This window comes from Oenanthe melanoleuca, chromosome 12 (genome assembly GCF_029582105.1).
Source record: "Oenanthe melanoleuca isolate GR-GAL-2019-014 chromosome 12, OMel1.0, whole genome shotgun sequence".
NCBI lineage: Eukaryota > Metazoa > Chordata > Aves > Passeriformes > Muscicapidae > Oenanthe > Oenanthe melanoleuca.
Genome location: NC_079346.1, coordinates 18,900,180 through 19,383,455, shown reverse-complemented (window position 1 = coordinate 19,383,455; position 483,276 = coordinate 18,900,180). Strand labels below are relative to the sequence as shown.

At 45.3% G+C, this 483,276-nt stretch overlaps 5 protein-coding genes and 1 long non-coding RNA gene across 20 annotated transcripts in view; 4 read left to right on the top strand and 2 right to left on the bottom strand.

Moving 5' to 3' along the window:
- Positions 1 to 2,302: 2,302 nt before the first annotated feature.
- On the bottom strand, positions 2,303 to 13,781 carry LOC130258473 (uncharacterized). 2 transcript variants are annotated; one of them, XR_008841508.1, is made up of 4 exons: positions 13,587 to 13,781; positions 10,729 to 10,848; positions 8,548 to 8,598; positions 2,303 to 6,060 (listed from the first exon to the last, which is right to left on the bottom strand). It is a non-coding gene; the product is annotated as an uncharacterized LOC130258473 (long non-coding RNA). The 2 variants fall into 2 exon arrangements; XR_008841509.1 differs by lacking the exon at positions 13,587 to 13,781 and adding an exon at positions 11,328 to 11,542.
- Positions 13,782 to 66,615: 52,834 nt separating this feature from the next.
- HDAC11 (histone deacetylase 11) lies at positions 66,616 to 87,344 on the bottom strand. 5 transcript variants are annotated; one of them, XM_056501568.1, is made up of 10 exons: positions 87,274 to 87,344; positions 85,857 to 86,005; positions 83,748 to 83,848; positions 79,875 to 79,991; positions 77,835 to 77,877; positions 77,614 to 77,690; positions 76,302 to 76,364; positions 74,351 to 74,447; positions 71,453 to 71,631; positions 66,616 to 68,512 (listed from the first exon to the last, which is right to left on the bottom strand). In XM_056501568.1, coding segments are annotated over exons 1-10 (1,071 nt in total). In that variant the 5' UTR covers positions 87,276 to 87,344; the 3' UTR covers positions 66,616 to 68,269. The 5 variants fall into 5 exon arrangements, with proteins under 5 accessions (XP_056357543.1, XP_056357544.1, XP_056357545.1 ...); XM_056501569.1 differs by having other exon boundaries at positions 83,706 to 83,848; positions 87,274 to 87,325; XM_056501570.1 differs by lacking the exon at positions 87,274 to 87,344 and adding an exon at positions 86,923 to 87,267 and having other exon boundaries at positions 83,706 to 83,848.
- Positions 87,345 to 87,388: 44 nt separating this feature from the next.
- On the top strand, positions 87,389 to 99,619 carry LOC130258316 (nuclear pore membrane glycoprotein 210-like). Its single transcript, XM_056501574.1, has 4 exons — positions 87,389 to 87,455; positions 95,088 to 95,219; positions 95,405 to 95,563; positions 97,589 to 99,619. Exons 2-4 carry the CDS (start codon positions 95,088 to 95,090, stop codon positions 97,664 to 97,666), a joined length of 369 nt encoding a protein of 122 aa, XP_056357549.1. The 5' UTR covers positions 87,389 to 87,455; the 3' UTR covers positions 97,667 to 99,619.
- A 10,331-nt stretch (positions 99,620 to 109,950) lies between these two features.
- On the top strand, positions 109,951 to 159,189 carry NUP210 (nucleoporin 210). Its single transcript, XM_056501696.1, has 40 exons — positions 109,951 to 110,187; positions 117,901 to 118,037; positions 118,735 to 118,866; positions 119,670 to 119,766; positions 121,235 to 121,385; positions 121,660 to 121,792; positions 122,532 to 122,690; positions 123,168 to 123,236; positions 123,531 to 123,637; positions 124,610 to 124,750; positions 125,914 to 126,051; positions 128,715 to 128,870; positions 130,194 to 130,392; positions 130,950 to 131,095; positions 131,979 to 132,200; positions 133,400 to 133,573; positions 134,539 to 134,731; positions 134,986 to 135,092; positions 137,271 to 137,375; positions 137,504 to 137,605; positions 140,230 to 140,358; positions 141,024 to 141,151; positions 141,678 to 141,813; positions 142,109 to 142,171; positions 143,079 to 143,258; positions 144,598 to 144,678; positions 144,904 to 145,035; positions 145,230 to 145,388; positions 145,907 to 145,998; positions 146,632 to 146,806; positions 149,682 to 149,857; positions 150,809 to 151,026; positions 151,558 to 151,694; positions 152,415 to 152,538; positions 153,423 to 153,569; positions 155,486 to 155,736; positions 156,713 to 156,932; positions 157,068 to 157,163; positions 157,290 to 157,373; positions 157,825 to 159,189. The coding sequence occupies exons 1-40, from the start codon at positions 110,036 to 110,038 to the stop codon at positions 157,923 to 157,925; spliced, it is 5,649 nt and encodes a 1,882-aa protein (XP_056357671.1). The 5' UTR covers positions 109,951 to 110,035; the 3' UTR covers positions 157,926 to 159,189.
- A 41,769-nt stretch (positions 159,190 to 200,958) lies between these two features.
- On the top strand, positions 200,959 to 473,092 carry IQSEC1 (IQ motif and Sec7 domain ArfGEF 1). Of its 9 annotated transcripts, XM_056501272.1 has the most exons (18): positions 200,959 to 201,049; positions 201,899 to 202,226; positions 252,502 to 252,531; positions 316,590 to 316,676; positions 338,397 to 338,441; positions 432,758 to 433,037; positions 433,569 to 434,836; positions 447,372 to 447,533; positions 448,792 to 448,914; positions 449,653 to 449,819; positions 452,021 to 452,160; positions 453,674 to 453,703; positions 454,877 to 455,002; positions 456,263 to 456,362; positions 459,476 to 459,637; positions 460,744 to 460,920; positions 467,070 to 467,119; positions 468,511 to 473,092. In XM_056501272.1, the coding sequence occupies exons 2-18, from the start codon at positions 201,961 to 201,963 to the stop codon at positions 468,943 to 468,945; spliced, it is 3,648 nt and encodes a 1,215-aa protein (XP_056357247.1). In that variant the 5' UTR covers positions 200,959 to 201,049; positions 201,899 to 201,960; the 3' UTR covers positions 468,946 to 473,092. The 9 variants fall into 9 exon arrangements, with proteins under 9 accessions (XP_056357247.1, XP_056357248.1, XP_056357253.1 ...); XM_056501273.1 differs by lacking the exons at positions 200,959 to 201,049; positions 338,397 to 338,441 and having other exon boundaries at positions 201,792 to 202,226; XM_056501278.1 differs by lacking the exons at positions 200,959 to 201,049; positions 201,899 to 202,226; positions 252,502 to 252,531; positions 316,590 to 316,676; positions 338,397 to 338,441 and adding an exon at positions 307,205 to 307,641.
- Positions 473,093 to 480,237: 7,145 nt separating this feature from the next.
- Positions 480,238 to 483,276, top strand: part of ACAD9 (acyl-CoA dehydrogenase family member 9) — a 16,981-nt gene continuing 13,942 nt past the window's right edge. Inside the window, exons 1-2 of one of the 2 annotated variants that reach the window (XM_056501692.1) lie at positions 480,238 to 480,457; positions 482,457 to 482,550. In XM_056501692.1, coding sequence (XP_056357667.1) covers positions 480,284 to 480,457; positions 482,457 to 482,550 — 268 coding nt within the window. In that variant the 5' untranslated portion in view covers positions 480,238 to 480,283. Of the gene's footprint in view, positions 480,462 to 482,456; positions 482,551 to 483,276 lie in introns of both variants that reach the window. The other variant, XM_056501693.1, reaches the window with a different exon arrangement.

Sequence of the window (483,276 nt, the reverse complement as noted above, 5' to 3'; positions counted from 1 at the left end):
GTCACGAAGTTACCCTATGCACAGGCTGCTCTTTGATGCTGCCTGCTGCCCCAGCCTCAGGCTCACAGCACTCTTCCAGAGAAAACCAGTTTTCTGTTAAAATAAACCAATTGGGGTAGAAAGTAAAGTGCTGTTATTGAATATGCAGTTATTGTCATTGCTATTGCCTCACTTCTTTGAAAATGCAAATGATCCAAAGCAAAAACTAAAGCCATGTTTTGACTGCTGTGGGAGAAGGGGTGACAGTCACCAAGTGCTGGCAGACCAGCTCCCTCCTCCAGCCAGAAGGAAGGCCTCATTTTAGAGGCTTTGCAAATTGGATAATGTGTGGAACTAATAAAAACTTGAACCAGCCTGGAAACCTGATGATTAAATCCTGGAAAGCTGAAGGCCATGAGAGCTGGTTAGTTTTGACTTCTGCTGTGATGGATCTCTAATAACATGTGAAACACAAGGCAAACTTCCCTGTTTTGGGCAGCACAGACAGCCAAGTTCTGAACAAAACCAGCTCACAAGCCCTGCAGGGACAGTTTGGACATCTCATCCTGTATAAATATTCCCAGTTCACACAAAATCATCTCAGTTCAAAGTTAAAAATTACTCCTAATATTACCTGCTCTGGAAAAACCAACTGCAATGTTTAATTTTCTGTTTTTCCACCATGGCTGAAACTGCAGCATTGGGGCTGGACCCATGCAAGAGGCATCCATGTGCAGCACTTACTTCCTTTCTGAATTTATGGACAGTGCTGTGCAGAAATACAGCAGGGCTGGGATACTGTGCAGCCATGGTTAGCTCATGCCCAAAGGCCAGCCCATGATTGCCTTGGACCTGGCTCCCATTACTGCTGAAGGGAATAGCTGACCCTGTAACTCAGGCAGCAGCAACACCCCTTTCACAGCTGTCTCCAGTCTCCCTCCTGAAATTTGGCTGGGTATATACTTCGAGATTCAGAACACACATGTAAACTGTTTAGGGATATTCCTATATCCCTGTTTTTCGTTAAAAGTGCCAGAGAGGATGAAAAATGTGGCCCATTAGTGTTATAACCATCAGAAAGAAAAAATAAATAAATAGGGGAAAAAAAAACCCTGCAGTGAGGGTTTGACCTGTAATAACCCTGTCTGTTCCCCCAGCACGTTCCAGTTTCTGGGCAGTGCTGCTCTGGAGAGGTATTCAGGCAGATCCCTGCTGCCCACAGCTCCCACTCCAGTGGTCTCCAGTGTAAGCCATGAACATCTCTGGGAAAGAAAAAGGGTCCTGGAGGAAACTGTGTTTGTTTATTGTTATCCTTAAAGTGAGATCTGAACACTGGCACTGCCAAAGCACTGAGCTAGCTGCTCATCAGCACAGACCCCCCGGCCACACCACTTTCCTGCTTTCCTCTTTGGAAACACCTTCAGAGCAGCATGGCTGTTTCCATTTCTTGTGGTTTCCACACACAAAAAGGATCCCATTTCCCTGTTCCTGAGGCTGAGGGAGCAGAGAATGATTAAAATACCACAGGGCTGTGAGGAAAGAAGAGTCAGAAACAGCCCACTGACACCAAGGAGAGAGGAGGGGGAGGAAGGTGTTTTATGTTTTTCTTTCTGATAATCTCTATTCTAATCAGCAATAAATTAAACTGATCTCCCCCTGAACTGCAGTGCTTCTGTGGCAAATCAGCACCACTCACAGAGAAACTGGAAAATGGGTATTTCCCTCTTCAGTGTTATGTACATAGAGTAGCACAAAATGTAGTTAGGAATTACTGCCAGAAGCTGGTGACATTTGTGATGAGAGTGGCCACAGCTCCTTACGGTGCCAGACAAAGCCATGCCAGGGCCAGAACCCTATATCCCACACCAGGGGATGCCTCAAGGTGGGGGGAAATCCTTTTCCTACCCTACAGGGGAGCTCTGATGTTTGATGTTTTGGGGATCCTCTGGAGCCCAGGGCAGTCACACTCCCAGCCCTGCAGCCAGGAGCTGGTTTGCAGTAAGAAGTGCTCCAGCACACCTTCAGCAGTCTCCACAGGAGGCTCAGAAGGGCTGCATTTAACCTTGCTGTTAGTAAGGAGGTTTTTTAGGTTTTATTTTAATGAGACTTATCTGTGGGCAAAAAAGCTCTTTGCAGAAAAAGTATGTGGGTTTGAGGAGTGGGAGAGGGCTGTAAATAGATCCAAGTCCTTCAGCAATAACCAACAGTCTGCTCAAGATGTAAAATCATCCTTTTAGCACTGAGATCTTTAGAACGTGTGGAGACCTGGGCTGATGCTGGCTTTTTTTTTTAAATTATTATTTTATTTTGTGTAGACCTTTATCTTCAAATTATAAAACAACAGTTTGCCTTATGCAAGGCAATGAAGAGAGAGTGGAAATATCCTTTATCGCCTGCATTCTTGTTATGTGGCACCAACACAGCATTTAATAAAAAGCATCTTCATATAATAACACTTTAAAGTTTATTTTCTAAGCAGAACTGTTGTTTGCCCAGAGTAATGTAAATTTGCAGTTCTACTTTACACTTCACAGACAACGAGAGAAAAAGATTTTAGGAACTCCCCAAAGGAGAGATTTAATTGTAAAACAAAGCACCAAGTATGACATTTAGCTGGGGCTGTAAAGGCTACAGTAATTAAAAAAAGCCTAAAACATATGGTACACTTCATGAGGCTGGTTATTATGAGCTCCCAAACTAAACCTTTTGGGTGAGTGAGAAGAAAAGGGAAAATGCAACTATTCTGCTCTATCCTGAGCCATAAAAAAGCCTTTGCTGTACTCCTCGTGAAGCAGGAATGTCACTCTCATCTTAATTCACTTAATCTGGAGGAGAGGGATTTCCTTTCACCTGCCAAGGAGAACTGTTGTGATCTCTTGATGCCTTTACCATGTGAAGCGAGGGCAGGGAGTGTCATTAGCGCATTAATTAATCGCCTGGCAGCGCCGCCAGCACGGGACAGTGCCACGCCTGGCTGCAGAAGAGTCTGATAAGCAGCACTGAGGTCACACTTGGAGCACCGGCCCCAATCCCACGAGCTGGGTCATATTTCAGTGATTAGAGGAGTGCTGTGGACCACGAGGAGCCCTTTGCAGCAGGCACCGAGCTGGAGATGTTGCAATGTGGTCAAATCCCAGAACAGCAGGGATAGAAACAAAACAAACACAAACCACAACAACTACTTGTGTAATCAGATCATTCAGAGGAGCTGGGAGGCAAGTCCCTAGCTGGTGCTAACCAGCCAGTGCTTTCTACACTCAATTTCTCCATTTTGGGTTCAGTTATCATCATTTTACAGCTTTAAAGCTCTACCTTCCCACTCCAACATGCAGGAAGTCTGGAAGCTCTGGGCTACCAGCCTGAAACTGTGTTTTATGAAAATCTTTGCTTGGCTGAAACCCACAAATGTTATTTCCAGACATTTCCATCTCTTGCTATGGGTGCTGGTGTAGAGTCTGTTTGTGACAGTGTGTCCACACGTGCTGCCCTGCTCAGCCCTCCAGCACTGAGGCAGGTGAACTCAATCTGATGAGCATCCACAGCTTTTGGCCTTTCAGGAAGATAGTCGAGGAAGCCAAGGGAAAGGGTGTCTCTTTTCTTCCTGTTCCCTGAAAGGGTGGTGAGAAAAATAAGAATATCATCACAAGGCAAAAACACATATATATGAGAAGGATATCAGATAAGAAAACACATCTGACTGCCCTTAAGCCAAACATTATTTAGCAGCCTCAGCTTGCTCCCCTAGCCCAGGCATGTGATATATTGCAGAATCACAGAACCACAGAATGTCTGGTGTTGGAAGAGACCTTAAAGCCTATTCGCCCTAAATTCACAATTCAAACCTTAATCACAAGCAGCAGCAGCCATGTGCCTGTGCTGTGACAACCATGCCTGGTGCAGTGACAGCTTCTCACAGGCAGAGTAGCTCCTCCACCCCACACCAACTCAGCTGGGAGCTCTGTGCACTCAAAGCAGCACATTAAAGGCAAGGAGAGGGATTTGGGCATTTTCTCAGGAGGGGAGCCTGAAGCTCGAAGCCCTCTGCCACCACTATGTACGAGACATAATTTGCCCAATTAAATTATGTCACTGATGGAGAAAGGTGGGCTGATCTTACTGACCTTGCAACACAATAAATGTCAGTTCCAGCAGCAATAGAGAGCAAGTGCATTGCAATGTGAAAATTCTCCGAGTTACACCTTTACTGAAAAATAATAGCAAGCTCATTAATGCTGGTTGGATTCTCTTTTTTCCCTTCTGTACAAGTAACATGGAAACAGAAGAAAGAATATAATTTCTCTGGTACTGAAGTGCTTTCTGACTGCAACTATTTCTGGATTCCCCAAAACCAACATTTGCAGTTTGATCCCAGGAGAAAAATGTGTGGTTTGCATTTTTAGGAAAAAAACCCCCTCCAATTAATTTGTGCAGATTTGCATATAAATGACTTTCAGGCTCAGCATCTATCATGATGGCAAGTCTGGTTTGTGACTCCCAAGTGTCTGTGGTCTCCAGGAATCATGGCAGCCTCCAGCTACTCTCTCAAGTTGGGTTTGCGTCGTTTGCATCTGAGCTCAAAGGCAAAATATGTTCTCTTCTACCAGATGCCTTATTGAGATGTGATTTGCATACAGGAGAAAAGCGTGAGAAATATCAATATTTGCCTTTTAAACATGATTTAGGATGTCTGTCGTGGTTCATTCATCTGCTCTTTGGCTCTTGAATGCATTTAGTTCACTTTTCTTTGACTGCACAAGCATATGGATCTCATTAGCTTAATGACACCCTTATTTATCCTTCATCCCTGCTGGCACTTCTTAACTGCAGGATGGGAGGTGCTAGGTGAGCTGTGTTGATATTCAGAATCACCCACATCATGGATAGTACCTGATTGGCAGGTCACTGATCCCAAGGAGGTTTTAGGTGACAATCACTTTCTTTCCAGAGGCACCTTTGTGCCATGCAGAGGCTTTGGAGAGAGAGGGCATCTAGGACAGGAAAAGAGCTATAGATACACAAAATCATTAAATGACTAAGCCAACTCCTGAGACACATTAAAAAACTGTGTGCTTAGATCTGTTCAGCAGCCTCAGAGCCCGCAGAGAGAAGGTGGGAAAGGAAGAAGTGCTGCTTGGAAAAGCTACTGAGGACACAAAGCAGCTATCTGTGCTAAGGAAGTTCTGCCACAGCCATTTAACATTCCAGGCTAAGCCCACAAGCCCAGGAAACACGTGGGTAATTCACCACTCACCAAGTCAGAGAGTCGTAGAGCGTCCTGAGCTGGAAAGGACATACAGAGAATGTCAGTCCAGCTCCTGGCCCTGCACAGCACCCCCAAAATTCCCACCACAAGCCTGAGAGCATTCTCCAGACTCTCCTTGAACTCTGGCAGGCTTGGTGGCCTGGCTGTTGTGTGTAGTTCACAGCCCCAGAGCTGTGCAACATTTGCAGGAACACTCCCAGCATTTCTCATTTTTCACCCTAATCTAGCTGATAAAAACAATAAAGCAGCTTTGACCTTCCATATAAATAGTTTACTTTACTGCTTTCATGGCTATTTGTATTTCTCCTCTCACCTGTCCTGCAGCCTGGGTGATGACAGATGTGGAGGCAGGACCCCTCCAGCACCACCCTGCACCACCTGGCCCTCTGCTGCTGACACCTGCCTGTGCTGCTGTCACACTTTCCTTCTTTCTTCACAGCAAATCCCTGTGCTGGTAACAACGTGGAAGCATTAACACCCACCTGACATGGCAGAGATGAGAAAATTGTTCAGAACTGCAGCAACTGAATTTCCTGGCTTCTCAAGTGGTGCTGAACAGCCTTCCCCTCCACCTTCAGGTTTCCCACTGGAGTCTCTCACTTTATCTTTCTGTAGTTCCATTGCTGGTGACAAGCTTTAACTGTGCAGCAAGTTGTAGTGATGGAAAGTTGGTTCAAAAGCTCCACAAAATCCCTGCCACTGGGGCTTTCTAGCTTTTCACCTGCCCTCATTGTGCCTCCCAAATTCCATCTGGTAAGCACTGAAATTATCTTCTGATTTAAAGTCTGCTTTGTACATGATACACAAGAGCATCATTTCTGTAAAAAAAACAACATTGCAGCATAAAGAGAAATAACACACGAGAAGGATTAAATAGAAAACTGGTTGTGCTTCAAGAAATTGGTGCCGTGACAAAGAGTCATCAGCTCCCAAAAGCAGAGATACTTTCCTTTCAGATTTCTGCACATAGCCAGCAGGGATATCTATAATCAGTAATTCCACTAAAATATATTTTAAATTATTAAAAAAAAAAAATGAAAAAAGCATCCTCCAAACTAAAGTCTTCCATATGCAAGGGCAAACACAGATGATAAGGTTTTACAGCAAAATTCATTCTGCTGCAGAAGGAATGTCCCTGGGATTACCTGGTTTATCCAAGCTGTCCTACTCCCTGTTCCCTCCTGCTTGTGCATCCCCCACAGGAGAGGCTGCCCCAGCTCAGGGTGCTCGAGCTGAGCCTGCAGTCCCATGGGAACTGGGGGATGCTCAGACCCACTTCCACTTAGCTCAGCAAGAGCCAGCAGAGCTGTGAGCATTTCCTCTCAGGGATGGCTGTGTTTGCACACAGCCCTGGTTCCATCCTCTGTGGATGTAATTAAAATGGTATCTACCTACAAAGCATCTAAATACTGGAGAAAGCCATGGAATATTGTTGCAATAGTAAGCAGATGAGATTCAGGTTTTTTCACGTAGAAAAAGCCAATCTTAAATGTTATAGCCCATTTTATACAGTTTTCAAGATATTATTTATAACTCTAATTGGTTTATAACTTCTTTGCTACTCAATTTATTGGTTAGTAAATGGCATTTTATATGTTTATCAAACCTCTCTATTCTTGGATAGTTTACATATTTTGTTTACTGATTCACATGGGACAGATTTCTTGTTTTTTACAGATGCAGACTGAATAGTTTGTTGTGCTAACTGCTTTTTATTCCTCTGATTCTTTCTTATGGAAACTCACAGACTACCTGGTAATTCAGTAGAGTAAGGCCTGATTTGATAAGGCTTTTCTTTTATAAAAGATTACCTATATGCAACAAAATATGACCCAGTTCTGGCAGTGGGAATGCATGCTGAGCTCAGAGCAGCCTCTCCCTAAGGTCCCTTCTTCTGTCATTTACCAATTCCACACTCCATCTTAATAGATGACCTTAAAATGCAGGGGAAGGCTTCACCCATCCAGGAAAAAAGCTCAATAAAGCAGCTGGTTGCTGTCATGCTCCCAGCTACTCTCAGTTCTGAAGTGTTGTGCCCAGCTATCAGTTTCACAGGAGATGGGACACGAGCAGTAAAGCAGTGGGTAGCATCATTCTGGACCAACGTAGAGAAGAGAGAAAATGAGGCTCACTTGACATTCTGTTTGTGCTTCTGCCATGGCAATAACAAATGTAGTGAAAGTGCCAGGGCAGCTCTAAGCCTGGAAAGTGGAGAATCTCACCTGAGGGGCAGGAACTAAAAACCAGAGGTAGTGACTCTGCAGTGCCAATGCCATCAGTGCTGCGTTCTCTGCAAACTCAGGCAAAGCTAGCACTGGTTTTAATTACAGATGGAATGCCAAAAAAGAGCATTAAATTGGTCTGCTGTGACAGCAGAGGATCCTGCCTGGGAGTGAGGCAATGTGAGCACCAACAATGAGATGTGCAGTGGGGGCTGGTAAAAGGCACAGTGTACAGCCTGCAGTGGGAAATGGGAACCTGTGTGAGCACAGCCAGGCTCCCTGCAGCACCAGCCCCACCTGGGGCTCTCCCTCCCCTCCTGCCCTGGAGCTGCCTGGCCAAGGCCATGTCTGACCCCGTGCTTTAACCTGAGCAAGCTGCTCTGTCTCTTTAACAGACTACGGCCCAATGTTAGGAAATATTTGGAGAATATTTGGAGAATTAATGATGCATGAGTAATGCAGCAGTCTGATCCAAGAAATGCTCCAATATACTCTCATATTGTCAAGTTTTTCCAAACACCTAATTTCACGGTACCCACAGGAGACTGGAGGTGCCTGGTGCCCATCAGAGGGAGCAGTGGCTGTGACTGGAGCAGCTGAGGCTGTCCTGGTCCCTGCAGGCTCACCTGGAATGGGACACACAGGATCCTTACAGGCACCTGTGACACATACAGCTCCTCAGGGGAGGCTGCATGGCTTCTGAAACTCACTCACACAAGTTTTTTGTGTTGATTTAGAATTTGCAAGGAAACTTCTCCCACAGAGCTGTCCACAGGCACATTGACACCTCTGCAGCAGCATCTCCAGGCACTGCCTGTGCAGTACAGCCCTGCCTGGGGGCTTCCAGCCCTCCCTCCTTCTGCTCTGTCAAACCACAGGACTCCTTCTAACTCAAACCCTCCTCCTAATCAGAATTCCTCGGACTTGAGGAGGTTTTGGAACTCAGGAGATCATAGAGGGTGACCTAATGAGTTGCATGCTTTGTGTTGCTGGGGCTGGTTTTTGGTAAGATGATGCTCACCAGTCTGCCTCACTGGCAGTGTTACCATGCAGGCAGCTTCCAGGCAGCTGGAGGGTTCTTACCAGAAGGATAGCAGCAGGCACCTGAATTGTAGGATCTGCTGTGCTTTCTTGCTGAATTAACCAGAAAAAAAAGAGTCATTACTTGCCAGGAATCACAACACAGGCAGTCAGTGACTGAACACTCCCCAATCCATCTCCATTTCCCTTTCCTTTCACAACCATTAGTGTGGTGTCAGTACTTACTGACATTCTGTGCTAGGACACACACATGAATTTGTGTTGGTATTTCCAAAAGAATGGGTAAATCTGGGCCTTTTCAAAAGTATTTGTGATTTTCTATGAAGTTTTTCATGCAGCACTTCCCCTGGCACTGGCCAGTCATGGTGGTGGTGGGAGACACAAAGCTGGGGCTGCACAGCACCCGATCCCACAGTGTCCATTGTGCCTTTGGTTCAGCTCCAAGCTCCTGTCAGTGACTGCTTTTTCCCAGTGAACTTCCAGTTGGACACTTGGAAGCTGGCCTGGTGGGGTTTCATAATGCCCTGGGAATCCATAGGGAATGATAATGTAGGCTCAGTTCACAGGGGGATTTTTTTTTTTTTTTTTTTTTTTTTTTTTTTTTTTTTTTTTTTTTTTTTTTTTTAATTTATTGCTCAGACTACAGACTCAAACCTGGGATCTGAAAGCCAGGCTGGATTCCTTCCTGGTCATCCCCTAGCCGTAAAAATCAACAGAAAAACCTCCCTTAAGCCTTTCTGCCTAATGAAAACCATTCCAACCTCTGTCTCCTGAAGCTTTTGGGGTGGAATTGTTGGGTGGGAGGAGAGAACAGGGCAAGGGCAGGGCAACCACCATGGACTGGAATTGTACCTTCACCAATGGGCACCTTCAGAAACTAGGCAGGGCTTTAAATAAGCCTAAATCTTCTTAATGATTTTTTTTTTTCAGCAATGAAAACCAGAAACTATTTCACATGAAAATTCAGGTGACTATTAGAATTGCAGCATCACTGCTGGATTATCCACAGTTGTTTAGACTGACTGGATAAAAAGCAAAAGCTTTGACAGAGCAAAACCAAAGTCTCTGTTTGGTTCTCTCATTTTCCTGCTTTAGCCCCAGTCTCACTTTCCAGCCTTTGCACTACTCCCCAAGGATTTTATCTCGGAGGCTGATCTGAATTTTTGGTTTTTCTCTAATTCTACCCAAGTTCCTATAGTAAGTCTCTCAGACATTTATCACCCTAAGCCTCAGCCCTCTCCTCAACCCTTTCTAGGCTTTTAATGTATAAAATCCTCTTTCAAGCCCTTGCTGCTTAACAAAGGTAAATGCTGTGACACTGCTTCCACCCACCCTACTCCAACTGCCAGGCTGTCAGAGCAGTAAACACACAAATATTTTGCTTGGCAGTCCTGGCTGCAGTAAGAACATTATTTTGTAAACTGAATTTAATGCCCAAAGAAATGAGTTCCTGTTTATAATGCAATACACAGTACACAGGAATGTATGCTCAGATTTCTGTACCTGTTATGGAAAGAAAATTGCTAAAAAAACCCATAAAAATATCAAATCAATGTATGAGCTGGAGGCATTGCCCCTGGAAGATGAGGAACAGGCTGGTAGCTGCAGTTTGAATATATACATGTGAAAATCACGCCTCATTTTATTCATTACTAAGGAGATGAGATTATCTGAATAGATCCCTGAAGTGCAAAACAAACTTACCCTTTTTTTACTGTAATACACAGATGACAAGTTGGTTAAACAGTTGGATTTTAAAGAGCTGTGCCAAAAAATGCTGAAGCTGCTGTTGTAGCCTTGACAGGCAGACACAACCACGTCAACATTTCCCATAAATCCTTAAGTGGTGTGAAAAATAAATGTGGTTTATCCAGGTCCTCGAGAGCTACAGAGAAAATTGCTCCACCTCTATCCCAGAGCAGCTTGCCATGCTGTTGTGCAATGGAATGACATCCCAGCACTGTGTCAGCTTGGGACTGGGTTTCAAAAATGCTGGGGCCGTCCTTCATGGCTCATGCTGCTGTTATGCAAGAAAGAACACCAGTGGGGTGTTCAGAGGCAGTAGTGGCCTCCTTGCCTGTCCTTTGGTGTAACCAGTCACAGAGAGTCACAAGGCCAGTTTAGAGTGGAATGCAGTTTAGCAAACAGAGAACAGCTCACAAGAACAAACAAACAAATAAATAAACCTCAACACTTTTTCACTCATCCTTAAGTGTCTCTAACCAGTACTTGACCAGAATACTCCCAGCTTCAATGAAGTCCAGGACTGTCAGGTGTAGCTCTTCTTTCCAAGGAACCAGCTCTCTGCAGGATCTCAGGAATCAGGCTGTTGCTTGGAGCAAGCTGGAGAGGAGAGGCTGTTGTGAGGCAGGGAACAGGCTGTGGCAGTCAGTTCCATCATCTCCTTCCCAGAGCTGCTCCTGCCATCCCACCAGAGCCCTGTGCTGCTCACCCTGACGTTTCCCAGCAGAGCAGGGCTGTTCTGGGACCCCTTCCAGCCTCTCCTTTCCCCAAAACAATCCCTCTCCTCCCCCTGGACTCGTTCCCCTCCAGCAGCTCACACGTTCCCCACTCCCTCCTGGCTGCAGGCAGGGAACAATGCATCCCTTTGATCTGGTCCTGCTCCCACCTCATTGTACCATCTTCATCACCTCATTATGCAGCATCCTGGCCTGAAGAGTTTTGCACCTCTTCTTCCTCGCTGCTCAGCTCCTCAGAGAAATTCTGCGTGGCCAGCTCATCAAAGCAAACACTTTTAAATGTGCTTTGGGCACTCGGGGCATTCAGCCTCATGTCTCCCTGCAAATCCCAGGCACACTCACCTTCCCACCTTTTCCTTGCTGCAGGTTGACTGCATGCCCATTGCAAGCTGCAAGGCCAAGAGAGGTTTCCCTGCAAATTGTTTTGGGTGCTGGGGTTCTCAGAGCTGTCAGGGAGCTGCTGCAGCACCAAAGCTTGCATCCTTGCAAGGTGGGCAGTGCTGGGACAACACAGCCACCCCTGCCACTGCTGGTAGCTGAGGCAGCTCTAGAAATGATGGGAGTCTCCCTGTGCACCCAGAGGAAATGTTCTGTGGCCACACATTGCTTAATCCAGCTCATCTGAGGGTCTTTGAGCTTGGCTTTGCTTGTTTCTCCATGTGGTCTGTGGAGGAGTACAGAGAAGTGTGGCCATCCAGCTGGTTCTGGAGCCACAGAACATTCTGGAGGCAGGAGGAGGCTGGAGCTCTGTGTACAGCAGGAAATTCTCCTTTATCCCACTCCCATTCCCCACTAACAGCAGAGGCATTTCTGACACAGCAGTGGCCAACTGGCAGGCACACACAGAGATCAAAGGCTTTCCTGTGATCTGTGGCTCTCCAGCAGATCACTCTGCAGGTCAGGCCAGAGCTTTGTGCTGTGAATTGTGTGACCCCCGTGAACCTGCTGAATCAGGGCCAGAGAAATGTTTGTCCCATCCTTGCATCTGTTAAGCCTACAAAGAGCAAAGCTATTTGTCATTAATTGCTAACTATTCCTTTTGGCAAGCCAGTTAGCCTCCCACTTTTATTCACTTTGAAGAAAAACCTATCAAGAGCCCTTTTAGTCCAGCACTACAATGGGCTGATAGTATATCCCTAGTTTGTCTTCCAAATTCCCATACGAGCTATCAAATGTTGGCTTAGAACAACTCATCCACCCTTTCATCTGAAACTTCATCCTGAAACTTCTGACTGGCTTTTGTCACAGCCTGATATGTCCATCTGTGAAGATGTTTCTAATACAAAATTTACACTTCCTTTTTCCTAAATGTCACACTAATTTGCCTTTTTACATTACGTAATTCATTTCTTCTCACTCATATTTACAATTTTAAAATATTTGTTCTGCTTTAGTAATCCTTTAAGCACCTGGTTTGCCTTTAGTGAGAGTGGGAAGCAGCACAGCCATTGCCTTGTTGCTTGGGAAACTCATCCAAGAGTTATCATCATGAAGTGAGTATGTCAGCAAGGTCTTCTGGCAGGCACTACCCAAAAATAACTGGGGATTGCAGCAGATCCACAGCACATATCTGAAATTCACCCCTCCACTTCTTCTCAGGTGTGAAGAACCTCCCTTCTCCCAGCAACTTGAGTTAAAGTTTTGATTGTGATTTAATAAATTTGGGTGAAACATTCCTATTTTAACTCATAAAAACCTTAGCAGAAAAAAAAAAGCAATGAATTACTGCAAATCCTGAGCCCCCCATAAAGCACCTGGTAAACATGGCCTGCCCAAGGTGAGATGGGCAGAGCCAACTCCAGTCCTTTCTGGAGGCCAGAAAAAAAAGGGCCAGCTGCCCTTTTCCCTGGTTTGTCAGTCCCAGAAAAAGTCTTTCAAAAAGCAGTGACCCAGGATAAACTTGTAATTAGAAATGCTGTCTGTTTATGAAATGCCATTTGATATTCCTGAGACACAGACTCACAATAACCTCTTTTTTAAACACCCATTGATTTTGTCACTGACTTGGAACATTGGCCTAGCAATAGAATTTGGGTCTCATAGGTGATATTATAGCAGGGCCCATTAGCAGGAGCAAAAACCTCTCCAGATTTTTCAAGACAGCTGTAAATAGATTTTTTTTCAGTACTTTCATTAGATGATGGAAGCAATCCAAGTTTGGAAATAACATGATAACACATAGAGCATAATTACATAGAGAACACATTAAAAATTTAGTACAAAACCAGCATCACAATATAAGCCCAAACCACCACAGAAGTCTGTAAGAGCACACTGTGTACATGTGCACCAGTCTGGCCTGCAAATCTTTGGGGAGAAAAAGGCACTGGATGGTATTTCATCACTAGCCACTACCTTTGAGCAATATTCCATGCCCCTGTCAAGTTTTACATTAGATATATTGTACCTAGCGAGTGAGAGAGATGTAAGAGAAAAATCTCAATGATAAAAAAAAAAAGTTATGTACTTTTTTTTGAGTTAGTAGTTCAGGAAATGCCCTCAGGAGCTCAACTTCAATTCTGTGATACAGTGGTGGAAGTTCATGCAGCCAACACTCCATGGAGCCCCAAGTGGTGTCAGAAATCCCACGACAGCACTTACCAGGCAAGAGTGGATTTGGCCTTTCTGTTTTATTCTTTTGCCTCTTCTCCTTTCTGTTCTTCCCCTCAGAGCCATGGGATCCTCTTGGCTGACTCCCCCTGCCCCAGGGCACACAGGAGCTGCCCAGTGACCATCAATGAGCCCCTTCTGCCTGGAGCTGCAGAGCACAAGGTGTGCAGCCCTGCTGGCAGGAAGGCACAGGGGAATCTCTTTACTGATATCAGCAACCAGCTCTGCTGCAGCTTCTTCCAAAGAGCCTGGGAGGTGAGGCTGGCTGCAGCCATGTCAGCCAAGCAGCAGGAACGAGCAGGAGGGTATTTCACAAGGAGCCACTGCTGTTGCAGTGTTCACCCTGATGACTGCAAGGCCAAGAGAGGTCTCCCTGCAAGTTGGTTTGGGTGCTGGGGTTCTCAGAGCTGTCAGGGAGCTGCTGCAGCAACAAAACATCAAAGTATATGGATAAACCTTGGGATGAATCATAGAATCGTGGAGTGGTTTGTGTGGGAAAGGAAAAAAGCTCATCTCATTCCACCCCTGCCATGGGCAGGGAGCCCTCCCACTGCCCCAGGGTGCTCCCAGCCCCAATGCCCAACACTTCCAGGGGTGATGCTCAATTCTTCACTGCTGCTGCTCACTATGGGTGTAAAGCAAGGTTTGTTCTTTAATGGGACTGTTGCTTCTTTTCCATCATCTCCAGCCCAGTTAAACTAATTAAACTGAATGCAGATTATACCTGAGGTGTATGGGTTTGGGTTGTTTTGTGGATGGCATTTGACCCTTTTCTTTCTCACCTACCTCCACCATTGCATTGCAGTGCTAGGGAGTGCTGTGTCACACCAGATCAGTGCTTTCAGCCCCCCTCGCTCTCCATCCACCTTTGAAGTGGTTGTGGTGCTGCAGCTCTCCCCAGAACAAAGGCATTCTCATGCCCTGACACACTGCACTGCTAAGGAATTTCATCTCCCAGACAGACTGCAATGGGAAGAATCACCACAGACTATGTGCAATTTATGGTTTCATTAATTCCTGCCACCAACCACATTAACGGGCATTTATCAGCAAGGAATGCGTGATCAATTAGTCACAGGAATAAAAATGAGGGAGTAGACTCTTGAAATGAAAAGGGGATTATTCCTGCTTAAACATCAGAATGATGCTGGCTCCTCTTTGGATGATTAGGTGGAGAATTTATAGGAGATAATGTTAAATGCCCAAAGGTTTCTCACCTAATTGTGGGAAAAATGGTAGTGGGTGCTTTGGTGAGTACTGTGAGACTGCTGCCAGGGTGAGACCTTCTCCCAAGATTTAAGCAATGTGCATGAATTGCATTCAACTCTTACTGCCAGATAGTCATTAACTGTACAGTTATTGGGGGGATTTCAATGTGAAAGGATGCTGAAGTCCAGCTCTGGGGCAGGCAGAGACAGCAGCACCAGCCCTCCTGCATTTCCTAATGGGCCAAGTTTCCAGAGTTTTCCCTCAGAAAAGGCTGTGCTCAGGTTCTGCTGCACTGCAGGCACTTCAGCATGGCCCCACAGAGCCAAGGGCTTATTTTAGAACCCTCAGCCCATGCACACCCCACACCAGCAGCCCTCCCCTCTCACAACCCCCTCTGTGTCCCAGGCAGAGCTGGGCTCTGCACACACAGGGTTGTTTATCCCAAAGGTTCTGGTGATTTCTGCAAATCAGACTCAGGTTAAAAGATTATAGCTATAAAAATGTTGATCTGACAGAAATATTCCCAGTGGATTTTTAAAGCATTACAGAGTCTTTCCCTGAACTATGGTTTATATTGTTTTCTTAATGGAATGCAGCTGGCTTAATGAATAGAAATATTAAAGAATAATGCATTCAGTGACTGATGGGGGGGAAGCATCCCAAATAATTTATGTATATTCTATGACAATGATCTGCTAATGGAGGCATTTATTAATAAGAAATATGCTCAACAATGATGGTGTAAATCAATCAAGTACATTATTAGCAAATATTATTCCACCATTTCTAATTGAGAGGCAAAATGTCCTTTAGCTGTAGTTTCTCTAGAAAGTCAATTATTCAGGTAACAGCACCAGAAACAGTTCACGTTTCGGAGGCAAAGGATGCATAAAACAATACCAATTAAACCCATTTTGGCTAAAAATTGCAATATTTGCCTTGGGATTTCTGGTACTTTCTAGTTATTTTGCATTATTAATTTGGAGTAATGCTTACACAGAATACCAACAGGAATTTGACAGGAAATTAATGTAGAGACTCCCCCCAGAGATCTTAGATGTTGCTAAGCCCATTTTTCCTTACACAGAGTTAATGAATAATCATCTCCTTGGCAATGGTTCCTGGAGTGGAGACATGTACTTTGGTTTCTGTTAAATATAGAAAAATGAAAAGTGTCAGATAACGTTGGCATCAGGGGGTTTATCTAACTGGGTGAGTAAATACCCTCTATGCAGTGAGTCACCACTCCCAATTACTCCCACCATTGCTACAGCTAACTTCAGATTTGGGAAAGTCTTCTCTACAAAGAGTGTTTATGCCTTTTCAGTCTAAAGGTACTACGATGTTTCTTTCATATGCAAAAGCAGCATTCCCTCCTTTCTCAGTCCTACAACCAACTCCTAAGTCCAGGGATTTCCTTTATTTTTCCTTCTCAAGCTGCAGGACAACTTCTTTCATAGGTGCTTTTCTGGTATTTCATCACTTAATTTATTGCTGGCACCCAGGTGAGGGCTGGAAGTCGTTTTCCTGCTGCTTTGGTGCTCAGGAGCAGCTGACCTCTGAGGCAAGCTCATGGGGAGATTTCCTGGAATAACCTGAAACCCTGAGCTGGAGCTTAACATCCTGCAGGAAATGGATTCAGCTGCCCCAGTCACTGCTGAACAGGGGCTGTGCTGCTTTGGAGCCAGCTCAGCTCTGCCCTCCTGGACACATCCCCAGCCCTGGGACTCCCCCAGCCAGGCTGGAGCTGGTCACACTCAGCCATCGGAGCTGTGCCTGGCTCCTGGCAGCACTGGGAGACCAGGAGGGGACTGGGACTGCAGTGGGAATCACAGAAGCAGGGAATCACAGATTGGTTTGGGTTGGAAGGGACCTTACAGGCCATCCCCAGGGGAGCAGGGGACAGCAGGTGAAGGAATGGCAAAGGCCAGCAGTGGGGAGCGAATGCTGCTGCCCAAGCACATGCTGCCTTTGTGGAGGATGGGGAAAAAGCAAAGAGGTTTTCAAGTTCAGCCATCCCCCAGACACAGCTGTGTCTAAAGCCAGCACTCTCATCAGGAACAGCAAGGGCAAAAGAAATCGATCCCTCCAGCTCACTGGGACACCGTGGGCACTGCCCTGTGTTCGACAAGCTCTTATTGACATCAAGTCCATGTTTCTGTTTGGAGAGTTTGGGCTCCTCCTCCAATAAAAAACAAAACCAAACAAAAAGGTAAATGCACAAAGGGATCTGGCTTATCCTGAGCTCTCTGGTGGGCACTGAAGGCCTCAAAGCATTTCACAGGGCAGGTCTCCTTTGCCACATACACAAGGGATCATCTGCAATAACTTCAGGTAGCACTCTGAATCTGTGCAATGTTTCTACTGTTTCTCAGAATTCCTTGCAAATATCAGCAGGTTCAGAGCCCAAACGGTGCTTTTTGCAAAAACTGCAAGATGAAGCTGGCAGAGCTTGCTGAGATGCAGAGATGAAATCCAAATTAAAATGAGTCCCTTGAGGTTGCTCCCAGGTGTGATTGAGGGCACTGCTTAACGAGAGCCTATCCATCCTCCCTGCAAGGACATTTATCACTGAAAAACCCCAGGTTTCTGAAATAATTTGGGGGAAATCTTGGTCATGAAGCCACTCCACCAAAGGTGGGGCTTTCTAGGTGACATCAGCACACCTTTCAGGGTGGGCAGGTGCATTCCTGTGCAGAGAACTGTTTCCCAACCTGCTGAGAGAGGAGCACAGCTGAGCCTGGGGGGAATTCACTCCACAGCAAAGCCAAGATTTTGGCTGCAGCAGGAGGGTGAGGTGTGATGAGTAAGGACCTGAATCAGAAGCCTCAGAGTGCTCAGAAAGTCCTCACAAGTCACATGTCAGTGGGGATGTGGATCATTCCTCTTTGGTTCAGGTGCAAACAGAGCATTTTGAGTAATATTTGCAGCCTGTACTGGCTCCCTCAGGCCTTACACAGCCGAAGGCAACAAAGGAAGACTTGGAAAAAAAGCATTAATTCCATAAAAGCAGTGTTGGGAAAGCAGGAGGTAGCAAAGCACTGGTAGAAGCACACAGTGTATATGATGTAAAATTATTGTTTAATTGATCTACCACAAGATATTGTTCTAATGGTAGGAGGGAAAAGAAATAATGATCAGTTAACTCATTATTAATGTTCATTTTCTTTTCCAGTATTGCTAGCGGGTTGAGTTAATTATTAAGCATGACAGTTGGGCTCTAATATATCAGCTATAGATTCCAGTCACAGCAGTCTAGTTTAATAATTGGGTTTCTTTCTCCTTCATTTTGACTAATAGCATATTATAGCAATTATTAAAATTTATCATAGCACAAAAATAAACCATTTGAAACCTCACCAAAAATGGCAGCACAGCAGAGTTCTGCGTAGCATTTAGTGGAGAATTCAAAACAGCTTCTTGGAAAACATGGAACAGCTTCTCTGATAACTTTTCAATAGCCACAATGTGAACGTGGACACTCAGTGAAAGCCAAGAGTGCTTCAGGTGAGCCAAGACAGTGTCAAATAGGCTGCTGTCACTAAAAAAGTGCATTCAGACTTCACAGGAAATTCCCTCTGAAAATGCAAATTCATATGTGGTTCTTTAGCTACAGGTAGTTCGGCCAAGCCATGGCAGGTTACCAGCACTGGCAGAAAGTTGTTTTAACACTGCATCATCAAACTGCTCTGGAGACTTCACAGTCTGCCTTGGAATGGCTGTAGATGCCAAATGGACACAGCTTCTGTTGTGAAGAACTTAAAATCCTCCCTGCTGATCTTGCAGACTCTTTAAAGAGAAAGTTTAATTTCCAGTATGAGCACAGCTCTGCATAAGCTCATTGAGGCCACAACCGACAGGCATCAAGGCACCCAGCAGAAATTCTGCACATTCCCACCATGCCTGAGAGGAATGAGGCTTATTCCTGGACTGACAATTAGGCAAGATTTTGAGGGGTGAGAGAATTGATTTTTAAAATGTAGAATGAAAATAGAAAACTTGAAAAAAGACTGGTGTTTATAGTTCCCGGAGAAAGGACAGCAGGACTGTGAGCTGCCTGCTCACTATCTCCTCCTACAAATGCACACAGGGATGGAGCAGCCCTGTGAGTGATGTGAAACCACTGTAGACTTGGAATCTGTTCACAAGTGAAAATAAAGACAGAAAAATCACAGAATCCCAGACTGGTTTGGGTGGGAAGGGACCTTAAAGCCCACCCAGTCCCACCCCTGCCATGGGGCAGGGACACCTCCCACAGTCCCAGGTGCTGCAAGACCCAGTGTCCAGCCTGGTCTTGGGCACTGCCAGGGATCCAGGGGCAGCCACAGCTGCTCTGGGAATCTCTGCCAGGGCCTCTCCACCCTCCCAGGGAGGAATTTCTTCTTACCATCTGTAATGGTTTGAAAGCAAAACCAGTGAGAGACTCCAAGTCAGAAACAGAATTTAATAGAAAAAAAAAAAAAAGAAAAATAAAATACATGCAATAGTACAAAACAAAAAACTGCTGACAGAGTCAGAATAAAACCTGACACCCTGCTAGTCCAGGTGGTGGCAGCAGTCCAGATGAAGTGGTCTTGTTGAAGCAGTGATCCTGTGGAAAGATCTGGTAGCTCTTGTCCTTTGGAAACCAATGGATAAGGGCTGCCTTGGTATTCTAAATCTCAGATTTTATCTAGTAGGAAAGGCTTGGCTCCTCTCCCTAGGTGGGGCATCTCACAATGGGATGATGTGATTTTATCAGTCACGCACTGGGACTCAATGGCCATTAACAGAAGATATCTTCCTGGAGGAAGGGTGAGTTATGGGAATAATAAAGAACACTGCCCCACCTGGTTTTTAATAGATGGCCCATTAGCAGAGGATATCTGCCACAGAGATTAGAATCACTGCCCCACCTGGTTTTTGCAGATGGTGATAGAATACATACTCTTGGGAACATCTCTACATTGTACCCTAGGACACCATGTGACCAAGCACCTGTAACTGCCCCACTCTGCAGCAGGCTGCAGTAAACATCTGCTGTGCTGACCCAGAGTCCACCGCAGGCTCCTCCTGCACACACTGCCTGCACTCCTCTCAGGAGCCAGCCGTCAAAACCAGTCCCACACTGCTCCTGCTGCCCAGGAGGAGCTGGGAAAGGGCTGTGCCCTGCCTGCAGCCTTAGCAAGAGCTCAGCAAGAGCCATCAGTGTCACCACAGCCCAAGAGAAGGAACGGGGAGAGAATTTCTATTTTCCCTTTGAAGCTGAGAAGGGACCAGTTGTGTCTGAACAGCACTTTCTTCACACCTCCCCATATTATCTAAAAGTAGGAGACTTAGCAATTAAGCAACCCTCAGATTAATAATTGAGAAAAAACTAAAGACTGGAAAGATACCAAAGGCTTCCCTCACAGGATTGCAGCATGATGAGCTGTTTGGGAACTGCAGATAAACCAACATCATCCTCTGGCCATATTTAAGAGCCAGGAAAAAAAGACCAGTTTAATGTAAGTTTTGCTTTGAAACTCCTTTGGCACAGGAGCCCCACGCTTTCCTGCGTGGTGCTTTATCATTCCACGATGCTGTTACAGCCGTGCTCAGCTGCTGCACAGCCCACCCATCGTTCAGCTGAGCAGCCTGAGCCTGGGAACACCACAGAATATCATCAGAGAGCTGGGAATGCTGCTCTAATTGTTGGTTTGCAGAGTTATCTGGGTAAATGATCATCTGGGAAAAGAAACATGGTGTATGTATAATTAATCTACTTAGAATTTGTTGAAATTAATCATATTGAATATTAAAACTAGTCCCTATTCTTATGTTAAGCAAAATAATTCCTCAGTATTTTCATCTGATCTTACTAGAAATTATGAAGTTGGACTTGGCTATCCACCTTTCCTATTCTTACCTCTTGCACTGCCAGGAAAATGCTGAACAGATGAATTGCCAGCTCCCTGCAGCAGAGAGCTGATCTTCTGGGCCCTCTGACACACAGATGAGGGAGTCAAACCATCAGAGGTCTTTGGAGGCTAAAATCCTCTCTCTCTGGGGTGTTCACAGCAGCTGGTCCCAGGTAAGAGGTGAGCAGCTGCACAGATGACCAAGGTTCGTGGAGAGTTTTAAATCCTACATATTTTGTTCGTGTGTCAAATCTGCTCTCTGTGCTCACCCCATAAACTGCATAGGTGAACTCACTAAAAAAGGCAGCATGGAGATCCCTGCAGATCAGGTAAGTGCAGATAACAGGTCAAAGATTGGACTCTCTGACCCTGGAGATCTTCTCCAGCCTTCCAGTGATGCAATGACTCGATAAATTGAAGCTGCTGTTTTGCTCATACTGCATTTGTGTCATAATTTCTGAATGAATCCCTCCAGAACATCATCTGAACAAGTATTGTTCTCCAGGCAGCTTCTACACAGTAGAGGGATGGGCAATACAAACCATGCAATTTTTTTACAAAGGCATATTTTTTTCTTTTTTACTACAATTTTGTAGCACAAGCATTTTTTTTTCAGGTTTACAATAGCTCCTCATATTTACTGATTCTGCAAAGCAAATTGGGTGCTGAATGTCACCCACATATGAATTGGCCAAAACTTGTCTTTCTTGTCTCTGGCCCAGTTTTAGCCATGACTCTGCACACTCAGAAATCATAGGGCGATGGAAGATTATTGTGGTAAATTGTCTTAGCTGAAAAGTTGCTAAAAGAGTTAAAAAGATTGTTGCTCACCTTATCGTTTTATCCACTCGTTTGTTTGTTAGTTATTTGATCAAGTTGCTATGTTCTTTTCCCCAGTTAAATGTGTAGTCCCTATGTAATTTAAACCCCAGTTTATTGTATTTCCCTATCCCGGTTACCTCCCCCTTCCACCCTTTCCCTTACCTCATTTCTGGCCTGCTGCTGCCTGCCTGCCTGTCAGGTCAGCAACACCCCATATGTAAATATCCAGAAGTTTCCCAGTACCACCATTTCCGGAAGTTGTTGTTAAAGAGAAAATTCACGAAGTAATCAACCAACACAAACCCAAGTCTACAGATCACCTCAACTAATTGAGCTAAGTCACCTGCAATGTGCCCTTTGTAACTGTGTAGTCACCACGATCTAAGGAGCAGCTGAAAAGAGTAACTCCAACAGACCAAGAAGCTGCTTTGGAGTGCTGGACATGTTTGTGAGGTTGGAACTCCCAAGTCTGCCTTTGTACAGAATTGCATGAGAACTTTCTTCTTGCATTGGACTAGCAGCAGGTGGAAGGCCTCCCTGCAGCCCCGCCATTAATAAAAGAGGCGGTATTTAATAAAGGTCTGGGCCTGGCTTTGTTTTTAACAATTATATCCTCTGAACAGCAGTAATGCAAGATCACTGCAGATGAAATTTTACGTTCTAATTAACACCTGGTCCCCAGGGATGCTCCAGAGGTACCTGGCTGTTCAGAGGTATCTGAGCTCTCTCAAATGCTACTGCACCAGCCAGGACATCTCGTTTCACTGCCTGTAGCAGCAGAAACCCACTGCTACAAGGCTCTGATGCCATTGGCCACGCTAAGAGCAGATAATCTTTGGCAGGGGTTAGAGAAGGAGCTCTGCTTTGAACTCACCTGAAGCTGATCAATAGCTGCACCCACAAAATTTTTGTTGTTGTTGCCTGTCAGAACTAAGGAGAAGAATTTCTCAGGTGAAGGAGATCCTGCCAACCATTGCCATGAGCTCCTTGAACTCATGTCCTTGTGCCTTTCCCAGGTCTGCTGTGCGAGGAGCCATCTCCACAGTGCTACCAGACACCCTGGGGCCACCAGCCCCTCGCTGGAAGGGTCCCAGCCAGGTACTGCCAGCTCTGCCTGTGCTGGGGATGTCACCTCCTGTACACACACCTCATAAAAGCCTTATAAACCCCCAGCACTGGAGTGCTTGTGTGCATTGCTATCAAGTTATGTCACTGCTTCCGTAATAAAATTATTCCAGCGGGCTGCAAGTCAGGTATAAAACTCTCCCTGGGCTAAAACTTGGCGTGTGCACATGTGCAAACACACTCACACCGCCTGATTTCTGGGAAGGGGAGAGACTGTGCATTACTTCCGAATTTCGCGCAGGTCAGAGGGTTTTCCACGGGGTATTGTCACGGGGAGAAGCTGCAGAGCTCCTGCAAGGCCAGCGGGGGAAGGCAGAGACTGCGGGAAGCGGGACAGCCGCAAACCCGCCCTTCACTGCATCCCAGCCTCCTCCTTTCCACCTTCCAGCTCCGGGAAAGGGGGGTGGCATCTTCCCTGCTCCTAGGGATCGTTAGGGGAAGGTTACATGTTTTCCAAGCTCCCTCTGAAACTCGGAGGGTACAGGGACACTTCAGACCACCCTGCAAGGAGGAGCGCTTGGAGCTCACCGGGACTAAACCCATCCTTTAAACAAGCTTTGCTTTGCAAAAGTTTGGATGCTCCTGACTGTTGCTGCAAACTGCACAGGGAAAATGTGTTTGCAGTGCCAGGACTGTCCTGGGACATGACTGCAAAGAATGCAAATCCCACTGCTCACAACAGTGCTTGTACATTTAGTGGGAAGAGGGGAGGGACTTTTTAAGAAGCATAAAGAAAAAAAGGAGCCTCCTGCTGTCTCTTCAAACCTCCCCCAGCCTGAACAAGTTCTGTTTGTGGCTAGACACTCCCAGCAGCAGAGTGGGGCACTGCCTGGTGTAACCACAGCATATTTCAGATTGTCTGCAGCTGCAGGTGTTTGTACACTTGACCTTTTGTAATAAACAGTAAGGACATTTCCTTCATACTTGCTTCACAAGTCTATTAAGAAACACACCAAACTCAAGGCAGTCATCTGCTGTGACATTTTGTTCCCTGAATAATACAACACTCCACCTTTATGTCAGTGTTCCTTTGGTTTGCTGGGTCAAAATCCACATCTGGCCTGAGGGAGGTGAGTCATTTCCCTGGGTGCTTCCACTCCTGCTGCAGCTGCAGCCCCAAGATGATCAACATATAGAAAGAAAAAATATAAGGAAACTACTATAACAACATATTACCATATAATCACGTAATAAAAAAGGGGAGTGTGGTTGACAGTAAGGGTATTCTTATTTAATCTCGTGCAACTATATTAAGTGATATTAGTGGTTTGAGCATTGCTATCTATCCTGCCAACTAGAAATTATCTGGTTACACCATGTGGACTCAGGAAAATGTAACAGCTCCATCTTCTCAGGGAACAGGCAGCACCAGGACCTCAGTACTATTTCACACAGCAAACCTGAGCACAGTTTGCTCCAGCTCCGAGCATGGGCTGATCCCAGCCTAAGAACTCCTGAAGGATAAGTTATTAGAAATATCATTACAACAGGACTTCTGATGGCTATCATGAGACAACCATCACACATCTGGATTTTTAAGACACAGGGCATAGTCTGGTGCTTTCCAGTCCCCGGTGACATGACCTAATAGCAACACACCCCTGGAGCTGTGCTAACGGAGTGCTCTGTGCTGGGGGAAGGAGGCACTGCTGGGCTGGGAGAACACGCAATCGGCAGCTCGTGGTGTGGTTTACACAAAGCTGTTTGTATCTTGTAAACAGATTTCTTTTCCTTCAGTGACAGGGAGCCAGGAGATGCATGAAGCAGCAGCAGAACAGAGAACATCTTGGTGCAGAGCAGGAGCGGGGGAAGGACGAGCCTTCCGGCAGGGACAGAGTGCTCCCCTGGTGGCTTTGGAAATGAAGAGGTGTAGTGAATGTGGAAGGGTAAATAAGGCCAGGAAATCTTTTGCTGTGTGAATGAGCTCCCTACTATTTGTGTTACACAGGTTCCAGAGATGTTGCTCTGGAGCTGGGCTCCTGCTGGGCAAGTAATTCTTCCCAAACAGAGGTGGTGCCATGTTATCATTCCCTGGCTCTGCCTGTCCCTACTTGGCTGCTCCTCAAAAGCTCCAGCTTCAGCCGAATCCTCTGCCTTCTGAGCAGCAGCAGCAGCAGCAAAATTAGAATGGTCCTTATCATTTAAATCAAATTATTTGACTATTTTAACAACAGATTAAATCAGCTCCCTCTGCTCTAATGGTGCGGGTGTCTGGGAACAGTGCATCCAGGACCAAGGTGCTCAGTGCAGGCTGCAAAACCTGCTGGAAACACACAACACTATTTAGGTTATTTTTTACGCTCACATTCCATTTTCCTCATGCTGTTCCTGCACCTGTGCTGAGTGAGCCAGGCTGTGCATGCCCTTTGAGCAGAGATGAACTTTTGGGATCAGCTGCCTAATGGCCAGGAGGTGCCAAACTGTTCGGGTCACTGGTGTCCTCTGCCTGCCCTGTAACTCATAGCCGTAAACCATTTCTGTCACCTCTTATTTCTTCTCCCTGGTACCTCTGCCACTGCTTCAGCTTCTCAAACCTTTTTCCTGTTTCTCCTCCCTTCTGGAAGTTGTAGAATCTTCTATTCACTTCCCAAGGAAAGTGCTGTGGGCTCATTTTCCTTTTCCAGTCTTCACACCTGGTTTGTTCGTTCCACGTGCTGGAAGATGCATTGAAGGATAGATGTGGAGAAAACATCAGAGCATGATCCAAGTCATTTACACTAAGAGAAATTAGGTTATGTTATCACTGGGTTGTTTAGAATAATGGAATTACAGAATCCTTAAGTTTGGGAAAGATCTTTGCAATCATCAAATCCAACCATCAACAACCACCATCACCATGTTCACCACTGAACCACATCCCAAGTTCCACATTAACATGTCTTTTGAATACTTCCAGGGATGGAGACTCCAGCACTGCCCTGGGCAACTTGTTCCAATGCTCTACATCCTTTTCCATTAAGAAATTTTTCCTAATTTCCAATCTAAACCTCCCCTGGTGCAAGTTGAGGCCATTTCCTCTTGTCCCGTTCCCTGGGACCAGAGCCTCACCTGGCTCCACCCTCCTGTCAGGGAGTTGTGGAGAGCCAGAAGGTTCCCCCTGAGCCTCCTTTTCTCCAGGCTGAACAGCCACAGTTTGAGTTGATTCACAGGAACCAATAAATCTGTTCTAGGCACTGTTAAATGATGCCTGGCTGCTCTTAGTCAGTAAAAACCAGAAAACAAACCAGATATGCCCAGCAGCTCAGCATGGTGAGTTGTGCTAGGAAAGAGCCCACTCCAGATGCCAGTGGCAAAAGCACCAGCACCAAATTCTGCCTGGGAAAACCTCTGTGAGTTCCTCCCTCAACTTCTGCAGCTGAAATAATAACTGACCCACATGAACCAAATCTTCACAGTGGGCACATTTTTTCTCCCACTGTTTCCAAACAAAAATCAAACATAAACAGTGAGAAATGATTCCATCTCTACTAACGAGTGGCAGCATGAGAACATCAGCAATGTGTTAAGAGAAAATCTCCCTGGTACACTGAATTACGCTTTTCCTGGAGTGAAGCAAGAACCCTTGTGAGTGAAAAACTCCCCGTCCAGCCTCAGAGATTGCTTTTGTAAAGTATTTTAAAAAAAAAGTGTAATGTTTCAAAAATCAACTGGGAAGCAGTGGTAATAATTCTTCCCCAATGCCTCTGAAGTCAAGCTACGCTGTGCCTGAATTTTTTCAACTTGGAGTGTACGTATACACAATATTGCAAACATATTCCTGCAGTAGATGTGCGCGATGTGTGCTGCACTGCCTAGCCAGCTGCTGCCTTTGTCACACCAGGACCTGCTGCTCCATACCCATGGGCTGCAGGCCCCCGTGGGCAGGGCTGGGGTGTGGGGGCTGCTCCCTCCCGCATCCCTGCCAGAGCTGTGGGCAACTCGCTGCGGCCACTGGCTGCGCTCAGGAACCGACTGCTGCTGCTACAGGTCCTGGTGCTGAGTCCCTGAATCATCTCTCACTCCCCAAAAAGGAGGAACAGAGCCTCAGTGGCCTAAAAAGCTGCCCACAGAACCAGGGGGACCTGGATGACCTGCAGAAGTGCTGTGCGGAGAACATCCAGGCAGGCAGCTGAGGCTGGACGATGGAAAATCCGCAGTGCGAAGGAAACAACACAGCATCTGGTATTTTGAAACACAGCTAAAGTTTTCCTGTGCATTCTGACTATGAGTCACCAATCGCAGGCTGTGAAATTCCTGATACCCATCTGGTCCTTGGGGCTGAGCCTTGGAATGAAGCACAGGGAGGAGACCTGGGAGAGATCCTGGAGTAACCCAGGGTCCCCCATGTCAGAGCAGAGCCCTGGGGTGGGATTAAGTGGGATGCAACCCCCCAAACACAAGACCAGAAGGCTGCTCAGGACGGATGCTGCAGCAGTGCCTGCACCAGGAGCCTCCCTGGGAGGCAGTGGCCACGTGCAGTGATTCTCAATTCTTTCGGCTCCGCAAAGTGAGCAGGAGGAGTTTGGCCTAAGCACCCACATATGCTGAGCCAGCCCAGCCTCAGCAGGGCCAGGAGCAGCAGGAGAGCACAGAATGCCAGGAGGAGAGGTCCAAAGTGTGTGTCCCAGCAGCAATGCTGCTTGCTGCCAGCTGAGCACTAGCCCTGGAGGGCTCTTCCTCCGCAGCAGAGAGGAATCACCCCAGGCACTGGCCACAGAGAAGCTGCCCTGGGGGGCTGCAGACCCTCCCTCCCCTGCCCCTTCAGCCAAGCACCAGGAAAAGAAAGCAAACAGCAGTGGAGCAGAGTGTTTTCTTTCCATTAACAGGCCTGCAGGATGGCAAGATGTTGTGTATAAAGCCATCAGTATGGATACAGGAGTAACCCCATGGTCACAGCTGCTCTGGGAGCCCTTTGCAGGGGAAACTGTGGGCAGGGCCAGCAAGGCGTGGCCAGGCAAGAGCCAGGCAGGGACTGCTGTGATCAGGGGCCCCGTGGCATCATCTGGGCCTGCACCTCCCCTAGGGCCATGCCCAGGAAAAGAGGGAAGCGGTGGGATATTGGATAATTATTGTTAAAGTTGCTAAGGGTTATGTTCACCAGAAGGCCCTGTGGGGAAGGCTCAGCTGCAGGCTGGGAAGTTGGAAGTTGGCTGGAGGTGAGATGCAGTTATGAGGAGCAACGCGTGGACAGCATTTGAATGGGAAGCAGACTGGTGGAAATGATGCATAGACAGACTGCTGCTGAGCCAGCCAGTGGGTGCCCATCTTCCCTAAAGTTCTGGTTTGTCTGGTTGAGACTAAAGGTATAAAAGGAGAGTGATTTCTATAATAAAGCAATCTCTGTTGGATGCATAAGGGGGTACATGTCTCTTTGTTCCCCATTGCTACAGGAAGCCATCAAGAGCATTTCCAGGGACACAGCCTGACCAGCAATGTCAGCTGGCAAAACAAAGGTTTTGCTAAGCAATGGCCCTTTGATGAAGCAAAACATTTACAATCACTGCAGCCCATTCATACAGATGGGGGTACACTCTGCGGGTACAGCTAAGGCCATGAGGTCACAGCAGGCTCTGGGGTGACAGCAGGCTGAGGTCACAGCAGGCTCTGAGGTCACAGAGGTTCCAGAGCCCCGTGGTTGCACAGCACCACAGCCACCGACCACTCAGTCCTTGAGCACAACTGTTGCGGCAGCAGCGGCGGCGGCGGCGGCAGTGGTGCTGACATTGGGACAGCGGTGGCAGCACAGCGGTGGCAGCAAGAGCTGCGGGACTGGCAGAGGGCAAGGCACCATGGCCCTTGCTCTGCGCCTCTTCCTCCTGCTCCTCCTGGCAGTGGCCCTGCCTGCCAGGGCTGCCCAGGCAGCTCCGTGGCCAGCGCGGGGAGCAGGTGAGCCGGCGGCCTGGCTCCCCTTTCCCGGGACAGCGCTCCCTTCTCCCCACGAAGTGTTTGGAATGGTTTTCTGTGGCCCACAGGGGCCCTGGGCAGCTCCAGTTTTCTCTCTAGAGATGTTGCTCAGGGCATGGAAAGAATGTGCAGAGTGACCAGAGGCAGCCCAGAGCTCCCAAGGTCTCTCTGCAGATCTGGAATGTCCATTCACCTTGCAGTGCCCAGTTCCCTAGGGCAGAAAGGGATTCACGCACACCATGGAAATGGCTTTTATTTATGACCCCTTCTAGATTTGGAGCATGACATGGATTATTTGGAATTGCTGGTGAATGACATTTTGAAAATGTTGGAGAATGCTCGAGGCAAGTTCTGAATTTCCCTTTTTATAGACAGAATAATTAGTGTCAATGTGTCAAGCGCCCACTAATGGCACACTTTCATTAAGGTCAGAGAAGGGTTCATGGATTCTGGAATTCTTACCCTGCTCCCGCCAGGAGCCCTGGGTGATCCCACAGGATCGCTGTCAGTGGGACGAAGGGGCATTTAGCTGTTAATGCTCTTCCCATGTGCAGTGCCAGTGTCTCCTTCCGTGTGCTCTGTGCAGCCAGGAGAAGAGCAGAGAGGGAAGGGAAGGGCCCAGAGCTGTGCCCCAGGGCTGTGCCTTGTGTGGCTCCTTTGCCAGCCCCAGGCAGCCTGAGGATCTCCTGCAGTGCTGGGAGCTGTTCTGTCCTGCCTTTCTTTGCAGATGAACCTATTGGTGAAGGTGATCTGGCTTTCCATCCCACATTCAGGACTGAGCCTCTGGAAGCTGGTGAGGGTAGGTCAAGGCCTTTCCCCCTGGGGGAGCTGCCAGCTCAGAGCCCAAAGCTCGGCCAGGGGGGCATCGCTGCAGGTGCCAGGACAGAGCCGTGCTCGTGTGTGCCCTCGCCCTGTGCAATCCCCTCACTGCTCCTGTGGCTCAGTGCTGCCCGTGCAGAGCAGCAGAGATGACAGAAGCTTCTGTGGCTGTTGAGTTACAGGTGTGCCTGCAGGGAACACTTTTCCTGGTCCTTTACTGATTCCTGCACACAAGCCCAGGTCCCATCGCAGGGGTGAGTAGTGTGTCCCTGCTGAGCCCACAGGCTGAGCTCTGCTTTTGTGGGATCCTCCCCTGGGAAATGGAACTACTTTTCTCTAAGGGCCTCCAACAGGAAAGTACAGAGCTAGAGGACACAAGAAACCCCATGAGCCATCTGAACGGACGATACAAATGCTGAAGGAAATGCAGCAGGGAGGACAAGGTGGGTGCATTTCCCTCAGCCTTCTCCTGAGACTCAGCAGTCGGGGGCTTTCTCTGCACATCTGGACACGCCGTGCCCGGCACAGCAGGAAGGGATCCATGGCAGCCTGGCTGCCCCACTGCTGCTGTCACACCCTGCAGGGCTGTTTCCCAACCTGGCCTGGCTGCAGCTTCTCCCCAGCCTCTGCAGGAAGGCCTTTGGCATCAGCTGACAGGGAAACCAAAGTGCCCCATGGGCAATGCTCATCCTGAGATTCCTTGAAATTTCCTGGTCTCACGGTAGATCAGAGAGGGCAGCTATTTGGTCAAGGGATGGTCCTGTCCAATCACAGAAGTTTATATGATTTCCTGATCTTTAAGCTTGTTCTTGACAAGAATGGCCACCTAGATGTTTTACCTTCCCAATGGAGAAATGTTCCATCTGGTCCAACTGTCCCTTTCTCCAGAACTGCAAAGAGAGACAGCCCAGAAGGAAGCATTTCCCCGAGGAAACAGTGGCTCTGTGCCAGCCTCTGCTGCCGGAAGGCAGGCTGTGCCAGGCACAGTCACAGGAGGTAATTGCTGTGCCTCTGGGCCTGAGCCCTGCTGAGCCTTGAGCTGCCATCTCTGCTGCTGGGCAGAGCGGGCACAGCCCGGACAAGAGCGGCACAGCCCAGAGGAATTATCCCGAGCAGGCTCAGGGCACTCGGGTGCTGAGCAGTCCTGCTGGGCTCCCTCCGTGGGAGACACAGCCCAAAACCTGGGAGGGGCTGCAAGGGGTGCCCATGGTGGGGAAAGGGCAGAGGGGGAGAGCAGGGCTCCAGTGTGTCCTGAGAAGGCCTGACTGTGAACCCTGGGGCTGGGGGAGCTGATTCAGAGGACAGAGGGTTGGAGAGATACAGGAAGGTAGTCTGAGAAGTAGGGAGGGAGGGGGAAGGTTGGGTGGTATGGCTGTGGCACTGTCTGCTGCAGTTTTCACCACTTCTTTAGGAAGACTTTCTACTGTGGGACTGAGAGAGCCCCACGGACCCTGGGCTGCTCCAGGTACTCCTCCAGTGATGTTGCTCAGAGCATGCAAAGAGTGTAGAACACGAGCAGAGCCAGCCCAGAGCTCCCCAGGCCTTTCTGCAGCTTTGGCCATGTCCATTCACATCTGGCCCTCACAGCATTACCTGACCCCCTTGCAGTGCCCAGTGCCCTAAGGCAGAAGGGGATCCCAGCAAAGCGTGGAAATGCTTCTTATCTCTGCTCCCTTCTAGATTGGAATCGTGACTTGGATTATTTGGAATTCCTGCTGAATGACATTTTGAAGATCTTGAAGAAAGCTCGAGGCAAGTTTTGAATTTCCCTGATTACTGACAGAATAATCTGTCCAGCTGGCAAAATCTCACTCAGGAAGGTTTTTTTTAGGCCAAGTTCAGGGTGGATGGATTAAGGAAAATTTACCCTACTCCCTCCAGGAGTCCTGGGTGACCCAACAGGATCACTGTTAGTGGGAGGAAGGAGCATTTAGCTGTCAGTGCTCTTCCCATGTGCAATGCCAGTGTCTCCTTCCGTGTGCTCTGTGCAGCCAGGAGAAGAGCAGAGAGGGAAGGGAAGGGCCCAGGGCTGTGCCCCAGGGCTGTGCCTTGTGTGGCTCCTTTGCCAGCCCCAGGCAGCCTGAGGATCTCCTGCAGTGCTGGGAGCTGTTCTGTCCTGCCTTTCTTTGCAGATGAACCTATTGGGGAAGGTGATCTGGCTTTCCATCCCACATTCAGGACTGAGCCTCTGGAAGCTGGTGAGGGTAGGTCAAGGCCTTTCCCCCTGGGGGAGCTGCCAGCTCAGAGCCCAAAGCTCGGCCAGGGGGGCATCGCTGCAGGTGCCAGGACAGAGCCGTGCTCGTGTGTGCCCTCGCCCTGTGCAATCCCCTCACTGCCCCTGTGGCTCAGTGCTGTCCAGGCAGAGCAGCAGAGATGACAGAAGCTTCTGTGGTTGTTGAGTTACAGGTGTGTCTGCAGGGAGAACTTTCCCTGGTCCTTTCATGGTTGCTGCACACAAGCCCAGGTCCCATCGCAGGGGTGAGTAGTGTGTCCCTGCTGAGCCCACAGGCTGAGCTCTGCTTTTGTGGGATCCTCCCCAGGGAAATGGAAATTTTTTGTTCTAAGGTCCTCCAACGGGAAAGTACAAAGCTGCAGGACACAAAAAACCCCATGAGCCATCTGAACGGATGATACAAATGCTGAAGGAAATGCAGCAGGGAGGACAAGGTGGGTGCATTTCCCTCAGCCTTCTCCTGAGGCTCAGCAGCTGGGGGCTTTCTCTGCACATCTGGACATGCCATGCCCGGCACAGCAGGAAGGGATCCATGGCAGCCTGGCTGCCCCACTGCTGCTGTCACACCCTGCAGGGCTGTTTTCCCAGCCTGGCCTGGCTGCAGCTTCTCCCCAGCCTCTGCAGGAAGGCCTTTGGCATCCGCTGACAGGGAGCCCAAGTGCCCCACGGGCAATGCACACCCTGAGATTCCCTGAAATTTCCTGGTCTCGCGGTAGATCAGGAGATTTGGTGGTTTGGAGAAGAGAGCCCTGTCACAGCCCCGTTGAGCTTGGGCCTTTTCCTGATCCTTATCCACGTCTTTGACTAGTATTGCCTTCTGATGAGGCCACTTCCCTGCTATGTACTGGCTCCATCTGATGCAGCTGTACCTCTTCCTTTCTCAAGGGATGAACAGAAATCCTCTATAGAAGGCAGCATTTTTTGAAGTAAGGCAGGCAATGCCAGGCACGGGCACAGGCACAACAGGTAATTGCTGTGCCAGGCTGAGGCCTCTGCAGGGCTCTGTGGCAGCAGCTCTTCCACCAGCATCTGTCCTGTCTGAGAGGGCCTGACTGTTCCTTGGGCTGTCTGAGCTGTGCAAGCAGATAGATGCAAGGAGGGATGGTTGTGGCACTGCCTGCTGCAGATTTCTCCTTGGCTATAGGTTGGGGTTCCTGTGAGAGAGCCCACAGGGGCCCTGGGCAGCTCTACCTGCCCTTGCAGGAATGTTACACAGGCCATGGAAAGAGTGTGCAGAGTGACTAGAGCCAGCCCAGAGCTCCCCAGGCTCCTCTGCAGCTTTGGCCATGTCCATTCACATCTGGCCCTCACAGCCTTACCTGAAACGCTTACAGTGCCCAGTTCCCTAAGGCAGAAGGGGATCCCAGCATGCCATGAAAATGCTTCTGATCTGTGCTCCCTTCTAGATTGGGATCAGGACATGGATTATCTGGAAGTCTTGGCATATGACAGTTTGAAATCCTTCCAGAATGCTGGAGCCAAGTTTGCAATATTCCCTTCCTGACAGAAAAACCAGTGTCAGAGTGGCAAGACCTCACTCATGTGCCATATCCCTTATGCTTCTCTGAAGACTGTTGAATTCTGGAAAACTTGCCCTACTCCTTTCTGGAGCCCTGGGTGATCCCACAGGATCGCTGTCACTGGGAGGAAGGGGCATTTAGCTGTCCATGCTCTTCCCATGTGCAATGCCAGTGTCTCCTTCCGTGTGCTCTGTGCAGCCATGAGAAGAGCAGAGAGGGAAGGGAAGGGCCCAGGGCTGTGCCCAGGGCTGTGCTTTGTGTGGCTCCTTTGCCAGCCCCAGGCAGCCTGAGGATCTCCTGCAGTGCTGGGAGCTGTTCTGTCCTGCCTTTCTTTGCAGATGAACCTATTGGGGAAGGTGATCTGGCTATCCAACCCACATTCAGGACTGAGCCGCTGGAAGCTGGTGAGGGTAGGTCAAGGCCTTTCCCCCTGGGGGAGCTGCCAGCTCAGAGCCCAAAGCTCGGCCAGGGGGCATCGCTGCAGGTGCCAGGACAGAGCCGTGCTCGTGTGTGCCCTCGCCCTGTGCAATCCCCTCACTGATCCTGCGGCTCAGGCCTTGCAGCTGTTTGGGAGTGAGGGCCCTGGCTCTGCCCAAAATCCCAGAGGTTTTTTGAACATTATCCATGTGTTTGCCAAGCATTGTGTCCTGCAGATGCCACCTCTCTAATGGGGAATGTTTCCATCTGATCCTACTCTCTCTTTTCCTTTCTCAAGTGATGGACCAAAAGTCTGTGCAGAAGGAGGCATTTCCCAGAGGAAGCAGTGGCTCGGTGCCAGTCTCTCCTGCAGGAGGGACAGTGACACCAGGCACAGGCACTGGAACAGCCACAGAAGGTAATTGCTGTGCCAGGCTCAGCCCTTGCCCTTGCACAGCCTGGCAGCAGCCAAAGCTGGAGGCGCCTCAGCTTCGAGGCCTCTGGAGCTCGTTCCCAGCCCCTGGGAAAGGGGACTCGTGCACCAAGGTCCCTCCTGCTGCAGCTGCTCCCGGAGCTGCCCTGAGTGCCCAGAGGCCCAAGGCACAGGAGCAGCCCTGAGCAGGAGCCCTGCCATGAGCCCAGGGCCACAGCCAGCCCTGGCTCCCGACTGGGCAGGGGCTGCACTGGCTCCTGACAGGGCCTGACTGTGTCCCCTGGGGCTGGGGGAGCTGTCACGGGGCAGGGAGGGTCGCGGCTGGCAGTGGCTGCTCAGGGATGGGTTGGGCCCGGGTCCCTGGAAGGAGCCACTGCCCAAGCAGCTGCGCTGCCCCCGGGCTCTCCTCCCGGCCTTCTGGGCTTTGTTGGGTGGCACAGCCTGTGCCAAGGGGGCCAAGGTGCCCCAGGCCCAGCTCTGGGGGAAACAGAGATTGTCCTGGCTGTATCCAGCGAGCTGCCAGCTCAGCAGTGGAGCACAGCACGGGCTCACACTCCCCATTGCTCCCACAGATGCAGCCAGCACCTCAACATGTGCTACTGATTCCCAGAAAAACATTGGAAAGGGCTTCTGTCAGGATACACGCTGGCGGATAGAGCTCATGGGAATCCTACTTAATATAATTTTATTCTGTCTCGAAATTTGGAGCTGGTGGAAGAGAAACCAGTGAGTGTTTTGTTGCTCTCCCCCTCAAAAAGCTGCATTTGACAGCTGCTTGTAGACAGTAAACATTCCCAGTGAGGCTGCTGTGGAGTTGTGGTTGGTCAGTGGTTGTCCACATAACTCTGCTGAGGGTTCTGCTGCTGCCCAGTGCTTTCATTGGCCTCTCAATTGCTGGGCCTTGTCCTGGGAGCCGCTGGGGCTGCAGCCAGTGCTGGCTCCCACTGAGGCTGCGTGGCCAAGAGCAGCCCCAGGAGCAGCGGGCAGAGGCAGAGCAAGGTGGGGAGGAGAAAGAGCGGGGAGCAGATTGCCCTTGAAAGGCAGAGGCGCTCTGGGGCCCGCTCCTGGCCAGGGTCCCTGCCCAGAGCCATCCCCTGCTGGCTGGGGCCTTGAGGGGCAGCTGTCCAGCTGGGCCAAGCTGTGCCAGCAGCTCCAGCCGTGCTGGGCAGCCTTGCCAGCTCTGGGCCCTGCTGGGCACGAGGCTCCTTGTGTGCCAGCGGCAGCTGGGGCCTCAGACACTCCTCTCTCCACAGGAGCACTTCTCCCCCTTCTCAAGACCGGCCAAAGACTTCAGGATGGATGAACTGGATCTGACATCTTGCATCACCATGCACGTGTCTGTTTTCCTTGCTAAAACTGCATTGCTAGCTAATTGCTGTGCACATGCTGCCCCCAGCATGCAGAACAGGACCCTCTGTCTTCAGGGGGACTGGCCCTACTCCCCAGCCAGGGCAGGAGGTGGGGCCCTGTGGCCCAGGCAGAGCCTGAGTCCAGCATCGCCTTTGGGCTTCAGCTCTGGTGTCTGGGTGGCACCATCAGCACTGGAAGAGCTCCTTGCCTGGAACAGCCGGGGCTGGGCAGGCTGCAGCCTGGCACAGGGCTCCTGAGACCAACAGACATGTTATTTTTGTTTTTCTTTTTGAAACATTTAGAAATGTTTTTCATTTCCTGCATTTAAAAATATTTTTCATAGATTATATACCCCAAACGTTTCTTCTCCTTTCCCCCACCAGTTTTGATTTTTCGAAGTAGTTTTACAGTTATGGAAACGTAGAATCTTCTGACACTTCTCCAATAAAAAATAAACTTACATTAATTTTTAGTGTTTCCTCTTGCTTAGCCTGGACAACAGCGGCACAGCCCAGAGGAATTATCCCGAGCAGGCTCAGGGCACTCGGGTTCTGAGCAGTCCTGGTGGGCTCCTTCTGTGGGAGACATTGCCTAAAAACTGAGAGGGGCTGCAAGGGGTGCCCAGGGTGAGCAAAGGGCAGAGGGGAAGAGCAGAGCTCCAGTGTGTCCTGACAGGGCCTGACTGTGTCCCCTGGGGCTGGGGGAGCTGTCACGGGGCAGGGAGGGTTGGGGCTGGCAGTGGCTGCTCAGGGATGGGTTGGGCCCGGGTCCCTGGAAGGAGCCACTGCCCAAGCAGCTGCGCTGTCCCCGGGCTCTCCTCCCGGCCTTCTGGGCTTTGTTGGGTGGCACAGCCAGTGCCAAGGGGGCCAAGGTGCCCCAGGCCCAGCTCTGGGGGAAACAGAGATTGTCCTGGCTGTATCCAGCGAGCTGCCAGCTCAGCAGTGGAGCACAGCACAGGCTCACGCTCCCCATTGAGACACGCACAGTGAGATGGGAACACATGCTCTGATTCCATTTTGATGAATTCCAAGGATTCCCAGACCACAGGATGGGCACAAGCTGTGCATGATGGGTGCTGCATTGACACTGTTCACTGTGCCCCTGTGCCATGGCCTACGTGCACAGTCACATCTCTCCCCCCTCAGAAGTCCTACCAAAGACCTCAAGGCCACCTGCATCTGTGATTTCACATCTCCATGCCCATGCCTGATGTCCCTGTCACAGCTGTGTTGCCACCTTGTTTCTGTGCACATGCTGCCACCACCAAAACAAAACCCTCTCCCCCTGAAGGCACTGGCCCTGTTCTCTGGCCCGGACTGAAGGCGGGTCCCTCCTGCCAGGGCAGGCCCTGGCCCAGCCCTTTTGTTCCAGTGAAGAGATGGAGCTGTCACCCCAGTGTCCGCATGGTACCAGCAGCAAAGCCCACACAGCACCAGCACTGACTGAGCTCCATGTCCAGGAGTAGCCATGGATGCCCACGGTGCGGGCAGGCAGGAGCCAGGCAGGGGCTGCTGTGACCAGGGGCCTCAAGGGGCTGGGGGAGCCCATGCTGAGCATCCCTGGGCTTAGGGCAGGACCTGGACAACGTGGACGGCTGGACAATCAAACACCCTGTGAAGTTCAACAAGGGAAAGTGCCAGATTGTGCACCTGGGGTGGGGCAAACATGGATGTACGGGCAGGCTGGGGAATGAGATGCTGGAGAGCAGCACTGTGCAAAGGGTCCTGGGAATCATGGTGGATGCAGAGTTGGATATAGTCAGCAGTGCCCTGGCAGCCAGGGGACACATCCCTGTCCTGAGGGGCACCAGGCCCATCATGGCCAGTCAGGCCAGGGAGGGATTGTCGCACTCTGCTCTGCTCCGGGGTGGCCTCACCTCGAATATTGTCTCGAGTTTTGGTCACATCAGGAGAGGGCAGTGAAGATGGTGAAGGGGCTAAGGGGAAGCTGTGTGAAGAGCAGCAGAGGACTTTTTGTCTCTTCTGCCTGGTGGAGACTGATGGGAGACCTCATCGGCATCTGTGACTTCCTCATGATGGGAAGAGGAGAGGCAGGAACTGATCTCTTTGCCTTGTCCCCACTGGTAGGGAATGGCCTGAAGTTGTGTCAGGGGAGATTTAGGCTGGATATTAGAAAACAGTTTTTATCCAGAGGACAGCTGGGCACTGAAACAGGCATCCCAAGGCAGCACTGCATTTGAGAGAACTCCAGATGCATTTGGACAATACTCTGAAGCACTGACTCCTGAGGATGCTCTGGTGCAGGACCAGGAGCTGGACTTCACGATCACTGTGGGTCCAGTCTTACTCAGCATATTCTGTGATTCAGGGATTCTGTTTGTTACAGTGGAATATCTGGGCATAAATCTCTTCAAAAAAGATATCCTGGAAAAGAGGGGAGACAACAAGAGCATCTCCAGCCTCACCAGCAATGTCAGCAAGAAAAAAAAGGTTTTGCCAAGCAAAGGCCCTTTAATGAAGCAAAATATTTATAATAAGGGCGGTCCAATGTATAGATGGGGTACACTCTGCGGGTACAGCTAAGGCCATGAGGTCACAGCAGGCTCTGGGGTGACAGCAGGCTGAGGTCACAGCAGGCTCTGAGGTCACAGAGGTCCCAGAGCCCCGTGGTTGCACAGCACCACAGCCACCGACCACTCAGTCCTTGAGCACAACTGTTGCGGCAGCAGCGGCGGCGGCGGCGGCAGTGGTGCTGACATTGGGACAGCGGTGGCAGCACAGCGGTGGCAGCAAGAGCTGCGGGACTGGCAGAGGGCAAGGCACCATGGCCCTTGCTCTGCGCCTCTTCCTCCTGCTCCTCCTGGCAGTGGCCCTGCCGGCCAGGGCTGCCCAGGCAGCTCCGTGGCCAGCGCGGGGAGCAGGTGAGCCGGCGGCCTGGCTCCCCTTTCCCGGGACAGCGCTCCCTTCTCCCCAGGAAGCGTTGGGAATGGTTCTGCAGAGGGCTTTAGGGAGGCTTTCCTCTGTGGGAGGGAGAGAACACGCAGTGTCCCTGGGCTGCTCCTGCCACCCATCCAGGGATGTTGCACAGGGCATGGAAAGAGTAAGCAGAGTGACCAGAGCCAGCCCAGAGCATCTCAGGCCACTCTGCAGCTTTGGCCATGTCCATTCACATCTGGCTCACACAGCCTTACCCAATCCAATTGAAGTCCCCAGTTCCCTAAGGAAGAAGGGGATCACAGCACACGATAAAAAAGGTTTTTATCTGTGCTCCCCGTAGACTGGGATGGCGACTTGGATTATTTGCAAGTGCTGGTGAAAGACATTTTGAAGACCTTGGAAAATGCTCAAGGCAAGTTCTGAATTTCCCCTTTTATAGAGAGAATAATCTGTCAAGCTGGCAAAAGCTCACTTACGCAGTTTTCACTGAGGTCAAGTCAGGGTTGATGGACTTGGGAATCATTCCTCTGCTCTGTTCAGGAAACCTGAGCGATCCCACAGGATTGCTGTCAGTGGGAGGAAGGGGCATTTAGCTGTCAGTGCTCTTCCCATGTGCAATGCCAGTGTCTCCTTCCGTGTGTTCTGTGCAGCCACAAGAAGAGCAGAGAGGGAAGGGAAGGGCCCAGGGCTGTGCCCAGGGCTGTGCCTTGTGTGGCTCCTTTGCCAGCCCCAGGCAGCCTGAGGATCTCCTGCAGTGCTGGGAGCTGTTCTGTCCTGCCTTTCTTTGCAGATGAACCTATTAGGGAAGGTGATCTGGCTTCCCATCCCACATTCAGGACTGAGCCGCTGGAAGCTGGTGAGGGTAGGTCAAGGCCTTTCCCCCTGGGGGAGCTGCCAGCTCAGAGCCCAAAGCTCGGCCAGGGGGCATCGCTGCAGGTGCCAGGACAGAGCCGTGCTCGTGTGTGCCCTCGCCCTGTGCAATCCCCTAACTGCTCCTGTGGCTCAGTGCTGCCCGTGCAGAGCAGCAGAGATGACAGAAGCTTCTGTGGCTGTTGAGTTACAGGTGTGTCTGCAGGGAACACTTTTCCTGGTCCTTTACCGATTCCTGCACACAAGCCGAGCTCCCATCGCAGGGGTGAGTAGTGTGTCCCTGCTGAGCCCACAGGCTGAGCTCTGCTTTTGTGGGATCCTCCCCTGGAAAATGGAACTACTTTGCTCCAAGGTCCTCCAACAGGAAAGTACAGAGCTAGAGGACACAAGAAATTCCATGAGCCATCTGAATGGACAATGCAAATGCTGAAGAAAATGCAGCAGGGAGGACAAGGTGGGTGCATTTCCCTCAGCCTTCTCCTGAGACTCAGCAGCCAGGGGCTTTCTCTGCACATCTGGACACGCCGTGCCCTGCACAGCGGGAAGGGATCCATGGCAGCCTGGCTGCCCCACTGCTGCTGTCACACCCTGCAGGGCTGTTTCCCAGCCTGGCCTGGCTGCAGCTTCTCCCCAGCCTCTGCAGGAAGGCCTTTGGCATCAGCTGATAGGGAGCCCAATGTGCCCCACGGGCAATGCACACCCTGTGATCCCCTGAAAGGTCATGGTTTCGGGGTAAATCAGAAAGGGCAGCTATTTGGTCAAGGGATGGTCCTGTCCAATCACAGAAGTTTATATGATTTCCTGATCTTTAAGCATGTCTTTGACAAGCATTTTGTCCTGAAGATTCCCACACCCCAATGAGAAGCAGTTCCATCTCATCCATCTGTCCCTTTCTCCAGAACTGCAAGGAGACACAGTCCAGAAGGAAGCATTCCCCAGAGAAAGCAGTGACTCATTGGCAGCCTCTGCTGCAGGAAGGGAGGCCATGCCAGGCACAGTCACAGGAGGTAATTGCTGTGCCTCTGGGCCTGAGCCCTGCTGAGCCTTGAGCTGCCATCTCTGCTGCTGGGCAGAGCGGGCACAGCCCGGACAAGAGCGGCACAGCCCAGAGGAATTATCCCGAGCAGGCTCAGGGCACTCGGGTGCTGAGCAGTCCTGCTGGGCTCCCTCTGTGGGAGACACAGCCCAAAACCTGGCAGGGGCTGCAAGGGGTGCCCATGGTGGGGAAAGGGCAGAGGGGGAGAGCAGGGCTCCAGTGTGTCTTGACAGGGCCTGACTCTGTCCCCTGGGGCCTGGAGGAGCTGTTTCAGAGGACAGTGGGTTGGAGAGATTAGGGGAAGGTTGGGAGAGAGGAAGGAAGGGCAGAAGGAAGGCTGGGAACTATGTCTGTTGCACGGCTTGCTGCACTTTTTCCCAGTGCCTTAGCAAGACTTTATCTGTGGGAGATAGAGAACCCCATGTACCATGGGCTGCTCCAGCCACCCCTCCAGTGATGTTGCAGATAGCATAGAGAGAATGTAGTGCATGACCAGAGCCAGGCCAGATCTCCCCAGGCCCCTCTGCAGCTTTGGCCATGTCCATTCACATCTGGCCCTCACAGCCTTACCTGACCCCCATGCAGTGCCCAGTGCCCTAAGGCAGAAGGGGATCCCAGCAGAGCGAGGAAACGCTTCTTATCTCTGCTCCCTTCTAGATTGGAATCATGACTTGGATTATTTGGAATTCCTAGTGAATGACATTCTGAAGATCTTGGAGAATGCTCGAGGCAAGTTTAGAATTTCCCTGATTACTGACAGAATAATCTGTCCAGCTGACAAAAGCTCACTCAGGAAGATTTTTCCTTAGGCCAAGTTCAGGGTGGATGGATTCAGGAAAACTTGCCCTACACCATTCTGGAGCCCAGGGTGATCCCACAGGACAACTGTCAGTGGGAGGAAGGAGCATTTAGCTCCCAATACTCTTCCCATGTGCAATGCCAGTGTCTCCTTCCGTGTGCTCTGTGCAGCCACGAGAAGGGCAGAGAGGGAAGGGAAGGGCCCAGGGCTGTGCCCCAGGGCTGTGCCCCAGGGCTGTGCCTTGTGTGGCTCCTTTGCCAGCACCAGGCAGCCTGAGGATCTCCTGCAGTGCTCGGAGCTGTTCTGTCCTGCCTTTCTTTGCAGATGAATTTGTTGGGGAAGGTGATCTGGCTATCCAACCCACATTCAGGACTGAGCCTCTTGGAGCTGGTGAGGGTAGGTCAAGGCCTTTCCCCCTGGGGGAGCTGCCAGCTCAGAGCCCAAAGCTCGGCCAGGGGGGCATCGCTGCAGGTGCCAGGACAGAGCCGTGCTCGTGTGTGCCCTCGCCCTGTGCAATCCCCTCACTGCTCCTGTGGCTCAGTGCTGTCCGTGCAGAGCAGCAGAGATGACAGAAGCTTCTGTGGCTGTTGAGTTACAGGTGTGTCTGCAGGGAACACTTTTCCTGGTCCTTTACCGATTCCTGCACACAAGCCCAGGTCCCATCGCAGGGGTGAGTAGTGTGTCCCTGCTGAGCCCACAGGCTGAGCTCTGCTTTTGTGGGATCCTCCCCTGGAAAATGGAACTACTTTGCTCCAAGGTCCTCCAACAGGAAAGTACAGAGTCAGAGGACACAAGAAACCAAGAAATCCATCTGAACGGACAATGCAAATTGTGAAGGAAATGCAGCAGGGAGGACAAGGTGGGTGCATTTCCCTCAGCCTTCTCCTGAGACTCAGCAGCCAGGGGCTTTCTCTGCACATCTGGACACGCCGTGCCCAGCACAGAGGGAAGGGATCCATGGCAGCCTGGCTGCCCTGCTGCTGCTGTCACACCCTGCAGGGCTGTTTCCCAACCTGGCCTGGCTGCAGCTTCTCCCCAGCCTCTGCAGGAAGGCCTTTGGCATCAGCTCACAGGGAGCCCAATGTGCTCCACAGGCCATGCACACCCTGAGATCCCCTGAAATTTCCCGATCTAGGGGTAGATCAGAAAGGATAGCTGTTTAGAAAAGGAAGGGTACAGTTCACTCCCAGAAGTTTATATGATTTCCTGATCTTTAAGCATGTCTTTGACAAGCATTTTGTCCTGAAGATACCACCTTCCCCTTTGAGAACATTTCCATCTCACCCATCTGTCTCCTCCTCCAAGACTTGAAAGAGACACAGTCCAGAAGGAAGCATTTTTCAGTCAGAACCATGGCTCATTGGCAGCCTCTGCTGCAGGAAGGGAGGCAATGCCAGGCACAGTCACAGGAGGTAATTGCTGTGCCTCTGGGCCTGAGCCCTGCTGAGCCTTGAGCTGCCATCTCTGCTGCTGGGCAGAGCGGGCACAGCCCGGACAAGAGCGGCACAGCCCAGAGGAATTATCCCGAGCAGGCTCAGGGCACTCGGGTGCTGAGCAGTCCTGCTGGGCTCCCTCCGTGGGAGACACAGCCCAAAACCTGGGAGGGGCTGCAAGGGGTGCCCATGGTGGGGAAAGAGCAGAGGGGGAGAGCAGGGCTCCAGTGTGCCCTTACAGGGCCTGACTCTGTCCCCTTTGGTTGGGGGAGCTGTTCCAGCAGAAGGAGGAAGGGAAGGCTGGAGAGAGGTAGGTCAATTTGTGGCAAGGCTTGTTTCAGTTTTTCCCAGGGATTTAGGCATGCTTTCTTTCGAAAGAACTAACATGGCCTCTGGATTAGAACAACCCACCTGCAAGGGATGTTGTACAGGGCTTGGAAAGAGTGTGCAGAGTGACCAGGAGCCAGCCCAGAGCTCCCCAGGCCCCTCTGCAGCTTTGGCCATATCCATTTAAATCTGGCCCCCACAGGCTTACCCAACCCCCCTACAGTGCCCAGTTTCCTTAGGCAGAAGGGGATCACAGCACAGTGTGGAAATGCTTCTGATCTGTGCTCCCTTCTAGACTGGGATCAGGACATGGATTATCTGGAATCAGTGCTGAATGACGGCTTGAAACTCTTGGAGGATGCTGGAGGCAAGTTCTTAATGTCCCGTTCCTGAAAGCATAAGCGGTGTCAAGATGGCAAGTGCGCACCCATGTGCCATATGCCTAAAGTTCCTGTGAAGGCTGATGGATTCTGGAATCCTTGCCCAGCTCCCTTTGGGAGCCCTGGGTGATCCCACAGGATTGCTGTCAGTGGGAGGAAGGAGCATTTAGCTGTCAATGCTCTTCCCACGTGCAATGCCAGTGTCTCCTTCCGTGTGCTCTCTGCAGCCATGAGAAGGGCAGAGAGGGAAGGGAAGGGCCCAGGGCTGTGCCCCAGGGCTGTGCCTTGTGTGGCTCCTTTGCCAGCACCAGGCAGCCTGAGGATCTCCTGCAGTGCTGGGAGTTGTTCTGTCCTGCCTTTCTTTGCAGATGAACCTATTGGGGAAGGTGATCTGGCTTCCCATCCCACATTCAGGACTGAGCCGCTGGAAGCTGGTGAGGGTAGGTCAAGGCCTTTCCCCCTGGGGGAGCTGCCAGCTCAGAGCCCAAAGCTCGGCCAGGGGGGCATCGCTGCAGGTGCCAGGACAGAGCCGTGCTCATGTGTGCCCTCGCCCTGTGCAATCCCCTCACTGCTCCTGTGGCTCAGTGCTGTCCAGGCAGAGCAGCAGAGATGACAGAAGCTTCTGTGGCTGTTGAGTTACAGGTGTGTCTGCAGGGAACACTTTTCCTGGTCCTTTCCTGGTTGCTGCACACAAGCCCAGGTCCCATCGCAGGGGTGAGTAGTGTGTCCCTGCTGAGCCCACAGGCTGAGCTCTGCTTTTGTGGGATCCTCCCCTGGGAAATGGAACTACTTTGCTCTAAGGTCCTCCAAAGGGAAAGTACCAAAGCACAGAAGCCAAGAAATCCCTGGAACCATTCAAAGCCTTGTGGCAAATGCTGAAGGGAATGCTGCAGGAAAGACAAGGTGGGTGCATTTCCCTCAGCCTTCTCCTGAGACTCAGCAGCCGGGGCCTTTCTCTGCACATCTGGACACGCCGTGCCCGGCACAGTGGGAAGGGATCCATGGCAGCCTGGCTGCTCCTCTGCTGCTGTCACACCCTGCAGGGCTGTTTCCCAGCCTGGCCTGGCTGCAGCTTCTCCCCAGCCTCTGCAGGAAGGCCTTTGGCATCCGCTGACAGGGACCCAATGTCCCTCACAGGCCATGGATACCCTGAGTTCACCTGCAATTTCCTGTTTTCGGGATGGATCAGACAGGGCGGGTGTTCCAGTGAGGGAATGCTCTTGCCCAGCCTGAAGAGCCTGGGCATTTTGCTGATCCTTAACCATGTCTTTCACCTTCATTGTCTCCTGAACATACCACCTCCCCCGTGCAGAATGGTTCCCTCTGATGCAGTTGTGCCTTTTGCTTTTCCTAGTACTGGACAGAAAGACTGTGCAGAAGGAAGCACTTCCCAGAGGAAGCAATGGTTCTCTCCCAGCCTCTGCTGCAGGAATAGAGGCGATGACAGGCACAGTCACAGGAGGTAATTTTCTGGCTCTGGGCCTGAGCCCTGCTGAGCCTTGAGCTGCCATCTCTGCTGCTTGGCAGTTCAAGCACAGTGTTACAGGGATGTTGAACAGGACGTTTAAAGAGTGTGGAGAGAGACCAGGAGCAATCTCAGTGCTCCCAAGTCTTCTCAGCAGCCCTGGCCATGGCCATTCACATCCGGCTCCTACAGCCTTACCCAACCCCCTTGCAGTTCCCTAAGGCAGAAGGGGACCCCCAGCACATCATGGAAATGCTTCTGATCTCTGTTTCTTTCTAGTTTGGGATGAGGACAAGGGTTTTCTGGAAGCCTTGGCACAGAACAGTTTGAAATCCTTGGAGAATGCTCGAGGCAAGGCCTCAGTGTCCCTTTCCTGACAGAATAAGCAGTGTCACAGTGGAAAGACCTCACTCATGTGTCATTCCCTTTAATTTATTCTAAAGGCTGATGTTTTCTGGAATCCTTGCCCTGCTCCCTTCAGGAGCCCTGGGTGATCCCACAGGATCGCTGTCAGTGGGAGGAAGGAGCATTTAGCTGTTAATGCTTTTCCCATGTGCAATGCCAGTGTCTCCTTCCGTGTGCTCTGTGCAGCCACAAGAAGAGCAGAGAGGGAAGGGAAGGGCCCAGGGCTGTGCCCCAGGGCTGTGCCTTGTGTGGCTCCTTTGCCAGCCCCAGGCAGCCTGAGGATCTCCTGCAGTGCTGGGAGCTGTTCTGTCCTGCCTTTCTTTGCAGATGAACCTATTGGGGAAGGTGATCTGGCTATCCAGCCCACATTCAGGACTGAGCCCCTGGGAGCTGGTGAGGGTAGGTCAAGGCCTTTCCCCCTGGGGGAGCTGCCAGCTCAGAGCCCAAAGCTCGGCCAGGGGGGCATCGCTGCAGGTGCCAGGACAGAGCCGTGCTCATGTGTGCCCTCGCCCTGTGCAATCCCCTCACTGCTCCTGTGGCTCAGTGCTGTCCAGGCAGAGCAGCAGAGATGACAGAAGCTTCTGTGGTTGTTGAGTTACAGGTGTGCCTGCAGGGAACACTTTCCCTGGTCCTTTGCTGGTTTCTGCACAAAAGCCCAGGTCCCATCACAGGGGTGAGTAGTGGGTCCCTGCTGAGCCCACAGGCTGAGCTCTGCTTTTGTGGGATCCATTCCTGAGAGACAGAACTACTTTGCTCTAAGGTCCTCCAAAGGGAAAGTACCAAAGCACAGAAGCCAAGAAATCCCTGGAACCGTTCAAAGCCTTGTGGCAAATGCTGAAGGGAATGCTGCAGGAAAGACAAGGTGGGTGCATTTCCCTCAGCCTTCTCCTGAGACTCAGCAGCCGGGGGCTTTCTCTGCACATCTGGACACGCCGTGCCCAGCACAGCGGGAAGGGATCCATGGCAGCCTGGCTGCCCCACTGCTGCTGTCACACCCTGCAGGGCTGTTTCCCAGCCTGGCCTGGCTGCAGCTTCTCCCCAGCCTCTGCAGGAAGGCCTTTGGCATCAGCTGACAGGGAGCCCAATGTCCCTTACAGAGCAAGCACACCCTGAGATTCCCTGCAATTTCCTGTTTTCGGGATGGATCAGACAGGGCGTGTGTTTCAATGAGGGAGTGCTCTGGCCCCTCCTGAAGAGCCTGGGCATTTTCCTGATCCTTAACCATGTCTTTCACCAGCATTGTCTCGTGAAGATTCCACCTTCCCAGTGTAGAAGGGTTCCATCTGATGCAGCTGTTCATTTTCCGTTCTCCAGAAATGAAAAGAGAGTCTGTGCAGAAGGAAGCACTTCCCCGAGGAAGCAGTGGTTCTGTTCCAGTCTCTGCTGGAGGAAGGGAGGCGATGCCAGGCACAGTCACAGGAGGTAATTGCTGTGCCTCTGGGCCTGAGCCCTGCTGAGCTTTAACTTGCTTTCTCTGTTGCTTGGCCGGGTGGGAACAACTCTTCAGGGATGTTGCACAGGATGTGGAAAGAGCGTGGAGAGTGACCAGGAGCCAGCCCAGAGCTCCCAAAGCCCCTCTGCAGCTCTGGCCATATCTATTCACATCTGGCTCCCACAGCCATACCTGACCCTCTTGCAGTTCCCTAAGGCAGAAGGGGATCCCAGTACACCATGGAAATGGTTCTGATCTGTTTTTTTCTAGATTGGGATAAGGACATGGATTATCTGGAAGCCTTGGCACAGAACGGTTTGAAATTCTTGGAGAATGCTCGAGGCAAGTTCTTGATGTCCCTTTCCTGACAGAATAAGCCTTGTCACTGTGGCTAGGAGTCACTCAGCGCCATTTCCTTTAAATTCTTCTGAAGGCTGATGTTTTCTAGAATCCTTGCCCTGCTCCCTTCTAGAGCCCTGGGTGGTCCCACAGGATCGCTGTCAGTGGGAGGAAGGAGCATTTAGCTCCCAATGCTTTTCCCATGTGCAATGCCAGTGTCTCCTTCCGTGTGCTCTGTGCAGCCACAAGAAGAGCAGAGAGGGAAGGGAAGGGCCCAGGGCTGTGCCCTGTGTGGCTCCTTTGCCAGCACCAGGCAGCCTGAGGATCTCCTGCAGTGCTGGGAGCTGTTCTGTCCTGCCTTTCTTTGCAGATGAACGTACTGGGAAAGGTGATCTGGCTATCCAGCCCACATTCAGGGAACAGCCTCTGGGAGCTGGTGAGGGTAGGTGAAGGCCTTTCCCCCTGGGGGAGCTGCCAGCTCAGAGCCCAAAGCTCGGCCAGGGGGGGGCATCGCTGCAGGTGCCAGGACAGAGCCGTGCTCGTGTGTGCCCTCGCCCTGTGCAATCCCCTCACTGATCCTGCGGCTCAGGCCTTGCAGCTGTTTGGGAGTGACGGCCCTGGCTCTGCCCAAAATCCCAGAGGTTTTTTGAACATTATCCATGTGTTTGCCAAGCATTGTGTCCTGCAGATGCCACCTCTCCAATGGGGAATGTTTCCATCTGATCCTGCTTTCTCTTTTCCTTTCTCAAGTGATAGAGCAAAAGTCTGTGCAGAAGGGAGCACATCCCAATGGAAGCAGTGGCTCGGTGCCAGCCTCTCCTGCAGGAGGGAAAGCAATGCCAGGCACGGGCACAGGAACAGGCACAGGCACAGGAGGTAATTGCTGTGCCAGGCTCAGCCCTTGCCCTTGCACAGCCTGGTAGCAGCCAAAGCTGGAGGCGCCTCAGCTTCGAGGCCTCTGGAGCTCGTTCCCAGCCCCTGGGAAAGGGGACTCGTGCACCAAGGTCCCTCCTGCTGCAGCTGCTCCCGGAGCTGCCCTGAGTGCCCAGAGGCCCAAGGCACAGGAGCAGCCCCGAGCAGGAGCCCTGCCATGAGCCCAGGGCCACAGCCAGCCCTGGCTCCCGACTGGGCAGGGGCTGCACTGGCTCCTGACAGGGCCTGACTGTGTCCTCTGGGGCTGGGGGAGCTGTCACGGGGCAGGGAGGGTCGCGGCTGGCAGTGGCTGCTCAGGGATGGGTTGGGCCCGGGTCCCTGGAAGGAGCCACTGCCCAAGCAGCTGCGCTGCCCCCGGGCTCTCCTCCCGGCCTTCTGGGCTTTGTTGGGTGGCAAAGCCTGTGCCAAGGGGGCCAAGGTGCCCCAGGCCCAGCTCTGGGGGAAACAGAGATTGTCCTGGCTGTATCCAGCGAGCTGCCAGCTCAGCAGTGGAGCACAGCACAGGCTCACGCTCCCCATTGCTCCCACAGATGCAGCCAGCACCTCAACATGTGTTCCTGGCTCCCAGAAGGGCCTTGGAAAGGGTTTCTGTCAGGACACAGGCTGCTGGCTAAAGTTATTGGTAGTCCTGCTAGCTTTGGAGCTTGTCTTCATTTTATCCTGCTATGGAACCTGGGTTTGGTGGAAGAGAAAACGGTGAGTGTTTTGTTGCTCTCCCCCTCAAAAAGCTGCATTTGATGGCTTCTTGTAGACAGCAAACATTCCCAGTGAGGCTGCTGTGGAGGTGTGCATGGTCAGTGGTTGTCCACATAACTCTGCTGAGGGTTCTGCTGCTGCCCAGTGCTTTCATTGGCCTCCCAATTGCTGGGCCTTGTCCTGGGGAGCCGCTGGGGCTGCAGCCAGTGCTGGCTCCCACTGAGGCTGCGTGGCCAAGAGCAGCCCCAGGAGCAGCGGGCAGAGGCAGAGCAAGGTGGGGAGGAGAAAGAGCGGGGAGCAGATTGCCCTTGAAAGGCAGAGGCGCTCTGGGGCCCGCTCCTGGCCAGGGTCCCTGCCCAGAGCCATCCCCTGCTGGCCGGGGCCTTGAGGGGCAGCTGTCCAGCTGGGCCAAGCTGTGCCAGCAGCTCTGGGCCCTGCTGGGCACGAGGCTCCCTGTGTGCCAGCGGCAGCTGGGCCTCAGACACTCCTCTCTCCACAGGAGTGACACTGCAGATTCAGAAGACGAGAAAACGCCATCAGCTGGAGACACTTTAAGCTGTCAGCAGCCATCCTCAAGCCAGTGTTCATTGTCCCTCTCAGAGCCACCTTACCAGCTTGTTGCTCTGCCGCCACCACCTGGAACAGGACCCTCTGTCTCCAATGATGCTGGCCATGATGCAGTCCCGCCAGGACTGAAGGTGGCCCCCTCCTGCCAGGAATAGGCTTGAGTCCAGCATTGCCTTTGGGCTTCAGCTCTGGTGTCTGGGTGGTACCACCAGCACTGGCAGAGCTCCTTGTCTGGGCACAGCCAGGGCTGGGTAGGCGGCAGCCAGGCACCATGTTCCTGGGACCAGCTGCTACAATGTTTGTTTTTCATTTTGTTAGATTTAGGAATAATTTTCATAGAAAGAAATTCCAAAATATTTCTTCCCTTTTTCCCTAGTAGTTTAGGATTTTTCAAAGTAATTCTAGAATTTTGAAAAGCTTCAAACATTTTTACACTTCTAGAATAAAAAATAAAATTGCATTTAATTGCTACTCTACTCTTGGAAGAAGACACCTTCAAGACACCCAACCTACTGCAGAGTCTCTTTTCCCACTGGAGATTTTTAGCTAGTCACAACCAAATTATGCAAAATCTTTTCTGAGGTATTTTCTAGGATTTCTGACAAGCTCATCTCTTTGTCTTCAGAGGGAGACTTTGAGCACAGTGGGAATCTCTTGAAGTCACTGTCTTTGCTTCTGAAAGAACTCCTTCAGTTCTAGAGCAGGGGGTTCCCTGAGCTTCCTGCCACTTTGCTCCACCCCGAGCCTGTCCTGAACCCTTTCCTGCAGGTGATGTGGGGCATTGGAAGTGCTGTAAAACACAACAGCTCTGCCACACCCATTCAGCAACACTGGAGAAGCTTTATGGCCTTGTTTAAATTAGGCTGTTGGCTTCTCCAAACACAAGTTTCTCTTTTGAATAATATGTTTCACCCATCACCGGAACTGATGCAGCCTTTCTTGTGGAGGCTAAACTCCCATGGGATTTAAAAGCTTTCTGGCCAGCATAAGGCCTGAAAAAACATTTCATGGAGCCATTTAGTATTGAAAGTAACCCAATCTATGTGTCAAAAGAATCTTGTTTGAATGCTGGAGCCCACTAGATCATCCATCCAGGGCATATCTTTCTCCCCCCCACCTCTCCCTCCATGACTTCCAAACAGCACCTTTGACAGTTCGTTTCTCCAGAAGCCGAACCGCACATTTTATCTGGGGGAGAAAAAAAAGGCATATGTTCTATGATATCCTCAACATCATCACAATGAACTGCAAATTAGTTAAATGACATCAACAACTCAGACTATGGAGTTACTTCTCAGAGTGCAACACTGGCTTTACTATCCCTTGAAACTGCAGATGTGTTAGTCTTTAAAATCAGTTTGATGCAGACGTAACTTTGGAGTCAAGCACAGCAAAAATCAAAAATAGGTGCCTGGATAATTTTCCCTGGTGTGCAAATATTCATGGTGTTGCAGTAATTACTGGAGACTCAGGGCAGGACAGGTGCCCACTGCCCTTACAGCTCCTGCCCCTTCACAGCCTCTGGCTCCTAGAGAGCAGTCCCAGCCCTGCGCTTCTGTTCCAGAAACACAAATACAGGGAATGCTGTCTGGCATGAAAGGGGAAACAGAGTTCAGCTTTTCAGTGCTCCATCCCCTTGCCTTAAAATTCTTACATATTACTTTTGATTTAAAACCCCACAAAGTTTACATATGTTTTTTACTTGGACGTAAAGGAAGAAAACACAGTGTGATCCTTGGGATGGGAAAGGGAAAAGAAACAATGTTATCCCTACAAAGAACAAACAAGATGCTTCTGCTGATGAAGTTGGGATGTGAGGAGCTGCAAGCTTTAGATTTCCTCTGAACATTTCATGTCCCTCATTCAGACAGAGTCAAACTATTTCTTTAATAAAAACCAAACCCTGGCCCTCTGATAACAGCCTGGTTTCAGTTGTGACCAAGGTAAATGCAGACATGGAACAAAAAAAAGTATTGGAGTTAGATTCAGCTGTATGGCCAAATCACCTAAAAGCAAAACCCTCACAGTTATTGTAGGCACTTGGGAATGTTTCTTAACTTAGAAATGAATAATGAAAAATGTCTCTTTTCCTAAAAGGACAGTTATATTGTTGTGTAATAAAAAGCAGATGTAAAAAAGGGTTTCAAAGACTTGGTAAAGAAAAAAAACATTAGGAAAACTGCACTTCTCTCCCTGACTTTGCCAGAGCTGCTCCAGCCCCCCAAGCAAACATGATGTACATGTGTTGTCACTTTGCTTTAATTTGGGAGCACAGCCCTGGGCGCTCCGGCATGTCCTGAGCAGGGAATCTCTTCCCAGCAGCAGGGAATTTCCTGGAGTGCAACTGGCAGCAAAGGGCCAGCTCTTCTGAGGGGGAATGGCAGGCCAGATGTGAAGGGAAACTCATCCCAAGGAATAAAGCATGAGGCACAGCTGCGTGCAGGGGACAGCGCCGGACATGCGCAGGCTCTGGGCAGCCCCAGCTCTGCTCCTCCTCATCCTGCAGGGACACAGGGTGCTGGGGCAGGAGCCAGGACACTCCCACGGAGAACCAGGGGTGGGATCCTCAGCAGATGTGCCACAGCAGCCTTGCTCGGGCTTCAAGGAGCGTCCAGTCCAGTTTACCCTGCTGAGCAACCGGCTCATTTCTTAAAGTGTTTAAACCACAACACTGAGTTCAAGGCTCATGTGCTATTTTATTAGAGCACAGACTTGCAGCCAACTGTTTATCTGGTGTCTGGCCTAAGTGCTGATAAAGACTTGGCTGATGTTTGTATAATCTGCCATTAATAAATACAATTTATGACAGTCTCAGGCAAAGACACAACCACTGCTGGCTCCGTTAATGGTGTGTGCAGCACTGGCCAGGAATTTGGTCTGAACAGAGACAAGTCTTAGTTCATTTCTTGTCTTAATTGCCTGGGATTTAGGTCAGACCCAAGGCAAAAGATGGTGTAAATCTAAAGGCTCCATGTCAGAATTGCCAGGCTTTGCTAATATGAGCTCAGTTACTTTAATACAACCCAATACTTAATTTAGTAATCCCAGTGCCGTGTCTAAAGCAAACTCTGGCTGCAGTAACCCCACTCCAGCCCAGTGACAAACCCTGAATATGACAAGATGTAAGTCTGTAAGTCTGAGCTTCACTCTGCTCACCAGGAGTAGCTCTGAGGTGCAGCAGGACAGAGCACAGCTCATAAACACTTTCTCAGGACTGGAGGCATGGAGTTCAGACACAGACAAAACCTCTCACACTGGCCAGTCCAGGACTCGTCTGCTGCTCCCTCACCCTTGTCCTTGTGCTTCCCCTTTGCCCAAAGCCCAGCCCAGGGCCAGCCCCAGCCCCAGATGGGGGGGTCTGTGTTGAGCACCCTGCTGCAAACTCTGCAAGGACAAACATATGCCAGCTACAAAACATAAATATACAGGAATAACTTTAGCTTCCATTCATGCCTGATCTGAACAGAATTAATTCAAGGAAATCAGTTTATTTGGCAAATTCTGGCGTATTTAAAATCAGCATAATATAAAGGTGAGGCCCTGGCACAGGATGCCCAGAGCAGCTGTGGCTGCCCCGTCACTGGCAGTGTCCAAGGCCAGGCTGGTGAGGGCTTGGAGCAGCCTGGGACAGTGGAAGGAGTCCCTGCCATGGCACTGGATAGGATTTAAGGTCCCTTCCAACCCAAATCATTCTGCGATTCTGTTGTTCTAGAATGCATTGCATTTAATAGATTTTAAATTTACACTTAAAATTAATGCAGTGTGTACAAACCTGATCCTTATGGAAGCTCTGCATATTTAAAGAACCTATATTTAAATGTACATATACTTTATATTTCCAATTCATCCTTTGAAAAATTCCATGGCCCTATCTGAAAGCCAAGGGACATTTATTTTCAAGATCTGTAATGAATGAGATCCAGACTTGGGACTGTTTCGTAAAGTATCATCCATGCCAAAATTCTCATCCAAAGAAAAACATCAAGAACAATTATGAGGATTCTAACTATCAAATACCTAGTTCTGCTTTATTTAAAGCAGAAGAGAAATTTATAAATGCATAGATACATCATGCAAAAATTATATGTCAAAAGATATTAAAAGGCAGAAACCTAAAATAATTTCTAGAATATTACTAAATGAGTGATTTTTGGTTTATATTTTCAGCATCTGAACAATACCACTGTGATTTAGTGCTAAAGGATCCCAATGCATTTACTCATGTTAACTTGGAATTTAATAATCAGAGTTTAAATCGTCTAGACCCTGACCTCCCCATGCCCAGCTCCAGCCATTCCCTGGGTGCTGTCCTTGTCCCAGGGAGCAGAGATCAGAGCTGCAGCCCCCGGGGAGATCTGACCTCAGTCTTCCTTCTCCAGCTGAGCAAACCAAGTGCCCTCAGCTGTTCCTCATGTGGTTTCCCATCCAGACCTTCCACCAGCCAAAGCTCAGCTCTGAATTTTGCAGGGTCTTCCAGGAGTGCTCTGCTGCCCTCGAGGCACTGAGCAAGGAGCTCAGGTGTTCACTGCACCTGGGGCAGGGCAGCACAGCTGCCTTTGGGCACCAATTCAGCTCAAAGCAGAACCTGAGCACATGGCACCACTGTCACAGTGACAGTGCAAAATGCAAAAATCCATTTCATCCAAGATGAAGTTAAGGCAACCCCCATCATTTGCATTTTGCACTTGCAGTGATTCATTTCCCCAGCAATAACGAGGCAGTGTCCTCCAGAGGTTACAGCTCTGGGCATGGAGTGAGGAGCCCCCCAGGCACCTCCTGCACAGCCCTTGGCAACTCAGGGCAGGTGTGCTTCAGAGAGCCACCAAGGTGCTTAACATGCACTAAAATAAGCCCAGAGTGCCCAAATATTTTCAGAAATTTTGGTCCTAGCCAACACGTTCTGATGTCCCACAAGGTTAGAACTTTTACTTTCTTTAAGAAGCCATGAGGACACAGAGACCAGTGTGAGCACAGTGCTGCTGCAGGAACAGGACAGGCATGGACAAGCCTTCACCACATGGAGAAGCTGCTGGGAGGCCCAGAATGTGGAATGTTCTAACTCCGCTTCCCAAGATACTCTTGAAATTAAAGAACATCAAAACATTGTACCTGTTCAAAAGAGCATTCTCAGCAGTGGAGACTGCTGAAACCAGCTCAAATGGACACATCTAGAATAAGTGTGGTCTAGGGGATCCAGCACATCATAGAGTCATTAATACTGAGTATTCTGAGACTCCATGGAACATCAGTGCCCTTTTTTACTATAAAACTACTGTATTATCTATGTTTTTGGGTGAGTAAACAAAGGAAGAGGTTTTTGGTTCCACATGCAAATCACACTGTCCTTTCAGCTGAAAATGAGTCCTTAAACAATTTATTGGACTATCTCCGAACAACTTAATCAAAAGTGACAAAGCCAGAAAGGTCTGGGTGAGACCTCAGCCAGCTTCAGACCAGAGCACAGCAGCACTGCAGGTTTTACCTTGGGTAAAGTGAACATTTCTGTATTTTCCCCAGGAAAGTGAAAGTCCATAATAAGACCAGCTGGACACAGTTCTTCCAAAGGTTTGCTGTACTGAAGTGAGACATTATCGAGTCCCAGTCAGCATGGTCACCACAACATGACTAGCTCAGGGATTTTTAGGATCTTCTGTCCTGTCCACAATGTTTTGATTTATGCCAAGTACACTTCTGAAAGCACAGCTCATTTCTGCTTCAGCCCAGATTTAAGGGACTGGATCCTGGACATATTATCCTGGGTTAAGTTGGTTAAAAATACTGTAATTAACAGAATGAGACTAGATAAATATTGTAACTAAATTAATCTATAGTTAATTAATTGATACTCAGTGTAACTGAATTAAGGTAACATAGTAAAACGAGCATGAAATACAAATGCTGTCTGAAACCAGAGGGATGGAAATAGTTTTAATCAGGCCTCTCTACCTAGAGAATGTCATCCAGCACATATAACAAAAACTCTTAGCTCATTGCAAAGTTGGTGGCTTTCCAAGCAATAAGGATTGTGATACATGGAGACATGTTACTAGGAAACTTGATGAAATGTTAGAGTTGAGAGAAAATTTTTTGACCTAGTGGGAGTCCTGGCATTTCTAAGAGCATTGCATATTTCAAGCTGCATCTTAGCCAAAAGCAGCAGGCCAGCCTTCAGCATTAAACGGTTCTCCAGAGCACTTACAGCCTCTACAATGGAGATAGAAAACCTAATCACATTTTAATTGAGCCACATCAGACTTCCAAATTCAACACGCACTCAAGAGATATTTATTCCAATTACAATATAAACCCACTAGGCCCTTCTGCATAAGCAAGGAGCTCAGCAAGGACTGGAGGGTTTAAATGTGACCATACACACAATGCCAACACTCCATCTGACAGCATTCCCACGGAGACGCTCACTGGCATCGACTTCTCCTCGGGCACTGCATTTCCCACTCCAAGGTTATGCAACCCCACCAAAGCAGCTGGGATTCCCATCAGCTGGTAAACACTGGTCATCTTTCCCACTGCCATGTTTTTTCACTTTTCCCTGCAGGGAGAGCATGATGATGGTGAGATTGCCACAGGGCCAGAGAGGAGATTTCCTGGAAACAAGCCTGGCCACACAATTATGTTGCATAATGGGTTGGACCAGGAAAGGGCCCATTTAAGGATTTACACAGTAGCTCAGCACTGTTAAACTGAGCACTTATGGATTGCTCATTGCAGAGCACTTTATCTGTTGTAAATGCAATAAAATTTTTAAAAACCTTCATTTTAATGCCACATCTCTTACCACATTACTGTACCTGTTCAATAAGCCTGCAGTGTGTTATGAGGTGATGCTAATCCAGGACTGCACATTCCTGACAGGATCATCCTTAGAAACTTCTGCCTGCTCCTGCCATAGCCCACAGAAGGACATTTCTGACTCTCAGCACACAGATCAGCCCACGAAGCTGAGGAACACTTTGGTGGGAGCAAGTTTTAAGTGGGTCACTGGAAATTGAACATCTGCTTCAATATGATGTAAATGAGTCTCCCTAATTCAAAATCCGACTGGACTGAACCATCCCTTGTACAAATCAGGAGAAAACCTGTCTGAAACCAGTCCTGCTGACTCCTGGCAGTCACTGTCAGCAGGACTCTTCCCTGTGGGCTCCAGCTGTATGCAGCTGCAGTTGGTGATCCTAAACAGAGCCCCAGGACTGCTCCACAGGGAGCAGCTCGCTGGCCACAAATGCCCTTTGCATCCCCTTCACACTTTTAACACCTCAAGCAACACCCAAAGATCTTTTTTGCCTCAGGTTTAAGAGATGTAAAGGCAGCAGTGATAATTATTGCTTTAGCTGTATTTATTCAAAACCTTGATTGCACCCAGGAATGATTGTGCACTATTCTCCTTGTACTCTCCTATCAAAGGTTCTTCCTGGTTATTTCCATGTTTAGTGCTACACAGAGAACTCAAGATGCATTTCACAGTAACAGAAGAACCAAAATGGCCTTTTCCTGCCACATGTGTGTGCAAGGTGAGGTTGGAAAGATGTATTACATACTGAACCTCATGCACTTCAAGGTCAGGCTGGGACAGTCCCTGCCCATGACAACAGGTGGGACTGGATGAGCTTTGAGGTCCTTCCAACCCAAACCACTCTGGGATTCTGCAATTTCAAACAGTGTCACACAGCTCAAAAGCAGAAACACTGATTATATTGCCTGTCAATTCTCTGCTGAAGGAAAAGGTATAGGTTTGTCCAAGGCTGACTAATACTCACAATGGGTCTGACAGTGAAGCAACCACACATCCAATTCAAATTCTGATAATTTTTTCATGAATTTGACAAAGGCTTCTATCTCTTACTCTAAGCTTGTTTAAAAAGCCTTTAAAAAGAGGAATCCTCTTCTCAGTGACTAATGGAACCATGCCCTGTAGGTAGCAGGTGGCTTTAAGACACCCAACTTTGTCCTCAGCTGCTTTGCCAGGGGTTGAGAGGGAATTTGTTTCCCTGATCATCATAGGACTAAGTTTAAAGGGAATTTATCATTTGGTTCAAGCAGAGCATTCCTATTTCCTCTATGGAAATGGAAACACTAAATCATACATTTTTCTCACATACCGTATTTTGAAAGGTCTGCATTCTTTCATGTCTCAGGCCCAAACATTCCCACAGCTAAAGCTGAATATGAAAGTATTCAACTCCTAAAGCAGTCCCACCTCCAGCAACCCAAAAGACACCCCAGATCTGTTCATCCAATATAAATAGCTCGGGCTCCTCACTGGAGATTTATTATCTTAATGTGCTCATTTCATTGTTGGTCTTGGCAGACATGTCCAGGTTTAGAGCAAAAGATAGCAAAACTTGACAAACCTTAAATCCCAGTGTTGCAGAATTCTATTAGGTAACAGATGGAAAAGATAATTAGCTGACAACTCAACCGTGCTTCATTAGGAGCCTTATTCCTGTCAGACACGTTCTCTCCCAGATTTTATCTTCAGGACTATGAAGGCCATTGTTTGCCTTGAACTGGCAAAAAGCAAGGTAGGCTCTCGCAACCTGAAGAAGGAACAAGCCTGTATTCTTCTCTAAATTCAGTCCTGTGCTTACATATTAGGGACTTCCAGCTGTAAACTGGCCTGGGAATGCTGGGTCCAGGTTATTTGGTGGCAAAAATCTCAAGAAAGTTCCTCACCAGCCTCTCTCTGCTAGTAGAAAGAGTTAAGCCAATCCTTGGTGGCAGGAGAAACCTATTAAACCATCACCATGCAGAATAAAGAGATGTACACATACAGATATCAACAGCAATGGTAGTCTCCTCTTTAACTTCCACACAGTCAAATCCAGAATTTCACTGCCTCTGCTTGTGTTTGTAAAGAAATACTGAGAGATTGTGAATGCCTTGGGGTGACTTTATGATGCCTGTATACCCAAATCATCTGTTCTGTTGGTGTTGAATATTGAGGTCTGCAGCTTTGGTTCCAGGAGTGAAGGGGGAGAGAAGAGGTGCAGAGTTTGTTATCAGAGACTGCACTTGCACCCCAGCATCCTTCACACAGACTGTGCTGTCTGCAGTGGACAGCAGGAGAGAGCTCTCCTTTGCTTTTTGGTTAGGCTTTCTGGCTAGCTGAGGCAAAGGACTCCCCTGGACTGTGTTTTTTCCCTTTTCCTGGAATTGTTTGAACCTGCTCTGGACTGAAAACCCAGGAGGAGCGCTGGGAGCTCACACCTGTGACCCACCAGGCCTGGCCTGGGCTGTGACATTTCCCAGCGTAGGAGGGACTGAGAACAGAGTGAGTAAGCCAGGCTGCGACCCACGGAAGGGACTCTTCTGAATTTGTCATCTCTTCGGAGCAGAGAGAGGTTTTGCTGTTTAGCGTTGTTAACTTTCGTACTGGGAAGTGCTTTGTCTGTGTTGGTTTCATGTGCTGGGGCGAAGGGGTGGATTTGCCTCAGGGCAGGCTCCATGAGGCTGGGGAGTGGGAGGGACTCTCCCGCCTCTGGGAGCTTCCCCTGTGAGCTGCTGGCACCAATCAGAGAGCTGATTTGGTGATGGACAGCTCGGGAAACCAATTAAAAGTTATTTTGCTTTCATAAATCACAGTGGCTCAAGTTGACTGCCCTCTCTTTCAGCTTCCGGCCTCCTGAGGTGTGGTGGTCCCTGGCTGGGGCTCTGGGCTCAGCCTGGGGCCCGGCCCGGCACCCTGGCCCCAGCTTGGTGGGGGGCCCGGCCTGGCTGCATGGTCCCGGCCCCCCCCAAACTGCATGGCCCCGCGTGGCCCGGGCTTGACCCTCCACGTGGCGTGGCCGAGCGGGGGGATCGGGGAGCCACCAAAGGCTCTCCCTTCCCCCCTCCCCTCCTCGTTCTGAGAGAAGAGGCCTCCAACTGCCCATGAGGCTTCTTCACGATCTGGATACAATTAACTCTTTTCATGCCTGAATAAGATTCTCGATCTCCTGAGCTCCCCTGAATGAGAAGAAATGAAGCATAGAGACTACAGAGGTCAGCGGAATGAAGATAAAGTTCATGGGGAAGAGATTGAAAAGATGCAACTAATAGGTAGCTGAAAAGTTTTTTTTGTGGGGCTATGAGGTGGTTGTGACTTCACTAAAATTCCTTTAAACTGTGAAATATATTTGGGGAGGTTTGGGGTGCTTGAGAAGAAGACTTTTTGCCTCGGGGAAATTGAGCACTCTGTTTTGGGACTGGAATATGAACAGAAACATTTGATAGAGAAGGAGATTAAGAGAATTTTGCTTTTTTGCACCAGCCTGCCATTAAAAGTAGTACCCCATGTGTGCATCGTAACCCATAACATGGCTCTGGAAGGACTGTGTAAATGGGAGGAAAATCCATGGTTCTGTAGGTCCCGGGTAGATGCAGACTGTGAAGGTGAAGACACCCCCCTAAGCCTAAATCGAAAACGGGATTTTCTCTCTTGAGTGAACTGAAATGATTATTTAAGTACATGACTGACTGAAATGTTCTCTGTATGTTGTCGTTAAGGAATGTGGAATGAAGGAAAGGGGAGGAGGGAACAATCCAGGAATCTTATCCTGAATTCTTTTTGTGTTATTAATAAATTGCTTCTTGTACATTTTTAAGCTTTGAGCCTGCTTTGTCTCTACTCCTGGGTCCTGTCTCTAAAAGGAATTAAATATATTAAGGCTGGCAAACCCAAGTAACACCATGACAGTCTGTTAAATAAAGGGTTTTTTCCTGTTCTGGAAATATTCTGACGAAATATTTTTTTCCCAGACCAGTTGGGGGAGGGACTGCTTGAATCAGTTTCCTAGAGGGATCCCATTCAGAGGTCTCCTCCCAAATTTGCGCTAAACCATGACTGTGCATCTTGGTCATCTGCACCAGAGCTCTGCACTTCATGAGAAAATACTCAAAGCAAATGTGAACAGACGAAATGGATTTTAACACTAAAGTACTTTAGTGAAATCTGTATCCTTTTTATATAGGTCAAACCAATTTTCCTCTGGAAACTTCTGGCAAAAAAAAATATATTATTTTCTAGGATTTGCAGCCTCCCTATCCCTCCATGCATTATTTATTGGTAGTTCAAACCCTCTTCAGCTGCCAGACTCCAACTCCTCAGCCATTGCCATGTCTCTCTCTCCTGTATAATTTTTACAATAGTCTACATGACCAGCCATATTTACACTCAATTTATAAACAGCTTATGATTAATAATTGCATTTTTTGAAAACATTGTGCACTAATTTATTCATCTAACAGATTAGTGCAGCAGAGGAGACCAATTAAAGCACAGAACACCACATATATATCTGGTAATATAGAGCAACTTTTAAAGATAGAATTCCACACACACTGTTCTTCCTTTTCTGTATTAAGGCACCAAATTTCTGAAAATATGAAGGAGTGGTGTGTCTTCCATTCGTAACTATACATTGAATACTGAAATGCAGTCAATGTGTCTGCTACTTACCAGAATTTCACAGGTGAGTCTGAGAGCCAGCAGGCTCTGCTGCAAACATTGAAACTCTGAAAAAACACTGATTTATGCAAAGCCTCCAAGACTACTGTATCCTTATCAGAAGCTCAGTTACCAGTTTAACACCTCTAATACTGAAATACTTAGATTAGCACTTACGAGGTTGGTAATGAAATAAAATTTGGCACTTAGAAAGTGAGTGGTTTGAAGGACATGCATCTGCCAAGAAAGGCAGGAGCTGCTTTTTGAAATGGAGAATGTAAACTCCCTCCCTCCAAATTATTATAATTTTGAAATGAAGGGGCTCTCAGGCAAAGATATGTGAATTAGGAATAACAGTTCTTTACTAGAAAAATTTAAATAGAATTACAGTATTACAAAGAACAATCCCAAAACACTGACACAGTCAGAATGCAACTTGACACGCCATCAGTCAGTCAGGGTGTTGGTAGCAGTCCCATTAAATGGTGGCTACAGTCCTCCTGCAGCGGCAGATGTGGATCAGCTGGAGCAGTGCTCCTGGAGAAGGTGCAGTTTTCCTCTGAAGGTCCAGGGATGATGTGGAAAGGTCCAGTGTTCCTCTGGAATCCAGTGGAAAGACAGATAACTTGCTCTCCAAAATCTCAGGTTTTTTATCTAAGTAGGAAAGGCTTGTCTCCTCCCCCTGGCTGGAGCATCTCCCAATGGGTTAATGTAATTTTATCAGTCATACAGTGGGACTTAATGGGCCAGCAGCAGATGATATCTTCCTGGAAGGAGGATGGGTTGTGGAAAAGATAAAGATGATTGCCCCACCTGGTCTTAAAGATAGCCCATTAGCAGATAATATGTCCTACAGAGATAAGGAATCACTGCCTCACCTGGCTTCAACAGATGGTGATAGAATACACATTTCTGGCCACATCCTGTATTGCAACACAACACATTATTCACTCCTTATTCTAGTACCATTTGCATAATGAAAACCTTACACACAGTTCTCACTTAAGATTAGGTTTCCCTGCAGTACACAATGGGTGTCCCCATCTTTCTACATTACCAACCAAGTGTAACCAGCTCCTTAAGAAAAGACAATCCCACAGATGGGTTTGTCCTTGCCCAAGGTGGGACTAATCCAAACAGTCTTCCCTAAAATACCATTCCTGTGTACTACAGTGACTTTGTCTCCATCCACTGTGTGCAAGGGTTCAGATTGGGCAGGACCAGCTCGACTGATGGACCCTCGGGTGTTGACCGTCCAGGTGGCCTTTGCTAAGTTGGTTTCCCAGTTCTTGCAGGTTCCCCCACCAAGTGCCTTCAGGGTAGTCTTGTGTAGGCCGTTGCACCGTTCAACTTTCCGGGCAGTTGGTGCATGGTAAGGGGTATGATACATCCATTCAATGCCGTGTTGTCTACCCCAGGTGCTTATAAGGCTATTTTTGAAATGAGTCCCGTTGTCTGACTCAATTCTCTCAGGGGTACCATGCCTCCAAAGGACTTGTTTTTCCAGGCCCAGGATGGTGTTCTGAGCAGTGGTGTGAGGCACAGGGTAGGTCTCCAACCACCCGGTGGTGGCTTCTACCATGGTCAGCACGTAGCGCTTGCCCTGGCGGGTCTGAGGCAGTGTGATGTAGTCAATCTGCCAGGCCTCTCCGTACTTGTACTTGGACCATTCCCCCCATACCAGAGGGGCTTTACCTGCTTGGCTTGCTTGATGGCAGCGCACATGTCACAGTTGTGGATAACCTGGGAGATGCTGTCCATGGTTAGATCCACCCCTCGGTCTCGTGCCCACTTATAGGTGGCATCTCTGCCCTGATGACCTGAGGCATTGTGGGCCCATTGAGCACTGGCAGTCGGGGTGCCAGGAGAAGCTGTGCTTCTGTGCCAATCACCTCTGAGGCAGCTTGAACTCCTTCATAGGCAGCCAAGATTTCCTTCTCTGTGGGAGTGTAATTGCCTTCAGACCCTCTGTAACTTCTGCTCCAGAATCCCAGGGGTCGGCCTCGGGTCTCACCTGACACCTTCTGCCACAGGCTCCAGGACAGACCATGGTTCCTGGCTGCAGAGTAGAGCACATTCTTTACCTCTGGTCCTGTCCTGACTGGGCCAAGGGCTACTGCATGAGCAATCTCCTGTTTGATCTGGGCGAAGGCTTGCTGCTGCTCAGGGCCCCAGTGGAAATCATTCTTCTTGCAGGTGACCAGGTAGAGAGGGCTCACAATCTGGCTGTATTCAGGGATGTGCATTCTCCAAAAGCCTATGGCACCTAGGAAAGCTTGTGTTTCCTTCTTGCTTGTTGGTGGAGACATTGCAGTGATCTTATTGATGACCTCAGTGGGGACCTGGTGCCGTCCATCTTGCCACTTCACTCCCAGGAACTGGATCTCTCAGGCAGATCCTTTGACTTTGCTCCTTTTAATGGCAAAACCGTTTCCCAGCAAAATCTGGATGATCTTCTCTCCCTTCTCAAATACCTCCACTGCCGTGTTCCCCTACACAATGATGTCATCGATGTACTGCAAATGTTCTGGAGCCTCACCCTTTTCCAGTGCAGCCTGGATCAGTCCGTGGCAGATGGTGGGACTGTGTTTCCATCCCTGGGTCTGTTCCAGGTGTGCTGCACGCCCCTCCAGGTGAAAGCAAACTGAGGCCTGACTCTGCTGCCAAAGGAATGGAGAAAAAACTGCATTGGCAATGTCACTGGTGGCATGCCACCTTGCTGCCTTGGACTCCAGCTCGTACTGGAGTTCCAGCATGTCCGGCACGGCAGCGCTCAGCAGTGGAGTCACTTCATTCAAGACACGATAGTCCACAGTCAATCTCCATTCTCCATCAGATTTGCACACAGGCCAGATGGGGCTGTTGAAGGGTGAGTGGCCTTTGCTGACCACTGACCACTCCTTGGATCTCCAGCTCACGGATCATCTTGTGGATGGGGATCACAACATCTCGATTTGTCTGGTACTGCCGGCGGTGCACTGTCATGGTGGCAATTGGTACCTGTTGCTCTGTCACTTTCAGGAGCCCCACTGCAGATGGGTTTTCTGATAGTCCAGGCAAGGTGTTCAACTGCTTAATGCTCCCTGTTGCTACAGCAGCTATTCCAAAAGCCCACCTGAACCCCTTTGGGTCTTTGTAGTAGCCATTCCTGAGGAAGTCTATGCCTAGAATACGTGGTGCCCCTGGGCCAGTTACAATAGGATGTTTCTGCCACCCCTTCCCTGTCAGGCTAATCTCAGCTTCCAGCAAAGTGTATTCCTGTGATCCCCCCGTCACCCCAACAATCGAAACAGGTACCTTCCCCACATGTTCTGATGGTATCAGGGTGCATTGTGAACCAGTATCAACAGCACTCTATGTTCCTGTGGCTTTGATGTGCCAGGCCATCGCACCCACACTATCCAATAGATCCTGTCATCCCATGCCTCTCCCTGGCTAGAGGCAGGGCCTGTCTAGCCCTGGTTATTATTTCTTTCCTGGGCACACATAGTAGAGGTTCCTTCAAATGGGTCTGACAGATTATCTTCCCTTCTGTTATATCCTGCACCTTGGTTATGGGAGGTCAAGTCTACCTACACTTTAGTGTGGCTCCTTTGGTTAGCGTTTCCCTCCCTGAGCTGACACACACGTGCTGCCAGGACAGAAATGGGTTTCCCATCCTATTTTCCCATGTCTTCCCCATGGTCTCGCAGGAAAAACCACAGGTCAGCTCGTGGGGTGTACCCTCTCTCCCTAGCTGGGGGGCGTTGGGTTCTAGATTTGGGGCCTGTGACTCGCACTGGTGCTGCACTGATCTTTCTTATCTCCTCCCTTATCTCCTCCCTCATCTCCTCCATCCTGTCTTGGACCTCTTGGAGGACCCTGGCCACAGCAGAGACATTGGCCTACATTGGGCCATTCATCATACTCTCAAAATTTCTGAGTCTGTTGGCAACAGAACCCACTGTCTCTTGGTGGTTATCAGCATTGATCATTGCAATGAAGGTGGTATATTGAGATGGCCCCAGGGTTGCCAGATTCCACAGCATCTGCCCTGTGCACCTGACCTTGTCAGGGTCATTGTCATGCTGTCCATCCCTCCCAAAGAGTACCTCTAATACTGCCACTTCTCTCAGCTGCTGGATCCCTTCCTCAAGGATCTTCCAGCACATTCTAAGGTGGTGTTCCTGTATTCTCTCTTTGTGGACAAACCTCTCTCTCACTCATTAAAAGCCGGTCCCAGAGGGAAAGGAGGCCTGGCTCCCTTATAAATATCTGGTCCACACCTGAATCCTGGGCCAAGGATCCCAAATTCCTGGCCTCAGTTCCATCCAGTTGCACACCTGTTCCCATAAGGTCCCAGACGTGGAGTAACCAAGTTGTAAAAGGCTCACGGCCTCGCTGTACAATGTCTTTACGCAGGTTACGGAGACTATCATATGAGAGGGACTCGGTGACCATCTCAACCTCTGGCTCCCTTGCTGGTTGTGAGGACCCTCCTGGCTGATCCCCATTATCTAGGTGCCTTGTTTTAATCTTAGATTTTCTAGTTTCCACAGGGGAACTGCTGCTGGCTGTGGCTGCCCCTGTGATCCGGCTGGAACCTGAACAGATACAACATCTACGGGTTCCACTGCAGCACCATCTGACTCTCCCTCTTTAGGGCAGGGGGTTTCTCACCAGCTGGGGAAAAGTGCTCCTTTGGCATCTGGTGTATCTTCTCCTCCATTACCTACATCCAGTCTGGGTAGTTTATTTCTGAGGTGGGCTGTGGGGCAGGGTCGGGCTTCGGGGCAGCACCTCTGTTTCCTGGGGTAGGTATCAGAGTTGTTATCCAAGCCAATATCCCCTTATCTCTGAATGCTAAGTAGAACAGGCCTATCAGCAACACCAGCCACTGTATCATATCATTATATTCAGAGGAGATTTGAACCCTTCAAAAACTGGTGGGGTAGACCCAAAAAACTGGGTGAAGGGTTGGGAGAAAATTTTCTCTGGTGTCATTCCCTCACAGTAGGTACCATTATTAAAGTAACTCTAAAAAAATACAGTGAGTGTGTGATAGCCCTGAATCCATGTACCCACCTTCCAAAGAAGTTAAAAATCCATTAATTCCTCACCCTATTAACCCATAAAGCAAACTGGATAACAGACACAGTAGCCTTAGTTATAGGGCCCATGTTTAGCTAAGGGCCTGCAAATGGGAGAAATACAGCCACGATCACGTGCCACCCGAACCAGGGCAAGCTAGACCACATGAGGCCACCGAATGAGGTTTCTATATCCAGCACACAAAAATTAGGTTATTCAAGAATTGTTATTCCTCTTATCTCTCGATGCCCTTGAGCCCCACATTGGGCACCAAAATCTGTCCTGGTTTGAAGGACAGGTGTCTGCCAATAAGGGCAGAAGATTCTCTTTGAAATGGAGAATGTAAACCCCCTCCCTCCAAATTATTATTTTAATTTTGAAAGTAAAGGTCTCTCAGTAAAAGATATGGGAATTAGGAATAACAGTTCTTTACTAGAAAAATTTAAATAGAATTACAGTATTACAAAGAACATTCCCAAAACCCTGCCAGAGTCAGAATCCAAGCTGACACCCGTCAGTCAGTCAGGGTGTTGGTAGCAGTGCCATTAAATGGTGGCTGCATCCTCCTGCAGGGGCAGATGTGGTTCAGCTGGAGCAGTGCTCCTGGAGAAGGTGCAGTTTTCCTCTGAAGGTCCAGAGATGATGTGGAAAGGGCCGGTGTTCCTCTGGAATCCAGTGGAAAGAAGGTAACTTGCTGTCGAAAATCTGAGTTTTTTTATCTAGGTAGGAAAGGCTTGTCTCCTCCCCCTGGCTGGAGCATCTCCCAATGGGTTAATGTAATTTTATCAGTCATACAGTGGGACTTAATGGGCCAGCAGCAGATGATATCTTCCTGGAGGGAGGATGGGTTGTGGAAAAGATAAAGCTGATTGCCCCACCTGGTTTAAAGATGGCCCATTAGCAGATAGTATGTGCCACAGAGATAAGGAATCACTGCCCCACCAGGCTTCAACAGATGATGACAGAATACACATTTCTGGTCACATTCTGTATTGCAATCCAACACACAACGGCATCTTAGAATGTATTTGGACACAAAACTTGCAAGCTCTCTTCAAGAAATCACCACTGAACTCTCAAAAACTTCTGACAAACCTTGTACTACTCACCCTTGAGACTCACTGTTGTTTCAGCCACATTTTAAGTATGAAAAATACATCTTCTTGTCTGTTCAATAAACTGTTCAGTCAAACTTTTGGACAGTCAAGATCCATGTGAAGTGACAAGAACTCAGTCAGCATTGTTCAACATAATTTTAATCTCCACTGAGGGAAAACTATAGAAACATGTTAACACAAACAGCAAATGTTTGGGGGAAGACCATATGGTGCTATGACGAGGGTTAAGTTCATAGAAATGAAATCTAGATTTTTATAAAAATTATATGAAAGAATAACAACATCTTTCAGTAATGTCAGACAGTATAGAAAAAATAGAACTCAACATTATTCCTACTCTGACGGTCCTTCTAGTAAGAAATTTAAAAGTGCTCTTTAATCCCAGTGTAGCAACTCAAGCTTAGTGCAATAGGTCAGATCTTGTTTAAAACAAGTGTTTATAGCAGTTATGCGATTCCTACAATGGACAAACTCCATGATCTAAACATGAACACTAAATGAGGTAAGTATTAGAATTAAACTTTCCCTAAAATAGCTTACACACAACTCTACTTCAAGGAAAATCCTGGTGCTCCTTCACAGGACGGCTCCAACCTAAACATGACGTAAAACTTGTAGTACAAATCAGTGAAAGTTCTAAAAGCTCTTGCAAAATACACAGTTTAGTACATTTGCAACCGACTGCTACAAACAGTACCCAATGCAAAATATACCAACTTGAACAAAGCCAAACTTCCCAGGTAGTGCAACTGAATCTGCCTTGAATACACTATTTTGTTCTCAAAAAATTTTGTTCTCCTAAAAGCTCCATACAAAGTCAGGACTTTACCTTAATGTAGAAATGTCACTGCATTCCTTGAGGAACAAGAATAATGAAGGACTTGCTTACCAACTATGACTGCAACTAGAAGTACCACTGATCTCTGAGCAAGTGAAAACACAGGAGTAGATGGGGAAAAATTATTTAAATGTACTCCACACTGTTTTATACATGGCAAGCTGGCAATAATAAGACAGCCTGTATTTCTACATAGTTTTTCCTGCAGGGTTGCTGAGAACTGCTAGATCAGTTTTCACTGGACTGTACTTTCTCTGTGAGCTGCAGTGCACAGGAACTATTGCTTGTGACATGCAGAACTCACCTTGAACACCAGACTGGTATTGGTCAGCCCTTATGGCTCATTTGCATATGGATCCAATGGTGTTTCATACTCGATTTCACAAGGTGTTTATGAGCAAGACTTCAGACACTATCAAAAGGAATAAATTATGAATTTACAAACATTCCTTCTAACTGCCTATGGCTTCAAAGCCATAAACAAACAGCCCTGGCTTTTACAGTATTGCACTTCCCTTTAGTGTTAAAACTGACAGTTGAAGTCTGCCCAGAACTCATTTTATAACAGTATTTCAATTTTAAAAGTAATAAATAAAACGCAGTATTTAAAAAACCCCACAAAACAGTAGCTTTAGTCCATACTCCTCCTACCTCAGACCATGCTGCACCATCTGAAACAGGTCTGAGACAGTCTTTGGAAACCAACTGCACAGTTCTTCCAATATAACAGGACCGACCACACCCCCCCACCCCCACCCCCCCCCCCCCCCAATTAGAGAAGCAAATTAAGCTTTCTACAGCAATATTAGACACAAAGACAGTATCCTTTAGTGCATATCTCAATTAGCTTAAAAGGTTGTGTTGCCTTAGCTCAAGATAAACTCAGGCATTACTCTGTATTGCCTCTGGGTTATATGACTAACATCCAGTGACCTGTCACTGCAGTGACAAGTTGCTGAAGTCCTTGGCAGAGTCTCTGACCATCTGATCCAGGCTGGGACTCCCAAGTGCACACGCTGCCTGCCCCGTGCCCAGGAGCCCCAGGCTGTGCAGGTTGAGGATGGAGTCAGCGATGATCCGCGCTGTTCTCTTCTGGTAGCCCCCAGATGTCACCATCAGCACGGGGACCCCGCGGCTCCTGGCAGCCCTGAACACCAGCTCGTCCCTCCTCACAATGCCCTGCAGGTCACCACGGGAAAAAAATCACTGAGAGCAACATGATGAGCAACTTCTAACCTGTGGTTTATGAATTTAGAGTACTGGATGTTTGCTAAGTGTTTCGGCCTTACAGTTTACAGTAGCAATTAAAAATTCATTTTTAAGTCCTCTTAGCTGGTTTGAATGCATAATCATTAAATAAAACCCACAAAAAAAACCCACCACATCCTCCACAAACCCTCAGCAAATCAAATATTCTTGGCTTGTTTTAGAGGACACAGCAGAGAAAAGTCTTTAGTACAAAATCCTACAAGAATTCCAGCTCAATGGCCGTAAAGTCTAAACTGACTGCAAATTTTACAAATGTTCACCCTATTTCCCACGTGAGAAATTGAGACTAGGAAAGACTCTCTAGATTCAACAATGCTTTAGTTTGTGCTCAGCTTGCACAGCACCCTCTATCAAAAGTTTAGTAACTTGATCAAAATTTCACAATTCTACAGAAGAACCCAAAATTCAAATAATGTTTTACACATTTACAATCACTGGCTGAATTTTAAGTCCCAGTTTCTGCAATAAGAGCCTCTGGTTAATGCTAGAAGAATCTATGGCTGAAGGGGAAGTGGCAGAATGTAAGCAATGGTAAATTCATAAAAAGAAAATAAAATTTAAGTAATTTCTTACTTAGACAAGGGTATGGAACTGCAAAATAACAAAGACTGCTGACCAAGAGGTGCTGTACTGTCACTGAACCCAGGCAAGAGCAGAGTGTAAGTCTTCTGGGTACGAATAAGCACACGAGGGTGAAAAATACTTCAGGAATGAGTGAGAACAGAATTAAAATCTACTTTTGTAAAAGCACAGTTCCAGATACATGCGACTCATTACAACTCCTCAAAAAAAAAACAACCCAAGACCCCAAAAACTTGCAACACAACTGACAATAGCTTACAATGGACAGCTCAAAACTTAAATGACTGCAAAGCTGGAGAAGGAAAAAGGCATCACAATGCAATCAAATACAAATTAAATGTTCAGGAAGCAGCAGCAGAAGTGTTTCCAAATGAACATGCACTGCTCAGGCTGGTTACAGGAAAAGTGGAAATACATCAAGAAATAGCACCCTGCCATTAATTAGACCACAAACAGATGGTAAAGAATAAAAAACAAATGTAGCAGAAAAAAGGTCTCTTGTAAAACCATCCAAGAGTATTGTTCACTGCACAGTCTGATACAACCCTGCAAAAGAATGAGGAATAACAAATGAACAGCAAGACAAAGGAAACTGAAGAATTCTATTAGAAACAGATCCTGAAAAGAAGCAACAGAATTACAGAAGGAGCTGTAGGGCCCTGGGGAGCCAGCAGTGGCTGCATCGCTATTATCCCACACCAGAAGTGGAAGCAAGCCCTGCTCACAGCAGCCTCATTGCTCCAGCAGCCTCATTGCTCCAGCAGCTCCAGGGTGAGCCTGGAGGAACTAGAGGGGAAAACATGGGCTTAGTCTCACATTTCTAAGGAAAACAACAGCCTGGCACAGCTCCCACTCCCAAACAAAGGGAAGAGGAACCCAGCTGATGCACCACAGGCTTTTCTACAGCCTCAAGAACCAGGAAACCATCACTCAGAGCACTCTGAGGAGCCTCATTCTGAGCACAACTAACACTGCAGCAAGAGCCTGAAATACAAATGACATATTCAGGAGTAGGACTGAAGCCTGGATCTTTGAAGAGAGGGACTGTGCAGGCATGATGCCTTTGCAGCACTGGGATTTCAAGCCTGCACACCAGAGACAAGAATCCTGCCCTCAGAGCAGACACTGAAGGCCTGAGCTTCCTCCAGGTGTGCAGAGAATATCCTTGCACCTCTCCATCTGGCCAGGGAAGCTGCTTCACCTTCCTTCCCCCATCCTCACATACTCTGTCTGCACAGAACCCAACAAGCTACAGCAACTAATTTTTCTTGGCAGCTGACAATGCTCCTTCTCAAAGTGCAGAAATTTGGAATTTTTTTATTTTTTAAGGCAAATCTCAAATTATCTCCCAATGACCAAGCTGCCACTTGCTTTGGTGGCTACTGCTCCCCAGAGGGCTCTGCTTCACCAAATCCCACCTCACACCACAGGCCATCTCCTCTCCAAGGTCACAACCAAGTCCAAGCCCCTCAGCTCTTGCTTCATGCAAGAGAATTGAACAGAATTAAAACTTAACAGATCAAGTGGTGGCTCAAAGAGGGGAATCTGAGAGCTCATAGATCAAACAAGTACTTTTCTGTATTGATCTGGTGGCCATTAAAGAGACCTAAATGTGAAACAGGAGAGAGATAGCACAGAGGAACTGTCAAAGAAGGAATCACTAAAACCCATGAAGGAAATAAGAGGACTGTAAATTTTTGTTCCTTTTAAGAAAAGCAGAAAGGTGAAGACTTCTATGAAGCTTTACAAAAACCAAAATTTGAGCCTGGTACCAAACTGGGGAAAGTAAATAGTATCTAAAGGAAAGAATCAAGAAAAGTAAAATAACTTTTCATTTCCTAAGTATACACAGCCAGGCTGCACAAAATTGTTATAAGCATGAGGGTAGTTTGAAACAGCTGGGAGTGCTGCAGAAGAAATTAGTCTAAGATACACACTGGGGGCAGGTGACAAAAGAAATACATTACAAAATGGGTCATGAGAGGGGCAAAAAGAAACTAAGAAAGAACAAGCCAAGCAGGGAAAACAGAAGTCAGGTGAAGTGTGAAAATATACATATCTCTCTGGTTCCTGTTTGTTGGCAATCAGTGTGTTTTAGAGAGAAGATGAATGACACTGGAACAGGCACCAGGAGAACAAAAACATTCAGAGTTAGGGAGAGACCAGAAGGAAGAGAAGGGTGAAGAGGCAGGGAGATGGATGTGTGTCTGTGACAGGACAGTGCTGTGCTGAGGGCACAGCCCCTCCCTGCAGCCCCAGCTCACACACCTGGGGGGAGATGGCCAGGCCTCCCAGGGGATCCCCATCCAGAATGTCAGTGCCAGCATTGTAAACAACTATGTCAGGCTTGAACTCATTCAGGGCTCCTTCCACGTGGGTGTGCACCTTCTGCAGGTACTCAGTGTCCTCTGTGCCCCACTCCAGCTCCACTTTGCGTTTTATGGCACCTGAGGGACAACAAAGCTCAATAAACAAAGCACTGCTCTGAAAGAAAATGCACTATTTAGGTAAGCAAGCAAAAAAGTTTACATTTCTGGAAGCTCTCTCAATACACTGCATTTTCACACAAACATGAATTCAAGAAAATTATTTAATGCTTGTTTTCTCAGCAAATGTAAAGAACAATGACCTTGAAAAAATTCCATCGAAGAGAGGAAATTAAATGCAGGGCAAAAAAAATAATCTGAGATGCAAATGGAAAATGTTACTGAAAAACAGCTGATCTGCAAGTCCAGTTACCAATCAGCAGAGAAATAATAAAGAAAATCATTAACCTAAAAGTAACCTAAATAAAGTGTAAGGCAAAGAAAACACTGAACTGCTATTGCAGAGGAAACAGCTGGGGGAAAAACAAGATAAATATCACTGAGAAATTATGAAGATGTCTTATTTTTATCACAACACTCAAAACTTCACTGCAAGGGATCATGAATTTATGTGAACTGCTTTATGAATGTATAACAAGATTCAGCTTTGCCCCAAGCATTTTCAATTTAATGCTCTTATCCTGTAATCCTACCAGAAGAGCACATATCAATTCTTAATTTAAATAAAATTATTTCTAATGCTTCTAATAAAGCAATAGAAGTAGAAAATGAAGGCTGAGAAGGTAAAGGAAAGAAACCTAAGGTTGTGCAGCCCAATTTTGGGTGCTTTTATGGGGGAACATGTGATTCCACCTCTGAATTAATCAAAGGCATGCCAGAGCTGTTCCAAGGCACAACTTCTACCTCATACTAAATTATGAGGAGTCTCATATCTCAAGTATGGATTCAGCCCCCACCAAGTGTGCAAGAATGCACTCAACACAGAATGACACTTAATTACTCTTGTGATTGCTGCCTTTTGTTTTGCTTTCCATCTTTGTTCAGCATCAGAGAAGCTTTTCTTTTTCATCCTGTTATTTTATATTGCATCAACATTAGCTTCAAATATTTTTGTTTCTTTATGGTTTCTCAGAGCTTCAGCCTTTCCTGCTTACCCTTCAGTGAACTAGCCCTATTCCTCATCCCTCCTTTCTCCTCCTAAGCCTGTGTAGTTCCACACTGCTTCCCCCAGGGACTCAAGGTGCCTATGGCTTAGCATTGGCAAGGTGAGCTGCTCCCTTTTCTCATGAAATGCATGGGGCAAAAAACATGTCAAAGAGGCTCCTGCAACCTCTGGAAACAACAGGCAGGAAGTCCAAGGGGACAGTGATCAGCTGGAGTTTACCCTAAGGATTCAAAACCTCATGTTCAAGCCTCTGCCCCTCTTCAAAGAGATTCCCCCTGTGATCTCATCTCTCCCTGGTCATCTATTGGACAGGGTTTAAGGGATTTAGCCACAAAAGTCCTACTTAGACATTCTAATGCAAACTGCAAGGAACTACATATTCACAGGCTCTGGCCCAGCCCTGTGCACCTCACCCTTAATCTGCAGAGAGGGAATGCTGGTATTCAGTGTGATACTGCAGCTCAGTCCTTCAGACTTGCTAACAAGGACTGACTCTGTTTTGGTCTTAATCCATCTGTTCAAATGCTGCCATGTGATATTTGAATAAAGGGATGCTTTTCTTGGGGAAAAACCTCCACATTTGCTTGCAATTTGTCTGCCTCCAGACATGGTGTATTTTAAACGGTCATTTTTTAGCTTAAAACCTCAAAATACTACAATTCTTAATATCTTTACTAGCCAAAAGACAGCAGTGCAATGCACTGCACCTAACTCTTGTCAAGAATCCAAATTAAGTAGGTTTTTCGCAATGACAGCATCACTGAAAGAATCCAACAGCAGAACAACTCCCCCAGCAACCCCTGACTCATGAACAAATTAAGCCTGTAATAAATGACAGTGTAACAGAATCAAACACTAAATAAACTTGGGGCTTTTGCATTCCAGTTTAACCATTATCAAAGTCCCACTAATTAATTGTGGCAGGTCACAAGACACAACATACACATCACAGCAGGGATGAACAAACCACAACCAAACCAAACCAAGCACCAGCTCTTAATGTGGGGATGGCAGGAAGGGGAAAGTACCCATCCCTGCAGGAATTTAACAGTGTGCATGTGGCATTTAGGGACACTGGTCAGTGGTGGCAGTGCTGGAGGAATGGTTGGACTCAGCCTCAGAGGGACTTTCCAACTTGAAATTCTATGGTTCTGTTCCAGGCCTTGCTTTGCCTCCCACCTTGTGTCACATTCAGATGCAGATTGTTTCCTTCATGCTTATCAAAGAAATTATACTGGCAAGGCAACACCTGAATACCTTATAACTTCACTCTCAAAAGAACATGAAACCTTTTTACTCAGTGTCAGCTAATCCTCAGTGAATTCTCTCACAAATGTAATGTAAGGGAAAGATGAAGTTCTAGCAACTCTCTTCATCGAAGGATTACTACACTCGCTGCTCTGAGCTTTGCAATGGACTGCTAACAACATCCACTGACACCTCCCCACACCCTGCACTCCAGAAAGTCATTCCTGAAGTGAGGGAAAACACTACAACATGAACACTATTGAGATATATCACAGTGAGCAGTGAAAATGATGTGAAATTAAAAATAATTAAAAAAAAAATCTAGGCAATGGTGTTGCAAGGAAGCTTATAGTAGTAAATAAAGAACTTATGTAACAACACAGTAGGTCTGGTACATTTGGGAAGGTGAATTTCAATTATACTCACGTTTAGCAAAACCATCCCCTGGGTAAATATATCTATTGTATGCATCCATAATATAAACCCGAGGATCATCCATAAAGTCCCTCTCATGGCCATTTCCCTGAAGGAAATTTACAGTTAGCTATTCCTGGCATGCCAACACAGAATTAAATATACTGCAAATTCTAGAGTAATTAACACTACAAAAGTTCTAATATTCAGAACTCCCGTATCATTCCCTTATTTATAGCCCTGGAGATTATCCTGAAGTGTGGAATTTGGGGGGGGGCTTGACAGTATCAGTCTGAAGACTTCAGGTATTACCACAAATAAAATCCTTGTCTCTCTGAAGGTAATTTGCATGGATGTCATTACACATATAAGAAAAATAAGCAAAAATGAGAAGCTAATTGTCCTCAAGAGCATCACAAAAGCAACTGTGACCACCAAACAGATCTATCATCTTCCAACTGTGCAAGAAAAAGTCACTTTCAACTGCTGCAGGAATATTGAGTATTCTTATGTAAGAATTAATGAATAAATAAAACAGACTACAGCTCTCCTGGTAACTCAAGCCTTGGTGAGGTAAGTATTCCCTGGAAAAATTACAAACACTAACAACCCAACAGTTTAACACTAGAAATTCCCTGCAAAAATTGTACTGGGTGTAAAGAGGGATGCTTGAGAGAAGACTTGGATTTGGAATAGTTTTCCCTCCCCATTTCTGAATTTAAATACTATTCTTTTAGCTCTCACTTATTTCTACTAATATAAAAATCATTTTACCACAGCAATCACTATGATAATTTTGTCTAAATCAGTGTATCATACAGGACCACAGACCCAGAATTTCACTTGAACTACAAAAACAGACATATCTGCTGTAATTTATTTTTTATGCTGACAAATGGCAACTCTACTTATTTCTTCAGCATCTTTGGTCCACAAATAAGCAGTTCACACATACAAGCCTGGGAACATGAATGCCTCTGGGGGAACCATTTTCTTATGAGAGGTGAAACTCACCAGGACACTAAGAATTGGAACAGCCACAAGATGAGAATATCTGCATCCTTAAACAGGATCTGCTGAGCTACCTCAGACACCTCTCAGCCCCCAAAGAAAGGAAACAATAGGTGTTTTAATGTGCACACCAAGACTACCACCACATCTGAAAACCAAAATACATTCCAAGAATTTTTCAAAACCAAACCATCCCCATATAGCACAAAAGAAATGTGACAGAGAGGCTGAAGAGAACCATGAATACAAAACATCTCTTTCTCCTGCATAATCTGTGTCCTGTTATTGTGGGGATTTTAGCAAACATAAGAGAAATGAGAGAAAATTAATAACTTGCAGCCATTAGGCTTCCCCAGTGCCAAGGAAGTGTACAGAAATGGTTTCTTTACATGTAATAAATCACCTGAAATGCCTCAGTTTGGACATCACTTTGGTGCATTAACTGCTTTTCTAAAAATACCATTTCCATCCTTTCAGGATTTATTTTGCAAACCCCACCAAAGCTGAGATTTTATCTCGCTACCACAGTAAATCACCAGGTGAAGAGAGATGGATCCTTTACTTCATTAGCCTGAAGCCAGGCTTAAAATGAAACCACTGAAGGTGAAATCCCTCCCCTGCAGAGGCTGCTGCAGTGACCAGGCACTCAGAACTAGCTGGGATTGTGTCTGGAGAGATCCTTGTTTCTCACCCCTGGAGACCTGGAGTGCATCCCTGCAAGATTTTTACAGGCAGCCACACGATGGAGCTGCAACTCAGGATAATCTCATCAAACTGGCTTAAGAGCCTTGTGGACCATAAAATAATTGAAGAATCAACTCTTCACAGATTTCATCATCTCTGACTGACTTTGTATTCTGTGATTTTATGTTAGTGTTTAAAAATGGAATTTATCACACACTGGTGTTTCAAGCAAAACATCTGTAGCACTGAACAGAGGTAAACTACTCACCTGATGGGCATCCAGATCAATAATTGTGGCTCTAGACACTCCTTGTACTCTCTCAAATAAGAACTGGATATATAAGCAAGGAAAAACATGGAGAAATTCATGAAGTTAGGTGACAGATTGAACTGGAGGGAGGCTCAAAGACTGCACAGTGCATGACTGTTGGAATTTGAATGTAGGGCACATCTATTTGTTTCAGTTGCTAAATAAACTGAGACACAATTCTCATATATTCAGTAAAAGCATCTCATTATTTGAAAAATATAATTAAAAAAAAGATAATTTTTGTTAAAATAAAAACTCTATCTATTTCCACCAGAAAAAAAGAGAGAGGCCAGGCCCACCCAGGGATCACACAGCTGATGGTGTCATTGGTGCTACTAAAGGCTGGACTGCAATCAATGACAACATCCAACTGCAACAGCCTAAAATTCAGTGTTTAGAAAAAGCTGCTGTAAGGACTGTGTGCCTTAGAACCACTTTTAGTGATAGAATTAATTTCTTATTCTGTCTGGGAAGAAAAAAAATGGTTTTTACTTCTTTGAATCTTAACTTTGAAAGTTACCATCTTTAATACAGACATGGTAAAACCTAAAGATTTGGTATAAACTGTCACCCACTAATTTCTCAATCTGTGTTTTAATGGTAGGTGAAAAAATAACACTATGGATTACTTTTCTGCAAATTACTGTGTACAGAAATTAGGATGTTATGTCATATGGTGTGCTGCAATCATTACAGCTCTTTAAGGTTTGATTATTACTGATACTTTATAAATATTCTAGCATACAAATATGCCATAGCTTATATGATAAAAATAAGCCCTAATTGCACAAGGCTCTTACTTCAGCCATTCAACAGCTAAATACAAAATGTATTCATTCCCATTTGGTGACTATTTTGGAGGCACATTTTTATTCATGAATCTGAACCAGTCTGAGCCCAGCTTGATTCAGAGAGAGGATTTTTGTCTCTGCATTTGCCCTGACTGTAACCACTGAAATCAATGTGGAATGTCCATGTTCACCTGCAAGGCCACGAGAATTATCACAGAGGATATTAGAAATCCATCTGTTTGATCTGGAGTGGTTTTTGCAAGACAATATTATCAATGCAATTACAGTAGTGCCTATTTACATTGATAATTCTGACCCCTGCAACTCTTCCACTTTACAACTCTCCATACCCTTATTCCAGCCCATCTGGAAACAGCTTCGTTTTCTCCTATTAGGATGTAATTAGTTCTTAGGAATTTATGTGGATTTCTCCTCCATTTGCACAAGCACCAAAAACAGTGGTTTAAGAGCATTCTTACCTTGATGGCCAGTGTGATGTCAGCATATGCACAAAATCCTCCCCCTTTGTCACTGGAGCAGTGATGGAAACCACCTCCTGAACAAAGTGGTGAAGGGGTGAAAAGCTACATACTAAACAAACGCCAGATACTAAAAATATTGATGTGCTTTGCAAAGAGACATAAATGAAAATAAGATGCTTTTAACACACTGTTTAGTGTATCACTGAATTTGTACTCACCCACATTGATGGCCCAGCCTCTATCCACAGCAAGCTTCCCTGCCTTAAAAAAAAAATTACAGTTGGAATTCCATAAATGAATGAGGCAACACTTAATGTCTGCTTCCACCCCAAATAACTCCTGGAATTCCAACGTCTGTGGAATTTTCAGATCTTTTGCCACTGAAGCAGGTCCCCAAATACAACCCTTAACAAAACTACCCCCAGCATAAGGAGGTGAAAGAGAATTTGCTATGTCATCTGTACTTCCTTCTCTGGCAGCTGGAAAAGAGAATGTGCAGTGCTGGGAGGAGTAAAAAATGATGAAGCTCCTGATGTCCTTCCTGTTTATGCACAAATAGAGGAATGTAAGCTCAAAATCCCAGAACACAGACATAAGAAAACATCATGCCAGTTGGGGTTGGGACCAGACAAGTGCTCCAGGGTGAAGTGTTCTGGCACTTCTTTTACTTTTTATATGATAGAACATGCAGGGTATAGATTATTATTGATCTTTTCCCCTCCAGTACAGGAAAACTGTGCCTTTATCTCACTTTTGAACTCAAATGACATTCAGGGAAGGGAAAGTATTGACAGTGAGGAGATACACAAGACTTAAATGATGGAATTTTAACTAAAAATCCTGATTATTTCAGCCAGGAAGAGTCAAACAAGTGTGCAGCATTCCTTAACCAGTCTAATAAAAGTAATATTACATTAAGATATTACTAGTTACAAGTGAAAAAATAAAAAAAAAAAGTGGGGAGAAAAAAACATTTAAAAGTTATTATTTTTTGCCCATAGTCATGGAAAGAAAAAATTACACATCATATCCAAAATGAAGTTTGGACCGTTATGAAATTTTGATAACCAATATTTACATTTGAACGCTTTTAATTCAGTACAGGCATGGTAAACATGATCCTGCTATGATCATGCCAACTTACACAAATTAGATCTTGGGGAAAGATTGCAGTTTCTGAACTATAAAACCCATTAAGTCCCAGGAAGAACACATTATCTGCGATTTATCACACTTCCTAGGGATTCCTCACCAAAACCCAATCTTCCCATATTGCTAAAATATCATTAAAAAGTAGAGAAGCTCAACAGGAATTTTTGTAATAAACAGGCCCATCAGGAATAGCAGAAAATTGCACTTCTGACTTGTACCACACAAATTTTATCGTCTGATGAATCAAAATTGCTTTGAAAGTACATACTTATTTCCCCATAATGAAAAAAAAAAAAAAAAAAAAAAAAAAAAAGAGTAAAAATAACAGCACATGGTCTCAAGATGAATCCCAAAGTGCACAGGAGTGGCATCTGTGTTTCAGGGGCCATGAGAAAAGCCAGACTATTGGTGGGTGCCTCCTCCACCTGAGCACATTTCTTACTGGTGAACACACACCTGGGAGTTAAAGATAACACAAGCACAGTGAAAAACATCACCCAGCTAGAGAAAAGTGGTGCCTAGCTGGAGCCAAGCTGAAAGAGCCTTCACACACACTGAGCTCCTATCAAGAAATGTTCAAGGCAGAGCACCAGGAAGCTCTAAACTTTTCCCAAGTTCCTCTCTCAGATCATTCCCTTCATGCCTGTGCCAATCTTGCAGTGACAGCATTGCTGTAATTAAAGGAAACTCTGCAGGTCCCTGCTCAGCAGGACTTACTCTGAGTGACAATCAAATATTTTAAGCACCTTGAACCAGATGAAATTCTTTCTCCCTCCTCCTGCCCATCCCTGCTTTTGCCAGCTCATGCCTGCTAAAGGTGGCAGCACTTTTGTTACCTAGCCTATCACCATAATCCAATATATCTGAAGACTTATCCAGAACCCAGCAGGTTCCTTCACAATTAAAGTCCTTAAATAGTCCTTTAAAAAACTGGCTTAACTTTTGTATTTCCTTCGATATCTAGGAGCTGCAATAAACCCTCTTCCTGTATCTGGCATGGCAGCACAAGGCTGACAATCTGAGTTACACAAACATCACAACTCCCAGATTTACAGAGCTTGATGAACAAATTTAAATATGATAAAAGTGGATCATGAGCACCTTACCATTATTGTTCCTCCTGTCTGGGTTCGTAGAGGTTTCAGAACTTTTCTCTGAACAACAAAATTGGGAAGAAAGGCAACTGGTGGAATTTCTGTGATTGTAGCCACAACAAATGACCACTGCAATGGGGAAAAAGAAAGTTCCAATTAATGTAGTCTGGTTTAATGATGATACTTAGCTCTCTCATTAGTTGTTATTTATTCTCAGCGCTCACAGGTCCTTAGGAAGATTTTTAAATATTTTCAGATGGAAGTGACCATACCAGTCCTTATTACTGACCTCCAAATAGGTTCATGTTCAAGATTTTAGCTCTAAGAATCATCACTTTCCAGATTTTAGTATCAAACTGTATTAAATCAACATTTTTTCAGGAAGGTAATATTTCAGAAAATGTAATATCCCTCAGATTGGGAGGAAGAATTGTAAAATGTCCTTCAGCTACACTTGATGTATTGTTCAAAACTAAAATATCTATTCCTGTGTGGAATCAAAAGGATACACCAAGGAGAAAGCAAACAAAAACAAACAGACAAGTGAACTAAGAAGTTCAAACACTTAAGTGAACACACAGTACAAACTTCAGCATAGAGAACTGATTAAAATTTATTTAGCATACTAAACACTTTTAAAAAATGTTTCAAGGAAAAATTTTGTTCGAAAGTCCTCAAGGTTAGGATACAAAATATTTGCAATATGCAAATGCATTTTTTTTTGCAAACACATTGATTACTTCAAAGCACTTCCACTAACACTGCTACCAGTGATAACACTGCTAAATATATTTCAAAGCCTAAGTCACAAGCAAGAATATACCTGTCCAACCAGTACTGAAACACTGAGGGACTGAGCATTATGACTTGCCACCATGTACAAAGAGTCTGAACAGATCCTATTTTCTGCAACATTAGGAACTGCAACGAGGCTGAGGGCATTGGCTGCCCCATTCCTGTGCTGTTCACAGCTGGCAGGATGTTCAGGTGGGCAGATTGAACCAAAGGCAATCACATCACCATCTCAGGGTCCTCTGATGCTCAAAATAACTTCCCAGTTAGCAATATTTCAGTTACCAGGTACTACTGGGTGTTCAGAAGTACCTAACTAGATTTTGCCAAGAGTTAATTTCAAAATCTCTCTACATTTATATTTGCAAGACACTATTCTGTTACCATCTTATCAGCTGTCCATCACAAGGTGCTTTAATTATTTTTTAGTACAGTCAATCTTGATAAAGCCCTTTGCAAGACATTTTAGCTTTTGAACAAGCACATTATTAAAAACTATATTTAATCCTGTTGTTCTAAAATGGAAATGAAAAGGTCACATTTGGATTAAAAAAATAAATTTGACTTCAAATGTGAATGATAATCACACAGAAAGTTTTAACTAAGTTTAAAGTAAAATTTATATCAACAGGGAAAAGTGGGAGCAATCATGACTCAAACCAACAATCATGCAGCTGCAGGTTTTTAAGTGGAGGCAAGAAGTCCAGGTGTGGTGGGAGTTTTGACTCTCAGGCTCACTGGCTGAGGCTGTTCCTGTTGCCACTCACTGCCCACAACCTGGACCTGAACTGGGATTAGTAATACCCAACAGATGGAGGAAGTCACCAACTGGGAGCAAAGTCTGGGGGTCAAGAAGGCAGCTACAGGTGAAGGAAAATGTTTCTGCACTTAGTCACTGAAAATCTGTGGAATGTTTTATGCTTTTTTCTTCAGTGTGCTGATTTTGTTTTCCAGAATTTCCCACAATAAATTCCCAGACTGGCTTTACCCACAGCATTGGCATTTCAGTGTTTGCTCATGTATGTAACAATGGAACTTCTCATAAATAAAAAGAGAAAGGCACTGAAATTGGCTCTAACCTCACTGCCTACCTCCTTCCCAAAGTTCAGAATGCTGACACACAAGAAATTCATTATTTTACATAACACCAGAAAAAGACAGCAAGTGGAAAAGTACTGCAAGCAAACTACCCACAGTCCAGTCATTACCTTGGAGATCTAAATTCTTCAGAGGAATAACTGAGGGGGAATCACCTCAATTCAGAAGGCCAAACTTTGTTTTAAGGACTGAGCAGGGAAACAGGGAGGCCCTTCCTGCCAACACAGACCTGATTTCCAGTAGAAGTACCACCTTGTGCACACCTTTTGTCTCCCTTCACCCAACACTCAGCTGGCCTTCCAGCTGCTGCTAAGACACCAATCACACCTGCAAGTGTAGGCAATTTCCTATCAAATTCATGCTCAGATTTTAAATGAACACTGAAAGGATCCATTATTTTAGGAGACTTGGGCATTCTGAAAAAAATAAGCAAGTCTGCAGTCCTTCCAGCTGATCTAATATAAAACTATACCATTTATATGTATTTGTCTGGATTTAAAAGAAAAATAGCACAGTAGACTTGGGATAAGGCAATAAAGAGTTTTCACAGGGCTTTTTCACATCTAGGACATTATTTTGCTTTTGGAACTAGGCATTTTTATCTTTGCTGCTTGGCAGGAATCTGCTGGCATAACCAATACAACATCTTCCAGTTCCTACACTTGCAGAAAATATTCTCTCAAGAAAAGGGGGAGAGGAGACACCCAGTTAATCCCATCTGGATACACACACCAGTGCTGGTCTTGACCCACAAGACACAAGTTATACAGACAATTCCCTGTGAAGCCATCTCATAGGTACTAAAAATATTATTATGGCATTCCAATCTGAGCTATGCACATTAAACCCTGCTTCAAAGAAGTGATTCAGTAAAAAGAGGTGGGTGGTTCTATGGAATTAAAAGTTCAATATCAAGAATAGCTGCAATAATATCAAATCTTAATGATGCACGAAATTGCATGTAACCTCATAGCACAGAATGAAGAAGCATAAGAGAACTAAGAAAAGCAGTTAAGAGTGAAAAAGTTCACACAAATAACAGATCACTTATACAGAAAAATAAAACATTCCAGAAATAGCAATCCAAGGACTCTTCCACTGTGGAAGGGCATGGGTGACTCAAAATAACTTCTTTTGAATTATGAAATGGAAGATTTCTTTTCTCTTACAAATCCATTCTCTGCCCTCCAAGCAGAATTGCAAAGTAAAAGTAATGTCACCTGCACTCATCTACCTATCCAACTCCACCCATAGATGACTGGATAGATTCAGAACCAGAAATCTCATGTTGCTGTTTTAGAGTTACACTGAAGTCAAACAAACAGTGTTTCCTTTAGAAGTACACCAGGAATGTTCTTCACCTCCCCTGCAGTCCTGTGTGAGCTGGCTCTGGAAACCTTCACAACAGATAACATGCTTGGTTATGCCCTTACATTGATCTTTCAACTCTCTCCATATTCCACTGACAGGCAGTGTCTGAGTATGAAGCCAGTACTTCCCCCTCAACAGACTGACCACAGAACCCCTACACAGATGCTCTGTCAGGATTACATAACACCAAAACAATCCCTGCATCAGAAAACATTCAGTGAAGTACCCCATGTTAGTGGTTTCTATTGTATTTTCAATTCCAGAACTGTATTTTACCAGAGTACAACAAAAGGTACACTGCTCAACACTAAAACCCCTGCACTAACAAGGATATTACCAACATTTCAGACATTCTAATTTTCCCTATGTTTAATTTCCTTGAAATATCCTTTCAGGCCACCTATTTAATATGGTAATCCTCTTTCCCCTCCACCCTCCCTAGTGTGAACTGCCCGATATTTCTGTGGTTTTCTTTCACTATTCTCAGTATTAATGTTGTCAGTGTGATCAAAAGACACCATTCCATATCTGTAAGGCTGATTTAAAGCAACTGTACAAGACACCCACACCTCTGACACTCACTCTGGACAGTTTGCTGGACACACACATGAACAGGTACAGCACCTTTAATTTGTTAAGGTAGCGCCTGGTGTGAACAACCAAGAGATCTTCATCAGTCGCCTCCCGTGCCTGCACAATCAAGTCATCTGCAATTAATTTTTCTTCTGCAACAGGAGAGAAATAACAATTGGCATTGTACAGCAGTGCTTAGCTCCCCATGTCCCCCTCCCAACAAACACACTGCCCTGATCTTGCTGTGGTAGCTTCTTCTGCCATGTTTATTGCTGGAACAACTTTAGGTTGCTCAGAGTTTGCAAGTTTTCCAAATATATCCCCACCATCCCAGGTAAGCTGTTCAGGTAGTCTGTATTTGAGAAATACTGTGTACAGAAAGTTTTCAGAGTGTGCTAAGATCATGGGAAGCTCTTCTCTGAACTGAAAGGACAGAGAGGTAATGACAGATGATGAACACACACTGGAATCACACAACTCCTCACAGCTGAGGGTTTGGTGCACTGGGAAAATCCTGGTGCTTGAACCACCACCATTGTTTTAACATGCCTCAAGAAATCCCACAGTTTATACTAGGATTTAATCCCATAAATCACAGAAGAATGAAGTAATAAATCAAAATTCAAAACCAAGTAATGGCTTGGATGTTCATGGAAGAAAATAAGCTTAATTAGGATATTTCTATCACCCCCTACCTCAATCTAACTTCAAGAAAAAACAATGAGCAGCTATTAGCTCTTTCCCTTAGAGACCAAAAGATTATTTCAAAACTTTGTTTTACAAGAGAAAGTTATTCCAAGAATTCAGAATGAGTGCATATGATCACTACAAACAATTACAAGGAATCCCGCCAATCTTTCCAGGCAAATTTTGATATTTAATTGCTGCACAGCTGTAGCCTTCTAAGCCTGAATCTCTTCTTAAATTTTATACTTGGAGGAGAAAGAAAACAACTCGGAAATGTGAGAGATTTTGTTCGGAAGTGTTGTACAAGAACAGCACCTGCAACAACATTTGTTTTGGCAAGCTTCTGTTTCTCCTGACTGAGGCTTGAGGAACAATTCATTCATGCACTGGTATGAAACAGAGCCAAACTGCTGCCAGCTTCCTTCTCCAGGAGGAAGGTGCTCTGGAAAGATGTTCACTGCTGATCTGCTCAGTGGTAAGGCACAGAGGAGGTTAGCTGTTGCCAGGAATTGCTACAGATCCAGAGCAAACCAAGTGCTCTGGGGTATCCTGGGGCTTCTTCTTCCTTTCAAAGCAAGGACAGTAAAATAATTGGGAAAACTAATTTTCTGTGAAAGCCTGGGACACTTCAGAACAGACATGTCACACAGAAAAGAGCTGGAGGAAGACTTTACGTAGAAGAAACAGAAAGGCAAAGGTTCTGATTAATTAAGAAAACTCTAGTGGAACCCAAGACTAAATTATTTAAGGTTGTTAGAAGAGAAAGCCAAAACTCAGCTACGAAGTTGTTAGAGTGTTAAAATTATTTGACCTCAGTTAAAAGAATTACAAGTCAGCCTGCAGCGTGAAGGGCAATCCTGAGCTGCAAACGATCATCAGCTGAAGGAGTCATTAGGACCACATAAAGAGGCCTGGCTTTGGGACAACCAACAGCCTTTGTCCTGGCAAGAGAAAAAGTATCTTTTTTTTTTTTTTTTAACCCTTGATGAGCAAGTTTGTGCTTTAAATTAAGAGATGACAAGATTTCACCACCCTGATCCTGAACCTGGCTCTTACATTTGCATGTCCTTAATGCATTTCTACCTGTATCCTCCAAATGGTTTAAACAGCAATAATTAGAAGCATCCTAAAAAGCTCTGCCTGTACCAGAGGAGCCTCAAAGCTCTTTCCAAACATCATCAGAGCAATAAGATGAGGCTGCTAAAGAATGGACTCAAGTGCCATAGCTGCACTTCTCTCTCAGCCTGAGAAGCCCTGTGTGCTGTCCAGGCTGAGTAACTAAATTACACCTGCAGAAACCATCATTAACACCTGGTGTTTCACCAGCCACAGGAACACCCCAGTTCCTGCTATGCCAGCTGTAAAGTCAGGAAACAACACACTGCAATTCAGGTCTGCTAAACCCAACATAAGTCTGCATTACTTCAGGTTTTGTGCAAATGTTAATTTAAGAGGCACCTTCTGTCATCTTACCTTTCAAGAAATTGATGACTTTCCCCCATTTCCCTGCATCAAAGGGGTGCAGCTTCTCAAGTCCCATGAAGGTGATGTTGTAGTCTGGAGAATACACGATGGGCCAGCACCCCGGCGGGGGGGGGTCGTACAGCTCCGTCCTGTGAGGCCTTGGCAAGCAAACACACACCAGTCACCACTTCAAAAACCATTCACCACTTTTACACTGAAGGCCCAAATTACAAATTGGTCTGCACTAATACCGACCTGCTAATTCTTAAAGATGGTATTTTCAACAGAAAAACTGAAACATTTGGTTATCTCCCATTGTCTTTCCAGGTGCACCAATAAGCACCTTCAAGTGAACCCAGTTTGCAGACAACAATACCTGCACAACTAGACTCCTATTTTTAAATTTTGTATCAAAACACAAACCAGGATGCTTCTAACAACAGAAGCTTACAAATATTTCTACATTCCTTTCCTAGAGAGCAACAAACTACTTTATGACTATCTGAGCAAACTAACAAGCCTTAGATTTTTATTTGCAGAGGACATGCTCTAAACCGCAGATGCCACACCTGCAACCCTTAACCGGTACTTTCCTTAGCCCCACCCCCTCCAAAGCAGTGTATTTTCCCAAGACGAGGAAACAGCCCTGCCAGCTCCCAGCTGCCTCAGCAGCCTTCCCCAAGCCCGGCAGTGCTGTGCTGTGTTTACCGACACCAGCGCCAATTGTTTGTGGAGCCCACACACGGGGGTCAGCAGGCCGAGCCAAGGCTGAGAGGAGATTCTGCGTTCACACTGTGCCATCACCTGCGGGCTGCCTGCTGTGCCCCAAACCCCACCCGGAGTCATGCCGAGACCTCTCCTGCTCCCCGAAATCTGAAGTTTGGAAAAGGCTTTGCAACATACTGTGCAAGACACAAGAGTGTTTTGTCAGGCGAACAATACAGACAGAAACACCCTTATTTCCAGTCTGAACATGCTCAAAAGTACCCTTTCAAACCCTGTTAGAAGCAAACCAAGCGAAGCACGAGCACAATGGAGGTTTTTCAGCAGAAGCAGAAGCCCGGTGCCTACACACCGCCCACCCGGCGAGCCAGGGCCGCCCAGCGCCTCGCCGCGGCACCCGCGGGGTGCGGGGAAGGGGCTGCGACACCCCCGGCCCTGAGGGGCCGCAGAACGGAGCGTTTCCCTGGACCCCGGGTGGTCCCGGCGGGACACCGCCTTCCCAGCGGGGCTCCTCCCGCAGGGGCGGGCCGGGGCCGGTGTCGGGCCGGGCCCGCGGGGCTCCGGGCGCTGCCGCAGCCGCAGCCCGGCCCTGCGGCTCCGCGGCCCCTAGGCCGGGCAGTGCCGGCCGAGCCCTCCCGCCGCCCCCAGAGCCGCCGGTCTCCGCGGTGCCGCGGCCCGCTGCCGTCCCCGTGCCCGTACTCACATCCCCGCCTCCGCCGGGCCGCGCAGGGAAGGGGCGGCCCCGGCTCCGCCCGGCGCGGGGCGGGCGGCGCTGCGGGGCCGGGCCGGGCCGTGCTGGGCCCGGCGGGTGCGCGGCGGCGGCGGCTGCGCCATGGGCGGCGGAGCGCGGCCCGGCCCGCGGAAGGGATCAGAGCGATTGGGGAGGTACGGAGCGCGGCCTCAAGGGCCTCGAGGAGAAACCGCACTAACGGCGGCTGTGCTCAGGAAAATACGATCCTCCGTGTAAAATGAAATGAGCAGTTGATACCAGTGGGTCTGCGGCAAAATGAGGAAAGTAAAGGTGAAATAGAGATCCTGCCTAACAGCAGAGTGGAGCCGTTGGTGATTTTGACAGGTCAGGATTCACCCCAGGGACAACATCACTGAATTCAGGCACACAAGAAAAATAAGCTAGTTTCAAGTCAAAAGCCAATTTCTAAGCATGGTTAACTAATCCTGCTTGAATATATGCAACAAGCATTTCTTAGACAGTTGTACAACTGAATCAACAATGTCATGAAAAGCGCTCTATCAAGAGCAGCAGTATCTATAAACCCCGGGATAAATGCCCGGAAGCATTCTTTTCTCTGGAGGAGTAATGTCTCTTTATGCGAGTCACTGATAAATGTCTTTTTTCTTAAAATATGCTGGCTTTGGCTTGACATTCAGTTTTGATGGATGCCTGAGCTTCACCTTGGTATTTATTTAGCAGCAGGAGACTGTTATACCATGAAAATATTCTATCGCTTTGACATTATCTTTTAATTAACATTTCTTTTGTTCTGGTCCTTTGTGTGCTCACCTCAGTATTCCTCCAGCACATTTACCTTTTCTTCCTTGTTCCTGACTACTTAGTACTTGGGACTTAATTAGAGTTTGAGTGTTTGGTTAACGAGCTACAAACATAGCTCGTTAATGTTTTAAGCCCTCCACGGGGCTTAATTTCTACCATGTTCTAATTTCATTTTCATTTATATTAACTATTACTTAAATTAAAAATCAACTGCAGACTAGTTTCCATATTTCTTGGATGTCATAAATTGTGTTGGAACACTTCCAGGGATGGGGACTCCACCACTGCCCTGGGCTAATGCTTGACGACTCTTTCCATGAGGAAATTCTTCCTCATACCCATCCTGGACTTTCCTCTGCACAACTTGAGGCCGTTCCCTCTCCTCTGTCCCTGTTCCCTGGGAGCAGAGCCCGACCCCCTTGGCTGTGCCCTCCTGGTCAGGGAGTTGTGCAGAGCCAGAAGGTTCCCCCTGAGCCTCCTTTTCTCCAGGCTGAGCCCCTTCCCCAGCTCTGTTCCCTTTCCTGAACATGCTCCAGCCCCTCGAGGTCTTTTTTGTCCTGAGGACACACTGCAAAAAGTTCTGAAGTTCTGTGATGGTGGAATCACTTAAACACGATGAATGGTGAAACAGGATAAGGGATTTTCCTTATCAAGAAACAGTGAAATTATGGGCTAAACTCAGTGGTAGCAAATTCATGCCACAAAGAAAGACTGTGGATTACTGGCATGACCTCTAGGTTACCTCCTACAGATGAAGCTATGTGATGCCAAGTTAAGAGCTGATGCAAACTCACAGTATTGCTTCGTTGAAAATTCCTACTTAGTGCCTGGAGCTGGGATCCCGCAGGAGTTGGGATAACCCCAGTGGATCTGATCAGGCCTGACATGTGCATCTCTCCTCCTGCACTGCACAGAGGCAGCTGAACTGCTTCCAGAGTCTCTCTCCTGTCTTGTCACGACAGCCTGTCCTCAGTAGAGGAAAAAAAGCAGTTCATGAATCAGCTCCTTTTGGTTCAGCTGAGATGCTAAACACCCATCATTAAAGGGCAAGACTGACATAAAAGCCATGGCACTAAGTTTGCCTTCAAACCTCTTTTGAGTTGAGGCTTTTGAAATAGGTAACATCAAGAAATCTGTTGATAAAATCAGGAATTAAACACTTGTAAAGAAACATACAGAAAAGGAATTTTTTAAAATTTACACGGGGACTTGATTTTCCTATTAAAAAATTTGAATAGTAACTCATTACATGAGTTGCTACAGTAATATGTGTTTCTCAAACAGGAAATAATATTTTGAGAGCCTATGCTACTTTAATCTCTTTGATCCTGGGGCCTTTGATCTGCCATGGGGTGACATGACTGAGATCAGGAATTTTCTTTGGTGATGTGTTGAAAATGTGAAATTACTGATTCCTGTAATCCAGCAGAGCAGAAAAAGGTCTGTGCTTTTTATAGCTCAGAAACTGATACAGCTTTCTTCCCTTGCTCAGAGCCACTGGAAATGTAAGGCTTGAATATTCCTTAAAGATACGATTCTTTTCCTTACAGTGAAGAAAAATAATTTCCTTCACTAATTAGCCTAAGGCCATCTCCCTCTCTGAATTATACCTAACTGAAATCCTCACTTTTTAACAATTTGGCATGATCTACAAACCACTGCTCTGTGCCTTCAGTGCCATGCAATTTTCAAGATGAGAGATGTGGGCTTACTGCAACAGAATTCAGATGGTACAAACCCCAGCAAGCGTTTCTCAAAAACAGTTTCATTTCAGATTCACTGGAGGGACTCAGCTCAGTGTCTTGAGCTGATGGCAAGTGGAGGAAGCCATGAGACTTCATTTACTCTCACACACTGTAAACCTCTGGAAGTCAGTATCAAACTGGAAAAAATTTTGTTTAATAAAATGAGGTGATGTCTGAAGCAAAAAAAGTTTTCAAACGTGATTCATTTGCAGGTCCCTTCAGAGGTGCAGTCTGCTACTCTCTGGCTGAACATGAACACAGTGAAGAAACACAATTAATTAATAACACATTCTCTGCTGCATCAGATTAATCTCCTAATTAATTTGTAACCATTCCCCCAGAACATACTTATAAATGTAGGTACGGTATACAATTGTTGCAATTTCATTGCCAACTACAGACACAAACTAAAGTCTGGTATTGTTATCTGTCAAAATAAACAGGATTGTGCAGCACATGTACAGTTTTCAGTCCTAAGAACGACTGGATACACAGAAATTGTTTTCATCTACTAATCAGCATGGTCAGCTGAGAACATTTAGTTGATATTTGACCTGTTCTGATTTTGAAGTGCTTTGATAATCTAAGTGATATTTAGTCTGTTTATAATATACAAGTGGTGAAGTGTAACGCACATTTCTTCTGCCCCATCTTTTCCAAGTATATTCAGAAGAAACACATTCACTCAACTGATGGGGAAAGTGTATTAAACACTGAGAAAATGGTTTAAAATACACTATTACACTACTTAGTATACTATTATACTATTTAGACTACTAGGAAAAGATTAACTCTTAGATTTAAGGACATTTTTAGTTTCTGATGGCCTCCTGCACCTTTCTCATTTACCATTGCTACAAAGGTATTGGACTTGATCAAAGTGGGGCTGGGGTAGGAAATGCAGTTTTATGTTCTAAAGATAATATAGAATCCCAGACTGGTTTGGGTAGGAAGAGACCTTAAAGACCACCTCATTCCAACCCCCTGCCTTGGACAGGGATGTCAGTCACTAGATCAGCTTGTTCAGTGCCTCATCCAGCCTGGTATTGACCACTTATAACCAGGAGAGGGATTTCTGCTACCAGCAGCACAATCATCATTTGTAATGACTTGGAACAACCTCTGCTGCCTCAACAGAAGCCCAGGGCTCAGGAAATGAGGTGTGGCTCATGGGAAGAACCATTGTGACACAAAACATACTCAAGACATTTCCAAACCCATTACTGCTTTTCACTATGTTCTTATTTCTGTGCTAGTTTTAGATTCATCAGCTGCACTCTAACAATGCCTCCAGAGATACCCTGGAGGAATTTCAGACTTGGTGTTCACCTGAGCATAGCTGAGAAAAGCAAGGGAACCACAGTAATGTGAAGCAGTGCTAAAGAACCTGGAGTTATTCCTAGCTTTGGAGTTTCCTAAGCTCAGAACTATTCAGAAACTCCTTCAGAGTCTAAGGCCTTCAGCTAAAATTCCTCACTGGCGCCGTGAGGTGTTCGCAGGTTTAGATAGGGATGTCTTGTGATAACCAGATTGGACATTTTATTTGTTCTCAACTATCACAGCACAATTCAGGCAGAAATTATCAGATAAGTGGCTTTATTTATTGACTTTATTACTACTGATCTGGAACTGGATGAGATGGTCACAGAAATCAGGCGGAAGAGAAAGAATTCTGCCGCAGTGCTTGCTCTGCTTTGTGCTCAGGAAACTCTTCAGGAAGCCAGGGATCTATGAAGTGAAGGTAATCCCCAGCAGCAAGAAAAGGAAGTGCCAGAGAAGAGCCTGCAGCTCTGAGTATCTACAGCAGGACTCTGTGGTGTTCTGGTGCGTGGCCAGAGGAGCTGTCAGAATCCACCCACAATCTGGTTGTGACACATATTGCTGCATCACACTCCCACATGTGATTTGTGTTTGTTTTCCTGAGCACAAGATAACATTTTGTAGTTGTATTGCAATAAAAATTCCTGCTGGTGAAGAACCACAAGATAGATAGAAATATGTGTATATTTAATATATAAAAATAGTAGAGGTGGTATTAAGAAATACTGGCTTTTTAGAAAGCTTGACAGCCAGGGATCCTTCATAAATATTAGATAAAGCTGATCCCTTCTGTTTTCCTCACCATCTTCCATATGACTAATAAATGCAATCAAAACAAAAGAAAAACATGTTTTTCAAGCTTCTTAGGAAAACTCCTCTTAATGTGTAAGGAGCAGCTCACTTGTTGTTTTTATTCCACTGGTAGTTATTTTGACAAAGAGGTTCTGATCACCCAGCAGTACTAAACCTCTGTCATTTCTCAGGCTAGTAGGCTGCTCATCAGCTGAAGGATGCCAATGTCCAGCAATTAGCATCCTTCTCATTTGGGAACCCTGATTACACTGATTCTTCTGTTAGTGCTGCATTAAAGATGGTTTATACCATCTTGATTCAGGGGATGAGGTGATTTAAAGCAGCAGCAGGGAGCAGAGACTTTTCTTACTTCTCTCAGTACCAGAAAAATCACCAAAATAACAGGTAAAAGCAATTCATCTCCCTGCCTGCTCACCTGCTGAGTGTTTCTGCTTCCCCACTCAGTCTTTCATTCTAATCAGTAAAATTAAGGAGAGTATTTGTTGCTCTCTGCAGTTTAATTTTTTTTTTTTTTTTCTTATGAAGAGATTACTGTCAAAGTGAGTTGTGACAGCCTGGTCTTTTCTACTGCTCCAGTTAGAATTATTCACCTGTATAAAGTCCACACTGTAATGCCCCAGCCTGCTCCATGGGTTTAAGGGAAGGTTGTTTGATTCATTCTCTCCTGATGGGTTGGGGAAATAGAAGCAGCTCCATGTGGCTTAATTTCTACCTGGCTTTAAAGCATGACAGTGATACATTCAGGGAAAGGATAACTCTTTAACAAAAATAAAAAAAAATAAAAGTAGAGGGGATGGCTGAAATATAAAAAGTATGCACTTATAACTATGAAAGCAAATTCAGACGCTTTGCATTTCAAAAGATGGAAAGTGCCTTTTTGTATGACAGTGTCTGTCATACAGTATACCAGGTTAGTTTTTATAGTGACAGAGAGGCAAAACCAGATGGCCAATTAAATGCTATGCAGTCACTAACTGAAGGAGTTGATTGTCTGTGGATATAAGTTACTAATTTCTCTGGGACATGAGCACTGTAGCAACTCTGCATAAGCTCTCCCAGACAACACCTGTGCCTGTCAGTGTAGATGGAAATCAGAGTTTCTGCAGATCTATTCTGCAGTTCAGTGAGCAAGGGAACTGCTTTACTTGCTTTCTGAGCTGCCATTTGACCATGAGTTTCTTCACTGAGGTCACCACCAAGTTTCAGTTCCTTCAGTGTCAATGTCTTGTGTCACTGGCTAAATTTGAGGTGTATCTTGACTTAATCGTTGTTCTTGCTGAGCACATCCAGTGTTGTGATTTCTTGTGCTCTTTCTGATGTCTCTTCAAGTGATTGGACAAGTGCTTCGCTGTGATGCCATTGTTGATTTAATTAATGGCATCCAAATGGCATCCACTGATAAGGACAGCAGAACAGAACAGCACTTCACTCTGAAAAGGACAGTGGAACAGAACAGCATAGTTTTGGAGAAATAGATAAAGGTGTAACTGAGGCAAACAGAAGTCATGCACAACACAAGCAGGAAGCCAGTTCAGCTCTGCAAGGCTGACAAAGGAGAAGTATATGCAAAACAATGATATTGTGCTTATTCAAAAGTGGGAGTCCAGGAACAGCCCTCTAAAAAGGATGTTGAAGACAGACCACAAAGAACAACATGAGAACTTCCAATAAGGGGTATGACTGTGTAAAATAAAATAATACATAGATATCAAATAAGCAGGCAGAACTAATGACTATGTAATCCATGTGTGTCATAAAAACTCTTTGCCCAACACTTGGGGCACATGATTAGAGGAGGAGTCCTCTGAGTGACCAGCACTGCAATAAACAGTGCCTGCTTTCTCACACTGGAACTGTGGTGGAAAGGTTCTATCTGGTCTCTTTCAGTATCACCACAAGGAGAGACCTTGATATCTTGAGGGTTCACCACTGCAGCTCAAGATTCATGCTTTTTGTTCTGAAGATAAGAGATGTACTAGTAGAATATTAAATATGGATTGAAAGTTCTAACTGTCCAGTGTGTGCACTGGCTTTATTTGCAACACAGTTGATTGTTTGAAGCCACATGGAATCAGCCTGCCAGTTTGGAGCAGGCATGGGGTCACTCCGCCATTCTGGGCCAGGCCATGGTTCAGTCACTCTTCTCCCTCTAAATCCACGTTTCACTGAAATTGTTTTGGGGGTTTTTAAGACAGACCTTTGATTTTCGTGCAGCAGGAACAGCAGCCCTGATGACACAGCCCAACAACCCCACAGCTCCTCCACACGGCTGGAGGTTGTGAGCATGGAGCCACTTGGGCAAGATGAATGCCCCCAAGCAGGGGGTGAAAATGAGTTGAACTTTAAGGTTCTTCCAATCCAATCCTTTTCTGATTCTCTGATATTAAATCGGAATTCAAAATAAGTTTACCATTGTACCAGATTCAAGGCCTGGTGAAACAGCATCGATCAATCTGGAGAAGTGTTCTCTCATCTTCATTCTGTTTGCAGTGGAGACTTCCTTTCTGTGTATGCTGAAAATCTCCAGCATGTCTATTCTAGCCAGAACAACAGATATTGCCATTGCTAAAACGTCTTTCTCTAATCATTAAAGCCAGCCCCAGGCCTGCTGTGAGTCTCTGAGGCAGAACTATGAAGGACAATCTCTGCCTATCTCATGCTTTTTGGTCAAGTGGCTGAGATTTCTCTCCTGGTTCTGTACCTGATCACAGTGAGCAGGAGGATGGTCATCTGTAGTAGCAGACAGAGTGCTGAGGAAAATAGGATCAGTTAGAACTTCACATTTCCTCACGTTTTCCCTGTGAGCTGATGGAAGGGCCAGTGATTCCAGCTCATTGATCCCAAGTAAATGAATTGCTTTGAAGATTAAAAATGAAACCATGAACATCCTTGTGTTGGCTGTTTGTAGAGCATGTACCAAATCAGAAGGAATCAAAATTGACTTTTGACAAGTTGGGGGTTGACTCTTCCATGTGATGCATCCTCATAACATAAGCAGCAGCCAAAACAATTTCTTCATGAGAGACCCCCATCTCTTGATCAGTGAATTTTAATTCTCTTTGCTATGGGCAGGAGTGTGGTTTGCATGCTGGCATTACCTAAGCAGGGCGGTTTCTCTCTTTGCAGATGCCAGTTTATGTCATGGGCATCACCAGCACTCAGACTCCTTTCTCCTTTGGCAATGCTGTGCCAGGGTTAACGTTCCACTGGTCTGTCAGCAAGAGGGACACTCTGGATGTTAGGACAAGGCACAGTGAGGTGAGCTCTGTGTGTGTGTGTAGTGCATGTGTGTGCAGCTTGGGAAAAGGAAACAGCCACAGCAGGGCAGTGCAGGGAGCACTGCTGCCTCTACTGCCTCTAAATGCAGGATCAGTTGTCAGCACCTCTGTGCCAACGTCTGGGCTTTCCATGAGTCCAACTTTAATCCCTTTCTCCTGTCCAAGGCTGCTTTTCAGCTTCCTGCAAACTACAACTTTGCAGTGGATGTTCATGGCAGAGTAAAGGGGAGGACAGGCCTGAAAGTTGTAGTGAAGGTCCTTGATGCTGCAGCCAACCAGTTCTACAACATGGCAAGAGAACTGTGTGATGAAATCCAAATTCAGGTAGGATGATTTTGTACACAGTTCATGTTTAAGTATCTCCTTCAGAACTGGATTGAAGTCTGCATCTGAAGTCAGGAATTTGAAATGCAGGAGTAGCTCCAGCTTTGGTTTATCTTTGAGCCCTTACTCTTGTTTGTATAATGCTCCTCATTTGGGCTCATTCAGTTCATGGGCTTGTGGGGGCAGGGGTCTTGGGTATATAAATTTTTCTGAGAAGGTTGCTGCCAACGTAAAGAAAAAATTTTTTTTTTCTTCATTGATTGAGAAGAGATTTGGGGGTTTCATATTCAATGCTGAATTTTCCCTGCTCCCTTACTGCTTGATCCTCACAGTTTGCTCTTCTGAGAGGGAGAAGGGCTGCTGGGAATGTGTCTGTTCCAAGGCCCAGGCCTTATGTGAGTTGAAATGTCTGAGTTTTTCAGTAACCAAGCAGTGCCAGCCCCAGTCCCTTCCCATCCAGCAGGAGATCTGGTGTGTGCCAGCAACAGCAGCTTCACCACCTCGTGTTGCTGCAGGGACCAGAGGGTTTTGTTTTCAAAACTAAACCCAGAAAAGCCAAGCAGTGAGCAGTGCAATCCCTGAGCCAATGCCCTGGGCTGTGCCCACAGCCTGGAGGGCTCCGTGGCAGATCCCAGCTCCTGGAAGTGCCCGTGTGGGACACTGTGGGATCTGCTCTGGGCAGAGGCTTCCCCTTGGGAGCTGCAGTCCTTGGGCAGAGATCCCAGAGAAGCTTTTCCCTCAGGAGCTGGAAGCGAACCCGCCACGAGGTGCCGGCTCGGCACAGCCGCTGCTGCTGCGGAGGGCGGGGGCTCGGCGCGGCCGCCGGGCGCTTCCCTCAGATCTGCGCCGCTCCACCTCAGCTCGTGGAACAATGGCCGCTGCAGGTTCTAACCAAGTCCAGGCTTAATCTCTGGTGTGCTTCGGCACTAGTGTGTTCTGTCATAGAACAGCAGTATGCTGTAAATCGCCGGTGGTCGGGGCAGCTGAGTCGCTGAGGGGAGGCGGCCCAGGGCGGTGGCTCGGCCAAGGCCGAACAGCAAGGGCTGTACAGAGCTTTCCCCCACCTCCTTCTTACTTCTCATTTCTCATTAAAATGTTCTGGAACAGCATGGGGAAACCCAGTAATGTGTAACTGTGTACTTTTGGGTTTTTTTAATCTATCAGACTTGTAGTGTGGCAAACTGGAATAGGTAGTCATCTAAAAGGCACAGCTGTGATCAGGAATTAGCATCCATGAGGGTTAAGGATGAAGAGGAAACTTCATTTTTAAGTGAAAATGCTTGAAATTCTGGGCAAGTTGTGTTATTTATGTCGAGGGAGTGTATTGATCCCTCAGGGGGCAGGAAATGTTACCTCTCAAAAAGGCACTGCCAGGAAAAAAAAAAACAAAAAACAGAAATTGAGTACTATTTAGAATTGGAGAGTGCTGTTGCCATTGCTGAAATGTCTTTCTCTAATCATTAAAGCCAGCCCCATGCCTGCTGTGAGTCTCTGAGGCAGAACTATGGAAGGACTACTCTGCCTATCTCATGCTTTTTGGTCAAGTGGCTGAGATTTCTCTCCTGGTTTTGTAACCGATCACAGTGAGCAGGAGGACGGTCATCTGTGGCAGCAGACAGAGTACTGAGGAAAATAGGATCAGTTAGAACTTCACATTTCCTCACGTTTTCCCTGTGAGCTGATGAGGGGAATGTGGTGTCTTCCCTGAGCACCAAGAGCAGTTTTGTTGCCAGAGGCTGCAGGCAAAGCAGGAGTGCATAATCTTAGTATTTTTTCCTCTAATATTTAAAGGGGGTGGCTTGAATGGCCTTACTTTCCCTCCTCGCTGAGTCCTAAAATCAGCACAGGCTCCATTGTCCACTGGTGCATTTAGCAGTATTAGCATCATTACTCCTACAACTATGGCCACTACCAGGGTGAAACCCGCAGGCGAGAGTTTGGAAAGCTCTGCTTACACTGAACCATCTTACTGTTCCTTCCTCATGTACAATACGTGTTACTCTAATCCATTTTTTATTGTTACAGTCACCAAGTGAGGGGACCCTTGGCTCAGCTCCAGTCTGGGTTCGCAGTGTGCAAACACAAGCCTGGGAGGGCCCATGAGATCTTGTCACCTGGGGACGTAGATGCCAGAGTTTGGTGGGTGCCTGCTGGTTGTGTTCAGCATGTTGGATAACACCCCTTGGAGCAACAGACCTGGCCATGGTTCACCTGACTCCTGGAATAGCAAGAATGTTTGGGTGACCTCATTGCACGCACTAAACCAAACAAAGTGGCACCAGAAACCGAAATACTACACCTGGCCGAAATACTGCACCCAGCAGTTCGATTTCTCAAAATTACACTGCTTGGTGTCAGCGGTTAGGTAGATATCAAAGCAAGCCAGCATATGGCTTGACAAAATCCAGATCTGGTTTTGCTTTGTATAGACTGTGCATGGCCAGGAATCCCCAGTAGAACAGTAGGAGGGTCTTGCACCATTGGACAGTTATGTACGGTGACACCCGATATGCCACTCATTGTAAACCACGCTGCACACCGTAGATTGCAGAGAGCACTGAACACGTTATCTGTGGATCATTGTGATGACATGCATTTAGGGAATGTAAGAAAATGCATAGTGGCTAGCTTATTTTTGCACTGGCCACTAATGTAGATGGCATTCACCACGCTACTTTGCAAATCCTTACAGCTATTGGCTTTTGTTATTATCCCATGGGCATGGGTGTGAAGATCTCAATGGTATGTACTGTATGAATTTGAAAGATGAATCAAAATCAATCCACAAACACATTAATGAATTAATGGAAACTACATAGGAGGTGCTTATACCGTGTTTGCTGTCTTGTCTGCAAAGGGCCCTGCAGAAGATGGTAAACACAGCATTTGTACGTGAAGAGCAAAAAGGGAGACCTGTAGGAGAATAGGAATGGGGCTGCAGTCAGCCTCCACCTCGATGAGTTAGAGCTGTGTCCTGGAACAAAACAGGTAACTTTGAGGGAGAAGAAGCGTGGAATGCAGATGTGTGTTGACATTTACAACAAGAAACAGAAATTTATAACCAATTGCAAAAGAGTTGAAGGCGCATGCACATAGTTTGTTAGCTAATGATAATGGCAAAAGAAACCTGTGGTTTGTGTGTGACATAGAGAAAAAGTATAAGAAGTTGTACTGTGAGATAATGAACTGCTGATGCTTGCCCCTATTTTCAGTGTCAGCCTTTGTCCACCATCACACTACAACTTTTCTGACTTGCAGAAATGTTAAGATTTGTTCACTAGTGGGGGGTCTTGGATGGGTGGATGTGACAGAAAAAGAAGTTAATTATTCTTCAACAGACCATGGTTTGAATTACATGTAGTAGATAATGTTTCAGGGCACACTCTTGAATACGAGAAGAAAACAAGCTGTGTATTTTCTAGCAGCCTATCCTCTGACAAGCTGTTACTGGTTTATTTGAATATTTGCATGACTGAACAGTGGCATTTGGTGAAAAAGAAAAAAATTTAAATAACGTTCTGGGGTTTTTTTCTTCTGAACGGATTTATAAGGAGACAAAATCCAGCATTTCCTTCTTTACAAATTAACCCAAATTGGAAGCTACCTTCACATAACCCCTTCTGAACACTTGCAGTATGCTTGATTTGTTTAAATTGCCAAGACAACCAAGCCTTTGGGGAGGCACCTTCTTCACAGTTTCAAGTGTGTTTCAGCTGAAGGCCAGAGGCACAGCATCAGTCATCAGAAATTACTTTTATTCAATTGTAAGTGCTCTGTTTATTTTGTATTATGCTGCCATCCCCTAGAAAGTTCCACAAAATTGTTGCATTCCAGGAGTTGGTGAAGGATGCTACGGTCCAGAGGCCCTGGGAAGAAGCACCCCTCTATAGGTTACAGTGATGTTCTCCCACAGTTCTCCACATTTCCATGCTAATTACCCAGTTACATCATCCCTATTCTCCTCCCCAGTTCTAGAATGCTCCCTGCTCCTAACTTCCCTATTGGCCCACGTTCCTAGCCACTCCTCCCCTGAATCACAGCTGGTTGTTCCCCTCAGTCCTGTTGCTCCACCCTCTGCTATCCGGTTTATATGCCTGGGCCCTCCATTGTTCTTGGTTCTTTGTCCCTGGTTCCCTTCTGTGTGTGGTCAATAAAGCCCCACAGGAATACCACACAAAGAACCCCTCCTGTCATTATTAATTTTGTTGACCCTCAGAAGATACAAGAAGGTGTGTGAGCGTCTGGTGCACCCTGAGCTCTCCCTTCTCATGGCAGAGACACTTTCGGGAAGGTGGTGGTCTTGGCTGCCACAACAAACCTCCCTGCATGCTTTGGGTTTGAGATGAACTAACAGATTCCTGAATAACACATCATTTGGAGCAATGTCCCTAGCAAATACCTCGCTCCAGAAATGAGGATTGGGAGTTACCCTGGCTGGGATTGAAAGCAGCTGCAGGTAACATTTTTGGAGATTGATGCTGTCTCCTGGCAGGGCTTCACTGTCCTTGCTCTTTGCCTCTTGCTGGAGCGCTTGGGCAGAGCTGACTGCTGCCAGTGATGCAGGCAGGGATAAGGGACGTTTGGCTGTGGCAGCATTTACCCGAATTTGATCTCTCCAGAGGCAGGATTCAGGACAGTATTTCCAAAGTGTCAACACTTCACTGTTTAAAATGCAAGCTGAGGCAGGTTGATGTCAACTCCAGTCCATGCATCTACTTCAGATACACTCATCTTACAAATCTCAATGAATTTACAGCAAAAGAATGCAATTTAACTGTGAACATTTGGAGGCCATGCAGTGTCCATGGATAAGGATATGCATAAGTGTGCTGAGGAGCAGAGCACCTGCAATTGGAAAGATGAATTTTAAAGTAATTTATAAAGTTAATAAAATTTTTAGATCCTTACAGCTGCTCTTTGCACTGAGGGAGTATCTTATGCCCTTCCAAATTGTTTTTTTAACTAAAATATGTCCTTTATAAGAAGATCTATGATTAAAAAAACAGCATAGTTAAGGGACTGAGATACTGCTTCCCATTTGAATTCTGAAGCAAGTATGGTTTCTTGCAAATACTATTCTTGCATACTGTCCTGCAATATAATTCATCTGTGTTGTTCACTGCATGAAGAAAATCAGGCATAAGCTGGAAGGAAAAAACACTTTATGGAGTTTTCAGTGTAATTTTTTTACTGGCATAGAATTACAGTCCCTAAAGCCAAGCAGGTGCAACATGAGATCTGAAAGAGAACTCCAGAAAGGTCAAACAGAATGTGTTCTGAGCTCACAACAAATGATTACATCTTATTGCAAAGCTCTAGAATGGATAGTGTAGAGTGGATTTTTTTCTTGTTTGTTTGGTTTCTAATGTGGTGTTTAAATTTAAAAAACAGGGCTATTCATCATTTATACAGAAAAATCTCATTTGTCTTCTGCTTTTCACCAAGTGCTTTCCAGTTTAGAGACCGTCACTTGATTGTAATTAAACCAAATGTTAGTGAATAATTCAGTACCTTTTTTCTTTGCCCCATCCTGTTCATCAGTTAGAGCCAAAAGGCTGCAATTTTCCAATAATAACAAATCTTTAGTAAATTATTAGCAATAATTAAAGACTCAAAGCTGTTATAGCAGCTAGTTAGGAACAAAGAAGATTCTGTTTGTGAAATGAGAACAAATAAGGAAAAAATTAATTTCTCATCAACTTAAATATTTCTAAAAATGTAAGCTTTCATACAGTGGACTCCTGGGAATCTCTTTGTAATTTCATTTCATAAACGCAGAGCTTAAATTGGCATTCTTGTAATTAATTTACACTATTACGTAAAAATATGGGGAGAATAATTCACAGAGAGAAACTGCATAGTGCAGAGATTGCTTTGAAGATTTTTTCCTCTTTCTATGAATTATATCAGATATGTAGTTACATAAATCAGAATGGCACTTTGGAGTCTTTTACAGTTTGAGGTGCTTAAAAGATCTACAAATTTTAAGTACAACTCAGTGATTATAAAATTAGCCAGTATTGTGCTATATGGAGAATCTTCTATTTCTTTTCCTGTGTTTCACACAACTCTTCACAAACCTCTAACATGAGAAAAAAAATTAACATTCTAAACTAAAAGTAAACTAAAATGAGCAAAAAAATGTACGAATTGCATGAAAATCTGTTGACAAACACTGTTCTGTGGTTTTGGGTCTGGGTTACACCAGAACTGTAAAGAACTGTTTGGCACTTCCACTGAGGAAAAGTTCAAATTGAGGTTTACTGCTGGAGCAGAGTTTGTGTGACAAAGATCCATAGTCATCTGGATTCCAGTGCTTGCGGTGTGAATGAGCCTGGCTCCCAGCGCAGCATGGGAGGTGCTCATGAGCTTCTGAGGGGATCCCCCTGTCTCTTCAAGGCCCTGGTAGTGCTATGCAGAGAGCTGATCTGAGAGTGAGAACTTACTCACAAGGACCCACAACCAGTGAGAAAGGAGAGCACATACATTCCCAGGATCCCAAGAAGAAACATTGCTAAATCACATAAAACCTGGTGTGGCCCAGCTGTTGGCTGATGAGAAATAAAATGGCAGATGGATGTCAACCTGCTCAGGGAGATCACACAGGAATAGAAGCAGCTGATGACACTTTGTGGGGAGCAGCTCTTCTCTGGGTGAGAACAGTCACCCCAATATTCACTGCATGCACTGATCTCCAGAATGGAGGGCAAAGGGAGGCAAATGACCTTCACAGGTTCTACACATGCCAGCATGAGTTCTGACAATGGGCTTCCAGCTTCCTGCCTCAGCAACAAAACACATCTAACAATGAATTTAGGAATTGTTAGAGACATGGCCCTCTCCTATGATAGATCTCAGGTGAGTGGGAATGACCTCAGCTTATTGTAAAGTTCAAAGGAAAACAGGAACAAATGTTTTCCCACTGTATTTTGGGTCTTTTCTAGACCATTTCTTTTTGTATTCCATCACCTTATTTAGCTTTTGAGTGCTGCTGGGCATTGAGAAGTCTGTAATTGTGCTGGGTGTTCTTTTTCCCTTAGCAGTTAGTGAGAAGTTAGAACAGGGCCCTGGGTACAGGCAGTTCAGATTTGCCAATCTCCCGTGCTCTCCCCTGCATTTGTCAATGTCTGAGTTTCACCAGCCATTATGCTGCCAATTTGCCTAGTTCTGTTCCCATGAAGTTCATCACAGCCCTCTCTTAGGAAGATAAATAATTTTGTCATCTGCAAATCCTGCTGACCTCATTTTTCTGTTCTACACCTCATTTCTGCCTTTCTGGATAATGAATGAGTGTATTAAATGCTAACTACAGTCCAGATCCTTGGGACATACTAATATTAACCTCCTACTGAATTGAAAACTGACAGCCTAATGAATCTCTAAACTCTTTGCATAAGAACAACAGTGTTGACACAGGGAAAACCAGGATGACTTGTGATATACTCCTCAGCTGAAGAAAAAAACCAAACCAAAACCCCTCCCAAAACTCTGCAAGTGCAAGTACCAGCAATTTTCACTGAATTTAATTATGGGCCTTGGGAAAAAAACAAGCTACATGAGGAAAAAAACAAATCTAATTTAAAAAATGGGGAAAACCACCTCAGTATTCCTGTTGCCTTTGCTGTTTACAGAATCACTGAACTATAAAACAGTACCTTAAGCATTTTCCTTCCATCAAATTGCTAAAATATCCTTGGAACATCAAAGCTCGTTTAGGTATTTGATCCAGAGGGGACAAGGTAAGCATTTAGAGTTAATCAAGCCTGAAGTCAAAGATGAGCAAGATGAACCAAATTGATGACTACTGTAGTTGTAATCATGCTGGCAGAACATGCTGCCTTGTCAAAGTCATTTAGATTTTTCTGGATATCAGAAAAATTCCTGCATTTCTCTGGCCTTTTGGGATAGTATCTATAGTGGACATTTCTGGAAGCAAAAAATGCATTTGGAACAGACATCACCAAGCCACATAAAAAGGGCAGCTTCTTAGTGTTCTGCTACTGTTATAAAAACTAATATATTAAAACTTAGATGTGTTATAAACTTCAGAAGAAAGTCTAGAGTTATTCCTGTAACTACAATGCTTCAGCACCTAAAATGTGTAATTTATACAGCAGCTTTAAAAACTGTAATTAGTGTCTTCCAAGTACAAATCATCTTGTTTGAACTTTGTCCCAATGAAGAGGTAGAAGAATACAAAAGATGTTAATGAATATTCACATGCTTCTGAAGTGAATCTCCTTCATGCGTGAACATTTTGAGAGACCAAATTTTCTTAGCACAGACCTTCACAGAAAGTGTGCAGGTGTAATCATGCATTTAATTAAAAAATTATTAAACTAAACCTGTTAATAAACTAATAGGTCTCTCCAGCGGAAACCACAATGTCTTCTTTGGGAAGTCTGCCATGTTTTACTAAAGTTTTCAGTAAGTTCTATTGAAGAAGATTCCTTTACTCAGGTTAGAAGAGTTTACAAAATGCTTGACCTTTAAAATCACCATCCTGTGCCTCATTGTCTGCAATGAATTTGTCTCAGGGACGTTATATTTAACCTTTTTATTTGTTACAAATCTTCAGTTGCAAATTCACATCAAAGACAACTTTTTTGCTCCATATATTAATTTTTTCAGTGTTGAATATTCCATTCCCCACAGTAATTTGATTGGTAGGTGGCTTACCTGGAAAAGTGACACTGAAAGGATTTTAGGAGACAAAATAGCCATCAGGGAACCTGAGTGCAGTCTGTACATGATCTGTTACATTCTGTGGTGTATCGCAGCACCTCCTGCTTTTTCACTGACATTCTACTGCAGGAAGTGATGTCTCCTTTGAAGGACTCACTGTGCACGTAACAGAATTTAGGTTACTTCAAGGTTGGCAGGACAAGTTGAATTTTTAGTACTTTTGTATATATTAGAATGAAAAAATAATTATTTTAAATGAATACATGCATTTTTTCAATTGGAATGCACACTTTCTAGTGTCTCTGCACCTAGAGAAGTCTGAGATCTTTGTCATTTAGGTACAGAACCCTCTAGATCACTGCCAGTGCTGAGATAAATGAGACCAGAAGACTTCTACATTAAGAGAACAGGAAAAATAGAAAAGATGATGGGATTTTATAGGTCATCCCATATTGTTGTTTAATGCATAAAATACAACAAACCGATTCAGAAGAGTGTTAATGTTTAAAACAGACTCAAAATTATTGTACTTGACTGCCTACTTAATATTTGTGAGGTGTACATAGCATAATTTGCAACCAAGTAACCTTGAAAAGACCAAATTCATTTTTGTTAGTACTATTAACTAAGTCATTAAACATACTCGCATGCCTGCTTGTAGATTGTATTCATTATTTTCAGGATTTAGACTTCTGTGTTCTGCTAAATTTCCCTGATGTATTTAAAGCAGAAACAAAGGTTGGGATTTTTGTTTGTTACTTGTCTCATCTTGTGAATTCTCCTCACTCCTGCATTCATTGAGTTGCTGGGTGAATAGCTCATTAATGTGATTTCTATCTGTGTACAAAGGCACAGGGCAGAAGCACTGTTACGTAACAGCTTGAAAAGACACCTATAAATAACCTCCTTTAATAACCATAAATTTACATTAGAAAGGTAGATAAATTCTGAAGCAAAAACCGTTTATTTTTATCTGATGCTGCTGTTCCTTAATCTCAATGTTATCAGACTCATGCTGCATAAATTAGTGAGGTCTTGGGGTTTCATACCATCTGGGAAAGTGTTGCATATCTAATGGATTTATCCGATAGGAACAGGGATCTGAAGAGCTGCATTTCTCTGTGGGGACTCAGTTGTACCTGGTTCACATGGGAAACTCCCGGCAGCATCGCTGGCAGATGAGGCTGTGCAAAGAAAGGCAGGCTTGGCTCTTATTTTACCCATTTTCTAAGCACAAATGCTCTTGTCTCAGTAACCTGAAGGAACTCAACCTCAATCAATTTTAAATATTCTTTCCTTGACACCAGTAACTGCCTGACTTAATTTTGGACATTTTCTGAATTGATGCCTTTCGTTTGGCCTAACACCTTGAAAGGAAAATCCCAGCAGGATAACCAAAATGTTCAGTTTTATAGTTGCTGTCAGTCCATCATTACCCCTGTAGAAAGCAGTAGTAAGGCTGAGAGAGTGTTCTAATAAAACCTTCTATAGGTGTATGAAGATACAGAAGTCTGATTGTAAAAAGTAAACTGAACGTGATTACTGGTGGGGAAAGTGATAAAGAAATGAAAGTGATAAAGAAATAAGTGGAAAAGGGCTGTTCCTGTACTCTGTACGTCTCCAATAGCCATGGGGAGGTAATGCAGTGCACTGCCTCCTCCTACAGCTCAGTTTCTGTAGGCAGCAGGAGCAGCCGAGCACAAACGCGACCCGGAGGCAGAACCTCTCCCGTGCTCCTGGGGGCAGGATCCGTGCCGGGCTGGGGCTTGGGGCAGCCTGGGAGAGCGGGATGGGGGTGGGATGGGCTTGAACGTCCCTCCCAACACGAACCCGGGATTCTCCGAGTTTTCTGCCGGTGCGAAGGGACACCGGCTTAAGTGCAACAACCTCTGTTGTTGGGTTTTTAGGTACGTTTTAATATATTGGATACTTTACCTACTTCTTTGACTCAAGTTCCTTTGGTGAAGATACTTTGCAAGGCTTTGCAGCTGTGGGGGTGGAACCAGGAAGCAAATTAGGCAGAAAAAAGCCCAGCAATGAAAGCCATTGAGTGGGGAGTACAGTACAATCCATTTTTCTCAGTGCAATATATAACAATAACAATACAGAGTCATAACAGTGCAATAAAAGAAGCTGCTCAGTCAGGAAATACATGTATTACATACATCTGTATTGTATATTCATACATTATATGCATAATTTGAGCTCAGTGATAGGTAAGACAGACAAGGGAGCAGCAGCCTGACAGGGAGGAAGAAAGCTGACCATCTTTCCTAGTGATCTTTGCAGGATACTGTTCTGTTCTGAAGCATAAACACAGACAGCATCAGTCAAAAAAAGAGGCCCATTGCTGCTATTCTGTTCTAAAGTTACTATTCCCAGACCACCTTCTTTGTCAAGTCTATTGACCTGCCCTTTTCATCTCCTCCTCAGCACGGTGTAGGCAACTCCCCGTTCTCTTCCCAACCAGAGCTGCATCCCTACAGGAACAGGCATTTCATTAACTATATTACTAGTGCTTGTCAGTCATTCTTCAGCCTTTAAATCAAACGTTATCTTATTTGAGAGGTTCGGGAGTGTTATAATGGAGAATGGTTTTCATCATTCTACTGGGTGAGCCCTGATTCTTTCAGCTTAATGAAACCGTTCTTACAAGTATATTGTAGATGATGTATTCGGCTGCTGAAGCTTCACAGAGCTGGCCCTACACTGCTAACACACAAGTGCAGAGATACCTGCAGGGGTTAGGACTGGAGCTGGTTTGAGTCAGCCTCAGCCAGTACACTTTAAAAACGACCCTCCACACCTCCTTGCCGTAGCATTTTGCTGAAGTTTCATTTTCTAAGTTGCCTTTATTCAGAGTTGTCTTTGTTGTTTGGTTTTGGGTTCTCGGGGGGGGTTGTTTCAAAGATGAGTGTTTAAAATATTTTAAATTACTCAGACATTTAAAAATATGAAATGCCTGAAAATGAAGCCAGGTGTTTCTTGTCCAGATGGCCCTTCATCGCTGTGCCATTCAAATATTTCCTTTTCTTGAACAAGGATTTAAAAGTATTTCACTGCCAATAGATCACCTCATAAGATATTGATAGACTTTTTTCTAGCTTTATGAAAAATATATTTCCCTCCAAAATTGATAGATTTTAAAGATTTGATCCAAGTACGTGTCTCTTTGATTTCTTGGCAGTGTTTTCAGGTCTTCAGACCAAGTGAGTTTGTAAAATCTTTCAGTAATTTTCCCCCTTTTATTTTCATATTCCAGTAGAAACATTATCAGCACCTGGTGTTTTGTTATTTATTGCATGTATTTTGATTGCCTCGAAAATCTCTTGAAATTCTTCCACAAAAGGCTCAGCTTCTTAGGGAACAACCATTTATTGTTTGCCTGTCTCCCTCCTTAAGCAGCTCATTAAAGGACTCCCTCTATCACTCTGCAATCACATTCTTTGTGACCAAGACATTTCCATTTGTGTTCTTTATCAGACTTACTGGGGTGTACACTGATATGTCTGTAAAATTCCCTCAGATTGCTGGTGTGTGTATCCTGTTCCAATTCCCCAGCACACCAGGTGACCCTGAGAGGAGGTGTTGGTGTGTCCTGGGAGGAGGGATGTGCTGACTCCTATGGATGTCAGAGCAGCACGGACAGGGAAAGCAGAGCAGTGCAGCACGGCTGCTAAGGCAGCCCCTGATGTTTTAGTGACTCCTACCCCGATGTCAGGGACTCCTCACAGAGCACCCACTGCCTCCCAGCTCATCCTCCTCTGGCCAAAAGAAATGCTAACACAGTGCTGCAATGCATGACTTCCCATTCAAGTGAGCACAAAATTCACTCTGTAATCTTACCATATAATGCAAACTGCAGATTTGCTCATCACTGTCTCCTGCCTTACTCTGCTCTTAAAATTGCTCTGTGTGGTCTGAAAGATGTGTTGGATGTTTACTTGCAGTGCTTCACTGTCATGTTTCATCAATAAGCTAACTGCACCCTGTTGGTCCTTATGAAAATAACTCAGAAGTATTTGTTACTGGAAGATTATTGTTCTCACATTGAATACTCATCACCACCACTGCTGCTGAGAGAAAGGAACTAAGTTCTGAGATTGCACACCCTGCTTATAAAGCTAGGAAGTACTGGGTACAGACATTTCCTCACCTCATTCACAGCACAGGATGCAAGGTACTCACTATCTACCTCTTATTTACTCAGTTGTAATTGTACTAACTGTAAACACATTATACTGTTTAGTCATGGGTGATTTTATCACATTCCTCCCTAATATCTCAGTCTTTACTGAACTTATCTTCCTAACATGCCTGCAAAGAAAGGCTCCAACTTAATTGAGAAATAAAGCAAAGAAAATGAACAACCCTCAGTATTTAGGGGAGCAGATTGAAGTGCAAGGGCTTGATTTGCCAACACCTTTAACATACACATCTTTCTAGGCCCAGCTCCTACTGACTTAAAATTGCAGCTGCAAAGTTCAGCTTTTCTCTAAATCAGACACACAATTTCATGATGTGCAACCAGAAAATGAGTAATACACACACAGAAGCTGCAGGGAGAGATGAACTGTCCAGCAGCACACATTACTCTGGGATAGAAAGTGAAACAGCATTGCTGAGGTACTGATAAATAAAACACAAGCTGAATAAATAGTGCAAAAAGTGCTCCTAGATAAAGAAAACACCCTGTACACATTTATTTGTTTAGAATAAATGAGAACTGGTTAACTTCTGTAATAACACCTAAATGAGATCTGGGTAAACTCTTAGGTGGTATCCCTGGACAGCAGCTGATCCTCTGGGCAGGATTTAATGATCTTTGCTTCAAGATGTTTGTGTCCTTCCTGAAGTCCATTCTCCTTATGCATGCATGTACCATGAACAGGCAGATCATCCACACATGGAACATCTCTCATACAAGGAAAGGCTGGCACAACTGGGATTTTTCAGCCTGGAGAAGCTTTGGGGTGACCCAATTGTGGACTTCCAGTACCTTAAGAGGCTAACAAAAAAATTTGGGGAGAGGCTTTAAAAGGGCCTGAGGTGATAGGAAAAGGGAGAATGGCTTCAAACTGAAAGAGAGGGTGTTTGATATTAGATGTTAAGAAGGAATTCTCTCTGTGAGGGTGGGCAGCCCTGGCACAGGGTGCCCAGAGCAGCTGTGGCTGCCCCTGGATCCCTGGCAGTGCCCAAGGCCAGGCTGGACACTGGGGCTTGGAGCAGCCTGGGACAGTGGAAGGTGTCCCTGCCATGGCAGAGGTGGCAGTCGGCGATTTAACCCAAACCATTCTGAGATGCTGGGAAAACGAATGAAGTGTAGCTCAGCACAGCTGTTAGCACCAGTGTACCCGGGAGCCAGGAGTGGCACCGGGCTTGTTCCAGCGCTGCCGCGGCAGCAGGACGGGCAGCGACGGGCCCCGTGTGCTGGGCTCGGGGGAAGGCACGCTTCGAATCCTTGTTCAGCTTTGGTACCTCACGACATACCAGACATTGAGGTGCTGGAGCCTGTCCGGGAAGGGTCTGGAGCAGCGCTCCTACGAGGTGCTGGGGTTACGGCCCGGAGAAAAGGAGCTCTTTCAAACAGCCAGCGCCTCGCTGTTGGCGCCGCTGGAGTTCCCCGAGGGAGGGCGGTGCGGCCCCGGGGGGCGGGGGAGGCCCTTCCCCCGGGCTGTCCTGCCCCCGGGCCGCCCTGCCCTGCTCTGCCCTGCCCGGCCCCAGGCCCGGCCCCGGCCCGGCTCCCGCCGCCCTTTCGCGCCCCGGACGGGCCCGCCCGCGCGCAGCATGGCTCCCCCCGCGCCCGGGGCGCTGCCTCTCCTCCTCCTCCTGCACCTCGCCGCCTCCTCCAAGCTCAACACCCCCAAGGTGCTGCTCCCTTTCACCCGCGCCACCCGCGTCAACTTCACGCTAGAGGCCAGCGAGGGCTGCTACCGATGGTGAGTGCAGGTGCCGCCGCCCTTTGTCCGTGTGTCCCCCCGCCGGCACCTGCGGCGGCTCCCGGCCCGCGGCGGGGCCTGACGGCTGCGGGGCAGCCGGGCCCTGTCTCAGCGCGTTCACCTCGCTGCGGGCGGGTTGGGCGGCCGAGCAGTGCGGCAGCAGGCACGGAGATAATCCCTAAGGGGAAAGGTTGTTTATTCTGTGCAGTGGGGATTAGACCCGCTGCAGAGGGGCAGGGTCTGCAGGCCGGGCCCTGAGCAGAAGGTGTCTGCTTGTAAAGGAAGCTTCCCGCCATGGCTCCGTGCCCGACATGTGCCTCACACCCCGTGTGCACCCAGCCACACACCCCGCACTGTCCGCTGCTTCTCCTTGTACCCCACAGCCCCCGCTGCTTCTCTGTACGCCACACACACATCTCCCCCTGCTTTTCATGTACCGAGCCCCCTGTGCCACCCCACACACCCTGTGTGCCCGGCCTGCTGCCACCCCACACACACTGTGTGCCCGCTCTGGTGCCATCCCAACACCCTGTGTGCCCACTGTGCCACCCCACACCCCGTGTGCCCACTGTGCCACCCCACTGTGCGGGGACAGTGCCCAGAGCTCTGCTGCTGCTGGGGAAATGCCCCTGTCTTGCTGTGGTCAGTGAAGAAGGTGCTGACAGCTTCGAGCTCAGGGTATGGACATAAAGGAGCTAAGTCGGGAGCCTCTCACTGCTGCTCTAAGTGAAGGTAACAGCGCCCTTATTACTTCACTTGGGGACAGTGAAGTCAAGTTTTAAAAGTGAAAGCTTTCCCGGTTTTCTCAGCCTTGAGCACGTGGATGTACTCCAGGAACTTCTGGCCGGGGGCTCCCTTCCTGCCGCACACGGGGGAGGACTGGGCAGTGCTGGGCACTGGGGCTGAAGGCAAAATCGTGCAGCATGTGCAAATTTAGAAAGCTCAGGGTAGTCTTCATATTAAACAAATATTGCCAACTGCTTGTCCTTTCTGTCCAGAATGGTAACATAATCAGTGATGAGCAGGAGGTATCCACCTGAAAAAAAGTGGCAGTTTGGTATGTTTGGGATGATACTTCCATATGTGCCAGATGGATGCGTGGAGCAGGTTTCAGTGGTTGTTGTTTTGTCTGGCAGTTTCTGAAACACGTCTTAAAGGGCTGTATTTTCATTCTGTTTGTTTGTTTGTTCTACTTTTCTCTGGGCTAGGTACAAAGCTTTGGTCTGTGACAGTTTGCATATCTGAGGGTGCTTATTCAGAAGAGCAGTAGTTAATTTTATCCAGAAGTCAACTAAACGAAAGTTATTAGAGCTGCTTTTGGTCATGTAATTTAATTTTTAATGAACCGCTTTAGTGAAAATCTCACAGCTGTGGATTTTTTCTCTTTTCTTACTCTTAATTTTTGAAGGCTACTGAGTCTTTAAAAGGATTTGGTTTGTGAGGTAAAGTACATTGCATAAAGCTAAAACCCAAAACTCAGCAGTAGTAAAATCTGAAAGTACAGACTCTTTCCTGTTTTCCAGTGAGCTGTTAGGTGATGCTGGGCTGGCTGCAGCCATTCCTGCACGTGCCAGGTGCTATCCAGCTGTCAGAAGCACGGAGATCTTTTCTAATCTCATTGAAGTCTACAAATTAAAAGATGTAAGACTGTTCTCCAGAGAAATGCCGGATTTGATCCATGTTCATATCTCTGATGGAGGTGATTTTTGTGCACTTCAGAGCATGTTCTGTTGGTTTGCCAGTATGCAGTGACTCACATCCCTCATGCTTCAACATCCTTTTCCATCCTCTCCCTCTACCTTTCAGACATGAATTTTGGTTGAGAATTAGGGCAACCACACCTCATTCACCTTCTGTGTGCCATCATTTTCTGTGGCAGGATTGTAAATGGGCATTTATTCACTTCTGTTTTGCAAGGCCTGGCAGGATGTGGGTTGTAAAACCCAACGCGTGCTCAGCAAACCCTCCAGAGGAAGCAGGAGCTGAGTGTGTGACTGAGCAGGGGCAGCAATTGCATCTGGGCCTCTCCCTCTGCACTCCTGTCCCCACAGGCCGGGAACTGGGGGGGTCAGAAAGAAATGAATCTGGAAGAGCAGCACCACAGCCACTTGCTGACAGGTTTTGTGTGCTTCCTGTCAGAAGGAGCTGGTACTGGAGAGGGGCTGTTGAACTGAGCAAGTGAGGAAGTACCAAATGCAATGGCTGGAGAAGGAGTGACTTCTTCACATTTGAGAAATGGTGGGTGTGTTTGGATGCATGAAAGCAGGGATTTGAATGGAAATGGTCAGATTCAGGCCCTCTGTCTGGAGAGGGGACTGGGTTTGTAATATGGGAGATGGTGCAGTTGGAGGTGGCCTGTGAGAGCTGTTCTGGTTGTACAGCAGCATCTGATAGCAAATGACACCTTTTGAAGGCCTGCATTACTCATCTCAAACATTCAGAATTCAAAGACAAGTGTCCAATTTCCTGAAAGATCAGTCTGTAGCATGTTGTGACCTTATTTTTTCCCAGTTTCCCTTTCAGCCTTCAGGTTTACCTCTGAAAGTAGGATATTTTCCAAGTGATTGTGGTGGTGTCTGAGAATTCCACTGATTCAGAGAGAAAAGGTCAAGTTCTATCATCATCCCAGCAGATTGGGAGCAGTGGTAAAGTTACAAGCATGGCTCTAAAGTATTTTCTATTTTCAAGATGCTCATGTCTGCTGGAGTTTGGGTTGCCTTTATGTTGAAGTTATTTTTTGGGAAAAATCTTTGTTTTCAAAGCACACAGTGTTTCCATCTGTAAATATTGTAATGGTACTATCTTCAGGCATAAAACACAGTCTGTGCAGATATATTTAGCATTTAAATTGCACCTGTATTTGTCTTTTAATTACCTTAATCCAGAAATTACACAATAAAGAATGAAAGCATTCAGAAGCAGAATGTTCTCCTTGAAACCTGCCATACCATAATAACGTTTTCGGGGAGAGGAGGGGAATAGAAACAAAGAAAAAAAAAATTCCCCCCAAGGTACACAGCATGGCTGGGTATTTGTGGCAGAAATTATCTGCAGTGTACAACTATGTTTACATATTTCATTATTTCATAGAGTGTAGAATTGAGATACATGGTGAGAGCTGGTGGAAATGAAGAGGAGTTTATTGCCACTTTAATGAAAGGTTTGTGTGTGCTACTGAAGCCCTCCCTGAAGAGGTTGTATGGAGGTGATTGCCATGGGAGAAGAGTGGTGGCAGAGTGGTAAAAGGAGAGGTGAGTGGCTGAGGGGTGTTGGAGCTGTGGGATGCACAGGTACTTCCAGAGAGCCCAAACTTGCTGTAAGACCAGTAGTCTCATCCCTGGTAATCTGAGAGTTGTCCTGGATCACTTGTTTTACCATAGGGCTAAAAAAACTTGTCTGACTCTCGCTGAAAAATGTTTTGTGTGAGATACTGTTTCATATTATGAAGTGATACCTTAAATAATGTTTGCTTTCCCCCCTTTGTTTCTCACCTGCTCTGCATTTCCCTCTTGTAAGGCATTGCAGTGGGCAGCAGGATGTTCTCACTCTCCTGGGCTCACCTGGCTGTGCTTTCCCAGCAGGGCTTCAAGCTCTTGGAAGTGCCAGCATGAGCTCAGAATTGGTTTGAGGTGTCCTTGTTGGTAAAGTGAGAGGGGCTGTGCTGCTGTGGCTCAGGTGTGTGTGTGTTACCTGAGAGTGTTGGCTCAGAACCAGAGCAGGGGTGTGAGTCTGTAGCAGAGGTGTTCTGACAGAGCCCAGGAGGCACAAGAAATAGTGTTGTTTCTCTTAGCTGATGTGTCAATGTCAGTGCAGGTTTACTATTGAAAAAAGCTTTTTCGCAGTCTGAGCATCACCTGCCTGCTGAGTCAGACAGAAGGATTAGGGGGTTGTTGATTTTGGGCAACTTTTCATTGCTTAGCACTCACAAAATAAATGGTTAAGACTTCTGCTCATTTTTTAGTCCCAAGAGTGACTGTATAATGTTCCTGGTGTATTGGTCATCCAGTCTTCCCAAGCTCTTGGAAACTTTTACTACCCAGTTTCCCTCTGACTGCATATCTGCCCAAATGCCTGACAAAATTCTAAAAGATCAGATGAACTGCCAGGTGTGGTGCAGCTCCACAGAGGTGGATTTCTGCAGACTCAGTCAGCTGAGTTTAGTTTGAAAAGCTGGCAGGACAGTATAAAACACTGGAGCAATAAGAATCAACAGAGAACTGCCAGGGAGAGAAACAGGAATAGATGCCTGATCTTTGAACCAACTGATAAATAAGTGAAGTATAATCTAGTGAGCTATTGACATGTGGTGTTACAGGACAGTCCATAAAGAATGCAGGCCTGGGTTTGGGTAGATGTGTGGATACAATCTTGGCACTTGGCTCTGTGTCTCTTCTGTGGAGGGGATGAAAATTGTGAATGAAACAGAGATTGACAAGAGGACTGTCAGCCTCTTTGCCAGTGCCATTCATTCCTCAGCAAGTAGGATTTTACTCTGAGGGACATACGAACTGGGGACTTTTGTGAGCTTTTTTCCCTTCCCTCACTCTTCTGTCAAGTGCTTCCTCCCTGTCTTGCTGTTTCTTACAGGCACTGGCATGGGATCCAGAGCTAGTGCCAGAAATGCTTCCCATTGCTGGCTTCTCAGGATCTAATTTTGCCCTCTGACAAGCCCAGCTCTCAATGTCACACATTGACACGCTGCTGAAGAGCTGCTGTCGTTGGCAGAGGATATAAATTGCAGATTTTCTCACTTAAAGCTGAAGTTTCTTTTCTTGCCCATCTAGGACCCAGTAGTGATTGCAGAGTAGTGCTGGTGTAATCTCCAGCCTGGCTGATTAATGCCTTTGTCTCTCTCTGCTTGGCCCTACATCCAGGTAGCTGTAAACAGAATGTGCATTTGATATTGCTGATAGAGGGGCATCAAATACTCCTATGTTCTCCTGGAAAATCACTACTCATGCAGATTGTTTTTAAATATAAATCCATAGGAAACCAAGCCTCAGAAAGGCCCACTTGAGTAAAATTTGTATTAAAAAAAACATTCAGCTGATACTCTGCCTCTTAAACTATTGCTAGAAGCCAAATAGTGTCTAATCTCTTTTTCTCTACTGCAGTGACTGGCTTTTAGCTGTAAAAGCTTGAAAGTTCCTTTAAATTTGTAGAGTGTGTATAACTTTACAGTTAATTTTTTTTTTGTTGGTCTTTGTTCCTCCCTTTTTCTAGTCGGAAAAGTATCCGCTAATTAGATTCAATTTTACAACACTGCTATTAGTGCAAACCACGGTGGTTTTGTATTACAGTTCATAGCCAGATATTAAATGAACAAATACAAACCACAGTGAAACCCCTGTTGTGTTGTAAACACAATCAATTCCAGACTGCAAGAATGCAAAACCCTCAAATTAATAACAAAAAATGTAATGGCAGAGAATATTAAGCAGTGTAAAGAGCTAAATAAAAGTCAATTTCTTGCATATAATACTTATTTAAAAATACTTGCTTGCAGATTAAGTCAAATGCACATGCTTAGCTTCAAAAGCCAACCAGCCAAGTACAGGAAAAGCCTTACTTGTTGTGAATGTTAATGTTGTTTAAAGACACTTTCTAAATGTTGGAAAACTGTTTCATAGTTTCCTGAGAACAGCAGAACAACAGGAGAATAACTAATTACTCACTTTTAATCTCTAAAAAATCTTTTAATTTTTTAGAGTAAAGCTAAGTGTGCTACTAATACAGAAAATCATATTATTTTAGAAACAGTGTAAAGCCTACTATAAAAAATATATACATACGCATGTATTTGTGTACATTGTTTAGGTATATAGAATAGATAGAAGCAAACAATTTTCAGGTTTAAGCTTCTACTTGGTGTTTGAACATTGCCCACTGCATATGGCTGTGGGCTGTTTTTTCCTTGATGAGGTAAAATACTTTGAAATTCTGCGTCAGCAGTTGGTACTGTTGTTTCAAAATCCTCTCAAAATACTCCTTATGTGAGCAAAGTACTGTTGGGAGCTTAAGGTTCAAGACGGGATTTGCAGTTCTTTTGCAGTGGCTACATGCAGAGGTCCGTGCTCACCTGGGCTGTTACCCCTCAGATAATTGAGTGTGGTGTGATGTGCTGTTTTTCAACGGATACAGTTTTAGTTAAGGAGAAATTTAGTTTTTCAGTGTGTGGCTTTGTTGGTTGTGCCAGTAAGAGGAGGTGAAACCTGTCTGGGGATTCAGGCATACGTGGCATTGCTGTTTGTTTGGAGCTCCCATCCTGCTCCTTGCTGGGTTAGAGAATTTCCCCCCCACACCCAGGTAGGTATTTCTATACATCCTCCAGAAAAAAAGTCCCAACCCGTGTGCAGCTTCCCCATCTTCACCAGGAGGGATCCAGTGTGCATTAGATTGCATTTACCAGATAGTGCAGCGTTTTCATCAGAGCCGCTCTCATCACGCGGAGAAGCAATTCCCGAGCAGCTTTGTCACCCATCAGTGCTTGCTGTCATTGTTGTGCTCCTTCAAAGGGCCCTTGTGAGCGGGCCCGGGCACACAGCGGGGCTGGTCGGGGCTGGGCGCTGTCCCTGCCCGGCTCCGGGCTGCGAGCGCGGCCGGGAGGAGCGGCTGGGCCGGGCTGGGGATCCGGGCGTTGGCGAGGGCTGTGGGGCTGGAGCGTTGCACTGGCTCTGCGCTGAGCCCGCATTGTGCGCTGCTGCTGTCTCACGTTCACTTTCAGCAGGCTTGGTTTTTAGTGTGGGATGTTACATAGTGATTTGTGTCATTATGAAAATACATGATGGGATCAATATAAACAAGAATATTGAATCTAAAGTAGAGCACGGACATGAGGCATAGGAATATTTAATGATTTCATTATATTTGTTTAAATCACTTTGTTGTAAGTTGTAAATTTTTTTTTGTTTTTCTTATTTTTCACTGTAATCATGAATTGTATCCACTTTTATGTAAAAGGAAAATGTGAGCTTGTTTGGACATGGGCAGGCTTGTCCCTGCTATTACCTGCTTGCTAGGAGTGTAACCTGAGAACATGTGCAAGCCTTGTCCAGACCTGGTGGGGGCTTGTAGCCATTGCTTCTTGGGCCCTAGCCAACATGTTTGGGCTTACTCAATTAATTCATTGATAAGGAACAGGCAAGCAGCACGCTGGGGACGAGGGGAGGCTGCTCTCCACCAACACGTCCGTCCTCCCCCGGGTCACTGCCCCTTCTATAGGCAGTTTCTTGGTGGGCTGTGACGTGCCCACTGTGCTGGGGTACAAGTTCGAGCAAGCCCCAACATGCTGGTTATCACTCCAGCAGCTGTGGCTACAAACCTCCACAAGGTTTGGACAAGGCTCGAACATGTTTCAGGTTACACTCCTAGAAGGCAGGTAACAGCAGGGACAAGCCTGCCCATGTCCAAACAAGCCCTATATTCTTTATACATAAGAGTGGATACAATTTATGATTATAGTGATAAAATAATAAAAATACATAAAAACAAAAAATCAACAATTTACAACAAAGTGATTCAAACAGACATAATGAAATTATATTTTCTTGTGTCCATGCTTTACTCTGGATTTAGTATTATTGTTCATATTGACTATAGTGACACGAATCACTGTTACCATCTCCACGGAGGAGCTGTTTCCCAAGCCAGCGCAGCAGGCGCAGGGAATCGCCGTGTGGCTGTGAAGCAGAGCTGACGCCCCGCTCCCCGCAGGTCCTCCACGCGGCCCGAGGTGGCGAGCATCGAGCCGCTGGGGCAGGCCGGCTGCCGCTGCTCGCAGCGAGCGCTGGTGCAGGCGCGCTCCTCGCAGCCCACGCGCCTCACCGCCATCATCTCCGCCGAGGACACACGTGAGTCTGGGCGAGCCGCTGCGCAGTGCTGCGCGCAGGCACTTTAGACTGCCGTGCTTTTAACTTCGCTTTGCCTCGCATAACCGGGGATTAGTTAATGGTACACCAGGAAAAAGGTAACACGCAAACCCCCTGCTCCCAAATGCGCAAATAGAAGGGGAGCGCTGAAATATAAAAAAGTATTTAATAAAAATGGCTAATGCAAATTCATATACTTCACATTCAGAAAGCTGGAAGTTGCTTTTGTGTTTGTCATACAGTATACCAGGTTAGTTTTTATAGTGACAGAGAGGCAAAACCAGATGGCCAATTAAATGCTATGCAGTCACTAACTGAAGGAGTTGATGGGTGTTTATTGTCTGTGGGTAAAAGTCATTAATTTCTCTGGGACATGAGCACTGTAGCGACTCTGCATAAGCTCTCCCAGACAACACCTGTGCCTGTCAGTGTAGATGGAAATCAGAGTTTCTGCAGATCTATTCTGCAGTTCAGTGAGCAAGGGAACTGCTTTACTTGCTTTCTGAGCTGCCATTTGACCATGAGTTTCTTCATCGAGGTCACCACCAAGTTTCAGTTCCTTCAGTGTCAGTGTCTTGTGTCACTGGCTAAATTTGAGGTGTATCTTGACTTAATCGTTGTTCTTGCTGAGCACATCCAGTGTTGTGATTTCTTGTGCTCTTTCTGATGTCTCTTCAAGTGACTGGGCAAGTGCTTCGCTGTGATGCCATTGTTGATTTAATTCATGGCATTCAAGTTGTGTCCACAACGAGAGAGCTCTACCTTGAGGATTCACCACTGGAGCTCAAAATTCATGCTTTGGATTCAGAAGGTAAGAGATCTGCTTGTAGGAGATTAAATAATATATTGAAAGTTCTATCTGATACGTGCACTGGCTTTATTTGTCTCACAGTTGATGGTTTGAAGCCAAGTAGAGAATTTTAAGGAGATTCTCATTGTGAAGTTGTTTGTTCTTTTTTCTTTTCTTCTTTTGAGCTGAGATAGTCTAAAAAATTTTGCAAAAGGATGTTTTTGTGACCAGTCAGGTATCCAACAGGAAGTTCAAAGGTGATGTTTGAGACCAACCACCTATTGCCCAATCTGTTAATTACTACACAAACACTCACTTTTGGGAGTCCCTATTTAGGCTCATAAGAGTCAGTGCATTTGGACTGAACACATTATTATTTAATAGGAGTAGAAGACTGCTTTTTGTAGTCTGTAGCATCAGAAAAAGAGCCAAGATCTGGTGAGAATTCCATGCTTTTGACAATTAGGTTTTACGCACATGTAACACACAAAGCAAGGGATCTTTAGGACAACTACTGAAAGGAAATAATGTGTCAAGCAGCTAGAAAAATATTGACTTAATTGTTTTGGTTACTAACTGAGCCCATCCCACCTATGCTAGTAAACCATGAATGCCAGATGAAGTATGGTGATTTGTTAATAATGGAAAGTAAGTGTGTTTTTATTCTGTGTGTAGTGCTGGGTTTGTGCAAACTCAAGGGTGCTTCATGGTTCTTCTTGTAGGGTTACAATAGATTTCCCAGGGAAATAAGTGATGGTTTATGTTCCAGGAAAACTCTATGCTTGTTCTCTATTTTTGTTTCAATCTGGTTGTTTGGTTTGTAGGAAACACTTTCAGCACTTTGGCAGGGCTGGTGTTTGACTGGACAGTGGTGAAGGACCCAGAGGCTGATGGCTTCTCAGACTCCCACAATGCTCTACGGTAATTTCCTCTGGTCTTAAAAGTCTGTTCAGTCTGATGTGTAAAAATACTTCCCCACATCTAGGCAGTTTACTGAACTGATGCCTAAAATTATAGTGTTAAGGGTCAGTTGTTTCAGGTTGGGTTTTTTTAAGTCTGTACCTACTCGACAGCCTGGGCGCTTTGATGTCTGTTTAGTTTAACTGATAGTGTTAGTGAGCAGCTCTGGTAGCTCTGATGCAATAATTAGAAATAAACAGATGGGGTTGTTGATCTTGTGAAACATCTCATCCAGGAGGAAGATTTATCAGTAAGATTCTTATCTCAGCATTTCAGCAGAGTTTTATTTTTAGCTTTGTAAGGAAAAAGAGTCTCCACTTCCATTTCAGAAAGGAGCTCTCTGAACCTGAAGAGTTTCAGATGTCAGTGGACATTCTGGTGTTGAAATAGGATGATTCCTTGTGGGGAAACCAGTTCTCCTGCAGAGCAGAAAGGTTAACAGCCAGCTTCCATCCTCAAACTGATACTCCAAATACACTGCGAGGGGGGTGGGGGGAGCAAGCAAGACTTTGCTACTGGGCAAACACAAACTGATTTTTCAGCCTTAGAGAGGCAGCATTAGCTGGGGAAAGCCTGTTAAGCCCGTAATACACATGAAGCTGCAGGTACAAGTGAGAGCCAGAATGAATGGCTTAGTGGGACTGGATATCCCAAGTCCTGGAACATATGCAGCTTTTTCTTTTGGTATGAGTTTTTGCTGATGTTATTTTAACCAAAATAATATTGATATATGCTGTACTGTTAGCATGACTATGATAGAATAAAAATGTTCTACAGGTGGCACAAATTGTCATGAATGTGTTAATAGCCATAACTATTCTCCACATGACTGTACTGGTTTTACTGTGGAAGTGCACATGAAGCCGGGCAGATGATGTGCATACAGAAGATGACATCCTGTAAAACATGCTCCTATTTCCAAAATTCCCTGTAATTTGCCCATTCGTGTCAAATTCCTTCCTTTTCTTTTGCCACTTTTCACTGAAGTTTCTATCAGTTACTGTGAGTCTTCTGCTTGTACATGATTTTCTGAGTCATTTATCAAGTACATCCTGGCTTCTTGAGAGATGTCTGAGTTACATTCTGGCTTTGTTGAGCTTTATAAACAAGCTTTGGGTCTTGCACATCAGTTCTTCTGCAATACAGAGTTTATGCAGTCTCAGCTACTGAACAAACTGGAGGGGTTATTGTAGTCAACATGTGCAGTCTTCTGATAGCTCCCAAGCAAGCTTCAGACAAACTTATCTGCCACAGAAATTAGCTGCAGATACCACAGAAAATGAGTAAAATTTGGATATCTGGTCCCAGGCAAACATCTTAAATTGGCTTAAAAATGGAAGTGGCTGGGAACAGATGCTGGTGGTGTTTCTCTGTGGGTTTACAAAGGTTGGTTAATAATTTTCTATTCACTTTCTGATTCACCTTTCAGTATACTCAAGTTCTTAGAATCCACTTACATCCCGCCTTCCTATATATTGGAAATGGAAAAAATTGCCAAGCAAGGAGATACCATTCTAGTGTCTGGAATGAAAACAGGGAGTTCTAAATTAAAGGCAAGACTTCAGGAAAGCATCTATAAAGTAAGATTTCTGAATGTCAGGGGGGGAAGATTTCTGAATGAGCATCTGTTTCAAGTTTTTCTGTGTTCTCCAAAATGATCCTCATACAGACATGATTATTTTCTTCATTTTTGCACTGTGTACACAGAGCAGATCTCTGAACCATTCACTGTAAAGAGCCAATTGCAACAAGTAATGTTTTTCACTTCTAGATTTTAAGTTCCTGTTGCATGGTCCGTTTCAAAAAACGAGCTGCTTTTAATGTGGTTACTTTTCTTTCCCCCTCTATCAACAGGATGTACACCCTGCAGAAGTCAGATTGCTTATTTTGGAAAACATAATTTTAAATCCAGTATACGACATTTATCTTCTGGTAGGAACATCAATTCAGTACAGAGTTCAGAAACTGAGGCAAGGGAAGATCACAGGTTTGTTCTGTTCTTGTTTATTTTTATTTTTTAATGCTTCATGTGAATATTTAACTGCTGAGAAATTTTTAATTATGTTTAAACTACTTTCTTAATATTTAATGCTGTTTTCCTAAGGCACACAGTGATACAGCTGTTTAGTTCTTTCAGTCAAAAGAAATTGTGACTGTTAAGAATATACTCTTGCAGATTTGTCAAGGATGTAAAGACAAGGGTAACTTAAAATAGGAGCTAACACTGTCATTTTAGATGTTGACAGTCACTAAGGAACTGACTGACTTTCATACTTAAATCAAATTTAGATTAGTAACTTTTCTAACAGAAAATGTTTTATTGGCAAATGGATTTGCTCCACAAAGTGAAGCCTTTATAAATGTGGGTTAGCTGGCTTTATGCCCATTTCAAAATGAAGTGCCTTGAGTTTTCTTTCTTCTCTCTTTTTTCCGTTTTGTCTTTTTTTTTTTTTTCTTTTGAAGTTGGAAATCAGTTGAATGTTAGGTCTGAGTAGTGAGATGGTGTTAGTTGGGAATTGCAGTTTCACAGACATTAAATTTGCCAAGGAGCTAATTTTTTGTATGTGTGTTGATGTGATGATAGAAGTGCTGTTTTTGCAAGACACTAAAAATACTGATTTAATATGTATGCTAGGCATCAATAAAAAATAATCAGCAATAATTAGTAGCAGCCAAACACTGCCACACCTGCTTTTATTGTTTGTTATGTTCTGTTTCACCTCCAGAGATAGCAATGCCATCAGACCAGTATGAGCTGCAGCTCCAGCACAACATCCTCCATCCCAAGGGAGATTCCTCCCGACCAGTTGCCAAGCTGGACCAGGCAACATCCATTGTGACTGCATTGCAGCAGGGCCAAACCAACCTCATCCTGGTGCACAAGAGTATCCTTCCTTGGGAGTGCTGCACCAGCTGCCACTCTGTGGCAGGAGACAAGCTTTCCACTGTTTGCAGCACAGAAAGATCAAGTTATCCTCATTTGTACCAAGAGCCTGGAAATCAGGAGCAGTGGTGGAGCCATGGAAAGCAGCACTGCTGTGAATTCAGTCTCAGCAGAGCTGTCTGATGTCTTGGAATGTTTTAACAAATTAGGTTGGCAGAAGATCACTTAAATCATATCTGTTCCCCTCAGTCACTGTAGAAATGTGATGGGACTTTATTTCATCTTTGTATTTCAGTCATTACATTCTCTAGTGAGATCTCTTGAAAGTGCTCACTGTCTTGCAGTGAAGTGGGAATAATGTTTATTTGCAGTGTACAATTAGCTTTAAAGTAGCCAAAGAGGCATGAGGAGTCCCAGGAAAGTGTAGGTCTTGACTTGGCTTGTACTGAGCCTGTGTGTTCCTTGACTGAGCCCTCAGGCATCCGCATGCAGGGGGTGTCCAGGCTGCCCAACAGCACTGTCTACGTGGTACCTCCTGCATATTTGGGTTGGTATTGCAGCAGTCTTCCTCATTGCTTAATGCAATTTCTGGCCTTTTTTCTGGGATTTTCATGCTTATCTCCACTCTTCTGTTTAGTGTTAGTTTTCACAGAAAAGTAATTTTATTCATAAAAGTAGCTCAACATCAAATAGGTTTTACGTATTTTCTTTTATCTCTTTAGTCAGCAGTTTAAAATAATGAATGTTCATCTGCAGAGTGTGGGCACCAGAAGCAAAATGCTTTCTTCCATTAGATAAAGAGGCTGTTGGTTTGTGCTGTTCAATATTTCTTGTTTTGCAGGATTTACAGTTCATCCAGGTGACAGATGGGTCCTGGAAACGGGCAGACTTTATGAAATTACGATTGACGTGTATGATAAATCAAGCAATAAGGTGTATTTATCTGATGTGAGTTGAAATGTTTAGATACTTTTCAGTGACTGTCTCTTAAATCCTGACTTGTTTTGGAATTTTTTGAGTGGTTTCCTACTTACATTGAGACAGGACAGTGCAAAGCATGTTGGTTCTTGCCCTTTCATTTTCCCATTTGTTTTGTTGTTGTTACTTTTTAAAAATAAGGCACTCTGGGTGATTAATGTGAAATTATTGGATTCTTAAGTGCTGTAGAAAAAAAATGGAAGTTGGACAATGACCTTCAGGTTAAATCATCCAGTGCCACCCCTGCCATGGCAGGGACACCTTCCCCTGTCCCAGGCTGCTCCAAGCGTCAATGTCCAGCCTGGCCTTGGGCACTGTTAGGGATCCAGAGGCAGCCACACCTGCTCTGGGCACCCTGTGCCAGGGCCTCCCCACCCTCCCAGGGAAGAGCTTCTTCCTAAATTCTGTGTACTATGTACCAAATGTACATAGTTCTTAAAAAAAACTGCAAAGAAAAATAAATACAAATCGAACCATTGCAACAAGAAAACATTTATTAAATTATTGCTTTTCAGAGTGTTGGAGCTATGAGAATGTTATTTTACTTGTCCATAATTGCTTTTTGGGTACAGATCTGAGTTTGAGCTAGAGCTCAGTAGTCTGCTGTTGAGGCAGTATATTCATGTATTCTTCTGTGTTGAAGAAGAAAAATATTAGAAAAATACTGTAAAATATGAATTATTTATTAGTATAAATATGGGTACTTTCATGTTAAATTACATGTTGCTGATAAGTTGCTGTGGAGTTAATGTTAGGTCCAAAGGTAAAATCTTACTGAAAGACTGAAACTTCCATAGGGAAAGTTCTAACCAGTTTCAACAATGTGTCTTTGAACCTTGTTATTAAACAGTGGTTTGCTCACTGACTTGTACTTTCATGGCTTTCTATCCTCTATTGATGTCAGTTACCTGGGGCAATTTCTATTTCATGTCTTGGTTTTAGAACATCAGAATTACTACAGAGCTGTCCAAAGAATACTTCGAGGTGCTGCAGTCCTCTCTGAATGGATCCTATCATCATGTGATGGCAGTAAAGGCAGGTCAGACCACGATTGATGCTGCACTCACATCAGTAGTTGATCAGGTGGGTCTTTGTAAAAACTCTGCTTCACTGGTAGGCCTAAAAATAATGGAGCTGTGCAGTAGTGACTTCCTAGCCAAAGGAAACCTAAGAATTACATGGGTCTGAGCTGTCTTTGAGCAGATTAAGAACCAAATTCTAAAATCCTTTCTTCATGAAAACTGTCATTGAGTCAACAGAGGATTTGCTTAAATACAGACTGTGGGATTTTGCTCCCAAGCATGTGGCAAACTCCTGTTAAGGCAGTGGTGCACAGCACTGATTTCTTTTCTCGTGGCAGATCCTTGTGCTGGGCAAGGGGCCTCTCACAGGCTGAGGGAATTTTACACTTTATTGTGGTAGGATCATCACTCTCATACCCTGGCCTTGTTCTGCAGTCAGTTACATTGGGGAAGTTTACTGTCAATTGGTAAGTGACCTTAAACTCTGGAATGACAATCTGCCAAATGTATCAGCCTGCACATTTCTCCAAATTAATATTAATTAACTTTCTGCTGGTAGGGCAGGCTGCTGGATGTGTGGCTAACTAGGGCATGTGGCGTGGAAGTGAGTTGCTTTTGCTTGAAAATTCAACACTTCAGCCCATTTGCTGTGAAATCATTTGAGTGATTCTTTGAGCAGGATTTAGTAGCTCCTTGAATGTGATAAGCCACTCTCTGTGTCAGAGATGTTCTCTTCAATGGAAAGGCATCCCCTGAGAGCAGTTTTTCCCTTGGAACTGCAGTAGCAGTGTGTTGTTCCAGAGGGCTGTGGCACTGCAGTGACAGCAGAGCTGTGAAGGCCAGCGTTTGGGGGGCTGAGCAATGGGTCTTTCAGGATGAATTTTGTACACAGTGGAATGAGCAAATAGGTGTCTAGCCTCCAGACAGGTTCTCCAAATGAGGTCTCAAAATAGGAGCAGTTGAAAGAGTGTATTTCTTCTTGCTGTTTGCCTTTTAAATAAATGTGGGCACCCAGATCTTCATAGCAGTAGTACTCATTTAATACAGTGGCACACCTTGCTGCCTGGAGCTGTTTGCTCACAAGGAACTCTGTTCATAAGTGATCCTAAATAGTTTTCCTTCTTCTGTGAGGTGTTTTCAAGGACTTGTCTGTACATAAGGACTAATAATTAGCTCTGGGAAGCTCTGTGGTGCCATTTATAACACTGCTTTTGCACTTTGCAGGATGGAGGTGTTCATACCTTACCAGTTCCAGTGCGAAACCAGCAGGATGTGGAGATCTATGTTCCAATATTTCTTTTACCCAGCATTCTGATGTTTCCATGGCAGCCAAAAGCAGGAGTCTACCAGTACAGCATCCAGGTATGCAAAAGCAGTACCCAGCTGCAGGGAGTGTTGCTCAGGCAGGCACACTGAGGCCTGACACCACTGAGGTAGCGTTGGCTTTGGGTACTTCTGGGATGGTGGCATCCAAAATGTAATTTGGAGGAACTTCGTGGGACGTTAGTTACAGAAATTAATAGTTTAAAAAAAGCACCAAAAAACCAACAAACATTAAAACCCCACTCTCTTCTGCCTCTTGTCTTCCCTTCCTCTCTTCCTCCCACATGCACCACATACCTATGCCTGGAGTGGTTTGGAATCCAGGAAGCATCCTATATCCAAAGCTCCACAGCAATCCTTAGAGGCTGCCCTTTGAATGGGAGTGTGAAGTGACTGCAAAAAGGGCATGACAGGATTAATTAGCAGCACTCTGCCAGCCTTGGACATCAGTATTCTTCACTGGCCACACACCTCATGCTCCTAATACAAAGTTCCAGGGAGACAGAGGCCACAGCTCATTTAGAGATGATTTCAGTGTTCTTTGGGTGTGTCTTTGCTGCCAAGCTGTCAGTTACTCCTTATGCTTCATGAAGTGAATGGCTTGTGTTCCAGTATCTCCAGTCTAAGTAAAGAAAAGAAAGTTGTGCTTTCTCAGCCCAGACTCTTATTCTAGTCCAGTGATACTCAGAACTAAGTGCTGGATGCAACAGTTCCTAGTCTCCCTTTTAGCATAAAGTCGTTCTCAGTTTTGGATCTCTCTTAAGTAAACCATATCCAAATAGGCAGCAGGGCACTTGGTGCCAGGCTCTTCTCCCAGGTAACAAGGGACAGGATGAGAGAAAACAGCCTCACGTTTGGATTGGATATTAGACAAAATTTCTTCACAGAAAGAGTTGTCAAGCACTGGCACAGGCTGCCCAGGGCAGTGATGGAATTACCATCCCTGGAAGTGCTCAGAAATGGTGTGAGTCTGGCACCTGAGGATGTGGTTCAGTGGTGGACTTGCTGATCTGAGGGGTCTTTTCCAGCCTTACTGATTCAGTGACTCCATGAAGAGAATCAATGTCATAGGGGTTAAACTGCATTCTCCAGTGTAAATCTGAAGGCAACTCCATTGAGTTAAACCCTGCATCTCTAGGTTCTGTGGGATTAGTTTGGTTTACTTCATGCTATTCCTGACCACACCAGCAGAGTGTGGTAAGAATTCTTAGTACAAATCTGCATTTTCAGTATTTCATCATAATTCTGCTGGAGTTTTCCCAGTAAGGGAAATGAAATGTGGTTTTATTTCCTACCTCTCTCACAGTTCTGTTCTTACCTCACCTTATCTTGCATATATAATGAAGTATCTCACTAGAGAACATTCCTTCATGGTACTGCAATAATTGTGTAGCTGTTCTTACTTCAGTCTGATTTTTTTCTATAAAAACATAGAAGCTTTTTTCTCCCAAGATTTAACTTTTGCTGAAACTGAGACCCTTCTTCTGGTCTCTCCATCCCATGATACCAGTGGTTGTCAACAGCACACACACAGCTCAACTCTTCCTGCTTCTCAATCAGAGTTTGCCTCCCACTCCATAGCTTCAGTCAGGCTGTTTCAAATGGATGAATAAAGTTTTTCTGAAAACAAATTGAAAGAGATTTTTGGATCTAGCCAAATTCCGTGTATGGCTGAAGTAACTCCCTCCAGATGGTATCAGAGTGCTTGGCAGGTTTTCCTTTGTCAGCTGTCTGGTTTGTTGGGTTGCTTTGTTCATATTTGTGCTAATGAGATGGTTTCTGTTGCCTTCCTTCAGTCCATGCACAGGAGGTGCAGTGCCAGCTGTGAGAGGTGGGCACGTGCAGGTTCCTGGTTCCTGGGGAAGGCATCACTCACAGGCTGCAGTGTGGAGCTCCCTGCCAGGCTGGGGGTAATGACCAGGCTGCAGGAGAAGCTGCTTTACCCTTCCTCTCCTCAGTGCAGACTGGCTGCCAGAGAGAGAAAATGTAGTGAGGTGTCTAGGGTTTATGGCAAGTACAGAAGACTTCATACAGTTATTAAGAATTGGGTATTTCTGTTTTCTGCTCATCTCCCTGTTTTATCTAAAATACCCTTACAAATATAATGAATTCTTGCATTATTTTAGCCTTTCTCACCACATCCCATGCATCTCCTGTAACACACCACTATCTATTTATTCATCTGGCCTTCTGTAATCAGGCTGTGCACGTGCTCAGAGGAAGGAAGAAGGGAAATGACCCTCCTCTTAATTTTCTTTTTATTCTCTATTCCTGGTAAAAATTATTAGCCAAGCTCCTACATAATTTAGATTTGTTTGTTTTCCATACTGTCCCTCTAGACAAGATTTATCACCTTGTTCATTTTTAATTATGAGATAGGTTAAAGGAAATGCTGAGGAAGTTAAAGAAATTAAAACAGTATACAGTAAAAAAATTGCTCCAGTGTTCACCCATGTTTTACTCTGATGGAACTTTTGACATTTATTTTGGCATGTGAAAGAAATTGAAATGAAAATGAATGAAGAGTAGCTGTCTTCTCATCTCTCTCTTTCATCTTCCTTATTAAGTTCTGAGGTGTTATTTTATTTGTATGTCCTATTCTCAGTGCATTCTTGGTTTTAATGCAAGATTTCCAAAGCTGTGAAATGTGAGAACCGTGTACTTGATTAAATGTTTGAAAGATTTTTCCCTCTGTGTTCCAGGCTCAAGGTGGAAGTGGCAACTTCAGCTGGTCCTCTTCTAACCAGGCAGTAGCCACAGTGACAGTGAAAGGAGTGATGACCACTGGGAGTGATGCTGGGGTCAGCATTATCCAGGCATTTGATGTTCGGAATCCATTGCATTATGGAGAAATGAAGGTAAGAGATTTGTTCTGCAGTGATTGTTCTTGAATATGGCTTTTGGAAACAGCAAAGGAGCTGAGAGTGCCATAGGCATTCCCCTTCCACTTCCTGCTCTTTGGCAGGTTAAGTGATTAATTTCAGTTTGTGCTTTAGGGAATCAAACACTGTCCAGTGCATTAACTTTACGCCCGTTTTTGCCCCTTCATGATTTCCTTGGCAAGTCTTTTTCCTTGTTGGAAGTTTTAAGTGCAAGAAGGAAATGGTAATGGACTCCTGGCCTGGCCATCTAAGCAGACAAGCCAAACTAAAAATTCATTCTGTAGGGTGATAGGTGGGTGTTCTCCCTTGATATCAAAGAGTGACAGTTGTTATCAGGATGTGTAATGAAATTTCTGTCTGGAGAAGTAACTGAAGTGAGCACAGTGCTGCGGACTGATACCTAAACTGGCCAAGAAAAAAACAATATTTTAGGAAAATTAGGAGAGAAGTTCAATGAAAGACATAGCTCCCAAGAGGAGCTTTGTGGTGTCTCTGCAGATGATCCCCTGTTCTTTGGTCACAGTGGTCAGTGTGTGGTGTGGAGTGAGAATGCAGGATCAGTACATCTGGTAGCCCCAAAGGGAGTAGAGTGACAGGAATTAACATCTGTTCAGAATTAAGCTTGCACACTCACTCTGAAATAATTCTTTGAACAGCCCAGGATGCTGATTTTTAGCAGTGCAGCAGTTACCAGCCTGAGACACAGGAATGAAGATTTTTTTCAGTTAAAACTTCTTATCCTCAAACATAAGTCAAAGCCTGAAGACAGAAAGAAGCCTTCTGTCCGTGTGAGCTTTCAGAGCAGTGTATTGCACAATCTGAATAGGTTATTTTTGGATGCCTTTGTTCCTGTGTTAGGAGCTGCTTTCTTTGTGGAACAGCTCTTCAGAGTTCTGTTTACTGACCTCAGTGAACAAGTTTTTCGTAGTAGTAGTTTTGGAGTGGTTAATCTACACAGATTATAGCTTTAACTCTGTACCATATGGTTTGGTATCCTGAAGCCAGTTGCAGAGGATTAAGTAGTTAAGATACTGCAAATAAAAGCTTTGATCACAGTGATTGTTATGAAATCTGTTGTCAGTCTGCGGTGGATTCTTTAACAGATGCTAAACCTCTCCCAGCTGGTGATGGCATCTCCTGGAGATGGCACACAACTTAGTCCACACTTCAAAGTCTATAAACCAGAAGAGAAAAGTACAAGAGCAGCAGTAAAAGGAAGGCCCAGCAAGCTGCTGTGGGCTTAGGCTGGCATGGGAGCAGAGCACTGACACAGAGTTGTTCCTGTTCCTCCTTCCACAGGTGTATGTGAGCCAGCCCAGCACCATGGAGTTTGCTCCCTGCCAGGTGGAAGCACACGTGGGGCAGGTGCTGGAGCTGCCCCTGAGGGTCAGTGGCTGGACCAGCATGGACAGGGGCGAGCTGGTTCCCCTGAGCGACTGCTCCCACCTGGAGCTCGTGGTGGAGCTGGAGAACCCTGGCGTGTTCAGCCTGCTTGAAGGTCCCTTACCCCCCTCCCTGGTCGGGAAGTTCAATTGGTGGCAGATGTTACCAAGTCTCACCTCTCCCTTAAGTCACTGATTCATGGCTCTGTACCATATCCCCACAGAAGTGCAAACTTCAGAGGGGAGGGGATCTAAGTAGTTTCATTTTGAGGGTATGTTTGCTTTTTTATGCAGAATAGTTTGGGTTGGAGAGATCTTAAAAGCTTATCCAGTCCCCCTCCACCATGGTAGGGACACCTCCCACTGTCCCAGGCTGCTCCAAGCCCTGTCCAACCTGGCCTTGAACACTGCCAGGATCCAGGGGCAGCCAAAGCTTCTCTGTGCCAGAGTCCTACCACCCTCCCAGCCAAAAATTCTTTCCCAGTATCCCATCTAAACCTTCCCTCTTTCAGTTTGAAGCCATCCCCCCTTGTCCTGTCGCTACATGTCCTTGTAAAAAATTCTCCCCATCTTTCTGGTAGGCTCCCTTCAAACAGCCGTATTGAATTTGATGAACATGCCTGGACATTTCTTTCCAAATAAACTCTTGTATTATTTTAAATTTATCTGACAGGAAGACTTAAGCCAACTGCTGACTTTTGCAGTGGAGTGAGAGTGAAGGCTGAATTTCAGGGGTACACCAGGCTGGTGGTTGTGTACACCCACGGGCACGTGCGCCTCAGTGCCAGCATCGCCATCGCCGCCTATCTCCCACTGAGAGTGAGTCTGCTTCCTCTGCTCCTGGGGCAGTCCATCTCTGAAACACCTGCACATGGCAGGGAGCAGGTTATAGAAGGAATGGGTTTGGAAAACCCAGGTGGGTGGGTTTACATTCTGCCACTGGCTGGTTTAGTGAAGAAGATAAGAAAGAAGCTGAGTCCAGGGTCAGTAGATGGAAATAGAGAAGAGGCTGCTTTGTTACCTCATCTGCAGAGGCCTAGCACTGACTGCAGGCTGAAGTCTGAGTATTTGACCATAGCTTTCCTTCAGTATGAAAAAACGTTAGTGCAAATCTTACCAATCTGTGGTTTTAATGATGTAATATGATGTTGTGAAACACAGACTGGAAATGGTTTTTGTATACTAAATGTCAGGTTAATTGCTCTGGTGATGAACAGCACAGGCTGTCCCAGGGATGCACATCAGTGTAGAATTTGTTAGAGAGATTTGAAGTAGAACTTGTGTAGGAGAATAATTACATACACAGAACTGTTCTGGAGAGAGCACTGTCAAGTGAAAGTACAATTTGATGTTATTTCATTTATTTTAAATACTGCTTTGAAAGCGTAGCAGAATACTATCTCTGCTCAGAAGAATATACTAAGGGTCTCTCTTCTGCTGTAATTCTTCATGAGAGAGATGCAGCTAAAACTTTTCTTTGGATCCATGGCTTCCTTTGAATCTAATCCAGCTGGACTTGTGGATTTTGGTGCAGCTCTGGTTTTCACTAAGTGTGCTGACAAACCACTGCATGGGGGAAATCACAGCTTTATCCAAGTAACCAATACAGCTGTTTCATTCAGAAGGAAGTTTATTTTGCAGAGCACAACCAAACTATGTAAATAGATGATTAATTTTTAATGAGTTAATGAATTGATTACAGGCTATCGATCCACCATCTGTCACTGTAGTGACTTTGGGTTCCTCTAAGGATATGTTGTTTGAAGGAGGACCGAGGCCATGGGTCCAAGAACCTTCCAAGTTCTTCAGGAACATCGCTGCTGAGGATGCAGAAAGCATTGCCCTGTCTTTACTTGAACCTCCCACACCTCGAAACAACAACCAGCACTGGGTCAGGGTGCTGTGCAGGAGCCTGGGAGAGCAGGTAAGGACCAGAAGGGCTCGGTGTTGCCCTCCATCAGGCACTGAGAACTGGCTCCAGACAGATTTATGGTGCCATATGCCTGTGCATGTAGCAAGATGTTTTCATAATGAGCCAGTAAAGAACTTGGGTAAGTACATTGTTTATGCATTGTGATGCAGGTTTTAGTGTGAGCATTTCATAACATTATATTAAAAAGTGGTTTATGATGGGTTTATTGCAGCATAAACCCAAGTCATGGAGGCCTTATGTTGTGGGATGCATTGAACATCCTGATGAGGGCAGGTTCAGTTTGCATGAGTAGGATCAGAGCAGAAGGTTACTGAGCAGGCTGACTCCTCTGTCTGACCTGCTCCTCTTAACCATGTTACCTTCCAGTGTAATTCTGTTTTTTCTAACAAATGGCAGCCACAGGAGTTGACTGTTCAGTCTCTGTGCAGCCTTGGTGAGTGTGGCCATGCTCATTCTCCACCTGGTTTTGTTCTCTCCAACATACAGAAGTGATTTCTCCTACTTTATTCATCCTCCCCAGCCCATGAAGCTTTTAGCTTCGATGTGCTGTTCTTCTGCAATTCTGCAAGGCCTAAGCATTTTGGTTGGGCTGCCAGGTTTCACTGATATCCTCAATGGACACTTGCAAAGTGGATCTATTTCTGTAAGTGCAGATTCAAAAGGAACAGGCCTTGGTGTTGATGTGCAGGTCTGTGCAAGGCTGGCTGTCCCCAGCACATCAGAGCTGAGTGACTCTGCCCACACCACTGCTTGAGGGGATAAGGCAGGTGACCAGAGCTGCCTCAGCCTTCTGTGGTTTTACATCCAGTTCATTTTGCTGAAGGCTAAAAAATGAATGTAAAATAAAAGATGAGATGTTTTTAAACACACTGAAGTGACTATAAATGTTGCCTTTGGGCTGTTCCACTCTCACTCTGCAAGAACACCTGGTGTTTCCTTTTTCAGTTACAAGAGATTTGTTGTTTGAAACAAGTTTGATAGTAATGAACATGAACACCTAGGAAGAGTTCCCAGAACAGTACTTCCATAGTGATAAAGAACTGTTCTTGAAGCATGCTCCCCATTTTACATCTCCCTGTCTCTCAGTAGTGCTGTAAATCCCCAGGAATTTTATTTTTGCTCATTGTAACTCAGACCTGTGGAAATACAGCATGCCTGAAGTAAACTCATTCCTTGTTTGCTGTTTTCAGGTTATTACCTTAACAATTGGGAACAGCCCCACAGTCACCAACCCTTTCCCAGTGGTTGAACCTGCTGTGGTGAAGTTTGTCTGTGCTGTCCCTTCCCGGCTGGCTTTGATTCCTGTTTATGGCAGCCCTCAGCTTGATCTCTCCTGCCCTTTGCTCCAGCAGAACAAGCAAGTGGTAAGCCTGGGAAGTGACAGGAGAAGGTGTTCTTATAGCTGAAAAATCAGTGTTGGGAGCTCCATGTGTGAAATAAAGCATCTGAGCTGCTGCAAGAGGAGCAGGAACTGGGGCTGTGGCCACACTGGTGCCCTTGGGAGTTCCTGCAGTGAGTGCAGAATGGATATGTGTAGATTATCAGGCATAAAGAACTTTGCTATTCTGTTTTTATTTCTAATGAGTGTTGTCACGTTGGCTGCTGAGTAAACCACGTTTTGTCATGTTAATATTCCCAGGCAAATGTAAAAGTCATCTTCCTTCCCTAAAACTGCAGCTGATGAATCATTTTAAAGAGCTTCTATGTAATAAGTAGAGGAGAAGGAGATTTTTATGTATTATTAGCCACCTCAGAGCTCACCTGCTTTTCTGGCTCCATTATGTGTCAGCCTGTCTTGGTGCACTGCTGTTACTAATGTACTTCATCAGAAAAACACCAGAATTCTGAGCTTTAACAAACTGCAGTGTTTGTCATAATTTATTTGAATTCAAAAAACAATTTTGTCGAGCTGTGGTTCAATTTTGTTATTGTTGGTTTGGGGTTTTTTGTTTGCTTGTTTTAAGGTAATTCACTGTCTTGAAAAACCCCAAACCCATGCTCCAGGAAAACTGCCTGAAAGTTCAGAGATTCCCAGAATGCTCTGAGTTGGAAGGGGCCCACAAGGATCATTGAGTCCAACTCTGAATGGCCCATACAGGGCATGAACCCACCTGGTGTAACCAGCACCATGCTCTGACCACAAGATAATCTGAGATAATCTCAGGGCTGTTGGAGCACAGTTTAATGCCTTGCCCTGATGCCTCATTTTAATGAACATTCCTAATGTATTGGTGTTGTAACAAACCTTATGGAACTCAGCACATGTTTTCTTTAATGATTAAAAAATCCTCTTGTATGTGTTCAGTTCAAAATATTCCTTCTTTCTCAGGTTCCTGTTTCCAATTACCGCAATCCAATACTGGATTTGGCTGCCTATGACCAGCAAGGCAGGAAATTTGACAACTTCAGCTCTCTGAGTGTTGTGTGGGAATCCACAAATAAAGCCATTGCTCGTATTGAGCCAGAGCTGCCAGTGGAGCTGACTCTGAAGGAAGAGGGGAATGGTCAGAAGAAAATGCATGGTATGTTGATTTAAATGAGCATTCCATTGTTTGAAGGTCATTATTAAATCTGTTTGATAATGTCTGAGCTTGTTTAAAGAAAGTACTGTAATCTGCAGTCATACTTCATCTTAACATTAACATGCATTTTGTGGGAAGAGAAAAAAGGAGCTAAGTCTAATGTCTAGAACCTGTCTTGAGAGAGAAAATTCTTGTCTGATGGAATGATCCTAGAAGAGCTAAGCAGTGTCTTTGTCATCTGTGTTGCATTCTAGGCTTACAAACTGTGGTAGTTGACCGTGAGTTTGGAACTGCTGCCATCTCTGCCACTGCCACTGGATTCCAGCAGCCCCACCTGAAGGCAGCCAGAGCCAAAATACCGGTACCAGCACTTGGGGGGTTTGCCATTTCCTTGTGCTTAATGCCCAGTCTTCCTGGAGTGGATTCATTTCCTCCACACACAGCATTGTACCAATGAGGCAGCTCCATGGTGGAGTTGGAGATATGTTCATACAGCAGAGGTTTGGTAGTGATTCATGGCTTTTCCTGCTTTCTTCTGCACTAGGTGCTGCTATCCATATCAAATCTATCCAAGTCCTTGGGAGTTTTTTAACCATCTGGGCAAGGGCATTACAGAGAAGTGTTTCAGTTGGTTTTGTTTTTGTTCAGGGTTTTTAATGAGTTGGTGAATCTCTGCTGCTTGTCCTTCACTAAAGCAGCCATGTGCTTCGTGCAGCTGTCACTGGGGAAAGCAAATGGATTATTGCCCCTGCAAGGATGGGTGGGAAAGTTCTGCATGAGCAAAGCAAAAGCTGACTGATTCCTCATATGGACCATATGCTAGTCTGGGCTCTGACTAATGCTCTCTTTTTTCTTTTTTTTGTTCTTTTATTCCTGAGAGACTCCTCCATTGTACAATGCCAGCCATAAACCCAGGCTCTCATTTTACAAGTCATTAGCCACTCCCTGAAGTATTTAGTTTGTAGATACTCAGCTTAGGGAAGAAAAACAGCAAAAGGTAGTGATGATGAGCAAAGAGGGCAGGTGTAAACAGATGGCAATTTTCTGTTTATGTCACTTTTTAAAACCAAATATAAGGGTAGGTTTCAGCCTGTGGAATAACCTGATGTGTGCAATAACTGACTCTTAAAATATTCTGCTTCCTAACTGGAATTTCTTTTTAATCTTGTTAAGCAAGATTTAAGTGGATTTGGACTATATGCAGTACCTTGAAAACAGAGTTGAGGCAAAGACTAAAATATGCAGTGAGAGGTTACAGGATTTAACTCAAAGCAGGTGCCAGATGGGCACCAGTAATGTGAAATACCCTGTGGGCCAGGTTCCTCTCAGCAGGGCCCAGGTGTAGCATCTGCTTAGTAAATTCTTTGAGAGTTAATCTGTTTTGCCAGTTGGTTCTTGACTTTTCTGTGAGGTCTCCACTCTTCTCCTGTTGAGAAGCATGGTGTAGATGCATTTTCTCTGAAGTATTTGACTACTGTTTAGTGAGAATTTCTGCAGACACAGTTACTTTGGTACCGAAGTTGAGATATTTGGTTGTGTTTCTTTTTTCTCTTAAAAAATTGAGCTGTAATATGGACACTTGATGTTCTGCAATAATTTTGTAATTCACTGTGCTCTGCTTTGTTAGACCAATAGTCAATATTCTTTCTTTCTTTTAGAAGTAATTATAAAAGTGAATGCTCTAAACTTTGCCTTGAATTCAGAGAACACTGGTGTTCTTTTAACTTCTATTCTCTGTGTTTAAATTTGGGAGGACCCTTTGGCAGCTGTAGATGTCAGTTCTGCTGCACTTTGTAGGCTCGTGTTGTTTTTTTTAAAATGAGGTGACTTGGTTTTTTTTTTTCAAGTACATCAACAATGGGATGCTCTATTCTGCTTTCAAACCTGCCCACTCTCCTTTCTTGCAGCCAAAAACACAAACAAAAATCTAGTACATGGGATATTAAGATGTCTTGATTGTTGTTCCATGTTTAAGTGGAACACCCTATTATATCATTAGGGAAAGATGACATCCTTTCTAGATCAAGGAAATAATTCTACTAATGAGGTGAAATGGGTACAGAGTAGTGACTTCCTCTAAAAACCATTTTCCTTTTCTGAGCTAATGTTGTTATGAGTGAGTGATTAAACCTGCATCTGGTCCAGTGTTCATGTACTTACATTTAAGGAAGAATTTCTCCTGGTGGCCTGCTAAGAAGAATCACAGAAGGATGAGTTAAAGATAGAAAACTTGTGTGTTTGCCTTGTCATTCTGCATGAGCTTAGGCCATGGCTCAGAGTTCCTACCCTGTGTGTGCTTGTCAGACATCATTCACTATTCCTGCAGTGCCTGGGCCTTGTCCTCTGGCTTGGCCAGGGGTGCAGAACAGCCCAGCCCTGAGGATGCCCTTCCCTGTGCAGGAGGATTGGCATCTGGATCTTGTGGGCATCTGCTCCCCTCAGCCTGTGCTCTGGCCCTTGGTTGCCTGCTTTCCCTGCACAGCCAGACCCTGGCAGTGTTCTGCCTCCCTGCTGTAACTGCTGGCCTTGTTCCTTGCAGCATGAAGCTGTGCTCCCAGGGCCTGCCACCATTGAGCTGATGCTTGTGGAAGATGTGAAAGTGAGCCCTGCTAGGGTCTCCATCTACAGCCACCCTGATGTCCAGGTGAGGAGTTACTGTGCTGCTTTCCAACTGCAGGGAGGAAAACATCACACATTCCAGAAGATGTGTGAGGACACCAGCTTTACTAGAAAGATACAATCTTAATTCTGGATGCTTTTCTGGTTTTGCAGGCAGAGCTTCTCATCCAGCAAGGTTCTGGATATTTTTTCATTAATACCAGTGTGCCAAATATTGTAAAAGTGACACATGAGGAGACTCAAGGCATTGCTGTGGTGAGTGCAGTATTTTGTGGTTTTACACCTTTTTGGCAACCCAGCACTCCTGGCCATTTTCCAGCAGGTGTGGATAGAGGGGCAGTAGCTGTGTTTTGGATGTGTTTGCCTGTCACAGTCGTGCTTCAGGTAGGGGATCTTTGCACTGGCACTTTCAGGTATAGCCTCAGGTACAGGAAATTGTTTCATTACAGGTGTGATGCACTTGTGTTCTCTGTATAAGATAAAAGCCAGTTCTAAGTACTTCACCCATCACAACTTTGCAGTAAAATGTTCCTGATTTCACAAACACACCACAAAGAATAATGTGATAGAATTATTCAGCAGCTACACATAAGATTAATTTGTTTCCAAAGTAATATTGGAGCATTTGTCATGGGCCAGTACTTCTGAAAGCTTCAAATTCTTCTATCCTATGGTGCTGTTTCAGGTTATTTTTTAATCATAGTATTGCATCCTGATTTTGTGAATTAATGTCTTTTAAAGGGTTTATTCTGATCTCCATGTGAAGTTTCTAATGCACTTTTCCACTAGAAGATGGCACTAAAGTGCAAGTGTGCTTGACTTCATCAGGCCCAGGATATGAAATGCATCCTGCAGTTAACAACAATAAAACTGTTGGCATTGCTGCTTTCATTAGGCACAAACTGGAAATGAGACAGGTTGCTCTAAAGAGTGTTTTTTATAAATGTATAATTTACAGATTTGTGTTTTAAGAAGTAATGCTGATAAAGTTGTGAAATAATGATAACTGAGGTGGAAATTAGAATGCCAAAAGAATTTGTGAAACTTTTGGAATGTCTCTAACTGTTGTAAGTATGAGGTGGGAATATTTTTTCTAGCTAGGTACAGAGGTGAGAAAAAAGTAGAAGAGATAAGGAGTGTTCTGTACAGTGTTCAAAGTCTTAATAGTTTTTTAGTCAGGTCTCCCTGATGTCTTTAACTGAGGTACATGAGGTAAGTTCAGTGCTCTCATCTGGAATTCAGGAGTGGAGCAGTGAGAGCAAATAGGCTTTGTGAAGTGTAGGGAGAGATTTAACTGCCTGCCAGATTAAAGGAGAGAAAACTCCACTTTCAACACATTTTTAAAAAAATGCAGCCCCACACACATTTGGCAGGTTTGTTAGCCCTGTGTGCTGTTTTGGGTTAAATCCCAGTACCACCCCTGGGTTTTTCCGTGGAAGCAGCAGAATAGCCTGGGAAATCAGCAGGCTCTGTCAGGCTGCTGCCATGGCAGGTACCAGTGCAGCCAAGTTGACTGAGGAGGAGTTGGCAGTAAACTCTTCTGAGAAACTAATTTCAAGTTATCTGGAGCAGTGATTCCCAGACTTTTCAGTGGGGCTGCCAAGGGTAGTACCTCTCCCTCTAGTTTTGACACAGCAGCTTATCTGGGCATGAATGGGTGGTAGCAGGAGAGGAGTGAAGAGTAGTCACCAGTGCAGTATCTCTGGATACTGGGAGCCACTGGACACCTAATGGGAGAGGAGAGCAGCAGAGGTGGCTGAGATAGGAAGAGTTTTAAAAGTTGCAGTAGCCCTGCTTGCCCTTTTCCCTGTTTCCTTTTTCTGGTTTGCCAGCCCAGCTGAGCTCCATTCCAGCTCCCTCCCCTGACCACATCCCCTGCCCTGTTGCCCAGCCCCTGTATTAGCCACCCTCTCTGGGAACTGCTGCTGTTCTGGAAGTTGACCTTTATTAAAACTTTACATCTCTTTCTATTTTGAGGCAGAAGTAGGAGTTGTGCCCTTAAAGAACAAAATGTCAGCTCTCCCCAGTGCTCTGCTGCCGCCTCCCGTGGTGCTGCCAGGCACTGCTGCCAGTTCACTGAACTCCTTTGCACTGGGGGGCCTGACCATCACCCCTTGCTCAGAGTTCAGAGCACAGCACAGGACACCCAGCTTCACTGCTGTCCCTGGCCAAAGGGAGGAGAGCAGCTGGGATTGTCCCGAGGTCTGTGCAAGGTCAGGGAGCTGCAGGAGAGCTGCAGAGCTGATGAGAGCAGGATGTGGGTGCATGGCCTTGGGAGAGGGGACTTTGGGAGGGGTGCTTGGTTTGTGACCAGAGGTCTCTTTTTCCATTCAGAAGTGTAACATTCTCTTTCTTTAAAATTAATGGACTCATAGCTGTATTAAAGAAATACCTGATCTGTCAATTGTCCTCTTACTTGCCAGGATCTAACACAGGTTTTGGCTGCTCAGATGAAAAGCAGGGACAGTAGAGTACAAATCATACAGGAAGCAATACCAATGCTCTATAGACATAATCTTTGTCCTTGATTTTTTTTTCCTTATCATTTTGTTTTTCACTCTACTAAGAAAAGTTTTGTTGCTCTGAATGATTTCTATGTTTTTTCTCCTGATGGCAGGAGGGTAGCAGTGTGCCAGGCTGTTTCAGATGAAGAGCTGTTAATTCACTTGGTGCCTGGGGGCTGTTTGAATTAGCTCAGTAGCATGGTACTTTTTACATACATTTTACAGCTTGATTTTTATTTTGGTGGAAGAATTCTCTGTGTCTAAGCTTGGAGATTTCTGCATCCAACTGCTTCTACTCTGAAATTGATACAAATTTTATCCTGTGAACAACAGACAAAAGAAGTGCTATAATGCAGTTTTCTCTTGGCATTGCAGGTGCAGCCTCTGCTCCCAGGATCAGTGACTGTAATGATTCATGACTTGTGTCTGGCTTTCCCTGCCCCAGCTGAAGCTGAAATTCATGTATCTGATATCCAGGAAGTGTATGTGCGAGTTGTTGACAAGGTCAGTGCCTTGGAAGCAGCATTAGAGCTGATCCAGCCTGCCCTGCCTCCCTGTGCTGGTCCTGAGCACAGAGATCAGACATGGACAAGATTCTTCAACAGAGAAACAGCTACAGCCTCCCTGTGTCTCTGTTTCTCCCTCCCAAATTTATCCCTTCAGGTTATAAGTGTCTCAGAGTATCAGGTACCTGTTCATGTTCTGTGTGGCAGCAATCTCAACTTTTGCATTTACACAGCAATGTTAATCCATAATTTATATGAATGTGCTCATTTACATTTCCTCCTGTTTAAAGTGCAGGTGAGCAATTCTTTTAGGAGTAGGTTCTGCCCCAAGGTCATTTTTCCATATGTCAGGTTTTAAAACTGAACAGAAAAAGGTCCAGCTCATTCCATTTGCCAGCTTGGGTGTGCCTTAAACAAAAGAAATGTTGATATTTCTGGATGTTTTAATTATGCCCTTGCCAGCTGAAGGACCTGAGTTCATTCGTTTCATTTGACACTAACTCTAGCTGGCAGGGATTAGTCTTTAAAATCAGTGCTAATCTAACCTTGGGGCTCTGTCTCCACTACCCTACTACAAGCATAATACAAAAAAAAAAAAGGAAATGTTTATGGTAATAAATAAGAGTGATTTGAATACAGAATGATTGGATGTGTCTGTTTCAGGTGGAGATTGGAAAAACAGTTAAGGCCTATGTCAGAGTTCTGGATGACTCAAAGAAACCTTTCCTGGCAAAATACTTCCCTGTCATGGATCTCAGTCTCAGAGCAGCATCTCAGCTTGTCTCACTTGTGTAAGTTAATGGATTTTTGAACTTAATCTGCAAAAAATGAATAAAAATATTAGGTTGGAGGCACGGTAATATACAATGGCTGAGATTTTATTTATTTTTGTGAAGACTTAATTACCTGTTAAAAGTTAAAAAATTATTGTTTGTGAGGGAAATTGCCTGAACTAACAGCCTGAATATTACTGGCTGATGAATGAGACTGCATCCCTCCAGTGTCATGTCTGATGAAGCTTTGTGCATCTTGGAAGCAGTGACTTGGCAAATAGTGTCCAGCAAAGAGTGCTGTGTGAAGGCACATCTGATGTTATCAAACTCATTATGTCTGTCACTTGTTCTATTTTAATCTCAGGTATTTAATGTTGCAATAAAGCACAGGTTCCAAAGAGCCATCATGTAAAAATGTGATAATTCCCTTAACTCTGCTTCAGACATAGTCACAGCCTTGTGGTAAAACTGCTGGGCACTAAACAAGTCCTTTGCTTTATTTGTAATTTACTCAGAGAATGTCTCTTTAATGGGCTTTTTGCAGCCCCCTGAGGGAGGCTCTGGATGACCACACTGCTGCTTTCCTGGTGCGTGGGATGACCATTGGGCAGACGAGTCTGATGGCAACTGTGACTGACAGAAGAGGACAGAGAATCAACTCTGCTCCACAGCAGATTGAAGTAAATAATTTCAGATAAGATACATGCATCAATAAATTGTGCTGCAGTGGATCAGGAATATATAAATTGTGGTTACATAATAGTAATCAATTTGCTAGAAAATTCATTATATCTGGAAGTTGACCTAATGGCAGTCAGATTTCAGTGTTAACTGTGGATGATGAGTTTAATTTCTGCATGCTCAATTTACTGTGATTAAGCAACTAAACACTCAGTTTTACACTTGTACTCTTTTGTGGCATAATTTATCTGATTGACGGATTCTGAACACAGGTATCCATATTTCTGCTTTTAGGTCTTTCCCCCATTTAGACTACTGCCAAGGAAAGTGACTCTAATTATTGGGGCCTTGATTCAGGTGAGGCATCTTTTGACATATTTTCTTTATTTTGTAATTTCTGTTGTAAAATGAATCTTCATAACTGGATTTTCAGCAGTAGATACTCTACTCACACTGAATGGACTGATAGGATTGTTGGAGTGGGACTTTGGGCAAGGACCTGGAGTGACAGGACACAGGGAGTGGCTTCAAACCCAACACGGGGCAGGGTCAGATGGGATACTGGGAAGGAATTGTTCCCTGTGAGGGTGAGGAGGCCCTGGCCCAGGTTTCCTAGAGCAGCTATGGCTGCCCCTGGATCCCTGGGAGTGTCCAAGGCCAGGTTGGACAGAGCTTGGAGCAGCCTGGGACAGTGGGAGGTGTCCCTACCCATGGTGCAGGGTGAACTTTGAGGTCCCTTGCAACCCAACCCATTGTGTGTTTCTGTGATGAATACTCCTCTGGACAAGAACAGTGTCATTCTTGAGCCAGCTTCAGTTTTATTCTATTGCTGAATCAAAGGATTTGTGTTTGCTTTTGTCAATGGAGTGTCAGCTTTTCTGGTGTTAAATACCAGCACAGCATGAGTAAATCTGTCAGCTCCATGGAATTAGGCATAGTGCGCTTGTTGTACAAACTGGAACACAGAGCACATCTCTACATCAGGGTGCTGAAGAGAAAGGGAGGTAAAGTTTTCTGGACTGGAGGTAGAATCAGCCTGTGACACCCTGTGAGTCACAGGTTCCACTGCTGTGCTCAGCTCATGCATTTCCCAGGCTGACATCCTGCAAGGACCAGTGTGCAGGGGGAATAATCCTTGAGCTGCCCTGGGAAGGTGCAGGCAGCACTGAAGTCACTGTGGTGCTGAGCAGAAAGGGTGTGCCCTGTAATGGTGACCAGAGCTATCTGAAGGATTCATGAGCTGTTGTGTGTGCTGTTGTGACAGATCACTGCTGAAGGAGGCCCCCAGCCTCTCTCCAACATCATTTTCTCCATCGACAACGAGCACATTGCGGCAGTGAACAGCTCTGGGCTGGTCAGAGGAGTGGCCATTGGCAGCGGGGTGGTGACAGGAGTGCTGCAGGCTGTTGATGCAGAGACAGAGAAGCTTGTGGTGGTGTCCCAGGTAATGTTTATTGTGCTGTTGGGGGCTGACAGGGGCTCTCTGACTCATGGCTCTGGCTCTGAAAGGGGACACAGAGTCATTCTGCCTGAGCGGTGTTACCTCGGGCACTTCCCTGCTTTCCTTCCTTACTCCCTGGCCTATGAACTTACACAGGTATTGGCACAGGTGGTACTTTGAACAGGTAGCTGAATCTTGCTGTGCCTTAAACCAGAGTCTCCCAGATAACCAGGGAGGCTTTATGACCAGTCTGGTATCTTCAGGATTGGTTAGTGCATCTAGAAAGGCCCATCTAAAGAAGCCTTTAAGAACAGCAGAAGGTTGTACTTGACTGCATTCCCTCTTAGGTCAGGAGGATCCAGAGGGCAGCTGTTTCTGAAAAAATCCCACACTGTCTCATAAGCTGCAGCAGTCTCTATAGAGCCCTGTCATCCCTTGTGTTCTGAACCCATCTGAGGAGTCCAAGCAGTGAATCCCTGATACTCCCATCAGAATCTGTGTCCTTAGATTTTCCTGCAGCTGAGTGTGAAGGAGGTGAGCAGGCCTGCAAGGGAGCACAAGTCCCTGAAACTTGCATGAGACTCAGAACAACAGGACTTGGGCCAGATCTTATGACTTCTGCCTTTGAGCTCAGGTCAGCACAGCTTCTGTGAACCACAAAGCTCTGCTGCTTGAAAGGTGACAGCACAGGCCAAGAGGACACAAAATAATTTTTTAAAAAATAAAATATCAAGAAATCTCTTGCTTTTTAATGCGTGGGCAGCAGTCTGCCCTGTTAGTGTGACGGGAGGCAAAGTGAACTTGAAAGGTAAATCTTCTGCCAGTGAGGTCCAGATCTGACCTTTCCTCCCCAGTATATAGCAGGAATAAAATCTGTCAGGAATGTCTGGATATGTGAAGAGGAGATATCAGAGTCACGCATCATCCTTTTGTTCTCCGTTGTCCCATTTGGTGCTCTGCAATCCTCATTTCATTCTAACTCTTCTCCACATCTTCCTTTACCTCCTGGATTTCTTCATCCCCCTTCTGCTGGGGCCCCCTGTAATCTTGTCCACTGCTGTCTCTCACCTCTCAGCTCCATCATTCATGTCATCAGCAATTTTGAGTGGATTTGTATTTTCAATTTAGGGGGCATTTTAAAATGCCTGTCAATCAAAAGTTAATCCTTTTCAGTTTTTTACATTCCTGCTGAACTTGTCCATCTGTATTTTCTCTGACGAGTCACACAAATCATGTGGCAGCAGTGATTATATAATGGCAAAATAGGGGCTGTACAGCCTGGAAGTAAAATCTGGTTTCTCTTTGACAAGTGCTTACATTGTCTTCCCTTCCTGCTTCCCAGGACAAGGTGGAAGTTGAGGTGGTACAGCTGACAGCTGTGAGGATTCGGGCACCCATTACACGGATGAAAGTTGGTACTCAGGTGAGTTGTTTGGGACTGACGTCTGTTGCCTTCGTGTGTTGGAACGGCAGCTTGTGCCCGTTCCTGTCACATCATCTGGGGACAGCACTGCAGCTCTGGGAGGAATCATTTTCTTCATGAGAGACCCCCATCTCTTGATCAGTGAATTTTAATTCTCTTTGCTATGGGCAGGAGTGTGGTTTGCATACTGGCATTACCTAAGCAGGGCGGTTTCTCTCTTTGCAGATGCCAGTTTATGTCATGGGCATCACCAGCACTCAGACTCCTTTCTCCTTTGGCAATGCTGTGCCAGGGTTAACGTTCCACTGGTCTGTCAGCAAGAGGGACACTCTGGATGTCAGGACAAGGCACAGTGAGGTGAGCTCTGTGTGTGTGTGTAGTGCATGTGTGTGCAGCTTGGGAAAAGGAAACAGCCACAGCAGGGCAGTGCAGGGAACACTGCTGCCTCTGCTGCCTCTACTGCCTCTAAATGCAGGATCAGTTGTCAGCACCTCTGTGCCAACGTCTGGGCTTTCCATGAGTCCAACTTTAATCCCTTTCTCCTGTCCAAGGCTGCTTTTCAGCTTCCTGCAAACTACAACTTTGCAGTGGATGTTCATGGCAGAGTAAAGGGAAGGACAGGCCTGAAAGTTGTAGTGAAGGTCCTTGATGCTGCAGCCAACCAGTTCTACAACATGGCAAGAGAACTGTCTGATGAAATCCAAATTCAGGTAGGATGATTTTGTACACAGTTCATGTTTAAGTATCTCCTTCAGAACTGGATTGAAGTCTGCATCTGAAGTCAGGAATTTGAAATGCAGGAGTAGCTCCAGCTTTGGTTTATCTTTGAGCCCTTACTCTTGTTTGTATAATGCTCCTCATTTGGGCTCATTCAGTTCATGGGCACATGGGGGCAGGGGGAGTCTAAAGTAACCCTGGTGAATATGGGGTTCCCAATATCTTTTCCCTTGAGAAATCTTCTGTTTTCATGCTGCTTCTTAGTTTAGCCATTGCCCTGGAAATAAATGCTCTTCAGAAAAACTTGTAGAAGATACTGGCTCTCCATTCTCAAATATTCATGTTCAATTGTCTTGTTTTACCATATATATTACACAAGAGAAGAAAGCAAGTTACAGTTCTGTTTGGTTTTGTTTGTTTGTTTGTTTTGAAGATTAAATAAAGTTACACTTCTAACAATAATTAAACTGTCTGCACACAACAGTAGACCAAAATGCCTCTTACTTACCAGGTGTTTGAACAACTTCAACTAGTCACTCCAGAGACAGAAGCAGAGCATATCTTAATGTCACCAAATTCCTTTATTAAACTTCGGACCAACAGGTCAGTGCTCAGTTTCCATACTGTGGCTTTTGTCACCCCTTTATCTGAACTGCAGGGCAGTTGTTTTCAAGGGAGCTGCTTCAGTCTCTCAGTGTCACTGTACATCCATTTAATACACAACTTATCTGCTGGTTCATGGTATCTTACCTGTTCTCTTGGGTTTTGTCAAATCTTCTATTAGGTTGTAACTGGAAAATTCATTCAATATTGGGAACTTTCAGATCCTTTTTTTAAAGCTGCTGAGCCAGTTAAAACAGTATCCTGCTTCCTGTAGAGGTTTTGATGGGTGATTGAGGCTTTGTGGAATATAATTCTGTGTATTTCTCACACAGAGGTTATGGCTGTATTTTCAGATTAAAATGTCATTTCCAAATGAGAAACTCTTTTTACATAATCTCTTTTCAAAGACTGACATTTTAGACTCATATCCAGCTTGAAATGTCATTTTCCTAGCATAATAATGGGCAGATAGAGACAGTAGGACACAAACTGAGGGCAAAGCTTTAGAGGCATTTACATTTTAGGGGGAGGGAGCCCTTAGTTTCATAGAATCACAGAATGGTTTGTGTTGGAAGAGACCCTAAATATGGTTTTACACATTTAAGGGGTTCCCTACCTTTTGTTTCTCTTCAGGGACCGAGTGGCCTCGCTGAGTTACCGTGTCCTGGATGGGCCAGACAAAGTCCCTGTTGTGACAATCGACGAGAGAGGATTCCTTGTCTCTGGGTCTGTGATCGGCTCATCAACGATTGAAGTGATTTCCCAAGAGTTGTTTGGCATCAACCAGACCATCATAGCTGCTGTTAAGGTACTGTCAGCTCTCTTCCACTGCAGTTTCCTCAAGTGCATCTTCACTACTGCAGCAGGGATTGTTGGCTGCACTTCTTGAACTTCACTTCTGAAAAATGAGTAGTGTAGGAATTACTAGTTCTGAGCTTTGAACTGTGGGACACCAGGGAATGTATGGCCATCATCTCTGTTCAAAAAAACCTTGAGCCAAGAACTTCCTGCATCTGGCAATATGAGCCTTGAGATACCCACTGCTTCCCTTCCTGCTGTCCCTTTTTAGTGTCAGCATCTTCCTTCTGCCCAGCTACAGGAGAGAGATGTACAACTGAGTGCTTTAAGTCATTTCTAAGTTTAACTCCTGTAATCTCTGTGAAGTGGCTCAGTGGATTTTTTTTTTTTTTAGTTGGAATTTTGGTATTTCCCATGATGTTCAGCTTTGCCTGTGTGTGTGGATCTGTCCTCCTGGGTGGGGAATGAAACAGGAAATGGGGACCCAGTGTCACTAAAGCCACCCCTCCTGTGAGGTGGTGGCAGTGAATTCTCCAGCTCTGTTACACATGACCTTATTTCTTCCCTTTGGCAAGTGAAAGATGTCTGATGGGTTTGGGGGTGGCTCAAATGGCCTTTAGTCAGCGTGCAGTGGGACTGGTCAGATCCCCCTGTGTGAGTTTGTCCTGTACTCAGGATGGTGATACAAAGCTCTCTGTAGTAGGACCCATCTATCTCAGTTCAGCACCATCTACAGCTCATTTGTTTTCCTGTACTTATTACAACTGTTGTGCCTTTATGGAAATATGGAAATGATATTTTTAACCTCATGAGGTTAAACAGTTCATTTTGTGGCTGAAGAGCTGAGAGAGCTTGAGGGGTTTTGCCAAAAGTCATGTCAGAAAACTTGTGGCAGAGCTGGAGATGAGTTTGAATCTGTTGTGTCATTCTAAGGCAAAGCTCTCTCCTTCACTCTGTCCTTGTTTCATAAGATCTTGTGTTGTCTATTTACAGGTCTACACAATTAAGAACCAAACTGCTGCAGCAGCATCACTTCACACTTAGACCTTGAACTTGGCTCAAAGAAGGGCTCTTACATAAGCCAGGGAGGGTGGGGGAAGAAGGATGACAGTGAGCTTAGCATGGGACCAAGCTCAGCACTTGCCTGAACTACTGCACTCAGTATTTTATTTTATTTTATTTTATTTTATTTTATTTTATTTTATTTTATTTTATTTTATTTTATTTTATTTTATTTTATTTTATTTTATTTTATTTTATTTTATTTTATTTATTTTTTATTTTAATTTTTATTTTAATTTTTATTTTATTTTATTTTTTCTTGAATTAAAAAAAAAAGTACTTCAAAACCTGAGATGCTTTAACAGTAAAAGGCTGTTTTCATCAATATTAAATTTAGCAGTTGTCCCTTGTGGGACAGTTGCTGAGATTTTAAAGTAAAGCAAGCTTGATAATGTGTCAAGGAAATGGGGTTTCTGTTGGCTTGTAACCACAGCTTGCTGGGCAGGGATCTGTATGCATGGAGATTTTAACTGATAAAACCAGCCTGTGGAGCAGACAGTGGGATATACTGATATTATAGCCACTTTTTTTATTTTTTTTTTGATTCACCAAAGATGTATTTTGCTTGAGGCCAAATTTGTCCTTTCCTTTTGAAGTTCTGACATGTACATTTTCAGATAGCAGAGTTTTATGTTTTAGCTGAGCCTCTTAGGTCAGGAAAATAAAGGGATTTTTCTAGAAGATAAGCTTGAGGCCTTCTTTTAAAATAGTTTTCTCAATGTATTTGAGGGCTTTTGCTTCCTCTATCCATCCATTATTTATTTTCCAACAGCTGTAACAAAAAGAGCAGATATAGTTATTTTTTTGGGTGATTTTGCTTGTTAACCTAGGTAAGTTAATCAAGAGCAGTAATATGCTATTTAAAAGCCAAAAGAATAGGTTGTCAAGTCTTTGTCTTCAGAAAACCTTTCTTCAGTGGAGTGTTCCTGCAGAAGCGTGGGGGTGTGCACATATGGTTAATGGAGCAGACTCTCCTGAGGAGTTTGGAGCAGTTCCCAACTTCTGTCTTGGCTGAGGAGAGGCACTGAGGGAGCAGAGCTCAGCTTGCTGGCCCCTCAGGGTTTGTCAGCTGCCAGCTCTGCCTGAAACAGCTTGGGTTTCTCACCTGGTGCAGGGCAGCTGGGCAGCAGTGACATTCCATCCCCTTCCTCACACGTACCTCCTCAGTTACTCTTCTAATACTGGGCAATGAATTGCACCTTTTATTGCAGGAATTATTAGGAGAGAGGTCTAGGGGCCACTTGTTCTCTTGCATACCCAGGGAATCCTAACAGTTTGAATTGATAGGATAGTAATGTGTTCTCTGAAGTCTGTGTGTGATGTATGTTTCTACAGGATTATTGCTTCTGTCAGTTCCCAGTGGCACTAGAAAAAAAGGGCTAAGAAATGCCAACTGTGAAGGTACAAAGCAGACAGAGCCAGGCTTTTGTCAGCCATGACAGGGCAAGGGGAACACACAGGAAACACTGTCTGAACACAGGACAGCACTTTTCACTGGGGTGGCTGTTGAACACAGCCTGCAGGAGGCTGTGGAGTGTCCATCTGAGGAGATGCCCCAGAGCTGGCTGCACATGGTCCTGGCCAGCTGGCCCTGGGTAACCCAGCTTCACTGGGGGTTTGGACTAGACAGTGTCAGAGGCCCCTTTCAACTTGTGAAATGGAGACACTGATAATAGCTTCACATGTTAGTCCTGGCATATGGCTAAATGCAAATGGCTCATAAAGGCAGCTCTGGATATTTACATAATGAGAACTCTTTTAGATTATTTTTATAAGGGCATTGTAAAAATCAATTTATCTTCTCACTGCTGGTGTTTTTGCAGGTCTGCCCCATCTCCTACCTCAGGATCTCCATGATGCCTGTTCTGCTCACCCAGAACAAAGAGGCACTGCTGGCCCTGCCCCTGGGTGTGACACTGACATTTGCAGTCCAATTCCACGATAACTCTGGAGATACTTTCCATTCACACAACGCTGTACTCAACTTTGCCACCAACAGGTGAGTGTCTGTCACCGGTGGTAATTACAGAGAGCAAAAAAAGGCCAGGCACACACAGAACAAAGGTTGTTCCAAAGATACCAAATGAGGATCAGCTTGGGCTGGGATTAGCAAAGCAAAGGTTTTGTGTCTGCTGCCTTCAGAGGCGGTGGCAGGAAAAAGAGTTCCAGTTAGCAATTGATACTGCCCAGCCATGGAAAGCTGCCCAGATAAGTGTGATCCCAGCGGGGCCTGCAGGAGCTGTGCTCTGCTCTGGGACTCTGAATCATCCCCTGCATGCAGCAGGGGCCCAGAGAAACCATGGATCCATCAGCATCTGCCTCTCCCAGTGCTGCTGTGTTCCACTGACTCACTGAGCACTTATGTAAGGTGGGGAACGTTCTGGATCAGGGGCTCTCTCCTCCAAAGGCTTGTGCAACCTTCCCACAGCAGGGACAAACCTCAAAGGGCCTTTTGGTCTCTGCCTCACAGGATAAGTGTTGTGAAGCAGCCTCCTGTGGTCTTCAGTAAAATATCACCTATGCTGTTACTGAAACACGGCTTGTTTTCTGCAGAGCACCTTGCTGAATTTGGGTAAATACCAGAACTGGCAATCCAGTGGCATTGTTATGTCTGGAAAGTTGTATATTGGTGTTCAGATTTCTTGGCTTCCTGATTCCCTTGAGAAAAGGGAAAAGAGTCAGATCATGTCATTCTAAAGCTCTCCAATTCTCACAATTAAGAAATAGTTTTCATGCATAATTACAATCTCTGTATTTCCTCAGCATAGTGGTGAACTGAGAACTGAAAATGGCCTCAGTGGCACTTAAATAATTTTAATGATTTCCTCACTTTGCAGATTTCATCAGATGGCTATTGCTGAAAACAGGCAGACAGCCATCTGAAGAGTTTGATCCCTCTCCTGTTGGGGAAATAATGCCCTTAGCAAGGCTGCTTTCTGTTTGTGTGCAGGGATGACTTCGTGCAGATCGCCAAGGGAGCCGCCAACAACACCTTTGTGGTCAGGACTGTGAACGTGGGGCTGACCCTGCTCAGGGTGTGGGATGCAGAGCACAGTGGCACTGCAGACTACATCCCACTGCCTGTCCAGCATGCCATCTTCCCAGAGCTCCCAGATGTGGTGGTGGGGGATGTCCTGTGCCTGAGGACCTCGCTGACAGCCCAGGAAGGTGAGGGCCTCCAGCTGTGGGGGCAGCAGCTCTGAGCTGTGAGCGTGCCTCTGGCTCACTCTCAGCAAAACTAAATGTATAATTGATCATGTTTGTTCAGAATCAAATGTCACTGTTCTTGTTAATGATAAAAATAGGTTAGATCAGCTTCTCTAATTTTAATTGCACCGTGCAATATGTCTCTTGTACTGAATTCCTGAGCATCACACTTCAGATACTACTGTTCCATTAGCTGGGAAGGCCTGTTTCTGTGGGACTGTTGCAGAGTCAGGACTGCCTGTACTCACTGTGTGACTGCTGCTATTAATGTGCTGTGTCAGAATAACTGCCTGCCAGTGGCACTCACAGGCACCAGAGTGGTTCCTGGCACTGGGAGGTGTGTGCCCTGCCTGCCAGTGGCACTCACAGGCACCAGAGTGGTTCCTGGCACTGGGAGGTGTGTGCCCTGCCTGCCAGTGGCACTCACAGGCACCAGAGTGCCCAGGAAGTGCTGCAGTTGGTGTTGAGCAGTGCCCCTGTGATATTTTCCAGGCCACGCAGGCATGTGGAGCTCCTCCTCAAGTGCTCTTCTTCTTGTGGACTCCAAGACTGGTGTGTCCCTGGCAAGGGATTCTGGGGTGGTCACTGTCTACTATGAGATCCCTGGGTTACTGAAAACCTACAGAGAGGTGAGGCACTGTTCCATTCCTGCTGAGGTTGGTTTGTTTGAGGTGGACCCTCACCAAACTGTATTCTATGGGATTTTTTTTTTGTTGTTATAAATATTTAGAAATGTTATTTTAGAAATACAGATGGTTGGGAAGTATTTGGTATGTGTCCAAAAACATCATGGTTTTTTTTAAACATCTGTGCTAAGGAGGAAGATGTAGCACAACAATTTTGATTTTTCACCTCTGCTGTTCTTACACTATATATTTTGACTCCTTTTTTGGCTAAGTTGTTTCCAGGTGCTAACCAGTTTTTGAGTGTGCCTGCAGTGTGAATGAAGCTTCACTGCAGGAGGAGATGCCAGTAAGCACTTGCTCAAGTGTTGTGCCATGCATCACTGATCAGAACTACTCCATTAAATTATTTTGTTTATCTGCAATGCAATCCTACTGTTGACACAATTCACTGCATCAGCCAGCATAAGCACTAGACATTCTTTTTAAATTAAATTTAGACATAGGGCTTTATGCATATTAACTTCTGGGGGTTGGGTAGGAAGACAGAATGTTTTTGCTAGCTTAAATTGCTTGGAAAGGCAGTTTCTAATATTAGAGAAATGTGGGATTTCAAAGAAAAACATCACCTCGTGGAGTCTTTCACAACCAATCCAGTCTGGTTTTGCCTTAATTTTTATTTGTTGAAAGAGTTTTTGGTAACAATGTGTTTCATCCTTTTTTCAGATTGTGATTAATGCACCTCAGAAGACCACAGCAATGCATGCCAGTGGCATGCAGACAAGCTTGCAGGGAGTAGCAGCCTCAAAAGTCATTGTTTCAATTGGGGAAACAAACAAAAATTTGAAAGGTATGATTAAAAATATTTATGTTGATAGTTTATTGTGTGTTTGTGGATTCATGATGCTTTGGTTTGTCTTATGGGGATTTTGTTTGTTGTTTAAGAATAACAAGATCCCCCAGAACCTCAAATGCCTTTCTAGAGTTCCAGGAGCTCTAGGAGCCATGGCACAGAATTTGGAAGGTGTTCTGGGGCACTATTGATATTTCACAACTATGAAAATCAGTAGATTTCAATAGAAGTGCCATTTTTGATCATATAAACAACAGTTAATGGGCAATCATCTAATTGCTTATATATTTAATTGCAATTGTCTTCTTGGAGTTGTTACATTTTCTTACTTAGTTAACATACTTAAATCTTTTACAGAACTTATCACCAGTTACAATCAATATAAAGATTAAACATCATATTGTGTCCTCTATTTAATAAACTGTATTTTGTGTGATTACAGATCTCTTTAGCTTCTAGCTTAACAATTAGCTTTTTTCCCAAAAATATTTTATTTTACCATATGTAAATTATTAGCCTACCAAAAAATGATCTTTCCAGGATTTAACTCGAGGCTCCCAAGATCAGGTAAGTTATTCAAGAGACATCTGAGCAGAAAATTCTCTCCAGCTTATTCTTTCCTGTAAATAAATTATTCCTGTCAAGAAAACCCCACAACATATAAAATTTTCATTGCTGTCTCTCTGGGATTAGACCTGAGCAAGGACAGCTGATTGTGATTTCCAACTATTTTAAGATCTTCATAACTTTGTGGAACAATTTCAGAAGGTGGTAGAATAACCAATACTACAAGCCATGATTTTGCTTTTAATTAATTCAACTTAATTAGTTACAATTTTATTTTGTAATTAATTAGAGATTATTTTTTTCCTTTCCCCTAGGGGAGTGTTCACCTGCTCAGACTGAAGCCATTGCTGAGTTGCAGCCCCAGTCCCTTATCAGTTGCCATCTGGATTTCAACAGTGATGCCTTTGACTTCCCAGCACAGGATATTTTTGTGGCAGAACCTGGATTTGATGCAGTTTCAGGTAAGATGTGACAAGATGCCATGCTGCAGACAAACACAAACTCTTTGGTTCAGCAGATTCCACAGAATCCCAGCATCATGGGTAGGGTTGGAGGTACCTTAAAGCCCTGGACAGGGACCTTCCACTGTCCCAGGCCTCTCCAAGCCCCATCCAAGCTTGAAGAGGCCTTGGGCACTGCCAGGGATCCAGGGGCAGACACAGCTTCTCTGGGCACCCTGTGCCAGGGCTTGCCCACCCTCACAGGGAGGAATTCATTCCCAGCATCCAATTTAAACTTCCTCTCTTTCCTTCTGAAGCCTCTGGGCTGTGCTGTGTAGGACCTCAGGCCTCAGTGAGTTGTTCATATGGGCACTTCTTGTTTCAGTAGGTTTTCTGCCTGTGACAAAATCTTGTATTGGCTTTCAGAGAAAGCCAGAAGTCAATGGCAGCCCACTTCATGTTTTTCAGAGTTGTTGTATTAAGTCAGAGAAGCAAAGGAGCAATCAGGTGACAAGTATTCCAAAAGTAGAATGTGCCCCTAAAACATCATGAACTGGGTCTTAAAAAGGGATAAATTACCAGACACTATGGCAGTGGAAATAAAATTGTCAAGTCTACAAAATGTGTTAACTCTTTGAAAGTATAGCATGATTTAGAACAGAACCAAACCACCATGGACTGTATGTAAAGAACATTAATTATCTGTTAGTTTCATCCTGCACCTATTGTGTAAGTCCCTATTCTAGTCTGCATATGTCTCTGTTACTTAGCTAGAGGAAGAAAATAAGGGGACAACATGCACCTGGCAAGTTCTCCTTGTTACTGATGCTTTTTATCTTCCATTCTCTGGGAAGTTTTTACTACCTTTACTGCTACTAACAGACTAATTGGTCCCATATGAGACTAGAAACATGGTGAATATATAACTTTTAAAGGAACTTTTATAAATAAACTACATCTTCACAGACTTGATGACGGTGATCGTAGCTGGCTAAAATTTTAACACTAGTTGAAAAGAATATGAAATAGGATGTTCTGTCTTGTTTTCAGTAAAGCCTTTCAGTATTAGCATGAATGTTATGTTCAACGTGCAACTGAGTCTCAGTGGCATATTAAAATAAAATGTGACTGGAAGTTACCTGTAGCTGCCAGGGCAGGGGTTTTGCCCCAGGCTGCCACAACAAGCCCGGATAAAATGTTCTGAATGGAACAGCCTTTCCTGGTTTCTTTGGCCAGACTTCAGCCACAAAGTGCAAGCAAGGCCTAGGCTGAGGCTGTCAGCTCTTTTGTGATTTCATTTTGCTTGCAGTGCTTTCTTAGCCAGCTAAGAAAAAGAGATCTGGGAGAGCTGCACAGAGGTTCTGCAGGCAACTTTATTTCTACGAAGAGGTCCGGCAGCAATCTGCCTACATAGAGTATCAAAGGGGATTTTATAGGGTTGGGGTGCCTTGGGAGATGGACCAATAATGTTACAGATTTGAAAACTATTCAACTACTTTAAGGTTTTAGGTGAAAAAGTGACCAATTACTTAGAGGATTGAGAAGGGACCAATTAGAGCTCTAAAAGATAATGCAGGGTCTGCAGGGGGATGAACATTTCTCTAGCATGAGTCATTCTAAGGAAGGATTTCTTATCTAAGGGGTGATTTTCCAGGGAGGCCCTGAAAGGGTATCTGAATCATCCAGAGTTGCCAGCATAGTGTTTTTTTCACGATGTTCAGTTTGGGACAAGGAGTAATTCCTATGTTGTAGTGCTGGGATTATGATGTTTGACTCAACAGACACACTGTCCCAATCCATCTATGCACTCAACCTTGTGCTGTGGAGCTTTACCTCCCTTTCCAGCTTTTCTCTGGAGATGCCCCAGCAGTGTCACCATGCTTGGAGAAAAGCCCTGGAAGGTGAGCAGTTCTCAGCCCAGCTGTCTCGTTGTGCAGGACACTACACGTGCTCCATCAGGATGCACAGCCTGACCGACAAGCAGCTGAAGCAGCTGAGCAGGAGCAGAGCGGCGCTGCGGGTGACGGCGGCGCTGCGGGGCGGCGCCGTGCCCGGCCAGCAGCTGGGCACAGAGCTGCCCTTCAGCCGCTGGTTCTACGCTGACCAGGCTGAGATGCTGCTCAGCAACCAGGACGTGAGCTCTGTCCTCAAGGTCTTCGGGGACACCGAAGTCCTGGACAGCCTGGAGGTGAGTGCGTTCCCAGGAAGGATCTCAGCACAGCTGGAAGCGTTTGGAGCTGCCACATGCAGCTTTCTAATGCCAGGCACTCCCTGCCATCTTTACTGTGTCAAGGTTTGTTCCTGAGATGGTTTGGACATGCTCATCTTGGAAGGTGTTCTTCCTCAGTTTTCACTTTCCACAGAATCCCAGAATGGTTTGGGCTGGCAGGGACCCTAAAGCTCTTCGTGTTCCAGCGCACTGACATGGGATGCCACTCACTCACTCAGTTGCTCAGGGGCCCATGCAGCCCAGCCCTGGGGTTTTGGGGTAGTACAGCTGTGCCAGGCTCACCTGGGCATGCAGCCCAGCCCTGGGGTTTTGGGGTAGTACAGGTATGCCAGGCTCACCTGGGTGTGCAGCCTGGCCCTGGGGTTTTGGGGTAATACAGGTGTGCCAGGCTCACCTGGGCATGCAGCCTGGCCCTGAAGTTTTGGGGTAGTACAGGTATGCCAGGCTCACCTGGGTGTGCATCCTGACCCTGGGGTTTTGGGGTAGTACAGGTATGCCAGGCTCACCTGGGTGTGCAGCCTGGCCCTGGGGTTTTGGGGTAGTACAGGTATGCCAGGCTCACCTGGGCATGCAGCCTGACATGTGTTAAGCAGTTTGTGGGTCAGGAAGCAGAAACCTGCCTGACCCCTGTGGCTGGGGGACTCTTGCCCAAATCTGTGTGTGACTGCCCACAGCTCACACAGCCCAGTAAGGGTCTGTGGATTTTGGCTGTGTGGGGTTTGCCCAGACCTGTGGAAAGGGCAGGTGAAAGGGGCACCCTTGGCAATAGGCAGGGAGAAATGCTGCAGGTGTCACTGTAAAGGTACACCTGACTCCTCTGGAGTGGTGAATTGCTCTGTGTTTCTGTGGAATGATTGCTGCAGCTGGCCTGGAAGATGGAGCTGTGCTGGGCTGTGCCCAGCAGTCTGTGTCAGGTTGGATGTTCCCGGTGCAGGTGACGTGTGAGTCCCCAGCAGTGAAGGTGCAGGAGAAGGAGAAGTCCTACGGGCTGCCCAGCTACGTGGTGTACACTGTTAGCCTGGCTGATCCCAGAGTTCCCAGCCAGGGCTCCCTGTCCACCTCTCTGACTGTCTCCAGTCCCATGACAGACCAGTCCATCACCATCCCAGTCACAGTGATCTACCTGGCTGACAGAACCACTGCACCCATGAGATGTAAGTTCAGCTCTGCACTTCATATGCTAGAAGAAACTTTTAGCTTCTCTGGTCTTCATGAGATTAACTCTTAAACCAGATTGGAGAAGATGCTCTTTCTAACTTGATATTGCCTCCTCTTAATCAATTCTGCAGATGAAGCCAGTCTCTTCCAGCAGTTTGTTGAGTCTTACCAGGTGATGATCTTCACGCTTTTTGCACTCTTAGCAGGGACAGCTGTTATGATCATAGGTAAGAGAAGGAAAGATTACACAAGTATTTTCTTTTCTGTAGCTTCTTACAATGTATTAGCTGTAAGATATAAAGGAATGATTGGCATGGGAAATGATTTTGGTTTGTTTTTCAACTGTCTTGCAGCCTACCATGCATTTTTCTCGCCAAATGAACAGCACAATCAGCCAGTATTCCACCCAAGGACGAGTCTTCAGCACACCCCTAACAGTAAGCAGCTATCACCCAGTCAGAAGTGAATTAATTGATTAGTCTGGTCATTGCACTGGAATTGAAAGTAGGAAGACCTGTAATCAAGAGTGGCAACAAAAAATAATTCCCATTCTTACAGATGTGTTTAGGTTACAGTGAGCTGTAGGCCTGGTTGTAAACACAAGTGCCTGATGCTCCAGATAAAGCAAAGCAAATTCAAGTGAATGTCACTTGCTGAGGGGAAATGTATTGGGCCCCTCTCAGACTTGAAAAGTCCTGAGCAGGAAGACCCACAGAGTTGTGATACTTGCAAGATACATTTTCCAGAGGCACTAAGCTAAAGGGGTGATTGCACTTGGAATGGATGATCAGACTCACTGCCGGTGCTCAGCAGATGATCAGGAGCAGTTCCTGGTTTGCTCCCTCTCCCCCATTCCCTGATTGCTGCTTTCTCCTTGCCACATTCCAGGTTCCCTGGTGTCCCCTGCACATTCCTTCAGCTCCCAGGGCTCCAGCAGGCAGACGAGCCCCTCGGCCCCGCTCTGGAGCACGGGCTACGCCTCTCGCTAGGGGCAGCACGCCGGGCTCCTGCTGCTGCTGCAGAGAAATCAAGCACACAGCGCACTGCCTTAGCAAGCCCAGCACCTGCAGCAGCCAGGATGCAATTCAGGTTTGCTCTGCAATATAACTAGGTCCTTAATTTATTTATTTTTTTAATATTTAGGGCTCTTCGAGGCTATTTTTTTAACCTTAGTGCTTCAACTCTCAAAAGCTTGTTTTATCTGTTGTTTTTTGCTGCCTGCACAAAAAGCAGTGTTCATGCTAATCTGGCTTTCGTGCACTCTTCAAGCAACTAGAAGTTAGATCTAAGTTAGAGTGATAACAATTTTAATTTACTTTTTAAAAATTAGATTTCTTTCTAATGAATTTTTTTTTAAAGGGAAATTAGAAAAATAGACGAAATATGAGCCAAAAATATGAAGGATTGTATATTTTGAAGAACTAGTTTTTATTTTGTGTTCCAAAACCTCAGGAATGTATTGCACTGATAAGTGTTCTTATGTTTAGCCTTACACTGGGATTCATCAGCACAATATGCTGGTTTAGCATGAGGAATGCTGGAACAACTGTGAATAATTTGGAATTTTTCTTACAACAACAATTAAAAAAGGAAGAAAAGAAACCCACAACTTAGTGTGGCTTCCTTTGGGTACAACTGCAGTATTCCTTGGTACTGTAAGCACTTTTTTGAACTGGGAATGTGAAAGCATGTGCCTTCTAAGTGGACCTTTCTTCTGGTAGGAATGCTTTATTTTGAGAATAGAATCACATCCCAGTCACTTTTATTTGTAAGCAGGGTTTTGCAGCTATCAGATCCGGGTTTTGTTTACATATAACAAGCATCCCAATTTTAACTGTGAATAACTCTGGCTGTTTGAACTCTCCTAAGGACCATGAGGAAAGTGAAATTACAAAACACTTCATGCAAAATACTTTGTGTGCAGAACTATGCAGGCAAATAGGTGAATGGAATGCAGACCCAGTGCACGGCATAGAGTTTTGGTTTCACACAGTGTTAAAAACAAAAGGATTGTTACATGTAACTGTATTGAGTCTTATTTAACTTGCTGGCTAGTTTTGGAGAAATTGTGCCTTAAGTGCTTGTACTACTTAAAGAGGTCAGTTTGGATGTAGATAATCATTTGAATCTGTATTAAAACTTTTTAAGACTCCTTTATTTTGAATTTTCGTGTGGTTTGGCTGTTCAGAATCTAGCACTGGACTATATTATTTAAATCTGTATTATTTAATAAAGCTTTTAAAGATACCTTTTTCTTTGCTGTTGATGAGTTTTCTGTGGTTTGGCTGTTTAGAATTTACCTCTGGGCTGTTGTGTGAACTTCACTTCCTACAGCCCCTCAGTGTTTACAATCATGATTTTCCAACCTTAATTTTCCCTTTTGTTGACAATGTATTGTTTTTAGATATTTATACAATATTTCAACTAGATTTTGTTGTCAGGGATTTCTCTCAGTTTTCACTAAGCATCTTCAATCCCTGCTGAAATCAGTGATGACTGTAGAAGCAGCTCTCAATTTTCTAGGTTTGTTCAAACTTCCCATTTTGTTCACTTGGGTTTTAAAGGAAAGATGTGATCTTTTTTCCACTTCCATTCAGCAAAAAACCAAAGGGCTGTGAAGATCTCACTGCTAATGTGATAAGCTCTTCAGAAATGTTTGAAGGAGAGATTTTGCTCTCCTGTTGCTTCTGTTTCCCATTCAGCAGTCTGGCAGTGAATGTTCTGAAAAACAAACTGCTCCAAGTGGTGGGAGTACTTTGGCAAATGCTCGATGTTTATTTCATTTCTTCAGGCAAGTTGCAGTCTCCTGGCAAGAAAAAAAAAAAAAAAAGAAAAAGAAAAAAAAGAAGTAGGGAGCTGATATGATTCAGGAGCCAACCTCCTGCAAGCAACAACCAGGTTTATGCCTTGAGGAGCTCTTCTGACCTGTGGGGTCATTCCTGGGGCCAGAGGGGATTTGGGAATATAAATTTTTCTGAGCAGGTTGCTGCCAATGTAAAGAAAAAAATTTTTTTTTTTTTTCTTAATTGACTCAGAAGAGACTTGGGGATTTTGCATTTAATGCTGAATTTTCCCCCTGTCTCCTTACTGCTTGTTCCTCACTGTTTGCTCCCCTGAGAGGGAGAAGGGCTGCTGGGAATGTGTCTGTTCCAAGTGTCTGTTCCAAGGCCCAGGCCTTATGTGACTTGAAATGTCTGAGTTTTTCAGTAACCAAGCAGTGCCAGCCCCAGTCCCTTCCCATCCAGCAGGAGATCTGGTGTGTGCCAGCAACAGCAGCTTCACCACCTCGTGCTGCTGCAGCGACCAGAGGGTTTTGTTTTCAAAACTAAACCCAGCAAAGCCAAGCAGTGAGCAGTGCAATCCCTGAGCCAATGCCCTGGGCTGTGCCCACAGCCTGGAGGGCTCCGTGGCAGATCCCAGCTCCTGGAAGTGCCCGTGTGGGACACTGTGGGATCTGCTCTGGGCAGAGGCTTCCCCTGGGGAGCTGCAGTCCTTGGGCAGAGATCCCAGAGAAGCTTTTCCCTCAGGAGCTGGAAGCGAACCCGCCACGAGGTGCCGGCTTGGGGGGACTCAGGGTCCCTCCCCGGGACAGGGACATGGAGCTGCCTGCTGTGCCAGGCTGGCTCCTGCATCCAGAAAATCCCTGCCAGCAGCAGCTGTGTCCAAGGAGTTCCTTAGCTAGATTAGCAAAGCTAGGTTAATATTGGTCTTCAAGCCAATCTGCTCCCTGATACAACATCCCAAACCCAGCCTATTTCTCCATCTACCCTCTTTAAAAAGGAAGGCAGATGGTGAATGAAACATTGCACACACTTTTCAGCCAAGAGCTCTTTCTGATGAGCAGCCAGGATTATGGTGCTTCAGAGGAAGGTTTTCCTGGCAGCATGTTTGCTGCCTTTTGTACTCTGTATGAAGGATTAAAGTTTTACAGGTGACAATCCAGCCTCTGGGCTAACCCCTGCATTTGCTTGCAGATGAAGGCATTCTTGCCTTCCCTATTTGGTGGTGATTTTGGCATTCATGAGGACATACCAGTCATTGTGAGCCTGCTCTGATGATTTCTTAGTGCAGGGCTCCCCAGGAAGCTTGAGGAGTTTGCCCATCCCAGTTTCCCCAGTTAGACACAGCTGTGGAGCACTGCCTGCACCTGTTTTAGGCTGTGTCTCCTTGTGTCCCAAGGGTGGCAGCAGGAATTCTCCTTGGAGGAGCCCTGAAGACACTGTTTGGTTAAAAGGCAAGGGACATTAATTTCTCTTTTTTAAATTTTTTTTTTTTTTTCTGGTAAGGCAACTAGAGGTATTGCTGGTGTATTTAGCTTCATGATGCTGTGTTAGTCTGTGTGGTATTGGTGATTTGATTAAAACTATTCCTTTCCACCTGTTTCTTCCTTGTTTCAGTTTCAGGTTTAAGGTTTTAAACTCCAGCCTGTGTTCTCCACATCACAGCCCCTGTGCTCTCGTAGGAGATGCATCGATTTCTAAGATGCAAAAAAAAGGCATTTAGCAAGTGATGATTATGTGACATAAGGTCTTGGGGTTACAATAAATACTCAATTTTTTATTTGTTTTATTGGCAAAATTCAAAAACTCCTACTTTATTTTCAATTTGAATAAAGCTGGGTTCACTTTTCATCAGTTAAGTTCAATGAGACAACTTCTCTGTTGTTAGGTACGCAGTTTCCTTCTCTTGAAGCTTGCAAAATTGAAACAAGAATGGGAAACTATTTTTTCTCCTTGATTCATATTTATCCCCACTGCATTGAGCTGTAGATGTACCAGCAGTATGGTGCTTTCCATCTCTTCCCTCATACCACTTGTCCTTTCCATCTCCAGGGCTGGTTTTATCCCAGGTGCTGTGACCTGCTCCAGAGCTTTGTGTGCTAATAAACAATTTCCTGCAGTTTCCACCATCTTCACCCCTCAGCACAGCCTCGTGCTGCCCTGCTCTGTGTGCTGCCTCCCTCCAGTGCTTTGCCATAATCCCTGAGCAGATTGGGAGCTGCAGTTGCTGTTTTCCACGGAGCAGACGTTGTGTACATGTTTATAATTCACCCAGTCATTCATTTTTCCCTTCTCCCTTCTTTCTTGCCATGTTGTGTTTTAAAGTGCTGTTCCCATTCTGCTCAGTTCAAAGCTTTATCTCAGGTCTTTTGCATGCAGCATAAATAAATTTGTTTCAAGCTGTTGTGCTTATGGGTATGTCTGGGTGTTTTCTATGACCTTTTGCTTAAAATGAATTTTTAATTTCATTTCCATGCAAGCCAGTCCCCACCTAGGGACATCCTTTCACACTTTGGATGGGAAAACACCACAAAACCTCACTGGAGAGTCAGAACAGAAGCAATGAAGAACTTGAGGCTGCCTGTGCCAAGGGCAGCCCTGGTAAATAATTTTAGGCCAGCATGTGCTAATGGCTTACAGTGACCATTTTTAAATCAAACAAAAGCAGTATTGTCTAGATGAAATCTGGTGATGGAAACTCAGTTTACTGATCAACAAGCTTGGAAGTTCTGGAACTAGTTTAAAATAATTGTTCCATTTCACATGTTTTCATCTGTGAGAGAGACAAGAGGTGGGAGATGCTTTTGTCTTTTGTGGCATATGGTTTACTTAGAAAACAAAGTTCTGAGAATGTCTCAAGTAGTAGGAAGCTGCCCTTAGTAACAAAATAGTGAAAACTGTCGTATTTTATCCAAAAGGAAGGGAAAAAATAATTATCCAAAGTAATAGCTTGTAATTTGACAGCGTGAGTCACTTCTGTTATTATGAGTCACAAATAGAAGAGGCACCAAAAGAGTTATTTTTCAAAATGTATGAAGATAACAAAGAAACTACATCTCCCAAAATGTAGCTAAGAAGGCACTAGGCTATTGGATAGGCTAAACTTCTTTGAAATACTCACTAAAAATGCTTTTTATTGTCTTGTTTGTTTGTTTGTTTGTTTGTTTGTAAAAATAAAGGAAAAGACTGCTTTTAATTATCTTTTTCTATAACAGCCAATTAGCCTGTCTTTAGTGGAAGCTAGGGCAAACCTCTCCTTAGAAGAATATTAAGAATCCTGGAGTTTGTGTTATGATCCAGCTTTTACCAGCTCCTGAACTCCCCTGCTGCACAAAGTTTGGTCAAGTCACCAAACACAGCCAATAAAGCTGATTTGGCCTCAGTACTTTGTCATTGCTCCTATGTATGTTTATCTTTCCAGACTTTCTTTCCTCATGCCTCACTAGTCATCTTTGGATCTGGAGCTGTGGCCGTGTCCTGGTGCATATTTGGGGTTTGTTCATTTGCTAGATTAATATTTCATTTCATGCTGGGTTAAGACTGGCCAATAGAAATAAATAGCCTTTGATTCTAGCACAATTAAGGATCTCTTGTGAAGAAAAGAGAACTCTGTTGTCCTGAGCATTGACCCCAGCTGGTTCATTCTCTCTGCCAGCTGGTTCTTGCATTGGAAGAAAATTAATAAAATTGCCAAACAAAGAAGTATTTTCAGCAAGTATGCAAACATTGGAGGCTAAACATCCTCCTTGCAATGCCAGAAGTGGATTCCAAATAAGCAGCTGAACTGAAGGATTATTTTGATAGTGTTGTAGAAATATTGGTCTACTGGAGATGTTTAAAGGTCAGCTGGAGTGTTTTGTGGGGGTTTTGTTGGTGTTACTGGGTTGTTTTTTTTTTACTGACTCCTTTGTTTTGGGCATGCTGCTTTCATAAGGCATCACTTACCTGCTGGGGCTCTAAGAGCCTGTGCTACACAGATTGTCATCACCATTGCTGTAGTTTCCATATTCCTCCCCTACTACAAAAAATGTGACCTTTGTGTGTTTGGTTCTTTTTTTTTTTTTTTTTTTTTTTTTTTTGCGTCTCTGGTATGAGATTCCACCTCCTTCAGCAAGAGGAGATTGATGAATTGAGATAATTGAAGAAGTAGATAGTAGTTGCTACCTACCACTCTCAAATTATTTCATTAAGTTATTATGAACAATTTGCTCAGAGCTATCTTGGGGGTGCTGGGAGAGCAGAATGTAGTTTAGGCATAAAACACAATACAGCAATTTCATTTTAGTTCCAGCTTTACTGAATGTGCTTCTAAAAGCAGACAGGTACAGATCACACTTCTGTCTGATTTTTAGATTTAGGATTACAGTGACAGTGCAAAATGCCAGAATTGTGAGTAAGTTAAAAAGCAGTGATGAGTTGTAAGGTCACAGAACCCTCTTAGTGCTCACTCCGTGATCTGACTTGGCAAATCACAGCTTCATATTCTCAGCAGTGATGGCACAAACCACTCCCTCTGCTTCACAATATTCTCTCCTTTTATCCTGACTCTTCAGTTGCTGTTTAGGAAAGGTCTGAAGTGCTTTGTGTCCTTGACCCAGGTGCATGACCCAGCCTGCAGGGCTGGGAGAGCTGGATACAAGTGTAAACACACGGTCAATGCAGTGACTTATCAAGCAGTAGGATTGCTGTAAGAGAAACTATTGTTCCATGAAACACAGTGAAAATAGGGTGGAAATACATCAGGTGTTTTCAAAGTAGTATTTCCCAAGGGGAATCCTGTTCAGCAGTGAATGACAGAAGTAGGTGGTGTAGAAAGCTCTGGACAGTGAAGTTTCCCTCCCAAGTGGAGGAGGGTGAGGAAAGGCAGCCACAGTTTTGAGTTTAACTGTGGAACATTTGATATCAGTGAACTTTAGATAAAAATTATATTCACAGAATCCCAGAATATCCTGAGTGGGAAGGGACCTAGAGGGATGATCCAGTTCAGCTCCTGTCCTGCCCAGACACCCCAACAATCCCACCCTGAGCATCCGGGGCTGTTGTTCCTGGGGCTCTGCAGCCTCGGGCTTGTGCCCATTCTCTAGGGAAGAGCCTTTTGGGGGAAGAACCTTTCCCTGATCTCCAGCCTGACCCTCCCTGGCACAGCTCCAGGCATTCCCTGGGTCCTGTCCCTGGTCAGAGAGCAGAGATCATTGCCTGCCCCAATCTGTTATCTCAGGAAACCCTCAGAGTGAGCTATTTTCCTTCCAAACTGAGCAGGACTTTTGTGTGTGTTCTACCTGTGTCTGGCCTCCTGCCTCAACTCAGCACTTTTGTGTGCACAAATACACAAATACACATCCTCTGGGCATTGCTCATCAGGCACCTGCCAGCAGCACTCCTCCCTCTGCCTTAGCAGGTGAGCTGGTGTAATGACACAGGAGCACCTTGTTTCCAACCCTGTAAATCAGGGCTTTGTGGGAAATGGCATTTCATTTAGGCAATAACACTCTTACAGCCCAACAGTGATGGCTTCACATGCTTCAGACTTACTCAAATACCTCTGCAACCTTATTCAACAACTACACCTTGTCATTCAGACCCCAGAGAAGGAGTTTAACATTTTGCCAAAGGAAGCTTTCTCAGTGCTTTGGTTGATTTGGCCAGGAGGTGTAAGAGCAGCTATTTTGATAGAACTGGACTGTGTACTGGGATGAGCACATAGTTTCACGAAATCTGTCAAATGTCACTTGAAAAGTCATTGAACGTGCTCTACAACAAACAGGCAGAATTACAGAGCAGAATGCCTTTTGTGAATGCTATTGTAAATGTGTCACAGCTCATTCTGGCTTTTGCATGTGGGCTTATCTTCAAATAGCATCCTGCTGTTATGATTAGTGATTGCTATCGTGAATAAAATCTCTTTGGTTTCAGCAACAAAATAAACCACTTTATATATAGAACCCAGTGTTGAATAGGACCTTAAATATTTATTTTCCCATTCTTATTGCCAAATAATCTTCAAGGTGAAGCCTTTCTTCTAATGAAACAATGTCAGCAGTAAAGACAGGTCTTGAGGCAGTCATGGTTTTAGAAAGGGCAGTCAGCAGCAGAAAGCAAGCTATTCATGTTACTTGTCTAAATGAAACATCCTTGGAATCCTGTGCACTTGGAATAAGGCAATTGTGTTTTACTGGGGTGAGCTTTGTGCTGTCCCAGTGTGCAGTGCATCACCCCCTGCTCCAGGTAATTGGTGACCCTACAGGAAGTGCCTTGACTCCATGTGAAACATGCTGTGTTTCCACAGAACTTCCAGTCTTTCTGCTTTTAAAATTATTAACGTCAACTCTGAGATTTTTGACTTGGTAGAACACTCACAACAATGTGTCTTCATATAATTTGGCAAGCCATTGCATGATACAAGCCATTATATTACATTAATATATGCTATATGGTAGGGATTTGGATTAGATGAACTTTAAAGGTCCTTTCCACCCCAAACTCTTCTCTGGCTCTGTGATTCTGTAAAATATGAATAATCTAGGTGTGCAGCTCACAAACTTCCAAATTAAATTCTGCAAGAGAAAGCAGAATTTTGCCTCTTAGGCTCACTAGATGAAGACTTTTAGGCTTGTGAAGGATTGGAACAATTCCGGTTAAGACTAACAAGCCAAAATTTAGAAATTGTTGGAGCTAACCTTTGATGAGAGAGGAAAGAAAGAGTCTTCCAAAGTGAGTTCCTAAAAAATTCTCATTTAGGTAAAAGTACATAAGAAGGCAAAAATCTCTGAAAGTAAAATAGATTCACAGTTTCTGAGAAGAAGCACAGCCCTGAAGGAGTTGGGCAATGCATGAAAATGAGCTACAGAGAAGTAGAAGACAGCTTTTACCACATCAGTAGGTTTGCATAACACAGTGAGGCTGGCAAAGGAAACCATGTCTTCATTTCCCAGTTTTGTGAGAGCCTGGATGTGCAGAATAGAGCTCTGGGGAAGGCAGCAAGGAGGGAGAGGAAGGTTTCCTGTGAGTAATCTGACTTCAACATTGGAAGTTGTCTTAAATTCTGCATCATCTTTCATGTTAAATGGTGAATCTTTGTGTGAGCCAGTTTGTTTTGCTGCTGGAATCTGACCATAAAGTTCTTATATACCAGGTCTCAAGTACTGTGTGTTCAGTTGTGCTTCAGGAGTTCTCTTATCATTATAAATGTCTCTCATTCCATCTGCCTCAACAGATAGGGCTGTGCTAAGTCTGTTATTAATTTTTTAGGTTGTTTCATTCCAGATTAATGAAATATTTAAAGTGAATATTTTTCCCAGCACCTGCAGCTGCTCAAAACCCCAGCACATTATGCAGCTGAATTCAAGCAATAAAGACTACTAACTTAAAATCCTTTCAGTGCCAATGAGCACTTTAGGAATGTTGTCTCTGAGAACAGGTAATTGCTAAGTCACTTTGAATACTCCAGATCCACAGATATATTGGTGTACTTGTACCTTTTCTGAGTGACTAAATGATCAATTTAAATTAATTTGTTTATCATCTTGATTGGCCTGTTGTTCAGGCTTCTAACCAAACAGACTTTCCATTGGTTTAGTGACTGCACTCTCAGATAAGCTCTTTTTTCTGCTCATTCACTGCTGGTGTCCACAGCCAGGCTGGACAGGGCTTGGAGCAGCCTGGGCTGGGGGAAGGTGTCCCTGCCTAAGGAACAGGATGAGGTTTGAGGTGTCTTCCAACCCAAACCATTCTGGGATTCCAGGATTCCATGATTCCACTTGCTAACTGAAAACTTTAGCAGCAGGAATCCAGATGTTGCACCCCCAAGCTCACAAAGCTCATGTAGAAAGCTGTGTTTGCTTTCCAGGGATGGATTTATGGGAAGCTGCATCTCTTGAGCAGCTTTAGACTTGTGGTTCCAGGAGGAGGAGAGTGCAAATCTACAACTGTTCACATACAAATTCCCCTGAATAAAGTTTTAGTCTTTTTTTGATTTTGTTTTTTTATTGTTGTTGTCTTTTTTTTTTTTTTAATCAGCATATCTTGATTAGTGTGCCTCTGTAAATCTGTGGGTACATTTGGTGACTCTGTGTCATTATATGGATTTACATGTGCAAGAAGACAAGTTTGCTGCTGGCATCCTGGTGTCTTGATTGCCTGCAGCTGTGGAATTTGCATGTGCTTTGGATCCTGGGCACTGGTAAAAATGCAGAAGCATTTATTCAACGTTCATAAATAGCTTCTAATTTTTAATTTAATGGAAATTTAAACATGAAACCACAAGAATTCATTTCACAAGTGTCCAAAGAGAGCTAAGAGCCTTGTCTCAGGCATTACAGCACGTTTTGTTTGTTCCTGATATCCTTTCACTTGGCTTACCAAGCTTGTAACAGTTTATCTTGCACTATACTGCATTTGATCAATTTTGCAGAAATGTATCCTCAAGAAGAACAATTAGATTTAACTCATGATCCCTCCTGGAACTGGTTCTTTCTCCCTCCTTTTTCACTATGTTTTACTTTACAGACCACTGTCTCTCTGTCTCTCAGCTGTTTTGTACTATTAAAGTAAACATTAACATTTTCATATTCTGTAAGTTACATTTTATGAAATATCAAAGCCTATAAAACTTAACAGCTGAGGACCTACTTGTTTGGATTTTTGTGTGGAGCAGAAAGTAGGAGAAAGGAGGGAAGGAGAGGTTGTTTTGGAGCCCACAGCACTATTTCAGTTCTTAATATAGAACAGTAAAGTATTTTGAACTCTATTGTTGTGAATATACGTGTGATATAAATCAGAATTATTATCCTTATCTCATCACTGAGAAGGTTGCAGCACACAGAGAGGGGATTTGTCCAAGGCCCCTGTCAGGGCAGAGGCAGCAGGGCTGAAAATAGAAGCTGTGTTTGAGCAGAGCTCAGTGCTGGGTCTGTGACCGAGGAGGAGCAGGGCAGATGGAGAAGGCTGCAGGGGTGGGATCACACAGGGACACTGGGATACAGCCCTGGGCAGCTCCCTGGGTACCCTGCTGCCTTCCCAGGGAAAAGAACTCACCTGCAGTGCTGAGAGCCCAGAGCCTTGAGGAAACTCAGTCAGGGGTCAATAAACCACTTCCAAACTTTAAAATACTAGTAACAATACCACCACCACCACCACCACTAACAAGAATAAGAATAAGAATAAGAATAAGAATAAGAATAAGAATAAGAATAAGAATAAGAATAAGAATAAGAATAAGAATAAGAATAAGAATAAGAATAAGAATAGTTCTGCTTTTCTAGCCCATCTGAATATTTGACCACAGTTGCAGGAACCAGGCAGAATTCCCCTTTCCCAGTGATGGTTTGTGCAGGAGAAGAGCAAGGCAGGAGGAGGAGGAGCCTGCTGGGCTCTGCCCTGTGCCAGCACAGCCCTGCAGAGCCCCTGGCACACCAAGTCTGCTCTATTCCCTGCAGCTCAGGCAGGCACAGCCAGCAGGGCTCTGCTGCTGCTGAGGCTGAACTTGGGGAGTTCCATGTGGAAACTGGTGCTTTATCTGTTTTATTTGTGTGACACACACAGGTGTGTCACTGTTAATGCAGTACACCTCATTACCCATGGAAGTGGCAATCTGATTGTGTGTTTCAAGTGAAAATGTGTTTCTGAATCTGATGTTTGACAGCTTTTCACAATGATATTTAAGTATTGAGCCATTTAAGCATCAAAAGTTGTTACCTAGGATAAACTGGTATATGTGTTTACTTTCTGCTGGCTTCTTCCCCATTTATTTAGATTTAGAAACCAAAAATATTGTGCCTGATTCATCCAAGAACTTAAATATATATCTAAAATTATGTCTAGTTAATTAGTTCCATTTAAAGTTTTTCTGCTCAAATGCATAAGCTTTTCAGCATGCTGCTGTTATGTACTCAATCTGGGCTTTGGGAAGAGAAGGAGATCCATAAAAATATTATTTAATTGCCTAAAATTTTAGTCTGTAATTCAAAGGCCTCCTGCTATGTTTAAAGCCCAAACAACAAATTTTTTTTTCTAATAATTAGTTGATGTGTACATATTCCTGAAGGATATTGAGATGTTTAATCCAGCAGAAAATTGCTATATGCTGGACTACAGGGAAAAAGCAGGACAAAATTTTACTATTATTATTATTAAAAATGTAGGCAATTATAATTAGACAAGAATAAAGCAATATAGTTACATAATGAGAGGAGCAGAGCTACACAAAGCTTGGTGTGTAGCTGGTACTGAAGTCATCATTGAAACCAAAGTATTTCCCTGTTGCCAGTAAAATAATTGATTGAAATGGCAGTTTTTATGATTTAAGCAATGGAAAGAGGCATTGCTTGGTTATGGGCTGGAGGGCAGCTTCTTCAGGTTGGCACTGACCTGCACAGGGGTCTGCAGGGAATTCCTTGGATAGTGGGGGTGGGATGGGAGGAGATGAGCCCCAGGGCCCCTCCCAGCCCAAAGCAGAGGAGATTGCATGTCCTGAGCAGGGAGAGAGCTCAGGGAGAGGGATGGAATCCAGGAAGAGGGATGGGATCCAGGAGGGAGGGATGGAATCCAGGAGGGAGGGATGGAATCCAGCAGGGAGGGATGGGATCTAGGAGGGAGGAATGGGATCCTGGAGGAAGGGATGGAACCTAGAAGGGGAGGAATGGAATCCAGTAGGGAGGGATGGAATCTAGGAAGAGGGATGGAATCCAGGAGGGAGGGATGGGATCCAAGAGGGAGGGATGGGATCCTGGAGGAAAGGATGGGATCCAGGAGGGAGGGATGGAATCCAGCAGGGAGGGATGGAATCCAGCAGGGAGGGATGGGATCTAGGAGGGAGGGATGGAATCCAGGAAAAGGGATGGGATCCAGGAAAAGGGATGGAATCCAGGAAGAGGGATGGGATCCAGGAGGGAGGGATGGAATCCAGCAGGGAGGGATGGGATCTAGGAGGGAGGAATGGGATCCTGGAGGAAGGGATGGAACCTAGAAGGGGAGGAATGGAATCCAGTAGGGAGGGATGGAATCTAGGAAGAGGGATGGAATTCAGAAAGAGGGATGGAATCCCGACGGGACAGATAGTATTCAGGAGGGAGGGATGGGATCCTGGAGGAAAGAATGGAATCTAGAAAGGGAGGCATGGAATCCAGCATGGAGAATGGAATCCAGAGAGCAGGGGATGGAATCCAGAATGGGGGATGGAACCCAGAGAGGGGGATGGAATCCAGAGTGGGGGATGGAACCCAGAAAGGGGGATGGAATCCAGAAGGAGGGGGTGGAATCCAGGAGGAGGGGATGGAATCCAGAGTGGGGGATGGAATCCAGCAGGGGAGGCAGAACTGCAGTGCCAGTCCCTGCTGGGTGCAGCTTCTGTTCCCACTGCTGTGCTCAGGTCTGGGAGTGCCAGTGCACAGGGACAGGGCAGCAGGAGGTGCCTTCCAGATGGAGATCACTGCAGGCCATGGCACAGCCCAGAAAATCACAAGCAGCCCCACTTACATAACAGCTCTGTGCCCTAACATCATCTCACTGCTGCAGTCAGCTCTGGGGGATGGGGGGTGGAGTTGGTGTTTTGTCTGTGCACTTTTTTCCCCATTTGGATGAGAGGACAACACTAGAGCAGTAAAAAAAAAACACCAAAAAACCAACATAGATAAGTCCTGGAATGGTAACAACATACAGATTTCAGCAGCCTTATCTGCAGAATAAACCATCTGCCCAGAGGGAAAAGAAGGAATTTGAAAGGATCCCCAGTGTGTGGTGGGCTAGGGTTAATGTTAGTAATAAATTGAATGAGGCTGTAATTTGTGTGGTTTCCCCAGTTTGGTTGATTTTAAGAAGGAGATACAGGTAAACTCTTTGCTGCTGTTTGGGGTTTAGTGCCCAGGATCACTGTATTGACAGCCTGTTTGCATTATTCAGGGTTGGTTGCTGGCTGTTGTCCCTCCCAGGGAGGGCAGTGTCCCCTCTGCTGCTCTCTGGGATGGTTCTGCTCTGGCCCATGGGAATTGCTCAGCTTGGATGGCAGCTCAGGTACCTGGGTCTCTGTGGGATCCGTGGGTCTGACCCAACGTGACACAAAATCCCATCCCTGGAGCTCCTGCAATCCTTGCTGACAAATCCCCAGCAGAAATGTGGGGGCCTGACTGAGCAGACACAGTGTGACCCAGCAGACTTCTTATCATCTTTACATATAAATAAATCTGTGTCACACAGAGCAATCTGCAGGCAGCAGGGGACATGGTGCAAACACAGGAGCAAAGCTGAGCTCTACAGCCTGACTCTCCCTTGCAGACACTGCCAGCAGGTCTGGCCTGGGCTGTTATTGTTAGATTGTGAGTTGTTATCTCTGCTAACCTTGGAAATAATTCCAGCACTGGGGAGAGCTGCTGAAAAGGACCCTGACAGAAAATATTTGCTTCCCACATGGATGTTGTAAATACACATGCACAGATAAAGTAACCTTAAATGAAGGGTAAAAGTCTGGCTCATTGTAAGTCAGTGATAAAGCCTCCAGGTTGAAATCTCACATAGTAAGTTTTAGAGCACTGCATAGAAATGATAATGTAAAGAGAAAATAAATTTTCAAAAATACATGAAATTCTGGAGCAGTTGATGAAAAGTGTTTCAAACTAAATGTTGTGACCTTGAGACACAGAATAGTTGAATACCCCATTTCCAGAAATACTCTCAGAGGTCAGTGTAAGGCTGCAGGGATATCCTCTGGTCTGGAAGGCATGGCACAACTGTGTATTGAATTTGGAAAACTGGGGAGGTGCAAAGTGACATCCCAGCAACCAAAAGAGCTGAGCCCATGTGGGTGTAGGAATTGCCAGCCAGTCTCTGGCAGCTGAGGAGCCATCCTGTTCCCCTCAGGGAGAGAAGGGAGCTGGGACCCTCCTTGGAAAGAGGGAAGGGAGGGCTGTGTCACCCAGTTTATTCACAGGCAGCATCTGAATGTCTGCAGAGAGTTTTGTTCAGGAGGCACAGCCCTGTGTGATGTAGAGGAAATCTCCTTTGGTGCCCCCCATCCAGCTGGGCTTAGCAGGACAAGACACAAGTGGCTGGTTTGCAAACACACTCCCCTGCAGGGTGTTGAACTCCAGTTTAACTTTGGGGTTTGTTTGTTGGTTTGTTTGTTTGCACTGCTGGCAAATGTACAAGCCCATGGGGAGAACTTGCCCTAGCTCTCTGGCAGGTGATTTGCACTGAGGACATTTCCCTGTGTGCCACTCAAGCCCACAGTGACAGTCCCACTGTCAGGAATGTTCATTTTTCCTGTGGTTGCCCTGTGCCAGTAAAACCTGGTGCTGTGTTAATCAGCCCTGAACATTACAGAGGAAATATCCCCTGCCTGCTCCTGATCACTGCTCAGAGCTGCTCTGTAAGCATGCAAGGAACAAATAATCTTAATTGCAAGGTATTTAGAAAGCTAGTGGGATGAATTGGTATTTGTTGTTCTTTGAATTTTAGAATTACTCTGCTAATAAGTGCACAGAATCTTTTTTAAGGTTAGAGAAAGTTCAGAGTGTGCAGATTTATCTGGAGTGCCAGCACCCAGCCCACAGAGTGCCAGCAGCCTCAGTGAGACTGCACTGTGCTGAAAGCTCCCAGACCTGGGGATGAGCACTGCAGAGCAGCCAGCTGGTGTTCATTGCATCAGGGCTCTGCTCATGTGAAAGCTTTTCACCACTGGGGAGAAGGACTTGTGTCCCCTTCAGGATGATACAGCCAAAGGATGTGCCAGCACTCTGATCCCCATGGTGCTGCTACAGCACCTCCTGCTTTGAATGGCCTTTTCTCTCCTTATTTAGGATTAATGGAATATAACCTTCACTCCTTTTCCTGTTTGATGTGCATTCATCTTCCTTTTCATCAGTGATGGGTTTCTGCTAGGGGTTCCATAACCACAATTTTGGGTTATCTAGGCTGGACTATATCTGTAGCTGGAAGTGCTGGGTTAATGGTTAGAATTGATCTTGGAGAGCTCTTCCAACCTTAATGGCTCTATGATTCTACAAAGATGAGGACTGTAGAGACCATGAATGATCATTTAGTTCTGCTTGCCATGCACAGGAGGATGAGGCAAAGCTAGGCTGCTCTTGATACATGCTTCATTTAAGCTCACTCTTAAAAGCTGTGGACAAGGAGAGTCTTGGGTTACCCAGGCAGCAGCATGTGTGATGGGTGTCCCAGATTTCCTGGAGCCTTGCAATATCCCTGGCTCTGCTTAGCTCATGGTTAGACAGGTGGGGAAGGAAGGTGAGTTTTGTGCCTTTGGAGGGGATGGGGTTGGCCTAGAATCCACCTTGTATTTTCTTCTATGATAGAAAACTGTAGAACAATCAATGCTGTATTTACTGAAGTGCTTGGAAATTTTGACTTTTGCTCTTCCAGCATAACCCAAAGTCTTTCCTCTGTTTAAGATTCCAGGCAGTTCAAGTTTTCTGCCACAGCCAAACCCAAGATGTGGAACTCCAAATGACACCCTACCTCCACAAAGTAAACATGGAATAATTGCTTCCTATTTCATGTGTACAGATCTCCCCTTAATGCAGTCTGCCATCAGATGCTTTACTCTGAGCTGCCAGAAACTCCAGATCTATTTTTCCCCACAGTGCTCTGTGAACACTTATTCATAATTTGGTATTTCCCATCAGCAATATTTTTTTGTGGAAGGTTTTATTTTAGTAACATTAAAACATCTATAATGCATGAAGTAAAGCCTAGTTTTCTCATTAGTGTCTCAGTGCAAAGGGCTAGAAAGGAAAGTGATGGGGGTAGCTGACTAGAAATCAAGGTGTTTCTCAGAGCATATTTATCTTTGGAATCAGTGAGAGAATTCCTCAACAGTGTGGAACTGCCCATCCATGAGCTTTGTCCCTCTGCTCCTGTCCTCCCACTGTGCCCACACAGCTCAGGCAGAGCCTGAAAAGAGCTGGGGTTTGTTCAGGGGAGCAGCCTTACTCACAGAGCCCCAGGCTGGTGGGGGCTGGAGGGACCTCAAAGCCCATCCAGCCCATGGGGACACTCCCACTGTCCAGGGTGCTCCAAGCCTGGCCTTGGACAGAAAACTCCTCTCACAATTTCATGGTATTGTAGTTAACACAATCACTGACATTTCCATAGCAGCAATATCTGCATTTGTCCCATGAAAACCCAGTGAGAAGATCCTGGATGTCTCCTTCCTTCAGGTACAATAAACACTGCTCATGCACTGAAATATTTCCTGTACATTATTAACCTTTCATAGCTCTTACCTTTCTGCTCTTAGAGCTGAGTGTTTCTGAGCTTTGGAACCAAGAGCCTGGCATTTGTTTTTACACTTGAGATTTGGGAAATGAAAGAGTCACACTCTCCTGCCCACAGTGAAGGAGTGAACAGAACAGAATAAACAGGTTTTCTGAGACAGAAGGTTTCATGTTCTGATCTGCCCCCTGATGCTGATTATGTCATTATCTGTAATAATCTATATTTCACATGCGTATAATAATAATAATTATATATTTGTAACACGTAATTCTACATGGGTCAGCACACAACATCAACCTCTTGGCCTCAGTTAGCTGTAGTCCTGTCCAAAGCTGCTGGAATTCTAATGAATTTCTCACTGAAATCAATGGAAATGTTTTCATTGATTCTGATAGAACTGTTTCAATGAAAGCATCATCCTGTCCATGCTCATGTTTACCCAGACATTTCCTTAACGTAGTTTTCTGGGGTCTTATATTTCCTATGTTTTGATTTGGGGTGTAAATGTTGTGTGCTTTGGTTTTGATTAATTTTTTGGTATGTGTCAGAATCGTGGAAGTTTCTTCCTAACCTCACATTCCTAATGACAAACACTGGAAGGAGATCAAACCAGCCCTGTATCTTCAGAAATGTATGGCCTGCCTTGATAGCAGCCTATCAGAGGGTGTCAAGAACATAAAGAATTACAGCACAGCTCTCAAGCAGCTTACTGGGAAATGAAGAGCCAAGAGGAATTTAAATACAATCCCCCAGTGCAGCAGCTGAGGCAGAGTGTTGGGAGGAGGGAATCCATCCTGCCTGGGAGAGCCCTCCTGCACGGGAGCTGCTGATTCACGCCCTGAGCACAGGGTGTAGGGCACTGCCTGTGCCCAGCTGTTGGTCACTCCAGCTGGCACTGCCTGGGGCTGCCTGGCTGCAGACACTCACTGCTGCCACTGCCCAGCACTGCTGCTGCTCCTGCTGGGCTGCAGCCCCCACTCCAGCCTGTCTGCCACTCTGCTGGGAGAAATCAGCAGAGACCAGCAGGGCCTGGGAGCATCTGGCAGGGCTGCAGCAGCACCAGGGAAAACTCATTTCTGCATTGTGGTCTTGTACTGGGTGTTTTTAGATGCACATGGTGTCCTGGTTTGGAGGACAGCTGTCTGTCAATAAAGGCAGGAGCTTCTCTTTGAAATGGAGAATGTAAACCCCCTCCTCCAAATTATTATTATAATTTTGAAATTAAGGGGCTCTCAGGCAAAGATATGTGAATTAGGAATAACAATTCTTTACTAGGAAAATTAAAATAGAGATACAGTATTACAAAGAACAATCCCAACCCTGACAGTGTCAGACTACAACCTGACACCCTGTCAGTTACGGCGTTGGTAGCAGTCCAATTAAATGGTGGCTACAGTCTTCCTGCAGTAGCAGATGTGGTTCAGGTGTAGCAATGATCCTGTGGAAAACTACAGCTTTCCTCTGAAGGTCCAGAGATGATGTGGAAAGGTCGAGTGTTCCTCTGGAATCCAGTGGAAAGACAGATAACTTGCTGTTCAAAATCTCAGTTTTTATCTAGGTAGGAAAGGCTTGTCTCCTCCCCCTGGCTGGAGCATCTCCCAATGGGTTAATGTAATTTTATCAGTCATACAGTGGGACTTAATGGCTCAGCAGCAGATGATATCTTCCTGGAGGGAGGATGGGTTGTGGGAAAGATAAAGATGATTGTTTCACCTTGTCTTAAACATGGCCCATTTGCAGATAGTATGTGCCATGGAGGTAAGGAAATCACTACCTCACTCGGCTTCAACAGATGGTGATAGAATACACATTTCTGGCCACATCAACCCAACACTCATGGCTGCATCTAAATTGGCACATCAGGGGCTGCAGTCTAGTGGTGCTTTCCTGCCATCCCCATTTTAATGCAGCCCTACAGCATGGAAAAGCAAAAGAGACCCTTCCCAAAAGCAGGGCCCAAAGCCAAAGGTCAGTTTTTTCAAATGATGGACTCATACCAAAAATATCCAATCCCAAAGGCATCAGTGAGGGTCAGGACAGTGATATCCAGGTGACAGGCAGGATTCTTTCAGATGAAACAGGATAGCAAAGAAAAGTATTAAATTGTTCTGCCTTCAGATGGGGTTTTGGTCCAAGTTTTAACAAAACAAGTTTACCATGGGGCACTCAGGCTCTTCTTTAGGAATTGAGTCTTAAGGAGAAAATTGAAGAAAAGGTTCCTGTTACAAAAGAGAATATCCAGAGGAGGCTGAATGCCAGGGAAACAGGACATCCAGCCTTTGTGACCTGCTCTGAGCCCCGCTAACATCGGAAGGGACAGGGACACTTGGAAATGATGGTACCAGCTATAAATATTCCACCTGCTTCCCTGAGTCTTCTAAAACTGTAATTCCTGCCTTGGGCAGCTCATCTGCTTCAGAAAGTAGGAGTCCATAGTAAACACTAGCCACCTGCCAAAAAGCATCTTGACTGTGGGAGGAACAAATGAGATTTAGATTTTAGCAGCTATTGTCCCTGAGTTTTTGTGTCTGCCACTGTGCCACTTGATTTGCAGTTTGGGAACTTTGCTGTGGTGACAAAAGTCTGCTTGTAATGAGGAGGAGTTGGGAGTTTTTCATCAGTTATTCTCTGCTGAGAGCTGGCAGCTGGTCATGCTGCTCCCTTGCTGTGCAGAGCTGACACAGTGCCAGTTCCTGCCTTTGTTTCTGGTGCCTTTTTTCCCTGCAGGTACTGTGCTGAGCTCATTTTAAGCTATTTTTTGTATTATATTAAAAGTAAGCTGGAGTTGTGGAGATTCTTCCAAACATCATCTCCTGAGTGCCAGATTTCAATACAGCTGTGTTTCATGCAGAAAGGATCCAAAGCCAGCTCAGACACAAACTGGGAAATTGTTCCCAAGTCCTCAATCCCACGAGCATTGTGTGGAACCTGCTCCTCTCCCTTCCCTGGGATCCCCAGTGGGGCTGAGCTTTCTGTTTGTCCTGAAGGAGAACAAACACGTGCTCATGCAGGACGTGCCCTGTGGCACAATGAATTTTATTTGAAATGTGCCACCTCTGTGCTGCTTGGCTTGCCTCAGTGGTGGGATGAGGCAGCACCTCCCAGTTATTGTGGGCCAGGTAGAAAACTCTCCCTGCTGGAGGGCTGGTGCAGGGATTTTTGATTTTGTCTCTCTGATAACAACAATCCTCTGCTGTCAAGGAGCTGCACAGGTGACACCAGAGCAGAGGAGTGAGAGGGACCCTCAGCCCTGGGTGTCCCTGCAGGGAGAGCCCAGCCCCTGGAGGCAGAATTTGGAGTGAATGTTTCTGTCAAATAGTACAAGAATAGGTGTCTGGGTGAGACAAAGTTTGAGGATATATTATTGGAATTATGCATTTCAGTTAAGCCTCAATTCTCCTTTTTTTTTTTTTTTTTTTGGTCTAGACCAGAGATATTTTGGTCTAGGAGCAGAGTTAATTCCAGAAGCTGTGATCCCCTTGGACTTCCCTGGGGGTGGGAGAAAGAGGAAACTTGACAAGAAATCAGGGAGAGGCACCTGGATGTGCAGGAGCTATGGAATTGCAGTCAGGCATGAGGAGCCCAAGGAAGGGAAAGGTGTATAAAGAGAAAACAGGCAGAAACTCTGTTGTCCTTGGTTTTGACTCATTAGGGAAAAGAAAAATGGCAGGATGGAAATGAGAGACCACAAACATCTTTATTTTAATATGAGCATAGGAATCTGTGTTCAGGATGTATAAGGATAAATTCATTTAGTGCCAGTGATTATATAGGAAATGGAGGATCACTTAACTATTTTAAAGTTCAGGATGTTGTTAAAGAGAGGAAAAGGAAAGTTCCCTCCTCTCTCTGGAGTTTTTATTTTATGAGGTGGGAGGACAACAGTGTAAATATAGATTTGATTGGAGACAGACTCTTTAGTCAGGTGCTTTATGTTAAACCCAATTGCATTTGGTAACTTTGGGTATATGAAGGAATATAAAATTTAAATGAAACATTAATATAACAGGGTTTTGCCACCAGAGGCTTTGCACCATAAAGAGAGCAAAGGTTAATGGCATGAGAAACAAAAGGCTTCACATCCTGATTGAACCAAACCCTCTCCAGTCTGTTTCCTGTTCTCCATGGGACACCAGCTCTTGTGATCTGCCAAGGTTATGGCCTTTGTTCTTCATTACCCTTTGTGATAAAAATATTCCACTGCTCTTGTGGGTGCCAGGCTGCTGCTGAAGGCTCTGGGGCTGTCTGGCAGCCAGGGAATGGAGAATCCAGGTTTTGGCCTTTCAGCTGCCCAGGTGATGCTGGTGCTGGCACAGAGTGGAGGATGTGCTCAGGATGGGGCACACTCCTGACTGTGCCACCCCTGCCAGGGGCTTGGGAAACAGAGAAGACAGAGAAACACATCTCACATCTCAAAACAGGATTTTCTTTTGAAGACAAACTGCAACCAGTGTGAAAGAGCAGCAGGTTCTGAACCACGCTCTCCTAAATCCCTTGCTGTGCATTGATCCTTTTACTTCTTCCACTGCCCCTTATTTTCAAGTCCTAAAGTTATTGTTTTCTCTATTATATTGGAATTAAAATCCAAAATATCTGAAGCAAACTGTGGAGGAATCCTAAATCAAATGGCCAGGAACCATGAACAAAAAAATTATGCAATTACTAATGGTGAACTGAGCACTCTGGGTGATTTGTTATAAAAAATCAGGTCCCACTTGACTACAAAGGTTTAGTTGACTATATGAATTCCTTTGGCAATTCTAGATGAATAACATAAGTCACTGATGGTAAAAATATCTCCTGAGACAATTTGGTTTTTTTTTCTGCTATAATTCATTAAATAATGCCATAAATCAGTGTGAAAATTCTGAAGGCATCTGATTTGAGTATAAAGAAGGAAAAAGTTTCCAAACTCTATTCAGAAAGGGTGCTTGTGTGAAGCAATAGGTAGCTTTTGTCAACTACTTTGTCAAAAGATTTACAATTTCCCAGAAGAAATGGAGTGGGGGAAATGAAGTATGCCAGATGTCTCAGTCCTTGAGTGACAAAATCAAAGCCTCTCTTAGCATGTAATACCTGAGAGTGGGGCTGCAGATGACTATAAATATATTGATAAGTTGTCAAAATGATCTTTTAACTACTACACTTGACTATTCAAGCATATTCTATTAATTCTCTATAAACCAGTAATTAAATTGATTCTAAACCAGTAATTAAATTGATTCTTCTTTACTACTTCTTCACTATTTCTTCAAGGTATTCCAGTTCTTTCAAGCACCCTTGGCTTCCTGAAGTGCCTGTGGATCACCCTTTGATCTGGCCAGCAGAAATCTGAGTGCTGGTAGGTGTCCATGTTTTTGGAGACAGCTTTTCCAGTCCTATTGTCATTGCTCTACTATATTGAAATTTAAATCCAAAATATCTGAAGCAAACTCTGGTGGACTCCTAATACAAGTGGCCAGGAACCATGAACAAAAAATTGATCCATTTACTTCTTTCACTGCCCCTTATTTTCAAGTCCTAATGCCATTGTATGCTCTATTATATTGGAATTAAAATCCAAAATTTGAGTGCTCCCAAGAGGTGACAGTGAGGGCAAGAGGAAGAGGAGTTGCTGGTGCAAAGCATCCTTGGTGTCTGCAGCTCCTTGGCCCAAATAAGGGATTTGAGGTTACTTTCCTGCCCCCTTCCCCTCTGAGGTTGCATACTGTCAAACTGTGGGGGTTTTGATGCTTTAATCATGTTCTCTGTCAGATTTCTCTCTGGAGGGCAGCACTCTGTCTCTTCAGTTTTCTCTGAGCTTACTGCAGCTCTCCATGACAGAAACTCTTCCTTTTGTGCTGTCTGGTTCAGGGAGAGTTCCCAGGCACGTGGCTCCATGGGTAGGGAATGATAATTGCAGTAAATAGTAAAGACCCAGGCACTGCCAGGTGCTGGCAGCTTTGCTGATATCCCAGATCAGGCTGTGGGCTCTGCTCAGACACAGGGGATGCCAGGCAGGAGGCACCACTCCTCAAGGCAGCACACCTGGGAAGGAGTCTGGAAACGCTGCTCTAATCCTAACTGAGCTCTGAAATGTTCTTTCCAGCCTTCCAGAGGAGGAAGGAGACCCACTGGGGGACAGGTGGAACAGATGCTGGGTGCAGGTGAAAGCTGAGCAGCTCCTGGAAGCTCCACCAGCACAAATCAGTTCCCACCTGACCTCTGCATCCCTTCACCTTCTTTGCACTGCTCTGCTCCTTCACAAAAATTTTATTGCGGTGCAAGCAGAACAAGGCAGTGGAGAGAAGTACCTTGGCTCCAGCACAGAGAAGACAGATTTCCTCTAGAGGCTTTGTCACCTGGAAAAATTTGCAGTTTCCCTTGGAAACAAATGACACATGGAGCAGGAGGAAATCTGCCAAGCATGGCAGAGGCTGTAAGTCACCACTAACAGGGGCACTTTGTCAGTGACAATCATGAGGAGAAGGAAGCACAACCACTGTGGGCCCACTGCACGAGAGCTCAAAGCCTGAGAGACATCTAGAAGCCACAAAATTCACAAAGATGGAAAGCCAACAATGCAGTGATGAACTCCAGGCTTGTTCTGGGGCACTAGAGAAGCTGAACCAGAATGAGCAGGGACAAACCACTCAGGTTTCCCTGCCCTGTTTTAGAGTAAAACTTCCCAGTGCTGGTCAATCCATCCTTCATGCCATCAGAGCTGGGCTTGCTTTGCAGAGAATGAGGAGTATTGGGCAGCAGATTAGTGAGAAGGAAGATGATGAAATGGAGGAGCAAAAGGCACCCCAGCACTGACAAACTGGGAATTTCTTGACTCTGCCTTGCAGCCAGAAGTGTTGAGTAATTACTGAGGCTTGAAACAGCATTGGTACCAGGATGGAGTTGTTTCCTTAGAGCCATTTAGAGAAAGTCACCAGACAGTTCTATAAGCTGGAAAGAACTGGAAATTCATAATTACTTTGGCTTTATCCAGGAGTGTAATGTATTTAATTCTTTCCCAGTGCTGGAGCAGGCAGTCAGTAATTACACTAATAGTGTTATCTCCCTTATTAAAGAATGTCTTATCTGAGTAATAGTGATAATTCATATGCATCTGCTACAATTTGAGCTTTCAGTTCTCTTTATAATCATATATATGGTTTTGTCTTTCTTTTGATTCTTCCTGACTCCTTAGGCACAATGTCTTTCTTGGTTGACAAAATCCCATTTTTATCCCTAGGTTTCAACTGGTTTTTAGCAACAAGGGTAAGTTTTAATCCCAAGCAAGAGTGTGAGTCTGACCCAGGAGTTCTGGCCTCCCTTTATCTCTGCTGGCAAGGGTGAGGCTGCTCCAGCTGTGAAATATCCTCGTGCACCACGAGCTGCTCCCACTATTCCACTTCAGGCATGCAGGCAAGGTTTGCACATAAGCAGCTCCAAGCTAACTTGGAATCTTCATATTTCTTAGATTATTTTTTAAACAAAGAAACTGTTGTGACAGCTTGTATTAAGCTATCTACAAAAAGCTTTTTCTCTTTCACTTGAGTTTGCACTTGAATTTTCTTGTTTTCTGCTTTGTGACACGTTTGGGTTTAATGATGATACTTACCATGAACTTGTCACCTTTTATCCAAGGGTTTTTCCTTTGTAGCTTTTTCAGTGCATTTGCTGAACTGTGAGATTGAAATTTGAATTACTTCAATGCCTTTTATAACCCTTGTAAGTATGAATTATATTTCTTAATTATCTTTTCCAGTATTTAGGCATTTCACAGATTGGGAAATAGATTTTTCAAAGAGATAGTCTTGATTACACAATACACTTGTTGTTTCTTTCTCTGTGGGAATTTAATTTTTATTGAAGTCATTAAAACTATTAATTTTTGATTGAAAAAGCTACACTTGGACCTTTCAGAAATGCAAGATCCCTGTCTCCTGGGAATTACAGATCACATCTTTCATTTGCCTGTTTTCCCATGGGCTCTGGCCACCCTTTGGGTGCCTGGGGACACTGGCACACCCTAATCCCAACATCTTTTCCTTGAAATTATTACTGTAAACAGTGATTGTATCCATTAAAAAATCCTCTTAATGTGCCTGGTTCTCTCCAGGAGTGAAGCTGTGCAGTCAAACCTCTGTAACACATCCCCATTCCCTGCTTGCTCTGCCTTGGTCGTTATTTACATACAGCTTTTAGAGAAATGTGTTACTCCAGTGAGTATCTCCAGCTCTCAAGTGAGATCTGACTTTCACTGTGAGAATTCAGATAAACATCCACTGTGTAATGAAATACCCACAGATTTCACTACTACATTTAGTCATAATTATGCTGTGCTTTGGGCCACGTGCAAGGTCCTGATTCAGTTCAGAGTGTGAATTAAAAGTGGAATCTTTTTGCTTTAAAAAGAATTGGCCCAAATTCCAGATCATTCCTTGGGAATGCCCCCATTCCCTCCCACCCCATTCACGATGAAAAATACTAAAGTCAGAGCTTCATCCTGCTGAAGGGAAGAAAAAGGGAAATGTTTAGGATCAGAGGAAAAGTAATGGATTTGGAGCCAGAGAAGGGGGACATTTCCCATCTGCTCAACAGAAAATCCTGATAGAAACTGCTGAAGTAACAAATGTCAGAGACCCTTGGGGCAAGCCAAGAGCAGCAATCAGAGAAAGGGCAGCAAGTGCAGCACCACAGATCTGAGGGGCTCCCAGCATTCCCAATCCCTTCTTTGTGCAGATATTTTTAATGAAAACTGCCTTGTGGAGGGCTTGGGGGCAGCTCTGCAGGATCCCCATCCCAGCCTGGCCTGGGGACATCCTGGGGACATCCTGGCCCTACCTGGCACCTCTGCTGAGCCCCAGTGCCTGCTCCAGAGGGGAAACAACAGCTGATTCACTGGCTCCTGGCTCAGGAAGCCCTGGGGATTTGACCCCAGGCACCCTGAGGCTCAGGACATCCTTCCTCTGCAGATACTGAGCTCCAAACCTGCTGCAGAGACAGGGAGGAAAGCAACATTCCGTCTTCTTCTTCTTTAGAAAACAGGAAAAGTGGGCTTCCCTCTGCCCTGCCAAGGGTTGCTTGCCCTGAGGGGAGGAATTAGCTTTTCTGTGTCTGACTTTACCTCCCACACAGCTGCAAATCCTGGGATGGCTGAGTTACATCCCTGGAGAAAGGACTAACACAAATGTGGGTGGACTTTTAACAGTAGTTTCACTCTTCCTGGGATGGTGATAGCCCCTCAGTGGAAAATGTAGGCTTGGACAGTCTGGGTATGATTTATCTTCCTGGCAGGAATTTCCCAAACACTTCCAGCTCATGATAACACATCTTTTATTTCACTTCCTTCCATTGTTAGACAGAAAACATCACCTGATGAGTGGCCACAAAACACAGCATGGAAATGTCTCAAACCCAACTTTTACTGTGTACAAGTGAAAACAACAGAAGTTTTACGAGTTGGAAATACTCATTTCACATGTGTCCATGCTCAAATAAATGGCACTGAAGGCACCAACTTCATGAAATGTACTCTTCTTGGTGCTCTGAAGGATCAGCAATCACCAAGTGTTCTTTCAGCTCTGACAGCTAAAATAAGAGAATAAGAGAGTAATAAACATTGAAATATTAATTATTCTGTTGGAATTAGTTAATGGAGAACTAATGTAATAAAAAATTACAAACAGAATATCTGAATTCCCAGCATTTTAATTGCCACAGAGATGATTATAATGACCCAGAAACCCTAAATTTTTTGAGGACAGAGCAGTAGGGTGTTCTTAAAAAGCAGCTTCCATCTGCTGTGGGGTGTTAGCTGCCACAGACTGCACAAAAAGGCCTCAAACACCAACCAAAGAATATAAATTAATCTGTATAAATGAAAAGAAATTCAGTGATGCCTTATCCATCCCATGTTCTTGGGTGTAACAAAAGTTTCCCTGCATTCTCAGACTCCAAACCTTTTTTTATTTATCTTACCTTTGTTCAGCCAAGCTTAAAAGCTGGGATGACATGAGAAAATAAAATGTACAGGCAATGTGGAAGACAGGCATTCCCTGAGCTAACAGTCTGGGATTCTGGCTGCAGTGGGCTGCAGGCCCAGGGTATGTCACTATCTTAGCAAAGGAAGTTGTTTTTGGCAGCAGCTGTTTGAGTCTGAGGAGGTTGATGATGATACTCTGCTTTTGAACAGAAAAAACATAGAGAACCAGCAGGTCAAACCAGCCAATTTCTGTTAAAGGGAGGCTGTAGAAATATTCCTGTTCCAGCATTTCCAGTGGCCATCTCTGCAGGGTTTAGAGTGGAAAAAGGAGCTGAAAACCCAGAGCAGCTCCAGAGCCTGAGTGGGACCCATGGGCAGAGACATGAGCCCAGCACTGAGTCCTGCCCCAGGCAAAGCTCTGCCTGCAGCCACGGGCTTGGAACTGGGTAAAAATGGGTGATTGCAATGCCAGGTCTAACAGAGCTTGTTATATTAGCTACTACATTAAATCCCTGACAAATATTTAATGGGATTAAATCTGTCTTCTGCTCTAGATTTATACAGCGCTGCCACAGCATAAACTTCATTAAAGCTCCATGTAGCAGATATTTGAATCCTAGCTAGAAAGTCTCATTTTCCTACATCACATCACTTTTAGCTTCTCTATTTTATTCCTATTCAGTCATCACTTCCCATTAAATTATGTTTTTACTTGCTTCCCTTAGCTTTAGCTGCTTCTCAGGTACTCATTCCAGCAGCTCTGTGCTCAGGTTCCAGCCCCATGCTTTAGGCACAGGGCTCAGTCTGTGCCTAGCAAGGAGCTGGATTTCCTCAGGAACTGCTAAAATCAATGAGACTTGACAGATTCAGTGCAGAAGGGAACTGTGTTTCTCACAGGATTATATTCATAGAACACAGAACTCTGAGTTTATGGTAAGTGCAGACAGATTTTCCTGTGTAGTTCAGAAATAAGAAGGAAAACTTATCTCCACTTGCTTTCTGCTTTAGTCAGCAACACCCAGCATTAAATCATTAAAAGACACATACTTCCTTTCTCTCTATTTTGTTCTATGCAATTAATACCTGCACCTGTTAAAACTCCTGCCTAATTGCAAGCAGACAAGGTGCCTTCCCTCCCTGGGGCCGTGCTGGAACCCACCATTCTCTGCAGGTACTTTGTGACTGTGTGGCTTTTTGCAGACAGCTGTTCCCTTCTCTGCCTCCAGCCAGACAGGAACCACTGAGCTTGTGTTCAGGAGCTGGATGTAAATATTCAACAGATGTTTCAGCACTCCAGAGCCAAACTCACAGTTGTGCACGACTGGAACAACCATGCCTGGAAAATCAATGCATAATTAATTGATTTGCTCACTCCAAACTTCAGTGCTGATTGCTGCAGCCCCCAGTTATGGAGATTTTTTGCTACCAGCTGTGGCTTAAATGAAGTTAGTTTGGCCCATGTGAATATATATTATTTACAGTCAGGTCAGGTGCTGTGCTGTGGATTCATCTCCTGCAAACCCCTCATTCTTTATCTGTGCACTCTGAACTGAAGGAAAGTTTTTCCTTCTTATAGTAAATTTTTCTTTCTTTCACCCAGCCCTCTCTCAGCTCCTTTTATCTTCCATTTCTTACCTTTAGATGAATTCTTGCTGTTGCTCCTTCAGTGGCTGGAGATGTAAAAGCACAGCAGAAACTCAGTGATGACCCTGAGTGTGGCCATACAGGAATCCACTCTGTAGCCCCTAAATAACCACAATGACTACACACATCAACATGGCAATGGAAGTGGGACATTGCCATCATTTTCCATGGTTCACAAGCATCTTTTTTTTTTTTTTTTTTAATTCAAGTGCAGAGCATAAGCTTCAAACACATCAGGCTTCACAACATTTGTACTAATGCTGCCAAGCCACCCTCTAAAATATTTTATGAACCATGAGAACATTTTAATCTGTTGGCATTTCCTTAATTAAGACAGTTTTACTGCTGCCTGAAACAGAGGTGTTACATTAGCTGAGGATCTCTGCACTGTGTAAATTATGACATCTGTCTTCCAAATAGAAGTTTGCATTATGCTTTGAGGAATGAACTGGTGTGCATTTAATTTAAATGGATGATCAGAATTTTTTGAAAATTAATATCTACCTTTCTAGGAGATTTCCATGATGTTAAATTATGTTTTAAAAAGCACATTGCATGAGCAATGTTAGTGCATATCTATTCATAACATTAGCAATTCCTGCCACAGTGGAGCCCTTGGAAAAAAACATTAAAAAAAACCCAGATTGTTTAAGATTTACTGCTTTGTTGAAATTCTAAGAAATGCTGCTCGGGTGGAAATATTTTTTACCTTACTGTGTCAAACTGCACAATACAACAAATTAATTTGCTGTGGTTGCATATGTGATTGTGGGGAGTTAGGGCAAATTATTCATACATATCATACATATAAAATGTAATGACTCTCAGAATTTTGCATTTTCCCCTAATAAAACACATAAATATTAGATTTCTACCCTAAGACATTTACTGCTTTCAACATGTAGAGGAACTATTGGCAAAAAGCCAAGGTTTCAGGCTTTTAAAAAGGTGTGAGAGCTCCTATAGGGATGGTTTTTAAAACAGGAATGAAGAGGTGATTTCCAATCCCTTGGAATTGCTATGGATATATATTGTATGGATAGAGCAGTGTGCCCATACAGATATTGGGGCTGAGGAAGGCTCAGCTTTGGAATTATTTATAGCAGAACTGAGGCCTCTTGGCTGAAAGACAGCTTCTGAAGCCCAATAATTTCTTGTTTCAGCCCTGGCAGAGTGTGTGTGTGTGTCCTGAAGGACAGGATCAGTGGGGACCAAACGCTGTGTTCAAAACCAGCAGCTCCATCCCAGGAAAGGTCAGCCCTGTTCTGGCAGGGCTGGGAGAATTCCCACTGCTGAGACAAGCAGAGGCAGCAAAGTTTGCCCCACTTATTTAGTGGTTTGTCTGGAGTTTCTTCTGTCTTCACTAGGATTGAAAGACACAGAGACAAATGTTCTCGTGTTCAAGCTTGGTTGTTTATTAAATCTTATCTAAAGTAAAAAAAGTTCAGCAGCACTCCTAGCTACCAGCTAAAAGTGAGCAAAATGGAGAGAGATCCAGCTGCTACAAGGTCTCTTAAAGCTGAACAGTCTAATAGAGAATTAACACCTGTATTATTTATACTTTTAACCCAACAACCAAACTCCTGTGACCTGCAGTGCAGCACTCACTGTCCAACCCACAACTATTACCTGAAGCTGTGAAGAAGGAGAAAAAACACCAGAAAAGACACCACTCAAAATCCTCCATCTTGTCCCATACCTATTATTACATTATAAAAACCTCAAGTTCAAAACTCTTCACCATGTGAAATCACACACCTATTTAACTACACACCCATGACTAACTCCATCACTCAATTTTGGAAGCCTTCTCCAAGACCTCAGGTTCTCCAGGGGGTCAGTGCTAGAAAGCACAGGAAGCTCAAAACTCCCAGGCTTCTGGGATCCAACACTCATCTAGGGAAACCTTTCAAAACTTTCAAGTTTTCCAAAACTTAAGCCTCAGTGGCATATTCTGGAATTTCTTTGTGTTGTTCTAATCCTTACACCTTGCTCTTTTCTCTGGATTTCACCCTTCCTGCTCTACCCCTCAATATTAGTGCTGGTGCTCATGGCCCACAGGCATTCTCATCAGTGCTGTGCAAATCCTGCACTTCCTGCAGCACTATGACTTTCTCAGCTTTCTCAGCTCAGAAAATTAGCACAAGGCTGCACATAAAGGATGGCTTGACCTCATTATGGGAACAGACCAAACCCACAAACTGAGGCTGTGGCACCTCGTGGTGTGATTCAGAGGGTGTGCAGATACTCACAGGTTGGACATGGTGATCTTGGAGGTCCTTCCCAGGCTTCCATGACTGGGATTTGAGTGGGGGAAGCTGAGTCAAGGCTGGGTGCAATAGCAGGATTGGGATGGATCCCAGCACCTCCTTTCTGCTCCATCCCTGCCCCAGGAGAGTTTCCAGCAGTGGGATCTGCCCTTGGAGCAGCCTGATGGTCCCAGGGGTGGGGAGTGGAGCCAAGAGGGCTCAGGGATATTCTCTGTCCCCCACAAGGAGACCCTCCCCAGCCCCAGCCCTGCTGGGGGCTGTTGATCCCTCTCTGCACTTGGCAGTACCTGCTGCACTTAGTCTGGGAGTGATTCAGCTCCGTGGGCTCTCCTCCCTCTGCCTCACCACTGTGCTGAAATTGGACATTCTGCATGTGGAAATAACAGGTTCTGCACTCCCAGGGTGATTCACAGAACAGCACACCAGGCACTTGCTGAGGCACTGAGGGATGACTTCATCCCTGGCTGTTGTTTCTGCAGCTGAAAGAGGCTTTATCTAGGATGGGTTCTGATCCTTTTAATTGAAATGTTTTCCATCCTTTACACCACACTCATCCATGATCATCCTTTTTTGGCTGTTTTGGATCCATAAGAGCATGAGACTAAGAAATAGTTTGCACCTTCAATTTTCCACCAAGTGCTGGAGGTCACTTCTGTTCCCTTTGATGTTCTTGGGCCAGACACAAATGTTCTGAGCCACTTTTGCTTTGTACCACGGTGTGGAAAGCTGGAAGTCTATATCACCTAGGGATGGGGTCAGGCACACAGCTGACAGACTGGGAGACAGCTGCACATTTTGCTGAGCAGCTGGGAACAGAATCCTGGGATGGGCAGGGCTGGAAGGGTCCCCCCAGTGCCAGATTGGTGGGGTGGGCTGAATCTCTGGTGTGGCACAGCAGCTGCACCAGTGGAGCCAGCCCTGGGAGCTGAGGTGGCTGGAGAGAGCCAGGGCCATGGCTGTGACCCCTGTGCAGTGCAGGGACAGACACAGGGCAGGGGACACAGCTGGGTGTGACAGCAGCAGCCACTGAGGAAAAGCTGCTTGAGTAAACACTGAGTGCTGGCTCTGCAGACCCAAATGTTTCCAGCTGGAACAGGATGTTTTCATTCCAAAATAAGGTTCTCTTTAATGGGGTGTTATTTAGTGGCCCCAAGTGCTTTGCTGGGATGATTTTAGGGGTGTTTGTGTATTCACAGGGCTGGAGCAGCCCCTTTGGAGAGCTGTAACCCAACACCAAACTCTGTCCTTAGTCAGCAACTCTGCCTCAAGAACTGACATCCAGGGACAAGGGGAAAAGCCAGCCTGCCTGATGATTCAGTGCTCTCCTCCAGAAGGATCTGGTGACAGATGAAATGCTGCCAGCATCTGTCTGCCCCAGTCTGAGCACCTCCTCAAGCACTGAGCACAGAACGTGAGACTTGTGTCTGAGATCCGCCCCAAATTTCCATCCCTGCAGGAAGCTGGAGCTCCAGATATGCAGAGACACAGGCCAAAATACCCCAGGAAAGCATTCCCAGGGGGGAAAAATCTTAAATTTACCTCGAGGGGCTGAATCTCAAATAGTTCTCCCAAAGGATTTTTCATAATTGTAGTAGTAATGATGGTACAAGCAGGAAAGTTATTAAAGTCTTGGCTCCAAAACCTGAAGGTTTGGGATATCTGTAATAAGCTGTGGGTACCACATGAGCCCCTCTACTGATCAGTGCAATGCAGTCCTGGGTATTTTCCCTTCAGTAAGGAAAAGAAGGCATTGAGGAGTCCATTAGCAAAAATCCCTGAATGGGGACAGCTCAGGAACAGGGACAGGAAGGGAAACTATTTTAATTTTTAATATAAAATAGAAAATTATTACATTCCAATATCTGTCCTGACATTTATCTTGGAACAAGTTATATTTTTCCCTCCAAGTTTGTGGGAATTTTTCCAGCCTAGAGTGTGTTATAGCACACATCTCCTTAAAAGAAGTTCAGGGTTAGATCCCTTTGCATTCTGCTAGGAATTTACCCTGGGATCATTCCCTAACAGGTTTTGTGCAGATCCAATGTGCTGCTGCCACCAGATGGCCCTTGTGGTGGATTCTGTTGGGGAAATCAGCACAGGAGCTCTCCAAGGCAAAGCATTAAAATCAATTTAAAGGCAGAACACTGCTTACAAACAAGGATTTTGCATGACAAGGGCTTGCTTTCTTTGCCAGTTGGACTCTGTGAGAGCTGAGATGCAGGGTTTCACCAAGCAGCACATTCCCTGCCATCAGCTGAGGAGGAATGCTGTGGATGTCCAGACCTGGTCAAGAATTCTTCCTAATTTTGCACCAAACAGAGCAGGATGAGGAGCAGAGTGTTGGAATTACAGTTTTGCTGACCTTGAATTCACAGGATTCTGTAACTGCTCTGAAGTGCAACCTTGAGGAGTAATGCCATCAGCATCTTTCTGATGCAAAATAAAAGGGAAAATTAAAAAAAAAAAAAAAAAGAGAAAAGGGGAGAAGGGAAAGAAGAAGGAAGGGGAGAGGGGAGGACAGGAAGGAAAAAAAGAAGAAAGGAGGAAAAAAAAAATCTCTTGTCAGGTTACAGCTGTGGTTGCAGCAAGCAGAAGGAAGGCTTTGCTTCACTTCTGAGCTGGAATATGACAGAGACACATCTCTCCTTGTCAGGAGCTCTCTGGAATGGGAATGAGCACCCAGGCAAAGCCTGTGTGCTTTCCTGAGCTCTGCTTCTGCTCTGCAGCCTGTTTTGGGTAAACGCTGCAGCAAGTGTGGCAAAGGCTGTGGCAGAAACTCTGGGAGATTAAAGGGGGGGAAAACCAACAGACAACAGCAGAAGCCAAAAAGGAGTGAGCTGCAACCTGCTCACAGTCCCAGCTACACCTTTTTGAAAGCCCTTTTTGTTCCCAAGGATGCGTTTATTTCATTCTGCATCGGAAATTCCTCGAGATCTGTTTCAACTGTCAGCTTATATAGCCAGCATCAAACACAGAAGTGACTTTTTGACAGCCAGTTTTTGAGACAATGTAGCTGCAAAGGGATTTTTTTTTTTTTTGCAATGTGAAAGAGTCTTTCCAGGGCACACATTGAAGTAATGGCAGAACTGTGTTCATCCACAGATCTGAGTAATACAAACAGAATTATGAGATCTTCTCTCTACATTCCCTTTTGAAAAATATCTTTTTTTCAGGTGAAAGGCAGAGCCAAACATCAATAATGCATCTTTCTCCTGTAGGAACTCAGCAAGTAAATGCAGGGAGAGATTTTTCAATGCAGGATCACTGACAGGCAAAGCCAAGGTCCCAGTTCCCAGCCCTGCCACAGAATTCCTCAGATAGGTTTCAAGATCACTCACCCCAAAGTATTTGATTAGTGCCACTTGTGTGCTTCAGTAAAGAGCTACTCACATGAATTAATTCAAGATACAGAGGATTCTTCCTGATCACATGGGGCAAAGGAATACAGAGCTCAGTACAATAAAAGGGGATCAGGATTGGCTTTTCTATGTGGGCATGGATCAGATTTATCACATCATTTAAACTGCATCTTCTCTGCTAAGAAGGCATTTCTGAAGATAGAAATTCACTTTGTTGTCAATAAAAGAAAATAAAGTGTCCTGAGCAGGTTGAGGGACAAAACTCTTCTGAAGAAAACTGAATCAATGCCCATTGAGAAGAGTGGGGCAGAGGTTTTAGAAGCTGAGACACTTCTTCAGTCCAAGTCCTCCCTTTGGAGTTGAGCTCTGGAGTGTCACAAACATGGGGGCCCCAAAAATAAAGGGAGGGATCTCCCCCAGGTCAGATCCTGCAGATTGTGCTGGGGTTTGGTCCTGGCTGAAAACACAGATGGATAGATGGATGGAATTCCTTCTTCCCTGATATCTGGGTCCTTATTTGTAAACAGACACTCTCACAGCCTCTGCCTGGCTTGGAGGGAGGACAGTGCAAGGATGCTCAGTGACAGCCAGGCTCTGCATTTCTGTGCTCTCCTCCCAGGAATGCCATCCAAGGCTCCAGAGCAGCACAAACCTCACCAAACCCAGCAGCTGAGGAGTCTGAGCACAGCATTTATCTCATTTCTCTCCAGGGATTGCTGCTCCTTGGGAAATCTCCTGCAGCAAGATTCCTCAGAGGGCTGGGGCTCAGGAGAGCCCTCAGCAGTTTGTCACAGCTCCCAGTTAGCTCACTCTGTGTTTTTAACAAATCTGGAACCTCAGCCCTGCCCAGGGACTGGGAATAAACCACATTTGTCATCTGTACTAAGGACTTGCTTGATATGGAGTTTCTCCTTGTGTTCTCAGAGCCTGCCCAAGGGGAAACCTCTGAAGAGCTGATTAACACTTTGCTGCTCTCAGGGCTGGTTCAGATCATTATTCTCCTCTGGATAAACGACCTGGATTAATTCTGACAAAGTAACACGCACAAAGAGACTTATGAAAAATGTAGCTCTTTCTCTCTGTACTGCATTTCCAGAACTTACATCTCCATCCCTTCTTTGTAGCATTTCCCCTTTCCACTTTTCCTTTTGAGCAGAATTCCAATTCATCTTTAGAGTGAATCAAGTTGCCTTTGCCTGCAGCTACTCATTGACAGGATCAGTTCTGGAAGATCCTTTGTCTTAGAAAAGCTGTTCCCTCTGCCAGTCTGCAATCCCCCACAAAATGTTCACTGAGCACTTTGCTGCCACAGTGCTTTGTCATTCCCTGTGACAAACCTTCAGGCTGGGATGGAGCCTCCTCTTGAGAGAGCCCCAAAGCTTCCAAAAGCAAGTACTTTATTTTTTAAATTTTTTTTTTTTTTTTAACATGTCAACTGGAAAAGCTTCCAGAAGTTGCTGCATTTCTCTCAGCTCTCTAAGGAGAGTGGGATCAGTGTTTTAGGAATCCTGACCCAAGTGGAAGTTTGACTCAGCAAGAGCTCTGTTTGTAGGACCAAGCCCCTGGAGGCTGGGGCTGCACCATGTCTGTGTGAGCACTTTAATAGTGAGCTTTTAATAGAAACAGGAGACGTGCAACAAAAGCCACCTACTCCACAGGGACAGCATCCCCTGGGGCTGGGTCCCCTGCTGCTCACTGTCCTGGCTTCTGCAAGACAGAAAAAAGGGAAGATTTGGCAATCTCCAAGTGGCAAACACATTTTTTCACCTAAGCTTGGGCAGAAATCAGCGTGGTACCTTTCAGCCTCCCCAGGCTGAGCAGAGCTCTGTGGCTCTGGGGCTCCCCAAGGCAGTGCAGCACAGGGAGGGAGGCTGGAGCTGCAGCCCAGGTCAGCCCCAAGGGACCTGCTGAGGCTCCCAGGCTGAAACTGTAAATACAGAAATCAGGGGTTGTAAATACAGATCTGGAATGGTGAATGAACACTGAAATTGTACATACAAATTTGAAAATATGAATTGAAATTGTGAATGCAGGCTGACATTGTAAATACGGATTTGAAATTGTAAATGCAGAAATTGTAAACTAAAATTGCGAACACAGGCTGAAATTGTAAATAGAAATTTTTAATTGCAAATGCAGAAATTGTAAATTGAAATTGTGAATGCAGGCTGAAATTGTAAATACAAATTTGAAATTGTAAATGCAGAAATTGTAAATTGAAACTGCAAACACGGGCTGAAATTGTAAATACAAATTTGAAATTGTAAATGCAGAAATTGTAAATTGAAATTGCAAACACAGGCTGAAATTGTAAATACAGACTGTTCCTGGTGATCCAGCCCAGCAGCTCTCATCCCCTCCATGTGCTTCCCAGCAGCATGAAAGAGAAGGGATGAAAAAGGGGATGAAAAAGGGGATAAGGAAAGGTTGATCCTGCCTGACCTCAGCGTTTTCTTGTTCAGCTTTTTATTTCCTGATTTGGAATCTTTACCTAAGACACCTTGAGGCTTAGTGCTGTTTCTTTGGGCAAGAAGCAATTGGAATTGATTTGTCCATTTTGTGATGTGCTTTTCTTTTTTGGAAAAGGATAGAAGAGTTTCCAGTCTGAATTTGCAGATCTATTTTTAAGCCTTGCTGCAAATAAAATGAAAGAACTTAAATTTCCCTCAGCTGTTGTCAGTGATAAAGCTGGGGGGTGATTTTTCCTCCTTTTGTACAAATGAAATGTTATTTCTCCTTCTCTTCACACATGTGTATATCTATACATAGAGTGATATATTACTGGTTTCTCTCAAGAAAAAAAGGATGTGGTGGAAACCTGAACAACTGCAGACTGGTGAAATAGAGTGAGTCAGAGCAAACCTGGCACAAATATACCTTAATGACCACAGGATCAAAAATATACCCCTTTAATCACAGCACAGCTTTATTGGCTCATGCCTCTTAGGTAATGATTGCCTGAACTAACACTGCCTTCTTCTGCCTGCTGTGATAGACTGAAGGTTTTATTTTCGTGTGCTGATCTATCAGCAGATAGTGCAGCTGTCCTGGGGGTGCTGCACAAGTGGGAAAAGCAGGTGAAATGCTCCACATCCCCCTCAAACCACAGGAATATATCCATGAAAGGTGGTCTGGGTGCAGGAAAAGAGGGGAGCCCCAGCCTGCAGGATTTGTGGGCTGCTGCAATTGTTCTGAAATGAGTAAAACAGAATATTTTTCCTTCAGGTTTTGTTGATGATAAACACAGTATGGTGTGCCCTGCTTTCAAACTGTGATTTTATCCATTGGATTCAGATGGAATGAACAGCACACATACTGGAATTATGATTTTTCAGGATGTCTCACTTTTTTTTTTTTTCTTTTTTAATTTAAACCTCTCTTGGAGGGCAGAATTATTTTCCTAATGTAAAAAATATTACTGTGCCATCCAAGTGACTTTTTGTTCCTGCCATTCTTGGAAGCATCATGCCAGGTACAGATCTGAAAAGAGAACAAATTAATGATAAAAATCCTTGTTTTTCACCAGTGGAGGTGTCCAACTTGAAATGCCTGTGGCAAGAGAACTTGGACAAAGCTCTAAGGGATGCACAGGGTGGGAGTGCTGGCTTGGATGACCCTGGTGGATCTCTCCCAGCTCAGGATATTCTCTGAAATATCCTATGATTCTATGAAAACAAATCCATATTTCTGAGGACTTTGTACTTTATCACCGTTGCTTAGTCTGACCTTTCTCTAATTTCTGTTCCCATGGATGTTTAAAAAAGAACAGAATATGATCTGATTTTCATGTTTCCTCATAATCTTATTCTGAAAAGCAGAGTTTGCTGAAATTTGCCAAGATAATTCAGTCTAAGCATGGATATGGTAAGCATGGAAAAACTGACTCTGACCAATTAAAGCACAGAAAAAATATTAGAATGGAAATGTATGGAATCAAAATGGAATAAAACATCTTAAAATGGAAAAGAGTGGGCGAATTTGACCCTGGCAGCCTAGGTAATTAATTATTTAAATGATGTTTTAAAACCCAACAAAAAACACACAAAAGCCTCCAACAGTTTTCCATAAGCAAATTTTCTTATTAAGTTTTTATCAAAAAATGACTTGATGAAAGCTTTGGCTTGGGTTTTTATTTCCTACTGAAATGCTGCTATTTGAAATGTTGCTGCTTCATGAGCTCCCAAAAGCAGCCCACAGCAATGAAATCATGGAACCACAAGTGGTGGTGAGACATGGAATCATTTATTCTAGCACTGTTACTTCTCCTCACTCTCAGGGAGTTCCTGAAGCTCTCATCTTGGGAGGGGTTTGTTTGTTCCTTTCCTCTCTCAGTACTGACATTCCTACCCCAATGCCAAGGTTGTGGTTTTTGTCCCTGTGCTTTTCCTCTTTATCAGATGGGAAGTGTTTTCTTCTGGCATTTTTCTGCTCTTGCCCCAGGTACTTGGTACCACAGCAGGAATTCTTCTCCTTCAGTCACAGATTATCCCACAACTTCAAATATGATGTGTTAATTAAAGGTGTCCTTGATTCCAACTCTGGTTTGGCTTCGATCTCAACATGAGCACCATGAAAAAAATTTCTGCACCATTTATAAGATAACCTATTTAATTAACACCATACTCCAAATTTCATTTCATTTATTGCTAAATTAGAGTCATGAGTTCCATTTAGTCCCTTCTATAAAATTACTTCCCACTTTCACAGCAAAATTCGTGCTGTTCTGGTTTGATTTCTCCCTGCAGAGCCCCAGAGGACCAGCTGGGTCCCCAGCACCCTGAGCCCTGCCCTTGGTGTCACTGCCACTCCCCCCTCCCCAAGGACATCCAGCTCTGTGGCCAGCACACCCATTCCCATAAAACCCAGCACTGCATCTTCCTCCTTCCCCAAAGAAGCAAAGTATTCCTTGCTAATTTGTCCCTTTTTTGTTAGAGATATATTGATATCAGTATTATTTATCCCTGTTAAATTATCACTTCCATGTTGGAGTTGCCTGATACCTTGTATTAACTGTGCTTTTTATTTTCCAGGACACAAGGACACAGTCCTTTCCCAAGGACTCTGCACATGAGGACACATTTGGGTTTTGCCTGCTAGCATTCCCTGATATCACTTACCCAAACAAGACAGAGAAGCAGAAATCACAGAAACCAACAAAAGCACAAAGGAAATCTTTTATGACAGGCTCATTAGAATGAAGGCTTAAATGGCTAAAGTTGCACACTTGGATGGATTAGTGCTGGACCACACTTTGCAGGCAAACCTCCAGATTCAGCTAGGGAACCTGGAGGAGCCAATTTATCATTTCTTTCATAAATCAAAAGGCAATTCCTACAAACAGTAATGATCGCTCCGGACCGGACTCAGAAAATTAAAATTGAACTTTCTACTGCCTTGTGGAGATGCCTTAAAATATGGCCTGCAATTTCACCCTGCTTAGCTTAGGGTATTTCAGATCCTTTGGGAGCTGGTCAGGGTAAGAACAGCCTCATTCTCCAAGTGCCATCAGAGCCAGACAGGCAGTGTGGGGTGCAGCGAGCCAGGAGTGGGTCAGGTGTTCTCCCTTTTTAGAGGAGGGGTTGAGGTGCATAGATCAAGTCTAAATACACTACATTAAACAAAGAAAAAAGTGTAATATGATGGTATTTCACAAGAGATTATAATGAAAAAGATTTGTGGTAGGAAAAGGCATGAGGAAGTTTCATGCCTTTAAGCAGAAATAAAAAAAATGCTGAGAGAAATAAGATGTCAGGTCTTAAAAGTGGGTTATGATTAACCAGGAGAGGGAAAAAAAGGCAAGAACATCACAGTTCCTGAAAGATTTCAGGTCTTTATGGCTGTGCTTTCTCCTTTTTCTCATTTAATACCTCAGCCAGGTCTCATCTCACATTATTGGCTTATGGGGCCATGGTCCTGGTCAGCAATGGGATTCCTATTTCCTTCTTTCCCCCAGGAAAGAGTGCAGCAAATGTGCCCTACAGAATGTTGTTTTCCTGGTATGATCCAGCTGAATCACTGGAGAGGAGCAGGCACTGCTGGGAGGGTGGAACCCCTGGCACAGGTTCCCAGAGCAGCTGTGGCTGCCCCTGGATCTCTGGCAATGCCCAAGGCCAGGCTGGACACTGGGGCTGGAGCACCTGGGACAGGGGAAGGTGTCCCTGCCATGGCAGGGGTGGCACTGGGTGGGTTCCAACCCAACCAAACCCAACCCATTTGTGAGTTCTGTGACCTACATATAAATTCTAACAACAGGATAAACTTGAATAGCAGGATAAAATTCCTTAGTGTCTAAACACAGCAGCAGAACCAAGAAGTGAGGCAGAGATTTCAAGGGGCTGGGTGGGAACTAAGAGAGAAAGGCAACCAAGAAAGAAGTGGCTTCGAAGGGAATTTTAAGAGAGAGAGATGGAGGCAGAGTTAAGATTGAGCACAAATCACTGCGTGACTTCTGGATCCTTGTTTTTATATATTGCACTGACCTAATTAATTTTATATAGAAAAATATGTACCACAGGCTCTTTCCTAGTCTTATCTTCCTTTGAAAAAAAAATTATTTCAGCTGTTTGCTCACCCATGGCATTATTAGCCACACCAAACCATTTCTGAAACAGTGACATTTCATGCTCGGCCTCTGCACAGAAAATAAATGTAACTCTGACAAGCCCCCAGAGTCAGGCAGCCAGTGCATGAGCCAGGCTCTCAGAACAGGACAGGCAAACACAGACAGGATGATCCTCAGGGATCACCCAGGCCAAGCCCTGGCCCTGCACAGACACCCCAAATCCCCCTGTGCACCCCTGAGAGCCTTGTCCAAACTCTGGCAGGCTCAGGGAGCAGGACTGTGCCTGATCTCTGGTGGGCATCACACGAGCTGTGAGCACCAGGATGTGACTCTGAGTCTGGACCAGACTCTGAAAGCTCAAAAAGGATCCTCTCCAGGGTTTTGATTTGCCAGAAAACACCAAAACTCGAGACACTGTAAGGTATTTCCAAGGGTAATGGGGTACTTTAGCAGGGAAGTTGGACTGGATGACCTCCAGAGGTCCCTTCCAGCCCCAACCTCTCTGTGATTTATCTCTTGCCAATAATAAATGAGTAAGAGAATCCTACTTACTGAATGAGCAACATTCCCTTTCATATTTAAATCTTCCCTGGCACTTTCCCAGGCAAGAATCAACCATGTGCTGCGTAGCTTATGGAAAGGGACAGTCTGAGGTGGGATGTTAGCAAGTAATAAGAATGCTATTTTGGTGATTTTCATATTTTAAAAGGTTAGGCTTGATGTCACTTAATTTTCTAACTGAGCAAATCTGAACAAGCTGGGTCTGCTTTTACAATCTGTGTCTTCACAGACAGAGATTGAATATATTATCGATTCTATGAATATGCTTATCTTGGAGGTTTACCTCTCCTTGCTCATTCAGGGAGCCTGCTGGAGCGTGCAGGCTTTTGGAGGGGCAGGGACGATCCCCGGGACACAGAGTCCTCCTCTCTCAGTGCTGAGAGCAACACCCAGAGCACAGGTGCAGGCTCCGGGTGCCCACCCCAGGGCATGCCGGAGGTTCAAGGTGTTTTTCAGGCTGATTCACGGTTTGCTGTGGAGAGGGCTCCCCGAGGTTTGGTTTGCTCACCCATCGCGCTGGGAGGCTCAGCTCCCCCTGAGGAATGGAGGCTTTTCCCTGCAGGAGGCAAAAGGAAGGAAACTCACCCCAAAGGCGGCTCCTGCCTCCCTCGGCAGCTCGCACGGGTCCCGAAACTGGGGGATTTCTGCCTAAAAGGGGAGTTTCAAACAGACCCTCGCTGCAGGAGCTGTGCTGCTCCCCTCCCACTGTCCTTGCTGTGAAATGCTCAATAAGCTTTTACTGTCTGCACATCCTTTAATGAGGTTTGAGTGTCTTACTTGGCATTTTATTTCGCATGTAAGAAGCAAGTTCACTTGCTTTATTTATTGATTTAACCCCTGACAAATACTCTGGCTGCCTGCTACTGTGCAGGTGCCTCGGTGAGATACCGTGATAAGCCTTTCTTTCCACACAGAGCAGAGTAAACTGCACTTTAGCAAATACACTCTGAACGAAGAGTATGCGGGGAAAAAAAGTATTTTCAAGAACTCTAATGCAAAATACTAATTAAGTTCCTGGGAAGGAGGCTTGGTCACTTCAGAGAGCGGCTAAAGACGTGTCTGTGAAGTCAGGATCCCCACTAGGACTGGAAATTAGTCTTTCATGCTTCAGTCCCCTCCACAGTCACAACAGCTCCTCGCTGCACTGGTGTTCCAGCAAAAGTAAGAGTTTTGCCCGTAACTTATTTCTGCCTAAAGCCAGGATGCCCCTGGAAACTGCCAGACGGGTCTGGCTGTGGCTGCCCCCTCCCCTCACGCCCCCTTTGCCCCTGGTGACTGCGAGAGGCAGAGGGAGAAGCTGGGGCAGGCATTCAGTGCCCGGAGCTCCGTTCCCGAAGCTGCGGGCACAGACGGGCAAAACGCGGAGCCCAAAAGCAGCCGGGGCCCCGCGCCCCTCTCCTGAAGCAAAGGCGAGAAAGAGCTGACTCCACCAACAGGGTCGGGACGTCAGTGACAGCAGAACAAACCCTCTAAGAAAATTTTATTATTTGGAAACTTGAAAAGTGGCAAGGTGGAGAGAACATAGAAAAATCAGGGGGGGGGGAAGAAAAAAAGAGACGTAAAGAGGAAGGGAGGAGAACAGCATGTCTTCAGCTTCCTATCTTCTTCCTGCAGTATCTCGCCGTTTCCCTTTCCTACTCCCAGTTCTCACAAGCATTCCCAACACACACGTGGGATGATACAGGACCCAAAACCTCAGCAACTTTTCTTGGCTTGATGCAGCCTTAGCGGGAAGCAGCGATCCACTAACAGAGGTTTTAACGCCAGGGATGCTGACGGGAGAGGCGGAGGGCTCAGCCGCCTGACTTGGGGCGAGCTGCTGGGGCTCGGGGGGCCACCCCGGCTGTGGCAGGGCCAGCTCCGGTCCGCGGGCCGGGTCCCCGCCCGCCGCCGCGCACAGCGCGCTGCTCCCCGCGCCGCCCCGGGCCCCGCTCCCCAGAGCGCTCCGCACCTCTCCCGGGCGCTCCCCGCCGCGGGGAACCGGGACGGAGCCCACGGGGATGGGCCGCGGGCACGGGGCGCTGGGACGGGACGCAGGGATGGGACGCGGAGACGGGATGCGGGAATGGGATGCTGGGATGGGATGCAAGCACGGGATGCAGAGCCGGGGATGCGGTGCGCGGATGGGGCGCTGGCCGAGCCCCCGCCGCCCCCCGGAGGAGCGGCCGCCGTGACTTGAGCGCATCCCGGCGGCGGCGGGGGAGGCGGGGAGCGGCGGGCCCGGCCCGCGCCCCTGCCCGTGCCCGTGTCCGTGTCCGTGTCCGTGCCCGGCTCGGAGCGCAGCGGGGCCGGGCTGCGGCGGGCAGGGCGGGACGGGGACAGCGCCGTGCGCCAGCGGCGGGGCCCGGGCGGCTGCGGGCTCTCCGGCTCCCCGGGCTCTCTGGGCTCCCCGGGCTCTCCGGGCTCCCCGGGCTCTCTGGGCTCCCCGGGCTCCCCGGCTCTCCGGCTCCCCGCTCCCGGGCGGCGCTGCCCTCGCCGGGCGGCGGGGCCGAGCGGCAGCAATGGCGGCGCGGGGCCGCCGCCCGCCCGGGCAGCCGCGGCTCTAGCAGGGACGCGGGGCGCCGCTCGCCGCCGGGCTATTTATTGCTCCCCTCTCGCTTAAGTTGCCGGCGGAGCACGCTGGCCGGAGCCTGCCCCCCCCGCGCCGCGGAGGTGCGGGGCGGCCATGGAGAGCCCCGCCGAGAACCCCAGCAAGGCGGCCGAGTACCTGAAGGAGCTGAACAAGATTATCGAGACGCAGCAGGAGCTGCTGGAGAAGCAGAAACGGAGGATAGACGAGCTGGAGCAGCAAGTGGCCAAGTTGTACCACGAAAATGCCTGCCTGCAGGACGAGCATCACCGGCACCTGGCCACATGCCGGCTCCAGCAGGGCGTCCTCCCCGCGCCCCCGGGGGTGCTGAGCGCCATCCAGGAGAACGCCAGGCACGAGAAGTAAGCGCTGCCCGCTTTTCTTTGCCCTTTTTTCGCCAGGAGGGTTTCCCTAGCGGGGTTTCCCTTCCCTTTCCCCTCCCGAAGCCGGCAGCGGCGGGACTCCCTGCGGGCTGTGCCCGGGGGACAGCGATGGGGTGCGGAGGGGCGGCCCGGCCTCTGTCCCTCTGTCCCCAGCCCGTGCTGTGCCCGTGTCTCCCTCGCTCCCCGGCCGGGCTCCCGGGGGGTTTCCAGTGGGGCTCCCCGCCCGCCGTGTCCCTGCGGCCACCGCCGCCCCGGGGATGCCCTAACGGGGCGCTGCGAGCCCTGCCCCGCTCCCCGGAGCGTGGTCGCTGCCGGACCGGGGCCACCCGGCCTGGGGAGCCGCTCGCCCCCGGGGGATGCTCCGTTCGCTATCGAGAGTGACCCGGCCAGGGGTCAGTAAACATTGGCCGCTCGCCACCGGCGGGCTGGCCCGGGCCAGCGCCCGCTCGCCCCGTTCGGGCCGCCTTCGCTCGCGGCCGCCGCGTCTGTTCCAGCCTCTCTAAGCTGTAATTAATCGTCTGCGTTTCCCCAGCGCTGGGAAAGCCGCTTAGTTGCGCGGTTCCGAAGCAGCGGGGATTCGGGAATAGCGAGAACTGATGTCGGCGCTTTCCCGGCGTGTTTTCACTTCTGGAAAAGTATTTAAGGCTTGGCTTTCCCGGAGTGGAGTGGGAAAAGCATGCATGGGATTACGAGCCCACTTCGCTGCTTGACACAGCACAATGGGCTGTTTGTGATCCGCTGCGAATTCCTTAGGTTTACAAAAACAGACGCGGCGGCTCCCGGCCGCCACCATCCCCCGGGATGCGGGATGCTGGATACGGCATCGCCTGCGGGAGGGCGAGCCCGGGCCGTGCCGGGATGCCCGCGATGCCCGGGATGCCCGTCCCGCTGCGGGAGGCACCGCTGGCTCGGCCGCATCTCCGCGCGGAGAGCGGTGTCGGGCAGGGATATCCCGGGAGCTCCCGCCGGCGGGGTGGAAGCGCTGCTGCTGCTGCTGCTGCGCTCCGAGCCGGGCTGCTGGTGCTCCAGAGCAGCAGCGCTTTCTCAGAGTGCTGCTGCGGAGGCTTCAGGAGGGTCACTCAGTGTCCCCTTTGCCTGCTCCTGTTCCCAAGCCTTGCTCCTGGCCAGGGTAGTGTGAAGGGAAGGGAAGGGAAGGGGTTCTGCCTCCCCAGCGCCCTTCTTGCTGTCAGTGTTAACAAGGGGTTTTTTCCCTGTGGTGCTGGGGTAATCACTTTAGGCTTTTTTGGCTGTTTCATAAACAAAGTAAAAGTAAATAGCTCCTTTAATAAACTGGAGAGCATGGTGTCAGTTATCAATCAGTCAATCAGTCAATCAATCAATCAATCAATCAATCAATCAATCCCTTAAGGAGAAAGAGCTGTTTCCAGAAAACATGGAATATTTACACTAATCCTATCCTGTGTATCCATGTCCAGCACCCAAGGATTTCTGTGGCGGTGCTTGTAGTACAAGATGTCAACTCAGCTATCTTGTCCCATTTGTCTCTTGCAAATGACATTACCAAAAATTGTACAAATGGCTTGCCTTGTTTAATAAAATTTCTTCTCTGCAGCCCAGGACTCATTTGCAGAGCCCTCCTTGGGCAGGCAGCTCTGGGGACTCGGAGGCTTTTAAGTCTCTTAAGTGGATTTGATGCTGGGATCAGAATTAATCTGGGATATTTATGGCAGAGTTGTATTGCTTTGAGGCATAGCCTGGGGGCTTAATGGGGAAGCTGGGAGCCAGCCCTGTGCATCTGGCTGGGCCCTTGGCCCACGTGCCTGCCTGGGGAGCCACAGCTCCAGGGCCACCTTCATCTGAGCAGTCCTGGTGTCCCCTCTGCTCCCCAAAACTCTCTTCCCTTGGAGGGAGGGAGCCCCTTCATCTCTGCCTGGCTGGCTGGCTAGGTTCCTCCTGTGGCCCTGGCACAGGGGCTGAGCCCCCACAGTGTCCAGGAGCAGGACAGGAGCCACTCATGGCATCACTTCATTCTCTAGCTGGATACAAAAGATGGAGGATGTCTCCAGCTTGGAAAATAGAGACTAATACGCATGTTTTAAAGACTTCTCTCAGTCCCACAGGTCCCTCAGCTCCCTGCCAGCCCAACCTGCAGGTTCCAGGGGTCTGGAGCTTTGCTTTCAGAAGCTCAGCCTCAGTTTCCTCAGGGCCAGTTGTCCCATTCACCTTGAGGATGTTTGGGAGAACATGAGGATCCCTTGTTTGTTGGAGCTCAGGTGCCAGTGATGCTGAAATGGGCAGTGACCACTGCTGTTCCTGACACTTCTGTACTTCAGAGCTAAAAAGAATGGAATCCTTTTTAATGGAATCCAGGTTTCTGTCACTGAAATACACCAGGGATTTTAGAAGTTGCCTTGTACCTTGACTTGAACAGTTTTTCTGAACTGCTTAGACTCCTGCCCTGCAGCAGCTCCATGTGTGAGGTGGCTGTGGCTCCCTCACAGGGGTTCTGTATTGCCAGATGTGGTTCACTTTTACAAATGGGAGCATGGAAAAGTTACACGAGATAACATGGTTGTGGTTAGGTCTGATACTTAATAAAAGACAGTAAAGAAATCTAACAACCAAAACAACAAAATCCCCACAAGTCCAAAAAGTTTACAGTTCTTACAAAGGAAGGAATATGGAGGTGAAGACTGCTTAAACAATTTGGAAAAGCTGGGGTAGTTGTAGAAATTCTGTAGCTTGTGAGGAGGGGAACTGTTAATGAGCCCTGAGATAGACTTCTGGAAGAAAGAAACTCAGTGCAATGATAAGTATATAAAATGTATATAAAAAAAATTAAAACAATCTGGTTTATGCACTTACAGAAAGTCCCAGAGTGGGAAAAGAAGTTTATTTTGTGTCAGTTGCTGATGGAAGAAGGGAGGGAGGAGCAGAGGGCCAGGTGAGCAGGTGCAGGTGTGCTCCTTATCCTACAAGGACAGACCAGAAAAGGTCTGGGGGCAGACTCACTAATTTTACAATGAATTGCTGAGGGCAGATCACCATTAAAATGCACCGGTGAATTGAGAATAGTTGATTAGGAGGCTTTGTTGGATGTGATGAATCAGCATAAGGAAGATAACAATAGGTGTTTAACTCATTAAGGTGTTTAACTCTGAGTTGCATGACTAATTTTGAGTGAATCCATTTCATTGAATGTTTGGGAAGCAGTGGGAGCCTCTAGAGCTCAGCTCCTCGGTGTAATTCAATAATGCACTTTTTTTGGGGTGCAAACCCAGATGCACTGCATTTTCTCACATCTACACAAGGATAGTTTTGTGTGGCTGGGAATTCAACGCTGACCCCTCGCAGCTTAGGGAGGGATGTTTGTGCTTATCCTAATCAAGTTAAAAACTGTGCTGCTCTTCCACGGAGAAAGTGCGTGCTGAGAGGAGGAGCAGGAGGGAGAGCAGAGCTGTCAGCTCAGACAGAGCAGTCTGAAGGGGCTGTTGCTGCAGCTCTGACTCTGCTGGTTTATTTTTGAATGCATCTAGGGCTGGTTCTGTTCTCTGGGGCACGGGTTGGAGCTGCAGGACAGCCCAGAGTGCCGGGGAGATGCTGTGGGTCTGGGTGAGGTGTGCTGGGAGCAGGGGGAGCTGAAGTTGTTGCGCTGGTGACAGTCACATGTGAAGGCTGCGGTGTGCCCTACATAAAGCGAGCTTGTGACTTGGCCTGTCGCTGCCGGCGCTGGGCTGCCCTGCACAGCCAGCACAGCCACACACTGCACAGTGCAGACCAGCAGAGCTGCTCCCCTCCCTCCTGCTCCAGAGATGCGCTGTGCTGAGACAGACCGTGCAAATGACGTAAATCCCGCTTCCCTGCCTGCGCCGCGCTCGAGCAGCAGCTTGTTTTTGTTTGCTGTGCTGGGCTGGAGGTGCCCAGCCTCTGCTGGAGTGGGCTCTGCTGGCCCGTCTGTGCCTCCCTGGCAGCAGGGATGGAGGTGAAGCGCTGCTCTGGGGTCCTGTTTCCCCAGCGGCTGCGGGGAAGTGTGATGTGTGGCTGGGAGTCTGCAGTGCCAGTGCAGCTCTTCGCAGAGGATGCACCTCTGTGTTCATCTGCTCCTGAGGAGTGCAAAGCACACGTGGTGTCCAGGATGAGCAGGTTATTCCTGCAGGGTGCTGTGTGTCCTGTCAGCCCTGCAGCAGGTAGGGATGGTGTAATTCCAGCTTTGGGCAGAATCTTGCACCTTCAAGTAACTTAAAAGAACCCTGTTCACTTCATTTTCAGTCCATAACTGGAATGGTGGGACTGCTGAGGCCTGAGAGTGAGGGTTTCACACTGAAGGGAATGCTTTTGCTCTTGAAACCCTCATTTTGGGATCATTAGTGTGATTTGGACATTAGCATAGGGGTGAGCATCCCTTAGAACAGGCATTTGTGGTGCTGGCAGGCTGCAGGAAATCAATAGTGTGAAGATGTGTAAGAAGATGTGAACTTGCTAACTAAATTCAGATAAATTATTTTGGATCTCTGAAATGCTGGCAAATTCTTGTACTTAATATCTGCTAAACGTGAAGCTAAATGATAACACCTAGAGACAAATTCACTTGAAAACTGATGTGTGCTGTGTAATCAATGAACCAGGGCAGGGAGGGGGTGCCAGGAGCACAGTGATGACAGAGCAGAGTGCTGGTATCAATAAAGTTCCTGGGAAGTCAGAGAGGGGAGGGAGAACATGGTCCAGAAAGGGAACAGCAGGAATACAGAGTGTTTTGGGATAGAAAAACCAGTGTAGCAGAAAATCACCCATCCTGTAACACAACAGCTTTAAAGATGGTTTCAAACCTTGAAGTAAATATGTCCCACTTAGAGCAGAGCAGTCTTAAAGAATTACCAGGACAGACTGGATCTGGGATCCTGCTCTGATGAAGCTTTTTACACAGAACACAGCTTTTGAGCTTCCCAGCTTTGGAGTTGTGCTCTGAACTTTAAGAACAAAGCACATTTTCGTGCTCACTGGTGCTTTGATGGCCTTCCTTATGAATTCACTGTCGAGGAAACTGAGCAGCACTTCCAGAGATGCACTTTTGGAAAAGATCTGGCCGTGTGCATGGATCCTGGGGGCTGGTGAGCCGCCAGGAGCTGCTGTGATGACAGGAGTGTGCCTGAGCATCCCCTCCGCTCTGGGGCTGCTGCTCTGTGCACACGTGTGGCTCACAGCAGGACACTGCTGGTGTCCCCATCCAGGAGGGCAAGGGAATGCCCCTCTGGGCCTGCAGTGCCACTCTGGGCTGGTTTGTATCAGAAACCACAGCAGGGAGAGGAGCAGGATGGCCCCTGTGGGAGGAGGCTCCGGTGCAGCACCTCTGTCTGTCCTTGGCTGCTCAGAGCTTGCCAAGTTTGGGATGGTGCATCAGGCTTTGGGCTCAGCCCTAAAAGTCAGTGCTGCTTCTGAAGACCTGGGCTTCCTGCTGGGTGAGGGCTGCTGAGCTTTGTCCACTCCAAGTGACAAACCTCTGGGAGGAGGTGAAGAGCAGACATTGCTGAACCTTGCAGCCTTCTTGCCATGGTTATTGCTTGGGAAGACAAATCTCCTTCAGTCCTTGGGGAAGGTGTGTTCTGGCAAAAAAGAAAAAAAAAGTTGCAGCTTTTTTGAAAACCTGAAGCAAGATACAGCACACCCAAAGAAGTGTCTTTAGGAAGAGCTGATTTGAGGGCAGATCACAGAAGCTGTGAAAGAAAGAGAGCCAGGCATTTCAAGGTGTTTTCCTACAGCATACTGATGGGGGACTAAATTATTAACATTGAAATAGTAAATTCTTAAATCCTCCTTGCAAGTAGCATCTCAAAAAGCTTAATTTGATTTTTTTAGACCCAGCAGAAGTAGCTGGCTGTTGATGTGCTGGGGGCAGTGTGAGTGGGGCCTTCAGACACAGAGTTTGTGCAGAGCTCTGGGCTCCTCCAGGGCTCCCCAAAGGGCAGGAGGAGCAGCCCCTGTTTGACACTGCTCACTGTGGTGGCCCTGCTCCTGTGCAGGAGCATCCCAGGGCTCTCAATTTCCCTGGAGTTCATGGCTCAGCTGGGGTTCCCATCCCCAGTTTGGGGGCTCAGCTGGGGTTCCCATCCCCAGTTTGGGGGCTCAGCTGGGGTTACAGTCCCCAGTTTGGGGCTCAGCTGGGGTTCCCATCCCCAGTTTGGGGCTCAGCTGGGGTTCCCATCCCCAGTTTTGGGGCTCAGCTGGGGTTCCCATCCCCAGTTTGGGGCTCAGCTGGGGTTCCCATCCCCAGTTTTGGGGCTCAGCTGGGGTTCCCATCCCCAGTTTGGCAGAGCTGCCCCAGTCAGGCAGCCTGTGCCAGGGGAGCTCAGGGCTGGCTCTCTGAGCTCTGCTCTGCCCCAGGCTCCTGCGTGCAGGTGCAGGGAGGTCACCCCGTGCCAGGCACTAAGGAGGTGAGTGGGAAGCTGCTTAGGTAAGTGGATTTTGCAGGTCAGAAGTAATTCCTGATGTGCAACCCACACTTGTATTATTCTAATTCGATCCCATCATTCCAACTCAGACCCTCTCTATTATGTTAATTGCCCCTTTTTTTTGGTGTTTTGCAGCCTGCAGATACTTTCAGGCTGTACCTGCCAGTGCTCCTGCCTTTCATCTTAGCTCAGTGAGCCCGTGAGTGAGGTTGTCAGAATTCCTTTCTGCCTGTATCCCTGCCTAATTGCACTGTTTTTCTCAGCAGAATTGTAGAATTGGAAATGGAGACAGTGTGAGCAGGCTGTGGTGCAGCAGAGCAGCGTGGTGTGAGCAGGAGGATGTGATGGTGCATCCTGCTGGCTGCTGGTACCTGTCTTTTCCCCCTGGCTGCTTTTCCCCCATATTCCTTGCTAGGAGTTCTCTCCAGATCCTTCATAGCATTTCCTAAAATACTGGAATTGTAACTGTTGTAGCTACTGTGCCTCAGTGGGAGAGATGCTGGTTTTCCTGCTCAGAAATGTGGGTAGGAGTTGTTGCTTAGTGGCCACTGCCCTGTGGTTGGGGGCAGGAGCAGGAGGTGTTTCCTCAGTCCCTCCTGCTGACCTGTTCTCTGCCCTTGGCACAAGGAGCAAGGGGGGCTGATTTTTTTTTTTTACAGCTGGGCAAGTCAGAGTTAATGATCTTCTCTTAATGGGCTGCTCAGACACTGGGGTGAGAAATGGTTGTGTTAAACAACACGCTTGAGACAAACAAGCCTCTTAAAATCCTGGGTGCCTTCGTGGCTCTAAACCAACTTGTTTGAGTTTAATGATTTTGTTTGTGTGGTTTGTGGCAGGAAAAACTAATAGTGTTAAAATCAGGGAGTGAATCCCAGACTGGTTTGGGTTTGAAGGGACCATAAATCATCCCATTCCATGGCAGGGACACCTCCCACTGTGCCAGGTGCTCCAGCCCCAGTGTCCAGCCTGGCCTTGGGCACTGCCAGGGATCCAGGGGCAGCCACAGCTGCTCTGGGCACCCTGTGCTAGGGAACAATTCCTTCCCAATGTCCCATCCATCCCTGCCCTCTGGCAATGGGAAGCCATTCCCTGTGTCCTGTCCCTCCATCCCTTGTCCCCAGTCCCTCTCCAGCTCTCCTGGAGCCCCTTTAGGCACTGGAAGGGGCTCTGAGCTCTCCAGGTGAGCACCCCCAGCTCTCCCAGCCTGGCTCCAGAGCAGAATCTACTGCAGAGTGGCCACAATATTTGAAGAGGGTGAAACGCTGCAGAATGGAGCAGTTTCCCCAGCAGAACCTGAGCCCCTGACTCACGGGTTTTTCTCCCCTCTGTTGTGTCCTGTGGGGCTGTGATCCTGGGGGATTCTTCATCCCATGCCCATCCCATCCCATGGCTGTGCTCCCTCTGCTGGCTCTGCTCAGCTCCAAACCCACATCTGGAGCGTGGAGCCTGTTTCTAATGGCAACACCTCCCTGCTCCTGCACCTCCTCACACGTGGGAAAGGCTGAGCACAGCTGAAGGTTCCTCATGAGCTACGTTTTGTCTTGAAGTGCAGAGGGAAACTTTCTTTTCAAGTGGTGCCCTTTTAAAATATTCTCAGGGAAGAAATTATTCTGCTGCGAGGGATCTGTGTAGACTGAGGGAGTCTCACTGCTGTGCTAGATAAGGAAAATGCTGCTACTGAGTAGCTCTCTATAGCAACTGATTGAAATATAATATACATTATTTGCATGTTAATAAGATTTCTAGTCAGACTTCCCCAGCAAACACAAGTGGAGACAAAGACATGCATGTAATACATCTCTAACTGCACCACAGTCATTCAGATTTACTGAGTGGGAATTCACTTCCTTCTTAATGAGGCAAAGAAAGCAGCAGGGGAAGGTGGGGAAGCAATCTCCTGGCCTTCCTCAGGGTTTGGGATGCAGCTGGGAGTTGGTGTTTGTCAGGGTTTTCCATCTTTGCTGGATTTCTCCTGGCTCACAATGGTTGCAGGTGACTTGGGAGCTTTTAATTGCTCCTTTTGGGCATGGAAGGTGGAGCTGTGGGGGGAGCACAGGGAGACTGTCTTTAGACAGGGATTATATTGGGGAATCTGAAGCCCTGGTGGAGTTAAATCTGGCCAGGGATGTCAAGGAGAACAAGAAAAGCTTCCATAGGAATGTCAGTGATAAAGGGAAGAGTTGGGAAAATGTGACCTGTGACAAGGAGGGGGCTGAGGCCACAAAGCTCTTTTGTAACCAAAGAATCATCTCTTGGAAGTTGTGACTGCATTTCAGTTAGCAGAGCAGCTGCTGGTAGTCTGAGTTCATCCCCCCACAGCTGTGGGGTCCCTTCATGGGGGACCAGCAGCCTGGCTGCCTGCAGGTGAGAGTCCAGGAGCAGCTGGTGGCACCCATGGAATGCCCTGCCACGGCCACTGGGACCTCAGGGCCAAAGGGACACTGGGGCTCAGCAGGGCACACCCCAGTGACTCCTTGGGGCTGCTCACAGGTAAGAGATGGGACACTTTATTATGAGTAAATACTTTAATGTGAGGTGGGCACAACTTCTCTTTGCTTGGCTGGCCCAGGTTACCTCAATTTCAGAAGTTCATTGCAGCAACATTTTGTTCATTGCTTTTCCATGGTTCTCTGCTCACACGTGGGGAGTATAAAATCTTACTTGGTTGTCTTCTGTGTGCTATTAATGGTCCTGGAAATGCAGCAAAATGTCAGGGATGCATGTGAGTCATTGCAGACAAATGACTGTCTTCCAGTTCAGGTCCCATCAATCTGCACTGTTGGTCTCTTGGTGTGGTTTTCTGTATTTAGAAAGTTATGTTTCACCAGAATTAAGGTGTTACTTTGTTTTTTGACAAGCGAAAAGAAAGCAAACCCACTTGTAATGGACTGTGGCTGGCAGCACTGTTCTTTGAGCAGGGTTTCTTGGTAGGACAGGCACACACAGAGCCTCTGGTGCACCCAGGGCTGCTGTTTGCCAGCTGTGCTCTGGGGATGCTCTCCCTGGTGCCAGGCTGCACTTGTGCTCAGGGAAGGGGAAGGTGCAGGGCAGTGCAGGGGTTGTGGCTGCCCTGACAGCCCTGCCCAGGGCACATGGGGCTCCCCTCCTGCAGCAGCTGGGACCTTGTGCTGGGTTTGGGGGTCTGGGGGTTTGCAGAGCCCTGAGCCATCCCTCTTCTTCATCCTTGCTTCCACAGCTGCCTCACCTTCCTTTCAGCAGGAGTTCAGAGCAGGAGCTGGTCAGAAACCTTCTGCTTGATGTGCTCTGCTCACCTCATGCTTTCCTTGTCAGGCAGGTGTTCCTCTGGAAATCTAAGCCTTGTTATTCAAGTCCAAAGCACCCTGATCATTATTTTAAATTCTTGATTGAGTGCCAGGTTCCAGTGGCACCACGACCAGGGTGTGTGTGCTGTGTGTGTCCTGTTTTAGGCTGCTTTTCTCCAGCCTGTGCACTGGTGTCCTTTGTGAGCAGATTGGGCTGTCTATGTGGAAAGTCCTTGTAGTGACAGCAAAGAAGGAATTCACAGTAGTGGGAATATCCCCTGGGGGGTTTTATTTGCTACTGGGAGTTGTGATTAATGGCTCTGTGTTGTGGAGAATAGCTGTATTTTGACTTTTCCTTGCATTCCATCTTTGTGTGTAGCCCCGTGGCAGAAGTGTTAGATGTTGGTTTTGAGCTGGAGAAGCTGTGTGCACTCCAAAGAACATCTGCTTTAGTCTGTTCCTTCTGCCTGCCTTCCTGCTTCACCCAGGCAGGACTGTGGCTGGGGATTCTCAAACCCTCAGTGTCACTTGGTAAAATTCACTGCTAAAACCAAACACTCTGATCCTTTTAAAGGCAGAAATAGCCTCTGTTGTCTCATCCTTAATTGATGCACGTAACTTGGGTGTGTCACACCGTGGAGGTGAGCAGGCTCTAATTGCAGGAAGGTAAAGTGGGGATGTCTGACCCTTCCTTTGGCTCCTTCCTGGAGGATTTTCCTCTTCATTTAGCACAGCCTTTCCTGGTGTTGGTCTCCCTGATTGAGACCCAAAGAGTGAGGCCCTGCTGTGCAAGGGGAGGGCTGGGATCTAATGCAAATGAACCAGCTAGATTTGAATAAGGTAAAAATCTATATTCAGCTTTCAGCCTTGGTTCTATTTTAAGCTTTTAATTGAGTCCACCACCTCTTGAGTGCTTGAGGTTGTCAAGGGTTGAGGCAATGGCTTTGCCTTTCAGGAAAGGAGAGAGCTGACTTGATTTCAGGTTTGCTGAGGTTGTGCCAGCGGTGCTAGCACAGAGTTGGGCTGACAGGGAGCACTGCCCTGCCTGGTGGGCTGTGCTGGTGGCTGTGCCAGTCAGGTGTCTGGGGATGAAAGTGCCAGGCGTGGAAGGGAGGAGAATCAGCAGTGAAAGAACTTAGCTGTGACCTTTTATCCAAATGGCTTGGGAGGAAAACTTTGAAGGCAGTGATGTGAAACTGTGGCTGGAATTCAGTAGCTGCTCCTGGCTTGCATTGTTAGGGAATTCTAAAAAGGTGATAAAAACTACTTCAGGTAAGGGAGGAGAGACCTCTTGACTCAAAGGTCAAGAGTTCCCCCTGCCCATGTTTGTTTCTAGTGGATGGAGCTTGCCAGGCTCCTGGGACCATGTCCTGCTGTAGATGGAGCTCACCTCAGTGCTGGTTTAATATTTAATCAGAGCCTGATGTGCAGGTGACAGGGAACTGAAGGAGGGAGGCAGGGAAATTAATTTCTGCTCCTACTTTCTCCAGCTGCCTTTCCCAATTTGTGCCTTACAAATTTCCTGGCCTTTGGTGCTTAAAAAGGAGAATGGTTGGACTTGGGTCTGAATTCTGTGTTGAGCAGCACAGGGTTTGCATTAAATCCTGAAAAGGAGATTTGCTGAAGTCTCTTCAGAGCAGCGTGGTTAAATGGGGTTTTGGTTGTGCCCAGGCATTGCAGCAGGGCAGTTCTGTGCAGCATTAACGTGGTATGGCTGCCAGGAGCAGGGGTCACTGCAGCTGTGCTCTCTGGAGTGTCCCTGTGTCCCCTTGGCCCTGCTCACGTTCCTGGGGAGCAGAGATGGGTCAGGAGCAGCTCGGTGTGTGTGAGAACACATCCCCTGTGGGGTGTGCTGGGGCCTGGGCAGGGCTGGGGGCTGTCCCAGGGGCTCAGTGACATCCCAGGGGCTCAGTGTCACCTTGGGGATGTTTGGGTGGGACATGAGGATCCCTTGTTTGCTGGAGCTCAGGTGCCAGTGATGCTGAAATGGGCAGTGACCACTGCTGTTCCTGACACTTCTGGGCTAAAAAGAATGGAATCCTCCTCAATGGAAATCAGGTTTCTCTTACTCAAATACACCAGGGCTTTTAGAAATTGTCTTGTACCTTGACTTGAACAATTTTTTCTAAAATGCTTAGACTCCAGGGGGACTTCACACCTTAGAGGAAACCAAGAAATCCTTGGAAAAGCAGAGAAAACATCGTGGTTTGGGTGTTTTTTCCTACCCTCTCTACTCTCCTTCAATATAGTAACAACTTTAGGGTGGTAGAAATGTGCCTGTCCTGGAACTCATCACTGAGAGCCTGGTGCTGCTGTTGGAGCTTCAAAATAGATATCAGGCTCTCATCTTACAGGGTGTTTTTATGTACTGGCAGTGATTTTTAAAAATTTTTTTAATTTTTATTTTTCCCCACCTCACCTGCCTTTTTTCACCCATCCAACAACTTCTCCACCCAAATGCATCTGACCTGAGCAAATGCATCTCCTACCCAGGGCTGAGGGCTGTCTGTCCTCTCTGCTGCTTGCTCTGAAAGCAAGAAGGGACAATTTTTTTAAACACATTGCAGAGTTATGTAACTTCTTGAGGAATGTGCTTCCCTTATTATGTAATGTGATACATCAGCAGAACTTGCTGACATCAGCCATGATCTTCACCTCCACTTGCTCATGAAAAACCTGTTATTGCCTTGACCTCACTTGGCTCCCAGGGCTGTGGGCACTCTTAGGACCTCTCATTAAACATCTCAGACCAAGATGAAGAGTCCTTCTCCAGCTAACATGATTTCACTTGGAATATGCTGCCCCTCATGCTAACAGTGCAAATGCACCTTGGCATCACCAACACACTTACCTGACTTTACAAAGGTGCCTGGCAAGGGTCACCAGAGCTCTGTTTAATAATTCAGCCTGTGTGGGTCTGGCTCATGTCAGGTGTCTTTGTGCATTGCATTGATTGAGGCTCTGGTATTCTATTTAGGAATAGATGGTGTAAAGAGGCTGTTCAGCAGCCTGCTGTTGTAATGGTAAATGCCATGAAACAGGTGTGCTATGCTCTGTGATTTTGGGGTGATTCCAGTGCACAGAAGACTGACCAGTGATCACAACTGGTTCCATTTTCCCCCTGGGACAAGCTCAACACCCAAAGCCTTCTGAGCCAAACCCTTCAAGCTTTCCTCTAAAACTCCTACCAAAGGACCTAGCCCGACCATTTAGAGACAAACAGCCCATTTGTGAGCCATCATGCTGAAATGCCAACAAAACAGCTCAAATCTCTGTCACCTGCTCAACTGAGCACAGGATTCCTCTCTGCTCAGTGATTGTTAGGGCTGGTGGAGAGTGAACTGGGCAGGAGGTGCCACTCAGGCAGAAACTGCTGCTGGTGGGGATCTCCTGGCTACTGCAGATCTGCTCCTTCCCTAAGGATGGGCCTCTGCCAGAAATCTGCCTTAATAACTGCTCTGCACTGCACAAAATTACCTTCACCAGTTTGAGTATTTTTTATAAGGCAGGGAAGGTAACAGGGAAGATTCAAGTGTGCTGCTTGAGGCTTTCTGCCAGCTGATCAGGAAGTGAGCTTTACTAGGATTCTTTGTCAGAATCAACAATATCTTTCTTTAAGTTAAGCATTTCTGAAGAGCAATGTCAGTGTGGAGTGGCTTGATCTCCATGTGCTCAGTCTCTGAGAGATGGAGAAACTCAAATCTCTACTTAGCTGTTTGTTTAAAGGAGTCAGACTTCTGAGCTGCAGTAATGGCATTGTCTGGGATGGGGAAATAGCCAAAACCAACAGCAGTGCCTGGGGACTGGGGGGCTTGGGATGCTGTCAAAGCTGGTCAGTGCTCTTGGCTAATTTTGTGTTTGATGTAAAGTGTGGGGGTGCTCTGCCCATGCACTTGGGAAGGTGTGAGTGGAGAAGAGCTGAATGCGTGAACTGCTGCTCTGCAGCTCCAGCCCTCCTGGGGGATAATTGTCCTTTGAATTGAAAGTCTTCTTGTAAAGAACACAGGCTGGGAGAGCTGGGGGTGCTCACCTGGAGAGGAGAAGCTCCAGGGAGGGCTCAGAGCCCTTTCCAGTGCCTAAAGGGGCTCCAGGAGAGCTGGAGAGGGACTGGGGACAAGGGATGGAGGGACAGGACACAGGGAATGGCTTCCACTGCCAGAGGGCAGGGATGGATGGGATATTGGGAAGGAATTCCTGGCTGGGAGGGTGAGGAGGCTCTGGCACAGAGAAGCAAGTTATTCTGTTATTCCTCAGTGTTTAAAAAAATCCCATCTCAAAATAACGCACTCCCAAACAGGAGTAGGAGACTAAATTATTTATCTGCTTAATTTGTGATCTCTCCTTGCTCTGCAGCATTTGGAGAGCAAGTGACTTTGTTCCTGTTGAGAATTTCTTTCCACTGACTTCTCTGATAGAAAGGCTCTTGCTGCCAACCCAGGTGCACTTGGGGATTTCCTCACTGTGGAGCAGAGCCCCTGCTCCATGTCCAGCTGTAGTTGGAAATAAAACCCTTGGGAAGGTTCCTGCTGTCTTAGCTCCTCTGAGAGCACACTAGATACCCCTCCCAGATTTACTTAGTCTTTGCTTAGCTTTCCTAACCTGCCAGCAGTTTATATTTGGGGTCCATCTGTTAGCTTGGCCTCACAGGACAATTTTGTACTTTTGGGCTTTTCACTTCCTTCCTGGGGATGCAAGTTCTTTACATTTATTTTCAAACTTGACACCAATGCCTGATTCTTTTCATGTCTCACTGCCCACGGAGCTGCAGATATTTTTATTTACATGTGACAGTAATCCAGTGTTGAGCATCAAAGCCCATGTTGAAGGTTCCTGTTGGCAGGACAGGATTACAAACAGCAGAGGCAGCTGCACAGCCCCAGCCCATTAACTATTAATGCTGGTGTTTCTGTGTAAGTGCTTGCCATGGGGTGGCTCTGGGGGAAGGCTGTTTCTGAGGTGGCTAGGCTATGCTCTGCACCTCTGACAATGTGATTTTTCATGCTGCAGACCGAGCTGAAGGGATGCATCACTGCAGCCTTGCTTAAGGCAACTGGAAAACCCAGCCCTGCTCACTCACTCGCTTTCAGAGCAAGAAAAAACCTGTTTCCCTTCATAAAAGTAGTGTGGACAATAGCTTATACTTTGGGAAACTTCCCTTCCCTTTATGTGCTAGTTTTTCTTAAAATGCCAATAAACACAATGAAAAAAACAACCAACTAAAACCCCCCCCCAAAAAAAACAACCCTCAAACCTACCAAAAATCTCAGATTCTGGTGGCTTTTCACAACCTGTGCTTTATTTTACCTCCATCAACCAAACGTGGCAAAACAGCCACTGCCATCCTTTTGTCCTTCCTCACCCAACAAAATATTCCATGGTGGTTGCACAGTTTGAGTGAGTGCTAAATATAGCAGGGAGGAAGGAAGAAATCAGGTGTGTCTGCCTTGGACACCTCTCCCTGCTCCAGATTTTCCAGGAGCATTCCTTTTCCCATCTCCTCCCTCTGCGCTCCCTGTGCTGCCTGAGGAGGCTCATTCAGCCTGGGGGGGCCAAGGTGAGTCTGAAAAATGAGCTTTAGGTGTTCTGAGTGCCTCTCACTGAGCTGGTAGCATCCTCATTGGAATTCTGGCTGTGCAGGAGGAAAAGGAGTCATTTCTCTGCTGCCTTTTTGTGCTGGGACACGGAGAAAAATCAGAGCTTTGCAGACAAGAGTGATCTGGCACAACTTGTGAGTTGAGGCAGTGAAAAATCAGCTACAGTGAGATTTCATGTTGATATTCATGTTTTTGATTAAAAAAAATGTGTATTTTAATGTAATATCTACAGTCCATTGGACTGGTTCTTTGGTTTTTCAGAAATTATCCAAATACAGTTTTACCTTAGAAAGCCTTTAACAGTCTTCCTGCACAGCAGCCACATTCCATTCACCAGCTGGATTTTCTTCTGCTTTTGGGTATTGAAATACTTCAAGTTGAAGGTGTTTTGTTTTATTTTTCTTGGAGAACACTTTACTGCAGATATTTACAGTGATTTCAGGCAGCTCTGTGTTACTTGAATTGTGTTTTCTTTAATTTTGATGGTACTTGTTTTGAAATCTGGTAAGCTCCAGCAAGTGGACAGACTTTCCTTGAGTGGAGCTACCTGCAGTTGTGGTAGCTGCTGTTTTAATTCAGAAGTTTTTTGCTACTATACAACATTTAAATCACACAATGAATTTAAAGGAAATTCACAACTGGGTTATTCTGAGAAAAATCTTAGCACTGCAGTAGAAAAGGGCATAACACAAAGTTTGCTGTTACTTTAAAAAATAATTAAAACCCCCCCACCTCCCAACAAAGCAAAATGAATTGCTGTCTGATCTCTTGTTTATAATTAAGTAAATGGATCAACCTGAAGCACTAAGAAGTGTGGCAGGTTTAGCCAGGGCTCTCATGGCCAGTGCTGCTGACAAAGCACCAGGACATCCATGAAATGCTGAGTCTGCATTTCCTCTGTTGCTGGAGCTGCCAGTGGAACTCCTGAGCAGCCACGAGTGGCTTGTTTGACTTGCAGCTGTGCTGTGCATCCTCCCTGCTGCTGCTGGGGATGCAGGGATTCAGTCCTGGCCCATCTCTGAGGAGTTCTGCCCTTCACGTCTCCAGAGGGTGCTGAAATTCAGGTTCCATGAATAGGTGTGGAGAAGCTGCTGATAGCAGCAGTGCTGCTTGCTGGAGCCATCTGCTTTGGCTCCTTGGATTAATGGAAAGCTGCTTCTTTATGTAGGAAAGGGAAGAAAACCCTTCCAGAACAGCCACCCTGGAAAACACAGGACTTCCCCCTCTTTCCTCTCCTCCCTCCAGAAAAGGGATTCAGAGAACCCAACTGTAAATGCCATGTGAAATGCAATTAAAAGGTGTCTGTGACTAAATGTTTTGTCTTGCTTGGAAAGCATTCTCTGGTATTTTTAATCCCAGTTCAGAAACTACTAAAGTGTTCCTGCCACCAGTGCTGGAAAGTGTGTTCTGAGGAGAGGATCAGGAGCAGGCTCCAGGCTTTGTTTTAAATCTGATTTTCTGTCCAGTGGAAGATGAGGCTTTTGGAAAACCTGCTCAGTTTCTGGGGTGGGGAGCAGCTCTGCCTTCAGCTGAGGGTTGGCTCTAAATGTCAGTAATTAACCAAGGTTGTTGTGCTGCCTGAAGATTTAGCTTTCATATTTTCTGTGCTGCCTTACTGTATAACTCTGAACTTCATATGAAGTGTCAGCAAGTTCTCCTCCCAGCTCAGCCACACAAAACAATCCTTCTCCAGCCCCAGAACCAAGAACTGCAGCTTCAGCCCCAAAAAGTGCAAACAGCAGCAAACTGGGGAGAGAATCTGGGAGGGTGGGACTGCAGAACCTGGAGCTGGGATTGGACAGTGAACCCCAAGATGGAAATGGAACACAACTTAGAAAAGTGTGAGAACTCATGGTTCTTTAGTCCATCTTGGGTGTAGCCACAGCCAGGCTCTTGTACTGCCCAGGGTGCATCCCTTGAAGGGCTTTTAATAAATCCCTGCTCTATTCCTTTAACTCTGTCCAGCCTCTGTCCCAGGGCCCCTCCAGGCATCAGTTACTCCTGTTTTCTTTGCTATCCCCTCCCTCAAACACCTGGAACAGATGTTCTTGTTATTTCTGCCTGTAAGGAAGGGATCACCTTTCTGTATTGAAATTCTGGACTTTCTTTATAGACTCCTGCTGATACAAGCACTGGGCCAAATAATATCTGTTTGCCCAAACAAGTAAAGTGAGGGCACCTTGTTCTAATTCTTCATTTCTTCTGACTCTGTTAGATGTGAACTTGGTTTTCAAAGGTTACCCTCATGTTCTTTGGATCATCTTTCCCAAACTTTTTGAGATTGTCATGCATTGATGCCTCTTCTCAGGTTTGGCTGTGTCCTTACAAGTGTAACATATTATAAAAACCATGCAGAGTAGAGCAAGAGAATAAATAAGAGATAAAATAAATATAGTACCTTTTATTTGTAGGTGTTGACTTAGTTTTATTTGGAAAAGATTACAGTTCTTTTACCCCAGTAAATTTGAAAAACAGTGTTGATATTGAACTAATGATTCTTTTCTTATCTTGTGTGTGTTCTGGTAGATTATGAACTGCTTTTATGTGCCTTTTTATAGACCCTCCTCCTGTTTCCAGATCATGTGTTTCAGGGCCATGAAGTGTAACCTGACGTGCTAAATCAGCTTAGCTATGGTCTGGCTTGCACAACACAGGATGAGGGTGGATTTCAAATTTAATAATGCTGAATGACATCAAGTCCCAGCAAGTCCTGACTGTCACTCCTTGCAAATGGCTTTATTGGGCTGGTAATTGATGCTTGAGGTAATTAGTGCACGCTGCAGGGTGTTATCTGAATTCTCAGGGTCGATCAGCAGTGTGGAAGCAGATCTTGGTTCACAACTGCTACAAGGTCTCTTAAAGCTAAACACTGTATTATTTATACTTTTATAACTAAATTCCTGTGACCCTCAGTGTGACACTGACTGACCAACCAAAAGCTACAACCTGTGAAACCCATGAAGAAGGAGGATGGGCACCAAAAAATCCACCATCCCAAATCCTCCATCTTGCCCCATACCTTTTACTATACAAACCCCAAATCTAAAACCCTTCACCATGTCAAAGCACACACTTGTATTTAACTACACACCCACGATTTTAACTTCATCACCCAAATTTGGAAGCCTTCTCCAAGACCTCAGGACAAAAGCAGTGTTCTCCAGAAAGCACAGGAAGTCAAAACTCCCAGATTTCTGGGATGCAACACAGAAGCATGAAAAGGACATTTTAGGGCCTGGCAGTAATGGGCTTTTCATACAGGCATGCATAGTTCTGCTTGGAATTTTAGGAGTAGTGTCATGATTTACTTTTCTGTCACTTGCAAGAGCTGCAGATGGGAAGTGGGGATTGCTTGTTGATAACAGAGCAGGGGTTTATCCTTGATGTAGGAGAATGTGTAGCTGTGCTGGAATCTCACAGTGGACATTTGCAAATAACCCACTATTAACTCTTGCCTAGGAAATGTGTTTAGGAGCCCACTTTGCCTTTGAAATTGGGATGGTGTTTGAATAATTTAATACACTCTGAAGTAGAAAACTGAGGCTGCTCAGCTGGAGGGGCTTTTCTGGGGAGTAAAATGCTCAAAAGCTGGGGCTGACCTCAGAACTCTTCTGTATTTTTTTCAGAGCTGTGAAGATAACTGCTTAGGGCTTTAAAGGAGCTGGAGCTTATGAATTGCAGGCTGTAAGTTCAAGTGTGGCTTGTTAGGAATAAATGCTCCTGTGCAATTCCTTTAACAGTTTGATTCTAAGTGCTCAGTTTCTGTCTTGCCAAATTCATTTGAAGCTCAGCATCAGGCAGGGCTAAGCTTTGCTAATCCTTCAGAAATGTTCAAACTGCACACAGGTAGGTAATGAAGCCGGTGGGGCTACTGGGAGCACTGCATTTAAGGGTTCTGCTGAATTAGGATGTGCATTTTTTGGGGATAACCAAGAAAAGCTGGCACTGCCCCATTCATCTGCCTGAGGGCTCTGCACCATTATTTTCCTTCCCATGCAGAGCATTTAGCAGACTAGAAGCATGCTGGTGCACTCTAGAACTGAAGGAGAAAAGATAATAAACCAATTGTAAAGAGCTTCAAATCTCTGCATTCTGTTCCAAATGCATCTCTCCAGCCTCTGGCTGAATCTTCTGTGGAGGGAAGCCAGGCTGTGGCCAGGAGGGAGCCAGGGCCAGCTGTCAGGAGAAGCTGGCAGCTGGGAAGTGTTTTAAAATAATTGTGTGGGAGCCTGCAGGAAAAGCTCTCAGGAGTTCCCTCTCCAAAGCTTTCATTTCAGCACATCATGGCATTAATAAAATGAGATATATTCACCTATTGTGACAGCAAGCTGGAGAGATCAGCCACCTTCCAAAGCACAGGTTAAGGAGTGGGGAAAAAAGGGGGTAAGGATTGTTGCACAGAGGGAATGGGAATGTTTGTCCAACTCCACAATATTGAATATTTGAACTTCCATGTGCCATGGTTCAGAATCCCAACCCTGCTCAGAGGATATTTCCAGGCTGTGTTTTTAACAAATTTTGCTCTGGCCCACACTAGATTTCCATGCCTTTCTGAGGAAAAATGTTTGGCTTGCAGTGAAGTGCCAGGAGTGAGGCACTGGCCCATGTTTTTATTTGTGAAGGAGAATATTTTGCTGAAGTCTTTGCCAGAACCCTGCCACGTTCAGGGCAGGAGTGTGAGGACTGGGGCTCAGTTTAATGGATTTCTAGAGAAGCTACTGCTTTCCTCGCTGCAAAGCTCAGATTTAACAGACAGGGCTCTTAAATTTCGGCACAATTGATCTGTTCTGCAGAAGCACTGGGGTTAGTGCAGTTTTTAAAAACCAGTAAATCCTCACCAGCAGCATTTACAGCAGAAATACAAATACCTCCTTAATGGGACAGCACTGAATTCTCATTTTCTATTTGCTGAGAGAGACTTCAGTGAAGTAGCCAGCCTGACAAAGGGAGTTGGTCTGTTCTGTGTCAGATGCCAGTGCCAGCTGGAGGTGTCCTGGTGCCAGCTCTGCTCCTCAGCCCAGGTATAACCCACGCTCAGCAGGCTTTGCAGCAGCCCTGGAATGCCCTGGCTCAGGTGATCTCCTAGCAGTTTATCCCTAAGCATTATCCAGGCTGCAGCAGTGGATGTTTGCAGGGCTCCCAGGGGCAGTGCTGATGAGCTCTGGAGTTATGTCACGGTGACCCATTTCTTGGGTCCCCACAGCAAGTGATTTAAATGCCAGCATTTGCCACCCGTGCAAAGCTCTTAAGTGCATGCTCTGCATCAGGTGAGAATAATTAAGTTTCCAGAACTGTAATTCAAGTGGAGCCAGGGCCATTTAAATTGATTTGGCCGTGTTTAAGAGTGAGCTGTGGCACTTGGGGCCCTCCTGCTGTAATTACACCTTGAAGGGGATGTGTGTCCATCCCAGCTGTCACAGGGCTGTGTCCCAATGAGCTGTGACTGATCCCATTTCCCAGGCTCAGGCTTCCTTGGCTGCCCCAGGAGCTCACCTGTGGCTGTGCCTGTGTGTGCCCAACGTGAGGCTGAGCCAGGGCAGGGCTTGTGCCTGCACGAGCAGCAACAGAGCCTTGCAAGTGTGGGAGGCAGCTTGGAACAGCCCTGCCTCCTTCTCCCAAAAACTGAAGGGTTATGTTATATTTTATTTTGGTGGTAGTGGGAATTTAAGGAAACTGGAGAAAGGGAAACCTGAAAGCATCCTTGGCAAACTTTGCTGCATGAAACCAGACTCTCTTTTCTTCCACAGGAACTCTTTAGGTGTCCTCAGGAAAACAACAGCTTGGAGTGCTTTTGTGGTTGCAGCCTGTCTGAAGTTAAAGATGAGCTAAAGAGGACATGGAACTGGCTAGGCTGTTTCATGGTTGGGCTCAGAGGGCTTTTCCAGCCTTAATGATTCTGCAATTCTTTTTTTCTTTCCCCTCACTTATTAAAAAAAAAAAAAAAAAAGTAACCCTAACAGACTCTCAGCATGAAATTCTGTTTAATCTTTAAACCCATGCATAAATTGTTTTTCTTTGTAAGCAATCCCTGCTAATACCAGATCAGCAGAGCTGTTTCCCTGCTTTGTTCCTCCACCTGTTCCATAGGACACACTACTGCCATAATAAAGATTCTTAGGGTGATGGAAGGAAGAAAAAATTATTTTTGTGTTACAAATGACTGTGATTTTTCTATATCCTTGTATAATTATAGCTGAAGTTACTGTATGGAGTGGGATTTGTTTTTTTAAGCTGAAAATTGGATGCATTTGGAAACAATTTAATTTTCTTAATAGAATCCAATTTTATTTATGCAGGTATAGTTTAAATGGTACTTGGAGCAACAGGAGGTGCTGTAACTCCTTTGATTCTTTGTAGTAGGAGAATATTACCTCACTGAGGTGTTGTCTATGTACAAGTGGAAAAGATTTGAGTCCAGAATGTGCTTTTATATCCCTTTCAGTAGTGAAAGTCCCTTAGGACCTTATCTAGGTAGGATCCCATCACCATGGGAACAAAGTGCCATTGGAATATCCTTCTGGAAGGAAGAGGCACGTTATGGAATTCTGTTTCTGCCTTAGCACGTGGCAGAAACACCTTGACTTGTTTTTGAATAAATGCCTGGAGGCAGGAGCTGTGGGGAAGGGAGTGGAGAAGGAGGCTGAAGATGGGAGATCAGGTATGTTTAGAATCCACTGGTTTGGTGGCTCCCTCCTCTCCCTCTGCAGCGGTGCCTTGGCTCAGAGGATTTGGGAGGTGTCTGTGCTGGATGAGGGCTCTGGTTTGTGGTTTCCTGAGCCCTAACCCCAGGTGGAGCAGTAAAAGCCAAGCAGAAAAGGATGGAGGGAGTGATGCTGTGGCAGTCCTGAGTTCCACTTGTGTGCCTTTTGTAGCTGCAGTGTGCTTGGAGCTCTGGGCTTTGTGGCTTTCTGAACCCTAAGCCTAGGCAGAGCAGGAAAAGCTTGGCTCAGCTGCTCCAAGCAGCTCCTGGGTGGGAGCATTTCCTGCAGAACAGGCTGGGGACAACAGGTCTGCCACAGGGGATCCTTCCTTCCCCAGGATCCTTCTGCAGCTCTGCTTCAGCAGGAATTACTCTGAAAAACTGGGCTGAGACTGAGCACAGCTACACAAACCAGCCTGGGCTTGGTCACTCTCAGTAAAAGCAGGTGAAATCCTCTGCTCCAGTTTTGGTGCTGGGAGCTGAGGGAGCCCCAGTGTGCCCCCTGAATTCAGCACTCAGAAGGGCATCAGCTGCTCAGAGCCATCCCTTGAGCAGAGCTGTGGGATGGGCAGCACTCCTCAGCAGCTGGACCTGGAATCTGGTGGATTCACAAGCAAAGACCCCAATCATGGATGTGATTTTCATGCCTGAGAGTGTTCAGTTGAGATGCCTCAGATGGGTGAAGGAGTGTCTGGAATGAAGCTCTGAGTTCCATCCCTTCTCCTGCAGCAGCATTCCCACAGTTTTCTGTGGCTTTTTCTGAAGTAGGAAGTGAAGATGAACGTAGGATTATGGTTATGAAACTCGTGCAAAGCTGTCTGTGTGTACTTGTTCAGCATAAACAGGGATGTAAGCACCCTGGTTTAACTTTAGACAGTGCCTTAGGCTTCACCTTCCCTCTCCCTCATGCTGCTCCTCTCGTGCTCCTGGGCTGAACAGAATCTAACACAGAATTGCAGAATCATGGAAATGTTTGGGTTGGAGGGATAAAAGATGATCCAGGTACAACCCACCTCCCACTGTCCCAGGCTGCTCCAGTGTCCAGCCTGGCCTTGGGCACTGCCAGGGATCCAGGGGCAGCCACAGCTGCTCTGGGCACCTGTGCCAGGCTGCCCACCCTCACTGGGAACAATTCCTTCCTAATACCCCACCTAACCTGACTTTTTCAGTTCAAAGCCATTATTACCCTTGCTCTAGAACTCCTGTAACAAAGCACTGGCCTGGTCATCTCAAACAGGCTTTGGCTTTAAAAGCCCATTCTGAGAGTCCTGCCCTTTTACCTGGTACTTGGAGTTGTCTCTTGCAGTGCCTATTTTCTACCTTCATTCTCCTTAAAACCAGAGTTAAATTAACTTGCCTCATCCTCCTTTGAGGAATCTCCATTTGCCAGCTGGTGCCAGTGTTGTGCCCTGCTGGGTCAGTGAGCAATTCCTGCTGGATGAGGAACAGCCCATTCCCCTTGGCAGGCTTTGGAAGGCTTGCCTGTATCTTTAGTAGTAGATGCCTTGTGCCTTGGGCTTGTCCTGGCAGCTCTGGTTGGAATATCAGTGTCACACTCCAGATCTGAGCTCTGCATTGGGATGGGAGCTTAGGTGACAAAAATTGCCACTCTGAACTGAAAGCTCTTTCCTGGGGGCCAGCACTGCACTCCCTGTGCCCAGGCACCTGTGCCCATGAGTATCTGGGTGGCAATTAAGCAGAGTCACTCATTAAAAGCCCTGGTTTGGTTTTTTGTTCTGCCTGGAGAGTTTCCCTGCGGCAGCGTCTGGAGTTCCTGTGCGGAGGCTGAGCTGGAGCTCAGAGCTGGATTAACTTCAAACCTAAAAATAGCCCAGAAGCCATCACCAGCAAAAATGCTTTTTCCTCCAGTGAATCATGGATTCTGGAGGGAGGGAGAGCAGAGGAACATTCAGCTGTGCTGCCTCCTCTGGACTCCTGGCAGAAGCAGTGGATGTCCCTGGGCAGGGGGGTTCCTGCAGCTGCCACTGCACAGCACACAGCAAATGGGCTTTTCATCTGACTGAGACAAAATGAAACACCACACCGAATTCTTCTGCTTCTAAATAGTTTTGGGTTTTTCTCTTCAGCCTTCTAAGCTTGCATTTGAGACAGTTATTACCTAATATGTTATAATTTGGATGATTATGAATGACTTGAATTAACTTTATTCCTCAGTCCTTCTATTCCATGTCAGAATTTGTAATAAATTTGTACTAAAGCCTTTTGTGCAGGTCTCTCTGCTATTGATCAGGTGATGTTCAGGCTGTTCCAGGTTGGGTCCTACACATAGTAGGAATGAGCAATAGTAACCTGCTCAAATATTGACCTTTCTCTTTTTATTCTGAAGTGATAAAGCAAGACTAACTTGGGGTGTTTTGCCACTCTGACAGCTTTTGAGCAGCAATTCTGTTGATGATTGCCTGTGGAAATAAAAACTCGAGTTCTTTGTGAGCAGTGCTACCCTTCTTGCTCATGCCAGAAGAGCAGCAGTGGTGTGTAAGCAGTTTGCACGGGTGGTCCTTACCCTAATGATGTTTGCAGCTCCTTATTAGTTATACCATAATCCCTGAATGTGATTAACTGGCAACTTACCCCTCAGAGCCCTGGCTTTTGCTTACAAAAGCTACAGAGAAATAAACCAGAGAAGCAAACTGGGAGTTGACTGTGCAGTCACAGATCTCAGTGTGCCTCTGCAGCCTGAGTGCTGCTGCTTGGCTGGCTCAAAGGACAGAGCCTCACTTAGAGGAGAAGGGGAATTGCTGTCCAAGACAGCTTTTAGTAACATGATGAACAGCAGAGGTGCTTAAGAGCATGTAAAGCATGTTTAGTCTTTATGGGCAGCATTAGTTAGTGTTGTGGGCAGACATAAAGTGAATATTCCCACCTGTGTGTAAATTACAACATCCTGATTTGTAAAGATGCAGTTTGGGGGAGTTCAGCCAGTGCCCTTCTCAGCAGTGCTGTGAAAGGCAGCATTGGCTGCACCTTTAAAAATAAAACAAATGTTACTGGTAGTGGGTTGGAAAGTTGTGTCTGAGCTGGTTAAGAACCCAATTACTGCAGGGCAGATCCTGCTAGCAGCAAGCAAACGGGAATTGCCATCACCAAGAAGAATCTGCTCATAAACACATTTTCAGCTGGTGGGGCTTGGGGTGGGTGGTGACTTGCTTGAAGAAGTGCTGTTAGAACTCTTGGTGTCTGCTGGAAGGTTGCAAAAATTTTGAAAACAAAACTCAGTTTTAGGAATTGTTACTTGATGAGAACTCCTGTGTGTGGTACCACCTCAATTTCAGCTTAGAGCACTTCAAGTGCTGCCACATCTCATCCTTGGCACCATTTTGTTGTCAGCAGCGAGTGAAATTATTCTCTCCTCTGTGCTGTCAAAAGTGATGGGATGGAAGAGGAATTCTCTCTCAGCATAAATGGATAGATATGTTAACCCAGAAATCCTATTTTCATGGTGGATTTAATCCAATAAAAATCTTCTGTTATAGTCATGGAGGTTTTCTGGTTTGTTTTTTTCAAAGGGTTTACATTTCTGTCTCTTTTATACACTTTTCTCCCACAAAGTTTTCATTCCCCTACCTGAGACACAGTGCAATCATAAGTGATTGCTGCTACATTTTCTACCTCTCTGAAGCTGCAAGGCCTCATGACTTAAAACAAAGCAAAGCTAAAGGATACTTGGATTTTTCAGCCCAATTTGGTGGTTGAAATTCATCATATCTTTTTTTATTAAAAGAATGCACATTGTGCACTGACAGTTCTGTGAAGAGGCTTAAACTCTTCTTCCCTTTCTCTTGGAGAGGGTGTTTGACTTGTAGGAAGGATGGACCATGAGGTCTGAGTGAAACCCCACCATTTGTAGAGCCCAGTACAGAACATTTGTGTGTGTGGGTTTGAGATCTCCTCTGGAGAGGTTTTATCAGGACCCCTCAGTGTTGTCTCCTTTGGGAGGATGTTCTGCATCTTCCTCCTGGAGGCTTCCAAAGCTTCTAGATCTATAAAGACAGAGTTCTCTCGTTTGCCTTTCAAAATTTAAACTTCTTGGAACTTAAAAGGAAATTTTTAAAGTAGTGAAGAAATTGCTTCTCAGATGAGATGTTTTATGTGCTGCTCTTACACTGACAAGCAGCAATTGCTGTTCACCCTGCAAATCCAAATGTTATTTTCCAGATAGCTGTTTTTTAACAAATGCAGTTGGTTTCTGTAGGAGGAACTGACTCCCTTGGGGGTGTTCTCATCCCACTCAAACCTTGCCTTTTCCCCCACCCCTTATCTGACCTTACACATCTTTGAGGAGTGTGTCAGCAGGAGGGACATCAGTAACTGCAGCTCGGTGGCACTGCCTGTGAGAGGGAAGATAACAGCAATTAATTGTTAATGTTGAGCTACCTGTGAGCTCCTGGCCTGTTGGACTTCTCTGTGGGCACCTTGTGGCCAGGGTACAGTGATGTTTGTGCTGTTTGAGTGGTTTATTCCATCAAATCTTTATGGAAGTGTCTGAAATGCAGAGCACAGATTCACTCGCTGATGCTGAGCCCTCACATGTTGCAAATGCCAGTTTTAGTTTATCTATTATAACATTGGTTTTGTTTGGATGTATGAGGGTGGGAGAGGTCCTCCCATTCTGGGGTTTACAGACCCTGCAGGATCATCCTCCACCTCTGGTTTCTCAGCTGAGTGGCTGCTTCTTTTTCTTTTCTTTTCTTTTCTTTTCTTTTCTTTTCTTTTCTTTTCTTTTCTTTTCTTTTCTTTTCTTTTCTTTTCTTTTCTTTTCTTTTCTTTTCTTTTCTTTTCTTTTCTTTTCTTTTCTTTTCTTTTCTTTTCTTTTCTTTTTCCTTGTTCTTTTTCTTGCTCCCTTTTCTTGCTGGATGAGCAGAGGGGATGCAGGAGACCTTGAAACAGGCCAATTATTCAGCACTTCCAGGTCTGGCACCACATTAGAGCTGCTCCATCTTCGTAAGGAGAGCAGGGTGTGGCATCCCAGACTTGCCAGCTCAGCTCACTGGATAAGTTTCCATTTTGTGTGTGCTGAGCTGTTGGAAAATGTTCCCAGAGTGCCCTTCCTTGGAGCATCTCTGCAGGCTGTGTCCCTGGGTGTTTGTAGCCAAATTTTGGTATCCAACAAAGACTGATGAACAAAAATTTGCTACAACAAAAGTAATTCTGGAGGAAGGCAAGTGCAGAGCTTTTAGTGGGATTATTGAAGAAGATGTGAAGTAGGAGGAAAACAGGTCTGTGTGAACCATGATCACCAACTCTGAGAGTTCATTTAGCCCTTGGTGGAACTGGAAATGTTAAACAGCAGCTTCCTGAATCCCCTGGATTCTGGGGGCAGTGATGGGGACAAATACTGCTTTCTTTAGTTGGTATTAATTTATACCACAGTAGAAATGATATCATTTATATAATAATTTTTATAATTAGTAGCAACTGGTGTAATTAATATTTATTTAATATGGAAGTAATTGGGTGAAAATTAGATGCTTAATAACACAGTGATAAGGAGCACTGTAAGCATCATCCCACAGAATTGTCCTTTAGGATTTGGCAGAAGTCTGAATTCTGACTTTATGTGCACCACAGACATGCACCACATTAGAGTATTTGGGCTCTGTGCTGACTTCACTGGTGGCCAGATGAAGGGCCAGGTAAATCTCCATTAATTACACACTGCTTTCCCATGGGACACATTCCTGAGTGCTGACTGATTGTGCTGCTTGTGGTCGGATTTTGTGCTGTGAATTCTGTCTCAAGACATGCACTGGAGAGCTTGGGGCACTTTCATGTATGAATATGGTGCAATAGCCATGAATGTGTGATGCAGTGTAGCTGTAACTGCAACAAAGATGAAAAGAAGGGGAGAAAAAATGGTCTGAGCAGAGTGAGAAATGAGGACACAGGCAAGTCTGTAGGTGTTGGTTTTCTGAGAAACTTCCTGTCAGATATTCAGTGCCTGTGAGTGCTGGGCAAACATGAATTTGTCTTTAAATTCAGCTTTTTGTGTGTGTAGGGTCTGAGGAGTCTGTGCTGATCATCTTAAATCAAGCTTGGTCATGTTAATGGTGAGTGGCAAGTGGTATTACCTGGGAAAGAAGCAGCTTCTTGTCCCCATGGCTGAAATATCTCATGTTCCACACTGGCTGTAAAATGTCCTTAATCTATTCCATAACTTTTTGGTAACAGTTGTTTTTCATCCATGTGCCATATTCTCCCAAAATAATTTATCAACTGGGACAGATTGCTGCTAAATCCTTCCTGGAACACATTTTCTCCAGGAGGAGGTGTCAGATCTGGAGCAGGCAGATGTAAATCCAATCCCTCTCTGTGTCGTGTGTCTGCCTCAGATGGAGCAATTTATGAGCAGCACTTCTGGGTGGTGAATGGAATCCCAAAATGGCACTTCTGGGCTGGCAGGAGAGCAGTTTTTATTCTTGTTCCTGGTGTGAAATTGCCTCCTTGGCACTCAGAGGGCTGTGTCCTTGACCCAGGGGGCTGTGGGGATTGTCTCTCCCCATCTCAGACCCATCCAGCTCTGGTGCCCTGCTCTGTTTTCTCACAGGTCAGCTTTCCTCCTGTGCTAAAATGGAGATGAAATCCTGGGTCATGGATTTGGAGATGAAATCTAATGTTTTTTTGCTGTCTCTGCTAGAAATAAATTTACTGCTCACTTGAAATAATATCTCTTTATCATGTAAATTAACTGTATTGAAGGGGAAATAATAAGGGAATATGGCTTTTTCCCTCCCTTCCTTGAGCAGTAAGGAGGACAGCTTTTTTGTTTCCCAAGCAAAACAGGTTTCTAATTAAATAACAGAATAACTCCTTGAAGCTCTGCTTTGGGAGAAATATTTGGCTTTTTTGCTTGTTCCTTTTTTAAAATGGACAGTAGCAACTTGCAGTAATTAAATATATATTTGGAAAAAAAAAAATCTAAGATTCATGAGTGGCTTCCTGAAGCTGCGCCTGCCCCTCTGAAGGATCAGTGCTGTGGGACTGTTCACTGTCCATGGCTTTTCCTGCTCAATCCAGCGTTTTTCCAGCTCACAGGGAGGGCCCCCAGGTTTTGTGCTGCTGTGGGGATGGATTTTGCTCCTCAGTAACTTTGCCAGCTCCTTCTCTGCTTCTGGAGAGCTCCTGCAGCTCCAGGTGTCCTTCTGGGCTGGGCACCCACTCCTGTTTTTCCTTCCAGTGCTGCTCCCCAAAGGATGGCATTTTAAGCCATCTCAGGATTTTCTGAGCTGGAAGGGACCCCCAGGGATCTGAGGACTCACCAGGAGTACTCAGCTTCAAGTACAGGAAAACTGTTCAGGGAGAAGTTGATGCTGTTGGATCTTTCAGAGGGGAACTGATGTGTTTTTGCTTGTGCTGTTTGGATTTGCTGTCCTGCTCCTGGGGGATGCTGGATCAGAGCTCAGGGATTTTTGGCAGTGGTGGGTTAATGTTTAGGCTTGATCTGGAAGGTTTTTCCCACCTGGATGATTCCATGATTGCCTTGCAGTTTCCCAGCCCAGTGTGCTGAGCCTGTGGCCCTGGAGGGATGTGGGAGCAGAGTCTCTGTAGTGTGAGAGAGGCTCCTGTGGGTGCCAGGAGACACTGCAGACTCCCAGCTCCTGTAGTCAATTCCCAGTGCCAGCAGACAGGGAGAGCTGCCCCAGGCCTCCCTTGGAAGATCTGGTGGAGAGAGGTGTCTCCTCCACCTCAGCATCCTTCCCCTCCTGGGCTGGGGGCTCTTAATTCAGAAGAGACTTGAGTGATCAATGTTGTAATATTTATTTATTTACTTGCTCCTCCTGAAGGGTCCTTAGCAGCCAGCAGGTAATTCCAAGTGCCCTGGGTACCTGCCTGTCCTTGAGTGAGACCCCATGAATTTGGGGTAGTGCATTCCCCAAAAGATTCCCTTAGAGTTTTTCAGCTCAGTTTTTCCTTCCTGCCCTGGGAATGTATTAAAAGCCTGGCTAACAGGAGGAGCAGAACTTGGGTGTCTTTGCCCTTCCTGTGCAGATTTGAGGTACAATTTCAGGTGTTTCATAGAATACATTCTGTAGCAGCAGAGTTTAGTGATGACCCCATCCAGCTGCACAGCTGGGGTATAAATCAGAATATTCCTTTACAGCAGTAATTTGTAGCTAAGCCATAGAAGGCTATTTACTGCCCATCAGTGTTCAATAGTTCATTTTTATAACAGATCAGTGATTAATACCTGATCATAGGGCAAGGGCTGCTCTTGTCATCTGAATTGGGAAGACAAAATGAGGAGTCTTGATGGGGTCAATGGTTACCACAAGCCCATGCCTTTTGTGTAATGATCATTTTCTGTGAGAGTAATTAATGAACTGTTTAAGTTATGGAGGACATTGATATTATTGACACTGATGTATGAGCTGGATTTTTAATGGAGTAGATGTGCTGACTGTGGGAATACTGTTGATAAATCAGACTTTAATTTTATGCATTCAGCTTGTGGTTAGAACTATCCAGGTATTTTTAGAAACCTGGGATGATTTACATATTCATTTGAAAATGTCTTTGTCAAGCTGCCACTGGTGTGAGTTCACACCCTGCACTTGCAGCTCCTGCTGTCACTGCAGGTGTGCAGGCACTGTCCTGCCCTCCAGTCACAGGGACAGGGAATTCAGCTTGGAAAACTCCTTCAGGATCATCAGGTCCAGCCATGAACCCAGCACCACCACTCTGGTCACCACTAAACCATGTCCAGGTGCCACATCTGTGCTTTATTGCACATTCCCAGGAAAGGTGACTCCATCAGTGCCCAGGGAAGTGAATGAGAGAATATGGGGGAGGCAAAAAGGCAGCCAGAGCCTGGGCATGCAGAGCCAGGAAATGCCTTGACAAAGGTGATGAGATGTTCTCTGGTCCTTGAGCCTCTGTCAGGTGAGCAGGAGGGGCAGCATCTTTTGGTTTTTGCAGCTCTACTGAGAAAACTCATTTTACATTTCTCTACTGCTGGGGAAAAAGAAAAAAGAACAAAAATCAAACATGAAAAGAAAGTAACAAAACCAAATTTGCTCTTCTCTGTCTCAAGAAAAAAAAATCCTTTTGCTATTTCAAATGAAAAATGTTTGAACTTTGTGTGTATATCCGAATGGGTGTTTTATTTGAAGTGTTCCATGTGTGATAAATAACTTCTGTGCTTCTGTATTGCTGAGTTTAGTTATGGTGTTGAGATAAACCAAAGCAGAAAATTAGTCTGCTGCAGGCACCCAGAGAACATTACTCATAGTTGTAGCAAAACTCTCCTCAGTGCTTACCCAAAATAGCCACCAACCTTGAATTGTTTTGGATCTGAACCCCTGGAAGCTGAGTGAGTTATGCAGACAGGAGACACAGATCACAGGTGAAAAATCACATGCAGAGCTGCTGCTGCCTTGGAAATAATGACTCTGTGCACAGAGTTTCAGTGGGAAATGGATCAGCTGCTGGAGGTGCTGTGGTTTATTTCCCAATTGCATCGAGTGATGGAGGATTATGATGCAGAATGGATAGTGAGAGACTTCTGACATGTTATTATTGCTTTGGTTGGCACCTTGGCCAGAGGGGTGTGATGAAGGCATGGTTGTTTTCCTGGTGCTGCCCTCCACCCTGTCTGCTGGCTCTGGACAAATTCCAGCCCCTGCTTTTCCCAGGAAACCCAGGTGCAAGAGGGACAGGGACTCCACTTGCTGTAGGGGGGTGGGAAGCACTTTGAGTTAGGCTTGATGAATTTTTGGTCACATAACTGGCTAAAGATCCCCAGCAATATCATTATTGACTGGTCTGAGTATTAATTTGAGGTGGAGGAGGTTTTCCAGCTGCCTTTATCCCAGACACCAGCTCTGGGTGTGCTGCAAATGCCCAGAAGCCCTTTCCAAACACAGATGGATTCAAACACTTTTAGCTTCAGGTGCTAGTTGTTCTAGGAACTAGTTGTTCTAGTCATTGGTGCAATGCAATGGCATTTTCTGTGAAACCACTCATAACTGCCCTCCAATAAGGCAGTTTTCCTGATGTGTAACTTCCACAATGCAAATGGAAAATTTGGCTGCTGTGTTTCAGTCTGTGACTCATCTTGGAGAGCGTCAAGACCTGCCATAAATCCTGCTGCAATGAATTGGCCCCATCAGTTTTCTCTGTGCTGGAATCAGTTCAGTCTTGGCTGGGAGGTAAATTTCTGTGTCTGATGGGAGGAGAATGGGCAGGATCTGATCCAGAAGTTGAGCATCTCTCTTTGCCCTCAGTCATGCAGGACTAGGGCTGGGAGGAGCCCAGCACTGGGTCAGCTCCAGGTGGAGCCCCAGAGGGAAATCACTTTTTGACAAGGCTTGTAAGGGGGGATAACTCTGCCCTGCTGCCCTGGGTATCAAACTGACCACTGAGATGCAGAATTACAGTGGGCAGAGAGTTGTGGGTTTTTATTTTCTGCAAGTTTGTACAATCATGCTTTAATTCTTCCACTGAAGTGAGTGCTCATTAGGAATAGAGAAATGCTTTGTGTGTCTGACGTGCCCACAGCAAGGGGGTTAGGACTAGAGGATTTTTAATATCCCTTCCAACCCCAGCTGTCCTGTGATTCCATCAAGGCTTGAAATTTGGCAGTGCTTGAACTGTTGTGTAGCCCTTGCCATCCCACAGACCTAAGCACAGGTCTCAGGTGAGTGGGGGGGGACATTTCCTGAGGTTCAAAACCCCCTTTTTTCTGTAGGGGAAGCAATTTGTAGAAAACTTCAGCTTCACTTCTGTCTCTACCACAGTAGTAAAGCTGGAAATGCATGAGTGGAGCTCTCCTGGGCTTTGGTAAGAACCTTCTCTGACTTAGGAAGTGAGGCAAATATTCACAGAAATGCTCCACACAGTCACCTGTGCTTCTGGTGATACTTACTGCATTTTACATCCTTGTGCTTAGCAGCAGCACTGGCCTTTGCTGGCTCCAGAGGGGTGTGGTCTGGAGCAGTGGTACCTGGCATCACTCTGAGGTACCCAGAGGTGTTTCTTTCTCCTGGTTTCTTACTCTGCTCTGCTCAGGGCTGATGGCAGGAGCTGTTGCTCACCTGAAGGAGCATTTGGAGCTCAGCCACCAGCACAGGGAATTTGCCTCCTGCACCTGCTGTCAGCCAGAGCTGGCAGTGCTGCATCCTGCCCCACAGCCCTGGCCCTGCCACCAGTCCTGCTGTGGCACAGGTGCTGCAGAGAGGGACACCTGGATTTCCTTGGATTAAACACACCAGGCAGGAGCTTGTCCCCAGGGCTCCCAAATCCCCTCCTGCAGCAGGGCAGGGCTCAGGGCTGGGGTGGGAGCTGTGCCTTGGCTCAGCACCTGCACCTGGCCAGCTTTGCATGGTTGATGAGCAGAGACTCCCCCCAGGGTGAGCATCCTGGGGAGCACCTGTGACCCGTGGATCCTGCAGGAACACCTGCCAAGGTGTTCTGGCAGCCTGGAGCAGGCTCTGAGGGACAGCTGGGGCTGGGCTGCCTTGGGGGAGTGACAGGAGCATGGAGAGATGCAGCTGCTCAGAGGGGGAACTTCTCCAGGTCCTGAATTTCTCTTCCAGCAGGGGAATGTCTAATCCTGGCTGCTCCAGGGAGCTGCATCACTCAGGCATCACTCAGATCAGCCTTGTGTGTCAGATTTGCTTCATGAAAACCTGTTCCAAGTTACCTGATCTCCTTTAGCCACCTCACCTTGTGCAAGTTAATTTTCTTAAAGCAACTGCCTTCTGAATATAGAATATTTTGACTCTTCCCTGCATTGTACAACTCTAGGTTATAAACAATGACCTGTGCACCACCAGACTCTTAACAATTTACTGTGTGAAAAAAATGCCATGAACTTCTGGAAAATGGGATGTTAATATTGTAAGTGTAGTGTGGTGAGTGGTAAATGATGTTTCTGTATATTCATTTCATATCAAGATCACTTTTATCCTTTAGTTTCAACTGTCATGCATTTAGAATTATTTTTAAAGAAGTGTTTTTAATACTTAGAGCTGGTAGCAAGGATTTACCTTGTCATTATTTTACTGTTTCTGCTGCTTACCAACCTTTGTGTGCTGCTTTGATGGCTTTGGCACTTGCCTGGGGAATGAGCTGTGGGACAGAACATTTCTGGTCCCATGGAGTTGAGAGTGACCCCCAACACCAGGAATGTCCCCAGCTGTGCTGCACCAGGGCTGGCTGCTGTCCCCTCAGTGGGAGCCAGCCCAGAGGGATTTGGTGGCATTTTACAAAAGTCCTGCTAAATCTCAGTGCAGATTCCAGCTAGAGGGGAGCTTGCAGCAAACCCAGGCTCTGACCCCTCCTGAGTTTGAAAATGTGATTTTGAGGGCTTGGTTTTGGGGCTTGTGTGGGAATGACAGTCCAATGTGAGCTCTGACTTCTTCCAGTGCAGTTACAACAAAGAATGTTGGAGTCTTGTCTGAAACCATCCCAGATAAGCTGATGATCTGAGCTGTCCTCTCTGAACAAGGCTCCTGGTAATATATTCAGATTTATGCTGGATGCTTTCTCGAGTGGTGGTTTTACCCCCAAGTGCTCAGAGGAGGTTTTCTTTCCCCCTGAAGGAACAGGGTTTCGTCAGTTTTGTGCTGGCACAGGTGCTGGTCTGGTGACACACAACTCCCCTCACTTTTATTTCAGCTGGATGCTTTGCCCTGTAGAATGCTTTAGTAAAATATAAAGTGATTTTACTGCAGTATGACTTTCCTGAGCTTTGAACAGTTGTTGCCATCAAACCCCAGTGCCAGCCCAATCTAAAGCCCCATTTTGGGCAGGGATGAGCAGGATGAGGTGTGTCCCAGAGCAGCATGTCCAGGTGGGATTTCCTTGTGCTCAGTGTTTTCACACCAGAGCTATTCCCAGGATATAAACCATGGGAGTTTCTGGCTCTGCCATTTGCCATGTTCTCCTGGAGGCAGTTGCCTTGGGGCATGTGTTGAGCAGGAATTTTTTGCGGCATTTCTCAAGCCTTTTGTGTCACATTTCCAGTGAACAGTTTGGGTTGTTCCTCTCTGGTTTGCAGCCCTGGTCTGCTGCCATGTGAGCAGGTGTGGCAGCAGAAATCCACAGGCTGGAATGGTCAGGGTGGTTTGGTGACAGCCAAAGAGGAGGCACAAACCAGAATTTAAAGAGTGAGATGCAGCTGGCTGAGATCCAGATTGCACAGAAAATTGTGGCTTGACAATGTCTGTGAGTGGAAAAGGGGAATGGGATAAGAAAAGAGGAGAAATGCATTTAAAAGGTGATATTTGCCACAGTGTTTGAGGCTGTCATTTCTGTAATTTGCAGATTTTTGCTGTTCTTTGACCTTATACACACAATTCAGCTGCTCTGTAGGTTATAATGAACTACCTGAGAGTAAACTCTTTGCACTGGGGAATGGGGAAGTAAGTGCAGTGTAACCTATGTAATTCCTGTACATTAGATACTGAAAGTCTGTCCCTTATGAAGTGACAGATTTCTGTGGAAATCTGATGGCACAGTTTGGGTTATCCCAGTATCTTGAGTGTCCATCAGTGTCTGAGTACTGAAGTTTCTTCTTCAGTTTTTCACTTCCTGCAGATGTGGCTGCAGAAAAGCACAGCTGACTGAGCTGTCTCTGGAAACATCTGGAACAAAACACCCTGGGTTTGGGTATCTCAGCTGGAAAAGTGTCCCTGGATCTGCCTGTGTTGTCTGTGCAGTCTGTTGGATCCTGAGCTGGGATCCAGCTCGTCCTGGCTCTGTCCTGACAACATCTGCCAACGAGTTCCACAGGGAAAGTATAGCCAAGCTCAGCCAGTTGTTTCCAGAATATGAGAATCTGTGAATTTTCATTTAGAATTTGGAGATCAGAAAGGCAAAAATGTGACTTAACCCTTCCATACCCACCTGAATTGTAGCCATGCAGGGAAACCTGCAAGCCCTGCTGCCTCTACAATGTTCTTTTTGTGTTTTTTTCTTTTCATCTAAGCCCTCTGTGATGGTTTTAATGTGGCAGTTGAACAGCAGATAATGATAAGCACAAGAAAGTGTTGAGAGAAATGAAAATCACTGGCTAGATACTCTTTTGTTCAGATTATTGTTTGCATAGATGCAAAAAATGAACCTTTAAATACTGGAAATTTAAGATCAACACTTAATAGAATATCTTGTCTCTTTCTTTAAAATGAATTCTATAGTATTATTGACTACCTGACAAACAGTGAAGAATGCAGTCCCTTTGCTGCTTTCTCTCCAGGGTGAAGGCAATTAAGCACTATTATATGTTAGAATTTAGCATTGCTCTGTGTGGGGATCCATTTGTGCACATTGCAAGGAAAGCAGGAAGGATCAACAAGCTCCAGTGTAATGACGTGTTCAAACCTTGATAAGGAAATTATGCCTTGTCTCTAATGGGCTGTGGGAATTTCAGGGAATGTTCTTACTCAGAGGATGTGAAGGCAATGCTCTCATCTCCTCACACATCCTCAGCCATCACCTGCAGCTCTCAATTAACTTACCAGGCACAAACAAAAGTGTTTAACGCCTTTTACAAGCTGAATTTTTAACTTCAAATGTCAAGAATGAAATCATCCTACTTAATAATATTGTAGGTGTGTGTGACAAGGCATCTTTCATAAAGAGCAGGGAAAACAAGCTCTCAAACTGTGCCATTCCCATTCTGTGGAAGTGACAAAAAGTGCATCCTGCTCTTTCAGCTGTTTACAGGAACCTGCCCCAGCCTTTCCATTTGCTGTAAATGCTTGGAACAAGTGTTGGAAGCAGGTGAAGAAAGTCGTGATGGAGATTCTTGGAACTGAACTGGAGTTGGAATAACTTGGAGTTGCTTTTGAAGTGCTAAAACTTTGTAAAGGGGGTGTTAAGGAATGGAATGTCTCTACTGAAGTCACTGGGACATATTTGAAAATTCACCAGTATTTTTTCATAAGCTTCTATGAGAGTGTTCTCATCTCTGTACAGATTTGGAGTCACTAAACATAAGCCAGGCTCAGGAACCACTTTCTCCATCAGTCCATTTAAAAATCCCAGTTTTACAGAATACTTGCTGGTCTCTTCTCCCAGAGACCTGGAGAACAGGGCAGATTTTTCTGTAACAAAATCTTACCTTGATGGTTGTTCAGGTGAAGCTTTCTGCTGTTTTTCTTGGCTTTTCAAGTTGCTGTCATCATTTGAGAAATCAGGATAAAACTGCTACAGTGCTCCAGCATTTCTGTAATTTTCTCCAGCAGTTAGTAGTGATGTCAGTGTAATTTTCCCAGCTTAAAATTACATTCAGTGGAATGATATAATCAACCTGTGTTAGAATGTTTGGCTCTGAGTGAAAAAGTGGAGACAAATCTTCCCACTCTGCAAACGTTTTTATACCATATTACTTTATAAAATTTTTATCGGAGTCTCCTCTTCATCTTAGTCTGAATTATCTAAAACTGGGTATTGCCTGAGGAATTGAATGCATCTGTAATGGTGTCAGTTTATTCAATTTACAGCCAATCTTTTTTCTCTTAGAACCTAAAACAGGGACTAATTTCATCCAGTAACTGCCTTTTAACCATCCACTGATTACCAGGAAAGGAGATGGGCAGGCTCAATGCCTCCACATGGAAATTTCTGTGTATAATATCCCAAACATGTGTGTCTCTGTTTCAGGTTAAAACACTCCAAGGCACCACTAATGGGCAGGTTCCTAACTCCTCAGTACAGCCCAAATAATTGAGGATGCAGCAGGGAAAGCTCTGGTTGCCCCAGGAAGGACCAATGCTTCCAGCAGAGCTGGAACACCCTGTGCTGGTGTTGCCATGGGAATCACCATGTCCTTGCTGCTGTCGTGAGCAAGAGACCAGTGAGGTTTGAGTTAAAATTGCTGGTTTTGTGTAGGAATAGCTCCTCCTGAGCTGGCTGAACTTTTACACCTTATAGTGAGCAGGGCAGGAATATCCTGTGCCCTGCACCTCCCCACTGCCACCTCTGCTCAGGAGCTGTTTGCCTGGTGCTTGCTAAGGAGCTGGTGCTTGCCTGAGGAAGGAAATGTCCTGAAGGTGCTGCAGGGCTGTCTCTGAGCAGTTTGTACAGCACAGCTGGCAAGCACAGAGGTATTTCCAGCAGAGAGTGCTTGTCCTGTCAGCTCTGCTGTCCTTGGTCTCTGCTCAGCAGGGATCCAATGCCACCTTTGCCAGGAGTCATTATCCACAGAGCTGCCTTCCACGGGGAGAGATTTGTTTGGGAGCTCATTGCTCCAGGTAGCAGTGATCCATCAAAATCACTTCACAAACTAAAGTGGCTGTTCAGGTGGGGACAGTTGATTTATTGTAAAAGGAGAGGAATCTCAAATTTCAATATCTATGTAAAGAAGCCTCTGGAGTATCATCAATGTTTGATCTTTGAGCTCAGCTGTTTCCATGAGTGGAATGTTATTGCTTTTGTAATGTCAGACTACTATAAAAATAGGCTGCTGATGGATGAGCATCCAAAAGGATGGATGCTCTTCCCCCAGCTCTGCACCTATTGAATATAAACTCATGTTGGTTTCCAGAGTTGAAGGTATTCAATTTCGTACACACTCTAAGTGCTGACCCCTGAGAAGGCAAAGCCTGCTTAAGCAATTAATAAATTGAGTGCCAGATAAATGTTATCATCATTTCATTTGCTTGTGCCAGTACCACTCATTGGGTGTTGTTTGAATTTCGCTGGCAGCTCAAGCACGGCTAAAAATAAACTCATTTGTTTATAGACTTCTTTGACAACAGCCAAATAAACCCACATTGTGTTGTTTTGCAGAGAAGGCACAAAGCCAGCTGAGTGCTCCCTTTGAAGGTGGCTGAAACCTGCTGTTATGTGGCTGAGGTTGGTTCTGCACCTGCATTTTCCCTCCCACCCCTGTTTTATTTCCACTGGAACCTTTTTCATGTGTTTGAGTGTGCTCTCACTGAAGTACAGGTGCCAGTTTGCAGTGGGAACAGCAGGCTCTGTTTTGTGCAGAGCAAAAAGAGACTAGAAAGTGGCAGCAGGGGAATTGTTAATCCTTGGGGCTGGACACCCAGGGCAGAGATCCTGAGTCCTTGAGTGCCTGTCCATAAATCAGAGGGAAGGAAGGGGCTGCACGTGCTGCAGGGAGCCTGGAAAGGTTCAGCAGTGTTCCAGCAGTCCCCTGGACTGTGAGAATCTTCACACTGTTCCAGCTCAAGGACTGGAGGAGGAGAAGGAAGATAACGAGGAGGACAAATGACATCAGCCCTGATATCTCCAGTTGTGAGACACTGGGGTTTGGATGTCCTGGAGCTGCAGAGCTCTGGAATGAGCAAATGCTTCTTGTAAGAAGGGGAAATGCTGAGACAAAATGTCTTGGCAGTGAGAATAATGGTGAGAAGGTGGCAGTGGGAATAGCCTGAGTTGCTGTAGGAGCTGGCTGCAGCTCTCTCTGAGGGATGTGTGGGAAGGTTCCTGCACAAAGTGAAGCTGGCTCGGTGTTCCCTGCCCAGCCCTGCCTGCTCGCTGGGCCAGGGCAGCAAACAGGGCTGCAGTCCCTCTCTTAGTGGGCACCAGGGCCTGGATCCTCTCAGTCAGGTTGTTGTAGCTGTGCTGGAGCAGATGGGCCAGCATGCAATGAATCAGCTTGATGAGATAATGCCTAATGAACCACAGAGTCCCAGCCTGGTTTGGGCTGGGGGGACCCCAGAGCCCCCCCAGTGCCACCCCTGCCATGGCAGGGACACCTTCCCCTGTCCAGGTGTTCCAGTGTCCAGCCTGGCCTTGGGCACTGCCACTCACAGCAGCCATCCTGGGGAACCTGGTGTGCTGCTTTATTTTTAATTGGAGAGGTGTCAAAGGTTCTGAAGTGGTTTTGAGCAGAGAACTCACCTCAAAGGCACAGAACTGTCAGTGTTATCTTGCTAGTGGCAAATGGAGCTGGGCAGGATCTGCTGCCACTCAAGGTGGTCATGGCACCAAAAACCAAGAGTGAAATACATTACTGCAAACAGTGATACAAAATTTATTTTGGGCAATCCTCTGAGGATTAAAAAAAACCTCAAACAAACAATACAACACCAAAGACCCTCATTCAGCAGCAGAACCTCTGAGGACTCATTGGTTGTGTCCAGAGCAGTGTGAGCTGCTGGGGAGTGCTTTGACCTAAAGGACAAAAATAAGATAATTGTGTCAAGAGGCAATTGAACATAACAAACTCTGAATTGAGGGAAAACCAGGTGGAGCTGATAGTGCAGGGATTTCTCAGGGAGTGTTTGAGTAACATTTATGGGGGATAAAGAAGGTATTTGAAGTAAAGCTTCTAAAAGCTGAATGGATTAAAACCTGAAAGTTGTGATGGTACTGAAGCTTGTGTTTGGGGACTGATTTTAAGAAAGGAAAAAAGCCCCCCCACAAACCATGTAAGACACTGCCTCTCCCCACACAACCCCCTAAACATTAATCAAAACAGCTCACTGAAACAAATCCCAAAAATCAAACAAAGCAAAAAAAAAAAAACCAAAACAAAACCCACCAAAACTCTTCTTCTAAGGCATTTTTTAGAAATGAAGAGCTGGGCTATGTTGCTCCATTCAGTACCAACATAATTTCAAAACCCTGTAACCTCCAGATTCTCAAAGGAAGGACATTTTCTGTGGGGGTGGCTGTGCCAGTAACCACTGCAGGTTGTGGGACAGATGGAAGCTGACTAATAGCAAGAAAACCATTAGCTGTAAGTACAGCCATTATAATTGAAACTGAGGCCTCCAGGCATCCAGAGAGAAGCCAGGAAGCCTGACTGTGGGATTGTCTGGGTGTTTTTGTAGCTTCTGCATGCAGACTTAATAGTTACAAATTACAGTGTTTCTACAATTTTAACTGAGAGTTGAAATAAAACAAATTGAAGACTTAAATCCCATTCTTTATGCAGTCTGACTGGTGAGTTAAAGCAGTATAATACACACTTGGTTTTGTCTTAATCTTTTCAGGTTTTCTAATTTAGTCTTAACTGGAGGAATGAGTTACATCAATGACAGCAGAACTGTGGCATCCTGTGGCATTTGGAATCCCCAAGTGGCTCAGGATTGCTCCAGGGGCTGATGAACACAGTCATCAAAGGGATTGGACTTAAACATCCTTTAGGAAGGAATTGTTCCCAGGGTGGGCAGGGCTGGCACAGGGTGCCCAGAGCAGCTGTGGCTGCCCCTGGATCCCTGGCAGTGCCCAAGGCCAGGCTGGACACTGGGGCTGGAGCACCTGGGGCAGGGGAAGGTGTCCCTGCCATGGCAGAGGTGGCACTGGATGGGCTTTAGAATCCTGTCCCACTGTCCTGGTTTGGAGGACAGGTGTCTGCCAATAAAGGCAGGAGCTTCTCTTTGAAATGGAGAATGTAAACCCCCTCCCTCCAGATTATTATAAATTTGAAATTAAGGGGCTCTCAGGCAAAGATATGGGAATTAGTAATAACAGTTCTTTACTAGGAAAATTAAAATAGAAATACAGTATTACACAGAACAATCCCAGCCCTGCCAGAGTCAGAATCCAAGCTGACACCCGTCAGTCAGTCAGGGTGTTGGCACAGTCCCATTCAATGGTGGCTGCATCCTCCTGCAGCGGCAGATGTGGTTCAGCTGGAGCAGTGCTCCTGGAGAAGGTGCAGTTTCCTCTGAAGCTCCAGGGATGATGTGGAAAGGTCTGGTTTTCCTCTGGAATCCAGTGGAAAGAAGGTAACTTGCTCTCCAAAATCTCAGTTTTTATCTAGGTAGGAAAGGCTTGTCTCTCCCCCTGGCTGGAGCATCTCCCAGTGGGATGATGGAATTTTATCAGTCATACAGTGGGACTCAATGGCTCAGCAGCAGATGATATCTTCCTGGAGGGAGGATGGGTTGTGGGAAAGATAAAGATTATTGTTTCACCTTGTCTTAAAGATGGCCCATTAGCAGATAGTATGTGCCATGGAGGTAAGGAAATCACTACCTCACTCGGCTTCAACAGATGGTGATAGAATACACATTTCTGGCCACATCCTGTACTACAACCCAACACACCACCCAAAACCATTCTGGGATTCTGTGATGTGCCAGAAATGATCTGTGGAGTCCAACAGCTCCTGTCCTGAGTGGGGGCAGGTCACAGCAAATCCACTGAGGTTTATGACTCCAAATGTTTCAGGTTTGCTTCGTGTTTGGCACCATCCTGAGCACTGCCAGTGCAGGCTGTGAGGTTAATCTAGAGGCTGAGTTTGTTGAGGCTTTAATACTTTCCTTACATCTTTGTGTTCAATTTAGTTTGCCCTCCAGAAGCACCATCCATTTTTTATAAAACATATATTTGCTGTTTTAATGGCAAATCACTCAGACTTCTCACAGTCTTTGTGTGGATTTTAACGAGCAGATGCCTCTGGAAATAGGACTTGGGTCTAGTTTACCCTGAAAATTTCATCCATAAAATGCCTCAGTTTAAATTGCATAGGGAGGTTTCCAGTGTTGGGTTTTGTAATTATTGTTGGTCAGTGGATGACAGCTCCTGGGGTGGAGCTGTCCCCATCAGTGTCACTGTTTGTTCTTTCTCCTTGTGGAATAAACATAGATCTTGTCTTACATGAAAGATAGGAGAGAGCTGTGATGGTCTCCAAAACCTGAGGATCAAGGTCATAAGTTTCATGTGCAGAAAGTGTCTCATTCTCCTTGAAGGTTCTTGGCCTTTAGCTCTCTGATCCCACAAACCTCCAAAGTACAATTTGACAACAACCCTCTGCAGGCAGAGGATTTTACTGGGGAACATAGAAATACTCAATACAAATGAAAAATGAAACTCGATTTGGTAATTTTCTAAATGTTTATGGCTGATGATTGCATGTAGAGAGGCTGAATTGATGATAAAGTGTTCTGCTGTGAGTATCTTCATAGCCTGAGAACCATTTAGCTGCTGTTGGAGGCAGGAAGGATCTCTAAAAGGGGCCATAATTGGAGCCATGATTGTTGAAAAGCCACACTTGCAGCCTCACTTTTTCTGAATGCAAGATAAAAGGATGAGATGCTTCTTTAAACACCAGTTTTAGAGAGATTTCTTTGTAAGGCCTTTCCTAGAAATGGAAAGAGATCTGAAATAATCCTGTCCTGTGGCTTCCCACTTCTGCTCACCCTTAATTTAAGCTGAAATAATGCCTTCTGTGTTCAGTATTCCACATTCAATACAGATGATCACCACAGGCTGATGCTGTTTAATACTGCCTTGTCCTGCAGAAAACAGGTGCTGGCAGGAATGCTGGAGAGAGATTCCTGATGTGCTGTTAGATATTAAAAATTTGCTGTGCAGCCCTTCAGTACTTCAGGAGTTAAACTGCAGTTCTCTCCCTCAGCTGTTAAAAACCCACTCCACACCTCAGTTAATGAACTGAACTGCAAAGACACATCTAAAGGAATTTTGGTTGTGAAGTTGCTTGTCCCTGAGCTGGGGTAGGGACAGACAAGGCTGCAAGTCAAGGATGCAAAAATAACTGGATTGGAAAGTTTCAGCTGCAGGGAAAAGTAAGAAATTGACTCATTTGTAAAATTATAGATATAATAAGAATGAGTAGTTTTTCAAATAGAATGGAGGCAGCCTTTCCGTTTTCTGTTTTTTTTTTTTTTTTTAAGCTGTTGCAAATTATAAGCAATTGAAGGGGAGGGAACAAGCAAAAGAGGTAAAATGGTTTTGAGAGCTCCTAAACCAAGGACATTTCACTCATATTTTACCACTTGAGGTTCAAGTCTTCATTCTGGTGCTGACTTTAAGATTGCCCCTCGCTTGTCGAAGCGAAATATTTGCTTCCCTTCCATATGGCTCCTTGGCAGTGCTCTTACTTAGATCATCAGTTGGCTGCTCTGTGCAGCCTGGTGGCTTCAGCTGGTGAGGCAGGAGCTGGTGAGAGGCAGGCAGTGTGATCCTGGAGCCCTGCACTCCTCAGACCCTGCACACCCCAGACTCCTCACCTGGGCAGCAAAGCTTCTGCCTGGCTGTGTTCCCATCCCCTGGAATCAGTGGGAGGGATGGAATCCCACTGCTCACAATCCCATATTCTGTGCTTTTCAGTGCAGAAGGTTCTGTGTTCAGGACAGAACTGGCCAGAGCTGGTGGCAGTGTTGTGGCACTGGGCTCTGCTCCACCTTCCAGAGGTGACACCAAACGCTCTGGACAGAAGCAGAACGTCTCAGCTTGTCTGTGTTTGGAGCAGAGCTGCTTTGGGCTGCCCCAGGTGTGCCAGGGCAATGGCACATCCCTTCCCTGCCCGGGTCACAGGGCTGGCAGCATTCCTCTGGCCAGGCACCAGCAGCACCAGTTGGATGCTGCCTTTCCCTGTGTTGAGATGACTGGTCTGGTCTGGTCTGGTCTGGTCTGAGGCAGCTCCAGGCTGCCCAGGTGGGGCTGGAGGCAGCACTGCCCCTGTGTCCATGTGCCCTGCTCCCACTCCTGAGAGCACAGATGGTCCCAGCAAGCTGGATGGGAAGCACAGCCTGCCTGCTTTGGAGCCTGCCTGCTGCTCCAGACTATTTTCAGGCATCCAGAGAGCCCAGGTTACTCAAAATCCTGTGCTGGCTGGAGAAGGTGAGCGTGGGGAGGGCTCAGAGCATATGGCACAGAGCAGTGCCTGGGCAGGGACATCAGGCTGGGCTCCTGCAAATCCCTCCTCAGAGAGCTCTGAGAGTTTGGAAGGGATGTTTCTTGGACAGTGGTGTCTGTGAGCAGTCCAGGAATGGATATAACAAGCTTGTTATGGAGGCCATATGCCAGGAGCTGCATTTCCATGGTATTTATCACAGGATCACAGGATGGCTCAAGTTGGAAGGGACCTCTGGAGGTCATACAGGCCAACTTCCCTGCTCAAGCAGGGCTCCCTAGAGCTCAGGATTGTGTCCAGATGGCCAGGCTGGAGTGGAGAACACAGTAAATTATCTGTGGGAGTTAAGTGTGCTGCCTCTCGTGGGCTGAGATTCGTCTGCTTGGGCTTAACATGACAAAAATGGGATCCATGAAGTGGCAATTCAGTGTTCCTGTCCAGGCTCACAGTTAGAATTCACTTTAAAATTTCTTCTATTTTTTTTTTAAAAAAAGGCTATTTTCTCACCATAATCCATGTGTGACAGCTTTGTTAGGACTAAAGAGTTTTGGTGGTCACTGCCACACGAGCAGTGCATTCCCAGAGCTGGGATGGGAGGATTCTGCTGAGGCTGGAGGTGCTCTGCACAAACAGGAGTGCACACAGTCTGCACAGAGCAAATCTCTATTAAAAAGGGGCATTTGCAATATTAACTGTCACTTAAAATGGCTAAAAAGTCAGTTTCTTTAATGGGAGTTGGAGAAAACAAGGACAAAAAGAATGTGATTAATGATGTTCTGGGTGAAATACTGTGCTGTCTCTTTGAACATGGTTAATTGGTGGTTGTAGTCTAAAATCTAGTTAATTTAGCAATTCTTTTAAAGCAGCCAGTCTTGTGTTGTGGGAATTGTCTGGTTTTGGGGGAAGCCCTTCCAGCAGTACCTGGTGGTTATCCACAGCACACAGCAGGGACTGGGCACATCCCATCTGCCTTTTGTTTCAAAATGGTGCCTGAAAATGCTTCTTACATAAGTGACCTTGGATTCTGCAGTGGGTGATTCACAGGTTTAGCTCACATTAACTTGTCTGCATGATGCCATCCCACGTGGGAGGTGCTGTCCTTTCATGCTCGAGCTGCCACAAGATCATGGTCCAAGTAGCAGCCCAAATTTAGCTTGCATGTACTGCTGATATGACTTTTAAATCTTGCACTGGTTGGGGCTTGAAAAGTTCTTTTTCAGCTTGGTGGTGGGAGATAACATCTAAACTCTTGTTGCTCTGTGCACTCAGAATGTATTTATGGCTTTTCTGGAGGGTGGGAGCAGTGGACGGGTGCCCAGTGAGCTGGAGTGTGTGGAGCACTGAGACAAGGGAACCAGAAGGTTTCCAGACATTCATCATGACAGTGTTTAAAAACATGGAGTGGGATCAGAGATACAGGGTTTTGTATCTTGAAGCTGCCAAGAGTCCTGGGACCTTAGTGTGAGGCTGGTACCATTACAGCTCAGTTGGAATGCTGTGGGAGGCTGAGGTGAGTTTGTTTAATTGTGTTGGTGTAAAGGTGTTCACTCTGTTGTGCAAAATGACAGAACCTTAATTAGTGGTGAAATTCATCACTTTTCTCATCCTGAAACTCCCTTTGTTAAAATGCTACTGACTGGGCAGTTCTTATTAGGTTTTTCACCACTTCTTTTGAGTCTTCAGCCCAGCAGAGTCTTTGACCCCAGCTAACACACAGAGCTTGCTGGCCACCCCAGATTTTGGGAAGGAGAATCTCCACTGCAGGTGTCTGTTGGATGTAGGCTGGGTGGGATGGGCTGGGAGCAGCCTGGTCTGGGGGAGGTGAAATGAGATGGGCTTTAAAGTCCCTCCCAACTCAGTAATTGCCAGTTTATCCATTGCTGGCAGTGCTCTGGTGCTGATCCAGACCCTTTAGCTGTGAGGCAGGACAGGGTGACTGAGCTGGGGAGGTTTTATTCCAGCTCCACCCCATTCCTGAGGCTGCTCTTCCCAGACTCCTGGGAGGAGAGTGTTGCTTTCCTTGGCAGAGCTTTGCACATCTGCTGGGATCCACAGGGGCACAGAGCATCATTCACACCCAGCAGGCTCAAATAAAAATCCTGGAAAGCTCTAATAGCCTTTAGATGGGATTGGAGGTTTCCTGGCAACATCTGCCTGGGTTTGGAAAGCTGCTCAGAACATTCACCTCCAGGAAACCCACACTATTCCCTGCTCTCATGCAGGGAGCATCATTTCTGTAGCCATCAATGAATTCTCTCTGAAGCTCTCTGCCTTGAAGGTAATCTGTTCCTCTGCATTACAGATGCTGAAAGATTTAGTACACTACAAAAGAACAGCCTGTGCTGGGTGCAGTTTTGGTTTTGAGGCACGTTCTGTGCTCAAAGCAAGGCTTAATCAAATGCATTGATTGCTATGTAAAGGTTGGGTTCAATCTCCTCCTTTTGTAAAAAATGGAATTAGAGTGCTCCTTGGTACGTGGTTACTGTATATTCTGAGTGTCCTGCAGTCACATCAGTTCAGAGATGCCTTTCAGGTGGAGTCTGATCCCTCAGTGCATGTTTGACATGCTGTTAGAAACCTTGGCTTTCCCCCAGTTCTTTCTATTCTGATGGCAGTGACAGCTCCAAGGGGGTGAGATCTGAGTGGGATTGCTGCCACAGGGGTGGATCTGTGAACTGTTTACAGCCCTTTAAAGTCCACTTGTGGGTTCTTACAGAAAGGTTTCACTTCTGCTTTTGGCTGGTTTTGTGTGACATTTTGCACCTCTGAACATGGATCCTAGACAAACAGAGTTTTAAAACTACTTGCTGTATAATTTTACAGAACATTGCCATAACTCCCTGCCCAAATAAAATATCTCCTCAGCTAGGAATTGTTGAGTATCTCAGTCCACATCATCCACCTTGGTGGTTCTGAACAGTGTTTAATTTGGAAAAATGATTACTTTATTGAGCAAGAGGAGAGCTGGTCCTGAGGCTGCCTTTGGAAGCAGCTTTACCTTGTGCTGCTCTAAGTGCAGCTTTAGGTGTAAACAACAAACCAGATGCCACAGGGACTTTCAGCTTGTTCATTATGGCCCTTGGGGGGAGTAATGAGAATTGAACATTTCCTGCTGGCATGAGCAAAAATCTTTGGAATGAGGAAAAGCCACTGAAGGAGCTCTGCTGCTGCTGGGGTTTTGAGGTCCTGCTGTCAACCTCTGTGAACAGGAGACCTGGGAGTGGGAACCTCTCACATTCCCACTCTGAAGGGCTTTTCCCAATGTTTTCTTTGAAATTTTGTTATTCCTGTAAATGGCTTCCAGTTTTTAGGAGCTGACACCTCCCACCAAAGATGGTTTGTTGGAAAATTGCCAGCCAGGTCAGCAACTGGAAGCCAAGACAGCTGGTTTGTTCTCCTGCTTGGGGTTTTTATAGGAGGATAGTGGTGACAAGGATAAATAATTTTGGTAAGCGTGAGTGTTTTGTAAAATATCCATGTTTTGGATATGGACTGGCAAGTGGTGATGGCAGCATCTGGTTAAACTCAAATCATTCAGGATTTTAATGGTCACTCCTGTAATTCTCAAGTATTGGCGGTTTTTGTTTTTCTGTACAAATGATTTTGGGTTTAAGGTTTGTCATGATGGTGCCTGTTTCTCCTGCCCTCTGCTTGCAATGAAATTTCAGTAATTACTGCTGGTAGGAAAATGATTTCTTCTTCTCTTGGCTGTACCAATCTCAAAAAGGATGTGTTTCACTGTATTTCCTATTTAGAATGAAATTTCTGGGGTCAGGAAGAAGACAAACTTGTACTTCAATAGGAGTGTAATATTTTAATACTTAGTTCTACTAAAAATGAAATCTTGGAAACCATCCATGGCTGAGAGGAAAAATCCTGGAGAATGCTGCCTGACATTTATCTCATCAATGATACAACTCGGGTATCTAAATGGAATCTGTGCTGCTCCAAGTGCTACACCACAGAAGATATTCTATATATTGTGGGCATTTCCCCCCTTAAGGTCTACCTTGAAATAAATAATGCAAGATACTGCCAGAAGCCTTTTCACCTTTCTCCTTGTCTCAGCAGTGCCAGTATCATTTCTTTTGTCTGGGTCTAAAGGAAAAAAACTAACCCAGAGCCCAGCACATGCTTCCCGTGTGAGCAGAAACATTAAATATCGATCTCCAATCCTGCCTTTTAAAGAATGCTTAAAGAAAATCGAATGTAGGCTCAAACTACAAGCACTGGGTTCTTTCAGTGCTGTGTTCTTTCAGCTCTGCTCATCAATTACTCATTCCCTGAGCAGAATTGACCAGCTCTGAGCAACTCCTCAGAATTTACTCGAGTAAATCTTACCCTTGAAAATGCAAATTGAGCAGCTGCAAGACTTCCCAGCTTTTCTGGGAGCCCTGAAAATAAAAAAAGGGGTGGTGGGCCCCCTTTGGCTGTTTGCTGTGCTGGGCTGGGAGGTGACCAGCTGGAGATCACCCCATGAAAATCCTTTGTGAATTCTGGGAGAGGAGGGATGTGCTGCAGCAAGGGTGGCTTGGGGTGCCTGGGGCCACTTGAGTGACCTCAGAGTGCTTGGAGATGTTTTCCTGCTGGATGAGTTTGTTATCCCAGCCCAGAGGAAAGGCAGGGAACTAAGACATTAACGAGGCATTGTCTCCTGGGTTTGGGAATTTGGAAGCACAAGCAGTTACAGGAACATCTCTCCCAGTGTAAGGTGTGTGCTCTGCCAGGTGGAATGTGCTGGAAGGGGGCACAAACACTGGATTCAGGAATTCTTTCACTTCTCCTGGGGTGCAGGGTGCCACAAACACTGGATTCAGGAATTCTTTCATTTCTCCTGGGGTGCAGGGCTGAGCTCAGCTTCATGGGGTGTCCCTGTTGAGACTGCTGTGCTGTGTCTGATAAACAAATAAATGTGTTTGCACCTCTTCTTTAGCTCCTAAAGAGCTCCCCTTCTCTTTGAGGAGCAGCTTTGGGAGTGAGGGAGGAAAGGAATGGGGCAAATGGTTCTGTGTTTTCTTCTGGATTTTTGTTTGGTCACAAAATTTTAATATTATGGTCCCTTTTCTCCTTGGAGATTTCAGTGTGAGTGATCTGGAATTAAGTTTCTTTGCTTAAAAAGTATTGGGGAAAGAGGAGAGGCTTTGTTCCAAGTTTGATTGATGAGATTATCTCACCTTAAACCTGTCCCTCTTTAACTTACTACATCTTATCCCTCCTTTTTGAACATTTCTGAAGTTCAGAAAGGCCTGAGGTTTCAAAGATTTTAAATTACCTTTATTTGCCAACCTTGGCTCTTTCTGAGTGTCTGGTAAAGCTGAGTGTTGATTCCAGACCTATTTGCCTGTGATGTTTTCTGATAAAGTGTGAAGAAGAGATGAAGACAAAAATTAAAATAAATTAAAATAATCTGCTTCTAGAATAGTGTCAGTCATGCTTTCCACTTGTAAGGATGGAAAATAAATCTGTGCATGGTGAGGAAGATCTTTATTGAGAGTTCAGAGGATGTCACCTGTTTTGATATTGCAATTATTGACTTCAACTGTTAACTGGGGTTTAACTTCTAATAGATTTCCTCAAAGCCTAAGTAGATGTGGGGTTTTTTTTGTGTGTCTTATTAGCAGAAAAAGTACAACAAGCCCTAGAGGCACTCCCTGAAGTACAGAGGGAGAAATACTTGATAAAGTGCATGGCTTTTGAATCATAAATGCTGGAAAAAACTGTGTCCTAAGTATTTGTGTATTACTTTACAGGTCTGAAGGTGACAGCTCAAGAAGCCTCAGGTACGTGTACATCATCTTGATGTCTTTGTTCTAAGAAAATACTTTATTTAAAAGCATTAAATAGAAATAGATTTATTATTTTTTTCATGTGGGCATTATTGGTTGTGCTTAGCATGCCATTGGTGTTTTGAGTAAAGGTTCTTCTCCCTTGGATAAGTTACTGAGTTGTTCTATCTCCAGTGTGGTTTGAGAGTGAGGATTAGTTTGGATCCTTACAAAGGATTTAGGGTTAGTTCCTGGTGTTCCCAATCAGAGTTCCTGCTCCACAGCCCTGTGCCCTGTGTGCCAATTTTGGGGCACCATCTGTGTTGGGGGGGAAGTCCATGGACTTGTTCTGGCTTTCTTAGCAGTCTCCTGTTTTTCACCTGTCAGGGAGAGCCTTCATGGACTCATTATTACAATGCTCATTATGCACTTGGAAGGTTCAGATAATATGCAGAATTTCATGTAATTATCAGATACTTGACTTCCAGCTTGCTCACTTGGTGTTTTATACTCAGGGGTGGTTTTTATTCCTACTTCTCTGCAAATGTGGCTGAGCCAAGTTTGTAGAGCTTGTAAAAGTGCTCTCAACAGGACTGAGATGTGAAATTCCATCTTCAGATCTGAAAGTGTTCCATATTTATTACAGCATTGCCATTAAGCAGATGCCTTGATTCTCCAGCAGTGTGACTATTGATCAGTGATAATAAGGTTCATAATATTGACTGTGGCTTCACCACAATACCCTGCAGTGTATTTTGGGGGCTGTCAGGACATTGCATTTTAAGGCATTGTGTTTGTTTCTTGTAAAACCCCAAGGCAAGTGCAGGACCTTCCTTCCCTTGCAGAATTAAAATGCAGTTCTTACCCACAGGTGTGCAGACTATCCCCAAGAACAGGTGAGCTGCAGAACAGTCAGATACTGGAAAGCCAGAAGTCTGGAGGAAGGGATTGAAGGTCCTCTGAAAGGCTTTTGTCTTAGGACAGGGTCCAGGGTCACTGTGGAGCTGTGCAGGGCGAGCTGGGAATCTCTCCAAGCACAGCCACAGAGCTGGATCCAGTCCCAAGGCTGCAGTGGGTGTCTCTGGACATCACTGATCCATTCTTTGGCTCCTTAGCTCCCAGCAGAGTTGCCAGTGTGCTGGCAGGCTGTGGGAGTATTGCTGGTCAGCTGAAGCAGAGTGTTTCTGGTTAAGGTGATGCCCTGGTGTGGATTTCCAGCAGTGTGCTCATGGTTCAGCCTCAGTCTGTGTCTCCTCCTGTGGGATTTGCTCCCGTGGAAGTGTGTGTGTGTGGCACCCCTGGATGCATCTGGTGGGAGTGGAGCTGCTCTCCTGCAGGGCTTTTTGGGGTTTAGGCAGTGCACAGGCACAGCTGGGAGCTGCTGACTTCAGCTCTGGTTTGGTGCTGCCTGAAAACCAAAGTCCAGCCCTGGCTCCTGCCAGCACCTTGGTGCACTGGGATGTTTCAGTCAGGCTGGGGCACTGGTGGGAGGCAGGTGTCTGGCCAGAGCCCTTCCCAGCCCAGAGGAAGGCTCTGCTGGGGCTTGTGCCCTCTGGGAGCTGGCAGTGCCCCATTCCTGCTGGGCTGTGGTGATGGAATCAGCACCCCCTGCTCCTACAGAGACCTGTGGGCTGCCAGGTGAGCCCTGGCTGCTGGTACCAGCTTGGTCTGGGGCTGTTCAGGAATTAATTCTGTTACTCAGTGTAAGCTTGAGTTACTCCAAGACAGCTCCAGAGTTCTCTGATTTTAACCAGGCTGATGCAGTAGCAGGCAGTCAAGCAGGAGGCAGAGCCACACTCCTGAAATGCTTTTTCAGTGTGAATTCTCTATCCTCCCTCTTAACCTGCATTTTCTCTGAGGTGAAATGTCCCTGAGGATGTGTCTTGTGTTTCTGCCTGCACAACATCCTGGTCAGCTGTGGTCTTGTCTTGGGCAAAAGCTCTCTAAGCTCTGTGGATGTTTAGGCAGCATCTTTGTTGTGGTTAATTTGCTCCCTAGTGTTTTCCTTTCTTTCTGGCAAATGAAGATGAAATGTAATTATCTCAAATGAAATGATCAGGGCACTTGGGGAGCAGTGCTTAATCTCTGAAGAGATCATTGTTCTGCTCACAGAGGTATCAGCAGAGTAGCAGCAGATCCAAGTGCTGGCCAAACAAATGGTTCCATGAAACCAGGGGCTGCAAGGAGCCACAAGCAGGTGAGAAGGGCAGGGATGGAATGTCCTGTCTCAGTGCTAGCTGGACAGAGTGCAGTTAAAAGGTTTGTGTTTGTGGTCAGTAAATGAAGGTGTTGGTGAGCATTGATTGAGTCACAGCCACGACACTGAAGATAAAAGGATCACTCCAAATAAACTGAGATGCAGCCAGAGGTGTTGGTCTCTCCCAGCTGGGTGAGTGTGGTCAGAATCCTGACCAGAGATTGCTTTGGAAGAGCTGGGGGTTTCCATGCTGGAATGGAATGGAATGGAATGGAATGGAATGGAATGGAATGGAATGGAATGGAATGGAATGTCCAAGACAAGTGATGCCCTGGAATTTTACACTCTTGCTCAGTTGCAAAGGATATTGCCCTGGTGGGTTTGTTTTCAGTAGCTTTATAGCTGCTTGTAGTGAGGAAATTGCATCCACAAGATGTTTGATAGTGAAATGCAGAAAACAGAATCTGTGCAGAGACAAGGTTGACACAGCAAAGCAAAATGATTCCAAATAATACATTAGAACAACCAAAAACCAGCTTGACTTTCTTTAATTTGATTTTCTCATTGTGACAAAAAGTAATGAATTATCCTGTTGTACAAGTCCTTAAAATTCTGCTTATAATACAGTTGTACTGTAACAAACTCACTTTGGTTTCCCTTTGGTGAATGCCACAATTTCCAAACTGAGGTATTTGTTAAATCTATTGAAATGGGCAGGTTGCTTTGAACACTGTGCATCCTGAGGTGTAATGCACACACACAATGTGCAGCTGTCAGTGTGACAGGCTGCTTTAATTAGCTGTCTTTGTTCACACGTTTCCAGGAGAAAATGCAATTTGTTTTACAAGGCATTTTGATATTTAGTGGTGTGACGTGACAGCCAAGATGAAGATGTCTGTGTGCAGTATATCCTGTCAAAGTTTGCTAAGATTGTCTCAGGCTTTAGCAGCAGATACTCCTTTTCCCTCTGCACAGGCTTGGTGTGTTAAAAATCAGAGTGGAGGATTTGAGGTGCAGAGGGGTTCAGGGAGCAGCTCTGGTGAGCAAACCTCTGCCCAGAAACAAAACCTTTAGGGTTTTCCTTTCTTTCCAGTTGCTCCTTCCTAGTTGTGTGCTTTAAAAGGACAAACAAGGCACAAAATGAAGAAAGTTGTAACAATACTGCATTAAAGGAGAGGCTTTCATGGCTCTTGAGCTGACAGGTGCCAAGGCTGTTGCCAAAAAATGTGTCCTAGGAAGAGCTATGAAATATGCCCAGAAAGAGTGGAAAGGCTGAAGGTTAATTTAAAAACAAGAAGAAAGAAAAAAGGGTGGCTGAAGTACTAATTATGTGGGAAACATCAGCTAAGTTATTTAGCTGAACTGAAGGAAAAATGTGATTTTTTTTTTTTTCCAGTCTGTAATAGATGGAGGATGTGTGGAGTTGTGTCTGCTGAGGATCACACAGAAAGGCTGATTCCTTGTAAAGGTGCACACTAGATTAAGTGGGAAAATAATGGTCTAATTTACTTTAGAGAAGGAGGGAATTGTGGAATATCAGCCTTGTTCTGTGCTGGGTGGAGTGGGAGGACTGGCTGGATGAACTGCAGGGATGCAGCAGCAAAGTCCAGCAGGAAACAAAAGTTTTAGGAACTTTTTGGTTTGTTTTACTCCGGGAAAATCTGCTTGAACTGTGTGACTCAGCTCCTCTCTGAGAACCTGCAAAGTACAATTAAACACAGAGAGACTTGGAAAACTGTTTTTCCAGTTGGAGTGTATTGCTGTGCCGTCTAAATGACTCAGTGTCTATATGTAAAAATGGCCTTTTCTGGCTGGTTTTAATCATCCCATAATGACTCTGCTACTGTTTTATCACCAGTCCTTAAAATGTGCAAAATCATCACTTGCTAGTAATTTTAAAACCCCCAAATTTTCGTCCAATAGGTTTTTACATAAATGTCAGGTTGACCCTCTCCAGTGGAGTGGAATCTGATGAGTCTCCTGATGTTAGTTTAAATGAGTTTTATTGCTGCTAACAGAAATAAAACATATGGAAACAGCTTCTGGTGGTTGAGATGGCTGTGGAGCTTCCAGTGGCTTTCAAATGATGGTGATTTAATCTGAATTTCAGAATGAAAGGACAGTAATACATCCATCAAATTGTCAGAACTGCTCCTATGTCATCTTTAATAGTGATGACACATTTGTGACATTAAAAAATCATTTTTTCCCTCCAAAATTGTACGAAGCACAGAGCCAACCTGTTTTCTTTATTCCAGTCCCAGTGTCTGCCTATGGAACTTAAGCTGCAAGTGCTGGTGAGCAGGAGGGATGTGTTTGTGGTTTGATGGTGTTCAAATGGTGCCCATAATTCTGTGCTTCACCTGGATTTTTATTTTTCTGGATTTCTTACTGAGACTCTTCAGGCCCATCGTGACTTCAAATGATTCTGTCACAGCCACAACACATTTGTACAAAATGTCCTGCATGAACTCGATTGTTTTCCCCCCTAAATACCATTCAGTCCTCAAGGAAGTTCAAGAGAACTGTGAATGGGTGAATGAAAGGGAAAAAGGGATTTTTTTTTGGCAGGAGTTGTGTAAACACAGGTAGGTGCCTGTTTGCAGAGTTTTTGCATCAGGCAGTGCATTATATTAATAGTTTGACTTCTCAAAAGTAGAATCAAGCCTGACAAAGTCTTGGATGCCATCCAGGTGGGCAAGGCAGCATGTGCAAGTGTTTTGCCCACAGTTCTTCCCACTGGAAGCAGCCAGCTGTGATTTATGGATCCCAGGGCTGATCCTGCTCCACGGAGTCCCCTCAGCAGTTGTGGAACTTGCAGTCTCAGAAAGACAAAGCTTTGTGAGTGGTTTCACATTAATTCAGTGCAGCTCATCTCCATCCCCAGCTCGTGGAGGGGCTGCTCTGGGTATCTGTGAGATAAGGCTGGTTCATGAGTTAATGTGTGCACAGCCCAGTTCGGGAGCTGAGGATTGCTCTTTGCAATATATAAAGTGGTTTGAGTTCCTTCATTATTTTGCCATTCTCTTTGGGTTGCTTTTGTTCTTTTCCATTAAAATTCACAGGAAGAGCTGGGTGAGTCTTGGGGCTGGAATAGGAGTATACAGAAAGGGGAAATGTGGGGTGTTTTATACTTTCTGTGTGCTCTGTGATGTTCTTGGGGGGCTTTTCCTGGTGTGTGCTGTGGGCAGCAGCAATCTGCATTTCTCCTCTCCTACAGCCACCTGCAGCTCTCTGAGGGGTCTCAGTCCTGGAAAACAGAGCTGAGGCACAGTGAATCCAACAGAGCCACTTGGGATCACGGAATATCCTGAGCTGGGAGGGACCCACAAGGATCTCAGAGCCCAACTCCATCCCTACTGGAGCTGTGGCAGAGCTCCAGAGAAGGACAGGGCATGGCCTGGAGCTCTCTTATGGGTTTAAAGTAGTTATTCTGTTTATTTATTTATTTGTAATGGACATGCAGCATTATTCACAGAACCCTGTGAGGGCAGGAATAAAACCTGACTTCAGGAACAGAATTAACCAGCATAATTTTCTCTGCAGAAGATAGAAAACAGCCTGCACCAGCTATTGGAAATCCATGTGGCAAGCTGCTGGGATCAGGAGACAGACACTTCTGTTGAGGAGTTGCCTCTATGCACTGGCGGAAAAAAGTCTCTGCTTCCTTGCACATAATTTGTTTCTTTGAAAAGAATTCATGTATGAGGCATTTATAGATAGGTCTTGAAGCTAAAGCAATTTTCCTGTAGTGTTCTGCACACTGATGACTTAAATAAAAGGCAGAACCTCCCTGGGTTTTTTTCCTGCTCTCATTGCTTTATGTAGGTGGTCATGGTTAGATTAATTCCATACAACAGGAAAATATGCAGCAAAAAAATAGATCTGTGAAAATCATCTGATAACTTTCAAGATCCTTGTGCATTTTTTGCTTTCCTAATCTGTATCTGTAGTTTTATGCCTCCACATCACTCAAGAATGGTCCTTGGGTTAGGAATTAACCATGATTCAGGTATCCAGTTCCTTTTCTGAGCTGTTTTAATGATGCTTTTGGAAGTGTTCCAGTAACTGCAGGTGTCAATAAATGGAAGTGAGCAAACTGTGTGTTGGGGAAGCTGAGAACAGTTAATAAAAACATAAAGACAAAAAGAAAATTTCAGGTTACCACAAAATGCATTATAAATACTTGGAGTCAAGAATAAAGCTTCATTTGTATTTTTGGCTGTAGCTGCCAAATATTGTATTGATTTCAAATTATGCCAATGTTGTTGTAACTAGGTTTTTAAGTGAAGCTGTTGATTTTTGCCCCTTCTCAAAGATGAACAAAAGGCAGTAAAAGAAAGGCTTTGCTGGAGATTGCTGGTTATTAAAGCTCAGTGCAGGCTGTAAACTGAGAGTTCCTCAGTAAAACTTCCTGAGTGGAGCTGTGACCTTTATTGCCTCCCTGCTTTTCCCATCCTGAGCTGTCTTCTCTTTCCCTTGTCTCCAGAAAGGTTCCCTCACTTCTCAAATCCCACATTGATCCTGGAGTCTCAGGAGCTGAACAGATCTTTAAATCCCTGTCAGCTTAGTCTTGCCTAACTTCTGCATCAATTTGGCCTCATTAACTTTCCGTTGATTAAATCAAACCCATTACTTGGGATACCCCTGTAATTTATTTATAATAATTAACTGTACCTGGGGAATAAGATTTCCTCCTCTGAATTTTAATTCAAGAAGCAGTATCTGTACACAAAAGTAGAGACTGGAGCTAAAATTAACAGAGCTGCACAAAATATTACATACATTTACCATACAACAAGTCTGTGGAAGATGAGTCAAGTTTTATTTCACCTGCCCTGTGTGTAGGGCAGTAATGATGAGCCATGTTTTGAAGTGTTCCAAGAGCACAGTTAGCAAATGTTCTCTAGGTATCCTCAGGCTTTCAATTTCTTCACTTATTTTTGTTTATTGTACAGAGTAAATTTGATGTTTAGAACTTTAGAAGTGGTAAAGATTGGAGTGTATTCTCATTAAAATGAACCCTGAACTCGAACCAATCTCATCTTTCCTTTCTTCAAACCCATCATGTGCACGAATTAAGATGGCTTGCCATTATTCTGTTTGGGGCACAAACAATCCCTTTGTGCTCAAGCAAATATCAGAATTCCAGCAAGAATTCATTTCAGCTGCTGGCCTCCTCATAACCCTTCTGTTTGATGCATAAATGGAGGGAGGTTTCCACTCTGCAATATGAGGGTTGCAGCTCACCCATTGTCATTTGTTATGTACTGTCCTGTACTGAGATAAGCCTGGCCTGCCTGGGCTGCTACAGCTCTTGATTTTTTGTCACTATCTCCTGCTGCTGCTGTTGGTTTTGAAAGGAGCTGCTTGGAAAGGTGCTGCTGGTCAATCACCTCCTGCCCAAGGTGTGCCACTGCAGAGGGGACAGCAGCCCATCAGAGCCCCACAGAGGACTAAAGAGCAGCCAGGAAATGACAGGAGGATGTTGGAGCCTTGCTTTGTTGTAAATAAACCTTTGTCTTTCAAGATCTGTGCCTGGGCACTGCCTGTGGCTCCAAAGTGTGCTGCACCTCCACAAATAATTTAGTTGTGAGTTAGCTGGCACTGCTGGATTTGGGTATCAGAACCATTTTACTGCCTGGCTGACAGACTTTGGAGAAACACAGAAGAGTGTCTGGGAAAAGGTGTCATCACTGAGGGGTGTGCACATGGCAAGGGAGGGAGATATGTGAAGGGTTAACAGCACCACTTAATTAGTGGCTTGTCTGCAGTTTCTTCTGTCTTCACTCAGAGTCAGGATTAAAAACATGAAGGAGACAAATTTCTCATGTTAGGGCTTGGTTTATTAAATCTTATCTAAAGTACAGAGAATTTTGCAGCACTTCCAGCTACCAGCTAAAAGTGAGCAAAATGGAGGTGAATCAAGTATTTACAAGGTCTTTTAAAGCTAAACAGTCCAATAAAGAGCTAACACCTGTATTATTTACACTTTTGACCCATAACCAAACTCCTGTGACCCTCAGTGCAGCACTAAGTGTCCAACCAAAAACTACTGCCTGAAAGCATGAAGAATGAAGAACACAGAAAGGAAACAGCATCCAAAATCCTCCATCTTGTCCCATATCTATTATTACATTATAAAAACCTCAAATTCAAAACTCTTCACCATGTGAAATCACACACCTATTTCACTACACACCCATGACTAAGTCCATCACTCAATTTTGGAAGCCTTCTCCAAGACCTCAGGTTCTCCAGGGGGCAAAGGAAGCTCAAAACTCCCAGGCTTCTGGAATCCAACAGAAATACTGTGTGGGTTGCTTTGGGATGCACTTAAAACTGGTAACACAAATACAGCTCCCCTTATAGTCTAAATCAATCTCTTTGGGAGATTAATCTTTATTTGAAAGTCAAAGAAGTCACTTTTCTAAATCCAGATTGATAAGGAATAGTTGATTTAAGTCCTAGTGAGAAGCAGTCCTGTTTTATGCCAGTGTTAAATATAGGTAATGATTTCAGTATTTAAAGGGCTCCAAGAAGTTTTTGAGAATTCTTAAGGCATTTAAATACATATTACTCCATGTATCTTAATCACACTGAAAAGAATGTTCTTCTAATTTCCTGTCTCAGCTCCACACCAGATGCAGACATATGTATGTGCTTGTTAGTGGAACTGTGTAGGCAAAAAGAGTAGGAGCTTTAGCATATTTTTCTTTCCTTCCCATTTGAATTAATTTTGTGGTAGAAGCAGTGTCAACATGAGCAAGGCAGGCTGGAGAGGCCAGAGGAAAAGCTCAAGGGTGACTCTTCCCCTCACTGTCTCTGTTTTGGAAAGGTTGTTGGCAGACAGACCTCATGCAGGAGGTGCAGGATTGTCCTCCTCACCTGCAGCCCCTTGGATGGCAGAGTTTGAATGGAGATCTCCCAGATGTGTTTTAGTTTCAGTGCTGCTGAGTCCTGAACACTTTTCTCAGACCGTGCTCAGTGAGTTCTGCTTTACCTTGTGCCCTCCAAGAGTGACCCCAAATCCAATTGACATGAGAGCATTGAAACTAAACCTAAAGTAACCCCCAAATCCCACAGCCCATCCTGTGGGGCTGGGTGGGATCTATTCCTCATTTACAAAATTACCTGGGGAGATGCTCCCATAAAGACACCAGGGCCTTGGAGTCCTCCCTCACCACTCACTCCCAGGCTCTCATGGAGCTCTTTAATGGGGTTCAGTAATGAGCTTTTTAATTATCACTTGGAGGCCAAGCATCCTGGCACTGTTTCTCAGCCAGAACAGGTCAGTCCTAAAGGTGTGGGATTAGATGAGAGTCATAAAAGCTGATTATTTCTTAATTTTTTTTCTGCACTTAGCCAGTGGCAAAATTGATATCTACTCCTTGAAAGGATGTAGGAGGCTATTAGGCAGTGGATAATTAACAATAGAAGGAGGGTGGAAAGATACAATAAAACTGTAAATTAATTACTGGTTCTTTGTTCAGAAAGGACAATGTGATTCCTGAAACTTGTCTGTTCTCAGTGCCAGCTACAAGTGGACAATATTAGGGAATAAAATTATGCAAATAGAAAAGAAGTGCCCTTAACCAGATCTGCAAAAGAGGAGTTTTAATTTCTGTCTCCTAACAGATAAACCCTGAGCTCTGGCTTTGTCCTCCTTTCTCCTAACAGTAGTGCAGAGTATGATGGGCAGGAAATTTTCTCCTAAATGTGAGAACTAAGCAGTGGACAGTCAGCACTGACCCCCATGGGCTATTTCCAATTCATCCTTCCTTCTATAAATTCCCCAAGTGATGTGGGATCTCTGGCTGGAGCATCTTTGTTTTCCTGCAGCATTAGAAAAGCAAATGAGCTCCTGCCTGTCTGGTGAAGGTCAAACTTCTGTCCAAGCACATGGATCCCATGCAGCTGTGCCCAGTTCTCATTAGGAAACAGAAGCTTGTCATTTATGCTCATTTTTGGGGAGGTACAAGTGTAAAAGATGGAGCTGTAGAGCTCTTGCCCTTCAGTTGCTGTTTAAAACTTAAACTTTTAACATTAAAACTTAATGTGCACTGAAGTGATGCTTAAATGAATTGCTGGTGAAAGTCCAGGTGAAAATTGGGGTGCTGAGGGGTGGTGTGATGGGGGTTTGCTTTTTGGAACACCAGGAAATGAAAGCAGAAGGGTTTGAATGGTCCAGCCTTTTTAGAGCAGAGAGATATTTTTAGGTTTCCAGATTAGAATATTTCTTTGAATGTTGCTGTACCACCTTGCTCAGTAATTTCTATAGAAAACAGAATGGTTTTTCTGTTCACTTTGTCTTGCACACAAGCACTTGCAAATGTGAGCAGCACTGACAGAAGCCATCAGCCAAACACACAGAAATGCTCTTTTCAAGAGAACCACCTCACAGGCAGATAGAGCTCAGCACTCACACTTTTAACAGCTGTTCTCCTCGAGAGAAAGTATTGATTCTAAAAGTTGTAGAAATGGAAAGAAGGGGGGAAAAAAAAAACCAGCCCAAGAAATTGGTTTTCTGTGTCTTTATTATTGTGAAAAGCTTAAGGAGGAACTTGGGGTGCCAGTTAATGGAGTTGGAATGACCTGCTTGGGGTTTTGTAGGGTGATTCATGTGGATGGGTCTGGATGAAAAATGGCTTGTACCACCTTGAAGGGTAGAAAAGCAGCACTATTAACCCAGGGAGTCCATAATAGCTGGGAATACCAGTTATTTAGGTTTTTGTTCCTGCAGCTCCCTGGAGGTGGGAGCACAGCACTGGGGAAAATTCTCCCTGGAGATCTGTTAGGACAGACTTGTGCTTCTTATTTCTGGGTTGATTTGTGGTTGGCTTCTGGGTTTTTTAGTTAGGAAAAAAGCTTTAGCACTGTAGTTGGGATAATCTCTTGCTATCAGAACCAAAGGCTCTCAAAGCTCCTTGTTGCTTTGGGCACTTGGGATGAACTGGCTGTGAGAGGAGAGTGGAGCTGCTCTTTAGCACAGTAATTTTTAAACAGATGTTTGTAGCCCTTCTCTCTCCTCTTCCCAACTGTAATTGCTTCAAAGCCACAGAATTACCAGTCATCTCTAGACATTTTTCCATATGCCCTGGGTGTAGGTAGGTTAGAGAGGGTGAGGTTGCAAATTGGGGACAAAAAGAGGTGGCAGAGCAGTGTGAAGGGCAGGGAGGGGTAAACTCTTCCACAGCTCCACCACAACAGCAGCAGGGCAAGAATTCCAATATTCTTTCCAATTTATTTTTTCTCTGTCCCTGAACTCACAGCTGAATGCAAAAAGCTATTAACGAATCACTTGAAGATTTTCTCTGCCCTGGAGTGCTGGGAATATCCTGTTGGAGGGTCCTGTGCTGTAAAATATCTCTGGTTCAGCTGATTGATCAATAATCTAACCAAGTGATTAAACTGGGCCATAAGAAGCAGAAAAACTGATTGGACAAAACAGAAAATACTTTGAGTTAGGAAGAAAAAGTGAACACTGATTTTGTGTGTGTGTATGCACATTAAATTAATGGGATTTTTAAACCAGGTCTCCAGAAGAGGTATTTTACTGGGCTAATATTTGGAAAGAAGGTAGCACAGAGTATCAGCATTCTATTAGCTCCATATCTATGATAATGAAAGATGCCTGTACTTACAGGGGTAAGTAGAGCGTGAAATAGTGCAGGGTGTCCATGGTGGGAAGATGGGAAAATGTTTAGAAAAAAGCAAACTGGCAGGAAATTACAAACTTGGCATTGATGGCTGTTGATAACCAGATGACCTCAGCTTCCACATCAGCTCAGCCCCACTGAGGACCACAGAACATGGTTAGGACAAAGGGAGGTTGGCTTTAGGGTGAAAGAGGGGAGGTTTAGATGGGATATTGGGAAGGAATTCCTCCCTGGGAGCTGTGGCTGGCCCTGGATCCCTGGCAGTGCCCAAGGCCAGCTGGATGGGGTTTGGTGTCCCTGCCCCTGGAACAAAATGAGCTTTAAATGAGCTTTCAAACCACTCTGTGATTCAAAGTTTTGGTGAGCTGGTTTTATCTAATGCTCACTAGGAATTCTGTTAGGAGTTTTGCCCTGGGATTCCTGGGGGCAGGGGGGCTGTGTGACCCTGCTGGAGCCAACCAAGCCCAAGGGAAGGGCAGAGGGACAGTGGGATTTCACCTGTCAGTGCTTGGGGTGAGACCTGTGGCCTCTCAGAGCCCTGGCTCAGCCACAGTCCCTTTGAGTGCCTCCCCTAGGAGCCAATTAACTGCAAACTGTAATTAAACAGAAGTGACTGTGACTTCAAACAGCCTCCTAAGTGCCATTTTCTGTACAAAACAATGACAAATACCTCGAGATAAGAGAAGGCTTAGTGCATTTTAATATCTTTATGATGAATAAATCATCTCCTTTGTAAGGTTAATGAAAGCAGATGGATTTGAACGCTGGAATGCAGTTGCTCATTAGGAATTCCCTTCCAAAGTGTGTCCCTCGACAGTCCTGACCAAACAGTCTCTGAGGAGCTGTGGTGTGAAGTGATGATGTTTAATGCATCAGGAACAGCAGCCTGCTGCCAAATATTTACTGAACTGCACTTAAATCCCATTCCAACCTCACCTTTCTTCTCATTACAGGGAGGAAGGGCTGCAGTGTCACCAATACTCAACAAGGGCACACAATTAAGAGGCTTTGCTGTTAGTGTTGCCATTGAAATAAGGGCAGGTATTCCTAACTCAGAGCAAAATTCTGCTTTTGTGGACACTTTTGTCTGTTATGCTGATACTAAGTGGGTATTTTGATATATTTGATCTATATCAAGTGTTTGACATAGAGTTTGCTATGGCTGCTTTTTATATTTTCATAATGGATATTCCTCACTCTTGAAAAGGCACTGTGCAGCAAAAATTCATTTGCTTCCACTTTGTGTGCTTTAAACTGCTTAGAAACAGCTTCAGAGACTGGCTAAAAACCAAGCCAGAATTTATTTATTTGAAGTGTCTGATTCTTTCTCCCTATTTCTCATTAGATGTAAACTTGAAGTAAAAATTAAGCATCTTCCAAGTGTCTGTGGAGGCTCAGATGGCCACTTGCAAGCAGCTCTGGGGGTCTGCAGCCAAGAGGGGAGGTGGCATTAGCCTAAAAATGAGGGGATTTGTAGGCACCTGAGAAGATCTCTTCAAAAACAAATCCCTGGGATCATCACATGGATGATGAGTGTAGGAATGTACAGCTTTAGCTGGGTTAGTAATGCTGAACATATATATGTTAAATATGTTCTTAGATAATAAAATAATTGCTGAATTGTAACAGCATTTTATAAAATGCCTCTTCCCCCATGCTGTACCTTGGCTGGAAGCTCCTTGTCCCTTTTCAGTCCCTGTTCTTGTGATTAGTTATGAGTGATCATCTGGATGTGCAGGCTGAAAACCTGCCCTGACTGCTCTTCTCTGTGTTTGAAATGCTCTCTGATTTTTCTGATGGTTTGTTATTAGAAATAGCCAGCACCTGTGCTGGGGCAGGAGCTCAGCTTGTTCTTGTTAATCAGGTTTTTTCATGTCTGTGCTTCAGGATTCTTGTGTTAAAAGCATTCCTGGCTGTGAGCTCCCCTTGGGTGGTTTTTTGGGAAGCAGGGGTGCTTTGGAGGTACAGCACAATGATTTATCACTCATGTTCTGCTGGCTTTTCTCTTAATTTTGAGAAATAAGCTGGAGTACAACACAAGCCCTCCTTCTCTGACTTGGCTCAAGCTGCTGTGTTAATTCTGCTTTGAGAGTTTCAGAAACCTGCAAGAGCTGCTGGCAGGTGACAGATCTGTCTCCATCACTGCCTGATTTCCTTCTGGTCTTACTCAAGGCTGGAGGTGCAACTTTCTCCCCTCTCTTTCCCCCCCTCTTTTCCACACCTTCAGCATTGACTTTGCTCAGGAATCAATTTCTCCTGTGTGCCTTCACTAACTGGCATCCCAAAGTGCTGTCACAAAACACACAAGGGTGACTCTTCAGACTCCTAATTGGATTAAAATACCTCCAGAAGTGCATGCAGTGCCTTTCAGCCTGCCAGCTCCCATTTTCAGAGTGCTGCTGGCACAGGGCTCAGCCCAGCCCTGGGCTGACCTGCTGGGAGGAAGCAGAGGCTGAACTTTATCCTGGTGTTGAACCAGTGTCCTAATTAGTGCTGGAGTTTTGAAACAGGCCAGGAGCTGGGCTCAGTGATCCCTGTGGGTCTTTTCCAGGATATCCCAGGGTCCTGCATTCTGTAATTCCATCTTTTTGCTGGGATGGGCCTTCTAGGGATAAGCTATGGGAAGGGAGAAAGAACATCAGTGAGGGTTGTGGAGGGCACAGATGGGGCAGGGCAGGGAATCTCACTTTCTTCTTTTCCCAGGGAATGTGTTTGGATAAAGGGTTCCTTTCCCTATTAAAAGGTGTGGGATTTCTGCCACATAAATGAGATTTTCCTTCCTCCTTGGCATGTTTATGACACTGGCTGCAGGCTTGTGTTGCACCTTGCCATGCAAGTGGTTTCTACAAAGGAAAAAAAATAGAAGCAAATTCCCAATAAATAGAACTGAAAGTATTTTTAGAAGCTTGCTGCTTGATCAAATATCACACTCTGTGTTCCTCAGCACCTTATGATGAATAATGAAACAATGCTGGCTCTCTGTGCCATGGTAAGGGGGTTATCCAGCACTGGGATCTGCCCCCTTTCCCTGTCTGTGATAGTTGCTAATTTATAACACCAAATTTTGCAGCTGGCCGTTGTGGGATTTCGGAGATTTGGAATGAGTATTAACCACTTAGAATCAGAAATCATTAAATAAGTGTTTCTTGCTGTTTCCTGAGTTGTACTCCCAGGCTGTTTAGGATCAAAGCTCTTCTCCTTCCAACCCTTCTGCCATGGGCAGGGACACCTTCCTTAGACCAGGCTGCTCAGGGCACAGAGGTGCATTTGAGATTGTTGTAATTATTTTAATGCAGAGAGCTCTGATTTTCCACTGAGTGAGAAATCCTTGTTGTGGAAGTGCCTTTGCAGCCCTCAGTGGGGTGAGTTTGGGAAAAGCTCCCTGAATGTGTGTGTCCTGCCAGGAGCTGGGCTAGCTCTGGAAGCAGCTCTCAGAGTTGAGCTCTGTCCCAGTAATTTTCCATTTGCATTGCTTACACTGCTTATTAAACCCAGCTCTCCAGTGTAAGTGGGTAATAATGGCTTTAGTTAACGAGGACTTGTTTGTGAGTAATTAATTCCCATCTCAGGATCCCAGAGATCTCTGTTAAGTCGCTAAGACTGATGATGCTGCAGGTCGGTGTCCTGTTACATAACTGGACTGGGGAGGGGGAAATGTATTTATACCTTGGTGGAGAACCTGGCTCAGTGCAAGCTCCTGCTTGTAGAAACACAGATCTGCTGCTTTGAAAAGTGCATCTGCAAACATCACAGCAGAGCAGCTCCCACTTTGAAATGCTGATGAGTAGATGGGGGAAGACTGATGCTGGGATGTGTGAAGTGGCTTTTTAGGGTCACTTTGTACAAGGGCTGGACCAGCCCTTTCCCCCTGCCTTGGCCCATCTTCTGCAAAGTGGAAGGAGTTGCTGTTGTAGGCATGGGAGGTGGGCTGGGATTTGGGAATGATCTGGGTAGGATGTCCTGGCATTAGAGGGTTTTGATGCTTTAGGCAGCTCCTTACAGAGCTGGGTGAATAACATATTTTTATTTCCACTCATTAAGGTTGCTAATATGTCTCAAAAAGTACTTTTTTTTCTCTAATATTCACATGGTGGTAATATTGATGGGTGGGGGGTGGTGAGCACCATTTATTGTATTTTTCTGTTCAGGAAATCATGTTCATGATACTGAAGCTGAGCATGGTGCATGAAGAGCCCCAAAAGCACAGAGTGCTGTGCTTTGTGTAGAAAATACAAGTTATTAGTCATGTAGAACAGCTAGTAGCCAGTAGAATGAAAATTTCTTCATGTTATCACTTTCATTATGAATACAGGAATGCTAGTAATAATGTTTTAAATTATATCTAAAGGTCCTGTTTTTTGAAGTGAAGGAACAGCTGTAATTCCAAAGGAAAAGCTGTTGCCTGAAATGTGTTTACTGTTCTTTCAATAACATTAAGAAAATGAAAGTATGCCAGAAATTGTGTAAGCAAACAAATACTCAAGACTCAGATGTCTTCAATAACCTTTCAATTTTCTCTGTTGCTTTTGTTTAAATCACATTTTTAAGCAATAAAACCTGGGTAAACACTTCTAATATGGCTTGCAGGAATTTTTCCATAGCATATAACAGTAAAAAGCGTGTCCAACACCTAAATCTGCACTATATTTAAGAAATAAGCTTTGAAGTAATTTTTCTTTCTGATGGGGATGCAATTTCCAGGTACACTCAGAGGCTGCTGTGGGCTGAAATTCCCTTTTCTTCTGGGAACACAAGAAAATTTGGGTTAATCTTGGTGAATGTGTCCCTTGTTTGCTGGTTTTTACCTGTCCAGGTGGGCCTGCTCCACCTCCTGCTCTTTGCAGAGCTGTTCAGACACGTGCAGTGAACTTGAATTTGCAGCAGAATATTCAGTGCCATGTGCTGGCTGTCCATGCAGGCATTCTGCACACCAGCTGTGGGTGTACCCCAAGGTCAGAGCTCACTTGGGTGAGCTTCTCCTGGGTCTGGAGTGCTGATTTACCTGTTCCAGGTCATCCCCTCCCAGTCCTGGCTGGGGTGAGCTCTCCTGCAGGGAGGGAGCTGCTCACTGAGTGAGGGATCCTTGGGAGAGCTGTGGATAATTTAATGCAGCCTTGATTGCTTGAAACGCATTTTTTTCTTAAAAACACTGTGTCATCACACAAGTGAGCTCGATGAGATCTCTGTGTAGTTGGGTTTGTGAGGTGGGGATACACTGAGAGATGCTGGGGAGGACTTGTTGCTGCTTTTGGAAATGAGGAGTTAATTGCTAGTGTGGCATAAACCTCACTTGCTCTCAGTCAAGCCACGAGGCAAGAAGGGTTTAGTTTTCCACTTTAATACACAAATTAATATGTGAAACACTGCCTATCTTTCTCTTTGATGGAATTTTTCAAGCACTGCTGCGAGCTTGTGCAAATGAGGTGTGGGATGGAATGGTATAAAAGTGGAATTAGGCCAAGCATCTCCTCCTGCTCCACGAGACAAACGCTGGAGGAGGGCAAAGCTGACGTGCTCCTGGAGGATTTGATTTCCTTAGGCTTGTGAGAAACCCAGATCCAAGAAGGTATTGAGATATTTGAGGGATCTGAGGGCTGATTTGCTCAAACAGGTGTGGGCTTACACTGAGATTATTCCACAGATGTGCCTGAGATGATTGAAGTTCCAACCTGGCAGTGGTCCTTAAAAACCTGGGAGTCCCTGCCAGAGAAACAGGGAGAAGGGAAAGTGCCATAAGTGGCATTTTCTCCTTTTTGAGCCTTTAAAATGTGTTATTAAAGCTGCCTGCTCTGCAGGAAGCCTGGTGTGTCAAATTGGCTGAGCCCTGGCAAATGTGGGGGCTCAGTTCAGGATCTGAGAGTGCAGGGGCAGCACTGAGTGCCTGGGCAGTGCAGTGGGAAGGCAGAATTCTCCTTGGCAGGAAACAGCCACTTTATGGGCCAGGAAATTGTTCTGTTCCCCCTCCTCCTCATTCCCCTCCTTCAAACTAATACTGTAACTGGGATAAAATAGCTCCTAATTTAGGTTTTCTTTTTGCTCTTTTTTTTTCTTTGTTGGTGGGTTGGTTTTGTGTGGGTTTTTTTGTTTTATTTTTAATTAGAAAAAGCAGCAAAACTCTGTTGGCTGAGGTTGAGTTTGGTGTGATATGGGTGGCATCTTTGCCTTTTTGACAGATTTCCTGGAGATTCTGAGTCCTGTGCCAGCAGCATCCTTGCACTGAGCATCCCCACTCAGCTGTGCTACTGCTCCCCCCCAGAAGTCCTGTAATCACATAAAAACCCCTTCAATCACTTGAAACACAAAGCTATAATCCTTGGAAGTAATTTTTTCTGTTTCCTCTCTAGAATGATTAGGTTTAATTTTTATCTGTTGCAGCTTTTACTTTAAATGTGTAGCTCAGCTCACCTTGCCAGGCTCCTCTTGCCCCCAGCAGCAGTTGCTCCCTGTGGCACCATTCACCTGACATTAAGGTTTGTAGGAGATTTCTCATGGACTTGCTGGAAACTGGATGAGGCTCTTAAATTATGCATGAGCAGTCTGCTGCCTGCCTGAGTGAGGGATTCTTCAGCTGGGGATGGCAGGGATGTTTTACAGGCTCCTATTGCAGTTTGCAGCCAGGCACCACAAATCGCTCGTGTTCCTCTTTGGCTCTGCACGATGCTGTTGGGGCACTGGAGTTTGATGTGGCCAAAGTGATTGTGCTGGTTTGAAGGACAGGTGTCTGCCAATAAGGGCAGGAGCTTCTCTTTGAAATGGAGAATTGAAACCCCCTCCCTCTAAATTGCTGTAATTTTGAAATGAAGGGGCTCTCAGGCAAAGATATGGGAATTAGGAATAACAGTTCTTTACTGGGAAAATTAAAATAGCAATGCAGTATTACACAGAACAATCCCAACCCTGCCAGAGTCAGAATCCAAGCTGACACCCGTCAGTCAGTCAGGGTGTTGGCACAGTCCCATTCAATGGTGGCTGCATCCTCCTGCAGGGGCAGATGTGGTTCAGCTGGAGCAGTGCTCCTGGAGAAGGTGCAGTTTCCTCTGAAGGTGCAGGGATGATGTGCAAAGGTCTGGTTTTCCTCTGGAATCCAGTGGAAAGAAGGTAACTTGCTCTCCAAAATCTCAGTTTTAATCAAGGTATGAAATGTTTGGCTCCTCCCCCTGGCTGGAGCATCTCCCAATGGGTTAATGTAATTTTATCAGTCATACAGTGGGACTTAATGGGCCAGCAGCAGATGATATCTTCCTGGAGGGAGGATGGGCTGTGGGAAGATAAAGATGATTGCCCAGCTGGTTTAAAGCTGGCCCATTAGCAGATAATATGTGCCAGGAGATCAGGGTCACTGCCCCACCCGGCTTCAGCAGATGGGGACAGAATTCACATTTCTGGTCACATCTGCCCAATGTGGGAAATGGGGAATGAGCCAAAGCCAGCTAAAGAGCAGGACAGAGATGCAGGAAGAACTAGAGGCAGCGTCCATGGAATGGTCAGAGTTAGAAGGGACCTCAAAGCCCCCCCCAGTGCCACCCCTGCCATGGCAGGGACACCTCCCACTGTCCCAGGCTGCTCCAGCCCCAGTGTCCAGCCTGGCCTTGGGCACTGCCAGGGATCCAGGGGCAGCCACAGCTGCTCTGGGAATCTCTGCCAGGGCCTCCCCACTCTTGGAGTGGTGCACTCATGGCTACAACTCCTGCAATAGCAGAAGTAATAAATTATGGTTTGGGGTTGTTCTTCCTTCAAATGGGCAGAATGAATTAAAAACTTATCAACTACACAAGGCTACAGAATGAATGAAAAACTTATCAGCTGCACAAGACTACAGAATCTCTGTGAAGGAGCAGGAGCTGATTGCAGCAGTGCTGGGTTTGTACCCTGTGGTTTGCAGCACTGTTCCCTGCTCTGCTCAAAATGATGATTATAAAGTACAGCTCTCGAAATTACACCATTCTGATCCATTAGTCATCATTTTTTTGCACTGAATATCATTCAAATATTTGCTCTCTTCAGCTGATACTTTCCTCTGAGAAGTTTAATTGTCTAGAAAACAACCTAAGTACATATTTAAGGAAAACAGTCTGTATTTATGTGTTAGGGTTTCAGCTGCTGCAGCACTATTTCTCACATTTAGGCGTGTTAGGAGGAGAAATGGTCTCTAGAGCTAAAAAAGCCCACAGAAAATTAACTCAGTGATGTTGAATGGTGGCACCAGTGCAATTTTTTTTTGTCTTAGATGAACCACGGCATACTGAGATATTTCATGTACAGTTTGGGGCACGTGCTTGCAAAGCTGTTCCAGACATTGTTAATGCTCCAGGCTGGGCTTGTTAGCACAGGGCTGAGGGGTGGTGGGGTGTTAATGAGTGACCTGCTGTGTGTGGAGCACAGTGTGGACATTACCACCTGCTCATGGCATAAAAATGAGGCCTGACCTTTATTATAATACAGATTTTAATAGTGTAACATTGAAAGGACTCTGAGTTCCAAGGAATTCTGCAGAGAACACGTTCTCCCTCCCTGAGACACAGCTTTAATAGGCTTCAGGACTCCAGCAAGAGACTTTGCAACCAAATTATTTCCCTGTCTCACATCCAGCCACAGGGAAGGTTGTGCAGAATGACCCAGCAGCCCTGGGAGCTGCTGTTGTACAGCTGAGAATGTAAAGGATGTGACTGAAAAGACTTGGTTGTAAAAGCAGCAAAGGTGAAGGTTTTATGGATGTAGGGTTCGGCAGGACATGGCTTTTCTTGGTTCTCCTGTGGAAAACAGATTTTATTCCTGGGTAGTTCAATCTTAATGCATAAAAATAATGTTCCTATAACTATATAATAAAATGGGTAACACTTGGGACTGAATGCAGAAATTATGAAAAAACCCTTCATCTGTTTCTCTTCTGTGTTAAATTTAACTATTTCTGGTCTTTGCAAAGACCACATTGTTCTTTGCAGAGGATGAGACACAAAATTCCCCATTGATCTTCTGGTATTGTGTAATTCTCAACTGCCTGGATGGTTCTTAATTAAATACAGAAATTGTCTTTAATTCTCTTAAAATGTTCTCTGCTGCTACTGTCAGGTGTTGAGCAGCTCCTAAATTTCTCTTATAGTGAATAAATGGCCTGATATCCAGGAGCCAAGTGCTGTAAATCCTATTGCCATAAATCTTCCTTCCTTCCATCCATCCAGAGGAAGAGCTGCAGAGCTCAGAGGTTCTGAAGGATTTGGAGAAGCTCTGGCACTGGGAATGAGTCATTTTAAGATTACAGGGGCTTGGAGCTCTGGAGTCCTTCAGTGTTGCTGCTTTGCCTTAGTCCTGTGCACCACTGCCCAAACTCACTATATGGAAATGTTAATTTTGAGGCTGAAAAAATGAGTAGACAAAACCCCAGCAATCTAAACCATGATGCAAAAAATCAGTAAGGTAATTTTTGGAGGAAGAAAAAACATTTAGATACCAAACATATGCAAGATAGGAGAAGCATTTTTCACTCTGTTTTTGGCTGATAGCAAATATAGCAAAAATCTCTAAGGACTTTTCCTGCAGCTCTTGTCCAGCCTCATCTACCTGCTGCTTGTAACTGGGATTAGCTTTGCTATAACCTGGAATGTTACTGGGGGGAGTCTCCCTCTCTCCCATCCTTCAACAAAGGCAAAAGAAAGAAAATAATTTAATAATGTATTTTTTTCATGCTGTTGTAACATAAGGGTTAAAAGAAAAATTATGTAAAAAAAAAAACAACAGTGGAATTCTCCAAGAATGTTTTTTATTACATATTCACAGACATTTAAAATACAAGGGAAAGTTCAAGTTTTGCTCATGGGAAATGTTCCAGGTGTAGCTGGGGGAGAACTGTGTTTCTCCTGTCTCTGTCACATCCTCCTGTGTTTTCTCAGAGCCACCTGAGCACTGTGAACGTGAGTTTGCAGAGAGTCTATCACTGAAATAAGAAAAACATTCCTCCCTCTGGATGCAGCAATCTGTAGTGCTGGAAGTGCAAGTCTTGTGGTGGAGAAAGCAGCCAGGGTATTTTCCTTAGTGAGTGAGGATTGTTTATTGAGTCCCTGTGCCCTGGAGTGTCTGTATTAAATTAGAGGATGTAATTTGCAATTTTGCCACTGTTAGGCAGGATCAGCTGCCTAACAAAAATAAGTGTGTGTGGGGCTTGAATGGCTTTGCTGAATTAGTTCTGCTTTCATGGAAGCAATTCCTGAGCCACTGGGACCAGGATGTGACCCCTGTGCTAAACACTGATGCTTATCTGCCTGGATGTGATTTTGAGATTGCTGCCAAGGGGAGTGAGACTCATTCAGGTGTTCTGAGGCTGTTGGAAGCCACAGGGATCACTGGGATATGTTTTGGGCTCCTCTGAGTAGCATTAACAGCAACATTGCTCATGGTCCAGGTAAAGCCTCAGACCTTCTCCAAGGATCTTCTGCTTTTCAGCTTCAAAATTAATATTGCAATGTGGAAAGTTTGAGGAATGGTGCCACAGCTTGCCTGTGTGTGAGGCAGAAGTGGGGCTGTGATTCCAAGGAAATCCTTCATTCCTGGTGTGGTCTGTGAGGAAGATGCATGTGGTGCTGAGCAATCAGTGACTCCTTGGCTCAGCTGGCTGGGACAAGGGTTTGTCTGCAAGGACCAGCCAGCCCTGCTGGGGTCTGAACTGCTTGTGAAAGGCTGCTGAGAAAAACCTTGAGATTGGAACAAAATATTTGTGTCTCTGGGATACAAGGGAGCTGCTCGTGGGAGAGCAGAACAAGCAGCAGCAATCAGATTCCCAAGGAATGCTCCCTGCCCAGGGATGTGTGTGTGGAAGAGCACGCTGGCATCCTGCTCCCAGCTGGGAGAGTTCCTGTGTGGAACTGGGATGCTGCAGGATGGAAAGGGGCTCCCTCAGTAGCAGTGTTGCCTCTGTGCATTCCAGGGCTTTTGCTTCCCTGTGCCAGGAGGAGTCGAGGCTGGGTGTGGGCACAGGGCTGTCACTGTGATGGCTCAGCCTCAAAAACTGCTGCCTCACCTCAGAGAGGCTTTGAACTCTCCCCTCTCCATTTTGCTCCAAGAGGAAGATGCAGTTCCTGTGTTTTTCCTGGATTCACCCCAAAAGCCGTGTCTCCTTTCCCAGGCTGCCTTTTGTGAGTGTCTCATGAGCACTTCCCACTGGTGACCAAGCCCTTGGCTCCTGGGAACGGGCTGAGGTTGGAATGGCCTTCTCTTTGCTGGCAGAGAGCTGTGTGATGGTCACCTTTGCCACCTGTATCCTCCCAATTCCTCTGAAAAGTCTTTTCCAAGAGCCCCTCAGTGCTGCTCTAGATCAAACTCCTTAAAAGAGGCTGTCTCACAGCCTGGTTCTGCTGGCAGCCCTCTCCAGCTGGGAACAGCTCCTGGGGAAGGAAGGGCAGCTGCTTCCTTAGTGCAGTCCGTGAGGAAAACTTAGTCCCTGAGGGGGGAACAGGAAGGAATAGAGCAGAAGGAGTGTTTAGTGTCCCCAGGCTGTGGATCAGTGATGCTCAGCGGGGTCTGGGGGGGCCATTCCATCAGTCTGTGGTGTTCTCATGGGTTGTGTTCACTGTGCACAGAGCAGGCTGGAGGCTCTGGGTAAGTTCCACCACTCCTGGGCCTGTTTTCCAAGGAGCTGCCCATGGTTCCTGTGCTGGGATGCTGTGGCAGAGCAGTGACAGTGGCTGAGGTTCCTGTTCATTAATTTCCAGCTTTAGTGATGACAGAGACCAGGTCAGGAAGGGCCATCAGACTGTAGGCACGTATTCAGGGGAGGCTTAGTGGATTAAGTGTGCAGGAAGAGCTCAGTGAGCTGAAAGCAGCAGGGGGATGAGAGCTGCTGGCCCTGTGGGACTGGGGATCAGCAGGGCTGTCCCTGGGCTGGGCTAGCAGCACCCAGAGCTGTCCAGCCTGGGACAGCATCCTGCTTCCCAAGGGGCTGAGTCCTGGGGCCATGCTGGTGTCCAGCTGCAGCACATGCTGCCATTGTGCTGGCTCAGATCCTTCACCACTGCTGACTTTTCACTGGACATTGAATTATCTGTCTGTCTATCTATCTATCTATCTATCTATCTATCTATCTATCTATCTATCTATCTATGTCTTTCTGTCTGTCTATCTATCTATCTATCTATCTATCTATCTATCTATCTATCTATCTCTATATTTATCATCTATCTATCTATCTATCTATCTATCTATCTATCTATCTATCTATCTATCTATCTATCTATCTATCTCTCACAGAATATCCTGAAGTGGAAGGGACCCACAAGGGCCATCGAGTCTCCAACCCCAGGCCCTGCACAAACCAATAGAAACTTTATCTTGGCTTCAGCCCAGTGGGACAGCTCCACAAGGGAATTCTGTTCCCAGCTGTGCTTTTCCCGCTGCAGCTGGAGCTCCTTGGCCCAGGAGCTCTGTGTTTCTGCAAGGCCAAGGCCTGCCATGATCCAGCAGGGAGGATTGCTTTGGAGTTAGCTGTGCTCTGCACCCACCTGTCCCCTGCACAGGGCTGCATCTCAGCCTGCTCTCCTGGGATTCAGATGTTTCTTACCAGGGTCACTCTTTGCTGCAGGAGATGTCTGCACACATTTCTGCCTTTTTGCCAAGCACTTTTAGCTTTAGAGGCCTGAAAATGGGTCAGCTCACAGCTGTGCCACCAAGTATCTAAAGCCTCTGGTATTACAGTGTGGTCACAGTATTTATTTACTTTTTAGCAATGCTGGCAAAAATACAGATATTTTCTGCAAAATTAGGTGCATGAAGATTTCATGCAAACACATAATTCCTGTGCATGTTCAAATCCCTTGGGGAGCTGGGACTCTCACCCTGGCCTGGTCCTGCAGTCCCAAATTGTGTGGCTCATTTCAGAACCAGAAGGGATTTAGTGCAGTGGAATGAGCCATTCCCTGTCTGCATGGTCCACTGCATAAACCAGGCCTTGGAGAAGGTCCAGCAAAGACCCAGATCCACTGGGCTGAAACTGCCTGAGAATTTCCATCCAGGGGACAGTGAATATTTTTAAAAAGATAATACCTTAAAATAATCCTGTGAGTCCTTTGCTCCCAGCACTGTCTGTGCATTGTACATGGCTTTGTAAACACTGCTGTACACAGCTTTATAAAACTGAGGGAGGTTTCCCCCATTTTACCAGGGAGGAGGAATCTGGGGAAATGGTTCTGGGATCCTTTATGGCACACAGGGAAGCAGAGATTGGTGTCAGCTCAGGATGCCCAAGTTCCAGCCCAGGAAAGAAGGGCTTGGTTCTGGAAGCTCTCTGCTCCATAAGTCTTTCTTTATAGTTTTCCTTGCTAAACCCATATTTAATGTCAAAGTCACAGAAATCTGTATTTTTTCCCCTCAAGACCTATGCCAGAACATTTCCTCTGGGTAAGGATCAGGAGCACAGGCTACACTGCAAATGGCAGTTTTGCCTAAAAGCAGCATGAGTTGAAATACTTACCTCAGTTTAGAGTTCTAAAACTGTGACCCAGCATCATCCTCACCACTTTTTGCTTGCAAAAAGGAGTTTGGGAAGAAGGAGGCTTTGAGCACATCTGGATAATTTTTGTGTCTGAAGTAAACTGCTTCAAATAAAGCCGTTGTCCTTTTGCAGAAGGATCAGATCTCTTTTGGTAGAGGCAGAAACCTGCCCCTGATTCATTTTATTCTATCACCCAAGTGTTTGTTAACCCTGGTTACCTCCATCTCTCATGGCATGAAGTGCTGTTATTTCTCAGAAAACACTCATGAGGGATTGAATGTTCTTCAGTTTACAAGAAGCTGCAAAGAGGTTCAAAGAAGATGTCTTGCCTGGTGTTCAAGAGGAAAGGTTTTATCCCACAAATAGCTAAATCAGAGAGAGGGTGATGCTGTGGTGGCAGGTTGGAGATGAAGGTTTGATTTCCACTGTAATGAGACCTGCCTGGGTAACCTCCCATAAATGCAAAGCCTGTAAGAGCTCAGCATGCAGTAATTTAAAAGCACATTAATTAGAGCATTTATTAATTTGCAGATGTTTCAATTTTGATTGTACTTTGGAAACAAAGACTTTTCTTTACAGCATGGAAGGCAATGTTCTCCTTAGGCTGCCAGGAGAACATGTGGGAATGGCACCAGAGAAAGGGCAGGGACTGATCCCAGGAATTCCCCCTGCACAGGAGGCACAACTTCTTCCCTGGGCAGTGCCCAGCCCTGAGCAGAGACCAGAGGGGCTGTGGAGTCTCCTCCCTGGGGGTATTCCAGAGATGTGTGCCCTGGGGTCCCTGCTGGAGCAGGGAGGTGGCACCAGATGCTCACTGTGCTCCCTTCAGCCTGAGCCACGCTGGGACTCTGTGAGGTGGATTATCTGTGAAATTCCTTTGTTTCAGGTGCTTGGGGAGGAATAGGGTACCTTGCAGCTCCCCAGGAGGATCCTCAGAGCTGGAACCAAACTTAGGAGTGTGTGCATGCCGTTGGATACTGCTGGGAACCAGGGAAAAAGCAGCCTTGAAGCCTTGGGCTTCTCAGTCTTCACAAGGACAGGGGATTATAGCAATGATTATGCAGCTGCAGGGTGTGTGAGAGCCATGTGCCTTGTGATGTTTTGCACAAAGTGTGTTTTCAAAGAGGTGTTGCCTTCTTGGACCTTCTTTTCTATTTCTCTTATCTTTAGCTTCTCCATTGCACGAGGAGCTCTGCTGCATTATCCTTTTCCCTGCTCTCCTATAGCCTAAAATGCAACATGTGCACACTGAGCACCCAGTTTGTGTCATCTCCTCAGGGCAGCACGGGGGGAAAACTGAGCTAAAGCCCTCATTGCAAATCCTGTACCAATTACCAGCAGCATTTCTCACTCCTGTCCTTGTCACATGCTGATATTTTGGATGGAAAAGACAAAACGGAGAAAGATTTGCATGTTCACCATTAAGGGTGTCAGGTGTGACAAGTTCAACAGTTGCTCAAAACAAGAGGGTTTTGTAGTGCCAGATATTTTGGGTTTTCATTTTCCAAAGTGGGTAAGGTAGGGGCTGAGCATGATAAATAATTGAGCTTTCCTCATATAAATATAACAGCTCTGAGTGTGGGTTTGGAATATCATGGAGAGCAGCAGAATATATATCACAGGGAGAGAATCCTCAGTGGGATTAATCAAAATTCTGTTTACAGAGTAGTGACTTAGGTTGGAAATGTGTGTAAGTGGGACAAGTATCACGCTCTAAGTCTGTCTTAAGAGTTTAATACAATTATACTTTTACTGTGCTTTGTGTTATTGCTGTATTATCCAGATTGCTTCTGAGGCAGCAGACAGCATCCTTCCTCTGCCCTGGAGAATCCCAGCTGGACCAGGACAGCAGGAGAGGCTGGGACCCCCCTGCTGTGCCCTAGAGCAGGGGCTTGCAGCCTTTAGATGAGCTGAGCGTGACAAGTGCTCACTGCTGTAAGCAGGCTGAGCTCCCCCACTCAGACCCAGTTATTTATTGCTTTGTGTTTCAAATTAGTGCAGGTCTTCTCTGCCTGACTCTAATTGGAAGGTGCCTGAGGGTATGGAAGCTGAAACCATGTCAGCTTGGTCTGACACCAGCTGTAACAATTTCCTCAGGAATAACCCCAAATTTCAGGTGGGTGCTGCCTGCCATGAAAGCAGCAGGTAATAGCTGTCATCACAGAAGGATTCAGAGCAAGGCATAGTTTAGGATCCATAGATCTGTTGCTTGAATTAAATAAAATTCGAATTTTTGGCAGCTCTTTGGAATACAATTAGATTAGAAAATGTCTGAGGAATAGTTGGACAACAGCCTGTAGACTAATAAAACAATCTTTCTGTATTACTGATCTCCAAAGAAGAAAAGAAGGGGTGCTTAACTGTTAGAATTAAAATTTTGTCTTGGTATAAAAGCCACATAAGGAGCAAGTGAAGAGTTTTCAGTGAGTGTGGTTTTTTGAAGCAGAATTGCCATTTCCAGTGGCTGATCCCTTGAAGAGTTCCAGCTTATTGTGATGACACCCAGCTGGTGTTCCTTGTGCACAGAGAGCCATTTCCACACCCAGTGCCACTGCTGGGCTGTAGTGCCTGCAGTGCCAGGAAGGGAATTGCTGCTGGAATTGCCATCCCATGGGCTTTACCTAACCCTAAAGCACACAGGTAGATTTTTCATCATCTGCCAAACATTGAGGGTACTGACAGCTGGGGTGGAGGTACAGAAATGGTTTTAAATGCCAAATTCTGTCATGCTGGAACATATCCCAGCTCTGGATTACAATGCACCATGGATTTATTGGTGGTCAAAAAGAGGTGGCACTAAAATTAGAATTAATTACTATGGGTGCAGTTCAATATGAGCTTTGGCGTCAGTGCTGGAGAAGTTACTGGGAGAGAAGTGCTGGGATGAAAACTGGGCACAGACACCTCCTCAGCTCCAAAATATGTGCAGAGTCCAGTCCTGGGTGGTTGCCAAGGGAAGAAAGAGACCTGCCATACTCAGTTAGAGAACCAATTTCATAAAAGTCAAAGGGAAATAAGTAAGAAAATAACATGTTAAAAAAAATGGAAAAGAAAATTAAACCCCACTGTTCTAGTGACGTGATAGAGCTGATAAAAATAAGCCATCCAAGAAACTTGAATAAATTTGAAGCAGGCTTTCAAATCATCCAGCTCATTTCAGCCCATCTTCTTTCCTAGAAGCTTTTCTCTAATGAAAACACTTTTCCTGCCATTAGACTAATTTTCACTTTCTGGTTGGCCTGTGTCTTATCCCACTCAGAGAATAATGGGCTCCTCTGTAATTTGAATTCCAGCACTGAGCTTTAGCCCTGTCTGAGACAATTCTGGTTTGGGAATGCTGCCTGGCAGCAGTGAGGTGGACTTGAAGAGCAGGAGGCATAAAAGTGAAGTATCTCATGGCCCCAGTATGAAATCCTTCCCCAGCCAGAGCCCCAGCACACGTGCACATGGATCCCTTGGAAGTGAGGGGGTGGCTGTGGCACTTCTACTGCACCCATGGAAATCTAACCCAAGGACACGAGCTGCTGGATGGAGGAGTGGCAGTGGGCTTGAGATTCCAGCAGGAATGTGGCAAATCCAGACTGACCATGTGCTGGGGCTGAGCCACATCTCAGACCCGAGGCTTGGTCCCTCCTGCTGGGGATTTTGATGGGTTATTCTCACTCCATTCGTGCTTCCAAGGGTCAAAGCTGAACCATTGCATTGAATTCTGCTTGTTTCTGGTGGATCATCCTTCCTGCTGGCTCAGTTTGGGAATTGGGTGCTTCACCTTGAAGGACCATCACTCCTTTGTGTCTGCCTCCTCCTGTTTGTCACCTCCAAGGTGGTTCCTGCCCTGCTCCCTGACATCCAGGGATGCCTCCCACAGGGCTCAGCAGAACCTCAGCCCTGCAAAATCAAGTGATCAAAGCAGGTTTGGGGCTTTTTTTCCCCTTTGGTTTTCAGCTTCTACCAAAGAATTGTCCCTGCTGTGTCTGATTTTCACACAGTGGCAGCCTTGGTGGGTTTACAGGGTCAGGTGAGCCTTGTCCATGTGTGGTTATTCCATGGGGATGGAGACAGGGGTGCAGTGCAGCTTGACCCCGAGTGAAAATAACCCTGCTGTGCCCCAGATCCAGTCCTGCCTGTCCAGCAGCTCCAGGTGTGGTCAGGCTGGATTCCTCACTCGCTGGAGAAGCTGACAGGCTCCCTGTGAGTGGGGACCCTGTCAGCCTATCATGGGGTCACTGAAGTGCCTCAATTCTGCTCTGATGCCTTCCTAGAAAGGCCTCAGTTGAAAGTAACCTGTTACAAAGACACACAACACATGAAAGATCTGCTCCTTTTGACACAAAATTGCTTCCCTTTCATTCACAGGAGCTTATTTTCCAGTGAATCTCTCTTCTTGATCTTTTTTTTCTCTTCTTCTTCCTAAGGCTGCTGTAGTCAGTGATTTTATTCTAAAGCTTAGATTACTTCTGAGAGTAGCTCAGTAGCAGAGTGTGATTCATCACATTAGAATATGGAAAGGCTGGAAGCCTCTCCTACTGTGCAGAATATGACAAGTACAAGTTTTGGATATGAAAGGAGCCTGGTAAGCTCTGAATTTTGCTTTAGTGTTATCAATGGAGTGATTAAAACATGCAGAGGTTTTGCTTTCCTGTCGATGCAGGTGAAGGTGAAGGTGCAGCTGTTGGTAGCTCTGGAGGAGCAACACAAAATGCTGATCCCAGGCTGCCCCTGGGGTGGGTCCAGCTGGGCAGACTGGTTTTAGCCTGCACTGCTGGAGTCAGTGTGGACACCCTGCCTGCCACCAAGGCAGTGCTGAAGTGACCTGGCTTCCCCTGGAGATCTGCTTTGGCAAAATGGATGAGCCAGAGCTTCCAAACCTGCCTGGCACCAGTGGGGCATCAGCTGCCTCCTGTGCTGTAATTCAGTGTGACACAGCAGTGGTGGCAGCTGGCACCTGTCCCCTGTGTCACTGAAAGCAAACCCCTGCTTTCCCTCGCTGCATTTCAGCAGGGCAGACACTGGGCTGTGCTGCTTTCCAGAGGAGATGCAGCTCTGCACCACTCCCTCCTCCTAAAGATCCAAGGCTCCCAGCTGGAAACCAGCAGCCAGTTGTGATGCTGGGTTTCATGTGGGGATGGGGAAGGTGGAAAACATCAAGCAGAGGAAAACCTGTTTTAGAAGAACTGATATGGCTTTGCCTCTTGGAGGTTTCCACAAATACGTTTGAACATAAGAGCAAACTTCATTTTCCTGGAATTCTTTAAAATCCATTTGGCTTGTATAAAAATAGTATTCTTTGAAAACATCATGGTTTTTAACTTTATAAAAGGACAGGGAAAACTCACTGCAGTTTGACCTGTATTATCTCTTTAAAATTCTCTTGACTATTTCCAGATTTCTGAAGATGCCTGTTAGCCTCTGAAGCTTTCCAGGGACTCAAGCTCCTGCTTTTCCCTATTGCTGTCTCTTAGTCTGAGATGATGTGCTTCTGATTCCTTGCCTGCTATTGTAACAAGCAGCTCTGACTTTTTCTCCTTTGCTTGGAAAATCCATTATTCTGTTTTCCTGTCACTAATTTGTGTGCAGGGGTTTGAGCTGCCTGGGTTCTTCTCACCATGGCTTTCCTGGGCAGGACCTGCCTTTCCCTTTTACCTGCAGGCTGCATTCCTGTCTCTCCTGGAGCTGGTATAAGATAAAGCATTGCTCATCCCTTTGCTCTTTTCCTGCTCTTTTGCACCCTGGCTGGCTCCTGCTGTTTCCCTGACTCTGCACAAGGTTAGGTGAAGATGATTCCACTTAAACCTGACTCTGGAGACCAGTGGGGCCTTACAGTGTGTGTGAGTGCAAATCTATGAATAAATAATGTCAGATCACCATTACTCAGATTTTTTTTTCCTGCTTTCCTCACAATGCAGCTTTTTGAGCCCTGTGGTTAATGTTTTAGGTGAGTAGTAGAATTCAAGTCAGTAAATAACTGGGGCCAGCTGTGCATCAAATCAATGAAAAGACTGCAGTGACAGGTATCTAAAACTTGTCAATGATTGTAAGATTGCCATCTCCTGGAGAGCAATTAACATTTACAATTGCTGGGAATGGGTGGCAGCTGGGGCTGAGGGTGCCTGCATGTTTTTACCACTAATTGCTGAGCAACTTTTTTGGATTGTTTTGGAAAACACACCACGGTGCTGTTCACCTGCCTTCATTCATCAGTATTGACAGGACCCAGATAACAACAAATAAATAAACTTCCAGTGGCTTTGCATTGATTATCTCCCATCTCAAGCCTTCCTGCTACACGCTCCCAGTTAATTTTCAGTGTAACTCCAGTTGTTTCAGCTGTGCCTGTGAAAATGGAAGGAATTATTGTACTGCTTCCAGGAAATTCTAAGGCTCCTGAAAGAGAACTTGATGGGAAAAAAAATTGACTGGAGGAAGCTATAAACCCTGTTAATGGAGAGCTGATAACACTGATGGAAAGCAGAGAGGGAGGTAGGAGATACACACAGTCTCTTTCCACAGAGAGGATGGGCACTGAGATTTATGTTACTTTGTACACTTCAGGGAGAGTTTATTAAAGCTGAATTATTCAATTACAACAGAGTTGATTGAATGAACTGCTTTTTAAAGTGCAAATAACACCTTTGTTTTACACGGAGTATAAAATCAACAGCATTAATATTTATAGGAACTTCTTTTGTCTGAATGAAACTGGTTTCAAGTACCACTGGTTGCCTGCTTTTAAAATTAAAAAAAAAAAAAAAATCGACTCACCAGCATCATTTGAGGAGGAAAAATTTTAGTTATCTGTGCAAGAGAGGTAGCCTGGTTTAGGGCTGATGAGAACAGTTCCCACCTGCCTTCTGTTTTGGGGTGTCTGTAATGGGGCTGGGTAATATTGTCCCTTAAATTAATGAAAGCTTGTTCTTGACACCAATCAATTCACAAAGTGAATATTGCAGCTGAGCACAGGAACTTGATTTTATCACAAATTACTGGAGTTGGGGCCCTTTAGAGTGAATGCATGACAATAACAGGGAGCTCTTGATCAATATCCAACGAGTCACAACCAGTGAGTGGGGTTGCTTGGTTTTCAGTTGATTTTGCATTCACAGCAGGAATTTTAACCTACATGCCTTTAGCTGTAATGAATTAATTGCAGATGTGTTTAGCCAGAAGTTCTCTGAGTGTGCAGTGCTTGGGGGGCTTTGTGTCATGGTGTGGAAAACTCCCAAGGGTTGTAAGCATTTCAAGCCAGTGGCCAGGGATTGTTCCTGTCCCAGCCCAGAGGAATTATCCTGCTGCCCTGGGGCACTGGATCCTCTGGGCCTTGTTAGACTTCTGAGTTTCCATCACAGGGAAAAACTCCCCTCCAGTCCTGCTTTGGGTTTTGTAAATGTGCTTCTTCCTTTAAAGCAGGATGTTGGATTTTGTAGAGCACCTAGGATGTTTGCCCAGCAATTTTGCACTGAGTTTTGTCCAGTGAATTTTCTGAGTATTCCCAGACAGAGCTGGTATTGTTCTGTGAAGTCCTCAAAATCTCGTGCTTTTGTAGAATTTTGTAGAATCCAGGGATGGTTTGGGTTGGAAGGAGCTCAAAGCCCATCCAGCCCCACCCCTGCCATGGCAGGGACACCTTCCACTGTCCCAGGTGCTCCAGCCCCAGTGTCCAGCCTGGCCTTGGGCACTGCCAGGGATCCAGGGGCAGCCACAGCTGCTCTGGGCTGCTGTGCCAGGGCTGCCCACCCTCCCAGGGAACAATTCCATCCCAATTTCCACCAAACTCAGCTAATAGAGTCAAATTTACACCTGATTTCCCGCAGAGCTCCCGTCCCCACCACTGCTGTGTCTTTCCCATGGATGTTTCCCTCTGCTGTGTGTCAGGGGAGGATTAAGAGCTAAAGAAACCTGCTAATTACTTAGTGGGATCAGCATCTGCTAATGAGCTGGGGTGCAGCAGTCCAGCTCCGGGCTGTAACAAATCTGCCTGCGGATAATTTGCTCAGAGCAGATTTTTGTCTGGGTGAGCCAGATCCATGTTTCACTTGGAGCAGTCACCTAATTAATGGCATTAACAGGGAGGGGTTTCACTTCCAGCAGGGGAAAACCCCTCAGGCTCCTGTTCCCTGCCCCGGGGCACTGACTGCAGCCCTCCTCTGGACCAGTCTTAAAAGGGCTAGGGGCTTGTCTGGAGAGAGAAGCAAATAAAAGGCGGTGATGTGAAGGTGATAATTTGAGCATTTTTGCTGGCACCTTGTCCCACCGACTGCAGGTGGAGTGTGGGTCAGCACCTTCCAGTTCTAGACCTTGATCGTGCCAGTAATGTCCAAAGGAAGAATCTGGAAAAATGTTGATTTTAAAGAACGCTTTGTCGCCTTGATGCTTAAATACCAAATTGTTGATGGTATGGCAAAAAACTGATGGGGGTCAAGTCTGCCACGCCTCCAGAGGACTGCTGGATTCCTTTGGATGCACTTGAGTGATGGAAACTGGGCAAAAAGAGAAGTAGGAGGCCCGCATGCTGTCCAGGCATTGTGAGAGCTGTTATCCAACTAGCTCATTACCAGCCAGCTCTGGAGAGAAGGCACTAAAACCCCTATTTATGAGGAATATTCCTGTAGAAAAGTGTAATTTGTAGCACTACGGTGAGCTAATTACAGTCGTTGAAAATCCAAACAATACAGGAACACTTGGCTTAAGAAAAGAAGCATTAAGAGCTTAACACTTCCAAGCTGTCATAGTGACCCAGGGAAAGCAGGGAAGACAGCTGGAGTTTGGTCCATATGGATTGGGAGCCACAGACCATGAAGAGGTGCTGCCTTAGCCATCTGCAGGCTCTGGGGATTTCTGTCCTGTGCTGTAACAATTGAAGAACCCACTGCAAGCACTTGTGAAGGCAGCAAAAATCAGCACATGTAAAAAAAAAAAAAAAAAAAAAGGATTAAAACATAAAATTAAATACCTATTTCATGCCTAGTTAGGCTGAGCTTGTCATAACTTCTAAAAAAGCCTTTAATTTCTAATGCTAAATAGAAATTCAGGTATTTGTATAGCTATTATATCACATATGGTAATATTTCTGTGCAAGTTCACTGTTATATAAATTGAAAAAAACTGATAATACAAGAGGGGAGTAATTAAAAGCTCAGATCTATTTCTCTTGCCCATGGAAATCTTTGCCAGAGGCAGTATTAGTATTTCAAGTCAATCACCTGTCCCAGCAGCACATTTGGAGAGCTGAGGATGCACTGAGCTGAGCTCTTTTATTTCTTAGTACAGGGAGATGGCCACACTCCAAAGGAATTGGCTGGAAAACAGCAGGATAAAAGAACATTTTTCCTATTTTCAGGTGAATTTTTTCCCCCAGTGAGCCATACCCAGCATGGTTTGGGGGAAAACTTAAAATTGGAGAAAAACCTTGTGGTGTCAGCCACGCTGCTCCCAGCACTTTACAGTGTGGGATGTGTGACATGAGGGTCAGTGCTCCCACACCTCTCAGGTCTTTTCCAAGCATTTGGAATCTCGTGTATAAAACATCTCTCTTTCTTTTTACTGCAGGGCTCTCTCTGCCTTTGAAAGGTTCTGTAGGAGCAGTGATCCTTACACGCTGGTATCGCTTTTTTTCCCTCATGTATCAGCTGGGGAGATGAAATTCTGAGTTCCTAGAGATGAGTAAAACCAGAAAACCCCTGAGAGAGCTGAGAGGGGCTTTTGGGCACTGCGATGCTTTTGGGAAAAATTGGTACAAAGTAATTTCTTTTTGATGTTATTTTTTTATCTTTTGCTGTCTCATTATGATGGATGTTGAGCTGGGTCAGAAACCCAAACTTCCCATGACTGTACCCAATGGAGTGGTGAAGATTTCTATCAAATTAAATTCCTTGTTCCTTCCTGTTGCTTGTTGCTCCACTAAATGTCATTCCAGGAAGCTCTATGTACTTGAGGCGTGTCAAAAACACATGTTTAAGTTATGTGCACCATAGGTCACTTCTCATTCTGTTTGCTCTCAATCTTTTATCTCCCTGCACAGAAAACCCCCTCAGGAATATTCATATTGTCTAACTTGGCATTAAAATAAACACTTCAGCTTCATTACTTTCACACAGTTGATTTAAATACTTGAAGTGACTGATGAATTCTAAATTATGTTCAGCTGCACAGAAGCTTTATTGAAATTTTATAGAACTGGAGTTTGGGTCAATGGCAGTAACTAAAGCCAGTTATTGGTCAGGAAAGGATGTTTTATGGAAAACATTAATGTAAAAGGGAGCTGACATCTTTAGATGATGCAGCACACATATCCCCGTGGCAGAAGCCTGGGAGGTCCTGCTGCCAGAACACGAGGGAATCTCATTATGGATTTCAGTGAATGAGTGTTTGCTGCTGCTCACCACAGCTGCAGGGTGTCTGCAGGCAGTTCCGAGGCTGGTAATGGATTGAGGCTCCTTTTCCAGAGGAAGGAAATAAAGCTCACTCAGATGATACATCCATTAACTTGAGTGAAGGACTAAGTGGGAAGTCCCATTTCCCTGCTCCTGTCTGGAGCTCACAAGGGTTGTTCCCTGTTCCAAGGCTCTCACAACTTCAAAGTGCCCCATTTCCATCCAGCCCTTACTTACCTTTGCCAATTCATACCTATTTCTGCTAATGAAATAATCTCCACTGCAGTAGCCTTTTAGAGAAAAGGCTGGGAAACAAATTTTTAAGAATAACACTGACATATTTTATGCCATTACAAATAAGTGAGTGAAGATGAAGATGGGCACTTTGTACATGTGTAGTTGACACATTTGATACATAAAGTTTTGCTGCATTTTAAGACATTGTAGCTGCACTCAACAACTTATTACCTCAAGGAGCTGAAGTTCATCACTCTTTACAACACTTTTTTCAGCCCCTGAAATGCATCAAGGGCACCACGGTGGAGGTTTATTGTGCTGTGAAAAGGGATCGATTTTTATAATGCAGTTACAGCGATTGGGGTGTCTCAAGGCAGCTCTCAGCACTCTATTGCAGTCACACATTGGAGAGTTTGGGTTTTGGAGGCTTTAAAAAACAAAACAGAATAACCCAACCCAAAAACCCCACTCCAAACCAAACAACAAACAAAAACCCCAAACAAACCTGGCTGATAAAATCTGGTGGAGCTGATGTTTGGACTATTCTTCCATAAGGAAAAGGCAGCATGAAGGGCTGGTTTGCAGAGCTTAATCAGCAATTGGACCAACACTGCAGCTCTTGGCATCCATCGGGTCAAAACTGAGTCTGCTGCTCTTCTTTATTTTAATAAAAAGTTTGAACAGTTTCCTTTGGATCTCCCACAGTTGGTTCTCATCCTGGGTTTACTGATGGATTCCTGTAGTTGTATGAATTTTGAAAATATTTTTGTCGTTACACCTCAAAAATGCCCTGAATTTTTAGGTTTTCATAAATACTTGGGTAAGTTTCTTTAATTTCCTCAGGGTTTTTTAAAATTTTCTTCTGGCATTTTCAAGCAGAATTTTCTGAATGGACTTAAAAGTCTCCCAACCAAGTTCATAAAATCCTCAGACCTTACTATTTCATAAGCAGTTTCTGGATGTACCCATTTCTGCCACGCTAAAAATGTTTCTGGTTGTCTGAGAAGGCCCAAACTGGTGCTGGAAAATGGTGAGAGATGAATGAATGTGCTTAATTCACCTGTGTTGGCTTTCTGAGTCTGTCTTACCTGACTAAGAGGAGCTTGTGGGATGTGTTGCTTGGGAAGATTTGAGTTTTAAGGCTTGTTCCTTGCTGGTTTGTGGTTAACAGGAATAATCTTTTCCTTGTATTTCTCTGGGCATTGGTGAGAACCTCAAATTTCCAGAAGGGCTCAGAAGAGTGCTGGGGTAGTGACTTAGGATAACTTCCAGAAGGTTTTGGTGTCAGGCTGACTAAAATCTGGGTTTGGAAGCTGTTGGTCGATGGTGTCTGGTCGGGAGGAGGGATGAGGTGCTGCCCTGCTGGGTGGGTTTTGCCATTTGTGGCGTGCTGTGGGATGTTCCAGTGCTGTAACTCCGGCTGGGAATGAGCAGGAGGAGCTGAGTGAATCTCGCCCCCAGCTTCCTTTCGGAGACTGGCTGCGATTTCCCAATAGCGCTGCTGTTCATTCCCCCTGGCACACAGCTCTGGCGGAGCGGGATCTCTTCCGAAGGCAGACATTGCCCTCTCCTGGATCTGCACAGAACGATCCCAGCACGGCGGTGCCAGCCGGGATCCATCCCTTTGTCTGCCGTGCCTTCATCACTTCTCCGCTTTGATGGACCGCAGGAATTTAATGGGACGTGTCCGGTGACAGAACGGCGTTCTGGGGTGACAAAATGATTTAATTCAAAGTGTTGCCTTAGCAAAACTCCTCGAACAAGGGACTCATCTGCTGACTCACCAGCAGGGTTGTTTTTAATGGAGTGGTGCTTCAAGCTACATTGTTTTTAGCAGAAAACAATCTGTTCATCTGCCTCCTTCAGCAGATGCTTCCTGTGAGAGAATACTCAACTTATAAAAAGTTTAATAGGATCCTCGGGATCGTGGAGCATATGCACACTATAAATACCTTCAGTTAAACAGGCTGGGCTTTGAAGCTTCACATTTGGATGTTTTGCTGAATATCTAGCTTTCTTTTTTAGAATGAACTTTAACCAGTGGACTAAAATACTTGCTATAGGCTGTGTTAAGATCTCTTTCTGTGGGGGAAGAAAAAAATCTGCTATAGGTAAGAGAAGTGTTTAGAAGATGATGACAATATTCCTCTGAAACATCTCTTATTGAAACCTGCCCGGCTGTTTAACTTCTGAAGAGCATGGTGAATAGCCTTCAATCAGCAGCTGAACAAAATAACTGCTTTAGCAGCAGCTTTTTGTACTGAAAGGGAGGAAAATAGCACTTCAGCAGTTCCCTAAGTGTCCTGAGACACTGTGGCTGTTTTGTTCAGGATCTCTGGTACCAGGGAAGAAGTTTATTCTGATCTCACTGGTCTGCTCCATCCTGGTTTGAAAATATCTGACATTTTCATACTCTCTAAGTAGTGCAAAGTGAGTACTTGTAAAAACCTCCACAGGCACTTTGGTATGGGAATTGCTTCTGTCAGAACAAAATGCTTCCACATCTGATCCTGCTCCAAGCAGCAGCAGAAGGGAGGGTGGGAGTAGAGTGGAAGCAACAAACCCCTTCATAACCACATTTCTAATTTTGAAACCACCAAAAATAACCACATGGAAGGCATGGTGAGACAGTCTTTGTACTGGATATCTCCAAGGTATTAAATAAACCCAACAAAACAACAAAACAAACCCAAAGCTGAACTCCAAAACCTTCCACCTTTGCATCCAGACAGATTTTATGTGTATTCTATTTGCTGCAAACCTCTCTCCTTGCACCATCTATCTGCAGGGACTGCACCTCCTAAAGGCAGGATTTTTGGTCAGCCAGCTGCAGTATCATCATGCTGAATTTCTTTGTCTCTAGACAACTCATTCACCTCTTAATCTATGAGGCTTCACAGTTTTATGTACAGCAATTCTTTCTAAAATGGAGTCACAGATTTTTATTAACCTCTTGTAGCAAGGATCATCATGAATGAATGTTTCTGCATTATATGAGCTGAGTTATTGCCACTGAAAACTTTCATACCTTGCCCTAAATTCTACATTCAAGTTATCTAATGCATTCACTGAACCCTTAGGATTTAGACAGACACACACTATGCAACTAATTTTTGCTCAGAAGCAAATTTTTAACTGCAGATTTACCATTTACAGGTGTTATTTTCGTCTAGAAAGTGATCCCATACAAGTTATAACAGGTTCCACTTTTTGCTTGTGTGTTTATTTGGATGCTTTGTAACCCCGTGCAGGGAAATACTGTTATCATCAGCTTTTTTAATCAGTCTGGGCTGTGATATTTCGGGCTAGAAAGCACTGAAAAAAAGGATGAGCTCCTGCCTAAAACTTGGTCCTTTTTATCCTATTGTGTTTGTTTAAAAATTCCCTTTTTGTTCGTTTTGGTTTTGCACCTTTCCTGCCTCCAAGAAGTTAGGATGGAGGTTGGTCCTAAACCAGGTCTGGTGTTGTTAACAGATTGTGTTCCCAAAATAAAGCTTCTGGGCAATAGCTGCTTGAAGAGCAATGAGAAATAGCGAAAGCTCTCAGGTTTTATCTAGAGCCATCCAAAGGCACATCAAAAGACAAGGCCCTGAGGAAGGAAAGGCAGATCTCATTAATGAGAAGTGCTGAATAAGTTCAGGATCACGTGTGCGGGCTGGACGTGCCTGCGCGATGCTGGCGGTGCCCGCGGAGCGCTGGGCTGGATGCTGTGCGCGGCCCGCAGAACAAATGTTTAATTTGGGCAAGCAGCTCTCATTAACCGGTGAGTCAGGCTGCTATAAATACCCCGAGCCCAGGCAGACTTGTGCCATATTGTATCAGTGTCTGAGCCCGAGCGGGTGAGAACTGACTCATTGGGTGACTCACGGCAGAGCTGGCGCTGCTCCGCTCCGCTCCGCCATCCGAGCTGCGGCGGGGCGAGCGGCAGCGGGGGATGCTGGAGTGTTGGGATGCTGGGGGTTTGGGATGCTGGAGTGTTGGGATGCTGGGGGTTTGGGATGCTGGAGTGTTGGGATGCTGGGGGTTTGGGGATGCTGGGGGTCTGGGATGCTGGGGGTTTGGGATGCTGGGAGTGTTGGGATGCTGGGGGTTTGGGATGCTGGGGGTTTGGGATGCTGGAGTGTTGGGATGCTGGGGGTTTGGGATGCTGGGGGTTTGGGATGCTGGAGTGTTGGGATGCTGGGGGTTTGGGATGCTGAGGGTTTGGGGATGCTGGGAGCGTTGGGATGCTGGGGTTTGGGATGCTGGAGTGTTGGGATGCTGGGGGTTTGGGATGCTGGGGGTTTGGGATGCTGGGGGTTTGGGATGCTGGAGTGTTGGGATGCTGGGGGTTTGGGATGCTGGGGGTTTGGGATGCGGGAGTGTTGGGATGCTGGGGGTTTGGGATGCTGGAGTGTTGGGATGCTGGAGTGTTGGGATGCTGGGGGTTTGGGATGCTGGGGGTTTGGGATGCTGGAGTGTTGGGATGCTGGGGGTTTGGGGATGCTGGGGGTTTGGGATGCTGGGGGTTTGGGATGCGGGAGTGTTGGGATGCTGGGGGTTTGGGATGCTGGGGGTTTGGGATGCTGAGGGTTTGGGATGCTGGGGGTTTGGGATGCTGGGGGTTTGGGATGCTGGGCGTGTTGGGATGCTGGGGGTTTGGGATGCTGGGCGTTTGGGATGCTGGGGGTTTGGGATGCTGGGGGTTTGGGGATGCTGGGGGTTTGGGATGCTGGGGGTTTGGGATGCTGGGGGGTTGGGATGCTGGGGGTTTGGGATGCTGGGGGTTTGGGGATGCTGGAGTGTTGGGATGCTGGGCTGGGCTTTTGGAGGTGCTTGGCTTTGTCAGGAGCAGGAGATGCTGTGTTTTATCAGGAGCAGGGAATGCTGTGGTTTATCAGGAACAGGGAATGTTGTGGTTTATCAGTAACAGATTGCTGAGGTTTATCAGGAGCAGGGAATGCTCTGGATTGTTGGGAGTAGCAGATGCTGTGGGTTTTGGGGATGCTGGGATGTTGGGGATGCTGGGGTTTGTCAGGAGCGGGGGATGCTGTGTTTGTTTGGGAGCAGGGGATGCTGTGGTTTATCAGGAGCAGGGGATGCTCTGGCTCTGAGGATGCTGAGGTTTGTTGGGAGCAGGGGATGCTGTGGTTTGTCAGGAGCAGGGGAAGCTTGGATTTTGGGGATGCTGGGCTTTTTTGGGATCAGGGGATGCTGTGGTTTGTTGGGAGCAGGGAATGCTATGGTTTGTTGGGAGCAGGGAATGCTGTGGTTTGTTGGGATCAGGGGATGCTGTGGTTTGTTGGGAGCAGGGAATGCTGTGGTCTGTCTGCAGCAGAGATAATTTCTGAGCTCGTTTTTGCCCTCGTTGTCAGTTGTTCTCTGGCCATCTGGCCCTTCCTGAGGTGCTGAACTCATCCCTTCACTTGCTACAGGAAGAATTAGGGCTGAAATCCATCCTCCTGAGAGGAGGAACCTGGGCTTCCCTGGGCCTTGGCAGTGCCTGTGGTGCCCCAGAGTTGCCCCAGGTCAGCAGTTGGGTTTTCCCACCAAGGCAGTTCCTGTTGTTACAGCAACGAGGTGATTCCTCTTTGATTGTGACAAAGCAGAGCTATTGCACTTTGAATCATTTTGCATTTTGTGCAGACCTGCTCCCTCAACACAAATATATATTACTGCAACATGACTATTCCTGGAACACACGTTGTCTTGAATTAAAATGCAGCCCTCTGTTTTTCCCACTTTATTGTCATGGAGTAACAATAGCACTATAGGGAGTTCCAAGACTTCTTATTTCACATACACTAACCTTCAGTTTAAATTAAAGACTAAAATCTGAACCACCTACATTAATAACTTGCCACCATTCTATTTTTATTTTTAAACCTCCCTTATATCCATGCCTCTAATTATACCTTCTGGAGAAGCTCCCCAGACTGGTAATGTGTTCACCAGACACTGAGAAAGTGGAGATCAGCTCAGAGCTGCTGGCAAGTCTGTTGTGCTCTGCTTACAAGGGATGACTCACTCTTGGCATTTAAGTTTCCTCGTTTGCCAAACCCATCCTTGCCCAAACTCAAGCAGGCAGAACGTTCGGTAGCTACCTCAGGTTTGATAGCACTGCCTTTATTTCTCCTTTTGCCTTTCTTCCCCAAGCTGGCCATCCCAAAGTGGATGGCTGTGCTTCAGACAGCATTCAGCTCCCCTTTTGGTCTCACAGAGGAAAACCTGGTGTGACTTTGGGAGGATGGATGGGTTGCTTGCACATTTATCCCAACCCCAGCAAGATTTTTCCCATGAAAGACAGAAAAGATCTCATGACAGATCACTCAGGAAATCACAGTACCATTAGGTTGGAAAAAACCTGCAGGATCAAGTCCAACCACTAATCCAAAAGACTTACACTAAGCCAGGGTTTGAGCAGTGAGGCTCTGGACTCTGCACCAAACACTCAAGAAGGCTTCTCTTGCCTGCAACAGCTTGGATTTCAGTCTGTAGGTTTAGCTATTCAGCTGTTTGCTTAAAAATAAAAAAATGCCCGTGTTACCCATGTCTATTAAACTCCAAACTGGGCTGAGAAGCTTTTCAGATGTAAAGCATGTGTTGTTCCTAGGCCTGACCCCGTTAGCCTTGGCTGATGAAACTTTCCACGTTTATTTGGGATTTTGTGTCCCAGTTCGTGCAGCCCCTCAGAGGAAGGGCATGCAGTGCTGATTTAAAAGAAAAACCCTACCTCTCCTCCTTTGCCATCCCTCTCAAGGCATGACCTTCAGCCCTCTCCCCTCTGCTGTGCCACCAAACAGGGTTTTTTGTAGGATTTCTCAGTTTGCTGAGCTGCCTCGGGAGCTGCTGCCTTTGTTCTGCCCATGGATTTCTCCCAGCAGCCTTAGGAAATGCTGATTTTGTCCTACATAAGCAATCCACATGGATCTTTGTAATCTGCCTCAGCACTGGAAGATTTAGACTGTCTTGCAGACATTAAAAGTCCTTTGAGTTGAACATTGCCATGCTAAGTGTGTCAGCTCTCAGTTTGGGCCCCTCCAAAGGCAGAGGGATGTGCTTCTCTCACAAAGCCTGCAGCCTAGAAGGCCACAGCTCCACTTCATTTTCTGAAATATAAGGCTCAATATGAGGGATTAATTTCTTTTTTGTTTTCTCCATTCGTTTTTAGGCATAAAGAAAAACTACCACTAAGAAACAGCTTTTTGATGAGGCTGAGGGGTCACATGCCTGGAAAGCAGCTGGATAGTCCATCATAATTGTATTAGCATTGTCAGAAAACTGCTGCTGGTTGGTCTGATATATTTGCAGCTAGTTCTAGATTTTAATTGTTATTACATTTTAAGTAAGGCTAAAATTACTATTTTTTTTTTTGCTGGAGCAAACATTACAAGAAATGTCTAGTTTATTATTTAGTAAACTGGAAACTAATTAACTTTTTTTTTCCAGCAACAAAACTATTCTTTGAAACATCTTTAAATGCATTTTTAAAAAGAAAAAATCCCTGCCCTACTGTGGCTGGTGGAGCTGGGATTGGTAAGGATGATTTTCTGAAGTTCAGCTGAAATCCTCCAGCTCTGCAAACAGAACAGATTTACCTGCTGCAGCTTTGCTGCCTCCAGTGCCATCTGTCTCCCTCTTGGCTGGTGACAGTGGCACATTGCCCTGCTCCCAGTGCCCAGGGGAGAATGAGAACCCCAAAGGCATTTATGTCTGCAAGTTGCATCCCAATAATCTGCTTGAGATTCCCTTCAGCATTTTTTATTAGTAGGCCTTCAATCATCCTCCTCCTGTGAGGAAGAAAAACATTGAACCTGCCCTGACAAACAATTTTGTTGAGTCTTTTCTTTGCAAAAGGCAACTGTGTGGGGCAAGGCTCTCAAAAAAATTGAGAATTTTAGAGAGAGAATGAGGAGCAGTCATTCACCCTCTCCTGGAATCACAGTTTTGAGCTCAGAGTGAGGCTGGCTAAGAAAATATAAATACCTTTTTTTGGTAGAGCAGAGTGGATCTTTGGAATGCTCTGTCCCAGAGGGTGGTTGATGCTGAGTCCAATCTGATTTTAAAGACACTACCCAGGTTTATTGACTTCTGAGATGCTCCCGTGGTTGAGGACTCACTGAACTGTAAGTTCTTGGAAACAGGGAGGTATCAGAATATGATTAAATTACAGAACTGCTCAGTGTGAGTGACCTTGCACAGCATCTACTCCAGCCTCGTGCTCAGAGTCAGGTCACCCTGGCCCTGAGCACTTTGCTCCAGTCAGATCATGGAAACCCCCAAAGCTGAGTTTCCTAACTGCCCTGGGGCTCTGTTCAAGTGCTTTGTCATCCTCAGAGGGGAAAAAGGACTTTTTAGTCAGGAATTCCCCATCCTCAGTCACCCCCCAGGCCCCCCAAAGCTGCTGCTGCCCCAAACAGCCCCAATTTCCTTCCTGTGTCCCATTCCTGGGGGGTCTGTGAGAGGTGGGCTCTGCTGGACAGAACTGGCCTTGCCAAGCATGAGATCTCCTCAGGAACTGCTCTTTTATTCTTTATTCTTTTTATTCTGAGAGCCCATGTCAGAAACAAAGGTCAAGAACTTGGTATTTTCATTGCTTTTTGTTAAAAGTTTTTAAAGTTCTTACTGGGATTTTTGGTGAGGTTTTTGGTTTGCTTGGAGGGTTTTATTGTGTTTTTTTTTTTTTTTGTTTAGTTTTTTTGTTTGGTTGGTTTTTTGTTATTTGTTTTGGGGTTTTTGGGTGTTTTTGTTATTGTTTTGGGTTTTATTTCTTTTTTTTTTTCCCTCATTGATTGTTTTAATAATAAGAGATGGTGAAGTACTGTTCTGATATTTTGTGCATGGGTTTTCAGATCACCAAACTGAAATGTGTGGTTCCTGCTAAGGGTGTTCTCTGGTGATCCGCAACACAAATATACAACAAATTGTTTCATAACCTGCTGTTCTATTTTCAGATATTTGCATGGGAAAGAGACTAATTGCTTTAGACAAACTACTGTTCAAGAAGCTTATGGTTAGAATTCATTATAATATTTCTATGATTTCTACTCCTGTAGAATTGTGCACTCTATATAAGAATTGCTTTGAAAGTGTTGTTATTTTGAATTTCATGACAAGTAGAATCAACATCACAGTAATATTTTCTAATTGTGTTATTAATTATGCCCTAAAAAAGTTCTGATGTGTAGTCTAAACTCAAAATTTGGTATGTACTTTATATTTAATTCCCAAAATCTCTTCTTGTAGTGTGTACTGTTGGTAGCTGCTGTCTGTGGAAGAGAATTGAAACAGGATAAACACACAGGATTGCTCCTGCATTAATTATTCTGGCATAGTATCAGAATTTCTGGCGTTGTTTCAAGCCATTTCTGCATATAAAAGAATAATAACAAAAAATTCCATGGCTCAGTCCTGTACCTGCAAACTTTTCAAGATGCTGCCCTTGACTGAACTGCTCAGCATCTCAAATTTCAGTTGGAAATGGGAAAGTTGCTGCAGCTGTCCAATTCCTGGGGATTTAACAACAGAGGCTTGCCAGGAGCTGTCCTAATTGCTTTTGTTGGTCTGAAAGGTCATTTAAATCACTTAAATATGCTTTTAATGCTTATAACCAAAGAGGGCTGTGCAGCCACGACTAGCAAAGAGGTGCCATGTGTTGAAAAGCCTCAGGTGCAGAGGTTTTTAGGGTTATTCTGGCAGAGCCCTGCAGTGCCAGGCTGGCAGCCAGCAGGGATGAGGGGCTGGCTGTGCCTGCAGCACACAGAGCTGGCCAAGGCACTCGAGGGGTTTTGTGTCTGCAGGAGAGAGCTGTGTGCTGCTCTGTGTGCAGGCTCAAGTGCTCTGCCTTGCACAGGGCTTGGCTTGTGCAGGAGGCCTTTGAGAGTTGATTTTTTATTTGCTCTCAATTCACCCAAATAATCTGCCTGGGCACGTTTGGAGCTGTTCAGGCTGGAGAAAAGGAGGCTCAGAGGGACCTTGTGGCTCTGACAGGAGGAGCATCCAGGGGCTCTGCTCCCAGGGAACAGGCACAGGGCAAAGGAAACAGCCTCAGATTGTGCCAGTGGGATTCAGGGTTGCATTTGAGCTATAGGAGAGCAGTGAAAAGGATAATGCAACACAGTTCTTCGTGTCATGGAGAAGCAAAAGAGCTTTATTTAAAGGAACACTACACTTATATAGGGCAGTTCATGCAAAACAAAACAGAAAAGGGTCACTGGTCCAAGAAGGCAACACCTCTTTGAGCACATGCTTTCTGCAAAACATCATGTCTGCAGCAGGTGTTTAACCATTCTTATATTTTCTTGTCCTTCAGCAGCCTGAAAAAGCTGATTTCCTGGCTCCCAGTGGCATCCTCACTACAGTTCAGGCTGCATAGCAGGAAACATTTCTTCACTGAGAGAGGAGTTAAGTATTGGCACAGGCAGTGGTGGAATCCTCATCCCTGGAGGAGCTCAGCAAATGAGCAGATGCTGCCCTGGGAGACGTGGCTTAGTGGGCATGGGGCTTTTTTGGTCAAAAGTTGGACTTGATCTTGGAATCTCTTCCTGCCCTCCTAATTCTGTATTAGAAGCTCCAGAGAACCAGCACCAACATCTCCATGCTTGGTTTACAGCTAAACTTATTGTTAAACTTATATTAAAATTATTATTATTAAACAATTGAATAGAACTGAAAAGTCCTAGTGGAAAAAACAAATGGTGTTTCAGGTAGTGCTGGGAGTTGTGGTTTGCATGAAGATTTTATCCCAATGGTAACTTGCATTATAAAAATGAACAAAAGTTGGAGAAGAGCAAGAGGGTTGGCAAAGGGAATCCCCTACCAGAGTGGGAAAACCCAAAATATTCCAACAGTGTGCACAGTTCTGTATAATTTGGAGCCAAAAGCATTTAATAATTTAAATAATTTTTAAAAAAATGTATTAGTGTGTAGTGGAGAAATGCAGGTGGAAGGAAGGAAACTTTGAGACTGAAATGCCTTTAGATGTGAGCTGTATGCAGCAGGGGCTGTGGCTGTCCCCCAGCCCTGTGAAGCACAGGATAAGCTCTGTGTCCCCAGAGGAGCTGGTGGCAGGGAGAGGAGGCAGCTGGCGTGGGCTGGGCTCTGGGGGAAGCTGCTGGCATGGATGGCTCCAGGCAGGGTGCTGTGGGCTGGTGGGTGCAGCTCTGAGCAGCACGTGCTCAGGCTCATGTCGTTTGGATTCTCGTGTTCAGCTGACTCATCTCAAAGCCCTCAGCCTGCAGGAGAATGCAGGCACTGGGAGCACACACTGAATATTGGTGCTTTTGAGGGTTTTAGGCAATGCAAGTGGGGTTTGTGAAGCTTCCATTGTCTTAGGGCTGTTAAGTTCCTGTCTTATATCTTCTCTAGTTCTGCAGATTCAGCTGTGAAGTGTCTGTCCCCTGCTTTTTCTGCAGATAACAGATGAGGAGAATATTCCTGATGCTTTTCCTGCTCCAGAGGTTTCCTTGCCCATCACACAGGTTCTATATATGTGTATATATATTGATTGACAGGGCTTTTTCTCCTGAGAAAACCCTTTGGATATCCTATTGCTCTCCTTCTGTAAGTTATAGCTTCAAGTGCAGCCTTGCTGTGAGCTGTTCTCTTCCTGCATTTCTCCAGCCCTGAAATTCAATCCTCATTGTATGGAGAAGCTGTGGCTGCCCCTGGATCCCTGGAAGTGTCCAAGGCTGGGATGGAGCCAGCTGGGACACTGGAAAGTGCCACTGCCCACGGTGGAATTGGATGGGCTTTAAGGTCCCTTCCACCCCAAACTATCCTGTGAAACTCTGATTACTGCACTGAAAAGTTCTTTCTTGAAATTACTGACCTGATGACCCTCCATCAGCAAACAGCACCAAACTGGTGTCACCCCATGTTTTAGGAGCTGCTGAACATCTCAGAAAATCCCTTTGTTCAAAATACATTTTTAAAACAAATACAGCAAATGCATGACTTAGGGGTGTCCCTTGGGAACCAGGTGACTCGAGACCTCAGCTGGGATTTCTTTATCTCATCCTCATATTTTCCTGTAAGCTTGTAGGATATTAAATTCCATGATAACTTCCTGCTCCAGTCAGCACTGCACCCATGGAATATGCAGCTGGGGTTTGGTTTATATTTACCCTGTGGAGAGAGGTGGCACTGGTGTCTGTATTAACATATTGACAGATTTATTGACATCAGTTGTCTTCAGTCTTGCCTGTTTAATTAATAAAATTGATCTGCTGAACATCTAGCTAATAATTCTGGCACAAATATTCCAGCTAGTCTTGTTACTAAAATGGAGTTTTAGCCTCTTATTGTGGAATCTGCCATGAGTCTGGTTGCCAAAATAATTTAATGATAGTTAATTTGTGGCTTTTGCTTCATCTAAAATGCTTAAGATGGATTTTTATTGCAACAATTAAGGACAAAATAGTTAAAATGCCTTCACGGAAAATAAATGCAAAGGAATAATCATAAAATCCCAGCTTATTTTTATGTAGAAAAGATGAAACAAATAAATTTAATGTTGGTGTGTTATGTAAGACCCATTGAACAGCAGCTGCAGTCAGAGTTTAAAGCTAGGAATAAAATACATGATTAATATGCACCAAGGATGTAGGAAACACTTCTGAACTCCTTTTATCCATTTGCAGCCCAGTTGACTGCTTTTCTGGCTTAGCTAATTGTTGGGTAAATGACTTTGTAATTCTGGGTTAGGTCAGGAAAACACATTAAAGGATAAAAGCATCTGCAGTGTCAGTGCCACGAGGTATCCTGGGCTAAGACTTCCCTTACCTCTTCTGCAGTGATTAATGATTAAACATTAATTTGTTAATGTTTGTAAAACCTCTTCTGGTGGCAGAAATGGCTTCACTGAGAGAGCAGGTGAAGAGAAGGTGTTAATTAAATCCTGCTCATTAGGATTTATTCTGCTGCTGTGCCTGCACCACCTCACAGCTGCAAGGTCCATGCAGCAGGATCTGCCCTGGGTTTTGCATTTTCATCTCTGTTGTCCACAGGATGAGGGAATGAATCTCAACAAATGTTCTGTGCTTTTGTGATGAACAGGGGCAGGAATAGATACCAAATTAACCCCAGACTTGCAGAAGCAGGATTGCTCCCAGCCCCTGCAGGGGGTTTTCCAGCAGCCAGGTGCCCACTGGCCACAGCCCACTGTCCTGGCTGCTGTTCCCAGGCTGTGTTCCAGGGATTCCTGCTGCTGCTGGCACTGCCTGTGTCTGAAACACTCCAGTCCTGCATTTCTCCTCAGTGTTTTCTTCTTCAGTCATGCACAAACTGGAAGTTTATAGACTTCTTCTGTATTTGTTCTCTGTACTTGGGGTTTTCATGGAATCCCAGAGTGGTTTGGGCTTGAAAGGACCTTGAGCCCATCTTGTTCCACCTCCTACCATTGCCAGGGAAACAAATATCTTGGAGAAAACAAATCTCTGGGATGCCTTTAGGTTTAGGACAGTTGAGGTATTACCCAATGAAGTGGCAGTGTACTAAGTGCCCAGTGTACTAAAGGCCTCAAGAAGGTGAGAGTTTAATATTTTACTTTAAAATGCACCAATTTCTTAATTGAGAGGTCAGTTCAAAGAGGTGATCCTTTCTCCAGAGTCAAGTGCAGTGCAAAGGAGCTCGAGGAGCTTGGATGACCAGGAACAGGGCAAAGCTGCACAAACCAGAGGTGCCAAAAAGGGTCTGAGAGCTGAAAGTCTTAACAGAGAAGTTTTTTTAAGGTGATCATTTAATACAAAGCATTTTAGCATTTTCAGTGGAAGTTTGTGGTAGGGCTGGCTGAAGGCTGCAAAATTATTTGAATTTGGGTGGGAAAGATTTTTGTTTTTTAAAGGCTTCCTTTTCAAAGCAGTTGTTCTGCATGGTGGGAGGAGGTATAAATACTTGTTTAGGGCCTTGTTTTGTTTAGCAGGAAACAAAGGATGTTTTAATAGTAATGTCAGGGAAAAAGCTGAAAAAGGATTTATTGTGAGTGATAACACTCAGATTTTTCCACAACTCTAACTGCTGCCAGCATTGTTTAATACTTGCAAGGGATTTTTTTGTGTGTGATGAGAGACAGTAAAATTCACTCAGCAACTACTGAAATGATGCTTCGCTGAGGCCTCATTTTGGTCAAGGAGTAGATTTAATAACTGCTTTTAACTATATTAAGGGTAAATGGAAAGTATGTAAGATGTAAGATATAACAGATAAATGCATTTAGCATCTATATAAAGCTCAGAACATTCAGGGATAAAATTATTGCAGAGGAAATTCAACACAAGCAAATGTGTATCAGCTCATCAGTAACAACCAAGCTGAAAATTAGAAGCAGCTTCCAGTGAAAGCTTTGGGGCATCTTGCTAAAATAAACAGTAGGAAAAAAATTATTCAGAGGCTTCAGACAGCACTACAAACGCTCATGAGAAATATTTCAAAATGTGATTGAAAATGAAAATACTGCATTCTGGCCTGAGACGTTTTTGGCAGTTCTTCCACAACTGTTTACTTTTGCTTTGAGTTTCAATATTTTATCAGTGCAGTAATAGCCAGTGAATGTTCCATGGAGGGGCACACATGCCTGCAGGGAAGGGAGCAGGAGCTGGATCCTTCCCATCATATCCCAAGCATCAACACCTCTCTTGCTGCCCTTGGGGTTCTCACTCTTACTCTGAGACACATTTTGTGCATTAGAAGTACAAGTGCCCAGAGAAACAAGTGTATGATTACATAACTGGGGCTCAGGGGGTGGAACCAGCCCTGATGAGGAGGGGCCACAGATGGGATGTGGATCCTCAGGAGCTGACTGGGGCCTCCACAGGGGTCCAGACATGGACTCATGGAATGCTTTGGGCTGGAGGGATGTTAAAGCCAATCCAGTCTCACCCTGCCATGGGCAGGGACAGCTTTCACCAGGCCAGCTTGCTCCAGCTCAGTCTCAGATGGGAGAGTCAATATGTGGGAGTTTTTAGCCTGTAGTGGAAGTTTTTGCTGTAAAAGGTGCCAGGTTGTTTGTGTGAGCACCACGGTGGGCAGCTGTGTGTGCTGTGGTGTCCATGTGTGAGGGTAATGCTCATTGAGCCACTTTTGCTTCCTAAACTCAAAATAACAAAGTCTGGGGGCTGTGTCAGGACTGGGCAGGGTAAAGTTTTATTTTGGGATGAGGGAGGCAGGAGTAGGGAGGAGGAGCTGAGCATTCATCTTGTGTGTGAGCAGATGGTCTGGCACCTCCTGGGCAGGGGCAGGGATGTGTCCTTTGTCCCCTGTGGCCTCACCCAGAACTTCAGCCACAAACTGCCCTTGCCCTGGCTTTCTAGAATGACTCAGTAGTGAAGCCACTTAATCCTGCAGAGACCAACATGCTAATAATGAACATGAAAATACAATAACTGGTAACAAAAGGCTTTGCTTGACAGTCTGCCGCAAAACCTTGACATAAATTCAGGCCCTAGTTCCAAGCAGATGATGTGCTGTGTTTGGTATTGCCTGCTTGTTCTCACAGCCCTGGACAGAACAGGAATCTCAGCAGAGAAAACTGGGTTTTGGGGACAGCTAGCTCTGTGGCTGTGCAGGGCACTGCTGCTGGCAGGTTGTCAGTGTTCAGAGCACTCAGTACCACTGGGCATTCACTGTGACAGCCTGGCCCTGCTGCAGTTCTTCCCAGGCACTTCAGTGGGATCAGAGTCCTTGTCTTTAATACTTCTAGGTTCTGCAGTGGTTAGGATAATGACTTGGGCATTTTTTGTCCAGTTCTTTTCACACAGTGACATCAAGTGACTGTACAGTGTCTTGCTGAGCTGACTTTGTAGTGCTGGGGAGGACTCGGCTCTGGTGTCCCCAGCTCTGCCCTACTTACTGCATTTTTATGACAAAGAAAAGACTTTTTTAAGTTAAAAGCTAAGGCTAAACATTCTGTGCAGTTACTAACTCCTCACTTTGTAGTATTCAATCAATTGTGAAACGTTTGAGTTCATTCTGCTAAGACACAGACGTGGGCAGACTTTATCCCACACTTACTCATCAGCCCAGCTCCCATTGTTCCAGGGGAGAGCTGAGGGAGACTGAACTGAAGATATATTGGCTAAGCCAGTGTTTAACAGAAATCATGCAAATGAGTCCATTATCTTGAATAAAACTGTGGAGCTGAAGTGAGTTTGGAGCCAGATTGTTGTTTCCTCAGCTATTTTATACAGGCACACCAAACCAAAAACTAGAACTGAATTGAAAGCTTGTCCCAAACACAAGCAACAATGCCATGCACTGAAAAGCTTCCTATTATCCTGTCCTCCTTGACCTGGATTGATTGTCATCCAGGGAGCACCTTGCTGAATAGCTGGGTAAGTCATTCCTCACTTTTCATTTGACCTGGGCACTGTCAGACACCTGCAGAAACTGGAATTAGAACCAGAAGAATGCACCAAGCTGCCAAGTCTGTATATTCTCTTCCTCATATGCCACTGGTGATTGAGCTACTCGACCTTGCAATAGCTTGGAAAGCTGTTTTATGGGATTTTTTATGGAATGGTGTTGTTTCCTTAGCAGGCATTTATCATTTATGTGATGTATTGGTGGCTGTGACGTGCAATTCAGGACACACAAGCACCTTTTCAAATTGTACTTTTCTAGCACTCTGTATTTGGTATCTGCTGAAAAAGAAGCAGTATTTGAATCATTATAAAGCTTCCCTGGAAGCCAAGATACCTTTAGGCCATGCAGCAGAAAAAACCACTCATCTAAATCTGTATTTCCCTGAATTACCTTAATTTGTGCAAAAGAGAATTCAGCTTTCCAAGCTGACATATACCTGTGATCCTGTCAGTGCCTCTCAGGGCTGCACAGCTGTGTTCAAGGTGTGGATGCTCCAGTCTGTGACATGGGGACACTGTGCTCAGGAGCCTGACCTGTGACAGGAGTGACAGGATCAAGCTCCCAGGGGAGGTTTTGGGAGTCAGGATGTTTGGGAATGGCCACCCCAGGCTGGATTCCCTGCAGCTCACTCTGCTGGCTTGGGGCAGCACCACAACAAGAGCACATTTATTTCATTGTAGTTTTTGTGAGATGGATCCTGCTGGAGCACCTGTTGATGCAGGATCCAAGCCCTAAAGGCCAGTTTTGTGGGGGAATGGGGAATTTTGGGGCCTTTGCTTCCCCTCTGGTTTCTTACTGCATTCCATGGCACCAGCACATGCTGATGTGACTTGAGGGCTGTGGCCGCTCTGACAGTTCTACAGATTATCACCAAATTTACTTTTGTCAACCAAAGTGCACCTCTGCTAGACAGAATCATGGAATCAGGGATGGTTTGGGCTGGAAGGGACCTTACAAATCACCTTGTTTCACCCCCTGCCACGGGCAGGGACACCTCCCACTGCCCCAGGCTCCATCCAAACTGGCCTTGGGCACTGCCAGGGATCCAGGAGCAGCCACAGCTGTGCCAGGGCCTCCTCACCCTCCCAGGCTGGAATTCCTACCCAATATCCCATCTCTCTCTACTCTCTGTCAGTCTGAAGCCATTCCCCTTTGTCCTGTTGCTCCAGGCCCTTTAAAATAGTTCCTCTCCATCTTCCTTGTTGGCTCCTTCAGGTACAATCAGGTTGCAATTAGGTCACTCTAATTCATTGGCAAATCAGTTTGGACCAAGGATCTCCTTCCTCCTCCCTCCTTTTTTAAATTTTATTTAAGTTTTGCAGCCTCTGTGGCAGTTCCTGCCCCCCTTGAGCCCTGGGAGCTGTGCAGGTGCATCAGTAAGATTTGGCTGCCCACTGCCCCCTGTCCCCCTGGAAATGGGACAACTGGCCATGGCAAAGAGCTGCTCTCATCAGTGTGTTCTGGTGTATATTTAACTTAATAATGTGAGCAGATGGTCATTATATTGATTCATGAAGGAAGGGAGGAAGCTTGGCTTGGGAACGTCAGGGCTGAGTGCTGAGCAGCAGAGCTGGGCAGGATGCAGGGGGGAGGGGAAAAGCACATTTTTGTACTCTGTGGGGTCTCTTGGTTCCGTTTTTCTTTTGGTTTTCTCTTTTACAAAGTACCACCAAACCAAATCAAGTAGAGGTGACTCATTAGGCCTGTGGAAATGATCCTTTCCCTGGAGAGGAGGCTCACAGAGCACAAGCAGGATGGTGCTGAAGTGTTTGCACCACTGCTGGTGCTAAAAAGGGGGAGATGGGGAGGCAGTCGTCTGTCGAGTTATGAAACTTCTCACTCTGCTGTTGCTATTAAAGATGACAGCTCTCCTGCAGAGAAAAGGTAATAATTCTTCAGGGAGTAATAATTCTTCAGGGTTTTTTTGTTTTTTTGTTTTTTTGCAAAGAGCAACTTTGTTTACATCTCTTCCCATTTAGTAGGATATAACCAGAGATTCAAGCCAGAAGCTGACTGTAAAAAATATTCAGCCCCTCTCCTCCTTAGCCAAAGTGGGAAGTTCCCAAATCCCAACCTGCAGCAGCTCGCAGGAACAGCTTGATTTGCTTCTTGATTCTGCAGTTTTCACAGGAGAAATGCTGCACACAGAGGAATATTCTCCTGAGCAAGAGCTTAATCCCGTGTTTAGGTTGCTGTTTCTCCTAGTTGCTGATTAGCTTTGCTGTCTTATCAGTTTATGTCATAGTATGTGACTATAAATTGACTTTGCAGTGAGGAGGGAATACGTTCGTCTTCACAGATGCTGCTGTTTCCATGGAGATAAAAGGACCAATGGCCTTTTCTTGGTTTGGACTGTACTACAGTGAGCAGGCAGAGATGGTGCATTCGGAAATGCAACATTTGGGGCTTTGATATTTCCGTCTAAATATCAAATGAGAAAGCATATTGTTTCTTCCTGGTGATGAAGTTGAATAATAAATACAGCTCTGGGACTTTTTCTGGAAGCAGAAAGCGAGCCTACCAGGAATGTGAGGACAGCGTGGCTGCTTAATGCTTGCTAAACCTCCTCTCTGGGAAAAACCTTTTGGCTTTGCAAAATATAACCCAGTAGAGCCTTTGGGTTTATCTGATGCAGTGTTTGATGCTGGTTACATCACCAGCTGACTTACCCGTGATGTTCACCGTGGCTGAGCCTGAATGAGAGTGCAAAAGCTGTGAATGTGATTTTTTTTTTTTTAAATTTTTTTTTTCCTTGAGAAAGAGTTTTTCTACCTCAGCTTGCGTGAAAGAAAATAAAAATATCAAGGCCACCCCCCATTCAAGGATGGCTTGCAGAAGGTGTTATTTGTGAGTACCTTTTCCTTCTTCATCTGTCGTCACATCTCTGATTTCTGTGTTGAGGATTCCAGAAGTGGGAGTAGTGATCAGTTTATTGTTGGGTAGGTTTCTTTCCATGAACCATTTTTAGGGTGTTACCTTTTCTGGCAGATGAATGCTCTGTATATTAAGCATGTTTAAATGATGATAATGATGATGATGATTGTGCATATGGGTATTTAAAAATACAGCGTAATAAAGTGAGTAGTCTGTGTTTAGCAGGGAAAAAAAAAATGAGGAAACTCTTCACTTTGCATCCAAGCAGCAATGCAGGGTGCTAGGAATTCTGTCTGTGATGAGTCAAGGATCTCTCTTCCATTTTGTTCCAATGCTTTGTCATATTAAAGTGCAATCTGTCTTTTCAGTGCAGAAATTCAAACAGCAGGACGTGCCTTGAGCAGTGTCATAGTGAGGAGGCAAAACTGTGATTTTGTCATTATGTCTGTGCTGACCAAAACATACAGGTGCATTCATTGATTATTATTCCCTATTCTGGAGGGTTGAGGGCAGACACAGGAGCTGATTATCCTGGTGGGAGCTGAGCCCATGGCTTGGGGCTCAGGGCTTGGCCACTCTGGAGGATGATGCTGGTGCTGGGATGGATGGAACACACAGGTGGTTTGCTGCAAAAGCAGGGATAGATGGAACACACAGGGAGTGCTCCAAAACAGGCACAAACCAGGCAGGGATAGATGGAACACACAGGGAGTGCTCCAAAACAGGCACAAACCAGGCAGGGATGGGCCCTTGGATTTGTCCTCACTCCCAGTCCAGGAGCTTGGCTGTCCCTCTGAACAGGTCTGAATCCTGGTTAACCATCGACTCTCTTTAGGGTTAAATTTGAGGGTTCCAGAGGATCCTGCATGAAGCACATGTAATTGTCATCCCCAGCCCTTTCCATTATTTTAACAGTGTTTCTGAGCACCCTGATTTGAGTAAATCTGCTCCATCCACTCACAGGCAGAGTAAATAAACCATTCAAAACCCAACTTCTCAGACAGAATAACAGAAGAATATTAGAATGTGTCTTAAAGTTTTCTTGAGCTTTCTGTGTTGTGCTGAAGGGGTGTGTGCTTAAGTTGAAATGTTTTAAAATCAAAATAAATGTGGAGCCTTTTGTTGAAATAAGTTGAAATAAGAAAAGTAAACTTGGAGAACAGGTTGGACCCTCCCAGGTTTGCATGAATCAGCCTGAAACATCCTGCTGTGTGTTTATCTGTGGGAGAATAGTTCTGGTTGTGTTGGACTCCATTTTAATTTGGGTCCTGGGATTTGGGGATTCTGTAAGTCTCAGCAGGGAATGGATTTCATACAGTGTTTATCATGTGGGGGTAAGGGATATTTAATCCCTGAATGTTGCTGTCTTTAACAGTGAGGTTGCAGTCTTATTTATAGACCCATCTTGTGCAGGATTTTCTGTTTTGTGGCTTACACTTCTGGTATTTTGTATCCACCTCAGCACGTTGCTGTAGAAAACAAGATGTGGATTCTGCCTCCTACTATAATTCTGTGGTTTAGCTCCTGTGTAAGAGAGCTGATGCTGATTGTTGGAAAGAGGAAAATGTAAGCTGGGATTTTTCTTTAAGAACTTACTCTTAAGAACACATGTATGTAAAAAATCTTCATGTTCTTTAAAACTAAGGGTTCTCAATACTGAAACTGTATATTAAACTGTTACACACCAGTTCTTCAATGCTTGAGTAAGTTTTCAGATTAAATCTTACATATAATAACTCTGTCAATGTTTTTGTAATGTATATATGCCAAAGGTCTTTGCCATTGAAAGTATCTTTTGAGATAAAAACATCTTTTTCATCTTAAAGTGTGGAAAGCCTGGTTGTTGCCATTCTTGAAAAAAGCTGAACACCAGTGTCACTCTGCTTGGATTAGTGAAAATATTTTTTTTTCAGCTGCTGCACTGAATAGAACATATGTCACTGGAGCATTGTTTTAAGTAACAGGATTTGCCTTGCTGTAAATCTCTCACGCTGTATCTGGGTAATTTCATTCTTGTGCTTTGCTATTTTGCCTCTTTCATCAGCTGCAAATCCAATATGTGCAACTGGCACTGCTCAGCTGTGGGTTTACTGTGGTCATTGCTCTGTGAGATTAGAAATGTGGCTGTGCTCTGCAACGGGAGTTGCAGTTTCTTGAGGATTTCTGGGATCTGATTTAATGATGTGGGACATACAGAAAAGATCTGGTGAATATATCCACTCTCTGTTTTAATCTAAAAGATATTTTCCTTCTTTCATGTCTCTGTGCTCTTAATTTCTGGGTTTGGACTGTGTGGGGTCTTTTCTACAGATTTTGACAGCTCCCAGTAAGCACAAGTGACACAAGTGCATCTCACGAGTCCTGTGAATTATTCTACATCACCCTGCACCATAGATGAGATTCTAGTAAGACTTAAAAAGGCTTTTTTTCTAATTATAAGTGTCTGCATATTAATAGTCTTAATTAAATTCACCCTAGTTCCAGCTAACCCAGGATTGGAACAAACTGAGCAGGGATGCAAGAGGATCCCTCCTGCCTGTTTGTGTAGGCTGGTACTGCATTTTCATGAAACCAAAAAAAGTTGATATTAATTATTTATAATTCTCTGTAATGTTAATAAGTGTTGTGTTCTAGGATGGGACAAAATAATGGCTGTTCCTTGTTTAGTATGCTGGGCCTGTCGTGGCTCCATTCTCCCAGGAGATGATAATTATTTGCAGGTCTTTTGATGGAGGAGAGGTCAGTGAGTGTGTGCCTGATGATTCCATTGAAAAATCCAGCTGTGGGCACTTGAGTTGGGAATACACAAAGGGAAGCATTATTCCAAACAAGAACTCCCAGTCTGCTCCTCTGCTGCTATTAAATCATTGTGATGACAACCAAATTTGATGAATCCTGGAGCAAAATCCAGTGGTCTGTACTCTGGGCTGTGTGTGCGGCTGGTTTGGAGCTGCAGGTTTTACTGAGCATCCTTGTAGCTGGTGAAAACATCTTTCTGTGAAGAGGAGAGGAATTCTAGAATGCTTTTAACCAGATTCTGCCTATAGCATGGAAGGGGAGGCAGAAATGGAAGGAGGGAGATGCCAGCAGAGCAGCTCTGTAACATATGACTGTGCTGTTTGTGATATGTGGGTGTTTTTTTGACTCTCAAACTCTGTGCAGAGTAGTTACACTGGTGTTTACCTGCCAGGAGCTGTCCTGTTGCCTCCCTGAGGTTTACTGTCCAAGAAGCTGTGCCCAAAGAGCCATTTTGTGCTCAGGGAATGAAGGAGGAGTTGTGGTTCTCCTGCAGTGTGTGGTGGTCTCTGCTGAGAACTGGAAGGTTTTTATGTATGCACCAGAAAAGCAATTTAATGTTGTGGGGTTGCCATCCAAAAGAGTGTGTGCCAGGAAGTTAATTAATAGTAACAACACTGTGAAAAAACCATAATATTTTCTGTGTGCCACCACAGCCTCTCCTTGATGTGCTTGGCTGCAGACTGCTGGACATGCAGTGGGGTGCAATGAATAGGAAAAAAGGAAAATAGCTTTCTTGGTGCTGCTTCAGAAGCCAAAACCCTACTGCCCTGTGTGTTCTGGGCAAAGAACAGTAGGAATTTGTCCTTGGAAAAGGGAATGTGTCGTGTGCTTGGTCACCTTGAAGTGGCCACAGCACAGACAGCTGCAGTCACACCTGGGCTGGGACAATGGGAGTGCCATGAAAAGCTCCCTGCTGCTTTCTCTGCTTTCCAAAAAGTTGTCCTGTGGCCTGGGTCAGGATTTTTATTCCAGAAGCCCTTCTAGTTCTTCTAAACTTGTTAATTAGCATTTAGCTGGAGTTGATGTGATTCCATATTATTATGACTTTTACTGTTCATCACCTGTTTGATTATATCCTTTTGATTATATTTCAAATGCTGTTCCTCATGAAAGCAATTGTTAGATTTATGAAACAAGAGCAGGACAGACTTTATTAGTTTTTAATTGCAGTCTTTTCTAATCTAAGTTGTTGCCATAACTCGGGATCGACATCAGAAAGAAAACTTCAACTTGTAAAATAACATTACTCTTCAACAGGATAAAATGCAAATACTCCTGTTAATAGTTCCAGTCAAACCAACCATTCTTGGCTACCTCATCTGACATGGAGTGAATGGGCTGAAGCAGGGGATGAATTTGTGCCCCTCCTGCTGCTCCCAGGCTGGTTTCAGAAGGATGGATGTTCACAGGTACCCAAGGCAGGACAGCCTGGGCTGGGATTATTTTCTGCACATATTCATTGCAACTTTATGGAAAAATGTGCCAGAAGAAAGGGAAGAGCCCTGGCAGATGGAGGGGAGCAGATTGTTGTTTTGGAGCAGAGGAGGAATGGTGAATGAAGTCGTGGCTCTGGGAGAGGCAGCACAAAGGGCACTGAAGGTTCTGAGCAGCTCCTCTCATCAGCCACACCATTAACTCCAGACAGGCTCCTTCCAGCTGTGCTCCTGCTCCAGTTCCCTCAGCCTCAGCCTTTCTGTTTAGAAGCTCTTGTAGGAAGAAGCTCCCAAACAGTGATGGTTTTATAATTCTGACCCGCTCACAGGTTTGCACTGAAAATTCAACAGCAGCAGAATAAGGCAGGGTGGGGGGATGTCCTGTGCAGGGAGAGGGGACAAGCTGCCTCCAGGCTCCCAGTCCTGCCAGGAGCATCTGCTGGCTCCCAGCACATCGTGAAAGCACAGGAATAGCTGTTGGAGCAAAAGCAATTCCAGGTTAATGGCCTCCTGCTCTGCCCTTCCAGGTTGTTTAAAAGCCAATATTGAGAAAATTGTCTGCTGAGTTTGGGAGGCTTGTTGGGGATTGCAAGAGAAAATGAATGAAAAAAAAAAATAGTTGTGGCTTGATGTGATGACCAGTAATCGATTTCTTTTTATTTGTACATCTGAGCAAAGCTCTAAAACCAGAAGATTAAAAAGAATGGTCATTTCTGTTTGCTGGTGGACAGGAAAGTGCTGTTTAAAACAAGTGGATTCTAATGGCAAACGTAATGGGATTTGCACAGGGGTGAGAGGAGCTGGGTTTCTCCTCTTCTTGGGGAAGGAGATGGCGAGGGCTGGGCTCAGATTTGGCTCTGGTTTTTCTTGCTCCCACAAGAACCTCGTGTAGGGATTCATTCTCACAAGGGGAGAGCTGGAAGGAGCTGGGCCTGGAAATGGGAATGGCCAAACTTGCACATGCAGTGGGCCAGGAACTGAAATGAGCAGAAGCAGCATTTGTCACTTCAGTGCTTTGTCTTGTGCTGTGCTGAAGTGCCTGTGCTCTCTTTATGATCATCCTCTGAAGAACATCAGCTACAGATGTGGAAACTAATCTTCACAGGGCTGAGTATCTGTGAGACTGTGAGCAGGAGAAGTGATTGAAATGGGTTTCTTCTGATGTCTTTAAGTGTTAAAAATCAGTAAATTAATTCTAGCTTGAATGCAAACTTGTGTTGAAGGCTGATTGCAACATATAGCTATGAAGTTTTAAAAGTAATTAAAACTCCAACCAAACTAAAAAAAAAAAAAAATAAAATAAAATAAAATAAAAAAAATGGTGATTTGAATCTTGAATATTCTCTGGTATATTGCAGAGGGGTAGATGATTGCAGGTGCTGTTTTGGCAGGTGATTGAAGGCACAAAATGCCACATACGAATCTTAAATTGCATCAGCAGATTTACCCCATTGCTTTGGGCAGAATTAGTATCACCAGCGTCTGTAAAGCCTGAGCCTCTATGGTCAGGCTGACACCAGTCAGAGAGGTTGGAGGAACCCAAAGATGCTGTGTTGGCCAGCAGGGACTGGGGCACCTCAGCCCCAGCCTGCAGCTGCATCTGTCACCTGTGACACCTGTGACACCTGTGACACCTGTAACACCTGTGACACTTGTGACACCTGTTGCACCTGTGGCACCTGTGACACCTGTGGTACCCGTGTCACCTGTGACACTTGTGACACCTGTGACACCTGTGACACCTGTGACACTTGTGACACTTGTGACACCTGTTGCACCTGTGGCACCTGTGACACCCTGTGACACCTGTGACACCTGTGACACTTGTGACACCTGTTGCACCTGTGGCACCTGTGACACCTGTGGTACCTGTGTCACCTGTGACACCTGTGGCACCTGTGACACTTGTGACACCTGTGGCACCTGTGACACCCTGTGACACCTGTGGTACCTGTGTCACCTGTGACACTTGTGACACCTGTGGTACCTGTGACACCCTGTGACACCTGTGGAACCTGTGTCACCTGTGACACTTGTGACACCTGTGGTACCTGTGACACCCTGTGACACCTGTGGCACCTGTGACACTTGTGACACCTGTGACACCCTGTGACACCTGTGACACCTGTGACACTTGTGACACCTGTTGCACCTGTGGCACCTGTGACACCTGTGGTACCTGTGTCACCTGTGACACTTGTGACACCTGTGTCACCTGTGACACCCTGTGACACCTGTGGTACCTGTGTCACCTGTGACACCTGTGTCACCTGTGACACCCTGTGACACCTGTGGTACCTGTGTCACCTGTGACACTTGTGACACCTGTGACACCCTGTGACACCTGTGACACTTGTGACACCTGTTGCACCTGTGACACCTGTGGTACCTGTGGTACCTGTGGCACCTGTGACACCCTGTGACACCCTGTGACACCTGTGGTACCTGTGACACCTGTGGCACCTGTGACACTTGTGACACCTGTGACACCCTGTGACACCTGTGGTACCTGTGTCACCTGTGACACTTGTGACACCTGTGACACCCTGTGACACCTGTGACACCTGTGACACCTGTGACACCTGTGGTACCTGTGTCACCTGTGACACCTGTGACACCTGTGACACCTGTGACACCTGTGGCACCTCCTGCAGCCCTGGGGCAGTGGAGGCACCTCCCCCAAACCTTGGAGCTCCCATCTGCTCTCACTGTCCCATTTCTGCTGCACTTGGGAACAGGAGCTCGGGGCAGGTGAGCTCCTGATGACCCCAGTTCTGTACAAACCCCAACAGGAGCACTGGGAAAGCTTCCTTCTTCACTGTTCAGGTTCTTTTGGAGCCCAGGAAGGTCAGAGTAGGACAGATTCACAGAGCCTTGTGGGCAGAATCCTTTTGGAAGAGCCAGGGGCAAGCTCTGTTCAAAAAGCTTTGTTGAGCAGAGCTGAATCCAGAGAGATTCTTTCATATTCTTCATATTTCACTGGTTATTTCTCTGAAGAAAGAAAGATCTGTGTGGGGAAAAAAACCAGTGGTGGGAATGGAATCTGGAACATTCTCCTACTGATTTGGTCTCCTGCTGATTTCCTTCTTCTGCTTCTACTGGAAAGAAGCAGGTCCAAGGGAGCAGTGCCTGCATGTGAGCAGTGAGACTCGTGCCCTGCTGCCCCAGGACAGGAGCAGCTTCTGTGCACTGCTGTTTGTTTTTCCTGCCAGAAAATCCAGCTTTGGCATCTCCTGGCTGCTGTGACATGGCCCATCAACGTTTTCACTGTTGTTCTTTTGAATTTTTTTGTCTTTCCAGGGGGTTTGAAGGTGCCCCCATGAGTAGCTGTGCCCTGGGAGGTGTTAGCAGGGTGGGGAGGTGCCTGGTGCCTGGGTTGGGCTGTAATTCCAAAAGCTGGAGGATTTCACAGGAGTTACCAGCTTTAAACAGAAAATCCTGGCCCTGCAGCTGCTGACACAGTGCTGGCAGCAGGACTCAGAACAGGCTGACTTTGTCTTTTTTCCTAGGGATTAGTAACTTACTCCTTCCTGAGCAAAGCCTGGCTTCTTTTTGCCTGACCACTCTGTTTGATCTCGTAGGAGAGTCACCTCACTGCATTCACTTTAAGCCTCAGGGGTGCAGAATAATCAAAATCAGTCTTCTGAGACTTCTGCCAAAGCACCAAGAGAAGGATGGGGGGTTAAAAAGTGCATTTGTGTACCCCAACACACACATGCACCCTCTGCTCACTGCCAGGTTGGATGCTCACAAGTTAAATGAGGATTTTCAGTTTAATGGCTCCCTCTTCCACAGGTGCCCACTCACAGAGCTCACAGATATTGATTATTTTTTTATGATTTCCTAGAAGAATGCTGTGTCCTGAGAAATTTGATTAGGTGGATTTATTATGGAGGACTGGCTGTGCTGAGCCTTGTTTAATGTTTCCTGGCACAAACACCAGGGACATTTGCTGTGTGATGTTTAAAGATTTCCCAGCTTTCCTTAAGATGTGGCCCCTTGTGTGGTTTTTGTGACTCCTCTTTGTTTTAGTGAAACAACACCAATCTAATGATCTGGGGTGCAGAGTATCTTTGTGCTGTAAAGTGGGGCTTTTTTGGTTTTTTTCTAGACTTAGAACACATGATTGCAATTAAACTGCTGTTGCACAGTTCTGAATCTTGTTTGAAACACAGGTGAAACTTGGGTTCTTTCATATTTTCAAATGCTTTATTTTGCAATATGTTTGTAATTGCTGGGCTTGAAGAAAGCTTTCTGTCCATGTCCATTGCACTCTCCCTCCTCACTCAGAGCACTGTGCTTTAATTCCATGAACAGAACAGCCTGACTGGTGCAGAGTAAGGTGCAAGTTTCATTTCCCTAGGGATTTTAACCCTCAGTGTTCCAGCTTTTGCCTTTCATTCTGCAAGGCAAACCCCAAGCCTTGAACTGGCATTTGATCTTAATCCTGCAGCAAACCTTTGGCTGATTCTCCATTGCAGCAGCTCCTCACCATCATTTTGCTGTGTGCATTTAAAACCTGGGACTTCTCCCCTCTGTCCCCTGGGATCCAGAACTGACAGCTGTGCCTCAAATTTCAGTCACCATTCCTGTGAGTGTCCAATATTCCTGTCAGCACCTGCCTGCCCCCCAGGAGCCCCTTTCCCAACACCTGGTGGTTTTGACTTTGTGTTTTTCCTTGTGTCGTAGGTCTTTAAATACTCTGCACCAGTTTTGCTGTCCAGCTCCATTGTACCATTCCCAGCTAGCTGTCCCTGCCACACACTCAGAGTACAGGTAAGAGTAGACATGCTCCACCCACTGCTGCTTTTTGCACAGACCCCTGACGTTGCCATTTGACACCAGACAAGCAGTAGCTGCCTAAGTTTTAAAAGAGAAAAAAAAAAAAAAAACAACAAAAAGAAAAAAAAAACCCAACAAAACAAGAATATTGGAATAAATATCCAGTATTTTTGATGTCTTGTAGGGAAGCTGTGAACAGAACTGCAGGGAGTCCTTCTCTCAGGCACTCTGGAATTACTCAGTGAAATGAGTGTCGTGTGCTTTAAGAGGCACATCCTTGCAAAGGAAGGGAGAAGGGAAGTGCAGGCTCGGCTCTCACTTGACAAATATGCTGGAATATTGATATAATTTATGGGGGATATTGATGATGTTCTGAGCAACACTTTTATTTCACCCCTGCCCATTCCATGCCAATAGCTGAGGAATTCATCCCTGTGTTTAACCCCCTGAAGGTGAAAGGCATGGACCTGCCCAGGGCTCAGCACTGCCTTGGATTTACATGTAATAAGGGGGCCTTGAACACATTCAGGCCCTCCATGCCAAGCAGAGTCTGCCCTGAATACATCAAAAATACATGTTTTCCAGCTCAAAATGCGTTTTTTAGCATAGATTCCTTTACTATCTGTGTTCTCTTTGATCCAATGTGGAGAGCAGCAATTACATCCCATAGTACAATTCATTGTCAGTGCCAGTGTTTATTGTAACATCTTAGAGAAGCATCAAAGGGCAGCTGGTCTAAGTCATTGGAAAGGTGAAAACTGTTAAAAACCTGTGCATGCCATGGAAAATATTGTCTTGAATTTTTACTTCTGCTATTAGCAATCGACTTGGTGATAATTGCCAGCTCATGAATAATATTAATATCAAAATCTTGGAAGCCTGGTGCTGAAAAATCAAAATCACTTTGCAGGGGGAAATAAGGAAAGACAAAAAGCAAACAATGAATCCTAAATCTGTAAATGCATAAACATATTTCTGGTTTGAATATTCCATCCTGTAGTTACCTCTCACCATGCATGCTTGGATTCACCCTGTTGGTTTATGTTGCAGCATCTGTTTGTGTGTTTGGTTTTTCCCTCCCATCAGAGCCTTTTTTTTTTTGGTGGTGGTGAGTCCATAGTTGAGTTGTAAGACAGCTCAATATTCCTTTGGTGAAGAGCAGAGATGAAAACTTGCTTGCTTTTTAGTGAGGCTTTTAGTTTTCCTCTGTCCTTAGTTGATAGTGCTTTAATTTTAAGGATCTTCCTGTAGGGATGTGATGGGAAAACCAGCTGTTCCTTGAATGTCTCAGTGTCTTGCTCCATGCAGGGTGTTATTTTTATCACTAATATTTCTTCTGGAATTAAAGCTTAGAGCAGCATAACTTTGTGCTTGAAAAATCTGGATTTCTTCAGGGTTTTGTTTTTTTTTTTTTTTTGTGCAGTGAAGACAGAATTCCCTGCTCTGGATGTGTAAGGGCTGTGCAGTTCTCAGAGTGTGCTGTGGGATTTCCTGCTGCTGGCTCAGGACTGGGGGGGAAGGAGCCCATCCCTCACCTTGTTGGCTCTCAAGGAAGTTGATGCTCAGGGGAGCTCTTGTGGCTCTGCACAACTCCCTGACAGGAGGGGACAGCCAGGGGGGATTTGGGATCTGCTCCCAGGGAACAGGGACAGAGGAGAGGGAACGGCCTCAGGCTGGGCAGGGTGGACACCAGGGAAAAATTCTTCACTGGAAGGGTTGTTAAAGCCTGGCACAGGGTGCCCAGAGAAGCCCCTGGATCCCTGGAAGTGTCCAAGGCCAGGCTGGACACTGGGGCTTGGAGGGACAGTGGGAGATGTCCCTGCCTGTGGCTTTAAGGTCCTTCCAACCCAGAGCAGTCTGGGGCTCTGGAGAACACGGAAAAGCTGCAGCCAGTCTCTGCCAGGCTCAGGAGGCACCCAAAACAAATTGCAGTGAGGAAAATTCCAGTTAAATACAAGGCAGGGAGAGAGGGACTTTCAGCATGAGCTTGGGCAGACGCTGGGACAGAGGCCAGCAGAGGAATTGGGGTCTCTGTCCCTGCTCTGAGCAAGGACTGCACTGTCCACACCTCCACAACCCCCTTCCAACACAAATTATCCTTCATCCCACTCTGCTCTTGGGAAGAATAAAAAAGAGCTTCAAAATAGACAATTACAGTCCATGGAATTGAATTTCAAATTCCAGAGGGGTGTTAGTGCTGTCCCTGCTCACAGATGTGCTGCTGTGCTGAGCCAGGCTCTTACAGGCACTGGTTTGCTGTACCCATAATTTCCATTTCTGCAGTTGTTCTGCCCAAACTGCTGTCCCCACAACTGCAATCTCTGAGTCAAATGATGCCCCTGTTTTTGTACAGGAGCTGTGCATGGGGATCCCATGGCTGTGAATGAAAATGAGCTACTAGAGCTCTAACAGGATTGGGCTTTGCATTTCTACATACACTTAATGGTATTAAATTCAGCTTTTAGTCTTCCCATTTATCATTTTATAAATAGAAATCATTAGAAACAAAACTAACAGACGTGGATGCTTTGGTCTGGCTTCAGTTTTGAGGCTTTATTTAGAAAATACACAGAGGGATTAATTTTGTAGCCCAGAATTAAAAATTAAATTTGCTCTGAAAGAAGCAATTAATGAATGCACTACAGTGAAATCTGGAGCATCTCTGATTTGCTGTTGGCTAATTGCTGGATGTTTTATTCACTCCAGCAGTTTTATTTCGAGTCAAGATGATCTTTGGCATCTGTTTTGAATTGTTAATAGGGAAATAATGCATTTTTAATAACTGCATCTATTGCAGTAATCCCTCACTCATTTTACAATGCTCAAAAAGACAGAAATAATACAAGTTATCTTGCTTTCTCCTATTACAGGGGAAGTCTTGGGAAGCCTGAGCATGTCGTGTCCTTCCAGCTAGATATTGTCTGGGTTCCAGTTAGCCCATATGCCTCCTCTGCTTGCACTTTTTGGGTTATTTCTGTTTGGGAATTAAAAAATAGACCAGCAATGTCTGTAGCTTGGCTTCTCTGCCTCCCTTCCCCTTCCTGCCTCCCGAGTAAAACAAGGGCCTCTGGTTGGAAGGTTCCAGGAGCTGCTCTGGGATTGTTAGAGATCACTGGAATGCAGATTTGATGTGTGAAGGGCAAAGTAAAGGGGATGTGGGACACCTTGGAGAGGCTTCCAGAAGCAGAAATCCAGGTAGTCCTGTACTTCAGCTGCTGAGCCTCTGGCTTGATGCAGCTGCATCATCATCTCAGAGACCTCAGGGCTGGAAGCTGAGCTGAGCAAAGCCCAGAGATAAAACGGAGAAAGGGAATTTAATTTAATCTCCTCTGTGCCTTAGCTGAGGAAATTTGTTCCCAGCTTTTTCTGAACACGCTTCCTATGGCTTTAAACTGACAGAGAGTAGCTTTAGAATAGATATGGGCAAGAAATTCCTCCCTGGGAGGGTGGAACCCCTGGCTCAGGGTGCCCAGAGCAGCTGTGGCTGCCCCTGGATCCCTGGCAGTGCCCAAGGCCAGGCTGGACACTGGGGCTGGAGCACCTGGGGCAGGGGAAGGTGTCCCTGCCATGGCAGGGGTGGCACTGGGTGGGCTCTGAGGTCCTTCCAACCCAAGCCAGGCTGGGACTCTGTGACACAAACTTCAGTCAGAGCCTCATCCCATGTGTGCAGGCACCTCACACACAGCAGGATTCACATCCAGAAGTGCCTGTGCTGGGGACATCCAGCCCTGTTCCTGTCTGCACTCCCTCTGTGGGCATGGAACAGGCTGATGAATGCAAACTGCAACTGTGGACAGATTTGCCTACCACTAATGTCTGAGCATCTTTCCATCTGATGTGGTTATTCATAACTGTGATTTCCTCCTTCTGATTTGCATGAAATGTTGGCTGTCACTCATTCCTGTCTCCATCCACTCTACCTTCCATCATTCTAATCTCAAATTAGATGCCCTTATCATGTCCAAAGACCATATTTTAAATCATGAAGCTAGAGATTTTTCTTTTCTTTTTTTTTCCCAGTGAGACCTGTGAAAACAAAATGATAATGCAAAGGATCTTATAATACCAAAGAAATCCCATCATTTTCTTGCAGTCTCTGCCTGCTTAATGTTTAATCAGCACCTCTGGGAGGTAAAACCATCATTCTGAAAATACTGTACTTGTGTGAAATTTTAATGTGGAATCTTTGTTTCACCAGGTAATGTTGGCTTACATGCAACAAACCACTGTGTGGACGATGATAGAAGGATTGATTGTGCCATTTCTTTCTGTCTGAGCCCCTGGGAGGCCTTAGAGCTGTTTTGCCACCACAACTGGTTAACACAGAGGCTCCCCCTGAGCTTTCAGATGCTTCTATCATGTATTGGAGTGGTTTGGTTTCCCTTAACACTTCTCAAGAGCACAGTGAGAATTCTTGCACACTAGCACAGCCAGGGGAAACTGGGAAATAGCTTATACCCCCAAAATGAAAAATATCCCTTTATAGATAAATGTACTTTGCACCTCTCAGTTTCTTTTTTCCCACTGCTGGGCACTGTACTCTTCTCTGAGACACAAAGCAAATACTTCTTGTGTCCTCCCTACAAACACCTCTAGAGACATCCCACCCCCTGCAGCAGAATCCCTGGTCCTGTGGCAGCTTCCAGTCAGTGCTTAATCCCAGGTGAAGACATATCTGAAGGAGCTGCACTTCAGAATTCTTTGTGCTGCTGATATGACTGTTCATTGGCATTTTCTAATATTGAAAAAATATTGAATAGGGATCTGATTTCTAACTGCAATTGCCTAGCTGTATACCTCAGCATGTTAAAGCACTGTCTAGAATATGCAGAGATGTAAAAGCTTGATGGTATTTTAATTTTCAAGCTGAGCACAGGAGTGAGAGCAGCATTGCTCAGACCAGCAGCACGTCGCCCAGAGAGGCAGGATGCAGATGGACAGAGCAGACCAGATCCAAACTGTGACCAAATCCTGCCCTAAGTCAGTGTGAGGTTCAGCTGATTACATAAGGCATCTGTGCTCACACCCTATGGCAAAGGAAAGCTGGCATAATTAGAGTAATACTTGTAATTTTCCACTTGACGCCTGCGTGATGCAGGGATTGCAAATGGTGGATTGTGTTCCTGAGCACAGTCAGGAGAACTGGCAGGATAGCCTGAAGTTTGGTTTGGGATTTTCTTGTTTTCCTTCCTTCATTGTGTTCCTATCCATCCTCCTCCTCTAGCCTGTTCTTTACTTTAAGGGAGCAGCCCCTCGTGGGTGTGTCACTGGCTCAGACGTGGCCTCGCTGGAGCCTCCTGCCACCAGCATCTCCTTCCCTGCCATAAAGCACTCAGCATTACAGATGTGGGTATTCCAAACTGCTCCTGCCTCGTGGCACCATTCATGATGCTGGCAACTCCTGGAGACAGAGCTCTTCTGGCACCTGGGGAGGGAGGGGGAGTGAGAGCAGAGCTGGTGTCACCAGCTCTGTGTGTGTGAGCTGTTCTGCACTTCCAGCAGAATGTGGGCACTGAAAACACCTGTGGGAAGTCCTAAGTGTGGTAAAAATAAAGGGGCCATGGCCACATTAGGCTGGGTATGTACATGAGGCCACATTAGGCTGGGTATGTACATAACTACCTAATGTAATTTTTCTAATGGGAAAAACAGAAGTGGCCCTTTCAAAGCAGTGCTTTTCTGAGGGTTTAAGTCACCAGTGCTGGCCTTGGCTCGTTGGGCTGTTCATCCCTTCATGGAGGGTCCTGTCTCTGAGATGGAAATGGGTTAACTGGGTGGTGCTTACAAACAACTCACAGTATTTGTGGATTTGAAAACAAAAGCAAACAGATTTCAAGCTGAATTTTCCTAATGCTGTTCCCTGTGATTCTCTTCCTCTGTCTCTTTTCTTTCTTGCCCCTCTCCCCTTCCTTGGCAGGGAAGATAATGTCCTGCACCAGTTCTGCTGTCCACCTTCGGGGTCTAGTAGCCCATCCTCAAGATAACAGCGCAGCTGGGCTCCCCCAGTGCTCCAGTGCCCAGTGTCCATCCAGCCCATCTCTCCTCTCCTCCCTTTCTGTGTGCCTGCCTGGGACCCTGTGCTGCAGTGTGAGCCCTGCCTCCTCTCCTCCTGCCCAGTGCTGAGAGCTCACCCAGCTGTAAACAGATTCCTACAGTGCACACTTTATTTTCAACCCAAATAAACGCTGCCATGAGTCCTGAGGTGTAGTGTGAGTTTGTTGCTGTGTGGTGTGGAGGGCACAGCCCAGGGGGATTTTTTCTCTCCCAGATGTGGGGTGGGAGGGCAGCTGCTGTCAGAGTCTCTGCTAGGCTGCCTGGAGTTGGTTTCACACCATACATGTGACGTTTTATGGATGTTCCTTCTTCCTCTCCTTGGTGCAGGTTCTGGGGAGCCAGCACATTTCTGATCCCCTCTCCATGTCTGCTTCCATCCTCAGCTGCCTTGAGCTCTGCCTTCTCCTCTCCTTGGCCTCTGTGCAAGCCTTGGATCAGCCCAAGGACCAGATCACTGCTCATGGCTTCTGTTGCCTCATCAGTGAAAATATTTCTCTCAAAGCTGTGCACCAGGCTGTCACTGAAGGAATGAACTTGCAGCTGGATAAATGAGATTGTGTCCATGGGTGTGCAAGTTCCCACTGCCCACAAGGCTCTTGGTTGGTTACACATTTCCTGTGGCTCTAAAATAACCACAAAATTTCTGCTGCTTGGGTCTTCCAAACTTAACCAATGCAAGCAGATACACCAGGGAACAGAATTTCTCTGCAGAGGCATTTATAACCCTGAAAATAATGGGAAAGAAGGTCTGGGAGAGGGGAAAAAATATTCTTAAATCTGTAGTTGTTATCATGAGTAAAATATTGCTCCCCACTGTCTGGATGTAGGGAGAAAAGCAGGTATTTATTTGTGCTTGTGTGTGGCTTTGAGGATGGGATAAAAGGAGAATCTCCAGGATCAAGCAGGGAAGAACTGTGAAGGCAGCTTGAGGCTGTCTCTCATCTTTACAATGTGCTTTTTCCCCCCAGAGGAATCTCTATAAAACCAGAATGCAAGTTATTTGCTTTTCTCTGAGGCTTGTCTCTATCCTTGCTGTGAGATGTTTGCTTGTGCTTGCCTTGGCTGTGACTGTGCAGTGTCCCAGGCCTGGGCAGGGATTTTCTGGTGCAAGAATAATCCACTTTCATGAATTTGCAAGTTTTTCTGCATCATTTCTGCTCACTGCTCACTCTCTGTGGTTGCTGCTGTTCTTTGGTATTGAATGCTCTCAGTTTCACACGTTTCTTAGTCACTTTTCATTACAATGTAGAGAAAGAACACTCATTCCCACTGTAAAATTTCAAAATAATGTGTGCAAAAAATAGTGTAGTGGGTGACTGCAGTTCATTATATCCCTGGAAGTGCCCTGATGTTTATGGGCAGGGTAAAACACTGAAATGTGTGAACACTGCTCACCATTTGGGTCTTTTGCTCTATAATTAAGAGTTTCTCAGAGTTGCTTCCCAACGATAGAAAAAGTAGGAATGTCTGATATTTTGACTTGCTTATCTCCCTCCCAGACATAAACAGTGATTAGCACTCTCTCCTCAGTGAGCTGAACTCTGCAGCACTGTAATTATTCCCTTGCAGAGGGGAAGCTCTGCCCAGTCTTTCCGTGGGTACCTTTTATCTATTTGTGCAAATGAAAACAAAGAAGCAAGACTGATTTAACCCTGCACATTAAACCCCCCAGCCTGGGGAGCAGCTGGTGATTATCTGAAAGTGGCTGCAGTTAATGATGAGTCTCAGGAGAAAATGAAGGCAAAGCCTGACCAGCATTATTGGCTGGCACAGGACACTGGCATGGGGTGTTTCTACCCAGTAGTTTTCCAATTAAGGGGAAATAGGGTCATTAGGGGTTGCTGGGATTTGGAGGAGTGTGAGTTTGTAGCTGTAGTGCCCCTGAGTTGTGGCATTTTCTCTTCAGGAGCAGAGAGAGAGCTGACCTTCCCTGGTGCAGAATTGCAGGAGTAAACATTTCCCTCTTTGAATAAATCATGGCTGGCTGAATTAAACATGCTGTGCATCCCTGGGCTGTGCAGCAGAGGCTGGCAGGGGCTCTCTTAGTTAACCAGAGTTAGAAGAAGATGACCTAAAATGCTGCATATTATTATGAAACAGGGAAAGGTACCAGCAGGAAAATTTCAATTCCTAGGTCAATTTGCAGTTTTTGTGAAGAGTGAAGACTGTCTTACTGAGGATTTTGGGATGGAAGGTGAAGTAGAAATGGCATTTTTCTTAATTTTTTTTATTTTATTCTTCCATGAACTTAGAGGGCTGAAAAGAAGCTGCTGCTTTGGAGGAGTTCAAGTGGGGAATTCCTCCATCAGCACCTTTAGGCACTTGCACCATTTAGGATCAGGCTGGTTTGGTTTTCTTCTGCAGCGGGGACTTCTCCTTTGCAAATATACTCAGCTCTTACAAGGTTTTGCCTGAAATTGGTGGGTGACACTCCAGCTCTGCAGAGCAACCACTGCCTTGCTGTTGTTTTCTGCTCTTGTATTGTTTTCTCTCCATTAACAACTGTGGGAAGTCACCAAAACAGCTCAGAGCAGCGTGTGGACACTGGGCTGGAACAGGATGGATTTTTTTTTTTTGCACCACTAGATGGAGCAAAAAAAAAAAAAAATCCAAAACCAAACCAGTTCAACTGAGATAAATTAAGAGGTTTATCTCCCAAAGTAGATTTTAACTAGCTGAAAGAAAATACTGTGTAATGCAGGAGAAGAAATAATCCCCTGGGAAATGCAGCAGGGTGTGGATCTCAACCCAGCTGCAGCCAAGGCTTTAAGATGCTCCCTTAGCCAAGGCAGCAGCTGTGCCATGGAACAGGGACTGCCACCGCTCCAGGCAGCTCAGGATTGGTGAGGAGTTCGAGTTATAAAGTGTTTTATGGCCCAGGCAGCTCCTTCCTGAGCAGGTGCCCAGGGATGGCAGTGCCACTGGAGTGAGCAGCCCTGGGACAGTCCCTGAGGGCACTGCCAAGAGGTGGGCACCTGGAATTCCCTGCTGGGAAAGGCTGAGCCCCCTCTGGAACCCCCCAAGCCACGGTTTTGCAAGGGCAGCGTTTGTATTCTGGAATATTTATTTGACAAATGGACCTTTTTGACCTCGAATACTGAAGTGGAGCAGGGAGTTTTCAGAAAATCCTGCCCCAAAAATACACATCCAAACATCTGTGGGAGTGCTGGCTGTCTCTGTGCTGTGCCAGGATGGCGTGCAGGGGGTGTTAGAATTTGAGTTTTGTTTTTTTTTTTTTTCAAGAATTGACTGTTTCCTGGCGTGGGGGCTAGAGGGAGCTCCAATGCAGCATTCCCAAAGCTTTCCCAGTAAATAAATCTCTCCTGCCTGGCTTAGTCCATGGGGCTGCCAGGGAGGGAGGAAACCAGCTCGATGTACTTCTGCACCCTGGGGACACTGGACATGGGATATATATGGATATACATGGATATAAATATATAAATATATATATAAATATATATATATATATATAAATATATATATATAAATATATAAATATATAAATATATAAATATATAAATATATATATAAATATATATATATATATATATATATATATATATATATATATATATATATATGGGGATATATATGGATATATATATATATATATATATATATGGATATGGATAAATATGGATATATATGGCAGGATGCCCTACAGCCAATGTTATTTATATATTTTATTATCAAAAAGACTATAATAAGACTAAATAAGCTGTTTATTTGTTTGTTTGTGCCCCCATCTTTCTGGAGTGTAAGCAGGATGTGTTCCAGGGAAGGTTTGTGTTTAATAGCACAGGAAATGTTTCACATCCCCCTGCCACTGGTGCTTGTCTGGGAAGGGCTATGAGAAAACCAGACACACAGTAATACCTCTCCTAGGCTAGTAGCTTTTCAAAAAAATTGATAATTCAAAGGTATGTAACAATATGATTCTACAGATTTTATTGATAAATCAGCAGAAAATCCAGGTTTATTATTCTTCCTCTGCTGCAGTAATTTATAATAGCTAATTATATCACTCCTGTATTTACAGGGTGTCCTCTCATTTTTTGTGACATGGTTTAGTGTCATGGGGGTGTTCAGCTGAAAGTTGCATTTAAGATCTTAAGAGGTCTTTTCCAACCTCAGTGAATGGGTTTCCCATTTTCCTTTAGCTCCCCAAACTGCACCAGCTGCTCAGGGCTGGGAGGGCCCTGTCCAGGAGGGGATGGGCTGAGCAGCCCTAGGGATTTATCCCATTCCCTGGGTATTTTATCCCATTCCCTGGGTATTTTATCCCATGCCCTGAGAATTTTATCCCCATTCTCTGGGTATTTTATCCCCACTCCCTGTGTGTTTTTCCCCATTCCCTGGGTGTTTATCTCCATTCCCTGGGTATTTTATCCCATCTCTGGGTATTTTATCCCCATTCCCTGGGTGTTTATCCCCATTCCCTGGGTGTTTATCCCCATTCCCTGGGTGTTTTTGCCCCTCCCTCCCTTGGCTCACCCTTCTGGCAGAGGAAAGGGACTCTGGGGTTCAGGATGAGCAGGGAGCTCGGGGCTCCAGGTCCCAGTTCCTCTCTGGAATCAGGGATCATTCCTTGTGCTGAGCTGCCACAAATGGATGGATGAGGAGAGGCAGGACTGCACCGAGTCCATCCACGAGGAGAAATGCCATTCATGAGTTTAGGGAGAGTTTTTCTGGCCATGTCTGGATCCACTCCAGCCTCCTGCTCCCAGCTGTGAGCTGACCTTCTGTGCCCCAGCCCCGCTGCCATCTGTCCCTGCTGGGACCCGGAGGTGTCTCCAGCCACTGACCCTCCAGGAGACCTTGGGGACCTTCTGGGGAAGGGAGGGACTTGTCAGAGCCAGGCAGTTCTGGTTCTAGCAACAGAACACTGCAGGGTCAGAAGCTGATTTGGAATGGAACAGAATCACAGCGTGGGTTGGGCTGGAAGGGACCTTAAAAATCACCCAGTGCCAGCCCTGCCATGGGCAGGGACACTCCCCTAGACCAGCTGCCTGGTCCATAAACCAAAGTTTATAAACCAGAGAGTGCAGGGCAAGCACTTGGTGTTAAAGTTTCTGTGAAGGACAGGTGCTGGTGTGGGAGGGTTCTGCAGAGCCTGGAGAGCAAAGCCCAGCTCTGGGAGCCCAGCAAACACCTTTATGTGCCAGGAATGCTTTGTCTCAGCCACTTCTGTAAAAAGCAGGTGTTGCTGTTTTCCCTTTAGACCTGAGATTTGAGAAGATTTGAAAATAGTTATCTTAATTTGCTAAACAAGCTGGGAAGCTGGAATTTCAAATAACCAAATGCAGTTTCTTTGATTTACATTTGCTTCCTATATTCAAGTGTAAATGTGCAAAACAAGATAATGAAAATCTGTCCCTTTCTAATTTCTAGTGCTTCAAGCCAGTCCTTCCTCTTCCATACCCATTCAAGTATTTAGGTTTTTTTAATGTTATTTGTGTGCTCTTTGGCCTTTAATGATCTTTGGCTGATGCATTCCTAGAACAAATGCATAAAATCAACCCAATTTATGACCCATTAATGTAAGCATTCTATCCTAAAGAAAGTATGTCACATCTCATTCACCTCTGAATTTTTTTTTTCAAGCCAATCACTGGAGCATTGCACACCTGAAAATGAGCTAGCATTGAAATCCATCTTGCTCTCTTCACTTAGATTCATTTTTACAGAGGATTCAATTAGTTGTAATTGCTGCTTTACGACACGCTTTTGCCAGGGGCTGGGGTGTGAGACAATTAATCTTGATCAGGACATGTTACTGAGATCATTTTCCCCTGTCACCCAAGCAGTGTTATTAATCAGGAGCTGTCTCTGCCAGCACTGCCCCTGCCCCTGGCAGATGGCCCTGACACACTCTGCTGGGGTCGTGCTGGTCTCGATGCCTAAGGAGCTGGAGCAGAGTTAAGAGGAATAAAATTTAATAATAAAAATTTAATAATTCAACAATAAAGAGGAATAAAGTATTTATTGAGGGGCCTTCAAAGGCCACACCCTGGCAGTAGCAGTGCCACAGTCCTGGATGGCTCCAAGATGGAAGCAAAGGAGAGCTCGGTCACGAGATCTCACATTTTTATAGGTTTTAGTCCATTTGCATACAGAAGTCAACTGTCCAATTAATAACCTCAAATCATGAAGTTTCATCCTCCCTGCTGGCTTGCCTGCCCTCCTCTGTTCATGTTATTTATGCTAAGGGCCTGAAGTTTGAACAGATTGTCCAGGAGTCCCCAGCTGGAATAGGACTGTTTTGTCTTCACCACGCTGTCAAAAGATCCCAGTAACCCTTAATATAAAACTAAAAGCTGCACACCCAAGCAGAACAGAAAAGCTTCAAACTTAAGGCATCAGTCTGATTAAAGCCTGATTTAATCCTTTGTGAGGGTGACTCTCAGCTGTGCCCACCACTCTCAGCTTCCCAGAGTGCTGGAGGTGCCTCCAGCATCCAGCCTGGGGTTGAGGTGCTCTCCACATGCCTGGAGCTCTTCAGGAGCCCACCAGGACATTCTTTATGACTTCAGTATTGAGTCATCTTTTCAAATTGTTGTTCTTTTTGATTTGAGGGAGCTCACTGAAGGTTTTGTGTTTAATTTTTATGCTGGATTCCAAGGGAGATGTGGGCAGGAGTTGTCCTTGGGTTGATTACTTCAGTGCCTGGAGGAAGGAAATAGCCAGGGCTAAGGCCAGGGAGCAGCCACTGCTTTTAGAAGCAAAGCTGAAAGCAACAAATAGGCACTATCAGCTCATTTGATGTTTTTCATCAAAGACTGAAGGATGATCAAAGAGCCATGAAGGGAGGCAAAGGTTCAGGTGTGCAGTGGAGCAGCAGGAAGTCTTTACTCAAGATGAGGCCAAATGAAATCTTGGCTTTCAGCTTTCACTGGGGACCTGTCTTGGTCCCCCTGCAGAAAGCCCACAGTTACCTGAGGAGCAGGAACATTTGGGGTCAGTTTTTGTCAGTGTCCATGTAAGATGCTCTGCCTGTAACCTGGAGTGGGAAAATGTGGGGCTGTGCAGGTTAAAACTGGAGCTGAAGTGGTGCCTCCTCCAAGCAGATGTGCAGGTGTTTCTTCCATCTGGTTCTCTGGTGTGGAAAAGTTAAATGATGAAATGGTCTTTGAGTAAAACCAGGGAATGGGGAAGACTCGTTTCGTGCTCACTTTGACATTTTCCTTCCACATTCTTTGTGTTTTGGAGGCTTTTCCAAAGAATTTCAGTGCTCTGTGTGTGTGCATTTTCCAGGTATGGTTGGCCTCCAAACACATCCAGCTGCATCCAGAGGGCAGCCAGAACCTTTGGAGGCATCCGGGACTGCTCATCCTGATTTCTGGGTTTGCACCAAAGCTGCACGAGTCCTGGTGGGTGCAAAGGCACCCTGAACTGTTCTACTAGACATAAACACTGCAATCTAGGATGGGGAGCACTCAGGAGCTCTTGAATTGTGCAAATCATGTGGTCATTTTATTGTAGTTTGTTGTACTGGCTCCTTTTAGTATCAAAATTCAGGGCAGTGAAAATTATTATTACTGTGAATTGATAAAACAAAGTGCCAGTTAGCTGGAAAATCCTGTTTCCTTTCAGTTGAGGAGCTGCTGTGTAGTTGCCCATCCTTTCCCAGCACACACACCACTAACCCCACGTTTTGTTGTGTGGCCACAGACCTGCTGACGTAGCTCCAGTTTGGTTTGGGTTTGGATTCTCTGCTGGCTAACTGCATGTTATTTAACTCAGGTTTGTAAGCCTTTGCTTCCAGAAAGCTTTTAAAAAAATCTAACCCTGCTTTCAGCCTGTAGGTTTGAGCCTGCAGAGGAGTAGGGTCACTGAAACATTGACTGTGCATGTGGAGTGATAAAGAGGTTGTTTTCTGTCTTCAAAAAGGAGCATCATAACCTCTGACAGAGTGCACTAGAATTTAAGCCATTAAATCTGCTTATCTGAAATATCTCTGTCAATTTTCCTTTTGAGAAATGATGAGATTAAGATAATAAATGCAGCTTTGCTGAATGGCTGGGAAGCAGCATATGGATTGCAGGACTTTGAATACACTTAGCAGCTTGTGTAATTCTGTACATTTCCTGGGCAACAAAAGAGGGATGCTCATTGATCCACAGTGTCTTGTAATGTGCTGCTTGTGTGAATTGCTGGGTGATCACAGGAGAGCAGCACTGGCAATAGCAGCAGGGGGTATTCATTGATTGGGAGTGGGTGCACTGAAATAGGGTGGAAGTCATGTGAATTCTGACATGGTAATGCTGATGGTTCTGGAGAGCAGCAGGACTGAATGGTTTTGTCATGGCAGGTGATAAATGAGCCTGGCAGGGCAGGCTGGGCTCCTGTGGATCTGGAGAGGGAGCAGAGTCCTGCCCAACCCCACTGCTCTCCTGTCCCTGTGGGATGCACAGTGCAGGGAGCTGCAGACCGTGAGCTGGGCATGTAGGGCTGCTGATGGGAAGGTGAAACAAGCAGGGGAAAGTGGAGTGGAATGTGTCCCTGAGCCACCCCTGAGTGCCAGCAGCAGCTGTCACAGTGTGCTTAAATCCACCTGCACCAACAGGAACAGGCTCAGCTTTCAGTGGTGCTCTTGTAAGTCTGTGTCCTAGGATGGGATGCATTGTGGCCAGTTTGGGGTGTGTTTGTTGTGTATTCACCTTGGTGAGGTTCTTATCCTCCACTGCATCACTTGCACAGAATCACAGGGCTGGAAGAGACCTTCAGGATCATCCAGTCCAATCCCTGCCCTAGCACCTCAACTAAACCATGGCACATCCAGCCACAGAGCTGCTGGCAGCTGGTTTTGGAGGACAGTGGGAGAGCTGGCAAAAGGACACAGGAGATTCAAACACGAATTGCAGTTCAGGTTTACTCACCAGCCTGTGTTTTCTGTTGTTTTTCAGCAGGGTGATGTCAAAAGCCATGGGAGGACACTTGGAGGAGTGGGATGTTGGTGGTCCCTGGGTGTGGGGAGCTGTGCAGGGTGTCTCTCTGGGCTGCTTGATGGGATTTTGCTCACCCAGGGTAGAGCAGTTTGCCTAACTCAGGTAGTCCCAGTGCTCCATCCACAGTCATCAATGAACCTTTCACATAATGTGGAAGGGCTGTGGGATTTGTGGCTCTCACAAGCATCACTTTCTGTGCAGATGATGCAGAAACAAAAAGGGAAGGCTGCTGCTGGCCAGAGACACCAGAGAGGACTCCTGGTGGAAAGCAAGTTTGCCCAACCATGTTGTTGAACAAGAGTTTTCAAACACTTCATCTCTCAGATTACATTAGCAGGCTGGACCTTGGCCTCACAGGGGATTAAACATAGATCTGGAAGCTTTAATCTCTTCAAACTGAGTTATATACAGTTGGCTGCTGCTATCACAACGCTCCTTCTCTTCCTTCTTTGGAAAACCTCAATTCCCACGTCGCATGTATGAGTTGGTTTTGTTTTCAGGGTTCTAAATTTGAGCTGCAAATAGTAGTGAAGCTTGTTAATAAACATCTGATCTTTGTGTAACTCTGGGAATAAGTGCAATTTAAATGATGGGCTTCACTTCTAACAAAGCCAAAACCACATCACTGCAGTATTTTAATAGGAAATCAGTTCCTCTGGCAAGATAGCACCTTGAAAAACAGTGCTGGGTAGATGTTCAGCTAATAAATTCAGGTAACAAATTCTAAACTGCTTCTTGTCATTGGGGTGGGTCCCTGATAAAGTTTTTTGGTTTTTTTATCTCAGAGCTCAGGGCTTGGGAGCTTGCATCTCCTTTGGAAAACCCAGCAGAAGGCTGGGCTGCCTGAATACCAGGCAGTCACAGCAGGGAAATCCTGAACATCAGGGCCAGTAACCTCCAGGTGTTGTTGTTGGAGTTAATTTAGCTCGTGGCAGGTTTTGGAAGTTAATTTTTCAAGTGACATTGTCACTGTACAGTGTGTGTGTGTTATTACAAAACAGAAATTACATCATTTCTGCTTCTCCAGGTCCTCCCACTGTTCCAGACTGCTCTAGGAATGCAGCCCCCACGTTTGGAAGCACAAATGGGTTTTATTTAATGTAATTCTGTTGTCCTTGCACAGAAATTCAATTTCACTTTTGCACAGTGTTCTGAAATTAATGAAGCCAGCTGAGCCTTGCTAGTCTGGCTGTTTCCTCCTGGCTTTCAGGGCTTTGTTTCCTAGACATTGCTTTTCTTACAGATCTAAAATTTCTTTGAGATACTGCGATTATATTTTTATTCGGAAAGCATGCTGTAAAAATGAGTGTTTGGGCACAAATGAGTGTTCTGTGTGAGTGACTGGGCAAACAAGCTGTGCTCTGAGGTCAGGCAGTGGGAGCACTTCAGACCTAACAAGGGGTCCAGCACATTCCCAGCTTTGGGAATGCAATTCACTTGAGCCCCAAGTAAGGAAAGCTTTCTGTTTCTAAGAGCAGCATTAAGCACGTGTTTAAACACTTCCTTGAATAAATGGTTCATTAAAATACTTGAAACCAACTGTATGAGAAGAGAAAATGAGAAGCAGGAGTTTCCATGGTGTCCTTTCCCTCTGAGAGCTGCCTTTCCATAGGTGAGCAGTGCCAGTTCTTCAAGCTCAGCTATTCAGTTGTGTGCCCAGCAGAAAGGTTTCACCTGAAGTGTATTTTCAGTTCCAGTGACTGCTCTCAGGCTGTTTCATGCAATCCTGCAGAACCCTCTGGAGTGGGGCTGTTCCAGACCTGCAGTGAGACAGCTTTGCTGAGCTGGATCAGCTGGTGCAGCTGCCAGAGCCATTCCAGCTTCCCTGGGAGCTGCATCCCTGCTGTGTCCCTGGGTGTGTGTCCCAGGGAAGGCAGCATCCCTCCGGGCCACCCTGGCTGGCAGTGACCCTTGGCAGTGCCAGGGCCAGGGGAGGGGAGGAGGGCAGGCAGTGCCCTGCCCCTGGTGCCTGGCAGAGCCTGGATTCACTCCCACTGTTAATGTGATTAATTAATTAATTAATGCAGGCTGCGTGGCTGATAAAGGGCGCTCCAGGCAGAGCTCCAGCAGATCCCCCCGAGTTCTGGGAGGGGACCCAGCTCCTCATCAGCTCCTGCTCCACCATACTCAAATGAGAATCCCACAGCTTGTCCCTTCAGGGCTGTTTGTTGGGCAGATCAGGCCAAGGAGTGTGACAGGAGCTGCACTGCCAGGCCCTGGGTCCCTTGAGCTCAGGGACCTTTGGGGTTTTTTGGGAATGAGCCCTCCCTGATGGCTTGGGATATGAAGGGATGATTTTCTTTGAATGGCTGGATTATCATTTCCAGTTTTGTTTCTAAAGGATGGGGTGTCCTGGCTGAGGATGATCCTTCTGTCCTCTTCTTTCTGCCTATTGGAATTTTCCTTCCAAGTGGAGCACTGAGACTGGGATCCATGGTGTGCCAGACCATCCTCAAGCAAGGGCATAAAGATTTCTGTTTGGTGAAGCTGCACTTTGGAGTATAAAGAAATAATTTCGTTCCCCTTTGTGTGTGAACACGTGGAGCATCACAGCACCAGGCTGCAGTGAGCAGGTTTCCCTTTCTTCTGGGAGCTGCCAGCTCCTAGGAAGAAACTGTGCCAAGCAGCAGCAATTATTCGCTGAGCAACACCCCAGACAGGGTCTTAAATATTTAATGTATAATTCTGCATTCCTTCCCTCAGTGTGAGAGGAGCAGCAGCACAGTGCTGCAAGCACAGGGGCTGACAGAGCTCAGAGCTGCCTTTTCCTTTCCCCTCACTCCCCTCTGAGCTGCTGTCTGCACACAGCAGATCTTTGTACTCTGATGCTCCAAGTGAATCTCCCTTCTTAGCCAAAAGATGATATATTTACGCAGTCTTTATTTGGGATCAAGCTGGGGGTTTGCTTCAGCTGCAGTTATTTCATCTGTCACCACTGTGTGTTTTCGTGCCAGGAGAGTATCTTGGCTTTTCTCAAGCTGGATATTTTTCTGGCTGCTTGCACGATGTGTGCTTGTGCTGTGTGGTTATTTGTAGGCTCTGCCAGCAGTAAGAGAGTGGTGCTGGGGTCTCCTCTGTCCTCTGGTGAGCAGCTAATGAAGCAGTTGCCACCCTGGGGCTTGCTGCAGGCACAGGGACATCTTCCAAATCCTCCCTGGCACTGCCCCACACGGAGGGGCAGGAGCTGAAGGGCAGCCCCAGGTCAGTGACCCCCCTAGTCTGCTGTCACAGCTGAGCAAAACACCTCTGGAGGTTTTCCCTTCTCACTCTTCATTCCAGACCCTCTCTGTGTCACACAGTATAAGGAGCTCCATCTTAGACTATGTCCAAAATAAGCTTCAGTTACACTGGCTTTTTTTTTTTTTTTTTTTTTTTTTTTTTTTACAAAAACCAGTTTCTTTCATCACAAACAAAAAAAAAGCAAAGTAAACCAGAGCTTTGCATCATGGCTCAAGATGCCAAGAGCTAATTGTGTGTTTCCCTTCAATCTGCTGAAACATTGTGGAATAAGATCCTTTAGGCACCAGTGGCTGGGAATGCTCTCTGCTCACCAATAACAGGAGTTGGAGCCTGTGGCCTTGCTTTGTGCTCCAGGACAGAACTCTTGACTAGAATTGTGTTTATCATTTTTGTCTGTGGATACCCAAAGCCTACTGTCTGAATTTTAGACCAATGATTTCTTGGAAATGTTTGTATTTTCTCCTGCCTGATGGACTGCAGAAGTGGGCTGGTCACAGCTCCAGTGCTGATGGACACTGTTGGAAGCTCTAGGCAAGCTCCTGATCCAGGAGCTATGCATATCCCTACTTTGGATAATCCTTTTAGCCCTGAAAGCAGTTGTTACTCCCAACAATGACACACATTCTTCAGGTTTCCTGCTGCCCACCTTAGCAGGAAATAATCCCCCTGTGGTCCCAGTTCAGTTACAGCTGGTGCCACCATCCCCTGCCCTTTCCCTGAAATGTCAGGGATGTGCATGACAGGAGATGATGTTCAGCTGGGTGAAACTGGGGCACATTTCCTCCACTGCCCATCTGGAAGGACCTTGCAAACTCTGTGGAAACAAGCTGGAGACAGAAAACTGCCCCCAGGGTGGTTTGGAGCATTCCCTGATAATTCCAGGCAGTTTGTGCTCTGCCTCAGCTCAATTTTCACTCAAAGCCTTGGGCATAGTTCTGCAGTTAATGGTACTCTGGGAATTTTTAAAAATATCTTTATTAATACCAATGGAAATGATACATATATAGACAAGTCTGTTATATTTAACAATATTTTTAATGGCTTCATCATTAGATATTGTCTGTGCTTCTCTCTGGGCTACAAATGTCCTGAGCCAGTGCCTGTTAGGAATAAAAGGATTGTCAGACCTTCCTGCTCACTTTCTTCACAGCAGTGCAGTATTTTATTTTCCTGCCCAGTTAATTTGCTAAAAAGCAAAACAAAAGGAACAAACCTTATTCTGAAGTAACCTAAATGAGATCTATTTTTCTCATTCCTGAAGTGACCCTGCATGCAATGAGATTTTTGATTTGCTGCAGCTTTAATGACATTGTATTCAGAATCTGGGTTATTTTTATGTTTTAAATTAACTTTCCATCTTTGAGCAGTTTGGAAAGAAACCAAAAGACTTAAATGGGATTTTAGCTGGAAAGAAAGAAGGGGAGTGATGATGTGATTATAGTATTCTGTAAATTCAATAAGAATTAACTAACTTTCTGTACCCAGATCTTTTGGTAGAACTTAAACTTTATTTCTCCTGTTTCCACAGGGGGTTTTTGTAGCCATTAAATGTTGGTTTTCATGTTGTCAGACTTCTCCTGAGGTTTTCCACAGTGCCAGGCTGAGTCTGGGGGTGGGTGGCCAGGTAAAAAGGCTGGACTATAACAGTTCTGGGGTGTAGCCCTCCTTTGTAGGGCTTGGTTTCCAGATTCCTCCCCACAGTGTGGGGATCTCGCCAGGGAATTTCTCCACATCAGCTCCAGAAGCTTTTCCTGTCTTTGCCACTGTTCCTATATCCAATCTTCACCATACAGGGGAGGTTTGGACTGGGGGTAGGAGAAATGTCTTCCCTGAGGGGGCTGGCAAGCAGAGGCACAGCATCCCTGAAGGGCTCAGGAAACATTTTTGGTGGTGTGCTTGGATGGAGCTGGCAGTGCCAGGGGAATGGCTGGACTCATCCTGGAGCCTTTCCCAGCCCTGAGGAGCCTGTGGTTTGTGACTCCAGGAGGGCTGGTTTTGGTGAGAGCTGTGCTTTTCCTGGGTGTATTTAAATACAGAAATACAAGTGCCTCTCCTGACTGAGGGTTTGGGTGCTGGGCAGTGCCTGGGATGCCTGACTCCAGGAAGGAGAGGCAGGATTCCTAATGAAGCTTGATCCTGCTCCTGGGGACTGTGCAAGGAGTGCCCAGTGTCACCAGGGTGTGCTGGGGCTAATCACTGCTCATTAGCATCTCCTCTGTATGCACAGCACAAAGACAGTGCCTGAGAAATGCTTAGTTATTTATTCAGAGCACCAAGGGCCAGAACTGCTCAGAGATTTTTTTTCTGCAAGTCTGGGTTAAAAGCAAGGCAAAAGCCCCACTGAGTGAGCAGGCTGGCACCTGCACAGCACAGGGAGGGAAGCAGGAGACTGCACTGTGAGGAAATGAAGTTCACCCTTTTCCATGGTTACACCAACTCCCAGCCTCAGAGCTGGCATATGTGAGCCACCCCCCCAAAATTCAGCACTATTCACAAATCCTGAACTGGGGAGGCAAACAAATTGCAGGGTGGCATAAGCTCCCCAAAGCTATTTTAATTTTAAAGCTTTAGTTAAAAGCTGTTTGGACAATATGGTTTGTTTCCATTTCTGTACAGCTAATTCTTGCTGCTTTTATGGCCTCCTCCCTTCACACCACCCTGTTTATTTTTGTAAACAAATTAGGAATCTTGGGATTCAGAGTAAAGATTTGCCATTGATTTATGAATGGCCACTGTAAATATAATTAATGCAGTTCTCATGTGAGTTTTATGAACCTCCCCAGACTGTACATGTTTATGGCTCTGTGAGCAAAGGCTGATCTGTGGCCATTTGTGTAAGGGATAGAAATGGATGAGTGCAAGTAACCATTTAAAAATAATGGGGCTTTGGCTGATGTTTTATTACAGCCTGTGAAAAAACCTGGCTTCACCCAAAAAATATACCTCTGTATTATAGATATAATTATAATAAACCTGGAGTCATGCTGAGAGAGAGCAAGGGTAATTACACCACACTGCATGTCAAATATTGCTGCTCAAGTATCAACACACTTAGAGAAGTTCCTGAGTCCTCACAGTGACCTGAACTTTGTGCTGCAATAATTCTGCAGTTTGCAATAATTTCTACAGTTGCCTTTTTGGGTAGGGAGCAGAAAGCCCCAGAGTGTAAAAGTCACTCACTTAGGTAGAGAAGGATGGAGTGCTTTTAGAATACTGGAAATTGGTCTGCTTGTGACTTACTCAGACAAAGGTTTCTCTAATTCCCCTCTCTCTAATCTAGGAAAGGGTGGTGGGTTTTTTCTTTGGGGTTATTTGTGTTTAATGGCATGCTAAGCACTCTGAAATGTCAGTAAGAAGGAAGAGAATGTAAAGTCGTTGGTTTTTAAGGACATAGAATTTTTGAATAGTTCATGCTTTTAATTTGGGTTATACTTTAATGCCTTATAATTTTATTCTTTTGCTGTCACCTCAGGACTTCACTGGAAACAGGAAGCAGCGTCTCAACTGACCCACTCAGGTACTGTAGCAATCCCAGCTGTGGCTGTAGCTTTGAGTGACACAGCTGCCCTGCCCTGCACATCCCAGCTGTGTCCTGCAAGGCACAGCCAGCAAAGGCACTGCCACAATAGCTGGGTGTTCCTGAGAGGGCATAATTTGCTCTTTTCTGGGATTTCCAGCCTGACATGCTGCTCTAGCTGCAAACCCTGGGCTTGTTCTCAGAGGGACAGAAGGTGTGTCTGTGCACAAACCACCTCTCAGATTTTTATATCCTTCATGGTGCCAATGTTTGGCCTGTCCTGGCAGGTCTGTGCTGCTCTGGGGAGCAGTTGTGTGGAGATGTCACTCATGCTGCTGTTGCTCAGCATTTTGATAAAAGCACCCACCCTTCAGAGAGCTCTGTCACAGAAGGCACTGCCAGAACTGGGGCTTTACTTTGATCACTCCATTTAGGAAGAAATGCTTGGCCCTGTTAAATGCTGCATATCAAATGGGTACCTTGCATCTTTTGTTCTCATCCCTGCTCGCTGGGAAGTGCATCAAAGGCACAGAGCTCCTTTGATAAAGCTGGGGCAGAGCCCCTACCTCTCCAGTGGGCAGCTGGTTTGGTGCAAGTCTTGTTTGGAGATGTTCTGGGTTGAGGATGTGACTTTGTCCCAGGTGATGTCACTTGAACACAACAGTGGAAGCTGTTCTGTTTAACCTTGCTCAAAGCAAGGCCCCTCTGTAATTAATCTTCCATTCTTATCCAGTGTAAAGTCTTGTGAAAGTGAAGCATTTGCCTTGCTGCCATTTCCTAGCAGCCACCCCCTCTGCTGGGATATTCCCTTTGTCCCCAGCACAGCAGCACTGCCCCATGTTCAGTCCCCACTGTACTTTTGTCCCATTCCCAGTGTGATGGGAACACTGGGCCTTTGTCTGGCAGGACAATGCAGGAAAAATCCCAACTTCCCCCTGCTCTGCTCCTCTGCAAATTTATTTTAACAAGAGCATTGTGTTGCTGGTGTGGGATTTACCAGAGCCAGGTATTGCTGCCACCTTTATTGCAGGCTGGAAATAGATTTTATTACAGTGTTTTTTCTCCCATTCTTCTCCATTTCTTCCATTGAGTATTTTTTCAGTGAGGAATATGGAAGAATTAGATGCATGCAGTAAATCCTTCTGAATATTGAGGACTGGGCTGAAATAATATCTGGGGGTTACCAGACAAGGATGTAAAAATGCCACTCTGTAACTATAAATTGAATAATTTTGTGAAGTTAAAAGAAAAAAATCTTTACAATCACAGAGGAGAAACTGAGGAAAACTGTTGAGATTTTATCAGATAAAACTGTGAATTTTTCTTAGTGTTAAACAGTTACAGAGGGAAGAGCATGTGATACCTAGTCCACTTCAGCAGGTCAAATAAGCCAGTTCTGAGCTGTAATTAGACAGAATTAAGGCCATTATTTTTTAAGTACAATGAAAGATAATGGAAGACTTCTTGTTACTGGATGTGTTCTCATGAGCCTCTTGAGCAAATTGGCCTTTGAACAACCCAGAAAATGGGATGTACCAATTAACAGGGCCCCACCCAGTGTCCTGTCAAGTATTTCCTAATCAGGGTACTCTTTTTGCATTCTGCTCACAAATTTCCTGTCCCCATCACAAGGGACATTTCCCCTCAGTGAACCACTCAGTGCTGGAAAGAGTAAAGGTTCATGTGAAAAATCTGCTTATGTCCATTCTAAAGAGGAAAATATGCAAAAACTGGCATATTTGATGTGTGTATATAGTGGTTGGCACAATTTCTTTCATAGCCTGCACAGGATTTATTCTGGATATTTTGAGTTGGCCTCTGCCAGCTTTCAGTTGGCATCTGAAAACACTTTGTTTCCTAATACCTAAACTTTAATGTGGCCCTTCTGAATGGTTGAATTGCCTGTTCCAAACAAACTGGAAATTTAAAGTTTGAGCTCTGCAGATATTTGGGGTGGATTTGTCATCTTCTGTAGCAAATTGTGGTGGTGTGAGCCCAGGGAGGAGATGTGCAGAAAGAACAGTCAGGATTAAGAGAAAACAGCAAAGTTTGTGTGCTCTGGTGTCCTGTGAGCACCTCAAACCTCCCAGGAAGAAGTTCAGCATCTCTTTGCCTGCCCAAACCCTTGGTTTGTACCCCTGCTCTGCACTCCCCCATTTTTTTTTTTTATCATGGATGAACACTGTGTGGGTCCCATGAAATTCCTGAACTCCACAACACACAAATGGCTACCATGAATTTGTTGTGTGTGGCCAGTCGAGTATTTCACCCTGGGGTCTTGAAAGACTTGTGGAAAACAATTTAACTGCTATAATTTCTGTGCTCCACCTAAATAGGGGATTTGCTGTTTTTCTGGGGAAGTGAAATATTTTTCAGGAATGTTGCTGGCATATCACTCTAAAATTTAACTAAGTAAATAACAGTAGTTCAATATTAGGATTTTGGGAAAGATTATCACCAGACAAGTCAATTTTTCTGGTCTGCCCAACTTTTGAAAGCAGTACACCAGGAACTCCAGCAGGCACTGGCTTCATGCTGGGGTTGTTTTATCCCTCAGTGGATTGTTTTCCTTCAGCCTCAGGGCTCCAGGGGTTGGCAAGAAAACCACCCCTAAAAAAGGAGGTGGTGCAATGTTTGATTTCCACTTGGCCCTTTTTTAGTGGCTGTTTTTGAAAGCCTTGTCAGAGGCTGAACTCTGGGCGACTGCAGAAATTCTCAGCAAACTGCTCACGGCTCCAGCACATCCAAAAATCCCTGCTTGTCTTAGGCCTGGGAATTCTGAGTCAAAGGTTTGGGTAAAAGCCTTTCTGAAAGAAAAGTTCTATATCCTGGCTGAGCGTGAGATGCAGCTTAATTTCCTTTGTTGCTTTCCTCTGGAAGACAAGAGAAAATGAAGGACGTGGTGGGAGCGTGGGGCTTTTCATTTGCAGAATTCCTCATTAGCATTTTCCCTGCATGCAGGGTGGGATAATCAGTGTGGATGCTGTCAGGAAATCCATGGGTACATGGCTCCTATGCTCTGAGCCCACTGCTTAGAAATAGATAATTAGGGTGATAAATAGGATTTTTTTTTTTTTTTTTCTGGAAAGGATATGATGCTGAGAAAGAAATTGCTTTGCAGTATGAACAAAGGGTAAGTTTCCTGAAAAGTCTGATTTCAGGATCAAGTCTTTGGCTGGCATCTCCTGAGCTTGCTTGTCTTGGGCTGGCTTTCCCCTTTTTCCTTGATCCTGGGAAGAGCTGGCCTTGGTTATGGGATGTAGCCATATTTTTCTTTCTTTTTTCCTTCTTTTTTCATGGAATGTAAAAAAATTCAGATTCAAAAATGTTACAATGGGGAAAACTCTATTTCTTTTCTTCTTTTTTTCTCTCTCTCTTTTTTTTTTTTTTTTTTTTTTCTTTTCTTTTTGTGGAAACAAAGGAAAAAGGATTTCCTATTACTGTCCTGGCAGTACCAAACCCAAGGCAGGAGGCAGTGCCAGGAGGTTGGGGCTCACCAGCAGCCACTGGGTCTCCAGGGCCTTCCCTCAGTTCCTCTTTAGATAAAACTACCCTGGAGAACAGAGGATGAGAAGCAGGGATGAAAGATTTTTGATAAGAAAATCTAAATATCCTCACCCTGATGGCATCAGTGACTTGAAAACTGCCAAGCTAACGAAGCCCAAGGGAATATGAGTCCAGGAAGATAAATAGGCTTGGATTTGGGCAGTGTTTTGTTTATAAAATAAAAATAATTGTTGGGGGGTGATGTTGCTTTTCACAGATATCCAGTTGTGTTTGCTTAGGAGTCACCAGCTCTGGTGCTGCTCTGAAATCCCAGCAAATAAAGGCAGGCAGCACAAGGAAAGGGGTACTTGAAAGAGAATCTTCACAAGAAATTATTTTTTTAAAAGGCCCCAGTCAAACCTGGGTTTTCCCTGTAAGTTGCTTTTCTCATTATCTGGTCATTCCCACCACCTGTCCTGTCCTGTACAAGATGTTTATAGGGAAATACCACACAAAGTGTGACCCTTTTTATCATAACCCGCTGACTTCTTTACTTCACTAAAGAACCTGCCAGTTCTCACTCAGATATATTTATAATTTCATGTAATTAAACTCACACAAAGCAGTTTTCTGAGAAGATGCAAGGAACTTCTATAACTGCACAGTGACAATGAGTAAAACCAGAACCCCTAAACATAGCTTATATAGATCCCTAAATATAGCTTATTATCCAGGCACTTGGGGAGCTAGATAGGTCCACATGGAAAAGAGCCTCAGCTTGAGGCTTGGGGGTTTGGTTTTCTTTGCATATTTTTTAAACAGTGTTAAAATTCTTGTGGCTTTTTGGGGAGGGGATTGTGGGGGTGTTTTATGGTGTGTTTGTTTCTTTGGGTTTTTTGGTTGCTTGTTTGTTTGTTGGTTTTGTTTTAAACACTTGTCCAAGTGCCAGAGTGGTTTTGAAACATTTCATCAGATTCTGCTTTTGGTTTTGTTGTTGTGACTGTTGAACTCCTAAGTTCTCTATAGCTGTTTGACAGTAGTGCAAGCTGTAGCCTAGGTGTTCACTGGGGGTGATTTTCAGAAATGAAACAGAAGGAGAAACAGCCAAATTGTAGCTGCTGGACGAGTAAACTTACAGCAAACTGGACACAAGCTTTGGTCTTTGTCAGGACACAGAAGCAACTTTTTTTAATTTTTTTTATTTTTTTTTAAGATGAAATGCTGTTGAAGTTCTCGTGTGCCAGTCCTGTTTGTTGCAATGAGCAGTTCTGTGCGTTGTTAACTCAGAGAATCCTGTGAGACTGGAGAAGGGGAGGGATGGGCACAGATCCCTCCTCTCTGAGCAGGGACAGGACCCGGGGGAGGGCTGGAGCTGTGTCAGGGAGGGTCAGGCTGGGGATCAGGGAAAGGTTCTCCCCAGAGGGGCTGGCACTGCCCGGGCTCCCCGGGGAATGGGCACTGCCCGAGGCTGCAGAGCCGCAGGAACAGCACTCCAGGGATGCTCAGGGGGGGATTGTTGGGGTGTCTGAGCAGGGCCAGCGTTTGGGCTGGGGGATCCTTGTGAGTCTCTTCCATCCCTGGAGATGTACAGAATGCCAGAGCGATTTGGGTTGGGAGGGACCTTAAAGCCCCACCCACCCACTCCATCCCCCTGCCACCTCCCACTATTCCAGGTGGCTCCAGGTCCCAGTGTCCAGCCTGGCCTTGGACACTGCCAGGGATCCAGGGGCAGCAACAGCTGCTCTGGGCACCTGTGCCAGGGCTTTCCATCCTCACGGGGAGAATTCCCACCTAATCTCCGATCTAACCCTGCCCTCTGTGATTCCATCCCAGGATTCTCCCCGTTGGGATAGAGAGGAAAGAAGGAGGAGGAGGGGCGGGAGTTGGTAGAATTGGGCCATGGTAAAAGACAGAAATTTTTACAAACTCGTGCTCCTGTGTTCTCCGAACAAAAGCTTTCCTGGCTCCCAGCGGTTTCGGTAGCAAACGCTGCCGGTTGTGCCGTGCCCGCGGCTCGGAGCTGCCGGGATCCCCCGGGATGCTCCGCCGGGATTCCCGGAGGGGCTGTCCGTCCCGGCCCCAGCCCGGCTGTCCGTCTGTCCGTCTGTCCGTCTGTCCGGCCGTGCCTCGGGGGCTGTCCCGCAGCCGCCCCGCCGTTCGGGGTTGGTTCATCCCCCCCCGCGCTCGCTGGCAGAGCGCGTTGGGAACCAGATAAGCACAATCTGGTGTGTGAGCGGGAGGGTCTGAGCTCCTGCCTGCCTTCTTTTTTTTTTTTTTCCCTTCTCCTTCTTTCCTTTTTTCCGCTCCTTTCCCCTCCCCTGACGAGAAGCCCCCCGTTCCCGAGGTGCCGCAGACAATGGAGCTGATGTGCTGGTGCAGGAGGAGCTGATTCACGGGGGGGGAAAGGGAAAAAGGGCGAACGCCTGCAGCCCCATGTGCTGAGATCACAGCTGTGCTCCGGGCACCGGGCACTGCTGTCAGAGCCCGTCGGGATAATTGCCGGCGTTCTCCGAAGTTCTGGGAGCTCTGAGGATGCTTTCCGAGGGTCCATCAGAGCCCGCAGCTGGAATTTATCCACGCTGTTTGTCAGAAGGGCCTAGAGCAGCCGAAAGGAAAAGTGGGATTTCGGTGTGATTCCAGTGATCCCGGCAGGACTGGGGGCTTTGGGAGCGATAAGCGGCGAGCAAGGAGCGCCCATGGCTTGGTGTCCTTTGTGCGCTGCCGCTTTGTAGAGCGGGGCTGCAGGTGCTGAGCGCCGGGCTGTCCCTGTCCTGTCCCCGTCCCTGTCCTGTCCCTGTCCTGTCCCCGGCCGTGTCCCCAGCCCGGGATGCGGCACAGGGACCCCGGGCTGCTGCACCGCCTTCGAGCCGCACACCCCGCACAAACCAGCCCCGGGTCGCTGGCAGCCCGCTGCAGAGAAAATGCTGAAGCTGAAGGCCTTCTGCTTGGATTACTGGCAGTTTTTATGTCTCCAGCCGCTCCATGGTTTCTATAAAAGGTAAGGAAATGTTAACTCTGCGGTGCTCTTCGGCACATGGTGCCACCAGGGTTTGTCCTCGCTGTTCTGCTCCCCTGGAGGAGGGAGTGGTAGGCAATTAATGAGAACTTGTGACAAAGGTTGTAAAGCCGCATTTTTATGTTTTTAAATGGCATTGATGCTGTTGTCTCTGTGCATGCATGAAGGTGAGGGTGCTGTTTGGTTTTAACCTCTACTTTAGGTCACATCAGCTAAGACTCAGGACTTTTTCTTCCCTGCTATTTTATCCTTAGGCACACTAGCTTGTGCTGTAGTGTCCACACTGTACACTGTGGCAGATTAATTGAAATGTCATGGGAATTTATGTAATGCAAAGAAGACCCTTTATTTCCCCGAGATATTTAGCAACATAATAGTTCATCTTTCCTCTCCCTCCCAGCACAAAGTGCACATCAGAGTCATTCAGAGCAGTGGGCACTTCACTTAGGCAGGTCTGACACCCAGCTTAAATGATTGATGGTGAATGGTGATCGTAAAGAATAGGTCTGGGTGTCAGATGCATTGAGCTTGCCTATTTAATGGAACAGCAAAATAAGCAATTCCATTTAGCACGTCCCTGAACTTACCCTGATGCTTTTTAATCCAAACTTCGCTTTCCTTGCTCTTGATTTGCGCTGCTTAGCAGAGGGAATTGGATGGGTTTGAATTTGCTGGGGGGGAAGTGGGGATCCCTTCACTGTGAACAAAACAGGATTCCGTTCTTGTTACGTACACTTTCTGCCCTGGCTACCTATTGTCAGCCTACAGAAAGTGCTTTGTACTAAATGCTAATTGCAATTGAATTTTTCATGCAGCGACTGAAGGCTGGGAAAGGGAACTGTTCCAACCTTTTTCAAGGTTTCAGGGGTGCCCTGCACTTTCTGCATTGAGTAACACGGGACCCTCATCTGTGACCACTGGCTTGTGAAGTTTCAAAAGATAGCTTTATTCTCCTCTCCTTGCAGCTTTTCACAGATTCCACTGCCAAGCCAAAAAATTCCCAACCTTGTCCCAGCCCACTGTGATGTTTTCCTTGCATATAAAATAATAGAAATGTAGCCAGACTGTTTTGACACAAATAAATGCTAAACTCGAGCTTTCTGCCTTGGGTCCCTGGCGAAATCCCAGCTTTGTGGCAGATGAATTACTGGGGAGTTATTCTACATCTCCTAATGGAAACCCTTGCAATAGGGCTGCCCATTTATTTCCTTCCAGAGAATTAATTTACTTGCCATCAAAACCTGCATGTGCTTGAACCTTGTGTCTGCACGAGCAGCACTAAAACCAGGCCTTAAGCACTTCAGTATCACATAGAGGCACTTTGTTCTCATCTTTTTGAGAAGAAAAGAAAATTGAAGGAAAGCTGCGACTTCCTCACGTTTGAAACAAAATAATTTCTTGGTTAAAGCACAAACAAGTGTGAAAAGCAGGTGTTGCAGAAAAACAAGCCTTAAATGTAAGGAAGTTCATCTGAAAAAGAAAGAAAAAAACTTTCTGGAGACCTTCAACTACTTTTTATTACGGATTGTAAATTGTTTAAAATGTTCTTGGAAAAGAGCCCAGGGGCAGTGGGGAGGTTTTGTGTGTGCCCTGTGTATATATTTCCTATCTTTATGTATAAAAATGAGATAACAGATAACCAAACCAGGATTTGGGTAACATTTCCATGGAGTGACCCTGCTCTTTCCTTCTGTGCACTGCCTGACTCTGGTTTTCAGATGCAGTCAGAGCTGTGGAAAATATCCTTTGGTTGTTTTGGAGGCTGTGACTTGCTGCTCCATGGTGGGATGTCCAACTGTGTTTTCCATCTTTTTTTATTCAAGGAATTCTTGTGGCTTCATGTCCAGAGAAGGGAATGGAGCTGGGGAAGGGCTGAGGGAGCTGGAAAAGGGCTCAGCCTGGAGAAAAGGAGGCTCAGGGGGAATTTCTGGCTCTGCACAACTCCCTGGCAGGAGGGGACAGCCAGGGGGGATTTGGGATCTGCTCCCAGGAAACAGGGACAGAGGAGAGGGAACTGCCTCAGGCTGGGCCAGGGGAGGTTTAGATTGGATATTATGGAAAATGTTCAGAAAACACAGATGTGACACTTGGGGACATGGTTCAGGTGGCCTGGGGAGAGGTTGGACTCTATGATCTTCGAGGGCTTTTCCAGCCTTAATGGCCAGGGATGCTGGGCCTGCTGCCTGGTCTGGACAATTCTGATTTTTGGTATAATTTTATCTTGCTCTGAGGCCCATTTGCATGGAAGTGAAATCCATGGGCTTGAGGAGACATCCTGCAGGTGTCTGGGGTTTGTGGTGGCCCCACTGCCCAGACTGTGGGGCTGGGAGAGATGGGACCAAGGAAAATGAGCCACTGCCCCTCCCTGGCTGGGGCTGCAGGGCCAGCTGGAAACAGGGAGAAAAACTAGGACAGGTTTTCAACTTTATTTATGTACACAGGGTAAAAAAAATCAGCTCCAAAATAGCAAGCTGGGCATGTGGCACTGCTAAGGAAATGCCAGGTAAGGGCAGACACCACGTGTACAGAGGGAGCTCCTCTGGTGTTTGTTCTCTCAGCACTGCCAGGGGAAGGGGAAATGGGGAGACATCCACCAGCCCCACTTTCAGTCTGTTCCTTGAATTCCACAGCACCTGCAGTAAGCAGGGCTTTGCCCATCTCTTGGGCATTCACAAAACAAAGTTACTGCAAGGTAAAGGTGCTGATGCCTCCAGTAATGTATATAAATAATATAAATGTATATAAATAAACCAGCAGCCTGACTTAGCCAAGTGTCAGCAAATTGCACAGAGCAAACTGGAGGTTCTGGGGTAGAAACCTGCTCCAAGAAATGTCTGGTAGTTTAGTGATTCATGAAAATGGGATTTCAGTGCTCTTCAGTTGCCAGTAACACCAAGTGCATTTTGGTGAGAGCCCCTCACTTGAGGGCTGCTTTTGGTAGCATCTGAATAGAAACCCTGAGGGTGCTGAGATGTGTTTCTGTGGCAGGTTAAGGTGTAAGATGAACAAATTGCTGTCGGGTTTCTGTGGGCTTTGCAGGATGCTCAGCTCATGCTTTACTCCCAGGATTATTCTAAACCCATGTGACTCCAGGTTTAGCATGTGAAAGTGAAGATTTTCCTCAGCCAGGGGGGAGGCTTCGTGCTGTGCTGCTGCCAGCTGGTGGGTAATAGCCCAGGCTAGAAATTGTTACCATTAGCATTGCATTAAAGATCAAGCAGAAGGTGAGGAAATGTGTGACTGGCACCGAGGGCAGCTGTAATCTGCAGATTTCCCCTCCCAGAACGTTTTCTCTCTTCTGGCTAAAACAGGAGAATCTCAAAAAGCATGAAGCAAGTGCCAAGTTTGTGAAGGCTGTTTTATTGGAATGCCTTGTTTGGCAAACAGAACCGTTTTTAAATTTATTTCTTGTCATTTTCAATTTTTCTTTCATCAGTTTGGCCTCTCTGAAGGAGGCACGAGTCCCTTCCAGAACAATTAGGGCCATTTGTAATGAGCCTCCCCAGTGGAATAAACAAAGTGAGAGGTGGCTGGCTCTTTGAAGCCAGGGATTAGCTGGAATTGTTTCTGCCACCTTTCAGCTGGGACTCACAGTTCCTTCTTCAGGATAGGTTGAATCATGTTCTTGAGCCCATCTCTGGGCAAAACAGGTCTGTATTTTGCTGTATGATTCATTCCCATGAGGATGTTTCAATGTTGATTAAATATGAAAAATACTTTCATGAATTGGCTTTAGGAGCAGCTTATTGCTGCCACCCTGGAATGTCAGAGTATCTGATGTCAGAGGTTGCTTAAAGCCACTCTGATATTGCACCTGCAGCTCTGTGCTCATCCTCTCTCCCACTCTCTTATCCTAGAAAAATGTGCAGCATTTGAGGCCATGAAAGGCATTGCCAGCCTTAATTTAGATGCTGTTTCAAAGACAGCACACGGGCTGGAAATGATCTGTGCCAGGGCTGTCCTTTGGGTTAACTCTTTGTTAGAAAGAATGTGCTTTGAGAGGCTTTGTTCCTCCTCTCTGGTGTTGCCAGCATGGACTCTGCTCTGGGGGTGTGTGAGGTGGTTCACGTGTGCTGGGCACAGAGCAGTGCTGCTGCTCCCTTCAAGGGAAAGGCAGCATAAAAAATGGTGTAAAGAGCTCCCTGGTCATGGGTCACTGCATAATTAAATTCATTATTTAAGAACAGATTTAATAAACTTATATACAGTCCTGTAATCCCATATTCCTGGAGGTGATGGCTGCATACTAATTACAAACCTCAGGAACAGGGAGTAAGGGGAAAATCCTTAAGTTCTGGCTCATGAGTGCAGGGAACTGCTTTTGCAAAGTGCTGGACAGTGGTGTCAGTGGGTTTTTTGTGCCTCCTTGCTGTCACTGAAACTGAGCTCCTTTGCAGCATCTTAAAACAAAAGCAAAGGGAGGGGAATTACTGGAGCTTTGCCTTGAACTTGCCTTCGGAGTTCACCATATATGTTGGTGGAAACAAATGGAGTTTGCTTTCCCTTGGCAGTGACTTCATGCAGAGCAGGGCTGAGTCATGTGCCTGAGGATGCTCTGGCCAGGCTGCTGCAGCTGCAGAGCAGCTGAGAGCTTCCCCCACCTCCCAAACCCAGCCCCTCTGGAAGCACAGCCTGCAAACAGCACACACTGCAGTATTCCCACAGTCAGCAGAAAAACCATTGGGAGCAAACCCTCAAATGAACGCACAAAGGAGCAAAAATGCCTCAAAAGCCATCGGAGGGTTTCTCTGTGCTCAGGGAAGTGATTCCACGTTGAGACGTTTTAATGAAAATACACCAAACACCTGCTAATCTGGTGGAAGCTTTCCTTGTGCTGTCATTAATGGTGCTCGGTGTCTGGAGGAGTGTCTGTGCACTGCTCACGTCTGAAATTCACACTTCTGGTGTGCCTGGTGCACTCTGCTTTCACCAGATTTGGGATTTGGGCACGGCTGAGCAAAACCCTGCACGAGTCTCTTGGGCTGGGATGCCTCTCCTTGGACCAGTGCTGGAACTGGGATAAACTGGGATTCACACATTCTTTGTGTGTGTGCCTGCCTTTCCCCCAGTCTTTACCCTGCTTTCCCCTGCCTATCCCCCTCTCTTTCCCCTCCCTTTTCCCACCTTTCCCCTCCCTTTTCCCTGCCTTTTTCCTTCCTTTTCCCTTTCTTTTCTCCTCCCCTTCCCCACCCTTTCCCCTCCTTTCCCCTGTGTCTCCCCTGCCTTTCTCCACCTTTTCTCCTCCCTCTCCCCTCCCTTTCCCCTGCCTTTTCCCTGCCTAGCTTTCTCCTGCCTTTCTCCTACCTTTTCTCTGCCTTTCCCCTGCCTCTCTGCAGTCTTCAATGCCATCAATTCTCCAGAAACTTTCCATTTCTCCACCCCCTTCCCTCTCACCCAGGAACCATCTGTGAGCCCTCAGGTTCTCCCTTCCTCACTCTTGCACAGATTTTAACCTTCCACAGACAGCTTTGAAGGCTGATACTGGGATTTTTTTTTGGAGCTGGGGTGCCCGTGCTGGGGTTCCTGCCCTTTAGCTGGATGCCTGGAGCACACAGAGTTTGCCAGGTTTTCTTTCCCTCTAAGTCCCTCCTGTATTTGGATGCAGCTGATGGGCAGCCCCTGGAGCAGCCACATTTTAATTGTGCCTCTGGCTCTGAGCCCTGCAGAGGGGAATTGGAAGCTTTCTGAGCTCCCTTTGATGGTTGTCCAAGACTGAGTCACAGCACAGGGAGCTCGGTGGTGGCCTGGAGACATCCCAGGATCTCTCACAAGCTGCAGCCTGGAGGGTGCTGGAGGGCTCTGCCAAGGATCCCACACTCTCCAGTCTTGTGGGGGTGAGGGGAGATGCCCTTTAGCAGAATGCCAAGTCCAGGCTGGCTTTGTTCCCCAGCAGGACTGGCATGTGCATGTCACTGCTGTCAGCTCCCAGGAAACGCTGGGGTTTGCATTTCCCCAGGAATGATGGTGAGAAATCAGAAAGGAGGCTTCAAAGGGAATGGAAGAGAATGCAGCAAAGGCTGGGAAGAAAACATGTGGTGAAGATATTTCAGTAAAACCTCCCAAGTCAAAATGTTGTCTTGTTGCAGGTTGAAGGTTTAAAGATGCCCCAAGTTGTCCAAAAAGCCAGAATGCTTTTTCAGATAAAAATTTAAACTCCATCTATTTGTACCACTCCTTGCAATCCTTAATTGGTAATAGCTGTTGTATAAGGGGAATGCTACCTAAGTTAAAAATAGGTCTGGGACTGCACTGACAGCCCAAACCAGGCTGGCTCCAGCAGTGACATTTTCCTTTTGTCCAATGACCTGCAAATGTAACATACATCAGGACAGAAGTGCTGTCAGATCCTGGTTTGGGACCATTTCATTGCGGTGGAAACTTGAGGAAAACAGGCAAATTGTGTTCCTCACCCTGGAGGGCTGCAGCAGGGCAGGCTCCCATGGCAGGGATGTTGGGCTGAGCTCACTTAGGCTCAGCCATCCAGGACACACAGCTGTATCCCAAACCAAGTCACATCCTTTGTCCTGGGTGCTGCTTTTCTCTTGGCCTCTCTCCCTTCCTGTGCCCACCAAGCTCTCTGCTTATCATCCTGCAGGCTCTGCTGCCAAACAGGAATGGATCTCCAGAGGGAGGAGAGTGATGGAGTGTGAGACTCCAAATTAAGCCCTGCCTTTCTATTAATAGCATTTAAAAGTAACACACTACCTACAGTTTGTAAAGGAACCTCAGCTCCAGCATTTTGAAATACTCAGAGTGATTTATGTCCCTGGTGGTGTCTTTGCCTGCAGCAGCTTTGTTTCCAGTGTGAAAATTAGAAAATAGATTAAAAGCCTCCCGTTCCTCAGAAATGGCCTCAAGCTGTGCCAGGGGAGGTTTTAGGTTGGATATTAGGAAAAATTCCTTCTCTGAAGGGGTGGTCAGGCATTGGGAGCAGACTACTGGGGCAGTAGGGGGGTCACATCCCTGGAGGGAGTCAGAAGATGTGTGGATGTGGCACTTGGGGACATGGTGAGGTGTGGCCTTGGCAGTGCTGAGGGATGGCTGGGCTCCATGACCTTTGAGGGCTTTTCCAGCCTAATGGTTCTGTGATTCTCTTCTGCCTTTTCTTCCCTCTCCAGCCCTCAACACTGTGGTTTTCAGGCATTTCTAACTGCTCTCCATTGCTCTGGGTTCTCTTAGGAATAAAAACCACTGGGACAATCCCATTATTGTCCCTAAAATGGGTGGCATGTGCTTGGCAGTGGCCAAGTTGATGTCTCACAAACTCGGTGACCTTTTCCCAGTGTTTCTGTGATATCAGTTCTTCCAGTTGTTTTCCCTGCCCTGCTGCAGCTCCCTGCTCCTGTGTGCAGTCAGCAGAGCCAAAGCTGTGTCTGTCTTGCTGTTCCAGGCTGCTTTGGGCAAAACCTCCTGCCTCAGCATCTGCAGCTCCCCTGCAGCCCCAGCAGCTGAGCAGAGCCTTTCTGCTGGCCCTGCCCAGGAGCCACCCTCTGCTGCCTGCACGGTGTGCTCAGCTCCCCAGAGCCACAGCATCACCTCTCAGTTAGTGCTTGTGGCTGCCTGAATTAAAGATTTCCTCCTAGAAGAGATGCAAAATGTTCTCAGCAAAAGCTGAGAGTCATTTCTCTGTTTCACAGGCAGCAAAAGGTGTGGTGGCCACTAGTGATGCTGGGTTTGGAAAAAACACTTCTGAAGTGGGAAGAAATTTTGGGAGGAGGCAGGACTTCTCCTTGCAAGCTGGGAGGACTTGAGCTTGTGTTCCATGGGTCCAGACACACAGGGCTGCAGAGAGGGAGAGCTGCTGTGGGTTCTTGCAGGCAGGGCAGAGCTAGGAAAGGTTTCCAGGGAGAAAAAATAACAACAAACCAACAGCAAATAAGAAAATCTGTGCGGGGAGTTGAGCTCGGGGTGGGTGCGGTGATGTGCTGCGAATGGAATCTGCTTTACTGCAGGGAAGAGATAAGTGATGGAGTCTCACCCACACCCAGAGGGGAGGAACAGCCCAGCTGTGTGAGTGTGGCACTGCAGCCTGACAGGAGCTTGAGGAGGATGCACAGAACAGAAAACCCGTGCCCAGGCACACACGGCACCGAGTGGCCCCTGCAGTGCTGGGGCTCATCCTGGCCGTGCTGCAGGGAGAGCAAACAAGGCTCCAGAACGGGGAAATCGCTTGACATGCAAGTGTGTGCCTTGTTTGGGGCAGGGTGATGTCACTGGGAACAAAGGGCAGGCAAGTAAACAGCCCAGACAAAGGGGCCTCAGTGTCCCACTGCTCCTGGAAAAGCTCCTCTGTTCCTCAGAAAGATTTTTCTGGCTACTGAAAACAGCTGAAGTGTCCAGTTCCTCTTGGCCATCCCTTCTGGTACCTCCTAGGTGGTGATACTCCAGGGGAGCTGTTTTTAGAGAAGGCAGCTCAGCATGAGAGACAGAATCAGGTTGGGTTAATCACCAGTTCTTCACAGAAACCAGCAGCTATTCCCTGGATTCCCTGGCACATCCAGCCGGGCCCTGCCCTCCCTGGGCTTTGCAGGATGCCTTGGGTGGAATATTCCCCCAAATACCATCCCAAGGAGCACCTCACACAATCCCTTCTTCATATTTGCAGCAGAAGAAGTAGCACTTTCTTAGAGCAGAGATCTAACCACAGACCTGAACTGACTTACATTAGCTCATGATGTGATTTGCACAGTGTGCAGTGTTTTCTGGATGTGTATTAAATGATATATATTTCCTGCAGAATAAGAATAAGAATAAGAATAAGAATAAGAATAAGAATAAGAATAAGAATAAGAATAAGAATAAGAATAAGAATAAGAATAAGAATAAGAATAAGAATAAGAATAAGAATCCCTGCTTGCTTAGAGGAAAAGCTACTTGGGTTTGTCCAGGTCTCTTAGGGGATCAGCAGACAAACTCAGCTCAGGAGCTGAAATACTTTCTACACTATTTAATAGTCTGGTTTTCATGGAAAATGCTGCAGCAATGATTTAAAAACCAAACCAAATAAAAAAAACAGTCCCCCTGCAGCTTCTCCCCTCTGCCCTATGATGTTCCCACATTATTTTAATTCCTTTGGTCACTGGCTGTGCCCAAAGTTTAGAAACGTGGCTGAAGGAGGTGATGAAAGCTCTGCTCTCTTGTAGATCTCATCCACTGAATCTATCTTTAGAGACAGATAAAAACATTATTCCTGCAGATGTTGGTACTGTCAAAATGTTGAGACTGCAGGGGAATCAAGGAGGGTGTAATCTAAATACATCAATTACACTGAGGGCTCAGGATTGAGCTCAGAGAGGGAGCTGACACAGCTGAGGGTGCTGTTTGATACCTCTGCTGCACAGAGAAGAAACTCTGGCTTTTTTACTCATTATATCATGGGTTTCTTTATGCCAGGTGAAACCTTGCAGGGTACAAAAACCAGAAAACCTCTCCTGTAAGCACTTCATCTCTGAAATTAGGAAGGGAGGGAAAGGGACAGGGTTCAGCTGGGCTGCCTGAACTTACCTAGCTTTTTCCAGCATTGAAAGGTATTTCTGTGATTATGCCAGGAACAGATGTATAGAAGTTTTCTAATGTAATTTTCCTTCATTAAGCCAGCTGATTTAAATGTACAGTGTGCTGTGGAACTTGGTGTGACTTTTCCTAACGAGCCATCAATAAGCTTGCTCCAGGAACAATTATCAGGAACTCCCAAAGGCGGAATGTATTTCAAACAGACCCTGGACAAAATGGCCTTGGAGAAAATGGAATTGTGCAACAGCAAACAGACAGTTAATCAAGGAATGATTCTGCTCTGTGAAGAAACAGCGTGAACTTGGTTTCTTGCTTAATTAAGCTGTGTAATATAAACATGTATCTGATGTCCCTGGCCCAGAGGGCCCCTGATAATGGTGCTGCTGACCTCTGCAGAGAGGGGAGTGTGGGCTCAGCAAAGGCTCAGGGAACTTTCATCTGTCAGAGCAGCAACTCTGACTTTCAGGGTGGTCTTGGAGATGCCAGGGCAGGATTTAAAGGGCTTGTCTCTACAACAACAACAGTGCTTTTTTCTAAGTTTTTTGCTGTGTGACTGTGTGCTGGGGCTTCAATTCATTGAAACTTTTGGCAATAAAGGCTGTGTGTTTAAACTTATTCAGCACAGCAAAAGAATTCCACACGCATAATCTATTTTTGAGAATTTTTTTTGTTGATTTGGGGGTTTGTTGGGTTTTTTTTTCAGGGGGTTTTTGTCGGTTGGTTGGTTTGGGGTTTCTTTTTAATCAGATCTTGCCATTTTATTGTTTCTGTCATTTCCAGGCTGAGTGTCACAGCTGATACTCACCATTGAAAGCCAGGACTTCTTCGTATGCCTTCAAATCCAGCTTTGGAAAATGACTCACTCCTTTTTTTTGGCACCAAAAAGTTTATTACAGCACACAAAATATTTTTCAAACAGCTGAGGGTTCCTGCAGCCCGAGGCATTTGATGGAGTGTGTTCTGGGTTAGCATTTGCAGGTCTCGAAAGGGATTTTCTAGGGCAGTGTTACTGGGCTGGGGGGGTTTTGGAAGTGGAATAAATGGTAATAACTTTCTGCAGGTGCTGCCTAGGTGGGTTTTGTGCCTTGGCAGCTCGGAGCAGCGAGTGTAACACGGAGCTTTCTGAGCAGCCTCTCATAATCTCTCCTGGCTTGCAAATAATGTAAACACCGAATCTTATAAATCAGGAAGAAAGGAGTAACCCGAGCCCGCAGATGGGAAAGCTGCCTTCCCTCGGAGTTCACTTGAGTGGAGGTCGGGGAATCTGGGAGCTGGTGAATCAGAGCTGGGCTCTGCTGAGCTGGGCTCTGCTGAGCCGGGATCCTCGGCTCTGCAAACACCCGGGAAGGCCATGAAGGGGGATGGCAGTGCCATGTGGAACCTGATGTGGAAATACTGCATCTCTGTCAGGACCATCAGGTACGGGGGATTTGTGGAACTTGCTTGGGTGAGGATGAGAGCTGCGTGTGCTGGAGCTCCTGCTCCCTGCAGGGTTAACTCTCAGCAGCCTGGGAGGGGTGTTGGGGGAGATTCTTCTTCCTTTATACTTTCCTTATACTGAACATGCAAGAATTAAATCACAGGGTTATTGAAAAAAAATCTTCCAGGAATGTAGAGTTTTGTGTCTCATTTACGAGCAGGACAAAATAGGAATGTGAAAGAAACTTTATTTTACTGAATGAAAATTTGAAAATTCTGCTTTTCTTCTGAATGCTTGCCCGTCCTAATTTTCTGTTTGTCCTGTCTCCCAGATGCAGAGGTTGGGCAGTTGTTCTCTGCAAGCATCACTTGTGGGGAAGGGGTTAGGGTGAAAAGAAGGTGGCTTTTCGGGCAGGATAAAGCTGGGTGCAGTGCCTGCTGTCTGCGGGCTGGGTGGTGCTGTGAGCCCACCTGGAAAACACAGAAAGTGCGGGAAGGGCTGGGCACAGCCCCGGGGCGTTGGACACTGCTCCCTGCCAGGAGCGGCTGCCAGGGATTCCAGCAGGGCTCATTCCAGGAACGGAGCTGTGGGAGACACACTTGATGATTCTGCATCCCTACAGAGATTTTTTGTATATTTTTAAATCGTTCCCCTGTGCCAGCCCTCGGTTTCTTGGGGCATGCTGCTGTGGGGGTCAAGTGGTACCTTTGGCCATGCCAGCTCCCCTGGAGAGGTCATGTAATCCAAGTAATTACTGCATTTCACACTGCATGGTTATTCTGGGCTGGGGAAGTAGTTTAGAGAGCCTGAATTCCTGCATGGACTTTCATTACGACTCAGAATGAGTCTGTGGAAGGCTTTTTATCATCAGGGTACAAAATAAAGCTGAGACTTCCCTTAGTTCCCAGCAGAGTCAATATAAGAGAAACTGGCAATAGTTCCCAAGAGAGGATTCGATTAAGATAAAAATAATTTTATTTATGATCTGGGTTTAGAACCAGAAGCAGAGGGAAAGCCGGAAAGAAGCACATGAGTGCAGTCTTTGCAGCCCAGATGTTCCTCCCAAGCTGGGAGCTGCTCTGAGAGGAGTCCTGTGCAAACCCCCCAGCCCTGGGGGTGAATGATCCTACCGAGAATAAACTTTAAAAGTTCCTCAGAGGCCTCGGGTGTGGTGATTTTCCTGAAGTTTGACATGCAAATTGTGATGTCCTGTAAACAGCCAGTTCTTTATTTCATCAGTGACTTTACTGCTGTGTAGGGTGGATTGAATATTAGCTGAGTTATTCACAGCAGGGCTTATTTATAGAGCTGTTGGTGGCTCTCACAGCCAGTGAAATGCAGAGTAACAAGAGCATTTTCAATAAATGTTTTTGGTTGTTTTGACAGATCCTATCTTTCTTTGGCAGCAACACCAAGAAATTAAAGAGAATGAAAAATAAGAGTTTTCCTTTGTGGAAAAAGTTCTCTACCACCCTAAGATGCTTTTCTGCTACAATTCAGAGACCCTGAAACTCTCCCTGTGTTTTGGGAGACTCCAGCAGCCACTGGGGTTCACATCTTTACCCATCTTCTCCCTCTCTGGCTCTCCCCCTGTTCTGGCAGGCTCTGGAGCCTGAGCAGCCCTCGCTGGAGTGTCAGTGAGCCTGGCTGTGCCCTGGCCCAGCACAGTGAGTCTGGTGCTGCCTGCCCTGGGCACCAGTCCTGCCTGCACCACACTGGGCCACTTGTCCTGCAGCCCTGATGAATGGGGGCACTTGTGCCTGGCTGAGGAAACAGCCCCACTCCAAAAGGAAAGCTGGGCTTTAGGGTTGAGCTTGTTTCCATTGGACTGCAGCAGCTTTAGAAAAACACATTTGAGTGAGTCTTTGTTGCCTGCTCTGGCTGGGCTGTGGCAGAGCTCGGCCACATCCGTGTGCCTGTGCTTGGTCTGCACGACCAGACCCCAAACCTGCTGTCTGCAGGGGCACATTGGTGGGCAGAGGAAAATGCTTTGAGCCCAGGGGAGTCCTAGGTGGTGCTGGAATAAGCTTAGGAGAGAGCAGGATGGTGGGTGTGGAAATATACTGTGCTGCTTAAAAATAGTGGTGCCTTTTTTTGCTGCTGGGGGTGTTGGCCAGCTCCTAAAGCACAACTACAAAAGTTAAGAAGGTGAAGGGATTTCTTCACTGTTGTGCCAAAGCTGAGCTTGTTGCACTCAGTGTGGAACTTGTGTCCTTCCAGAGCTCATTTCCCTGAGACAGGGAAGCCTTGCTATTGCCAGGTTATTTCCCAAGGCAGGGGAGTATCCCACAATGGAAGGGGACCCTTAACCCACCTCATCCCACTCCATTCCATGGGCAGGGACACCTCCCACTGTCCAGCCTGGGCACTGCCAGGGGCCCAGGGGCAGGCACAGCTGCTCTGGGCAGCAGAGGCAGGGTCTGGCTGCCCCCACAGCACAGAGCAGGGTGAGCCCCCAGCCCCAGGACAGCCCCACCCAGAGCTGCTGTTCCCACCGGGAGAGCTGCCACTCCTGCCCTGGCACTGGTGGGATGCAGGATGACTGTGTGGGGAAAGCTTCCCCCAGCCAGGGAGCTGGCAAAGCCTGGGAGCAGAGCTGGGGGCAGCACTCATCGTTGTTTATTTATAAAGCTGCACTCCAGTGACCCCATGGGCGGGGGACAGGCAAAGGCACAACTGGGAAATTGTCAGCATGGTCAGCTGGCCATCGTGTTTGTGGGATGCTGGCAGATTTAAGGCACAGTGACAAGTGTTAGAGAGGGGTGGGAGCAGACCCTGCCTGGGGAGTGGCTCATTCCTGGAGGTGTCCCTGTGCCAGCCAGCTCCGAGCATGGGCTTAGTGGTTGGAGACTGGAGCCATCTGAATCAGCACATCCCAGCCCACAGAGAATAAATTACAGGGTTTATAGCAGTGTAACACATAGTTTTCAGCTTGCATCTTCGACTTCCAGTGCAAGTAATGGAGGAAAATGGTCAATAGTTACTTCTTAGTGCTCCACACATCTGGAAAAAGTAAGAATTAGTCCTCAGTCTGAGCTGTCTGGGAGTTTCTTCCCTTATTTTCCTTCTGCTACAAACATTTTCCATTTTGGTTTGGTCATGCTTTATTTTTAGTTGTCTGCTTTAGCTTTTTTTTTTTTTTTTTTTTTTTTTTTTTTTTTTTTTTTTTTTTTTTTTTTTTTCCCCTGAAGACTGACAGAACAATGCAGTGATTTCATCAAATCAAGCCAACACCCTGAGCAGTGAAAGGATCCCCTTTGAGCTTTGGTGGCATTGGGGCAGCTACTGGAGCTGGGGTGGTTGGGATGGAGCTCATAAAATTTGAAAGCTTGGAGCACATAAAATTTAGTGGGTAAATTTAACTTTAACTTCAAAATTAACTTGGGAGGGGGCTTGTTCATAAATGTTCTGAGCATCCAGAGTGCTCTAAATGTCACTGGGATCAGTGCTGGGAGCCAGGTCTGGGCAGAGTTTGCTCTGCAGTTCATGGGCAAACATCAGCAGCTAGCATGTGACCAGAGATAATGGGGTAGATAATCAGATATTCACTTTGGGCTTGCCAGATTTCTCATGGAATGGCAGCTCCAACACCCACCTCAGCTGTTCCTCCTGGCAGCTCCAGGGTTAATGTTTATCCTGTGCATAAGGAGAATATCTGTTATATTGTTCCAGTGGGAAGCAGTGGAGTTGGCACCTTTCATTAGGATCAGACATTACCAATGTGATTTTCCTGTAGCTATTTTATGGCTTAAAAACTAACTAGAAATTCACTTCTAGGATTAAAAAGCCAAGCCAGAGCCCCAAACCCAGCTGTATCCATATTTATCTCCACCTGTCTATTTCTGTATTCACTCTCTACGTGGGTTCCTTTGTCATCTGCAAAAGGCTGCACTTGAGAAGCTACAAGACAAAGCCAAGTGCAAGCCATTGCTGCTCCTCTCAGAGCTGTAATGCTCAGGCAGTGCTGGGTTTGTGTGCTGGGGCTGGGGCTGCCCCAGGGCCTGGCCTGATGCTCTCCCAGTGCCAAATCAGTGGAACAAATCACAGCAGGGTGGCACAGAGCTGTCCTCAGAACGCTGTGAGTGTGTCCTGAGCATTCTGCACCCTCAGATAAATTGTTTGGGTGGGTGCCTGCCCTGCTCTGTGCAGGGAATCACCGTGGTGTTAATTCCTCTACCCACAGCAGCTTGTTCAAGGGGGCAGTGACATTGCTTGAATTGTTATTTTTAAGAAGTCGTTTAGCTGCCTTTAAGTGTTGCTTGTGCTCAGCCGGGGTGGGAGGGTGCTTGCACGGCTGGATTATCTCAATCTGATTGCTCATGTAAATGAGGTTTGTGGTTTAAGTTCAGTGAGCTTCAGCTGGTTACAGCCCTCTTAGAGCAGGGGGCCAGAACCTCACCAGCTCCTTCTGCCTTTTTTTTTGTTATGAGCACTCCTTAAAATGCTCCCACTTTGTACTTCTGTGTGTTCTTTTTGTCTTGCACTCTGTTATTATTGATGAAAGCTCAAAATGCACAGGCAGAGGCTGGTAGAGGCAGCAGGTGGCTGCAGTTTGGTCACCTTGAGGGTTGGTGTAAAGCACCAGAGTTGCAGTATTTGCAGGTTTTGCAGAACCCTGGAGCTGAGGGGCTGCCCTGAGCAGGCACTGGCAGCACAGCCCTGCTGCTGCTGGGGGCTCTGCACCTTCCACAGGTGGGTTTGGGACAGGCCACACGGCTGCAGGAGATACTCTGGGGCAGGGAGGCTGGGCTGGGTGTCCCCCGTGGTCCCTGCCCAGGGCAGACTCTGGGATGGGGCAGTGATGCAGCAGGGTGAGGCTGGGGCTGCCCTCAGTCACTGCCCACAGCAGCATTCCCACCATTGGCTGTGTCATTGAAAGGCTGGCTGTGCTGAGCTGCTCTGCTCTGAAAGGACCAGAAGCCAGCTTAGCAAAGGAACTGAAAATTAAATGGACTTCCAGCACTCTTTTGAGTTTTAACATCTTTGCATTCAAAATACTGCATGGAAGTTTTGCTCAGACTTTAAGCAGCGCTGGGCTGGGCTCTGCCAAGGCTCTGTGCTTGCAGGGTGCAGGGTCTAATGACATGCACTGAAACCCTAGAAGTCAGAAACCTAATCCAGGGCAGTCCAGAGAAGTTAACAGCCTGTTTTATTATTTATTTACACAGACCTTTCCAAAGAGCTTGTTGGAGCAGGACCACAGGTTACTGAGCTGGTAGAATTGTTTGTCTAGTGGCAGAGGAGTTTCACTCTATTCAAGGCACCTTTTAGTACTTCAGTGCTCGCTGGAGGTGAGACATATGATAAAAATAAGTGTGGCAGCTTTTTGGGCAGAATTAATTTGAGTTTTGTGCTGCTCCTGCTGCTCCTTGTCTCCTCAGAGCTAGAAATTGGCATTGAGGCTTTGCACTGAAAGGGTGCTGCTGCTGTCCTTGAATTGCTCAGCTGTTTGTATTTTTTATATTTTTTAACTCCTTGGGTCTTTTTGACTGAACATACAAAGGAATAAATGGTATGGGAGCGTTCCCTGCTCTTCGGTTTGAACAGAATTATCTTTACAGTGGACTGTAAAGCAAATTAGGTAGGGAGAGCATAAAGCTCTGAGCTTATCTGGTTTTAACAAGATCATGCATTTTGCAGAAGGAGTCAGATGACGTTTTAGGAATTGGTAAGTACTGATCAATGTAAAGCTTATGAATCATGTCATTAACATCTGTGCTGGGGATTGTTCAGAGTGTGAAAATGTGGGGTGTGAAATGATTTTAAGGAAACAGTCTTCTGCTTAAATGCCTGGTGAGAGTTTTATTCCTTTCCTAACAGGAATTCATTTTGCTCTACAAGTACAAATTCTAATTCTTGCTGTGTTTTTGCTGTCCTCGATGCAATATCTGCCTATTAATCATTTTCTTTGACAGTAATCATAAAACCAGCAGGAATTCATGCAGTAAGCAAAGTGTCACACATTCAGTCATCTTTAGCAGAGACAATAATTCATGGCTGTAATTAACTGCCTGACAGGTACGGAGTGTGTGAGGTGTTTGAAGTGGGCTTGGGCTGTTGGGGGGTTTCCTGTGCTCACCTCTGCTGGGGGGGTGGCAGAGCTGCTTGATGAGGCTCTCGTGACAACTGCAGGAACAGACAAATAAATTAAAATAAAATCAAAGCTCCTCACGTTCCTACTTACCTGCTGGGTAATGGCCCTTGAGCAGAGCTGGAGGTGGGCAAGGCAGGGCAGCCTGAGCTGCTGCATCTCCCTGCTGAGGGTGCTGGGCTGTAGAGCTGCAAGCTGATCAATTAACAATTAAATATGCTCCTGAGTTAGTCACACCTGCCTCAGCCTTCTGGAAAAGTCTCAGCAGCGTGCACAGCATTTTGCATTCAATGAATTCTCATTAGCTGGTGATGCCAGGGCAAGGAATAATATTCCTTCTGAGCATCAGGGGCCACTGTCATGGTCTGGTGGGGCCTGGGCTGCAGGGAGAGCACCATGGCTGGAATGACACAGGGGAATTGCATCCTGACACGGGGCATTCTGGTTCAGCTCTCCTGAAAGCCATTTATTTTCACAGAAATTGGTTTTCTTGGGCGCTGCTTTCCCACATCACCTTGGGGGCTGAACCACAGCCACGCTCGTGTCACCTTGCTGAGAGCCACTTCACTCAACTGGGTGTCACTTAAAGCCATCTTTCCAAGGGGATCTTGGATCCCCTAGGATTTGGGGTTTAAGAAATTGGGATTTAGGGAACTGGGGCACTGAGGACCAGTGACACTGCAGTGCCAGCACCGTGTGCTGCCATGGCAGGGCACAGGCTGACCTGCTCTTGCACCTGCAGCCTGAATCCCTTCCTGTGCTTCAGCCAGAGGCATTTCCAGCTCTGGGCAGCTCTGTGAGAAAGGCAGGGGCTGCTGAGGAGGGAAGTGCCACCTCTGTGCTGCTCAGGAGCCTTTGGAGTTTGTTCCAAGCCTTGTGGTAACACAGCTCCCTGTTGAAAGGACAGTGTGGCTGCAGTCTCCTCTGCTGCCCACAGCCCTGGGTGAGGATCTCTTTGTCTCAGGTGCTTTGAACATTTGTCCACCTCTGACCATTAAATGATTCCTGGCTCTTCCTCCTCTCAGAGTGCCCGGAGTCAGCCCTGCCATGGCCAGAGGGATCAGCCTGGCCCAGAGCAAGGTGTCCCTGCCCTGGCAGGGGGTGGGACAGGGGGGGATTTAAGGTCCCTTCCAAGCCAAGCCGTTGTGGGGCTCTGTGCTGCTGGGAAATGATTCCATGATTATCTCAGGGTCCAGCTGGGAAGCGCTGCCGAGGCATCCAGGCAGTTCAGAGGAAGCTGTGGGAAGGATTCTGAGCTTCTGATGCCTCTGGGAAGATAAAAGGCACATTTGTACTTTGCCCTGGATGCTCTTATCTAAGAGCAAGCCCTGCTTGCCTTTGGGAAGAAGGGCACAGAAGTGATAGCTATTGGCAGATCCAGTTATAAAAAAGCCTTTATAAAAACCATCAAAACAGCCCCCACGCTGCTTATGATGTTCCTAAGAAATGGAAGCTGATTTAACAGAAGCTTCACAATGAAGTTAGGAGATACTATATGTTAAATTGCATATTTTTAGTCTTGTGTGTTCAGCTTAGGGTTAAAGCTCAATTCTCATTCCTTGGAACTGTTGGGTGTCCACAAAAGACCTGCAGCTGCTGCACAGGCATTCTGCACAGGTCGGTGTGTCTTTATCAGCAGATGTCTGCATGGCTTAATCCTCTTCCATGTGTAAAGCAGCAAGAGTGAACTATTCCACCAAATCAATGAGATTGGGGCAGATCAATCTGCTCAGTACCTTATTATCTGTTTGAAATTATCTCCTGATGTTTCAAAAGGAGTGAAAACCAGGCACACTGCTCAATCTGACTGTTCAGGAGAGCTTAACCCTGCTGCTGTCCCCTGAATTTAAGCACTTTTCCACAAAGAGCCTGGGAGTGCTCAGCTGGGGGGTTTTTCTGGCCATGGACACAAAGACCTGATGATAGAATTTCACTGTCTGTATATTTTCAAGTTAATGTAACAAACACTTGTGGAGGAAAGGGGCCATAGAATGCAGATAAATACTTGACTTCTTTCCAAATGTCCAGCGTTAATTCCTTAAAAACAAACACATGCAGAAGAGCACAGACCTTAAAGGCAGCCTCTTGAAAGACTTGTCCCAAGTTGTTCCTCCTTTTTCCAGGCTCTGGGATCACTGCATTTTGCAGGTTATTCCACCTGCACATTCTAAGTGCTCGAGCAGATTTGTTGCTCAGATCATTGAGTCTTGCACAGTAGCTCAAGTCCAGGTCTAAAGGGAGACTAATCCCTGTCTTGTTCCTCAGGAGAACAGTGGGATGGGGAGTGAAGAATGATACTGGAAATGGTGTAAATGACACTTTGTGAGTGCCTTTTGTGCCCCTGCTGTGCTGTCCTGTGTCCTCTCATCCCATGGTCCCCACACCTGGGTTTTGTGCCTAACAATTCATGGTGAGATATAAGGAAAAAAATCCACATGAATACAGGCTGGCAGGGCCATTTCCTCCAAAACAGGGGAGCACTGGAGCTTTTATAGAAGCTGGGAGTGGGCTCCATTAAATGCATGGGCTGTATGTGCCCTTGCAAGCAAAGATGGGGATGGGTGTTCATGCAAAGATAGCCAGAATTAAAATTGTACATTTGCAATGTTCCAGGCCAGGGTGGGCAGGTTTGGAGCAGCCTGCTCCAGTGGAAGGTGTCCCTGCCCATGGCAGGGGGTTGGAATGAGATGGGCTTTAAGGTCCCTGCCCACCCCAACCAGTCTGGGATCCTGTGGTTCCTTATTAATACAAGTCCCAGTGCTGCTCAGGGAGGAATCAAACATTTAACAGCACTAGTAGCAGACGTGTGGCAGCTCAGCTGCTTCTTCAAACTAAAAAAAAAAAAAAACAACAAAAAAACCCAAGCAGAGAAAACGCACAAAAAACCCTTCTGCAAGTTATTTCTGTATCTCATACTTTGTATTTTATAGTGTGTAGTCAGCTGTTCAATGAGCTTTGCAGGCTTACAGTGTTTTTATCAATATTTGATCATTTCCTCTGACTTTAAAGAAAAGTTTATTTCAGGCACTTAGGAGCCTTAGGGAAAGCTCTGAGCACCTGGGGGTAGCCACTTGAGTTCTCAATGGTGTGAAGCTGTTCTGAGGAGGAGAAACCCCCCTGGTTTATATTTTAAGCACTGAGGGGTCGATGGTTTGGTGCTGGGGTTTGTTCATGCTCAGATAATGAATTAGGAATCCCTGGAGCTGAGGACTGAGAAGGCCTTTAAGACCTTAATACAGTAATTTTATAGGCATTTTCCTCTGGGTGCTGGTGAGTGCCAGTGATCTGAATCCAGGGTCTGCAGGAATTCTGCATGGGAGGAGCTGTGTCCCTCATTTTTCAGGGAGACAGAGAAAGAAGCTGTCTGTGTCCTTGGGTGCTGATGTCCAGATGTGTCTGGAGCAGAAAACAAGAGAGCTGGGAGGAAGTCTCAGCCTTTTCCAGCTCTGTGCCTCATTTCTCATGTCTATCAAAGCACAAAAGATGAATTTCACTGAGTCTGCTGAGAGGGAAGGGAGGGAAACATTTTGTCCAAGCAGTTGGTGTTCATTAAAAAGGGAGGTGAACTTTGCTCAGTGCTTTAAAAAATGGCCTTAAAATCTGGCCTGAATCTGTGCTAGTCATACATTCTTCATAACTTTCCTTTCAAAAAGCTTTTAAAACTCCTCAGCACAGGGCTAGGAGCACTCTGGGTTGTGAAATTATCTTCGCAGACCTCGGGATTTTTTTTTCCAATGGTAATTTCAGAGCTCATATGTCAACAAAGCAGTGTACAGAATTATCATTTCCCTCTGGACTTTTCAAATCTGTATCTCCAGGGGAAATCTAGAGACCACATGACATCAGCTCGGAATATATTAATAAAAATGAAATGTGGCATTTGTTAAAACCCTTTTGTTGGAGAAACAGCCTATTTTTCTGATTAAGTGCTGTGTCAATGTTACATCACACTGACTAGAGATGTTTCTGGGTATCAGCTGGGCTGAGAAGCTTTAAAAATACCTGGAATCCTCCTCTTGGCATTAAAATCCACCAACATTTGCTAAAGTAATTACTTCTGTTGAATGAATCTGTGGTGTGTCTGGGGAATTTGCTGCTGCTGAAGCTTTTTTTTCCCCTCCAACCTATGTGTCACAAAGTAATTCCTTGCAGAGGCTGCAAAAGCCTTAATATAATCAATTCACATGCAAATAAATATAACTCTGTTAGTTCTTGAATGGAAGGCAGGCTCTGGAAAAGTCTCAAACTCAGACTTATGGTTCTTTGGCAAATATTTTTCAAGCGTTTCCTCCTCTCCAAGCTGAAGATCCTTCTAATTAACCAGCTAATGCAACAAATGCTGTCCAGCTGAGGGGCAGCTCCAGGGTTCAGATCCCAGAGGGTTGATATCAGGACATGACTTATCTACCAGAGAGCTTCACATGTGCCCTGGATTTTTAATTCTTTCCCCTCACCCTTCTGGTATTAAGGCAGTTTGTTATGTTCCTATCAAATATTTATGTGGTTTGTCCTTTGACTTTTCCTAAGGATTGCTGAGCTGGGAGGGAGTTTCCCCAAGCACAGGTTCTGCTGCTTTGTTCAGCATCCCCTTCCCATCCATTCCTACAGCTGGGGTTTCCAGGGTGCCCTAAAAAAGGACAGGAATAAAAGGCACACAGTGAGCTTAATGTTCATATTTACTTTCACTGTTTCTGTGGGTAGATGAAGCCTGTATGATTTTATAGGATGATCAATACAAATTTCAAACCCTTTTGATGTTCAGCACTGCTGAAACAGAGCCTGGCTGTAAAGTTTATCATCACTGATAAAAAAATAAAAATACAGCAATGCAGCTTCTGTCTTTGGGATTGTTTTTTATTATATTCTACAATTAAACAGCCTGGGAATGCTCCAGGCCAGGTTGGACAGGGCTTGGAGAAACCTGGGATACTGGAAGGTGTCCCTGCCCATGGCAGGGGTGGAACAAGATGATTTTTCAGGTCCCTTCATCCCAAACCAGTCTGGGATCCTGTGACCCTGGTCATGGATGTGTTGGTTTAATTGTGTATTTTTAAAATAATCTTCAATATTGTAGAGTGAGTTTTTGCATGGAGATGAGGACTTGGATTTCTAATTCCTGATGTTTAGAGCCTCTCTGAGTTTTGGAAGATGCATGGTAGGAATTTTTCATGGTTTAAATTCCCCAAACACTGTGGTTCAGTGTTTACATATAAGCAAAAAGCAAGACAGAGATCCTGAACTCTGGGAAGTCTGGCAGGGAGGTCTGAACAGAAGCTGGGAATTGCATCAGTGCTCTCCTGGGATCTATTTTATATTGCATGGAGTGCAGAGCTCAAACTGGTGGCATTCCCAAACTGTGCAGAGTGTTCAAAATACCTTCCAAAATTTCAGATCAAACTCAAAGTTAGTTTAGAAAACGAGTTTAATGTTTTGGAAAAGTGCTGGTTTAGTGGTTTCCTGGGTTTGTGTTGGAAAGGTGCAGTATTCTGCTTTGGCACTGAGAAAAAACATCAAACACAAACAAAGAAAAAAAAAAAAAAACAACAACAAAAAAATCAACCTATCCCCACTTTTGAAGTTGAAACTTGCATAAATCTGTGTGAATTTCCTCGGCCTGCATGTTTTTATCAGGGTTGGAGGCTTCTGCCAGGATATTTGTAGTGCCCTGTGACAGTCTGTCTCTGCTGTCTGTGTCTGCACAGGGAATGAGGAGCAGGGAGGAATTCTCCTCCTGACAGCTGCTGTGATCACTCTTCTGTTAGATCCATCTCTAAATAAACCTGTTACTTACATGTGGTTCAAGTGAGTGAAAATGCAGTTTAAGGGACTGCTCTGATGCCACTGAGAGGGAAACTCCCAAAAACTCAACCAGGATTTCACATTTGCCCTCAGGAGACAGCCCATGAACCTGGAAAAGGGTACAAAGTGTACCCTCAAACTCTTGGAATAATTCTGCTTCTTCCAGTTTTCAGTCATCTTTGTTTTCAAAATGAAGCAAACATTGGGGCTCATGCTCCAGCAGCAGTGAAATATTTCTTATGGGAGGTAATTTGTGATCTGCTCTGTTCTGACTGTGCAGAACTGGGGAGGCACCAGCAGAAACAAATGGGGCTGCCCAAAGCTGAAGGAATTGGTTTAACAGGATGTGTAGAAAATCCTCTTTCTTGCCTGCAGGTGACAATGTCTACTATTTGGTCCATTTTGTGCTGCCTCTTTTCTGCTGAGTTTCTCTGTGTCCCTTTTACCTTTCAGACACTGCAGGTGTGGATCCAATTAAATGTGTGCAGCAGCAGGGTGCTGCCCCAGAGCAGCATTCCCTGGGTGCTTGTTCCAAGGGAAAGCTTTCCCAGCTTTGCCTGTGTGGCTCAGGGGCAGGAGCACAGTGAGTGCAGCAGATCCCATGGAAAGCTGCTTAAGCAATTGGATTTGGGATGTGCTGGATGCCTCAGCAAACCTCAGAGCTGGAGAGAAAACCTCATTCTGTGCAGTGTGGCTTAGCTCCTCTAAGTAGGCTTAGGAGCAGATCCTCAGCTCCTGAAACCACCAAACCTGGCTGGGAGGGGAGAGGTGGCTCTGAGGAAACACCTGGGCTTGTCATGAAAAGAGGGTGTTCAAAGGATATATATACACTTACATAAAATACATATAAATAGAGAATATGTGTATTATGTGTTGTATATTATATGCATTATACAATACTATATATTGCATGTAATGTATAAATAGATATATTTATATATGTATGTATATATATGCACCTATATAAATAAATGTATATTCATATAGGTGTGTATATATACACACACAAATATACAATGTGTATACATGCATATGTATATAGATATATAGATAGATGTACATATATAATATACACAAATAGAGGGTTCTGGCATGTTTAAGGAGTTCTGTGCCTGTGAAGAGCTGTCCAGCAGTGGGCCTGAGGCTGATGAGTTCTGTGTCTGGGTAAGGAATGCTGTTCTTCCTCCCAGCCACACTCACAACTTTATAAAATCAGCACCTCGTGCAATTCCAGGTGCTGCCACCTGAGTTCCCTCTCCATCCACAGCTCCCTGTGGATGTGGGCTCACTCCCCTGCCTGCTCTGATGGAATGGTGTCCTGGCCAAGCACCTTGCTAAAGCCCTCAGCACAGGTGGCTGATAATCTCTTTTAATTATAGTTAACGTGCTTAATTCCAGAAGTGATGTTTAAAGCTGACAGGAGGTTCCAAAGAGCTTTCCAGCTCTGCCTCCCCAGCCTGGCTGGAGTCACACAGCCTCCAGCTCACAGGCTTGTAAGTTATTTACCCAAAACTGGCTTTGAAGGAAGAATTAAAAATTTAGAAAAAATAAATAAATTGAAGTTTGAATCTGTTAGGAACTTGATAGAGGAATGGAATGGAAATAAGAGTTCTCATAGGAGCACTTTGGCTTCTGCTGATCTGCAGGGAATAATGGGTGAGTTTTTATTTTTGTTTTTCATTCCCCCCTCAGTTTCTCCCTGTCCCCCATCCCTGTTTTCCCCTTCAAACACCAAGCAACTCCACTTATTTTAGATTTCCAGTGTATTGTCCAGTGCTCAGCCCTGTTAGCAGGTGGACAGAGTGATGTGAATTGATAATTCCCTTCCCAAAAGGGATCCTGGCTGCTCTGCACGTGATGCCTCCTGGTCTGGGGCTTGGTTTGTTGTTTGTTTTGTTTTGTTTTGTTTTGTTTTGTTTTGTTTTTTTAATTTGGCTGAAGAAACAAAGGCCATGCATGTGTTCAACTTTCTGGCTGCTTGCAGTAGCATTTGGGGCTCCAGGCTGCCTGGGCAGCTGCTGAAGCACTCCATCATTCTCATATAAACTGAAACCTGCTCCACACACAGCAATCTGTCTTCCAGGCAAAATTAAAACCAGTTTTAGCATCTGATTAGCTGTGTAATCCAGCAGTCCAGGGGGTGTGGAGAACAAAGGCAGCAGGCAGGCAGGAGGATGGATGTGTGTGCATCCCCTCACTTTGTGTTCTTCAGCTCAGGATGGTCATTTGCTGAGAATTCCACCTGCCCAGTGTGCAGTGTGCTCAACCAGGATCAAAATTGAGCAGCACAAGGTGCTGAACCTTCCCCTTCAACCTCCAGTGCTGCCCAGAACTTCAGCTCCCTGTGGCTGCTCTCCCAGTGCCTGGAGATAACCCTGCAAGTGATGTTTCTTCCTTGCCTTTGCTTTAATTTTCCTGCTGTTTAATAGTCTTTCTTCTAACCCACACAGTGCCTGAATAGGATCTCCCCCTGAAAAAATGATTCCTGGTACTTTGCAATGGAGACATTGAGATAATTGCTTTTCCTAACCCTTGCCCTGTGGTTGCACAGATTTTATTTATATCTGTTCCCCTCTTCAAAGTGTCCCTCCTTCCTCCTCCAGTATTCCCAAGCACAGCTGGAGAGTCCAAAGAGCAGTGTGGAAATTCTATCACGGCAGAATTGAAATGTCAGATTTCCCACTGTAACCACGTGGGTCCCACAGCTCCAGATGTGATGTGAGAACAATCATCCAAATGCACAAACTGCAGCCAGAGACTGCAGGACTGCAGAGATCCTTTATGCTCTAACAATAAAGCAGTGATTTTATATCTGGTGTGATTTCTAGGCTATTAAATTCTTTATGTTACAGTGAGCAAGCTTTCACAACCTTCATGTGATGGAGCTGCAGATGTTTTGGCAGGAGTGGAAATTTGGGATTCTGCTACTGCCTCATCAGCTACTGTCTCTGTTGGGTTTGGGGTGGGGTTTAGCAGTTTTGGGGCTGAAATGAAAGGTTCATTTGACAGAGCAATGAACTGCCTGGTGGGGCAGGGCAGGGAAGCTCTGCTCTGGGAATCAGAGCTGTGGTTTCTCCAGGGCTTTGGGAAGAGCTGCACACCCTGTCTCAGCTGGAAGCATTAACTCAGGGCTGTTGTGTCGTGCCAGGTCTCACTTGGGAGGCTGATGGGAGTTTGTGTGATACCAGAGGCCATAAAATGTGATTTGGGGAACCAACTCTGGCACAGGGAAACCCACCTGCTTGTTTCCTCCCCACCTCTTCTTTCCCTCTCACAGCTTCTCTAAAATGTTACCTAAAAAGCTTTCCACAGCATTTTCAGGTGGAACAAAAGCAAACCAAGGGGCTGGCTGGAAATTTGGGTGGTCATACTGTTCTCAGCCATGGGACTCAGGCCATTATTCCTCCTCTGTGGTTTAACAGTGGATGGAAAAGGTGAAAAAGAAGAGGACCAAGTACTGGAAGAGGCAATATCAGCTTGGAACAAGGCTGTGGAAGAAATAGGGAGCTGGAGCTGGAAGGAAAGAGGCATTTGGGGAGAGCTCAAATCTCCTGAGGGATTGAAGTGAATCATTTGAGTCCTCAGTCTTTATTACTGAGCCAAACTTCCTTTGCCATAAACTGCTTTGCAAAAGGTCACCCTTCCTCTGGGCCTCATTGCAGTGACACATAATGTGGATGTTTTGGTGGTTTGGAGTTAAATAGTGTGTGTTCAGATGGCAAAGAGCTGCACCAGGAGCTACAAGCAATTACACTGCTTTTCAGAGGTAACAATTATCAGTTATAGGCAGTTACACATCTGGCTCGTGGAATTGTTGCTGGAGATAAAAAAAAAAAAAAAATCTGAAAGATATTTACACTTTAAGTTTACACTTTAAATATTTCATCCAACCTGCAGTACAAAACTTTGCCTGCCCAGTAAGGGAGAACTGTGTTATGTGTATGTATCCATGAGTATTTGCAGATTAAACAATATCTGCAAGACTCCAAAGGGAAGTTTCACTGTTTCCAAGTGGGATCAGATTCACTCAGTTCAATGCTGGAGTCCCCAGCAAATGCCATCTGTCCTGCCTCTCTCAGGGCTGGATACTTGATGTTTATCCTCACATGTGAGTCAGGCTGAAATGCCTGAGATGGGGAAAAAAATATTTGAAAACTTTCAAGGCCAAAATTGATGCCCAGGTGTGAACTTTAATGGGCTTGAGGAGGGCTGAGTGTTGGTTCAGGGCTGTTTTTAGTTAAAAATGCAGGGAGTGCAGCAGCTGTGCCATTAAAGGAAGATGCTGTGGCTTCTAAAGAGAAATTCTTTATTTAGCAGGAATATTAAGTGTGAAATGCCACAGCTGAACAGATAATTGAAGGAGACAGTCAGCCCTGCTCAGTACCCCCAGTGCCCCTGGCTGGGGGAATTATTCAGGCTTTTAAAGCCCCATTAAAGTGCTCTGCTGCCCTCATGGAAAATCCTCTGTTCTGCACTCACTCCCACTCAGGAGACCTTGAGAACCTGAAAATTTAGTACTACAGAATAGGCCTAATTCTTGCAGAAGGTTCCATTAAGTGTTGATGTACGTGGAAAATGAGAAAAGCTAAAATTGCACTGCCACATCATGCAGTCAGGATGTTCTGTGCAAGGCAAATGCCACTTTTTGGAACAGAGATGCAAAAAAAAAATTGATGATAATTTGAACAGGACAGTATTTGTCCTGTACAAGCAGTGCATGTGTTCCTTGTTTTCTAGTGAAAAAGGGAATTAGTGTTCCAGTGGAAACAAAAGGGATAAAATAATAAAGATTTCAGGAGGGATGTGTCTGGGGACAGAAGTGGCTCAGTCCCAGCTGCCTGGCAGTGGGACTGAAGGTGGTGCCATCACCCAGGAAACCCTTCCACATTGCAGGGAACCCAGGCAGCTGCTCTGCCCTTCACCAGGGATGAAGGTTATGGTGCCCTTAAACCACAACAGACTCGGTTATTGCTTAAATCCACTTAAAATTTAACCCACAGTTCATTTTGTCATCTGGTCTAACATAACAATGAAATAAATCTCGATTTATCAGTGTAAGGAGGGTTTAATTTCCTCTGCCACAGGTCAGTCCTGCAGCCTTGGTGCATCTGAGCAGCCACAGGTTCAGATTTTGGAGGCAGAATGGCAGGATATTCCGAGCTGGAAGGGACCCACAGGGATCAGGGGTTTGACCTGCATTGCTGTGCTCAGGGCTTAACCTGGGGCAGGGAGAGGTAATGATTAATTTCTGAGCAGCAGTGGCTCTGTTGTGATCAGATAAAAGCCTGTGCTGCTCGTGGGGCTGTGTGTTATCTGAGTGGCTCAGGGTGAACCTGTAAAAAGCTGAGTGCACACAGGTGGAGGAGAGGCAGGTGACTGGGGAATGCATCAGCCAGAGCCTGCTCTCAGTGATAAGCACAGCACTGCAAATCCATGCCACTGCAATTACAGGGCAGCATTTTAATTATTAATGCAAAAGGAATTCGAATGGCATTAATTGCAGCTGGTAAATTTGTCACTGAAGTGGAATTCAGCTCATTTATTGTGCTTTGGAAGCCAGGTGAGGAAATGTTTTCACTTCTTATGGAGTAATATTTTCTATTCTGCTTTCCACAAGACAAGGAGCACCTGTCCAAGCAGCACATCTGGATAAACTGAATCCAAATGCTTCCAGGAGAGTGGGCCAAGGAATTCTCTCCAACATGTAATTAATTGTTTTATGGGGATGGGGATAACAGAAGCCAGAGCAGTGCAAGTTAATGTAATTTTCATCTTGGAGAAGGGAGTGATTTAGACAATTGCTAATGTGTGGGAGCCTGCTACTGACTTTTGACAGAGCTGTGCAACAGCCAGAAAGCAACTTAATTCTGCTGGCCTGGGTCTGTAACTGATGGGGCATTTATGGACTTGAATTGAAGCAGACTTGACTCCTGTCTCAGGGCTTGCTGTGGGTTTGTGCAGGGTGCCAGGTGTCCAAGGCAGTGGTCTCTAAACCTTTTGATGTAGCTCTGATATTCCCCAAACGTGGCTGTAAATCAGAATTACTGCAGAGCAGCCCAGTTTAAGTGGAGTCATAAGGATGCTGCACTGCATAAATTGTAATATTCTGGTACAACAGTCATTGTTCAGTCTGTGGGTGACACAGAGGGCCAGAGGTGACAGCTCTGGGGTGGTTTGGTCAGGAGAGTCCAAGCAAAATTTAATAGGTAATATTAATTTTAATAGGTAAGAGGTGACTGTAAAGCAGGGGGTCTGTAACTGGGGTTGGAGGCCACACTGAATGGGAATCCTGTCCCAAGGAATTGGTTCTGTACAGCTCAGCAAGCTAGAGAGGGGCAGATGGAGCTCTGGTGGGGACAAACCAACCTGCCCTGAGTCTCTGCAGTGTTTGGAAAGGCTGGAAGGATTTTGGTGGCTTCTCCCTTTGGAAGCTCTGTGTGTAGAATGTGTTTTCAGGTGCCAGGAGAAATTGCTGACGAGATTCCTGTGTTCTGTTCTGTCCAGACAATCTCATTAATGGCTCACTGCACACACCCTGGGATGTTCTAGAGGCACTGCAGCTGGACAGGCTGGGCACAGGGCTGGGAGCACCCATCAGCAGCTGCTGCTGGAAGCAAAGGGCTCAGGCTCTCAGACCTGGCACCTCCAGCTGCACAATCAGCCCTGGCTGGAGGTTTGAGGATGGTTCTTCTGTTTTCTAATCATTTCCTCCAAGGCAAACCAAACTCTCCCCTGCTATAGCCTGAGGCCAGGTTTACCAGCTGTCAGACTGCAATTAATCTGTTTAAATAGATAAGGCAATTCCAGCTGTAATGAAGAGGTGTAAATGCCTTTAGAGATCCAGCTCCTGGGGAAGGACCTCCTGACACCCCTGGGCAGTGGGAGTTTGGAAATTTAGAGCAAATGTACATTTCCAAATGTCCAGTTTGTGCATTCCTGGATTTCTGTAGGGCACAGACCTGCACATCACACTTGGCTTGGAAGGATGAGGTGCTGGGCACACCCTGCAAGGATCTGAGCTCTGCATGCTCTGGACATTTGTGTAAATTGATGTTATGCCCCACCATGACATCACTTAGCTGGGATTTTGGGCAGAGTGTGCACCTGCTTTGCAGAAGTACAAACTGATCCCATTTTGGGCTAAAAAAAGCCCAGTTTGTGGGCAGAGTGCTGGTCCAGAGCCTCCCATTCCATTGCCCTGTTCCCCAGGGGATTTCCTCCAGCATTACCTCAGCTTTTGGTACCACAGGGCTCCATCACTGAAAATGGGCATCACTGAAAATGTGTTTCTCATACCTCAAAACTCATTCTGAATATCTCAATTGTGAAAGAATAATTGCTTTACTTCAACCCTGAGCTTAAGCCCTGCTGCCTGCTATGTTTGCAGCAGGAAGTCATCATGACAAGAGGAAACACCCATCCCCCTTGGGGGTCCTGGGAGGTTTGGTAGCCCTTGGGGTGCTGAGCACTGCTGGCACCAGGCTCTGCAAGTGCACAAGGTGAGATGTGTCCTCGGGGGTGACTTCAGCCTGCTCCTCCCATGGCAGAGTTGAAGCTGATTCCCTCTCTCAGAGCATCCAGCAGAACAGTTCCTTCCTGAGAAAACATTTCCAAGGTGCTGCTTTTGCCAGTTCATCCCCCAGTGGAAAAGCTTTCTGGAGAGCCCAGAGGGAAGATGGAGATAGGGATGGGCTGCAGGCTGTGCCAGCCCATCACAGAACCATGCTCAATAGTGTTTTTTAATGCAGCCATTTCCCTTTTCTCCACATTTTGCAGAGATGGTCTGTTTCTGTTTTCTGCTGCCAGGCTTCACATCTTCTGTAAGAAATGAAGGTTCAGGTCATGGGGAGTTAATTGTAGCTGAGCTCTTCTTTCCCCAGGCCATGGAAAGACCATTTGGAAACAGAAATAGAAAATTTCTGCCCTAATGTTCCTCCAGCTCTGGCCTTTTGGAAGAGCTTTGACTCCTGTCCTTCACAGGCTGGGGATGGGCTGAAGGATCCCTGGTAGGATTTTGGGTGTCTGTGGCAAAGGGCAGTGAGATGACATAATGGGAGGACACCAGACCTTTATCTCCACAGAAACACCCTTTTAAAAATACAGCTGTTCTCAGGAGCTGTGAATTAGCACCGTTCTTTCTGTGTTTCCATCCTTCAGCTGAGCACTTGCCATTTTAGCAGGAGGGGTTTTTAAAGCTGACCTGGTTCCAAACTAAAGGATAAATTCCTGCTTGCTGGGTATCCCGAGCATTTCTCATGGTCCAACTCTTTACTTGATTCACCAAAGCTCTGAGCAGTCATACAACCAAATGCACACCCACTAATGCTGGCAATGGAAATTATTTCAAATATTGATACTTCCTATGGATTTCTTTGACTCTGTTTCCTCAGATTTTCCTGCTTGTAAAGGTGGAAAGAGACCAGCTCTTCTTCACTGAGGAGGGGAAGAAAAATGTTTATTTAAAGTTAGTTAAAGTGAATAAAAACTAATTATCATATCCAGGATTAAAAGTCAAGAGTTCTATTTCCAGCTCTCCTCAGTAGCTTCCTGAGTTTGTGTGCAACACCAGGTTTCTTTCATTTTAGGAAGAAAGGGCTGGTAAAACAATAAAACAGTTTTTCTAACAGATCAATTTAAGGAATTGATCTTTTGAATCAGTATTACAGCTGGGAAGAGCTGTGCATATGCTGGATTAATGGACTGTAATGCACACTCATCAAGAGCAAAATGGAAAAATGTTGTTCTTCCTGTCCCATTTGTCACTCTGGTATTTATTTCCAAAGAGCAGCTACTCCTTGGGAAAATTGCAGCAGCTTGAAAGTCAGCTGTGCCTGTGCTTTCTTTTCCAAATATATGGATTGCAGCATTTTTCCAGCAGCACCTCTGTCAGAGCTGATCTGGTGGCTCCTGGTGCAGGGTCCCTGGGGAAGCATTTATGGAACAGGACCCATCAGGATGCCAGACTGGAAGATTTCAGTCCCTGAGCCCCTGCCCAGCCCTGCACACCTGAGAGGGGCAGGGCTCTGGGTGATGGATAAACATGGGAAAACAGCAGCTCCAGGGAGCTGAGACTGAAATGGGAATTTCTGGCCTTTCAGCACTAATCCCTTTCACTTCAAGCAAGCATGTTGTCTGTTTTTTTTCTCATCATTCATTCATTTTTGACAGTTTGCTGCTCGCAGAACTGGAAATCTTTTGATTCTAATTCGCTTCCAGCTCGTGCACTCTTGTTCCAGTGCTAATTCTGGATTTCCAGCCCATATTCTCCCCCAGTTTGCACTGAAAAGGTCATTCTGAGCCTGGCTCTGGCTCTGTGGGACTCAGTGGATCCTTGGCTGCCCACAGGGCCAGAGAAGCCCCCACTCCTTCAGGCAGCAGTGGGATTTGCTTTTCCTTGGATTTGGAGTGTGGCAGAGGCTCACCCCTAGCCCAGGCAGGGCAGGTCGGTGGTGGAGTTTAAATCTGCATTCCCAGAGGGCAGTCCTGGTGCAGGGACCTTGCTGGGTGATGGGTGTGACTCCCAGAGCAGCTCCTACCAGGCACTCCAACGTTATTATCTTCTAATTCCCAGGCTTTTCCTTCTGTCTCTGAACTTGGATTGACAGTTCTGCTGAAAAAAGAAACAAAACCTTCCCCAGCCTCATGTAATTTTTACAGCTTCTGGTTTGTAACACCCCTGAAAATCCCTGTAGCAGCATTATCCTGCCTTTTCTGTTTCTCTTGGATTTTCATTGCTTGGGAAAACTGCCAGGGAGCTACAACAAACTCCTGATGAAAGGAGGAGCTGTGCAGGGGTACCTGTGCAGGCACACCCAATTCCCACAGGCATCCTCTTCAGAGACATTTAAGGAGTAAAGAGGAAAGGAAATGAAAGGAAAGGAAAGGAAAGGAAAGGAAAGGAAAGGAAAGGAAAGGAAAGGAAAGGAAAGGAAAGGAAAGGAAAGGAAAGGAAAGGAAAGGAAAGGAAAGGAAAGGCGAAAGGAAAGGAAAGGCGAAAGGAAAGGAAAGGAAAATGGAAAGGAAAGGAAAGGGATAAAAGAAGATAAAAGAAAAAAAAAAAAAAGAAGATAAAAGAAAAAAGAGAAGAAAATAAAAAAAAATAAGAGAAAAAAAAGAAGAAAAGAGAAGAAAAGAAAAAAAGAAGAGAAAAGAAAAAAGAAGAGAAGAAAAGAAAAAAGAGAAAAAAGAGAAGAAAAGAAAAAAAGAAGAGAAAAGGAAAACAGAAGATTAAAGAGAAAAGAAAAAAAAATGAGGAAGAGAAGAGAAGAGAAGAGAAGAGAAGAGAAGAGAAGAGAAGAGAAGAGAAGAGAAGAGAAGAGAAGAGAAGAGAAGAGAAGAGAAGAGAAGAGAAGAGAAGAGAAGAGAAGAGAAGAGAAGAGAAGAGAAGAGAAGAGAAGAGAAGAGAAGAGCTTTGGAAATAAATTTCAACTTTTTCTCCAAGATCTCTCATTTTCTCTACAGAGATGGGGCAGAGCAGTAGCACAGAGGATCCACAATTGTGTTGCACCTGCTACAAGATCTCTAATTTTACAGATCAAATCCTTTAACACATTATCTGAAAAATTAACCAAGTTCTTGTCTTCATCTTCTGGGAGGGAGTGGGAGGAGGAGCCTGCAGGTAAAAGCCCATCAGACAGAAAGCACAGAGGGGGCAGGTGAAGGCAGGAGCACTTTGCTTAAATCTCTCCTGTAGGCAATGTTGACATTGATGGAAATGTTCTTTATTTGGTGACTTTTCTAATAGTTTGTGATTATAAGGCACTGAAACTCACAGGTTCCTAAAAATAAGTTACACATCATAACTTGTGCATTTGTTGGGCATGTGCAGGTCTGTCCTGGAGGGAGGGGAAAGCAGCTCAGTGAGAAGGTTTGGGCAAGTCTGGCATTCAGGAAATAGAGCTATAAATATTTTTCCAATATTTCCAGTATTTTTGCAATATTTATTATAAATATTTTTCCAATATTATAAATATTTTTCCAATACCACCCTACAGATTCCTTTATGCCTATTTCCCTCACTTTTCCTTTTGGGAAAGATGGAAAGACACCCTCTCTCCTTTACTTAGGAGGAGGAGAAAAAGGGTTTTAAAAGTGAATAAAAATTAATTATTACATGCAGATTGCAAGTCAAGGGCTCTATTTCCAGCTCTGTGGCTGGCTCCTGATTGCTCCTTGGTGGCACCTCGTGACTCACATTTCAGAGGAGCAGCTCCTGCTCCTGGGTGAGCTGCACCAGCTGCAGGAACTGTGTGAGGGGCAAGCCCAGGGACCACGTGGGGAACTGAACCCCCCCTCCCAAAAAAAACCACAGCCAAAAACCTAAAAATCACCCCTAAAACCCAGCAGGGTTTGGGGATGGATGAGAAATCTGCCTGGTCCTTGTCACTGAGAGCAGTGTCAAAATCTCAGCCTTGCCCCATCTCCTGTGTCTTATCTGCAGAAAGGGGAAGAAAATATTTGAAATTATTTTCTTCAAAATATTTATTTTTTAACATGGTTTCCTTGAACTATGCAAGACTCTGGGCCAGTCAAACAATCCAAAGAATTGTCCAGCAAAGTGAAAGCTGCCCACAACATTTTAATCTTGAGTCTACATAAGGTCTGCACTGTTTCACTGATCCCTGGGTGGGATTAAAACCACCCAGAGAGGCTCTCACCTGAGCACAGCCCAGCCCCAGTTCCTCTGTTCCAGTTGTTGCTCTTTTTAAGAATGTAGAAAAATTTCTGTTAAACTTCAATTTCCTTTTTATTTTAGGCCAATATTTTTCTTGCACGTTTTTCCCTTTGGGCTATTCAACATCTGAGCCTCCTTTTTTTCTGAAAAATTAGTTAAAAACAAAAAAAGGCTGAAAATCTCAGTAATAAAGAGAGCAAATCCCAGTGATTCAGATTCAAAACCCTTTTTTAAAGTCCAAGTGCCATTCCCTGGGAGAAAGAGATGAGCTGCTTTTTGCAGAATGGACCTTGGAAAATGAATTTTATTATGAACCTCTTTCTTTGTAATATGCTTATCTCATTTAGTCACAGTCAAGTATTAAAATTTTATATCAGTCACGACTGCATATTCATGGGCTATGGGTTCCAAGGATGATTTTCGGTGACTTGCATTTTGGACCAGTTGAGGAGATACAAATGAACAGTCTGTGCTGGGAAGCCTTAACAAACTGGAGTTAAATATGGAGAAGCCTTAAAATATTAAATTGAGATTTTGCTCTTTTGTCGCCATAAGTGTAGAAGAGAAAAAAGGCAAACATGAAATAGCTGGAAACTGGGAAAAAGGATCAAATTAATCTTGTTTTCTTGACGGAACTGCCATGTGCAAGTGGGATCTTTATCTAAGCAAGACATGAGAGGGTTTGCCTGACCCACCTGGGTACTGGAAGCACCTCAGGGTGCAGCTACAACACAGCCCTGCTTCAGTAAGAAATCAACCATAACGTGATCAGGATATTCCAAATGCAGTTACCAAGTTTGTGTGGAAGGAGTGCAAAGGAAATTAGGTAATTTCAGTTCTGGGAGGCACTTGAGGTGCAGTTCGTGAGAGGAAGGTGGCTGAGAACCTTCCCAAAGCCCTGGGGAGAGCAGATGAGGAGCCAGGAGCAGATGCAGAGTGACAGGGAAGAGTCCTGTGGGAGTCCAGGGGTGGGAAAGGCTCCCTGGGAAGTGAGAGTGGAAAATCCCCCTGGGGTTTGGTGAGAATGAGCTCTGTGGGGAGGGGAGGCTGGGGAGCTGGGACCTGCCAAGCTCTGCTCAGATGTCAGATATTAAACACTGCCGGGGCTGAGAAGGGGGTTCATGGGCCTGCCCAAATTCAGGGACCTGCCCAAATACATGGGACTGTCCAAATTCATGGGATGCCCAAATACATGGGACTGTCCAAATTCATGGGATGCCCAAATTCATGGGGCTGCCCAAATTCAGGGACTCTCCAAGTTCATGGGACTGCCCAAATTCAGGGACTGTCCAAATTCATGGACCTGCCCAAATTCAGGGACTGCCCAAATTCAGGGAACTGCCCCAATTCATGGGACTGTCCAATTTCATGGGACTGCCCAAATTCAGGGACCTGCCCATCTCCGGGGGAATATGGAGCATGGATAGGGGAGGAGGGAAGGGAGGGTTTGCTGAGGGTGATCAGTCTCAATAAGGAAGATCTAAGTGGAATCAACCAAATAGCAGAGGTCAAACCCTTGCAAAAGATTTGGATATTTAGAAACAACTTCTGCTTGCACTAAGCCTGATGCAAGTATCTGTCACAGAATCCTGGAATGGGTTGGGAGGGACCATCCCTGCCATGGCAGGGACACCTCCCACTGTCCCAGGCTGCTCCAGCTCAGTCTCCAGCCCATCCTTGGGCACTGCCAGGGACCCAGGGGCAGCCACAGCTGCTCTGGGCACCCTGTTCCCATATTTTACTACCCTCATTGTAAAAAACTTCTTTACATCCCAGTTTACACTGCCCTGAAGTTGTTATCAGCCAACTCTTTGATGCATTTCTTTAAATATGTTTGTGTCAGCAGTTGAATCTGCTTCAGCTTTCAAATGCTGTGACTTGCCCCAGCTGTGGCAGTGCTGTGCTGCTCCTGGGTGGGTTGGTTTGGTTGTGATCACTCTGATTTTGGAGTGCAGTGACTGCACTTGGGCTCATCCTCATGGTCTCCATCCCCCCTCAATGTGTGCCCTGCCAGCAATTAAACTTCCAGCTGGGAAATAAGGAGAACGTGGCTGAGGCTGCCTCACTAAAGGAATGAACATGTATCAAATAAACTGCAGCAGAGTGACAAAAAGAGTCCCTGCAAAGGCAGTGATGATGTTACAGGAGCCTGTGACAGCTGCTGGCTGAGGGAAGCCAATGGCTTTACCCACACACAGACAAATCTCTTCTCTGGGAAGGGAACAGCATCCCAAACAAAGGGGGTTAGGGATCGTCCTCATCCCTGGGAAATGCCACACATCACCCTCAGCTCTGCTGCAGTAGAAAGTGTCTTTAGAGTGTAGGTACTAACCTGCAGAAGGAGAGCAGGGCAAAACTCCAGCCAGCCTCAAGATTATTCACTGTCACTGTTAGGGCTGTTCAGCATTTGGATAGATACCACTTCTTTGGGGTTTATTTTTAATGAGTTAATGGGGTGTGCAATGATTCTCCATTCTAACCAAAATTCTTGCCTCTGATGTGTTTTTTTTTTTTACCTCAGTTTCCCCATCTGTGATGCACAGCCAGTGCTAAGGGCATCTGCCCTCCCTCAGTCCATGCTCTGATGGTTGGCAGCTTGTTCCCTGCAGTGTGGGATGTTTTGCACCACCTCAGGTGTTGCAGCAGCACCAGAGCCCCTGTCTGCAGAGCAGGTTTCACTCAACTACAGCCTCAAACCTCGGGAGGGGCAACAAGGGACCTCCAGCAGCACAGCTCCCACCTCAGCCCTGGCCACTCACTCACTGTCCTGCCTCCAGAACAGCCAGGATGGAAATTAAAATATGTACAGGGAACAAATGTCTCTATTTCCTGGGTTCTCATGGAGCCCAGCAGTGGCTGAGCTTTGTTTCAGTGCCCAGCAGTTTCTCCTCTTTGCAGATGAGCTGGAAGGTGTCAGCTACAGGATTCATCTCTGTTTCCACAGGCAGCAGCAATGAAATCATCTGGCTTGATGTTCTTGCATATCTCCATTGCTGGTGCTAAATTATTGCCAGCAATATAGCTAAAGCTGCTATCTGTCCTCTAATTCCCAGCCTTGTGTGCTGTAATTTCTCACCACTTGCCTGGGCATTATTTTAAATGTGATTGAAATGGCACTGTGGGTGACAGCACACAGGTGCTACCTTCAGCTTTGTTTTGGCAGTCAGTAGTCCAAAGTGAAAATAAAAAAAAAAATTAGTTTATCTTAAGAATGAAATCCTGTGAGATTATGGTGAAAAAAATCATAGTGAAAATGAATTAGTCAAGAGTGATTTCATTTTGACCCCTGTAACTCTCAGAGGCCACAGTTGTTGCACCCAGCAGGTAACTTTTGCTTAAGTTGATCTGCTTTATTAATATCCTTATGGAATATGTAGAGAAGGTTTTCTGAATTCATAAGAGTACCAAGATCTTTTGCAGTTGTGTTTATGGGCTAGAGAAGCATCCTGGCCAGGCACTGGAGCCAGGACACCTCACACCTCACCTCCAGGGCACTAAATCCATCCCAGCCTGGGTAACCCCAGTCCAGGCACTGCAGTGCTAGATTTGACTAAATTTGGCTAAGCTGGAGTGGTTTTGCTCTGGGTTGCAATCAGTTGTGCTGGAGAGCCAAGGCAATGTCTGACCATGATCCAATGTCCTGGACTAAGGTTTCCCAACAGTGCTGTCACAGAACATGTTCTTGTTGGGGAGAGCCTGGAATTGTTTCCTTGGGCTGTGCTGAAATACAAAATACACAGGCTGTGTGCTCTGAGGTGGGCTCAGGAGGGCTGGGTGGGGATTTTGTTCAGTGGCTGCACAGAACCAAAGCTGGCACATCCCACAGCCCTGGAGGATCCCAGGCACACAGGGTGGGAGCTGTGTGAGCCCAGGAGAGCAGGGAAGCACAGTTCAGGCTGATGCCCTTTTAGCTGCCATTTGCAATCTGCAGCAGTCAAGGCAAAGCTTCCTGGCACTTTTATCTTGTCTGTGGGCCTGCTTTAGGACAAGGGTAGTTCTGATAAATGTTTGTTAGTATTTCCCTGAGTTTCCAGGGGTGAAGAAAAGTGAGGTCAGAATTACGTGGTGTTCAGCCTTGTCTGCTTTGACTTTGAGGGAGAGCTCCCCTGGGAAGGTGCTGGACTTTTAGCTCATGTAAAAGGTGCAAATGACACTGTTCTAAAGCAAAGCAGCCACTCCAGCATCATTCCACAACTTTTATCAGGATTTTTGCAAATGCTCCTTTCCTGGCACCTTTTGGGCTTCTCATGCTCTGACTGGTTTTCCAGTGCCCTGTGCCTCATCCCAGGTGTCTGAGCTCCACACTGGGACCTTTTCTGCCTCTGAAGGTCAAAATCCTCGTGGTGACATCACAACTGATGTGCTTCCAAACGGGCTGAGCCCACGGAATTACTGGGAGGTTTCAGGATGAAAACATAAGGAGAAGTGAATCAGCTCTTACGAAACAATGACCTCCCCCATCTCCCCAAACAACTTCAGCAGTGCAGCAAAAATAACACAAAGCAACCAAGCTGTTCCCAGAGTGGAAAAGGGATTGCAGCTCGGGGGTCTGAGGGAGCAGGAGGATGGATGCTCTCCTCCAGCCAGTCCCAGCCAGCTCCAGCTGCTCTGCAAGCCTTGATACTCTTGGGTTTTATTCTAATTATTGCAACAGTGATAGAAATTGTTCTTACCACGGCGTATTTCAACAGCAGTTTTGCACTTATTCAGCATCTTTGCACTGAAAATCTCAGAAGTGTTTAACAGAAGGCAATGGAAATCATCTCCAGTTTTTCCTCAGGGGAAGCTGGAGCAGCCTGGTAAGGACCTCTGGTGTGGATTGACAGTTGTCTGATTTTGGAGAGGCAGCACACTCAGATTTTTTAGGGGTTTTTTTGCTGTTCTTTTTCCCCCTCTTTACTGGAAAGCCACTCCAGGAGGATGTGGGAGGTGCCTCAGTCACTGGGAGGATGTCTGAGATTTGGGCTGGGTGTGATTTGACCTTGAACCCTGGAGGAGAGAGCTCTCTGCTGCTCAGTGCCAGACTGATGGCAGGGCTGGGAAGGGAACCTGTCCCAGATCACGTCTCTGCAGAGGAGTCTCTGGATGTGCTGTCAGCCTGCAGGGAGACAGGACACAGGTCCTGCTTGCCCTGGAGAGCTTGGGCTGGTGCCAAAGGAACACCTGGGAAGGATGAGGAGAGGTGCTCCTGTAGCCTTTGTGTTTCTGCACTTCCATCCTGAATTACCTTCCTCCTGTTTCTATGTGGCCACATTCCTGTGTTGGAGCACAGATGCTCGTGGCCCAAGGCTTTGTCCCAAACACTCCTCAGCTCCCAGGCCCTTGGAACACCATATTTCTCCTAAAATGAGGTGACATTTCTCTTTAAAGGGCAGAAAAATCCCCTGTGTGTCCTAAAAGCATCCACTCTGTGTGCCTCTGCAGAGGAGAATGGAGAGCCTGGGGTGATAGAGGGAGCAGATTACTGAGACAGCAAACTGGAAAGATTTCCTGTCTGTGAGGAGGGACCAGGACAAAAATTAGGGGAGGAGAGGGAAGAGCCAGCAGATAACCCAATGGGGTCTGGGATAGGGGGTTTGGGACTGCCAGCCTGGTGTGGCCCCTGGTTATCAGGGAGCTGGGGAGGGTTTGTCACAAGGGAAACACCTCCTCCTTCAATCCTGAGTCACACTTCTGCCCTGCTTCCCACCCTTGGAAGAGCTTCCAGTACCTTTCTGTTACTCTGAAAGTCACCAGAAAACAAATGGAGCTGAATGAATGCAGTGATTTTATCATCAGAGGAGTAAGGACTGAAGCAGTTCACAGAAACCCTTTCTCAGATTTGAGAAAAGGGCTGTAAAAGCCTTGGGCTCTGAGTTCAGCCCAGCTGAACTCATGGCATTTCCATCCCAGACAGGGACAGGGGCACTTCCCTGCCTCTGGCTGAAGGCAGTCAGTAGGACTGTGCAGTCGAGTACCATCATCACACGTGCTGCACAGATTTCTGTGTAGAAGAGGCTGCATGTACTCCTGCAGATGCTATTTCTGTGGGCTGTACTACTGACACCAAGCTCCTGACCCACCACCCCATTTGCAAAACTCCAGAAAAGTACTGGAGAAATTCTTGTTCAAAAAATTTCCTTTTTAAGGGGTTCCTCTGCGAAAGGGGAAAACATCTGGCAGTTGGTTGGACAGATCTTGGTTTACTGTTTTCTTTACATGGGTGTAATTTGCTGCTGTTTGAACCATGACAACTGGTGAGCATCACTGGAAGAGTGTGTGCTGAGACTGTGCTAAAGAGCACATGTGAAAGCTGCCCTCAAGTTTGACCAGAAACAGCATGAACAGAGTTACTTTTTAATGTAATTAAAATTAATTTAATGATTTTAAACCCTAAATTACTTTGGGCTGCCCTGCACCCAGAAACATCGAGGATCTCACCTGGGCTCTGGGGTTGTTCAAGCCCCAGTAACACAAGCACAGAACAGGCATTCGGTGGTAAAGGAGATGGTTCTGCAGAAAAGAAGGGGTGGGACAAAGCTGTTTTCTTTGGCAGCAGGAGAAGCCTGACCCCTACATTTTTGAGAGGTTCTCAGAGTGTAAAACAGCCTTGGAGCTTGGGGAGTCCAACAGAGGAGGGTGGGTGCCTTCCTCCAGCGAGCTCATCGCACAAACTCAGCCCTCCCATCCCCTGCAGAAACCTGTCCAGGGCCGGGGACAGCTTCAGGGGAGCTCAGGGAGACTGGTACATATTCTGCCTGGTTCAGTAGTGTTTAAGAGCATGATCCAGAGGAAAAATAACCATTAATAAAATTACAATCAGAAGGCAAAATACTTTCTCCTTGGGCGTGAAAGTTACGCTACAGCATTCCGCTGCTTCTGCATCGCCGGTATTGTTCCAAATCCTGAGTTGCAAGTTGCTAAGAATAAGAACGCTCCATTTTGGGCTGAGGCGAGCATTACCTGGGAATTAGCAGGGAAATGAGGAGGTGACAGAGTTGTGGGGAGGCACGGGAGGCAGCAGCATCACTCGGTAGCGCTCCATGCGCTGCAGGGCTGGCGGGGCGCTGACCTTGCGGTGCGGCTGAGCCCGCACAGAACCGGGGCTGAGCCGGGGCTGAGCCCGCACGGAACCGGGGCTGAGCCCGCACGGAACCGGGGCTGAGCCCGCACAGAACCGGGGCTGAGCCGGGGCTGAGCCCGCACGGAACCGGGGCTGAGCCCGCACGGAACCGGGGCTGAGCCCGCACAGAACCGGGGCTGAGCCGGGGCTGAGCCCGCACGGAACCGGGGCTGAGCCCGCACGGAGCCGGGGCTGAACCAGCGGGGCTGAGCCCGCACAGAGCCGGGGCTGAGCCCGCACGGAGCCGGGGCTGAACCAGCGGGGCTGAGCCCGCACAGAGCCGGGGCTGAGCCGGGGCTGAGCCCGCACGGAGCCGGGGCTGAGCCGGGGCTGAGCCCGCACAGAGCCGGGGCTGAGCCGGGGCTGTTCCCGCACAGAACCGGGGCTGAGCCCATAGCCGGGGCTGGCCCGGCGCACCATGCTCGGCAGATGTGCTGAGCTGCACAGAAGCCCGGCCAGCCCCCAGCCCCAGCCCCCGGCAGCGCCCGCTGCGCATCCGCCGCAAAGGGAAACTGTGGCAGCTCCACCTGGGTGCTCGGTTTTATTTATCCGCGGCCCGCGGAACAATGAAGTCAGAGGTAGGTGAATGATGCAGTGCAGAAGTTGCTGCAGCAGGAGCTTCGCTACGGAGATGATTTAATGTGCCGGGCTGGCGGTGGGGGGAAATGTTAATAAATTCTGTTTGTGCATGTGTTGGGCTGCGGGGAGGCAAAACCGGGCGTTCTGGGTGCAGCAGATGACATTTTCTAATTATACAGCTTTCTGTTATGCCTGAAGTAGTCATGTACAAAGATTTTGCTTCCCCGGTAATGACAGAAAGGCAGGCTTTTCAAGGCAGAGCTACTCATTTTACTCGCTGGAATTAACGGAATGTCGTGTTTCATCCTTATAAATGCATATCAAGTTCTCAGCAGAAAAATAAGGGTGTTAATCATCGCAGCTGATGTGCTGTGTTATGTAGATTGCTAGCATTGATTCCAGGCTGGAGGTTCGGGTTTCTTATTTGCATTTAGTCAATCAAGCCCGTGCCCACCCTGAATCCCTTCGGGTGAATTTCTGTTGATTTTGTTGCTGGGTGCATTTATTCTTCTTTGTGTATCTGCCTTTAAATAAATCATCAGAACAATAAACAATCCTGCAGCAGAGGGAGCAGAATGTTTCGGTTCCATCGCTGCAATCCATGCAGTTGGGGAAGGAGGGGTTTATGCAAACCGTGCGTGTGGCTCAGGGGGATGAGGATCGATCTCCTGGCCCTGCTGTCCGTGGGAAGGTGTGGATGCATGGGACACGCAGAGAATGGATTCTCAGCAGAGGTCCCGAGCACAGCCCTGGCACTGGCCTGTGTCCGTGGTGTTCTGTCCTTACGTAAGGACTGCCTGGGGTATCTCGGGGGGTTTAGGGGGCTTCGGTTATTTTTTTATAGCTCTTGGTGTATGTAATGCATTCCTTAGGCTTTTGTACAACAGTTTTGCTAATTCCTGTCAGAGTCATTGGATTTAAGGGATATTCGATTAGTGATAGTAGACGAATACATTTTTTATTTTAATGAGGTGTTCAATTGCTGCTGGGTTTGCCAGGTACCAGTTATGGGACTGCTTTGGGTTTGGTCTGACCGTGTTCCCTGAAAACTAAAGAATGCTCAGAACCAGGGAATCAGAGCTAAGCACCGAGGCAAGAAGGTACAAAATTCCCATTTAAAAACCCAAGGTCTTGAGGAGCTGCTTGTCAAAAAGTCATGGAATCACAGCTGATGCTTTCAGGCTTTACACAGCAGTTTGACTGGGAGCTGGTGGTCTTATGGAGCTTTTAATTTCCACATGCAGCTGGAAGTAAAAGAATGAAAAAACACCCTGAAGTCAGAAGCCGAGTTAAAGTTAAAATTCATAGCCAGAGTGCTGTTTTATGGAAATCTTCAGGAATGGGATGAGAAATCCCCTGACCTGTCATATGCTCACTGACATAAATGGCAGCAGAGTTTCTGTGCTGTGGAACAGGGGTGGGGATGAGAATACCCATGGGAATTTGAACCCCAGTCCTGTACATGGTGAGGGTTCACTGAGCAGCAGCTTTGGGGATGGAATGGTGTGCCATCGAAATCTGGGGTGTCTTTAAGCACACTGGGAGGTGCCAGGTGGGGTAAAGGGTGTTTGGGCTGAGGCACTGTCACTTGGAGAAGGTCAGAGAGACACTCGGCTGCCTACAGGTCTGAGCTCTCCCCTTCTCCTGTGTTTCCCCAGGCTTTGGGTAGCTCAGGAATCTGGGCACTCCTCCTCAGCCAGGGCAGGACTTTGGGAAGTGCCTGCCAGGTCTGTGCTGGGCTCCTGAGTGATGGCTCACTCACCTCATCCATGTGCAGCATCCAGGGGTCCAGCCAGCAAGAGAAAAACTCTGCTTTGTGCTTTTTTAAGGGCTTGAGGAACAGAAAAATACTGCTTAATACTATTAAAAATTACCTTTTTTTCCCCCCACTAAATTACCATTTAGTTTTAAACACAGTACCATTTGAAAGCAATAATCTAGGGGGCTTTTTCTATTTTTTTTTTTTTTTAATAAATTAGTTAAAACAAGGGGCTTTGTCAATTAAATAGTACTAAAGATACTGGTCTGCAGCTTAAGGAAAAATCAAGGACTTGTATTTATAAATGCATATAATTAGAATTGAAGTATTTGTGCTTGTAATTGTATACCTGATCAGGTGTTTGAAGATCCAGAGCATGTTTTTGGCTTTCCTGTAACCTGGACAGTAAATATTGTGCAGGTTGGCTGTGTTGGTATTCCATACACAGATTGAGGGGCAAATTGGGAGCCTTCAGGTCCTTCTTGCTGAAATGATGAATTTCTGGAGGGTAGAGACACGAGCAGGTCTCAGTCCCAGCCCAGCCGTGCCCTGCAGGAGCTCCAGGAACAGGGAACAGCCCCAGTGCTGAAAGGCAGCAGAGCCCCAGAGCTTCCTGTGTGTGTGACAGCAGAGCTGAGCTCTCCTGGGCAGGGCTGAGGCTGCTCAGCATCCCTGGGGCTCCTGTGCTCTGCTGGGCACTGCTGGGGCAGGCTGGGCAGGGCAGGGAGGGGAAGGGTGTTTCTGGCACCCAGGGCTTTGCAGGGAGGGATTCCATGGGCAGGCACTGTTTTTTAAAACTCTGGCCTGTGAATGGCAGTGCTGTGACAGCAGAAATGCATCCTCTGCAAGGACAGCCAGCATTCAGTGACATGGAGGCAGCTGCAAGTTCAAACCGTGCACTTGTGCTGTTGGTGTCCCAGTGACTGGACATCACTCCCTCCCCAGGGCTTGGGAGCTGAAAACCTTCAGAAGGAAATTCACATTTTCCAGGAGAGAATTTTTATTCAGGAAGGAAAGAATCGAGGCAAATTGGATCTTGCTTTTAGACTTCTCCCAGACAGAAGCCTCTGCATTTATTAGAGGCGACTCCTTCAGAAGCAGGAGCTTGAGATTTGGCAAAGCACAGGAGGTTGCCAGGCTGCTGTGCTGTGCCCACTGGAAAATTCACCTCCTGAAGGTGAGGAAAGAAGTCACCTCTGGAAGCATGAGAAGGGAGATGACAGGAAAAGAAACAACTTTGAAAAAAAAATAATTTGCTTTTCAGCAAGGCAAAACTGTATGTCTGTGCTTCTTGCAAGAAACAGCTTAGCTGGCTGCTTCCTCCAACAGCTGCATTCACCAAAGTGAAAAACCCTGCTGAAATTCAGTTTAACCCAGGCCCCTCATTCCTTTAAGTCTCTGAAAAATAATTCACAGACCTTGTACATGTGAGGACTGAGCAGCCTGGAGTTCAGGAAGTGTTTTGGGCACTTAGAAGTTTTCTGATGTGAGCACGTGTACCAAGGGGATGCTGTCCAGGGGGGTAAGTGCCTTTTCCAATGGGAATTGCTGATGTGGGAGCTGCCAGCCCCTGCTCAGCCTGGTGGCATTCAGAGGTCCAGGACTGGGATGTGGTTTGGAGGAGGGGGAGGAGAATTAAATCTGCTGCCTGTTATCATTTTGTCTGTTGTGATAGCTGGTAGATCTGGAGTTGCAATAAGAACTCCTTCGTATTTAATATCAGGCCTGAGGTGTCTGTGCTATAACCTTAAGAAAAATTAATTCTATGGACTCTGGATCAGATCCTTGATGAATGATCCTGAGTTTGTGAGCTTTGCTGGGTTTTGTTTTGCTCTACAAAAATATAAATAAATGTATTAAATCAGAACTACATCGTTTTTCCTCCTGAAATTATTTTTATAAACATTTGCTGATTGAAATGCACAGCACAGGCACCCACAGCACAGATGCTAATGTCTTCATTTTCCAGATGGAAAGACTGAGGGAGAGGAAAGGAGAGAATGGTTTGTTCAGCTGCAGGGGAAAGTTGATATTAGAGGCAGAGTTGGATTTGAGAAAGCTTCATTTCAGTTCTGTGTTCTCCCAGCAGCCTGGGAGCACTAGGCAGGATCAATTTCATAGGCTTGATCAATGAGATAAGAGAAATACATTTTTACAGGTGTGGTTCTGTGTGTGAATCTGCAGACAGGGCAAACATTTTCAGCTCTTTTAGGTACAAGCAGCTCTGGAGGTGAGCTCCAGGCAGTTCTGAGCTGACAGGATAACTGAGGTGGGTGCAATCACATGCTGCACATCACAGCACTGACTGCATCCTGCTCCTGGTGTGGTTAAAATCCAGGGGAGCACAGCTGCACCGCCCTGAACTCTCATGAACGAGCACAGCAGTCGAAAGAGAGGAAACAGCCAATATCTGCAGACACACAGGGAAAGGACACTCAGGAAAAGGATTTTTCCCAGTCCTCCCAGGTTTCTCAAGCATTAGTGCAGTGCTGAAGTTTGCTGTGCAGAGGCAGAAAGCAGCAGCAGCAGAGCTGTGATGGGATCACACGGAAGGACAAACCCCCAGGTTCAGAGGGGTGGGCTCTGAAGGTCTCCTTGGGCTCCAGGCAGATACTTCCACACTCATGTTGTAACTCCAACAGTATTTTCCTAAGATTTCAGCCAAGATTTGGATCAATTGAGACAGTCTTCAAGGCAGCAATGAGCAGAGGAGAAGGCAGGGATCAAAGAGTCTGGCTGAAGAAGTGTGAGTTTATTGTGTTACTCAGAGTGGGCAATGCAGGCTGTTGGTTCAGCTGTGTGCCCCTTCCACACAGAGAATATTCTTGGATTCAGTTCCAGAAGGGGGGGAAAAAATTGTATTTCCTTTTAGACACTGCTCTCTTTTTCCTTGTTTGATAGCTGCTGCCAAAGAGGGGTGGCCTCAGATGTGTTTCTTTCCAGCAAAGGAAAATATTTCCTGGTAACCAGACCTTACTAGTTGGATACTGTTTGAGGGACACTTTAGTATAACCATGATGCTTTGTATCTCTTGACTAACATGATGAATAGCCTGATGGAAAAATAACACACCATTCTGTAATCAGTAACAGAAAGTGATGAGGTGGGAAATGGGAAGGGCAGAGCAACACCCTGGTTTAGGTGTCTGAGCATAAGGTAAATATTTGTGTCCCAGAGAGGAGCTTATCTGGGCCATTATGCTCCTAAACTAGTGGCACACATGAATTTGTAAAGTATTGCTGGGGGATCAGTGATGGTAACATTAACCTGCTGATCCAAGTGTGGAAGGCTGGCTGCAAAGGAAACGAGCCAAAGAAAATAATTGCGGGGTTAGATTTCCCTCTGCTCTCCTTCCCTCCCTCCTTCCCTTCCTGTTTGTGTGTTGCTGTGAGCCCTGTTGTCATGGGACTCCTCTGTAGTGCCCCTTGTTTGTCACTTCATCCCATCCTGGACTTTGCCTCTTCCCAGTGTTCCTGCCTGGCTGCTTCCTTCATCTCCTCTCTCCATGCTTCAGGAGCCGTGGCTGTGCTGGCTCAGCACCATCCAGAGCCCCAGCTCAGCCTGCACAGCCCCTGAGGGCCCAGGAATGTGCCTTGTGGGGTGGCCCAGCATCCCAGGGGGGACGAGGAGGCTTTGGGGCAGGTGGTGCTGCAGGACCCCAGCCTGGAGCCAGCAATGCCAGCGGGATCCACTGCTGGGGGTGTGGAGCTCCTCAGGGTGGCTGTGCAGGACTGACCTGGCCGTGTTCAGCTTCCTCAGCAGCCCCTGTCAGCACAGGGCTCACATTCCAGAGTGCAGGATGGACAGGACACAGAAAGGCAGAGGACTTTGTTCCCTCACAAGTGCTGGCTCAGGCACTCTGCAGCCAAGGAGGGCTGGAATTCTGTATTTCCCCAGAAGTCCCAGTCCAGTTCTGACCAGCAGCAGTCCCTGACTGGATGCCTGGACCCCTCTGCCTCCAGCCTTCACAGAACCAGGATCTTTGGTTTTGCTCCTGTCCCCGTTCCTGTAGGGAAGGGAACAAAAGCCCAGCCCCAGCTGTCCAGCTCAGCCTTCACAGCCACTGTTTTCGTGAAAAGATAAGGAAAACCACAGAGGAGATTTATGTGCAAGTTCTGCTTGGCTCCAGAGCTCAGCCAGCAGTGGAAGTGAATGAGGGATCTGTCAGCTGCTGTAGGAGAATAGAAGTGTTTGTATGCAGAAGGAGCAAAACTCGAGCAATTGCTGAGCTCTCTGCATCCCGGTACAAGCTGTTTGTTACGGCAGTGTCAGGTCTGGGAGGGCTGGAATAAAGCAAATGCCGGGTGTGCATGTTTGCATATCAATAGCAGAAGTGTTTGCTGGCTTGCTTTGAGGCAGAACAGAACAGAGCTGGTGCTCGAGGTGGGGAGCAGCACCGGGGCTGAGACCCCTGAGCCTGCATTGCTGCTGTGTTTGCTGGGCAAGCTTTCTTCTCTGGCAAGCTCCAGATATTTGTCTGTACGCTCCAGCTTCCCTACAGCACTCTGGGTACGGTTACATCATCCTCTTGCATGTCCTTCTGTTCACAATACCTCATCTGAATCGCTCTGCCCGCTGAAAAAGGACTCCAGCACCCAGCAAAGCAGATCCAGCTGCTTCTGCCTGGACAGGATCCAGGATCTTATGGAACCAAACAGGACTTCTTCAAAGGAATCCAGCTTCTGCACCAAGCCAGCAAAGGAGGAGAATTATTTTGTTCATGTGGATTAGATTTTAATTGGATTGTGAGCCACCAGGTTTGTCCCTTTCTCCAGCCTCTCTTGGCACACTGGTGCCAGTGTTCCTGAGACTGTCATTGTGAACTGCTCTGGAAGCTTGGACAGCTTGGACTCTCGTGGCTCAGAGTACAAACTGCAGCTCACAGTGCAAGTGGAGATATGTAGGAAGTTGAGTTTTATTAATTTGTTTCAGTTTGAAAACTATTTGTCTGTAAATGGGAAAGCAGCATTCAAACCCAAGGTTTACACAATATTGAGATATATATATATATATTTCTGAAGGATATCCTTTGGTAGGCTCCAGTTTGGTATTAGAGTAGGGCAATCCATGATGAGATCACTCATTCATTTATTCTCTGAAGGAAAACTTGAGAACTGTGTACCTTGATTTATCATCATGGTGCTGCTCTGTCTCCCTTATCTGTTGCTCAGAATTCAATAGATAAAGCTGTATATAATGGTTACTGCCTGGATTGACTTATTTCTTGGCTGAACCAGAGAAGATTGGCTCTCTGCTAAATCCCACTTTCAGCTGATCTTTTAGAAAGCACAGAGCAGCCAGTGGTTGCCGCACAGATCATGGTAAGAACAGAAATCTTGCTCTGGGGAAAAGAAACTGTGTCTGCTCGAAGCCAAATGTGATTTTGGGCACAGACTGCATTCCTTTGTTTGCTTATGATCACAGTGGAATTGTGCCACGGAAGAGATTTCATTTCCAGTCTGATATTTCTGTATGAAGAAAGTGTGGGTGTTTGAACATTCTAGGAAAAGTGAGCCACCCTCGCAGGGTATGTTTACCCAATCTTCTAAAACATTCACTTCCTCTGACATTCTTATTTATCTTGGCACATAAACACTAAGTCAAGCTGTTTCCCCTTTCATGAGCTCAGTGTTCTTGAAGGAAGCTGATGTTCAGCCTTGCTAAAGAATTCCAGAACCCTTGAGAGGAGGACCTGGACAAGGAGATCGATGCCATCTTGCAAGAATGTCCTCCCAGATTTTCTGCTTCTCGGAGCAAACTAAACAAAATCTCAGCTCAGAAGGACCATGTGATGCCAGTGCTGCAGGTCTGATCCCATTCTGGATAATATGATTACAGCAGGTTTAAAGGTTAACCTGTGTGCTGTAAATATATCATCTTATTATATGAATTTTCTTAGCCTAAACCTGTCTAGAAAGGATGAAACAGCATTTCTTAAGCACTTCACAAGGCCTGTCATCACAGTGGAGGTTTCTTAGCAGTCTTTGAAAGCATTTGAATTACTGTATAATGATATTCTGTCATCTCTGAGCAAGGCTCACACTCTAAACACTTTTACACACAATAGAAATTAAAGTGGAATTGAGTAAATTCTGTCTCTCAGATTCACAGGCTTTGTAGTGATTGTCTGGGTGCTCTGGATTAAATTTAGACTCGTATCTAATACAGCTGGGTTACTTGGAGTAACTAATTGTAAAATGTGAAATAGTAGGTCAGATGTGGAAAATCAAATATTAATGCTTTCTGTACACTTTTTTAAAAGTCTGTGCATTATAGGCACGGGTTTGGCTTTATTCTTTTTCCATGCTTTAGAATTTTGAAAAAGGCAGGGGTTTTTATTGTAAATACATCTTTTATCAGGTGAAAAGAATACGCCGAGTAACGATTTTTTTCTAAAAATGTACAAATGCAGTAGGTATGGTGGTGTTGGGGTCACACCTGTCATTTTCATGATCTCAGTCGCTCTCAGTTCTCCAGCTGACCAGGAGGTTGCCCAGGAGCTGTTGGTCTGCTCTCTCCAGTGTTGCACCTGAGGAAAATTCATTGGGATCCCACCAGGAAATGGAGGCAAAAAAAACCCTTTGGCAGGGGGCAGTGATGAGGTTACTGAGGCACATCAGAGAAAATCCATATTTCAATATGTAGCTCCTGTGCAGGACCTCCGTGGAGATCCCAGTGAGATGCTCTCAAATTTATTTCCATCAATTCCTGGGTTGAAAGATGTTTGCTCCTCCCCAGGTTTGGGCTGTTACTTCACCTCCTTCACACCTTCTCTGACTTCAGACTTTCAGGATGGAGTTCAGCAGGGCTGATCCTTCCCTGAGGATGTTTCTTGGCTGGTTTTGGGTTTTGGTACCGGGGTGGTCTCAGGCAACCCCAGAGGGCAGCATGAGGGTGATGCTGCAGCTGCAGCATCCTCCTGGGTGGGTCAGGGTCCTGCTGTTTAGAACATTTCCTCAGTGCACACTTGTTTCTCACCCAGCAGTGTTGAGTGTGAGGGGTGGGAGATGCAATTTGAGGCAGCTGAAAGCAGAGCAGAAGACAAGGAGGTGTGTCTGAGGGGAGAAAGGTTCGTGCTTCTCAAGCCTAGGAAGATACAACCCTCATCTGTGGCTTTGCACCAAGAGCTGAGCAGCAGAGGGCAAACCCCAGGCTGGTGGGTGCTGAAAGGTGCTGCCCAAAGGTTTCTGTCTGCTCAGGGGGTGCAGAGAACCTCTCTGCTGGGACACACCTCTGGTACCTCCGTGGGAAAAGCTGGGAGAGGAGGAGGGACTTTGGGGGGCTTGGTCTGGAGCAGTGGGTCCCTCTAGAAATAATGGTCAAATAATGAGCTCATCAAAGTCCTTAAGCCATCAGACACAGCCTGCCAGGAAATGCAGGAGCTGCCATTCCCAAAGAAGGGGGATTTGCACTGGCTCTGTGATACTTTGTGGTTTGCACCTCCCAATCTATTTTGTGAGCAGCCTGACTATCAACAAAACCAGTGATGTTCTGAGGAGATGTTGTGGGCATCTCCCACCCTTATCTGGAGCTCTTAAATGTGCATATGTGATCTTTCACAGCTTCAGTTTGGTGTGTTTCAATTCCTGCAGTTCCTAGAGGAAAAACTGCCTGGCTGTTTTCATGCATCTGAACATGTAATGAGAGAGCTTGCCTTGCCTGATTGTAGTTGTCACAGCACTGTTTCACCAGCAATAGAGACACTAATTTGTGACTGTCCTGACAGCACAGAGCAGAGACTGCCTGGGATTGTAATGTAAAAGAAAGAAAAGCTTGTGGGCATGAAGTGGAATGAAAATACTTGAGACTTCATACCAAACTATTCAGGCCTTCCTGAGCATTTTGCTGGCTGTAGTCTGGTTCTGGCAGGTACTCTGTCTGCAAGTGTTCCAGAGAATCAGAACTAGTGGGAATGAATATTTTAATTGATCCCTTCAGTTGTGCAGAAATAACTAGATGGTCTCAGCTCCCTAAATAAGAATAGAAAAATGTGTGACCAAAGCTGGTCACACAGCAGTCGTGTTCCAAACGATTGGATCTCTGCAAAGAGCCTTCTTTCTTTAAATAGCCACCCTATTAGCTGAAGAATGGTAGAACAGCTCTGGAAGGCATTTCTGTGACACTAAATTATGCCTGTGCAGGATCTAGCTCCCTTCTCTGAGTCTGACCTTCATCTGCTGAGCTCTGACAGCCCAATGTGAGCCACCCTTGCTGAGCCTGGGTGAGGTCAGGCCTGGCCAGCTGAGATACTTTTATATAATGGCTTGTGTGGCACGGCCTTGGGTGCAGAAATAGCAGGGCTGTGTCCCTGCACACTGCTGGGATGGCTCCTGACGTGGGGCAGCTCAGCCTGCAGCTCTGGAACAAGGGCATGGTTTTATGGCTGTGGCCCCAGCTGTGTGAAGAAACCAGAAAAGCTGCCTGCTGCTGGGCAGGGGTATTAATTGGACAAATGTTTTTGTGTTCCACGCTGAAATAGCTCCGTGGTGCTCCTGCAAAGCCCAGCAGCCCCTGTCAACCAGCCCTGGTCAGCAGGGCCTCCAGGGGAATTCTACACCAGGGCACATCAGCTCACTTCATTTGCAGGGCTGACTCCCACTCTAAACAATTAATTTTAATTAATCTTAAATTGGTCTCTACCTCCCACCCCATGGCACAGCTGCCTTGTCAGCGTGGAGGAGCCACCAGGCAGTTTTCCTTCAGTGCAGGACCAGTTTTAGCTCTGCTGCAGATTCATGCCAAGGCTCTCTCTAAAAAACAATCCAGAAGGGTTTCTTTGTGTGAAAATACCTGTTTTGTTTGGCTGCCAGAGCACTGCACATTTATGCACCTTTAAATTTAGAGGGAGGAATTTTTGGTTAGGGTAACATATGTTTATTTCTTAATACAGAGATCTGAAGCATGACTTTACAAATGCAATTTTGATCCCCCTCAGTAAGGTTCCAGAAGCATCCTTAAAGGACTTGAAATGCATTTTTCTAATAACTGAAGCTCTCTTTCTATTCATTTTTATAGCCAAGGAAAAAAACCAAAACTGTTTAGCCAGAGTATGAGGAAATATATTTTCAATTTCATAAAATGCTCCAAACAACTGCTTCCTTTTATTTGCCAAAACAGGGTGGAGTAATGAGTGAGTTTTGTGGTTGAGATCACCATCACCAAGAGGGATGAGGTGCTGGCTTGGTGTGATGTAATCCTAATTTAATGTGCATAGTTTTAAAAAAAATTCTATAAATTTAGTTTAAATTGGAAGAGAACCCTCGGAGTATTTTTTCCTTGCAGCCTCAGCACACAGGTCCCTCGTTACCTTGTGCAAAGCATCTGCAATTAAAATTCCCTCCTGAGCAAGAGCATTTTTGTCCTTTCCTGGTTGCATCTGCAAGCTCTGAACCTCTCCCAGCCATCCTGATGATGAATACAAATCATTTCATGCTTTTATTTGTCAGTACATTAAAGGGCAGGAACAAGAGAGGGAGTTTAATTTGGAACATAATTGGTTCTTTTGTGGATCTGTGATAATTAAATGTGCCTACATGGACAGGCAGCCAAGACAACACCGTCCTCACCCGCTGAAAGCACAACTGTTGCTTTGCTTCAGAGCAAACTGTGAGTAAAATTTGAGGCAGGGCTCTTTTTAGTGGCAGCACAGAGAGATTCTCCCCTCTCAGCTCCCTTCAGCTGTGGCCTGCTGCTGACCCTGAGCTGTCATTTGCAATAGGACTGAAATGCCACCTTCCCTGTTTTTCCTGGAGCGAGCTGGCACTCCGTGACAGCTGGATGGGAAGTTGCCTGATGTGATTACTGTGAGGGGTAGTAGAGAATGGACATTCTGAGTGTCTGAGGAAATGCTGCTTTCTGAAAGCTTACATATTTGGTTGGCTTCTGGCCGCAGATTCTCCCCGTCAGCAAATCCCAGGAATGCCTTTGCCACACTCTGTTGCTTGGCCAGGATTAAACTCCAAGTGTCCAGCTGAAGCAGACTAATCCTCAGACTGTGCTGAATGAACTGTTGGTTGCATAACTAGTTCAGGGAGACTGCCTGGCTGGAGGAGCCCTGGAAGGTCCTTTCCAACTCTCCTGTGTCAAACACAGCCAGCCCCAAGCACCCTTGTGTCCCCTGGGAGTGACCCACAGAGGTTTGCTTTGGACCCTCAGAGCATCTTCCAGGCTGTGAGCCTGTCTGTGGGTCATGACAGCAGGGCAGAAAGGGGTCAAATCGTTTTTCCTGATTCCTGAAATTACTGCAGGCTCTTCTGGGAGGAGCCTGCATGACCTGGAGCTGTCCCACCTGGCCAGGATGTCCTGCTGAGCTGACAGAGCTGCTGCAGCATCGGGTGGGGAAGTGGCCACTGTCCCTCACAGAAACCTGGCTCAGGATTCACAGATTCACACAGAATCACAGAATTCTTAGCTGGGAGGGACCCCCAAGGGCCATTGAGTCCTTAAGTTAAGGGAATGGCCCATGCAGGGGTTGAACCCCCAGCTGGTGTAACCAGCATCCTGCTCTGACCAGCTGAGCTCTCCCCTGGCCCCTCCAAGGCAGAGTTAAATACCAACGTGTGTAGAGAAGAGAGGAGTCCAGGAAAGGCTTTCAAAACAGAGATGTGACCTTTTCTTCCCCTGCATCATGAATTGGCTCCCACGGAATTTATTTCGTGCAGGTGGGAGGGAGGGTCAGGGCAAAGAATAGGAGATATTTCAGTTTTACTGAAATTGGCTCCTCTGTGAATGGGTTGGCGTGTGGCAATGCCCATATCCAAAATCATCTCGTCCTCACTGTGCTGGGCTGTAAAAACAGGAGTACCTCCTAGACAGAGGATCATAAAGTAAACCTAATCTCACACTGGGGACTGGGCAGTTTTATTGTTCCTTCCAGAAAGCCAGATGAGACCTTGCTCAGTTTCTATTCCAGTGTATAAATGCTGCATAAATAAATTTGAGGCAAGGGTTTTTAAATGCACTTTTGCAGCTTGTTTTGAAGGTAATGGAAGCAGATTAACAATATAAAACTGCTGCAGAAATTGCTGCTTATTATCATCGGCTTGACCTGAAGATAAACACAACCTGGAGGTAACAACAGGCAGAGGGGCTGTGGGGAATTGATGCAGGTGAAGAGCTGTTGGGAGCTGGGAGATGTTTGTGTCTGTACACATGGGCTAAAGGAGAATATGTGAGCATAAGAACATTTCTCAGAATAGCCAAGCAGTCCCTGCAGTGTGTGATGTACAGCACATATTGTGGAGCTTGGTTAGCTCATAAATGATTTCTCTCTATTGTCATGCACAGGACAGAACTGTTTACAGTGTGCATTGCACCATTTTGGGCACCTGCTCAAGTGAAAATTAAGAAGTAAATGTTTTTGCTTTTGAATTCATTAAAGACCTTTCAGCTGTTGTAAGGACACTGCCTCACTGCTGCTCTCAAGTCAATTGTAGCATAATTTAAAACTGCTGTTGCATCCTAGCCTGCACTGCTGTCTCGTTGCCCTCCCTCTTAGGGCTTGAGAGGAAGTACATTCTGTAGAGATAAAAAAACCCAAGCATATTTTGTCTGTCTGCAAAATTACATGTACATGCTTAAAATCATGGGACTAAAGCGCTGGGTTTAAAAGCAATTTGATCAATAAAGGGTTATTTACTCTTAAAAGATTTAAGCATAGCACCATGGGTAATTCAGGGCCAAGAGGACTCTGTAATTCCAGCAGTTTCTAGACCCCACTATAGCATTTTGTGTTGTGGTGAAATGACTGGAGCCAAAGAGCTAACTGGATTCTGGGCATCCATCACCTCATAAATGCAGCCCCAATAATTACAATATTTGTTAGAACACCATATTTCAATTCTTCCGTTTGTGAACTAAGAAGTCAAAGCTGTCTTTTGGACCTGGAAAAAGACTGCAAGGCCTCTGGGGTGGTATTTTGTAATTAGCATGGTGCACCAGTGTTTAATGAGGGACAGAAGACATGAGGCTTTCCTTCCCTGGAACTCTTGGCCTGGAGCAAAGCACTAAAACTGCACATTTCTGCTGAGCTGCCCCTGTTGAATGTGCTGCTGGAGCCTCCCATCCCAGTCTGAGCAGGCAATTAAAGCCTGGGGAAGCTGGATAAAAAAATCAAGCATGGCACTGGTTGGGAAGGGATGGGTTTCCCCTGCTGTGGAAGGCAATTAGCTGTAAATTGTACTTAAAGAGTTTAATAGCACAATATGCAGCTCATCTCCCCTTTGCCTGGGTGTTTATACCTGAGAAATAGGTTTCGATGTTGTTTATTTACTGGTCTGGAAAATACCTTCATCAACAAATTCTCTTCAGAGAATGGTATGACAGTTGGGTGATGTGCCAAATCAGCAGGTATTTACTGCTGATGCTGCAGGAGTTGGCCTAGGCAGAATGGCAGGATGATTACATGGAAGAATTTTCTCTTTCCTTCCCATTTCATATTGAATGCTTTGCTTTTTGTGGTGCTTTCTCTGTGTCACAGCCTGTGGGGACTCTTTTCTTTTACACTGTTGTTTCCTAACTTCTATGTTAAGTGACAGATGCAAGGGAATAAAATCATCCCCACACCTCATGCTAGTGCAAGTGAAGAAATAAATTAAATAAATAGCCCATTTTGAAGTGATTGCAAAGGCCTTCCATTATCCCTTTGCAATGCTGGAAGTATTCTTCATAAGGAGTTTAGATTTTAGTAGTTTATGGCATAACTTCCCATTTGGCATTTAAAATGTTGACTTTGAGTGCCCACTGACCTGGAGGAAGGAGATACTGAATTAATAAAACTAATATTATCATTTGAGCTTCCACTTTCCAGGTTGCTGCCAATACCAAGCAGATTTTTTAGGACCTAAAAGTCATACATTGAACTGAGACTAGAAGGGGGAGCAGGAAAGACTTGGAATCACCTCTGATCACTACTGGCTTGTCCTGCTATTTTAACACTTTGTACATCAGAATATTTCTAATATAGCTCATGACTTGCATGAAGATGAAAATGTTATTCCTATTCCCTTAGAATTAAACATTTACAGCTGCAAATGGTGTCTTCTGCATTTGTAAATTTTGTCTTGTTAATATTTATAAATCCTTCAACAAAACAGACTCTCACATAAGGCATTAATATAGGTTTTATATTTCCTTACCAACTGCCTTAAAATAGGGAGTACAAAATCCGAGTTAGAACATGCAATAAAAAAAACCCATTAGCTTTTACTACACTCAGAAGGAACAAAATAATTACAATGTCATGTATTTATTAATCTTCTGAAATTCATTCTTTTCCTTCTGTTGTTTGGAAAATATGAACAAAACAGTGCAGTGGTTCTGACCCTCATCAGTTGGGATTCCCAGCTGGTGGCTGATAACAGCCACTGCACTTCCAGTGGAACTATGAAAGTCTTTAAAGTGTTGGACATTGCTGAATGCGTTCACTGTGGGGTTTTGTCTCATTTTCCAGTGTTTCTGCTTTGCTTCAGCAGGATCACACCTGTCTCATTATTCATCTGTTTATCAAGAGCAACTCTGAAGCAAACCATATTGGAAAAAAACAACTGAATAATGCTGCTAATAATGATCTTCTTGGGGTCTCATGCCCTAAAAATCTTGTTTATCCTTATGTATATATTCATACAACCAGAATACTCTCTCCATCTCAGGGTAAGGCAAAGTCCCTACAGATGTTGAAACCTTTTGTTCAGGGAAGGCTTTGAGAAAGCTGCTGTGTGTTTCCCCACACTGCAGCAGGATGATTTCAATTTGTCTGTGAACACGAAGGGTCCTCATTTCATCGTTGTGGCAGTGACTGCACCGTGCTCTCTTGCCAGCAGGAGGAAGTTCTATCGAGCTGCATCTGAGAGATTTGGGGAGAAACATTTCCCAAAGAAAATATTGATAGATTTTTAATTTTCTAAACCAGCACAATGTCAGCAAAATGTGTGGTGTCACCTGATCTTCAATTCTCCCAGGTGGGAAAATGACAGCTTCATCACGAGACCCTTCAAAGTCCAACAGTGCCAAACTGGCATCAGGAAAGATCTGGCTCTTTGTGCAGACTGACCTAAATGCTCTTCAGCAGTGTCAGGTGAAATAATAACCAGTCTGCTTGGCTGCAGGATTTTAATGCAAGGTGCCATGTTTACATGAACAGAAAGCAGCAGAGACAGACGTGCCTCTTGAAGCTAAATTGTTTCCTCTTTCATCAAGCAAAGGTGGTTAAGTTTTATCTCTTATGTTCTTATAGGAGCTGGGTATAAATACTGAGCTATTTCAGTAGAGTCTTTGTTCCAGCAGCTGTCTCAAACCTCTCAGGTTATTCTGCTTACTGTCAGCTCTGTGGTGGTTTTATCCTGCATGAGGAATTATGGCACTGTGTTGCTTGGTTCAGCCTGAAAGGTCACTTGGAGTATTTATACTGCAGCCTTTCCATGCTGCAAACCAAAATTGTACATCCTGTTGAGTCTTTTCTTGAAAATCATAATCTTTATCTGTTTTAGTATAATTAATTGGAAAATCCATATTCTTTTGTACCATTTAAATAGAATCAGATGAAGAGATTGTTTCCCTCAGCAAACTTCCACTAATTTTTGAGATAGTTGTCTACTTACAGAGCTCTAGATTTACAGCTTTTTAGGAACAGTTCCCAAGAGCTGCACACAGTTTTGGGTTTTATACCTGATGGATGTTATACTTCAGCCATAAATATAGCAATAATGGTAAGGATCATCCTCTCCCATTCCCAAGGCAGGCAATGGGAACTGTGGCAGCTGCTGAGCTCCCTTGGAGCTGATGTGCCTGTTGTTTGAGCCCATGGAATATTAGTGTTGTTTTCAAACTGGCTGCAGTAGCTGGGCTTTGAGCACAACAAATTAAATGGATCAGGTTTATATAACTGCTGTGTTGACAGCACAGCAGAGAGAGTCTGGGTTGCTTGGTTCTAATAAATCCACTGAGGTCCAAAAAAAGAGACAGTGGTGCAGAGAAGAAAAACTTTCAAAACATGTATAATGCACCAACTAGCAGTGTATGCTTAAAGTAAAAATTACATCCTAAGTTCTTTTACCAGAGCATCCAGGAAGACTTAATTCCAGCCTCATGCGCATTTTTGTCTGGCCTCTTGATGCGAGGATGTCTGACCACACTTCATAGGGGTGAGCCAAGAGGAGATGCTTTTTGTGCCTTTGTCTTTCACCCAGAGGGAAACATTCTAATGGCTTTGGTAAATGGATTAAATTGTGTTTTGAATGGTGCAGACTTGGAACATTCAGTATGTTTCCGGGTGCTTCCCTCGCAGAGCCTGACTTGCTCCAGGCGTTTGTTCCCCATCTGGGATTTTGCCAAACTGCTCTCCTCTAGCAGAGCTGTTCAGAGCCCTGCCTGTGGTTACCAGACATCCAGACAGCCTGGTTAGCTGCTTTTTAGCTCCAAATTCTGCTGCTTCTCCCCTCATGCAAAGTCAGATCATCTCTGCTTCCTTCACAAGCACAGAGGGAACTATCACCTCCGAGGGAGATGCTGTTCTGCCAGCTCCAGCTGTACATGTGAGTCAGCATGTTCTGGGAGCATAAATGCAAGGATATCTTCTCCAAAATAAACCTCCCTGAATTTTTTTGAAAGCTTCTTGCCTCCCTTTTGCTGTTCATATCTCCTACTAGTAGATGAGCTCATGTAATGCTCTCCGTGTAGCTGGAGTGTGTGAGGACATGTGGAGCTCTCTGAGAACAGAGCTGAGATTTATAAGGAAAACTTTATTCTGGGTGGAGAAAATCAGGCATGCAGTTGGAATTAGTCTGAGTAAAGAATGAATCCCTGAGATTTTTCTGTGGTGATTTTCTTAGTATGATAACATTCATCACAGACAAGAAGTTATTTTTATTTGACACTTTTCAGAAGTGTCTGGGCTTTATGGGGTTTAAAATAATTAATCCTCCATTTTTAGAAGTGACATAATTGAAGGGTGTATGTGCCATCCCTGTAATGGAGGGATTTTCAGCAGATTTCTGCTCTTAAGTGTATCTTTGATCCTGCATGGAATATTGTTGCAGTGAGTGCCTGTGGGGTTTGAATTCAGCATGCTTCATGTTGAATGTTTGGGGTTCTTTTTCACTCTACTTATATTTCTTTGCTATGTAGGGAGGGTGAATCCAGGTCTGTGGACAGGCAGGTTTTTGTCAGAGCTCTCAAGGTTGTATTTTAGGGGAGGTGTAGATGAAGGTCAGCCTTGAACATTGTCACAGCATTGAAGCATCACCTTTCCTTGTTGTTAATGGTTCTTCTTCCTTTCAACAATCCTAAACTGGAACTTGCTCCCATAACACAGAGAACTGTGCTGCTGCTCTGGTGTGTGTCAGTGTGAGTGCTTTCTTCTGACCAAACCAAACCCCAAATCCCAGCTCTCAGCTCTGTGCATTGAAGGATAATGGCAGGAACCTTAAACTCCTCCTCTCTTGGGAACACCTCCATTGGTGCCACTGGCAGTATCCATTCCAGGAAAAAAAACCAGAGTTTTGGATTGTCTGTTAGGTGATCTTTCCACATTATTCAAATTGTAGTTGTTTGCTGGGAATTTCAAACAGAATCCATTGGAAATAACTCCAGTTTGGATTGTTTGGCTGTTTCATCCCTTCTGGGTTATGGGGGAGATTTTGGGACAGTAGAAAAAGGGATGCTTTGAGTATTTCTCCATTGGTGAAAGCTGTTTTGATGACTAAAACACCCCATACCACAACAAATGCCTTCCTCTATCAATACCTTCATCCCCAATAGGTAGAGTATGCTGTAAGTAGATACTTAATATAAAATGAATGTAAGAAACGATCACTAAAGAACTTCAGGTCAGGCTCTGCTGGCTTTATAAGCAAGCTGAAAGCAAAATGAATTATTTCTGTTGAGCACAGGCAGTTGCTTTGTCTAGGCTGTGTGGAAAGAGAACCATGTAAATAAAGGTGCATCTTTGCTTCCAGTTTTAAGTTACTTGTTGAAACTCATTGTGGTGGATAACAAAAGCCTGTGGAGTGATGTGTGAGAGAAGCTCCTGGAATGGCTGTAGAGCAAGCAGCTGATACAGTTTTGATGCGCTTCACTGCTTGGGCCATCATTTTAGTAAATTTTGTGCTCATTTTGTGTCCTGTAAAAACTAGAGGAATTTGTGTTGTCAGTTGACAGTATCAAATACAGAGTTGCAAGATTGGAAGTTCTTAATTTCTCTGATTGTGGTGGTATTTTTGGTAGGAAGAAAAATAATGGTAAATCAAGTATGCCTGAACTTCTTGAGATTAATTTTTAAACTGATTGAGCAATGCTTCACATTTCAATTACTTTGCAATTCATAATTTAAACGAAAGATGGCATAATATCCAAGCTGGTGATCCAATCAAGGAGATGGAACAGGTTTCCAACACTTCTTGTTGAGCTGCGGTTATCTTCATTTTGCTTCTGTCTCTAGCAAGTCAGAATTCTTTTTCTAGAATTAAACACTGGGGTTTTTAGTTGATAACTAAACATGGAAGTGCTTGTCCTCCACTTTTTCCTTCATTGCAATGGGGTTGCAAAGCTCAGTGAGGTGGTTTTATGCTACAGCTTCAGGCCCAAAGCAATGCTCATGGTGAATGTGATGGGGGTATGATACTGTAAAGTATTCTCTGTGGCCCTCTGGGACTGCAAATGCATCTCAGGGACCTGCTCCCTGGGCATCACATTTGGGTGATGTCCTCTGACACTGCTGGAGAATTTGTAGGGCAGAATTAGAAGACAGAAATTTATCCTCGTGGTTGTTCAAGAAATAAATACCTGCAGAATCTGAGAAGGGCTTTGGTGACCAGGTGTAAGGTTGTGCCACCTCCTTGGTTTCCCCTGCTGTGGTCTCTTATCCATAGCCAAGTTTGCACCTTAAGCTTAGCTTAACTTTGGTTTGGGGTATAAGTTCAGGTCCACAGGCCATAAAACGTTGTTCATAGTAGAACCCCCTGAGGGGGATGGCTCCTCCTCTCTGAAACAGCCTGTTCCACCTTTGGCTGTGCTGTCAGCCCCTGGCAGGCTCGTGAGCATGGGAAGCTTTCTGCTGTGGGTTCCATAGAACAACCCTAACTGGAACTGCATCCCTCCTCTCCATCATCCTCTGCCCGTGGTGACTGGTACCAGGAACTGGCTGTGCTCTGCCCCCAGTCAGTCACCCTTCTGCAATCCCATCAACAAAATCAAGTGTTTCTTGTAATTCAGTTTTCTGGCTTCTCGGCAAACAGGGCTTTGAGCACACCAGGATAAATTCTACCCTAGAAAAGGAGGAAATCTCTCTGGTCAGATAACGTGAAATACAAATTGATTAAATTGCCAGTGCTCTTGCAGTCCTGTGTGTGTTGAAGAGTATGAGGAGGAGAGATTGGAGTCCCTTTGAGTCCAGAGTATGTTTCCTGCACATCGATGAAGATAAGTAACATCAATAGAAACTGATTCACTGAGTAATCTTTGGTGTATGCCAAAGATCATCCATTTACAATGCATTCTTTGTCTCTTTATTGCCTCGGGGTAGTTTTATTTGCCAAGATACAAACTGTGAGCTTGTAGCATGGGCACCTAGACTGGGGGGTGGGGAGAGGAAAGAACATGTTAAAGCAAATGAATTCACATTTCAAATTACTTTCCATTCCTAATCTCCAAATTGGTTAGCAGCTTTTCCTAGGACACCTGGGGTGGTTCTAGTTGTAAATTAACTGTTTGCATTTGAAAGGATACCTACCCTTAATTGTACAGTGTAATTAATTAACATAATGGATTTTAATTTTCTTTTTGTCTAAGATTCAGATGAAACAATTGGTTAAATGTTTTCTGTTACATGACAAAAGGTCAATCAAAAGTTAAAAGTGAATTTTCATTTCAGTACTATAGTTTATTGCAAAATAATGTTTCTGTTTAAGGTGTGAGAAATGTGATTTCTTTTTCCATTTTTGCCTTTTGAAGGCAGTGATTTAAAATATGTTTTGGTTTATATGTAGGTACAAAACCCCACAACTTGTGGGGCAGATGGTGGTGGTAGTGTGTGGAAATACCCCTTCAGAGGAGGTAAAAGGAGGGTGGGTCAGGCTGCTCCGTCTGTGTGGCACACAGTAAAACCATTCTGCTGTCCCCTTAAGACAAGAGGGACCTTTTGCTTTTTTATCCGGGTTCAAAACAAGGACTGCAATAAGTAACAATTTTAAAAGATGAAAATTCAGCACCCTGATATCTTTAGTCAGTATGCAGTTGTGCCAAAGTATAAGACTCATTATAAAATTTAGGAGTTACGCATTTCCAAAAGGAAACAAAATATATCCTGTTCATCTGTGAACAAAAATCTGCTGTGCATACTTATGTGCAAATTTCCTCTCTTGGTGTTTTGCTAATGGTGCCTAGGAGAGATTTAAGGCAAATCCGGGTGTTTCCCACAGATTTAACCCTGGGGACACACATTTTTTCTTCCATTTAACATGTTGGCAGGTGTCTGCACCAAATAGTTGGAAAGAGGGGTTTTCCTGCTCCTTTTTCCCCTTGCCACACTGTGTAGGCCAGAGTGATAGAGAAGGCAATGTGAAGGTGTCACGTGTGCATCTCTGTGCTCTGGACTGGCACACTCAGCACAGCTGGTGCCAAACAACAAATCCCTGTCTCCTTAGCTTGGATTGATCACTCTGTAGTAATAAGTGCCCTGCCTCTCAGTCCCTGATGCACTGCATGTAAAATGCAGCAGTGCCATTTAGATTTGGTATTTTCTGATCACCTCTTCCCTCTGGTTTAACAGTGGATGGAAAGATAACACAATGTTATCCTACCCTTTTACACCTCACCTCTTTTTCAAAGTTTAGAGGTATGGACAGTCAAAGTATTTTCAGGTTATGATTGGGATTGGGAGCTGGCTGGAGCAGTCAGTGGGACAGTGAGCATGCATTGGTGCTCTGTCTCAGCCCAGTGGGCCCTCCCAGAGCTCAGGCAGGATGGGTAGAGGTGCCCTATCTCCCTGTGAAAGCAGCCTGAGCTGCCCAGCCTTTTTATGAGAGTTCAGCACGTTCCATAGAGAGGGAATTGGAACTTACTGTGCTTCCAGTAAGGAAGCAGGAACAAAAATACTCCTTTTTTTATGCTCTTCATTCCACCAACACATGTTGGTGTGGATGTTTCTCCAAGGTGTGTTGTTCTTGCTTCCACTTTTTTGTTTACACCATTAAAGTTTCTATTCCCTATAAAGATTACCATGAAAGAGGTCGGCATTTATTGTTACTTTCAGCTAGGTTTGAGTTTTTATAGTTCTTGAGTGTGGTCCATGGACCAAAGTCAGTGAGTGGAGGCTGAGCTCTGTTAGAACAGTGGTGTCACACACACACAGCTGCTCCTTGCTCTGTGTCTGTAGAGGGTAACCTTAGCCCAGAACTCCTTTTGCTGCATGATCACTGCAGGGGAATGTGGCTTTGTTGGTTTGGATTTCCATGGTGACCATCCTTTGCACTCTACAGAAAGCTTCAGCAGAAGGCCTCTGCTGCATTGTGTGCAAAGGGACACTGGTAGTGGCACAGTCTCCTGCAGGATCAGCTGAAGGATGTGCAATGCCAAAAGGGAGTGTCTATAGATATTCCTGCATTTTAATCAAGTTTTCTATCTGAGTACTACAGTGCCTCTCAATGCTGATGGATTTGATAAAATGGGAGGGTAGATAAATATTTTTCTGGATTTAAAAGTAATTGCAGTGCACAGCAGAAACCATGAAAATATTTTCATGAAATGCCTTTAAATCTAACTTTTTTAGGTAACTAATAAGACCTCCTTACAACATTCTTCTTTCCTATGTGTTTAAATATGCAGTTAGTGAAAAAGTGATTTCTTTACCTTAAAATTGGATTTTGGTATTTTTAAAATTATTATTTATACATGGGAATTGCAGTGATGCTTGTCATTTTACTGACTGCTTAAGCTTGGTGGTTGCTATCAAAATAAACAACTGTAACACAGTCTGAGCTTCAAGCAGAAAAATTCCTTGGTTTCAAATGGTGCTTGCAGAAAGGCACTCATGGAAAATATGTCCTTCTGCATGGCACGCACTGCACACGTGATCTCTGAGAGCAGCACATTATCCTGAGCCAGATGTCACAAATGCTGCTGGAGAGACAGTTCTGTCCAGGATCTAAAGTAGCAACATTCCAGTATCTACTCTTATGCTAAATAGTTATTATGTTCCCAAGCTTTCAGCCATTATCTGTGGGGCTTGTAATTCTTTTCACATAAGTGTTCAAAAAAACACAATTCTGTATTTTTTAGAAGTAGAAAATATTAGTAGAAAAATGTTTAAATGAGTAATGTGTCTTTCTACTTGATTTTAGTGTGCACACTGAAGCTCACTCATCTCAGCAAATGTATGGATTGTTCAAATAGGGGAAAAAAAAAACTAAAACATTAAACATCAAGTAAATATAATTGTGCTTTTCTTGGGGATGGAGAGCTTTTGTGATGTTGATGACATGAGACATAACTAAGCATTGTTAATCTCGGCTGCCATTAATCCCAAAGAAATGTTTTTGCAGAAATTACATTATTACTGCCATGAAAGAAAGCAGGAAAAAAGGAAATTCTGAGGAACCTTCTGGAATGGAATATTTTTAAATGATGAATTGGGTTCAGTTGGTTTACACAGGGTGTTCATGAGCATTAACCCAATGCGTATTAGCCACCTGCATTATTTGTACCATCTCAATGTGTTTTTTCTGTCCAAATTCATTGCAAGATATTTTGTTCAGTAACAATTAATTTTTCAGTCTTTTATTATTGCTAAGTAACAGTCTGGAAGGGGGTGTCAGCTTTCCCTCTGTGAGGTCTGCTGGTTTAGAGCATCAGGATATGCTCCTTACAACCCCAGTTTCTCCATCCTGACCCCCACAGGCTCAGTGCCCACCACCCTTGCTCAGCAGTAGCATCAAACACACAGCCACAGGAACCCAGTGACCTGGTGCTGCAAATGTTTAGGTGTGTCCTGGGCTGTGGCAACTCTGGATTCCACAGAGAAGGTGCCACTCCACGTGAGGAGAATAAAGGAGCCACCCTTGCATTTCACTCGGAAAGGACAGAGGAGTTTTATACATATAATGGTATCAGCAGAGTTATGATTGCAGTCACCTTATGTTCCTGGTACAGAGTCCTGTCTTTATTGCCCCACGAATTCAGATTAGAGATTTCCCTTTCCCTTTCACTCCATCAACGATTTGTCGTGAAGAGAGTGGCTTTCTAAGGGGGTTCTCTGGCTCCTGGTCAGCCTCTGTACTGCCTTTGGGGGCTTTCCAAGTTTCTAGCATCCTTCTATTCATGGATTTATGAAAAGGAAATGTTTCCTCTTGAAGAACGACCACTCAGTGCTGACTGACCTTTCTTGCAGCTTCTGTTTCTCAGGTATCGTTTCACTGCTGGGGTGAGTGGCAGCAACAGTGACAACTGCAGAAAGGGGCCTCTGCTAAATTATTTTCAAAGGGAGGCATTTGGTATTTGCACAAAAAAAAAAAAAAATCTGTGTGCCTGTGAATCTGTTAAGAGAAATTTTAAATCTCTTGATAGTGTTATAATGAAATATAGTTATCTAGTGACTGATTAATTTTGTGGAAAACGAAAACTGTGCCTTGCTGTGAGCTGCACTATGGGGAGCAGAGGCAAGGCCAGAGGATGAACACATCAGCTCAGAAGTGGCGTGAGCAGCATTTCAGAGCTGTCAGAGACAAACCTAAATTGTGTTCAAAAAAGCTCTGCCTAATATTAGTTTCCCCAGCGTTGTTGCTGTGGATGTAAATAGTCAGGCAGTGTTACAGTACACCACTAATACAGTTCACAATAGCTCCTAGCACAAGTGAGGGTTTGTAGGATCAGCTACTGACTCTGAGGGACAAAACCAGGTCAGAGTAGTGACAGCAGGGAATTTTCAGTCAGGAATCCTGGCTCTGGTCTGATGGTTTGACTGCAGTCTAAGCCTCTTTAGGCATTGTTTTTCTCAGCACTGAGATTTTGTCTATGTGCTTCATAACTTGCTGGGGTTTGCAGGGTTGCCTGGTTTGCATGCTCCAGCCTTGGCAAATCAGTGTATCCTAGCATTTTGAAACCTTGTTATCATGTGGAATTCCCTTTTTTGTTCCAAAATTGCTGCTCTTATCCAAATCTTCTAGCCAGGGTATGGAGAGACTGCCAGAGAGCCTTTCTTTGGCAAGGTTTCTTTTGAGGGCCAACACCACACACTGATCTTTCCTCCCTCTGTAGAGCGTGGCATCTTGTTTTGTGGGAGGGGATAAAGCAGCAGAACACATAGATAGATCTGTTTCACTTTTAGTTCTCCCACTGATCTGCAAGGCTACTGAGAGATTTTCCTCTGCTATGGTTTGTAATCTTTATGCTTCAGTATTCCCATCATTCACACAGCAATAATCTTGTTTAGGTTTTGTAAAGGTGAGGGGCTTGGCGATAGATAGGTAAAAAGTACCACTTTGGGTCTCCAAACCCCTGAAATCAGTGAAGATTTTCTTGCCTTAAATAGACTTTGGATTTATTTGGAGAGCAAAAAAGACTACAAAGATTCATTGTTGTGTCTACTCCATAGCAACTGACAACATAAAGCCTTTTCCCAGATGTGTTTGTTTAAAGGCTTTATAAGTTCAGTTTTAAAAATGAACTGAAGTTATAGTTATTGTTTTTATGCTGATTTTTGTGTACTGGCATTTAAAAATGAAATAATCTAGAACAGAGCCACGGAAAATGCAGAAATGTGTATGAGAGAAAATAAATCCACTTTGGGGGGGACACAAAACTGGGATGAGTACAGGAGCATGTTAGCTTTTGAAGAATTCCCTGGCATACTTGAGAATTCCCATGCAATTCCAGGTCATGTGGGAACATTATGATACTTTGTATGGTTAGAGGATCCATTACTGTTCACTGATAATTCTTGCTGTGCACCAGAAGAGAATAATGTGAAGGAGGATTTTGCTGTACATCCTTGAAACTGATCTATCCCAATCTTTTTTACTGAATATTTGATTTACATTAGGTGTACAGGTAAGCATGGGTGGAGGGAGAGCACGAGAAACAGATTTCACCATGGGAGGCAAGAAGTGGAGGATCCACATGGCTTAGCATATTTTTTTCATTAATATCCCCCCCAAATCCCACTGTGAGAAGAATAACAGGTATTTTGACCTGGAGATGCAATTTATTGTACAATGCTGCATGGCTGTATTTATACTCTGCAGGAAGAAAATTACTCCCTAGCAGTTTTTTTTGCCTGTGTAACCCTTTGCTTTTATTCAAGGAAAATGCAGGACAAATACTTATTTTTCAGCCTTTTCAGATCTTGGAATAATGGTGTATTAAATGTGATTAAGTTGGGAATTACCCTTTAAGCAGGGTCATAATTACTGTAGATTTAGATGGTATATTCTACAAATTGCTGCGTGCTCATAATTACAAATTGAGTTTGTTGCACTCTGGGGGTTTATAAACTTTGTTTTAGCCATTAACACATTAAATAGCAGTGATTTATGTAAATTACTGGATAAACCAAAATTTCAGTGTTGCGTTTAATCTAAGGTTTAATTATATTTCTGTATTAGAAATAAAACAGGGTTAGCTTTAGCAGGGAGGGTTGAATGGTCTGAGGGAGTCTTTCACTGCTTGATATTGTTGTAGTTTGAAAGTGCTGTTTGTTGGGCAACTGGCTGGAAACGGCAGTGGTCCAAAGTGAATGAAGCAGCAGCTGCAGTGAGTGAGCTGCTTGTCACAATAAGCTCTTCCTGTGGTCAGCCAACCCACTCACTTCACAATTATTTCCCTCAAACTTCTGGGCTGGTCTGGAGAGTGTAAAATCATGCTTTAAAATCTTTGTTTACTTCCTCTTCAGAGAGATTTCCCAGTTCCTTCATTTTTGCTTAAGTCAAGTTGATCTAGCAGAGCAAAGATCACTTTGTGTTGTGCTGTTAGTTGTGCTCCAGCAAATTCCCAGGAATAAGGATAGCAGGACATGAAAAGTTACTTTTTTGCTTCCTTACACTGCTCTTCATATTTATATTATATCTTAGTGGCAACTCTAATGCTAGTTAGGTGTCAAAATAGCAGCACGAGGACAACAGAGAATATATATCCTACTGGTTCTGCCAAAGCTTCCTATGCAAAGTGCAGATCAATAAATGTTGTAGAAGCCAATGTTTGGCTCTTTGTTGGCAGAAGACCTCTCCTGCCCCTGTCTTCTGGGGCCTGAAACTTCAGCTCTGTGTTCAGCACCTCTGCCATCAGGATGGCAAAGAAACTTAACTGCTTGCCACCAAGAATTGTCCTAAGAAGTCACAGACTTAGAGATCTCTGCTAAATCACCACCTGAGATAGGGTGGATTGTGCAGTGTGGATTACAGTTACTGTTACCTGAGGGAAAACTTAATGTACACTATTGATTATGGTTGAATTAAAATGGTTTTGGAAGTTGAAGCATTCACAAAAAAATCCCTCCAAAAATAACTGCAACAGGCTGCCTCGACTCAAAAACCACAATGTTGTCTGCGTAGTGCAGCAAGAATTTGTTTTTCTGTGTTTAATTCCCCCCGTTGGAATACATGCGAGATCTTAAATGTGTAGATGATTTGGGCATTTAATCTCTACTTTAAATTTTAATGACATATTCAAGCAAGAAGTGATCTAACAAATACTTTGTACCAGAATGGTCGAAACTAAATTGGGAATTCTGGATGCTTGACATTGATGGGGGGAAAGCCATCTGTAACAATTATCCACGCAGTGTTTGGAATGGGATGTGTTCGTATTGCTTGGTTATTTGCTGATCTAGTCTGATCGTATCTGTAGAAGGAAGATTGTGTTTGAAGTGGCTTCAGAAAAGCACATTCTTTAGAAAATTCTGTGACTGCTTTTGAGGTCAGAGCTTTCCAGCCACCCTTTCCAGTATGTCTCCTTCACAGCCCACGCTAAAACTGTCTGCACTTGGTTCCTAAATGGAAACTGGTTTCCGAAGGAGAAGTTGACTTTTGGGAACTGCTTGTGTCTGCTTTGGATTTGTCTCTGTTTACAAGTAGAGACGAAGCTTGATGCAGGAGGCGTTGAGTCAGGACCAGAAAAACACGGGGCTGTGTGGATCCCAGACGTTCTGCGGGGAAGAGGCTGTCTGGATAACCATTAGATGTTGAAAGCAGGCACTGCAGTGTAAATAGTCTCTGGTTAGAGTCTTGCACTGACATTCCTATGAAAACAGCCGGTGTAGGTGTGTCCTTCCTTAAAGTGAGTTTCACTGAGAGCTAGTTAAACCCAGGCTTGTTGGAATCTATGCCTAACGCTTCCTTAGGAAACTATGCAAAACGCACGCTCCATCCAAATGTTTAAGGGGGGTTTAACTAAAGTTGCCTCGATTCTTTTTACCACCCTGAAAGACGTGATCAGCCCTCGTGGAATGTATCAATACGAGATATGTCGGATGCACAGCTTTGCACCGTGCTCCTCCTTGCACCCCGCTCGCATGAGCGACATTTTCAGTTCCTGGCTAAAGTTTCCCCAAACTGCAGAGATCGGCCAGCGGAGCTTTGTTGTGTTATTACAGGGTATAAAGCTGGGGGGAGGGTATAGCTGTTTTGTTATCGGAGGGCCGGGTGCCTCTCGGGCCGGGCTCCGGGCACAGTGAGGGGTGTGAGGGCGGGAGCCCGGCCCGAGAGACCCCCGGGCACGGTGAGGGGTGTGAGGGGTGTGAGGGGTGTGAGGGCGGGAGCTCGGACCGGAGCCTTGCCCGAGAAACCCCCGGGCACAGTGAGAGGTGTGAGGATGGGAGCCCGGCCCGAGAAACCCCCGGGCACGGTGAGGGGTGTGAGGGCGGGAACCCGGCCCGAGAGACCCCCGGGCACGGTGAGGGGTGTGAGGGCGGGACTCCGGCCCGAGAGACCCCCGGGCACGGTGAGGGGTTTGAGGGGTGTGAGGGGTGTGAGGGCGGGAGCTCGGACCGGAGCCTGGCCCGAGAAACCCCCAGCCACAGTGAGGGGTGTGAGGGCTGCTGGGCTGAGGGGAGCCCTCGGAGAACCGTGCCCCCTGGAGCCGCACCGAGAAATCCCTGGGCACGGTGAGGAGTGTGAGGATGGGAGCCCGTCCCGAGAGACCTCAGGGCACGGTGAGGGGTGTGAAGGGTGTGAGGGGTATGAGGGCAGGAGCTCGGCCTGGAGCCTGGCCCGAGAAACCCCCGGGCACAGTGAGAGGTGTGAGGATGGGAGCCCGGCCCGAGAAGCCCCCGGGCACGGTGAGGGGTGTGAGGGCGGGAGCTCGGCTCGGAGCCCGGCCCGAGACCCCCGGGCACGGTGAGGGGTGTGAGGGCTGCTGGCTGGCGTGAGGGGAACCCTCACAGCCGCGCTTTTCCCGGGAAACCCGCCCTCCACGCGTGCGCTCTGCCCGCTTCCCTGCCCCGCCGCCGCCGGCTGAGGGGAGCGGGCGCGGGGCGGGGCGGCCCGAGGGGCGGCTATGGTGGCGCGGAGCTCCCCGCCCGACACTCTGGCCCGGCCATGTGGTGCCTGCACTGCAGCTCGGAGCGGACCCAGTCGCTGCTGGAGCTGGAGCTGGACAGCTGGTGAGCGCTGCCGAGGAGTGCGGGGGTGGCACAAAGGGCTCCGCACCGCCAACGCCGCCGCTGCCCGGGCTCGCTGTGGGGCGGTGCGGGAGGATGGGATGGGGGGGTTCTGCTGGCGCTGGGAGCACCCTTTTGTCCCCGGGGGTTGTCCCTGGGGTCACCCCTTTTGTCCCTGGAGGTTGTCCCTGGGGTCAGCCCTTTTGTCCCTGGGGGTTGTCCCTGGGGTCAGCCCCGCTGTCCCCGGGATGTCTCCGGGTCCGGAGATCGGCAGCTCGTTCCCCGTGTCCCGGCTCGGGAGCGGGGGCAGGCGGAGGCTCTGTCTGCCCTGCAGGAGCCGAGAGTTAAATGATCTGCACTGGCTGTGGGTGACAGGCAGAGCCATAAACCGGGAGCTGTGGCAGCAGGCTGTGAGCTGACCCGGCGTGTGCCGCTCCAGACACCCGTGTGTACCCACTGCTTTTCGGGAGAGAGCAAGGAATCACATGATTTGTGTCAAAGCAGTGTGGGTTAACTGCAGAGCTCCGGTACAGGCTGTTCCCGGTGTCCGGAGCCGGCCCGAGACCTGGCCTTGTCCATGGGAAGGTGTGTCACGCTCAGAGGGGTAAATCAACATCTGCCACTCGTGCCCTCAGCCAGAAAGTAAAATAAAAGAAAAAAAAAAAGTGTAGTTCAAAGGCCTTTAAAGTACAGATACTTGAATAACTGACACAGGAGAAACAGTGGGATTTGTCGTGTTAAGACATACAGTCCCTATTGTAATGATCTTGTTAACTACCAAAATAATGTGTGTTAAAAGTACAGCAACACAGAACTCTGTTCATGAGCTGCCTGAAAACTCCATGCACAAACGAGCATTTTTCTGGTGTGATGCTGTGTGTGGATTTATGATTAACTAAAAAAGTTATCCTGCACTTGCAGTGCACTTGCAAAATGAATTTATCTCCGATGTATTGTGGAAGTTTATTCCACCAAGTAATTCAGCCAAATGCTGAGCTGTTCGGCTGTTAAAGGAATATTCAACTTAGCTAAAGATAGAAAACGTCTTAAATTGGGTGTGGGCATGTGTGGAAAAATATAAAAGGAGGAAGTGACTGGATTCAGTGTAACTATGTATGAATGCAACAGTTGCTTTTCTAGAAAAGAAAGGCAGAATGTTTTTTGATAAAGAAAAGTGTTTCATAGTGCAGTTTAGTCATACATTTAATGATCCTTCAGCCCATTTTTTACCCTTAAGGAAGAGAATAATGTAAGTTTCCTGTGTGGAGTTGGTAATGTTTGCATAAGTGATGTTACCATTGCGCGGCTTGCTAAAAACATAATTCATAACTGTTACTTTAGTGATAGATTTGCCTATTACACAGTAACATTTTGTTATTCATCATTGTTTCAGACTTTTTTCCTCTATTTGTACATTGCTCTGCACTTCCTTTCAGTTAAACTTGATTATTCTGCCTGATGTGCTAAAAGAGGAATTGCTGAGTCTTAGTTTGGGTGGTTGTATTTAATTGTGTCTATTCTTGTGGCAGATATCCTTCATATAATCACAGAATTCATTACATCTGTCGAGTGCTTTGGGAGAACTACAGCCATGCTGAATAAAATGACCCATTTTCCATTTTACGTCTACTTTTGTACTAGGTTTGGTTTTGCTGCTGAGATGTCCTGTTCTAGTTCCTGAAAGATATTGAGGGTACTGGTACAAAGTAGTCAGCTGGGCTTTTTTTCTCCTGGTTAAATAGAAGCTCAGTGTTTGGGTTTCCCATGTGAAGTCATCTGTCGCCCTTTAATTTTCCTATTTCTACTAATCTGAAATAATTCATTCTCATCCAAGATACTGTAATCCAAGATATGGAGCTAACCAGTGAAAACCATAGTGCTCCATGTATCAACAGCATTCAGTTTCTTTGTCCCTTTAGAAGCCCTCTGGGAATCCTGGTGCAGTTAATAAACAACCTGCAGTTCAGTTTCATGGAATAATTTGCAGCTTTCAGTCAAGGAAACCCAAGGATTCAGTTTTTCTCCTGAAAAGTGCAAATACCAAGTTGAACAGTAACTCTGATTTGTTGTTCCTGTTAGAGTCTTGTGTTGGAAGGTTGCAGGGACTGCATCCAGGGAGTGCCTGCTGGGCAAGGAGACTTTCTCTGCCTTCACCAGTGATTTGCAGGGTGTTCCTCTGGAAAAATGGGAAGGGATTTCTTAGGATTTCATGGCCTTACATGGGTTTTCTCACCCTGTGATCATTTCATGTTTGGAAAATGTAAAATCTTTCAAGAGAATCTCTTCATATGGCTGTACAAAGTGTTTCTCCCAATCCTGTGTCTTCATGAGGAGAATACTTTTCCATAGCTTGGAGGCTGGGATTGTTTCATGCCTTGGAGGGCCTCAAGAGCAGTCCAAGGACTTTGGGTGGAACAGCTCCTGTGAAACAACAGTTTACCTTTACACTGATGGTGTTTACCCTGGAGTCTAAAGATGTTCATTCAGGGCTCCAGCTCTGTGAAGAGGCAAATCTCATCCTGGTGTAGCTGATTAGCACACTTGATTGTGATTGTCAAACAATGCCTGCAAACTGTGCCTGCCCTGAACACCAGTGAGAAGGAGATGAATAGTCAAATCTGGCCTAGAGGTAGCCAGTGCTCTGGTGGTGGATGCCAGCACTCCTGGACGTTACCTGTAGGTGTTAAACAGCTGCTCACACACTTCATTTGTGTTCCTTGGTGTTCAAAGCTCAGCAAAACCTTGGGACACAAGTGCTGGAAGTGAGGACTTGCTTTCTGAGTGAGCCATGAGGCTTCCAGTTGCTGCAGGATTCTGAGAGGTGCAAAGGAGTGTTTAAGGTACTGTATTTTTGAATACTGAATTTTCTAAAAAAATTGTGAAGCAGCACAGCCTGAGTCTGGGTTGTTGCATCTTTTCATTGCAAGAATTTATCATCATTCATAAAGGTCTTTCAGGATGCAATTTTTTTGCTCCTTCAGCATTTACATGGTTCTTCCTTTGTTAGACCAGATGGTAATTTTATCATTAATTTCAGAGTCAGGCATATTTTAATCACAGCAGCTGTCAATAAATTATTTCTTTTTATGTTTATTTAATAACAGAACTGCAGGAGACCTCAGAAACTGTAACCAAGGTGGAGCCCTGATTGCTGTGTTTGTTACATTAAATTTGTGAGGATGTGCCCCTAATCCAGACACTGCCTGATCCACAGAGCAACTGGAATTATGAGGAGGTGGCTCATGAGTTAGGGGGGAAAGTGTGTTGGTGCATTTCTTTTGTGAACTGTGCTTTGTTTAGATGTCATTTGTATTTAAACAGGGTATGGGCCACATGCCAAATTCATATTCCTGAGCTTGCTGCTTTATTTCTGTTGCCTCAGAAGGCTGTGTTGTTACAAGAGCAGAATCAGCCCTGTGTTCACTTTTACTATCTTGTATATTGCGGTTTTTTGTCAAAAATTATGTAAATACAGGTTTTGTTTAATTCATACATCATTGTTATGCAAAACCAGTTACTGATAACGGACTTTTTTAGCAAGACTTATTAATAAAAAAATTTTACTTACATAGCCCTTCTTGTGTCTTCTGAGAATCCATTTGAATTTTATTTCGGTTTCATTTAGGGTACAGGCAGAGATGGCAACTTCACTGCACTGCTGTGATTTGACTCCAGGTTTCCAGAGAAGAACAGATGCTGCTTTAATCCACTGTAGCACAAAGCCCCAGTATTACGTTAAAGGGGAATGCAAATTTAGCTAAATAAATCCTTTTGCTTCCTTACAATAGACAAAAGACTAGAATCGTTCTAATGAAATAATTGTAGAGATGTCTTTAATAAAAATAAAGTAAAAAAGACAAGCTTTGGTATGATTGAAGAAATCAAACCATTTAGTCCCTGTGAGAGAAGCAGAAAATTAGAATGATGGCTTTGATAGCCTTTGCTGCAGGAAATTGATGTATTATATCTGTTAATCAGATTCTTTCAGTAGTTCAGTGTCATCCCAGTTAAACTTGTGCTTATAAACAAAGGACTCAATTCCCAGTTGCCTTCTGCTGTGCAAACACAAACAAAATGCCACAGCTATGATCTGACTTCTATTCACATCAGTGGCTACATGCAGGGCATGGCCATAGAAAAAGAATCCTAAGCTTGTTTTGAGGGATACTCGCATTATTTAGGCCAAAAAATTCCAGTCACCCCTAAAACTCACCAGATTAACAAGTCTGGATGTGTCATGAACACAGAAAAAGAAAACCAAATCCTTCTGTTTGTTAGTATATCCATGACCTTTCCAGTCATCCTCACACAGGGCAAAGGCAGCAGGGATGCAAAGCTGCTGTGTTTTCTGTCACAGGGAACGTTTGCAGCCAGTCCTGACTCTGCACTACAGGAGCATTCAGTTTGTTTTTAATTTAATTTTCACGCCCACTTTTATGGCAGAATGGACCCAGCTCCATCTCAGATCACACAGAGAATTGTGGCAGCTGGACCCTGAACTGGATTTAACTCAAGTGCAGTGATGCTTTTTAGTAGCCTGGAGTAGGAATAGTTATAGGAGAGATCCTCTAGTTGTCATGGTCGGACTGGGACAGGCCATGGCAGTGCCTGCACAGAATTCCAAGGGTGCATCCATGGGGAGGAATGGATGATTTAGTTGGAAGCTGTCCTGCCTTTAAAGATAGTACCAGAGACAGGGTTTCCCTCCTTGCATGGGGGTTGTGCTCAGGAAGTCATCCTTCAGAGGAGAGAGACAGCGGTGTTCCTGATCCAGCTGCAGTTCCCAGGGATCCGAGTACAGAGAACAGGCCTGCAGAAATCCCTGACCTTCTGGTCATGTTGCAGCCTAAGAATAGGTTTTCTCTCAATCTAACATCACTCTGTGTTCTCAGTCAGGAATAAAATTATCTTTATTTTTCTTTCTGTGTGCTTCTTCATTATTGTAATGTGCTGTGAATTGAGTGTTGAATTTCTATTCTAGAGGTGTCTAGGGTGATTCTCATGCTTCAAAGTCACCTTCTCACAAGGTGTTAAATGTTAGATAATCTCAGCTGTTCTTGGATTCATGAAAGGAAGTTCATTATTTTTGTTTATATTTCCTTTGTTTGTATTTTACTCTGAGTTGTTGAGAAGATAACAGTGATGTCAAGCGTATAGTAGAAACTGGTTTCAAGAAGGAGCCGATTTTAATACTCTTAGATTTGAAAGAATGGGACTTTACAGCTTGATAGATTCCTGTTAATACTAGTCATTACTTGTTAATACTAGTCATTACTTGTTATTACTAGTCATTACTCTCATCACTTTTGAAGTGAGAGAGAACAGAGGATTACTTGGACTTAATGGAACTTGTCCCAAATGATGACAACATGATGCAAACTTGTTTTCCTTTTTTGTTATTAAAAAGTCATTAAGGTGTTTTTGATTAGGTTAGCCTAGAAGAAAAGTATTCCAGGTTTTCCTACCACAGTGCAGCATGTTACACAAAACCATTTCTCTCTGTCTTTGGTAGAGATTTTCAAAATCTGCCTTTGCACGATATCACATTTTCATTTCACAAAATGGTGACCCCTTTTTTCAGGAGCTGGCTTCTACCCCTTTCCTGAAAGACACTTTTCCATTGTGGAAAGATGTGTGAACTTTACTGTTATGAAGAGCCCATAGATGACCAGGAGTTACCCAAGCTGTGTGTTTCAGACTCTCATTCTGGTGCAGTAGAGCAGCCTCACGTGTAGCCCCAGCTAAGCCAAGCTGCATCCCCATCACAGACACTGTCACAGAATATTCCTGAGCTGGGAGGGACCCACAGGGATCCTGCAGTCCAGCTCTAAGCAAAAGGCAGTGCAGAGTGTGGGTGGTTCTGGGAGCCAGCAGTGCTGGGCAGCTGTACTGCTCCCAAAGGAAGCTGCAACATGCTCTGCAGAGCTCAGAAACTGCTCCTCTTCTCTGTGTGTGCAGTAGAAGATTTCCAAGGCAGGAATTGCTACCTGTGTTACTCTTTTATTGTCATCAGTGAGGTGAGTCAGAAGTTCTATTGAAAGCCTACACTTAATTCCTCTCTGACAGAGAAAGAACTGTAAAATGTATAGACTCAGCATAATGGGGAGGAAATGTAAAAGGAAGGAAATTTGTGAATGAGAAAAAGCATCTGTCAGCTCTTTAGCTGATTTAGAGGTTATGAGCAATCTTTTGAGGTCTCGTTTCTACAAGAGTGAAGATTTATGTGTAGTGTCTTTGAGTATGTCTTCAAACACCTTCTGTATTTGAACACATTGCCTTGAATCTAAGCATCATCTACAGCAGTGTCTTTTCCACCAAGCCCCATACTTCCAACAAAAAATCTCCTGTTATTTGGTTTCCTTAAACACTATGTTCTGTACGCTCTGATACAAACCTTGGGTGTGCAGCAGAGGATAAAATCTCCCTTTAATGAGAATGCCTGTGGTTACAGAGAGGTGAGCAGTGCTCCTGTTCCAGTGAGTTACAACATCTCTCTCCCGGTGTGTGCAGAGTGCTCAAGGCCAGTTCTTGCTCCCACTGGCTGGGTAACAACACCCTGAGCTTCACTGGGAGCAGGAACAAGTGCCATGCTCTCATCCTTTTCTTTCCTACCTGCTGAGAGTTTCCCATGCCCATATGTACTTCAACACTTCAACATTTCGAAATTACATTGTTTTCCGATAAAGAAAACTGATAGGGTTTCATTCTCTTTTGGGGTTGGTTTTTTGTTTTTTTTTTTTAACTTGGCACAGCAAAGTTGGCAGTCAAAGTGGAGGGTTTGTGCAGTGATTAAAATGATTTTATATTATATATACTTCCAGATTCAGTTAGATCAGTGAGAGGTTTCTCTGACCAGACTTGTAACAGCCCACCCTCCTTTTGGCTTGGCTTTTGAAAGTAAGTTACCCTGTAATTTTGAGAGTTTTATCTGTAACTACAGAGGGAAGTCAACCAGCCGCTGGAAGTTGAACAGTCCCTTTCTAATTTTAAAAGAAGATCATTTTGGCCAACTATTTCTTAAATCCTAGAGAGACAGCAAAGTATCTCATATTCATCAGTGACATTGTTTGAAAGCACAGCTCATTAGATAACAACAATATATTATAAGTAGTTGAAATGAAATCCTTTAGTTGTTCTAAATAGGTCCTTTTGTGCAACATTCATTTGCTACAGAAGTTAAAATATGGTCTAAATGAACACAGTTGTTAGTGCTCTGAGACTACTCAATGCAGTGTCCAGTACAAGAAAAATGGTTTTGTTGTCATTTCTGCTGCATGGACCCTCTGCATGCTCTTTGTTTATGGTGATTCTTAAATTCCCTAACAGACATACTGGGAAAGATTGATCTGCTCAAAAGTTGTTCCTAGCTGTCTGGACTGTGTCATACTTCTAAGCATTTCTAATAGAGCAGGGGTAAAACCTTAAAATGAGTCAAGTGATAGGCTTTATCAGGTGTATCTGATCTAAGATGAGATAGTTTTGTTCTAGGTATGAAATTTCCAGGCCTGAAACATTGACTCATTAAACAGGGTTTGGTTAAGCATCTTCAAAGTAGTTCATGTTTCTATCATATATGGAATATAAGAGAGGAAAGAAGTTTTATCCCCCAAGACCTGACTGAGAAGAGGAGATCAGTGCTAGTCTCTGACAGAACCTGATTGCCAGCAAGCTGATTTCTCAGCTGCAGTGCCATTCTCTCATCCCTTCCTGGGACGGGTTTGACACAACAGCTGAAGAGGTGAAAGAGGAGGATGGCTGGCCCAGGACACCAAGGATTCTTGTATTGTATCAAATGCTGCTTCAGCTGTGCATGCAAATCAGAGTTTTTCAGCTGCAGACACTAAATCTTCCTTTTTCAGCTTAGCAGTGTCTGACAGTAGAATGTGTGCTATTATCTTGCTATCTTCAATACATGTCATATATATTGTGGGTTTGCTAAATTAAGAGGCTTTCTGCTGCTGAATGGTGTATCTAAAGAAATTGGAAATAGCTGAGGTCAAATTCTACTACAGCTGCATTGAGAAACTCTGCAAATTTTTCAAGCTTATCATATTGTGTAAAAGTTTACATAGCAGGGACAGAACAAAGTCTGCAGTGGGAGGCAGACCTTCACAGATTTTGTTAAGTGATCCATGCCACAGACACCACAGTTACATTAAAACTGTTAGCTTTAGTCCATGTAAAAAACAAAGCATCCTTTTGAAGCATACAGGACATTTGCTGATGTTAATGTGTTTTATGTTTACACATTGAAAATAAGAACTGGCCATAAAAAAGCTTAAAAAATTCTAAAACTTGGGCTGGTTTGAGCCACAAGCCTCAAATTATCACCCCATAGTCATCTTTTAATAATATCCATTTTTAAAGAGTTGTTGCTGAATAAACATATGCTGGGTGATGATTAACTCAGACTGGCAACGAGTGATGCTGGCTGGATTTACCTGAGACAGAAGTGATCATTCGTAAGCTGTAGCCAGGTTCCATTGGTGCTGCCACTCCCCTTGTTCCTTTTGCTAAACAATAACAATAAAATACAGCTTTGCCTTTAGCAGGGGGGTTCAGGGGGCATTGGATGGTGCTGGGGAGGGTTGGTTGGCTGGATCCTTCTGTACGTTCCTGTGTCTGATGGCCAGTATGCTGCCACTGTTTGACAAAGGTGATTTGAGAGCTGCTTAACCTTCCTTGTTCTCCTTGGAAGCTGAAGATAGTCTCAAGTAAGCTCTTTCCAAAGGGATATTCTTAGTTCTTAACCCTGTTGTTAAGTGTTATTGCCTAAAATGGGTGGGTTGTTATTTCACTCTATTTGTGTCTCGCTGCTGTCCATCTCCATGTCAGAAGAGACCATGCATTCAATCCTGCATTCTGCTTCAGTGGGGAGAAAATAACCTCTCATCTTTCACTCCCTGCTCTCTGCTGCTGCTGTTGGCATCTGAGTGTGGGTCAAAATGCCCTTTTTCAAAGAGCATTTTTGTTAATGCCTTTTATGGGGTTACTTAGTGAGAATTACAGCTTGGCAGTGTCCCAGGGATGGGCGCTGGGGTGGTTGTGTGATTCCTGAATCAGGGCTTGGAGCAGGGAGCAGCTGCAGGTTTGCAGGGCACTCAGGGGTACCTGCCTGCCTGTGGAGATCTGCCCTCCCTCAGTGGCTCTCAGACTCTTTGACTCAGGCTGCTGTTATTGGCATTCTCACCACAGAATATTACAGAATAAGTGACTGCTTTGTTAGGGTTTGCTTCTGAGACACATGCAAATGGTGTCTGGATTTTTCTTGCAATGATATTTAACTTCAGTCAGATGAATTACCTGGGACATTACTTTGATGTGCATTCAAAGGTTTCATTTGTTTTGAACAGAAACAGCTGAATTGAGAGTGCATTGGAAGTAAAACACATTGGTCAATATTTCTTTGCTGGATCAAAGCTTTTGTCACTGCCTGTGAATGCTGTTGTCCATCATAATGGCTTTGAACTCTTGGCAGGATATATTTGAAGGTAGATTGGTTTGTTAATGTTATTGTGCTTATTGAATTCGGGGATTTGTGCAAGTTCTTAATATAATTGACTTCTGTTTACTAGACAGCACAAACCAGACATGCCAATAAGGACCAGGTTCTAGTTCAAACTGTACTAATAATAAACTTCTGCTCAAATGTTCTCACTCCAGTGGGAATATTGTATTGGGGGGGTGGAGAAAAATGCTGAACCATGACTTGTGTGAAGTACATATGGCCATATTCTCTGCATTTTGAGAAGTTATTGAAGAACTTTTGTGGGGTAATTTGAGATAATACAATGCACACATCAGAGCTTTAATTAAATGCACCTTGTTTATGGCAGACAGCACCACAGGTACTGAAGCACAAGGCAGCTTTGAAGCAGTGGGGAGTACCCTGTGCCAAAGAGTGCTCGTGTGAGATGAAGTGGTGTGGGGAGGCACAGCTCTGGAGAGTAAAGCTCTGGTGCAACCATCATTTAAAATTATACATTCAAATCAGGGCTCCCTTGCACTTGTAAAGGCAAAGTGATGTGCAAGAAATTAACTTTTGGAGAGGTTTGTTCCTATGTGGAATGCCCACATTTGGCCTAAACATTTTTGCTATTTGAGTGGTTTGTTCCAGCCATCATGTTGGGAGTGTCTGGCCATACCAGCTGCTGCAGCAGCTGCCATTCTGCTTCTCTCTGTTACTGACTTAGTTCCATGGGCGACTTCTGGTCTGCATTCTCTGAGCTAGGTAGAGAATCTGGATCTATTTCAAGTGGAAATCTATAATTAGGAGCTAAGATCACAGTTTGACTGGTTTTAACCTCCACATTTTTAAAAGGAGATGGTTGGTGTAAAACAGATGCGTAGCAATTCTTCCTCCCTGGGCATTTGGAGCTGTTTATACAGAATATTTATTTTTGAGTGAGGCAGAAGTTTTACTGGAAATTATGTTTATGAAATGAGATTTTAATGCAAAAAGCTTCACTCTGTGGTTTGCATTTAAATCCATCTCATAAATCATAAGGCAGAGTCCCAAGAAGGTATCTGGATACTTCAGCTGTGGATATGTTAGTGTTTATGGACAGAAAGTTTCTGGGACCAAGGAAGAAGATAAGTTTGCTGAATTGTTCTGTGAGTGGATGTGACTTAAAGAGAACCAGCTTTACATGCATTTTTCCTGAAGAGGGAAATAAATCATATGAATCCAGGGAAAAGCAGGCAAGTGAGAGAAGGATGGATTTGGCTGAGCAATTTTATGAAGAACCACTCAGGCAAATGTTTCACTGCTGCAAAAAATGAAGCAAAATATCGATTCTTCATTAAGCTGAATTTGAATTCAGGCTGTGCTGATTATGTGGAGTGTTACTACTGTGCTGTCACAGTCCTGCTTTAAAACCTCCCTGCCCTTGGGAGGAGGCAGTGGGCCCTTGGATTGTCATGGTTAAGCTGAGTGGCTTTATCACCTTGTGCTGACTGGAATTTTAAGCTGGATATATTTTTATTGCTGTATTTGTAACACTCATACTGCCTTTCCACAATGTAGAAGAAAAGAAATTTATTCTGTGTACCTTTGAATTTGTGTTCATGCTTCTAAGGATCTGAAATGCTGTGGAAAAATCTTTAAAGATGTAACTGCACAAACTTATTATACTGTCATACTTCTCTCTGTGTCCAAAACAATTTTTAACAGGATTAATGTAATGCTGATTGGTCCTCATGCGTGTACTATCCAGTTGTTAGGGCCTGTTTTCAATTTCATTACTTTATATTACACTGTTGAAAGTCCATTCTAAAGGAGTGATGAAAATAATACTGATTTCAGAGAATGCTCATTGCTATAACAGCTTCTCAAGCATTTGCTCTGTTCTGCTGGGAGGGTCTTCTTGGTCCTATTTTAGAATGTTGCATGCAGTTTGGGTTTGGCATTTGCATTATTTAGAAACATGTTTCATTTCTTTGTTCCAAATTAAATCTGCAGCAAACTGGTTTGAACATTTGGGTGATTTCTGTGAACATATGTTCCCACTATCTTCATATTTTAGTTCTAAAAATGCACAGGGACACTTGACTGCTTGTGAACTGGGGAGTTTCTGGGGTGAGAGGCAGCACTGAATCATTTCTTGCATGTGATGTTATTGTTATATACTTCCTTTTTATATGCACATAGTCCTAAAGATAAGATTCTGGGCCACAGGAGGAAAGGGGCTTTCTGTTTTTCTGGTTATCAAATGTCTGTTTTTCATAGTATAATTTCTCTGACAGATAAATTCTTGTGCCTCTGCGTCCAAACCAGCAGCTCCTCTGGTCATTTTGGTCATTTTGGCATTAGTCAGTGGAAGAGATAAATCCATACTCATGGAAAAGATTGGGGTTTGCTCCTTACTGGAATTCAGATCTTTTTTAAGATTTCTGTTTTAAGCTCAAATGTTGAACTTCTTTTCAAAATTTTGTCTTTATTGTGCCTTTTTTTTTTTTTTTTTTTTTTTTTTTTTTTTTTTTTTTTTTTTTTTGCTTTGCTTTGCTAATAGTTTGGCAAGATTTGAAGGAAAGGGAAGGTTTGAATATAAAAATGAAAAAAAAGAATAATAGTAGATAGTCAAACATCCTGAATAATACATTATTGTTTTAAAATATGGTAGTGGATATAGCATACTGGTGCTAATTACAGGCTTTGTGATTAGAGGTAATAATTGAAAGTGTAAAATGAGATCCAGGGAAGAAAAGACCTGCCATGTTTGTGCTGTTAAAATGCCTAGAGAGGAAATTTTGCTTTGGTCATGGCTAACCACACAACTGGAGAGTGAGAGAGGAGACAGAGCTTCTTCTTGTTAGGTAGTTCTTGAAATGAACTCATGCCCTGAATTGTGGGAAATGACTGGAAAATCAGGACCTTTTCCTAGCAACAGCAGCTCCTCCCCTTTTTGTCAGCCTGGATTTTTTTAACGTATTACAAGCTGAGGTTTATGCAGGAAGAAATCTTTCTGATAAAATGCTAGTTTAGTCAATGCTGGCCACTGTTTCAAAAAGTAATTTAGTTCTATAAAGTTTTTCAATGGCTCTACTTTAAATTTTTGTTCATTCAAAATCGTATTAGTAATACTAATTACTTTTAAATATTTCATTTTCATTCTTTAGCTGTTCCATTCTCTGGCTCTTTGTAAAATACTTGCAAGCAACCTTTTATTTTTTCTGGCTTGGCAGATCATGAATGTCTATTTTCTGCTGAAACAGAAGTGTAATAAAACAGTTGGACTTCTAAGTTAATTTCAGCTGTTTAGCATTCTCTTAATATTAGACAATTAGAATATTCAACAGATTGCTGGGCCCACTAGTAATATATTGTTGCACATTGCAGGGAAATGAACCAAATTAATTTACTAGATTTTTTATTTTAACAATGAAATTGTCAGTAGTTGTACTGGACATGTCTGGTAGGTAGCAGATGCCTCAAATTGGAGACCTTTATTAAGAAGCTGTTTCTAATTCCAGGTGTGACCTTTCATTAACATTTATTTAATAATATATATATGTATATATGTATATATAATAAAATCCTAAGTAATAATAATTAACCATATTACATTGTCCATTTTTGTAGTGTGCTTCATTTCTCCCCCATCAGAGAGAGGCTGTGTGTGCTGGGTGTGGAAGTGAAGTAGTGCTGAGAGGTCAGAGTCTCAGATACTCCCTCAGTCCAGGGAGACTTCTCCTGGTTCTTGCTGCAAGCCTGGAGCAGAATCCTTGACATTTTTGTGTGCTGGCAGTTTTAATAAGTGCACAGATAAAAGCCACCCTCATAACCCTGCAGTGACTGGCTCGTGCTCTGAGTCTGTGTAGGAGTTACAGAATGGTTAGGTTGGAGAAGCCCTTTCAGGCAGAGTCCAGCCATTCCCCCAGCACTGCCACATCCACAGGGATTTTAAACCATCCCCCCAGGGAACAGAGCACCTGTGCAGGGCAGCCAGTTTCTCCAGAAGGCTGAGAGAAGCAGTGCCAAAAGCTTTGCTGCAGTCCCTGCAGGTGACATCCCCAGCCTGTCCCTCACCCCAAACCAGCTCACCTTGTCTCAGGAGGAGAGCAGGTCAGTCAGGCAGGACCTGCCTTTCCCCAGCCCAGGCTGGCCTGGCTTTATCTCCAGCTTGTCCTGTGTTGACACTCAGGGTGACCTGCTCCATGACCTGCCCAGAACTGAGGTCAGGCTGCCACATCTGGAGTTCCCCAAACTCTCCTTCCCTCCCTTCTTGCAGATGGGTGTTTTATATTTGATAACCTCCAGTTACCCAGGGCTGCTGGGAGATGATGGAAGTTGGCTCAGTGAGCACTTCTGCCAGCTCTGTGCTACTCCCCTCAGTGGAGCAATCCAGCTTGTCATCCTTACAGCTTCACACAAGTCATCTTTGTTGACATATTTTTCTTCTCCAAACATATGTAAAGTAGAAGAAGTAGAAAGCAAGCTGCTTTTCTTTGCCAGTGAAGTTTCACTTTAATGAAATAATTCATATGGAGCTTCAGCTGCTGCTGGGAGGCCGGGAAGAGCTGAATGGGGGAAAGCCTTGATGCCTGTGCATGTGTGTTTGCTTGGAAGGGCTGCTGTTGTGCCTGTTGTGAAAGGTAATTGCTTCCATGCTTCAAAGGTCAGGTGGCAGGGAATAGCCCATGAGCAAGATGGGATCAAGCATTGCAGTCAGTCAAGCAACACATTTATATCTGGAAAAAATATAGGCAGACTAGAAATTAAGAAGAAACCCTTAACTTTAGTCAGAACTCTGGGCAGATGTCCTTCCAGCTTCTGACTAGGCCAGTACTCTTTTTGTTGAGGAAAAGGTTAAGGGATCCATCAAAGGTAGCGTTACTAAAATGTCAACAGGAGGTTATAATCAGCATGGAAGGGTTACTAAATACTTCACCATGCAAGGGTGAGGAAGGCAGAAAACGTCAACAGAACCTAAGAAGATAATTCCAGCCTTCCTGTTAAAAACAAATTTGCCATGCTTGTATGGAAAGTAGTTACAAATAAACTTGCAGCTAGGATGTGATGTCCAAAATAACACAGCCTCACAGCTGGCAGAACAGAGGAAGGAATTTCAGTGTTTAAAGAGAGAACGTGAAGCATTTCAGTATCGTACCATGTCTTTAATGGATGCTTCAGAGAGAATGATCTGTTTGTTTTTAGCGGGTGGTTACACAGTTTCAATGTCACCGGCAGAACTCTGAATAGTTTATCATTTTTAAGTTGAAAGCCAGCTGTACCACGGAGGAAAAGGGATTAGTTTCCTGTCAGCTTCCTTTTTGGAAAAAGCAATGTGTGCGCACTGCAAATATTTCCAGTTTGGGCTAAGTATGTTTGAAAATACCTTTTGGTTGGAGTAATATTTTTATGGGCAAAGAGAGTGGACTTGCTTTCAGTTTTACATGTTTATAGAAGCATTTTAAGAAATCTAAGGGGCTTTTTTTTTTTTTTCTCCTTCCCTTTAAAAAGTACGAACTGTTCAAGCTGGGAGAGTTTGGCCGGGGTTAACCCTCAGCTCTTCAGTCGGTGGAGAACATTCTTATAGAAATTGCTCTGCACTTTTTGAAGGGACAGCTGAGAGACAACAGGAGGGCTTTGGTTTTTAAGTACATGTGAATGAAGGAAAAAATACAGGGTGTGGTGGGAATGTGGAATTTTACTTCTTTGGAGTTTGGATGTACCTTTCCTAAAACAAAAGGTAGGGGAAGTGCTGCAAATGCTTATATTCGTCCATGTGTGAAGTGTTTACTGAGTCTTTTGGATTAAAAAAAAAAAAAAAAAAAGTTAAATTTCGTTTTTCTGCCAATGCTCTGTGTACACAGGATGAGACAGACAGTAAATAGTGCTGTGAAACATGAAAAGATGGAAGAGTGAAAGTGCATATATTGCAATGTGAGAGTGCCCTCCTGCAAAGACAACCCAAATACAAATTGCTATTAGTCATCAGTACTTCAGAACACACCTAGGGCTCAGTTTTAAAATGTTTCCTATTGTGTGCAACCCTTTTAATATAAAAGGTCTTTTTCCTTTCCTTTATTCCTTAGCAATAACAGCATTCACGTGAAAGCAAAGTAGTTTCTTTGCCAGATTGGTGCTTTTGAGCTTTCTTCACCTGAAACCATGTTACTTTCATTAGCTAGAAACACCATCCCTTGGGATGCTTTACTCCAAAACCTGCCAAAAGTATCCCATGGGAGCAGTCTTTCGCTAGCAGGGAAATTAATGAGAGTTCTCCTGCAAGTACTTTTTCCCAGCTTTAGTTTCTAGAAACATCGTTGCTCTCAAGATCCATTAAATCCCAATCTCCATGAAAGTAATCCTTTTATGTCAATTCGCAATATAAGGGTAAGAAAATATTGCTTTAATTTGTCAAAGGAAAGAAACACCTGAATAAGCATCTGTCATTTTGAATGGAAAAGCTTGGGAATGAGCAGTCTTGTAAGAAATTAGAAGTTTTCATTCATTTTACAGAGTAGTTGCTGAGTGACTTACTCAGGATGTTATTAGCAATTAGTGTATAATGTTAAATAATGCTTGAAATCTCTATTCTTCTGTTTGAATCATGCTCTAAAGATGTCACGGGCTAGACAGATAGAGACTTGCAAAAACTACAGCAGAAACTGCAGCAAAAACTGTGGTGTTTGACATGAAAGCCACGTTACCTGTAACACCTGCATGTGAACAACAGAACTGGCTAGATGCTTACACAAAATGAAACTGAAGCAAACCGGTGCTGTTTGCTGTTGAGGATTTTGGTGTGCCGGACTCACCCGAGGCTTTTTCTGTCTGTCTTTTGCTGTGCAGCGTTGAAGGGGAGGCTCCCAGCAGCGAGACCGGCACGTCCCTGGATAGTCCCTCAGGTTACCCGCAGGGCCCTATAACGCACAGCTCCGCCCTGAGCCCCGAGCACTACGAGCACCCCTACGGGCTGTACTCCATCGCGCCGGGCCAGCAGCGAGCCCGCCGGCCCAAGCTCCAGCACTCCACCTCCATCCTGCGCAAACAGGCCGAGGAAGAGGCCATCAAACGGTCCCGGTCCCTTTCCGAGAGCTATGAACTCTCTTCAGACCTACAGGATAAGCAGGTATTTGAGATTTGAGCTCTGCTGCCTCCTTTGTGGCTGGGAATTGGGAGAAGTCTTTTCTAACATCGCTTCAGTTGGGACTTTAAACTTTGTTATTCTTTGTCCCACACACCTTCTCCACCTCCTGGAGAAAAGTGTAAAATATGTGGTGATACTGTTAAAAGTAAAAACAGTTCTTGGAACTGAGATTTTATGCTCCAGGAGCGTACTAGAATAATGCAAAATGTTTTTCTAAGAAAATGAGTCATTTTGAAAGCTGGGTGTTTTTGTTGTCACAGAAAGGAAGGAAGAACTCAAGAACTCACTGCAACTGATATGCTCTTACATCTGTGAGGTGAATGAATATATTTTTGTATTTTATGGTGGAACTTGCAGATGACTATTCCGTTCATTACTGGAGTCTTGAGTTTTGACTTTCAAAACCAATAAATATAAAGTATATTAAAGTTGTTATGAGAGTTAAATGCTTTTGTGAGACTTTACCCCTGTCCTGAGCTGCATGAAGTGACGAGGGTGCGTGTTCCCTGGCAGGTGGAGATGCTAGAACGGAAGTATGGGGGCCGGCTGATCACCAGACATGCTGCCCGCACCATCCAGACCGCCTTCCGCCAGTATCAGATGAACAAGAACTTCGAGCGCCTGCGCAGTTCTATGTCTGAGAACCGCATGTCAAGGCGCATCGTCCTGTCCAATATGAGAATGCAGTTTTCCTTTGAAGGACCTGAGAAAGTCCACAGCTCCTACTTCGAAGGGAAGCAGGTTTCTGTTACAAATGACGGGTCAAAGCTGGGCTCCTTGGTACCGTCGGAGTGCGACGAGCTCGGGGAGACGGCTACTACCATGAAGTCCCCGGCAGCATCCACTGATTTCACTGACGCTATAACAGAGCTGGAGGATGCTTTTTCCAGGCAGGTGAAATCCCTGGCGGAGTCCATCGACGACGCGCTGAACTGCCGCAGTCTGCACTCGGATGAAATCCAGAGTGCGGAGCAGGTCAGGAGCCGGGAGATGGAGAGGGAGAGCTGCGCCCCGAGCAAACCGGCCATCCACAATGTGGATCACAGGAAGCTGGACGAGATGACGGCGTCCTACAGCGATGTCACGTTGTACATCGATGAGGAGGAGCTGTCCCCGCCCCTGCCGCTCTCCCAGTCTGTGGACAGACCGTCCAGCACCGAGTCGGACCTGAGGCTCCGCGCCGTGAACTCTTCCCAGGAGTACTGGTCCATGACCCACAAAGATGATAAGATAGACACTGATACGAGCTGCAGGAGTACCCCATCACTGGAATGTCAGGAGCAGAGGATGAGGATGGATCACCTGCCTCTGCTCACTATCGAGCCGCCCAGTGACAGCTCCGTGGACTTGAGTGATCGCTCGGAGAGGGGCTCGTTAAAGAGACAGAACGCATACGACCGAGGCATCACCAGCCAGCAAGGCAGCCCCAAACATATCCCTCACAGCATTCCTGCCAAGATCATCACCCGGGAGGAGCAGGAGGCCAGGCACAGGGCTAGGCCCATAGACAGTCACTTGGCCATCAATGGCACAGCAAACAGGCAAAGCAAATCAGAGTCTGATTACTCTGATGGAGACAACGACAGCATCAACAGCACTTCCAACTCCAATGATACAATAAATTGCAGCTCAGAATCCTCTTCTAGGGACAGCCTAAGGGAGCAAACCTTGAGCAAACAAACCTACCACAAAGAGACTCGAAACAGCTGGGATTCCCCTGCCTTCAGTAACGATGTTATCAGGAAACGCCATTATAGGATTGGGCTGAATCTTTTTAACAAGTAAGTACAGCAGTTCCTGCCTTCCTCTCTGTGTCACTGAGAATGAACCAGGAATATTTTTCTTGTATCAGGTAAGGTAAGACTGGTGTCTGGTACTGACCTTTCAGTAAATAAACAAGGTGCTTGTGGTGACTGTTTAAGTTTAGCTTGATGTCTTCATAGTTTAATGGCTTCAGGAAAAAAAAAAAATTCTGTATATAGGACTGGTAGAAAGTTATTAAATATTAATCCAGCTCCTTTCTTGGGGAAAATATGGTGGCTTGATTCTGATCCATTTTTTGGTGTTATGTTATAAAAAATTCAGATTTCTTCCTCCCCTAATCAGATGGGAATTAGAAACAGCATGCAGCATATGATGAGTTTCCTGTTTAACACTGGCAGGGCCAGGAATTTGTTCATTAAATTGTGATGCTAAAAGCCAATACACTGCATATTTATTATACTAAATTAATGTTTATTATTTATCATAAAACTATCACAAAATGGTATTTCTGCCTATGACTGATAGTTTCCCTATGTTTTCCCTGTGGCCTGTGTGATTTCAGGCCTCGTTTTCAGGTAGCAGTGCTTTGATGTGTTTGGACTGATGGGTTGGTGGTTCCTCATGCGTTTGTTGTAAGTTGCAGACAATTGAAGATTTTGGTGCCATCACATGAGCTGTGGGTTACATCCCTAAGTTTGGCTGTAAACACTTTCAGGTTTAGCTTTTAATCTTGGTGAAAATGCCTTTCTGGGAGCTTCCAGCCAATTGTAATTATGCAAGTTGTAGGATTGCTGCATGTGAAGTTGAATGGGTCAGAAAATACATCAATTAGCTCTTTTTTAGAAGATTTGAAAATAACATCCTCGGCAAGGCTGTCAGGGAGGAAGGTGTTGGTGCTGTTGGCTGACATTTAACACTTGGTGTTTGCCTGGGTTTTGCACAGTAATTGAGCCTTGAGCAGTCAATGCTCAGTGAGCCTCAGGCTTGGTAAGAATCTTTTGAGTCAGCTGCAGAAGAGTGTAGGGAAAAAATGAACGGAAAAAGTGCTCTGGCAGCATGCAGGGATGAGTGAGAGCATTGGAAGCTGTCAGGTGCTGCTAGTGACACGTCAGTAGGAGGCTGAAAGTGAAAAATAAACACAGGAACAGACAAGAATTGAGGCAGTTGTTTGCAACAGATCGAAGTGACCTTAGAGAAACCTGCTTTCTGTATTGTTGTGAGGTGATGTGCAGCTCCTCAGCAGTGAGTGCTGCAGGACAGGACTGCAGAGCTCCAGGCTGCACCTCTGAGTGGCATCTTTTGCCCTGTGTGATTTCCTTGTCCCCACTGCATTTTATCTCCAGCGTTGAAAGCAAACTGAATACTGTCATTACTTCCTGCTGAGTCAGTGTGATTCTATTGATTGGTCAGACAGGCCCCAAATATCCCACGTATCCCACATGTCTCAGGTTTTGTTTGTGGCCCTTCAAGTCTGGGGATTGTGACGTTCTTGTTAATGTCAAGTGTCAGGTATTGAACCATCACAGAATGTGATGATGCATGAATCTGTAAATTCTTTTGAAAAGGGAGCTGAAAATCCTATAAAGCTTTATTGTGAAAGCTCAGGAGTCTCTGGAGAGTGCATCAGGTGAGATTGCAAATTGCATCTTGAGGTGAGTGGTCAGTGCAGCGGTCATGTCAGTGCAGCAGAGTCACTTCACTGTCTTTTCACCACATTATCTTCCACAACACATTTATGATCATCAAACCAGGGAGCAGTGGGAGTGTTGGCAGCAGCTCCTGGGAGGATGTGTGCTCCACCCAGGAGGAAGCACTGAAAGAAGTGGCTTTGAACTTACCTAGTACAAGAAGGCAAGTTTTTTTCCAAATGTCTTCATCTACCAGAGGAAATTTTAGGGATGTCTTTTACAAGGAGTTTGGGTTAATTTCATCATGTCTTTGAAATCTTCCTTGCAAATTAAGATCCCAAGCCTTAATTAACAAATGTCCTTTCTGTGTGGTACATGAAGCTTGGCTGGAATGCAAAGAATTAAGAACCTTAAAGAAGTGCATGAATTGTAGCAAATACTTCTGCTTTGTTCAGTAGAAGTGCTACAGGGATGAAAATTTTAAAAGCATGGAAAGTCACTATCATCACAATTGAAATTTCAATTTTTAGCTTTTCTGCCTTTCCTATTTTAATATCAATTTCTAGAAGCCAAAGGGCAGTTTTCTTATCAGAGGCTCTTTTTTAGGATAGGCAGCTATGGGTGGGGTAAAAGTTGAGCACAGCTGGTAGTCCAGTTCACTTAATCACTGATAGATGCAAAACATCAGTAGCACAAAGCTCCCTGAAGAATGGAGAACACAGGACATTGGGAAAAAAAATTGTAGGTAATTGAAAATAATTTTTCTGGGAGTTCTCTTGGAAGAATACAAGAAGTTCTATTGGAACCCATGGCAGAGGGTTTGGAACAAATCATCTTTAGGAACCCTCCCAGCCCAAACCATTCTGTAACTCCATGATTATCACTTGATCACGGAATTCTTTTCAAACTGTGACTTGGCCTTCAATTTGGAACCTTAGTTTTAATTAAATAAGTGCACTTTTCGAAGACCATTTATAGTAGCTAGTGAGCTAGAAGGTAAAGTATCCCCCAAAATGGAATTATTTCTGCCAAAGAAATTGCAACTGAGTACCAGCTTCTGTGCACTGCTGTGGCTCTGAATGGCAGCAGTGATTCCCCCTGGCAGTGGGCTGGCAGTGTGTGTTCCCATTCATTCCTCCCAAAGGAAGGGTTGCAGGTGCATGCCCAGAGTGCAGCAGCTCCCAGGGAGTCTTAGGCAGGCCAGCTGTGTTGAATTGGGCATTTTCTTCAGTGGAGCTGGAAAGGGATGTGGACTGGGAGAATAGCACTAGAAACCATTCCTCCCTCACAGGCAGAAGGAAAACACTACCTAGAAAGGTTTATTTTGCAGGCTGCAAATCCTGCCAATGCAAATCCAGCCTCTGAGACTGGTTTGCTTACAAACAAGGCTTCAAGAGGCCTTTTGACTGCTCCTTTGAAAAGAAAAACAAGGAGAAAAAAGAAAAAGGAGCTGTGATTTCATTCTCCTGTTTGTTTTGACTGCAGGCTGGAAATACCAGGTTTACCAGTTATTGCATCCCATTCTGGTAGGATTTTCAGGTTCCATCCTGCTACTGATGGTTCTGAGAGATGAACTAGAACGGAGTGTTTGACCTCAGCAGTGTGAGGAGACGTGTCCTGCCCGTGGGTCAGCAGTGCAGGGCTGGATTGCCACAGAGCCTTGTGCCACCAGGGGGGTGACAGCAGCTCTGGGGCCTGCCAAGCGTTTGTGGCTGCCAGGTGTGTTTGTTGTTAACGCTGCCCGGGGTTACTGTGTCCCCTGCCCGCGGTGACACCCGGCAGGGCCATGGCAGGGACAGGGACAGGGCAGTGCCTGCTCAGCACTCCTGGGCACGGGACACAAACACCTTCTGTGCTAACAAAGCAGTGTCAGCAAAACCGGGGCAGCATCAGAACGCTTTGAAAACTTGTTGCAGCTGTGCCTGGTGTTAGAGAAGATGGGAGATAAGGGTTGGCATCACCCAGACTCAGTTTTTAATCTAGCAGAGCCTGGAGTCATGTTTAGTGTCTCCTTTGGGATATCAGCTGTTGGAAGGCACTGTAAATGGTCCTCCCATCTGGCAGGATTCCTGTGGCATTGTGTTCCTTGCCATGGGAGCCAGTCTTGCTGGTGCTGATTGCTGAAATTACTGCTGAGGAGAGGCTGCAAAGTGCAGCTCAGGGACTGTTTCACTGCTCTGAGCTTGGTGCCAGGGCATCATTTAGGCTTTACATCCTAATCCTACATGTACTTCCTGGGGGTACATGAATATGACACCACTTTCATGTGCTGGAACAGAACCTGGGCCAGCAATAATTTTACAATAAATTTTCCCAGATGCCTTTCACCCCCCACATCCCTTCTTGTGTCCTCTTTTTCTCTATGGAAAGGGCAGGGACAGATGGAGAACTGTTCCCTATGTGTCCTCAGTGCATTACATGCCCTGTGCTGAAGAGTTTGCTGTAGCTTCTTTTATAACGGGCCATTATCAAGGTTCCTGCTATTCCAAAGTTCTCCCAAAGGATTATTGACAGAGATAAAAAGTCTTGATTATCTGTTTGCAATATGCAATGATGTATCATCCTTAGCCCTGAAAGCCCGACTGGCTTCCTTTATTGCACGATGGGGATGATTTTATTCCAGTTTAAAACCCACTATTGATATGAATTGGACACTAATTCCAGGAGCAGGCTTTTCCTAACATTTCTTGATTCCCTGGAATATTAATGTAAGAAGTTTTTTTTATTTTACTAAGCAGATATGAGAGGAATTTGCTGAGTGCTGGTTGGATTATACCAAAGTCAATATTACAGATTACAGTTTCTAGATAAATTCTTGTTGGAAATCTGAGGCATACAATAATAATATTTGTGAGAAGGCACATATTTCATTTTCCATGAAAGCAGCTTTAACTGTTCAACAGAGGTATAAGGTTTCCATCATTTTCCATCTCCAGGTAGAGACTGAAGGTAATTTGGATTCCTACGTACTGTTACATTCAGAAAGAGCTGCAAGCTTGGTTTCTATTTGGAATCCTTAAAAGTTGCCAAATGTTACTTACATGGTTTTTAAAAAATAGTTTTGCATGTAGTCATTAATTTAACTTCTGTAATAAGTGCACTAATCTAGTGTTCTCAATTTACACCCATCATACTCATAATGAATTTCAGTTAAGATGCTGAACATACTTCTTGTATTGCTTAGAGTCAGTCTCATGACATCCATTCAGCATTCCAGTATGTGGTCTCTAAACATCTGCTTTCGGACTGTCCTCCTTTCAATTTAAATTTGAAAGCTTATTAGAAACATTTCTAATGATTTTAAACTTTGCAAGTACAGATTGAGTAGGAGGGAGAAGGAGTAAATCAAACTGAGTTGATTCTCTTTACCTTTGAACCAATTCTTTTATTTTGCCAGCTGATCCCTAATACCTTCAATGATTTTTTTTGAATGATTTGACAGAAAGAGGAAGGGGGAGAGAAGAGGCTTGTCCAGGATTTCACAACAGAGCCATTTGCTGTCCTCGTGTGTGTGCTGAGAGGGACTTTGCTGTTGTTGCAACATCTGGACTGCAGATTATTCAGGCGCAGACGGTTCCAACAAAAATTAAAATCAAAGCACTCCATGTAACTTGTCCTCTAACATGCCGAGGAGTTAGTAAGAGGAGAAGAATGTTCTTAGTATGACTCTCATTATTTCTAAAAACATTTAGCCCTAAGTGAGAACACCCAAAGAAAAAAAAGGCTTTGTGTGTTTTGCTTTGTTCTGTGCCTGTTTTATCTTTTCTCCCGGAGGAGCCATTTTTCCTCCTTTTTTTTTTTTTCCCCCAAAACAAGTGCTTTGATTAGCATAAATTATATCCATCCAAAGCAGCTGAAATGTCAAACCAATAGTAAATTGAAGCACCAGGTTCAAATATGGACACGGGGACTCCTTTTATTGCCATTATAAGGCAATATAAACTTTCCCAAACATTGGAAGCAAATGTGCCTTTGCTGGAAGCAGCAATAGCTGAGTGCAAGTGGCCCTGGATCCCTGCAAGAGCCATTACCTCATCCCTGCCTCCAGCTCCGGCTGCCCTTAAGCATTCCAGGCACACTCCTGCCTCCCTGCTACGTGCCAGGAATGGGAGCTGAGCTCTGACAATGCCTGCGTGCCTCCTGTTGGAAAATGAGCCCGTGAATGGAGGAATTCCACCAGCTGAGCAGCTCCCAGACAGTGGCTGATGGGACTCTGGGTGCCAGGATTGGAATTCCTTCTGTCCAAAAATCTCCAGTGGTCAAATTTTGAGGGTGACAAATGTGACCAGCTGCCTTTGCAGGAATTCAGGGGACAGTTGGAATAGGGACCTGTGAAAGCTGTGTAGGAAAAAGAGTTAAGGAGAAGGGAAGGTCCTATCAACTCTTTCCTGTGTAACAGTTCATATCTACCAATTGAATTGGGGTTTTGTAGGTCATAAATGGCAAATCAGGAGATCTCTAAACTGTACTTGCACAAAAGGTATCCCTTTCAAAGGGAATGTGACTGTCAGAGTTTCTCATTTTTACTCAGCAGAGTTGCAGAACTTGAAGCTGAAGTGCTTCTGTTTGGTGTAACTGCGGTGAGGGTGTGGAGAGAGGATTTAGGGCAGGGAGGCAGAAGACATAAAGACAGGGACTGTTCCTTAATTTAAAGGACACAGTCATCCTAAAGTGTCATCCCTGACAACACTTGCATAAACATGAGGGCAATACTCAGCCCTGGCACACAGTTCTGAGAGAGGCAGCCAGTTTTCCATATTGTCCCAAAGTGGAGTGTGCTTTGCTCTGCTGGCAGCTACAAACTCCTGTCCCTGCTCTGTAAGAAATGCAGTGGGGTCAGAGGAGGTGAGAACAACCTCATAGGGTGTTTTGGATCGTTAATTTAACTAAAATATTTCCTTCTTATTGCCTTCTCTCTTGTGAGGAAGGAAGGAGTGGGGGGCACAAAAAAGCAGGCTGCCCACTGCCAAGAGAGGGAATAATGAGGAGGTAGGAAATGCTCTGGCGGGATGACTCAGGGCTGTTTTCACTAGCAAGGACATGTCCAGCTACTGCACTGCAAGTGCTTGGGGTGTGCCTCGTGTGCCTCTCCACTGCCTGCTGCCTGCTTTGTTCCACAAGGAGGATGCTTTTTACACAGCAAAAACCTTTTTCAGAAATAGCTTTAAACTCTGTTTTCCCTCCTTTATTAGAATGAGCCAGACTTTCTGCTTGTGGGCCTTTAGGTGCCTTTTATACACTTTTTACCCTTTTATAATCAGCTCTGATTCAGGCAATACTTTTCAGACCAACCTAAACGTCCAGTAGCAGTAATAATGTTCAATGTATAATTTCCTAGCACCTTGTTAGGAAATGATACCATAAAGAAACTGGTTGGTCAGGCAGAAAGTAATGGTAGAACCACGTAGGTCAGTTGCCCAATTTAATGAAAATACACATCTACAGAATTTCCTTTCTTTATTTTGCTCCCCACCAAACAGAACCGGGCACTGAGATCACTTCCTGGTGAATTCTTTCCTTAATGGCCATGAGTAGAAATCAACTTTTCGTGAACAGAGGTTACTCCAGGTAATCTGGTGTGATTGCAAGTGTTCCCTGACCTTCCCATCTGTGGTGGGAGGTCTTGAATGAACTTTAGAGAATTAATATCCTAATGTGGGAGAAATCATCCGCACTGGGGGCAAAGTGTAGTGTTCCTGCCCAAATCATGGGAATCACTATCTCCCCATTTCCATGAGGTGTAGAGAAGCTGGGAGAAATATGTTCTTTCCTGGTTTATTTTCCTGACCCAGGGATTTTTTCCTGTAATTACCACAATATGCAATTTACAGCCAATTTTTTCTCTTCATTAAACAATTATACAATTGAGAAAAGCACAGCTCAGGCTTCCCACTCAGTTTCTCTCATTTTCCTCCTCTCAATCCCCTTTTGCCTCACTGTGGAGTGAACTCTGACAAGTTGTTTTGGCACTAGTTTTGGTAGTATTTTGAGGATATTGGTTTTTTCCTTCTTAGCCAGAAGGTTTAAAATAGACATAGGGATTCTCTTGGCTTCACTGCATCACCAGTGGGCTCTTCTGCAAAAGCAAAGTAAGAAATACAACCATAGAAACAGAACTGAGCTATGTGCCAAACTAAGGAGAATGTACAGCTGTTATTGCCAGCTTGGTTATTCAAAAATATTTAACTTCTTAAATGACTCTAAGAAAAGGCTTAGGTTCTTGCTTTAAAAAAGCCATCCTTGCTTTTTAATGCTGAAGTAATGCTTATTTTTGTGAGAACTGTAGATGTTTTCAAAATGAGATCGCTGCTATCAAAGGCAAGTGAGATTATTACTTTTTTTTTTTTTACAGAGGGCTGGCATCATAGCTGCATTAAACTCCCCACCCCTGACATGAAAAGATTTCTTTGGCAGCAGCATGTTTGTGAAGTGTTCCTGTTTGCAGTGGGTTTCTAACAGCCTCTAAGAAATGTTTGTACTTCTGGTTTGCTTGTTTTCAAATTGTCTCAGTTTCCCTGTAGCAGAGACAAGGAACCAACAAACATCGGTGTGCCTTCAGAAATCCTGGAGTTCCAGAAGTGTCACCAAGCTTCTCACTCTCAGTCAGGCTGGCTTGGCCCCCTTGCCTCAGTCAGCCATTAGAGCAGTGTGTTTGTGGTTATTTACACTGTTCACAGATTTCAGATGATACTTCTGGCATTGCTGGTATTGGAAATGTCCCGTGCTCGTTTGTTAATTAATGCTCTCATTTTACAGCTCTCTTATTGTCTGAGCTCTAAAAGGAAATACAAAGATTTCTTGTGGTTTTGGGTGTTTGTAAGCTTTACATGTTTAGCAAGTCAGGGATGGGCAAGGCTTTATTCACCTTGGTGCTGTGGTTTTGTGGCAGATTTATTTTTGAGGCAGAGCTTGTTATTAATTCTCTTCTCTTGGCTGCTGTGGACACCAGGACTTTATCCACACTGTGGCTTGGATACTACATGATGGTGCAGCTGTGGGGAGAGCTTGACTGGATTAAAAACATAGTAATAAAAACCAAGCCAAATCAAACCACCAAACCAACACTGCCAAGAAAACCCACCAAAAACCCAAAACATACAACAACAATAACAACAACAAAAAGAAACAAAAAAGAAATCCAAAACACACAAAACACCTTTTTTGCCCTAGTTCAATCCCAAATCAGCAGTAGGAATGGGAAAAGGGACTGCTGGAAGTGCCACTGGAATGCTCACCCAGCTCAACACTGGGGTTTACTGGGTTTGTCCTGCACCAGGACTAGCTGCACCAGTGAACCCAGGGGATAATAGGGCATGTTAAGCCTCTGCTGATCTGTCTTCCCATCCAGAATCCAACTAAAAGCTTTTCCTTTACCAAATTCACTTTTCAGAATCACTGCAGTGTGTTTGTAAAAGCAGTATTTCCGAAAAGTTTAAAGATAACAGTTTGGATATGTTTTGGAAGTCAATCAGCTTTTACCCTTCCCTTCTTCAAAGGAGGAGCTGTTTCTGCCTGGCTTTCCTGCCTTCTCAAACTCTGGCAAATCTTGAGCACTTCTGGATATGGCCAGTACTCTCTAAGAAATTAGCTTATTAAAATATACTGGCTTGATCTGTTATTTTGAAGTTTGTATTAATCCCTCCAGTTTTTTTTTTCCCTTAGAAGTCACTTTAAACCACCCTAAATGTCTTGTTATTAATCAGTTTCTGGCAAGATCCTTAGTCCTCTAATCAACCTCTGAGAATCTTATGTAAATAATTTTGCACATCTTTTAGTGTTGATTTTTTCTTCTTCTTTCAGTAGATCCTTGTGGTTTTTTAGGGTTTTTTTGGTTTTTTTTTGTTTGGTTGTTTCATTTTAAGTTGTTCTGTTGGGAATTTTTGAGACAAGACATTTTAAAACTTATTTTGGAAGCAACCTTGTAAATATCAAAAGTTCTCTAAATAAGTACATCATCAGCTATGCAAGGTGCTAACGTTAGATGGTTTATTTTGATATTAGTTAATGTATTCAAATCTGAAAATAACTGCTCTGCTTCTGCTGCTTCCTCCATTGCTATTTATAGATTTCTTATCTTGTCTGTTATTGGTCTGTGTAATTAACAAGCCACCAGTGGGAATTTTCCTAATCACAAAAGACTCTTAGTTGTAAGTACAAAATGGTCTGTGCCCAACTGTGAGCAGACAGAAATGAGGATCATTTATCCAGGTGTCCTGACCCACATTCAGTCCTGACCCCTGCATGTCCAAGTCCCTTCTGCATCCAGTCAAACACTTGGAAAAAGTCAGGGTTTGGTGAAAAGGAAGCTTTGTTCAGTTTGAAACAGCTGGGTTTGCCAGCAGAGAATCCCTGGCTGCTTGTACTGTTCAAACCTGCCCTCCCCAAATACCTGGTGTGAAAAAACACCTTGGGAAGGAGCAAATGACTTTCTGGTGGTTTGCTGCAGGTCAGGACCCCAACCATCACCTCCTGTTGTGCTTTTAGGGAGCAACACCCTCAGACTTAGTGGTATTTGAAATTTCTGGTGCTGGAGATGACTTAAATTTCCATTATCCTATTTAGTCCTTCAGTTTCTCTGACTTTGAAAGGAGATAATATGCTGCTTATGTTAAAAGCAGAAAGGGGAGGCCCCCTTGAGTACATTTTTGTCTGAACCTATTGTTAACTTCACTTTTGAAGCAAAATTTCCTTGGCAATACAGCACTTCAGAACACTCTGGAAGAGTCATCATTTTCTGGTAAGTACTTTTTCTGGTGAATAAGATAATGTTCCACCTGGTGGGAGGTGGGAAGGAGCTTAAAACACAATAAAAACCTGAGCCTGTTTTACTTACCAGGTTGATTGCTCAAACAGGGAAGGAGCAGCCTTCATTCTTACAGCATGGGGTTCAGGTGTTATTTTCATATTATTGCTGCCAGGTTACAGCTTTTGTAACAAACTGGGCTACTTTTAAATAATCCTAGACTGCTTTCAAATAATCCCAGACTGCAAAACTCCCTGGTATTTCCAGCATGAGAGGAGGATCGATGGGAAAAGAGCTTTTGGCTTCCAGTGTTTTGTAAATGGATTTTTAACTCTGTTTTGGACACTCACTTTGCCTGTTTTGAAGGATATTTGAATCAAGTGATTTCATATTACCAAACCACAGGCAAAGCTGCTTTGGTGACAAATTTGACTTATGCAAAACTATACAACCAGAGAAGGGCTGATGAAAAATAAATTATTTCATCTTTGTGATGATTTTAAATGTTCAGGCTCATGCAGGTGGTAGGAATTAAGTTGGTTTTTAATACAATAAGTAATAATCCAGCATTTTCTATTTGTCAAGTAAAGGTGATCTTTGGATTATGTGGTGGGTTTTGAGAGCTGTTTTCTGCTTTGACAGTCACTGGAGAGGAGCTCTCCTGGGTTTGCATCACTCTTTTTTTACTGGAAAAATACAGCTCACTAACAAGGGGGATAGAGAAAACTATTCCTATGTTTTTGTTGGATGATGTGAATTTAAATTTAGAAAGATTAAGGATTCTGAAATGCATATGAACATAGAAAATACATTAGTTACAGAAAAGAGACTTTTTAGTATGAAGGAGATTAATTTTAGAAGATGACTGTGTGTGTAATCATATTTCAGATGAAAAGAGCCACAAAGCCTGATGCAAGAAATTGAGATTTGAGAACTCCCCTCTTGATTAAATTATATATATTTCTCTGATCTGTCTATTTCTTAATAGGGTATTAAGTGTATAATAATGGAATGCAGAGGAGTAGGAGAAGTGAATGATGATGTATTTAGCAATGTTATTTGCAATTAAAACCCTGGGGAAGGGTTATGGTTGTGTGATCAACTTTGTACAAAAATAGCACGGTCACCTTGTCCTCTCAGATTGATTTTGCTTGCCTTAAAGGAAATATATTCTAGGTCATCCAGGGAGCTGCAAACCACCCACTCTTACAGGTGGACATTACAGTATAATTCCTTACAAAATAAAGCTGATGATGGAATTACTGGTTCTGTAAAGATTCCCCTTGAATATTTTTTAAAGGAATGATGCTTTTCTGCTGTGTTGAACTGCTGGTTGATGCAGTGCATGGTGTGTGCTATTAAGGGGGATTTTGCAGCACCTGAGAATAAAGCAGCATTTGTCTTTATAAGCAATATATTTATGGCCAGCTCTGTCCCAACCCTCCCCCCAGCACACACTTCTTAATGAGTTAAAATGAGTGGCTTTGGTTTTGCTTTGTTTTGGGATGTGAAAGTGGTTACAGCTAAATCTGGAGCTGTATAAAGAGATGTAAAACACTGCAGAAACTGGGAAGGTGCTTGTCTGAGGGAGGAAAATCTGGGGCAGTGGGTGTGTTAAAGGAAGGAACTAAAAGTCTCAATTAGATGGGAGCTACACCATTTTTAATTGCTTCTTTTTGCTTGACTGACTGTAGTTTTCCCCCTTATTTTTTGTTCTCTCAGCTTGCAAGTGACACCACTTCAGATGTTTTTATTCATTAAGTTTAACTTCTGCCAGCAGGCAGGGGGGATGTCAGGGGAACTCTTTGTTTCTTGTTTTTCAGCAGCAGTCTTTCAATTCAGTTTCTGGAAGGTACCTCTCTCCCAGCAACAGGAGCTTTTAGTAGCTGGTGTTGGGCTCTCTTTGACTGGCAAGGGAGGCTGTTTGCATCCAGAGCTTCTCCTTGGGAGGGTTCTGGAGCAGAGAATGTGTAAAAAGAGGCAAAGCTGTCAGCTCTAGGCAGTGAGCAATGTATTCAACTACACATTCCTGAAGCTACACTAGCCCATCCTGCTGAGACTATGGTTAAAAGTGATTGAATATATTGACAATAATTGGCAGAACTCTTTTAGAATTTTAATCAGATGTGATCAGGTGGAATGGAAGGAAATTCATACTTGTGCACTGTCATTTCTCCTCAGAAAACCTGAAAAAGGAGTGCAGTATCTCATTGAGCGAGGATTCGTGCCGGACACTCCTGTTGGGGTTGCCCACTTCCTGCTGCAGAGGAAAGGGCTCAGCAGGCAGATGATTGGAGAATTCCTGGGAAACCGGCAGAAGCAGTTCAACAGGGATGTCTTAGAGTGAGTATGGTGTGGGGAAGAGGTGAGCACAGCCCGTGGTGGGAAATCTGCTGTCTCCATGGTGGGAAATCTGCTGTCTCCATGGTTCATGGAAATGCTGCTTCATTCCCCTGCCCATCCTTCTGTTGGCCAGTGTGTTCCTTAATTGTGCTAATTACTTCATTTTGGCCCTGCACATGTGCTTTACACCTTGGAATGGGAAAAAGGGTTTTGACACTCTAGCAGAACTTGCAGTAATGGGAAGCCTAAGAGCATTATTGCAGAACTGATAATAAAGTTTAGGTGAGGATTGGAAAAGGTGTGAGAATGTCAGGCTCCTTGTTTATTGTGCTTTTGCATAAAAGGAAAAATACTAAGAGCAAGGGGAATAAATTACTTGCTGTTAATCTACATTAGCTACAGTGTTACTGGAAGAAAAATATGAGCTACTGTAATTTGTCATTGTATATCTATACATTTAAGGAAATGCTTTTAGAAGTGCATAATGCTTTCTGTGGTTTCTGCATTACAGTGCTGTTACTTGCAGTGATTAATGTCTGGTCATTTCAAGACTAAAAGCTAACCTTAAAGGAAATTTATAAGCCTCTGATTTTAAAGCAGTCCTTAAACAAAGTATTAGAATGACATAATTCATGTTGCTGATTATATTAAAATGGTTCCGTTTTATTTTTTGTCAACACTGTATTTTCAAAGCAAGAAAGTAATTATTTCTCCATAAATGTTAACTGAAAGTCATGGAAAATGATGGGAAGATGAGAATTACAGTAACAATAAGAGAGTATCCAAACAAGGTTATTTTTTTTCTCTGCATTTAAGAACGTTCCTAGACACAGAGCCATTTGGTACAGATTATTGTGCCTGCTGCAGGCTGTCTGAGATTGGATATTTTGAGCAGTATAAACTATTTATTATTGTTGGAGGCATTGTGATAGTTGATTGGCCTGGAAGCACAGAACTAATAATTATTTATGGCAGTGGTACATCACTTACGATGGTCAGATATTTGTCATTCCAGCAGATCTTCTGTTAAAAAACACCAAGGTCTGCTTACATGTGCACATTCTCATTGATCTGTTATTTTCAATCTTCCTTCACATCTTACCTGTAATTATTGCAATTGCTGCTGAAAATTCAAAAAACAATTCCACTAATTCCTGTCAGATTGAAAATGGAAAAGTTTTTTCTGTTTCCAAATCTTCCCTTTGGTATTGTGTTGTTAGAAATGAAGAGACATGATGTCAATCTGTTTTTGTCCTAGCTGTGTGGTGGATGAGATGGACTTCTCCACAATGGAGCTGGATGAAGCACTCAGGAAATTTCAGGCCCACATCCGTGTCCAAGGAGAAGCCCAGAAAGTGGAGCGGCTCATTGAAGCTTTTAGGTAGGATGTGAAATAAATCCTCAGAAACCTGCTGCTTTGCAGTCACACTGCAGAACTGGGGAACTTGGACTTATCCAAGTTATTTTCCTAATTATATTTTCAGTGTCCTCATGAGCTGCAATCACTTTCAAATATGTCTTGTTTGGGAGGGTTGCTAATTATGGAATAGGAAGTTTCATTTGCTGATGTTGTTCATGTGTGGCATTTGTATTAATAGAACTTTCTCACAAGTTCTTTTTGGCATCAGTTGAAAAGATACTCCAAGATTTTTGACCATCTCTAAGAATATATTTGGATTTAGTAGTTTATATGAGTGGAATTATAAGCCCATGTACTTTTTAGGGTATGTATACTCCTAACTTTTCATAAAATACTTCAACAGTGGCAGAAAGAAGAGTCACTCATCAGTACTGACACAGGTGTATCCAGGGCAGGATAAGGTGGAAATCACCACATGGCAGTAAGCCAAAATCAATGCTGTGTTCTTACTTGATGTCAGGATATTAATCACTAAAAAAATGGGATATAGAAGTTACTGTAGTAAGTGAAGTTACAGTGGAAGTAGAAACAAACTCCTTTGCACGTTCAAGGATTGCCTTATGAGAACATGGATGGAAAGTTAAGTTGTGTCTGGAAAAGGAGCAGTAGCTTGCTAGGGCTCTGGAATGCAGCAGGTGGGTTATCTGGTGAATGTGAGCAGCACCTGCCAGCCCTGACAGCCTCCCCTGATGTTCCCAGCCAGCGCTACTGCATCTGCAACCCGGGCGTGGTGCGGCAGTTCCGCAACCCCGACACCATCTTCATCCTGGCCTTCGCCATCATCCTGCTCAACACCGACATGTACAGCCCCAACGTCAAACCCGAGCGCAAGATGAAGCTGGAGGACTTCATCAAGAACCTCAGGGGTAAGAGACCCTAAGGGCAAAGCTCCTCAAGCATTTCCCTGGCACTGTCCTTGCAGGGACACTCTGTGTCTTCTGGGAACAACTTCATGCTGCTGTCACCTGATTGCCATTTGGGCAGACTTCAGTGATTTCTGTAACAGCAAAACCAGGATTAATTGTGTAATATTTTGTCATTTTGGTCTTGTCTTTCTTGGTGGATGGATGTATTGTCAGGACCTTTCATTTTAGGACAAAAAAAACCAAAATACTTGTGGTGTTCTGGAATTTCAGATCTTGAAAATGAAAGTCCTGGTTGGTGATTTTTATTCCCTGAGATTGATATAAGGCAGCAGTGAACAACCTGTGCTTAGCAGATGTTTCAGCTTAGCAAAGTTTAAGTTAGTGCTGAGATCTTACTGTAAAATCCACAAATACTCCAAAGGCCTTATATGCATCTCTTGGCATAATGCAGCAGTTACATTTGTGGAGTTAGCCACAGCACATTCTCTCTGAGCCCCAGCCAGCATGCCAGCAGTTCTTGTTACTGCAGGCATTTTTGTAACAGGCTACCTTGCTGCAGCTGTAAATCACAAAGGGTGGGCTGTGGAAGGCTTGGACATATGGCACAGAACAGAGGTGGTTTTGTTTGCTTCTATCTGCAAACAAATTGTATTTTATCACTGTATTTTTTATGGGAGGAGTTGTTGCACTGGGTGACAAAATATTCTATCTTTGCTTCTGAATGGGAGACAAGAGTTTATTGCTTTAAAACCTGTCTAAAAAAGAGACATGCATCTCCCTGTCCCCAGAAAATCCAGCTTTAAGTCACTTGGTGAAATTGGACTCCTTCCACTGCTATTAAAAATTCAGGATCGGGCATTCAAGACACTGTGGCATTTGTTAGAATTACATGCCAATGATAATCACACAGTGGTAAACAATAATATTGGATTCAGGCTATTTTGTTGATTTGTTTTTCCAGAGTAAACTAGTTCTTTTTGAAATGTTATAGGAAATATTGGTTAAATAATTTTACTGCGTTCATAAAGTTCTCACATAGGAAATCATTTCATGAACAGCGTTGAGTAATACTGAGACAGAGGCAAAATGAAGTGGTTCTTCTGCTTCCTCCCAGGGGTGTTCTTCTGCTTCTTCCCATTCCTAGGAGAATGTCATATGGAGGTTTTAGTGTCTAAAAAGGAATTTAACTCATTGTAGCTTTAATACTGAACAGAGGAAATGTGAAAGAAAAAAAAAATCCTTAAGAAAACAGCCTTTTTATGTCTTAGTTTTAGATGGGAGTTTTAAAACAAAAAAGTCCCCAAACCTGGGTGATCTCCATCAATGTCTTGGTGTATGGGCAGCAAACTTCTGGACCAAAATCAGTGCTTAAATCATGTTCACACTGCTTCTTCTACCTGGCTGAGGCAGCACAAGGACACACAGGAGGAACTGGCTGGAAGCTGGGAAAAGCCAGCACAAACATCAGCAGGCAGGCAGCACTGGGAGGGCAGGAAAACAGAGAATGCCCAGGTTTTGTCCTGTGCAGTGTGGTCAGATCCCTGCTAACACAAGTGTGGAACAGAGAGTGCCCAGCTTTTGTCCTTTGCCCAGTGTGGTCAGATCCCTGCTAACAGAAGTGTGAAACAGAGTGCCCAGATTTTATCCTCTGCCCAGTGTGGGTCAGATCCCTGCTAACACAAGTGTGGAACAGAGTGCCCAGGTTTTATCCTCTGCAGTGTGGTCAGATCCCTGCTAACACAAGTGTGGAACAGAGAGCCCAGGTTTTATCCTCTGCAGTGTGGGTCAGATCCCTGCTAACAGAAGTGTGAAACAGAGTGCCCAGATTTTATCCTCTGCCCAGTGTGGGTCAGATCCCTGCTAACACAAGTGTGGAACAGAGAGTGCCCAGGTTTTGTCCTGTGCAGTGTGGGTCAGATCCCTGCTAACACAAGTGTGGAACAGAGAGTGCCCAGCTTTTGTCCTTTGCCCAGTGTGGTCAGATCCCTGCTAACAGAAGTGTGAAACAGAGTGCCCAGATTTTATCCTCTGCCCAGTGTGGTCAGATCCCTGCTAACACAAGTGTGGAACAGAGAGCCCAGGTTTTGCCCTCTGCCCAGTGTGGTCAGATCCCTGCTAACACAAGTGTGGAACAGAGAGCCCAGGTTTTGCCCTCTGCCCAGTGTGGTCAGATCCCTGCTAACAGGAGCTTGGCCCTGCAGGGGTGGATGATGGGGAGGACATCCCGCGGGAGATGCTGATCGGGATCTACGAGCGCATCCGCAAGCGCGAGCTGAAGACCAACGAGGACCACGTGTCCCAGGTGCAGAAGGTGGAGAAGCTCATCGTGGGCAAGAAACCGGTGAGTGCCCTCTGCTCTGCCACGGGGTGCAGGCAGGGCAGGGCAGCAGAGCTGTGCTGCTCCCCAGCACACACTGGCCAGGAATGGTAAAGGGCAGAAACTGTCAAAATAATACCCTATAAGGTTGACTTAAATCCTGAAGTATCCATGCAGAAGAATTTTGTTTTTGCAGTCATGGGTGACACGATGATGTTAGGAATCTTAAAATCCTTTATTGTAAAGCTTCACAATTCTGAAATATCTGCATTTTAGGCGGTTCTCGTGTTTATTTCTGAAGAATCAAAGTGCTTTGTAAATGTGATGTTGTAGAGAGCTCTTTTTCAAAATTTGCACTGTCAGTTATGGCTCCATAATTTACAAGAGTAACAGAGAAGTTCTGTTCACATCAGCATTTTTGTCACCTGCTCAGCTGCCTCTGTGACCTGGGATTTGTAAGGGGACATGGGGTCATTTTATCTCAGGACAGATCTGGAAATCACGTCCCAGGGATTCTGGTGCTGGGTTTGAGCATCCAAAGATAGGATTGTTGTGGGGAAAGTCCTGAAATATTTCGCTACATAAGTGAACATTCAAAGCATCTGTTGAAAAAGGAGAGAGAAAAGAAAGGCCACAACATTTTGCCTCCGATTAAGGAGCACAGAGGTTTTAAGATCAGTATTTTCCATGCTAGAAAAGGTAACTAAGGTGGAGAGGGACCACTGGATGCTCAGTCTTCTTGAATTCAAACCTTCATGTCAGTAGTCACAAAAAGAGCCCAGAACAAAGCCAAAAAGCCCTAGACCTGGATGGTTTTGAAGTCATATATCTGGTTTTTATCAGCTCCTGGGAACTTCACTGCAGCAGGGTCTGATGGGCTGGGGGATTTGTTCTTGAGGAAAAGAACGTGGATCTCAAGATTCTCCCTATTACTTTTAAAGGGCTTTGAATTGTAATCTCTTCTCAGACAAGCCTTAGTCAGGGATGGGGGAAGGGAATGAGGGACCACCAAAAATCTAATTTTGATCTGTTTCCATAAAGCATGTGCTGAGGAGATTTCTTTGAAGAAGCAACAGAAGGAAAGCAAAATTTTTACAAAAGCTTGTACCTACTTTTGAGAAGACAGGAAATAAATATTCTGAAGTCAGTATTCAGGCACTTAATATGAAACTTGGTTTCTGTAATTGGGGATTTAGGTTTATATATAGGCTTCTGTGGGAGATGGTTTTTTTCCATGTTTCTTTTTTTATTCAGACATGTGGCAATTCAAATCCTAAGACTAATCCTGACCTTGTAAATTAAAAGGGATTAAGAAAACAATGTCCTTGGAGTCCTAGCTTGAAGGATTCTCCTGGTGGGAGACTATAACTGTGTGCAAAGAAATGAGGGAAACAGGCAAGAGTCTTTATTGATAGCTCTGTTTGTTTTTACTTTATAGGCATTTAGTCATAGTCAGAGCGTGCCGTATTTACTTGCTATGATACAGTTCTGTGTTTCTCTGAAGTTTAATCAACTTGTATGTGTCTTTCTACTGTAGATTGGATCTCTGCACCATGGACTTGGTTGTGTAGGTATTTCTCTCCTACTCCTTCAAAATTCATAGTCGTTGTAACTGGCAGCATTTTCCTAAACTGGAAATAAGACATTCTGTTACATTTTAAAATTTTAAATTAATGATGTTCTTTCAGGCAACATTTTCATTGTGTTATAGTAAAAACTCCCCAAAGAATAAAGATTTTCTTAAAAATTTATTTCCCAGAGGCTGCTTAATTTATTGCCAAGGATCTTCCAGACCTTTTTAGTACACTTTTTGTTTATTTGAAATGTTATTATCACTATAGAAATTAGCCAGTAAAGAATAAACAAATAATTAACATCAGTTTGCATCTCACCTTTCCATTTGAGCTGTGGTGTGTTTATTCTTTCTGCTCCATTTGAGAATTGAATGATACTGTGGAAAGATACTGCCAGTTAAAGTTCACTGGTGAATGGTAGATGAACATTGAAAATATTGATTGCAGATTTAAATTATAAGCATGGTCAGTAAGTAAGCTAAAACTGTTCTTACAATGCACCAGTTTATGGATTTCTTTTTGTGTTGTTAACACTGTTCTCATCATTTGCATTTGAAAGAAATTAAGTCTCACTCAGCAGCTTCAGAGATACCTTCAGCAGACATTTCCAATAAAAAAAAAGGAAACTCAGTCTTGATTTTCTTGCTGGCTTGAGAAAATAAGACAGATTGAAAATGCATTTGCTTTGTCCTGATGTCACCATTTTCTTGGTGACATTAAGAAATGAACAAATTGAATTAACTCATCTGACACAAAGTAACCTACAGCATCTCACAAAAGCTAAACCTGCTTTGCATCCTTTCTTCCAATGATAAAAATGTTCTTGGAAGGAACCATTTCTTGCTTTGAGCTTCTACTCAGGTTAATCTCAAGTTCTTTCACGTTTCTATCATTTCACAAAATAAAACTCTATCCCCAGTAGAGCTTTCATCTGTATGGGATGCAGGCTGTTAGGGAGCATTTTAGAGAACTTTGATGAAGTTTGAATGTCATGCAAGTTTGTGGCATAAACTCTTCATGTTCCTGTTGTTGGTCCTTTTATGAAAAGGTCTAATGAGCTTAGAGGTAAAAATATTTGAAGTATTAAAAAAAGATTCTGCGTATGAAAAATGCTCTTTCTTGGCTGAAAGTTGTTATATGAACCATGAATTTTTGTATTATTGCAGGTGCTCTCTCTCCCCCACCGGAGGCTTGTTTGCTACTGTAGGCTGTTTGAAGTTCCAGATCCAAATAAACCTCAGAAGCTTGGATTGCACCAACGAGAAATATTTTTATTTAATGATCTTCTCGTGGTATGTATTTCCAGGCAGAGGGAATGAGCTATTCAGAAATCCTATCTCCGTGAAATCACAGGCGAAGAAATACATGAGCATTCCTAAAAATAAATGTCTGTTACCCTGTATTCCAACAATCCTGGGATGATGAAGAGATTTTGATCTTAATTTTTTAAATTCTGTATAATTTGCTTTTAAACTGAAGTATTTTATTGATGGCTGCACCCTGTAAGAAGGTAGCAGTAGCTTTTACTACAGGGAAAAAAACCTCACCTCCAGTTTACCCATTGCCCTAAAGGATAAACAGAGACATTATTTATTAATTGAAAACCAAAATTACATCCTACTTTGTATTCCCCAGATGTTCTAAAAACCAGATCTGTTTGTACATTGAAATAGGAATAGGATCTGTTGAAATAGATTTTACAGCTGACTTTACTTTTTAGTGTGCACTTACCTTCACAGGCTTTAACTTGACCCAGGCTTTTGAAAAGCAGACACACAGAACTCAGGACAGCTTGGAATTATTTGCTTGATTTACTCCTAAAAATAGTAAAATTAGTTGCACTCCATTTGGAATGCACTTGGCTGTTACCTGAGAACTGAGAACTACACTAAATATTTCATACTTTGTTAGGGAAAAAGCACACCTCATATACACAGTTTTATTGTGTGTGATTTTTTACATACCTGCAGACCTTAAAACCAGGAATTAAATAAAAAACATTAATCCTTTTGCTTCTGAGTATAACCTAGGAGTTGTAAATGGGAGCTTGAGTGGAAACTGATGGTTCATTGTTTTCTGCTGTTTTTTATTACTTACTCAGATATCAGTAGTTATATCAAACTGTTTGGGAAAAAATATAAACCAAATATGTCAGTGTGGTAGCACCTAAATTTTGGGGGGTTAAGGATAGCTTAAAGGTATTTTCATTTTTTGCTAGCACAGAAAGGATGCATGGTTATTTTGGAGTTTCAAGAAGTAGGGTTCTGGAGGAGAGAGAACTCAAAGGCTTGTGTCTGGGTAAAATATTAACCCTTCTGCTTTAGAGAGATGATGCTGCAGAGCCTTGGTTTTTTTCGGTAGCAGGAGATTAAATACAGCAGTAGCATTTTAAAAAATGGAAAAAAATGTCAAGTGCATTTTTTCAGACAGATTTATAACTTTCTTTTAAATAAAATGTTTTCTCGTATGCTAATTCTTCAGAGCAATAATTTTCCACAGGCAAATTCCTTGGTAGAAGGAATATTTCACTTTGTTTATCTGATACCTTTCAGGTGACCAAGATTTTTCAGAAGAAGAAGAACTCTGTTACATACAGTTTTCGACAGTCCTTTTCCCTCTATGGAATGCAAGTTCTTCTCTTTGAGAACCAGTGTAAGTATTTCCTTTCTTTTTAGAGGACCACTTGGTTCAGAAATAAAACAAAAATTGTGTGAATGAAAGGGATGGACAGGACTTGATTCTGACTTTAGGAGTAAAATTGCTCTAAAGTTCTAAAGTTTAAAACAAGATGCTGTCAGTATATAAAACAGAGTTTTTTGATTGTAGTCAGAAGCCAAATCTCCCCAAATGTGTTTGTGATTACTTGTAAAGAATAAAAGGATTGCCAAGAAACAAGCACATTTGTTGCTGAGTCAGTGGTACAGTTAGCTGGAACTGAGTGATAATAAATAATGACTCTTATAATGATATCTGTAATTCAAAGCAATATTTAATTTATTTTTCTGATTTATGGCTTAACTTTGCCTAGCTAATGTATACTACCTCAAATTTAAATACAAAGCATAAGCTTTCATTTTCTGACACCTTTTGTTTATGTCTCTTACAATCTGCATCAGTCCAATATTCTTTTTATCTTTATTGCTTCTTAGCAGACAAAAACCCAAATAATTTACTAAAATCCTGCTTCTAAGCCCAAATACAGCATCAGTAGTGACAGCAGAGCAGAGTTGTTGGTGTGGTACATAGGGAGACAGCCTGACTGAATTCATGGCTTGTGGCCATATCTTCACCCCCTGATAAATTGAGTCCAGCCCAGTGTGAGCTGCAGTAGTTCCTGTGCTTTTTGGAAGTTCTTAGTTTTGCCTTGTCCTTGAGAATGTGCTCCTTAAAAATCCATTGCTGTTACTGAGTCAAAGCCTCTGGAGGTTTCCAAGGGGAAGGTTTTGCAGAGCTCACAACAGCTCTGTAGCCCACAGATTATCTCTGTGCTTACACATGCATTCTCTCTCTCTCATGAATGCATTATGTGATATAAAATTCAGTTTTGGAGGGAAAGGCCAAATGTGTCTGTCCTGGATTGTACTAAAAATAGAAGGCTCTCTGATGCCATGTGAAATAAAATGTATTTTAAAAATACAAGTATGCTAAGTAGAAACACTAATCAAATAAATTTAAAAATCTCTATACTGAAACAAGAAGTAAAGGATTAGATTCCTCCCAGTAAACTGGAGGCATTTTAACTGAGGCATTTCAGGAGGGCTTCTGAGTTGAATTCAGTGCAGTGAATCAGGGAACAGACTGTACTCTAATATTTGTGCCTCATAAGTGGGATGCACAATTTTCTCGTTGGGAAAGAGAAGTATTTGCCCCCTTTGGTTTGTAAAATTCTATATTCTTGGTCTCCCCTGTCCCCAGCAAGCTTTGGGCTGTTTTGGCCAGAGCCATCAGTAACTCTGTGTGGAGCAGCTGTTCCCTGGTTTCAAGGGAATAAAAGTCAGTGTTACTAAAGCAGAAGCAACAAAAAGTTGGTTTGGCTGCTGGTAAGGTTGAACAAATGACTGGCACTGGTGACAGAATTGACTTTTAATGATAGAAGTCAATTATGTTGAGGGATGGATGAGCTCCAAAAGGGAAAACAATGTCACATATCTCCAGTAAATAAATAGGCCATAAGGGAAGTATATTTTCCATTTTCAGTCAAAATCACTAACAAAATATAGAGGGGGAGCAGATCACTTAGGAGAGAGTGTGACTGAAACTAAGAAATACTGATGTGAGGGTTTCCTGATATTTGATCAGTACAGTGCAGAGAAGTACCTCTGGTAATAAAATCTATGTGTTTGTTATGTGGAAATTCCTGCTTGGCTCCTATGTGGGGGCAGCCCTGGTGACAGTGGGGTTGCCAGGTTTCCTTGTGTTTTGTAAACATTTTTATTCTTTCCCCTGGAGTGGTGCAGAGCTGTTTGCTGCATTCCCTGTGCCAGTGTTCCCAACATCCCACCTGAGCCTGCCCAGCACTGGGACCCTGTGGCTGTTCTTCTGTGTGAGGTGTTAACAGCAAATCCCAGCAAAACTCCCAAATCCTTCCTCCCTCCTTCCCCTCAGAATCATTTGAGCCTGGGGGCAGTTGCTCTATTTTCCCTGAGGATTGTAAATGGATTTGCTTCACTTTTAGTTGCAGCTTTGATCTGGGAGTTTAGGTACCCTAAAAAAGCCAAGCACATGCCCTGGTTTCTCAATAGTTGAAGCCTTGTTGAAACCTCATGGCTTTGAGGGAGGAGAGTGCTTCACTTCATCTGCTGGCTCTTGAGGGAGGGAGGTTTTAGTACATGGGAGCCCTTGAGCTTGGGCTCAAATACTGAAGTAAATATTTGAGAGCTTTAGCAAACCAAGAGGGGAAGGCAGCTGAGTAAAAGAAAACATTGAGTTAAAATGCACACATTGAGGTTTGCTGACACCCCATTGCTCCAGGTCTGTGCTTCAAGCAAAGAGTGATTTTTTTTTTCCTGCAGTGGGCCATATTTTCATTCTGAATATATTTCTGTAAATGAGCCTTCTGTCCCAGGAGATATTTTTGACCAGCTGTTAAAATTTCAGAAGTACACCTAGAAGAGAAGACAGTTTCCTGAAAAATCTGCTTTTTATTATTAAAAGACCATAATATGGGTCAAAAGAAGGATGAAAAAACCAAATCAGTCATTTTACATTTTCAGTATGTGATTTCACAGATTCTTTTAACTTTATTTAAAAGAAAAAATGGAAAGTAGGATGTACAGGGAACACAGTCTAATAGGAAATACTAAATCTGTACCTGTTTGTGTGTTTGTCTTCCTGCAAATGGTGAGTTAAAAGTAAACAACAATTTGTAGCATTTGAAATGTCTTCAAGTAGCCTTTACACTCAGCAAAACTTTGGTCACAAGTGGGTAAGGTAGATCATGGGATCTGTTCCATGAAAGAAAAATTATCCCCTTAGCTTTTTGCTTTTTTTTCCTGCTGTTTTTGATATATATTGTATGTTGTACCTTAAGGGTAGCAGCTACATAAAGATATCTCTCAATATTTGTTCAGTATTTGACTGTTGAGCTGCTCCAATGTACCTCAGAGATTTTTATTCTAATTTTGTGCTGTCAGAGTTTTATTTCTCCGACTTTGTATCCTCTGTGGTAATATTAATAAAAAGCTTTCATTTTTGGTGGGTATTTTTATTAAAAGAAAAGTAACTGTAATAATCAGAGCTTAGTTTTTCTTGCCTTTTTCTTCCAGATTATCCCAATGGCATTCGGCTCACGTCAGCTGTTCCAGGAGCAGATATCAAAGTACTCATAAATTTCAATGCACCAAATCCTCAGGACAGGAAGAAGTTTACAGATGATTTGAGAGAATCAATTGCAGAAGTTCAAGAAATGGAAAAGCACAGAATAGAGTGTAAGTACAAAGGTACATATAATAGAGCATTTTCCAGCTAATCAAAATAAGAAAATTCTGAATTTGTATACAATTAGAACTCCTTAAAAGTTAAGAATAATGTGGGTTTTTCTATGACTTTGCCTCGAGAAGGAGGAAAAAACAATACTGCCTTAAGCCCCAGTTGAGTTCATTGACTCCTATTTACTGCAGTGTAGCTGCAGTGGAATTTATCCTGGACAAATAACAATGGACAGAGGAGAGCTGGGTCTGTGATTTGTAGTATAAATTACAGCAAGAATTTTAGGAATAATGTGAACAGAGAACAGATGGATCTGTGATTTGTATCATAAATTAAAGCAAGAATTTTAAGGGTAATTTACCTCACACTGAAATTCCCAATGATAGCCCTTCCAATAAGTTTCATGGAATTTTCTTCATTTCCATGTTGCAATTCCTATAGTCAATAAGGAAGCCATGGTCCAAACTGATATATTCTGCTAGTAGTCCCGTGAGTGTCCAAACATGAAATTTTGTCCCATTTTTCCAAAAGAGGTCCTGATCAACATCCAGCTGTTGGTAATGATGCCTGGAGAGGCTCCCTGGAACAGAGGCTGGACAGAGTTAAAGGAATAGAGCAGGGATTTATTAAAAGCCCTTCAAGGGATGCACCCTGGGCAGTACAAGAGCCTGGCTGTGGCTACACCCAAGATGGACTAAAGAACCATGAGTTCTCACACTTTTCTAAGTTGTGTTCCATTTTCATCTTGGGGTTCATTGTCCAATCCCAGCTCCAGGTTCTGCAGTCCCACCCTCCCAGATTCTCTCCCCAATTTGCTGCTGTTTGCACTTTTTGGGGCTGAAGCTGCAGTTCTTGGTTCTGGGGCTGGAGAAGGATTGTTTTGTGAGGCTGAGCTGGGAGGAGAACTTGCTGACACTTCATATGAAGTTCAGAGTTATACAGTAAGGCAGTACAGAAAATATGGGAAGTATGAAAGCTAAATATTAAGGCATCAGTAGAGGGGCAAAGCTCCTCTGTGGTGTTCACTCCCCTCCAGGCCACAGGGATGTTCTCGGTTGTTCTATCCCGATGAACACAAATGTAAAGATTCCTGTGTGTGTTGCAGCCGAGCTGGAGAAGCAGAAGGGGGTGGTGCGTCCCAGCATGTCGCAGTGCTCCAGCCTGAAGAAGGACTCCGGGAACGGGACGCTGCCCAGGGCGTGCCTGGATGACAGCTACGCCGGGGGCGAGGGGCTGAAGCGGAGCGCGCTCAGCTCCTCCCTGCGGGACCTGTCCGAAGCAGGTAAGCGCTGCCTCTCCTCCCTGGCTGTCTGCATGCACAGCTGCCTCCGCCGTGCCCGCAGAGCCCGGCTCCTCTGGGCCTCCAGAAATAGCGCTGTTGGAATCTCACACTTCTAATAGCTCCTTCTCCCCACCCCACCCGGCTCGTGGTTAATTTCTGTTTGGTTTTTTTTACCCTTGTTCTGTTAAGCGGCCATTGTTTGAAAGCATTTAAGCCCTTGTAGGTTGCTGTAGAAACTTTTAAAGGACAGTGAAGACAGAGGAAAAATTGTAAGTTTTTAATCAAATGGAAGTGATTGACTTGTGCTAGCAATAATTCACTTAGTTTTCCTTGATTTTTTTTCATCTCCTTTGCTTTTTCCTCTTCATAGAGTAGGCCTAGAAAGGGAAGGAAAGCTCCTGGTCTCTGTGTATTCTGTGCTCAAGTGTACCTGTGTTACCACCTGGATGAATGAAATTGAGTGAAGCCCTACTAAATTCTGTCTAGAGCTGTGTAACTCAGTGTGTCCCTGATGCTCTTTTCTTGTTTTGTAACTCAGATACAATTCCTAATTCCTGCAAAAAGAGGTTGTTGTGACGTGCTCTTCACAATAGAACCAAAGAAGCCCTAGTGGACAAGAATGCTGATAACCCACAAAGCCACTGATGTGTCTTAAGTTTTATTAACTGATTAAAGACTGGAAAGCAGTGGTGGTGTGAATTTTTACCCAAAGCAGGCCAGGGGAAGTTGGGCATGTTTTTATTTGATGGTTTGCCTCCCACCTGGCATAGCCATGTAACCTTTCAGTGTTAAAGATTCTTGTCACTGACAAGAACTCTTATCTGGACACCACATCCACTATTCAGAAGTATTTCCAGGGATAGTAGCAGCTCTATTTTTATTTTTTTTTTTTTTTATTATTTGCTTTTTAGTTCATAGGCTGTGTTGCACACTCTGCTTTGTTCTTTCAATTGCAGTGATGTACAGCGTAGTCTTAATTTCAATATTCTGTATATGTTTGGTAGTAGATGCTACTTACCTATTTCCTTTTCTTTTAACTAAAGAAGAGATTTTAGCTATGCTGCAATAAATAAAATTGTTGTGAACTGAAATGATAGCCTGTGTTTTGTGGGTATATGTATGTGCATACAAATATGTAGAGAGTGAGCTCTTTCAATTCTTTTCTTCTCTGTTTAGGCTTTCATACTCACATCTCCATGTGCTTCATTAAAAAGACTTAGACCCTTGATCCAAAATCAGGCTGAAGTTGAATATTGGTGCTTGCTTGGCTCCAGTGGATTTTAGATCAAGCCCTAGTCTTCACCACTCTTATCTCTCAGATTTGAGGATACTGCATCATCCTTTTCTGTTGTTTTGGTTTTATTTCATTAGAATGAGAACTACCATATTGTTAATATGTGAGTTCAGTGGGTATCTGTACCCCTAAATGTGATTTCTGATTAATTTTTTCATTCCATCAGAATTGCTCATCTCTCTCTTTCAAACACTGTCATATATTTGAATTCATATTATGGGTTTAATTCAACAAACCAGCATTTGTAATCACAAACATATTTCACAGGGCATGCCTACAACTGGCATGCTTATTACTGAAAATAACCTTTTTCCATGACAAAAAGTAGAAATCACTCACAAACTGCAGGGTTTATCAATGACTTTGTTAAACCCAACTAAACTTAATTTTAACTTGAAATAGCTGAGAATTATGGAGAGCTTCTGTTTGGTCTTGTGCAGTGCAACTGACTTGAGTAATTACCAGCCTGTTATTTGCTTTGTTATTTGGTGGAGTGCCTTCAGGGGTATCATCCATATCTTTCCTGCCTTCTTTTGGGGAATAGCTTGCATATGAGGCTGATTTTATTTTTAATGTGGGAGAGGTGATCCATAGAAAAGCAAAGAAATCTCTCTCAATTAGGAAGATACTGCGCCCCAGTGATTATCCCACATTAAATTGCTTCTCTGAAACAGTACTGAGTTAGGTTGCTTCAAATCCTTTTGTGGATGAAACACAGGATCAAGAAGGTAGAGGAACAGGAGTCTGTGGCCCTGTAGGAAAGTGGATCTTTAGAGAGACCCTTTCTACATTTAATCAGAAATAAATCTAACAAACATGAGAAAATGCCCTGGTTGCATTATTTATGCAGGAAGGCAGGTAAATGTTCAAACCCAAAATTTTAGCTGTTTATTCAGTGAAGGGGAAATGTGACTGAACAGCATTTGGCTGCACAGGTACATGACAGAACTATTTAGGAAAACAATCCATTGCTGTCCCCCAGACATCCCAGTAAATGGAGGCTGTGGAAAGTGACTTTGAATTTCTCTGAGTGACAATTCAGAAGCTTCTGAGATCTCACAAATGCTGACACCTTGACTGATTCTGCTTCCTAAGCTGGCAATGCACAGAAAAGCAGGATTTGTGCATCAGGAATCCTTTCCTGAGGGTGGATCCATGCTTTTGCCACAACAGCTCAGCTCCCAGCTGTGGAAAGGTGTGCTGAGGGTCTCTTCATCTGAGAGATGCTGTTGTTCCTGGTGGATTGACAGTTCTTTCCGTGGAAAGTAAAACAGAATGTGGCATCCAAGTGATCTGAGATGCAAATATGTAAAAAATATTTAGGCCTTTCTTTTTCTCTAAAGAGAAATGTATCATTTTTATTGCACATTCTTGAGCTATAGTCAAGGAAGAGCTGAATTTATTTGTTCCAGACTTGTAAATTCTTAATTTATATGAAAATATTGGAAGCCAGACAAATTTTAATGCATCTAAAGCTGAGTTTTACGAGTTTACAGAAAGATGGGAAGACTGTGATGTCCCTTCATGGCCACTGTTCCACAGAAAGAATTATTTGGTCACTAAAGCAGAGCAGGAAGGATTGGACTGGTTGTGTTTCCCATTCTGTTTCTCTCCCACTTTTCTGGACTGATTTTAGATTCTTTAATTTGAATTCCAGCTACTTTGAGTTGCTGGGGGACCCAGTGCTTTTACGTTGAGTTTGCAGTGGAATTCAAACTTTATTCCCACATCCCTAACGTGTTAGGTGGGAATAATATTTACACACTGAATTGGTTTAAAAATTACAGTTTTCTTGTTTGCCCCAGTATTCCCCAACTGGCACAGCCAGGTAGTACAGCCCAAGTGAGGGTAGCACAGTGGTTCCTATTACTGGGAGCTGGGCTTGTCTAAAACAGCCACAGACCAAAAAAGATTGCTTCAAAACCAAACCAAAATGAAAAGTATTTCCAGGATTAAAATAATTATATTTCAGTGTGAGATCTTAACACTGTACCTGTTTCACACAGAACACAAGATGAAAATGTGAAGGTGACAAAGAGTCTTTCCCCCCCAAAAAGTGGTCTCTCTAATGACTGGAGAGACTCATATAATTAAAACATTTTTCCAAACTTTTTTCCCCAAGACACACGAAGCCAGATCATAATAAGTGTTTAGCTATCAATTATATCACTGGCCCAGAAGAGTTTCAAGAACTACAGAGAAGCAGTGAGAAATGTTTCCCAGGTACTGAGCTGATCTGCAGCCTGAGCTGTGAGATCACCACATATCCTGTGATGTGTCCTGCACACATCCATTCTGCAAGGTGCAATGGCTTTTATTAATGAAACTAAATTTTCTTTTGGCATGTTCATGTATGTAAAAATCTTGTAATCACTTCATATTTCTACTATAAATTTGAAATATCCTTAGCTCCATATAATGCATGTTCATATATGGGACATACACTTGTGTAAGTTAAAGATATTTCTTACAAGGAATATTCATATCTAAGAGATAAGGTTAAATTAATTGAAATTTAATTTTATAAATTAAAGCCTTGTCTAACAGCCTTAAAAATTAAGCATAATACAATAAACAAAACTAATCTTCAGATTTGATAAATACCACCTTGCTTTATACCACAGCTGCTAATTATCCTGCCAGTACATGCTTAGATGCAATTCTAGTTGAGAGTAACCATTTCCCTGAGAAGCATATGAAGGCTGGAGCTCTAGGGAGGCATTTCTGGAATGGGATGCCATCCCAAAGACCAGGGAACAGTCTGGAATAAACTCAAATTGGCAGGGGAAATGCTACAGGGGTTTCACTGAGTAGCCTTCCCATCACACTGCATGTCAGCACAGAATTGGGTTCCGTTTGTTTTTAAGAAAATGAATGAAGCCTCTGTACAGCAATGGTGCCTATCTGAGGGAATTCACAGGCATTTTAAGTAGGATTTTTCTGTTTGTTCTTGGCTTTGCAAGTACTACTTTGCCCTGAAGTTATTCTGAGCAAAATTCCATCTGTCGCTCTCTGTCCGTATTTACTGTGTCCATGGTTATTTGATCAGACTGTGACTCCTGCCATATGCAAAAGGCATTGGATTGTTGTGTTTTCCTCCATTTTTGGCCACGTTTAATGCCCCGTGTCAGCTCTCAGTCTTATTTGCAACCCTGACTGCTAAGTTCGAGGTGGCTGCCGCAGTGTGTTTGCATCAGCAAGCAAGAGTGATTGCAGTGTTAATCAGTACTAATCCTGTTATCAGAGCAGAAAAATATCAACGCCTGACTAGGAGTCAAAATAAGGGATTATCAAACCCAGTTTTTCTTGGGGGGCTCATAAGATAGTACAGCTCTGGTCTGGCTGTAGATGAAGTGGAGAGCTTTTGACAAAGAGCCCATCCAGGGGAATTGTTCCAAATTCCAAATTTTACAAGTCAAACACAACACCTTGACCACAGACGCCTTTCCCTCAGTTTAATGTCACTGCAGAGGGTGTACTGGGGAGCAGCTCTTTATAAGAGGGGAAAATGTTCCAGTAGCCTGGGACTGTAGCTCTTAAGAGAAACTTGTTCCAGGGCAGTGTCCTGTGACCAGCCAGCTCAATGTTATGCTTATGAATCCAGCAGGTGGTCGTTTTTGATCATACTGATCCTTTGGGTAGTCTGAGTTTTCCTGTGAGCAGTTCCAGTGCTCCCTAGTTCTTATCCCAGGTGCTTTTGGGGTGCCTCTGATGAGGGTACGTCTTTCATTGGTTCAGTGATGCTGAAATCCTCACATTCTCCCCCAAAACCACCTCTCAGAGTAGAAGACTCTGAAGGCAGCAATGTGCCAATGCAGAGTGGAGATTTGTCTTTGATATTTGGCCTTGCAGGAAAGCAAGGAAAGAGTGCTGAGAAAGCTTTGGTTTCTAGAGCCCTGCAGATTTCAGGGAAGCTCTGAGCACCTGAGGGCTCCTCAAAGCTCAGCTTTTTTTCTACATCCTGTCAGGAAAGTATTCTGAAACTTTGCAAAGCAGAGCTCCACAAGCTATCCTATAATAATCTCTATTTCCACTCCAGCCAGATGCTATTTTCTCTGCTGTGAAGTGAGAAAGAAAATCTGGGATCCTGTGTCCTATACAGCCACTGAGGTGTTCTGGCTCTTTAGGCAAACAGTCTGGAGTTTCACCTGTGGGTTTAGGCAAATGTCTTTGCAATTTGAGACTGTTGGAGTACAAATCCAACATGCTTAAAGATAAAGCACTGCACAGCTAAACAAACAAAATCTAACCATAATGTCAAGACAGATTCCAGATTTACTGATCAAAAATTAAGTTTAGTTTTTTTTAAACCTCATGAAAGAAGATTGTATGAAATCCACTGAGGTTCAAAGCTGAAATTGAAATTATAAAATCGATGAAATGATAAAACTGATATCACTGAAGTGATAAAACCAATGAAGTGATAAAATTGATGAAGTGATAAAACCGATGCCCCTCACAGTGCTCCACACTGAAGTTCAAAATATTTCAACATTAAATTTTGCATTTAAGTTAATGCTACCCCACAAGTACATCTCAATGTTTAAAGAAAAAAACCCTTCATGGCCGAGTAAAACCCTTTTAAATCATTGCTGCTCAGCATCACAACCACAGCACTAAACCTGCTCAAACACACGCACTTCAAGAATTGTGCAAATCTACAAAAAACCGCTCGTGCGAGTCGATTCCTAACAACAGCAACAAGCACCCTCCAAATTCCCACTGAGCCCCTGAAAGCCCAGGCAGGTGCAGGGAGGTGCTGTCCCTGCTGGCCCTAGAGCTGTGGGGTTGTGTGGCCGGCGTGGGCGCCGTCGTGTCGCAGTCTCTAATCTCTGCTGTTGCATGTCCTGGGCAGGCAAGCGTGGGCGTCGCAGCAGTGCAGGATCGCTAGACAGCAATATGGAAGTAAGTAGGAAGTTCCTGATGTCTAGCTGGATGTGATGATGTGCATTTCAAACCTTTCTTTTATATACATACATATTTTTTTGCTCTTTTTTCTTCTAACATATATATATATTTATATATATAACCTGCCTGCCACAAATAAAATGCATGCCTAGGCTACTCACTCTGTATTCTTCCAGCTTACAAAGCACTGACAGCTTGTTTTAGAGCAATGCCATTTTTGGTTTGAGCTAACCTTGTTCCCTTTGCTCCTGCAAGCATGGTTAAATGGATATGATGTGTCCTTTTGCCACCATTTCAGTCTGGTCCCAGCTTAAAAGCCCACTTGCTCTTTGTTACCAAGTACACTGTTCTTGCTGTTTGATATTTAGCTACAACTATTGACTGTCATGCTCAACCATCCCCATTGCTTATTTTCAAGTTCAATTGCTAAATGTATGCAGTCATGACACCATGGAATTGCACAGATAGGGCATGGGAGGATAAAAAAATTATTCAGATAGGTGAATTCAATGTGGATTTCATGAGATTTCATTCATCTTCAAACCATTTATATATATACTGTTCATGTCTCTGAATTCAGCTTGCAGATTTTTTCTTTTTTTTCTCTTTTTTTCTCTTTTTTTTTATGTTTGCTTTAGGTAGATTGCAGTTTAAATCTAGCACACTTTTCCTAAGTACTGTTGTGCCCCATGACTCTTTAAAAATACAACTTCCAGCAACTAAATTCCAGTCTAAATAACAGAGAATGCTGGACCACAGGTCAGAATAATATAAGTACATAGAATCTTAGTGGCAAAAATGGTATGGTTCCATTTAACACAAAATGCAGAAGTAGGCCTGAGAAGCAGCACTGTCATGTATAGTAGTGGAAAACTACTATAAATAAAGATTTAAATTCCATTTTAAAATCTGAACTGTAATTGTAATATTTGCTGCTGTATGTTCAACTATTTAGGCTGAATTTAATGTAGCTTTATTTTTTTTTTTTTGCGTGTGTGGTAAAAAAGCAACTACGGTATTTTTTGCAGTATTTAAAAATGTATTTTGCCTTTAAAAACACACTCATAGGTCTTGTATCATATGTTATTCTTCCGTGACATTTTAAATCCAAAGTCATATTTTTTGATGTCGAAGTACTGAGAGAAAATCATTCAGTGCTTGACATCCCCTACGAAGGGCACAAGTGCCCCATTGGTAACTTAGGGAAGGTGGAGAGAAAATTTTCCCAAGAACTCTATAACATAATCCACCCATGCAAACCCTAAAGGAGGAGTTTGTGGGTCAGTGTGAACTTTTTTTTTTTTTTTTTTTTTTTTTTTTTAATTTTTTCCTTTTCGAACATTTCAATTTTTTTTTTTAATTTTTATTTTCTATTAATTTCTTTTTAGGGGTCCATCATTAGCAGTCCTCACATGCGCCGAAGAGCTACATCAACCCGAGAGTGTCCATCTCGCCCTCACCAGACTATGCCCAACTCCTCCTCCCTCCTAGGGTCCCTGTTCGGTAGCAAGAGGGGCAAGGCCCCGTCCCAGAGCCAGAGCCACGCGGCCCCGCAGCCCCCGCACCACGCCGAGGGCGCGGCGGCGCCTGCGCACCCGCACCACGGCCCCTACTGCCACCAGAACCCGCCGCCCTACCACCACCACCACCACTACCACCCGCCCCCGCACCCGCACCAGTACCACCAGCACGGCCACGGCCACGGCCACGGCCCCTTCCTGCCGCACGGGCACGGCCCGCACCACGGCCCGCACCACCACGGGCCGCCCCCGCCGCCTGCCAGCGCCAAGCCCAAGCACAGCGGCATCAGCACCATAGTCTAGGCCCAAGGGCCTCCTCATGACTCTAGTTTTGAACAGCAAGCAACAGACCACAGCGTTAGGCTGTTCATGAGCTTCGAGGCTTGCCGTTGCTAAATAAAAGCGTTCCGGTTAGCCCAGGCCATCCTGGTTTTACTGGATAGATGCTCACCACCAATCCGGTTAGGTCTTATTTCCAAACTTGCCTTGAAAACGTGCTGCTTGCTGAATCTGAGGAAAGCTACCTTTTACACCCAACCCCTGGACAATTTTACACACATACTGAAAAGTTAGCCTATGGGAAAAAAAAAAAAACAGGGAAGAAAGTGAGACAGAACCAAGTGTTGCATTCTTGCTCTTTTATTCTCAATGGGCAAAAAAAAATAAGTAGACCTGATATGGTTGATGAAAGTACGTAAGTAAACTTTATATAATATAAATATATACATATAAATATATATATATACTGTATAGTTAACATTTGTGCTTGGAAAGAAATTTTTTCAGTCCACAAAACTAGCAATATAGACTTTACAAGGAATTCCACTTACTTGATAGGACAGTATAATAGATGAATAGCATATGGAAGAGTAGACCAAAAACATTAAACATTAGAAACCAATTTCAAACATTTCAATATTTTCATCACGAGTCCCCCAGACTTGTTAAGATTTCTAAGCAATCATTACTAAATGTGCCAAGTAACATAGCATTTAAATGTTGTAGTCCAATACTGCTTTGTATAAATCCTTATTTTATTAACACAATGATATCATACGTAATCAGTATTAGAGCTGCTCTGCTATTTCAGGTAAGCAAACTCGTTAGGATGCAGTAATTATTCCGTAGCAATGGAGGGGGCCCACTTACCAGGGGGCACCTCCAAGCATTTGTCACACAAGTTCTTAGACACTTTAAAGGCTGTGATAACTGTGAATTTACATGATCCACATTTCTTTTGTAAGCATATGGATTGAACGAGCACACGGGAAGAGTTCCGCCAGGTGCATGTAAGCACTGCAAAAACATTCATCTCAAACATGAAAATGGCAAACCTCCATCCTTCTCAGCTACTTTGGTTCCTGTTTACCATAATTTCTCATTTCTACCCCCAGCGAAGCTGAATTCTAGTTCAGAGTGTTTCCAGTGGAAGTGCTCTAAAACTTGAAGGTTTGTTTTAGAATTTAGTATAGGGTTTTTATATATATATATATATATTAAAAAGAAAAAAATCTGTAATTCCATGTAGCCATGTGCTAGCAACGAAGTGGCTTTACCATTTTTACTCATCACATTTGTTAGTTTGAAGCACCCAGCACTCAGCAGGCTGAGTTTATGCTCAAACCCTCCCTTCTATAGTCCAGTTAGTTGCAAGACATCACATAAAAATAGGCTGTGCTGTTGTTGCTTATGTGTTGTAACCAAACCATTTGCAAATTTCTCTACAATTTGTATCCCAAAATGCTGTACAAAGTTATCCATGGCACCTACTTTGTAGTTTCAGCACTTTGAGCCACTGCAAGGACTTAACACCTAAACAGTAGAGACAAAGGAATCACAACTGCAAAACTGTACCAGCCTAAAAGCAAACCTTGAAGAGGATGAGCAAAAAGTTCCAGTAAGAGATGGGTAAAAGTAATCACAGCTCCAACCAGTCGGGTTTCTGTGCAACACTAATAACAGCATCCCAAATTACGGGGACATGGGAGCAGCAGAGTGACTTGTCACATCGGCTTGCTCGTGGCATCTCTAGCGTGGGGAGGATGGGAGAGGTTCAGTCATTTTTTCCCTTTCATACCATGGATACCACAATACCAGCAAAACTGCAAACTGAGCACTTTGTTCACCTCCACAGAGAGCAAATACAGCAATCTAGAGTTTAGCCTTTTGTTTCCTGCAGTCCACGTTTGTTTCACACATGTGCAATATGTTTTCCCCTTCTGCTCCTTCTCCTCGGAATGATCTCCATGAAAAGCAAACAAGTGATTATTATTTTTCTGTATCACTCACTCTATTCTAAATTCTGCGGCTTGGCTTAAGAGGGCTCACCTGGGTCCCCTGAGGCTCTGTTCCTTGCAGTTTAAAAAAATATATACTGTTCTTATAAGGGAAAGTAGAACTGTCTGCATGTCATCTAATGTTATTAGTGTGAGGCTACACTCTACATATTGTATAATTGCAAAATATATCAGTGTTACTGTTGATATTAGTTGAAGTAAAGTGATAACATATTTCAATATGTAGACTTTTCTTCCTACATCTGTACCAATAGTAGAGTCTAACTGTAATTTATAGGTTGTTCCAGAAAAGATAAAGAACCATTTAGGTGCAAACATCTCTCAGAAACTGCATCTTTTAATTAAAACAGAGGTGAGAAAGATCCTCTTCACTGGGTGACAGTCTGTACTTGTTCCAGATACAGAGGCATAATGAAAGTAAAATTCTGTATGTGGAATAAAGGCAGAATATGCAGTAGCAGTGGAGGAGGAAAATCTGACTCACTGTGTTGATTAACACTGAAGATGTTCAGTCTCCCAGATCCGCATTTGCTTTATGTTTAAAAAACCCTTTCATTCATTTAAATTAGAGTTACATATAAATATTCTGTACTTAAACAGTAAGCCACAGTTTAAGTTTAATGCCTGACCACTGATTTTCCATGTGCAATCAATGTATTTGTGAACCAAAGTGTTGAGGAGATGTCACAAATGTGCATGCACAGAAACATTTCCACATGGTTCCATGGACACTGGGGAGGAGGCTGTGCCTGCCCTGGATGTGGGGCAGTGTGAAATCACAGATTTGATGTGGGGGGTGTGAAATCACAGATCATTTGGAGGCTGGTTAGAAAGCAAAACTGGTCACGGGAGAGCACAGGATATGGAAACTCTGTTTTTTCAAGCCAAGGAGGAGAAACAGTGGACTTGACTTTTTCTTTTTTCTAATTTTGTTCTGTTTTGTTCCTTAGACTGTGTGTTTCTATGTACTCCAACCAACCAAATGTGTCTTGGTGTCAGCACAAGTCTCCAGACCTTTGCTGCTTGTTTAGGGTTGCAGTAAAACCTCTCTGACTCCGTCCTTGATCAACAGTTGCTTAGAGCAGTGTGGGTCATGCCTAGAATAGAATTCCAGTACTTAACACAGTGTGGGATTAAGAAAATGAATTAAAATGAATTCTTCAGCCTGCAGGCAGGAGTAGAATGGAGAGGGTTTTTTTCTCAGATGCCATTGCCAATTACAAACTGGTACAGAAGTGCATAGAGTGACCGTGTTTCTCTCTTCCCATAAACGATGTGGCAAAACAGTAATGCTGATTTGAACAAATGAAAGGGAAACGTAAAGAATGAAGGTGTGGCAACAACAAATCTTTTCTGGGACAACAATCAAATATATATTTGGGGTTTTTATTTTTTTAAGTTAAAAATTAAATGTAAAACAATGTAAAAAACCAAAAAATCAAAGTTCATTCTAATATAATGTGCGTCTTGTATTGCTAAAAAAAAAAAAAAGTCTAACATACAGTGTAGAATGATTTTCCCATCATGTACTGCATGCAGCAGAAGCCTCTTGTTTCTTGATAAAATGAGCTGAAAGACAGTCAGCAGATATTTAAACACTGAATCTCTAGATGTTGACTTGCTGTTCCATATGAAGCTGTGTGTTTTCTGCAGTTAAGCATGCATTTTGCTGTTCCCTTGTAAAATACCATCGCACTTCTTGCCTGCAAAATGGATTCTCGTGTATATATTTCAAAGAAAAGTGGAACCAATAACAAGATTCAATTTGGAAAAGAGAAAAGGGGGTGGTGAAAATGGGACCAGTAGGGGGAATGGAGAATTCTCTAAATTGTACATAGTGTGTAAATTAGTATTACTATAAGTCTGCAGTCACTTTGAGGTTGCCTATCTCCTGCTAGGAACTTAAATCAGCTTTGAGTTGTATTAAAGTGTTAGAATTAGGTCTTGAATGCAGACTGTTAAAGACTTCAAAAATCATTATGCTTACAAGAAGCTTCTGTTCTGGGGAGGCTTGAGACCCCTTTTGTAACTCTGGGGAAGAAAGGAGTGCTTTCATTTTAATATGCATTCTGTTTGTAAGTAGTAACAGACCCTATTGATGTAAAACTATAACTGTGATCATGTGGAGAAATCAAATAAATCATTTAAAACTCTTTGTTTCTCATTTTGTGCAATCCTAGAGCTTCAACTCTTCATATTTGAAATGAAGGAAATTCCTTCCAATGATATCCTGGCCCCACTGAGGCAGTGGGATTTCTGCTGCTCACTTCAGAGGGGCCAGGAACTGAAGATCAGGTGGTGGAGGTGGTGAGTAGAGTCTGTGACTTCTCACTCAGCTTGTATTGGTGTGGTGGTGCTGTAATAAATTCAGTTCTAGAGTCGCTAAAGAGCAATGGATCCAACAGCCAGGTGTGCAGACAGGGACACACTGAATCCAGCAGACAGGGAGGCAGTGACTAGCACCCAGATGTGCAGACAGACAGGGAGACACTGAATCCAACACTCAGATGTGCAGACAGGGAGGCAGTGACTCCAGCACCCAGATGTGCAGACAGGGAAGCAGTGCAGAGGCCCTGGTGGACAATTCCCAAACCCCTTGATCCCTGGCCAGTGCTGACAGCTTTGAGACCTTCTGGCCCAGGAGCTGTGTGTCCAGCTGACCCCAGGTGGCCTCAGGAGCTCCTGTCCAGAGCACTTCTGCCCTGCCTGGGGAGGGCCCCATTTGTCCTTGCCAGGGCCAAGTGCTGGGCTGCCCTGTGGAACCCCCCTGGAGCTGGCAGTGCCTCTGTGGCCATGGGCAGGGAGCCCTGGACCCCTCAGCCACCACTGAGTAAGTACTGCTCAGTTACTCCTTGTTCTCTCTGTTTGTTGTGTGTCTCAGTTTCCAGCCCAGAAGGGTCCTTTGCCACACGTGGCCTTCCCAGTACTTGAATTGCATCCTGCAGTTAAAGTTTGGTAATCACCTGTGGGATAATCATTGTGTTCTCACCCTTGTGCATTTCCAGCATGTCCAGGGGATTGTAGTGTGTCTGTAAAAGCCTGGCCAAGCTAATGCTCAGCTGTCAATTAAACTAAATACTGTGTTTGCTTCTGTTTTCTATGAATTTTAGGAGATTGTTGAATTATTTTCTGGGAATAGTCAACTATGGCCTCTTTCTGGAGGGCTGTTAATTTCAGGATGTGCATCTTCATCAATTATTTATTTTTGATAGGTAAGTACCCGCTGACATCATCCTCTGTGCCACCTTCTGAGCTGCCATACCCTTTAGAAGGTGACCAGTGCCTCTGTACCATAGAGACGTCCTCTAGTGGAAGGAGAAGAATTTGCAGAGCTGTCTTCACTGATATTTCTATTCCCGGTTTTGAAATTGGGATTGTAGAATTTTAACACATTTTGAGAAGACAAGAGGTCTGCACATGGCAGTGCACACACAGATTGCAGGAATGAGTTGTCACACAATAAACAACTTTTCAAGCTCTTCTAGATACCAACTTTTTAACAACATGTTCTTTTCCAAGGAGTTTTTGTATTTTTTAATTTGAAATAAAGAAATGCAAGATTAAAAGGATGGAAAAACAAAGAACTTTAAATGTTTTATCTGTATCTTTTTTCAGATTTTTGTAGACTTAACAATCAATGAATTCTACTTAACTTTAAGCTGGCCTTAATGATTGATTTTCATTCAGAGTTTCATAAAAACAGGTATAGTATTTCAGCATATATTTATTTTATATTAATAGTTTGCAGTGTTTTATTCATCTCCACCCTGTGTTACAGCTGCATTGAATACACCTTTTCCAAAGGAATCTTTCTGGATTTTTACCCTTCTTGGTGATTTTTGCTGCTGTATTTTGTTAACAGAAAATTCCTGGAAGCGAACAAGCAACCAATCTAATAGAAATATTTAAACCACACAAATATTTCATTTTAGGTGTATCTTTTAATAGGCCTTCTTTCTGTTTCCCATTATTGCAAGAATTAAAGCCAAATCCTTTATTACTCAGCAAAACTAAATAAACTGCAGGATGAGGCTGGTCATGAAAGTTAGAAAAGCTTGAATTAATATTTCTGCTGGAAGTATTTCCTCAGCTAAGCAAGATTTAAATGAAAGTCGTGTGGGTGATGCTGACTTGCAGCCATCACTTTTTTCAAATGTTTAGATTTATTATTTTTGCCACATGAATAAATGCATGCTTTTAGGAATAAAATGAAAAAAAAATCTCCTTTATTTAGTATTTTTGCAATAACTGAGATGTGAAATTAGCAGCATGGTTCATGAGACACAGCAGCTAAAAGCATCCACAGGAGCACACAATTCATCAGCTCTGCTGGGAAATGACACCACTGGAGCTTTCATTTATTTTTCATGCTTGGACACAGTGCTTTAGACAGGTCTGTGTAATGAGCAAAGCAAAAATAATCTGTCTTTAATAAGAAGAGCAGAGGGAATTCATTCCAAGGCAAATGAAATGTTAGGAGTGCATGATGGAAATGTCTTCTCAGCTCTGCTACAACACAATACCTCATTTCTGATGAGGAAATGGGCCCTGGGTTTGTGTCCAGGGAAGTGGGAAAAACAGGGACTGTGCAGGAGTTCTGGTACTCAGCAGTGGGGTAAGAGCGAGCCAGGGCTGGGAATAAATTAATTTAATCATTGCCAGTCTGATTTTGTAGTGATTTTTTATAGGAGCAGAGCTCAGCTGAGTGTGGGACCCTGCAGGAAGGTGCCCACCCCTGTGAGCATCTTTCCCTTCCCCGTGTGCTCTTGGCTGATTATTCCTTCATTTTGCTGGCTCATACTCCTTTATGTCCATCTCCAAGAAGAAAGAACACTTTTATTTAAGATTCATCCTGTATATTGTCCCTGACATCTTTATAGTAGTTTCGTGTCTCAGCTTCTGGCTCAACCCTTACACCAGGCTCCAAAAAGTGACTGCTGTAATTAAAAATAACTTAAAAAAAAACAACCAACCAAACCCCAGAAAATCAACCAACCAAACACACCCCTGCAATCACCACAGTTTGAGATACTTCCGTTGTTCTTCAACCCCTGAGTTTGGAAGAGCAGCAGCATTTTCCAGCCTAGTGACAAATGTGCTGAATATTCCAATTCAGACACTTTGAGCATCCCAGGTCTTTATAGTCCTGAATTTTCATGGCATTTTAGCAGGTTTAAAAAATGTTCTTGATTATGTGCTTACTCCTCTCCTATGCCAACCTGTAAATTTTCAAAATAATTTTTATGAGAAAACTTTGGTTTTGCTCTTCCTATTTTTTTTCTACTAGTGCAACATGCAGCTTTCTGGGCTGTTGCAATATTCCATGACCCTGCTCATATATATGCATGCTTCCAGCATATCTGCATGCAAAACAACAAAACCATATATCCCTGTCTATACATTAGTAGTGAACCACAGAGGATGTGTCCTGAACAATTCTCTGACTGCAGGAATTTGAAATTACTGGGGAAAAAGCTGGTGAAAAAGAACTGGCATTTTGGGTCATCTTTTTCTCTTCTCAGATGGGAAAGGGGAGAAACAGATGCCTCATTTGGGATGGAGCAAGTTATTGGACTAATAATTATTAATGAAATGTTCCAAGCTCATGGGAGCTCCTTCCTTCTCTCCAACACTAGAGTTAATAAATTTTATTTTGGCAAAGAGGTTCTTGACCCATCTTTCCTCTGTATTCATTAATAGTGCCAAGATGTGCTTTATCCAGTTACTGCAAGGTCTTTTTATAGCCACCCTTGTCCTCTCACTCATCACTGCCACCTGTGTGTGACATAAAGCCAGCACTCCAGGCTGGCCTGCAGCACCTTGGGTGCAATCCCACAGCAACAGCTTCTTTCCTGCGCTGAGTTCAGGTTGCCCAACCCCCCCACTAAGCCAGAAACTTGATTTCAGTGCATTGTTTGAGCTATTTTCCCGTGCTTGAAAAATTCAATCTTATTTGGCTGTTTAAAAAAAAAAAAAAAAAAAAAAGTGAAATAAAATATAAGGCACTTCAAAACATGAGGCAATTTAGTGCTTCCTTTTAATCTAACATGGCAGAGCGGATGGAAAATTTCCCTGCAAGTGCCATCTGACATTGTGAGGAATCCCTTTCACTGACAGAATGTATCTTTAATTTTTTCAGGTGGTCTCTTAGATGGCCCCAGTCCAGTCAGCGTGGATGGACAACAGCTTGGACAAATTTATTTATGTATTTATACAGTAGCCATGTTAACATCTGTGTTTCAAACACATCACATCACATCACTTCCACAGCACGTAACCATGAGCAAAAGTGGAAATACCAGTTCCTTCTCTCACCTTTCCCAGTATTTCATTTGTGAACCAGCTTTTAAAAAAAATATTCCGAGCCAGGAGGTGATGCAATGAACACATCATCACATGCCTGTGGGGAAGACAATTGTCAATGACAAGTGCAAAACTTTCATACCATCTGTCAGGTTGAAAAGGAGCAAACAGTGATTGCATAAAGAGAGGAGGAATTTTATGTATTTTCCTGGAAGTGCTGCAAAGCTGGGTGAATGCTTCTGTAAAGTAATTTAGTGACACTTTTCCAGTAAATAAAATATTGGCGTCTCAAAGAACTAAATGTTACCAGGTAATTTTATTATTGAATACCAGTTTTTAAGAAGCTGCTGGAAAAATATGGAAGAATAAACAGAAAAACTGAAGGATAATTTTATTGTAGTCATTTACTGATCTCTACTTATCTTGCATTAATTCCTTCTCAGGAAGGAATTCTTCAACTTCTGTGGGATGGGCTGAAATGGACATCAGTGTAGGAGTTGTGGTTGTTCACAAAATGGGAGCTGTGAGGAGCTGGAACAGCTGAGGGATTAGCTGGCCCAGGAAGGGGATCTGAAATGATGGGAACACGTGGACAAATACCTCAGTGGCAGACAGCAGAGATGAGTCATAAATAAAAGTGGGGAAAGGAAAAGGTTGGGCACGTTGATGAAGCAGAAGGTGAAAATACCAATATTTCTTTATTCAGTAGACTGCAGTTCTGTGCAAGGCAGTTTGAAGATGTATCAGGTCAGGATGGGGGGGCTCTGCAGAAAACTGCCAGGAGGGTGATTTCAGCTGTGGTTGCACACAGCACTGGAAGGGTTGCATGAATGGGACAAAATCTGTGGTGTGGCACCACTGGTGCCAGCACAGAAACAGAACATTCTCTGTGTTAGTGATGGTCTGCCTGCAGTTTGATGCTGTGGGTGTGATATTACCCCCTGTGACTGGAAAAACCCCAGGTGTTTGTTTAGGATATGCTCACAATGCCATCCTCATGCTTGCTGAATGAACACACAGGGTGGGGTGTGCTGGCTGCTGCTTCAGTTCTTTTGAACTTCCTGATGAGGCATCTTTTCCCTGTGCTTCCCAGCTGCCCAGCCTTGTTTTCACTGTTTGGATCATTTTCTTCAACCAGTTTTTACCATGGTCTGTTTATCCTTTCTTTCAAGCTGTCACATCATCCCTACATCATGGGAACCTGCCTGACTTGTCTGAGCAGAGGGTGGCCTCAGTCCAGCCCTTTCATTCCTGATGTTCAGCCTACACCTACACCTACGGGGACCTACACCTCCCCTGACCCCAGGACGGTGTCTTCTGCCCAGAGCTGGGATGTGGCACTGGTGTGGCAGGGCCACCCAGGTCCCCTCTGAGTGACATTGTGTGCCTCTGCCCCATTAATCCCACGAGCCACGAGGCTGAGGCTTTTCCTCCTCTGTTCATCCCATCCCATCCCATCCCATCCCGTCCATACCTGTGAATACCTACAGAGGCACTGACACCTCATTACTGCATCCCAAAGATTGCAAACTGCTGCACCCAGCTCAGCGTTCCCCACCCATTGTTTCCTGGCAGGATTAGACATCACCTCTTGCTTTTCCACCCTTCAAAACTAAAAGTAGGATAATATTACTTAGAGAGCTGAGCACATCCTCACCTTTTCCTGTCCCCTCACTCTCAGCCCTTTCTGTTCCCTCGATGCAGTACAGTCGAGAGGCAACAAACATGGCAATTTATTTGGATTACAAGATTAAAGGCTTTTCATTTTACGAGTCATAAGTAAAGGAAGCAAAATAAGTGAGTTCATTAAGCCTGTATTTACTTGTTCTTTTTGTAAATGCCATTTTGTCACATTCTGCAGTTCCACACAGACCAAAGCAAAATGAGGGCAGGTGGACATGGAGATGCCCAAAATGAGACTAGTAGCAGCCTTTAAAGGGCTTATTTTATTTGAAAGAAGTAGGTCAAATAAATTAATTCTACCCTTGAGTAAATGAAGTTTAGCAGGCAGAAGGCCCTTCTGTGCCGGTGGGCAGTCCCAGCCACCTGCAGGTGAGGCAGCAGCTGTGGGGTGACGCCACAAACCTCTTGTACAGAAGGGGAGCAGCGAGTGCTTCTCCACCAGATTTCAGCGCCGGGTAACCGGCCCAGTAATTTCACACGGGGTTGACACTTGAAAAAAGTGTCAAAAACCGGGTTTTTGAAAAAGACAAAACCTGCTTCCAGAGGAATGGCAAGGGAAAGGGAATGCTCGGTGCAGGGCACAGTGCTCTGTCTTTGGCACTTATTTATACGTGGAAGGGAGTGCTGGGTCGCTCAGGGGACGGCTGGAACTTCCGACACCATCCTGCTCCGGCTCTTGTCACACGGAGTAGGGGCAGTCAGGCTTGGATGGAGAATTTGGGGCGATTTACACGCGCTAGGTTCGCCGCTCATCCCCCAGGTGCACCGGGGATGCAGCGATCCCTGTCTGGTGCTGCTCCCCGGCTGGCCTGCACCAGGAAGGCCATTCAAAGGCACCCTGGGTTCACCAGCAGCTATTTCTCGCTGTGACCGTGCGGCTCACGCAGGAGCTGCCGGCCCGGGGAGGGGAGGGCACCGCGCCGCGAACCGGCCACGGGCCCGGACGGGAGAAGCCGTGACCGGGGCTGTCCCATTCGCGGCGGTGCCGTGACCGAAGCGCCGCCCGGCGGGGCCGCGGGGCTGTAGGGCTGCGGGGCTGTGGCGCTGTGGCGCTGTGGGGCCGCGGGGCTGTGGGGCCGCGGGGCTGTGGGGCTGTGGCGCTGTGGGGCTGTGGGGCCGCGGGGCTGTGGGGCTGTGGGGCTGTGGGGCTGCGGGGCTGCGGGGCTGTGGCGCTGTGGGGCCGCGGGTCTGTGGCGCTGTGGGGCCGCGGGGCTGTGGGGCTGCGGGGCTGTGGCGCTGTGGGGCCGCGGGGCTGTGGGGCTGTGGGGCCGCGGGGCTGTGGAGCCGCGGGGCCCTGCCCCGCCCCGGGGCCGGGCCGGGCGCTCGGCGGTGCCGTCAGCGGAGCGCCGAGCGCGGCCATGAGCGCGGTGCTGCTGCTGCTGCGGGCCCTGCGCGCCGCCCGGCCCCGGGCCCGGCTCCAGCCCCAGCCCCAGCTCCAGCCCCGGCCCCGGCCCCCCTCAGCCCGCGGCCTGCGCACGGCCGCGCCCCGCCGCGCCTTCGCCAAGGAGCTGTTCCTGGGCGCCCTGCGCAAGGTGGGTCCGCGGGGGCGGGGTCGCTGCGCTTTCACTCACGGACAGCAGGGAGGGCACGGCGCAAACCGGTGGCATTGCCCGCCTGGGTTCGTCATCCAGGGCCTTTCCAGGCGGTGATCCCCAGCCCGGGCCTGCGGGGTTGGTGTGAGCCCAGGGTAGGACACAGCCCTGGCCGGCTGTCCCGCAGCCGCTGCGTCCGGTCTGTCCCATCCCCTCAGAGTTCCCTGGGTCCGGTCTGTCCCATCCCCTCAGAGCTCCCTGGGCTCGGTCTGTCCCATCCCCTCAGAGCTCCCTGGGCTCGGTCTGTCCCATCCCCTCAGATCTCCCTGGGCTCGGTCTGTCCCATCCCCTCAGAGCACCCTGGGCTCGGCCTGTCCCATCCCCTCAGAGCTCCCTGGGCTCGGTCTGTCCCATCCCCTCAGAGTTCCCTGGGTCCGGTCTGTCCCATCCCCTCAGATCTCCCTGGGCTCGGTCTGTCCCATCCCCTCAGAGCTCCCTGGGCTCGGCCTGTCCCATCCCCTCAGAGCTCCCTGGGCTCGGTCTGTCCCATCCCCTCAGAGCTCCCTGGGCTCGGTCTGTCCCATCCCCTCAGAGCTCCCTGGGCTCGGTCTGTCCCATCCCCTCAGAGCACCCTGGGCTCGGTCTGTCCCATCCCCTCAGAGCTCCCTGGGCTCGGTCTGTCCCATCCCCTCAGAGCTCCCTGGGCTCTCGCGGAGCGGGCAGGAGGTGGCTCTGGCTGCTCCGAGGCCGTCAGCTGGAGCCGGGGTCGTGAAGTGATCCTTTGGCACACAAACCTCACCCTGTAGCTGAGAATACCTGAAAAACCAGCAGCGAAAAAGCCACAGCCCCCTGTGCAGATCGCCCCTGGAAACACCTCTGGCACTTTACACCAGGCTACTGGCACACTACTGAACTTGCACCACTCTATTCTCTGTTTTTACTTCAAGGATCGAGGCTTTGTGTAAATTTCTGCCTACAGTTTTGATAGGAAAGATTGAAATTCTTGTCATTGCTTGAGATGCCACTGGACAAAGAAGTTAAAGTCTGAGGCAGAACGCTGTAGTAAGCAGAGTTTGTTAGTTCAAGGCTTAGAGCATGCAGTCTTTATCAGAGATTGTGGTGAGGTAGACCCAAAGAAGGAATAACTCAAATCCACTGAAATGAGTTGAACAATAAAGTCTCCTGCAACAGAGCTTGTCAGGTAAAATGTTACAACAGGCAGCACTCGGGCTCCACTGTGTTAAACCTCTCTTCAGATATGTCTGGGGTGGTTTTTCTCTCAAATTTCAATGCAACAGCTTTCTGAAATCCTCCAGCATTTTCCAGATCCTGAATTGTTGACGCTGATACTATTGCTCAGAGTATCATGAACAGAGATAAATTCTTCTGTTTAAAAGGGAGAAGGCAGTAAAAGTTAGAAGTGTGCTTCTCACATAGCCTCCCACTTCTGGTATTTCTTGCTTGGATTTTTTATCAATTCAAACCTGCCAGGCTGTGCTGCTCCCAGTTTATGGGCAGAACACCCTGGTAATGATAAGGAGTGGTGGGACTCACTCACCTTTGTCCTTGAGGTGAAATTCACCATTGACAGGTGAAATGTGCTGGGTATTTGCAAGGGACAGTGTTCATGGGCTGAACTTTGGGAACATTAGAACAGTTAATTGATTTTGACACAAATTAAACTCATTTTTTATCAATCCCTAAACAGGGTTACATTGACAAAGCTCATGGGTGATGAAGGATTTTTGCAATCTCATAGTTCTTAAAAAATCTCTTGATTTCTCCCTAATGTTTCTGCTGTTGAGGTGACACCCTCTGGTCTGGTTTTGGTGTGTAATAAAGTTGGGTCCTGTGGAGCTCTGTTTCTGTTTGGGAACATTTTCCACAATTCTTAATTTGCACAGTTTCTTAGAGTCTTTGCAAAGCATATCTCCCATAGTTTTTATTTCAGCTGCACAATTTGTGTATTAAAAATTATTAAATATTTCTCCTATTTTAGGAAGAAGTTTTTCCTTACCCAGAAATTAGCAATGAAGAACTGGCAGAGATCAATCAGTTTGTGGGACCTGTTGAAAAGTTCTTCAATGAAGAAGGTATATTATTATGTTTTTATCCATGCAAGTGATTTAGTGATTACAAAATGATTTAGCCATAGCAGTTGAATGAAAGTATACTTAAAATATTTAATTTATTTTATGCATTTACTTCTGCTCACATAGTGATGCTGATTCTGATAGCATGTCCATTTTTTTTGGGGAGTATTTGGGTGCTGATCAGAAGAATTAAATCTCCAAAACAGGGAAAAAAGGATGTAAAAGCATTCTGGGATAAAGATAGCATTTGAAATTGTTTTTAGCTCAGCTGAATTGTGCTTTTTACCACTTGATAAGTTGTGATTTTTTTTTCCCTAGAACTTTTTAACTGTCCTACTCTGCTAAAACTGACTGCAGCAAAATGCAGCAGAGATACTCAGAAATGAAGGCTCATTGAGGACTTACAAAAAATCAGAAACAGTTTTGTTTTTTCAGCCTTAGAGTAATAATTCTAGAGAGCATTGCAGGGTGTTCCTTCCATTGGTGCTGACATGGATATTTTTCATGAATTCCAGAACACCTGCAGAATATTGGTTTTCACAGGCAGCCATTTCTGAGGCAGGTAGACAGCATTGTCTCAGACTTCCCAGTGACAGAGATACCAGCCCTGCTTTCCCAAACAGGAGTTTGGAGGAGCCAGTGGATGTCACACATCACAATTTGTGAGATCCAGGTGATTTTAACTGAAAAATTGTAGTGTTGCTCACTGACAGTAAAAAAAAGAAT

Bases quoted from the DNA above. Each gene is read 5' to 3' on its own strand.
- HDAC11 (XM_056501569.1), bottom strand. The intron at 77,691-77,834 runs GTGAGTACAAAT...CACTTTGTTCAG, and splicing joins AGGCTGGGCCATCAATGTGG to GAGGTGGTTTCCATCACTGC. The intron at 76,365-77,613 runs GTAAGAATGCTC...TTATATATCCAG, and splicing joins ACATCACACTGGCCATCAAG to TTCTTATTTGAGAGAGTACA.
- LOC130258316 (XM_056501574.1), top strand. From the start codon at position 95,088: ATGCCAGTTTATGTCATGGGCATCACCAGCACTCAGACTCCTTTCTCC. The intron at 95,220-95,404 runs GTGAGCTCTGTG...CTCCTGTCCAAG, and splicing joins TTAGGACAAGGCACAGTGAG to GCTGCTTTTCAGCTTCCTGC. The intron at 95,564-97,588 runs GTAGGATGATTT...TTATTGTTACAG, and splicing joins GTGATGAAATCCAAATTCAG to TCACCAAGTGAGGGGACCCT.
- NUP210 (XM_056501696.1), top strand. From the start codon at position 110,036: ATGGCTCCCCCCGCGCCCGGGGCGCTGCCTCTCCTCCTCCTCCTGCAC. The intron at 124,751-125,913 runs GTGGGTCTTTGT...TGCACTTTGCAG, and splicing joins TCACATCAGTAGTTGATCAG to GATGGAGGTGTTCATACCTT. The intron at 155,737-156,712 runs GTGAGTGCGTTC...TTCCCGGTGCAG, and splicing joins AAGTCCTGGACAGCCTGGAG to GTGACGTGTGAGTCCCCAGC.
- IQSEC1 (XM_056501272.1), top strand. From the start codon at position 201,961: ATGGAGAGCCCCGCCGAGAACCCCAGCAAGGCGGCCGAGTACCTGAAG. The intron at 338,442-432,757 runs GTACTGTAGCAA...TTTGCTGTGCAG, and splicing joins GTCTCAACTGACCCACTCAG to CGTTGAAGGGGAGGCTCCCA. The intron at 460,921-467,069 runs GTAAGCGCTGCC...TGTCCTGGGCAG, and splicing joins GCGGGACCTGTCCGAAGCAG to GCAAGCGTGGGCGTCGCAGC.